The following is a 576716-nucleotide window of genomic DNA, read 5'->3' as shown; positions in this document are numbered from 1 at the left end:
TTTTTTTTTCATTTTTCTGAAGCTGGAAACAGGGAGAGACAGTCAGACAGACTCCCGCATGCGCCCGACCGGGATCCACCCGGCACGCCCACCAGGGGCGACGCTCTGCCCACCAGGGGGCGATGCTCTGCCCATCCTGGGCGTCGCCATGTTGCGACCAGAGCCACTCTAGCGCCTGAGGCAGAGGCCACAGAGCCATCCCCAGCGCCCGGGCCATCTTTGCTCCAATGGAGCCTTGGCTGCGGGAGGGGAAGAGAGAGACAGAGAGGAAAGCGCGGCGGAGGGGTGGAGAAGCAAATGGGCGCTTCTCCTGTGTGCCCTGGCCGGGAATCGAACCCGGGTCCTCCGCACGCTAGGCCGACGCTCTACCGCTGAGCCAACCGGCCAGGGCTTTATAGCAATTTTTAATTTTTTATTTTATTTTATTTATTCATTTTTAGAGAGGAGAGAGAGAGGGAGAGAGAGAGATAGAGAGGGAGAAAGAGAGGAGAGGGGAGGAGCTGGAAGCATCAACTCCCATATGTGCCTTGACCAGGCAAGCCCAGGGTTTCGAACCGGCGACCTCAGCATTTCCAGGTCAATGCTTTATCCACTGCGCCACCACAGGTCAGGCTTAAAGCAATTTTTAAACAAGGTCGTTTATAACTATGGTCTTCTGGTATGTGTGAATACATATATAAAACCATAATAAAGAATAGCATGAATTTAGGTGATAGCATGTAGGTGATATATAATTAATGAAAAGAGCAAATTACAGAACTGTATATCAATACAATCTCATTTATTTAAAAAATACACATATATAGAGTCTGTCAAAATTTGAGACTCCTTAGCTGTAAAGCCAGAAGCCACGGCCACCATCACAGCTGCCTGGCCCTTGCAGGTTCGCATTCGATTCAGACAGATGGTAATGGAACTACGGAGTCAAGAACTGGTGGGCCATTAGCTTTAATCCTAGCTTGCACCCGGCGGGCAAGAAATACACACAGTGGGAAAACACTTTCCTTTCCATTCAGGGCTCCCAAAGCCACTGACTCATCTGAGTTTCCTAGAATCAAAGGTATCTACCTCACTAGCCTTATTCACCTCTGTTCCCTATCTCCTTCTCTGCACAAACTGGCTTCTCCTTCAGCACTCCGCCATCTTGGTTGCTTCTCATCTCCTCCACATGGCCTTTCTCTGCTCTCCTTTCTCTGCTCTCTCCTCTAATGATAATTTTAGGAACCAAAAGAGAGCAAGCCCCTGGTCTGCCCCATTTTATAGTGTAGAAATCAAAATCTTTAATCCAATATACAAACAAGGAAGTCTCTGATACAAAGTCACTTAGAGTGAGAAAGGCTTAGTCTTAAAACTAAGCCTTAGGTTATAACAACCCTGCCTGCTTACAGCCTGGCCTCCACACCCAATGCAAACTATAAGCGAGCAAACATATACAGTATATTATATTTACAAACTTATATGACCAACATTAGCTCTCTGACTAGGATTCTTTATTCACTTAAAAAAAACCCACAAGATAAAAGTCAAAGGATACCAGGATAGAGACTTATGAAAGAAGTTTGTTTTGTTTTATTGCACTAGGGGTGTGTGTGTGTGTGTTGTTTCATTGTCCTATCAGGCATTGACTTAATACCAACCACAATAGTCCTGCCTGTTTGCCAGGAAGTGATCTTGCTCAATGATCTGAAAGGGGTTGGACCCAGAGTGAACTCTGCTCACGAGCAATAGCATCAACAATAGGAAGGACTTCCTCTCCCTCTGTCAAACCCTTGTCAAACCAGTGAGTAAAAGCCCCAAAGGGAAAAAGTGTTCGTTGCCTTCTATTCATTGCCTCAGAGAATAAATTGCAACCCCACGATAATGGCTGACCTTGGCCTTTTACCCAAGGCGGGTTTCTCCCCAGTCTTTTGCAGAAACGCAAAAAGTGAACATTGCTTTCTATACAAAGACACTTAAAGCAGGTTATTGTCCCTTTGAGTAGTGAGTTTTTTTGTTAATCCTTTTAGTGAGGACGTACATGAACGCACTACTCAAAGAGTTAAGGATGCTCCACAAATCCTCCTTTATTGCAGATCTGAGTTCTATCTTCCTGGATGACTTCACAGATTTTGCTTAAGAACAATAGACCGTAATTAGTCTGCTCATCTCATCTGCTCTCCATGAAAAAAAGAGAGGCATATAATAGTGTTAGGGGCATTAGGCCCCCTGCTTCCATCCCATTCCCTGCTCTCCCCTTTCTCCAGGGGGTCTCCTTAAGGTTGTACATAGTCAAGAGTTCTGGAGGGAGACACAAGAAATCATCCCTAGTGGTTATCCAGGGGTAGCAAGAATAGAGAAGATGGGGGTAGGAAGACTTTCTGTGTGGTTTGAATATTTTATGTGTTTATTACTTTTGTAACTAAAACTCTTTTTCCTGCTGAGAATTCATGCTCTATGCCCATTGTGGTGTGTGTGTGTGTTTTGAAATGGACCCTCCCACCCCGCCAAACATCTGAGGAACATTTTGGACCTGCATTTCCACTCTACCTCCAGGAGAAAGCTGGGTGGCTCTCTATTTAGGTATGCATACTGGTTAGATATTTTCCTTCCAAAAAGGGCATCAATTTTATGTTGATCACCTTTAATTATACCACAGTACTTCTACAGTTTAGATTCTCCTCAAAAAAAGTATAACCTTGAATCATCTGGAATTGAGTTATTAGCAAAAATTTAATTGTAAACACATGTTCAGGGAGAACTGCCGGATGAGAACAAACCCATTCTTTCATCATTCTCAATTTTGACAGGTTTGTGAGTAGATACTATTTTGGGAGATCTTTTTTAAGCCATATTGTCTCAACACCCCTCTCCCTCATGACATGGCCCTTTTCTGACTTACATTTTGGCATTTACACCAAGAGATGTTTCAAGAAACAGCCGCATTGCAGTCACCATAGCATAGACTGTAGGACTGTTATTGAGAACATTATCTATACAGATAGCACGGCAATATAGGAAAAGCTGTTTCTTCTTGAGGATCTGGTCCTCTTATCTAACAGACATTGAACCCTGTAGTAGCTTTGTTTTTTGGGGGTACTAGCAACTCTGAGCCAAATTTTTGTGCTTCTCAGAATCCATATATGTTAAGTTTATGGATGAGTTTTTAGTGTTTAGATATTACACTATAGTATATTATATTTTTATGCCTCGGTATTATATTTTTATACCTTTTTACTTTCCCTTTGACCCCTTTCCTCATTTATACTTTTTTTTTTTTTTTGGTGAGAGGATGGGAGACAGAGACAGACTCCCACATGCACCCTATGGGGATCCACTAAGCAAGCCCACCAGGGGGCAATGCTCTGTCCATCTGGAGCCCTTGCTGCATTGCAACCAGAGTCATTTTAGCACCTGAGGCAGAAGCCATGGAGCTACTGAGCCTTGGCTGCAGGAGGGTAGGAGGAGAAAGAAAGAAAGAAAGAAAGAAAGAAAGAAAGAAAGAAAGAAAGAAAGAAAGAAAGAAAGAAAGAAAGAAAGAAAGAAAAAAGAAAGAAAGAGAAAGAGAGAGAGGAAGGAAGGAAGGAAGGAAGGAAGGAAGGAAGGAAGGAAGGAAGGAAGGAAGGAAGGAAGGAAGGAAGGGAGAGAAATGAGAGGGGAGGGGTAGAGAAGCAGATGGGCGCTTCTCCTGTGTGCCCTGACTGGGAATCAAACTCGGGAATTGAACCCGGGACATCCAAATGACGGGCTGACACTATACACTTTTATTGTTATAGTTTGTGTGTGTGTATAAATGACTTCAAATCTTTATTTTTTAAATAAAAGTTACTAAGAGATCCATTTTATCTTTGGAGCATATAATTTGCTAAATCTTACATGATTCAAACCAGAGTTCCAAAGTGTTCTACGTGGTTTCTGAGTATACTATATTATCACCAGTGTCTTCAACATAGAACCCTGTTGTCACAACTCTAGAGTGACCATGAGAGTTACAGACCTCTGTGAAGTCAACATTGCCTAGTTTAAGCTATTATGTTTTGGGTTAGTGATAAGAAGTCGTAAGACTTGAACTCTATTTATGTTAAATGAAATAAGCCAGTCAGAGAAAGACAAATACCATATGATTTCACTTATACTATATGTGGAATCTAATGAACAAAATAAACAAATAAACAAAACAGACCCGCAGATACAGAGAACAGACTGACAGCTGTCAGAGTGGAGGGAGGTTGGAGGAATAGTGAAAAAAGTGAAGGGATTAAGAAAAAAAACCTTATAGACATAGACAACAGTATGATGATTATCAGGGGGAAAGATGGGTAGAGGGAGGTAGAAGAGGATAAGGTGGAGAAAAATGTGACAGAAGATGACATTTGGTGGTGAACACACAATAATATAACAAACAGATGATGTATTATAGAATTGTACACTTGAAACTTTTATAATTTTGTTATCAATGTCATCCCAATAAATTCAATAAAAATTTTAAAAAGGACTTGAACTCTAGACCCAGATAATTTATTCATTTATTTAAATACTTATTACTAGTTTACCATGTACAAGGCATGCAATTAGGCTCTGTGGATAGATAAAATAGTAAACAAAAAACAGAGACATTTCCTAAGCCTTCATAGACTTTTTAATATAGAAGTGAAGACAGGCATCAATCAAATAATCCCACAAATGTAATTACAAGTCATAAATAGGTTCTGAGAGTATACGATGTGGAATCAGACCTTGTCTTAGAAGTCAGGGAAGACACCTCTGAATTGAGAACTGTAGGATAAGTAGGAGTTTGGGGGAAAACTAGGGAGAAGCAAGAAGCATTTGAGGGAAGTGGTAACAGAATGTGCAATAGCCATGTGGCAGGAGGGAACACAGTGCAGTGGAGGAACTGAAAGAGGAGCCCTGGCTAAATGCAGACATTTGAGGGACCAGTTGAGGCAACAGCAACAGATGAGTGGAATGCCACTAAACCACTGAACCATTTTAAAATAATGACTAACCATGTGAGCTGTGACAAATGATACAACCTTTCCAAGCCTATTTTCTTGCATGTAAAACTCTGATCCTTAAGTGCAAGCTACCTATTTATTGAACTATCATTAAAGTTCCAAAGGGATTTAAGCTTTCTCTAGGGACTAGCACACTGAAAATTTCTATTTACACAAGAGAAAGCCATCTATAGAGAAAGGGCTCTTGGGAAATTTGGGGGATTTTTTGAAAATCAAATTATGCACCATGAAAAAAATGTGTCAGAGGCCCGGACCAGTTGGCTCAGCGGTAGAGCATCAGCCCAGCGTGTAGAAGTCCTGAGTTTGATTCCCAGCCAGGGCACACAGGAGAAGCACCCATCTGCTTTTCCACCCTTCCCCTCTCCTTTCTCTCTATCGTTCTCTTCCCCTCCCACAGCCAAGACTCCATTGGAGCAAAGTTGGCTCGGGCGCTAAGGATGGCTCCATGGCCTCCACCTCAGGCTCTAGAATGGCTCCGGTTGCAATAGAGTGACACCCCAGATAGGCACAGAACATCGCTCCCTGGTGGACATGCCGAGTGGATTCCTGTTGGTTGCATGCCAGAGTCTGTCTGACTGCCTCCTGCTTCTCACTTGGGAAAAATACAAAAAAAAAAAAGTGTCAGATGTAAATAGTCCTGTGACTGGTAACCTAGAAGGACTGATGTCTGTCCCACCCCCTTCAGGTGCCAAGGCTTTTTTTTTTTCTCTTCCCATCTGAGAGGAGGGGAGATGGAGAGTCAGATTCCTGCATGTACCCCAACCAGGATCCACCCAGCAACCCTATCTGAGGCCAATGTTCTTCCCATCTGGGGCCATGCACACAACTGAGCTATTTTTAGTGCCTGAGGCAGAGACTCCAGGGAGTCATCCTCAGTACCTGAGGCCTATGTGCCCCGACCAATCGAGGCATGGCTGCTAGTGGAAAAGAGAAAGAGAAGGTGGGGGAAAAGGAGAGGTGGTGAAGCAGATGGTTGCCTCTCCTGTGTGCCCTGACCAGGAATCAAACCTGGGACATCGACAGGCCTAGCAGATGCTCTACCACTGAGCCACCCAGCCAGGGCCCCAAGGCTTTTACTTAACAGTTTTGTTAACACCCACAGGAAACTCACAATATGCAAATCACTTTCAGATATATTTAGTCCACACAACGAGCCTGTGACTTAAGTATCATTTTTTTATTCTTCAGAGATGAGGAAACTGGGGACCAGAGAAATTAGTTAACTTACTCAAGGCCGTACAGCTAGAAAATTACAGAGCTGGGATTCAAACTCAGGTAGTCTGATTCAAATCCATGCATAAACACTCACCACAAGGGTCTCAATAAGACTGAATGTGGCCCAGAATTGCCTGTCAGACCTTGCAGTGACTGTGATGATGAGGGGGGCATGGGAAAACTGGATCCATCAGTTTTCAGTTCATGAACCCAATGTAAAAGAAATCTTACCTTCCAAGGAAATGCCCTCAACTCCTGCTATCAACCCAGTCAGGTAAGGCATGAGCAGAAAGTCATTTCACTATCAAAGTAACTACATGAGATGGTCCCCAGCTTAAAAGAAGGAAGTGAAACAAATACATCCTTCTGCCTATAAAGATAAAATATTCTGTTCCCACAGTTGGCCTTGACAGGGGTGGATTCTGAAAGAGCTGTGCTTTATAAAGAGAAGGGAAATGCCACCAGACTTTCATATCTGTAGAATTTTATTGGCATTCTATAAAGAGGGAGAATATAACATGGTACCAGTTGTCAATATTTCTGTTTTAATAAGAAAATCACCTTTGGAACAAAATCAGACCCACACTGGGATGGAATAAGATGTCCTAGAGACGGCAAGTTCTGACGTGCTGTGGGATTATTAAGAAGCAAGCTCTCCAATCCTGCGGAGTCAATGCACAGGATCTAGTTTCGGTTCTCAACTTGTCCTGAGACGCTGTAAGTCTCTTGCCAAGTTGAATCAGTGCAGCATCTGTGGGAACCGATTAAGAACTCCACATTACCTAGGAAGAGAGCAACGGAGTGCTGTGAACTCTCATCCAGATAAAAGTGTCCAAAAGTGAAGAAATTAGCAAGCAATCTAGTCGTGGATTCAATCTAGTCTGTTAACAGGAGGAAAAGGAAGGACCGGCTCTGCTTGGCCCAACTCCATATTCCCTGGGCAACTAAGGTTTCTTTTTTTCTACTTCTCCTGACAGTCCCAAGCTGGATGCCATTTGGCCTGAAAATCAGGGTTTCTCTGGAGGCTTCTTTGCCTGGGTGCTTGTCTTCTGCTGTCCAGATCTCTTGCAGGGGCTGTGCTCGTACCCCCTGACCACCTGGGTTCCTAAACACCTGCCTGGCTCTTTGCATTCCTGATCTCCTAAAGCATTCCTTTGGGATTGCTGGTCAACTTGGTTGTTGTCTGCTTGCCCGCTTTCTGGCACACTCTCAATTCTGCCTGCCATTGGCTTCTGAATCACTGATTTTTCCTGTCCTTTGGTTCTTGTGTACTTGTAGACTCCTGTTTATCCATGCTTAATGGCCCACTGCCTAGCAGACATACACTGCCAGCTTACTTACCTGTTTGATTTTTTTAAGCCTGTTTTTGCAAAGCACCACCATTGTTCACAATCCCAGAACTGACATTTTCAGAGCTTAAGGTGGTACAATCAAAAGGAAATACCTTTTAGGAAAGAGGAAATGCAGATTAAAGTGGAGGGTTGTTTAACCTTCTTTTGATGTGGATCTCAGGAAGGCAAAAACAAAGAACATACAGTTTAAAAGATCTGAATTCAAATAGAAAACTGTTTATTGTTGGTAATACAAATAATAAAATAGTAATCATCTAGAATAAATTTAAAATAAGAACCCTGATAGATCATTAATTCTTATTAAATTTCTATTTTTCACATAAGGAAAATTTTGTTCCTTTGAAATAAGTATTTTTAGTTTATTGTCAAATTTTGAACATGTGAATTTAGATTTTTTTATTTTCATTTTTATTTATTTTTAATTGAATTTATTGGGGTGACATAGGCTAACAAAATTATACAGGTTTCAGGTGCACAATTCTATAACACATCATCTGTACACTGTATTGTGTGTTCATCACACCAAGTCAAGTCTTTGTCCATCACCATATATCTCCTCTTTACCCTCCTCCACTTCCCCCAACCCTGTCCCTCACCTTGGCAATTATCACATTGTTGTCTGTGTCCATGAGTTTTTTCTCTCCTTTTTTGCTCAATCCCTCTAGCCCTCTCACCTAGCACTCCCCCCCACAGCTGTCAGTCTGCTCTCTATCTATGAGTCTTTCTCTATTTTGCTTGTTAGTTTATTTTGTTCATTAGATTCCACATATGAATGAAAATATATGGTACTTGCCTTTCTCTGACTGGCTTATTTCAGTTAGTATAATGCTTTCCAGGTCCATCCATGCTGTCACAAAAGGTAAGATTTCCTCCTTTTTATGGCTGCATATTATTCCATTGTGAACATATACTGCAGTTTTTTTATCCGCTCATCTATTGATGGGCACTTGGGCTGCTTGCAAATCTTGGTTATTGTAAATAATGTTGCAATAAACACAGAGGCACATACATTTTTTGAATCAGTGTTGTGGGTTTCTTTGAATAAATTCCCAGAAATGGAATCACTGGGTCATGAGGCAGTTCCATTTTTTATTTTTTTCCACTGGTTTTTGAGAGAGAGGTGTGTGTGTGTGTGTGTGTGTGTGTGTGTGTGTGTGTAGAGAGAGAGAGAGAGAGAGAAAGAGAAGCATCAACTCATTGTTCCACTTAGTTGTTTCAGTTTAGTTGTACACTCGTTAGTTGTTTCTCGTATGTGCCCTGAACAATGCCATGACCTCAGTGCACCGGGATGATGCTCTAGTCACTGAGCCACCCGGCAAGGGTTCATTTTTTATTTTTTGTGGTTAGTCCAGATTGCTTTCCACAGTGGCTGTACCAATCTGCATTCCCACCAACAGTGCATGAGGGTTCTCTTTTCTCCATACCCTCACCAATACTTGTTTGTTGATTTATTGATCATAGCCATTCTGAGAGGTGTGAGGAGCTATGTCATTTATTTAACTGGTTTTATTTAATTTTTTAAAAGATTTTATTTATTCATTTTAGAGAGGAGAGAGAGGGAGACAGAGAAAGAGAGAGAGAGAGAGAGAGAGAGAGAGAGAGAAAGGGAGGAAGAGTAGGAAGCATCAACTCCCATATGTGCCTTGACCAGGCAAGCCCATGGTTTCAAACCAGATATCTCAACGTTCCAGGTCGATACTTTATCTACTACTGCATCACCAAAGTCAGGCCTCATTGTAGTTTTAATTTGCATTTGATGGTTAGTGATGTTGAGCATCTTTTCATATGTCTACTGGTCATCTGTATGTTCTCTTTAGAGAAGTATCTATTGAGATCCACTGATATCTTTTCCATTCAATAGGTTGTCTTTTTGTTTTGTTGATGGTTTTCTTTACTGTGCACAAACTTTTTAGTTTGATGTAGCCTTATCTTTTTCCCCCTTGCCCAAGGAGATATATCAGAAAAAAATTGCTATGAAATGTCCAAGATTTTACTGTCTGTTTCCTTCAAAGATTTTTATGATTTTGCATCTAATATTTGTTTTTAATCCATTCGGAGTCTAGTTTCATTTTTTTTTTTTTTTGGCATGTATCTATCAAATTTCCCCAATACCACTTATTGAGTAGACTATCTTTACCCTATTATATGTTTTTCCTCCTTTGTCAAGTATTACTTGTCTACAAAGGTGTGGATTTATTTCTGGGCTGTCTGTTCTGTTGCATTGATCTATATGCCTGTTTTTATGCCAGTATCATGCTGTCTTGATTACTATGTCCTTGAAGTATAGTTTGATATTGGGTAGCATGATTCCTCTAACTTTATTATTCTCTCTCAACATTGCTGTGGCTATTCATGATGTTTTGTGGTTCCATATAAATTTTTGGATATTATTTCTAGTTCTGTGAAATAATTTAGATTTTTTAAATGGGTAAAATATTTTAACATTCACAAACACTTATAAGAGAGAATTTACTTTTAGTGTCCCAAGTTTGAAACCAGTGTTTATCTAATCTAATTGAGTTGTGTCACTTTCATAGGGATACACTGGCTTTTTTTTTTTGAAAGGTTGTAGGAATTTAAAAGAGTTAATTCTTTTCTTTTTTCTTTTTTTTTTAATAAATTTTTATTAATGGTAATGGGATGACATTAATAAATCAGGGTACATATATTCAAAGAAAACATGTCTAGGTTATTTTGTCATCAAATTATGTTGCAAACCCCTCGCCCAAAGTCAGATTGTCCTCCGTCACCCTCTATCTAGTTCTCTGTGCCCCTCCCCCTCCCCCTAACTCTCTCCCTCCCTCCCTCCCATGTCCTCCCTCCCCCCCCACCCTTGGTAACCACCACACTCTTGTCCATGTAAAAGAGTTAATTCTTAAGGTATATACATAGCCTGCTGTTCCAAGTCAATGATATATATTCCCCATAAATAAATATGTAACTCCATGTGTCTCTATTCTTAAAAATTTGTGAATTATGTAGCTCTATAATTGTATAGCTGTAATTTTCCTTGCAATCAGATAAGCAAATCTAGTCACTCCTGTACTTTTGAAATAGTACATAAATGTTCCAATATGCCTTCCTATTGTTAACCCAAATTCAAACTGCTCTGTAGCTTCAAGTCTTTGCAAATGCAACGGGTGCAAGCCATAGAGTAGATCATTGGATTCTGTTAAACAGTACTTCAACTTTTTCTTTTTAAATAATCAACCTTTCCTTAATTTCTTCTTACCCACTCCATGGCTTCTTCATTTCCTCCTCATTAAGACAAACCTAGACCTGTGGTGGCGCAGTGGATAAAGCGTCGACCTGGAAATGCTGAGGTCGCCGGTTCAAAACCCTGGGCTTGCCTGGTCAAGGCACATATGGGAGTTGATGCTTCCAGCTCCTCCCCCCTTCTCTCTCTCTCTCTCTCTCTCTCTCTCTCTCTCTCTCCCTCTCCTCTCTAAAATGAATAAATAAAAAATAAAAATTAAAAAAATATATATATATTTAAGACAAACCTAAAGGAGCTGAGGGGAATGAGGACACTCGGATTCTTTTTTTCAACACAAGATTGAATGGAGGTGAAGTACCAAATCCACCACCTAAAATGCAGCCTCAAGAACAAGTGGGTTTTGTAAATCTACACACTTCTTTGGGAACTGCAGCACTTACCGAGGTATGTTTTTTAGGTCTGAAAAAAGACAGTAATGGTTTCTCTTTGATCATCTGATCTCTCCTCTTACTCTCCTCAAGCTTAACATTCTAAGAAAAATGGCATAATATCTGGGCCTTTTCTTCTCCATTAAGACAATAGATGATTGGTATAAAGATTTATTCTCAGCTATACTGTATAACTTCTGCTTTATTTTAAAGTGAATGGAGCAAAGCAATAGAAATATGTAGGGAGTCAGACAGCCTGTGATAAAATTCTGGCTGTGTAACTTCACAGCACAACCTTGGGCAAATTCCTCAACTTCTTCTCACCTGAGAAAGAGTTTTAAACAATTGCAATGTTACATACAGTCTGTGAGCTATGGTCAAGTCATACTTGACACTGGTTTCACCTTGACAATATTTTTTTTTGAGAGGGAGAGAGACAGGGACATCAAGCTGCTCCTGCATGTGCCCTGACCAGAGAATCAAACTGGCAATCTCTGTACTTTGGGCCAGTGCTCTAACCAACAGAGCTATCTGGCCAGGGCTTATTGATTTTAGAAAGACAAAGGAGGGGACAGAGAGGGGAAAGGGAAGGAAAATGTTTTTTGTTCCACTCAGTTGTGTAGTTTTTGGTTGCTTTGCATGTGTGCCCTGACGGGGGATTAAACCTGCAACCTTGTTGATTCAGGACGTCGTTCTTAACCAACTGAGCTAACTGGCCAGGGCTGACAATATTCTAAACTTTAGTTCTCTCTATGTGTTCTTATTCTTATAATTAAACCTTGGCCTTTGTCCTTATTCCAAAATTTATCTTCCAATTGACTGTTTAGCAGTAAACACCTTTAGGTTTAGAGCCCTGCCCTTCACACATATGGAGGTTATAGACACTGACCATCTTTGGACTGACCTTCCAGTTACCACTTCCAACATGCTTGTCTGAATCTCAGAGTATTATTTCCCTGTGAGCTACTTGATTTTGTGCCAACTTGACTCAGGGTTCAACTGCTGCCTTGGGCCATGCATTAACAACTGCTTTTGTGAACTATGGCCTGATACCTTGAAATAGTTTGAAAACCTGTTGGCATGTCAGCACTCCCAAGCTCCAGTCCTATCTGATTGGCTGTGTTCAAGACTGGTTCTCTTCCCATTTCTGGTATTAGCAGGATAGTCAACCCACTCCCCAGTGCCAGATCTATGATTCTGTATTATATGATCCTATAACAGCAAGAAATTGTTAAACCATGTTTATTATATTCTATCTAACAAGATAGGAACATATCTTGGCATGTATCTATCCAATTTCTTAAAAATATCTCTAGCCTGATCAGTGGTGGCAGAGTGGATAGAGTATCAACCCGGAATGCTGAGGTCCTTGATTCAAAACCCTGATATAGCTTAAAAAAGATCTCTAGCCTGATCAGTGGTGGTATATAGCTTAAAAAGATCTCTAGCCTGATCAGTGGTGGTATATAGCTTAAAAAGATCTCTAGCCTGATCAGTGGTAGTATATAGCTTAAAAAGATCTCTAGCCTGATCAGTGGTGGTATATAGCTTAAAAAGATCTCTAGCCTGATCAGTGGTATAGCTTAAAAAGATCTCTAGTCTGATCAGTGGTGGCACAGTGGATAGAGTGTCGACCCGGAACGCTGAGGTCCCTGGTTCAAAACCCTGAGGTCACCAGCTTGAGCGCATGGTCACCAGCTTAAGCACAAGGTTGCCAGCTTGAACACAGGGTCACTGGCTTGAGCATGGGACCATGGACATGATCCCAAGGGTACTAGCTTGAGTCCAAATGTCGCTAGTTCAAGCCCAAGGTTGCTGGGTTGTGCAAGGGGTCACTGGCCAGCTTGGGTCCACTTACCCATTCCCAGTCAAGACAGATATGAGAAGCAATCAACGAACAACTAAAGTGAAGCCACTACGAAGTTGATGCTTCTTGTCTCTCTTCTCCTTTCCTGTTTTTTTCTTGCTCTCTTTAAAAAAATATTTCTATTAATGTGATATTGGTCAAGTTTTATAAGAGTTGGTACTTAAAGGACTAGTATTGTTTACTTTACTAAGAAAAAGAATTGTGTGGAAAAGATCATTCCCCTAAAACTCAAAAATAATTTTTTTACCTAAATCTTTTGGGGAAGGTTTGTTGAAGATGGCTCTCTTGAATTTGTTCAATAACAAATTTCAAAGGAATGGTTGTAAACCAATTCACTTATCCAATTATACCTTTGAATTAAAAAAAAAAATTAAAAACTCCTTTTATTGTGTTTAACTAAAAAAAAAAAGTCATCATACATGGCTTTCCAGGATGGCATTTTACACATCTATGTGTGATAGTGATTAATCTGTGTTAGGCCATATGCTAAGAACTTTATAACATACTACCCTCATTTAATCCACACACAGGTTTATCAACATGTTGGTAAGGATGGAAACTGAGGCACAAAAATTTTAAGTCACTTGTCCGAGGTCACCCAGCTAGAAAGTGGCAGAACCAGATGAACAGATTCTGTTTCCAGATAACTCCTAATCACTGCATGGAAACAAGAAACAGAGAAAAAGAAAACACAGGAAAGATAAGGAATATGCTCCACAAGAAGTTTGGAACCCCTACTACATTTTCAGAATTGATTGGTTAACTGGATTTTATCAGTGAGGAAACATCTGGGTTCCCTAAGATCTCTGCTGTCACCTAAGAGAATCTAACATTTCCTGCATTTGGATGGTTATTCTTGTGCTCAAGAGAATTGGGAAACATTTAGGGCTGGCCTCCAGAAGGAAAAAAACACCACAAATCACCCAGTGAACAGTGCTGTGTAGCAGGGCACCAGGTAATTTCTCGCTGTATGATGTCTCTAAGAAATTTTCCCCTTTTGTAGAAAACATGGTATATCCTTCTACACAAAATTAAGAGTAGTGGAACTGTATTGTGGAATGCTGTTTGAATATTATGACAAGACAGTTTGTCTATATAAAACCCTGAGACTGTTGCCAGAGGCTGAAATGATTCTCATACAGTCTCAGGACAAGTTTCATATCCTGCTGTTCATAATCTGTTCATAACCCACTGTAATAAAATAATCCCTTCAATAACTCCCATGTGGCAAGTTTTATGTGATCATTTCTGACACACTTGCTATAGTCATTGTGAAATCTCAATGTAAGTCTTTTAGTGCAACATTTTTATTAAAGGGAATTTCAATTTCCAGAATTATAGTGTTATGCCTCAAGTCAGACAAAATCCTAGCATCAAATTATTACAGACTATTCTTTTTCTTAAGGAAGAATAAAAAAAATTTCTCAGTACCAATAAATAAGGAATGGAATAAACATTGTCATTAGTGATACTGTTTCAGATTTTGAATATTGCTTTCAAGTTAAAAATATTGTTGAAATATATCCTATTTTTATTAACTTTATTCTCTGGGCAGCGTTATTTATTCCTTTCATTCTTTGAACAAATGTTTGTGTATTAAGTTCTATCTGCCAGGTGCTGTGCTAGGTATTGGGGACATAACAATGACTTAGAATTTGTTCTCAAATTTTAATCATTCCCTTTTATTCTGAAGCATTCATATTAAAACCAGATACAGAAAATACCTATCTGCCTGACCAGGCAGTGGCACAGTGGATAGAGCATTGGCCTGGGACACAGAAAACACAGGTTCAAAACCCTGAGATCGCCAGCTTAAGTGCATGCTCATCTGGCTTGAGCATGGGGTTGCCGGTTTAAGCACGGGCTCATTAGCTTGAGCACAAGGTTGCTGGCTTGAGCAAGGGGTCACTGGCTCTGCTGGAGCCCCCCCACCCCGTTAAGGTATATATGAGAAAGCAATCAATGAAAGCAATCAACCAAGGTGCTGTAACAAAGAATTGATGCTTCTCATCTCTCTCCCTTCCTGTCTGTTTGTTCCTCTCTCTGTCTCACTTACTAAAAAAAAGAAAAAGAAAATACCTGTTCTATTTCATGTTAAGTTTCTTGTGTTCTACTCTCTTAACATCATTTTACAACATTTTGAACACAATAAATTCATAATATTTGGTGGTTATGTTAGTAGAAAATTAGGGAACCACTGTAGTTTTTAAATTCAATATCTAATTTCCTTATAATAGAAGATAAAAGAAAGCCCCGTCTTTCATTTTAGTCTAAGTTCCATGACTTACAACAGACTCCACTTTTCGTGGGGTACAAATTCAGTCACCACGTTGTCTTACCAGCATACCATCTAGTCTAGTGGATGTAAGCTAAACAGTGTTGTCTATCCTGTTCTCGGGGAAATTTCACATTAAATATGGGTTCTTTTTTAACTGAGTCCTCTTTCTAACTAGTCTTTACTAGTCCATTTCTTGCTTCCCACTTTGAAACTCCAAAGTACTTTCCTATATCACTCACTATGAGGTTAACTCAGAGGTCACAAAGCCAAATGCCTACAGGGATCAGCCTGAAAAGATAAATAAGTTCTGGGGGCTGGACAGGAAGATTAGGGAATAAGGGGGACTGTGGCAAACTGCAGAGCACAGGCCTCACATAGAGAAAAATATGGTTCTCAGTGCCAGCTCATTGTTGCTGATGGAATAAAAGGTTTCGTTAGCTAATCATCCAATTTTCTAAAGAGAATTTTTCTTTTTTAGTTAGTGATAGAGAATGACAGAGAGACAGGGAGAGACAGACAGACAGAAAGAGAGATGAGACCCATCAACTTGTAGTTGCGGTACTTGAGTTGTTCATTGATTGCTTTTCGTACGTGCCTTGACCTTGGTGGCGGGAACTCCAGTCAAGCCAGTGACGCTTTGTTCAAGCCAGTAATCTTGGGCTCAAGCCAGCAACCTTTGGTGTCAAGTCAGAGACTATGGGATCATGTTTATGATCCTGCGCTCATGCCGGCAACCCCATGCTCAAGCTGGTGAGCCTGTGCTCAAGCCAGAGGAGCCCTCGCTCAAGCCAGCAACTTCAGGGTTTCGAACCTGGGTCCTCAGTGTCCCAGGTCAATAATCTATCCATTGTGCCACCACCAGTCAGGCAAGAGTTAGAAATCTTGATCTTTATGTAAAATGTCCCAATCTGTAAATGTTGGCCCAAACAAAACATGTCTGCCCAGGGCTGCCATTTACAACTTCTACTTTCACTAGTACTGAATTCAAAGAACTAAAAGCACCCATACCCATACTTCTGAAATGTCCTTGAAGAATGTAAGGTCAGTTCTGTGATTCAAACCCGCCATCAAAGGAAAGGGAAAGGAAGGGTTCTTGCCAGGTGTAATTTGATGTTGGTCTAATTAGTACATTTTCATTAGTCTACCTAGTAGATTGTCATTCTATAGTTTTAAAAATAATGTAATAAAGTAATCCATTTTTATGCAAGAAAATGGTGATGAAATATATATCTAATTTTAAAAATACATATTCAATTTTGTTTTATTTATAGACATAAAGAAACACTGGCACTGGAAAATGCATTAAAAATTAACAAAAGTAATTATCTGTACAAAGTAGGGACAAGGTAGAAAGGCATGAATGTGGGAATAAGATCTCTCAATGTATATTTTTTATTTAGTTATTTTTGAACTAGGTAAGAGTATTACATATTCAAAAGTTAAAATTAAATTAAAAAATAAAAGTAAAAGGCATTAAAATGTTAATTTATGCTTTTCCTGTGGGGTTGAAAGGAGCGTGGTCCTTTCCCCTCCCTGCCAGATCATGTGCTCACCCACTGATATCAGGTGATTTTGTCGTGGGGGCCATATGTTTGCACTGACTAACCAAAACTGCTGGTGGCACCTCCGAGTGAATAAAACACAGAAGAGATATGCTATCTGCTCTACCCTGGCTGCCTTGGCCATACCAGTGTTGGTCATGTCTAAAGGTCATCATATTGAGGAAGTTCCTGAACTTACTTAAAAAAATTTTTTTGATTGATTTTAGAAAGAGAGAAAGGGGGAGAGAGACAAAGAGAAAGAGAGAGAAACAGTGATTTGTTGGTCCACTTACTTGTGCATTCATTGGTTGATTCTTGTATGTGCTCTGACCAGGGGTCAAGCTCACAACCTTGGCATATCGGGATGGCACTCTAATAACCAATGAGCAACCTGGCAAGGGCTCTGAACTTCCTTTTCTGGTTGAAGATAAAGTTGAATTCTACAAGAAGACCAAGGAGGCTGTTTTGTTTCTCAAGAAACTTAAGACCTGGAGTGATATAAAAAAGTCTATGCCTCTCAGCAAATGAGAGCTGCCAAGGGCAAAAGTGAGAAACTGTTGTCAAATCTTGCATCATCTATAATGAGGCCAATGGTATCATCAAAGCATCCCTGTACCTGCTTAATGTAAGCAAACTGAACATTTTGAAACTTGCTTCTGGTGGGCATCTGGGCCATTTCTGCTTTCGGACTAAAGATACTTTCTGCAAGTTAGTTGGCAGTTGGTGTAAAGTTGCCTACCTCAAGAGTAACTAGCCTGACCAGTCAGTGGCACAGTGGATAGAATGTCAGACCAGGATGGATGAAGAGGACCCAGGTTCAAAATTCCGAAGTCAGCAGCCTAAGCCTGGGCTCATCCAGTTTGAGCTCAGGCTCACCAGCTTGAGCATGGGGTTGCTACTTTGAGCATGGGATCACAGACATGACCCCATGATCACTAGCTTGAGCCCAAAGGTTGTTGGCTTGAAGCCCAAGGTCGCTGGCTTGAGCAAGCGGTCACTTGCTCTGCTGTAGCCCCCCCTCTGGTCAAGAATTGATACTTCTCATCTCTCTCCTTTCCTATCTGTCTGTCCCTATCTGTCCCTCTCTCTGTTCCTGTCACACACACACACACACACACACACACACACACACACAGGAGTAACTACAACCTTCCTGTACACAAGATGCTCAATGCAGACCTTAGCAAAATCTTGAAAAGCCTAGAGATCCAAAGAACCCTTCAAATACCACACAAGAAGATTCATTGCAGGGTCTTAAAAAAAATCCACTGGAAAACCTGGGAATTGTGTTGAAGCTAAACCCATATGCAAAAACCATGAGCTGAAACACCATTCTTCACCATGCCAAGAACCACAAGCTCTGGGCGGAGAGAGCAGCAGCAGTACTAGAAGTCAAATCAGATGAGAAGGGGGTTCCAGGCAAGAAGCCTGTGGTTGGGAAGAAAGAGGGCTGTTGGCGTTATGAAGCAGAAGAAGCCTTCGGTGGTAAGAAAGGCTACAGCTACTGAGAAATCAGCAGCTGAGGAGAAGCCTACAGAAAAGAAACTCACCACAGAAGAAAATAAGCCTCCTGCATAAATGCAAATTTGTTTATTCTGTAAAGGTCAAGTCACTTGGACAGCTAATTTTGAGTAAAAACGTGATGAAGAGGCAGTGAGGGTAAAAAAAAAGTCAACTTATTTTTTATTGCAGAGTATGGTAGGTTGAAAAGTAAATAAAAATGCGTAAAAATATACAGCAGGGTAAATATAAGAGAAGTGGAATTAGAAAAGTTATAGAAGAAAATTAGTAGTTACAAAATAGTCATGGGGATATAAAGTACAGCATAGGAAATATAGTCAATAGCATTGTAGTAACTATATATGGTGTTAGATGAATGCTGGATTTATTGGGGTGATTACTTCATAGGTTACATAACTGTTTGATCACAGGGTTGTACACCTGAAACTAAAATAATGTTGTACTGAAAAATTTAAAAAAAAATTAAGTTCAAGAAGAAAAGGGAATAATGTTACATATTTGGTAACTAAAGAAATTAATTTTAATTTATTCTTTAAATGGTATTAAATAACTGGCATTTATATTCCACTCTTATTCCATACTTAAGATTTTTGTGACCATTGTATTTTGTGGGTTTTTTTTTTTGTATTTTTCTGAAGTGAGAAGCAGGGAGGCAGGCAGACAGACAGACTCCCACATGTGCCTGACCAGGATTCACTCAGCATGCCCACCAAGGGGCGATGCTCTGCCCATCTTGGGCATTGTTTCATTGCAACTGGAGCCATTCCACCACCTGAGTCAGAGGCCATGAAGCCATCCTCAGCATCTGGGCCAACTTTGCTCCAATAGAGCCTTTGGCTATGGGAGGGGAAGAGAGAGATAGAGAGAAAGGAGAAGAGGAAGGGTGGAGAAGCAGATAGGCGCTTCTCCTGTGTACCCTGGCCAGGAATCGAACTTGGGACTTTCACACACTGGGCCAACACTCTACCACTGAGCCAACTGGCCAGGGTTGTAACCATTGTATTTTTTCTTTTTTTTTTCAAAGTAAGAAGCGAGAGGAGGCAGACAAACTTCCACATGCGCCAGACTAGGATCCATCCAGCATGCCCACCAGAGGGTGATGCTCAGCCAATCTGGGGCATTACTCCACTGCAACTGGAGCCATTCTAGCACCTGAGGTGGAGGCCATGCAGCCATCCTCAGTGCCTGGGCCAACTTTGCTCCAATAGAGCCTTGGCTGCGGGAGGGGAAGAAGGAGACAGAGAGAATGGAGAGGGGGAAGGATGGAGAAGCAGATGGGCGCTTCTCCTGTGTTTCCTGGCCAAATCGAACCCGAGACCTCCACACGCCGGGCCAATGCTCTACTGCTGAGCCAACTGGCCAGGGCCATGACCATTGTATTTTTAAATGCCAATATTTCTAACAGAACACTGGATATTACTTATTTTACAATTTATTTTATGAGAAAAAATTTGGATGTTGATATAAAAATGGGGAAGGGATACGTGTATTTTTCCAAATTCTTTTGGTAGTGTGTAAACAAAAAGGTTTGAAAATCACTAACCTTGATTTTCATACATTTGAAATCAAGGAGTTACTCCTTTGTCTTTGGAAAGCCAAAGTTACATTACACATGGCAACCAAAAGGCCACAAGTTAGTACTCTGAAAACAATAACATGGACTGTTTGGATTAACTGGCTTTTACTTAGAAAAACAGAAAACTTTTTTTAGTGAAAGAGAGGCAGACAGCAAGAGAGACAGGAAGGGAGAGAGAAGAATCAAGTTGTAGTTGTGACACTTTAGTTGTTCATCGATTATGCTTCTCATACATGCCTTGATCAGAGAGCTCCAGCAGAGCCCGTGACCCCTTGTTCAAGCCAGCGATCTTGGTTTCAAACCAGAAACCATGGAATTATGTTGATGACTCCATGCTCAAGGCAATGACCCTTCCTCCCACCTCCCACGCTCAAGCAGGCAACCTTGGGGTTTCAAACCTGGGACCTCAGTGTTCCAGGTTGATGCTTTATCCACTGTGCTACCACTGTCAAGTGAAAAACAGAAACTTTTAAGCTTCATAAGAATAGGTGTTAGGTGAATTTGGGTGTTTTGTACGGTAGGTCCAGTGTACGATGTTAAGAGTTCATAGGGCCACCGTAACAAGAGTGTAAAGAAGGGCCAAATAAAAAGATGGTTTCTTTTCTGATTTTGCCACAGGCCAACCTTCTTGGATTCATCTTGGGGTGCTTACATGTGGATTTAAAATCAAAAGTGCAAGTCTAGGCCCTGGTCAGTTGCCTCAGCAGATAGAGCATTGGCCTGGCATATGGACTTCTTGGGTTTGATTACTGGTCAGGGCACACAGGAAAAGCAATCACCTGCTTCTCCACTTCTCCTCCTTCCCCTTCTCTCCCTCTTCTCCTCCCATAGCCAGTGGCTCAATTGGTTTGAGTGTCGGCCCTGGGTACTGAGGATAACTTGGTTAGTTCAAGTACATCAGCCTCAGGCACTAAAAATAACTCGGTTGATTTGGGCATTGACCCCAGACAGGGATTGCCAGGCGGATCCCGGTCAGGGCACATGCAGGAGTCTGTCTCTCTACCTCTCCTCCTCTTGCCTTGAAAAAGAAGAAAAAAAGAAAACTGTCAGCAAATATCAGAAATGTCTCCTGTCTTTCCAGATCATTCCCTCTTGTTCTCTGATCCTATTGTCCCTCAAACCCACAAGGACCTGCAATTTATTGATTCTACTACCCTTTCTCTGTCCTTAATCTCATATCTACTCATTCCTCTTCTTAAACTTCATGGTGAATACCTCTCCCTTACATCCTCAACTTCCTTGCTCCTCTCTCCTTATTTCCTTGGTAAAAACCCGATTAAATAGAATTCTAAGCCTACTCTGAGCCTCCACCCTGGCAGATGATTATTGCTGGAGTAAAAATAGCACAGTCACACTGACTTGTCCACACTGACTTGTGACACATTTAAATTCATGACCACGAACTCAAGTGGGTCCTTCATGACACTCAGCAATCATATATTTTTTCCTGGTCCATTCATCTTTCCATTCTCCTAGATGACTATTTTATACCTTCGCTTCTCTCCTCAGGCATCCATTACTCTTCCACACCTCCTCTCCACTACTGACCTTATTTCCTGCCTCTGAGAAAATTGAAACAATCAAAAGAGAACTTCCACAAATACCCACAACCACTCCTGCCCACCTGCCTGCCTTTCCACGGGTGAACAGTCTGTGCTCCTGTCTGCAGATTATCCTTTCACTTGTGTGCAGGATTCCAAATTCTCTTTCCTTTTCAAGGACACCTCTTTAACAATTCTCTCTTCTTGCTCTTATGTAAATTTTTTCTTCTCATTAGAGACGTAAGTGTTTCTCCAATTTTTTTTTTTGTTAACCTATTTTGAATTCACTTCCACCACCAGTTACTACCTCATTTTGGGGCTCCTCTTTGCAGGAGAACTTCTCAAAAGTATTGCCTAGAATGCTAGCCATTTCTAATTCCTCTCCTTCCATTTTCTTCTTTTTTTGTATTTTTCCAAAGCTGGAAACGGGGAGGCAGTCAGACAGACTCCCGCATGCCCACCAGGGGGCAATGCTCTCCTATCTGGGGCGTCGCTCTATCGCAATCAGAGCCATTCTAGCACCTGAGGCAGAGGCCACAGAGCCATCCTCAGCGCCAGGGCAAACTTTGCTCCAATGGACACTCGGCTGCAGGAGGGGAAGGGAGAGACAGAGAGGAAGGAGGGGGGGAGGGGGGGAGAAGCAGATGGGTGCTTCTCCTGTGTGCCCTGGCCGGGAATCGAATCAGGGACCCCTGCACGCCAGGCCGACGCTCTACCACTGAGCAAACCGGCCAGGGCCTCCTTCTATTTTTTTCTTTCTTTCTTTTTTTAATTTTTTTAAAAATTTATTTCAGAGACAGAGCAAGAGTCAGAGAGAGGGATAGACAGGGACGGAAAGAGATGAGAAGCATCAATCATCAGTTTTTCGTTGCAACACCTTAGTTGTTCATTGATTGCTTTCTCAGATGTACCTTGACCATAGGCCTTCAGCAGACCGAGTAACCCCTGCTGGAGTCAGCGACCTTGGGTCCAAGCTGGTGAGCTTTGCTCAAACCAGATGAGCCTGCGCTCAAGCTGGAGACCTCGGCGTCTCCAACCTGGCTCCTTCCGCATCCCAGTCCAACGCACCGACACTCTATTTACTGCGCCATCGCCTGGTCAGGCCCATTTTTTGTTAAACCCACTCCAATCAAGTCTCTGCCCCCAACCTTGCTGCACTGATATGTTACCAATGGCTTCCATGGTACCAAGTCCAATGGTCAATTCTCAGTTCTCTCTCATATATGAACCCTCACTTTTTTTTAATATACTACCTTCACTTGGCTTCTAGGCACTCATTCGGTTGTCCTACTTATTTGCCTGCTCCTCAGGCTCCATTACTGGCTTTTTTCCATTAATTCTCTTGCCTTGAAGTTGCAAGACAGCAATTCTCTTCTATTCTCTTCTATTTACACACTCCTTTGGTCACACTGTCTAGACTCCTGGCTTTAACTATCACTAAATGCTGATCTCTTTCATGTATCTCTAGCTTGGACCACTGTCTTTAACCCCAGACTCAGATATACAACTGCCTACTCTAGATCTCCACTTGCGTTTCTAATAAATACCTCAAATGTCAATGTTCAAAACCGAATTCCTGATCTTTCACTTCAAACCTAGGCTACCTGTAGTCTTCCTCATCTCTATTGATTTCTTTCTTCCTTATCCCTTATCAGCTTTATTTTGCTACTTAATTTTTGTATTTATTACAGTCATTAGTTATTGCCTGTTGCCCCAACGCCCAAAATGTAATATTTACAAGGGCCCGGGTTGTCTGTGTGTGTGTGTGTGTGTGTGTGTGTGTGTGTGTGTTTTCTTTCTGAAGCTGGAAACGGGGAGAGACAGTCAGACAGACTCCCGCATGCGCCCGACGGCGAAGCTCTGCCCACCAGGGGGCGATGCTCTGCCCCTCTGGGGCGTCGCTCTGCTGAGACCAGAGCCACTCTAGCGCCTGGGGCAGAGGCCAAGGAGCCATCCCCAGCGCGCCCGGGCCATCTTTGCTCCAATGGAGCCTTGGCTGCGGGAGGGGAAGAGAGAGACAGAGAGGAAGGAGGGGGTGGGGGGTGGAGAAGCAAATGGGCGCTTCTCCTATGTGCCCTGGCCGGGAATCGAACCCAGGTCCCCCACACGCCAGGCCGACGCTCTACCGCTGAGCCAACCGGCCAGGGCTAGTGAGTGTGTGTGTGTGTGTGTGTGTGTGTGTGTGTGTGTGTGTGTGTGTTTTCACATATATAACCTGAGCCAACCGGCCAGGGCCAGTGTGTGTGTGTGTGTGTGTGTGTGTGTGTTTTCACATATATAACCTGAGCCAACCGGCCAGGGCCAGTGTGTGTGTGTGTGTGTGTGTGTGTGTGTGTGTGTGTTTTGTTCACATATATAACCTGACTAAAATAATGTCTGGGTGCTCAATTAATACTTATTTGTTGAACGAATAAAAAAATGAATTAAACCAATAGAATCCATTCTTAGCTTACTCAGAAATTACTTAAGTCTCTTAACCCAAACAGAAAATCAATGGCAAAAAAAGGGCGGGAGTTTATCTGCTAGCAGTAAAATACCGCGCAGGTTTAAAGTCTGTGTCTGTACGGGGTGGGGATGGGGGGGCTCGGACAGAAAGGTATCTCTTCAGATATGTAAAGCACTAGAACAAGGTTTAGGTAAAAGCCAGTGAGAGCGTAGCAAGGTTTGCTTCTGGGGAAACCACTTCTCATAGCCACAGGCCCCAACGAGTTCCAAATGACCAACGTTTCAAATGTTGGAATCACGTGAAAGGTGGTATGTGGGGTGAAAAGGAGCAGAAACGCATCTTCCTTCACTGCAAGTCACTCCTATCAACAGATGTTCTCTCACTAGGGTGTTTGTTTTCCCTTATTTGGACTTCATTGTCAAAAAGAAAAGACACCACACCCGGCGTTATGTAGCCTTTACTGAGGAGCTATGCCATGTCCCAGGTCTCCTGTCTTCAGTACTGTATTTAATTCAGTAATATTTTTCTTTTGAACCAGGGTTCCTGGGTGGGGTCAGGAAAACTCTGAAGATGTTTGAAAACAGTACAAATGAAAAGGTCAAAAATTTAAAAAATAGTTTAAGGCCCTTAAAAGCAAACTGGATTGGGGGTTCACGATGAGTTCGGCACAGAGGAGCCCTGTCCGCGTCGGCTCGGCCCGGGGCGAGGAGCCGAGTCCACAGGGGATGCGCGCGTTGGCATTTCGGGCTGCGGGAGACGCCCCGGCCCTGAGCCGCACCCGCCACCGTGCGCCAGGGCACCGAGCCAGTCCCAGGGACGGAACCCCAAGCTTCCCTTAAATCGCCATGCCACTGGCCCAGACACGTCTGTGCTGCAGAAGCAGAGTCCAAAGGAAGCGTCAGGACCGCGGGGCAGGCTGGCGTGAAGCGCGGCGGGGCAGCGAGGGGAGCGGGGAGCCAGTGGCCAGTTCGACGCGGTCCGAGGGCTCGGCGCTCCGCACCCAGCGGCGCACACCCTCACCCCGCCCGCCCCTCCTCGCGCGGGGCGTGCGACACCCCAGCTTCCGCGGCGCCCCCCTTCCCCCGCACGCCTCCCCTTTAAGCGCTAGGCGCATTTAGATTTATGTCGGCCGAGGCGGAGCGCGACTCCCCTTTATGGCGGAGTCGGGAGCCGCGGCACTGACAGCCGCGACGGCCGGGCAAGGAGAGCAAGAGGCCAGGCCTCGGGCAGCGGGCCGCCGTCACCGCAGCGGAGCCGGAGGGGGGGGGGGGGAGCTCCGCGCGCGCCGCGGCGGGGGCGGAGGAGTGGGCGGGCCTGTTGGGTTGGGGGCGGGGAGGCGGGGAAGGCTGGGAGCTGGGCCGCCGGCGCTTGGTTTCTGCCTCTGACTGCAGCGCGGCAGGGCGATGTGTGATTACCATGGCGAGGAGTCTCTGTCCAGGGGCCTGGCTAAGGAAACCCTGTTACCTCCAGGTAGGCCGGCGGCGAGCGCGCCGCGCACTCTCCCTGACCGCGCGGGACTTGCCTGCCTCCCTCCTCCTTCCCTGCGTCGGTGCCCGCCCGAACCCCGCTGCCCCCTGCCGTCGGCACCTGGCTGCGCGCCCTGCCCGTTGCCGGGGCGCCGCAGCCCCCAAGGCAGTGCTGCCCGCGCCCCCCACCGCTGCCCCGGCGCCTCTCCCATCCGGGCCGGCCAGGCTCAGGGACCCAGGTCACGCGGCCGGGGAATCGCCCTTGCACCTCTCGCAGCTCAGCCCCTAGAAGTGACTCGGGCGCGACCCTACACCACTAGCAGTCGTGGCTGGGCAGTCGGGGCTCGGGACGTGCCGCGGTCTTTTCCTTAGTCAGGTGCTCTCCTCCCCCTTCCCAGGCGGGCCCCGCAGGTCGGCTTTTCTTGACTCAGTGTCCTGGCTCTTCAGTCGGTGGTAGATAAGGTGGTGTGTCATTCCTCCATAGTTTAGAAAATCGTGGCAATTTGTCACATCAGTGTTTCTCCTAACCCCCGAGAAGCGGCGTGTACCTCGTGCTGAGCTCCTTGGTTCGATCTTTCCATCACCCGTGATTTAAATAGGAGGTAGGGCTCGGAAACCCGAGCGTGTCGGATGGGTGTTTGCTTCTTGAAAGGGGACAGTGTCTGGTGGCAATCTCAAATACCCCAGGAATGTAAACGTTATTCTCAGTCTTGTCAGGTGTACTGTTCGCGTGTTAATTTTTCATGATTTCCGTTCCACCCTCTATTCCGCTGCCAGTCTGTGTCTTCGAACCCTACTACTGCCTTCATGTCCTGTTGGTCACCAGGGGGACCTAGTAGACATCGTGAGTAGCTGAGCGCAAATCCATCACCCCATTGGAAAAACAAGAACAAATCAATGCCTGGCGTGGGTCAGCCGTGTTGTCTGCATTCAGAGGACAGTATTCTTTTACCGCTTACATGAAAAGGCTTAAAGGAATTTAAGATAATTTTGGAACAGGAATTCATGCTCAGCTCTGCCTTTATAAATTATTTTAAAAGTTGAGAAGGAATCGTCATGGGGCAAGTGAAGCTTACATTTTTATTTGGAAGTTGCATGTGTAAATCATTGCCCTGCCACGAGTGATGTGCTGCAAATTGGATGCATGGGTTGACAACCCATGATTTGACGGGTATAGGAGTAAAACCGACCGCCCTGCGTCTTTGTAGCAGCTCCACTAGCAGTAACTGTGTGCCTTGAGGAACCCTGGAGGAACCCAAGTCTAGAATTCAGCCCAGGCCACGTGGTATCTTTATGTGAGCAAAATGGTACCTCCCCAGACTCTATACCTAAAATAACTTTACTGGGTTATTTAAAACATATTTTACCAAAACTATTTGGCTATTTATTTTAAATTTTTTAGGTTTCCATGGCAGACCTTGTTTTAGACTTTGATTTGCCTTGCTCTAAATGTTCTCCACAGATATGGCTCTGATATTTTTTGGCACCGTTAGCGCAATAGCTCTCAGATTGGCTGAGTTAAGATTAGTTTTACAAATATTTATGTTTCCATTAATTGCAAACATTTGGATTTTTTATGCCCTTCTGATTGCCTGCATCATTGTCTGTTATCAGATTGAGGTAAACACAGATTTTAAGTGTTGCGAAAGGATTTGGGGGCATAGAGGTATTTTAGTAGGCTATTTCTATATAATGTAATGATTAAACAGAAACTATTGATGATGGTATTTAAGATAAATTTAAAACTTGGGAACCCAGGGGTCTGGTGGGGTTTTTTTTTGTTTTTGTTTTTTTTGGTTTTGTTTTTTTACGGAGACAGAGAGAAAGAGAGAGGGATAGATAGGGACAGACAGACAGGAACAGAGAGATGAGAAGCATCAATCATCAGTTTTTCGTGGCGACACCTTAGTTGTTCATTGATTGCGCTCTCATATGTGCCTTGACCGTGGGCTTTCAGCAGACCAAGTAACCCCTTGCTCGAGCCAGTGACCTTGGGTTCAAGCTGTTGAGTTTTGCTCAAACCAGATGAGCTGGCGACCTCGGGGTCTCGATCCTCAGTCTTCCACATCCCAGTAGACTCTCTATCCACTGCGCCACCACCTGGTCAGGCGGGTCTGGTGTTTTAAATATTTCTTGGTATTGGTATTTAGTCTCAATTTTCTTGTCAGTTGTACCTGTTAAAAAGGAGGCCTTCATATTCCTCGTGTGTCATACCTTCGTTTGTTCCTTGTTGCCTAAGTGCCTCACCTTCTGCTTTTTATATTTCCTCTACCAATAGGTGCTTCAACCTTGAAATTGTTTTGGACAAAGTCAAAATAAAATATTTTCAACTGAGCCTATTATACAGCTATTCAGTTTTTCAGCCACCAAAGGTTGAATTAATGTACATATACAGTGCTACTTTCCTTTATTTTTATTTTTTTAAGAATAAAATCATGTTCCTTTGGAAACCCCATGAGGCATGAAGAAGGGCTGAGTTTTGTTCATTTGTACATCTCTTTTCATTATGACCTTGAAAAAGTTTGATAACTTTTTGATTCCAGTTTCCAGACTGTAACGTAGAAATTGTAGTTCTTAGCTGAATACATCTCATGAATGTAGTGAGGATAAACTAAATGAAGTTAAATGTTTTGTTATACCTTTACTGCATTTTAAGTAGAAAAGCACAGAGCTTAAATGGTAAACACAGATAGGTAAATATGTTGAATTACTTCAACCAAAGGTCCCTGGCTTTCTATTTCCTCTTTCCTTTATTTATTGAGCATTTATTGACATATGTGTGTGATAGAACTTATTTTTATTAACTCAGTCACTGACTTAATAAATATTTGTCACATACCAGAAACTTTTTGAGGTGGTAGGGATTCCACGGAAGCTAAACAAACACCTCTGTGGTCCTCATGGAGCTTCTAGTCTAGTCAAGGAGACAAACATTAATCAAATAATCTCAGAAATATGTAGTGACGACCGTAAGTGTTATGAAGGAAAAGAAAAGGAACAAACAACTATTTGAGAGGAAGAGAACAGTTTAATCTCTTTTAAAAGTATTTTACTATGGAAAAATTTATATGTTCATAAAGCAGAAAAGACTAATGAACTCTCATGCACCTATCAGCTGCCCTCAACCATCAGTATTTTGTTTCATTTCCTCTCCCCATATCCTCTTTCTAACTGCCCAAAGTATTATCAAATAAATATGAGATATTATATCATTTTGTTCAAATATCTCAGAATGCATTTCTAACAGATAAGGATATTTTTAGACATAGTCATAATACCATTATCATACCTAACAAAATTAACAACAGTTCCTTATTTTTTCCCACCCTCCTAGGTATGCGTTACCCTGACAGGACTGAATAAATTCAATTTGCCATGGAGTGGATTTATGGTGATTTGAAAGGGTCTCTTGGCAAAAAAAAAACACCAAAAACTCTCCCCTTACAGCTTGTTCCTGCTAATAAATTCTTCCATTTAAGGGAAACTAATTCTCATTTCATATCTTGGGACATAAATGTCTTAGAAAATAAATGTCTTGGTTAAGTAATATTTTCATGTAAATGTATTATTTTAATTTAAAGCGAGGCTGTAATTAGTCAATAGGTATAAAAGATCTTGTTTTGTTTGGGGTAGAGGAAGGGGTGAAGAGTACTGAAGGATTGTATTTCAGAGATAGGGGAGAAAGATGAAGGGCCAGCAGGAAGGCAGGGAGGCTATGGAGACCAGCTCTGTATACTTGTAGTTTTGCAGTTTGTCTTCAACTGGGTTGGATCAAAAAGTAGTTATGTCCTAAGGTGTTCAGGCCTTAGGGCTTGCAATTAATTTCCTCATCCTCCTACAAATTACAGGGAAAAAATTTTAAGCAATTGACTTAAATATTAAATATTCCCAGTATTTTCATTAATCTAGATATCACTGTGGTAATTGATAAGGCTTCTAGATAACTGTAGTATTAGATAATTAATGATATATTTTCACCTATAATATGGATTAAATAGGCATTTATGGTTTAATGTGGGGCCTAATCACTGTTTATAGCTCTGTTTGTATAGCAAACTCTTTTGCTTGTGAAGAAAACAACTGATGTGGTATATCCATTTTGTAGAATATTATTCAGCAATAAAGAAGAATGAAGAACTGATACATGCTATAACATGGATGAACCTTATAAACATTAAATATCTGAAAGAAGCCAGTCATAAGAGACCACATAATTATATGGTTCCATTTATATGAAGTGTCCAGAGCAGACAAATCTATGAAGACAGAAAGAAGATAGATAGTTGTTGCCTAGGGCTGGGAAAGTCAGGGAAAAATGGGTATAAAGTTTCTTTTTGGGGTAATGGGAACATTACAAATCAATACTGATGATGGTTGCACAACTCTGTGAATATACTAAGAACGTTGAATTGTATACTTTAAGTGTATGAATTGTATAGTATATGAAGTGTATCTCAAATAAAGTAGTAAAAAATGGAACTGAGTTTATACCATTGATGTGGTCCTTCTCTCTGCCTCTTGTTGCAGATTCTACCAATGCCAGCTTTTGGGGGCTGAGAGCACTTCTTCCAGAGGAGTGGTTCAGGCACACTGTTTGCCTATGGTGGCTTTTCTGTGAGCCGAGTGGGCTTGTGCCCTGCCTGAAATAGATAGCCAACATCAGTTACCTAAACAACAAGCTTCTCTCGTGGCAAGGCATCCTTCCCAGAGCATGCTAACTTACAGTTGCATCATTCAACAGTTTTTTTGAAAACTTACCTAGGAAATGGTACTTCCTGGTTTGGCTAAATATACATTGAACAGAGTAGAATCCTGCCTCTGAGATCAGAAACTGGATGTGTTAACAGTTTAGACCATTTTTAGGCAGTGTTTTTCTTCCACTCACCATTATGGTGATAATACTTGTGGCCTGCTGGGTATGGTATAACTGTGACACCTGTATTTGTCTGTTTTTAGCATTCTGTTTTCTACAAATTAGGACCTATGTTGTTTGGGATTTACTTAGACTGAGTGGGACTGATAACACAGCAGCCCTATAATTTGTTGGTTTTGGTTTAGAATACCTTCTTCCTTCTTACTATCATTAAGTCCTGAAGAATGAAAGTTAAGACAACTTACGGTAATTCTCTGTACTTAGGTTATACACATTTTCCAATCCAGTCATTCTGCCTGCATGCCCTGTTGCACATAAAAAGCTAGCAGAATTCTAATGAAATTTGACGTCTCAGGATAGTTGAGTACTTCTGAAGGTTTTAATAAGCCCTTTGGATTGCAAAAGTCTTAAATTTCTTGAGGTGTCGTCCTTTTAAAAATGACTACTCTAGCAGTTTCGTTGTGTGTTCAATAAGGCTGTCGTGAATGAATGAGTAGATGGCATGTTCTAATTAGGGTGTTAACACTTGTTTAACATTTTTGGTACCTGGTTCTTTGGTTGATATTAGTACTATTTTCCAAATATGATTGTTGTTTGGTTCTTTATGACTTAATGTGGATATTTTATGGGATTTAGTGCCAGACAGGATTACTGATACAGACTAACAGGTAATAGTGACGATGTTGACAAAAGCTATCTAGTAAGAGCAATATGGCTTCTTGCTCATTTTCAGCCTCTAGGATTATTTTAAAACTAAGAATAATTGGAGCAGGTGGTTGTTCCCTATTCCCCAAAGGCTTTGGAGGGAGAAGGAGTGTACATGTGGTTCTCATTGGCTTTATCAGATTGCTCTTCAGAGCTATACTTTTGCCTTTACCTGAAACTAAATCTCCAGAACTGTGATTAGCTTTCTGAGAGAACATATGCTTCCCATAATGTCTTAAATTCAAGTGTAGAATTATAATGCAACCATTTGATAATACCATTAGTTGCTTTTATACCCCTATTGGAAACTCAAATAAGTGGTGAATTCTCAGGCAGATTTCATCTTTGCTGCACTCTCGTGCCAGAGCACACAGTGAAAGTGTTTCTTCTTGTCATCTTCCCAGTGCCCCGGTTTTTCATCTTGATGGATTATAGATTTGTTTTGTATTCTCTATAGAAGTTTTCTTTTATTTTAGCAGTTAGGTACATTTTCATTTCTCTAGTTGCCTCTTAAAAACAATGCTGTAACCACCCTGTTAAATAGCAACTTTTTATATTGTCTGATTGAAAAGATAAGCCTCTCACATTTTTAACATCTCTATTTCTGGACATTTAAACATTTTGAATAATTTTCCTTTCAAACCTTTTAATCTACAAAGTATATGAGTTTAGAAAAAACAGGATAATGTAATGTGAATATATATTTTAAAATACATTATGGATAAGTTTTTCTTCTGAAATAAATAGTTCTTTTTTATTTTTTTGTTTACTAATGGAATGTCTTTTTTAGATGTGATCATGGTATTGTGGTTATGTTTTTCCTTTTGTTTTTTATTGTGACCCGAAACACATAACATAAAGTTTGCCATCTTTATCATATTTAAGTGTATAATACAGTAGTGTTAATTATACAGACATTGTTGGCAACAGCTCTCTTGAACTATTTCATGTTGCAAAACTGAAACTCTGCCTATTGAACAACTCCCCATTTTGCCCGTCGCCCCCCCCAGCCTTTGATAACCACCACATTCTACTTTCTGTTTCTATGAGTTTGACTTACCTCACATCAGTAGTAGAATCAGGCAGTATTTGTTTTGTTTGTCTTGTTTCACCTACCATAATGCCCTGCAGGTTCATCCATGTCCCAAATAACAGAATTTTCTTTTCTGTTATGAAAGGTCCAACTATTGTAAATAATGCTGTAGTGAACATGGGGATGCTGTTACCTCTTTGAGACCCTGCTTTCAGTATATATATACTTACAACTTATGTATATCTATCTTGAAGTAGGATTGCTGGATCATAAGATAATTCTATTTTTAAATTTTTTGAGAAACCTCCATACTATTTTTCATAGTGGCCGCACCATTTTACATTCCAATTGACAATGCACAAGGGTTCCAATTTCTCCACATCCTTACCAGCACTTTTTATTTTGTGTGTTTCATTTTTGATAGTGATCATCCTAACAGATATAAGTTGATATCTGACTGTGGTTTTGATTAACATTTCCCTGATAATTACTGTTTGGAGTCCTTTGCATGATTTAATCATGCACTTTTTTTATGCACTTTTTTTTTTTTTTTAATTAAGTGAGAGTCAGGGAGGCAGAGACAGACTCCCGCTTGTGTCCAGACCTACCGGCAAGCCCCCATTAGGCGATGCTCTGCCCATCTGGGCCAATGCTCCATTGCTCAGCAACGGGAGCCAATTATTTTAGCGTCTGATGCAAGGCCATGGAGCCATCCTCAGCGCCTGGGGCCAGCTTTGCTCTAACCATTGGAGCCTTGGCTACAGGATGGGAAGAGAGAGGGGAGGGAAGGATGGAGAAGCAGATGGTCGCTTCTCCTGTGTGCCCTGCCTGGGAATCAAACCCAGGACTTCCACACGCTGGGCCAACGCTCTACTTCTGAGCCAACTCTGAGCCAACTAGCCAAGGCCTTCATGCATTTCTTGGTCATTCTTTGGAGAAAGTTCCGTCTTTTCTTACAGTTTTTTAGGTTAGAAGTCTAAGCACAGTGTGGCCCAGTTGGTTCTCTGCTCTAGGTTTCATCAGGTTGAAAATCAAGGTGTCTGTTGCTAGGGCTGAGTTTCTTTCTATAGCTCTGGGCATGAATTGGCTTCCAGGCCTTTTCAGGGTGTTGTCAGAATTCAGTTTCATATAGTTGTAGTACTGAGGCCTCCATTACCTTACTGCTGTTGATGGGATGGGTGGTTGTTCTCAGCTTCTAGAGGCTGCCTACATTCCTTAGTTCATAGTTCCCTTTCTCCATCTTCAAAGCCAGCAACAGTGATTGGAGTCCTTTGCATGCTTTGAATTGCTCTGATTTTTCTTTTTGCTCATGTCTCTAATTCTTCTGTCTTCATCTTCTGTTTTAAGGGCATATATGATTACATTGGGTCCACTGGGATAATCCAGGAGAGTATCTCTATTTTAAAAGGTAGCTGATTTAGTAACCTTAGTTTTGACTGCAAAGCTCCTCCACAGTAATACCTAGATTAGTGTTTGATTAAATAACTGGGGCATTGGGAATTGAGAGAAAGATATCTTTAGAATTCTGCCTATCATAGAGAGAATATAAATGAATTCTGACAGTTAAAATAATTTCCTAAAACATTTCATTTGTTTCTTTCCCATTACTCTTAGGTTTAAAAATGTTGCCATAGAAAAGATTTTATAACAGAGTTATTATTGTATTTATCATTCTAGCAGTTATTGTGAGGAATTTTTGGTATTTATTAAAAAGAAAGAAAATGCAAATAGATGCTGAACATGTGGATTGTTTTTATAATACAGTAGACTGTTGAACAACATGGGTTTGAACTTATCAGGTCCACTTATATGGTTTTTTTTTTTCAATAAATACAATGAGTATATTTTTTCTTTTTTTGTGATTTTCTTAGTAACATTTTTTTAGCTTACTTTATTGTAAGAATACAGTATGTAGTACATATAACATACAGAATATGTGTTAGTTGACTGTGTTGTTGTTAAGGCTTCTAGTCAACAGTAGGCTATTTGTTAAGTTTTGGGGTTGGTCAATAGTTATACCTGGATTTTCTGTGCGTGGAGTGGGGTGGGGCCAGTGTCCTTAATTCCCCATCTTGTTGAAGGATAAATTGTAGATGCAGTTCTTAAACCTTTTGTACCCTTATACAAGCTAGAGTAAGAGTTTGAACTCTAAGAAAAGATTATTTAAAGTGTAACCTATTTGTATTTATTATTATAATTAATTAATTAAGGTTATTTTCCTTACCCCTTAAAGAAAACAGTACCTTGGTTTTGTCTTAATGTGTCAGTTTACAACATTTTCAGTCACACCTGATGTAGTAGAAATAAAGTTGTTCTCAATGAATACAGAGTTTGTTTACTACCCTGATCTCGTGCTTTATCTTGAGCACACATAGGCTCAGGATGTACAAAATGATGCGGTACAGTATACATATTTTTACATATATTTTAAAAATTCTGTTATCACCCTAAGATATTGAACACCAAGCACAAACTTCTCTCTTTTGCATTCTTACTCTTTACTGTTACCACCATCACAATCATCTCATCCTCGCTATTGTCATCATAATTGGGTCCTTGCCACTCCAGTGGTTCTTTTTCTACTCAGTCAGAATCCCATGATCTGTCATTTCAGCTACTCTTCTGTGCTCACTTACCATCTCCTTGCTTCTCTGACCTTTTATTCTTGCTCTCATACTCCCACAATTTCCTTTTGGTCTCATCTTCCTTTGTCCCCTGCTTTCTCCAGGACTCCAGCCTCCTACTTTTCATTTTGTACAGTCTTTTTGGGGAGTTGCATCTCTTCATGTGGCTTCCACTATAACTCAAATACTAATGGGTATCAATTCTGTGTTACCTGCCCAAACCTCTCCCAAAAACATCAGATTTGCATTCCCAGGTGCTTACTTTATATCTGCTAGTGCTTCACATTCAACATGTCCAAATCTAGTCCCCTCAACTTGCTTCTTTTCCTGTTTCAGTTAGTGATACTCTCCAGTTACTCGAGAAATATATCCAAATTCTTTTAGACACTCTTTTTTTTTTTTTTTTTTTTTTTTTTTTTTTTTATAATTTTATTTTTTTTAATGGGGTGACATCAATAAATCAGGATACATATATTCAAAGATAACAAGTCCAGGTTATCTTGTCGTTCAATTATGTTGCATACCCACCACCCAAAGTCAGATTGTCCTCTGTCACCTTCTATCTTGTTTTCTTTGTGCCCCTCCCACCCCCTATCCCTCTCCCATTCCCCCCTCCCCCCCCTGTAACCACCACACTCTTATCAATGTCTCTTAGTTTCATTATTATGTCCCACCTACGTATGGAATAATACAGTTCCTGTTTTTTTCTGATTTACTTATTTCGCTTCGTATCATGTTATCAAGATCCCACCATTTTGCTGTAAATGTTCCGATGTCATCATTTCTTATGGCTGAGTAGTATTCCATAGTGTATATGTGCCACATCTTCTTTATCCAGTCATCTATTGATGGGCTTTTTGGTTGTTTCCATGTCCTGGCCACTGTGAACAATGCTGCAATAAACATGGGGCTGCATGTAGACACTCTTTCTTAATCCTCATACTTAACCTCTCAGCAGTTTCTCTAGTGCATCTCCTACATAATATTTGATTGCCTCACCTTTTTTCTTACACAGTGTTGCCAACTATAGTCACTGTGTTGTACATGAGATCTTCAGAGCTCATTTATCTTATAGCTGAAAGGTTGCACCCTTTTACTAACCTCTTCCTGTTTCCCACACCGTTTAACCCCTGACAACTATTTTTCCACTTTCTGTATCTGAGTTTGACTTTTTAAAAGTGATAACACTCAGTATTTGTCTTTTTCTGTCAGGTTTATTTCACTTAGCATAATACCCTCAAGATCCATCCATTTTGTCACAAATGGCAGAATTTCATTTTCTCATGGCTGAATGATATTCCATTGTGTGTGTATGTGTGTGTCACCCCTTCTTTATTCATTCATCTGTTGACGGATACCTAGGTCAGTCATTTCCATATCTGGGCTATTGTGACAATGCAATGAACCGGGGAGTGCAGATATCTCTTTGATATCTTATTTTCATATCCTTTGGATATTTACCCAGACATAGGAATGCTGGATCATGTGGTAGTTCTATTTTTAATTTTTTGTAGAACCTCCATACTGTTTTCCATAGTGGCTGCACCAATTTACATTCTCACCTATAGTGTATAGGGTTTTCTTTTCTCCACATCCTTGCCAACACTTGTTACCTCTTCTCTCTCTTTTTAAAATATTTTTATTGGTTTTAGAGAGAGGCAGACAGAGAAACATCAATTTGTTGGTCCACTTATTTATGCATTCAGTGATTGATTCCTGTATGTACCCTGACCAGAGATCAAACCCTCAACCTTAGCATATTGGGACAATGATCTAACCAACTGAGCTACCTGGCCAGGGCATGTTTGTCTTTTTGATGATAGCCATTCTGACAGGTGTAAGGTGGTATTGGGTTGTGGTTTTGACTTGCATAGTGATGGTGAGCACCTTTCAGCCATATTTTTCTGTTGGGACTACAGTTCTCTCCTTTTGTCTCTTAGGCCCACTGCAGTAGTCTCCAGAATGTCCTTCCTGCCTCAGTTACCCCTTTCTTTAGCTACATCCTTCACATTGCCTTCAAGTAGTCCTCCTCAAAGTACAGATTTGATCAGATCTCCCTCCCTGCTTATGAAATCCTTCAGTGGCTTCCCTTTGTCATCAGGAAACTATGCAGAGTTTTGAGCATGGTCCTTTATTTCTGGTCCCTTCCTGTCTTGCTGTTTCATTTGTGCCACTACCACCTCATGCATCATTTGCTCTGCAATCCTGAAAAACTTCCAGTTTCCCAAACATACCATGCTCTCTCACATGTCAGTCTGTCTTCCTGACCTTTCTTCCTTTTTGCCCTAGAATGCCCTGCCTGAGTTTCCCTGCATCCCTCTTCACTTGGTTTATCTCAGTCTCCTACTTGTCCTTTAAGTTTCAACTCAAAGCAGAGGTGAGCTTTTAATAATCCCCTCCAACAATTCACGTGTGTTAGTGTATCTCTTCTGTGTCCCAGACTGTGTGTACATCCTGTACATCACATCTCTTCAGAGCACTTAAGATATTGAATTGTCATCAGTGGTGTTCATGTCTTTTTTCCACTCCAGACTGATATCATTGAAAGCTGACACGATAATTTCCTTTCTCTATCCCAGGGGTCGGGAAGCTTTTTGGCTGAGAGAGCCATGAACGCCATATATTTTAAAATGTAATTCTGTGAGAGCCATACAATGACCCATGTACATTACGCATTATCCATAAAAATTTTGTGTTGTCCCAGAGGACAGCTGTGATTGGCTCCAGCCACCCGCAACCATGAACATGAGCGGTAGGAAATGAATGGATTGTAATACATGAGAATGTTTTATATTTTTAACATTTTTTTATTATTAAAGATTTGTCAACAAGCCAGATGCAGCCATCAAAAGAGCCACATCTGGCTCGCGAGCCATAGGTTCCCAACCCTTGCTCTGTCCCCTGTGCCTAGTTCAGAGTAGATAGATGCTCAATATATGAATAAATCAGCATACACCCTTGTAGAGAGATTGAGTTTTATGGGGCTGATTATGGTAGATTGACTAATATCTTGTGTGAGAGAAAACGTGTATACAATAACGTGAAATCTCCCCTCCTACGTCCTCTTACCCCCAGTTTTACTCCTGAAAGTTGACTTCCTTGAACCACTTACCTTTTTGGATTTCCTGATGGCTACAACTCTGACTTGTAGAACTGTGTGTCTAAAGGGAACTGAAGCATCTTGAAAGGTGCATAAGATGCTGAATTTGGGTATGGGAAGAAATTATTTGGAATTTTATTTATTCTCATAAACACTTTTATATCTTAAATTTTTTGTCAGAATAGCTGATTTTCTTTTTTGTTTGTTTATTATTATAATAGGCATTCCCCCTTAAAATCTATTTACAATTATTTATATAAATAATTTATAAATATATATATATATTTTTTTTTTTTTTTGAGTGAGAGGAGGGGAGGCAGAGACAAACTCCCGCATGTGCCCCAACTGGAACCCACCCGGCATGCCACCTACCAGGTGATGATCTGCCCATCAGGGGCTGCTCCTTCGTTGCTCAGCAACAGAGTTATTTTAGCACCATAAAGCAAGGCCATGGAGCCATCTTCAGCAGCCAGGGCCAACTTCCTCCAAATGAGTCACTGCTACAGGAGGGAAAAGAGAGAAAGAATGAAAGGAGAGGGTAGAGAAGCAGATGGTCACTTTTCCTGTGTGCCCTGACTGGGAATCGAACCTGAGACTTCTACACGGTGGGCCAACGCTCTACTACTGAGCCAACTGGCCAGGGCCTCTTATGTACTTTTAACTTCATTTTTTAAAAGATTTTATTTTTATAAATTTTTTTTAGATTTTATTTATTCATTTTTAGAGAGAGAGAAGGGGGGAGGAACAGAAAGCACCAACTCCCATATGTGCCTTGACCAGGCAAGCCCAGGGTTTTGAACTGGCGACCTCAGCATTCCAGGTCTATGCTTTTACCCACTGCGCCACCACAGGTCAGGTCAACTTCAATTTTTTATATGTTAAAATATACACATAACAGGTTAATATAGTTATAAATTTATATAGAATATAATTAAATATGTTAAGGATTTGTGCTCTAAAATATTTTCCTGAGAGGATTGTACAATCAGAAAGATTTGAGGTCACTGCTCTGAATAATAGGCTTTACCTCTATTTCTTGATTTATCAACTTTAGATAATAGCAATTGACTTCCACTTTTAAAAATGAATATTTAACTTTCTTGCTCTACAATCATCTTACCCTCTTCCAGTGTTTGGTAATTGTATTATTAATGTTGTTGTTTCTTAACTGAGTAACTTTAGATAATGACAACTCTATTTTTTATTTCATTCATTTTTGACAGTCTTAATGGATTCCTGTCCCCTTTTTTTCATTGATTTTTGAGGGGGTGGGGGAGAGAGAGAAACACCAACTCCCTGTTCCACTTAGTTGTGTACCCATTGGTTGCTTCTCATACATGCCCTGACTGGGGCTTGAACCAGCAACCTTGGAATGGAGCCAGTGCCTTCAGGATCAAGCTGGCGACCCCAGCACTCTGGAGTGACACTCTACCCACTGCACCACTAGCCAGGACCAACTCCCCACCCCCTTTTAAGAAGAGGCTTTAAGTTATGTGCTCCTTTTTCTATCTGTTTTTTTTATTTTGTGTCAACTGTTACATTTTGTTCTATTACCACAACCAAGTCTCCCCTATAAGTTGAATCTAAAAGATGAGAGCTATAAATATTATAGCATTGTACTATGCTATTATGACTTGTTAATTTTTCCGTACAGGAAAATCTCCTTTATGAACTGAAACCCATTGACTGCAGCATGAAGTTATTTTGTCCATGCCAGGAAAGCAAGTAGAATTAACAGACCAGTAGAAATGCCTCCTGTTAGTAAGCAAAGTACTACAAGGATTTATCCCTTCCTAAGAAATAGGGAAGAGAATATGTGATGTTTGCACATTTCCCATACAACTTTCCTTTTGGCTTATAAGTCATGCTTGCTTTTAAATATTCCAACTAAGGAGTAATCATTTAAGCCAGGGGTCAGAAACCTATGGCTCACGAGCCAGATGTGGCTCTTTTGATGGCTGCATCTGGCTCGCAGATAAATCTTTAATAAAAATAATAATGTTAAAAATATAAACCATTTAATATATATATATATAATATTTATATATATTTAAACCATTCTCATGTATTACAATCCATTAATTTCTTGCCGCTCATGTTCATGGTTGCAGGTGGCTGGAGCCAGTCACAGCTGTCCTCCAGAACAACACCAAATTTTTATTGGATAATGCGTAACATACATGGGTCATTGTAATGGCTCTCATGGAATTACATGTTAAAAATATATGGCATTCGTTCATGGCTCTCTCAGCCAAAAAGGTTCCCAACCCCTGATTTAAGCCTAACCTATGGGATCTGTAATGATATAACAGTTATGATTTGAGATCACAATGGGCCACAATTTCTCCCACGAGCAGTTAGTACACCTTTTCTGGAATGGTTACCTGATTATGCTCAGCTTTAGGGAGCAGATATTTGTCATCTGCCTCCAAATCCAAGTGAACTGAGCTAGTTCTGGGATGCTGGACCATTTGAATAATGAAAACAACTTTTACCTTCAGGCAGAGCATTGCAGGTGGGAATTGGCTATCATTTGGTGCCCTGCTTATAGAAAAAAAAAAAAAGGAGAGTGAAACACTTTTGGCCTGTCTTTCTCTTACAGTCCTGAAATTTATGTGTTGAGACCAAACATGTCAAAGTTAGTTCTAGCCTAAGATGAAGAACATCTCTATTTTTAGTACCCCCCAAAATATGATTCTATAAATACTTAGTGCAGAGCCAGTTTGTGTGCTAGGATTACATTTTCTTCTCTCTAGGGCTAGGGTCATGACTCCTGGGTTCTCAAGATTTGAAGGTCAATAACTACTAGATTGATCCTCTTTTCTCATATTCCATTAATTCTTTATCATCAGGGTGCATGTAGGCTTGTGTCCGATTTGAAACATAGATTTTGCGTGTGTGTGTGTGTGTGCCATTTGTCTTTTTTATTTTAATTTTCAGGGAGTTTGTAATTGCCTTTCTTCTATTTTTTTTTTTTTTTGGCGGAATGGGGGAGGGGGGGAGCCTAATAGGCCTTTATCATAGCTTCACTTTTTCTATACTCTCAGTTACATTTTCTGTTCTATGGAATCCTCCTTTGTGACCTAACACTTTTCTAGGCTACTGCACAACTGTCTTCCAATTATTTCCCTCCAGTCTTGGCTTGGAATCACTGTTCTCAGGATTCTGTGTCTTCCACTATCCTCATTTATGCCATCATTTTACTGGAGTATATCCTGAAATAAGTTCTTGAGTAAAAAATGTGTGGGAAGTAAACTATCTGAGTCATGTCTAAAACTGTCTGTTCTACCTTAGTACTTGTTTGTAGTTAGGTTAAGTGTTGAATTCTGAGCTGAAAATAATTTTCTCTAGAAAATGTGAAAGCGTGGTTCCATTCCCTTGTCTTCTAACATCTTCTGTTGCTGGTAAGAAGCCAGTGTGACTACCAGTCCTTTGTGGGCGACTTGTTTTTCCTGTTCGGAGCCTCCTTCTTATATTTGTTTTGGAATTCCATGAGGAAAATATAGATGAGGGTCTTTCATCAGTTATTGAGCACTCACTGAGCCATTTCAGTCTTAAGATTTGCTTCTCTTCTTTGCCCCTGTTGAATCTATTATTTATTTAATACTTTCTCCCCCTCTTTTTTCTGTTCCCTCTTTCTGGGGCTCTTACTAGGCAAATGTTGTACCTCTGGGGTTAGCTCTTTGTCTCTTATAGTTTCTCTTTCATTGCTCTCTTTTTATTCATATGCTCTCATTCTGAGTTTCTTCATTTTGTTTTCTGGATCATCTGTTGACTTTTTTTTTTTTTTTTTTTTTTTTTGTATTTTTCTGAAGCTGGAAACGGGGAGAGACAGACAGACTCCCGCATGCGCCTGACCGGGATCCACCCGGCACGCCCACCAGGGGGCGATGATCTGCCCCTCTGGGGTGTCGCCGCTCTGTTGCGACCAGAGCCACTCTAGCGCCTGGGGCAGAGGCCGAGGAGCCATCCCCAGCGCCGGGGCCATCTTTGCTCCAATGGAGCCTCACTGCGGGAGGGGAAGAGAGAGACAGAGAGGAAGGAGAGGGGGAGGGGTGGAGAAGCAAATGGGTGCGCTTCTCCTGTGTGCCTTGGCCAGGAATCGAACCTGGGACTCCCACATGCCAGGCCGACGCTCTACCACTGAGCCAACCGGCCAGGGCCGACTTTTATTTTTTTATGACAGACAGAGAGAGGGACAGATAGGGACAGACAGGAAGGGAGAGAGATGAGAAGCATCAATTCTTCATTGCAGCACCATAGTTGTTCATTGATTGCTTTCTCATATGTGCCTTGACAGGGGCCTACAGCAGACTGAGTGACCTCTTGCTCAAGCCAGTGACCTTGGGTTTATGCTAGTGAACCTTGCTCAAACCAGATGAGCCTGCTCTCATGCCGGCGACCTTGGGGTTTTGAACCTGGGTCCTCCGTGTCCCAGTCTGACACTCTATCCACTGTGCTACCGCCTGGTCAGGCTGAATTTTCCTTTTCTAATCAGTCTTTAAATTCTAAGAATTTTTAATATAACTTAAAAGAGTTCTTTCAAGTTCTTTGTTCCTTTTATGTGGAATCCTATTCCTGTTTTCTATAGATTCAGTGCTCTCTTGAATCTTTCTTTTTTAAGATTCTACGTATCAATTTTAGAGAGAGGAGAGAGAGAGAAGTGGGGAGAGGAGCGTGAAGCATCAACTCGTAATAGTTGCTTCTCATGTGTGCCTTGGCCAGGCAAACCCAGGGTTTCAAACCGGTAACCTCAGTATTCCAGGTTGACACTCTATCCACTGTGCCACCACAGGTCAGGCTTGAATTTTTGTTTTTTAATTTTTAATGTTTATTTTATTGATTAGAGAAAGGAAGGGAAAGAGCAAAAGAGAGACAGGAACAAGAACATTGAGCTATTCCTGTATGTGCCCTGACTGGGGATCAAACCAGCAACTTCTATACTGTAGGATGATGCTCTAACCAACCAAGGTATCTGGCTAGGGCTGAATCTTTTGATTATGGTAGTTTTTAAAATGTATTTTTAGTCCCTTAATTATATTTGTTTCCCTTGAGCTTCCTTTTTCTATATGTTTTTCTTAGCTCAGCCTTTTCTTGCTGCTGATTTCCCTATGTGCCTGGTAATCCTTGGTCTATTTATATTTTAAAGAGGACAGAAGAACTGGTGTGGATTTCCTCTGCTATTTTAAAAGTTGGTCTCTTCCCCTTAAATCTATCACCTGAGTGGATGGCTGACTGGGCTCTCTATGTAGGGCAGGATGCCTTGGCTGGCTTGCTTGCTCTAGGGCCTTGGTCAGCAAACCGAAGCTGACGCTCTTTGGCCCCTTGAGTGTGGCTCTCCCACAAAATACCACGTGCGGGCACTACCTCGATAAGGAATGTACCTACCTATATAGTTTAACTTTAAAAATTTGGCTCTCAAAAGAAGTTTCAATCATTGTACTGTTGATATTTGGTTCTGTTGACTAATGAGTTTGCTGACCACTGCTCTAGGGTAAGCCTTTGCTGAGGCTTTGGGTGCCCAGTGCCAGGGGAGTGCCTTCCCCTGGGAAGACTACTCCACTAGAAGCCTTGGCTTTCCCCAGGTCATTGTTCTTTCAGCTATCTGGATTTTCGGCTGAGGATTAATGCCAGGCTGCCTGTGATCTATGTGGGGGTGGGGGAGGCAGATAGGAGTGCCAGCTAGCACACAGTTCCAGGTACAGACCTTCAATTATCCCCACTGTCTTCAGCCCACTTCTCACTCCTGCCCTCCCTTGTACCTGCTGGCCTGGAGCCCAGAGCGACCAGGTGTTCCAGGGCAGATTGGCGCTCTAGATTCTTTCTAGCATTCCAAAAAGCAGTTCAGTTTCCAGCTCCTTTCAGGTTGCCTTGTGGGGTCTTCTAGACTGTGGCTTTCTCTCTCTCATCCATCAACACAAGTTCATCTGACTTTTTAATTCTAGAGATTTGTTGGAGCTTTTATCTACTGGTGAACCCCCTACTTTCCTTACCTTTTGCGGTTAGAAGTTTATTGCTTTTGCCTCTCTTAGTTGTGTGTGGTTTAATAAGATGTAAGTAGTAAACATATATATCCTCAGTCTACCATTTAGAACTGAAAGTCCTATTGTAAATTTAAACTGTCTTCTGTATATATATCTACCAACCCTGTTTATCTTCATGGCTTCAGTGTCTGCTTAAAATTGCATAATTAATAAATTATTTTAATAAACGAGGCAAGATAATTAGTAAATAGTTTCTGAGGCATAGTGTTATAATAGCATAATTTTTTTCAGAGAATCTTGTATAATAGCACTAGTTTATTTTAGTAAAAAAAAGGAAAAACTGTTCAATTAAAGATTAGAGTCTTAAATTAGCATGCATTTTGGGCTTTACTTCTATAGGTTATAAGTCAACAAACTGTTACCTGTTATGTACCAGTTAAGTACTGAGCTTGTGTTGTAATAGATGCTTTCATAGAATTTTCATGTTGTTTGGGGGGAGAGATAGATAATAAAGGAATTTTAAAAACAAGCTAAAATGTCAGGTAGCTATGTGCACAATGCAAGTAATTAAAATACATGATGTGATAATGAGTGTCGGGACATTTATGTTGGCCATTGGGTTGCTGGGGGGGGGGGGGCGAGGCTTACCTGAGCTCTACGAAACAGGAGCCAGCCAAGCAAAAACTGAGGACTTGGGTTGGGCCCTGGCCGGTTGGCTCAATGGTAGAGTGTCGGCCTGGCGTGCAGGAGTCCCAGGTTCGATTCCCGGCCAGGGCACACAGGAGAGGCACCCATCTGCTTCTCCCCCCCTCCCCCTCTCCTTCCTCTCTGCCTCTCTCTTCCCCTCCTGCAGCCAAAGCTCCATTGGAGCAAAGTTTGCCTGGGTGCTGAGGATGGCTCTGTGGCCTCTGCCTCGGGCACCAGAATGGCTCTGATTGCAACGGAGCAACGGCCCAGATGGGCGGAGCATCGCCCCCTGGTGGGCATGCCGGGTGGATCCCGGATCCCGGATCCCGGATCCCGGTTGGGTGCGTGCGGGAGTCTGTCTGACTGCCTCCCTGTTTCCAGCTTCGGAAAAATACAAAAACAAAACAAAACAAAACTGAGGACTTGGGCCCTGGACGGGCAGCTCAGGTGGTTAGAGCGTCATCCAGATACTCCAAGGTTGCAGTTCCTCCTGGGTCAGGGCACATACAAGCAGCAACCAATGAATGTACAACCAAGTGGAACACTGAATCATGTCTGTCTATCTGTCTCACTCAAATCAATAAATAAATTTTAAAATTTATTTAAAAAACTGGAACTTGGCATTACCACCTGAGAGCATATCCTTTCCACTTTCTTTTCCCCAAAATTTATCAATTTGAGAGAGAGAGATAGAGAGAGGAAGAGAAACATCAATTTGTTTTTTCACTTATTTATGCATTCATTGGTTGATTCTTTCATCTACCCTGACTGGGGATCAAACCCGCAGCATTGCCTTTGGGGATGACATTCTAACTAACTGAGCTACCTGGCCAGGGCCTCCTTTCTATTTTATTCAGTGCTACCCATGCTTTGGTTTTGATCATACTTCTGTCCTATAAAAGATTTTTGTATTAATGTAATGAATTGCTTAATCATTTTATCGGCTTTTAAATAATACTTTGGTGAAATATAAAGACTCATGAGATAATTTATCCCCCTAGGACAGAGAAGGGATAAACAAGCCTTTTTAGTCTGTGATAGCAGAATGGTTTGGCGAATTTAAAGGCCTTAATTATTATACTTTAAGCAACACTTAATTGGCTTCAGCTTGATTCTTAGATTTCAAGTGGAGTTCTTCTTTTGATATATTGTGTTGCTATTTTGGTGCTTGTCATTTTGCTACTGCATTTATTCTCATCAAAAAGCATTTACTTACTATTTACTTCCATATAGTTCCTGTGCTGATGTTGATACCTTGGGCTGCAGATGTACATTCGCTTTTCTTTTTTAAGTGAGAGCAGGGGAGATAGTGAGACAGACTTCCACAAGCATCCTGACCAGGATCCACCTAGCAACCCCCGTCTGGGGCTGATGCTAGAATCAGTGGAGCTATTTTAGTTCCTGAGGCCGCTGGATCAACGAGCCATCCCTCAGTGCCCGGGGCCTGCACTCAAACCAATCGAGCCACTGGCTGTGGGAAGGGAAGAGGGAGAGAAGCAGGTGGTCATTACTCCTCTGTGTCCTGACTGGGAATCAAACCCGGGATGTCCACATGCCGGGCCAACACTCTATCCTCTGAGCAACTGGCCAGGGTAACACATTCAGGGTTTTTTTTTTTGGTATTTTTCTGAAGCTGGAAACGGGGAGGCAGTCAGACAGACTCTCGCATGCGCCCAACCGGGATCCACCCGGCATGCCCACCAGGGGGTGATGCTCTGCCCATCTGGGGCGTCGCTCTGTTGCATCCAGAGCCATTCTAGCACCTGAGGCAGAGGCCATGGAGCCATCCTCAGCGCCCGGGCCAACCTTGTTCCAATGGAGCCTCAGCTGCAGGAGGGGAATAGAGAGACAGAGAGGAAGGAGAGGGGGAGGGGTGGAGAAGCAGATGGGCACTTCTCCTGTGTGCCCTGGCTGGGAATCGAACCCAGGACTCCTGCACACCAGGCCGACGCTCTACCACTGAGCCAACCAGCCAGGGCACATTCACTTTTATCTTTAAGTTGGGTATACTTGTCAACAAGTAGGGAGCATGGCTAGTTAGGGGAACCAACTTGCAGGTCTTTACCCCATGTACATTTTCTGACATTGTTCTGATTGAGAATGTGCAGCAGGGTCTGCTTTCCCACCTTCTTGTCACAGTTGCCTTTCTCCCACAATCATAAAAGAAAGACATATTGCACACCCATCTCGCACCTTACAAAGGTCCCTGAATGTAAAAGCCACCAGGCGCCAAAAAAAAGGGTAATTAAAAATATTTGTGTCAGTGTTAAGATAGTGAATGAAGAAGTAACACTATCTCAGGGAATGACTGGATAACAGGTTCTTTGGCAGTTCAACTAGTTTCCAATTTTTTGCTCTCATAAAACTGAAAGAGGAGCTAATAGAGTTGTTTGCTAATTAACTGATGGATTATTAAATATATTTTTAATGGTAGATTACTGTTATTTTTGTCACATAGCTCAAGAGACTTCAAAGAATTGAAAAATAACTGCTGCAACAAGACTTCCATTCTCATCTTCTCATTTCTCTGAAGAAGGCTTCTCACCACCTAAAGTTATAAAAACAAAAAGTAGGAATACAGTGTGTCCGTAAAGTCATGGTGCACTTTTGAACGGTCACAGGAAAGCAACAAATGATAGAAATGTGAAATCTGCACCAAATAAAAGGAAAACCCTCCCAGTTTCTGCAGGATGCTGTGGCAGCATGTGCACATGTGCAGATGATGACGTAACACCGTGTGTACAGCGGAGCAGCCTATGGCCATGCCAGTGGAGATGTGGACGGTACAGAGGAAAGTTCAGTATGTTCTGTGGCTCACTAAATTCGAATCCATAACCAAAGTGCAACGTGAATATCGGCGTGTTTATAATGAAGCGCCACCACATAGGAATAACATTACTCGGTGGGATAAGCAGTTGAAGGAAACCAGCAGTTTGGTGGAGAAACCCCGTTCTGGTAGGCCATCAGTCAGTGACGAGTCTGTTGAGCAGGTGTCGGGAACCATTTTGGCTGAGAGAGCCATGAACACCACATATTTTAAAATGTAATTCCATGAGAGCCATACAATGACTCATGTACGTTATACATTATCCAATAAAAATTTGGTGTTGTCCCAGAGGACAGCTGTGATTGGCTCCAGCCACCCGCAACCATGAACATGAGCGGTAGGAAATGAATGGATTGTAATACATGAGAATGTTTTATATTTTAATGTTATTATTTTTTTATTAAAGATTTGTCTGTGAGCCAGATGCAGCCATCAAAAGAGCCACATGTGGCTCGCGAGCCATAGGTTCCCAACCCCTGCTATAGAGGCTATACAGGATAGCTACCTAAGGAGCCCTAAAAAATCTGTGTGTGAGCCCACATCGAACTGCACTGAATAGGTATAAAACTGGGAAAGTTTTCCCGTTATTTGGTGCACATTTCACATTTCTATTGTCTTTTGTTGCTTTCCAGTGACCATTCAAAAGTGCACCGTGACTTTACGGACACACTGTAGAATTGATACTGGCAATAAATAATGGTCACTATATGAAAACATGAACTAATTGAAGTAGAAAAATTTCACCCATATCTTTAAATAAGTTCTTTCTTGTATTTAAGAATTTTTTAAATCAAAATTTGCAATATCCAGGGGGTCCTCGGGTTACGACAGTCTCCACATATGACATTGTGAATTTGCTGTGCTCACTCCTATAAAAAACTTTAAAAAATTAAGACATGAATGTTTTGACTTACACTGTTAGCATCGTACTTACGGACTATGTGAGCAAACTAGTTTGCGCACAGCTGAAGAATACGCAGTAACCCAGCACATGAGTGAGGGAGTTAACGTCCTCAGTATGCATACCTGCGCCATTTTATACTGTTAAAAGTGCTAGTGTTCCATTTGTGTTAGGCTACTGTGTGTTTCGACTTACACCAAAATTTGAGTTATACACTGTCAGTCACTGTCATAAGAATGCAACTGTGTCATAACCTGAGGAACCCCTGCATTTATATTTTAATTAATTGGGTAGTAATAAGAATTGTGAAGAAAACTCAAAAGAAATTGTTTTAACACATGGAGTTCATTATTACAGAAAGTAACAAGAAATTTATTTTTAATTTGTAAATAGATTTTTGTTGAGGAAAATATAATAGAGTAGCCAATAAAAAACTTTTAAACATAAAATGTATTACATTAAAAATAATTTGTGTGTGAGGAATCACATTTCTTTTTTGTTTGTTTTTGTTTTTGTATTTTTCTTAAGCTGGAAATGGGGAGAGACAGTCAGACTGACTCCCGCATGCACCCGACCGGGATCCACCCGGCATGCCCACCAGGGGGCGACGCTCTGCCCCTCCAGGGCATCACTCTGTTGCGACCAGAGCCACTCTAGCACCTGGGGCAGAGGCCAAGGAGCCATCCCCAGCGCCCGGGCCATCTTTGCTCCAATGGAACCTCGGCTGCGAGAGGGGAAGAGAGAGACAGAGAGGAAGGAGAGGGGGAGGGGTGGAGAAGCAGATGGGCACTTCTCCTGTGTGCCCTGGCTGGGAATCGAACCCGGGACTTCTGCACGCCAGGCCGACGCTCTACCACTGAGCCAACTGGCCAGGGCCGAGGAATCACATTTCTTGATGTTAAAGCTTACTATACAGCTTCATTAAGATAGTGTGGTACTAGCAGAGGGATTCACACATAGGTTAATGGACTAGAATAGGGAACCCAGAAATAGAGCCACATAAATATCACTAATTTTTGACAAAGGCTCTAAAACATTACAAATGGAGGAGGGATTGCCTTTATTATTAAGTGGTGCTGAACAATTGTATGTCCCTTCTTAAAAAAAAGGAACTTGGTTTAAATCTTGTATAATAATTAACTCAAAATGAAATGGATAAAAGTGGAAAACTTAAAACTATAAAACTTCTTTAGAAAGAAAAAGGAGATCTTTGGGATCTAAGACTAGGTAAAAACTTTAGACTTGCCACCAAAAGTATGATCCCTAAAAGGAAAATTTGATCTTATCAAAATTAAAATCCTTTGCTCTGTGAAAGACCTTTAAGAAGATGAAAAGACAAGTTACAGACTGGGAGAAAATATTTGTAAGCCACACATACCTGACAAAGGACTAGTATAAAGAACTCTCAAAACCCAACTATGAAAAACCAAACAACCCAATTGTAAAATAGGAAAAAGACATGCACAGACATTTCACCAAAGAGGATATAATACGGCAGAAAATCACATGAAAGATGTTCAACCTCATTAGCCTTAGGAAAATTCAAATTAAACCCACAATGAGATACCATCAGAATGGCTAAAATAAAACAATAGTGACAACAAATGTTAGTAAAGTGCAGAGAAGATAGATCATTCATACATTGTTGGTAGGAATGTAAACTGATACAGCCACTATGGAAAAGAGTTTGACAGTTTCTTTAAAAAAACTAAACATGGCAGCTAACATATTGCCCAGCCATTAAACCCCTAGGCATTTATTCCAGAGAAATGAAAACATACTCTTATGGATTGAATTGTGTCCCACCCCACCCCCAAATTCATCTGTTGAAATCCTAACCCCAATGTGTAGCATTTGGGGATGAGATCTTTGGAAATAATTAGGTTTGATGAAGTCTGAAGTCATGATGGGCTTAGAGCTCTCATAAGGAGATACACCAGATACTACCTCTCCACTCGTGTGGTCTTCTTCCTTCCCTCGGTCTCTGCCATATGAGGGCACAGTGAGAAAGAAATCATTTATGAGACATGAAGAGATCTCTCACTAGAACTTCACCTTTCTGATTCCTTGATCTCAGACTTATAGCCCCCAGAACTGTGAAAAAAAAATTTCTATTTTTTAAGCCCCCCAGTCTACGGTATTTCATTATAGCAGCTCCAGATAACAAGACACTTAAGTTCATGCAAACCTGTTCATGAATGTTTATAGCCACTTTATAACAGCCCCAAGCTGGAACAACCCAGGTGCCCGTCCTTCCAGTGTATGAATGGTCAAACAAATTGTGTTATGTCCAAACCATGGAGTATGACTCAGCAATAAAATGAAATGAACTGTTGATACATGAAAATACTCAGATGAAAGTGGAGGAAATTATGATTAGTAAAAAACCAATTTCAAAGGATACATACTGCATGATTCCATTAATATAACATAATTATAGGGATGGAAAAGAGATTAAGGGAGGCCAGGGGATAGGGAAAGGACAGGGAGAGGGAGGCTGTAGCTATAAAGAGGTAATATGAAGGAGTCTTGTGGTGGTGCTTACACAAAGTTACTTACATATGAGATAAAATTGCGTAGAGCACACACATATGCACATTCACACACACAGAATGAGTGCATATACACTGGTGAAATGTGAATAGCTCTGGATTGTACACGTCAGTTTTCTGGCTTTGATACTGTGCTGTTGTTATGCAGCATGTTAATGCTGGGAAGCACAGGGTGAGGAGTGCATGGGACCTCCCTGTGCATTTCTTAGCACCTTCCTATGAATCTGTATGTATTTCCAGAAAAAGTTAAAAATAATTTGTGATGAAAGTAGAATGGAAAATAAGTTCAGGGAAAAAAATTGAGAAAATTTCTGACATTCTGAAACATCTATTCAGTTTTTTTAATGAATAATAGTGGCTATCAAATAGCTATATAATTTAAATTATACATTTGATACATTTAAGGTGATATAAGAGCTTTATTTTTAAAATATCAATTTCTAGAATATGTTTGAAATAACTCCTTTGCAACTATTTAAACTTATGAAGAAAAAATTTAGATGTCAATTTAAAAATGTGTGAGGGGCCTGACCAGGCGGTGGTGCAATGGATAGAGCGTTGGACTGGGATGTGGAAGGACCCAGGTTCGAGACCCCGGGGTTGCCAGCTTGAGCGTGGGCTCATCTGGCTTGAGCAAAAAGCTCACCAGCTTGGACCCAAGGCCACTGGCTCGAGCAAGGGGTTACTCGGTCTGCTGAAGGCCCGCGGTCATGGCACATGTGAGAAAGCAATCAATGAACAACTACAGTGTCTTAACGAAAAACTGATGATTGATGCTTCTCATCTCTCTCCATTCCTGTCTGTCTGTCCCTATCTATCCCTCTATCTGACTCTCTCTGTCCCTGTAAAAAAATAAAATAAAAAAATAAAAAAATAAATGTGTGAGGGAGTTTATAGTTTGCAAAATTCTCTTGGGACCCACAGACAGAAAGCTACATTTGATGAAGAAATGCATTCTAAAAATATACTTTAAAAAATCAAAATCTTAATTATCAGAGGTAGTTGAAATATTAAATAACTTGGGAACTATTGGTTAAGGGTAGAATTGTAGTACCAAAAAGCCATTAAATAAATAAGAATACAAAATATGGCTCAGGAAGTAAAAGGAAGTGGTTGTCCTGAGTTTAGATGACGTTTTTGACCTTAAATGCCTATTGTTTCAATCAATTCAATTGTTTTCCATACTTGTGTTCTAAACAGAAGCGAAGCGAAGGAAGGGAAGAAGGGAGGAGGAGAGGGTCGTGTTTCTAGCAGTTCATCTTAAGAGGGGCAGAATGTCAAGGGATATTTACTCCCACCACTAGCAGTCACCCTGAGAGGACTACATCAGGCTTGCCTTTAGATAATGCATGATCTCAGACTTCCTATTTCTGTTGCCCTCAGTTTCTACAGATGCTTGATGGTGTACCTGTCTTAAGTAAAGGATTAAGCCTCCCATTTTACCATTAAGTTTGCCAGTTTAATATACAAATACTTGTGGAATTAGTTTTAGTGTAAGTGAATTTCAATCATTTGACATATGTGAATTATGTCTGATCATTTTCTAGTTGATAGAAGGATAGAATGTGGAGGAAATGGGCATTTGGGAAGGTTGGGGAAGCAGAGAGTTAAGCTTTGAAAACTTCAAATGGAAGCAGAAAATGAGGTATTTTGGTCTTGCTAATGCATTGCTTAACATGATTTATGAATGTTTTGGTTAATATTTAAAAATACTGCACACTGCTTTATTAAGGAATTTATACCTCTGAGGAATAATTAACCTAAAATAGATTCCCATTAAATCAGATTATTATAGAAATGGCTCATAGCTAGATCTATCATGTAAATGTAAAAGTCATTATGTAGACTTCCCTTCCCAAAGGTGTTAGAAATTAACTATACAAAATGATAATACTGGGTTATAAATGTCTTATGTGGCAAGTATTTTTATTGAAGTGATTTAAAGTGGAAATAATTCTCATGAAATTTCAAGCATGTGGTTTGACTTCTATCAAGCACTGTTGTCTTTCTTAGCCTTATTTTGTTTATTTACTGGTAAGAAGATAATGATTGATAGGACTATTTTTTACCTCTTTAATAGCAATATTTTAATCATTGAAAGAGATGCATTATTTTCCTCATAAAATGTTATGATATCCACAAATTATAAATTTTTTAATGACTTTCAAAAAACACGTTACAGCTGTCTATGTTGGACTCTTCTTGTCTATTTTAAGAACTTTTTGAAGTCATATTAGTGAAATGACTAGTTTCTCCCTTCAAATGGGTTGTCTATCTTGGTATATGTTTATGATTACCTTGGAGAGATCAGTGTATTATTTGTTATTGAGATCTGTTAACATATCTATTACATAAAAATTTCTAAAAACTCAAGTACCACTTTAAAAATTTGTCATATTGAATATAGAAAAATGTCATTATTGTGTATTATGATAAACAGATGCTTTAACAAACTACAAAGTTACACAGAATTTTTCCTTCACTTTCAATAAGTAAATAGGGGCATATTAATGTTATCTAATGTGAAAAATATTTTTTTGATGTTTTTGTAGAACTTTGAATATGAAAACAGTTTACATTTTTATTTAATGAAAGGGCCCAGACAGAATAACACAATGAAAATATAAATGGATATTGTCTATATTTATGAAAGAGAGCCACATGTGAATTATCCTCCCTGTAACTATAAATCAAGAGGCAAGTAGTAAATATTTGTCTAGATGGATGCCCTCCATCCAAGCCGCTGGGTATAGCTTAGATTCAAACACTGGGCTGCCTCCACAGGGAAGCTGTGAGGATTATAGCACTACCAGGAGGCTGCTTAACCTATTGGTGTCGGGAGAGGTGGAAGTGGAGACTATCCCTAGTTAATATTTTTGTTATGACTTTATATGAAAAACTTTAACATAATCATTAATTATATAGTTCTGTAATATAAGCAGGTATGTTTTCTCTCTATTATAAAGAATGACATTCAAATTTTAATGACCTTCTTGTTGAAGTTCAAATATAAACTTTGAAATTCCTTATAAATGAAGGAGGAAGATAGAATCATCCTCATGTCAAGGTGTGATTTTTAACTCTCAAGAGGACCTTTGATACAAACTAACAGTTCATTTTTTAAGAGCCATTTGGCTTTATTAAGCAATTCATGAATCAGGCAGCATCCCATCTAGCAACTAGAAGAACATGCCTGACAGTTACTTTCTAAGTTTAGGATTTTTCAAGGTAGAATAAGTAAAAGTGTATTTTCTCTGAGGTACCATGCCTACAGTTTAGGAAAGTATCTGCTAAATGATACTTTTCTGAATAGAGAACTGTTTGACTAAAGATCAGAAACAGAGCCTGACCTGGTGGCGTCACCTTGGGACACTGAGGACCCAGGTTTGAAACCCTGATGTTGCTGGCCTGAGTGTGGGCTCACCAGCTTTGAGCACAGGCTCACTGACTTGAGTGTGGGATCATAGACACGACCCTGTGGTCGCTGGCTTGAGCCCAAAGGTCACTGGCTTGAAGCCCAAACTCACTTGCTTGAGCCCAAGGTCACTGGCTTGAGCAAGGGATCACTGGCTCAGCTGGAGCCCCCTCCCCTGCCTAGTCAAGGCACATATGAGAAGCAGTCCATGAACAACTAAGGTGCCACAACTATGAGTTGATGCTTTTCATCTCTCTCCTTTCCTGTGTGTCTCTGTCTCTTAATAAAAACAAACAAACAGGCCTGACTTGTGGTGGCGCAGTGGATAAAGCGTCGACCTGGAAAGCTGAGGTCGCCGGTTCGAAACCCTAGGCTTGCCTGGTCAAGGCACATATGGGAGTTGATGCTTCCAGCTCCTCCCCCCTGTCTCTCTCTTCTCTCTCTATCTCTCTCTCTCTCCTCTCTAAAATGAATAAATAAAATAAAATAAAAAATTTAAAAAAACAAACAAACAAATAAATAAATAAAACAGAAACAGAATAAAGATCAATAGTCTAGTCGAGGGGTCGGAAACCTTTTTGGCTGAGAGAGCCATGAACGCCACATATTTTAAAATGTAATTCCATGAGAGCCATACAACGACCCATGTACGTTACGCATTATCCAATAAAAATTTCGTGTTGTTCCAGAGGACAGCTGTGATTGGCTCCAGCCACCCGCAACCATGAACCTGAGGGGTAGGAAATGAATGGATTGTAATACATGAGAATGTTTTATATTTTTAATGTTATTATTTTTTTTATTAAAGGTTTGTCTGCGAGGGCCCTGGCCAGTTGGCTCAGTGGTAGAGCGTTGGCCTGGTGTGCAGGAGTCACCGGTTCAATTCCTGGCCAGGGCACACAGGAGAAGCGCCCATTTGCTTCTCCACCCCTCCCTCTCTCCTTCCTCTCTGTCTCTCTCTTCCCCTCCCGCAGCCAAGGCTCCATTGGTGCAAAGTTGGCCCGGGCGCTGAGGATGGCTCTGTGGCCTCTGCCTCAGGCGCTAGAATGGCTCTGGTCACAACAGAGCAACGCCCCAGATGGGCAGAGCATTGCCCCCTGGTGGGCGTGCCGGGTGGATCCCAGTTGGGCGCATGCAGGAGTCTGTCTGACTGCTTCCCCGTTTCCAACTTCAGAAAAATACAAAAAAATAAAAATAAATAAATAAAATAAAGATTTGTTTGCGAGCCAGATGCAGCCATCAAAAGAGCCACATCTGGCTCACGAGCCATAGGTTCCCAGCCCCTAGTCTAGTCAATCATATTTTTCTACCAACCAAATTTTATTAAAGGTTTACCAGTATCCATATAAAATAATACTTGTTAGCATAATTTTCAGAAATAATAATGTTCTTTAGAGCAAGACTTAAAGAAATGCAGATAGCTATGCACAATCAATAACTGATCTTCATTTTTAACAAAATTGCTTCTTAATCTATCGGTTTCTTCCACTATACCCTAAGAAATTCACTCTGAATTGTTGTCTTATTTGAGACCAGTCTCCTGAGACCTCTAACTAATTTCCTATTTAGCCAGTTGTTAAAAGCTGCCAAAATATTTTATTGTAGGCCTACACATGGCATGGACTTTCTATCTTTCCTTGTTAATGTCACACTTTCACTCCTTGACCGTTCAGTCCCTCTATGAGTATTTTTAAAAGGTGGGGGGAAGGAAGTGTTTTGTTCATATATAGCCTTCTAATGTGATTAGGCAAAAGCCAAAGATTATCATCACCCCATGCTGTAAACTCCTAGCATGATGGGAAGGCGGTATGAAATGGTGGGTAAAAAAAAAAGCATGAACTAAGGAGTTGGACATGCCAGGGTCAGATCTTGGCTCCATGTATGTCTGCCTTTAGACAACATGCTCAACCTGAATCTTCTTAATTGTAAAACCATGAAAATAATAACATTTTTATTTCTCATGGAGTTATGAGGATTAGATGAAATAGTGTAGGTAGTATACTTTGCTCATAATAACAACGATAAGAGGAAGGGGAAGAAAATAATTTTTTTCTAATGCCCTTTTAATTTTTTTTAAATTGGAAAAGAACAAGTTCTTACCATTAGACTGGTACTAGATTTCTCATTCTGTGAAGCTATTGAATTTGGTAAAGGTTAATTTGCCATTAGCTTAAAATCAGTTTCATTATTAGCCTTTATAGGGCACGGTGGTGTTTATTTAAGGCAGGCTGATTTTTTATGTGAAAGGCCAGACCCTTAACATTAAATAGTAGGAAAAAGTACTGCTTCTTAACTTTTTATTGAAGTATAAAATGCATAAGAGAAAAGTACATATATGATCAAAACCTATCAACCCTGAGAAGGAAAATACATGCCAAGAAGGTCTCCTTTGGTTAACAGGGCCCAAATTCAAAAACAACCAGAGGCTAGCAGCCATTGTTTACAGAGGCCTCTGATGCACACTGCCTATCACAGACTAAGCTGCAAAGCTTCCTACACTGCATTCCTACAGTCTGAGCTCCACCCTTATATAAAAAGTTCTGATATGTATTTTGACCAATGGAACTGAGACTGTCTCCATCTAATAAGAGTTGTGAAGCTATATCCTCATTTGCATCTTTATCCACTAGTCCAGTGATGGGCAATCTTTTGAGCTTGGTGTGTCAAAATTTGCCAAAAAAAACAAGCATAACTTGGGTGGTGTGTCATTTCGAGAAAAAAAAACATAATTTTGTGATATTTATAGTTTAAATAACAAAAATGTATAATTATAATATATAACTGTATTTAATAAACCAAAAACTATTTAACTTACCTGCTTAGTGACTACTTTGTTCATCTGTCAGTCAGTTTCTTTTGTTGGTCTTGATATTATTTAACTTGTGTGGGGTGCCATGAGCTAAGATAAGTGAGGGGGAAGGGGAATTCTTTAACTAACCTGCCTATTAGTGACTTTTTTGTTGCTGAATTTCATTGGCTAAATCTTCAATTGAAGGTTGGTATTTTGTACACTTCAAGCCCAAGTAAGCGCTACTAACTTCATCTGTCAATCTGCTTCTTTTGTTGGTTTTGATATTACTTAACGCTAAGAATAAGGTCTCACAAAAGTACGTAGAGGGAAAAATTGTGAGTAAAGCCATTGCTATATTTTTCAGGGTGCTGAAAGTGTCTGGTAATCGGTTCCAGGCACTCCAAATTTCCTGTTCGTAGTGGCACTCCTCTTGATTCTCCAAGCAGCACCTTTCCAGATTCTCAAGCTTTGACCTCAAGTTGACAAACACCTGAGCCCAGATGCTGTCTTGAAATTCTGCAAGTTGCATCTTATGTAAATTAAGATGGCTGCTGCTATTTCTGCAACAAACTATAGAAATGACCCCTGAAAGTATAGTCTTTGCTGCTATTTCTAATGGTGAGAAACTGCACCCACAGCACAGGCCCTCGCCTCTCCCAGCCTCCCCCTCACTTATCTCAGTAATGATGGTCAGTAAGAAATCCATGACACCCTAGAACAGTAGATTGGATGATGGTTGCTGTGGTTATGTGGTTACTGGTAATGGCAATTACAGGGCCCCCAGAGATGCATTCCCCGCAGCATACCGCTGCTCCCTGCTCCACCAGCTGGAAGTGAGGTCAAAGATCTCCTAACGGCGTAACCGGAAGTCCCAGAACTAGACGCTCTGTGCTGGGGTTCTGTTGTTTTGGCCTACAGACCGACACTACAGCAAATGTTTTATCCTCGGCTACTGCACCTGGCCGTGCAGGAGCCAAGGATGAAATGTCCTTCTCGGCATGCAGCCCCATACTTCTCTGGTATGCAGCCGCATGCAGCTGCGTGTCATCGAAAATGGCTTCGCATGTCATAGGTTCGCCATCACAGCACTAGTCAGAACAGCTCTGCAATGACCAATCAAAACATGAGATTCTGACAATCTGACCGTGCAATTAGGACCAATCAAACTGCAAACTTGGGAGTCCTCATTTGCATTAAAATGGACCAGTTCATGGCCAGAGCAGTATTTTTCTCTATAAAGCAAGCCTCTCCTTTGCCTGGGGGCTGCATTAACCTGGTTTGCAAACAGTTTCACCTGAATAAAGTTTCTCCTTTTATTGCACCCCAGATTGGGAACTCTAGTTGGTATTGGATTGGTAGCAGAGAACTTTTGTTGACATCCTTACGAGCATTCTAGAAGCCCCCTTCATGTTCTCTTCCTATCAGTATAATGGTTACCTGCAATGGTGTACTACCTATACTGACTTCTAATGGAATAGATTAGTTTTGTCTTTGTTTTTTATATAAATGGATGTATGTTTTGTGTCTGACATCTTTTGTTCAGCATTATGTTTGTGAGGTTTATACATATTGTCATGTGTAGTTATATGTATTTATCCATTTTACTGTTAATTAATGTTTGGGTTATATACTTCCAGGTTTCAGCTATTACATATATTCAAGCTGTAGACATTCTGGTGCCTTTATTTTGATGAATATATGTAAGCATTTGTGTTGGACTGGAATTGCTGGATCATAAACATATCTACATTCAGTTTTAATAAACAATTACAGTCAGTGTTCTGAAAAATTGTACCAGTTTATACCACCTGCGATGTATGAGGGTTCTGGTTGCTCCATGTTTGCACCAATACTTGATATTGTATATCTTTTTCATTTTAGATGTTCTGATGGTTGTAGAACAATATCAAATTGTAGTTTTAATTTATATTTCCCTGATGACTAAAGAAGTTAGACATCTTTTCAGGTTTATTTGCCTCTAGATAGCCTCTTTTGGGAAGTCACAAAGTTCAGGTATTTTGTTTATATTTCTATTGGGTGTTCTATATTTTCTTACTGATTATTCCTATGATCAAGTTAATCTCTGTATGTCATTTTTCAGATAGAGTATTGTTTTATCATCTTCCACTTTTGTGGGTTGTCATTTTACTCTATTAATGTTGTTTCTTGATGAGCAGAAATTCTTAGTGTAATTAGATTTATCAGGTTTTTTCTTTTATGGCCAGAGTTTTTTAATGTTCAGTTTAAGAGAATAGAAATACAGCTACTCAAAAAAAAAAAAAAAAAAAAAAGAAATACAGCTACTCTAAGGTCACTAATGAAGGTGTTTTATTTTTTTTCTCTTAAAACTTTACTGCCTTATCTTTCACATTTAGAATTGTAGCCAACCAGGAACTGATTTTCATATATGCTGTAATTAGAGCAAAGATACTTTTTACCTAATTGGATATTCAAATGACCTTTGTTGAGATTTTTTGAGAAGCAGCATTAATACTTTGGTAATAGTTGGGTCATTCACTGCTAAAATGAGTTCTAATCCTAGCCTAAAGGAGACTGAAATAGCGTGTGGAAGTCCCAGGATCGATTCCAGATTCATTATTTGGTTTCTAGCACAACAGAGCAGGTAGGAATTTCTGTTGAGATCCCCATAAACTGAAAGTCATGTCTCTAGAATTAGGTAAAAGTGTGACATGCAGTTACTGTACAGTAATACCTGTAAATTACTCATGATGGGTTAGTTACCAGTTAATGTTCTATGAGGAAGTTGTTTATGGGGAAATATATAGATCTGACACTCTAGATTTGAACTTTATATGAATGTTTCTTAAAAATTAAGTTAATAATATTGCTTTACAGTTATAGAAAAGTTTACATAGTACTTTCACTTACACTATTTCATTTTGAGCCTTATGATAACTAGCATTGCAAGGTTTTCAAGACAGATATTGTTTCAATTTAACAGAGGAAGAAAAAGATCAATTAGCTTTATAAATTTGATAAAACTGATAACCTAGTAATCTTATTTCTCTGATGCAACCATCTTTTCAATTTGCTCTACGCAAATTGAACCAGAGATACAGACAGCCCCAAAATATGATTTATTCCTTCAAAGGGATATAAAGCTTCAGTGTTTAATCAAAACAGAATATTTTAGGTCTGACAAATGAGCTGGAATTTGGAAGGGTTTCGGCTCATAGAGCTTGATAATCTCACATTTTCCTACTGTCCTTTTACAACCATCAATTTGATTAGGTCTTTATGATGCCTCAGTTGCTTTCTTTAGTACTTTACAAAAATGAACTTTGTGTTTGATGTTTGTTAGCAAACAGACATAGAACCTAAAGGCAAGTAGATAATAAAGTTGACATAAAAAGTGGTAAGGATTTATTTAATTCTAAAAGCATAACACAGTCCCTGGCTAGTTGGCTCAGCGGTAGAGCATCAGCCCGGCATGTGGAAGTCCCGGGTTCAATTCCAGGTCAGGGCACATAGGAGAAGTGCCCATCTGCATTTCCACCCCTGCCCCTCTCCTTCCTCTCTATTTCTCTCTTCCCCTCCCACAGCCAAGGCTCCATTGGAGCAAAGTTGGCTCAGGTGTTGAGGACAGCTCCATGGCCTCCGCCTCAGGTGCTCCAGTGGCTCAGATTGCAGTGGAGCAACGCCCCAGAGGGGCCGAGCATTGCCCCTCTTGGTGGACGTGCCGGGTGGATCCCTGGTTGGGCACATGCAGAAGTCTGACTGCCTCCCTGCTTCTAACTTCAGAAAAATACAAAAAAAAAAAAAGCATAACTCAGAGGTCATCAAGTTTGTATTATTCTACTCAGTTGTAGGCTCCTGGCAGTTGGTGGGTAAAGAGACTTTGTATATAATTTTTGGATTTCCCTAGAGCAGCCTAAAGTGAATTGCATATAATGAATATCTGTAGTTTACCAGTAACTAATAGTTATCTCAAGTAGAAAAGTGAAGGTTCAAGTTGTTTCTACTAATAGTAGATTTTTAAATTAAAAATTATCTAAATGACCAATTCATTAAAAGGCTTAATGTTAAATCACCCAGGCCATATATAACAGCATTCAATAAAGTAATAGATCAAGGTTCTTGATACCTGACAGATGTTCATGGTACTTGCTATGGTGGTTCTGGCAGACTGGACTAAACAGTCACTCTGAGCTGCTTTTATGTTCTTCTTCATTGTCCCCCCACACACAGAAAAACTAGACTTGCTTTTTTAAAACTACTGCCACTTAATTAAATGAATGCAGAAAGATGTGATCTAAACCACCATCACTTGAACTGTGCACTCCAATTTTCTGACAATAGTGTTCTAATTCTAGACAGAACCAAATCTACTGCTTGTTTACAGTAGAGATAACATTTCCTGTGTTTTAACTTGTTTAGTTAATCAAGTGTGGAATGTGTTTATATCTTTGCTCTATTACTTGATAAGTTATAAGATAATAAGGATAAGAAAAGATCTTTTCCTCCATTTATCTAGAATTGTACTGTAAACTATGTAATTATTAGTAGATTTTGTGATCCTGATCCAACCTACTTGTTTTATAGGTAAGGAGGAAATAGGCTCAAGTCACGCAGCTAGTCAGTAATGGGGCTAAGATTTAATTCCTGGTTTTACCATCCTGACTCTAGTGCCCTCTCCCTTGTAAATATGCTGCTCACAGTAATTAGGGGATATTTCAAAATGCACTTTCAAGATGAGGGAATGTGGAGATACTCCAGTACTTTTAGCCTTTTGTAGAATGCATTTTCTTTTTTTTTTTTTAATAATTTTATTTTTTTAATGGGGTGACATCAATAAATCAGGATACATATATTCAAAGATAACAAGTCCAGGGTATCTTGTCGTTCAATTATGTTGCATACCCATCACCCAAAGTCAGATTGTCCCTCTGTCACCTTCTATCTTGTTTTCTTTGTGCCCCTCCCCCTTTCCCTCTCCCATTCCCCCCTCCCCCCCCTAACCACCACACTCTTATCAATGTCTCTTAGTTTCACTTTTATGTCCCACCTACGTATGGAATAATGCAGTTCCTGGTTTTTTCTGATTTACTTATTTCGCTTCGTATCATGTTATCAAGATCCCACCATTTTGCTGTAAATGTTCCGATGTCATCATTTCTTATGGCTGAGTAGTATTCCATAGTGTATATGTGCCACATCTTCTTTATCCAGTCATCTATTGACGGGCTTTTTGGTTGTTTCCATGTCCTGGCCACTGTGAACAATGCTGCAATAAACATGGGGCTGCATGTGTCTTTACGTATCAATGTTTCTGAGTTTTTGGGGTATATACCCAGTAGAGGGATTGCTGGGTCATAAGGTAGTTCTATTTTCAGTTTTTTGAGGAACCACCATACTTTCTTCCATAATGGTTGTACTGCTTTACATTCCCACCAACAGTGAATGAGGGTTCCTTTTTCTCCACAGCTTCTCCAACATTTGCTATTACCTGTCTTGCTAATAATAGCTAATCGAACAGGTGTGAGGTGGTATCTCATTGCCGTTTTGATTTGCATTTCTCTAATAGCTAAAGAAGATGAGCATCTTTTCATATATCTGTTGGCCATTTGTACTTCTTCCTGGGAGAAGTGTCTGTTCATATCCTCTTCCCATTTTTTTATGGGATTGTTTGTTTGTTTGTTGTTGAGTTTTATGAGTTCTTTGTATATTTTGGATATTAGGCCCTTATCTGAGCTATTGTTTGAAAATATCAGTTCCCATTTAGTTGGCTTTCTGTTTATTTTGTTATCAGTTTCTCTTGCTGAGCAAAAACTTCTTAGTCTGATGTAGTCCCATTCATTAATTTTTGCCTTCACTTCTCTTGCCTGTGGAGTCAAATTCATAAAATGCTCTTTAAAACCCAGGTCCATGAGTTGAGTACCTATGTCTTCTTCTATGTACTTAATTGTTTCAGGTCTTATGTTTAGATCTTTGATCCATTTTGAGTTAATTTTTGTACAGGGGGAGAGACTGTAGTCCAGTTTCATTCTTTTGCATGTGGCTTTCCAGTTTTCCCAGCACCATTTATTGAAGAGGCTTTCTTTTCTCCATTGTGTGTTGTTGGCCCCTTTATCAAAAATTATTTGACAATATATATGTGGTTTTATTTCTGGACTTTCTATTCTGTACCATTGGTCTGAGTGTCTACTTTTCTGCCAATACCATGCTGTTTTGATTGTCGTGGCCCTATAATATAGTTTGAAGTCAGGTATTGTAATGCCCCCAGCTTCATTCTTTTTCTTTAGGATTGCTTTGGCTATTCGGGGTTTTTTATAGTTCCATATAAATCTAATGATTTTTTGCTCTATTTCTTTAAAAAACGTCATTGGAAGTTTGATGGGAATTGCATTAAATTTGTATATTGCTTTGGGTAATATAGCCATCTTGATTATATTTATTCTTCCTAGCCAAGAACAAGGTATATTCTTCCATCTCATTATATCTTTTTCGATTTCCCTTAAAAATGGTTTATAGTTTTCATTATATAAGTCCTTTACATGTAGAATGCATTTTCACCAATGAAATAAAAGTTGGTTTTGCATCTCATTTGCATAATTGAACAACTTTCTTTGACCTGTCACTTGCTTTTCAGATGTTCTTGTTTAATAAAAAAAATAATCAAATGCTTCTTTTTTTTTTTTCTTTTTCTTTTTTTTTTCTTTTATTTTCTGAAGCTGGAAACGGGGAGAGACAGACAGACTCCCGCTTGCGCCCGACCGGGATCCACCCGGCACGCCCACCAGGGGCAAGGCTCTGCCCCTCCGGGGCGTCGCTCTGCCGACCAGAGCCACTTCAGCGCCTGGGGCAGAGGCCAAGGAGCCAACCCCAGCGCCCGCGCCATCTTTGCTCCTATGGAGCCTTGGCTGCGGGAGGGGAAGAGAGAGACAGAGAGGAAGGGGGGTGGGTGGAGAAGCAAATGAGCGCCTCTCCTATGTGCCCTGGCCGGGAATCGAACCTGGGTCCCCCGCACGCCAGGCCGACGCTCTACCGCTGAGCCAACCAGCCAGGGCCTGCTTCTTTTTTTTTAATCACTTCATATTCATTTTGAAATATACCCTAATTTTTGTGAGCAGTGTATATTAGGCCATAAGTTTTAAAGAATCTTACCAAGTTTAAAGATACAGAATTTCTTAAATTTTTTAAATAGTTTTTAATCTAGTCCTAACCTCATTTTACTTTGTTGACTTTGGAACTTAAAATACACAGTCCTTGGAAAACTATTATGTACAGAGTTACAAAATAGTATAAATATATTGCCAATTTCTAGCAAAATATGGATTGAGAAGGAGCCTATGACTTTCCAGTTTTTGAAATAGCTTATATAATAAGAGTTTAAGAAACAGGCAACATGGTTTTTAGAATATTATTTAGGAAGGTAGTACTGCTCAATAGAGAAGTTGAAAGGTGATTGAACTCGGAATCTTGAGACCTGTATTTTGAACTGTCACCAACTAGTTGTGTGATTTCAGAGAAATGACCTGCCTTCTCTGAGCTTTTGTTTGCTTATCTGTAAAATAAGGAAACAGGGCTAGAATTGTTAACTTTCTCTTCAGAAATTACTGTCCTTATTGCAGAATGTGAGAAGTTAGGCTGAGCAAGTTTGTTGTCAGAAGTCTTTGTACATGAAAATGATCTGTGGTTATCATTCTTTGTCTTGACACTATAGTAACCACAGACCAGCCAGTCTGCGATCAATCTCCATCTGTGGAACAGCCTCTACTGTCCATGTATAGAAAGAAGTCTGGAGAAGGGCCAGGTTTTATTTTTGCCAGAAACACTGTTGGCAAATATGTATCCCTAGAGATGTCTGTTTAATTTGTGGTGCAGTGCATGGTTTACTGAAAAAGAAAAGGAATGCTGAGCTATTTCATTCTAAATGCTCTGGGAGATAGCTCATTTTCATTTATTTCCATACTCACTCTGTTTCAAGATGTTCTGAGGGTGGAGGTAAGACAAAAATGAAATGAAAAGAGGAAGGTTGAGGAACCTTCCCCAGTATATGCTGACTTTGGAAATTAATTTGAACCATGCAAATTATACGTTTATTTACATATATATATATATGCAAAACTGCTGATATATGTATTTATATATAGTATTAAATATCTTGTCAGATTTATAATTTTAGATTTTCTCATGCTATATATATCTATTTAGAAATCTTAAAAGTTCTTCATTCAATTCCCAATACTGCTAATCATTTAAAGCCCTTTATTTGTGGTCCTTCCTTCTCCATCCAGCTGAATTAATTCAATGAATATTGTTTTCAGCATCTATGGGTGAGACACTGTGCAAAGGTAAAAAAGAAAAATCTAGCTTCTTGCAGATGTATAATATCAGTGTTAATGTTAATTTGTCCAGGATTTTTCTTCCCATTTAGAAACTTCTTCAACTTCATTCCATTCCACTTAAACTGTTCTTGCTAAGGTTATCAGTGATCTCCTCATTGCCACGTTCACATCAGGCAATTTTCTATCTTAATTTTATTTCACATCACATTTTAATGGCATTGGGTACTATTGACCTGTTTTCTTGATAATTTTTTTCCTTCCTTAGTTTCTAGGTATAGAAACTATATTTTCTATTACTTCCTGGAACCTTTTTTTAAGGAACAAAATTTTCATTTTGTTGATCTTCATTTTAGATCAATGTCTATTTTGTTAGTTTCTGTCTTTATTTTTTTCTTCTACTTCCTTGGTTGTTTCCCCTTGTTTTGTTTATTTATTTTGCTATTCTTTTTATAACTTCTTGCATCTGTTTAGCTCTTTGATTTTTTTTTAAAAAACAGACTTTTTTAGGGCAGTTTTAGATTGCCAGCAAAGTTGATCAGAAAGTACAGAGAGAGGGATGGAGGTTGGAGGACAAAAGGGGTTAAACGGGAGGTGGAAAGAGACTGTGCTTGGGTCATGGGGCTCATGATGAGGTGAGGAGAGGGTATTATATTGAGTGGGACCCTTTAAAACATATCAGCACAATAAATTTTTTTAAAAAGATAAAAGTACAGAGAGTTCCCATATATCCTATACACATATAGCCTCACTTACTGGCAACATCCTGCACCATAGTGGTACATTTGTTACAACTCATGAACCTACACATCATTATTGCTCAATGTCCAGTTTCATTCCAGGGTTCATTCTTGGTGTTGCACATTCTATAGGTTTGGACAATTATATAATGATATCTATATGCACCATTATATTGTAGTATTATATAAAGTAGTTTTACTGCCCTTAAAATCTGATGTGCTCCACCTATTCATCCCTCCTTACCAACTCTTGGCACTCACTGTTCTCTTTACTCTTTCCATAGTTATGCCTCTTCCCAGAATGTCATATACGTAGTTGAAATCACATAGCATGTAACCTTTCCAGAGTGGCTTCTTTCACTTAATGATGTTTATTTAAGGTTCCTCCAAGGCTTTTTCTTCACTTGATAGCAAATTTCATTTTAAGACTAAATAATATTCTATTGTCTGGATGTACCACAGTTTACTTATCCATTCTCCTACGGAAGGTTGCCTCATTTGCGTCATTGTTTTGGCAACTATGAAGAAAGTTGCCACAAACATCCTTGTGCAGGTTTTTGTGTGGGCCTAAGCTTTCAGTTCATTTGGGTAAATACCAAGGAGCGCGATTGTTGGACTGTATGGTAAGAATATGTTTCACTTTATAAGAAACTGCCAAACTGTTTTTCCAAAATGGCTGTACCATTTTACATTCCCACCAGCAATATGAAAGTGCCTGCTGCTCCATATCCTCACTGGTATTTGGTATGGTTAGTTTTGAATTTTAGCCATTCTAATAAGTGTATAATGGTATCTCATTCTGATTTGCTATTCCCTAATGTCATATAATGTGGAGCATCTTTTCATATTCTTATTTGTTATTTTTATATCTTCTTTGGTAAGGTGTCTTCAGATCTTTGGACTCATTAATTTTCCAACTTCTTTTCTGAACTATGCCTTTAAAGCAACAGACTTCCCTGATGATACTTTAGTTCAGGGGTCGGTCGGGAATCTATGGCTCGCGAGACCAATGTGGCTCTTTTGATGGCTGCATCTGGCTCGCAGACAAATATTTAATAAAAAAAAGATAACATTAAAAATATAAAACATTCTCATGTATTACAATCCATTCATTTCCTACTGCTCATGTTCATGGTTGTGGGTGGCTGGAGCCAATCACAGCTGTCCTCTGGGACAACACCAAATTTTTATTGGATAACGCATAACGTACACAGGTCGTTGTATGGCTCTCATGGAATTACATTTTAAAATATGTGGCGTTCATGGCTTTCTCAGCCAAAAAGGTTCCTGACCCCTGCTTTAGTTGCTTATCTGTTTGTATGATTTGACCCCTTTGAATTTTGTTGAGACTCTTTTTATTTCTCAGCACTAAAAAGATAGTTTTATGTGAGCTTGAAAATAGTGTATGTAGTAGTGTTAGGTGAAGTATTCTATGTTAGGTCAAGTTTCCTAATCATGCTACCACGTTATTCAAATCTTTTTCAGTTTTACTGATGTTTTTGTCTACTTATTTTATCAGCTATTCAAAGTGCTGTTGAAATCTCTTACAATTATTGTGAATCTGTCTCTTTCTCCTTGTGGTTCTGTAATTTTTGCTTTATGTTTCTTGAGGTTATGTAATCTGGAGCATATGAATCCAACATGTTGTCTTCATGATGGTTTCACATTTTATCCTTAGGAAGTACGCCTGAAGTCTATTCTGGTTGGTACTAATATAGCTATGTTCAGATATGGTACCAGCGATAGCTTCACCAGCTTTTTTTCAGTTTGTGTTTGCTTAGTATAACTTTTTCCATTCATTTACTTTCAACCTTTCTGTATTCTTAAATTATATGTGATTCTTATGAATAGCACATCATTGGATTTTGTTTTGTTTTTATCTAGTCTAAAAAAAATCTTTCTTTTAACAGGTTGTTAATCTTTTTTTAACTGGACCATTTTGTTCATTCATATTTCATTGTGTTATTAATTAATATCTTTGGGTTTAGATTGATGATCTTGTTTTGTCTTTGTTAGTTTATATGATACCACTGTCTTGGTTCTCTTCCTACCCTTCTGAGTATTTCTTTTTTTTGTATGCGTGCCACTTTCTGTTCACTACTTAAATACTCATGGTTCCTAGGACTCATTATTTACCTTTTATTTTTATTACTCTATTTACTTATACTAGGTGACTTTATTCATATCCATAATTTCAACTACTACTTATTTTCTGAGCTTCAAACCTATATATTCAACTGTGTCCTGGACTTTACCACTTGTAAATCATATCACCATCCCAGATTCATCATAACCAAAACCATACTTACCTTCTTTTACTCTAAAACCGGTCCATATCCTCTACTTCCTGGATTGGTTAATGACTTTACCATTCCTTTTACAATATGTCCTGGTCCATGCTCCCTGCATATCCAGTCTCCTGGTCATAGAGCCATCCCTTTCTATTCCCAAAACCACTTATTTTTTGTTCTTTATCATAATTCACCTAGTCCATTACAAAAGTCTTCTAAATGATCTTGCTACATTTATTCTTACATCACTACATTTTACTCTCCATTGATTTCAGGCTGATCTTAAAGGGTTTTAAACAGAAAAATAACATTAGATATGCATTTTAGAAATATAACACTGAAAATTTCCAAATATGAGTTATTAAAAACATTTAGTGACTGTGCCCTTTCTTCTCTAGTAGATTCTAGAGCAATGACATTATGCATTTCTTAAAACTCAGAACTGTACAGCCTGACCTGTGGTGGCACAGTGGATAAGGCTTTGACTTGGAATGCTGAGGTCACTGGTTCAAAACCCCAGGCTTGCCAGGTCAAGGCACATACGAGAAGTAACTATGAGCTGATGGTTCCTGCTCCTCTCCACCTTCTCTCTCTCATCTCTATAAAAATCAATAAATAAAATCTTAAAAAATAAACTCAGAACTATACAACACAAAAATAAACCCTAATGTAAACTATGGAACTTAACTGTATTTCCCCATGTATAAGACACACCCTTTCCCCAAAAATTTGGGGTCTGAAAACTTAGTGCGTCTTATACAGTGGTTGTAGATTGTTTTTACTTGCATTTCCTGCTTTTTCATGCTTGTTTTTGTGCTCATTGTTGAAGACAGTGATTCGTCATCAGACACAGATGAGGACAAGGTAATGGATGGGAGTTTAGACAGTGATGAGGAGTTGCATGAATTTTATGATGAATAAAACTTGAGTTCAATAACTTTATGTAATACTTTTTTTTCCCCAAATTTTGGGTCCCAAAATTAAGCATGTATTATACATGGGGAAATACAGTAGTTACGGATACTGGTTCATCAGCTGTACAAATGTACCACACTAATGCAAGAAAATGAGGGAAAGGGGGAGTACAGGTATATGGGAAGTCTCTATACTTACTATTTAATTTTTCGGTAAATCTAAACTTGATCTAAAAATAAATTTATCAATTTTTTTAAAACATAAAAAAAGTATGTCTCTCAGTCTACTCATTCAACAAACATATATTCAGTACTTACTATATGCCAAACAGTGAAGTTCTGGAAGTAATGGATTATGTAAGATGTTTTTTCAAAGAGTTTATAATCGAGTGGGGAAAGTAAATCAGTACCTAGGGTGATATTTGTTATGTCTGAAATGTTATAGGATGCAGGAAGGGACTGTTAGTTTGGATTGGGGATGGAGAAGGAGTGGACAGAAGTGGCTTCTCACAGAGGTCATGCTTCATTGGAGATTTTTAGGGTGAGTAGCAGTTGACTGGAGAAAAATATTTGTGTTAGGGAATGAGCACCTTGAGGAAGTGATATTCTATACAGACAAAATAACATCCAAAAAGGCATAGAGGTAAGAAACAGCATGGCATGAACAGAGTTCTTTCCTTAGTTATAGGAAAGATTGTGTCTGGGGGAATGTGAATCATGAGACTAAAGAAGTAAACAGTATCAAGAAGGGCTCTGTATATTAAATGAATTAGAATTTGTACTTTATTCTGAAGCCTAAAGAATGTTACTTAAAGTAGATTTACTGATATGAGAAGATCCCTCTTGCTTTCTCCAAATACGTGGGAAAGCACAATAAAATATAAACTCCCTTTCCTAGTATTTTTTATTTTAAATACATAACAGAGCTTGAAAGCAAGAAAAGGAGATCTTCAGATACCAGGAATGAAAAGGAAACTTAAACTCAGACATGAAAGGGAGCTAAAGGAAATGGAAAGTGGAGAGTGGGAGTGTTTTAAGGGCTGCAGGTGAGAAGAGGCTTCAGACCAGTGATAATCAGAGAGTGGGAACGGACCTATGTGTTTAAAGTTGGGAGCCACAAAGGTTCTTAAGGAAGGGAACACATCAACTATATCCCCACCCCCCATTTAAGGAAACAGTAAAGGACTTGGAGCTGGGTTTGGGCCTTTGAGAAGTCAGAAATAGGGAATTGGACTGAAAGGAGGAGATGGCCAGTTACCCAAAGCTAAGCTCATAGAATTTTACTGGCCACTGTGCTTGGTTCAAGGGGGTTCTATGTTCTCAAAACATGTTCAGGTGGAGTAAAGTCCAGGACCATGTTTGATGGTTGGGTGGAGATAATCTTTTTCTTTTTTCTCTGGCTTTGAGATGAAAGCATGTGACTCTGATATTTGTTTGTTCCATCTGTGACAACTTAGAAAATCAGCATTAGGATGAAGATGAACCTCTGGAAGAGGGAATGAAGAATCAAAGAAACTGTCTTTTGGGTGACAGTGTTGAGATGCTGAATCAAAACAATACTGAATAGTCCGACTGGTGGTGGGCAGTGAGTGGATAGAGTGTCAACTTGGGACCCTGCGATGCCAGGTTTGAAACCCCAAGGTCGCAGGCTTAATTAAGCTCAGTCTCACCAGCTTGAGTGCAAGATCACTGGCTTGAGTAGGGGGTTATCAATATGATTTCATGGTTGCTGGCTTGAGCCCAAAAGTTTCTGGCTTGGCTGGAGCCCCCGGTCAAGGCACATAAGGGAAGCAATCAATGAACAACTGAAGTTACATAACTACGAGTTGATGCCTCTCATCCCTGTCCCTTCCTGTCTCTCTGTCTCTATCTGTCCCTTTCAAAAAAAAATCACAACAGTGAATACTTTACGCATATGACAATGGCATAACAAATTGTTCACACTAATCTTCCACAAATGATAATGATGATGATGTGTGTGTGTGTTTACACTTAAACAACTATTTGAAGGAACTGCAAAGGAATCAAAGAAGAGAGAAACTTAATTAGAAAGAAAGAAAGCAAATGCCTTTGAGGGCACTCCCCAGTTCATGCCTGGTTCCATAGGGAAAGGTAGTCATGGGTAACAAGAGTTTAGGACTGGTAGAGCAACTAGGAAATTAGGGAGAAAATCTTGTAACGGAAGGACTTTCATAAAGATTAGTTCTGAAAACTGAATTTAGAATCTGTCTCATTTTATGTGTGTATGGGTAGCCCCAGGAATTACAATGAAAAAGCAGTAACTGGGGGCTAAAAGATTTGAGCAGAGGTTTCAGCAGTTGCTAATAATGGCAGGGGAACAGAATTTGATGTTTTTTGTTTGTTTGTTTGTTTTTTACAGAGACAGAGAGTCAGAGAGAGGGATAGATAGAGATAGACAGGAACAGAGAGATAAGCATCAATCATCAGTTTTTCGTTGTGACACCTTAGTTGTTCATTGATTGCTTTCTCATATGTGCCTTGACCGTGGGCCTTCAGCAGACTGAGTAACCCCTTGCTCAAGTGACCTTGGATCCAAGCTGGTGAGCTTTGCTCAAACCAGATGAGCCCGTGCTCAAGCTGGCGACCTTGGGGACTTGAACCTGGGTCCTCCACATCCCAGTCTGACACTCTATCCACTGTGCCACTGCCTGGTCAGGCAGAATTTGAGAATTGAGACCAGCAAACTTAACTGCCTGCTAGGACAAAGATCAATATTCAAAGGAACATAAGTCTTTATAACATATACATAATGTATAGTATCTAATAAAAAAATCACTAGACCTGAAAAGAAATAGGAAAATATGATCATACTAAAGAAGAAGACATCAGTAACAAACCATCTCCTGGAAGACCCAGATGTTTAAATTAGAAACCAGGGAGCCCTGGCCAGATAGATAGCTCAGTTGGTTAGAGCATCCTCCCTGGTCAAGGCACATACAGGGAGAGATTGATGTTCCTCTCTCTCTCCTTTTCTCTCTCTCTAAAATCAATCAATAAATATTTTTTAAAAAGAAACCAAAGATCTTAAAGCAGCGGTAATGCTGGTGGCCGAGGCCAGTCAGGTTCACATTGGATTTGGGCAGCCAGTAGAGGAACTGTGGAGCCAGAAAGCGTTGGGTTATTCCCATTTATTGGAGGATCGCAGAGACCTTCAGTGAATAATCAAAGGAAAACCATTTTTTGCGGTGGTGGGCAAGAGATTAGGAAAACTGCCCCTCACAGTGGTGGCTGAGGGAATCAGGGAACTGTACCTCACAGTGGCAGGAGAGCGATCTGGGAGAATCACTAAAGGAAGGCACCTGTAGCCTGACATAGGCTATACACATGTGGCTCTGCCATGTGCTCATGCACTAATCATGCAAAGTACAAGTGAACAAGCCTAACACAGCTGTTTTCCCAATAGCAGCCATTATAGATATGCTTGAGGACTAGAATGGAAAATATGTGTGTAATGATTGAACAGATAGGAAATCTCAGCAGAGAAAGAAAAACTATTTGTTAAGTAAAAGCTAGAGAACAGAAAAATACAGTAAGTGAAATGAAGAATAAACTGTATGGGATTAATAGGAGATTTGGGTGTCAAGGAAAGTCAATTAACTTAAAGTCAGATTAAGAGAACATATTCAAATGAAGAGCAAGAAAGAAAAAAAATAGCAGTTGTGAAAATTATACAGAGCCTCAGAGACTACTTCAACAATAGCAGGTGGTCTAACATACATGTAATTGGAGTCTAAAAGAGAGGAAAGAGAAAATGAAGCCAAAAGTATTGAGAAACAATGGTAAATTTTGCAAAAATATAAACCGACAGATTCAAGAAGCACAGCAAACCCCAAGAAGAATAAATTACAAAGATAACTATATCAGGTACATTTTAGTCAAATTGCTAAAATCTTAGCTGCATCCAGAGAAAAACAACACTTACACACATGGAACCAATAATACAAAATTACAGCTTACTTTTAGCAGACCTGTACTATAAGAAACACTGAAAGAAGTTTTTCAGTTTGAAAGGAAATGATACTAGATGCTAACATATCTTCAGGAATGAATGAAGATAAATAGAAAAAGTATAAATGTGGGTAAATATAAAAGACTATATATTATTTTTTATTCTCTAAATTCTTTAAAAAATAGTAGTGGTTAAAGCAATTATTATTGCACTGTATTTTGGAATTTATACCAATAGCACAAAATATTCCTGTAAATAGAACTATGCTTTTACAAGAGGACAATGCTTAATGTTTACTAGAACAGTGTTAATTCTAGATAGTGTCAAATTAAAAGTACAGGTACATGTTTTAATCTCTAAGGCAACCTGTAAAAGTCAATGGGACCACAGTGAGATACAGGTTTATGCCCACTAAGATGGCTATAATAAAAAAGATGGACCGTCATAGGGTTAGCCAGGATGTAGAGAAATGAGAACTCTCATACATTGCTAGTGGGAATGTAAAATGGTGTAGCTGTTTTGGAAAAAACTCTGGCAGTTCTTCAACGAGTGTAACATAGAATTATATTTGACCTAAATGACCCAGCAATTCCACTCTTAAGTATATACCTAAAGGAAATTAAAATGTTTAGCCATACAAAAATCTATGTACATGAATGTTTATGACAACATTATTCATAACAGTCAAAAAATGGAAACAACCTATGTCCATTGGCTGATTAATGGAAAATAAAATGTGGTATATTCATACAATGGAATATTGTTTGGCAATAAAAAATAAAAGTACTGACACATACTACAATGTGGATAAACCTTGAATGAAAACATTACATCAAAAGAAAACCACAGCCTGACCAGGAGGTGGCGCAGTGGATAGAGTGTCGGACTGAGATGCAGAAGACCCAGGTTCGAGACCCCAAAGTTGCCAGCTTGAGCATGGGCTCATCTGGTTTGAGCAAAATCTCACCAGTTTGAGCCCAAGGTCACTCGGTCTGCTGAAGGCCCACGGTCAAGGCATATATAAGAAAGCAATCAATGAAAAACTAATGATTGATGCTTCTCATCTCTCCGTTCCTGTCTGTCTGTCCCTGTCTATTCCTCTCTCTGATTCTCTCTCTGTCTCTGTAAAAAAAACAAACAAACAACAAAAAAAAAACAAAGAAAATGGAAAATATGAATGATAATGAAAAACAAACGTCAACATTTGTGAGATGTAGTGACAGCTTTGCTTAGAGGAAATGTTATAGCTTTAATTGTTATATGAGAAAGGAAGAAGAGTTAAAATTTATTGTGTAAGTTTCCAGAAGCTAGAAAAATATAAGCAAGGCAAATCCAAGAAGGAAAAAAATAGCATATATCAGTTAATAGAAGACAGACAGCAAAGAAAATTAACAAAGCCAGAACAGTTATTCCAAAAGATCAATAAATTTTTTAAAATTCTAGGAAAACACAAGTTACAAATATTGGAAATGAAAGAATATCATTATAATTCCATAAACTATAAAAGAATAATAAAGGAATTCTAAGAACAACTTACGTCAGTAAAGTTGACAACTTAGTGAAATAGAAAAATTCCTGAAAAAATACAACTTGCCAAAACACAGAGAATGAAAAAATCTGAATAGTCTTATATATGTCAAAGAAATTGAATTTGTAATAAAAACCATTCCCATAAAGAAAACTCCAGGCCCTGAGTAAATTCTATCAAACATTTATAAAAGAAACTATAATAATTTTACAAATGTTTTCAGAAAATAAAAGAAGAAACACTTCTCAACTAATTTTGGAGGCCAGTATAATCCTGATACCAAAACATAGTAAAGACATAATAAATTAAAATGTAAAAATTCATAATGAACATAGGCATAAAACTCTTTAGAAAAATAGTAGCAAATTGAATCCAACAATATATAAAAGGATTAATACAAGATGATCAAATGGGTTTTATCCCAGGAATGTAAGATTGCTTTTGTATTTGAAAATAAATAACTACTTGTCATATTAACACAATGAGGAAAATACATGTGATTATCTCAACAGATGAAGAAAAATCATTTGACAAAATTTAGCATCTATAATTGAAGTTTGGATACAGGAATTAGAAAGATACTTCCTCAATCTAATAAGAAGCATTTACAAAATACCTGCAGCTAACATTATTCTTAATAATAAAAGACCTCTCTTCAGGCCTGGAACAAGGTAAAGGTGCTCACTCTCACCACTTCTATTCCTTGTCAATACAATAAGGTAAGGACAAATCAAAGGAATAAAGATTGTAAAGGAAGAAGTAAAAACCGTTCCAAATGCAGATTATTTATATAGAAAATTCTAGGGAATCAACAAAAATTTATTGTTGTCAGTAAGTGAATGTAGCTTAGCAAATTCTTAAGATATAAGGCCAATAAAAATAGTAATTGTGTTTTTACATGAGATTTAAAAAACCAATTATATTTCAATAGCATCAACAATAAAATATTTACAAATAAATTTAACATGCCAGTTCACTGAAAAATACAAAATACTGCTGAGAAAAATTAAGGGAGATGTAAATACATGGTGGTATGTAATGTTCATGGATTGGACGCTTCTATTTTGTTAACACACTTCATCCAGATTAATCTGTTGATGTCAGTACAATGCCAGTTATAATCACAGCCAATTTGTTTTGCAAAGAAAAACAGACTAACTCCTTCCCTGTGAACTACACTCAGCATCTCAGCATCAAGCCTCCATATCTTTGAACTGTGTCTGTGAGCATCTGTGCTTTATCTCAGTTTATTTTGTGCATCTGTTTGCAAGATGTATCCTAAGGTAATGAATTGCTTCTTCATTTATGCCATTTTGGCTTACGAAAGGTTTTGTAGGACTGCTGTACTTTTGGAGAGCTGGGGAAACCTGTAGATGTTATGAGAGACCTGGAAGACTTCCCGAAGGACCACCATTAAGCACGAGGCCCTCACAGGTTCTTAATAGGAAGCTCATCCTAGCAAAGCACGCTGATGGAACTGAGCAAACAGATGAATCTGCTTGAATGGGAATGTGTATGTGTGGCATCTGGGGATTCAACTTAAAAGCAAATAATTTTCTTATGAGTTGTTATCCTCCAGGACAGACTTGTGTAATTGGGCACAAACAATTCATTTGGGAAGTCCTGTTCCTCAGGCATTGTTTACCACAGATTTAGAAGGTCAGTTAAATTACACTCTAATGCTTAAAAAAAAAAAAGGAAAGAATAAATTCTCAGAAAAAAAAAAGACCAAAAGGAAATAGTAATTAAATTAAATGATTACTATGAGACTATATGATTTTAAAATCTTTTTTACATTTTTCATCTTTCAAAATGAGTGTGTGTGGTTTTTAATGAAAATAAAAAAAACTAAAGAAAACATGAAAATCCTATTACTGACCAAAAAAGGCAAATAATAGGGAACAAGAGCAAGCCCAAAACAAGATTTCACTAAACAGTGAAATGAGAGAATACAAATAAACTGCTTACAAAAATTAGGGGATATTTTATAGCTTTATATTCATTTTGAAATATTCCCTAATTTTGGTGAGCAGTATATTATTCAAAGTATAGTATTATACTTTGTTTTAATATTATAGTATTAAAACAATGAAAAGGGAACATTTAAAGCATTAACCTTTTTTTTTTTTTTTTTTTTTTTTTTTATTTTTCTGAAGCTGGAAACAGGGAGAGACAGTCAGACAGACTCCCGCATGGGCCCGACCGGGATCCACCCGGCACGCCCACCAGGGGGCGACGCTCTGCCCACCAGGGGGCGATGCTCTGCCCATCCTGGGCGTCGCCATGTTGCGACCCTCCTGGGTGTCGCCATATTGCGACCAGAGCCACTCTAGCGCCTGGGGCAGAGGCCACAGAGCCATCCCCAGTGCCCGGGCCATCTTTTGCTCCAATGGAGCCTTGGCTGCGGGAGGGGAAGGGAGAGACAGAGAGGAAGGCGCGGCGGAGGGGTGGAGAAGCAAATGGGCGCTTCTCCTATGTGCCCTGGCCGGGAATCGAATCCGGGTCCTCCGCACGCTAGGCCAACGCTCTACCGCTGAGCCAACCGGCCAGGGCACATTAACCTTTTTAAACTTCAAAATTCTTACTTTTTTCCAAAATTATTAATTTTTTTATTGATTTTTAGAGAGGAAGAGAGAGAGAAGGGAGGGGAAAGCATTCATTTGTTGTTCCACTTAGTTCATTGGTCACTTACATATATGCTCGGGCAGGGGATCAAACCCACAACCCTTGTGTTTCCAGACAACACTCTTAACTGACTGAGCTAACTAGCCAGAGCCTCAGAATTCTTAATTTTAAAAATCAGACCATAGACAAATGTGAGGTCTTTTTTTCTTCTTCTTCTTTTCCAAATGAGAAGAGGGGAGATAGAGAGACAGACTCCCGCATGCACCCCGACTGGGATCCACCCCACAATCCCCATATGGGGTTGATGCTCTGCCTATCTGTGGCCATGCTCGCAACCAAACTACTTTTAGCGCCTGAGGTGGAAGCTCCATGGAGCCATCCTCAGCACCCTAGGGCCTATGAGCTCAGATTAATCAAGCAGTGGCTGCAGGAGGAGGAGGGGAGGAGGAGGAGGAGGAGGAGGAGGAGGAGGAGGAGGAGGAGGAGGAGAAGAAGAGGAGGAGGAGGAGAAGAAGAGGAGGAGGAGGAGGAGGAAAAGAGGAGGAGGAGGAGGAGGAGGAGAAGGAGGAGTGGGGGAGGGCAGGGAAGGCGGGAGGGAGAGAGGAAGGAAGGGAGGGAGGGAAGGAAGGAGGGAGGAAGGGAAACTATGAGCCCTTTCAGGGAGAGAATTATGTCTTGTCTAGATCCTGAGCGTCTAGCTTAGCTCTGGCACTAAGAGTCCATAGAGTCTCAAGGTGGGTCCCGAAGGTGCTCGTGTGCACCACAATTGATTTGGCTCACATAATACATTGTTTTGATTAATGGCAGTTCTCCCTTTCAGAATTTCATGCCAAGGTGGCTTACTTCTTTTTTCTTTAAGATTTATGTCAGATAAATTTATCAAACATTTGGTGAGCACTGTGTGTCCAAAGTACTTCCCTGCCCTATGGGGATATGGAGATGAGTAAGACATGATTCCTGCACAAAAGAGGTCACAGAAACTTCTTTGGGTCTCCCTCCCCCCATTTCTCAAATCTTTGTGGTCTGGATAATTTTTACTGATCCTGGAATTGTATCTAATGGAATAAATACATGTAATGAGATTAATTACAGTATGCTATACTTAGTCCAGCAATAGATAGATACAACTCTGTATCTTGTTCCAGATACAGAGATAGCACAGAAGAAAGCATCACAGAATGCTTAGTGTGGATGTGGTGATCCTGGAGAAGGAGGCTTATGAGTGAGTTATAAAGGATAAAAAGACGCTCAGGTAGGGGAAAGGGAAGAAAAAGCATGTGCAAAGGCTTAGTGATGGGAAATAGCACCATGTGTTCCAGAAAGTATAATATTTTGATATTTCTGCTGCATAAAGTTCAGTAGGGTGTTGTGGGGTGGGAGGTAAGTGTTAAGATGTTTCAAGTTTAGACAACTTCTTAGTTAAGAGAATGGTAGTTTTTATTATAGCTGATGGTATTAATAATCCAAATGTGAAGCCATGTATTGCAATTTTCCATGCTCTGCCATTGTAGAATTAAGTAAAGTTCTGTGGTCATCTAGCTACATTCTATTCTATACTATTCTGTTCTGTTCTATTCCATTCCATTCTGTTCCATTCCATTCTGTTCCATTCCATTCTATTCTATTTTTCTCTTTACGTGAGAAGCAGGGAGGCAGAGAGACAGACTCCCACATGTACCCTGACCAGGATCCACCCAGCAAGCCCCCTGTGAGGCAATATCCATCTGGGGCTGTTGCTCCATTGCTAAGCAACTGAGCTATTTGTGCTTGAGGCGAGGCCATGGAGCCATCCTCAGCACTTAGGGCCAACTTTCTCCAACCAAGCCATGGCTGCGGGAGGAGAAGAGAGAAAGAGAAAGAAGGAGGGGGGGTTGGAGAAGCAGATGGTCACTTCTCCTGTGTGCCCTGACCAGGAATTGAACCTGGGACTTCCACACGCTGGGCTGATGCTCTACTGCTGAACCAACCACTAGGGCCCATCTAGCTACATTTTAGTGTTTATTGTATAGGTAAAGTTTATGGTCTTATTGAGGATATAGAATACCTTTCTATTCACACCAACAGTTTCTACAGACTAGTGCAAATGAAAATCATAAAGACAGTGTATAGGCACAATATTGACATTGGAGGGGTTATAAGAATGATTAGGAGCCCTGGCCAGGTAACTCAGTTGCTTGGAGTTTCATCCCAACGCACGAAAGTTGTGAGTTTAATCCCTGGTCAGGGCACACACAGGGTCAGCAAATGAATGCATGAATGAATGGAATAATAAATCGATGTCTCTACCCCCACCACCCTATCCTCTCTCTCTCAAATCAATTTTTAAAAAATGATTAGAAAAGTGTGGGGTTATAAAGAGATAACCTGATTTTTGGATTAAAAAAAAACTATTTCCATCAGAGCTATCTGAGACGGAAAATGTGAAATGGAGGAATATACTTGTAAATCAGAAACCTTTAATGATTTGTAGTCTATAGTAAAGAAATGATCTAGCTAGACTGAGAAATAATCATCTTTGAGCTTTGTATAAGCAGGAGCCAATGTATTTTTCCTTTATAATAAATTTATTTGCCCTGGCCGGTTGGCTCAGCGGTAGAGCGTCGGCCTAGCGTGCAGAGGACCCGGGTTCGATTCCCGGCCAGGGCACACAGGAGAAGCGCCCATTTGCTTCTCCACCCCTCTGCCGCGCTTTCCTCTCTGTGGGCGTGCCGGGTGGATCCCGGTCGGGCGCATGCGGGAGTCTGTCTGACTGTCTCTCCCTGTTTCCAGCTTCAGAAAAATGAAAAAAAAAAAATAAATTTATTTTCTTATTCTATGCTAAGGACATGCATCTGTGTTAGTCTTAGTTAACACTTACCTTTCACTAATTTAAGTTTTTATGGACTTAGGTATTCATTTTATCTTACTTAGAGTTTGTTGTTTATATAAAATGGGTCCTTGTGTTTCTGCCAAAGCAGTCTCAGTTCAGACTATACTGGGATTATCCTAGCCTCTCATTTCATCTCTTTATTCTCAAAAACAAACCATAGCCTCTGCTTTCTCCTTGTGGCATGTATTAACCCAGCATCTTCTGGTGCCATTCGTTTTCACATCCCACAGCCCTCCACTTGGAGAGCCTTTCCTCTCGTGGAGCTAGTGTGGCCTTTTGTCAGGCCACAGGGTTCTCTGTGGACCGTCCTAGAGCCTTTGACCATTAAATCCATTTCACATTTAGGTAAACTCAGATTTAAGAGGTGATGTGTTTTAAACCTCCAAAAGAAGGATGTAAGAATCTTTGACTTTCTATTTGTATACTTTATGAATAATTGAAGTTTGACAGTGAGCACTTGCTATTTTCATTATTAAAAAGTAAAAATGATTTAATTTGAAAAGTAAAATTCAATAACAGAAACTTTAGTACTGTTTCAGGTCAGTAAAATTAAACTCTCTACGTCTACATCTCCACACAAACACACACACACATACACACACCACAGTGCAAAATAGTGTTGACAAACTCATACCAGTTTCAAAAGCAAGAGCCACAAAAATATCCATACTGTATGACTCAGAAATTATACTTCTGAAAAATAACCTAAGGAAGTAATTCAGAAGAAGGAAGACTTAAAAATCTATATACAATTTGTCTACATACAGAAAAATTGGGGAAAGAGGACTTTAGAGTCAACATATGGGGAAAAGTTAGGAAATAATAATTCATCAACTGGATGGAATATTATTGAAACACTGAAATGATTGTTATAAAAACTATGTAAACAACATAGCATGTTTACACTATAATAAGAATAATAATATAAAATTGCATTACACTGGTTACAGGTGTGTATAATATGAATTATACGTGGATAACTAGAAGGAAAAATTGATAATAAAAATAGCTGTTGTTCTAGTATAGTGGAATGATGAGTGTATTTTCCAATTTACTGAATGTCTTTTCAATAAATAAAATTGGAGCCTGACCAGGCAGTAGCGCAGTGGATAAAGCATCCATCTGGGATGCTGAGGACCCAGGTGTGAAACCCCAAGGTCGCTGGATTAAGCGCAGGCTCACCAGCTTGAGTGTGGAATCATACACATGACCCCAAGGTCACTGGCTTGAGCAAGGGGTCACTGGCCAGCTGGACCACCCCCATCCCACCCCCCACCCGTCAAGGCACATATGAGAAAGCAATCAATGAATAACAAAATGTCACAACTATGAGTTGATGCTTCTCATCTCTCTCCCTTCCTGTCTGCCTGTCCCTGTCTGTCTTTCACTCTTTCTCTCCCCTTCTTTGCTTTGATTTTTTAAAAAAAATTGGAAAAATTTCAAGAGTTTCAGTTTGTCAGTTAATTCAGATTATTGTTGTTCTGGGACTTTTGCAGCAAAAAGAAGGAAGGACTTGGGATCTGAGACCCTTTCCTCTTTCTTTTATTGACCAAAAGAATTACCTACTAGGAAAGAAGGAAACCTATACTTTCTTAGAAAGTTATAAAAAGGATCATTCTCAGGACATGTGGTACTAGAATGGCCTCCAGGAGGGAGACTGTAGACTCCATTCCTAGAATCTTTAAGCAAAATTAGAAGGTGGTTGTGATTGATTTATTTATTCATATTACTAAAGATGGATTGTTTGATAATTTTTAATAACCACTTTATTGAGATAAAATTCACATAGTATAAAACTCACCCTTTTTTACACACAATCAATTTTAAGTATATTTATTTACAGATTTCTACAACTGTAACTATTACCTATTTTTAGAACATTAAAAAAAATACCCATTAGCAGGCACACCCTATTCCTCCCCTCCCACCAGCTCCTAGCAACCACTGATCTACTTTCTGTCTCTGTGGATTTGCTTATTCCAGACAATTCATATAAATGGAATCATATAACATGTGGACATTTGTGTCTGTCTGCTTTCACTTAGCACAGTGATTTTCAACCAAAATAGAGATTTTTTGCTGATCTGACACACACAAAAAAAAAACAGGTATAATTTTATTCATTCACCCCCAATGGCTACTGATGTGTTGACTGTTGTTTCTTTCTTTTTAAGCAAAAAGGAGAGACAAAGGGGGAGAGAGACAAAGAGAGACAGGAAGGGAGAGAAATGAGAAGCATCTACTCGTAGTTGTGGCACTTTAGTTGTTCATTGGATGCTTCTGATATGTGCCTTGACTGGCTGGGCGGGGGGTGTTAGCCAAGCCAGTGATCTTTGGGCTCAAGCCAGCAACCTTGAGCTTCAAGCCAGTGACCTTTGGGGCTCAAGCCAGCAACCATGAGGTCATGTTTATGATCCAGTGCTCAAGCTGGTGACCCTGCACTCAAGCCAGGTGAGCCTGCACTCAAGCCAAGAGACCTTGGGGTTTGGCACCTGGGACTTCAGAGACCCAGGTTGATGCTCTATCCACTGTGCCACTACTGTTCAGGCTGTTGACATTTTTTAATTTGACAGTCTAAGGAAAAAGAGGTCAATGCCTGTAACTAAATAGCCAGTAGTATATATATTTAAAATTCTTGCTGCACACCCATGTACCTTTCGGCACATGTAAAACAGTAAAAACTGCTGATTTAGCATAATGATTTCAAGGTTCATCCATCTTCTAACACATATCAGTACTTCACTCTTTTTTATGGTCAAATAATATTTCATTGTTTAGTATGCTACATTTTATTTATCCATTCATTTGTTGGGGGACTTCTGGGTTTTCCCTGCCTCGTTTCTGTAAGGTATCAATATTTTTCCCCGCTGAGGAAGAAGGAAGGGGCGTAGCCACGAAGTGTGGAACAGTAAAGGCTTTACTGAGTACAGAGCGCTTCCCGGACAATGTTCCCTGGTCCCGGGGACAGAGGCCAGGGAAGTCACATAGGGTGACCTGCGTGGGGGATATTTAAAAGGTCTCTAGGGTGGTAGAGCTAATATGATGTGGTGAAATCTCACTGGCTGGCAGACGGTCGCTCTTTTCCCAAGGACTCTTGGGAAGTTTCTTTTGGCACGCATGAGTGTGGGCGACTCCAGCCAAAGTTCCCGGGTCTGGGTTCCTCACGTGACCTTCCTCATTGCTGACCACCTTACATTCTGATCTTGAGGAACATTTGTTTGACCGTGACTGGAGAAACTTCACGGATGTGGTCTTGTAAGGATTTTTTTTAAGAGGAGTAATAGGGGGATCTGCAGGGTCCAGCCCTTTGCTGAGCCGGAGATGGGTAGGGGCCAGCAAACTTGAGGCAAAATTGTATGCCAGGAGTGGCGTACAAAGGGGAAAAACTGCATGTCAGGAGTGGCGTAAGAAGGGGAAAAGAAGGGGTCACATCCACTTCTATAACCGAGACCTGTGAGGGAACTAGAGGTCCAGAGTGTGATGGCAAAACAGAGAAGGTAGCCTCCGTGTCCACAAGAAATGAGATGGACTTATCCATTATCTGTAGCATTACCCTGGGTTCAGCATGGGTGAGGATGATGGGGGTCTCCGAGCCGTGTCAGTCATTCATGATGTCTAGGAGTTCGAGCGGTGGGCCCATCTCGCTAGCTTGGCTTCCCATCTGAGTGGCTTGTCCTCCACACAGAGACGCTGAGGATGAGCCTGATGCCCAAAGGGGGCAATTGCTCCGCCAGTGACTGGGCTGCTTGCAGTTAGAACAGGGCTTAGTGGGTGGCCTCAGGCAGGGGCACTACCAGGACCAGTGACCCTGCTTGCCACACTTAAAGCAAGCTGCTGGTGGATTCCTCTTTGCGGCTTGCTCTTGGGTTGGGCACCTCCTGTGCCTTGCCCCTGTTGCTCTGCTGGCCTCCGGGCTCCCACAAGAGTCTGGGTTTGGAGCGTTACCTTCTGCTGCATGCGGGCCTGGCGAACAGCCTCAGCCTTCTTCTCCCAACCATTAAAAACTTTAATGCCATGTTTACAGGTCTCGGATAGGGGTTTGGGGGTTAGAATAAGAGGAGGGTGGCTCCTGGGGAGCCCAGCACCAAGATCCAGCAGGAAACGCTGGAGCCAGAGGCAGGACAGGGCCAGGCCTTCCTGTAAGAAGATTAGGGTTGGGCGTCCTGCAAATTGGTGTAAGGGCCAATGGGAAGCTGAAAATGGCCTGACAGAGGAGGGGCTTAAGAACACAGTGGAGAAGTGAGGGGCCCTGGCCAGCAGGGGAGGAGAAAGAGAGACTGGTATTTGCAGGTGAATGAGAAACAGGATCCTGGGAAGGGAGGGGAGGGGGCTCTTGGAGGGAAGAGACCTGAGCGAAGAGGTCTGCAGAGGGACCAGAGAGGGGTCCCAAGAGAGGGGTGCCCCTGGGGGTCAGGCAGGAGGGGGAGAGAGTTAGGAGTCGAATGAAGGAGGAAAGATTAGGAGCGGAGGTTTTAGGTGAGGTTTTTCTGGCCAAAAAAGGGCCTGCATGGTAAAATAGGCGGCACAGAGATTAGGACGGAAGCACGAATAACTAGAAGCCCTGAATGTAAGGAATCCCCAACCAGTTCCCAGTTCTTTGGCGATAGTTAAATTGGTGAGGGTGTTAAAACCAGAAGTCCACTCAGGAGGCTAATCCAATGGGTTCTGTGGTCTGGCCACAGCAGAGAAGAAGAACAGTTTCTTCTTCTTTAGGGAGGGAGAGATTTTGGATAAGGCATTCCAGGAGTGTTTCGGGCTTAGATATAGATTCCTGTGCCTCTATGGCCATCCTCAGTTCTTGGAGTGGTCAGAGTTGAGCATTGGCGTCATACAACTCAAGCTCAGTCCACCGGACGGATAGGTAAAGTGAATGTGCTTGGGACATCTCCACAGGCACACACGCACTCGGAACAGAACAGAAAAGAGGTCCCTGACGCAGCTGCGATTTCGGACAGGGAGTCTCAGTGGAAAGAACTGAGGGGAGGCTAGAGGCAGGGGACTTACCGCACTGTGTGCCGAAGTGGGTGGGAAGTCCGAGGTCCTGGTTCTTTCTCGGAGGGGAAGGGGAGAGGAGCGGTTCTTGAGGACTTCTGACTCCTCCTGGGTTTCAGCACCAAATGTAAGGTTATTTTTCCCCACCGAGGAAGAAGGAAGGGTCGTAGCCACAAAGTGTGGAACAGTAAAGCAGGGGTAGTCAACCTTTTTACACCTACCGCCCACTTTTGTATCTCTGTTAGTAGTAAAATTTTCTAACCACCCACCAGTTCCACAGTAATGGTGATTTATAAAGTAGGAAAGTAACTTTACTTTATAAAATTTATAAAGCAGAGTTACAGCAAGTTAAAGCGTATAATAATAATTACTTACCAAGTACTTTATGTTGGATTTTTGCTAAGTTTGGCAGAATAAATCTTTATAAAACAACTTACTATAGTTAAATCTATCTTTTTATTTATACTCTGGTTGCTCTGCTACCGCCCACCATGAAAGCTGGAACGCCCACTAGTGGGCGGTAGGGACCAGGTTGACTACCACTGCAGTAAAGGCTTTATTGAGTACAGAGCGCATCCTGCCTGACAATGTTCCCTGGTCCTGGGGACGGAGGCCAGAAAAGTCGCATAGGGTGACCCACGTGGGGGATATTTAAAGGGTCTCTAGGGTGGTTGAGCTAATATGACGTGGTGAAATCTCACTGGCTGGCAGACAGTTGCTCTTTTCCCAAGGACTCCTGGGAAATTTCTTTTGGCACGCATGAGTGTGGGCAGCTCCAGCCAAAGTTCCTAGGTCTGGGTTCCTCACGTGACCTTTCTCATTGCTGACCACCTTACAATTTCTTTGGGCATTTTTAAGTAATGCTGCTACATGAACGTTGTTTAAAAATTTTTTGTGTGGACATGTTTTCAGGTTTTGGGAGGTATATACGTAGGAGTGGGATTCCTGGGCCATATGGTAAGTCTGTGTTTAACATTTTGAAGATTCACCAAACTGTTTTCCAAAGTGGCTGCACACTCCCACTAGCAATTTTGAGAGTCCCCTGGTAATCTTTTAACATCCCTTCCAGTTCTTAATACAGTGCTTGACATGTAGTAAACACTGAATAGATGCTATTATTCTTACTAACATTGTCTCCACTGTTAATAGAGAAAACTGGAAATTGCCTTGGGATCCACTTGTAAGTAAAATGAAGTTACTGTATTGTTTCCTTCACTTGGCTGTATTTTGACTTTTTGTGCTCGTGTTAGTTGGTAAATATATATACATAAAATTATATATATTACTGTATATTTTTTTCTTAATTATATTTTAGAGCAAGGGAGGGATTGTAAATGTGTTTTAATTTCTTTTTTTCCCTTCAATAATTTCCTTTGACATGGTTCTGAACTCCGTAACATTAAGTAAACACATGTATGAGTATGTTTGGGGCATGCCTTTTATCCTCCTGGGTCCCCAAACCTGCTGCCCTGAATCTAGGTGGTGGAAAGAGACACGGCAACACCTGTTATGTCACAGCAGACTTTTAGAGCAAAAGAGGATGAAGAAGAAAAACAGAGACCAGGGTCTTGAACACCAGGATCACTGAGGTTAGACATGCAGTAGGGTGTGTGGGTGTGTGCTCACTTTCTGATGCATGACCTTTCTTTTCCATCCTTACCTCTTTTGCCCTACTCCTCCTTGCTCATCCCCTTACTGCCTCCTGCATACTTCCAATTCCTATTTTAAGGGAAATCTAATATAAAAGAGCTTCATATTAACCCACAGACACAGACAAGAGTATGGTGGCTACCAGAGGGAAGGGGGTGGGGAGTGGTAGAGGATATCAAAATATGGTGATGGAAGATTTGACTTTGGGTGGTAGACACACAATGCAATATATAGATGATGTGTCATAGCATTGTACACTTGAAACCTTTATGATTTTATTAACTAATGTCACCCCAATAAATTTAATTTTAAAAAATGTTGACCATACAAAAGATCTAATTCAAGCCATTGTTCAACATCTTTCATGGTTTTTCTCTTATTGGCATATTTAAAAATATTTTCTTCCCTTTTATGCCCTTTAATCCAATTCATTTGACAGATAGTTAATGATTACCTACTATATGCCAAGCACTGTTTTAGGTATTTGCTTCTATTCTTTATTGCCTTTTGTTCCCACTTTTTATTTTATCCTTCCCTACCCAGATTGGAAGTTAGAGAGAGACAGATGCAGAGAGAACTGTAGGATGAAGTATTTCTCTATATTACAGTCTGCACATTTTAATAATTCACTGATTTTCTTTGATTTCAAAAATTAAACATTTTGCTTGAATGACTTAGATTTATATGACAAGACATCCCATTTGTTTGTGCATTGAATTTAAGAAGTAATTACCAATTATCTTACTCCCCCACACACACACCAAATTGCAATATTGATTTGTTCTTTATTTTCAGAGTCTGGCAAAATGGGAAGGAGGTCCTGGCAGGAGGAGAAAGCTATAACAAGAGGCTGCCAGAGAGGGGCTGCGAGTCCGCGTGCTGGGCTTCCGGGCCTGTCATACTTTATGTAGAGAGAGTATTGTTACATTATGTCGCCCCTCTGTGTCAGCGCAGTTGAGTAGGTCAGTTTCAGCTCATGGAGCCAGAAGAAATTGAATTGTAGAGATTATTTAATTCACTTACAAAAATTCTGTAATGGAACATTCAGAGCACCCTATTTTTACCCTAACTGATACAATGGGGAAAATAAGTTGAATATTTTTTCTATCCTTTATTTACTAGTTCAGAAGCCATCTTTATAGTAGATGAAATGTTCTCCAACCAGGGAGACAAATGAACAGACCAGTATCCCCATACACTTTTTTTTCCCCACATCATGGCATAAAAGAGAATAATTTATAAAGACTGGGGCAGAAAGAATTGCTGTCAACTGGAGGTGAGTGACTGAGGTTGAGGTGGTCAGTATGTGGGCCCACCTATAACCCTATTTCACATACCAGCTGAGGAGCTCAGGAATAAATTGTGTAAACCGCAGTATCGTGGTGAATCAGTTTTGAATTTTACCACTTACTAAGACGAGTTAGACGTAACTTACTAAGACTAAGGCTGTCTACATGGAAAATCTGCCATTTGGGAAGCCACCTTCATAAGTCACGTCAGCTAGACGTCCAGGGTAACTGCTGCAGCTTCTGCATCAGCATGTGCTGCTTCACCTTGGACTTTCCTGTGATGAAGATGGCTTCTATCCTCAAACCCCATGAACTGACCTCAGCTAGCTTCAGACATTTCTTCTGCAGCTTCCCCGCCTCTCAGTCTCCATAGAATTAAAGAGAGTTAGGGTCTTGCTCTGGTTTAGGCTTTTGCTTAAGGGGATGTATGGCTGGTTTATCTTCTATCCAGACCACGAATGTTAGCTCCCCATTGGCAATAAGGCTGTTTTGCTCTCTTATCACTCACTTGTTCAGTGGAGTAGCACTTTTTATTTCCTTCAAGAACTTTTCCTTTGCCTTCACAACTTTGCCAACTGTTTGGCCTGAGAGGCCTAGCTTTTGGTCTGTGTTGGCATTCAAAATATCTTTCTCACTAAGCTTAATCATTTCAAGCTTTTGATTTAAAGTGAGAGGTGAGACTTTTTCTCTCACTTGAACACGTGGAGGCCATTGTAGGGTTATAATTGGCCTAATTTCAAATTGTTGTGTCTCAGGGAATAAGGAGACCCAGGGGCAGCAGGAGTGGTCAGCGGAGCAAACAGAATACACTCAATGTCTTATATGGGCATGGTTCATGGTACCCCAAACAATTGCAGTGGTAATTATAATAATGATGATAAAATTTGAATTATTATGGGAAGTACCAAAATGTGACACAGAGACATGAAGTAAGCAACTTTTATTGGAAGAATGGTACCAACAGACATGTCCATGCAGGGTTGCTACAAACCTTCACAAAATACCTGCAGAGTGCAAAAAAGTGAAGTGCAATAAAACAAGGCTTGCCTGGACATGTTTACATGACACTGTGGCTGGTAGGATAATGTATCAAGTGTAGCTTCATCAAAAAAAGTAGTACAGCCTGACCTGTGGTGGCGCAGTGGATAAAGCGTCGACCTGGAAATGCTGAGGTCGCCGGTTCGAGACCCTGGGCTTGCCTGGTCAAGGCACATATGGGAGTGGATGCTTCCAGCTCCTCCCCTCTGTCTCTCTCCTCTCTCTGTCTCTCTCTCTCCCCCTCTCTCTCCTCTCTAAAATAAATAAATAAAATTAAAAAAAAAAAAAAGTAGTACAGCCTGACCTGTGGCGGCGCAGTGGATAAAGCGTCGACCTGGAACACTGAGGTTGCCGGTTCAAAACCCTGCACTTGTCTTGTCAAGGCACATATGGGAGTTGATGCTTCCTGCTCCTCCCCTCTTTCTCTCTCTCTCTCTCTCTCTCTCTCTCTGTCACTGTCTCTCCTTTCTAAAAATTGAATTAAAAAAAAATTTTTTTTTAAAAAGAAAAAAAATCACTACTCTATCTGACTCTCTCTGTCCCTGTAAAAAAAAAAAATTAAAAAAAAATTTAAAAAAGTAGTACATGTTTTAGATTATTAAACCTGGCCTCTGATGTTTAACTTTTATGCCCACTTGAGTTTTGGAGAAAATTTGAGTGAGGATATTAGACTCTTAAGTTCTAGATCTTTGGAGTCATCATCAGGCCTTGGAGAAGGGGACATTGGGGCTTGAAGGGTCAAGCAGATGAAACATTTTTATAGGTATCTAATCTATAATATTTTGAAAATCACATCCATATTTTCATTGAACACTTTGTTCTCTGCCTTTCGCCCTTTAGGTCTAGAGGAATTTTTTAGATCTATAATAAGAGGTATATTATCTTCTTTTCAAAAATCCCACAAGTGTTGGACACATCCAAATAAATATACAGTGACCCCTCATCTATCACGAGGGTCAGGTTCCAGAACCCCCGTGATAGGCGAAAATCCGCAAGTAGCAACCGTATATTTATTTTATTATTTGTATATATTTTAAGGTTTAAAAAACCTCCCCACATTCTTATAAACCTTTCCTACACTTATTGCTTATTTTATCGCAAAAACAATTAAAATAATAAATATATAAAAATACCTATATACCGCAAAATCCCATGATATAGCAAAAAATCTGCAGTTCAAAATTAGATGTATACAATTTAAAAATCCGCAATACAGTGAGACCATGAGAAAACCGCAATATGGCGAGGGAAGACTGTATACATCACATTTGTAAGTTATGAATTATAATATAAAAAGTGATATTCATGAACCTATCAAAACATGAGGGTTTTTTTGTTTCACTTTGTAAATGAAGGCATTTATTGCAACTAATTGGTTAAATCCATAAGATGAACTGAGTGCTAACACAATTTAGGTGTGGCCTCTTCCAGGCCTCAATCTGCAGAACATCAGTTTTCGGAGTCTCAATCAGTCCTGGTGGTATTTCGTCCTTTAGCCTTAGTGCTCCAGTTATACTTTCTCTTCTGCATGGTAGGATAACCACATTTGCCACAGGTTGACTTGTGAAGGTGGCAGTGTTAAGTTCAAGTTCATCCATGTTAGTAAGTGCTGGGGACGGGGCAAGAACTGAAACAGTCTCATCCTAAATCCAGTGCTCTTCCTGATAAGTATCTTTAGGTTGGTACACATCATGACTCATTTTTAAAGTGTGCATTGTTGTGACTGAAACAAATTGAAATCAATGACAACCTAAATATTGGTGAGGATGCAGAGAAATTGGATCCTCATCCATTGCTGGTGGGAATGTGAATAGCTACTCTGGAGGACATTTTGGCAGTCCCTTTAAAAACAAACTTGTAACTAGCATACAACCCAGCAGTTACAGTCTTGGGTATATATTCCAGAGAAATGACAACTTATTTTCATAGAAATACTTTTATACCTGACCTGTGGTGGCACAGTGGATAAAGCATCTACCTGGAATGCTGAGGTCGCTGGTTTGAAGCCCTGGGCTTACCTGGTCAAGGCCCATGTGAGAAGCAACTATGAGTTGATGCTTCCTGCTCCTCCAACCCCTCCCCTCTCTCCAAAATAAATAAATATTATTTTTATAAAGGAGGAACACCTTTACATGAGTGTTCGTAGTATCTTCAGTTGTAATATTCTCCAATTGGAATCAGTCCAGATGACCTTCATAGGTGAATAGTTACACAAAGTGCGCTCCCTCCTGTGTTATACTGATCAGCAATACAGAGGGAGGAACTATTGATACATACAGCAGCCTGGAAGAATCTCCAGAGAGCTATGCTGAGTGAAAAAACAATTCTAAAAGTTTACATGCTGTATGAATCCATTGGTATAACATTCCTGAAACTGTAAAGCTGGAGACCTGATTAATGGCTGCTCTGGACTGAGGGTGGGGGTGGGGTAGGGGTGTGGTTATAAAAGGGCAACATGGGGATCCTTATAGTGATGAGACTGTTGTGTAGTTGACAAGTGGTGGATACACAAACTACACATAATAAAATTGTGTAGAACTAAATACAGTGCTCACAAAAATGAGGGGATATTTTAATCACTTCATACTTATTTTGAAATATCCCCTCATTTTTGTGAGCAGTATATATTCACACACAAATGAGTACAAGAAAAACAGGAAATCTAAGTAAAATCAATGAATTATATCAAGTCCTTATCATGGGTGTGCTATTACAATTTTACGAAATATTACCATTGGAAAAACTGGGCAGAGGGATCTCTATATCATTTCTCAAACGGCATATGATTCTACAGTTAGCTCAAAATAAAGAAACAAAACAAAAACCTACTAGAAATTCAATTTTAAATAACTAAATTATTGGTTCATATTTTTAAGAGCTATAGCATATCCATTTTATTAACAATAGTTTTTGTTATTTATCAATAAATCATTTATTACTTAATGAAATCTTGGAATTGAGGGGACCTGGAAATGCATTCTAGTCCTGGCCGTATTGCCAGTAAAGGAGTTGTTCAGTATAATCTCATTCTGTATTACTAGACAGGGTTTCATGAGAAGTTGTTATTTATGCCCTGGCCGGTTGGCTCAGCGGTAGAGCGTCGGCCTAGTGTGCGGAGGACCCGGGTTCGATTCCCGGCCAGGGCACATAGGAGAAGCGCCCATTTGCTTCTCCACCCCTCCGCCGCGCCTTCCCTCTCTGTCTCTCTCTTCCCCTCCTGCAGCCAAGGCTCCATTGGAGCAAAGATGGCCCGGGCGCTGGGGATGGCTCTGTGGCCTCTGCCCCAGGCGCTGGAGACACCCAGGATGGGCAGAGTATCTCCCCCTGGTGGGCAGAGCGTCGCCCCATGGTGGGCGTGCCGGGTGGATCCCGGTCGGGCGCATGCGGGAGTCTGTCTGACTGTCTCTCCCTGTTTCCAGCTTCAGAAAAATGCAAAAAAAAAAAAAAAAAAAGAAGTTGTTATTTATATATAACCCTTTCTCCCTCAATTTAATAGGAATAATATGGAGAACTTTTAAAATACATATTCCTAGGCTTCATGCCCTAAGGATTCTGATTCAGGAAGTCTGGAGGTAGTCCTGGCAACCTGCGTTTCTTTATTTTATTTTTTTAATTTAGTGGAGGAATCATATTATTTGCTAAATCTGGCAACTCTAATTTATACAATAATGACTATATCTATTACATATAAGAATACAGCTGCTACACAAAGAATACAGCCTAAACTGTACTCAAGGGCAAAGGTATGTGTTTGTTGGTGCGTTTTCTTTCTTAAGCAGAGAAATTATTAAAATTGAACTTAATGTTTAATTTAAAAATGAGAATGACAACCTGCATTTAAAAAATTATATCACTGACCTGTGGTGGGGCAGTGGATAAAGCGTCAACCTGGAAACGCTGAGGTTGCCGGTTCAAAACCCTGGGCTTACCTGGTCAAGGCACATATGGGAGTTGATGCTTCCTCCTCCTCTCTCTCTCTCTCTCTCTCTCTCTCTCTCTCTCCTCTCTTTATAGTGAATAAATAAATAAATAAAAGAAAGTAAAAAATTATATCAGCTAATTCTGATTCAAAAGATTAATGGATTGCACTTTGAGAAAAATTAAATTACAATTTTTATGGTGAATAACTAAGAGCCCTTTAAATTCCTTTGTGGCAGGCCCTGGCCGGTTGGTTCAGTGGTAGAGCGTCGGCCTGGTGTGCAGAAGTCCCGGGTCCCGGCCAGGGCACACAGGAGAAGCGCCCATCTGCTTCTCCACCCCTCCCCCTCTCCTTCCTCTCTGTCTCTCTCTTCCCCTCCTGCAGCCGAGGCTCCACTGGAGCAAAGATGACCCGGGCCCTGGGGATGGCTCCTCGGACTCTGCCCCAGGCGCTAGAGTGGCTCTGGTCGCAACAGAGCGACCCCCCAGAGGGGCAGAGCATCGCCCCCTGGTGGGCAGAGCGCCGCGCCGCCCCCCCCCCCCCCCGTGGGCGTGCCGGGTGGATCCCGGTGGGGCGCATGCAGGAGTCTGACTGTCTCTCCCCGTTTCCGGCTTCAGAAAAATACAGAAAAAAAAAATTAAAATTAAATTCCTTTGTGGCATACAGGATTTGTGGTTAGGTGAGTATTTTAGGAGCAAAGCACTGATAAAATTTTTCAGACACCCACATGTTGAAAAAAGAATGTTTGACCAAACTGAGTATGTACTTGCTCTGAATCAACAAGAACTTTGAACAAAAAAGGAGCTTGCCTTTGCTTCTTATTCATGTTGAAGGAATCTTGCCCATCTCTTGACTATTTGGCCTTCCTGACCACTCATGATGTGTTTGGTGCAAAGTAGGCAAAGACTTGTTTTAGTTGCACAAACTATGTATCAAGGGAATGCTTTGCTGGGGTGAGGAGTGCTGGAGCGCTTTATAAGCTCTCACTCTAATGTACTCATTAAGTCCTTGTTTTTTGTAAATGAGGTTTGAACTAGTATAATTGAACCATCCTTATTTTTTTCCTCTAAGTAGTCAAGTCATTTCAACTGATTGTTGTCATTGAAAAACAGATGCAAAGAAATGATCCTATTCTTCCTTTTGGTGCTGCTTAGTTTGCAGCTTGTTGAAATTTCTTTCTGCTCTGCCACCTAGGGCAAATAATTAGAACATTTTCATTTGGGGATTTTTCACTTTCTAAACTCCTGGGGACATGTTTTGAGCTAGCCAGTTGTTCTGTGGAAGCCCCCTCTTTCTAGGTTTGAGGCAGGGAAGGATCAGTCCTACCCCTTCCTCTCAGGAGAATTCACAGCAGAACAATACATCTCACCAAAGAAACCTCTGCAAACCCTCCTTTCTCTTTACCCCAGATCTGACTGAGGGGTGGGTGTATTCAGAGAACCAGCCCCTAGCCCTTTTGGCTCTTAATGTGTGTTTTCTTGGGTAGCTCACTTTGGTATGTGGCTTTTACTGTATCTTTGTGATTCGCAGTACAAAACACATAGCACTGTAAAAATACAAAAATATACATAAGAATGATAGATACTGATTTCCAGATAATGATTTCCTCTGAGGATGAAGGAAAAGATGAGGAATATAAGGGGAGAGGTTTTAGGTTAGTTCATAACATTTTATTTCTTCTTAGAAAAGTTTTAAGTCAATATGGCAAGCTGTTGACATCTGTTTACAATTTAGTGGTGGATATGGAACTACCTTTTTTTTAAATTTATTACTTGGGCCTGACCTGTGGTGGCGCAGTGGATAAAGCCTCAACCTGGAATGCTGAGGTTGCCGGTTCAAAACCCTGGGCTTGCCTGGTCAAGGCACATATGGGAGTTGATGCTTCCTGCTCCTCCCCCTGTTCTCTCTGTCTCTTTCCAATCTCTCTCTCTCTAATAAAAATGGATAAATAAAACCTTTTAAATTTATTACTTGGGAGGTGAAGAGGCAGAGAGACAGACTTCTGCATGTGCCCCAACTGGGATCCATCCTGCAATCCCTCTATGGGACAATGCTCTGCCCATCTGGGGTTTGTTCCATTGTTCAGCAATTGAGCTATTTTAGCACCTGAGGTGAGGCCATGGAGCCATCCTCAGCACCCAGGGCCAATGTGCTCGAGAGAAGGAAAAAAGGGAGGGGTTGAGAGGCAGATGGTCGCTTCTGTGTGCCCTGACAGGGAATTGAACCTGCGACTTCTACACGCTGAGCTGTCACTCTACTGCTAAGCCAACCAGCCAGGGCTATGGAGCTATATTTTATATTACTTTATCTAATTATTACAGATATTTTTTCTGTGTGTTTGAAATAGTTTATAATTTAAAATTAGGAAAAATGAATCTAGGTTACAGTAACTTTTCAGTTTTGGGTTTCTCCCTTATTCTTAAAGACAGAGACAATAGAACTCACCTGATAGGAATTATCCCAACTCCCCACCCCCAGATATACACACCCATTCTTGCCTTCTTCCCTCTGGGTACAGTGGAGTCATTGTCTCATCTCTGCTCTGGACCCCCTTCCTTCTAACCTTCTCAGAAACCTGGTGCTATTGATCTGTCAACACCTTACTCTCCTTAGCCTCTCTCTACTGACCTCCTGTCCACATTTAAATACATGCTAGCTCCTCTTAGCTTTAAAAACAAAACAAAACAAACAAAAAAAAACACCTCTGCCTCAAGCCCAGCTAATGCCCTATGTCTTTCCTCCTCTTCATAGACAAACTTCAAGAGATGTTTCCTTGGTTGTCCTGATTTTCACACCTCTTACTCTTCAAGGTATTTCAATCTGGTTGATTTCCCACAAAGTTGCTCCTGTCAAGGTCAACAGGACTTCTTTGTCACTAAAACCAAATGGATGTTTTTCATTTTCCAGCTTTGTCACCTCTCGGTAGCATTTGACAATCATTGACACTCTCTGCTTCTTGAAATCCTCTTTCCATGATTTCCACATTACAACATTCTTCTGTTTTTTTCCAAGCTGTCTGTTCCTCCATGCTCTCCTGTATCAGTTCTTTTTTCAACCTGCTGTTAAATAGCGAAGATTTTCAGGGCCCAGTCCTAAACCCGTTTCTTCTTAATTTTTTTCTGTAAGTGATAGCAGCTACTCCCAGGTTTCCATTATATTCACTGTGTGTTCTCTGAGCCTTCCCTGTGACTACCAAACCTCTACTGAAGAGACCATCATTAAGGATAAGAGGTAATTTAGATTTCATAAAAGTATCTCAGCCCTTTATCTTCACAGCGAGACTGGTTTGGGGTCATTAGATTCTGGGTAGAGACCTCTAGTATAGTGAAAAGAGCAAGAGGTCTAGACCTGACACACTTTGGAGAAAAGAACACTACCAGGTCCCACATACTGTTTTACTGATCTTCATACCTTCTTTTTATTGTGCATCTCTACTGGGAAATTTTTTTACTGTATATGCCTGATATATGTGTCATTGCTAATATTATACATATTATTATACTTCCACAAATAAGAACATTTTTTTTATTTTTTTATTTTTATTAATTTTAATTTATTGTATTTACATGGATTCAATGTCCCACTGAAGAGAACTCCCTCACCCCCCACCTGTGTCCCTTTTATACCCCTTTGCCCCTCCCCCTAGCTCCCTCCCCCCTTCCCTTTAGGATGTGCTGTCCTGTTATCTATATCTCTGTGTTATGTATATAATTTCACTAATCGCTTCACCTTTTCTGATCCCATTCCATCATCCCCCTTCCCTCTGACAGCTGTCCCTCTGCTCCCTGTGACCCCACCTCTGCCTCTATTCTATTCCTCAGTTTACTTTGTTCATTAGATTCCACATTTAAAGGAGATCATATGATTTTTGTTTTTCTCTGCCTGGCTTATTTCACTTAGCATAAGAATAGGAACTTTTAAGTATATTTTTTATTTGACCATGTTTGGTTTTTTTTGTTTTTTTTTTTCCCCCATTTTTCTGAAGCTGGAAACAGGGAGAGACAGTCAGACAGACTCCCGCATGCGCCCGACCGGGATCCACCCGGCACGCCCACCATGGGGCGACGCTCTGCCCACCAGGGGGCGATGCTCTGCCCATCCTGGGCGTCGCCATGTTGCGACCAGAGCCACTCTAGCGCCTGGGGCAGAGGCCACAGAGCCATCCCCAGCGCCCGGGCCATCTTTGCTCCAATGGAGCCTCGGCTGCGGGAGGGGAAGAGAGAGACAGAGAGGAAAGCGCAGCGGAGGGGTGGAGAAGCAAATGGGCGCTTCTCCTGTGTGCCCTGGCCGGGAATCAAACCCGGGTCCTCCGCACGCTAGGCCGACGCTCTACCGCTGAGCCAACCGGCCAGGGCCATTTGACCATGGTTTTAATTTTCACATCTGCATTTTATAATTTTATTTATTTTATTTTTTGGTATTTTTCTGAAGTTGGAAACAGGGAGGCAGTCAGACAGACTCCCTCATGCACCCGACCGGGATCCGCCCAGCATGCCCACCAGGGGGCGATGCTCTGCCCATCTTGGGGCGTCGCTCTGTTGCCACCAGGACCATTCTAGCGCCTGAGGCAGAGGCCACGGAGCCATCCTCAGCGCCCGGGCCAACTTTGCTCCAATGGAGCCTTGGCTGCGGGAGGGGAAGAGAGAGACAGAGAGGAAGGAGAGGGGGAGGGGTGGAGAAGCAGATGGATGCTTCTCCTGTGTGCCCTGGTCGGGAATCGAACCCAGGACTCCTGCACACCAGGCCGACACTCTACTACTGAGCCAACTGGCCAGGGCACATCTGCATTTTATAGATAAAAATCCTAAAGCTCAGGCAAGTTTAGTAACTTGTCCAAGATCACAGAACTTACTAACTGGGTTATATGTGACAAATTCCAAACCATCTGAGGCCTCAGTTACAAAATGATAGGTTTCAGCTGTGATCTACAAGGCTTCTAGCTCTAAACAACCTGTGCTCCTATGCTGTTGCTAATACCTATCTAAGATAGAATCTCTGAGTTAATGTTTTTAGCAGATAATGTGTTATGATTGTCCATTTATTAATAACTAGAAATTTTAAGAGTGAGTGATGGAAGAGAAACTAAATACTTAAAATAGTGTCAAATTAGTTTGGTCTTTGGCTATAGCTATATGCCACTTAATGATGGTGATATGTTCTGAAAAGGCATCATTAGGCTATTTGGTCGTATAAACACAGAGTGTACACTCACACAAACCTAGATGGTATAACTTACTATGCATCTAGGCTATATGGTATATACAGTGTGTCCATAAAGTCATGGTGCAGTTTTGACCCGTCACAGGAAAGCAACAAAAGACAACAGAAATGTGAAATCACCAAATAAAAGGAAAACCCTCCCAGTTTCTGTAGGATGATGTGGCAGCATGTGTGCATGCGCAGATGATGACGGAACACCGTGTATACAGCGGAGCAGCCCACGGCCATGCCAGTCGAGATGTGGACGGTACAGAGGAAAGTTCAGTGTGTTCTTGGCTTGCTAAATTAGAATCCGTGACCAAAGTGCAATGTGAATATTGGCGCATTTATAACGAAGCGCCACTACATAGGAATAACATTACTCGGTGGGATAAGCAGTTGAAGGAAACTGGCAGTTTGGTGGAGAAACCCCATTCTGGAAGGCCATCCATCAGTGACGAGTCTGTAGAGGCTATACGGGATAGCTACCTAAGGAGCCTTAAAAAATCTGTGCATGAGCCCACATCGAACTGCACTGAATAGGTATGAAACTGGGAGAGTTTTCCTTTTATTTGGTGCAGATTTCACATTTCTATCGTCTTTTGTTGCTTTTCTGTGACTGGTCAAAAGTGCACCATGACTTTATGGACACCATAATCGTGACTGTGCAAAACAATAAGAGGTTAAATCAAGCACAAGAGAAAATGATACAATCAAGAGATGCAGAAAACATGAGATGTATTAGGCTGCTGCTGGTATAACATGGCACACAGTTTTACATCAAACTTAATTTTTTATATATATCAGTAGAAAGCATACTTGAAAATAACAAAGTCTGACCATTGATGGTACAGTGGTTAGAGCAGGGGTCCCCAAACTACGGCCCGCAGGCCGCATGCAGCCCCCTGAGGCCATTTATCCGGCCACCGCCACACTTCCAGAAGGGGCACCTCTTTCATTGGTGGGCAGTGGAGTACTGTATGTGGCGGCACCGCAAAGCAGGGCATTGCTCACATACAGTACTGCTTCCGGTGACGCGGGACACATGCGTCACGGCTCCGGAAGTGCGCCATATCACTTGTTACAGCTAGCAGTGACAAATATGGAACTAGACATTGACCATCTCATTAGCCAAAAGCAGGCCCATAGTTCCCATTGAAATACTGGTCAGTTTGTTGATTTAAATTTACTTGTTCTTTATTTTAAATATTGTATTTGTTCCCATTTTGTTTTTTTTTACTTTAAAATAAGATATGTGCATAGGGATTTGTTAATAGTTTTTTTTAATAGTCTGGCCCTCCAAGGGTCTGAGGGACAGTGAACTGGCCCCCTGTGTAAAAAGTTTGGGGACCCCTGGGATAGAGTGACAGTCTGGGACTAAGATCCCAGGTTCAAAACCCCGAGGTCGCTGACGTGAGTGTGGGCTCATCTTGCTTGAGCGCAGGCTCACCAGCTTGAGCCATGGAGTCACTGTCTTGAGCGAAGGATTATCAGCATGACCCTAAAGTTGTTGGCTTGAGCCCAAAGGTTGCTGGCTTGAGCCCAAGATCACTGGCTTGAGCCCTCCAGTCAGGGCACTTATGAGGAAGCAATCAATGAACAACTAAAGTGCCACAACTACAAGTTGATGCTTCTCATCTCTCTCCTTTCCTGTCTTTCTTTCTTTCTCTCTTTCAAAAGGGAAGGGAAGGGAAGGGAAGGGAAGGGAAGGGAAGGGAAGGGAAGGGAAGGGAAGGGAAGGGAAGGGAAGGGAAGGGAAGGAAACAGGAAAGGAGGGAGGAAGGGAGGGAGGGAGGGAGAGAGGGAAGGAAGGAAGGCAGGAAGGAAGGAAAGAAGGAAGGAAGGAAGGAAGGAAGGAAGGAAGGAAGGAAGGAAGGAAGGAAGGAAGGAGAAAAAAGAAAGAAAGAAGGAAAGCAAGAAAGGAAAGAAAAGAAGAAAAGAAAGAAAATAATGATAAAAAGTGTAGGTATAGTAAATACATAAACCAGTAATATATTCACTTACCATCATTATCAAATACTATGTACTGTACATAATTGCATGCACTATCTTTTTTATGATTGGCAACATCATGGGTTTGTTTACACCAGCATCACCACAGTCATGTGAATAATGCTTTGTGCTACAAAGTTAGGGCAGCTATGACGTTACTAGGCAATAGGAATTTTTCAGCTCCATTATGATTTTATGGGACCCCTGTTGTATATGTGGTCTATCATTGACCTAAGCATTGTTATGTGGGTATGACTGTAAGATTTAAAATCCACTGGCACTTTCTGCTTACAGGTACATGTAAGCATAAAGTGGTTACCCCTTATCAGCAGAGGATGGTTTTATTTCCAAGACCCCCAATGGATGCCTGAAACTTAAGGTAGTACCCAATTGTATATATATAATACTATTTTTTCCTATACAGTCATACTTGAGATAAATTTTAATTTATATATTAGGCACAGTGAGAGATTAATAACCACTGATAATAAAATAGAACAATTATAACAATATACTATTATAAAAGCTATGTGAATGCTGTCTCCAGTAATTTTATATATTTTTTTTATTATTATTGATTGATTGATTTTAGAGAGACAGAGAGGGGCAGGGAGAGAGAGAGAGAGCATTTATTAGTTGTGCATTCATTGATTGCTTCCCATATGTGCCCTGACTGGGAGCAGAACCCACAACCTTAGTGTTTTATATGACACTCTGACCAGCTAAGCAAGCTGACCATGACCCCTCTCCAGTAATTGTTACATTTTTCAATCTAACCCTATTTACAAGTCTGAGTTACTGTCCCTTACTTGTAGTAAATGTCTTGTCACTCATTTCAAGGGAAACACATTGTCATGAGTTGGACTGCATTTCCTGTTCATATCTTCCACCCACAAATGTAATGCTTTGTTCATCTTAACTAAGCACTTATCATGCACTGAGGCCTTAACTTTTGCAGTTTGAGTCATGACACCAAAACTAGCACAAATTTCATTTTCATTCACAATTTTGTAGATAGATTTATTCTGTTGCATGATTTTAGCAATCTCAGCATATGATCTTTTTTTTTTCTTATCAGTGGAAATTTTTCACCTTTTCACTTAAAGGAAGCACTTTACAGTTTCTCTTTGGCATATCCAAATTGCCAGCATCACTACTCTTGCACTTTGGGGCCATTATTAAGTAAAATGAGGGTGACTTGAACATAAGCACCATGATATCCTGACAGTTGATCTGATAATCAAGATAGCCACTAAGTGACTGACTTGCTGGGAGTATAGACAGCATGGAGATGCTGGACAAGATTCACATCCCAGGTGGATGGAGCAGGATGGTGCAAGGTTTCATCACACCACTCAGGACAGCCTGCAATTAAGAACTTACAAGTTGTTTGCTTCTGGAATTCTCCATTTAACGTTTTGTACTGTGGTCTGCCGCAGGTAACTGAACCAGTGGAAAGTGAAAACACAGAAGTGGGGGGTGAGGGGTGGGGAGACTACTGTATTTAGAAAATTGGTAGCAGCGGTCACTTCAAACAATTTACAACAGTGGTCCCCAACCTTTTTTGGGCCACGGACCGGTTTAATGTCAGAAAATATTTTCACGGACCGGCCTTTAGGGTGGGACGGATAAATGTATCGTGTGACCGAGACAAGCATGAAGAGTGAGTCTTAAACGGATGTAACAGAGGGAATCTGGTCATTTTTTAAAAATAAAACATCGTTCAGACTTAACTATAAATAAAATGGAAATAATGTAAATTATTTATTCTTTCTCTGCGGACCGGTACCAAATGGCCCACGGACCGGTACCGGTCCGCGGCCCAGAGGTTGGGGACCACTGATTTACAGGATATCCATTGTCTTACACACCATTGGTAAATTCTATTAGTATGTTTTCATGAGGATTTGTAGGTAATTACTTCTCAGCATTTTCCCCTACAGTAAAGTAAAGCCTATTATTTCTTTAAGTAGTTGGGTTGCAGTAAGTAACTGCCAGAGTGGTGGGTGCCTCTCTCTCCACAATGTCAGCAGAAACATTTTCATTCAGAGACTGTCTCAGTTTGGTGCATTTTCTTTATGTCAGTTCCTTTTTTTCTTAACAGTTGCTGTGATCAAAATAGCTGTCATTTGCCTCTGAAGCATTTTCAATAGGTTTTGTTTTGTTTTTAGCTTTCTTTGGAATTTAAAAGAGAAATGGGAAGATAATTTTAGATTAACACCTGTTTGAGAAATACCTAAATTAGAGCTGGCTATCTGTTTTGCATGGTTTGTAATATTTTCAAAATAGAATCTTAGCATTTCAAACAGATTTTTAGGCTATTGTAAAATAATAATTTAAGAGCTGCTGCAGTTATCAATGTTTTATTATTAAACTAAAAAGAGGATAGTTAGACATTGGTGATGTTTGTTCCAATGAGGAATGTTTCTATAACCTCTGGTCTCAGAGATTGCTATGGGTGGTCTAAGGCCATATTTTCCATTCATTGGACCCACATAACCTGAAGCTTAGATTCCTCCATGCTTCTAATTATTCTAGATCGGGCATAAAGTAATCAACCACAGCAGCAGTTCTTAAGATATCTGAATTTGGCCCTGGCCGGTTGGCTCAGTGGATTGATGTTGGCCCAGCGTATGGACATTACAGGTTCGATTCCCAGTCAGGGCACACAGGAGAAGTGACCATCTGCTTCTCCCCTTTCCCTCTCCCCCTTCTCTCTCTCTTCCTCTCCTGTAGCCAGTGGCTCAGTTGGTTGGAGCATCAGCCCTGGGCACTGCTGATAGCTCGGTTGGTCTAAGTGCATCACCCTCAGGCACTAAAAATAACTCAGTTCATTCCAGCATTGGCCCCAGACAGGGGTTGCCAAGTGGATCCTGGTCAGGGCGCATGTGGGAATCTCTCTCACTATCTCCCCTCCTCTCAGTTAAAAAAAAAAAAAAAAAAGATATCTGATTTTGATGGAGGTCATTCCTGTGTTTGGAGTGCTTTTTTTTTTCTTTTTTGTATTTTTCTGAAGCTGGAAACAGGGAGAGACAGTCAGACAGACTCCCGCATGCGCCCGACCGGGATCCACCCAGCATGCCCATCAGGGGCGACGTCGGAGTACTTTAAAATTTGACTAGCTCTCCTGCATCCTGTAATCACTTTGAAATAAGTTTCCTATATACATCCATGAAATTCTGCATTTTAGAAATCCTGAGGTATTATTCACCTGCTTTGTTCAGTTCTCCACTGGTCAAGGTGTACTAGGGCTTTTGCCATATCTAATGATTCAAAGAGTGTATAAAAAAACCAAGGCCTCTGTCAAAGAAATGACACTAAAACTGTAATTGCCTATAGAGTTGCATGTTGGGGAAGGTAAAAAACAAAAAGTACATTTAAAAAACCAGTGAATATTAATGTTGCAAGCTTTTTGGAAAGCAGCGTAACAATATGTATCATACACGTTTTAAAACTGTATACCTTTTGGCCTAGAAATTTCAGTTACTAAAATTTGTCCTGAAGAAATGATCAAATATTCAGGCAAGTATTTATATATGTAATGCAATAGGCAGTAGAGTAGAGTGAGTACAAGCTTTGAAGCCAGGTTGCCTCAACTCAAATCCTGGTTCTCCTACTTACTGCTAGTATAGTCTTGCCGAACTTCTGTCTGTTTTTCAGTTTCTCCATCTGTAAAATGAAGAGTAGTTCCCTAATCATAGAGTTCTTGTACAGAGATAATAGTAATCCCCTCCAGTATCCATTAGCCACTATCAATGCTATAGTGCCCAAAATTCAGTGACATAAAGTAAGCATTTATTTCTTACTCGTACATCTACCAGTTAGCTGGAATTCAGTTTTTTTGGGGTGGGATTGGCTCCAGGCCATGGGTTTAATTTAGATGGCCTACAGTGTCACTTATTATCCTGGGATCAGTGTACTACTTGGGACCTATTTTCCCTAAGCAGTGTCTGAAGTGCAAGAAGTCAAGTCTAATTGTATACTTTTCTTTGTATCACATCTACTAATGAATATTGGCCAAAGCAAGTCACATGGCCAAGCCCAGCATCAGTAAGGTAGGTGAAGTGGGGCAGGAGAGAGAATGACTGTCTGGGATCCAAAGTTCAGCATTGTTTTGGCTTTGCTGGCCATTTGGTCCCTGTTGCAGCTACTCAGCTCTGCCATTACAGTGTGAAAGCCACTTCAGACAGTATGCCAGCGGATGGAGTGGCTATGTTCCAATAAACTGTGTTTACAAAACCAGGTGGCAGTCTGACTAATTTACTCTACCATATCATAGATTTCTTTTTATAAAGTTTAAGTAAATTAATATATAGAAAGTTCTTATAGCATATGGTACCAGGTAGCACAAATAAATATTGGCTCTCATTAATAGTGCTATTGTTAGTATTGGCTATAACAAAGATGTCCAACAATAGAGATAAACTTAAGTAAATTATGGCACACCCATACTGATAAATGTGATACATCCATGTAAATATGTTTTTTTAAATATCAAGACTATCAGCTCACCTGATCAGGTGGTGGTGCAGTGGATAGAGCGTTGGACTGGGATGCCGGGGACCCAGGTTCGAGACCCCGAGGTCGCCAGCTTGAGCGCGGGCTCATCTGGTTTGAGCAAAAGCTCATCAGGTTGGACCCAAGGTCGCTGGCTCGAGCAAGGGGTTACTCGGTCTGCTGAAGGCCCGCAGTCAAGGCACATATGAGAAAGCAGTCAATGAACAACTAAGGTGTCGCAACGAAAAACTAATGAGGGATGCTTCTTATCTCTTTCCATTCCTGTCTGTTTGTCCCTGTCTATCCCTCTCTCTGACTCTTTCTCTGTCTCTGTAAAAAAAATAATAATAAAATAAAATAAAATGGCATTGCCAATACTAAAAGAAAAAGAAAAAAAAAGACTATCAGCTCAGGAACATGTATATAGTATAAGTGAAAAAAAGAAATAAATAATACTTATCATATGACCTCAATTATTTTTCTTAAAAGATAATGTATTTTAGTAAGGTCGCAGGATACAAAATTAACATACAAAAGTCCATAGCCTTTCTATATGCCAACAATGAAATATTAGAAAACGAACTCAAAAAAATAATCCCCTTCACGATTGCAACAAAAAAAATAAAATACCTAGGAATAAACATAACAAAGAACGTAAAGGACCTATATAATGAAAATTACAAAGCATTGTTAAGGGAAATCGAAAAAGATACAATGAGATGGAAAAATATTCCTTGTTCTTGGATAGGAAGAATAAATATAATCAAAATGGCCATATTACCCAAAGCAATATACAAATTTAATGCAATTCCCATCAAAATCCCTATGAGATTTTTTAAAGAAATGGAACAAAAAATCATCAGATTTATATGGAACTATAAAAAACCCCGAATAGCCAAAACAATCCTAAGGAAAAAGAATGAAGCTGGGGGCATTACAATACCTGACTTTAAACTATATTATAGGGCCACGATAATCAAAACAGCATGGTATTGGCAAAAAAATAGACACTCAGACCAATGGAACAGAATAGAAAGCCCAGAAATAAAACCACATATATATGGTCAAATAATCTTTGATAAAGGGGCCAACAACACACAATGGAGAAAAGAAAGCCTCTTCAACAAATGGTGTTGGGAAAACTGGAAAGCCACATGCAAAAGAATGAAACTCGACTACAGCCTGTCCCCGTGTACTAAAATTAATTCAAAATGGATCAAAGACCTAAATATAAGACCTGAAACAATTAAGTACATAGAAGAAGACATAGGTACTAAAATCATGGACCTGGGTTTTAAAGAACATTTTATGAACTTGACTCCAATGGCAAGAGAAGTGAAGGCAAAGATAAATGAATGGGACTACATCAGAATTAAAAGTTTTTGCTCAGCAAGAGAAACTGATATCAAAATAAACAGACAGCCAACTATATGGGAACTGATATTTTCAAACGACAGCTCAGATAAGGGCCTAATATCCAAAATTTACAAAGAACTCATAAAACTCAACAACAAACAAACAAACAATCCAATAAAAAAATGGGAAGAGGACATGAACAGACACTTCTCCCAGGAAGAGATACAAATGGCCAACAGATATATGAAAAGATGCTCAGCTTCATTAGTTATTAGAGAAATGCAAATCAAAACTACAATGAGATACCACCTCACTCCTGTTAGATTAGCTATTATCAACAAGACGGGTAATAGCAAATGTTGGAGAGGCTGTGGAGAAAAAGGAACCCTCATTCACTGTTGGTGGGACTGTAAAGTAGTACAACCATTATGGAGGAAAGTATGGTGGTTCCTCAAAAAACTGCAAATAGAACTACCTTATGACCCAGCAATCCCTCTACTGGGTATATACCCCAAAACCTCAGAAACATTGATACGTGAAGACACATGTAGCCCCATGTTCATTGCAGCACTGTTCACAGTGGCCAAGACATGGAAACAACCAAAAAGCCCTTCAATAGAAGACTGGATAAAGAAGATGTGGCACATATACACTATGGAATACTACTCAGCCATAAGAAATGATGACATCAGATCATTTACAGCAAAATGGTGGGATCTTGATAACATTATAAGGAGTGAAATAAGCAAATCAGAAAAAAACAAGAACTACATGATTCCATACATTGGTGGAACATAAAAATGAGACTAAGAGACATGGACAAGAGTGTGGTGGTTACCAAGGGTGGGGGGGGGAGGGAGGACATGGGAGGGAGGGAGGGAGAGAGTTAGGGGGAGGGGGAGGGGCACAGAGAACTAGATAGAGGGTGACGGAGGACAATCTGACTTTGGGCGAGGGGTTTGCAACATAATTTGATGACAAAATAACCTAGACATGTTTTCTTTGATTATATGTACCCTGATTTATTAATGTCATCCCATTACCATTAATAAAAATTTATTAAAAAAAAAAAAAAAGATAATGTATTTTATATATTTACATACATGGAAAATAACTAGGAAAGAAACCATACTGCATCATTTATTTTATTATATAATTCTGTTTTTAATTGAGATATAATTGATATATAACATTTTATTAGTTTTAGTTGTATGACATGATTTGATATACAGGATGGGGCAAAATTAGGTTTACAGTTGAGTATGAGAAATAGTTCATTTTTGCATTATTGTTTATAATTATTGTTTTTCCATACAAACAACTGTAGACCTACTTTTGCCCCATCTTGTATGCTTATATTGTGAAATGATCACCACAGTAAGTTTAGTTAACATCCATCACCATACAATTACAAATTTTTTTCTTGTGATGAGAACATTTGAGATCTACTCTCTTAGCAACTTTCAAATATACAAGACAGTATTGTTGCCTATGCTGTACATTATATTCCCAGGACTTATTTATCTTATAAAATTACATAATTCTCTATCGTCAGTTTTTTTCTACACTGAGTGTGTACTGGTTTTTTTGGTATTAAAATACTTTGATGAGAAAAAAAATAGAATCTGGGTTCACTGAGGACTATTTTAACCCTGATATAGTTACCATTTTACATGCCAATTACATTTTAATTGCTTAACAAATTAAGAATTTACCTTCAGAGACAGCTGATTATATGGACTCTCCCAACCTGTTGTATGCAAAAAGTTGTTCTGCTCTAGGGTTCTTAGAAATCTATGGCAAGCACCAGCCAATGGAGTAGACTCCCCACCCTGACTGTAGGTCAGGAACAGTAGCTCCTTTTGGATCACATTTCCTGAACAGCCACAGTCCTTTCAGTGACACAAAGGCAGAATGTTGTTACATAGAGGTGACCAACCTCCCCCACCCCTTCTCTAGCCAACCTGGTATTTGAACATACACATCTGCTTTTCTCATGTATCGGGAGGAGGTTAGGTTTCAGTATTTAAATGCTACTGTGTCTGAAAGTCACAAGAATGAATACAGGAAAAGGAAGCTTTAGAGCTCAACAGCCTCCTTCATTCACTTCACAAAGTATTAACTAAAATTCATTTCTATTTTAAAGTCCTTTTACAATGATCAAGTTTAATCTAAATTATAATCAGACTTTGGATACTCCCAAGATTTAAAATTGTGTTGAAAATTATGTTATATTAATATGTACAACCTTTTAAGTAACTATTCCAAATATATTTTGCTTAAAGTATACTTTAGAATCTGAAGTTTAAAGGAATCATGCTTTTTTAATCTAAGTTTAGGTAAAAACATAGCTAAACTTTGCCTGGCCCATGGTGGTGCAATGGATAAAGCATCAACCTGGAATGCTAAGGTTGTTGATTCGAAACCCTGGGCTTGCCCAGTCAAGGCACATATGAGAAGCAACTACTATGAGTTGATGCTTCTTGCTCCCCCCACCCCCTTTCTCTTCCTTTGTCTCCTCTCTCAAAAATTAATAGATAAAATAAAAAAAACATAGCTAATCTTTATTTTTAGTAAGTGAATTGCTAGTGAATTTAATTGCCAACTAGTATTCCGTGTAAGATTTGAATGTGTCTTTTGTTTGTTTTAGTAAGTTTTAGATCCAGTATGGTGCCTTTGGCTAACTAAACAGAGAAAATGGACACCTGACTTGCCAGAATTCTGGGTGCCAGAATCTTAACTAAAATAATAAGATGATGTGAATCTTAGAAACATATCCATAACCACATCTCAATTAGCTTTTTTTTTTTTTTTTTTTTTGCATTTTTCTGAAGCTGGAAACAGGGAGAGACAGTCAGACTCCCACATGCGCCCGACCGGGATCCACCCGGCACGCCCACCAGGGGCGGTGCTCTGCCCCCCAGGGGGCGATGCTCTGCCCATCCTGGGCGTCGCCATATTGCGACCAGAGCCACTCTAGCGCCTGAGGCAGAGGCCACAGAGCCATGCCCAGCGCCCGGGCCATCTTTGCTCCAATGGAGCCTTGGCAGCGGGAGGGGAAGAGAGAGACAGAGAGGAAAGCGCGGCGGAGGGGTGGAGAAGCAAATGGGCGCTTCTCCTATGTGCCCTGGCCGGGAATCGAACCCGGGTCCTCCGCACGCTAGGCCGACGCTCTACCGCTGAGCCAACCGGCCAGGGCTACCTTCGCTTTTAATCGTAGGTCATCTCTGATCTGTTTTCTAGGCCTTGCAGCTCTCTTAAACATGTGTCTGGACTGTGTTCTCTAAAGTAGCAGCAAAGCAAGGGTTATAGACTCCAGCTTTTGGTGGGACAAGTCATTTCCTCATTGGCTAATAACTAAAGTTGCACACATACCCCCAAGGAATTCTATGACATTTCCCGTGTAATATCTTGAGATTTCTTCCTGGCATAACTGACTTAGGGCCAAAACTGTTTAATCATTCTACGCCTCATATCACATCAGCATATGGTTGAACTATATGTTCTTATTGTCTCTCCCAAACTAAGTCCATGATTTCCAGGAACAATGGATGAAATATATGAGACCCAGAGTATCTCTCATGAAGTCAGGCATAGATTGTGGCTCCACATTGTGGGGTTCTTTTTTATTATAACTTGAAAAGGAAACATATACATTTTGAAATTTATATATTGATTGTGTATAAAATGAAGTAAATTGCTTAATAAAAAAATCAGACAGTGGAATATTCCATAGCCAAGAAAATGAACAAACTATGGCTATATGCAGCAATGTGGATAGATCTCACAATATAATGCTGAAAGATGCTAGTCAATAGAATAATACATGGTATATGTTTCTGTTCTGTAAAGTTCAAGAGCAATGACCATCAAACATTTCAGATGAACCTGTTCAGTGATTAAACTACTATGTTTGTCTTAGAAGTTTGGAGCACTTAACTTAAAATTAACCCTTTATTGGAGAGGGGAACATGGGGTCAGTGAAGGCACTAGAAAAATTTTATTTCTTAACCCAAAGGGTAGTTACATGGTTATTTGATTTCTAATTATAATTTAACATATATTTTAAATAACTCTATATGAATGATATATTTTACAGTAAAAAAGCTTTTAGAAAGCAACCAGGAGACTTGATATACTTTAAAATAGATATGCTGAGCACCTATATACAAACTTCATGGTTTCTGATTAAAAAGTAGAACATATTCACTATAGACAATCTGTGTGATGGATAAGAGAAATAGAAATCATCCATAATCCCACCATTCTTGACATTTTAAGATAAGCACCTCTGATATTTTAGTTTATTTCTTTGCAGTTTCTACAGTTGGTAACTTTTTTTTTAAGCAAAATTGGGAACATACCATGTATGTTGTTTTGAAAGCTGTTTTTTTCCACTTACTATATATATGTATATATCTTAAGCATTTTGCATACTTTGACACTACACATTGAAATAGTAATGACTGTTGTAACTAGCCACAAGCTTAAGGATCACCTCATACAACCAATTCCCCAGCTGTTCTTGCATTCTTGATGCTGTCAATATTTAAGCAAGAGAAATGTGAACTAGAATTCAGAGAAAATGTGAAAATTATCTGCTTCTTGTTGGAATTTTAATTCTAGAGTTTCAGTAAAATCAAAACAATATGCTCATGCAAATAAAACCTTTAAAATTTAGATCAGGACAACTAGGAAAATACACCTGTTAGAGAGATGAAAAATGCTAAAACTCTGACCAGTAGACCATTAATGCCCTTTGACAAGGAATTCCTCTCTAATGTTTCGTGATAAAAAAGCATTTTTATGTGCAAGACAAACTGGGGAGTACAGTGTACATTTTTATACTCTTTATTGTCATTATTTTTAACTTATAAAAATGAGGTTTTCCTTATTTGGAACATAATATTTTTTTCTATGTTTCTTTGATTATCATAGGTATCTTTTGATGTTTGTGAAAATTATCAAGATAGTTTAAATTTGGTACACTTAGAAATTCTTCCTAATGGTTTTCCAATAGCCTTCCAACTAGCTGTGAGGCACTCTTTAATGAAGATAGAATCCATTCCAAATAAAGTATATCTGCAAGTGTTTTGATGTACAGTAAATATTTACTCTATTAAGTGGTTTCTTCATATATCTGGGGGTTTTTTACAGCTAATTTTCAAAATTATTGCTAGCCCTGACTGCATAGCTCAGTTGGTTAGAGTGTCATCCTGATACACCAGGTTGCAGGTTCTATCCCCAGTCAGGGCACATAGAAGGATTAGAAGAATCAACCAGTGAATGCATAAATAAGTAGAATAACAAATTGATGTTTCTCTCTCTCTTTCTCTCTCTCTTTTTTTTTATTTTTTTTTTATTTTTGTATTTTTCTGAAGCGGGAAACGGGGAGAGACAGTCAGACAGACTCCCGCATACGCCCGACCGGGATCCACCCGGCATGCCCACCAGGAGCAACGGTCCGCCCACCAGGGGGCGATGCTCTGCCCCTCCGGGGCGTCGCTCTGCAGCGACCAGAGCCACTCTAGCGCCTAGGGCAGAGGCCAAGGAGCCATCCCCAGGGCCCGGGCCATCTTTGCTCCAATGGAGCCTCGGCTGCGGGAGGGGAAGAGAGAGACAGAGAGGAAGGGGGGGTGGAGAAGCAAATGGGCGCTTCTCCTATGTGCCCTGGCCGGGAATTGAACCCAGGTCCCCCGCATGCCAGGCCGATGCTCTACCGCTGAGCCAACCAGCCAGGGCCTCTTTCTCTCTCTCTTGCTCTCTTCCTCTCTTTCTAAAATCAATTTTAAAACTATTTTCTAAATATTCATTTTTACTCTAGTTTTTACAGGCAGATTACTTCTAAATATGCTGTGTAAGTCAGCTAGCTACAATGTTGTCAATATAACAATAAGAAAAAAAATTTGGAGATCATTTCAGAGTAACTGGTGATGAAAAAATTTGAATAAAATGGACGAGCCCTGGCTGGCTGGCTCAGTGGTAGAGCATCAGCCTGACATGTGGATGTCCCAGGTTCAATTACCAGTCAGGGCACACAGGAGAAGCACCCATCTGTTTCTCCACCCCTTCCCCTCTGGCTCCTCTCTCTCTCTCTCTCTCTCTCTCTCTCTCTTTCTCTCTCTCTCTCTCTCTCTCTCTCTCTCTCTCTCTCTCTCTCCTCCCTTCCTGCAGCCATGGCTCAATTGGAGCAAGTTGGCCCCGGGCACTGAGGATGGCTCCATGGCCTTCACCTCAGGTGCTAAAAAATGGCTTTGGTTGCAGTGAAGCAAGGGCCCCAGATGGATGGAGCATTGCCCCCTAGTGGGCTTGCTGGGTGGATCCTGGTTGGGGCGGTGTGCAGGAGTCTGTCTCTGCCTTCCCTCCTCTCACTAAATAAATAAATAAATAAAATTTAAAAAAAATTAAAATGGGCAAATATGTCTCTCAGCTTTCTCTATGAAATGATGAATGACAAAATGAGTATATTTGAGTTTAGCAAGCAATAATCTTATCTGTTGTGTCTCCTGAGTGTTTAAGTCGAGTCGGGAACCTATGGCTCGTGAGCCAGATGTGGCTCTTTTGATGGCTGCATCTGGCTTGCAGACAAATCTTTAGTAAAAAAAATAATAACGTTAAAAATATAAAACATTCTCATGTATTACAATCCATTCATTTCCTACCACTCATGTTCGTGGTTGCGGGCGGCTGGAGCCAATCACAGCTGTCCTCTGGGACAACACCAAATTTTTATTGGATAATGCGTAACATACACAGGTCATTGTATGGCTCTCACAGAATTACATTTTAAAATATGTGGTGTTCATGGCTCTCTCAGCCAAAAAGTTTCCTGACCCCTGGTTTAAGTCCACTAAATAGTATGTTAAGTAAACTACTTGTGGGTTTAAGTAAAGATATGATGCATATTTTAATTCCCTACTCAAAATTAATAACATCCATGTAGGGAGTATTTATGGGTAAAATAAATGGACTTTGTACTTTATATATTTATGAAAGATATTAAATATGAAATAGATAATAGTCTTAAATGGCTAAATTTTGATGTGTTGTTTCTTTATGCCTATTTTTGAGACAATGTAAAATTATTTAACAAAATTAAAGGTTTTCAGATTAGTTTGGAAATAAAAAAGTTATCACAATGTGATCAAATGATATAAAAAATGAAGTATTACTATTTCTTAGTAAAATTGGTAAGAAAGTTAGTTTTATAGTTATATCTTTTCTGTCCCCAGTGATTTTTCTTTCTTTATAAGGAGATATTGCTAGTCATGTACTCTAATTGTTAACTTCCAGACAGATATTATATTTTTATAATTAGCAATAGTTTATGCTTTAAAGGCTAATTTAAAATGAAATGGGCCCTGGCTGGTTGGCTCAGCAGTAGAGCGTCAGCCTGGCGTGCGGGGGACCTGGGTTCGATTCCCGGCCAGGGCACATAGGAGAAGGGCCCATTTGCTTCTCCACCCCCCCTCCTCCCTCTCTGTCTCTCTCTTCCCCTCCCGCAGCCAAGGCTCCATTGGAGCAAAGATGGCCCGGGCGCTGGGGATGGCTCCTTGGCCTCTGCCCCAGGCACTAGAGTGGCTCTGGTTGCGGCAGAGCAACGCCCCGTAGGGGCAGAGCATCGCCCCCTGGTGGGCGTGCCAGGTGGATCCCGGTCGGGCGCATGCGGGAGACTGTCTGACTGTCTCTCCCCGTTTCCAGCTTCAGAAAAATACAAAAAAAAAAAAAAAGAAAAGAAAAGAAATTAATTTAAAATGAAATGGTAGTGTTATATAAATTTGATTCTTTCAAACCCATAATTTTTGTTTTCATTTTACCATGTAACCATATACGAGGTTTTTTAACCTTAGCACTATTGACATTTGGGCCAGATAATTCCTTGTTGTTGTTGTTGTTGCGGGGGGGGGGGGTGCTTTTCTGTGCATTGTAGGATGTTTAGCAGAATCTCAGTACTGTACCTACAAGATTCCAGTTGCACTCCCCAGTTATGAAACAAACATTATCTCTAGATATTACCAGGAGTTCCCTAAGAGACCAAAATTGACTCCAGTTGAAAATCACTGACATAGTATATTTACTAAAATTGTTATCATGCTTTTCAGGATCATAATTTGGAATAAAGCAGTGCACCATTAGTAGCTAGGCAAAAAATCAGAAAACTAGAAATACTATTTGGCAGTATTTTGGGTAGTTCAATAGTTCAACATAAATAAAAAAGTCAGAAACAATAACTAAATTTTTAATCAAAAACCAGATTGGCTAGGTAGTTGGTATAGAACAGACCACCAGAGACATTTACGGTAAGTGAGTGCCACACAGGGCAATAAAACTAGTTAATAGCTATATATGTCATTTATAGCTGTGTTTCTTCAATCATGATTTTAAATATGAAGTAGCAGGATCTGTAGATATTAGAGGACATATGAAGGTCCTTGTACTATTTTGTGTTATACCAAAATCACAGTAATTTTCCATGGCATGCTGGAGTAGAAATGTGCTTCACTCCTTTTGTTATTATGTCTACAACAGGTGATGCCCAGTGCCCTGCTGGGAATGTCATTAATTTCCTCTGCAAAATTTTTGGCATTCTGTATCATGATGAGCACTCAGCAGGCAAGCCAGTTCACAGAATGTTTTTCAGTTTAAACATATGCCACAGATAATTTAACAATGTAGTTATTTGAGTTATATAGAAAAGCAGAATGATTTCAATTTATTAAATTTGATATGCAGGAGAGAGAGATATACAAAACTCTTAGCTTCCAACATCTATTAAGCTCACTATGTATTACAAAGCATTTTATGGTAGTTTTATTGAACATTTATACAAAAACCTAAGTAAAAATTATTGTTGGAGAATCTAAAGGGCAGTTAACATCACTAGACTTTTTGAGGTGGGTGTTCAGAAGAAGGAAATCTTGAACACTGGGCTGGAACCTACTCACTAGTAGGGTCTGTGTTGTTTTCCTTTATTCAGGGACTTATTCCTTCTGTGGAGCAAGGCAGAGAGAGGGAAAAAGAAAAGTATCAGGTCTTGCTTGATTCTTTCACTAAATGAATTGAAATTAATCTTGTTTTAAAATTCTGTCTCAACACCTGCCTGACCAGGTCGTGGCACAGTGGATAGAGTGTTGGACTGGGACACAGAGGAACTGGGGTTTCACAGAGGACCCAGGTTCGAAACTCCGAGGCTGCTGCTTGAGTGTGGGCTTATCCAGCTTGAGTGAGTGCAGGGTAGGTGGCTTGAGCGTGGGATCATAGACATGACCCCATGACTGCTGGCTTGAGCCCAAAGGTCGCTGACTTGAAGCCCAAGGTCTCTGGCTTGAGCCTATGGTCGCTAGCTTGGGCTTAAGGTTGCTGGCTTGAGCAAGGGGTCACTCCCTCTGCTGAAGCTCCCCCCCCAATCAAGGCATATATGAGAAAGCAATCAATGAACAAGGAAGGAGCCGCAACGAAGAATGGATGCTTCTCATCTCTCTCCCTTTCTGTCTGTCCCTATCTGTCCTCTCTCTGTCTCTGTCACAAAAACACCCCCAAAAAACCTCCATCTCAAAAAAATCATTTAAATATTAACTTATTAACTTAATATAACATTGGACTTCTGAAAGTAAAATTATACCATGCCATGGTCCCTCAGCTTACACTTTAAACTATTTTAAGGGTGCTTGTAAGATAGATGTATTATGCGTTTGTTACTCACTCAAATGTGCCCAAAGTGCCTAAGGCAGTAACTGGCACATAGTAGACTATAGTTGCTAAAAAAAAATGTGTGGGAGGGGGTGTCATGGTGTGGCAGTCTGTCTTATTATACAGTATAAAGATTTTTTAAATCAGCAGAGAAAAGCATACAAAAGAAGGCATGTCCCCATCACCCAGCTTGAACAATTATCAACTCATGGCCAGTCTTGTTTCAACCATACTCCACTCCAGATATATCAATTCTTTGATAAATATTTCAAAATACATCTGTAAAAGGTTAGGGCTCTTTAAACATTATCCCAGACCCTTATCATGCCTAAAATATTAAAATAATTTTTAAATATCATCAGCCATCTTGTACATCTTCAAATTTTCATTATCTCATAAATATCATTTGCTCTCACATATTTCCATTCAAATCAGGATTCAGAAACGATCCACATATTGTGACTATTTTATGTATTTATTTAATGTTTTTTAATTTTTAGTTTTTCCCAACCTGTCTTTAGTTTCCCCTTGTAATTTATTTCTTGAAGAATCTGGGTTGTATGCTGCAGCGTTTCCCACAGCCTGGAGTTTGCTGATTGTATCCTAACAGTGTCGCTTACGTTCCTCTGTCTCCTGGATTTCCTGTAAACTGGTAGTTGGAGCAAAAGGCTTGATCAGATTCAGATTCAGTTTTCTTCTTGGCAGGTTCAGAAAAGAAGGTGGTGCCTAAATTATAATAACATTATTGGCTTTTTGCTTAGTGCTTTGCATATTGATTTAGCTAACATTTTAATATTTGAATATTTTTCTATGTGCCTAGGAAAGTACTTATGTTTTATAGGTAGCATGCCATTTAATCCTATTTAAGCCTCATAATACTACTATTACACAGCTATTTCTATCTGATGGCCATACCTCTTATTAGGTAATCTTAAATGTCTTCCAAACAAACCCCTTGGTATATACCCCATTGTTATTTATGTGACGTAATTTGGAATTGTCTGAACTTTCTTTTTATTGGATGCATTTAGACTACACAAAAATACCTTACATTAAAGATATTTGTAATATTTTAATAAAATTTAAAAGCTTAATAAAATAATAAAGCTCATAGACCTATTATTTAACTGTGAATTTGTTGTACTTATGCTTTTTGGTAATGGGATTCACCATCTGCTAACCTCACAAAGACCGATATCTAAACCATAAATAGGGCCAACAGAATTCAGTACTTCCTGAGTCTCTTTTCCTTTTGTACTCATTGTCTTGTGCAGGTGCACTTTTATGTCTCTTTCATCTCTTTCTGCTTTCACTGTATGCTCACAGTACTCACAGTATCCTACTGTTGCCCAGTGTGAGAAACTGGCTTGTGATTGTAAAAGCAAAACTAGCTTGTAGCTTTGTGCAGTGGTAGTATCGTGGCCAATGGGTTTATCTGAGGCAGGACTATTGCTGATTAAAAGCAAAAATAGCTTCTCGTTTGTTTACATATCTTTAATTTCTTATGCTTAGTTCTCTCCATAGTCCTAAATTCTACTGTTTATAAAACCAGACCGTTGGAGCTCTAGACTCAAAAGATAAACATCAGACTATCTAGACTAAGTGACACTTTTGAATATTAAACTGTTTGATATGTGGTTTGTTGACTCCCAAGAAGAAATATACCTGCCAAAAAGCTCTCCTTGTGGTTAACAGCGCCTAAATTTATCATTGGAGTCTAGCAGCCATTGTTTAGAGAGAGAGGCCTCTCACGCACACTGCATATTACAGAAAGCCTCAGACTGAGCTGCAAGACTCTTGCACTGACTTTCTGCTGCCTAAGCTATATCTTATAAAGGAGTTCCGGAATCGTTTTTTTGACCAATGGGCTGAGACAGCCCCATCCAATTGGTACCCTCATTTGCATCTTTATTGACCAATCAGAGCAGCTCCATAACAACCAGTCAGGATCTGAACTCTAAGCAGTCACAACAGTGCTCTTTTGAACCAATCAAGCTGTAAATTTGCAATTCTCATTTGCATAAAAATGGACTAACCCAGGACTAGGACAAACATATTCTCTGTATAAGCCAGTACTTTCAAATTCAACTGGTTGCTATGTTTCCCGGGTTTGCAAACTATTCACTTAAATAAAGTTTCTCCTTTTCCTGCACCCCAGATGGGGACACCAGTTGGCATTAGATTGGTAGCAGCCATCGTTTGTTGATAGATTGATGGAGAAAAGATTCCTACTGGTCCAAGTTGCAATTAGATACCAGAGCACTGGGAACAAAACAATGCAAAGAGGTTCCTATTGTGCAGCTTTACAAGACCACATGCAAGGAGCAATGTATTCTTCATATATCTTAACCTTTCTTCTCTAGTCATTTCTCCTTTAATAATTGTAACATTCTCAACTTTCCAGAATATCCATTAGGTGAAGCATTTGGTTGGATGAATAGAAAGAACATAAGGCCTTAGTGACTACAGTAGGGAACTAGGAGTTTAATTTCTTATTTTGGCTGTACCTCACTGTGAGGCATTGGACAACTAGCCAATTCTTTGGTCTTATTTTTTTTAAACACAATTTTTTTTTATTCATGAGAGGAAAGGAGGCAGAGAGACAGACTCCTGCATGCACCCCAACCAGGATCCACCCAGCAAGCCCACTTAGGGGCAATGCTCTGCACATCTGGGCATTGCTCCATTGCTTAGCAACTGAACTCTTCTTAGCACCTGAGGCAGAGGCTATAGAGCCATCCTCAGTACCAGGGACCAACTCACTTCAATCAAGCCATGGCTGCAGGAGGGGAAGAGAGAGAATGGGGGAGAGAGAGAGAGAGAAGCGAGAGGGGGAGGGGAGAAGCAGATGGTTGCTTTTCTTGTGTGCTCTGACTGGGAATCGAACCTGGGACATCCACACACTGGGCTGATGCTCTACCACTAAGCCAATTGGTCCGGGCCAAAACACAATTATTTTTATCATAATTATTCATAAATAACTTGAAGATTCTTATCTGAAACAGTCTTCTGTGAGTTTGTAGTAAATAGGAATTTTGTCTCTGTTTACCTGATCTTACAGGGTGCCCAGGGTAGGATGGTACACGTGCTTGTGCTTAATAAGTAGCTTTCAATGCTGGTGGTATTTGAAAGGTTATACATTTTAAAGGGTATTTTGTTCCCTTCTTCCTTGGCAGGACCAAGGAGCTTCCTTTTCTAAGACCAGTACTGTTTGAGCTCAGTGAAAGTACACTTTGTTCTAGGAGAATTGCCATATGAAAGCCTAGAATATATATTGAGTTCTTCCGAGAAGGGGGAGAAAATGATGTTCTAGGGTAGTGAATGCTGACTTGGTGCTGAATGAATGATCGTTATGTGCTTTTTACTCACAGGCTCGCTTCTCATATGTGCGGATGAAATATCTTTTCTTTTCCTGGTTGGTGGTTTTTGTTGGAAGCTGGATTATATATGTGCAATACTCTGCCTATACAGAACTGTGCAGAGGAAAGGACTGTAAGAAAATAATAGTAAGTATTTTTTATTTCCTGGGTATATGGAAAAACCTAGATTGATATGTTATATTAATAAATTATTATATTTACTACTTATATATTTAGTAGTATTTTCAAAAAGTAAAAGGTAATTTGGCCTTAGAATTGTGCTGAACTTTTTAGCATTTTGATACGACCAAGTTAGTAGGACTATTCCCATTCATAAGTCTAAATATATAATACAGACTAGTGTGAGAGCATCCTCATTACAAAGAGAGATTTTTGTTTTTCAAATATACTTTAAGTTTACTCTATCAGATAGGTTTTTTTAATGTTTCAAGTGTAGTGTTATATACAGGCAAACTTTCAAGAACACATCTTTTGAGTAAATGGAAGCACTCTTGAATACTAGAAATATATTTAAAAAGCGTGTAAGTTAATGTATTATTTAATTTCTATCCTAATGTTTGGCTATATCACAGGAAGATCTCTCTGTTGGTCTGAGATTTCTAATAGTAATTATTGGTTTCATAGCACTTATATTTTAAATGTTTGAAGATAAGTGAATTTAACTTTTTATTTTTTGCTATAAATGATATTCTGATGTAAATAACATTAACATTTCATCTGAGAATTATATTTTTGATAATAAATACTGTTGGGATTCCAATTATTATAACTTATTAAAGAGTCTGTAATTATTAAGTGGTTCCTCTTAACCCAGGCCTTTGACGCCAGGTGTGTGCATAGAGCAGGGAACAAGTCATCCCAACCTTATCATCTTATAGGAGGGAAGAAAATAAATAATTACAGTAAGGTAAGATAAATACTACAAGAACAAGTGTTATCCCCCCAAGAGCATTTGACAAATAAAGAAATGTGACTCAGAGAAGAATTTTCCTGTGATGGTGGAGCCAGAATTTGATCCTAGTTTTGTCTCTAAATAAAGCTCATACTTTCTGCTACCTTCAGTCAGAAGAGACTGATGAAGTTCAAGTTTAATAAAGTTTTCAAAAACCCTATAAGACTTACCTTCAATGAAGAAGAAAGAAGCAGAGATTGTATTATCAACTATAATAACATATAAATAACAAAAACTATTTGAAACGTTTATTTCCCTTCTTCTGGGCCACCTTTCTCAAAGTAGGTGCCTGGGGTCACATTAAAAGGGGGAACATGGATAAGAGATTTCCAAGGTTAGCTATATTTGAAAACCAAGGGTTAAATAAAGGTAAAAACAGACTTTACTGAGGACATCTCCAGATCTTTAATATATGTACTAGTGTGTACTGCATCTCCAGAGAAAGCAAATATACTTGATTAGGAAAAATTTCATCCCCACTACAGCCCTCCCAGGAAGACCTGTTAACACCATCTGGTGGTGTTAGAACTATTGTTCTAAGAAATTAAGCCAAAATGAAATAGACATGTTTTTATCTTACATTAATAATAATAACCTTCAAAATGTAAGGCATGTATTGATACATATTCCATTATGAGTGAATATAGTTGAAGTAACTCATTATTTTCCTTTAATTGATAATAGAAGGAGAATATAATTCTTGAATAATTTAATGCTTATCTTAGTAAAAGTTGAAAATGATGAAAAGGCTTTCTAAGCCTGAAATAAATCTTTTCTGTAAGGCTGGATTTAAAAAAAAATTAGCTTATCTGCATTTGGAAATTATGTTGTTAAGACTTACCAAAACTTGTAGTACTAAGATCAGTAGTACTAAGTACTAATATTGCATTGGAATTGTTTGATTAGAACTAAAAAGCAAGCAGAAAAAAAATTTTAAGTATAAATTAAAGCTTTTAAGAAACTACATATAAGTGTCCCTGGCTTGTTAGCTCAGTTGTTTAAAGTACTATCCCCTGAAACACCAAGGTTGTTGCAGGTTCAATCCCCGGCACATACGGGAAGTGACAAATGATTACACAACTAAGTGGAAAAACAAATGAATGCCTCTCCCTCTCTCTTCCTCTACCTCTCTAAAATCAATCAATTTTTAAAAATTAAAAAAAAAAAAACTACATACAAGTGGATCCATGCAGTTTAAATTCATGTGGTTCAACGGTCAACCATAGTTTCCACCTTTTGGCTATTATAAATAATGCTGCTATGGCCTGACTGGTGGTGGCGCAATGGAGAGAGCATCGACCTGGGATATTGAGGTCCTAGGTTCGAAACCCCAAGTTTGCCGGCTTGAGCACAGCCTTGCCAGCTTGAGTGCCAGGTCTCCAATTTGAACGTGGGATCACTGACGGATCCCATGGTTGCTGGCTAGAGCCCAAGGTCATGGCTTGAGCAAGAGGTCACTGGCTTGGCTGAAGCCCCCTCCTCCTGCCTGTCAAGGTGCATATGAGAAGCAATTAATGAACAACTGAATTGCCTCAACTACGAGTTGATGCTTCTCATCTCTCTCCCTTCCTGTCTCTCTCTCACTAAAAAAATAAAGAAAGAGGCCCTGGCTAGTTGGCTCAGTGGTAGAGCGTCGGCCTGGTGTGCAGAAGTCCCGGGTTCGATTCCCGGCCAGGGCACACAGGAGAAGCGCCCATCTGCTTCTCCACCCCTCCCCCTCTCCTTCCTCTCTGTCTCTCTCTTCCCCTCCCGCAGCTGAGGCTCCATTGGAGCAAAGATGGCCCGGGCGCTGGGGATGGCTCCTTGGCCTCTGCCCCAGGCACTAGAGTGGCTCTGGTCGCAACAGAGCGACGCCCCGGAGGGGCAGAGCGTCGCCCCCTGGTGGGCGTGCCGGGTGGATCCCGGTCGGGCGCATGCGGGAGTCTGTCTGACTGTCTCTCCCTGTTTCCAGCTTCAGAAAAAAAAAAGAAAGAAAGGAAAGGAAAGGAAAGGAAAGGAAAGGAAAGGAAAGGAAAGGAGAAAGGGAAAGGAAGGAAGGAAGGAAGGAAGGAAGGAAGGAAGGAAGGAAGGAAGGAAGGAAGGAAGGAAGGAAGGAAAAATGCTGCTATGAACATTGTTGTGCAAGTATCTGTTTGAGCCCTGCTTTCCATTCTTTTGGTTATATACCTAGAAGTGGGATTGCTGAGTCATATGGTAATTCTATATTTAACTTTTTGAGGAACTGCCATATTGTCTTCCTGATTCTCTGAAATACATTTCAATTCTCTATTGATATTATCTATTGTTTTACTTATTTTTTCTACCCTTTTTCTTGTTTACTTAATTATGAACATAGTTCTCTTACAATCTTTTTTGGATGACTGCAGTATCTGGGTTACCTGTGGATCTTGTCCATTTTTCTCTCTTGTTTTCGGTCCTGTCATTTAGAGTTTCCCTTCCCTCTAGTAAACAGTGATGGTGGTGGCTGATCATCGTGACCCAGACATGGACTGGAGGCTAGGTTCATCTCTAGTAAAGCTCAAACTATTTTTGGCTCATCTCCATTCCAAGAGCATCGCCCTCCAGGGGTTTTAACTGAGAGTCTGAGAATTCCCTGGGGCTTCTCCCTCTGGCAGGTTCCTGACTCTAGTCTGTATCTTGTGAGACTCATAACTCTAGTCTGTATCTTGTGAGACTGCCAAAACGTCTGCTCTGCTTTTCAAAGGCTTTCCAATGAGATTTTTAGCCTCCCATTCTGTAAAGCCTCAGAATTTGGCAAGTATCCCAACAGGATAACTGGCTGTATGCTTGGGGTTCCCTTAGTTTCCTGTAAAAGCTCGCTGGTTTCTTAACCCTAGCAGCAGCTCTCTGCTAGTATATAATGCAGGTTCTCAGACCTCTGCTCAGGCTCACATCAGCAAAATTTACCAGGGAAAAGAGGCTATGAGTCAGCTCAGCTCTCCGAGGTTCTTCACCTTTATCTCCCAGGTTCAGCCCTTCAGAGTCTCAGGTCAAAGCATGGTGTACTAAGACCTGCCTTGATAGGTACTGAACAAGATTGTTATTTCCATAAGACTGTGTTTCAGGTCATATATGTGAGGGCAATTGCAGCCAGAAAATCTAGGGTTATTATCCTCTCCCAGATATTGACTTAGTAATATCTTGTTAGTGCTTTGAAGCTTTAATATATACTTTGAAATAGTTTTTTTCTGCTTGCTTCTTAGTTGCAGTCAAACAATTCCTATGCAATATTAGTACTGTCTTATACTAATGAACTTAGTACTACTAGTTTTGGTGGTAAGTGTTAAGAACATTTCCCAAATTCAGAGGAACTACATTTTTTTTTTAAAGCTAGCCTTAAGGAAAATATACACTTTAGGCTCAGAAAGTTTTTCATCATTTTCAAGGTTTAGTAAAATAAGCATTAACTTATGCTAGAATTATATTCTGCTTCCATTTCTTATCAATTTGTGTGTGTGTGTGTGTGTGACAGAGACAGAAAGAGAGAGGGACGGACAGGAAGGGAGAAAGATGAGAAGCATCAATTCTTTGTTGCGGCTTCTTAGTCTCCTTAGTTGTTTATTGATTGCTTTCTCATATGTGCCTTGAGTGGGGGGCTACAGCAGAGCAAGTGACTCCTTGCTCAAGACAGTGACCTTGGGTTCAAACCAGTGATCTTGGGCTTCAAGCCAGCGACCTTTGGGCTCAAGCCAGCAACCACGGGGTCATAACTATGATCCCATGCTCTAGCTGATGAGCCCATGCTCAAGCCAGTGACCTTGGGTTTTCGAACCTGGGTCCTGTGCATCCCAGTTTGACGCTCTATCCACTGTACCACCTCCTGGTCAGGCTCCATTTCTTATCAGTTAAAATGAAATTAAAGTCACCAGGGCAGTAGTGGGATTCAAATAATTTAACATCCAGTTCTCTGCCCTAATGACTGTTTTAAGTATAAAAAAATATATACCAAAAGGTAGTTTATTAGTTCATACATTTAAATACTTATATAAGAACAATAAAAGACGTACACAAAACTAAATTGTTATAATAAAGACTTTTAAAATGTTAATTTAAAAATATTAAGCCTAACAAATAATAGATGAGAACTTCCCAAGCCTGTGGAAAGAACTAAAGCCTCAAATTCAAGAAGCAAACAGAACTCCGAGTTTTCTTAACCCCAACAAACCTACTCCAAGGCACATCAAAATGAAATTGGCACAAACCAATGGCAAAGAAAAAATTCTCAAGGCAGCCAGGGAAAAGAAGAATACAACATATAAAGGAAGGCCCATTAGATAATCATCCGATTTCTCAACAGAAACTCTACAAGCTAAAAGAGAGTGGATCCCAATATTTAAAGTCCTAAAAGAGAGGAACTTTCAGCCACAAATACTATACCCATCAAAGCTATCCTTCAAATATGAAGGAGAAATAAAAACATTCACAGATACAGAAAATATGAGGGAATTTCTCATCAGAAAACCCCCACTCCAGGAATTACTAAAGGGGGTTCTCCAATCACATACAAAGAACAAAAAAAAAACAAAGCCACAAGTAAAAGCTCCAAGAAGAACACAATAAAACCAAATTTAAACTGTGACAACAACAAAAAGAAAGGGGGAGGAGAGGATAGAGATTAACAGTAGCAAAGGACAATGGAGTGCAAAAGTACTCACAAAATAGTGCACTACAATGAACAGGGTAGGAACCCTTTTCATTACTTAAAGGTAACCACCATTGAAAAAACCACCACAGAAGCACATGATTTAAAAAAGATAGCAACAGAGGAAAGATGTATGGAATACAACCAAATAAAAACAAAAGATAGAAAGATGAAAGAGAAGGATCAAACAAGACACAAAACTAACAGAAAGCAATCTATAAAATGGCAATAGGGAACTCACAAGTGTCAATAATTACACTAAATGTAAATGGATTAAACTCACCAATAAAAAGGCACAGAGTAGCAGAATGGATTAAAAAAGAAAATCCAACTGTATGCTGCCTACAAGAAACTCATCTAAGTAACAAGGATAAAAACAAATTCAAAGTGAAAGGCTGGAAAACAATACTCCAAGCAAATAACATCCAAAAAGAAGCAGGCGTAGCAATACTCATATCTGATAATGCTGACTACAAGACAGCAAAAGTACTCAGAGATAAAAATGGCCATTTCATAATGGCTAAGGGGACACTGAATCAAGAAGACATAACAATTCTTAATATATATGCACCAAACCAAGGAGCACCAAAATATATAAGACAGCTACTTATTGACCTTAAAACAAAAACTGACAAAAATACAATCATATTTGGAGACCTCAATACACCGCTGACGGCTCTAGATTGGTCATCCAAACAGAGAATCAACAAAGATATATTGGCCTTAAACAAAACACTAGAGCACCTGGATATGATAGACATCTACAGGACATTTCATCCCAAAGTGACTGAGTATACTTTTTTCTCCAGATTACATGGATCATTCTCAAGAATTGACCATATGTTGGGCCACAAAAACAACATCAGCAAATTCAGAAAAATCGAAGTTGTATCAAGCATATTTTCTGATCATAAAGCCTTGAAACTAGAATTCAACTGCAAAAAAGAGGAAAAAAATCCCACAAAAATGTGGAAACTAAACAACATACTTTTAAAAAATGAATGGGTCAAAGAAGAAATAAGTGCAGAGATCAAAAGATATATACAGACAAATGAAAATGACAATACGACATATCAGAATCTATGGGATGCAGCAAAAGCAGTGATAAGAGGGAAGTTCATATCACTTCAGGCATATATGAACAAGAGAGAGCCCAAGTGAACCACTTAACTTCACACCTTAAGGAACTAGAAAAAGAAGAACAAAGACAACCCAAAACCAGCTGAAGAAAGGAGATAATAAAAATCAGAGCAGAAATAAATGAAATAGAGAACAGAAAAACTATAGAAAAAATTAATAGAACAAGGAGCTGGTTCTTTGAAAAGATTAACAAAATTGACAAACCCTTGGCAAGACTTACCAAGGAAAAAAGAGAAAGAACTCATATAAACAAAATCCAAAATGAAAGAGGAGAAATCACCACGGACACCGTAGATATACAAAGAATTATTGTAGAATACTATGAAAAACTTTATGCCACTAAATTCAACAACCTAGAAGAAATGGATAAATTCTTAGAACAATACAACCTTCCTAGACTGAGTCAAGAAGCAGAAAGCCTAAACAAACCTATTAGTAGAGAAGAAATAGAAAAAACCATTAAAAACCTCCCCAAAAATAAAAGTCCAGGCCCAGACGGCTATACCAGTGAATTTTATCAAACATTCAAAGAAGACTTGGTTCCTATTCTACTGAAAGTCTTCGAAAAAATTGAAGAAGAAGCAATACTTCCAAACACATTTTATGAGGCCAACATAACCCTCATACCAAAACCAGGCAAGGATGGCACAAAAAAAAGAAAACTATAGACCAATATCTCTAATGAATACAGATGCTAAAATACTAAACAAAATACTAGCAAATCGAATACAACAACATATCACTTTTTGCAGATGATATGATCCTATACATCGAAAACCCCAAAGAATCCACAAAAAGACTACTAGAAACAATAAGCCAATACAGTAAGGTTGCAGGATACAAAATTAACATACAGAAGTCAATAGCCTTTCTATATGCCAACAATGAAACATTTGAGAACGAACTCAAAAGAATAATCCCCTTCACAATTGCAACAAAAAAAATAAAATACTTAGGAATAAACATAACAAAGAATGTAAAGGACTTATATAATGAAAACTATAAACCATTGTTAAGGGAAATCGAAAAAGATATAATGAGATGGAAGAATATTCCTTGTTCTTGGTTAGGAAGAATAAATATAATCAAGATGGCCATATTACCCAAAGCAATATACAAATTTAATGCAATTCCCATCAAAATTCCAATGACATTTTTTAAAGAAATAGAGCAAAAAATAATCAGATTTATATGGAACTATAAAAAACCCCGAATAGCCAAAGCAATCCTAAAGAAAAAGAATGAAGCTGGGGGCATTACAATACCTGACTTCAAACTATATTATAGGGCCACGACAATCAAAACAGCATGGTATTGGCAGAAAAATAGACACTCAGACCAATGGAACAGAATAGAAAACCCAGAAATAAAACCACATATATATTGTCAAATAATTTTTGATAAAGGGGCCAAGAACACACAATGGAGAAAAGAAAGCCTCTTCAATAAATGGTGCTGGGAAAACTGGAAAGCCACATGCAAAAGAATGAAACTGGACTACAGTTTGTCCCCCTGTACTAAAATTAACTCAAAATGGATCCAAGATCTAAACATAAGACCTGAAACAATTAAGTACATAGAAGAAGACATAGGTACTAAACTCATGGACCTGGGTTTTAAAGAGCATTTTATGAATTTGACTCCACAGGCAAGAGAAGTGAAGGCAAAAATTAATGAATGGGACTATATCAGACTAAGAAGTTTTTGCTCAGCAAGAGAAACTGATAACAAAATAAACAGACAGCCAACTAAATGGGAAATGTTATTTTCAAACAGCAGCTCAGATAAGGGCCTAATATCCAAAATATACAAAGAACTCATGAAATTCAACAACAAACAAACAATCCAATAAAAAAATGGGAAGAGGACATGAACAGACACTTCTCCCAGGAAGAAATACAAATGGCCAACAGATATATGAAAAGATGCTCATCTTCTTTAGTTATTAGAGAAATGCAAATCAAAACTGCAATGAGATACCACCTCACACCTGTTAGATTAGCTATTATTAATAAAACAGGGGGCCCTGGCCGGTTGGCTCAGCGGTAGAGCGTCGGCCTAGCGTGTGGAGGACCCGGGTTCGATTCCCGGCCAGGGCACACAGGAGAAGCGCCCATTTGCTTCTCCACCCCTCCGCCGCGCCTTCCTCTCTGTCTCTTTCTTCCCCTCCCGCAGCCAAGGCTCCATTGGAGCAAAGATGGCCCGGGCGCTGGGGATGGCTCTGTGGCCTCTGCCTCAGGCGCTAGAGTGGCTCTGGTGGCAACATGGCGACGCCCAGGATGGGCAGAGCATCGCCCCCTGGCGGGCAGAGCGTCGCTCCTGGTGGGCGTGCCGGGTGGATCCCGGTCGGGCGCATGCGGGAGTCTGTATGACTGTCTCTCCCTGTTTCCAGCTTCAGAAAAATGAAAAAAAAAAAAAAAAAAGACAGGTAATAGCAAATGTTGGAGAGGCTGTGGAGAAAAAGGAACCCTCATTCACTGTTGGTGGAAATGTAAAGTAGTACAACCATTATGGAAGAAAGTATGGTGGTTCCTCAAAAAACTGAAAATAGAACTACCTTATGACCCAGCAATCCCTAGTCTACTGGGTATAAACCCCCAAAACTCAGAAACATTGATACGCAAAGACACATGCAGCCCCATGTTCATTGCAGCATTGTTCACAGTGGCCAGGACATGGAAACAACCAAAAAGCCTGTCAATAGATGACTGGATAAAGAAGATGTGGCACATATACACTATGGAATACTACTCAGCCATAAGAAATGATGACATCGGATCATTTACAGCAAAATGGTGGGATCTTGATAACATTATACGAAGTGAAATAAGTAAATCAGAAAAAACCAGGAACTGCATTATTCCATACGTAGGTGGGACATAAAAGTGAGACTAAGAGACATTGATAAGAGTGTGGTGGTTACAGGGGGAGCGGGGAGAGGGAGAGGGAAAAGGGGAGGGGGAGGGGCACAAAGAAAACTAGATAGAAGGTGACAGAGGACAATCTGACTTTGGGTGATGGGTATGCAACATAATTGAACGACAAGATAACCTGGACATGTTATCTTTGAATATATGTATCCTGATTTATTGATGTCACCCCATTAAAAAAATAAAATTATAATAAAAAAAAATTTAGAAATACAGAAAAAAAAAATATTAAGCCTGACCAGGCAGTGGCGCAGTGGATAGAGCGTCAGACTGGGATGTGGAAGACCCAGGTTTGAAACCCCAAGGTCACCAGCTTGAGCTCGGGCTCATTTGGTTTGAGCAAGGCTCACCAGCTTGAGCCCAAGGTCGCTGGCTCGAACAAGGGGTCACTCGGTCTGCTGTAGCCCCCCCCCTCCCCGGTCAAGGCACATATGAGAAATCAATCAATGAACAACTAAGGAGCCGCAATGAAGAATTGATGTTTCTCATCTCTCTTTCTCCCTTCCTGTCTGTCTCTCTCTCTGACTCTCTCTGTCTCTGCCACACACACAAAAAAAAAAATTTAAATAGCCTGACCTGTGGTGGCGCAGTGGATAAAGCGTCCACCTGGAACGCTGAGGTTGCTGGTTCAAAACCCTGCACTTGTCTGATCAAAGCACATATGGGAGTTGATGCTTCCTGCTACCCCCCCCTAAAATGAATTAAAAAAAGCCTTTTTTAATTAAATAATACCTGACAAGAACAATAAAGCTGTTAAAGATATTTCCATATTGCTGCTTTCTTTTTGGTTTTTTCTGAAGTGAGAAGCAGGGAGGCAGTCAGACAGACTCTCGCATGCACCCGACAGGGATCCACCGGGCATGCCCACCAGGGGGGGATGCTCTGCCCATCTGGGGCGTTGCTGTGTTGCAGCTGGAGTCATTCTAGCACCTGAGGCAGAGGCCATGGACCCTTCCTCAGGGCCTGGGCCAACTTTGCTCCAGTGGAGCCTTGGCTGCGGGAGGGGAAGAGAGAAAGAGAGAGAAAGAAAAGGGGGGATGGTAGAGAAGCAAATGGGCGCTTCTCCTGTGTGCCCTGACTAGGAATCAAACCTGGGACTTCCATACGCTGGGCCGACGCTCTACCACTGAATCAACTGGCCAAGGCCCCATATTACTTCTTGATTGCCATCCTCACTTGCAATTTTTTCACCTATGGATAGAATGAACATTACTACGGGCGCTTAGAATATGTTGTTGCACTGATGAAAGTTAAAAAAGAGTAAGGAATGTAAATTTGTGATTACCACACTGGGTAGCTGCCCAGGTGCCCACCTCAGAGAACCCTGATTACAAGTGCCATTTTAACAAGTAGTTCACTGAACTCAACAAAAAATTAAGTATCGATTCTGCCAAACCAGTGCGAACCAGCTGAATCCTACCACTGTGCCAGAGGATCACTGTGATTATACCAATCAGAACTTTGCCTCCAAGATGAGATTATCATTTTAGGAGTTAGGGATGACGAGTGATCAACAGAATGTGATAAGCAGTTTACTTGTGTTTAAAAATTATGTCTCAGCTTACATACCTTTCTTTTTCTCTGTACATTTGTCTCTTTTTTCCACTCTCTCCATATGTGTGTGAGGGAGTCCTAGCTATTGTAGTGGTTAAAAGCATAAGTATTGGAATAAAAGAACGTCCGGTTTGAGTTCTACCTTTGCTGTTCCTTAGCTGTATAAGCTCGGGCAAGTTAGTTAGCTTCTGTAAAGTGAAGATTAATAATACTACATGTCTAATCAAATGGTTGTGAGGATAATATGAGTTTATGTATTAAAAGTTTAATAATACTGTACTATATATTTGAAAGTTGCCGAGAGTAGATTTAAAAGTTATAAGAAATAAATTTTTTAACTTTGTAAGGTGATGGATGTTAACCATACTTATTGTTGTGAATATTTCATAATATAGATGGTCTGCAATTTATGTTGATTCAACTTATGATTTTTCAACATTATGATTGAGAAATCAATGCACATCATAAATTACAAGATACTCCAACACTTCATTGGATTTTTGTTAGATGATTTTTTCCCATTGTAGGCTAATATAAGTGTTCTGAGCATGTTTAAAGTAGACGGGGCTGGCCTGACCTGTGGTGGTGCAGTGGATAAAGCATCGACCTGGAAATGCTGAGGTCGCTGGTTCGAAACCCTGGGCTTGCCTGGTCAAGGCACATATGGGAGTTGATGCTTCCAGCTCCTCCCCCTGTCTCTCTCTCCCTCCCTCTCTCTCTCCTCTCTAAAATGAATAAAAAATAAATAAATAAATAAATAAATAAATAAAGTAGACGGGGCTATGCTGTGATATTCTGTAGGTTAGGTGTATTAAACACATTTTCAATTTAGTGATATTTTCTTTTTTAATTAATTCTTTAAAGATTTTATTTATTGATTTTACAGAGAAAGGAGGTTGGGGTGAGTGAGAAGTATCAACTCGTAGTTGCTGCACTTTAGTTGTTCAACGCAACAACTGAAAAATTGATTGTCACATGTGCCTTGATCGGGCGAGCCCAGGGTTTTGAACCTCAGCATTCCAGGTTGGTGGTTTCTCCACTGTGCCACCACAGACCAGGCTGGTGATGTTTTCAGTACAATGGGTTTATCAGGATGTAACCCCATCATGAGTTGAGGAACACCTGTATATACAAATATCAAATTATTATGTTGTACAACTGAAACTAATATAATATGTCAATTGTATCTCAATTTTTTTTTAAAGAGAGAGAGGTTTATTACTAATAATTGGCTTACCCAATTGTAGGGGTTGGCTAGGCAAGTTCAAAATCTATAGGGTGGGCTTTCAAGAAGGAAGTCTGGAACTTTGGGTACAGGCTGAAGCAGCTATCCACAGATAGAATTTATCAGGGAAGGCTCAGCAATTCTCTTAAGGACCTTCAACTAATTGCATCAGGCCTATCCAGTCTATCTAGGATAATCTTTCTTAAAGTCAATTGTTTATGGACTTTAATTACATCTACAAAATATCTTCACAGAAACACCTAGATTATTGTTTGCTTCATTAACTGGGGACTATAGGGTAGCCAAGTTGACCCATCCAAAGATCATCACATCAGGTTAAAATTATTCAGTTTGTACTATAGTTGTACTACAAAAATTTATTGAGAAAGCTTCAATGAATATAGTGGACAGAATAGTAGAGAAAGACTTCACAGAGGAAATAGAAGTTCTGCAGGGCCTCATAGAATAGGAGGAGTTTGTACAGGCACTGAGGAGTGTCTTTCTCCTTTTAATTACAAACCTGGCTTGCCTTAGCACTATTATCTCAATAAGCAAGATGCTGATTAACATTAGATCCGAGAATCCCAAAATCATGCATGAGTAGCCACTGAATTTACAGCTTTGTTCGTTTTGGCTGCCTGTAAATTAATATATTTTCCTCTTTTATTGTAAATTTTAAAGAAACCAAAACTTAGACTCTTAAACAAATCAGGTATGTATTTCATATAAATTATGAAGTCTTGTGTATTAGTCTCTTTGTAATTAAGTCTATTGTAATTTCAACATTGGAAATCATTATAGAACATTACTGTAATTTCCCTGAGATGTTTTCTCTGATCAATGGATACCTTTTTGTTAAAAGTCGTTATAAGGTTAATGGGATTCTTTTTTTTTTTTTTTTTTCTTTCTGAAGCTGGAAACGGGGAGAGACAGACAGACTCCCGCATGCGCCCGACCGGGATCTACCCGGCTCGCCCACCAGGGGCGAAGCTCTGCCCACCAGGGGGCGATGCTCTGCCCCTCCAGGGCGTCGCTCTGCTGCGACCAGAGCCACTCTAGCGCCTGGGGCAGAGGCCAAGGAGCCATCCCCAGCACCCGGGCCATCTTTTGCTCCAATGGAGCCTCGCTGCGGGAGGGGAAGAGAGAGACAGAGAGGAGGGAGGGGGGGCGGGGGTGGAGAAGCAAATGGGCGCTTCTCCTATGTGCCTTGGCCGGGAATCGAACCCGGGTCCCCCACACGCCAGGCCGACGCTCTACCGCTGAGCCAACCGGCCAGGGCCGTTAATGGGATTCTTAATTTATCTAAGTTTATAGGAAGCTAGGAGACAAAATTGGGATTAATTTTGCACATTGTACATTGATTTACAATTTGAATTCAAGGTTTTTTTTGTTTACAGTTTTTAATAAAAGTATAAAACTTTCCACTGCCATATCCATTAGTTAGAAATTGAGTCTAGCAAAGATGGCCCGGGCGCTGGGGATGGCTCCTTGGCCTCTGCCCCAGGCGCTGGAGTGGCTCTGGTCACGGCAGAACGATGCCCCGGAGGGGCAGAGCATCGCCCCCTGGTGGGCAGAGCTTCGCCCCTGGTGGGCGTGCCCGGTGGATCCCGGTCGGGCGAGTGCGGGAGTCTGTCTGACTGTCTCTCCCCGTTTCCAGCTTCAGAAAAATACAAAAAAAAAAAAAGAAAGAAAAAAGAAAAGAAAAGAAATTGAGTCTAGTAAAATGCATAATAGGCTTTTAAAACTTCCAAGAAGGGAAATGGAGACCACCGTTCACTTGTGGGAGTCGTGAGGAATGGGACCCGGGTCCTGCCCTGTGTTTAAAGGCAGCTCTGACATGGAGAACGACCAGGAACTAACCCTAATTAGATGTGCTTGGAAGGATCCACGTTTTTCCAGTTGTGATTTTCTCTCTCTTTTTTAAATTTTAATTATTTTTATTTATTTATTCATTTTAGAGATGAGAGAGAGAGAGAGAGAGAGAGAGAGAAGGGGGGAGGAGCAGGAAGCATCAACTCCCATGTGCCTTGACTGGGCAAGCCCAGGGTTTTGAACCAGCAACCTCAGCATTCTAGGTCGATGCTTGATCCACTGTGCCACCACAGGTCAGGCTTTTTTTTTTTTAAACCAACCTAATTGTAATGTTATATAACTCACGATATCATACATTTTCTGTGATCATAGAAAATCACTAATCCACTTATTGTTTCAGCAAGTCTTATTTGGAGCATAATCATAAAGAAATTATGTACAGCTTGACTCTAGTTTGCTAGGTTCTTTAAAAAAGGGAAAAGGTGAGGGAGAGAAAATTTTCCTACTATATGATTTTCAGAACCACATTGTTTAATATTGATATTTCTGGCATGTTCCTCTACAATCCGAGTGCAGCTCCACCTGGGTACTAATGAGGATCACTCACTGTGCCATTCTGGTGAACCTTTGTGATTATTATATGAACATGTGCTTTCAAATTGAAGCATTAAAAGATGAAAGGGCCTCTAAATTTTATTACAGTCTCTTTTAAGATTTAATTTCCAGAGATGATGTTTTGTGCTTCAAACAACTAGCTTAACATATACTAAATTTAATATATTTAAAACCATGTTTTCAGTTCCATAGCAATACATAACTAATAATTGCATTTAGCTTTGCATCTGGTTACAATCAATTATTATTTGACTCCAGAGGTTCATTTTGTTCCATTATCCTATATTTTTAAAACATATTGAAACCAATCCACTTGTAACATACTGTTTCTTAAGTACAAGCTTAAGTTTTTCCTTTGAAGAAAAATACAGTCTTTCTTTGTGCCAGCTTGAGTTAGGTTGCTAATATTTTCTTTGTGAAGTTATAGAAAAATATTTACTGAACAAGGTTATGTCAAATCTTAACAAACATAAGGTTTATTCTAAGGACAATTTACTGGTTACACTACAATAATATTTGTGGTGGCCTTCATGTGTTATGCTGCACTCTTACATCATGTGATGTTCACCGTGACCCTGAGACAAGTGGTGCCATTGTAATAATCATTGCATCGTTCCCGAAGAGCAGTACAGAGACTAAGAGTGAAAGCCAATTCAGAAGAAACAAACCGGTAATAAAACACCATATCATTTTAGTTCTGTGCTTACTAGCATAGAAGGTAAGTTAGAGAGATAAGACATGCCCCAACCTGAAGATGCTTACAGAGTAGTAGAGAATGTGGGAAAAATAGACGAGAAGAATATGATTGAGACTGGGAGTAGTGTTCCAACAAACAAAGCAAAACAAAAACCAGGATCTTGGCTATTGTAAACAATGCTGCAATGAATTTGGAGGTGCAGATATCTTTTCGAGTTAGTGTTTTCATTTTCTTTGGATAAATACCCACAAGTGGAATTACTGGATTACATGGTAGTTCTATTTTTAATTTCTTGAGGAATGTCCATACTGTTTTACATAATGCATCTTACTACATTTTCAAGTGTACAGTTCAGTAGTATTCAGTATATTCACATTGTGTGCAACCAGTCTCCATAACTTTTTCATCTTGCAAAACTGAAACTCTATACCCATTAAACAGCTCCCATTCTCCCTCCCCCACAGGACCCAGCATTCACCCTTCCATTTTCTGTTCCTATGGATATGACTACTTTAAAGACCTCATAAGTGTAATCACACAATATTTGTCTTTTTGTGACTGGCTTATTTCACTTAGCATAATATCCTAAAGTTTCATCCATACTGTAGCATGTGTCAGAATTTCTTTCCTTTATAAGGCTGAACAATATTCCATTGTATGGATATGCAACATTTTGTTTATCCATTCATCCACTGATGGACCCTTGGGTTGCTTCTGCCTTTTGGCTGGGAAATTGTTTTAAACCAACCTAATCCAGTTTGGCTATGCATGCTCCTTAGATTCTATTTTGAAAGATAATGGTAAAAAAGAAAGAGAGGAGAGAGAGGAGAGAGGAGAGAGCAGGAGAGGAGGGGAGGGGAGGGGAGGGGAGGGGAGGGGAGGGGAGGGGAGGGGAGGGGAGGGGAGGGGAGGGGAGGGGAGGGGAGGGGAGGGGAGGGGAGGGGAGGGGAGGGGAGGGGAATGGAGAGGGAGAGGGAGGGGGAGACGGAGAGGGAGAGGGAGAGGGAGAGGGAGAGGGAGAGGGAGAGGGAGAGGGAGAGGGAGAGGGAGAGGGAGAGGGAGAGGGAGAGGGAGAGGGAGAGGGAGAGGGAGAGGGAGAGGGAGAGGGAGAGGGAGAGGAGAGGAGGAGAGAGAGAAAGAAAGAGATATAATGGTAACCACTGAAAATGTTTGATATAGGTGAGTAGTAATACTCCCACACAACCAAATACCTAGGTTATAATGAAAATTATTTCTGCTACCTATATATGCATTTATTCAGGACATTTATTTATAAGTAGTCACCAAACAATTCATATAATCAAGCTGTAAACTCATTAAAATTCTAACTCTGTCATTTTAGGATCTCTGTCAACTTGCATGAAAGATTTACTCAAGGCTGAAGAAACGATACTCCAGAGGCGTGCTAGTGATGCTTGTATTGAGTATCAGGGAACTAGAAATTCTGAACCAGTGGTTCTCAAAAAGTCGTCTCTTTGACCAGCAACATTGGTATCACCTGGAAACTTGCTACAAATGCAAATTTTCAGCCCCACCTAAAACCTAATGAGTCAGAAACTCTGAGACTGATGTTCAGTTGTCTGTTTTTACAAGATTTCCAAGAGCTCTTAAGCTCCTTAAAGTTTGAGAACCTCTGTTGTAAAATGATTAGCTCTGAGTACCTCCCTAAAGATAAAAGTTACAGCTTCAACTGATTCTATACCCTTTTTGTGAAAGGGTAGGGAATGTCTCACATTTTATCCAATTCACATGTCTTAAGTACATTTATTTGCACCAATAACCACTTCTAACATTCACCTTGCAGTTTAGTACTTTTTAAATTTATTGATTTTAGAGAGAGAGAGGGAAATAGAGGGAGAAACATTGATTTGTTGTTCAATTTATTTATGGGTTTATTGGTTGATTCTTGTATGTGCCCTGACTGGGGATTAAACCTACAACCTTGGATTATTGGGATGATGCTCTAACCAACTGGGCACCCAGCCAGCGCTCACCATGCTATGTAACAGGCCACAAATTTCACCAATAAAATCCTAATTTGCTAATTAACAAATTTTAAAATGGACCAGTCTTGATCAAAATATGGAGCATGGGTTTCCTTATTACCTCATTAGAACTCTAGCTAACACCTATACATCCCTGATTAGGATATTAGAGGCACTTGGACTATAAATTCACCCGCACGCATGCGCGCTCACACACACCACCACCACCACCACCACCACCACACTGTGTATGCTGAAGAATTTTAAAGTAAATTAGAGACATTTTAACAGAAAGGAAGGAAAGAGTGGAGAACGTGTATATGTGTAAAGGGAGAGGAAATGAGAGTGCAATGAGCACTGTTAATGGCCGAGAAAAAGAAGTCAGGGGAGAGGAGAAAACAAGAAGTTGAAGACACAGTGAGAGTCACAGCAGAGAATGGTGAGGATTTTAAATAGCTGATGGACGGCATGGATGAGGACGCTGACTAGAGACTTGGAGAATTTGGGGGCATTAAGAACCCAACTCTGCTGTTTTATCCTGAGTAAGATGGCCTCAAATACATTTTTAGAACATGAATCTTAGAAAATTATTTAAAACCTAGTACTGTGCATATCTGTTCATTGTCATTGCCTGTGCGGTACAAATTTCTATGGATCATGGAATTATTCCTTTAGTTGAAATGGTTTTTATAAAATTTAGCCAAAGAGCGCCATCTTCTGGTATTATGAGGTATGTGCAAGCAAAGAAAGGAGGGTGTATATTAAAGAGATAGTAATAAAAAAATCTTAGGCAAGGAAAATCTTTGACATTTTCTCCTAAGTTTCCTATTGTAAAGTTGAACATTATTTATAATCTGTGTCTTTTTAATTAGATTACTAACAGTGATTATAGTTGTATATAGCCCTGTCTGAAAAACAAAACAAGTGTGTGGCTAACCATCCTTTTTATACAAACATGAGGGAAATTTGCTTTTGGTTCATGATGGAAGCCACAAGTTGAAGAGCCTGTTCTTTGTGACTGCCTCTTTGATGCAGGGTTGGCTAGAGGCCTTTGCTCAAAACAAGTATGTGATTCTTGTAGCTGAAAGCGAGATCTTCACTGCTTAACAGCTTACTGAGAAGGTACTGGTTTGTCTTTTTGTGTTTGTTTTAAATTTTATGGAAAAGTATTAATTTAATCCTCAATGAGGTTTTAAAATCAATGAGAATAAAATTAGTACTTTGTTCTTTATGGTGGTTGTTTAATAAACATTTACTAGATACTTAAATACCAAACTCTGCGGTGTATGCTTAGAAGGGGAAATTCAAAGATGAATAGGACAGTGTCTCTATCTTCAAATCACCTTCCTTTCTACAGGGAAGATAACAGTAACATAAATGATGTTATATTTTGGAATATAAAGAAAGAAGGGAGGAAGAATATAGATTCAGGAAGGAAATACAGAGTCTTAAGATTATTCATTGGAAGATGGGTATTGTGGCGAGGATCACGTTTACGTCCTGACCTGGGCAGAGTTATGGACAGAGTGTTTCAAGATTTAGGAGCCAAAGATCAGGACAGTGGAAGAGGATGTCTATATTAGTCCTACCCCAGAAGTTCTTCATAATAAAAGGCCTCATTTCTGGATAAAAACCTGGAATACACTTCATTCATCCATTCAGCAAGTACCTTTTATATGCATTTGACAATGTCAGACCTTTGTGTAAAGTCCTAAAGAAACAAAGATGAAAGTCCTGGCTCTACTTGGCCTTGCTTGTGCAGAGGAAATGGGTGTGACCAGGTCCCCTGAGTAGGAGGTCTCAGGAGGTCCCCTGAGACCTCTGACTCAGCCATTATTAAACCTGCTCTGCCCATTCCCTCCAAGATAAGTAATTCTGGCTCTTACCTCAGTAGTAAAAGCACAGGCTCTGGAGGCAGATGGTTTGAATTAGTCAGATTTCAGCACTACCACTAACTTGCTCTGCAAGTTTCTTAACCACTTCTGAACCTCTCTTGCCTCAGTTTCTTTATCAGTAATATGGAGATAATGGTAGTACCACTTTCATAGGGAGATTGTAAAGATTAAAGAGATATACATGAAATAGATGTTGACAAATAGAAAATAATATGGCAAATACTCATGTACCTATCATATATATAACAAATCTTAAGTTTTTACCATATTTGTTTCACTTTTAAAAAGAGGAGTCATTACAGTATAGTTGAAGCATTCTTCATCTTCCCTGGTAGTCTTCTTCCTCCTCTAGAGGGTAACCACCCTCTTGAATTTGGTGTGAGTACTAGCCGTCACATTTTAATAACTTCACTATGTGCATACGGGTATATAAATAACACAGCATTGCTTTGTGTGTTCCTGAACTTTCATAAATGATACTCAACTGCACATATTCTGCAACTTTTTCCATTTTGAATTATGTTTTCAAATTTTTCCATTTCTTATGTATATGGGCCATTTTCTTTCAATTTAATTACTGTATAGCATTTTATTGTATGAATATACCACAATTTATTCAGCCATTGACTTGATGGACACTTTTTTTGTGGCAGACGGACAGACAGACAGGAAAGGAGAGAGATGAGAAGCATCAATTCTTCATTGAGGCTCCTTAGTTTGTTCATTGATTGCTTTCTCATATGTGCCTTGACCTGGGGGCACAGCAGAGCGATTGACCCCTTGCTCAAGCCAGCGACCTTTGGGCTCAAGCCAATGATCATAGGGTCCTGTCTATGATCCCACAGTCAAGCCAGCGACTGCGCACTTAAGCTGGTGAGCCTGCACTCAAGCTGGTGACCTCTGAGCTTCAAACCTGGGTCCTCTGCATCCCAGTCTGACACTCTATCCACTGCACCACTGCCTGGTCAAGCTGATGGACACTTTTGTTACCTATTTTTCACTCTTAAAAAATCCTGGCCCTGGCTGGTTGGCTCAGTGGTAGAGCATCGGCCTTGCGTACAGAAGTCCCGGGTTCGATTCCCGGCCAGGGCACACAGGAGAAGCCCCCATCTGCTTCTCCACCCCTCCCCTCTCCTTCCTCTCTGTCTCTCTCTTCCCCTCCCACAGCCGAGGCTCCATTGGAGCAAAGACGGCCCGGGCACTGGGGATGGCTCCTTGGCCTCTGCCCCAGGCGCTAGAGTGGCTCTGGTCGCAACAGAGCGGCGCCCCAGAGGGGCAGAGCATCACCCCCTGGTGGGCAGAGCGTCGCCCCCTGGTGGGCGTGCCGGGTGGATCCCAGTTGGGCGCATGCGGGAGTCTGTCTGACTGTCTCTCCCCGTTTCCAGCTTCAGAAAAATACAAAAAAAAAAATCCTGTATGGCACCCTGAGGTCCTTCTGTACCTTGACCTGATATTTTTTTGTTAGTCTTATTCAGATTTTCTATTTTTTTCCTAGAAAATGGCTTATTTCACATGTGTTGCTATAGAATTATAATATTCACTATCACTTTCTTTTCTAGTCATCTTTATTTGAGCCTCTTTTTCTCATGATCAGTCTTACTAAAGATTTTTCTCTTTTGTTAACATTTTCAAAAGCTTTTGGTATCATAGATCTTTTTAAAAATTAATTTCTATGGGTCTTTTTTCTTTTACTTCTTTTGGAGACTTACTCTGTTATTGTTATCATAGCAATGCATTTTTTAAGCCTCTTTAGTTGGGCAGTATTTATATTGTCTTTGTTTCTTCATCATTGTATTTAAAGCTGAAATATTTCCTCTAAGAACTGGGTTAGCTGCATCCTACAGGTTTCGACATGTCTACCTTTGTTGTTGGTCAGTTCTACATATTCTACATTTCCATTGTGATTTCTCCATTAGTCCACAAATTAGTGAGGAGTGTGCTTTTCGTTTCCAAACATTTCCATGTTTATTTTTACATGATTGTTATTGTTTTCTCATTACTTTGTGGTTAGAGGATATGCAATCTTAATTCCTCAGAAACCCTAAACTATTCCTGCAAGAGATTTCACTCCAGCTCCTCAGTAAGGCCTCAGAACTCCCATCACTTTTGCCTCAATAAAGAAACATGTCATGCTTGACCTCTGGTGGCACAGTGGATAGGGAATCAACCTAGAATGCCAAGGTTGCTGGTTTGAAACTCTAGGTTTGCCTGGTCAAGGCACATTTGAGAGGCAACTACTAAGAGTTGATGCTTCCCGTCCCTCCTCCCTTTTCTCTTTCTCTCTATCCTCTCCCTAAAATCAGTAAGTAAAATCTTAAAAAGGAAGGAAAGGAAAGGAAAGGAAAGGAAAGGAAAGGGAAGGGGAAGGGGAAGGGGAAGGGGAAGGAGAAGGAAAAGGAAGAGGGAGGGAGGGAGGGAGGGAAGGAAGGGAGGAGGGAAAGAAGGAGGGAGGGAAGAAGGGAAAGGAGAAGGGAGGGAAGGAAAGATGCCAATGAAACTGATGGCCATCTGCTATGAAGTGAAGATACCAGATTGGTTGTACCTATCCTAAAAATTCCCAAAAGTTGACCTGGGGAAGTAAGTATTTGAGCATCTCCCTGTGTGGTCCCTCTTCCAAACTGAGTCTACAACTTACTGCTCTGCTCCCCTTATGAAAACGAAACCTGGCATTCTTGGTCACAACCATAGCTGAAGGAGAAAACAGGTCTGGCCAAGAGCTTACTTAGGATCTTCTCTGCTAATAAGAGCTGAAGGGCAACAGTTCCTAGTTGTTGGCACTTAACTCTACACATGGGCAGGGCTCTCTGTGTCTATCAGGGCTAGTCTGTTCTCACAGCAAACTGTGGGGAGTGTAGACCCAAACTTTAATATATTCCATGTAATGGAAATGGCAGAAAAATATTTTCTTATTACAATACAATAAAACTTGCAATTAACAAAAATCTATCCAGAAAAAATTTAATTTTTTTTTTTTGTATTTTTCTGAAGCTGAAAATGGGGAGGTAGTCAGACAGACTCCCGCATGCGCCCGACCAGGATCCACCCAGCACGCCCACCAGGGGGCGATGCTCTGCCCATCCAGGGCGTCACTCTGTTGCAACCAGAGCCACTCTAGTGCCTGAGGCAGAAGCCATGGAGCCATCCTCAGCGCCCGGGTCAACCTTGCTCCAATGGAGCCTTGGCTGCGGGAGGGGAAGAGAGAGACAGAGAGGAAGGAGGGGGTAGAGGTGGAGAAGCAGATGGGCGCTTCTCCTGTGTGCTCTGGCCAGGAATCTAACCCAGGACTTCTGCACGCCAGGCCAATGATCTACCACTGAGCCAACCAGCCAGGGCTATGTGGAAAAAATTTAAATATTTTAATTCTTGAATCAAAGAAAAAGTGCAAATTGAAAATTTAAGTATCTAGGAAATAACAGTAATATATAGTTTAAAATATATCAGAAACTAAAGATAAAGATAAAATTTAAGTACTGCTTAGAGAAGACTATAAATTCTTAATTACATTAATAAATGGAAAAGGGCCCTGGCCATTTGGCTCAGTGGTACAGCATCAGCTGGCATGCAGGAGTCCCTGGTTCGATTCCCAGCCAGGGCACACAGGAGAAGCGCCTATCTGCTTCTCCACCCCTCCCCCTTTCCTTCCTCTCTGTCTCTCTCTTCCCCTCCCACAGTCAAGGCTCCACTGGACCAAAGTTTGCCCGGGCAACTGAGGATGGTTCTGTGGCCTCTGCCTCAGCTGCTAGAATGGCTCTGATTGTGGCAGAGGGATGCCTCAACTGGTGGGCATGCTGGGTATGATCCTGGTCGGGTGCATGCGGGAGTCTGTCTGACTGCCTCCCTGTTTCCAGCTTCGGAAAAATACAAAAAAAATTAAATAAATAAATAAATAAATGGAAAAGAACCAGATGAACGAAAAATTCAAATTATAAAAAATCTAAAGAAAGCAGAAGTAACAAATTAACCAATATAAAGAAGAGACTTTGTTTTTCTGTGGCTGAGAGAATTCCTCTGACCTTCATCTCTGAATCTCTGCTTTTGGCTGACATTTCAGTACCATCTTTTATTTTCAACTTTCTGGACACTTTTTTTTTAGGATATTCTTTAGGTGAACTTGTCACATTGACATTTACAGATATGACTTGGTTCTTTATCACATTTAATGTCCTACTTTCTGTTCTTTTTTTTTTTTTTTTTTTTCTTTTCATTTTTCTGAAGCTGGAAATAGGGAGAGACAGTCAGACAGACTCCCGCATGCGCCCGACCGGGATCCACCCGGCACGCCCACCAGGGGCGAAGCTCTGCCCACCAGGGGGCGATGCTCTGCCCATCCTGGGCGTCGCCATGTTGCGACCAGAGCCACTCTAGCGCCTGGGGCAGAGGCCACAGAGCCATCCCCAGCGCCCGGGCCATCTTTGCTCCTATGGAGCCTTGGCTGCGGGAGGGGAAGAGAGAGACAGAGAGGAAAGCGCGGCAGAGGGGTGGAGAAGCAAATGGGCGCTTCTCCTGTGTGCCCTGGCCGGGAATCGAACCCGGGTCCTCCGCATGCTAGGCCGACGCTCTACCGCTGAGCCAACCGGCCAGGGCCCTTTCTGTTCTTAAAGATTGGTTTCTATCTTTCTTTAGAGATTGTATACTTCTTTAAATTTTTATGCGTTTACCTTCTGATAATTTAGGAAGTTTTGTATTATGTTTAGTTCTACCAATAAGTAAAACTTGGAAGAAGAAAAGAAGGAAGGGAGGGAGGGAGGGAGGGAGGGAGGGAGGGAAGGAAGGAAGGAGGGAGGGAGGGAAGAAAAGAAGGAGAGAGGGAGGGAAGGAAAGAAGGAGAGAAAGGAGGGAGGGAAGGAGGGAAAGAAGGGAGAGAAGGAAAGATGCCAATTTCATTGGCATCTTTATAGTTAGCTTTTTTAAAGTTAGCTTTATAGGGCCTGACCTGTGGTGGCGCGGTGGATAAAGCATCAACCTGGAATGCTGAGGCCGCCAGTTCGAAACCCTGGGCTTACCTGGTCAAGGCACATATAGGAGTTGATGCTTCCAGCTCCTCCCCCCTTCTCTCTCTCTGTCTCTCTCTCCTCTCTCTCCCTCTCTCTCTGTCTCTCTCTCCTCTCTAAAAATGAATTAAAAAATAAAAATAAAAAAAATTTTAAAGTTAGCTTTATATAATTATACTATAACTTTTTGAAATGTACTTTATCCTTTATTTCTTTAGACCATATCTATTTATTCCTGATTACAAGCAGTGATATAATTATTACACTTCCTTTTATCCTTTTTTATTCCACCTAATTTTTTTTTAATAATTTTATTTTTTTAATGGGGTGACATCAATAAATCAGGATACATATATTCAAAGATAACAAGTCCAGGTTATCTTGTCGTTCAATTATGTTGCATACCCACCACCCAAAGTCAGATTGTCCTCTGTCACCTTCTATCTTGTTTTCTTTGTGCCCCTCCCCACCCCCTTTCCCTCCCCCATTCCCCCCTCCCCCATTCCACCTAATTTTAATCAGTGTGTTATTAGTTCTTCTAGTGATTATCTCTATACTTCTGAATATATTTCTATCTCTATGATTTGATTAGATGTAATGTTATCTTTTGACCTTGGATAGTAAAGGAAATCAACATTCTTTTTCACATGTCATCTTCTTACATGTTCTCTTCTTGATTTTTAATTTTATTACTTTTACTAGTATAGCCTAATGTTAACATTCCAAACAATATATAGTGCTTAAGAGAATGAGCTCTGGAACGACAGCCTAGGTCAGAATCTTGGCCCTACCATTTTGTAGCTGTGTGACCTTGAGCAAGTTACTTAACAGATTATTTCTGTCCTTATTTTTACAATAGAATAATAGGTTCTGTGGATATAACAGGGTTGTAATGATAAAAGTATAGCATGAGAACGGTGCCTGATATGTACTAAGCATCTAATAACTATCAGATATTGTGTTAAAAATTATTAAGAAACAGATTCCCAGGGTCATTTTCATCCCAATTCTGCATTTCAACTGGCTTCCATGTTCATTTCTGTTCATCTTGTGGTTGTCTGAAATTCATTCTCTAACAGTTCAAGAGATGTTACTAGACATTCAATTTTCTGACCCTTATATATTCAAAAACATTTGATGCCTTTTACTTGAAAGTTTGGCTATATAAAGTCATCATTGCTGTTAATGAGCACTTACTATCTGCTGAGATCTTATTTTAAACTGTTTCATTAAGTCCTTTGAATTCATAGCAACGTTTGTTGTGCTTCATGGCAGCATTTTTCTGGAAAATTTATCTGACACTTGCTTTTCCTATTCCTTTCCTCCTTTTCCTTGTAGATTTGCCACACAGATCTCGTGCTTATTTTCTTTTTCTTATTATTCATTACTGAGTACTTGTAGGGAATGATTGGAGCAGTAAAATGAGGCTGTAGTGAAGCTGCCATGTCCAGTTTGTGTTGTGTGTGCAAAAGGTGAGACAGAGACACACAGATTGGTTTAGCCTGTATATCTCCCTAGCAACTACAGAGATGCTCATGGTGTAGTGTTTTCCAACCTTTTTCATTAACAGACTACCTCCAACATAGATAACATTTTTAAGGATTCTGTCATTCAGCACTGCCTGCCCTGCTACTTCATGATGCCAGATAGAGGCTTTGCACATCCCCAACCTTCATTGCAAACCAGGGTGATGTCTTCTCCTCAGAAGTACTACCTATGCAGTGTTTTGCCAACTTTGTCTGAGAATTGAGGTCACAGCAGGTATTTAATCTTGGCATACTTCTGGACTCTGGTGTTATTTTCATTGAATTTGGCAGGCCATCCTCATTTACTGTGTCTCAGTACCTTATTACATCAAAGATAGAGTTTGCATTTGTTTTAATTTTATGTTTTTGGATGATTTCAAAGATAAGATGACAGAGATAACTTTATTTTTGTTATTTTAAGACATTTTGGTAATTTAAACTTTATTTTTAAATTTATTTTAAAACTAGAGCCATTTTTAAAAGAATATCCCTATTCTTGGAGTGTAGGTAACATACCACCTCAGACCATGTTAAATGGGAAAGTTTCAAAAGTCTGTGCACGCCCTACTCTCAACAAGGCCTCTCATCATCACACAGCTAGTGAGGAACAGAGCTTGGATTTAGATCCTAGTCTGTCCAAATCCAAAATTCTTTTCATTATGGAACCTTCTCTTAAAGAATATAAGTGTCTCTTTATGGTATTTTTACGTTTCTTCTTGTGAACATTTTTCTGTTAACTACTTTTTCATTTCCCGTGTTTAGTGTGACAAGTACAAGACTGGAGTTATTGATGGGCCTGCGTGTAATAGCCTTTGTGTTACAGAAACTCTTTACTTTGGAAAATGCTTATCTACCAAGCCCAACAACCAGGTATGGACATTATGAATCTACATTCCAGATTGATGGTGCATCTAATTTTACCATAAACTAAAGCATTGTGACAAGAACTCTTGAACAAGAGCTTTGGGACATTTTACACATTCCAAGTTCGTATGCTTTGATTCATTCATCCCACAAATGTTTACTAATCCCCTATTCCCAGTGTATGCCGGGCACCATTTAAATTACTAGGAATAAAATGGTAATTAAAATAGGTGAGATTACTTCCCTATGGATCTTACATTATCCCCGAGGGGTGAGGAGTATATACAGCTGATATGAATAGATAAACAAGATAATTACAGAAAATGGTGGGTTTTATAAGGATTTATACAGGGCAGATGGACGGAGAACACAGGGCACAGGGACAAGGGAAGCTGTGCCTCAGAGCAGGTGATCAGGGAGCTCATACCTGAGTGAAAGACTAAAACTATAGGCACGGGCAAAGGACAGGATGAGCTAAATCACTAAATAACTGTAATTGAGAAATATAACGAAGAGATGTTCCACCTCACTTATCATCAAAGAAAAATGGGCTAGAAGAAACTAGAAAAAAAACACAACACTGGTTATCCTTGGGCAGTGGGATATTACTTGATTTTTAACATTATCTCTTTTCTTTAAATTATTTCTAAATTTCCATACAAATTTCTATAATTCTTATAGTTATAGAAATCTAAAATATACTTTAAGTCGATGGTGCTAAATTGAATTAAGAGGGTTTGAAGCTGGGGATTGATATAATCTGCTTTGTTTGGATTAATATTATTAGTAGTTAATACAATCCTATTTGTTTTTTATGTATTAGCAAGAGTAGACTACCTGAGTTCAAATACTGGCTTTGCCATTACAATCACCTTCAGTGTGCTAGGGAACACAACAGTGTTACCTTTACATTGTTCTGCTTTAGTTTTCCATCAGTAAGTTGAGAATAATAATACTATTGACTTTATAGGGTAAGGAGTAAAATAATGAAATAAATTAGTAGCCCACAGCACACAGTAAGTACCATACAGTGTTAGTTGATAAACAGCTAGACAGTTAATAGTGACTGACTCTGGGGTATGGGATTAAGAAAATGGATACAGAAGGACATTGCTTTCCATCCTACTATGTAACTTGACTTTTTAAAAATTATATTTATACGCCCTGGCCGGTTGGCTCAGTGGTAGAGCTCGGCCTGGCATGCGGAAGTCCTGGGTTCGATTCCTGGCCAGGGCACACAGGAGAGGCGCCCATCTGTTTCTCCACCCCTCCCCCTCTCCTTCCTCTCTGTCTCTCTCTTCCCCTCCCGCAGCTGAGGTTCCATTAGAGCAAAAGATGGCCCAGGTGCTGGGAATGGCTCCTTGGCTTCTGCCCCAGGCACTAGAATGGCTCTGGTCGCGACAGAGCGACGCCCCAGATGGGCAGAGCGTCACCCCCTGGTGGGCGTGCCGGGTGGATCCCGGTCGGGCGCATGTGGGAGTCTGTCTGACTGCCTCCCTGTTTCTAGCTTTAGAAAGAAAAAAAAAAAAAGATTAAAAAACTTATATTTATAGCTATAAATGTATAAATTAAGAAACAAGGAAGGTCTCAAATAACCTAACTTTACAACTTAAGGAACTAGAAAAGAACAAACTAAACTCAAAGCTTAGCTAGCTAAAGGAAAGAAATGATACAGAATATAGCAGAGATTAAAGAAAAAGAGAAGGCCCTGGCTGGTTGACTCAGCAGTAGAGTGTCGGCCCGAGTGTGGAAGTCCTGGGTTCAATTCCCAGTCAAGGCACACAGAAGTGCCCATCTGCTTCTCCACTCTTCCCCCTCTCCTTCCTTTCTATCTTTCTCTTCCCCTCCCACAGCCAAGGCTCCACTGAAGCAAAGTTGGCCTGGGCGCTGAGGACGGCTCTATGACCTCCGCCTCAGGCACTAGAATGGTTCCGGCTGCAACACAGCAACACCCTAGATGGGCAGAGCATCTCCCCCTGGTGGGTATGCCAGGTGGATCCCAGTTGGGTGCAGGCAGGAGTCTGACTGCCTCCCCGTTTCCAACTTCAGAAAAATACAAACAAAGAAAAAAAAAAGAGAATAGAAAAACAATAAAGTCAATGAAATCAAAAGTTGGTTCTTTGAAAATATTGACAAAATTGACAACCTTTTGCTGGACGGTTTAAGAAAAAAAGAAGAGACTCAATTTAGAAATGAAGTGGGGATGTTACTACTGATTCTACAGAAATAAAAAGAATTATATGAGTGCTATGAACAATTGTACATTAACAAACTGGATAACCTAGATAAATGGGCAAATTTCTAGGAAAACAACTCACCCAAAACCAGAAAATCTCAATATACCTATTTATCTAGTAAGGAGACTGAATCAGTAATCAAAAGTCTCCTAACAAGAAAAGCCCTGGACCTGTTGGCTTCACCTACCAAACATTTAAAGAATAAGCATCAATCCATCTCAAACTTTTCAAAAATAATTAGAGCAAGGAATACTTTCTAATTCATTCTATAAGGCCAGCATTACCTTGATACCAAAGCTAGATACACACACTACAAGAAAACTACAGACCAAAATCCCTTCTAAACATTAATGCAGAAATACTCAACAGGCCCTGGCCAGGTAGCTCAGTTGGTTTGAGCGCTGTTCCAACATGCCGAGGTTGTGGGTACCATCTCAGGTGAGGGTACCGACTTTTCCACTTCTATTTAACAAAATACTGGAAGTTCTAGCCACTAGCCAGATCAGTTACACAAAAAATAAAAGGCATCTTGACAAAGGAGGTAAGAGCATACAATGGAGTAAAGAAAGACAGCCTCTTCAACAAGTGGTGTTGGGAAAATTGGACAGCTACCTGCAAAAAAATAAACTAGACCACCAACTTACACCATTCACAAAAATAAACTCAAAATGGATAAAAGACTTAAATGTAAGCCGTAAAACCATAAGCATCTTAGAGGAAAACATAAGCAGTCAGCTCTCTGACATTTCTCGCAGCAATATATTTGCCGATTTATCTCCACAGGCAAGTGAAATAAAAGGATAAACAAATGGGACTATATCAAACTAAAAGCTTTTGCACAGCTAAAGACAATGAGCACAGAATAAAAAGACAAACTACATAATGGGAGAACATATTTGACAATACGTCTGATAAGAGGTTAATAACCAAAATTTATAAAGAACTTGTAAAACTCAATACCAGGAAGACAAACAATCCAATCAAAAAATGGGTAAAAGAAATGAATAGACACTTCTCCAAAGAGGACATACAGATGGCCAATAGGCATATTAAAAAATGCTCAACATCACTAATCATTAGAGAAAGGCAAATTAAAAACACAATGAGATTATCACCTCACACCAGTCAGAATGGCGCTCATCAACAAAACACAGAATAAGTGCTGGCGAGGATGTGGAAAAAAGGGAACCCTCCTGCACTGCTGGTGGGAATGCAGACTGGTGCAGCCACTGTGGAAAACAGTATGGAGATTCCTCAAAAAATTAAAAATCAAACTGCCTTTTGACCCAGCTATACCACTTTTAGGAATATACCCCAAGAACACCATAGCACTGTTTCAAAAGAAGAAATGCACCCCCATGTTTATGGCAGCATTGTTCACAATAGCAAAGATCTGAAAACAGCCCAAGTGTCCATCAGTGGACGAGTGGATTAAAAAGCTTTGGTACATATATACTATGGAATACTACTCAGCCATAAGAAATGATGACATCAGATCATTTATAATAACATGGATGGACCTAGCATTATATTGAGCGAAATAAGTAAATCAGAAAAAAATAAAAACTATATGATTCCATACATAGGTGGGATATAAAAATGAGACTCGGAGACATGGACAAGAGTGTGGGGGTTACAAGGGGGGGGAGGGAGGGGGTTGGGGGAGGGGAGGGGCACAAAGAAAACCAGTTAGAAGGTGATGGTAGACAATTGGACTTTGGGTGATGGGAATGCAGCATAATCGAATGTCAAAATAACCTGGAGATGTTTTCTCTGAACATATGTACCCTGATTTATCAATGTCACCCCATTAAAATTAATTTAAAAAAAAAAAGAAAAGGCATCCACATTGGAAAGGAAGAAGTAAAATTATCTGTTGACAGATTATATGATCTAATGTAGAAAACCCTAAAGATCCTACAAAAAATAATTGTTAGAGCTAATAAGTGTACAGCAAAGTAGCACTAAAAGTCAACACACAAAATTCAGTTGCATTTCTTTCAATATACTAACAGTGAACAATACAAAAAGGAAATTTGAGAAAAAAATTCATTTACAATAGCATCCAAAATACAGTGTGTCCGTAAAGTCATGGTGCACTTTTGACTGGTCACAGGAAAGCAACAAAAGACGACAGAAATGTGAAATCTGCCTGACCAGGCGGTGGCGCAGTGGATAGAGCGTCGGACTGGGATGCGGAAGACCCAGGTTCAAGACCCCGAGGTCACCAGCTTGAGCGTGGGCTCATCTGGTTTGAGCGAAAGTTCACCAGCTTGGACCCAAGGTCGCTGGCTTGAGCAAGGGGTTACTTGGTCTGCTGAAGGCCCACGGTCAAGGCACATATGAGAAAGCAACCAATGAACATTATTCATGTTGCACTTTGGTCACGGATTCTAATTTAGCGAGCCACAGAACACACTGAACTTTCCTCTGTACCGTCCACATCTCTACTGGCATGGCCGTGGGCTGCTCTGCTATATACACAGTGTTACATCATCATCTGCACACACGCACATGCTGCCACATCATCCTACAGAAACTGGGAGGGTTTTCCTTTTATTTGGTGCAGATTTCACAATTCTATCGTCTTTTGTTGCTTTTCTGTGTCTGGTCAAAAGTGCACCATGACTTTATGGACACACTGTGCTTAAATCAACTTAAAAATGGTGGTGAAGGCCCTGGCCAGTTGGCTCAGCGGTAGAGCGTTGGCCCGGGTTCGATTCCCGGCCAGGGCACACAGGAGAAGCGCCCATTTGTTTCTCTACCCCCGCCCTCCTTCCTCTCTGTCTCTCTCTTCCCCTCCCACAGCCAAGGCTCCATTGGAGCAAAGATGGCCCGGGCGCTGGGGATGGCTCCTTGGCCTCTACCCCAGGCGCTAGAGTGGCTCTGGTCGCGGCAGAGCGACGCCCCGGAGGGGCAGAGCATCGCCCCCTGGTGGGCAGAGCGTCGCCCGTGGTGGGCGTGCCGGGTGGATCCCAGTCGGGCGCATGCGGGGGTCTGTCTGACTGTCTCTCCCCGTTTCCAGCTTCAGAAAAATACAAAAAAAATAAATAGAGGTGAAAAACTTATACAGTGAAAACGTCTTAAAGAAATTAAAGACATGCCCTGGCCTGGTAGGTCTTTTAAGGGCGTCATCCTAGTTCACCAAGGTTGCAGGTTCAGTCCCAGGTCAGGGCACTTACAGGAACCAACCATGAATGCATGAATAAGGGGAACAACAAATCGATGTTTCTCTCTCCTCTTCCCCTGCCCTTTCTTCTCTCTCTCTAAAGTCAACAAATAACAAAATGAAATTAAAGATGTAAACAAATGGATCACATCTCATGTTCATAGGTTGGAATACTATATATTGTTAATATTACCCAAAGTGATCTAGAAAGTCAATGCAATCCCTCTCAAAATCTCTGACAATTTTTTTCAGAAATAGAAAAACTCATCCTAAAATTCATATGGCATCACAAGGGACCTTGAATAGCCAAAACAATCCTGAAAAAGAAACACAAGCTGGAAGACTCACACCTGTTTTCAGATCTTACAATAAAAGCTACAGCAAGCAAAACAGAGTGGTACTGGAATAAAGACCGACACATAAACCGATAAAATAGAACAGAGCTCAGAAAAAGCCCTCACACATATGGCCAACTGATTTTTGACAAGGGTGCTAAGACCATTCAATAGAAAAAGGTCTGTTCAACAAGTGATGTTGAGAAAACCGGATAGCTACATGCAAAAGAATGAAGTTGGACCCTTACCTAATATCATATGCAGAAGTGAAGTCAAATGGATCCAAGATCTAGATGTAAGAACTAAAACTATAAAACTCTTAGATGAAAAAGAGGGCAAAAGCTTCACGATACTGGATTTGGCAATGATTTCTTGGGTATGACACCAAAGCAACAGGCAACAAAAGTAAAAATAGACAAATTGGACTTACTGAAATTTTAAAAATTTTGTGCATCAAAAGAGAGTATCAATAGAGTAAAAAGGCAGCCCATAGAATGGGAGAAAATATTTGCAAATCATGTCTGATGAGGGATTAATATCCAGAATATATGGAGAACACCTAAAATGCAACAAAAAAACATTCAAAAATGGACAGACTTGGATAGACATTTCTCAAAAAATGATATACAAATGGCTAAAAAATACATGAAAAGATGCACATCACTGTTCGTTAGGGAAATGCAAACTGAAACCACAATGAGATACCACTTCATACCCATTAGGATAAGTGCTATTTTAAAAATAATAAAGAACGGCCCTGGCTGGTTGCTCAGTGGTAGAGCGTCAGCCTGGCGTGCAGGAGTCCCAGGTTCGATTCCCGGCCAGGGCACACAGGAGAGGTGCCCATCTACTTCTCCACCCCTCCCCTTCTCCTTCCTCTCTGTCTCTCTCTTCCCCTCCCACAGCTGAGACTTCACTGGAGCAAGATTGGCCCGGGCGCTGGAGATGGCTCTGTGGCCTCTGCCTCAGACACTAGAATGGCTCTGGTTGCAACAGAGCATCGCCCCCTGGTGGGCATGCCAGGTGGATCCCAGTCAGGCACATGCAGGAGTCTGTCTGACTGCCTCCCCGTTTCCAACTTCAGAAACATACAAAAATAAATAAATAATAATAACAAGCGTGGTTAGGATGTAGAAAAATTGGAACACTTCCCACTATTGGTGAGAATGTAAAATGGTACAGCCACTCCAGAAAACTGTTATGGCAGCTCCTCAGAAAAATAAAAATAGAATGACCTTATGATCCAGCAATTCCACTTCTGGGTATATACCTGAAAGAATTGGAAGCAGTCTCTTGAAGAGATATTTGACACCCATGTTCATGTCAGCATTATTCATGATAGCTAAAACATAGAAACAACCCAAGTGTCCACTGGCAAATGCATGGAAATGCAAAATATATTATAATGGAATTATTATTCAACTTTAAAAAGGAAATTTTGACACATACTATAGTGAACCTTTAAGATGTATTAAATGAAATCAGCCAAAAAGACAAATTCTGTGCCACTCCATTTATGAGTACTCAAAATCATAAAAGAATGATGATGCGAGGGGCTACAGGAGAGGAACAGGGAGTTCTTGTTTAATGGGTATAGTTTGTTACAAGATGAAAGAGTTCTGAAAAGGATGGTGGTGGTGATGGTAGCACAACTTCATTAATTTAACACTATTAAACTGCACACTAAAAGTGGTTAAAATGGCAAATTTTGTTTTTTGTAATTTTACCACAAAAAAATTGGAAAAATAAAATTGATGATCATGGTAAATAAATATATATTTAGGTATACATTACTTCTATAAATATATTCAGGGGAAAAAAACTTTAAAGTATGAGCTCCAATTTGCAATTCAAAAAGAAAGTCTCAATGTTTACTGCTTGTTTATGTGTGATTTTAGAAGACACTAAAAATATAGTGGTCGAGTTTTCACTCAGCATAAAGTATAACTTGCCATTCTTTTTCACACAGATGTATTTAGGAATTTGGGATAACCTACCAGGGGTTGTGAAATGTCAAATGGAACAAGCACTTCATCTTGATTTTGGAACTGAATTGGAACCAAGAAAAGAAATGGTGTTATTTGATAAACCAACTAGGGGAACTACTGTACAGAAATTCAAAGAAATGGTCTACAGTCTCTTTAAAGTACGTATTTTCATTCACATGTTGTTAGTGTGAAGCAGTCCACTATTTTTGCTCTTCTGTGAGCTGCATCAAAGACTTTATCTTGACAGAAATAATTCAAAGAAAAGAATCAATGTGTGTAAGACGCTTAAACATTAGAATAGCTAAAATATGTCCAGATATGAAAAGGGAGTTCATTAAATAGATGGGATGCTCTACGGTTTGGTATTGTAACATAAATTTTTTAAAGGTGAAATAAAATTAATATACCTTGATTTGCAATTTTTTTTATTTTAAAAATACTCATACAGAGATTAAGTAGAAATATTAAAAGATAAAAATAATTACTTTTGGAAATTTTTCTCTTTTATTGCTCTTAATTTCCTACTTGTAATCTGGTTGTCTGGACAGTTTAAATTTTGACTATTTTATCCCAGAGATCCTTCACAGGGAAATATTTTTAACCTTCATTATTAGTGATGATATAACTTGAACAAAATAATTATTTTAATGTGATAACTAAAAAACAATTTTCAGTTAACCCTTCTTATAACTGGACATGAGCATATTACATGAGTTTTGTAAGTAATGTATGAATAAGACAATGGTTATTGTGTCTTAGTTAACTGCAAAGAATGTAAGAGGGTAAGTGACTTAGGGTGGCCATCTCTTGACACTTAGTCAAGTTTTACTACAATAACATAAAATATAGTTCTGACTTACTAAAGCATCATAAATATTTAGAGATGTTTTAAGTTTCTTATAGGAAATCAGTAGCAAGATTAATACTTAGCATGGTAATAACCTCCATAAAGGAAGTTTGTTTGGCTCACCAGTAGAGCGTCAGCCCGGTGTGTGGAAGTCCTGGGTTAGATTCCCAGACAGGGCACACAGGAGAAGCACCCATCTGCTTCTCCATCCTTCCCCCTCTCCTTTCACTTTCTCTCTCTCTTCCCCTCCTTCCGAGAATGGCTCTGATTGTAGTGGAGCAAAGCCCCAGAGGGGCCGAGCATCACCCCCTGGTGGGCGTGCCGGGTGACTACTGGTCAGGCGCATGTGGTAGTCTGTCTGCCTCCCCCACTTCTCACTTTGGAAAAATACACACACACACAAAAAAGGAAGTTAGTATATTTTTCATTCTTTATATACAATTAACTAAATTCTTATCTTTACAGGCAAAATTGGGAGACCAGGGAAACCTCTCTGAACTGGTTAATCTCATTTTGACGGTAGCTGATGGGGACAAAGATGGCCAGGTGTCCTTGGGAGAAGCAAAGTCAGCTTGGGCACTTCTTCAGTTAAATGAATTTCTTCTCATGGTCATACTTCAAGATAAAGAACATACCCCCAAATTAATGGGGTTCTGTGGTGATCTCTATGTAATGGAAAGTGTTGAATATACCTCTCTTTATGGAATAAGCCTTCCATGGGTCATTGAACTTTTTATTCCATCTGGGTTCAGAAGAAGCATGGATCAATTGTTCACACCATCATGGCCCAGAAAAGCTAAAATAGCCATAGGACTTCTAGAATTCGTGGAAGATGTTTTCCACGGCCCCTATGGAAACTTCCTCATGTGCGATACTAGTGCCAAAAATCTAGGATATAATGATAAGTATGATTTGAAAATGGTAGACATGAGAAAAATTGTGCCAGAGACAAACTTGAAAGAACTTATAAAAGATCGTCACTGTGAGTCTGATTTAGACTGTATATATGGCACAGATTGTCGAACTAGCTGTGATCAGAGTACAATGAAGTGTACTTCAGAAGTGATACAACCAAACTTGGCAAAAGCCTGTCAGTTACTCAAAGACTACCTACTGCGAGGTGCTCCAAGTGAAATTCGTGAAGAATTAGAAAAGCAACTTTATTCTTGTATTGCTCTCAAAGTCACAGCAAATCAAATGGAAATGGAACATTCTTTGATACTAAATAATCTAAAAACATTACTGTGGAAGAAAATTTCCTATACAAATGACTCTTAGTTCATTAGGACATTGTGACCATTGGGGGAAACTTACCACTTAGAAAATTTTGAACATTCTAAAAAATGGCTTCTGATTCAAATCCCTGCCAGTTACATAAAACGCTTTTCCCCTGATCCTAAGAAGCCATCATTTTAGTCAATTGCTGAAGTAATGGCAGGAGTATCAATAGGTCCAAAAAGATTTCATTCCTGCTTTTTCAGAAGCCCTGGTACATTTCCCAGTACATTCACTGTGTAACTACTTTGACTTAAAATAATGCTGTGAAGCCTCATTCCATAAAAAGTATTTTGTAGATTTATGTTAGCCAAATACCATTGCTGGAAACATTGTTTGCATTGAAGCTGCCGTTTTAAAATTCATACATAAATTTACTGTCTTAGCATGGTCAAGTTTGCACATTAATAGAAATGAAGACTGCAAAGCAAATAAATTAAAATGATTCATTTATAAATAGATGTTAATAGTATAATTTGTATTATACTTAACACACATTAACTCAGATGTCAAAGTTTATATGGCTTCTGAATGTTTTGAGTATTTTTTACTGAGCCTCTTAAACCTTTATCAGTGTTCTACTTAGCCAAGTGTTAACTGCCTCTTTTAGAAGCTGAAAAGGGATGAGCTTTCTTAGATTCATATGGTCCACTTTAGCCCATCTTTGTATCAAGCAGCCAACTGAGTCCTTCAAAAATGACCTGTCTTAAGGCCATAAACCCAATCCAGATCCATGTAGCTTGAGTTATGGGGAAATGAGACATTTAGAGGACTCTGAAATCATTAAACCTCTTTATTAATTTGACATTTTCAAACAGTATTTCCTGTTGGCCAAAGGGCTATTTTAAGAGACACAAATCCATCTAATATTTTCTCATGTAAACCCAATAAAGATTCACCCCTTTTTCAGGTTTATTCAGATCTGGCATGTATCTTTAAACATTTCCAAAAAATAAAACCTCTTATAGAGAAAAGACCCAGTATTTTCTGCTCAAAGATTGCACCTGATTGAAGTAGCTTCGCTGTGTGACCTCCATTGGACAGCTTTTTCTCAAAAATTAAAGCCATGGATTAGCACCATTACTTTAGAAGAAACCAACCAATAAAATCATATATAAGTGGACAACACATTATTTCTTTCTCTAAAATCAATAAAGTTAAAAAAAATTTTAAGTTTAAATATACATACACTTTGAAGATACCTTTCCTTTCCACTAATCACCCAGTTATAATAAATGAATGAAAAGAAATATTTCCTAGTGCAGGTTGGTTTGTTGCTTGCCAGACTTCTATGGGAGAGCTGCACATCATATAATTTGAGGGATTAACTCCTGTCAAGAACAGAAGCCCAACAAGCAGGTGTGAACTTTGAGTCAATATGCAAGACATCTTTTTCTGGAAAAAACTATTTGTTTCCTGAAGAAAAAGACTGTCAATTTCAGGATATTTCCTACACTTTCATTAATAAGAGCTTAACACAGAAATAGCTGCTTTAGCAATAAGTTTATTGTTTCTACCTGAAAAATTTTCATAGAAAATTGTGGTTTGGTTTATTAGCTCTCAGTAGCCCGTTCCTGAGCTCTGAGGAAGCTTGCCTTCTTCTGAGCTACCCGATCTTTCTTCTGGGCAAGAGACATTTTGGGACGATTCCACCTATAAAACAAAGAAGCAGCAGGGATGTTATTTTTAAAAACCATAGCTAAAGATGAGAGTATTTAACTTGTATTGAAAAAGACAAGCCCTAGCCAATTGGCTCAGCAGTAGAGCATTGGCCTGGTGTGTAGAAGTCCTGGGTTTGATTCCTGGTCAAGGCACACAGGAGAAACAACCACCTATCTACTTCTCTACTCTTCCCTTTCATCCTCTCTTCTCCTGCAGCCATGGCTCGAATGGTTAGAGCAAGTTGGCCCTGGGCACTGAGGATGGCTCCATGGACTTGCCTCAGGCCCTAAAATAGCCCTGTTGCCAAGCAATGAAGCAGTGGCCCCAGATGGGGCTTGCCTGGTGGATAACGGTAGGAATGCATGCAGAAGTCTGTCTCTCTGCCTCCCCATCTCTCTCTCTTTTTTTTTTTTTTTCCATTTTTCCGAAGCTGGAAACGGGGGCAGTCAGACAGACTCCCGCATGCGCCCGACCTGGATCCACCCGGCACGCCCACCAGGGGGCGTCACTCTCTTGTGACCAGAGCCACTCTAGCGCCTGGGGTATAGAGGCCAAGGAGCCATCCCCAGCGCCCGGGCCATCCTTGCTCCAATGGAGCCTCGCTGCGGGAGGGGAAGAGAGAGACAGAGAGGAAGGAAAGGGGGAGGGTTGGAGAAGCAGATGGGCGCTTCTCCTGTGTGCCCTGGCCGGGAATCGAACCCGGGACTTCTGCACGCCAGGCCGACGCTCTACCGCTGAGCCAACCGGCCAGGGCTCTCAAGCAAAGATGGCCCGGGCACTGGGGATGGCTCCTTGGCCTCTGCCCCAAGCGCTGGAGTGGCTCTGGTCACAACAGAGCGATGCCCCAGAGGGGCAGAGCGTCGCCCCCTGGTGGGCATGCCGGGTGGATCCCAGTCGGGCACATGCGGGAGTCTGTCTGTCTCTCCCCATTTCCAGCTTCGGAAAAATACAAAAAAAATAAAATAAAATAAAACAACACAAAACAAAACAAAATAAATAATTAAAAAAATAAAGAGAAAAAGACAAAACTGGCCCTGGCTGGTTGGCTCAACGAATAGAACATGGGGCTGCCATGCAGATGTCCCAGGTTTGATCCCTGGTCAGAGCACACATGAGAAGCGACTGTCTGCTTCTCCTCCCTCCCTTCCCCCCCTCCCCTCCTCTCACACCCAGTGTCTCAATTCGTTTGAGTATTAGCCCTAGGTGGGGTTGACCAGTAGGTCCTGACTGGAGCAGGACCTGTCTCCAGTGTGAGGATCTGTCTCCCCTCCTCTCACTTAAAAATAAAAAGGAAAGGAGAAAAACTTTGTAATAAGATGGAGGTCAAGTAATTCAAGTTCCAAGGGGTAAGTTTTGATTTTAAGCTAACTTTCCCCAAACCCCAACTTTTGTGATACCGTCCTGTTACCACACAGTGTCACAAATCAAAGAAATATATTAGTACAATGTTTAGATCATTCATTAGCAGTAACTATTAATTACACTGTCCTAGGATAGAACGGACCACCTCAGTAGCTTCTGAGGCTAATACATTGCTATCACCACAATTACTTTAGCAAACCTGGTTCCCCTCACTTCTGCAACATCATGCAGAGTTAGTGATCGAGTTTGCACTTTACTCAGTCTGAGTAAGATGAATCAAGGCAGGGAACTCCTGGCAATCTCCTCTTGAAAAGAGAACAAGAAGATGCATACCTCTTCTTTTTAACTTCTCTCTTAGGCTTCTTCTCATAGACTGGATTCTCTCGTATAGCAGAATGAGCTTTCTTATACATCTCCTCCATCTGAAACAAAGCAAAGCAAACAGTACTTGGTTTCATTTCATATGCCCTAAACAATAATACAATGTACTGTAATCTATTACCTGCATATTTTGTCTTTCTAAACCAGATTCTCAAAAGGCACTAAACTAGGTCAGTGTTCCTATCTGCTTAAATTCCTAAATGTAATTTCTGATTTTCCTAAGAAATTCCCAATTTTTACCATGGGCAACATGAGTTAACATTCACAAAACTCAGAAAAATTCGAGGATACATGCCAAAACTAGATTTTTAAGATAAGATTAAGAGTGTATGGGGCCAATTAACAACTGCCAAGTCAATTTGTACTCTCATATTCCCCAGATTTACATTTTCCATTGCTATTTGATAGGCCTTTCAAAGCTATTTCCATATTGCATACCAGAGACCTTTCATATCCACTGCTGCTGCTGCTGCTAGTATTACGAGTCACTAGTTTCTGTCAGCAACATTAGGCCTCTGGAACCAGAAAGAGGCCAGAATTTCTCTAGACTACCCTAAAAGGCTCTTCAGTTGTATAGCTTAATGAGAATTTTGTTCTAAAACTTAGTGGTCAGTGCCTCTAACCCACATTGTTCAAGTCAACTGTAAATTACTTGTTTCTGTGTTGTGCAAGTGTTTGTTATCAAAATACAGTAAAAATTACAGCCCTCTAAAGAATGAGTTAGGTAATTCAAACTAAAATTATTCAGTGTGGAGGGAATGCAATTATTACATTCATTTGTGTAAAGCTTATTTAGCAAAAAAAAAAAAGTAAACATTTTTCACTACGAGACAATTACCTAAATCCCTTCTGAAAGATAATTACCTTTTAGCACTCTATTATAGCTCTCTGTGGTACTTAACAAACCCATATGACTTCACATGTAGTCATTAAAAAAAACACAAAACTAAGCAACTAAGTTCATACTTTCCAAGAGAGAGAAGCAGGAAATACAACCGTCTAAGTAGATATTGCCACAAGCTTTAAGACCACTTCCTATGGGGAGACATACCACGTGTCTGCACAGACTTCAGTACACATGCATAAAGAAAGATGCCTCCATAGATAAAATTAATGAGCTAAGTGGAAAGGACATTAGCCAAAGAGTGGTCCCAGCTGAAGCATAGAATCTATACAGGAAAGCATTAGGAAACAAACATCTGAAATCAGACTGAGAGTCTTAGAAATCTTGTACATATGTGACATACCAGAGCAAGAATGGTTTAGAAAGAAAAATTTTACAGGTCAGTAGAATCAGTGAAAAGTAAGGCTTATCATGGTGAACAAGGACAGTATCAGTGGTAATATAAGGGAACATACTGATGTATAAATACATGCGTCTACATAGCTAATACAAAACTTTTTTCCTAGTTCGAAACTCAACTTAAGTGTTTATCCAACCCTAGTCTGTACAATACATACAAATAACAAAGTAATCTTTTCCCTTTAAAATACTGTCATAGGCCCTGGCCAGTTTGCTCAGTGGTAAAGCGTCAGCCTGGTGTGCGGAAGTCCCGGGTTCAATTCCCAGCCAGGGCACACAGGAGAAGCGCCCATCTGCTTCTCCACCCCTCCCCCTCTCCTTCCTGTCTCTCTTCCCCTCCCACAGCCGAGGCTCCATTGGAGCAGAGATGGCTCGGGCGTTGGGGATTGCTCTGTGGCCTCTGCCTCAGGCACTAGAATGGCTCTGGTTGCAGCGGAGCATCGCCCCCTGGTTGGCGTGCCAGGTGGATCCCGGTCGGGCGCATGCAGGAGTCTGTCTGACTGCCTCCCCGTTTCCAGCTTCAGAAAAATACAAAAAAAAAATAATAATAAAATAAAATACTGTCATAGCCAGAACTATGCCAGAAATAGAAACTATGTACTAACAAAAAAATTACTTGATAACCCACTCATTCATATGTAATTCTACATTTTATTTATTTTATTTTTTTACAGAGACAGAGAGAGGAATACATAGGGACAGACAGACAGGAATGGAGAGAGATGAGAAGCATCAATCATTAGTTTTTTGTTGCAACACCTTAGTTCAGGGGTCCCCAAACATTTTTCACAGGGCCAGTTCACTGTCCCTCAGATTGTTGGAGGGCCAGACTATAAAAAAAACTATGAACAAATCCCTATGCACACTGCACATATCTTATTTTAAAGTAAAAAAACAAAACAGGAACAAATACAATATTTAAAATAAAGAACAAGTAAATTTAAATCAACAAACTGACCAGTATTTCAATGGGAACTATGCTCCTCTCGCTGACCACCAATGAAAGAGGTGCCCCTTCCGAAGTGCGGCGGGGGCCGGATAAATGGCCTCAGGGGGCCGCATGCGGCCCCCGGGCCGTAGTTTGGGGACCTCTGCCTTAGTTGTTCATTGACTGCTTTCCAATATGTGCCTTGATCGTGGGCCTTCAGCAGACTTGCTGAAGTAACCCCTTGCACAAGCCAGCTTAGGCCCAAGCTGGTGAGCTTTTCTCTTCAAGCCAGATGAGCCCGCGCTCAAGCTGGTGACCTCGGGGTCTCGAACCTGAGTCCTCTGCATCCCAGTCCAACGCTCTATCCACTGTGCCACCGCCTGGTCAGGCATAATTCTACATTTTTAATAGTTTTATAATAATCAGTGCAATTTTTGTGTTCTACACTTTCACTCCAATTTCCAAACTAGTACTATCAAGTACTCCAATACATTGATAGAACGAGTCCTGGAGACTCAACTTTAAGGTTGATCAATTTTCAAACAATAAACTCACATTTGCAAACATTGTTCCCTTTACTTCTTCAGCATCATGTGGAACTAATGAGAGAATTTGTACATCTCCCTTTCTGTGTGCCTGAGACATCCAGAAAGTCCAGAACATAGCACACATTGGCTATGAAGGTTGAACCCTTCTTGCCCATGGTCTCAAAATGAGTGTTTAGTGACTACAACCTCATAGTAGACAGGGTAGATTAAAACTATGACCGCAGAAATGAAATCTATAAATACAGAACAGCTAAATGCAATAGAGCCACCAATGGCTTTAGATTTGGATGCCTAAAACCTGCACTCCTTCAGCATCTAAAAGATGCCTAAAAGCATGTTGACAAGTCTAGCTCATTATACTACCTCATCCTTTAATCTACCCTGGGTCTAAATTCTCAATTTCATGCCATTTTATTTTAAGCCAAGCACAGCCTATATAAGTCTATCTATACCTATGAACATACTCATGTTCAAATTTTAACTGTTCACCTGAAATAAAACTATACAATGTGCCCACCAAAAAAACAAGTAGTGGCCCTGGCCAGTTGGCTCAGTGGTAGAGCGTTGGCCTGGTGTGCAGGAGTCCAGGTTCGATTCCCGGCCAGGGCACACAGGAGAAGCGCCCATCTGCTTCTCCACCCCTCCCCCTCTCCTTCCTCTCTCTTTCTTCCCCTCCCGCAGCCAAGGCTCCATTGGAGCAAAAGTTGGCCCAGGCGCTGAGGATGGCTCTATGGCCTCTGCCTCAGGCGCTAGAATGGCTCTGGTCGCAACAGAGCGACACCCCAGATGGGCAGAGCATCGCCCCCTGGTGGGCATGCCAGGTGGATCCCGGTCGGGCACATGCGGGAGTCTGACTGCCTCCCCATTTCCAACTTCAGAAAAATACAAAAAAACAAAAAAACAAAAACAAAACCAAGTAGTAAACCTGGTTTCATAATGAACCATACAGGCATTTTTAGTTAAAATTTTTACCATGTCTGGAGTAACGTTGTTCTTTATGTATTGAGAGAATTGTTTCTTGTAAGCATCTTCATCTTCCTCCATTAGGTAGCGCATATAATCTGCAACGTTCTGACCCATGATGTGCTTCCGATGTACTTCTGCATTGAATTCCTTACTTTCAGAATCATAACCAGGGAATCGTTTGGTACTAAAATAAAGTTTTTCACATTTTATTATATATTGATTGAAATCAGTTCACTAACATGAATTCATTTTAGTAGCTGCCATCAGTCCCGTCTTGAAACAACTAACTGCATCATATGCAATCAAAGGACCAACTACTGACTGCTCAGTTGGTGGGATATCATCATTAGCAGCTAATCTCTGAATTCCAGGATAGAAAAATCATGCCAGAAGTACCTTTAAAAACTACTAAAAGAACCAAGGCTTTCATCACTATAAAGTTAGTTCTCCTTATTATCATAGAAAAGAATTACAAATCTGTTCCCCCCAAATCTCAGAATTTTTCAGAGGTGCCTCAGGGTATACAGGAGTGATTCATTCAAGGTCATAGGTTCCTTCCACAGAACTGCAAATCCTCAAAATCAAAACCCCCTCCCCACATTATAAAACTAAGTTCCAGTTAGGTTACATTTTACAGGCTCACAAATACATAAATATACATATACATATATACACACACATATACAAAATGTTTTGAAAAAATCACCAACTACTAATATTCATAAAAAGTGAAATCACTTTAATATGTATCTACTCAACAATAACAAAAATCATTAATCCAACCTAAAGAAACAACCAAATTATCTATTTAGGCCCTGGCCGGTTAGCTCAGTGGTAGAGCGTCGGCCTGGCGTGCGGGAGTCCCGGGTTCAATTCCCGGCCAGAGCACACAGGAGAGGCGCCCATCTGCTTCTCCAACCCTCCCCCTCTCCTTCCTCTCTGTCTCTCTCTTCCCCTCCCACAGCCAAGGCTCCACTGGAGCAAAGTTGGCCCAGGCGCTGAGGATGGCTCTGTGGCCTCTGCCTCAGGCGCTAGAATGGCTCTGGTTGCAACAGAGCAACGCCCCAGATGGGCAGAGCATCCCCCCCTGGTGGGCGTGCCAGGTGGATCCCGGTCGGTCGCATGCGGGAGTCTGTCTGACTGCCTCCCTGTTTCCAGCTTCAGAAAAATACAAAAAAAAAAAAAAAAAGAAAGAAAAAAAGAAAAATACAAAACAAAACACACAAACAAAAAAAAATATTTAGCTTCTAAGAACAGCCTACAATCTTATTTCCAGTTCAAAGTTTAGAAATGTTATAAGCCTTTTCCTCTTAACTTTTTAATGAGTCCCTTTTTCCCCCATAACACAGTAAAACTATTTTCTTTCTGAATGAGAAAAAAAATGCATTGGAGGGGAAAGGGGTGTGGTAGTGAAACCAAACTGCTCATTTCTAACTGAAACTTAAGTCAGCATAAAAGGTAGTAGTTTCAACCCCCGGCTCTTTCACTTATAGGCTCCAGAACCCGAGACAAATCATATGCCTCTCAGCCATCTCTTCACTTGTAAAATGTTACTAATTTCTTCCTGCTCTGCAAGGCTCATTTTGTACTGTGTATAACATACAGAAGACACATAATGATACCAACTATTACTTTGATTAATTTAGTAATCTCCAGTCCAACTACATAGTTAGAAACAGCAAAGTACTGGAGTTCAGGCCATGAGGCCTTGAATACTATATTACCTGTGAGGAATAGACAAGCCTCCATCCACAGCTCCTTTTAGGGCCCCAAAAACTTTATTTCCAGTGGTAGTTCTGGCAAGCCCTGCATCCAAGTAGCAGGTGAAGGCACCAGGTTGACCATCAATACTTTCCACATTGTATTCATCTCCGGTCACTTCCACTTGGCCTTCATAGATCTTGTCCATGCCAAACCTATTGAGAAGCTATTAACAAAGAAGCCAGTCTAAATAAATACCTGTCTAAATATATTCAAACAACTCTCGATAGTCACAACTTGAATGACCAGACAAAAAATTTCTTTCCAATTTAAATATCTCTTTATCCCAATCTACTTTTAAATATCAGTTTTAAATGCTACAAAAAGAAACTTCAGCCTGACCAGGCAGTAGCGCAGTGGATAGAGTGTCAGACTGGGATGCGGAGGACCCAGGTTCAAGACCCCGAGGTCGCCAGCTTGAGCACGGGCTCATCTGGTTTGAGCAAAGCTCACCAGCTTGGACCCAAGGTCATTGGCTCGAGCAAGGGGTCACTCGGTCTGCTGAAGGCCCACGGTCAAGGCACATATGAGAAAGCAATTAATGAACTAAGGTGTCGCAATGAAAAACTGATAATTGATGCTTCCCATTTCTCTCCATTCCTGCCTGTCCCTATCTGACTCACTCTGCCTGTTAAAAAAAAAAAAAAAAAAGAAACTTCATTTAATTTCACCAACAATCTTATTCAATAGTTTAATCTAAGTGTCTGTATTTGATTTATGCAACAAATCAATTAGGATATACATAAACTTAGTTCTTAGGATGTGCATAAATAAATTTGATTCTTAAATTTAATCCAGGAAAGTAATCACATTACTTCAGTCATATTTGGCTGTAATTCAACAACCAAATATTAAATATTATCACATGCTGTTTTGAATAGGATGATCCTGGGTTAAGACATCATCTTTTGTGGTCCTAACTACATTATGTTAATATGGGCCACGCCTCTGCAAGCACGCATCACCTAGCCATAGTTTCACAAGCAGTGCCTTTGCCCCATGCTGCTCTCATATAGAATAACATTTCTTACCCCCACTCAAACATGTTTATAACAAATGAAGATGTGGGTCTCCAACAACTATGCATGCTTAACAATTTCATTGCAAAACAAGGTCAGTAACTGAGAAAAATAAGGCAGTCACTTTTTTCATCTCTTTTCTGCATAATTATAGGAAATGCTGCCACTGAGAGACAGATGATTAAAACAAAAACATGCCCGCCAATGCTGCCCCACAAGTTTAAGACAGTTTCTCAAAATTTAACATGCATATAAATCACTTGGACTTCCTATTAAAAGAGATTCTGAAGGCCTTCTGTAGTCTACATTTTTTTATTTTTTGTATTTTTCTGAAGCTGGAAACAGGGAGGCAGTCAGACTCCCGCATGCGCCTGACCGGGATCCACCCGGCACGCCCACCAGGGGGCGATGCTCTGCCCATCCAGGGCATCGCTCTGTCACAACCAGAGCCACTTTAGCACCTGGGGCAGAGGCCAAGGAGCCATCCCCAGCACCCGGGCCATCTTTTGCTCCAATGGAGCCTCGGCTGCGGGAGGGGAAGAGAGAGACAGAGAGGAAGGAGAGGGGGAGGGGTGGAGAAACAGATGGGCACTTCTCCTGTGTGCCCTGGCTGGGAATTGAACCCGGGACTCCTGCACGCCAGGCCAACGCTCTACCACTGAGCCAACCGGCCAGGGCCATCTATATTTTTAATGTATGCTTAAGGTCAGAAGATCACTACTGAGTAGATCTGTTCACTAAGGAGCCACAGCAGCTGTTCAAATTTAAAAATTCAGTTCATCGGTAGTACTAGATACATTTCAAGTGCTCACAACCACATGTGGCCAAGGGATACCACATCAAATGTCAGGGATTACAGATGTTACTAAAAAACATATTGCTCTCTCAAAACTTGTATTTATAAAATCATCTTTCCTAATGATGCCCTTGTAAACCAGAGGACAAGCAGGCACTCTCTTGATCCCACAGCTGAGGGTATCTTATCCTGTGGGAACGTCTACCTTTCGGACAAACCCAAACAATGAGCTAATTCTAAAATACATCAATTAAAGTAATCCTGTACATACCCTGCGGGCCAGCAGCAAGCCAGTACAATATGCTGCAGCGTAATTTGTCAGGCCAACCTTCACACCGTACTTTGGTAGTTCATGAGCATAAGCTGCACAAACTATCATATCTCCTTCTATACGTGCATAGGCAATCTGTAAGAGAAAAGCCAGGTTAGTAATCTGCTTTCACTATTGTCCTAAGCACCTTCTTCTTCAAAGAACCTGAAGGAAGAAACCTGGACATGGATCTGTATCACATAAAACTTGTCTTTGTTAAACCCATTCACCTCCACGTAGTGTATGGCTTGGTCAACTACAGCAGGTACATTTATGAGGCTGCAAATATGTTTGGCTAATGTTACAATATGTAAGGCTAAAATTAAATAAACATTGAATATTAAAATGCCTTTAGAATAAATTATAATGTAGCTCCTTACTTCTGAATACCAGAAAGATTTATTTAGCTGGGTTAGCTAGTGAATCAGAGGCACTATGAAAAGTCAAAGGAGTTGACAATTATTTCAAACATCTTTTCGAACTAAGCATATTTTAAATCCAATAATGCTTTAGACACCTAGTGTTTAGTTATCTGTACTTAAGCATGAAGGAAGACATTGCCTTCACAACCAAATTAACTTGCCCAGAAAACAGGTGTGCCTGCCTCTTGCAAAAGCCCAGAAAAATCTCAAGTAAAAATATTTCCCCTAGCAGCAAAATTCCAAAAAATTATCTTTTAAGGAGCACGCTGCCACTTTCTAGAGATCTTTATATGGAAAACAACTTCATACATAACAGTTAAAACTCATGCAAGGCCATACAGCAAAAGCCAGGATTCAGTCCACAACAAATCCTATCATTCTACTGGGTTGAAATGGGCAAGAGCCCTCTATTTGGTCTCAAATTGGTCCTTCCACCTCACCCACCCCCAGAAAATAGTAGAAGTACCATAAGTTTCTCTAATCCTCCTTTCCCCCACAATTAAAAAATATATGTGGCTTGAGCTGGGGTGGTGAACACAATACAACATACATATGATGCACAGAATACACCTGAAACCTTTATAATTTTATTAACCAATGTCACCAATAAGGTCGATGAAAAAGTATAAACAAACAAATGGAATTGACCTGGGTCAAGAATGTCAAATACAGCTGATCTTCAGAATATTTTTTTTTAAATACCAATTTCCTAGGCTCCAATTCAAGACCCACAAAAAGGAAAAAACTCAATAACCTGATGGACCTTCTAATTCATGCATGTGTTTTGTTTTGTTTTTTAAGATTTTATTTATTCATTTTAGAGGAGGGAGAGAGGAGGGGGAGAAGCAAGAAGCATCAACTCCCATATGTGCCTTGACTGGGCAAGCCCAGGGTTTCAAACCGGCAGTCTCAGCGTTCCAGGTCAACGCTTCATCCAGTGCGCCACAAGTCAGGCTCATGCATGTGTTTTATTTCCCAAGTACAACTTCTCCAGCACAGCGAGGTAAGGGGAGGAATGCAGCTTACCTGACAAATGATATCTCTGTTGGTCACACGAACTATCATCCTGTATTTGGGTGTGTTATACTTATTTTTATCCTGAATTACCAAGCGTTTCCGGGCATAGTAATCAGTTTTACCCTCTGTGGGAAGAAAAAAATAAGAAAGTCTACTCCACTGCAAAGCAGATTCCTTTAATGTTGTGAACATGAAAACCTGAGCATACCTCGTCGTCGTCTAAATTTCACTTGGTATCTCTTGAAGTAGGCCTTATTTTTCACGACTTTAACAAATCCCTTTAAGAGAAATAAATGTCATTGAGTATTTTAGTTTACGATACTTTTGACATCAATTGGAGTTGTAACAAAGTAACACATGCATTTCAAAAGTGAATCTAGACAACTGTCACTTTTTGTAGAGTCCAGCCTTTCTCACACCTTCTAGGGTCAAGAATCACTTTTTCTACTTGGCATCTGTCAAGACTGATAAGCGACTTTTTCACACCAACGACACAAGCCTTCTAAAACCCCACTGCTCTCCGGAAAAACCACCGAGGCAGCCAGGGGTGGGGCCGGGTTCGAGGCGCCGCGGCCGCCCCACTCCGGCGTCACCCAGCCAGTCCGACACGGACTAACGCAATCAGAGGTCCCCGCGCACGAGCTGGCACTATCCCCGCAGCTTGTCTACTAAACTCACCGCCACCCCCTCAACTCACCGCCCACCCGCCTCCTCAGTCCACCGCCTCAGCACCTTCTTTCCGTCAACCCCTTTTCCCCTCAAGTTGCGCGACCGGCGGCAGCCATTAAGGCCATGCTAGGAGCGGCAGCCCGAGCAAGGCTAAGCCTGCAATCTAATGCCATCTGACCCCTACGACACGCGAGACCAGCTTTAGGCCGGCATTACCGCAAAGCGAGGGAACTCCTGTCCATCTGTAACCCCAAGATTGGGATGCCTACTCACCATTCTGCGGAACAGAGAGCCACGTCCGCGGATGACCACAGCACAGCTCCCGTGGGGGGAAAAGGCCGGAGCCCGTGCGCAGGCGCAGTATGTAGCGTCTGCGGCTACGCAAGCGACGTGTAGAAGAGAGATCAGCCTGCAAGCAGGCGTGCGGCACGCTGCCTCCTGCTGGTAGGAGGACCTCTGAGGGCCTTCGCCCTGTGGCAACAAATCCTCAATATTCCTTCCTGGCCGATGATCCGAGGGGGACGGACGGTAGTAACAGAGAGGATGATTTATAGGAGGCTTTCACTTTTCTGTGCTAGGAAGTTGTTTTATAACAAACATATATTACTTTTGTAAGCAGGAAAAGAGTTTAAAAATTAAATAGAAGGAATTTGCTCTGGAGTTCTACCTTCTGGACTGCTATTCTTCCCGGTCCAGAACCTAGAGTCCTCCCAGAGAACCTTGCCTTAGCTCTCCAAGCCTGGGTTAGGAGCCCCTCTTCTGCCTTCCTACAGTTCTGTATCTGCTTTAGCTGCCCTACACTGTAAAGTTCCTGCGGATGGGCCCTGCTGCCAAATTCACCTTTAAATGTTCAGCACCTAGCATGGTTCTAACAGTGAAATGGTAAGAGAACTACTGCTTCCTCCTTCCTGCCTCTTCTATCATCTTCCCTTATACCTGATCACCTCATTCCTTTTCCCTCCCTCTGTCCTTCTCATCTAGTCAACTTAGCTTTTTCTGTTTGTCTTTCTTTAATTCATTCTTTTAAAATTAATTGTAATAAGTCACTTACTGAGGAGAATCAACCAACCAACCAAATTGAAGGGGAAAAAAAGCACCTCAAGAGAAAGTATTCCTCACCTAACAGTATTTCAAAGGAGTCCTCTGGGCTATTGCATGGGAATTATTTGGGTACTAGTTAAAATGCAAGTCTTGAATATCTACTGCCTCTATTGAATCAAACTCGCGGGTTTGGGAACTGGGAATCTGCCTTTTAAATTTGGTTTCAATCTTAATGAAATCGAGAGGTCTCAGGAAAGTAGAAAACAAATCCTATTTTTGCCCAATAATTGAATTAACTGAGTTTACTAGGAAAAGAAGACAAATTACTTATCAGCACTGCAGTTTAAAATAATGGCATCTTCAGACTGAATTTTAATTCTACAACCCATCCTCCAGTGGTTGAAGCCTGCTCTTGTGAGATGAGTATGCCTGATTTTAATCAGGCAGGAAAGAATCAGTGTGTAAACTGCTCACTGTCAGAGCTGGGAGAAGGATCTGCCAAACAAGATGACAAGGTTAAGTGGTGATCAAAACTGCCTTTAGAAGAAATCAGAATGATGATACCAGTAAATGTACATTAAGTCTGCTCTGGCCAATGTTAACAGAGCCACCAAGGAGAAATGTTAAAATACTCCTCACAGGCAAGTATGGTTCAATATTTTTTTGAGGGGCTTTTGGAAGTGCAAAGAAAGAGGCATATAATTTGTATTTATAGGAAGTACTTAAAGACCTTTATTTTGATAGTTCATCAAATTATTAACCTATGTCTTTGTAGGGCCCTGCTTACACTGAAGGCATAAGTATCAGGATAGAAAGTCTATCTGGAAAGTAGGCCTACCCCTCACAGTTGCATGTTTTAGAGCTAGAGTACATATGAAAGTCCATATACCATTCATCTGAATATTCAGAAGATATGAAGCAAGCTAACGCATTATTAAATTAAGACCGTTTTCCAAATATTAGCTATTGTAAATAACATTGCAGTGAACATAAGGGTGCATATATTCTTTTAAATTAGTATTTCAGGTTTCTTCAGATAAATTCCTAGAAATGGAATCACTGGGTCAAAGGCAGTTCCATTTTTAATGAAAATTTTTTTTATTATTAATTTTTTTAGAGAGGAAGGGAAAAAGAGAAAGAAAAATATTGATTTGTTGTTCCACCCATTCATGCATTCATTGGTTGATTCTTTTTTTTATTGATGGATTTTAGAGAAACAGAAGGAAGAAGAGATAGAGAAAAAGAGGGAGAGAGAGAGAAGCATTCATTTCTTGTTTCATATAGTTGTGCATTCATTGGTCACTTCCTTTTTTTTTTTTTTTTTTTTTGTATTTTTCTTAAGTGAGAAGCAGGGAGGCAGAGATAGACTCTGGCGTGTGCCTGACCAGGATCCACCCAGCATGCCCACTAGGGGGCGATGCTCTGCCCATCTAAGGCCGTTGCTCCATTACCACAGGAGCCATTTTAGTGCCTGAGGTGAGAATATGGTGCCATCCTCAGCACCCGGGCCAACTTGCTCCAGTGGAGCCTTGGCTGCGGGAGGGGAAGAAAGATAGAAAGAAGAGGGGGGGGGATAGAGAAGCAGATGGTCGCTTCTCCTTTGTGGCCTGACTGGAAATCGAACCCAGGACATCCACACACCAGGCTGATGCTCTATCACTGAGCAAACCGGCCAGGGCCTTTATTGGTCACTTCCTGTATGTGCCCTGACTGGGATCAAACCTGCAACCTTGGTTTGGGACCACACTGACTGAGCTAATGGGCCAGGACTCATTGGTTGATTCTTGTATATGTCCTGACTGGAGATTGAACCTGCAACCCTGGCATATTGGACAACACTCTAACCAACAAGCTACCTTGTCAGAACCATTTTTAATTTTTGAGGTAATTCCATACTGCTTTCCATAGTGGATGCACCAATCTGTATTCCCAGTAACAGTGCCCTAAAGTTTCGTTTCTCCACATCCTCATCAATACTTGTTTGTTGATTTATTGATGATAGTCAAGTGTCCATCAGTAGATGAGTGGATAAAAAAGCTATGGTACATATCTTGACTGATGGTAGCACAGTGGATGGATCGTTGACCTGGGATGCTGAAGATCTGGGTTTGAAATTCTGAGCTCACCAGCTTGAGTGCAGGGTCACCAGCTTGAAGGTGGGATAATAGACATGATCTCATGGTTGCTGGCTTGAAACCAAGGCTTAGGCCCTAGGTCACTGGCTTGAGCAAGGGGTCACTGGCTTGGCTGGAGTCCCGCTGGTCAAAGAACATATGAGAAACAATCAATGAACAAATAAAGTGACGCAACTATAAGTTGATGCTTCTCATTTTTCTTCTTTCCTGCCTATTGTCTGTGTCTCTCACGCTAAAAATAAAAATAAGAAATAAAGCTGTAGCCCTGGCCGGTTGGCTCAACAGTAGAGCGTCGGCCTAGCGTGCGGAGGACCCGGGTTTGATTCCCGGCCAAGGCACACAGGAGAAGCGCCCATTTGCTTCTCCACTCCTCCGCCACGCCTTCCTCTCTGTCTCTCTCTTCCCCTCCTGCAGCCAAGGCTCCATTGGAGCAAAGATGGCCCGGGCGCTGGGGATGGCTCTGTGGCCTCTGCCTCAGGCGCTAGAGTGGCTCTGGTCGCAACATGGCGACGCCCAGGATGGGCAGAGCATCGCCCCCTGGTGGGCAGAGCGTCGCCCCATGGTGGGCGTGCCGGGTGGATCCCGGTCGGGCGCATGCGGGAGTCTGTCTGACTGTCTCTCCCTGTTTCCAGCTTCAGAAAGATGCAAAAAAAAAAAAAAAAAAAAAAAAAAAAAAAGAAATAAAGCTATAGTACATTTACACAATAGAATACTACTCAGCTGTAAAAAAAAAAAAGGAACTCTTACCCTTTGTGGCAGCACGGATGGACTTGGAGAGCATTATTCTAAGTGAAATAAACCAGAGAAAGACAATTCCATATGATTTCCATTTGTATGTGGATTCTAATGAACAAAATGAACTAACAAACAAAATAGAGACAGATTTATTGATAGAGAGTAGGCTGATAGCTGTTGGGGTGGGTGAAGGGGGTTGAGGGATTGAGCAAAAAAGGGGGAAACCCCACATGGGCACATACATGGGTGTGGTGATTGCCAGGGGAAAGGGGGAGGAGGAAGTGAAGGAGGATAAAGGGAGATAAATGGTGATGGACAGAAACTTGGGGTGGTGAACACACAATACAGCGTACAGATGATGTGTTGTAGAATTATGCACCTACAACCTGTATAATTTTGTTAACTAGTGTCACCCCAATAAATTCAATAAAGAAGAAAAAATGTTTTATTTTCTTTAAACTGCTTCTTACCTTATAAATATTTGTAACAATAAAAATTAAAATATGTGTATCTATTCTCCTTGGTTGCAGATGGGGATTTGTGGCAATCATGGCTAACTCATCCTGTGTCATTGTTGACACCAGGAGCCAGGGGTAGCTAGTCCAGTATCCTCAACCAACTAATATTATTCAAGTGGTAAAAGTTAAAAATAACTAGTAGTGGGACAAGTCAATTTTGTGTTTCTCCTGATAAAATATAACAAGAATACAGAAGCATTTTGAGCCAAATTTATGTGGTATTCTAATCTAATTATATAATCTGTCTAATCTGATGCACGAAACTGTAAACGGTCCCAAACTGAGGGACATTCTACAAAGTAACTTCTGTATTCTTCAAAAGTGAGAAAATCATGATAGATAAGGAAAGACTAAAGAAATATTCTAGATTGAAAGAGACCAAAGTGACATGACTACTGCATACAATGTTTGATCCTAGATTGCGTCCTGGACAAGAAAGGAAAAAGAGAAAAAGGAAGGCTTGTTCGAAGGACATTCTCAGGACTATCAGTGAAATCTGCATGGAGTTTGTTGATATTAGAGGGTAGTAAGAGATCAATGTTAATTTTATTTTGATAGGCACATTATGGTTATATATGAGAGCATTCTTTAGGAAATACACTCAGAACTCTTTCTTTTATGGCAGAGACAGAGAGAGTCAGAGAGAGGAACAGATAGAGACAGACAGGAAGGGAGTAAGGGAGAGAGATGAGAAACATCAATTCTTCATTGTGGCTCCTTAGTTGTTCATTGATTGATTTCTCATATGTGCCTTGACGGGGGGTGGAGGGGACTACAGCAGACCAAGTGACCCCTTGCTCCAGCCAGCGACCTTCGGCTCAAGCTGGTGAGCCTTGCTCAAACCACATAAGCCCGTGCTCAAACCAGATGAGCCCGCGCTCAAGCTGACGACTTCGGGGTCTCGAAACTGGGTCCTCTACATCCCTGTCCGACGCTCTATCCACTACGCCATCGCCTGATCAGGCCACTCAGAACTCTTTTCAAGTAATGGACATTATTTCTGCAATTTACTCTCTCTTCAATTTTTTAATGAAATTTATTGGGGTGACATTAGTTAATAAAATTATACAGGTTTCAAGTGCACAATTCTACAATACAACATCTGTATCAGGGGTCTCCAAACTTTTTACACAGGGGGCCAGTTCACTGTCCCTCAGACCATTGGAGGGCTGCCAAATACAGTGGTCCTCTCACTGACCACCAATGAAAGAGGTACCCCTTCCAGAAGTGCAGTGGGGGCTGGATAAATGGCCTCAGGAGGCCGCATTGCGGCCCGCGGGCCATAGTTTGGGGACGCCTGCTCGTATATTGCATTGTGTGTACACCACCCAAGTCTAGTCCCAATCCATCACCACCTATCCCCCCACGCTTTTCCGCCTCCCCCTGCTCCCCTTTCTCTCCTGCAACTTACTCTCAACAAATGACTCAGGAAAAAATTATATATGTGTGTGTGTGAAAAGAAAGAAAATGGTAAGGCAAATGTGTTAAAACTGTTAACAATAGGGAATCTGGGCTTGACCTGTGGTGGCGCAGTGGATAAAGCGTCGACCTGGAAATGCTGAGGTTGCCGGTTCGAAACCCTGGGCTTGCCTGGTCAAGGCACATATGGGAGTTGATGCTTCCAGCTCCTCCCCCCTTCTCTCTCTCTCTCTCTCTCTCTCTCTCTCTCTCTCTGTCTCTCCCTCTCCTCTCTAAAATGAATAAATAAAATAAAAAAAAAATTAAAAAAAAATAAAATAAAAATAAAAAAAATAGGGAATCTGGAAGAAGGGTATATGGAAATTCTTTGTACTATTCTTATAAATGACTTCTGGTTTTGAAATTATTTCAAAATAAAACATTGATCCCTGTTGGAATGGGAAATATTATTTTTATTATTTGAAAACTCAGTTTTATCAAGTATGTCAAACATATTATAAATAGGAAATCAGCAATTTTTAGTTCTGGTAGTGATTATTTAACAATAAAATATGAAAATATTTCTACGATGTTACCCATGTATTACGGTTTTGAGGTTACTACTTACTGCCCTAATCAACAGGTTCTGTATTGGAACCATTGACTTTCATAATTATCATCCAAAAGCCTCTTGTTATTTCAAAATCTCTTTTTCTTTGCAATTGCTTTTTGCTCTACATTACTTTATGGTTATCTATTAAAGATAGCAAATAGGGTGAAATACTTTATAGTTCCCTTTATTGATATTAACCCATTAGAAACATTTTAAAAAGTTAAAAAAAAAAAAACATTTTAAACCTGTACTTTTATCTAGGAAAAAAAATTAGCCTTCAATGAAAGAATGCTCTTAAAAAAGTTTAAAGCTATAATTTTTATGGGACCAAGAGTCAGAAAAATATCAAGGACAACCCAACATAATTATGATCGAACATGTCTGGCTGTTTTGTTGATAGGCTACTGATGTCTGAATGACTAATAAGATAAAGACTTGGCCCTGGCCAGTTAGCTCAGTCAGTTAAGAGTATCGTCCCAAAACAACAAGGTTGCGGGTTGAATTCTCAGTCAGGGTACACACAGGAAACAACCAAAAAATGCCCGACTAAGTGGAACAACAAATGCTTCCCTTCTCCCTCCCCTCTCTTTCCTTCTCCTCTCTCTCTCTTTCTCTACTCTCCCTTCCTCTCTCTGTCTCCATGAAAATCAATTAAAATTAAGCCCTGGCTAGATATCTTGTTGGTTGGAGCATTGCCCCAGAACACAGAGGTTGCCGGTATGATTTCCTAGTCAGAGCACATACAGGAGCAATTCTGTCTCTCTTTCCTTGCCTCTCTGAAAAAATAAAAATAAATAAAAAAGGAAAGAAAAAATAAAGACATACACAATTCATAAATTATATTTATTTCATGAAACTTTCTTTTTGTATCTTCATGTCAGCAAAACTTGATGTTATTTATCACCAAGATATCACATCATTTGTGTTTACAAATAGTAATGCCAAATTGGATAACCTTTTTTTGGTCATGTTCTTAAATAATTTTTATTAATTTCAGTAGAATTTTTGCTGTGCTGAAGCAAGAAAAACTGGAATTTTAAATGAAATTCATAAAGCAATACTTATAGTTGGAAATAAACTATAATTTTTCCTCATCACATTCAAACAATGTAATGGTGTCTTTTACAGTATTTATTTATTTATTTGTATATATTTTTTCTGAAGTTGGAAATGAGGAGGCAAACAGACTTCTGCATGTGCCCGACCGGGATCCACCTGGCATGCCCACCAGGAGGCGATGCTCTGCCCATCTGGGGCGTTGCTCTGTTGCAACCAGAGCCATTCTAGCGCCTGAGGCAGAGGCCACAGAACCATCCTCAGTGCCCAGGCCAACTTTGCTCCAATGGAGCCCTGGCTGCTGGAGGGGAAGAGAGAGACAGAGAGGAAGGAGAGGGGGAGGGGTGGAGAAGCAGATGGGCGCCTCTCCTGTGTGCCCTGGCCGGGAATCGAACCCGGGACTCCTGCACGCCAGGCCGACACTCTACCACTGAGCCAACCGGCCAGGGCCTTTTACAGTATTTTTTACAGAAACTATTACTAGATATTTGATATTGTCATATACATCACTGTCACTTTTACTTCTATTTTCACTCTCTCTTACAGTAGTCTCCACATCCATACAAGTTTTGTTATTCTCCCGATATTTAAATGCTGGGGTATGGTAAACAAAATAGCAGTGTGTTGTTCAATCTGTTCAGATGTCTATTTTAATCAGACTATACACTGGTCTATCAGGGTCAGAAAACAATCTCGATGGAAATTAGTTTTAGGTTTATTTATTTACTTATTTAAGTGAAATTTATTGAGGTAACATTGGTTATTAATGGTTGTTGGTTATATAAGTTTCAGGTGTACATTTTTATAAGGCATCATCTATATAATGCATTGGGTGCTCACCACTCGAAGTCTGGTCTCCTGTCACCATATATTTGACCCCCTTTACCCTCTTTATCCTCCTCCCATTCCCTCACCTTCTGGAAATCACCATACTGTTGTCTGTGTCTGTGAGTTTCTTTGTTTTGTTTGTTCTTCATTTATTGCTTTCTGTTTTATTTCCCACATATAGTGAATCATTTGGTTCTTTTCTTTTCCCTTCTAGCATATTTCACTTAGCATGATTCTCTCAAGATCCATCCATGTTGTCATAAATGGCAGTATTTCATCTTTTCCTATGGCTGCGTAGTAGTCTATTGTATATATGTACAACATCCTCTATTCAGTCACCTATTAAAGGACACTTGGGTTGTTTCCATGTCTTCACCACTGTGAATAATGCTGCAATGAATATAGAGGTACATACGTCTTTACAAATAAATGTTCCTTTTTCTTTTTTTCAGGTAGACACTCAGAAGAGGGATTGTTGGATCATATGGTAGCTCTATTCTTAAATTTTTGAGGAACCACCAACTGTTTTCTAAAAGCTCTACCAGTTTACATTCCCACCAGCAGTATACAAGGGTTCCCCTTTCTCCACATCCTCTCCAACACTTGTTATATTTTTGTTATTGGTAATAGCCATTCTAGCAGGTATGAATTGGTATCTTATTGTGCTTTTGATTTGCATTTTCTTTATAGCTAGTGAAGTTGAGCATCTTTTCCTAAATCTGTTGGCCATCTGTATGTCTCCTAGAGAAAAATGTCTGTTCAAGTCCTCTGCCCATTTCTTTTTTTCTTTTCTTATCTTTTTTTTTTTTTTTTTTTTTTCAAGATAGAGAAGGGGACAGATAGGGACAGACAGTCAGGAAGGGAAAGAGGTGAGAAGCATCAATTCTTTGTTGCGGTACCTTAGTTCATTGATTGCTTTCTCATATGTGCCTTGACCAGGGGCTCCAGCTGAGCCAGTGACCCCTTGCTCAAGCCAGCGACCTGGGGCTCAAGCTAGAGTCCTTGGGCTTCAAGCCAGAGACCTTTGGGCTCAAGCCAGCAACTATGGGGTCATGTCTATGATCCCATGCTAAAGTCAGCAGTCCCGTGCTCAAGCTATGACCTCGGGGTTTTGAACCTGGGTCCTCTGTGTCCCTGGCTGACACTCCATCCAGTGTGCCACTGCCTGATCAGGCCTCTGCCCATTTTTTAATTAAATTGTTTTGTTGTTGTTGAGTTGTATGAGTTCTTTATATGGTTTGGATATTAGAGATATTGGACATAACCTTTGAAAATATCTTCTTTCTTTTGGTGGTTACCTTTTTGTTTTGTTGATGGTTTCTTTTTCTGTGCAGAAGGTTTTTTGTGTGATTTTGTCTCATTGATTTATTTTTGCTATTACTTCCCTTTCTTTGGGTTCAAGGTCACAAAAACATCTCTGAGACCAAGGTCCATAAGTTTAGTGCTTATGTTTTCTTCTATGTAATTTATTTTTTTTAAAGTGACTACTAAACATTTTTTTTTTTACAAGAACAGAGAGATAGTCAGAAAGAGGGATAGATAGGGACAGACAGACAGGAATGGAGAGAGATGAGAAGCATCAATCATCAGTCTTTCGTTGCGACACCTTAGTTGTTCATTGATTGCTTTCTCATATGTGCCTTGACCACGGGCCTTCAGCAGACAGAGTAACCCCTTGCTCGAGCCAGCAACCTTGGGCCCAGGCTGGTGAGCTTTTTTGCTCAAGCCAGATGAGCTCGCGCTCAAGCTGGTGACCTCGGGGTCTCGAACCTGGGTCCTCCACATCCCAGTTCGACGCTCTATCCACTGCGCCACCATCTGGTCAGGCATATGTAATTTATTAATTCAAGTCTTCAAAGTATTTTGAGTGAGTATTTATGTATGGTGTCAGCATTCTAGTTTCATTCTTTTGCATGTGGCTTTCCAATTTTCTCACCATCATTTATTGAAGATCTTTTCTTTCTCCATTGTATGTTTTTGGCTACTTTGTTGAAAATTAGTGCCCATATACATGTGGGTGTGTTTCTGGGCTTTCAATTATGTTCTATTGGTCTGTGTGTGTGTTTTTCTGCCAATATATTGTTTTGACAATTGTACCTTTGTAGTACAATTTGAAGTCAGGCAGTATGATACCTTTGGCTTGGTTCTTTTTTCTCAGGATTGCTATGGCTGTTTGGGGTCTTTGTAATTCCACGCAATTTTGAGCATTTTTGTTCTATTTTTTTTAATGCCATGGGGATTTTAATAGGGATAGCATTAAATCTGTATATTACATTAGGCATTAAGGCTATTTTAAATGTTGATCCTTTCATTCTTGAATACAGAATATCTTTCCATTTCTTGGTTTCTTCTTCAGTTTCTTTCAACTACGTATTGTAGCTTTCAGTGTATAGGTCCTTCACCTTCTTTGATAAGTTCATTCCTAGTTAACTTTCTTCTTCTTCTTTTTTTTAAGTGAAAGGAGAGGAGATGGTGAGATGGACTGCTGGATGTGTCCCAACCAGGCTTCAGCTAGCAACCCTTTCTGAGAACAATGCTCCAATCAACTGAGCTATCCTCAGTGCCTGAGGCCAACACTGTGACTATCCTCAACACTCAGGGCCGATGCTCAAACCAATTGAGCCACTGGATACAAGAGGGGAAGAGAAGAAGGGAGAGAGGGAGGGGAAGAGAAGCAGATGATCGCTTCTCATGTGTGCCCTGACTGGAGATCAAACCCATGATGTTTGCATGCTGGGCCAACACTCTGTGCACTGAGCCAACCAGCCAGGACCAGGTATTTTATTCTTTTTATTGCAATTGAAAATGGGATTTTTAAAATTTCTTTTTCTGATATTTCATTGTTAGTATACAGGAAGGAATGCAATGGATTTTTTTTTTATTTAGTGAGGGGGGGAGGCAGAGACAGACTCTTGCATGCGCCCCAACCGAGATCCACCCTGCAAGCCCACTAGGGGGCAATGCTATGCCCATCTGGGGCATTGCTCCGTGTGGAGCTCTTCTGAACACCTGTGGTGGGGGCCATGGAGCCATCCAAAGTGCCCAGGATCAACTCTGCTCTAGTCGAGCCATGGCTGCAGGAGTGGAATAGAGAGAGAGAGAGAGAGAGAGAGAAAGAGAAGCAAGAGGGGGAGGGGTGGAGAAGCAGATGCTTCTCCTGTGTGCACTGACCGGGAATTAAACCCGGGACATCTACATGCCAGGCCGGTGCTTTACCACTGAGCTAACTGGCCAGGGCCGGCAATGGATTTTTAAATTTTTTATTTATTGCCTGACCAGGTGGTGGCGCAATGGATAGAGCATCGGACTGGGATGCAGAGGACCCAGGTTCGAGACTCCGAGGTCGCCAGCTTGAGCGCGGGCTCATCTGGTTTGAGCAAAAGCCCACCAGCTTGAACCCAAGGTCGCTGGCTCCAGCAAGGGGCTACTTGGTCTGCTGAAGGCCAGCGGTCAAGGCACATATGAGAAAGCAATCAATGAACAACTAAGGTGTTGCAATGCGCAATGAAAAACTAATGATTGATGCTTCTCCTCTCTCTCTGTTCCTGTCTGTCTGTCCCTGTCTATCCTTCTCTCTGACTTACTCTCTGTCTCTGTAAAAAAAAAAAAAAAAAAAAGAATTTGAAAAAAATATTTTTTTTATTTATTAATTTCAGATAGAGAGGAAGTGGAAGAGAGAAAGAGAGATCAGTTTGTTGATTGATTCATTCATTCACTCATTCTTGTATATGTCTGAATGGGGATCAAACCCACAACCTTTGTGTATCAAGACAATGCTTTAACCAGCTGAGCTACCCTGCCAAGGATGCAGTGGATTTTTGTACATTGATTTATTGTATTTGTTTATTGTTTTAATAGTCTTTTGGTGTAGTCTTAAGGATTTTCTATATCTAGAATCATGTCAATCGTGTCATCTGCAAATAGTGACAGTTTTACTTCATTTCCAATTTGAATGCATTTAAAAAACTTTTGTGTATTGATTTTTAGAAAGAGAGGAAAGAGGGAGAGGGAGAGAGAGAGAGAGAGAGAGCGTGACCTGTTGCTCCACTTAGTCATGTATTCATTGGTTGATACCTGAATGTGCCCCAACTGGGGATCCGACCTGCAACTCCAGCATGTTGGGGCAATGCTCCACTAACTGAGCTACACACTCAGAGCCTTGGATGCCATTTATCCCTTTCTCTTGCCTCATTTCTCTGGCTAGGACTTTAGTACTGTGTTGAGTAACATTGATGAGACTGCACATCCTTATTTTGTTCCTGACCTTAGAGGAAAAGCTTTCAGTTTTCACCATTGAGTATAATATTGGTTGATGGTTTGTCATATATGGCCTTTATTGTGTTGCGGTACTTTTTTTTTTAATGTTTTTTTTTTATTTATTTTCTACAGAGATAGTGAGTCAGAGAGAGGGATAGACAGGGACAGACAGACAGGAACGGAGAGAGATGAGAAGCATCAATCATTAGTTTTTCGTTGCGCGTTGCAACACCCTAGTTGTTCATTGATTGCTTTCTCATATGTGCCTTGACCGCGGGCCTTCAGCAGACCAAGTAACCCCTTGCTTGAGCCAGCGACCTTGAGCTCAAGCTGGTGACCTCGGGGTCTCGAACCTGGGTCCTCCGCATCCCAGTCCAATGCTCTATCTACTGCGCCACCGCCTGGTCAGGCACGGTACTTTTCTTTTTTTTTTTTTTTTATTTGTTTATTTTTTTACAGAGACAGAGAGTGAGTCAGAGAGAGGGATAGACAGGGACAGACAGACAGGAGTGGAGAGAGATGAGAAGCATCAATCATTAGTTTTTCGTTGCACATTGCGACACGTTAGTTGGTCATTGATTGCTTTCTCATATGTGCCTTGACCGCGGGCCTTCAGCAGACCGAGTAACCCCTTCCTGGAGCCAGCGACCTTGGGTCCAAGCTGCTGAGCTTTTTGCTCTAACCAAATGAGCCCGTGCTCAAGCTGGCGACCTCGGGGTCTCGAACCTGGGTCCTCTGCATCCCAGTCCAACGCTCTATCCACTGCGCCACCACCTGGTCAGGCACTGTACTTTTCTTTTATCCCTATTTTATTTAGTGTTTTAATCATAAATGGATATAATATATTGTCAAATGTTTTTTCTGCATCTATTGATATGATTTTTATTTTTATATTGTTAATGAAGTGTATCACATTGATTGGTTATGTTGAATCATATTTACATCCTGGAATAAACCTTACTTGATTGTGATGTATTCTTTTTAAAATGTATTATTGTATTTGATTTGCTAGTATTTTGTTTAAGATTTTGCATCTATGTTTATCAGAGATATTGGCCTGTAATTTTCTTTTTTTGTGTTATCCTTACCAGATTTTGGTATTAGGATAATGTTGGCCTCATAAAATGAGTTAGGAAGTATTCCTTTTTTTCAGTTTTTTTTGTTTTTGTTTTTGTTTTTTTGTTTTTGGTGGTGGGAGAGTTTGAGAAGGATAGTTATTAAGTCTTCTTTGAATATTTGGTGGAATTCACCAGTGAAGCCACTGTGAACTTTTATTTTTTGGAAGGTTTTCAATGAGTTTCAATTTTCTAATTGTTGATTGGTCTACTTAAGTTTTCCAATTCTTCATGATTCAGTCTAAGAAGGATATAAATATACATACACACATATGTTAAATATATATGTATATACATAAGGCTTTACACACACACACACACACACTAAGAATTTACCCAGTTTTTCTAGGGTATTGAATTTGGTTGCATATAGCCTTTCATAGTATTCTTTATAATCCTTTGTGTTTGTGTTGTCCAATGTAATTTCTCTTCTTTCTTTTCTGATTTTATTTATTTGAGTTTTTACTCTTTTTTCCTTAGTGAGTCTAGCTAGAGGTTTGTCAATTTTATTTATCTTTTCAAAGAACCAGTTCTTTGTTTTGTTAATATTTTAGTTGTCATTTTGTTTTCTATTTCATTTAATTCTGCTCTAATTTTCATTATTTCTTACCACCTACTGACTTTGGATTTTGTTGATTCTTTTTCTAGTTCTTTAAGGTGAAATGTTAGACTATTTATTTAAGATTTCTTTTTGTTTCTTGATGTAGACCTGTAATGCTGTAAACTTTCCTATTAGTACTGCTTTTGATGTAGTCCGAAATTTTTGATACATAATATTGTCATTTTCATTTGTATCTATGTATCTTTTCTACTTTTTTATTTCTTCTTTGACCCAATATTTGTTCAGTAGCATATTGTTTAATGTTTGTGGTTTTTCCAACTTTCTTCTTGTATTTAATTTCCAGTTTCATACAGTTGTGGTGAGAGAATATGCTTGGTATGATTTCAGTCTTCTTAACTTTATTGAGACCAGTTTTGTGCCTCAACATATGGTCTATTCCTGAGAATGTTCCATGTGCACTTGAGAAAAATATATAATATGTCTTTCGGAAATGTAAAGCTCCTTGAATATCAGTTATGTCCATTTGATCAAATGTATCATTTATGGCTGATATTTCCTCATTGATTTTTCTGTTTGGATGATCTATCCATTGCTGTCAATGGGTTATATACATCAGTGGTCCTCAATCCCCTGGCCGCGGACTGGTACCGGTCCGTGGGCCATTTGGTACCGGTCTGCAGAGAAAGAATAAATAACTTACATTATTTCCGTTTTATTTATATTTAAGTCTGAACAATGTTTTATTTTATTTTATTTTTTTCCATTTTTTCTGAAGCTGGAAATGGGGAGGAGGTCAGACAGACTCCCGCATGCACCCGACCGGGATCCACCCGGCATGCCCACCAGGGGCGACACTGCACCCCTCCGGGGCGTCGCTCTGTTGCGACCAGAGCCACTCCAGCGCCTGGGGCAGAGGCCAAGGAGCCATCCCCAGCGCCCGGGCCATCTTTGCTCCAATGGAGCCTCAGCTGCAGGAGGGGAAGAGAGAGACAGAGAGGAAGGAGAGGGGGAGGGGTGGAGAAGCAGATGGGCGTTTCTCCTGTGTGCCCTGGCCGGGAATGGAACTGGGACTCCTGCACGCCAGGCCGACGCTCTACCACTGAGCCAACCGGCCAGAGCTAATTTTGTGCCTTTTAATTGGTGAGTTCAGTCTATTTATATATAGGGCAATTACTGACACATTAGGACTAACTGTATCCATATTATCTTTTGTTTTCTAGTCAGTCTGTATCTCCATTATTTCTTTTCCCTTGTGTTTTTGTGTATTTTAGTTTAGTGGTATTCTATGATTTATTTTGTTTCCTCTTTTTTTAGTTTATGTGTCTCATTTCTAGATTTTTGTGTATGTGTGTAGTCACCATTAGATTTATATTAGATTTATGCAAGGAAAGGTTTTATAGGTACAACAGTCATTTTTCTTTTGAGTGTATCTTATCTTCACCCATCTGTGCAAGTTCAGTTATTTTTTCCCTTCCCCTTTTATGTTCTTGTTGTCCTAAATTGTCTCTTTTTATGCTGTGTGTGTTTCCAAGTTGCAGAAGCTATAGTCTTTTAAAAAATGTTTTTACTCCCACTTTACCTTTATGTATATTTGTGTTTAATATTCTGTTCTGAAAAAGAGTTGCAACTTCCTGCTTCTATTTGTCATCATAACAGTTTTGTATCCTTTTGTCTTTTCCGATCAGGTAGAAAAGCTCCTTTCAATATTTCTTGTAATGCAGGCCTGGTGGTGGTAAATTTTCTCAGCCTTTCTTTGTTGAGAAAAGCCTTTAGTAACTAATCCTTTGTATCTAAAGAATAACTTTGCTGGATATATTCTTTTCAGCTGGTGATTTTTCTCTTTCAATATTTTGAATATCAGGCCTGTCTGGTTGGCTTAGTGGATAGAGCATCAGCCCAGCATATAGATGTCCCAGGTTTGATTCCCGGTCAGTGCACACAGAAGAAGCGACCATTTGCTTCTCTTCCTCTCCCTCTCCCCCATCTCTCCCTTTTCTCCTCTCGCAGCCAGTGGCTTGCTTGGTTCTAGCATCAGCCCCAGATGCTGAGGATAGCTCGATTGGCCCTAGCATTGGCCTCAGGTGTAGAGGATAGCTCAGTCGATTTGAGCATCAGCCCCAGTCAGTGGTAGCTGGGTAGATTCTAGTCAGGGCACATGTGGGAATCTGTCTCACTATCTCACCTCCTCTCACTTAAAAATAATTTTTTTTAAATATCAGATTTCATTCTCTTCTAGCTTGTATGGTTTTTGCTGAAAAAATCTGATCATAACCCAATGGGGTTTCCTTTGTACATTACAGTTTATTTTCTTTTCTGGATGCCTTGAGAATTCTTTCTTTGTCAGTAGGTGTTGACAGTTTTAATACAATGTGCCTTGGAGAAGGTCTTTTTGCGTTGAGATTATTTGGTGTTCTGTTAGCTTTTTGTATTTGAGAGTCCAGTTATTTCCATAGTTTGTGGAATTCTCATCTATTATTTGTTTTAATAGGCTCTCTCATTCCATATCCCCCTTTTTTCCTTCTCATATACCCATTATTCTCACATTATTTTTTCTAATGGAGTCAGTTTTCATAGAATTCTTTTCTCTTCTTTTCTTTTGTATTCACTCTCAATTCTCTCTCTTCTTCCACCTCTGTCATTTCTAGATTTCTATCTTCATGATCACCAATTCTTTCTTTTATCTGTTTTGGTCTATTTCCTACGTTCTTTAATTCATTCTTCATCTCATTTATTGAGTTCTTCTCCAGAATTTCTGTTTGGTTATTTTTTATAGTTCCAGTTTCTTTTGTAAATTGCCTCTTTTTTTCATTGATTTTATTCCTGAGCTCATTTAACATCTTTTCTGAGTTTTCTTGTATCTTGTGGTTTCAGAACTACAACCTTGAATTCTGTCATTTAAATCACAGTATTCCATGTGCTTGAGTTATCTGGAGACTTCATTTTTTTTCTGAGCTACCTTTTTACTCTGGTATTTATGATACCTGATGTATTATTTCTCTGCTTGGGCATTTGAAAAATTGAAATTCTTCTGTTTGCTTTTAACCATGTAGCAGGTTGATAGTAGAGGTCTTTCTTTTGATTTCCAGTAGATGGTGGTATAGCGCATGGTTTTTGTTTTTGTTTTTTTTTTGTATTTTTCTGAAGCTGGAAACGGGGAGAGACAGTCAGACAGACTCCCACATGCACCCGACCGGGATCCAACCAGCACGCCCAGCAGGGAGCGATGCTCTGCCCTTCCAGGGCGTCGCTCTGCCGAGACCAGAGCCACTCTAGCGCCTGGGGCAGAGGCCAAGGAGCCATCCTCAGCGCCCGGGCCATCTTTACTCCAATGGAGCCTTGGCTGTGGGAGGGGAAGAGAGAGAGAGAGAGGAAGGAGGGGGTGGGGTGGAGAAGCAAATGGGCGCTTCTCCTATGTGCCCTGGCTGGGAATTGAACCCGGGTCCCCCGCACGCCAGGCCGACGCTCTACTGCTGAGCCAACTGGCCAGGGCCAAGCGCATGCTTTTTTATTTTATCTTACCTGCAGTAGTGAGAATTCTGGAATCTCAGTGGTACAGTGTCCTTATGGAGGAAAATACCCCATATTCCCCGAGGGGTGGGCATTCCCTCTATGACTGGGTCTGCTCAGTCTTGGCACCATCCCCATGGTGAGATGTGTCAGGTGGTGGGGCTCTAGACCTGTAAATTCTGGCCACTGCTACCCTGCAACCAGAGGCTGCCAACTGTGCTGTTCTATCTGAGGTATCCCAGTTGCCTCTACTGAGTTCTGGCTGCCAGAAGTTGGGGAGGGGAGGGTGGGGGCAAGCGTTTGCAGCTTAGTTTTTTTCCACTGGTTTTAGCTGCATTGTGTACTGGCCACTCAGGATGGAATATTGCTTCTGCCCCTCTGGCCGCCTCCTGGCTGTGGAGTGAGGGCTGTAATCCGACACCTCCACTGCTACTGCATCAGCTGGAGCTGGGTGGGCCAAAAGAGCCTGTGGGGGGTGGGTTTGCACATCTGCAGCTTAGTTTTGCTCCCTGGTAAGGGCACCAGCTAAAATTCAGCCTCCACCCTTCCTACCACTTCTTACGGGGCTCAGCAGTAATGTGTACTGGCTACTCGCAGCTCAGAATGCTGCCTTAGCCCCTCTGGCCCTTTTCAGGCTGCTGAGTGGGGACTGCAACCTGACGCTCCACTGCTGCGCCTGGAGCCGCAGTGAGCACAGGACAGAGCCTGCCATTCTCTCTCTGTCCTTCCCCGTTTCCTGCCTCCTTTGTTCGCTCTGATATGCCCACCTTCAGATGTCTCAATGCACTGATCTCTTAGACATGTTTGTTGTTGAGCAGGGAATTCTTCATTGAATTATAGTTGTTTAACTTGTTGTAACTTTAAGGGGAGAGAATGAGAGGTTTTTTCCCCTTCCACCATTGATGCTGATGTCCTAGTTTAAGGTTTATTTGTATGTGAATTTTCTTTTTCACAGTAAAGCAAACATTTTTGTTGTTGTTTATTTGTTCTAATTTTCTTATATTTAAATAAAATGTCACACTTGTTGACTATTTTTCATGTGGTTTCATTCCATTTAGAAAGATTTTTTGTCTAAAATTTTAATCCTTTAATAATTTAGATCTGTTTGGGTTTTGAACACTTGTACTAAAATTATTAAAAATGAGCAATATGCCTGACCTGTGGTGGCGCAGTGGATAAAGCATCAACCTGGAAGGCTGAAATCGCTGGTTCGAAATCCTGAGCTTGCCTGGTCAAGGCACATATGAGAGTTGATGCATCTTGCTCCTCCCCCTTCTCTCTCTTTCTTTCCTCTATAAAATGAATTTTTAAAAATCTAAAAGAAAAAAAAATTGAGCAATACTGCCTGATCTGTGGTGGTACAGTGGATAAAGTGTCAACCTGGAATGCTGAGGTCACCAGTAAGGGACATAGGAGAAGCTTGCCCAGTCAAGGGACATAGGAGAAGCAACAACTGTGAGTTGATGCTTCCTGCTCCTCACTCCCCTCTCCCTCCCTTTTTTTAATTAAGTGAGAGGCAGGGAGGCAGAGAAATAGACTCTATAATGCACCCCAACTAGGATCTACCTGACCAGCCCCCTACAGGGCGATGCTCTGCCCATCTAGGGCTGCTGCTCTATTGCTTGGTAACGAGTATTTCTGTTCCAGAGGTGGGGCCCTGGAGCCATCCTCAGCACCCAGGGCCAAATTGCTCAAACCATTGCAGTCATGGCTGTGGGAGGAGAGGGGAGAAAGAAAGAGAGAGAAGGAGGAGAGGGAAGGGTAGAGAAGTAGCTGGTTGCTTCTTCTGCGTGCCTTGACTTGGAATTGAACACAAGACTTCCACACGCCGAGCTGATGCTCTAAACTAAATGGCTAGGGCCTCTCTTTTTTTTTTTTTTAATATCAGTTTATTTGTGTGTTTCTTTTAAAAATAGTTTATTTATTTTTAAACTTTATTTATTGAATTTTAGAGAGAGGAAAGAGAGAGGGAATGAAAGACAAGGAGAGAGAAAGAAGGGAGAGAAACAGGATGCATCAACTCAAAGTAGTTGCTTCCTGTATGTGCCTTGACGAAGCAAACCCAGGGTTTTGAACCGATGACCTCAGTGTTCCAGGTCAGTGCTTTATCTGCTGCGCCACCACAGGTCAGGTTCCCCCCTTCCTCTAAAATCAATAAATAAAATCTTTTTTTAAAAGTGAACAATACTACACATCAAATAACTGGATAGCACAAAGTTCATTTTTCTGCCCAAGACTTTGATTTTCTCTTTAAGTACCTTCTGTTGTTTCACTTTACTCTTCTACAGCAGCTCATATCTTGTCTAAATCAAATCAGTTTTAACATGATGAATACCTCTGGAACCAGGAACTAGAACATAAAGATAAGCAAGAAAATCTAGGCTTAGCTCTTCTCAGACATGAGACTTCATTATTCAAGAATCTTTTGCATTCACATTATCAGAAAGAATTTGACAAGTTATTTTTTTCCTTTTATCTAAAAAAATTTCCATTACTCAAATCCTCCTGCACTCCAAAGCAGTATCCATTTCAAATAACACCAGCAGCAGAAACCCACAACCTTCCTGACAGTTAGACACAGTTACCTTTTGTTTCAAGGACACAGCACAAGAAATGTGGAGTAGCATTTCCCTGGGGCCTGGAAGGTATTGATTACCAGGGCAGATGCTTAGGGTTTCTGGTCAGAGCTGAATGCCAAATTCTAACTGACGGAGGCAGCCATAGCCATGCATTCTTTAATAAATTTACTTTTTGATGTGTTTGTGATATGCAGGGTTTTAAAAAGTGCAATGCCAGGGCAGGAATCCCCCTTGCCTGCATGAATTGGAGGTCTTTCCTGGAAACTTCATACCCACCAAAGATCACAGGATTTGAGCCTCTTTGTCAGAGGAGGATTAAGGTCGGTTGAGGCCCCAGGCGCAGAAGAAAATATTGAGCCCCTTAAAAAAAGAGAGACAGGGGGGAAAAATGAATGTTAACCATATTTTTAAATAAATAAAAAATATTATGTACTATTAATGTTAAAATTGCACATATGAAAACAAACTTGGTGTCATTAGAAACATGTGTAAAGTTGGGGTTTTGGGGGCCCTTCAGAAGTCGGGGCCCAGGGCGTGCGCCCGGTGCACCCGCCATTAAATCCACTTCTACCCTTTCCTGTTGGACTGCTCTGTTGCACTAATGTCACAGGTTGACCTTAGAAGTAGTGAATGGGGAAAAGAATGGGCTTCAGAAATTCTATATAGAAACAGCAAGTATCTACTGAGAATTGTCTATGTGTCAGAGTCTATGCTAAGTATTTATTACATTATCTCATTTAATCACAACACTACTCTAGTAGATAGTATTTTTTTTTGTCATTTATTGATTTTTAGAGAGACAATGAGAGAGAGAGAGAGAGAAAGAAGGGGAAGAATCAGGAAGCATCAACTTGTAATAATTGCTTCTTATAAGTGCCTTGACCAGGCAAGCCCAGGGTTTTGAACCAGCAACCTCAGTATTCCAAGTTGACACTTTATCCACTGTGCCACCACAGGTCAGTAGATTGTATTATTAACCCTGTTTTACAAGTGAAGAAATGGATGCCACAGCAGACCACAGTGGAACACAGGTGGCTTTCCTAGGTGCAATTTTCAGATCTGAGCCAGCCTTCAGATTGTGCTAAAAGAGAGACCTCATACTCTAAAAATTTCATAAGTGTGCATATTTGACTTTGGAACATTCCATTATGTTGTGTTTTGTGTTTTTTTTCCTGTATTTTTCTGAAGCCGGAAACAGGGAGAGACAGTCAGACAGACTCCCGCATGCGCCCAACCGGGATCCACCCGGCACGCCCACCAGGGGGCGACGCTCTGCCCCTCCAGGGCTTTGCTCTGTTGCGACCAGAGCCACTCTAGCACCTGGGCAGAGGCCGAGGAGCCATCCCCAGCGCCCGGGCCATCTTTGCTCCAGTGGAACCTTGGCTGCGGGAGGGGAAGAGAGAGACAGAGAGGAAGGAGGGGGTGGGGGGTGGAGAAGCAGATGGGCGCTTCTCCTATGTGCCCTGGCCGGGAATCGAACCCGGGTCCTCCCCAAACGCCAGGCCGACGCTCTACCGCTGAGCCAACCGGCCAGGGCCGAGGGTGATGTTTTCTAAACCAGAGTGTTTATGCTTGCCTACCTGCCTCTCATTCTTATATTGCCTAACCGTACTGTTGAAATTCTTTGGAAATGTGTGTGGTCTTGGAAACTAGGAACTGGAATTGAAGGTCACAGTGAATGTACTGGCCACAGACCTCTAGTTTCCATGATCACTAGAGGCTTGGGGACTAAGGGAGCTCAGGAGATCTTTCAGGAGTTAGATAGGCTTAGGTTTGAGTCCTGACTCAGTGGCTTACTCATTGGATTAATTAAACAAGTTGTTTAACTGCTCTAAACCTCAGTTTCTTCATCTGTAAAATAGGATTAAAGGTACTTACCTCACGGAGTTGTTTCAGGTATTAAATAATATAGTTCATGTGAAGTACCCAGCATTATATTTGGCACATAGTACATGCCCAATAAAGTATAGCTATATTTAAAATTATTTTCATGTGGGTGTATGATGGTTTGTCTTATGTGTCAGCTTGGCTGGGCTATGGTATTCAATTATATAATCAAACACTCTGTGTTGCTGCGAAGGTATCTTGGAGATGTGATTAACATGTACAATCAGTTGGCCTTAAGTAAAAAAGATTATCCTTGATAATGTGATTAGGCTTTATCTAATCCATTGAAAGCCTTAGGAGCAAAATCTGAAGTTTCCTGGAAAAGAAATTCTGCTTTAAGTACGCAGCATAAAATCCTGCTTGAGTTTTTAGTTTGCCACTCTATCCTATACATTACGAATTTAAGACAGCAGCAACAACTCCTGGCTGAGTTTCCAGCCTATCAGTCTCTCTATAGATTTCCGACTAGCCAATCTCCAAATCACAGGAGCCAATTTTGTAAAATAAAGGTATTGTGTGTGTGTGTGTGTGTGTGTCCTATTGGTTTTGTTTCTCTGGAGAACACTGACTGATATATGGGGTACACTTTGGGCATAGATCAACACAAGAGTTTTAGAAAATTCAAAAGAAAGGGTAGAAGGAGATAGGACAAGAGAGTTTATAAGAAAAATAGAATTTTCTATGTAATGCACTAGACCCAATTAGAATTTCCACAGAAAATGGAAGTCCTTCAACTAATGTGCAACCCAAAATATCTACACAAAGCTGGGCCTGGTCCCCCTGGAGAATCCTCACTTCACTATTGCTGAGGATTTTCTTCTACTGTGAACTGTTTGCTCTACCACATCTGTGGTGATCTGAGATTCATCCAGAAGAGCTGTGAGAGGTGCTTCTCTCCTCATGGCTGAGGGACTTTATAATTAGACTGAATGGTGATGTACCACAATCGCTGCAGGAAGACTGGCCCTGCCAGCCTCCTCTTATTCCTTCAAGGCTCTGGAAAAAAAGTGAAAGGCAACAAAATGCATGGGAACAAAAATCTTCATCCAAAGGATTTTAAGGACGGACTATTTCATGGTTTATGTCAGTCACGTGCTGGCTGTTATGTGTTCCCAAAAGTACTATAAATGTAACATAGTGAGCCCTGGCCGGTTGGCTCAGCGGTAGAGCGTCGGCCTAGCGTGCGGAGGACCCGGGTTCGATTCCCGGCCAGGGCACACAGGAGAAGCGCCCATTTGCTTCTCCACCCCTCCGCCGCGCTTTCCTCTCTCTCTCTCTTCCCCTCCCGCAGCCAAGGCTCCATTGGAGGAAAAATGGCCCGGGCGCTGGGGATGGCTCTGTGGCCTCTGCCTCAGGCACTAGAGTGGCTCTGGTCGCAACATGGCGACGCCCAGGATGGGCAGAACATCGCCCCCTGGTGGGCAGAGCGTCGCCCCCTGGTGGGCGTGCCGGGTGGATCCCAGTCGGGCGCATGCGGGAGTCTGTCAGACTGTCTCTCCCTGTTTCCAGCTTCAGAAAAATGCAAAAAAAAAAAAAAGAAAGAAAGAAAAAATGTAACATAGTGATAGGGATCAGAGTTAGGTGTTGCTGTTTTAGTGTCCCAAAGGCACCCAGCTATTAATTAAAACTCGGATAAACTATTTGCTGCATCTGAGCGATGAAGTGTTACTTAGGCAGAATTTGTTTAGACATTACTCAACGTAATGATTCAGAAAGTAAAAATTCAACTTGTCAAATGACTCAGAAACTAATTTCACTCTTTGCTTAAAACTACTTAAAAATAAAAGCATTACTATGCTTGGATGACATTCTAAACAAAGGGAAGCATAACAAGCATAAAACCAGTGGGGGCTGTCTCAGTGAGAAACATTTTTTTAATATTATAAACATTAAATGCCTAGTTTATTAAATATAGCCAATTAAATATAGCCAAGATGTACTTTTATCTTACTTAAGTTTCCTGCACTGGGTAACTTTCTAACCTATCACCCCTGTTTTCTTCCTCCATCTATCCTTCATATACTTACACTAAGCTTCACCTTCCTGAAATTCTAATTTTATCAGATCATGATTAATAATGAACTTCTCCTGATTTAATTTCAAGTACCTAAAACAGTACTATCTATTTCTATATTCTAATTAAAACAGTTTTTTCCATATAAAAAGTGTTTTAAAGATGAAGGAAGATCATAATGTCAGTGGACATTTATTGGAAATTATGCAATCATTTGGACAAATTACCTCTGAAAAAGTTTGATCTAAGTAAGGATCCCCATCCTATCAGGGGTTCATATGTTTCCCAGATCTTGCTCAAGAGTAGTAGGAGTGTGGATAAGATTAAGCAGGGCAGCCTGACCAGGCGGTGGCGCAGTGAATAGAGCGTCAGATTGGGATGCAGAGGACCCAGGTTCGAGACCCCGAGGTCGCCAGCTTGAGCGTGGGCTCATCTGGTTTGAGCAAAAGCTCATCAGCTTGGACCCGAGGTCGCTGGCTCGAGCAAGGGGTCACTTGGTCTGCTGAAGGCCCACAGTCAAGGCACATATGAGAAAGCAATCAATGAACAACTAAAGTATTGCAGCGCACAATGTAAAACTAATGATTGATGCTTCTCATCTTTCTCCGTTCCTGTCTGTCTGTCCCTGTCTATCCCTCTCTCTGACTCACTCTCTGTCTCTGTAAAAAAAAAAAAAAAAAAAGATTAAGCAGGGAAAAGTGTGATCCTTAGTGTACCCAACAATTTACCAAGCCAAAAAGATGGTGAGACGGAGGAATGCAGCAAGGACTGAAAACTTAATAAAAGCAATAAGGACTGACTTAAGAATCAAACTGAGGGGTCAGGAAGAATTGGGTATACAGTGAAACTGATGACCGTGAAACTGAATGAGGAGGCAAATAGTGAGCAGATATTGGTAAAATTTTGTATTGTTAGAGACATTTTATCCTATTTCCCATGAAAGAAATAATGTGAGGAAGAATGCAGCTGTAAAATCAGAGAAAAGGTGTTGTTCAACTGACGAAAATCTAAGTTTTCATCTCATTTGTATCTCTGTCTATACTGTGTCTGTATTCAGGTGGCTCAATGTGTTTGGAGTAAAATGTACAACCCTGCTAAGTTCCCTCATTTTAAATTCGTGACCATGGACCCTGGCCGGTTGGCTCAGCGGTAGAGCGTCGGCCTGGCGTGCGGGGCACCCGGGTTCGATTCCCGGCCAGGGCACATAGGAGAAGCGCCCATTTGCTTCTCCACCCCCCACCCCCTCCTTCCTCTCTGTCTCTCTCTTCCCCTCCCGCAGCCAAGGCTCCATTGGAGCAAAGATGGCCCGGGCGCTGGGGATGGCTCTTTGGCCTCTGCCCCAGGCGCTAGAGTGGCTCTGGTCTCGGCAGAGCGATGCCCCGGAGGGTCAGAGCTTTGCCCCTGGTGGGCGTGCCGGGTGGATCCCGGTCGGGCGCATGTGGGAGTCTGTCTGACTGTCTCTCCCCGTTTCCAGCTTCAGAAAAATTAAAAATTAAAAAAAAAAAATCGTGACCCTGAACTTCAACTGGCTTGTTGATGATGCCTGGCAATAATACTATGTTTCTCTAGTGAATATTTTTTTTCACTATCCTAGACAACTGTTTCATCCCTTCTCTTGACTCCTTAAACTGCCAATGTTTTCTCCACCCTCACTCTCAGATGATGACATTACTTCTTGTTTCACTGTGAAATTATAAGCACATTCTGAAAAGAATGTCCACAAATTCCCAGCATATCTACACAGCTACCTACTTTTGTGCACATATACTCTGCCTTCTCTTTTGTAAACAGATGAATTGTTCACGTTTCCATTTGAGGCTAACTCTTCAATTCCGGCACCAGACCGCTTCCAGCCTACTCTGTGCTGCTGCTCCAGTAGTTCTCCCCCTCTCAGCAGATTTCTCACCCTTTATTTTCCTTTTCTGGTAGATCTTTCCCGTTAACATCATTTTAAAAACAAAACACACTTTCTTTGCCAGTCCTGCATTTTTCACCTTTCCTTTATAACAAAATCCTTTCAAAGATTTGTCTGTTTCTCTAATTCCACTTCTTATTTTTTCTTGGAACCATTCCAGTCAGGCTTTAGCTTACACTGTTTCATAAGGATCAGCTCATGGTTACCAATGAATTTCATGTTACCAAATCCAGTGGTCAGTTCTCTTGACCCATCAGTAACATTGACTCAGTAATCTTTTCTGTAATTTATTTTTTTATTTTTAGAGAGAGAGAATTGGTTGATTCCTGCATATGCTTCTACCAGGGTTTGAACCTGCAATCCTGGTGCATCAGGACAATGCTCCAGCCAACTGAGCTACTCATCCAGGGTGTATATTCTTGAAATACAGTACTTTTTTTCTCTTGTCTTCCCAGACTCTACAATCTCCTGGTTTCCCTTCCACTTCATTGGCTGATCTTTTTCAGTCTCTTTTGTTAGTTCCTCTTCTCCCCAACCTCTAATTGTGCCCTACCTAAGACTCAGTCTTTGAGCCTCTTCTCTTTTTCACCTATATTTATTCCCTTAGTTCAATTTCATGATTTTAAATGTATCAGTATGTCTGATCCCATTTTTATAAATAAGTAAATCAACTATAGCAGGGGTCGGGAACCTTTTTGGCTGAGAGAGCCATGAACGCCACATATTTTAAAATGTAATTCCGTGAGAGCCATACAACAACCCATGTACATTACGCATTATCCAATAAAAATTTGGTGTTGTCCCGGAGGACAGCTGTGATTGACTCCAGCCACCCACAACCATGAACATGAGAGGTAGGAAATGAATGGATTGTAATACATGAGAATGTTTTATTTTTTGTATTTTTCTGAAGTTGAAAACAGGGAGGCAGTCAGACTCCCGCATGCGCCCGACCGGGATCCACCCGGCATGCCCACCAGGGGGCGATGCTCTGCCCATCTGGGGCGTTGCTCTGTTGCAACCAGAGCCATTCTAGCACCTGAGGCAGAGGCCATAGAGCCATCCTCAGTGCCCAGGCCAACTTTGCTCCAATGGAGCCTTGGCTGCGGGAGGGGAAGAGAGAGACAGAGAGGAAGGAGAGGGGGAGGGGTGGAGAAACAGATGAGCGCTTCTCCTGTGTGCCCTGGCCGGGAATCGAACCCAAGACTCCTGCACGTCAGGCTGATGCTCTACCACTGAACCAACCGGCCAGGGCCAAAAGAATGTTTTATTATTATTTTTTTATTTTTTTCTTCTGAAGCTGGAAACGGGGAGAGACAGTCAGACAGACTCCCACATGCGCCCGACCGGGATCCACCTGGCACGCCCACCAGGGGGCGACGCTCTGCCCACCAGGGGGCGACGCTCTGCCCCTCCGGGGCGTCGCTCCGCCGTGACCAGAGCCACTCTAGCGCCTGGGGCAGAGGCCAAGGAGCCATCCCCAGCGCCGGGCCCATCCCTGCTCCAATGGAGCCCTGGCTGCGGGAGGGGAAGAGAGAGACAGAGAGGAAGGAGGGGGGGGTGGAGAAGCAGATGGGCGCCTCTCCTATGTGCCCTGGCCGGGAATCGAACCTGGGTCCCCCACACGCCAGGCCGACGCTCTACTGCTGAGCCAACTGGCCAGGGCCATGTTTTATATTTTTAACGTTTTCTTATTTTTATTAAAGATTTGTCTGTGAGCCAGAGGCAGCCATCAAAGGAGCCACATCTGGCTCGCAAGCCATAGGTTCCCAACCCCTGAACTATAAGAATGTATTCATATACACAGAAATGAGACAGAAAGAAAATAAACCAAAAAATGAATAATGATTGTCATTTGGTAATGGGATTACAAGTGATTTTCATCTCTGTGCTTTTCTGTAATCATAATTTATACAATTACTGTGTAATGTTTCTGTAATCAGATAAGAAAAGATGCATGGCAGGAGGGATGCAGAGAGACTTACCCAATAAACTTTAAAACATTATTTTCCCATCCTAAGCATCAGAACACTTGGAAATAATCACTAAGATGCAGATTTGAAACAGTGCTTTAGGGATGGGGGAGAAGAACCTTGGTTAACGAAAACTATGCCAACTTGCTTGCATTATTGAAGATGGGACTTATTTATATTGCCCAGGCTCTGAATCACTGAGACTCAAGGATGGTCTTCTGGGGAAATACAGTGGAAAGTCTGAAGGTGTGAAGATCTCCCTAAATCCTTGGCTCCTGGTTTTTCTTTGAAGTAGAGTGAAAATTCACTGAATATTTTGTTTCCTAAAATGTTGGACAGTATTAAAGAGTCTTTCTTTTTTAATTTTTTAATATGTAATATTTGCTCAAAAAAGAATATTTGTGTGTAATGAAACTCAGCAATTAAAATAGCCTTCAACCCAGAACTTTACCTCATCACTAAACATTGCCACCAATGCTATTGCAATGACCTGGGTCACTCCTTTTCTGTCCTATTCCCCTGCCTCCCTCCCAGGAGGAAAAGAACCCACTAACCTGATTGTGGTTATCATTCTCATCTCTGTTTTAATCGTTTTCTTGGGCATGCATATTTTCTTTTTTAATGTACAGAGAGCTTATAGCAGCTTTATTTATTTTCTTCAATTTTAATTGAATTTTTTGGGGTGACATTGATTAATAAAATTATATAGGTTTCGAGCATATGAGTCTATAATACTTCATCTGTACATTGTATTGTGTTTGCCACCCAGGTCAATTCTCTTTCCCAGCATTTATCCCCCCCTTTACCCTCTGCTGCCTCCCCCACTCCCTTTCCTTCTTGTAATGACCATACTGTTGTTTGTGTCTATGAGGTTTTATTTTTTATTTTTTTGCTTATTTTTTACCTTTTTCACCAAGCTCCCCAATCTCCCTCCTCACAGATAGCTGTCAGTCTGTTATCTGTATCTATGGGTCTCTTTCTATTTTTTAAATTTTTGTTCAATAGATTCCACATGTAAGTGAAATCATAGGGTATTTTTCTTTTTCTGACTGGCTTATTTCACTTAGCGTAATGCTTTCCAAGTCATCCATTCTGTCACAAAGGGTGAGATTTCCTTTTTTTTTTTTTCATGGCTGAGTGGTATTCTACTGTGTAAATGAACCACAACTTTTTTATCCACTCATCTTGGGCTACTCCCAGATCTTGGCTATCATAAATAACACTGCACATTTACAATACTATGCAGCCATAATAAAGAAGGAAATCTTGCCTTTTGGCAACATGGGTAGACCTGGAGAGTATTATGCTAAGTGAAATAAGCCAGGCGGAGAAAGACAAACACCATATGATCTCACTTATATGTGGACTCTAATGAACACAATAAACTGAGGAACAAAATAGAAACAAAGGCAGAGTCACAGGGAACAGATGGACAGTCAGAGGGAAGAGAGGATGGGACTAAAGAAGGTGAAGGGATTAGCACATATATATGGACAACAGGGTAGCAATACCAAGAGGGAAAAGGGGAGTGGAGGTAGGGAAGGAGGACAAAGAAGGAAATTGGGGTGGAAAGAGACTTTGCATGAGGCATGGGGGACACGATACAGTGTATAGAGGGTGTTGTATTGACTGGGACTCTTGAAACAATGTCAACACAATAAATTTTGAAAAATGCTGCAATGAACATAAGGGTGCATATATTCTTTCAATTCAAACCAATTAAAAATTGGGCAAAGGCCTGACCTGGCGGTGGTGGCACGGTGGATAGAACATTGACCTGCGACGCTGAGGACCCAGGCTTGAAACTCTAAGGTTGCCAACTTGAGCGTAGGATCATAGACATGATCCCATGGTTGCTGGCTTGAGCCCAGAGATCACTGGCTTGAAGCCTAAGGATGCTGGTTTGAGCAAGGGGTTACTGGTTCGGCTGGAGCCCCCTATCAAGGCACATATGAGAAGCAATCAATGAACAACTAAAGTGATACAACCAGAGGCAGATTAAGGTCAGTTTAGGCCCTGGGCACAGAAGAAAATATTGGGCCCCCTAAACTTGGTGTCTTTAGAAAAAAGTGTAAAGTTGAGGTTTTGTGGGGCCCTTCAGAAGACGGGGCCCAGGGAGCACGCCTGGTATGCCCACCATTAAATCCGCCTCTGGACATAACTATTAGTTGATGCTTCTCATCTTTCTCCTTTCTTGTTTATCTCTGTCTCTCTCTCTCTCTCTCTTACTTAAAAAAAAGTGGGCAAAGGACTTGAATAGACACTTCTCCAAAGAAAACATACAGGTGGCCAATAGACATATGAAAAGATGCTCAATGTTACTAATCATCAGAGAAATGTGAACTGAAATTGCAATGAGATGTCACCTCACACCTGTCAGAATAGCTATCATCAATAAATTAACAGACAAGATCGGGCGCGTTCAGGGTGGTATGGCCGTAGACTCAATAAATTAACAAACAAGTATTGACAAGGATGTGGAGAATAAGGAACCCTCATACACTGTTGATGGGAATGCAGATTAGTGCAGCCACTCTGGAAAACAGTGAAGAGTTTCCTCAAAAAATTAAAAATGGAACTGGTTTATGACCCAGTGACTCCTGAAAGTGACTCCACTTTCAGGAATATATCTGAAGAAACCAGAAGCACTGAATTGAAAGAATATACAGGGTGGGGCAAAAGTAGGTTTACAGTTGTGTGTGAAACACAGAGTTTATTCTTGTATTGTTCTTCATTAATTATTGTATTTTTTCCACAAAACAACTGTAAACCTACCTTTACCCGACCTTGTATGCACTCCTATGTTCATTGTGGCATTATTTACAATAGCCAGGATTTTTATTTATTTATTCATTTTTATTAGAGAGAGAGAAAAGAGATAGAACAGAGGGAGGAGCAGGAAGTATCAACTCCCATATGTGCCTTGACCAGGCAAGCCCAGGGTTTCGAACCAGCAACCTCAGCATTCCAGGTCAATGCTTTACCCAGTGCACCACCACAGGTCAGGCACAATAGCCAGGATTTGGAAGCAGCCCAAGTGCCCATCAGTAAGTGAGTAGATAAAAAAGCTGTGGTACATTTACACAATGGAATGCTACTTGGCCATAAAATAAAAGGAAATCTTACTTTTTGTGACACCATAGATGGACCTCGAGAGCAGTATACTAAGTGAAGTAAGCCAGTCAGAGAAAGACAAGTACCGTATAATTTCACTTATATGTGGAATCTAATGAACATAAATAAACAAAAACAAAATAGAGACTCATAGATACAGAGAACAGACTGTCAGCTGTCAGAGGAGAAGAGGATTGGGGAGCTTGGTGAAAAAGGTGAAGGATAGCAAAACAAAAATACAAAACCTCATAGACACAAACAAAAGTATGATGACTACTAGAGGGCAAAGGGCATTGAAAGGTGGCAGAAGAGGGTACAGGGAATAAATGGTGATAGGAGACTTGATTTTCAGTGGTGAACACACAATACAATAAACAGATGTTTTGTTATAGAATTATACACTTGAAATCTATATAATTTTATTAACCAATGTCACCCCATAAATTCAAGAAAATTAAAAAAAGAATTTTCAGGCCCTGGCCGGTTGGCTCAGCGGTAGCGCGTCGGCCTGGCGTGCGGGGGACCCGGGTTCGATTCCCGGCCAGGGCATATGGGAGAGGCGCCCATTTGCTTCTCCACCCCCCCTCCTTCCTCTCTGTCTCTGTCTCTCTCTTCCCCTCCCGCAGCCGAGGCTCCATTGGAGCGGGGATGGCCCGGGCGCTGGGGATGGCTCCTTGGCCTCTGCCCCAGGCGCTGGAGTGGCTCTGGTCTCGGCAGAGCGACGCCCGGGAGGGGTAGAGCATCGCCTCCTGGTGGGCAGAGCGTCGCCCCCTTGTGGGCGGGCCGGGTGGATCCCGGTCGGGCACATGCGGGAGTCTGTCTGACTGTCTCTCCCGGTTTCTAGCTTCAGAAAATAAATAAATAAATAAATAAATAAAAATTAAAAAAAAAAAAAAAGAAATTTCAAAATATAAAGGAATGGAGGAAATATTTTTAAAAAGCTATAATTATTACAGAGACAATCTTTTAAAACTAATATATTTTATCAGATTACTTTCAAGGGAATGAAGAATAATAGAGAATAGTGTTATTTAGATATCTCACAATATATTTCACTTGCTTTGGTATTACATAGTAAACTCTCAATTGATAGCCCTGAGTAACACAAATGTAACATCCATTTCTAGAGCATTATAGCCTGCAGTATTATAAACTTGGTTAAAGAGTAAAAAGTAATCAAAAAGGTAAGTCCTACCTAGTTAATAATTTTGTCTAGCGTCAAATTCCAAGAACTGAAATTACTTTTTTTTTTCCCTGCAGTTGGAAACGGGGAGGCAGTCAGACAGACTCCCGCATGCGCTCGACCGGGATCCACCGGGGCATGCCCACCAGGGGGTGATGCTCTGCCCATCTGGGGCGTTGCTCTGTTGCAACCAGAGCCATTCTAGCACCTGAGGCAGAGGCCATAGAGCCATCCCCAGCGCCCGGGGCCAACTTTGCTCCAATGGAGCCTTGGCTGCAGGAGGGGAAGAGAGAGACAGAGAGGAAGGAGAGGGGGAGGGGTGGAGAAGCAGATGGGTGCTTCTCCTGTGTGCCCTGGCTGGGAATCGAACCCGGACTCCTGCACGCCAGGCTCACGCTCTATCACTGAGCCAACCGGCCAGGGCCTGAAATTACTTAATATTTCAAAACTTCATGCCAATGCCTCAGAGTCAGCACTCCAAATATATTAACAGTTGACAAAGAGTTGTCATACTGAGACAAATCAGGTCACTGGAGGAAGAGAAAAGAAAGGATGGAAGGAAGGGAGGGAAGAAGAAAAGAGAAAGAAAAGGTGGAAGAAAAACAAAATCAATTACCACTCATAAGACCAAACAACTTTGGTTACTGCATTCCTAGTCTTCCATGTTCCTGGCTTCTCCTAAAGCCACTACCTAATGAAAGTATAGGGAGGAAATGCAAGGGTGTTCCCAGTGGCAGAGCCGTTGTAAACATTCACTATGAGTCAGCTATAAATTCAATTCAAATCCCCAGTCTCCCTGTTTTCTTTGCTTATCATGATTACCACTAAAATGACTGCTGCCTTTAGAAACTCTAATGGGAAACAGGTAAATGTCTAAAACAACGTTTAATTTTATATTAATACACAAAAATGTAACTTCTGGAACAGGAAATATTTTGTTATTGAGTTAGGGTTTGTATACATTTGCTTAATCTTCAAAACACAGGGACAGCTTGTTAACATTTCTTCAGTTTTAAGAATATTATCTCTTGGGCCTGACCTGTGGTGGCGCAGTGGATAAAGCGTCGACCTGGAAATGCTGAGGTCGCCAGTTCGAAACCCTGGGCTTGCCTGGTCAAGGCACATATGGGAGTTGATGCTTCCAGCTCCTCCCCCCCTTCTCTCTCTCTCTGTCTCTGCTCTCTCTCTCTCTCTCCTCTCTAAAATGAATAAATAAAAAAAATGGCAACAGGGTTTAAAAGAAAAAAAAGAATATTATCTCTTTGTATTATGAAGTGTTAGGTTTAATTCCATACCTGTAAGAAAGGGATATTAGTAACTGACTCTTCATAATTCAATACTATATCCTGCTGTGCTGTAATTGGCTGCTAGCTATCTTTTGTGAATGTACATTCTCAGAGGAGACCTGATGTGTCAGTACAGGCTTCAGATTTCTCATGTGGGGATCAGATGAGGAAGATGACTGGGGTTACCACAGTGTTAGCTCACAAATTCTATTTGGTGGCAACGTTGATGGTTATGTGGCCTTTCAGTGATGACTTCAGCAGCAGTTGCTTCCCAGTCACTTTAAGGAGAGCAGTCCACAACAAAAGCTAAATTAATTGGACTATAAAGCAATACCTTCCCAACATAGTTTCCTCATCTTTTTCGGTGAAGTTGGGACAGAGTGCTAATTAACATTAGCTGAAGTTTGCATTTGACTTTACTGTTATTAAGCCATTTTCACATGAAATAACACATTTCACCAACACCTCTATTGTTAGCAACTCTTATCCTTATTTGCCCGATTAAGAAACTGAAGCTCACAGAGGCTAAAGGCCAGACAATTGGCAGGTAGTAGAGTCAGGATTTTTGTACTTCAGAGTCTTTTTTAACAATCTGTTTATTTATTCTTGCACATTGGTGCTGTGTGGCTTTAGATAATAGCAATTATAATGACTACCACTTGTTTTTGTTTTTTTTTTTTTTGCTGTTAATTTTTTTTATTTATTCATTTTAGAGAGGAGAGGGACAGACAGAGAGAGAGAGAGAGAGAGAGGAGAGACAGAGAGAGAGAAGGGGGTAGGAGCTGGAAGCATCAACTCCCATATGTGCTTTGACCAGGCAAGCCCAGGGTTTCGAACCGGCGACCTCAGCGTTTCCAGGTCGACACTTTATCCACTGCGCTACCACAGGTCAGGCGACTACCACTTGTTGAATGCTTATGTGCCTTGCATACATTATTTCACTTTATTGTCACTGCAATGCTTAGGTTGATATTATTATTATTATCTACATTTTGGATGAGAATATTGGAGCTCCAAGAGGCTAAGCATACTTTTGGCAAGCACACTTGAAATTTTAGGTCATAACTAGTCACTTGCATTAACATAGAGGTTGTTACTAGGTCCCTGATAATTGAATAAAGTGAAATTAGCATGTACTCTAGTTGCATCGAATTTTACTTTGCTTTAAAATGGATATTTTAGGAAGTCAAGAAAATGGACTTTTTCTTTTGTTGGTGGGGTAGATATTGGCAATCTTTTGATGTCCCCTTTTCGTGGCACAATTTCAAAAGCTGTTGTTTGGTTGATAATGTGAATGTCTTAATATCACATATAGAAACCATGCCCAAACTCTAGAGCCAGAGAGCTGGTTCTTTACCACAACTGTGACAGATCTAGTTTCTACCTGTGCACAAGGGCCAAGGGATGGCAATAGAATTGTGTGCCCCTCTAACAATGTTATTTCCTAAGATAACGTGCCTTGCAAACAATGGAATGTGGTGGAAGTAAACTGGTGAGGTTATAGCCATTCTTAAAGTCTCAGTATGTGGCCTGACCAGGTGGTGGCGCAGTGGATAGAGTGTTTGACTAGGATGCCGAGGATCCAGGTTCGAGACCCCAAGGTTGCCAGCTTGAGCAGGGGCTCATGTGGTTTGAGCAAGGCTCACCAGCTTGAGCCCAAGGTCGCTGGCTTGAGCAAGGGGTTACTCAGTCTGTTGAAGGCCCGTGGTCAAGGCACATATGAGGAAGCAATCAATGAACAACTAAGGTGTCACAATGCGCAATGAAAAACTAATGATTGAGGCCTGACCTGTGGTGGTGCAGTGGATAAAGCGTCGACCTGGAACTCAGAGGTCATCGGTTCAAAACCCTGCACTTGTCCGGTCAAGGCACGTATGGGAGTTGATGCTTCCTGCTCCTCCCCCCTTCCATTCATGTCTGTCTGTCCCTGTCTATTCCTCTCTCTGACTCTCTCTCTGTCTCTGTAAAAAAATGAAAAGAAAAAAAAAAACTCTCAGTATGTAGAGTGGCCACACTTTTGTGTTTGACTACCTTTTGAATTCATGTTGTGGAAAGCAATGAACCAAGTGTAATAGGTTTTCACTATTTCATTGTAAGCCTTCATTTTTCCAAAGCAAAAAATATTTGAACATTAGCTGGGAGTCTCAATGGAGTGTGTTTCTCCTTTTTCTAGAATTGTGTTGCCAAGAGAATTTTCTGATGGATGGAAAGGTTCTATATTGGTGTTGTGCAAGGCAGCCTGTGTCCACAAGTGGCTATTATTAAGCACTTGACTTGAAATGTATACTGTAAGTGCGATGGAGAAAATGAAATTTTAATTAAAGTTTAAATGTAAATAGTCATATGTGGCTCGTGGCTGCTGTATTGGACAGCACAACCCTAGAATGTCCTGGTTATCTAAGGAAGCCCCAAATGCCAGCTGCTTGCGTGGGGGGTTCTATTTATCAGTGGGTCTGACTCCACCTTTGGAAGTTGAGAGCATGGTGTTCTTCTGAGACCAGATGAGATCAGGAGCTTTCAGAGGGTATGGCCAAAGATGAAAGCATGATGTTCAGAGACTTAACTCTTACCAGGTTTAGAGAGGATAGAGCTCAGACCTTCCTTTCTGTGACAGTGACACAATCAATGCTAAGTTGCAGCATTTGAACAGAGGCAACTTTGAATTGCTAACTGAATTTACCTTAAATTAAACTTTTCTGAGGAGAGTGGCACTGCTCACTGCATCCATGCTTCCTCTGTCTTCTATTCTAGTTCAAAGTTCCAGAGTATAAACAGCAGAGTGGCAGAGAGCTGGAGCAGAGGTGGTGTTGGTGTGGAATTCACACAGTGGAATTTCACTTACTCAAGTGCTCAAGCACTCATGAGAGGTTAGAATTAGCTATTTAAGTGAAAAGTTAAAGTGTAAGCCGTTTCGTCAAATAAACTGATGAGCTCAGGATGAGTGAAGGAAAGGAATAAATGAGGGATAGTGCTAGAAGCTCAGTGCTAATACAGTCTTGTCTTCTTAGGCGAATGACCTCATTTAAACTAATACATCTCAGGAACAGCAGTACTGATTATTTAGATTATTTAGATCACACACACATATCCACAGTACCAACTAAAAAATATATCATTTATACCAATAAAATCAACAGCAAGCATATTCTTTATCATTCAAAATATACTGAACAGGTACTATGCAAAGTGCTGGGGCTACTGAGAAGCCTAACTCAAAATAGGATTTCAATCATTGCAAAAGCTCTTGATTAGTGGGTAAGTAATAACCCCTTCTGGCATTAGACTGATTGGATTCAAAGCCATGCCCCCTCCCCAGTTTTCATTGTATAAATAGAGGCAAGTTACCTAGTACTTAATAAGTCTTAGTTTTCTCCTATGCAGGGGGATTATAATATTACTTGCTTCCTGAGGATAGTATGAGGACTAAAGGAAATAATGTATGTACAGCCCTTAGCCAATACTCATACACAGTGAGTCCTCAACTGTGTGTTAGTTTTTTTTTTGTATTTTTCTGAAGTTGGAAATGGGGAGGCAGTCAGACAGACTCCCACATGCGCCCGACCGGGATCCACCTGGCATGTCCACCAGGGGGCGATGCTCTGCCCATCTGGGGCTTTGCTCTGTTGCAACCAGAGCCATTCTAGCGCCTGAGGCAGAGGCCATAGAGTCATCCTCAGCGCCCGGGCCATCTTTGCTCCAATGGAGCCTTGGCTGCGGGAGGGGAAGAGAGAGACAGAGAGAAAGGAGGGGGGAGGGGTGAAGAAGCAGATGGGCGCTTCTCCTGTGTGCCCTGGCCGGGAATCGAACACAAGACTCCTGCACGCCAGGCCGATGCTCTACCACTGAGCTAACTGGCCAGGGCTGTTAGCTTATTTTTAAAATAATAAACTTCATTTATTGTTATACAGTTTTTAGATAAAATTTACATTAAGTGAAATGTGAACTGTACATTTTTGACAAAGTGAATACATTTATATAACTCCCACTTCTACCAAGATATAGACCATTTTTATCACCCAGAAAATTCTCTCATGTTCTTCCAAATCAATTCCCTGCCAGAGGCAACCAGTTATAATTTTTTCACAACAGATTAATTTTGTCTTTTCTAGAATTTCAAAGAAGTAGAATCATACAGTATGCACTCTTTGTGTTATTCATTTTTGAATAGGTAATATATTCACATGGTTTGAAATTGAAAAGATACAAAACACAGGCAGTGAGGTGTCCTTTCCAGCCCTGTCCCCTAATCACCCAATCTTCCTCCCTTGAAGCAACCAATGTTATTACTGTAGTTTTATGTGGGCCCATTCCACTTATTACATTCAGGGGTTTATTCAAGGTGCTTTGAGAACTCAGTTTTGTAGGTTATCCAAAGACTCACTCTTGTAACAGCTCAGCTAAAACAATATAATTTTAAAATAGCTGAAATTCTTTTCTGATTCTAAATGTCAAATTGTGACATTTTACCCTTTTAGAACATGGGTAATCTTTAAGCCCATCTTGTTCAAGTTCTAGCATTCTATGAGTCTTTCATTTATTAAACAAATATGTATTGAACAACTATGGAAATACAACCACGAGCCAAAGAAAACCAAGCTCCTGGCCTTATGGCGATAGTAGTCCAGTGGGGGAAACAAAAAGTCACCAATTACAGTTTCAGTGCAGTGTGATATAGAAAGGGCCAAGGTAGGGAGGTCCGAAGGTGCTTCTTGGAATTAGAGTTTAGATCTGAGATTGGAATGAGGGTTGAAGAACTTTCTAGGCACAGAGCAAAGCACGTGAAAAGGCTCTGTAGAGGGAGGTAGCTTTGAGGGATTCGGAGAGACCTGTGTGTCTGGAACACAGACTACAGGATGGAATGTGGTCTGAGCAGTGAGAAGACATGGAGAGCTGGGCAAGGCAGGGACTATGCAGGGCTAGATTAATTAAAGGGTTTTGTCTCAGAGAATAGGAAGCTATCGAAGTGGTTTATGCTGGGAAGTGACAGGGTGACAGAGCCTTAGGTAGCCTGTGTGAAGAAGAGATTAAAGAGGGGCTAGAGCCCATGTGGTTAAACTAGGTTAGTTTCCTCCTTCCTACACCCCAAAGGTAGTTTAGACTAAGATGGTAATGGAGAAGATAGAGCAGGGCAGATTCAAGGCCAATTGGGATGTAAAATCAACAGGATTTTCTATGAGAGGAAACAGAGAAGTGAAAGATATCAAGATGTCTCTCAGTTTTCCTATACAAGATGAATTCAGTTGCAATGAAATTGTTCCAATTGTTTTAAGTTCATTGAAATGAACTTAAAAGTTATGTAAAATTTTGCCTCATAAAATTTCCACATTTCAGTTGTTAGCTGGGTGGAGGGCATGGCTCTACTTCCCGTTTTTTGGTATTTTTTAATCTTGTTAAAAAATTGAGAGTTTTTCTTCTTCTATAGTATTTATTACATTGGAAGCCTTTCTAGAGATTATAAATTTAAATGAGAAAATAACCAGGGCTAATTTCTAGGCAAATAATTTTGAATTTTCTTTTTTGTGCTGATAATTACTGCTATCATTTTGTCACTTCTAAATGTAGAATGAAAGTAATTTATATTGCCTTCACTGTTTTTCTTGCCTGTTTTTTCTGGGATTAAACCGGAATTAGTATGTCGTTTCTGTTCCAAACTAAGCACTTTCCTTCTAAGAATTTCTTCGTTGATGTTGGATGGCTGCCCGGCTCGACCTCACATATTTGTGTCCAGGTTCTGCCCCCTGCCGGAGTCTGCATAAACACAGTGTGTCGGAGGGACTGACGCTAGAGTGATTTGCAATCACAAGTGTCATTTACAAATTGATAATTGCTTTTGAGTGAGACTTAGGTCACCTCTCGGGGAGCTCAGCAGCCTTCGGAAGCCCCCGCGTCCGCGTCGCGTGCCCGCGACTGGAATACAGGCGCGTAGGCGGGGCAGCGGGGCGGCAGCACCGGGTCCGCAGCCGCAGGCGCGGGGTCGTTTAGGGCCCCGAGGGCTGTGTCCTGTACGGCTTTCACATGCTAGGGGCGGTCCTGAGAGACGGAGGAAGTCAGCAATTTGTAAGGTGGAAGGCTGGTGCTTTGGAAGAGGCGGAGAAGGGAGCGGGATTTCCCCGCCCCCGGTGCCCATGGTCCAATCGCTTCGGCTTCTCCTTTTCTCGGCCGGCCGGGCCTCTAACCTGCTCGAACCATTATGCAGTAGAGGCGGCCCGGTCTCTTTAAGGTCCTCCCGCGCCTGCGCTTTGGGCTTTCCTGACGCGGCCCGGCTGGACCCCGGAGGAGCCCGCGGGCGGGCGGGCTAGGGTCGCGTAGTGGTGGAGACAGCGGCGGTGCGCGGAGGGTCGGTGCCTGTCGGAGGCTGCTCTGAGCCCCTGAGTGAGCGCGGCGCTCGACAGAGTGCGGGGAGGACGGCCGGCGGAGCCCGGAGCGGGCCGAGGCGCTTAGACACGGCGGCGCGGCTGCCGGCTGGATGGGAAGTTAATGTTTACCGCGGAGTCTACCCAACGTTTCCAAGGTGAGAGGCGCCCCGCCAGGCCGGGCGGGCTGCGAGCCCGGGTTCCGCAGGGCGCACGGCGAGGCCGAGTCGCCCGCGTGGAGGCCGCCACCAAACTTGCAGCGCGAGCTGGCGGCGCGCCCTGCACCACCCGGGCCTAAGTTCCCTGGGTCGGCTGCGGCCCAGGACGCTCCTCTCGTGGGAACTGGGGAAGAAACTCTCCAGCGGGTCTTCCAGTGGCGTCCCAGGGAGGTGGAGGGGTGGGGCAGCTTCGGGGCGCTTCTTCGTAAATCCTGTGCACTTCACCCCAGCGCTGGAAACCAGAAGTCCATTCCCTCTGGGTGACCTGACAGGGCGAGACCGTGCGCGCCCCTGGCAAAGTTAGCGTCTTTTTTTGGCCTCCGGGGTTCTGTGCAAGGTCCTGTCTCCAGGCAGGTGATGGGCAAGCCAGGTGTGCTAGCAAGGATGCAGTTGGGGAGCGGTTGTAGCCATCACTGAATCACCTTATGACTAGCGGGGCAAGCCTCAAAATAACCGCAGAATTTCCGGTAGGTTGAATTGTGGTTTCGGTGTTCGCTTCTAGATGCTCTGATTTTTTTGTCTCTTTCTGTCTTTTGGTTTTCTTAGATCAACTCAGTTGACATTTTTGCACCGAAGAGTTAATCAAAACTTTGGGATTGGTTCCTTTGCTTCGCTCATATCCATTTCTTTTAGAGGAAGATTTCGAAAAGCAGCATTTTCTTGCACAGATATCTTTTCTTTGGGTTGCAGTGTGTAGAATAATAAACTCCTTTCTTTGCCGAAGGAAGGAAATCAAGTGCTTCATGAAGATCAAGAAAAATTGCCTGTTGGTAGTTTTTACCTTTGTTATGGGGTATGTTAATAGGTATTTTTGTTTTTTAATTTTATTAGTAAACTTTCATCAATTTACAAGAAAGTCCTTTTATATTTAAAATACTAGCCTTAGGTTTCTGAGAACTGTGTGTCAAATAAATCTTAGAAAACTTAATGAAGTATGATGTACAGAAAAAGTGCATAACTTAAGTGGGCCAGCAAAAAGTTTTTCCTGTGCCATCACAAATCAAGAAATGGACTTATCACTTGGTTGGGGGTTTATACCCAGGGTGGAATTGTTGGTTTGTAAGGAATGTGAATGATAACTTTAGTATTAGGCCCTGATGAACATTTCCCCAAAGTGGTTGTACCAGTCAGCAGGGAATGATATTCCATTTACTCCACATCCTTCCTGATGCTTTTCAGTTTTTAAAACTTTTGCTGTTCTAGCAGAGATACAGTAATATATTAGTGTGGGTTTTATTTTGTATGTTCTTGATGATTATGGTTGAATGTGTGAGAGTATGTGTGTGTGTGTATGTGTATCTTCCATTAGTTTTTTCCCCACTCTGTTTCTTTTTTTTTTAATTTTTTTTTATTTTTACAGAGACAGAGAGAGAGTCAGAGAGAGGGATAGATAGGGATAGATAGGGACAGACAGGAACGGAGAGAGATGAGAAGCATCAGTCATCAGTTTTTCGTTGCAACACTTTAGTTGTTCATTGATTGCTTTCTCATGTGTGCCTTGACGGTGTGCCTTCAGCAGACTGAGTAACCCTTTGCTCGAGCCAGCAACCCTGGGTCCAAGCCGGTGAGCTTTGCTCAAACCAGATGAGCCCGCGCTCAAGCTGGCAACCTTGGGGTCTCGAACCTGGGTTCTCCGCATCCCAGTCCGACACTCCATCCACTGCGCCATGGCATGGTCAGGCCCCACTCTGTTTCTTGACTCATTTACTGGTTATATTTTATGAGTGGAAATTCTCAAATTTAATGAAATATACTTAATCTTTTCCTTTATGATTACTACTTTTTGTACCCTATTTAAGCAAGTTAGCTCAGTGGGTAGACCATTGGACCAGCATATGGGCATCTTAGGTTCGGGTCTATGTCAGGGCACATAAGAGAAGTGACTATCTGCTTCTCTCCCTCCTTCCTCTCCCCTTTCTTTCCCTCTTCCTCTCTTGCAGCCAGTGCCCCATTTAGTCTGAGTGTTGGCCCGGGTGCTGAGGGTAGCTGAGTTGGTCCCAGGGCGTCAGCCTTAGGTGCTAAAAATAGCTTATTTGATTCAGGCATCCACCTCAGATGGGGGTTGCTGGTTGGATGCTGGTCAAGGTGCATGTGAGAGTCTGTCTCACTATCTTCCCTCCTCCCACTTAAAAGGGAAAAAAAATCTATATCTGGTCTAAAACTATAAAGATATTTTCTGTGTTATGTTATAGGAGTTTTATTTTGTTCTACTTTTCACATTTAAGGTGTATAATTTATAGTAAATTACATATGAATTGTAGGGGTCAAGTTTTACTTTTTACCATTTGGCTATCTATTTGACTCAGCACAATTTATTGAAAATACTATCCTTGCACCTGCAATTTGTGGCACTTTTTCATTATCTTCTTGTTAACTTCACAAATTTTGGGAATTGGAATTGAATCTATATATCAATTTGTAAAGAATTGATATTTTAACAATCTTGAGTTTTCCAATTTATGTTGAGTTTCCAGTTTATGAAAATTTCCATTAATTTAGGTCTTTAAAAAATATTCTCAGTAATGTTTTATAGTTTTCTTTGTAAAAGTCTTGCACATCTTTTTTAATGCCTTTTTTTAAAAAAAGATTTTACTTACTGAGTTTATAGTGATGAGATAAGGGGGGAACAGCAGGAAGCATCAACTCGTAGTAGTTGCTTCTCATATGTGCCTTGATTGGGCAAATGTAGGGTTTTGAATTGGTGACCTCAGTGTTCCAGGTCGATGCTTTATCCACTGTACCATCACAGGTCAGACAAGTCTTGTGCATCTTTTGATATTTGTCCTTAGGTATTTGATATTTTTTGTTATTATTATAAATCATATTTTAAAACATTTATGGCTAGCCCTGGCTGGTTTGCTCAGCAGTAGAGCTTCGGCCGGTGTTTGGAAGTCCAGGTTCGATTCCTGGCCAGGACACACAGGAGAAGTGCCCATCTGCTTCTCCACCCTTCCCCCTCTCCTTTCTCTCTCTCTCTCTCTCTCTCTCTCTCTCTCTCTCTCTCTCTTCCCCTCCAGCAGCCAAGGCTCCATGGGAGCAAAGATGGCCTGGATGCTGAGGATGACTCCATGCTTCTGCCTCAGGCGCTAGAATGGCTCCTGTTGCAGTGGAGCAATGCCCCAGAGGGGCCGAGCATTGCCCCCTGGTGGGCATGCTGGGTGGATCCTGGTTGGGCACATGGCGCATGCGGAAGTCTGCCTGCCTGCCCTCCCTTCTCACTTCGGAAAAATACCCCAGAGAAACCTATTTATGGCTGCTATATTAAAATAAAACTAGTAATTTTTTTGATGGAGGCCTCTGGGATTATTTATTTATTTATTTATTTTTGTATTTTTTTGTATTTTTCTGAAGCTGGAAACGAGGAGAGACAGTCAAACAGACTCCCGCATGCGCCCGACCGGGATCCACCCGGCATACCAACCAGGGGCGACGCTCTGCCCCTCCGGGGTGTCGCTCTGCTGCGACCAGAGCCACTCTAGCGCCTGGGGCAGAGGCCAAGGAGCCATCCCCAGTGCCCGGGCCATCTCCGCTCCAATGGAGCCTTGGCTGCAGGAGGGGAAGAGAGAGACAGAGATGAAGGAGAGGGGGAGGGGTGGAGAAGCAGATGGGCGCCTCTCCCATGTGCCCTGGCTGGGAATCGAACCCGGGTCCCCCGCACGCCAGGCCGACGCTCCACCGCTGAGCCAACCGGCCAGGACCCTGGGATTATTTAAAAACAATTCTCAGACATCATTTCATCAATAAATTCTAAGTTTTTAATCTTCACATAGGACCTAGTCTTCATATACCTATGTTCTAGTTTTCCAAGTTTTTTTTTTTTTTTTCATTTTTCTGAAGCTAGAAACGGGGAGAGACAGTCAGACAGACTCCCACATGCGCCCAACCGGGATCCACCCGGCACGCCCACCAGGGGCGACGCTCTGCCCACCAGGGGCGATGCTCTGCTCATCCTGGGTGTCGCCATGTTGCGACCAGAGCCACTCTAGCGCCTGGGGCAGAGGCCACAGAGCCATCCCCAGCGCCCGGGCCATCTTTGCTCCAATGGAGCCTTGGCTGCGGGAGGGGAAGAGAGAGACAGAGAGGAAAGCGCGACGGAGGGGTGGAGAAGCAAATGGGCGCTTCTCCAATGTGCCCTGGCCGGGAATCGAACCCGGGTCCTCCACACGCTAGGCCGACGCTCTACCGCTGAGCCAACCGGCCAGGGCCTAGTTTTCCAAGTTTTTGTTTGTTTGTTTGCATGGTATCTCAGTGTCTTGGACCAATTAAAGATATATATAGTGTTTAGTATATTAGGCTCTAGGGATGTAATACTGATTAAGATGTTGTCCCTGCCCTTAAGAGTCTACGATGGGTTGTAGAATTTCAAGAAGAGACCTTTGTTCTCCACTAGGAAAAATGCTGTGATGAAAATTGGGTTGGCTGCATGCAAAGGGGGCATTTAAATCAAACTGGGGAGAAGTAATATGTAATATATCTGACTTTCAGTGTTCTGGGACTTGGGCAAAGGAAGTGGCCTGTGGGTGGGGGCTACTATTCACTATATGTACAGTAGTCTCCCCCTCCTTTTCTGCAGGAGATACCTTCCAAAACTTCCCAGTGGATGCCTGAAACCCTAGATAGAACTGAATCCTATATACAGTATATGCTGTTTTTTCCAACATATGTATACCTTTTCACTTTAAAGAAGCACTTTATGGCTTCTCATTGTTACATCTGAATTGCCAGCATCACTACCTTTGCACATTGGGGCCATTACTAAATAAAATAAGGGTTACTTGAACACAAGCATTGAGGTACTCCACAATCGATCTAATTGGGATGGCTACTAAGTGACTAATGGCTGGGCCGTGTATACAGTGTGAATACTCTGGACAAAGGGATGATTCATGTCCTGGAAGGGATGGGGTGGACAGAGTGGGATGGTGCAAGATTTCATCACGCTACTCAGAACGGCATGCAATTTAAAACTTAAGAATTGTTTATTTCTAGAATTTTCCATCTAATATTTTCGGACTGCTCGTGGATTGCAGGTAACTGAAATTGGAAGGTGAATAAGGGGGACAACTGTACTTCTGCTTAATCCCTTGGCTTTCAACCTTGAGCGTCACTTCGGTTTCCTCTTCTTGGGTCTGGAGCAGTGTTTCCCAACCTTTTTTATGCCATTCCCCCACCTTAACCTTTCTAAAATTTTTATGTCCCCCCCATGTAACATACATAATTTTTAACATTAAAAAATTGATTTGTTCACTTAATAAACATAAATGATAGGTTCTAGGAAGAAATCACTATGAAATTGTTAACAAAACACAGTAAGTAAAATTTCAAAACATATAATGAAAAACAAATTTAAATTCCAAATAATTTTAATACAGATTTTTCTATATTAATTTATTATTTTAATTTAGTTTGATCCTTGCGCTTGATGCTTGCTGCACAGAGATTTTATATTAGGTTCCAATTTGGTTAGCTTTAGTCTCAAGTCTCCACGTTGTGTTATATCCAGCCGATTTCTTTTTTTTAACCAGTAAATCATTTACAGCACTAAATCCACATTCAGCTAAAAATGAAGATGGAAATGGTAGCAATAGTTTTCTTGCACATTTGGTTGAATTTGAGTATTTGATTTCTGTTTCCTCACAAAGCCATGCCATCGCTCCTTTGATATTAAATAAAGCTTTAACTGACTCATCATTTTGCAATTCTGCGAGTTCTTCTTGATACTGAATATTTGATATATCAGACAAATCCACTAACATTGGCTGCATCATCCATGTTGGAAAATCAATTTGTTTTAAATCAGAAAATCTTTCTTTTAAATCAGCTGATAGAATATTCAACTGATTGACAATAACAAGTAAAGCGGTATCAGTTACTTCACATTTTTGGAGCCAATGAAACTGTTTAAAGTTTTTGTTGTTAATATGTTTCTGACATAACTCAATATTGGTAATAAAACCAAATATCTTTGCTTTTGCATCAACAAGAGTTTTATTTGTTCCTTGAAGTTGCTTATTTAATATATTTAGTTTTTCAAATATATCGGCTAAATAACTCACAAATGCTTTTTACCAGCTATTGTTAACAGATATTTCATTTCAGGTTTGCCGCTTAAAAAATCACTAAGAGTATCAAACAGTTCCATAAATCTTTTCAAACAGTTTCCTTTAGATAGCCATCTTACTTCAGTATGAAGTAAAAGTCTCACATGGTCTTCATTTTGTTCTTCACAAAATAGCTTGAAAAGACACTCACATTTGGCACTAGCTTTAATAGCATTAACACACTTTATTACTGTATGTAATACTTCATTCAGAACAGGCGAGATGTTTTTAGCTACCAAGTTTTCCCTATGAATAACACAATGCACAAGAATCATTTCTGGATTCACATCTTTCATCAATTTTAAGCAGCCATTTTTCTTGCCCATCATATTGGGAGCATCATTTGCAGCACAAGATGTTGTATTTTTCATTGGTATATCATTGACATCTAAGTAGTTTTTTAGCTTATTATATATATCTTTGGAGGTAGTGGTGCTTTCTAATCTTTTACAGAACAACATTTCTTCAGCAAAGTGTCCTTTATCAATATATCTTACGTAAGTTATCAATACTGCCTCACTGTCTCTCAAAGTTGATTCATCCATTTGCAAGGAGAATTTTCTTGTTTTCAGCTTTTCAATAAGTTGTTTTTCAATATCCTCACTCATTTCGTCTATTCTTCTGCTAACAGTATTGTCACTGAGTGGCATAGCTTTTACATCTGTCATATTTTTCAAGAACCGTTTTAAGAAATGCTGATATTGATGGTTTTATTAAATTCTCTCCTATAGTGTGATTTTCTCCAGTTTTAGTGATGAATAAAGAAATTTGATAACTAGCCTCAAGAACACGATTATTAGTTGAAGTATGAGCAGTAAATAGAGACTTTAATGTTCTTTTTTCAAAAATTTTCTTTAAAGTTTTAAAGTAACTCAAATCTGAATTAATATGAGCACTATGTTTCGCCTTCAAATGTGCCTCAAGACAACCTCGTTTCATTGATTCGTTGGTCAAGCATTGCTGGCATAAAAGACAAAAAGGAATCCGCTCATCGTAAACAGCGGGTATGAACCCAAATTTTAAATATTCCTCCAAATATTGACGAGTTTTTTTCTTGCTTGCACCACTCATTTTACTATGGGCTATAAGAAATAAAAGTAAGATCAATTAAAAACTAATATTAAAATATGTGTTAAAATATATTCAATGTGACAGAGTAAACGTATACTAAAAATTCATATTTATTTAAATGTATATAACACATTTACTACACTACCACCGCAAATCAAAAGGTATCTATATTTTTTCCACTTGACAAAATTTTCTGGAAAGTTATGCTTCTAAAATTAAAATTGGCCTGACCTGTGGTGGCGCAGTGGATAAAGCATCGACCTGGAAATGCTGAGGTCGCTGGTTCGAAACCCTGGGCTTGCCTGGTCAAGGCACATATGGGAGTTGATGCTTCCAGCTCCTCCCCCCTTCTCTCTCTCTGTCTCTCTGTCTCTCCCTCTCTCTCTCCTCTCTAAAAATGAATAAAATAAAAAAAATAAATAAAAAAAAAATAAAATTAAAATTGTCATGCATGCACTATTATAGCCCCAATAATATTTATAAAATATTAGTGCTTTCTAGCCCCGATGCAAGAAGTACTTAATAAAGAGTTTAATATTGATAAAAATAAAATCAAATACTTACCAATTATATCTATACAATATATATATGTATATTTATTAAATCAATGAGCTTTTACAACAGTTTTGACTGACATATTTCAAATTAACACCAACTGAATGATGTGAAACACTACAGAAGTTGCGATGGGCCAATTAGGTGAGAATAACTGCATTGTTTAGCGAGTTTTTAAAACGTCCGGGGTTCCCCGCGGCAGACGGCACACTCCGCGGTGAACCCAGGACGAAGTTTACTTGACGCCAATCACCCAGTTGATATTTTGGTCTCTTCAAACGAAATTATACTTAATAATTATTTACTGCAATTATTTAAGAATTGCATTTTTTGTTAAATTTGGCACCGATATCTAGCATTGCATTTAAGTGGCCCGGGGCGAAAGAGTTAAAGTCGTGTCAAGTCCATTTTCAAATTGCCCCCCTTAATTATCGAATTGTCCCCCTGTGGGGCATGGGCCCCATGTTGGGAAACACCGGTCTGGAGTCTTTGTGTTTCTAGAAATTAAATTTATGAGAGGATGTGATTAGTATGGAAGGGAAACTGGAGGTTCTGTGTACATACTTTATACAGACTTTAAACCAGTAAGCCCTGCTTTTCAGCCCCGTACCTCTCCCCCACTGACTGTATACCTGGAGATTCCCAAGTGCTGAGCTTTACTGGAGTTCTGTTAGTGAGGCAAATCATTTACTGACCATATTTCCTTGTGCAGACCTGTCAGTTTAGTCTCTCCTCCTGTACTTAGTTACACAATCCTCCATCTTTTTTGCTGTTTCATGGATGCCATATCTTTTCTTACCTGTTTGAGAATGTTAAAGGTAGTTTCTTTAAGCTTTCTTTTCCTTGCATAGTTTGCTTCCTCCAAGTTACTTTTTTCTCCCTTCTGTTTGGTATAGTTTCAGCAGTAATGGCCCTCCACAAAGGTCTGGTAATTTTTGGTTGTTTTTTCATGATTAAGAATGGTAACTAGTCTGACCAGGCAGTGGCGCAGTGGATAAAGCATCGGACTGGGATGTGGAGGACCTAGGTTCGAGACCCCGAGGTCGCCAGCTTGAGCGCGGGCTTATCTGGTTTGAGCAAAGCTCAGCTTGGACCCAAGGTCATTGGCTTGAGCAAGGGGTTACTCAGTTTGCTGTAGCCCCACGGTCAAAGCACATATGAGAAAGCAATCAATGAACAACTAAGGTGTTGCAATGAAAAACTGATGATTGATGCTTCTCATCTCTCTCTGTTCCTGTCTGTCTGTCCCTCTCTCTGACTCTCTGTCTCTGTAAAAAAAAAAAAAAAAAAAAAAGAGTGGTAACTAAAAGTGGATTGGAAGCCCTGAGTTTATGGGTGGGGCTTACTGATTTAGAGATTTACTCTGTAATCCAAAAATCTAAAACAGTGGTTCTGAATTTTGGCTGCACATTAGAATCATGGGGAGCTTTAAAACACACACGTGTGCACCACATGCATACATGCTGCTGCTAGACCAAATACATTAGAATATCTGGGGGTAAGACCCAGATAGCAATAATTAAAAAAAAAAAAAAGGTGGGCCCTGGCCGGTTGGCTCAGTGGTAGAGCGTCGGCCTGGCGTGCAGGAGTCCCGGGTTTGATTCCTGGCCAGGGCACACAGGAGAAGTGCCCATCTGCTTCTCCACCCCTCCCTTTCTCCACCCCTCCCCTTCTCCACCCCTTCCCCTTCTCCTTCTTCTCTGTCTCTCTCTTCCCCTCCAGCAGCCAGGGCTCCATTGGAGCAAAGTTGGCCCTCACGCTGAGGATGGCTCTGTGGTCTCTGCCTCAGGCGCTAGAATGGCTCTGATTGCGGCAGAGTGAAGCCCCAAGATGGGCAGAGCATCGCCCCCTGGTGGGCATGCTGGGTGGATCCCGGTCGGGCGCATGCGGGAGTCTGTCTGACTGCCTCCCCGTTTCCAACTTCGGAAAAATACAAAAAAAAAAAAAAAAAAAAAAAAAAAAAAAAGGTGTAATTGCATACAGTAAAATACACAGCTTTTAAGTACAATGCTCACAAAAATTAGGGAATATTTTATAGTTTCATATTCATTTTGAAGTATCCCCTAATTTTTGTGAGCAGTATATATAGCTTGATAAAAAGCATTGTGCAAACCCTAGAAAATTCCTTTATATTCATGCCTGACCTGTGGTAGTGCAGTGTATAAAGCATTAACCTGGAATGCTGAGGTTGTCTGTTCGAAACTCTGGCCTTGCCCAGTCAAGGCACATATGAGAAGGAACTACTATGAGTTGATGTTACCTGCTCCTCCCCTTCTCTGTCTCCTCTCTCTAAAATTAATAAATAAAATTAAAAAAATATTTCTTTAGGCTCTGGCCAGTTCGCTCAGTGGTAGAGCATCTGTCCAGCATGTGGATGTCCCAGGTTTGATTCTTGGTAAGGGCACACAGGAGAAGTGCCCATCTGCTTCTCCACCCCTCCCCTTCTCTTTTTTTCCCCTCTCTCTTCCCATCCTGCAGCCATGGCTCGATTGGAGTGAGTTGTCCCTGGGCGCTGAGGTTGGCTCCATGGCCTCCACCTCAGGCGTTAAGAGGAGCTTGGTTGCTGAGCAATGGAGCAATGCCCAGATGGGCAGAGCAACGCCCCCTAGTGGGCTTGCCAGGTGGATTCCAGTTGGGATGCATGTGGGAGCCTGTCACTCTGCCTCCCCTCTTCTCATTGAATTAAAAAAAGTATTCTTTCATATTTCTTTCTTCTATATTCCCTACCTGTGCCCAAGGCAGCTACTATATTCTAATTTCTATCACCATAGATTAGCATCTGTGTTTTTTAAAGTTGCCAAGGTCATCCAGTGTGTGGCTAAAATTGAAACCATTAGTTGGGTGGACTGTTTGAAGCTTCCTCCAGTGTCTCTGTCTTTCCTTTCGTCTTGGTCAGATTTATCAGAGCATGTTCATTTTCTGCTTAAGGACAGTTCTTGTTGCCAGTGATCTGGGAAATTAGGGAGAGAGGGCTGACTGGGTAATGAGCCATAGAGCATTTAGTGTGTAAGGTCACATAAGTGCTTCTTTTTGTTAAAATACCTATATGTGTTCTACCATGTATGGTTTACCCCCTTAAGGGATAAATCTCTAATCAGTTGATGCATTGAGGGTGGGCCAGGTAGCAACTTGGGGGAATGTTGGTTTTAAAATGTTTAAAAAGCCTTCACCTGGTCCTTTCTTGTTTTAGTTTCCCCAACCCCCCTCTTTGTTCTGGTAGTTTCTGAGCCTTTTCAAGATTCTGCAGTGAGACGGGGTTTGTTCTTAATTGTCAGCGCTGATGAGTTATTTGGCTGTCTGAGTAGTCACTTACCACTCATCCATCTTCCTCCCAGCTTCCACAATTGTGTTGCTGTTGTCTCTTTTTCATTTTCTCTGACCTTATGGTTTGCATTCTAAAAACAGAACAAAAGAACAAGAAAAAAAAATTTTTTGTTCTTGATTTAGTAGTGTTTTGGAACGGAGCAGAATTAGATGTGTGTGTCAACCTGCTATCTTAACCTGAAGTTTATCATCTGCTTTCCATTATTAAAAAATGTGTTGCCATTTGCTCTCCACTGTTATCTCCTCCTTATGGGATTATAGCTTTTGAATTTATTTACTGTTATCGAAATAGAATGATGTCACGATGGAGAGAACCTAAATATTGGCTCAAAATGTCATTTCTCTAGAAGTCCCAAAATTATTTTGAGAAGTACTCATTGTCTCAGAATCTTAATATCTCAGGTTTAGAAATGATTTTTAAAGATAAACCAGCCTATTGAGTATTTGATACTTTCTGTAGTGGGAAACTCATGGTAAAGAAATGAGTGCCTGGAGAAACTGATTGAGCTGTGGATCTCTGCAACGGGTCTGAAAATTCATATGTGCATTAAACATTTAATATTAAATGAATAAGTAATAGATCTTGTTTACTTAGAATATAAAGTTATTTAAATATTATGTGGTTTTCTCATATCGATCAATAATACTTTACTGTCATGGGAGAAGGTGTAATACTCAGAAATTTTCATTTTGAAAAAAGATTCGCTACACCAACAAAAGTTAAAAACTATTGCTAAGGTTATAGAGGTCTTAATTTATATTAATAGTTAACATAAATTGGTATATTAATGAAAGCCACCTATTAAAGACTCTTATGTTAAGCTCTTCTAGTAGCCTTGTTATTCTTTAAACTTTTCTTTAAAAACACTAAGGCAGCAGGTTTCCAAATGATCTTGGAGACAGAGTTTTTACTATGAAGTTCAGGATGGAATGAAAATATTATTCTCCCATCCAAGTACTAACCAGGCCCGACCCTGCTTGGCTTCCGAGATCAGACGAGATCGGGCGCGTTCAGGGTGGTATGGCCGTAGACGAAAATATTATTCTCAATATAATTTCTCTTAGGCTAACTTTATAAAATTTAATTTGTTTACCTTTAAATTATGTCTGTCCTTTTCTGTGCTAAAATGTCCTTTCTTATATGAAATTTGTCATGCTAGATATTGGTGGGCATGTCCTTATTTGGTAGAATAAAAGGCTGTCAGCCTTCTGTTGCTCTTCAAATTAATTTTTGACGTTTTTGTAAAATACAAACTTACCACTGTATACTAGCCTTTTTGCTCCTCCAGAAATTAATTATTTTATCTTTATGTTTGCATATAAAATTCAAGCTATCAATCAAAGATAACATGGGCAGTTACTCTGTATCATAGTGGTATAATAGTCCCTCCTCATTGGAAACAAGTGGGTTAATTAATTTGTCTTCAGTGGGTTGAACCTGTTAACTTTGGCTCCATGTGTTTATTCAGAAGGAGTCATCCCATTTCTCATTATTGCAAGTTGCCTGGTGTGTTTAATTGTTGCCATTTCCAGCTGTTTATTTAGTTCAAAAGAGCTCTTCCTGCCTGTGCTGTCTGTTTATCCTTTAAGTGGCCAAAGACAATGTGGTTTAAGTGCTGGTTAATTTTCTTTGCACTAATCCAATGCTCACTTCTGAAAAGTGTTTCCTGAAGCTGGTTACACTGGCTATAACCAGACCAAGTGGACATAAAACTTCATTAAATTTCTAGGTCATTTACTGACTCAAAGTGGCCAAAGACAATGTGGGTTTAGTGCTTGTTAATTGTTCTTTGTACTGATCCAATGCTCACAGTAGTACTCTGAAAAGTGTTTCCTGAAGCTGCTTATGTTGGCTATTATTTGATTCTTCATTGTTGGTTTTACTGTTCATTGTCTTGAGTTCATTATTAGGGCTCTCTCGTTAAGGAACTGCTAACTACTGTATTATAGGAAGGGACCTTATGAACAATGGGAACTGACTGGCTTTTTTATGGATAATTGCTCTCTCTCTTTCTCTCTCTCTGTCTTTATTAGGAAAGTGTAAGCATTGACAGAGAACTAAAGATGGGGATATTGTCCTACTTTTGACTTGGTGCTCAAATGATTAGGTGCTGTCTTCTTTGGCCTGGCACAGTTCTTTGGCTATGCCAGAAATGAATCTGTCATTCTCAAAATTATGTTAGTAAGTTTGTCAAAAGATTGTTAGCAAATACTTTATGAAAGTGTAGCTTTAATGAACAATTGTGTAATATGTAATGAGTAATTGGATAATATGATATTTTAATGAGATACATAAGAAAAGGATAGAAGAAACATTTAGTATCTTCAGGTATACTGGAAACCAAAATAGTTTAGAAGACTGAGCCAGAATTTGATAATGAGAAGATAGACTGTGAAGTAAATTGAGAATGAATTTTAGGGAATAAACCCATAAAAAAAGTAATACCTTTGAATATTTATTTGAAATATTAATACATGTAAGAGATGAGAATAAACTTAGTTTCAACTTGGCTGCCTTTTTGAAAATGTGGAGAAACTTCATTTGTATTGCCAGATGAAAAAGGTTGGCAAGCATGACAGTACATTTACTTTTAACACACAAGACAAGGAAAATGAGTCAGTAAATGATCTAGAAATTTAATAAAGTTATAAACATTGTTCATAAATCATTAAAACCACCAAAGAGGCCCTGGCTGGTTGGCTCAGCGGTAGAGCGTCGGCCTGGCGTGCAGGGGACCCGGATTCGATTCCCAGCCAGGGCACATAGGAGAAGCGCCCATTTGCTTCTCCACCCCCCCCCCCCCCCTCCTTCCTCTCTGTCTCTCTCTTCCCCTCCCGCAGCCAAGGCTCCATTGGAGCAAAGATGGCCCGGGCGCTGGGGATGGCTCCTTGGCCTCTGCCCCAGGCGCTAGAGTGGCTCTGGTCACAGCAGAGCGACGCCCCGGAGGGGCAGAGCATCGCCCCCTGGTGGGCGTGCCGGGTGGATCCCGGTGGGGCGCATGCGGGAGTCTGTCTGACTGTCTCTCCCCATTTCCAGCTTCAGAAAAATACAAAAAAAAAAAAACAAAAAAAAAAACCCCACCAAAGAACAGATTTGGCATTTTCTTTTCTTTTTTCTTTTTTTTTTTTGTATTTTTCTGAAATTGGAAACGGGGAGGCAGTCAGACTCCCACATGCGCCCGACCGGGATCCACCCGGCATGCCCACCAGGGGGCGATGCTCTGCCCATCTGGGGCATCGCTCTGTTGCGACCAGAGCCATTCTAGCGCCTCAGGCAGAGGCCATAGAGCCATCCTTAGTGCCCAGGCCAACTTTGCTCCAATGGAGCCTTGGCTGCGGGAGGGGAAGAGAGAGACAGAGAGGAAGGAGAGGGGGAGGGGTGGAGAAGCAGATGGGCGCTTCTCCTGTGTGCCCTGGCCGGAAATCGAACCCGGGACTCCTGCACACCAGGCCGACGCTCTACCACAGAGCCAACAGGCCAGGGCCATATTTAGCATTTTCTATATGTCATGCACAATGATAGGTATTGGGAAGTCACCGTTGATAGATTCTTGTTTCTGAGAAAGAAAATTTTTTTATAAAAGCATAATTTAGTTATTAAATTGTCTTAAAACTTGAGTCTTTTCTTTTACTACTAAAGAGAAATGCTGAGTGAAGTAAAAGTTTTAAGTCTTAAACTTTTTTTAAGGTAAAATTTACATGTAGAAAAATGCACAGAACTTAAGTATACAATTGATTGAGTTTTGATACATGTATTTGCCTGTGTGAATCCCTCATGGTTCATTTAGTCCAGTGGTCGGGAACCTTTTTGGCTGAGAGAGCCATAAACGCCACATATTTTAAAATGTAATTCCGTGAGAGCCATTCAACGACCCCTGTACGTTAGGCATTATCCAATAAAAATTTGGTGTTGTCCAGAGGGTGGCTGTAATTGGCTCCAGCCATCTGCAACCATAAACATGAGCGGTAGGAAATGAATGGATTGTAATACATAAGAATGTTTTATATTTTTAACGTTATTATTTTTTTAATTAAAGATTTGTCTGCGAGCCAGATGCTGCCATCAAAAGAGCCACATCTGGCTTGCGAGCCATAGGTTCCTGACCCCTGATTTAGTCAATCCCTATTGTCCTGTTATATTTTAGATTAGCTTTTCTTGTTCTTTAACTTCATAAATAGGACAATACAGTGTGTATTCTTTTCTGTCTGGCTTCTTATGTTCAGCATATGATTTTGAAATTCATCCATGTTGTTGCTCATATCAGTAGTGTGTTCTTTTAAATTGGTGTGTAATAATGCATAGTATAACACAGTTTGTTTATCCATTCTCCCATTTGGCTATTAATAGAGCTTTTATGAATGCTTGGCCACTAGTCTTTTTATTTTTTTTATTTTTATTAAAAAAAAATTTTTTTTATTCATTTTTTTTTTTTTAGAGAGGAGAGAGAGAGACAGAGAGAGAGAAGGGGGGAGGAGCTGGAAGCATCAACTCCCATATGTGCCTTGACCAGGCAAGCCCAGGGTTTCGAACCAGCGACCCCAGCATTTCCAGGTCGACACTTTATCCACTGCGCCACCACAGGTCAGGCCTAGTCTTTTTATTAACATACATTTTTATTTCTCTTGGATAAATAACTTGGGGCAGAATTACTGAAATGTATGTTTAACTTTAGGAGACATTGCAAAACAGTTTTCCCAAGTGGTTATACTATTTTATATGTCAACCAGCAATCTATGATAGGTTTACTTGAATGGCAAATTAGAATTGAATTTCAGAAAGATTTTCTTGGTATAATGGATACAAGACTTGAATTGGGGAAAACCCAATTACAATAAAGTAATACAGTTGGAAATTGATATGTTCCTGTTCTAAGGAATTGATAGGGAGGAAGATAATTTTATGGGTTCTAGAGCTATGATATATGGGTGAGGCTAAGGGAGGGGTCAGTTGACACCCATGTATCTGCCATGGGCTGCTAGACATCGGTGTGTCAATCATTAATAGAGAGAACACAGCGGAGGTGTGGCTTTTGGAGGGAAACGGGGTAATAATTGTTTTGTCTATAAATAGTAATAGGGGTGGAAAGAAGTAGATGAGATAACTCTGGAAGTGTGTGTAGTAAGGAGAGAACCCAGGATGGAATTGGAACTTTGGGGGCCATTGACATTTAAGAAATGAACTGATGGAGAGTAGTCTGCAAAGGAAGAGAATATGTAGTAGCTGTTATAAAAGGAAAATCAGGAAAGTGAGTTAACAGAAGCTGGAAGAATAGAGCTTTGAAGGAAGGAGGAGCTTGAATGTTACTAATGTGACTAAAAAATATAGCCTTTTTGGAGGTTAATTTAAAAAATCTATTGAAATTTAAAATATAGCCCTGGTTAGAGCGTCTCAATACACCAAGGTTACAAGTTCTATCCCCAGTCAAGGCACACACAAGAATCAACTAATGAATGTATAAATAAGTGGAATGAGAAATCAATGTTTCTCTCTCTCTCTCTCATCAAAATACATACTTTTAAAATAGTGAAACAGACTCCTGCAAGCACCCTGACTGAAATCCATCTGGCAACCAAGCCCTCATCTTGGGTTGATGCTCAAATCAACTGAGCTATATATTTTTTTAATTCAATGAGAGGAGGGGAGGCAAAGACAGACTTCTTGCCTGTGCTCTGACTGGGATCCACCTGGAAAGCCCACTATGGGGCGATGCTCTGCCAATCTGGACTGTTGCTCCGTTGCTCAGCAACTGAGCTCTTTTTAGAGCTTGAGGTAGAGGCCATGGAGCCATCCTCAGCACCCGGTGACAACTTGTTCCAGCTGAGCGATGGCTGCAGGAGGACAGAGAGAGAGAGGAAGAGAGAGAGAGCGAAGCAAGAGGGGAGAGGTGGAGAAGCAGATGGGCACTTCTCCTATGTGCCCTGACTGGGAATTGAACCTGGGACATCTACAAGCCAGGCCAACGCTCTACCACTGAGCTAACTGGCCAGGGCCCCTGAGCTATTTTTAGCACCTGAGGCTGATGCACTGGGACCAGCTGAGCTATCCTTAGTGCCCAGGGCCAATACTGGAACCAGTTGAACTGGCTGTGGAAGGGAAAGAGAAAGAGAAGGGGGAGAGGGAGGGAGAGGGAGGGGGAAGAGAAGCATATGGTCACTTCTCTTGTGTGTCCTGACCAGGAATCGAACTGCGATGTCCATACACTGAGCTGACACTCTATCCACTGAGCCACGAGCCAGGGCCCAAAGTATTAAAAAAAAAAAAAAATTAAATATATTATTGGAATCAATAGTTGCAACTTATGGAATAATTTATAGAAAAACACATAAATGAGGAAAGGTACACTTAGAAGTGTTCATGGCACCTAATATATTATAGTAAAAATTTGGAAACAACCCAAGTATATCCATCAGTAAAGGATTGTCTAAATAACATATGATGCATTCAAATAATAGAATGCTATGCAGCTAATGGAGTATGGTACACACACACACATGCACGCACACATACTATATTAGTTTCCTATTGCTGCTGTAACAAATTATCACATATTTAATGGCTTAAAACAGATATTTTTACTGGGCTAATATTAAGGAATTGGCATGGTTGGTTCTTAGAATAGAATCTGTTTCCTTGCCTTTTCCAGTTAAGAGTTGCATTCCTTTTATTTCTTGCATTGCATTCCTTGGCTCCCTATCTTCAAGGCCAACTGCATAGCATCTTCAGATGGACCCAACCCAGATAATTCAGTATAATCTCCTCATTGTAAAATCCTTGAATTAAATCACACCTATCAAATTTCTTTTGTCATTGAAACATTGACAGGTTCACCTGCTGGGGTTTTATCAGAGCCTGACTGACCTGGGGGCAGGAAAATAACCAATTCCAGCCCACTCTAAATATCCCATCCCACGAAGGGAGTGAGGTGAGGTGTGGGTGAACACTGAGAAGTACATGTGATATTCAGTACAGAGATAAGGCTCACTAAAAGACTGAGATTGACTCCTCCTACCTTCCCACCACATTATTAAATGCCTATTTATAGTAGTTCTTTCTACCTAATACTTCTTCATGTCCAGCTATTAAGAAAAATTACAAGATATACTAAAAGTAAAACAAAACAAAACAGTTTGTAATGTTGAACAAGGAAGAACTGAAACTGCAAAGTAAAACAAAATTTATTTGGAATCCTAAAGGATTTAAATATGGGAGATCCAGATTCAGGGGAAGACATGAAATGTGCTCCAGGAAAGAAAGAAAACCAGAGAAGCTTTCCAACTGGCTGTCTAACATGGTGTGATGATTAGCTCAAAAAGGATTGGTTAGGTCTGGGTGATAAGACTGAAGTAAGAATCAGCACAGAAACAGAGAATCAAGTTTCAGGATGTGCTTCTGGGGCAAGCCTGAAAGTCCAGAAGTTCAAACCTCATCGGGGTGTGGATGTTTATAAGCCGGATTTCTCTAATGCCCTCTTTTTTTTTTTTTTGTATTTTTCTGAAGCTGGAAATGGGGAGAGACAGACTCCCGCATGCGCCCCACCGGGATCCACCCGGCACGCCCACCAGGGGCGATGCTCTGCCCACCAGGGGGTGGTGCTCTTCCCCTCCAGGGCATCGCTCTGCTGCGACCAGAGCCACTCTAGTGCCTGGGGCAGAGGCCAAGGAGCCATCCCCAGCGCCCAGGCCATCTCTGCTCCAATGGAGCCTTGGCTGCGGGAGGGGAAGAGAGAGACAGAGAGAAAGAAGGGGGGGGTGGAGAAGCAAATGGGCGCTTCTCCTATGTGCCCTGGCCGGGAATCGAACCCGGGTCCCCTGCACGCCAGGCCGACGCTCTACCGCTGAGCCAACCGGCCAGGGCCTCTAATGCCCTCTTGACTCCAATTTAGGGACCCTTGACATTGTTGATTTCATTTTGAGGTGATTCTGTTCACATTTCCCATTTGGATGGAGATCCAGTCTTAGCACTGATGATCAACCATTTTGGTATAGAGCTGTCAGGTATATTTGGTCATGTGCCATAAGGCTATAGCCTCTATAGAGGTGTTATTGGAGTACAAATCATAGCCATTGGGCAGTGGCCACATTTGAGCAACAAAGAGGCCCTTGGGCATGGCCTTTACTTGTAGTTGTCTTCAGCCAGGATCTCAAAGTGAATTACTCCTTTGTTTTCTCCCTTCTTTTCTAAGTGAGACAAGGGGAGATTGACAGACTCCCTCATGTACCTTAGCTGGGATCCACTGGCAACCCCCATCTGGGCCTGATGCTCTGACCGTCTGGAGCCATGCTTGCAACTGAGCTATTTTTAGCGCCTGAGATGGAGGCTCCACGGAGCCGTCCTCAGCACCTGGGGCCAATACACTTGAACCAATCAAGCTATGGCTGCAGGAGAGGGAGGAGAGAGAGAAGGAAAGAAGGGGGAGATGGAGGGGTGGAGAAGCAGATGGTCGCTTCTCCTGTGTGCTCTGACTGGGAATTGAACCTGGGACATCCACATGCTGGGCCGACATTTTACTACTGAGCCAACCAGCCAGAGCCAAAGTGAATTACTCTTCAAGGTGGGAAGCTTGATTAATCATCTCTAGTCTTTGAGCAACCACTGTCTGAGTTTTGACAATGGTGTTAGGATATTTGGTTATACAGCACATCAACAATTTGACAGTGAGGAAGAGTGAACAAATCAGAACAATGATAATTAGAACAATTTGTAAACCAGATCTTAAAATGGCCCTGAGTCTGGCTGGGAGCTGAAAAGTGTTAGAAAGTTTAATTTCCAATGAGTTAGGGATGCCAGTGGTGACTTTTGAGTGACGTTTAAGGGACTTTGTGAGTTTAAGATACTTGGTTGTTTCTAATTATATCTGGGAAGAGGTGTTTATCTAAGTTTAGCAGGGTGTTGATTATAGCACAGATGCCACCTTGTGCTGCAAGTGAATAGACAAGAGCAATGCAATTTATCAAGTACTATGTGGGCTAAGGAATCCAAAGATTTTTGTTGAGCTCTAATAGCTGGTGTGCTGGGTCAGGCAATTCTGTTAACTCTTCTAGTCAATTTGTATAGCATAACTTCATGGTCAACTGTCAATATTCCAAACCAAGTACCCCAAATCATTAGAAGTCAATTTAACTGATTACCAGAATAACCAGCTGGGAGGTTGTTACATCCTTGTGATTTTCCATAGCTTCATATTCAGAGGAGTCTTTATCTGGATAATCTTCTATTATAGAAAGGGCCCTCTGTTGTCTAAGGGTCAGAGCTGGCATTAGCTTTAGAATGGTAAAGAAAGTGGTTATTTGTCCAAGAATGCATTGTACGCACATCCTCCAAGAATACAAACATTTATCGGCCCAGAAGGTATTGTTATAGCCACAAACAAAAGTATATGCAGAAGGTGCACATAAAATGTGGACAGATTTCAGAAATTAAAGGAGTTATTAATAGGTAGCCTTAGGAAAGGCTTTAGAGGTTTAATAGGTGTCTTCATGTAGCCTAAGAACATTTTAGATTGAGAGTGTAAGGAATAAATGAACTGGTTCTAGGGAATAAATTCAGTAGGTCACATTTATGGAAAGTCTTTTGTTTTCAATGGTAATTTTAGGTACAGATGAAAAATTTGTTATGGGGGGAGTGCAATGGGATCATTGTTGTTGAAAAAGTAGTAGCAGGTGAGTGATGGATGGTAAATCTAACAGATGGGTTTCCAGAGTTGGGTAAGGACTGAGAAAATTGAACATAGATTATTTTCTATCTGTTTTCATATACCAAAGATATTAAAATAAAGATAGAAGAAATTATATGATTAAAATCAGTTGAACACAGTAATTAAAGTTTGAAGGTCCAGAAATAACAGAAATAAAGCTAAGATAGCTAGTAAATGTCTGTCCAAACATGTCATGAACATAGGCTAATAATATGGAATGATTGTAGTAGGCAATCCAAAACACAGGGAAGATGACTGGCTTGTCATAGGAGTATTTAAAGCATTTTTGTGGCCAAGAATATAACTACAAAAGTAATTATGAAATAAACATAGGGTTATACGTGGCAAGGATTAGCTTTATTGGCCTGGTCCTGAATCTTGAGAAAGCTTTCTGCTCCTGATATTGTTTGCTTCTCATCCAGGTTGTTGTTGGTGTGGGGTTGATTTGTTGTTTTGTCTTTTTTTTTTTTTTTAAAGATTTTGTTGATTGATTTTACAGAGAGAGGAGAGAGAAGGGTGGGTGGAGTGAGAAGTATGAACTCATAGTTGCTTCACTTTAGTTGTTCATTGCTTGCTTGTCCTATGTGCCTTGACTGGGCAAGCCCAAGGTTTTGAACCAGTGACCTCAGCATTTCAGGTTGATGCTTTAAAACCCACTGTGCTGGCCCTGGCCGGTTGGCTCAGCGGTAGAGCGTCGGCCTGGCGTGCAGGGGACCCGGGTTCGATTCCCGGCCAGGGCACATAGGAGAAGCGCCCATTTGCTTCTCCACCCCCCCTCCTTCCTCTCTGTCTCTCTCTTCCCCTCCCGCAGCCAAGGCTCCATTGGAGCAAAGATGGCCCCGGCACTGGGGATGGCTCCTTGGCCTCTGCCCCAGGCGCTAGAGTGGCTCTGGTCGCAGCAGAGCGACGCCCCCTGGTGGGCAGAGCCGGGTGGATCCCGGTCGGGCGCATGCGGGAGTCTGTCTGACTGTCTCTCCCTGTTTCCAGCTTCAGAAAAATACAAAAACAAACAAACAAAAAAAACCCCACTGTGCCACCACAGGCCAGGAGAGCTGAATATTTTTAATTTGACATCTCCAAGAGGCTGGGATGTTCAGTTGGATGAATGAGGTGTAGGTGAGGGTGTCTTTTTTAAAATGAAGGACATGAATCCACGAGTCAATACTTTTGAGTTTAGTGGCAAGGGAGTCAATAATACTTGATATAGCCCTTTCCAACAATGTTGGAGGGCATCCTTGTGACAGCGATGTTCCCAGTGGACAAAATCTCCAGGTTGGAAATAATGATATTGCAAATCTGCGTTTCCTGAGAGCACACTGTGAAAAGATTGCTCTCCAAGCTTTGCATTATTTTCAGGGGCTGTTACAAGTTCTTTAATTTGTTGGAAGGTCTCTTTTTAATAAGATATGTTTGGCTGGCAATGATTTCAAAAGGAGACAATGTTTGCCAAAAGGAGTAGATCTTAGGTTAAAAAAGAGTTTAGGTCAAGACAGATTAAAAGATTAAATGACTTTGCCAGTTGAGTTTTAATCACCTCATTTGTTCCACAAGGTCGGAGGACTGGAGATGACAAATGTAATGAAAATTTTGCAATATTGGCCAAATCTCACATATCTATTGTAAAATTTGTCCTGTAAAGTAAGTTTACTGGTTGCTTTGGAGTTTGGTGGGGATGGCCCAGGTTGGAAAAATTCTTTCTAGAAGTACTTTAGTGACAGCTGTGGCTATACACTCTGATACGGGAATGCTTCTACTCAATGAGAATGCACGGAAATCATCAGTAATACAGTACATGTTTATATCCTTGAGAGGGGGCAAGATGGTAAAATCCATTTGCCAAATCTCATAATTTTAGCACATTAAGAAGGCCTAATTAGCTTAATTCTCCCCTTTTGTAAAGAGATTTCCTTTGAAATGTTTTTGGGATCCTTCTTAAAAATACCAAAGTTATTTTCTGATTAAAATAAAAGATTAATTTTTGAATTTTGGGAAGTATGTCAAACATCAAAAGTCTTTTTTTTTTTTTTTAAATTAGTGAGAGAAGTGGAGGCAGAGACAGACTCCTACATGTGCCCAGACCAACCCAGATCCACCCGGCAAGCATGGCAAGCATGGCAAGCCCACTAGGGGATGATGCTGTGCCCATCTGGTACATTGCTCTGTTGCTCAGCAACTGAGCTGGCCGCAGGCAGAATCCATGGAGCTATCCTCAGCACCGGGGCCAACTTGTTCCAACCCAGCCATGGGTATAGGAGGGGAAGAGAGAGAGAGAGAGAAAGAGAGAAATGAGAGGGGGAAAGGGTGGAGAACAGATGGGTGCTTCTCCTGTGTGCCCTGACTGAGAATTGAACCTGGGACATCCACTTGCCAGGCTAACACTCTGCCACTGAGCCAGCTGACCAGGGCCAACATCAAAAGTCTTAATACACTTGGTCAAATAAGATTGTAGGTCACTATGAAACAATACTTAAAGGATCTCAGAGGATCAGAATCTGGGAGGTCTAGATTCAGTGGAAGACCTGACATGTGCTCCAGGAAAGACAAAGCTAGAGCTTATAAAGGCAAAAGCCAGAAGTTATAACAAAAGAAACTTTTCCTATCTAAAAGGATTGGTCAGGGTGATGAGACTCTGAGGTAAGAGTCAGCATAGAAACAGAGAGTCAAGTTTCAGGATGTGCTTCTATGGCAAGCATGCAAGTCCAAAAGTCCAAACCCAATCCAGGTGTAGAAGTGTTAAAGCTTGACTTCTCTAATGGCCTTTTGACTCCAATTTAAGGACCCCAACATTGTTGATTCCATTTGCAGATGATTTTTTTCACAGAAGAGATAGAGCAAGTATCAGAACCAGACTCAGATGTAATAGGGATGTTGGAATTATCAAAGAAAGAATTTAAAACAACTATGGTTAAGATGCTAAGGGCTCTCATGAATAAAGTAGACAGCAATGCAAAAACAGATGGGCAGTGTTAACAGAGATAGAAATTCTAAGAAGCAACCAAAAAGAAATGCTAGAGATCAAAAACATTGTAACAAATGAAGAATGGTTTTGTTGGGGCTTTTTGGTAGACTGGACATGAACTGGACAGAGGAAAAAAATCTCTGATCTTGAGGGTATTTCAATAGAAACTTCCAAAACTAAAAAGCAAAGAGAAAAATCACACACTGAAAAAAGAAAAAAAAAGAACAGTACAAAATATTCACGCCTGACTGTGGTGGTGCAGTGGATAGAGCGTCAGCCTGGGGTGCTGAGGTCCCAGGTTTGAAACCCAAAGGTCGCTGGCTTGAGCACAGGCTCATTTGGCTTGAGTGCAGGCTCACCAGCTTGAGTGTGGGGTTGCTGGCTTGAGCGTGGGATCACTGACATGATACCCTGGTTGCTGGCTTGCAGCCAAAGGTCGCTGGCTTGAGCAAGGGGTCACTAGCTTGGCTGGAGTCCGCTGGGTAAGGCATGTATGAGAAGCAATCAGTGAACAACTAAAGAACTGGAACTATATGCTTCTAATCTTTCTTCCTTCCTGTCTCTCTCTCTCTTGCAAAGAAAAAAAAAAAACCCAGAGAAAAAAACCAGACAAACCTGTGGGACAACTACAAAAGGTTTAATTTACACATAATGGGAATTCTATAAAGGGAAGAAGATAGAAAGGAACAGAAGAAATATTTGAAATAATAAATGATGTAGAATTGCCCAAATCAAGTCAGATACCAAATCACAGATCCAGGATGCTTAGAGAACAGCAGATCAGGATAAGTGCCAAACAGCTATACCTAGGCATATCATTTTTTTAACAGATTTTATTCATTCATTTTAGAGGGGAGAGAGAAAGAGAGAAGGAGGAAAAGAACAGGAAGCACCAACTCCCATATGTGCCTTGCCCAGGCAAGCCTGGGGTTTCGAACTAGCGACCTCAGTGTTCCAGCTCGACTCTTCATCCACTGCGCCACCACAGGTTAAGCGGCATATCATCTTCAAACTACAGAGAATCAAAAATAAAGTTTAGAAAATCCTGACAGAAGCCAGGGGAAAAACATACCTTAGCTGTGGAGAAACACTGATAAGAGTTAATTATATCGAATTTCTCAGAAACTGTGCAAGCAAGAAAAAAGTGCACTAAAATATTTAAAGTGCTAAGAGAAAAATAAACAGCCTATAATTCTTTACCTTGCAATATTTTTCTTCACAAGTGAAGGAGAAATGGAGTTTTGTGGGTGGAGCGCAGAGCGCATTCCTAGCAGCTGTGGCTGATGCAATGCTGTAAGAATACTCCAGCTCCCAGAACCCTCCTGGGCATACCCAGGAAGGGAGCTCGCCCGCTATAAGGAAGTGACTCAGCGCCAACCATGCAGCTCCCTGATCTTTTCAGCCATTGACTATGATGGACATGTTGTAACACCCTATAGGCTGAACCCATGTATATAAGCTAGCTTACTTCCTGAATAAAGTGGATCTGCATCACTGAACCTGGCCCCGGAGTTGGGTCTTTGCGTCTCCATTGTCCTCACCCCCGGCAGGACTTGTCCACAGAGTTTCTGAAACAAACAAAAATTGAAGGAATTTGTTGCCTTGCAAGATATGTTTAAAAAGTTCTTTAGGCCCTGGCTGGTTGGCTCAGCGGTAGAGCGTCGGCCTGGCGTGCAGGGGACCCAGGTTCGATTCCCGGCCAGGGAGAAGCGCCCATTTGCTTCTCCACCCCTCCGTCGCGCCTTCCTCTCTGTCTCTCTCTGTCTCTCTCTTCCCCTCCCGCAGCCAAGGCTCCATTGGAGCAAAGATGGCCCGGGCGCTGGGGATGGCTCCTTGGCCTCTGCCCCAGGCGCTAGAGTGGCTCTAGTCCCGGCAGAGCGACGCCCTGGAGGGGCAGAGCGTCGCCCCTGGTGGGTGTGCCAGGTGGATCCCGGTTGGGCGCATGCGGGAGTCTGTCTGACTGTCTCTCCCCGTTTCCAGCTTCAGAAAAATACAAAAAAAAAAAAAAAGTTCTTTAGTGAGAAGGAAAATGATACATGTCAGAAACTCAGATCTATATAAAGTAAGGAAGATCCATGAAAAAGGAATGTGAATATAAAAGAAAACCTTTTATTTTTCTTGTTTTTATTGATCTAATAAGAGTTTGCTCAAAATATCAACAGTATATTTGATTAAGTATGTTTATGTATAGATGTATACTTATGCATAAGTGAAATGAATGATATCAATTGAACAAGGGATGTTTGGGGAAAGATTTATGATTATTATATGGTACTCTCACTACCCATGCAGTGGTATAGTGCTGTTTGAAAGTAGAATTGGAGAACAACTAGTAGAAAAATAAAAAAAGAATCACAGTCATTTCCCCTTATCCTTATCCATGGGGGATATGTTCCAAGACCCCCCAGTGGATGCCTGAAACTGTGGATAGTCCCAAACCATTTATATTCTATGGTATGTATACCTATGATAAAGTTTTATTAAGTAATTTATTTTTATTTATTTATTTTTAGAGAGAGTGAAATAGAGGAAGGGAAGAGAGATGAGAAGCATCAACTTATAGTTGCATCACTATAGTTGTTCATTGATTGCTTCTCATACATGTCTTGACTGGGGGGCCCCAGCCAAGCCAGTGACCCCTTGCTCAAGCCAATGAACTTGGGATCATGTTGATGATCCCATGCTCAAGCTGGCCCTTGCTCAAGCCAGTGACTCCGAGATTTTTTTTTTAAAATACTTTATTGATTTTACAGAGACAGGAGAGAAAGGGGAGCATGGAATGGGAAGTAACAACTCATAGTTGTTTCAGGCTAGTTGTTCATTGCTTGCTTGCGGTATGTGCCTTGACCAGGTAAGCCCGGGGTTTCGAACCTGCAACCTTGGCATTCCAGGCTGAAGGTTTATCCACTGCGCCACCACAGGCCAGGCGACTCCGAGATTTTGAACCCAGGTCCTCTGTGCCCCAATTGCACCACCACCGGTCAGGCAAGTTTAATTTATAAATTAAGCATAGTAAGAGATGAACGACAATCACTAATAATGAAATAGAACAATTACAACAATATACTATAATGAAAGTATGTGAATTTCGTCTCTCTCTCAAAATATCTTACTGTGCTGTACTCACCCTTATGTAGTATGATGTAAGATGATACAGTGCCTACTTGATGTGAAGAAGTGAGGTGAATGATGTCGGCATTGTAACATACTGTTAGGCTTCTACTGTAATGGTTACTTAACCACAAGCACTGTAATACTGCAGTAGTTGATCTGATAACCCAGACTACTACTAAGTGACTAATGGGCAGATAGCATATATAAAGGGATGGTTTATGTCCCAAGTGTGATGGTGCAAAATTTCATCATGCTACTCCAAATGGCACACAATTTAAAACTTAAGACTTATGAATTTCTTGGACTTCCCATTTCATATTTTCAGACTGCAGTTGACTATGAGGAACTGAAACCATGAAAAGTGACATGGTGGATGGGGGAGTACTGTATAACCTGTATCTTAAGAAAGGAGAGAAAATGGAATAATATAAAATGTTCAACTTAAAACCAAAAATGGCAGAAAAAAGTTGGAAGACAAAAATAGGAACAAAGAACATGGGCAACAAATAGAAACAGTAATCAGTATGGTAGATATTAGTCCAACTATATCATAATCACTTTGAACGTCAGTGGTCTAAATTCACAAATTAAAAGATGCTGTTAGGATGAACCAGAAAACAAGAACCAACTATGTTATCTGTAAGAAATTTACTTTATAAAAATACATATAGATTAAAAATAATTGATGGAGAAAGACATGTTATATACTTTTGCTAACAGTAATTAAAAGAAAGCAAGAGTAGCTATATTAATATTAGAGAGGATTTCAGACCAAAGAATGTTTTGAGGGATAAAGAGGGGAATTATATAATGATAAATAGTCAATTTTCCATGAAGACATTGTAGTCCTTAATTTGTATGCATTGTTTAAGAACATCAAACTACATGGGGCAAAAACTGATAGAACTGCAAGGAAAAATAGATTAATCCACTATTATAATTGGACATAAATACTCTTCTATCAGAAATGGACAGATCTAGCAGACAGTGAAGACATAATAGAACTCAACAACATGATCAGTTAACTGGATATAATGGACATCTAGAGACTACTTCATCCAACAACAGTAGAATAAACATGCTTCTCAAGCTCACATGGAATGTTCACCAAGATGGCCACATTTTGGACTGTAAAGCCAATTTCTTGAAAGACATAATCTGCCAAAACACACAAAATTAGACAACCTGGATAGGCCTATATCTGCTAATGAAATTGCATTAAAAAATTAATAACCTTTCAGAACAGAAAGCCCTAGGGCCCAGATGGAAATATACCAAACATTTAAGGAAAACATTATACCAGTTCTCTACAATCTTTCAGAAGATAGAAGCAGAAAAAATACTTCTAACTCATTATATGAGTCTGGCATTACCCTAATACCAAAACCAGACAAAGACATTACAAAGAAAAAAATGTGTAGACCTGATCCTCCCATGAACTAATAATTTGCTAATATTGTCAACAAAATATTAGCAAATTGAGTCCAACAATGTATTAAAAAATGACATTTTTCGGCCTAGCGTGCGGAGGACCCGGGTTCGATTTCCGGCCAGGGCACACAGGAGAAGCGCCCATTTGCTTCTCCACCCCTCCGCCGCGCTTTCCTCTCTGTCTCTCTCTTCCCCTCCCGCAGCCGAGGCTCCATTGGAGCAAAGATGGCCCGGGCGCTGGGGATGGCTCTGTGGCCTCTGCCCCAGGCGCTAGAGTGGCTCTGGTCGCAACATGTCCACGCCCAGGATGGGCAGAGCGTTGCCCCCTGGTGGGCGTGCCGGGTGGATCCCGGTCGGGTGCATGCGGGAGTCTGTCTGACTGTCTCTCCCTGTTTCCAGCTTCAGAAAAAAAAAAAAGACATTTTGGCCTGTGGTGGCACAGTGGATAAAGCATTGACCTGGAATGCGTGAGGTCGCTGATTCGAAACCCTGGGCTTGCCTGGTCAAAGCACATATGGGAGTTGATGCTGTTCCTCCCACCTTCTCTCTCCTCTCTAAAATGAATAAATAAAGTCTTTAAAAAACTGACATTTCATGACCAAGTGAGATTTATCTCAGGTATCAAAGACTGGTTTAACTTTTGATTATCAATTAATGTAACCCATTTCAGCCACAGTTTAAAGAAGAAAAATCACATGATCATAGAAACAGGTGCAGAAAAGGAGTTTTCAAAAATTCAATACCCATTCATGATAAAAACTAAGCAAACTAGGATAGTGGGGAACTTTTTCAACTTTGTAAAGAATATATACAAAAATATGTAGTTAACATCATACTTCATAGTGAGAGATTTGAAGCCTTTCCACTAAGATCAGAAACAAGGCAAGGATATTCACTATCACCACTGCTTTTCAACAGTATGCTGGAAGTCCTAGTTAATACAATAAGATAAGAAAAGGAAATAAAGGTATACAGATTGGGAAAGAAGAAATAAAACTGTCCCTGTTCACATGACATACTGTGTATGTAGAAAATATGAAAGTTTCAATTAAAAAAACCCTTCTTACCTGACCAAGTGGTGGTGCAGTGGATAGAGCGTTGGACTGGGATATGGAGGACCCAGGTTTGAAACCTCGAGGTCGCCAGTTTGAGTGCGGGCTCATCTGGTTTGAGCAGGGCTCACCAGCTTGAGCTCAAGGTTGCTGCCTCAAGCAAGGGGTCACTCAGTTTGCTATAGTCCCCCGATCAAGGCACATATATATGGGAAAGCAATCAATGAACAACTAAGGTGCCACAACGAATTGATACTTCTCATTTCCCTTCCTGTCTGTCTGTCCCTATCTGTCCCTCTCTGACTCTCAGTCTCTGTCACAAAAACAAAAACAAAAACAAACCCTTCTGCAACTGATAGTAGGGTTACAGGAAAAAGGGTTATACACAAAGCAGGTTGATGACTTACATGCCAGCAACGAACAAGTGGAATTTGAAATTAAAAATTCAGAACCATTTATAGTAACTCCTAAAAAAATACTTAGCTAGCCCTGGCCGGTTGGCTCAGCGGTAGAGCGTCGGCCTAGCGTGCGGAGGACCCAGGTTCGATTCCCGGCCAGGGCACACAGGAGAAGCGCCCATTTGCTTCTCCACCCCTCTGCCGCGCTTTCCTCTCTGTCTCTCTCGTCCCCTCCCGCAGCCAAGGCTCCATTGGAGCAAAGATGGCCCGGGCGCTGGGGATGGCTCTGTGGCCTCTGCCCCAGGCGCTAGAGTGGCTCTGGTCGCAACATGGCGATGCCCAGGATGGGCAGAGCGTCGCCCCTGGTGGGCGTGCCGGGTGGATCCCGGTCGGGCGCATGCGGGAGTCTGTCTGACTGTCTCTCCCTGTTTCCAGCTTCAGAAAAATGGAAAAAAAAAAAATACTTAGCTATAAATCTAACAAAAGATGTGTAAGCATCTATATGAGGGGAAAGTACAGGACTCTGGTGAATGAAATCAAAGAATTATTGAATGAATGGAGAGATATTTTATGTTCACAAATAGTAACACTATTTTTAAATGGTCAGTTTTCCCCAACTTTACCCATACATTTAATGCAATCCCAATCAAAATTTCAGCAATTTTTGTGTGTGGATATTAACAGACTGATTCTAAAGTTTATATGGAGAGGCAAAAGACCCAGAATAGCCAACACAATATTGAAACAGAAGAACAACATTGGAAGGCTGACATTACTTGATTTCAAAGTATATTTATAAAGCTGCAAAAATCAAGATTGTACAACATTAGTGGAAGTATAGAAAAATAGATCCATGGAATAGAATAGAGAGCCCAGAAATTGACCAAAATAAGTATAGTCAATTGATTTTTGAAAAAGGAGCAAAGCAATACAATGGAGAAATTAGTCTTTTTTTTTTTTTTTTAATAAGTGAGAGAGAGAGTGAAGGGGAGGGGTGGAGAAGCAGATGGTCACTTCTCCTATGTGCCCTGACCGGTAAGTGAACCTGGGACATCTATTGATACATGTCCGCTGACACTCTACCACTGGGCCAGCCGGCTTGCTTTTACTTTTAAAAGTATAGCCACCAGGAAATTTAAAAACCAGTGTGGCTTGCACTTGTGACTCACATATTTTTATTGGACAGCCCTTTTCTAATCTATCTAGATTTTAAATTCCTCAAGGCCTTTGCATGTTGTTCCTTTTTTTTGGCCTATTTCTCTGCAGAGCTAGTTTCTTCTTGCTCATCTTCTAGATCTTAACTTGAATGTTGCCTCCTCAGAAAGGATGTTCTTAACTGTTCTATAAAATTAAGTTCTTGTTTGTTGTTCTCATGTAATACAGTCTTTCCTGCCTTTGTTTGTTCACAATTTGTCTGACTTTTTTTTTTTTTTTTTTTTCTGAAGCTGGAAACCGGGAGAGACAGACAGACTCCCGCATGCGCCCAACCGGGATCCACCCAGCACGCCCACCAGGGGCGATGCTCTTCCCACCAGGGGGCGATGCTCTGCCCCTCCGGGGCCTGCTCTGCCGCGACCAGAGCCACTCTAGCGCCTGGGGCAGAGGCCAAGGAGCTATCCCCAGCGTCTGGGCCATCTTTGCTCCAATGGAGCCTTGGCTGCAGAGGGGAAGAGAGAGACAGAGAGGAAAGCGCGGCGGAGGGGTGGAGAAGCAAATGGGCGCTTCTCCTATGTGCCCTGGCCGGGAATCGAACCCGGGTCCCCCGCACGCCAGGCCGACGCTCTACCGCTGAGCCAACCGGCCAGGGCCTTGTCTGACTTTTTAACTATCCCATGAGGGGAAAGTACATGTCTCTTTTATGACTGAATTCATGTATATTCAGCACCCGGAAAAGTACTCCTTCAGAGTAAGTTCTAAATAAATACTTGTCAAATGAGTAATACTGAAATGCCTTATTCTCATGTCTGTGGTAAGGATCAAACATGTGAAAATATTTAATAAACTCTCAAGGGCTGTACCAAGGTTATTTATATATGTAAAGAAGCTGAAGAAATTGGTCGTTTTGCCCTCTGGGAAATTAAAATACAATTGGATGAAGCATAGTCAGGGAATTTAGCTTGCATTTCAGTGTATTCTTTAAATTTTGCATCTCATAGTTTGACAGTATTACATGTATTGTGTGTGACCTGGAAGTTTTGATGGGTTTCATATTTTGTAAATAATTTTTAAAAATCATTACCTCCGTCATTTCCTCCTTCCTTCTTGCTTATTGAAGAATATTTATTTTAAATATAACCATGAAACTTGGATTTTTATATATATATACATATTTTTTTTTTCCATTTTTTTTCCAAAGCTGGAAACGGGGAGGCAGCCAGACACACTCCCGCATGCACCCAACCGGGATCCACCCGGCATGCCCACCAGGGGGCGATGCTCTGCCTCTCTGGGGCGTCGCTCTGCTGCATCCAGAGCCATTCTAGCGCCTGAGGCAGAGGCCACAGAGCCATCCTCAGTGCCCGGGCCATCTTTGCTCCAATAGAGCCTTGCTGCAGGAGGGGAAGACAGAGAGAGGAAGGAGAGGGGGAGGGTTGGAGAAGCAGATGGGCGCTTCTCCTGTGTGCCCTGGCCGGGAATCGAACCCGGAACTCCTGCACGCCAGGCCGACGCTCTACCACTGAGCCAATTGGCCAGGGCCGGATTTTTATATTAATAATACTTCACACTTGTTAAATAGTTTTCAAGTCTTTTCCAAGTCTTCTAGCTCCATTAATTTTGAAAAAAGTAACACATAGCCAGAAAGAGAATAAAGTAAATTGGTTGGATGAATGATTTGCCCAAGGTCACAAAATTATTCTATGGAAGACCCAAGATTAGATTTAGCTTTTCCAACTTTTATTCCTTTTAACATACAGAAGAGTAAACAGTAATTCCATCTGGTTTTTTTTTAAAGATTTTATTTATTCATTTTAGAGAGAGGAGACAGAGAGAGAGAGAAGGGAGGGAGGGAGGAGCAGAAAGCATCAACTCCCATATGTGCCTTGATCAGGGAAGACTGGGGTTTCGAACCAGCGACCTCAGTGTTCCAGGTCGACGCTTTTACCCACTGCGCCACCGCAGGTCAGGCTAATTCCATCTGGTTTTATGAAATCTTATTAATTTGTAATAGAATGGAAACTTAAAAAAATATTTTTCTATCCCTTCAACCCTCCTCCCATTTGGCAACTATCAACTTGTTCTATATCTATAGGTCTTTGTTTTTAAGATTCTATATATAAGTTAGGTCATATAGTATTTTTCTTTCTCTGTCTGACTTATTTAACTTAGCATAATACCCTTTAGGCCCATCCATGTTGTTGCAAATAGCAAGATTTTATTCTTTTTTATTTTGTGTGTGTGTGTGTGTATCACATCTCTTTTATCCATTCATCTATTGATGGATATCTAGGCTGCTTCCATATCTTGGCTATTACTAATAATGCTGCAGTGAACATGTTTTTTGAATTAGCATTTTTACTTTCTTTGGATAAATACCCCAAAATGAAATTGCAGGTCATATAGTAGTTCTATTTTTAAGTTATTTGAGGAATCTCAATACTGTTTTTCATAGTGACTACGCTAATTAATTTAGTTCTACAGTGTACAAGAGTTCCCTTTTCTCTATATCCTTACCAGCACTTATTATTTGTTGATTTTTTTTTTGTATTTTTCTGAAGTTGGAAACAGGGAGGCAGTCAGACAGACTCCCGCATGCGCCCGACCAGGATCCACCTGGCATGCCCACCAGGGGGCGATGCTCTGCCCATCTGGGGCGTCGCTCTGTTGCAACCAGAGCCATTCTAGTGCCTGAGGCAGAGGCCACAGAGCCATCCTCAGCGCCTGGGCCAACTTTGCTCCAATGGAGCCTTGGCTGCGGGAGGGGAAGAGAGAGACAGAGAGGAAGGAGAGGGGGAGGGGTGGAGAAGCAGATGGGCGCTTCTCCTGTGTGCCCTGGCCGGGAATCTCATTGTGGTTTTTTTTTTTTTTTTTTTTTTTTGCATTTTTCTGAAGCTGGAAACAGGGAGAAACAGTCAGACAGACTCCCGCATGCGCCCGACCGGGATCCACCCGGCACGCCCACCATGGGGCGACGCTCTGCCCACCAGGGGGCGATGCTCTGCCCATCCTGGGCGTCGCCATGTTGCGACCAGAGCCACTCTAGCACCTGGGGCAGAGGCCACAGAGCCATCCCCAGCGCCCGGGCCATTTTTGCTCCAATGGAGCCTTGGCTGCGGGAGGGGAAGAGAGAGACAGAGAGGAAGGCGCGGCGGAGGGGTGGAGAAGCAAATGGGCGCTTCTCCTGTGTGCCCTGGCCGGGAATCAAACCCGGGTCCTCCGCACGCTAGGCCGACGCTCTACCGCTGAGCCAACCGGCCAGGGCTCATTGTGGTTTTAATTTGCATCCTATTCCCTGATGATTAGCGTTGAGCATCTTTTCATTTGTCTGTTGGCCGTCTGTATGTCCTCTTTGGAGAAATGTCTATTCAGATCCTCTATTTTTTAATCGATTGTTTGGGTTTATTTTGTTGTTAACTTGTTTGAATTCCTTTTATATTTTGCATTTAACTGCATATTAGATGTATCATTGATTTATATCTTCTCTCTTTATGGGTGCTTTTTTGTTTGTTTTTGTTTAAAGATTTTATTTATTGATTTTACAGAGAGGAGGGGGGGAGAGGAGGGAAGGAGAAGCAGATGGTTGCTTCTCCTGTGTGCCCTGATCCAGAATCGAACCCCGGACTTCCACATGCCAGGCAGATGCTCTACTGCTGAGCCAACCCGCCAGAGCCTGTTGGAACATTTTTGATTACTGTTTCAATTTTGCTTCTAGTAATGTTTAGATTTTGAATTTCTTTCTGGTTCAGTCTTGGACCATTATGTATATACTTCTGGAAATATATCAGTTGCTTTGAGATCATCAAATTTGTTTGCATATAAATATTCATAGTGTTCTTTAATGATTCTTTTATTTCCATGGTGTCAGTTGTAACTTCTCTTTCATTTATGATTTTACTTTATTGAGCTATATTTCTTTTTTCTTTTTTTATTTATTCATTTTTAGAGAGGAGAGAGAGACAGAGAGGGAGAGAGAGACAGAGAGGGAGAGAGAGACAGAGAGAAGGGGGGAGGAGCTGGAAGCATCAACTCCCATTTGTGCCTTGACCAGGCAAGCCCGGGGTTTTGAACCGGTGACCTCAGCATTTCCAGGTCGATGCTTTATCCACTGAGCCACCACAGGTCAGGCTCTTTTTTTTCTTAATGAGTTTGGCTAAAGGTTTGTTAATTTTGTTTACTTTTTCAAAGAACTTTTTAAAATTGACCTTTTCTACTGTTTTTTAGATTTTTATTTTGTTTATTTTCTCTTTGATCTTACTATTTTCTTTCTGTTTAATTTTAGTTTTTGTTCTTTTTCTAGGTTTATTAGGTATAGAATTAAATTTGGGAATTTTTTGTTTATTTCTTGAGGTAGGCCTGTGTAGCTGTGAAATTCTCACTTAGAATTGCTTTTGCTGTGAAGAACAGACTGATAGTTGTCAAAGGGGGTGGGGATTGGGAGGTGGGTAAAAAAGATGAAGGGAGTAAGCAAAGGGAAAAATAAGGGCAGAGAGACAGACAACAGTATGGCAATTACAACAGGGAAAGGAGTGGGAGGAGGTAGAAAAGGGTATGGGGAGATAAATGGTGATGGAAGGAGACTTGACTTGGGGTGGTGAACACAGCACAATGTACAGATGATGTGTTATAGACTGTACAGTGAAACTCATAAATGCAATAAAAATAAATATTTTGATATAACACAGGCGCGCACTGCCGAGGCACTCGGAGGAATCTCTCGCTCACTATCTGCGCGCGCAGACCAGGATATGGGGCCAGCCGCGTTTCCCTCTGAGTGAATCTCCTACCAGCACGGAAAAGTTCCACCGTTGGAATTAGTTCTTGCTCCCTGCCGTGCGTGGCTTTTCCAGGGTGCTGGGGCTGCCCAGAGATTCCGCTTTCGGCCCACAGAAAGGCCTCTGACTCTGCCTCTCTGTGGGGTAACACGGGCACCCACTCCCGGGGCTTAGGAAGAAATCTCTCGCCTACTAACTGCGCGCGCCGACCAGGAGATCGGATTTCCAGAAAAAAAATTTTTCCACAAATTAAGAATAGATTACAGCTATCAAAACATCCATGCAAAGAACTACCCATCTACTGTCACAAAATTTGGCATCGTTTTTGAAATTAATGAAAGAATAGATGCCATAACATTCATTGTAAGCATATCTTTTGTGATCAGAGCTCCACAATATCACTATGAGCTGGGAAAATGAAGATGCAAAACAGATACAAGAACACTACAGATGAAAACTAAAAGAAAATATGACAATTTTTTCATGAATTCTAGTTTGTTGCCTGATGGTTGCCAGATCTCCCACCCACAGTGAAGCATGCTGGGTTACTGAGCACTTGGAAGTTTCTCTGGGACTTCTTTTATTACATTGGCCAAAGTGTTTAACATGTCCACAAGTACAACAATTCAGTCAACTGCTCATCTTCCACACCAGCTGAGCACCTGATTATGTATTAGCCATGGTCAGAGATTGCTGCAGGTGGCTTCACCAGGCTCCATGCCCAGAGTAATTACGTTCATTTTGCCTCTCAAGCCTCTCGGGGGACACCTTATTTAAACTCATTAACATCTATTTTAATCAACCGCCTCAACAATCAGAACACTAGATATCATGGATACTTAAATCTGAAGATCCAGGGTGCCCAATCAGTGATTAAGAGCCTTTAAGCAAACTCTTGGCCAATACAGCAAGAATCCATAAAAGAGTAGTGTCCTTATCATGTTCACCAAGTCCAAGTTGGCCCCATCACCATGCCAAATCCCTGAAAAATGCAACCCAACCACAGTTCAGTCTGTTAGGAGCTGTCACAGGGAGCAGGAGTCCAGGAAAGTTCCCCACAGGAGAAGTCCGCATGGCACTGGAATTGTTGTCACCATTCTATACTTTGCAGCTCATGTCCAAGTCCCAATGACCGCTGCTTCTAGCTGGCAATGATTCAGGTAGACTGTAAAAAGCCATCTGCAGCATGCGTGGATATGGAGCTTCCGTTCTCCTCTGCCTGGAGAGTTGAGACTAGGTTGCTTTTCCCTGGAGCTCTGTGACTGTGGCATGGTAAAGAGAACCTTGGGATACACTAAGCTGGGTGGCAAAGATCTAAGGTGGCTAATGCTTTCAAATGTGAGATGAGAGTTTGACTCATTCAAGATTAAGTATGTTTCAGTCCATTGAAGATCACTTTCTTGCTCTAAGTGACTATTAACTTATTGGTTTGAAAGTAATATGAGAGTTGTCAGATAATGGAGAATTTGTTCCCAAAATGCATCATCTGGTCTAATCTAACCTCCATCCAGCATCTCAACAGCTTGCTTTCTCAAGATTCTTTGCCCAGAAATGGAATTATTTTCTATTCTCATTTATGTCTTAAGACCCTTACTTTATATAAGACTATCATCACCTCAGTAGTCAAAGCGTGTTGGAAATCCACAGCACAGGAGGAAGCACTGGACACAAGAGTAAGACTCCAAAAGGAAAAGATAATGGAAAGAGGAGCAGCTGGTAAACATGAAAAGTACAGCGACTAAGCTCTCTATAATGAGGAAACAATAACTTAGCAGTATCGAGTCACTCTGCCTGAATATTTTAGATCTTTCTCACTAATCAATATCTTTTAAGCAATGATTATAAATGCAAAATGGAGCAGAAAACAATTTTTCACAATAATGAAAGACTGTGAAGAACTTTGGGAAAGAACAAAAAAAGTATGAAATCCAATCCAAGCCATTTTGAATACGTTGAAAAAAATATTCAAAATTTCATTTTGAAAAGTAATCCAGTGTTTTTGGTTAGGGAAACACATAATCATTAATAAAATAATTATTTTTAGAGTTAAAAAAATATTTTATTTAAAAATGGTTACTTTTTTTCTTTTTGTATTTTTCGAAAGTGAGAAGCAGGGGGGAGGCAGACAGACTCTCACATGCACCCTATCAGGATCCACCTGGCATGCCCACCAGGGGGCGATGCTCAGCCCCTTTGGGGCATTGCTCCACTGCTGCTGGAGCCATTCTAGCACCTGAGACGGAGGCCATGGAACAATACTCAGCATCCGGGCCACTTTGCTCCAATGGAGCCTTGACTGTGGGAGGGGAAGAGATAGAGAGAAAGTAGAAGGGGAAGGGTGGAGAAGCAGATGGGCGCTTCTCCTGTGTGCCCTGGTGTGGAATCGAACCAGGGAGTTTCACACGCTGGGCCAACGCTCTACCGCCGAGGCAACCTGCCGGAGCCAAAATGTTTACTTTTATAGAGCAAAAAGGAACTGCTTTTGCTGCATCCCATAAATTTTGAAGAAGTGTGTTTTTATTTTCATTTGTTTCATGATAGTTTATTTCCTGTTTGTTTTTTTTTGTTATTTTATTGTTTAGTAGCATGTTGTTTAATCTCTACATATTTGTGCTTTGTCCATTTTTCTAACTTTAATTGATTTGTAGTTTCATGTCACTGTTGTCAGAAAAGATGCTTGATATTATTTCAGTCTTACTGAATTTATTGAGGGTAATCTATCCTGGAGAATGTTCCATGTATACATGAAACAAAGTATTCTGCAGTGTTTGGATGAAATGTTCTATAAATGACTATTAATTACACTAAGTCTAGTGTGACATTTAATTTTCTGTCTTTATGATCTATCCATTGATGTGAGTGGGGTATTAAAATCTCCTATTACTGTATGTGAATTTCTCCCTTTATGTCTATTAAAAATTGCTTTTTAAGCCCTGGCCGGTTGGCTCTGTGGTAGAGCATCGGCCTGGCGTGCTGGAGTCCTGGGTTTGATTCCTGGCCAGGGCACACAGGAGAAGCGCCCATCTGCTTCTCCACCCCTCCCCCTCTCCTTCCTCTCTGTCTCTCTCTTCCCCTCCCGCAGCCAAGGCTCCATTGGAGCAAAGTTGGTCCTGGCGCTGAGGATGGCTCTGTGGCCTCTGCCTCAGGCACTAGAATGGCTCCGGTTGCAACAGAGTGATGCCCCAGATGGGCAGAGCATTGCCCCCTGGTGGGCGTGCTGGGTGGATCCCGGTCGGGCACATGCGTTAGTCTGTCTGACTGCCTCCCTGTTTCCAACTTCAGAAAAAAAAAATTGCTTTTTATATTTAAGTATTCCTATGATGGGTGCATGATATTCACAATGTTATATCCCCTTCTTGGATTGACCTTTATAATTACGTAATGTAATGTTCTTCCTTTTTTTTTTAATACATTTTTTGTTTTAAGTTCTGTTTTGTCTGGTAAAAGTATTGCTTTCTTTTTGTTTCTGTTTATGTGGAATTTTTTCTATCCCTTCACTTTCAGTCTGTATGTACCTTTCGATTTGAAGTTATAATCTCTTGTAAACGGCATATAGCTGGGTCATGTTTGTTTTTTCTTTCTTTTTTTCTCTTTCTTTTTCTTTTCTTTACCCCCCCCTCCCTTCCACCCCTCCCTCCTCCCACCCCACCCCTCTCCTCCCCTCCCCTTCCTTTCCCTTCCTTCCACAGGTTCCTGCCTCACCTTGACTGGGATCCACAAGGCAATCTCCTGTCTGGGGCCAATGCTTGAATCAGCCAAATTATTTTTAGTACCTGAGGATGACATACACAGACCAACCGAGTATCCTCTGCACCGGGGCCATGCTCGAACCAATCAAGTCACTGGCTGTGGGAGGGGAAGAGAGAGAGAATAAGGGGAGGGAGGGGCTGAGAAGCATACGGTTGCTTTCCCTTACTGGGAATCTAACCCAGAACGTCCATACACTGGGCAGATGCTCTGTCCACTGTGCCAACTGTCCAGGGTTGGGTCATGTTTTTTAAATAAATTCAGCCACCCTATGTCTTTTAATTCATGCATTTAAAGTAATTATTGATAAATATATATATTAATTTTAAAAAATTGATTTTGTTTTTATAGCTCCCCTCTGTTTCTTTAATTTTTCTCTTGTGGTTTGCTTATTTTTAGTGTTTTGTTTGGGTTCCTTTCTCTTTATTCTTTGTATATCTTTTGTAGATTTTTGGTTTGTGATTACTGTGAGGTTTATTTCATTCTATATCTGCAGGCAATCTATTTTAAGCTGATAGGCACTTTAGTTTGAATATTATATAAGGACTACATTTTTACCCCCCCGCCACTTTATGTTATTGATGTCATATTTAAGATTTGTTTGTGCTGTTTTTCCTAATTACTTATTGTAGTTTAAGTTTGCTGCTTCTTTCTTTTGAATATCACAGTAGCTTCTAAAATGTCTGATTCACTATATTACATATTTGGCTTCATCTTGTAAGATTATTTTCCTTTCTCATATATTTAAAATTTTCTGCTTAAAGAAAACCATTATAACATTTCTTTTAAGGATGGTTTAATGGTAATTAACTCCTTTAGTTTTTGCCTGTCTGGAAAACTCTTTATCTCTCTATAAATTTTGAATGATAACCTTGCTGTGTAAAGTAGTCTTATTTGTAGATTCTGTTCTCTCACCACTTTGAAGATGTCCTGCCACACGCCCTTCTGGCCTGTAAAGTTGCTGCTGAAAAATCAGTGGATAGCCTTATGGGGTTTTCTTTTTATGTAATTTGTTGTTTTCCCCTTGCTTTGTTTGAGATTGTCTCTTGAACTTTTGCCAGTTTAATTACACTATGTCTTGGCATGAGTCTTTTTGGGTTCATCTTGTTTGGAATTCTTTGTGCTTCTGGACCTGAATGTCTTTCCTTTTCCAAGTTAGAAAACTTTTCAGCCACTATTTTTTTTTTATTTTATTTATTCATTTTAGAAAGGAGAGAGAGAGGGAGAGAGAGAGAGAGAGAAGGGGGAGGAGCAGAAAGCATCAACTTCCATATGTGCCTTGACCAGGCAAGCCCAGGGTTTCGAACCGGTGACCTCAGCATTTCCAGGTCGATGCTTTATCCACTGCGCTACCGCAGGTCAGGCGCCACTATTTCTTTAAATAAAATTTCTTTTTGTTTTTCATCTACTGGGATCTCTTTGTAGTGAATATTTGAGTACTTGATATTATCTCAGAGGTTCCTTAAACTACCCTAATTTTTAAAATTCTTATTTCTTTTTTCTGTTCTGATTGGTTGTTTACCTTTGGTCTGTCTTCCAGGTTACCAATCCACTCCTCTGTATTAATTTTTTTTTTTTTTTTTGTATTTTTCTGAAGCTGGAAACGGGGAGAGACAGACTCCCGCATGCGCCCGACCGGGATCCACCCGGCACGCCCACCAGGGGCGATGCTCTTCCCACCAGGGGGCGATGCTCTGCCCCTCCGGGGCGTTGCTCTGCCGAGACCAGAGTCACTCTAGCGCCTGGGGCAGAGGCCAAGGAGCCATCCCCAGCGCCCGGGCCATCTTTGCTCCAATGGAACCTTGGCTGCAGAAGGGGAAGAGAGAGAGACAGAGAGGAAGGAGGGGGGTGGGGTGGAGAAGCAAATGGGCGCTTCTCCTATGTGCCTTGGCCGGGAATGAATCCGAGTCCCCCACACGCCAGGCCGACGCTCTACCGCTGAGCCAACCTGCCAGGGCCTTCTGTATTAATTTGATATTGATTCCTTTTAATGTGTATTTCATTTCAGTTGTTGTATTCTATAGGCCTGTTTGGTTCTTGATTATGTTTTCTATCTTTTTGTTGAAATTCTCACTAAATTTCTTTGGGCCACTCTCCAGTTTGGTTAACACCCTTATGACCATTTCTTTGAGTTCTTTAGCAGGCAGATTATCCATTTCCTTAGGGTGTTTATCTTTTTTTTTCCCCTGAAGATTTTCCTTGTTCTTTCATTTGAGAGAGATTCTTCTGTCTTTTCATGATTGATTGATTGACTGACTTTTCGAGATAGAAAGAAAAACATTGATTTCTTGTTCCACTCACGCATTCATCGGGTGACTTGTTATGTACCCTGACTGGGTACATAACAGCCTTGATATATTGGGATAATGCTCCAACCAACTGAGCTACCTGGTCAGGGCTTCACTTCGTTTGACTTTCTGTATTTGTTTGTATGAATTAGATAAAAATAGCTATCTCTCCCAGTCTTGAAAATGTGGCCTTATATAAAAGTGACTTTTACATGCCAGGTGGTTTTTACGGGCCTGTAGGAGCCAAGTGTGTGCCTAAAGCAACTGGCCTTCTAAGCCAAGTGGCTCCAGATAGGAAAGCTAGGTTAGTGTTGAAATGCTCTGTTGATCCTGCACGCTCCATTTGTTCGAGCCAAAATAGACTTGGAAGGTGTGTCTGGGAACATGCTGGAGCCACCTTGCAGGTAGGCCAGAGCACCTGCAGGTAGGATAGAGCTACCATCCATGTTGTTGAGGTGGAAGGGGATGTAAACAATGGTGCTCACCTACCCCTCAGACCCCAGAGAAGCCCCACAGTTCCTGGAGAGCTCCCATGTCTCTTCCAGCCCTCTCTATCTAGTCTCTCTCTTTTTGTACAGAAAGTGGTCTTGTGTAGAAGCTTTATGTGCCAGGTAGCTTTGGGAATCTGGGTGGAGTCAGTCAGGCTCATATAGCCCTGGCACACGGGCTTCCCTAGCGGAAGCAGCTGCCAGCAAGGAGATTTCCTGCATGTGGTGACACTGCTCTGGCTTGTTCTGCAGAGTTCCTATTGCTCTCAGAAACCTCCTGTGGTTTCCCAGCCTTCTCTATTTGGTCTCTTGTTTGTTGTTCAGAAGCTGTAATTCAGCCCTCAGTTGCTTTACAGGAGTAATTGCTTTCTGTACACATGTTTATTTGCATTGACTCATGGGGAGGGGGTGATTCAGCATCCTCCTCTATTGCCACCATCTTGAACCTCTCAGGAGTTATTTTTATAGATTTTATTTTCTTTGTAGGGGTAGTTAGGGTATTTATTTAAAATAGTATCAGGCCTGAGAGATAACAGGTCTTGCAATACTTATAAATGAACCCTTGTTACCTTCAGTTTCGGCTGTATTCTTTTGTCTTTTTTTGGGGAGGGAGTCATTCCTTAATGTGCTGAGGTTATCAGAGTACAACTTAGTATTTTAGTCAGTATTCAGGTGTATCTCTTGCTTAAGTTAAAAATGTAATTTTAAGAAATCACCTCTATAGGAAGGATGCTTGTCAAAAGGGTCAGTTTGATTTTTTTGCTTCAGTATTTTATTTTATATACATATTTGTATATAAGAAAACAAAGGTTGGTTAACAAAGTTTGTAACATATTGATGATAAGCCCATCAATAGCAGTAAAGGTCTGGAGGAGGGTGATAAGTTTTAGTTTGTAAATTTTGGTCAAAGATGGGGAGAGGAAACAATATTCCAAATACAATTTTTAAAAAAAATTTTTTAGGCTCTTGGTTTCTGGGATGATAGCATGAGAGAGCAGAGGGAGCAGAGAGCAGAAAGAGGCCATGTGGCCAGGAGAAGCAGCCAAGATGGCGGAGTGCTGAGTGAAATGCCAGTTTGTGCAGAGTTTGTATCTGGGATAAGGAAGGAGATGGGGAACTGAGGAGAATAAGGCTGGTGAGCTAGAAAGCTTTAATTCTAGGAAACTCGGAAAAGTCAGTAGCTTTGTGAGCACTGAATGTGAGTGGGTTTTGGTGCCCAATGTGTGTTTTTACTTGCCCGCCAGGTGCAAGATAGAATTAAAAATAATGGCCCACCAAAAAAAAAAAATTATTTATTCATTTTAGAGAGGAGAAGGAGAGACAGAGAGAGAGAAGGGGAGGAGGAGCTGGAAGCATCAACTCCCATATGTGCCTTGACCAGGCAAGCCCAGGGTTTCGAACCGGCGACCTCAGCATTTCCAGGTCGATTTTTTATCCACTGCACCACCACAGGTCAGGCACAATTTTGATATAATTAGTTTAAACCTCTGACAAAGCTTAGGAGACATGAGCCTCTTAAGTAGCAGTTGCAGCAGCAGCAGTGTGGCAGCCTCAGTGACAGAGGCAGTGAAGGTAGCAGTAATGTGGTGACAGTGGCAAATATTTGAGTGCTCACTATTCTAGATAGTGGCCTCAGAGTCATATAAACATATTTAATTTTCATCAAAACCATAGGAAATCAATATGCTTATTAACCCACTTTTTTTAGGTGAGGTGTTGAGATATCAAATGGTTAAGTAAATTGCCCAAAGTCACACGGCTAGTAAGTGGTAAGATGGGACTGGAACCTGGGTATAGAGTTTGTATTTGATCCAGCATAGAGTAAAAAGAGAAGTTGGTCAAAGATGGATTTGTGTTGGACAACATCTGCTAAAGCATAGAAAGGGTCCAACAAAAAAAGATTCCTGAGTAGTAGAAGGAAAACCCTAACAGCATGTCATAAAAGCTGTGGGAATAGAGTACAAGAAGGAAAAAAGGATCGTGAGTTTGAAAATAGCTACATTTATTGAATGCTAGTCATATGCCGAGTGATTTCTGTGCATTTTATTTATGATTATCCACCCATTTTTTAAAGTAAGCAGCTGAGGCTTAATGTCAGTAGTAAGTAAAGGAGTTTGGACCCAGGTCTCAAGTTTTAAAATCTTTGTGTCAGTCACTAAGTGGTTCTCCTTTGCAACAATATTACGTGAGTAATATGAAATTAGGACTTGTGGTAAATAGTGATAGATAAAATTAAGAAAGCCAGCTCAAGAAGTACAAACATGGAATAATGTGAATTTTAGAAAGAGAGCAAAGACATAAATCAGGAAAATTTCCCAGAACTGAAGGATATGAGTCTCTGAATTAAAAGGGCCCAATTAACTGCTAAACACTACGGGTTTTTTTTTTTTTTAAATTGAATTGAGGCATTTTATTGCAAACTTTTACAATTAAGGGGCCAAAGAGAAGATGGAAAAGTTCCCAGAGATGAAAGGAAAAAGGGATAATTAATAAAATTAGAGTGATTTTAAATTATTTATTTATTTATTTTTACTTATTCATTTTAGAGAAGAGAGACAGAGAGAGAGAGAAGGGAGGAGAAGCAGGAAGCATCAACTCCCATATGTGCCTTGACCGGGCAAGCCCAGGGTTTTGAACCAGCGACCTCAGCATTCCAGGTCGACACTTGATCCACTGCACCACCACAGGCCAGGTGAAAATTAGAGTGATTTTAATATCTTAAGCAAGAATACTGGAAGGTAATACTGAAGCCAATTATCTTAAAAAATATGAGGGAAAATTATTATTATTATTTTTTTTTGTATTTTTCTGAAGCCGGAAATGGGGAGGCAGTCAGACAGACTCCCGCATGAGCCCGACCGGGATCCACCCGGCATGCCCACCAGGAGGGGGCAATGCTCTGCCCATCTGGGGCGTTGCTCTGTTGCAACCAGGGCCATTCTAGTGCCTGAGGCAGAGGCCACAGAGCCATCCTCAGTGCCTGGGCCAACTTTGCTCCAATGGAGCCTTGGCTGTGGGAGGGGAAGAGAGAGAGAGAGAGAGAGAGAGAGAGAGGAAGGAGGGGGAGGGGTGGAGAAGCAGATGGGCGCTTCTCCTGTGTGCCCTGACTGGGAATCGAACCTGGGACTCCTGCACGCCAGGCCGACGCTTTACCACTGAGCTAACGGGCCAGGGCCGCCAACTACTTTATATATGAATATTTTCATGAGCTCTGAATGGGGAGAGTGTTTTCTACCTGAGGTCAGAATGATTTGGCTAATTAAAATTAATAGTCATTATATTTACCAGTCTTTTTTTACATATAGAACTTTTCTTTTATTCAACAGACATTTACTGAATATTTGCTTATAATAGACACAATTTTTGATACTAGGGATATAGAGATATTCAGGACACACAGTCTCTACTTTTGGGAAAGCCAATTAGGATATTGAACTGAGAAAAACCTTACTGAGAATTTATGAATGCCCAGCCTTTGTTGTTCACATTATATAATGAATGGTTGCCTTCTAAAGAGTTAAAATTTATAGGGTATATTGGCAAGTTAAAGGGAGATACTTTGTTCTGAGGTAAGAGACAAAGATGTTTTGTAGTGAATGGAAAAGTAAATGAATTTAATTTTAGATCATTTCTGCTTTGTTAAGGCAAGGCTCTTTGTTTGGGACTGTTGAACCATGTGGTGAAGATACATGGAGAAACCATGAAACTAGGAATATACTAGAGACTTGATTGGAGATGAGAAAGTCCACAGGCATTGCCTACATCATAATCTGTTCTGTTATTTTATAAGAATTTTGTTCTGACCTAAATTTTTAAAAAGTTTTCTTGACATATAATTTATATATTTATACAATTCACCCATTTAAAGTTTATAATTCAATGGTTTTTTTTATTTTTAATTTTATTTATTTTAATGAGAGAGAGAGAGAGAGAGGCAGGAAGGGAGAGAGATGAGAAGTATCAACTCATAGTTGATGTGGGATAGGCCATTGACCATGTTATGGGTTGAATTGTATCCTCCCAAAAGGTATGTTGAAACCCTAAACCTCAGTACCTCAGAATATGACCTTACTTGGAAATAGGATTGTTGCAGATACAATTAGAGGAGGAGGCACAGACACCTGTGCTGTGAATGCCATGTGAATATGGAGGCAGAGAGAAGCGCTTGAAATGCTGCAGCTACAAGCCAAGAAATGTTAAGAATTGCTGGCAAACCACCAGAAGCCAGGAAGAGGCAGGAAGGACTCTTCCTACAGATTTCTGAGGGAGAATGACCTTGTTGACCTTGATTTTGGACTTCCAACTTCTAGAACTAGGAGAAAATAAATTTCTGTTGTTTTATGCTATCTTAGTATGTGGTACTTTATTACAGAAGTCCTAGGAAACTAATATAGGGCATCTTTGTAAAACTTAGCCAGCTACAGATAAAAATTGTTCCATAGCTCTGCCCCCCCATTTTTTTTATTTTTTATTTTTATTTTTTTATTTTTCTGAAGCTGGAAATGGGGAGGCAGTCAGACAGACTCCTGCATGCGCCCGACTGGAATCCACCTGGCACGCCCACCAGGGGGCGATGCTCTGCCCATCCGGGGCGTTGCTCCGCTGCGACCAGAGCCACTCTAGCGCCTGAGGCAGAGGCCACGGAGCCATCCCCAGCGCCCGGGCCATCCTTGCTCCAGTGGAGCCTTGGCTACAGGAGGGGAAGAGAGAGACAGAGAGGAAGGAGAGGGAGAGGGGTGGAGAGCAGATGGGTGCCTCTCCTGTGTGCTCTGGCCAGGAATCAAAGCCGGGACTCCTGCACGCCAGGCCGACGCTCTACCACTGAGCCAACCGGCCAGGGCCTGCCCCCCCCTTTTTAACTGATAATGATACCTATTTATGATGCTCATCTATACTTTTTTACAGCCAACAGAAACTTACCAGGAGGGGCTGTTTTAATAGCCATCAACTTAGTTTATATGCTAACATGTTTTGATGAATGAGTACAAAATATTAAAGATTATTAGTGTATACAGTTGCAAAAGAAATTTGGAATAGGAGTTACAGTCACTGAAATATGCTATTTGATGATTAAAGTTAATCAAAAGTTATTAATAGTATTAATTGAGTGCCTACTACTCACATAGCTTTTGTTTCTTAAGTCATCAAAATTCATGCAAAGTAAAGAGTAATATCTTTGACCTACTATACTCTTTTTGGGTGACAATATGAATATACAATATATGAAATAAACTTGTTATTTCTTAAGGAATTAAGAGGCAATACATTTAAGTGGTTAATGATATAATAATAGAAGGATAATATGACACATATACCATGGGATTTTAGAGGTTAAGTTAGGTGATAAATCAAGCATCTGAGCATGAGTGCTCAGTTCATATTAACTACATTATTTTTATGTGTTTTTGTTTGTTTGGTTTTTTTTTTTTTGTTTTTTTTTTTGTTTTTTTTTTTCTGAAGCTGGAAACAGGGAGAGACAGTCAGACAGACTCCCGCATGCGCCCGACCGGGATCCACCCGGCACGCCCACCAGGGGCGACGCTCTGCCCACCAGGGGGCGATGCTCTGCCCATCCTGGGCGTCGCCATGTTGCGACCAGAGCCACTCTAGCGCCTGAGGCAGAGGCCACAGAGCCATCCCCAGCGCCCGGGCCATCTTTGCTCCAATGGAGCCTTGGCTGCAGGAGGGGAAGAGAGAGACAGAGAGGAAAGCGCGGCGGAGGGGTGGAGAAGCAAATGGGCGCTTCTCCTGTGTGCCCTGGCCGGGAATCGAACCCGGGTCCTCCGCACGCTAGGCCGACGCTCCACCGCTGAGCCATGGTTTTTTTTTTTTTAGAGAGAGACAGAGAAGGACAGACAGGGACAGACAGGAAGGAGAGAGATGAGACGCATCAAGTCATACTTGTGGTACCTTAGTTCTTCATTGAATGCCTTGACCTGGAGGCACCAGCTGAACCAATGACCTCTTGCTCAAGCCAGCAACCATGGGGTCATGTCTGTGATCCCACACTCAAGCTAGTGAGCCTGTGCTCAAGCCGGATGAGCCCTTGACAGTGTACAATAAAATAGTTATGTTCCTGAGAAGTCCTATAATAAAAAACTATTTCACTTAATCCACAGGACTTCAGCTTTCAGTAATATGGTTCAATACATATCTTGGAAAAACGCTTCCTATGTAGAGCATCTTCAGATGCAAATATCCTTTTAAATGCAAAGTTGTATTTCCAAAAAAAAAAAAAATGGGGGGGGGGGAATGCCTCTGGGCCAAAAACAGCCAGAAACTGGAAACCAGATGGCCTTCAAACCTTCATGTGTATTATGTGAATTTATTTACTTTTTGGACTTTTTTGAATAATTGAAAATTGGAATAGCTATGTCAGTCAAAGCCAACTTGAGAAAGAAAATAATTTAGGCATTTATGTAACAATAAAGGGATCAATTCTCCAAGAAGATATAATAGTTGGTAAGGCAAGAACTGATAGAATTTCAAGGAAAAATACATAGCTTACCGCTGTAGTTGGAGACTGAGCACCTTTCTTTCATTAATTTATAGGTACAGAAGTTAGAAAACCAGTAAGGATATAGTTGAACAGTACTATCAGTCATCTGGATTTAATTGACATTTATAGAATTTTTTTTTATCAACACTAGCAGAACACACATTTTTCTCAGACTCACATGCAACCATTACCAAAGTGGACTACATGCTGGGCCATAAAACATACCTTAACTTGTGCTGTCAGCCCACAGTAAATTAAGTTAGAAAAAAATAAGATAGTTAGAAAATCATAAACTATTTGAATATTAAATGACACAGATCTAAATAACACATAGTCAAAAAAAGTTTCAAGAGAAATTTAATATATTTTGAAGTAAAGGAAAATGAATAGCAGTAAAAGTAGTGCTTAGAGGTTAGATTGTAGCATTGAATGTATATATTGGAAAAGAAGATTCCCTGGCCAGGTAGTTCAGTTGGTTAGAGCATTATCAGGGTACACCAAGGTTGTGGGTTTGATTGCTGGTCAGGGTACATATAGGAATCAAGCAATGAGCCTGACCAGGCCGTGGCAGAAGTGGATAGAGCCTCGGCTTGGGATGTTGAGGACCCAGATTCAAAACCCCAAGGTTGCTAGCTTGAGCGTGGGCTCATCCACCTTGAGCTCGGTTCGCCAGCTTGAGCACAGGTTGCCAGCTTGAGCGTGGGATCGTAGAAATGACCCCATGGTCACTGGCTTGAGTCCAAAAGGCTCTGGCTTGAGCTGAAGGTCGCTGACTTGGTTGGAGATTCCTGGTCAAGGACATATGAGAAAGCTATCAATGCACAACTAAGGTGCTGCAACGAAGAGTTGATGCCTCTCATCTCTCTCCTTTCCTGTCTGTTTGTCCCTATCTGTCCCTTTCTCCCTTTCTTTCTCTCTTGCTGAAAAAATAAGTCAACCAATGAATGCATAAATAAGTGGAACAAATTGATGTTTCTCTTTCTCTGGGGCACCAACCTGCCGTGCATTTGGAAAAACATGTATAGCTTTTGACTCCTTAAAAACTTAACTATAGTTCTGTGGTATCTGCAGGGACACCCCGTGGACACCAAAATTGAAAATACTGTTTTTGAATTTAGGCTGGTTGAATTTGCAGATGCAAAACCCAGTGATACAGAACGCTAACTGTGTATTTATTGAAAAACTCCACAGTTAAGTGGGCCTCTGCAGTTCAAATGTGTTGTGCAACGGTCAATTGTATAAGGAATGAAAGAGGCAAATTTTTAAAGAAAAATCTAATTCTGGCAAAATATATATTAGATTTACCATTTAAAGTGTATAGTTCAATAGCATTCACATTGTTGCGCAACTATCATCACTACCTGTCTCTAGAGTACCCATTAAACTCTGCATTCACCACTCCCCTGGCAATCCCCATTCTACTTTCTGTCTCTGTGAATTTGACTACTCTGGGTACCTCATATAAATGGAATCACACAATATTTGTTATTTTGTGATTGGTTTATTTTACTCAACCTAATGTCTCAGGCTTCATTCATGTAGTATATATCAGAAGTTTCTTCCTTTTAAAGACTGAATAATAGCCTATTGTATGTCTATACACATTTTGTTTATCTGTTCATCCCTTGATGAACACTTAAGTTGCTCCCACCATTTGGCTATTGTGAATAATGCTGCTCTGAACTTTGGTGTATAAAGATCTCTTTGAGACTCTGATTTTAATCCTTTTGGGTATATACCCAGAAATAGAATCACTAGTTCCTGTGGTAATTATGTTCAATTTTTTAAAATTTATTTTAACAGGGTGACACTGATTAATAAGTGTACATACACTTCAGGCAAACATCACTCCATCATTTAATTAGCCAATTATGTTGTATATCCATCTGCTAATGCCAAATCATTTTCTGTCATTTATATTTGTTACTCTGTACACCCTTCCCCCAATCCCTCTTGCCCCCTCCCCGACTTCTCCCTCCCCTGGTAACCACTGCACTCTTATCTATGTCTATGAGTCTCAGCTTTGTATCTCACCTATGTGTAAAATCATACAGTTTTTAGCTTTTCCTGATTTACTTATTTCATTCAGTATAATGTTCTCAAGGTCCATTCATGTTGTAAATGACCCTATGTCATCATTTCTTATGGCTGAGTAGTATTCCATTGTATATATGTACCACATCTTCTTTATCCAGTCCTCTATTGAGGGGAACTTTGGTAGTTTCCATGTCTTAGCCACTGTTAATAATGTTGTGATAAACATGGGGCTGCATATGTCTTTACATACCAATGTTTTCGAGTTTTGGGGGTAGATACCCAATAGAGTGATTGCTGGGTCAAAAGGTAGTTCCATTTTTAATTTTTTGAGGAACTACCATACTTCCTTTCATAATGGTGTACTAATTTGTAATCCCACCAGCAGTGAATGAGGATTCCTTTTTCCCCACAGCCTCTCCAACACTTGTAATTACCTGTCTTGTTGATAACAGCCAATCTAACAGGTGTGAGGTGGTATATCATTCTGGTTTTGATTTGCATTTCTTACATAGCTAGTGAAGATGAGCACCTTAAACCTGTTGGCCATTTGTGTGTCCTCTTGGGAGAAGTGTCTGTTCATGTCCTCTCCCCATTTCTTAATTGGATCACTTGTTTATCACTGAGCTCTGTTAGTTCTTTGTATATTTTGTATATTAACCCCTTATCAGAGCTGTTGTTTGCAAATATCATCTCCCATTTTGTTGGCTGGCTATTTGTTATAATAACAATATACTGTTATAATAACAGTATAATAACAGCCAGATATTATAATACCTCCAGCTTTGTTCTTTTTTTCTCAGAAGTGCTTTGGCTATTTGAGGTTTTTTATGGTTCCATACAAACTTGGTGATATTTTGTTTCACTTCTTTAAAAAATGAGGCCCTGGCCGGTTGGCTCAGCGGTAGAGCGTCGGCCTAGCGTGCGGAGGACCCGGGTTCGATTCCCGGCCAGGGCACACAGGAGAAGCGCCCATTTGCTTCTCCACCCCTCCGCCGCGCTTTCCTCTCTGTCTCTCTCTTCCCCTCTGCAGCCAAGGCTCCATTGGAGCAAAGATGGCCCGGGCGCTGGGGATGGCTCTGTGGCCTCTGCCTCAGGCGCTAGAGTGGCTCTGGTCACAACATGGCGACGCCCAGGATGGGCAGAGCATGGCCCCCTGGTGGGCAGAGCGTCGCCCCTGGTGGGCGTGCCGGGTGGATCCCAGTCGGGCGCATGCAGGAGTCTGTCTGACTGTCTCTCCCTGTTTCCAGCTTCAGAAAAATGAAAAAAAAAAAGATATTGGAATTTTGATGGAAATTGCATTAAATTTGTATATTGCTTTGGGTAATATGGCCATTTTAACTATGTCGATTCTTCCAGTCCATGAACATGGAATATTTTTCCATTTCATTTTGTCTTTTTCAGTTTCCTTTAATAATGCTTTGTGGTTTTACATTCTTTGTTAGGTTTATTCCTAGGTATTTTATTTTATTTTTTGTTGCAACTGTAAAAGGGATTTTTTAAATTTCATTTTCCAAAGTTTTATTGTTTGCATATATGAAAGCAGTAGACTTCTCTGTATTGATTCTGTATCCTGCGACCTTACTGTATTGGTTTATTGTTTCTATTAGTCTTTATGTGGAGTCTTTGGGTTTTTTCTATATACAGGATCATGGCATCTGCAGAAAGTAAAACCTTTACTTCTTCTTTTCTAATCTGAATGCCTTTTCTTTCTTTCTTTTGTCTGATGTCTCTTGCTAAAACTTCCAGCACTGTGTTGAATAGGAATGGAGAGAGTGGGCAGCCTTGTCTTATTCCTGATTTTAGAGGAAAAGCTTTCAGTTTTTCACCATTTAGTATGATATTAGCTAATGGTTTGTCATATATGGCCTTTATTATGTTGAGGTATTTTTCTTCTGTACCCATTTTATTGAGTGTTTTAAACATAAAGGAATGTTGTATCTTATCGAATGCCTGCTCTGTGTCTATTGATAGGATCATATGTTTTTTGTTCTTTGTTTTGTTGATGTGGTGTATAATGTTAATTGATTTATGTATGTTGAACCATCCTTGTCCTACTGAAATGAATCCCACTTGATCATGATGTATTATTTTTTAATGTGTTGTATTCGATTTGTTAGTATTTTGTTTAGAATTTTTGCATCTGTCTCCATTAGAGATAGTGGTCTGTAGTTTTCTTTTTTTGTAATGTCCTTGCCAGGTTTTGGCGTGAGGGTTATGTTGACCTCATAAAATGTGTTAGGGAGTATTGCTTCTTTTCTATTTCTTGGAAGACTTTGAGAAGGATAAGAATCAACTCTTCTATGAATGTTTGGTAGAACTCACTAGTGTAGCCGTCTGGCTCAGGACTTTTATTTTGGGGGAGATTTTTGATAGTTGTTTCTATTTCCTTCCTGCTTATGGGTCTGTTTAGGCTTTCTACTTCTTGGTGACTCAGTCTAGGAAGATTGTGTAGTTCTAGGAAGTTATCCATTTCTTCTAGATTGTTGAATTTAGTGCCATATAATTTTTCATAGATTTCTACAGTGATCCTTTGTATGTCTATGATATCTGTGATAATTTCTCCTCTTTCATTTCAGATTTTATGAGTCCTTTCTCTTTTTTCCTTAGTGAATCTAGCCAGCGGTTTGTCAATTTTATTGATATTTTCAAAGAACCAGCTCTTTGTTGCATTAATTTTTTCTGTAGTTTTTCTGTTCTCTATTTCATTTATTTCTGCTCTAATTTATACTATGTCTTTTTTTCTGCTGATTTTGGGTTGCCTTTGTTTTTTTTTTTCTAGTTCCTTAAGATATGATGTTAAGCTGTTTATTTGGTATTTTTCTTGTTTCTTGATATAAGCCTATAATGATATAAACTTCCCTTTTATTACTGTTTTTGCTGCATCCAGAAATTTTGATATGTTGTATTATCATTTTTGTTAGTCTGAATATATCTTTTAATTTGAGTATCTTTGGAGAAATATCTGTTCAAGTCCTTTGCCCTTTTCTAATTAGTTTGAGCTGTTGTTATGTTGATTTTAGTTCTTTATATATTCTGGATATAATCCCTTATCAGATATATGATTTGCAAATACTTTCTTCCATTTTGTGGCTTGTCTTTTCACTTTGTTGTTAGTGTCCTTTCATGAACAAAAGTTTTAATTTTGAAGTCCTGTTTATCTATTTTTTTCTTTTTAAAAAAATTTTTATGTATTGATTTTAGCAAGAGAGGAAAGGAGAAAGAGAGAGAGATAGAAATATTAGGCTGTTCTTGTATGTGCCCTGACCGGGGATCGAACAGGCATGGGCTTTGGGATGATGCTCTAACCAACTGAGCTATCCAGCCAGGACTATTTTTTTCTTTTTTGTGCTTTTGGCGTCATATTTGAGTAGTCATTGCAGAATTATTGTCATAAATCCTTTTCCCTTATGTTTTTTTTCTAAGAATTTTATAGTTTTAGTTCTTATGATTAGATCTTTGATCCATTTTGAGTTAAGAAGTAAGTCTTTTAAATGATCTTAACCTTGGGTTTCTTAACCCCTAAAGAAAGACATTACCTGTCCTACAGAATTATGAGCATTAAGTGAATAATGGAAGTTAATATTAAGTGATATAAAAATCCTAAAACAATAAAAGGCTAAATTGTGGAATCAGCCTTGATATTGTAAAATAAGCTAACCTAACAATGATGAAAATAAAAATAACCATAACAACTTACCTGAAGTGTGCCAACCTTTTCTTCTTTTAATAAAATCAAATTAAATTTGTGTCTGTTTGAGGGCATTTTTAAAAAGTAAAGTTTGTTGTACAGTAAAATCCTGAGCAACTTTCTGGAAGCGCCAGCCTTCAGGAATCAGTTTGAATTCAGAAGTCTCAAAAATAGGAGGTCATGGAGGTGAACAGAATATTTTGCAGCTCCTAATTCCTCATCTCAGATCCTCCTCAATCTACTGTAATCTTGTTTCTGCTTTTCTTCATGGGAAAACAGGCTGATTGAGGTCATCAGTGACCACATTCATTACCAGGTTTTGGTCTTGTTCCCTCTTGTAGTGGTTAAGGAGAAAGACTCAAATCAGACTGTTTATGATTGACTCTTATTAGCTTTCTGGCCTTACATAAAGTTGTGTACCTTCTCTGTGTTATCATTTCTTCACTTTTGAAATGGGGAAAGCAACACCTACTGTAGTCTTTTAGATTTTGAATTGAAAATTGGAGTCCTTAAAAATAGCCGTTTTTGGAGTTCAGAGCATCCTTGTAGGTTCTAATAAAATGTAAAATAATAAAGGAACTATGATTATTTCTCATGGGTGATCTTATTTAAATATTATAGTAATATCTAAGGCTTTTACTAAACATTACTTTTAATAAATTTTTATTAATTTTAATGGGGTAACATCAATAAATCAGGGTACATATATTCAAAGAAAACATGTCCAGGTTATCATCTCATTCAATTATGTTGCATATCCATCACCCAAAGTCAGATTGTCCTCTGTCACCTTCTATCTAGTTTTCTTTATGCCCTCCCCTCCCCTCCCCCTCCCCCTCCCCCTCTCCCTCCACCCCCCCCCCCCTTACCACCACACTTTTGACCATGTCTCTTGGTCTCGTTTTTATGTCCCACCTATGTATGGAATCATGCAGTTCTTGGTTTTTTCTGATTTACTTATTTCACTTCATATAATGTTATCAAGATCCCACCATTTTGTTGTAAATGATCTGATGTCATCATTTCTTATGGCTGAATAGTATACCATAGTGTATATGTGCCACATTTTCTTTATCCAGTCTTCTATTTTTTTTTTTACAGTGATTAAGGCCTTTAAGCAAACTCTTGGCCAATACAGCAAGAATCCATAAAAGAGTAGTGTCCTTAACATGTTCACCAAGTCCAAGTTGGCACCCACACCATTCCAAATCCCTGCAAATACAACCCAACTCTAGTTCAGTCTGTTAGGAGCTGTCCCAAGGAGCAGGAGTCCAGGAAAAGTCCTCATGGCACTGGAATTGTTGTCACAATTCTATACTTTGCAGCTCACGTCCAAGTCCCAATGACTGCTGCTTCTAGCTGATAATGATTCAGGTAGACTGGAAAAGCCATCTGCAGCATGTGTGGAGATGGAGCTTCTGTTCTCCTCTGCCTGGACAGATGAGACCAGGTTGCTTTTTCCTGGAGCTCTGCGACTGTGGCATGGTAAAGAGAACCTTGGGATACACTAAGCTGGGTGGCAAAGGTAGATTCATAATAGAAGTTGGCAAAGGGGGGAAAGAGAGCTCTAAATTAGGAGTAGGTCCCAACCTGAAATATGAATGGGGCATTGAGGTAGGAGAAATAAAGGAAACACTATATATTAAACAAAGCCGCAGAAAATAGGGCTATCAACACCCACAACAGAGATCTTCGAGGGAAGAATAAAAAGCCTGACTATTCAGGCAAGACATAGTTAAGTGGCCCTTGTGTAAGTGAGATCAGTTTACCTGCTTCTTGGAAGAAATACCCTAGGCTCGTCCACAGTGTCGTAGATGGGGCCGCCCGCCCTGGGCACTTTTAGCCTTCAGTGGCAAACCCCAGCATTCTGGGTAAGGTTAGGTCATAGGTGGCTAGAGCAGGGCTGGAAGAGACTGAACCTTCCCTTAGAGGAGCGAGGGGGAAGCCTACCTTCCAGTGTCCCTGTTTCCTCACAGCAGAGGCATGTAAGCCTGGCAGGCTTTAGCTCAGTGACCTTCCTATTCACTATTGAAGCAGGACCCAGATGGAATCTTATGAGACCCCTTTGGGGTGTTGGAGCCTTTAAAGGTGTATCCTAAAAGCTGGTAGTTCACCCGATCTGTATTGGGCTTTTTCTGCCTCTTGGTACCTTAAAAGCCATGCTCAGAAGATCTCGCTGAGGGGTTTGAGGATCCCCATCCGCCTATATAAACCTTTTTCGTATATCTGGACCTATTTGGAAAAAGACAAAACAGTGTTATTAGCTGGATCAAATAAAAGAAGGTAGTAGTTTGCAGGAGAAAAAGATTTGGTGTCTCCTGTTCATCATCATTCAAAAGAAATTTAAAAATTTTTAAGTAAAAAGCATGATATGGTAGACCCGTCGGAGTTCCAGGATATGACTCCCCCCTTTTAAATTTTTTTAAATTGACCTTAAAATATTTGCTGGGTACACTTTAATAATACCTTGACTTTAACGATTGTAAGAAATACACATAATTTGAAAGGTTTGACAAAATACAGTAAATTCTTTTGCTACATATGCAGGAGCATTGTCAGTTTAACCAGTTTAGGAAATCCAATAATAGAAAAATGCATACAGACAATGAGCTATAAGATGCTTAGCAGCCTCTCCTATTCTGACAGAGGTTACTGTAAATCCAGAATAGGTATCCACTGTAACGTGGACATAGGACTGTTTGCCAAATGAAGGTATATGAGTAACATCCATTTGCCAAAGTTGTCCTGGTAGGAGTCCTTGAGGGTTAACTCCAAATGAAGGAACAGATTGTAGTATAGGACTAAACATTATTCATTCATATTTATTTTATTATTAAGATTTTACTTTTTTTATTTTTGATTTTTATTTTTTTAAATTTTTTTGTATTTTTCTGAAGCTGGAAACGGGGAGAGACAGTCAGACAGACTCCCGCATGCACCCGACCGGGATCCACCCGGCACGCCCACCAGGGGGCAACGCTCTGCCCACCAGGGGGCGATGCTCTGCCCCTCCGGGGCATCGCTCTGTCGCAACCAGAGCCACTCTAGCGCCTGGGGCAGAGGCCAAGGAGCCATCCCCAGCGCCTGGGCCATCCTTGCTCCAATGGAATCTCGCTGCGGGAGGGGAAGAGACAGAGAGGAAGGAGAGGGGTAGGGGTGGAGAAGCAAATGGGCGCCTCTCCTGTGTGCCCTGGCTGGGAATCGAACCCGGGACTCCCGCACGCCAGGCCGATGCTCTACCACTGAGCCAACCGGCCAGGGCCAAGATTTTACTTTTTTAGGGAAGTTCTATGTTCACAGCAAACTCGAGTGGAAAGGACAGAGATTTCCCTGGCCCCACCTACACTTCCCCTTTATCAACATTCTCCCCCAGTGTGGTACCTGTGTTACAACTGAGGAACCTGTGTTGACCCGTCTTCATCACCCAAGGTTCATAATTTATATTACAGTTCAGTCATGGTTTACATTCTATAGGTTTGGACAAATGCATAAAGATACATATTCATCATTAAGGTATCATATAGAGTATTTTCACTGCCCTAAAAATCCTCTGTGCTTTGCCTATTTGTTCCTTCTCTCTCTCCAACCCATGGCAACCACTGATCTTTTTACTGTCTCCGTAGTTTTGCCTTTTCCAGAATAACCTATAGTTAGAGTGGGATTTAGCCAGTTCGCTCCAGTTTGACAGACTGATACCTAATTTTTTGTTGAGTTAGGTGAACTGGTTGTTAAAATGGCACTTGTAATCAGGGTTCTCTCTAAGGTGGGTGCCTGGGCAGCTGCCCAATGTGGAAATCACAACTTTACATTCCTTACTCTTTTTTAGCGTTCATCTGTGCAACAGCATATTCTAAGTGCTGTAGTAATAATGTTCATTCCATCCACAGGTGAAAAAAATTTGATGGAACTATGCTTGTAATATTTATTCATTTCATAAAACATAATACCTTTGATGAAATACTTATTTTAATCCCCTCACATTTATTACTTCAGTAAACAAACATAACATAAAGAGAAAAAGTGGCCAAACAGCCAGGGGTGACAAGCTGTCATTGGAAATAAATAACAGTTTTATTTTTTTTGTCAGGCATTAATAGCTTTTATTAATATTTTAAAACTTATATAACAATCTAGTTTTGTGTACCTTTTTTATTGTCCTTATTTAAATATCAAATGCATGAAATAATAAACTACCTTTTGGTATATCATTTTTTTATACTTAAAACGATCATTAGGGCAGAGAACTGTTTGTTAAATTATTTGAATCCTACCACTGGTTAGAATCATACATTATATAGCCTTTTCAGATTGACTAAGCTTTTTTTTTTTTCATTTTTCTGAAGCTGGAAACGGGGAGGCAGTCAGACAGACTCCCGCATGCGCCCGACCGGGATCCACCCGGCATGCCCACCAGGGGGCGATGCTTTGCCCCTCCGGGGTGTCGCTCTGCTGCAACCAGAGCCACTCTAGCGCCTGGGGCAGAGGCCAAGGAGCCATCCCCAGCGCCCGGGCCATCTTTGCTCCAATGGAGCCTTGGCTGTGGGAGGGGAAGAGAGAGATAGAGAGGAAAGGGGGGGGTGGAGAAGCAAATGGGCACTTCTCCTATGTGCCCTGGCCGGGAATTGAACCCGGGTCCCCTGCACGCCAGGCCGATGCTCTACCGCTGAGCCAACCGGCCAGGGCCTGGACATTTCATATAAATTGAATTATACATTATGTGGCCTTTTGTGTCTGATTACTAAGCCTTTTAAATAATGTTTTTAACCATTTCAAAGTATATTAATGTTTAAAAAGAAATTTACAAGACCTCTATGAGGTAGATAGGAACTTTGTGATGTAACAGCAGTGTCAGATTTATTGTATCTTCATGACCTCAGTTTACCGTAGGATGAAGGAAAGAGGTTTAGAGGCCGCGGAGTGGAGATTTGGGAAAGTAGGGTTAAAGGGAAAATGGGACATGATGATCTATAAAAAATAATTCAGTCCTGTGGGATTTCTAAGACCATGAGTATTAAACTTTATTAAAGTGCAACTGCAATTAAATACTTCAGTTATATTTAAGAATTTAGAATTTAAAGATGGATTGTTGAACCTTCAATAGTTAAAGACTAAATCTCATTTCAGCAAGGTTGAACAGATGTCCAGATGATGCTCTTGGTTATTTTAACTCTTTAAATGGAAGCATATTGCTACAGTGTGCAGAAGGGGTATGATAAATTTATTTGTTTTAATAATTAAATAACAAATTAAAATTTGTTTTAATATAAAAAATATCTTTGTTGCAGTTATCTTTTGCAGAGGACTTCCATGTAATGGACATTTAAAGCACTAATTCTTGAAATTTGTATGTATATTTGAAATTAATGGTATTAGTAAAAATAACATTTTTCTATAAATTTTACCTAGTAGATTTTCTGTTTTAAAAATACAGTGTGCTTTTGAGATGCAAATTAGTGCCATCTTCACAATTGAATTTGAAGTTGCAACTATGTAGAGAAGATCAGGAGGATAACAAATCACAAGTAGGCTATCTTGTTGTTTGCCATGGCTCTTACCATTTCCTGACAGAAAGGTAGTTCTGGCTAAATTATTCCATGGTTCCTATCTGGTCTTTTGCCCTGATGAACTGTGCTGCTGGACTATAGGCATTGATGAGGACTTCTTTTACCTGGAAGGGTAAATGATCTGCCCCATACTTCTTTCCCTTGGGTTCTATCCTTTATCCTGCTTGTCATTCTTGGGGGTTCTTCCCTTAATAGTAAGAGCCCCCGATCCTATCTATAATACCATTCCCAAGGGAAGTAATTTCCAGCAGAACAGTATCTGCCAAGATAGTCTGCCAGGATTTTTATTTGTGTGTATATATCGGTGTTTTAATTTGTGTGTATATATGAATTGCTTTATATAACCAAGGTGGCTGAGAATATGCTGATTCAGAATATAATTTATAGTGTGTCAGCCATTTACCTATTGCATAAAATTTAAAATCTTCTCAAAGCATATAAAAGCACTTTGTACTTTTTAGCTTTTATATATTTCTAAGGACTTAAAATCAAGAGGCTCTTTTTTGATGGTTTTCTAAAAGTGTAATCCCTTAAAAATCTACTATACTTTATACCTTATTTATTAACTCATATCATTATGAATAGTTTTATATAACTTTAAAACTTGGTTATTCATATTGTTTTTCACTGCTGATATGATATGATAATGCCTTGTTTGAATATTATTTGTGTATGTTATATCTTTCAGCTGAATTTGTTGTATACATATCTGCTTAATTTATGATTTATGACAGATATTTGGACATCTGTATAATTCATTGCATCTTAGAGATGGAAGAGAACTTAAAGGCTTTTCTAGTTCTGATTGCCCACTTAAAACAGAAACACATCTTCAACAAATTTTTTTTACAGCAGTTCTTTTTTTTCTTTTTAAAGTCTTGAACTATTCAATTTTTAGAGAGGAGAGAGAGAGAGAGAGACAGAGAAGGGGGGAGGAGCAGCAAGCATCAACTCCCATATGTACCTTGACCAGGTAAGCCCAGGGTTTTGAACTAGCAACCTCAGTGTCCAGATCGACGCTTTATCCACTGCACCACCACAGGTCAGGCTCAACAAACTCTTGACATTAGGATATCATAATTTCTGCATTATTATAGTCATTAGTAGAGAATCTACTCTTTTTAGGCATCCCATTCTATTTTCTGAATAGTTCTAGCTATTTGAAAATGGTACCTTCAATCTACTTCACTATGTTAACTGTTTATTATAATTTTGTTTCTTTAGAAGTAGATGCTCTTTAGTAAAAATAGTCTTCAATGGTTTGAATATAGTTGTTATGGATCTCTTTACATCTTATTTATGTCAAGCAAACCCAGTTTTTTTTAATTGTTAGTCATGTTAGAGCATTTCCCTATCCTCATCACTTAGTGAACATGTTTGCATTTCTTGACTCCCATTTTTTTTCTTTCTTTCACTACAACCCCAATAAAGAACACATTTTATATTTCAACTCAGTACACCCATACATATCCATATATGTAAGTATATAGTTTCAATACATGTATGTAACTGAAACAAAAAGTTTCATAAGACAGTATATCTTTACACTAACATTTTCTGCTCTTTTTTTTTTTTTTTTTACAGAGTCAGAGAGAGGGGTAGACAGGGACAGACAGACAGGAACGGAGAGAGATAAGAAGCATCAATGATTAGTTTTTTTGTGTGTTTTTTTTTTGTATTTTCCTGAAGCTGGAAACGGGGATAGACAGTCAGACAGACTCCCACATGCGCCCGACCGGGATCCACCCAGCACGCCCACCAGGGGGCGACGCTCTGCCCCTCCGGGGCATCGCTATGTTGCGACCAGAGCCACTCTAGCGCCTGGGGCAGAGGCCAAGGAGCCATCCCTAGCGCCCAGGCCATCTTTGCTCCAATGGAGCCTCGCTGCGGGAGGGGAAGAGAGAGACAGAGAGGAAGGATAGGGGGAGGGGTGGAGAAGCAGATGGGCGCTTCTCCTGTGTGCCCTGGCTGGGAATCGAACCCGGGACTTCTGCACGCCAGCCCGACGCTCCACCACTGAGCCAACCGGCCAGGGCCAATCATTAATTTTTCATTGTGCGTTGCGACACCTTAGTTGTTCATTGATTGCTTTCTCATATGTGCCTTGACCGTGGGCCTTCAGCAGACTGAGTAGCCCCTTGCTCGAGCCAGTGACCTTGGGTCCAAGCTGGAAAGCTTTTGCTCAAACCAGATGAGCCCGCGCTCAAGCTGGCGACCTCGGGATCTCGAACCTGGGTCCTTCTGCATCCCAGTCTGACACTCTATCCACTGCGCTACCGCTTGGTCAGGCTTCTGCTCTTTTTAATTAAAAAAAATGCTGGTGATACCTACTGAATTGATTTTATCACTCCCTGATAGATTTCAACTTATAGTTTTGAAAACATTGTTCTAGTTTGTTGATGCTGGAGAACTGAAAGTTTCCAAAAGCTGGATGTTCGGGTGATCATTGCTAAAACAGGTTCTACCTTTATCACCTCAAAGGGAATATTCTGATGGTGATTATTAAGTAAAAGTTAACAGGATTTTCAAGTTCTTGGTAATGAATACTGTAAAACTAAAATGTACATAACTTTTATTTATTTTTTTTTCATAACTTTTATTTTTATCCTTAGGTGGCGACAGACAAGGTTGCAGAAAAGCTGAGTTCTACTCTCTCATGGGTGAAGAACACAGTATCATATACAGTCAGTCAGATGGCCAGTCAGGTGGCAAGTCCATCTACTTCATTACACACTACATCCTCATCTACCACACTGTCCACTCCAGCCCTTTCACCATCTTCCCCGTCACAGTTGAGTCCAGACGACTTAGAACTCCTGGCTAAACTGGAGGAACAAAATAGGTGAGTAAAGTTGCTTGACTTTTCTGTCTCTGATTATCACACAGACTTAACTGTTTATATCATAAGCAAAAATTTAAATAATTACTCATATTAAAAATATCTGGTTCCTAGGCCTTAGTCGACTGGCTCAGTGGTAGAGCGTCAGCGTGGCGTGTGGAAGTCCTGGGTTCGATTCCCGGCCAGGGCACACAGGAGAAACACCCATCTACTTCTCCACTGCTCCCCCTCTCCTTCCTCTCTCTCTCTCTCTTCCCCTCCTGCAGCCAAGGCTCCATTGGAGCAAAGTTGGCCAGGGCGCTGAGGATGGCTTCATGGCATCCGCCTCAGGCACTAGAATGGCTCTGGTTGCAATGGAGCAATACCCAGGATAGGCAGAGAATCACCCCCTGGTGGGCATGCCAGGTGGATCCCGGCCAGGCGCAATCAGGAGTCTATCGCTCTGCTTCCTGCTTCTCACTTCAGAAAAATACAACAACAACAAAAAATGTCTGGCCCCTAGTCTTTGGCTTATTGTTTATGAAAACCATTTAAAAGTATTCAAGTCTTTTTTGGAGAGTTTGGTCTTAAAACTAAAATTGGACTAAAATTTTCTTCTGGCTCAGATAGTGTTAGATACTTATTTTTTTAATATACTGTAGAATGTTTCCTAAATTTTTCGTAATTTTAGAAAATAATTTAAAGGCAAACAAAACCATCATGTTTGTTATAAATTCTCTAAATAGTCTCCTTTGGTTAAGTTGTAAAATAATTTTTTTTTTCTTTCTTTTTCATTTTCATTTTTCTGCAGCTGGAAACAGGGAGAGACAGTCAGACAGACTCCCGCATGCGCCCGACCGGGATCCACCCGGAACGCCCACCATGGGGTGACGCTCTGCCTACCAGGGGGCGATGCTCTGCCCATCCTGGGCGTCGCCATGTTGCAACCAGAGCCACTCTAGTGCCTGGGGCAGAGGCCAAGGAGCCATCCCCAGCGCCCGGGCCATTTTTGCTCCATTGGAGCCTTGGCTGCGGGAGGGGAAGAGAGAGAGAGAGAGGAAAGTGCGGCGGAGGGGTGGAGAAGCAAATGGGCGCTTCTCCTGTGTGCCCTGGCCAGGAATCGAACCTGGGTCCTCCGCACGCTAGGCTGACGCTCTACCGCTGAGCCAACCGGCCAGGGCCAAGTTGTAAAATAATTTAACCAGGATGGATATTATGTTTTAGAGTGGGAAATCTCTTCATACACTTAATTATGGAGGGCAAAGTACTTATTTGTATCATCTTCAGTTTCTTTCATCAGTGTCTTACAGTTTTTAAAATTCAGGTATTTTATATCCTTAGTTAAATTTATTCCAATATTTTTTTTGATGCAATTGTAAATGGGATTGTTTTCTTAGTTTCCCTTTCTGACAACTTGTTATCAGTGTATAAAAATAAAACCGAGCCTGACCAGGCTCTGGCACTGTGGATAGAGTGTTAAACTGGGACCAGAGGACCCAGGTTCGAGACCCTGAGGCCGCCAGCTTGAGCATGGGCTCCTCTGGTTTGAGCAAGGCTCACCAGCTTGAGCCCAAGGTCGCTGACTCGAGCAAGGGGTCACTCTGTATGCTGTAGCCCCCGGTCAAGGCACATATGAGAAAGCAATCTTTGAACAACTAAGATGCCACAATGAAGAATTGATGCTTCTCATCTCTCTCCCTTTCTGTCTGTGTGTCCCTATCTATTTTTCTCTCTGACTCTCTCTGTCTCTTGTCACACACTAAAAAGAAATCAATATCTGAATATTTGAATATTTATTTTGAATCCTGCTATATTACTGAATTTATTTATTAATTCGTGTAGTGGTTTTTTTTGGGGTTTTTTTGTACTTTTCTGAAGCTGGAAACGGGGAGAGACAGTCAGACAGACTCCCGCATGCGCCCGACCGGGATCCACCCAGCACGCCCACCAGGGGCGATGCTCTGCTCACCAGGGGGCTATGCTCCGCCCCCCCCCCCCCCCCCGGGTGTCGCTCTGTTGCGACCAGAGCCACTCTAGCGCCTGGGGCAGAGGCCAAGGAGCCATCCCCAGCACCCGGGCCATCTCTGCTCCAATGGAACCTCGCTGCGGGAGGGGAAAAGAGACAGAGAGGAAGGAGAGGGGGAGGGGTGGAGAAGCAGATGGGCGCTTCTCCTGTGTGCCCTGGCCGGAAATTGAATCCGAGACTTCTGCAGGCCAGGCCGACGCTCTACCACTGAGCCAACCGGCCAGGGCCTTTTTTTTATTTTTTGTTGGGATCTTTAGGGTTCTCTCTATACACGATCATGTTATCTGTAAATAGTGGTTTTATTTCTTGCTTTCCAATTTGGATGCTTTTACTTCTTCTTATCTGATTGCTGTGGATAGGACTTCCAGTAAATTGAATGGAAGTGGTGAAAACAGACATCCCTGTCTTGTTCCTGATCTTAATCGAAGTGCTTTTAGTTTCTGCCCATTGAGTATGATGTTGGCTCTGGATTTGTCATATATGGCCTTTATTATATGCAGCTGTGTTCCCTCTATTCCACTTTGCTGAGAGTTTTTTTTTTTTAATCATAAATGGGTGTTGGATTTTATCAAATGCTTTTTCTGCATCTTGTTGCTCTAATCATATGATTTTTAGCCTTCATTTTGTTTATGTGGTGTATCACATTTATTGATTTGCGAAGATGGTACCAACTTTACATCCCCAGAATATATCTCACTTGATTATTGTGTATGACTTTTTTAATGCTGAATCTGGTTTGCTGATATTTTGTTGAGGATTTTAGCATCTATGTTCATCAGGGATATTGGCCGATAATTTTCTTTCCTTTTGATGTCATCATCTGATTTTGGAGTTAGGATAATGCTGACTTCATAAAATGAGCTTGGGAGTCTTTCCTCCTTTTGAATATTTTGGAATAATTTTGGAAAGATAGGTGTTCTTCTTTGAATGTTTGGTAAAATTTACCCGTGAAGCTGCCCAGTCCATGACTTAGTTTGCTGGGTGTTTTATTATTATTATTATTGCTTCTATTTCATTAGTTGTAATTGGTCTTTTCAGATTTTTTTTATTCTTTCTGATTTAGTTTTGGAAGATTGAGTTTGTAGGAATTTATCCATTTTGTCCAAATTGTCCAATATGTTCTCATATAGTTCATATTATTTTTAAAAAATTTTATTTTTTAAGTTGAATTTATTGGGATGACATTGGTTTGCAAAACCATATGGTTTCAAATGTTAGTCATTTGTAATGTTTTCTTATAATCCTTTATATTTATTTGGTGTCAGTTGTGACTTCTCTTTCATTTCTTATTTTATTTATTGGGTCTTCTCTCCTTTTTCCTTAGTGAGTCTGGTTAAAGGTTTGTCAATCTTGTTTATTTTTTCAAAGAACTAGCTCTAGGTTTTATTGATCTTTTGTATTTTTTTTTTTAGATTTTATTTTGTTTCTGCTCTGATCTCTATTTTTTTCTTCTATTCACTATGAGCTTTGTTTGCTGCTCTTTTTCTATTTCCTCTAAGTGTAAATAAATACTTGAGATTTTTCTGGTTTCTTGAGGTAGGTCTGTAATGCTATGAATTTCCCTTTTATGGCTGTTTTTGCTGTGTCCCATAGGTTTTGGATGGTTGTATTCTTTTTTTTTTTTTTTTTTGTATTTTTCTGAAGCTGGAAACCGGGAGGCAGTCAGACAGACTCCCGCATGTGCCCGACTGGGATCCATCCGGCATGCCCACCAGGGGGCGATGCTCTGCCCCTCTGGGGCGTCGCTTTGCCGCAACCAGAGCCATTCTAGCGCCTGAGGCAGAGGTCACAGAGCCATCCTCAGCGCCCTGGCAAACTTTGCTCCAGTGGAGCCTTGGCTGCGGGAGGGGAAGAGAGACAGAGAGGAAGGAGAGGGAGAGGAGTGGAGAAGCAGATGGGCGCTTCTCCTGTGTGCCCTGGCCGGGAATCGAATCCGGGACTCCCGCACGCCAGGCCAACGCTCTACCACTGAGCCAACCGGCCAGGGCCTGTATTCTTACTTTGATTTGTTTCAAGGTATCTTATGATTTTTTTCTTGATCTCCTTGTGATTCCATTCATGTTTTGTGACATGTTATTTCACCTCCATGTCTTTGTGTGTTTTTCAGTTTTTTTCTTGTGATTGATTTCTAGTTTCATGCCATTATCGTCAGAGAAGATACTTGATATGATTTCAAGTCTCAAATTTATTGAGACTTGTTCTGTGTCCTCATGTGGTCTATTCTAGAAAATGTTTCATGGGCACTTGAAAAGAATGTATATTATGCTTCTTTTGGGTGAAATGCTCTAAAGCAGTGGTCCCCAACCCCCGGACCGTGGACCAGTACTGATCCATGGGCCATTTGGTACCGGTCCACAGAGAAAGAATAAATAACTTACATTATTTGTTTTATTTATATTTAAGTCTGAACAATGTTTTATTTTTTCAAACTGACCAGATTCCCTCTGTTACATTCGTCTAAGACTCACTCTTGACCCTTGTCTCATAAGTTCGACAATTATATTTTAAAATACCACAGTTTTTACACTGGTCGCATAATTTTATTTTGTGCATTTATCCACCCCACCCTAAAGGCTGGTCTGTGAAAATATTTTCTGACATTAAACTGGTCCATGGCCCAAAAAAGGTTGGGGACCACTGCTCTAAAGATGTCAATTAAATCCATGTAATCTAGTGTGTGATTTGAGGCTCCTGTTTCCTTGTTGATTTTTTGCCTGAAAGATCTATTGATTGATGTCATTGGGGTGTTAAATTCCCCTACTATGCCCGATTTTGACTTTCTTTATGTTCATCAAGATTTACTGTATATAGTTAGCTGCTCCTATGTTGGGTGCATAAATTTTTACAAGTGTTATTATCTTCTTGTTGGATTGCTACCTTTATTATTATGTAGTGTCCTTCTTTGTCTCTTATTATAGCCTTTGTTTTAAGTCTATTTGACAGATAAAAATTTTGCTACCCAAGCTTTTTAAAAATTTTCATTTGCATGAAATATATTTTTACATCCAATTACTTTTTTTTTCTTTCTTTCTTTTCTTTGCATTTTTCTGAGATTGGAAACCGGGAGGCAGTCAGACAGACTCCCGCATGCGCCCGACTGGGATCCACTGGGATCCACCTGGCACGCCCACCAGGGGGCGATGCTCTGCCCATCTGGGGCGTCGCTCTGTCTCAATCAGAGCCATTCTAGCGCCTGAGGCAGAGGCCGCAGAGCCATGCCCAGCACCCGGGCAAACTTTTGCTCCAATGGAGCCTTGGCTGCGGGAGGGGAAGAGAGAGACAGAGAGGAAGGAGGGGGGGAGGGGTGGAGAAGCAAATGGGCGCTTCTCCTGTGTGCCCTGGCTGGGAATCAAACCCGGGACTCCTGCACACCAGGCCGACGCTCTGCCACTGAGCTAACCGGCCAGGGCCTACATCCATTTACTCTTAATCTGTGAATATCTTTTTTCTGTGGTAAGTCTCTTGTAGACAGCATACATATGTATCTTGTTTTCTTATCCATTCAGTTACCTTTGTCTTTAGACTGGAGCACTCAAGCCATTTATATTTATTTTTTATTTTTATTTTAATCTTTTTTAAGTGAGAGGAGGGGAGATAGTGAGACAGAGTCCTGCATACACCCTGACCAGGATTCACCTGGCAACGTCTGTCTGGGGCCGATGCTCAGTCAACCTGAGGTTGATGTGCTTAGACTAGCTGAGCTATCCTCAGCATCTTAGGCTGATACTCGAACCAATTTGAGGCACTGGTGTGGGAGGGGAAAAGAGAGGGAAGGGGGAGAGGGAGGGGAAGAGAAGCAGATGGTGGCTTCTCTTGTGTGCCCTGACCAGGAATCGAACCTGAGACATCCAGACACCAGGCTGACACTCTATCCACTGAGCTACCAGCCAGGGCCGCCATTTACATTTCAAGTGATTATTGGTACATATTTATTGCCATTTTATCCTTTTAATGCTGTTCCTCTGGTTTTTTGTTTGTTTATTTTTCTTTTATTCTCCTTCTTCTTTTAAAGAAGACCCATGAACTCCTTTATCTATTTCTTGTCTAGGAAGCTCTTTATTTCTCCAGCCTTGCTGGGGACAGAATTTTCATTGTAGGTCGTTGCATTTCATTACTTTGAATATTTCATGACAATTCCATCTGGCCTGAAATGTTTCTGTTGAAAAATCAGTCTTATGGGAGCAATCAGTCTCGTATTGCTTTTAAGGTTCTTTATCTTTAACCTTTGCCATTTATATTATGATGTGTTGGTGTGGGTCTCTTTGGGATTCTCTGCACTTCTGGACTTCTGCATCTTTTTTCTTCATTGGATGAGAGAAGTTTTCAGTCATTAAAAGAGATTTTCAATTCCTTGATATCTCTCTTCTTCTTGTACCCCATATCATGCTGATGTTGTTATGCTTCATACTGTCCCAAAAGTACTTTATTTCCCTTGCTTGAGAAAACATTCAAAAAGATAATGCTAAGTGATGTCATAAAGTATTCTGCCTATGTTTATTTCTTCTAGAAGTTTCATAGTTTTAGGTCATACATTTAAGTCTTTATTTTGAGTTTATTTTTGTATATGGTATAAGAAAGTAGTCAACTTTAATTGTTTTGCATGTTATGTGTCCAGGATTCCCAACACACTTATTGAAGATGCTATCTTTACCCCACTGAGCACTCTTGCTTCCTTTATCATAGATTAGTTGATTATTCAGGTGCGGGTGGTATCTTTTTTTTTTCAGAGACAGAGAGAGAGTCAGAGAGAGAGACAGACAGACGGGAATGGAGAGAGATGAGAAGCATCAATCATCAGTTTTTCGTTGTGACACCTTAGTTGTTCATTGATTGCTTTCTCATATGTGCCTTGACCATGGGCCTTCAGCAGACTGAGTAACCCCTTGCTGGAGCCAGCGACCTTGCGTCCAAGCTGGTGAGCTTTTTGCTCAAACCAGATGATCCCGCGCTCAAGCTGGCGACCTCGGGGTCTCGAACCTGGGTCTTCCGCATCCCAGTCCGACGCTCCATCCACTGCACCACCGCCTGGTCAGGCTGGGTGGCATCTTATTTTAATTTGCATTTCCCAAAGGTAGTGAGCATCTTTTTTTTTTGTATTTTTCTGAAGCTGGAAACGGGGAGAGACTGTCAGACAGACTCCCGCATGCGCCCGACTGGGATCCACCGGCTCGCCCACCAGGGGCGACGCTCTGCCCACCAGGGGGCGATGCTCTGCCCCTCTGGGGCGTCGCTCTGCCGAGACCAGAGCCACTCTAGCGCCTGGGGCAGAGGCCAAGGAGCCATCCCCAGCACCCGGGCCATCTTTGCTCCAATGGAGCCTTGGCTGTGGGAGGGGAAGAGAGAAACAGAGAGGAAGGAGGGAGGGGGGTGGAGAAGCAAATGGGCGCTTCTCCTATGTGCCCTGGCCGGGAATCGAACCCGGGTCCCCTGCACACCAGGCCGACGCTCTACCGCTGAGCCAACCGGCCAGGGCGGTAGTGAGCATCTTTTTATGTGCTTATTTGCCATTGATTTACTTCCTTTGATAAAATGTCTGTTTGAAATTATTTCATGTTTAAAAAAAGTTACTTGCTTTTTTATTATTATGTTTTAGGTGTGCATATTTTGGATACAAGTTTTTTTATCATATATATGCTTTTCAAATATTTTTTCCTTAGTCAGTGGTTTTTTTCTTATAATAGGAGTATCTTGAAGATCAGACATTTTAAATTGGATTAAGTCTAGTTTGAAACTTTTTTCTTTTTTTTTTTTTTCATTTTTCTGAAGCTGGAAACAGGGAGAGACAGTCAGACAAACTCCCGCATGCGCCCGACCGGGATCCACCCGGCACGCCCACCATGGGGCGACGCTCTGCCCACCAGGGGGCGATGCTCTGCCCATCCTGGGCGTCGCCATGTTGCGACCAGAGCCACTTTAGCGCCTGAGGCAGAGGCCACAGAGCCATCCCCAGCGCCCGGGCCATCTTTGCTCCAATGGAGCCTTGGCTGCGGGAGGGGAAGAGAGAGACAGAGAGGAAAGCGCGGCGGAGGGGTGGAGAAGCAAATGGGCTCTTCCCCTGTGTGCCCTGGCCGGGAATCGAACCCGGGTCCTCCGCACGCTAGGCCAATGCTCTACCGCTGAGCCAACCGGCCAGGGCCTGAAACTTTTTTCTTATTGATTGTAGTTTTGATCACTCAAGGTTACACAGATTAGCTCGTATATTATATTTAGAAGTTTTATGTTTTACATTTAGATCTGTGGTTCATTTTGAGTTAATTTTGTATAGGGAACAAATATAGATAGATCAAAGTTCATTTGTTGAATATGCATACTTAATTGTTTTATATCATTTGTTGAAAAGACATTCTTTATTTAATTACTTTTGCACTTTTGTCAAAAATCAGTTGTCCAAAAATATATTGGTCTTTTTCTAGACTCTATTATGTTCCATTGATCTATTTATCTATCTTAATGCTGATATGATACTATCTTGATTATTTTAGTTTTATTAATAAAGTCTTGTAATCACATAGCCTTAATCCTCCATCTTTGTTCTTTCATTTTGACTATTTTTGATTCTTATCATTACAATATGAATTTTACATCAAGTTGTTAATTTCTACAAAAAATACTTGCTGCAATTTTAATTGGAATTACATATATTGAATCCCTGACAATATTGCCTTCCACCTATGACCACAATATATTTCTTACTCGTGCATGGTATTTTTTTTTGTAAATTTAATTTTTGATTGTTCATTCCCAACATAGAGGAATACAGTTGTTTGTCTTTATGAATTATGTATCCTGCTTCCTTGCTTAACCTCACTTGTTATTCTGGTAGGTGTTGTTGTTTCTTAAGATTCCATTAGATTTTCTATATAGGATATGAGTGTGTTTCTGTGAGCAAAAGCACTTTTACTTTTTCCTTTGCAACCTTGGATGCCTTTTATCTCTTTTTCATACCTTATTGCAACTATTTGTACCTCTAGGACAAATAGTTTCACAGACATCCCTTTTGTTAGGGATAGGGTAAGGATTATATGTGCATCAAGGTATTGATTTAACCTTTTGCCCCTTTGTTTATTACATTTGCAAGATTTTGAGCAAAATCTTTTGGTTGAGGTTTTGAGAAGAGATAATCTTCTAACATAATATGTAGATTGACAGAGTTTTTTGGATAAGATGAATTTGGATAAGGGTTGTGAAAGAGAAAAGTAAATGTTAGGTTGTGTGAAGGCAGTTATGAACAAGTAGGTCCTCAGAAAAAAGAAAATGACAGAGACTATAAAGGAGAATAAAAGGAGGTAATCATGGTAAACTTAGTGAAATATGAAGTTAGGGCAGGACTGGCAAAGTAAAGGCCTTATAGATAGTGCTAAATGGTATAAAGGACTTGTGAGTTTTGAATTGCTTCTTGTGTGGAAAATATTTTGCATAAAAGATAACTTTTGGTGCTGAGTTTGTAAGTGACCAATTTTTAATTTATTTTTATGGCTGTGATCAATAAATAACCTGCACAACTAAAATGCAAAGCCCTATATTAAAAATTATTGTGTGTGATGTATGAGTATAGATGAACTTTTTCTCCAAGTAATTCACAATTTACTTCAGAATACCAGATGTACTTGGCATATATGTTAATTAATTGCTGGAGCTATTTAAAGACGGTCAGAAGAGAGATTTTTCACAAGTAAAACTTGGAAGAAATAAAAGGAACAGGAGATTGTCACCTTTTCTTGTGTGAAATTCTAAACAATATGTAATTTTTTATTTTTTTTTTGGTATTTTTCTGAAGCTGGAAATGGGGAGAGACAGTCAGACAGACTCCCACATGCGCCCGACCGGGATCCACCTGGCACGCCCACCAGGGGGCGACACTCTGCCCACCAGGGGGCGACGCTCCGCCCCTCCGGGGCGTCACTCTGTCACGACCAGAGCCACTCCAGCGCCTGGGGCAGAGGCCAAGGAGCCATCCCCAGCGCCTGGGCCATCTTTGCTCCAATGGAGTCCTGCTGCGGGAGGGGAAGAGAGAGACAGAAAGGAAGGAGAGGGGGAGGGGTGGAGAAGCAGATGGGCCCTTCTCCTGTGTGCCCTGGCCAGGAATCAAACCCAGGACTTCTGCACACCAGGCCGACGCTCTACCACTGAGCGAACCAGCCAGGGTCCAATATGTAATTTTTTTGTTAGAATTTTGAGTCTCTCTCTCTCTCTCTTACACTCCCCTGTCCACCCTCCTCCCTCCTCCCTCCTCCCTCCTCCCTCCTTTATCCTCTATCCTCCTCTTTCTCCTTCCCTCTCCCCGCCCCCAATTATTGAAACCCAGAATCCATAGGAAAGATTTTTGTGTAAAGAATAACTGAATGTAATGACATCTTTTTTTACATTTCTCTGACTCTAGTAAAATATAAAATGACAGGGAGCATTTGAGATTTTGATCTCCATAATATGTTGTCAGTTTGACTAAAATAAGGTGACCAACGTTTTTACAATGAAAAGGAGGACAAAAATAAATGGAAGAAAACAATATCATAAATAAAAGAAACATTTTATTTATTGCAACAATAATACACTACAGTGTGTCCGTCAAGTCATGGTGCACTTTTGACCGGTCACAGGAAAGCAACAAAAGACGACAGAAATGTGAAATCTGCACCAAATAAAAGGAAAACTCTCCCAGTTTCATACCTATTCAGTGCAGTTCGATGTGGGCTCACGCACAGATTTTTTAGGGCTCCTTAGGTACCTATCCCGTAAAGCCTCTACAGACTCGTCACTGACGGATGGCCTACCAGAATGGGGTTTCTCCACCAAACTGCTGGTTTCCTTCAACCGCTTATCCCACCGAGTAATGTTATTCCTATGTGGTGGCGCTTCATTATAAACGTGCCGATATTCACGTTGCACTTTGGTCATGGATTCAAATTTAGCGAACCACAGAACACACTGAACTTTCCTCTGTACCATCCACATCTGGACTGGCATGGCCGTGGGCTGCTCCGCTGTATACATGGTGTTCCGTCATCACCTGCGCATGCACGTATGCTGCCACATCATCCTACAGACACTGGGAGGGTTTTCCTTTTATTTGGTGCAGATTTCACATTTCTGTCATCTTTTGTTGCTTTCCTGTGACCGGTCAAAAGTGCACCATGACTTTACAGACACACTATATAATATGATAAATGCATAATAAAAACATTTGTAATATATATTTTATATTGTAATTATGCTTGCATGCCTATTAATTTTTAATAATACTTATAAGAAAAAAGTACACATTTAGATACAAATAGGTCACATCACACGCAATGGATCAACTCTGCATTGATCGAATACAGACATTTACAGATTAGTCTTCCAGTATCAAAAAGGAGGACACTGCCCTGGCCGGTTGGCTCAGCGGTAGAGCGTCGGCCTAGCGTGCGGAGGACCCGGGTTCGATTCCCGGCCAGGGCACACAGGAGAAGTGCCCATTTGCTTCTCCACCCCTCCGCCGCGCCTTCCTCTCTGTCTCTCTCTTCCCCTCCCGCAGCTAAGGCTCCATTGGAGCAAAAATGGCCCAGGCGCTGGGGATGGCTCTGTGGCCTCTGCCTCAGGCGCTAGAGTGGCTCTGGTCGCAACATGGCGACGCCCAGGATGGGCAGAGCATCGCCCCCTGGTGGGCAGAGTGTCGCCCCATGGTGGGCGTGCCGGGTGGATCCCGGTCGGGCGCATGCGGGAGTCTGTCTGACTGTCTCTCCCTGTTTCCAGCTTCAGAAAAATGCAAAATAAATAAATAAATAAATAAAAAAGGAGGACACTTTTCGAGAGAAGACAGAACTTACAAAAGAAGGACTGTCCTCCCTAAAGAAGAACAATTGGTCACCTTAACTAAAAAACTCTTTTAACCCCCCCCCCCCCAGTCCCCACAGCCCTGGCCCATGGCTCCGTGGATAGAGCATCCACCAAGCATAGGGGATTTAGCCCCCAACCCTGTCATGGCACACAGGAGAAGTGACCATCTGCTTCTCCCCACTCCCTCACCCCTTCTTTTCCTCTTCCTCTCTCAGAACCAGTGGCTTAACTGGTTTGAGCATGGCCCCGGGCACTGAGGATAGCTCCTTGATCCGTTTTCTGTTGGAGTGCATCAGCCTCAGGCACTAAAAATAGCTCAGTTGATTCTGGCATTGCTGGGTGGAACCAAGTGGGGCACATGCAGGAGTCTGTCTCTCTACCTCCCCTCCTCTCACCTTAAAAAAAAAAAAGAAATTACCCCTCCCAAAATGGCAAATAGTAGTAAGATCTATCTTTTCTTTCCTTGTTCTTCCCTGCTATCCCACCAGTGTATTAAGTCCAAGGAAAAAATCATGAGAATAATTACTTAAATTTTCTCTAACCATTTTTGTGGTTTGTAATATAGATATGCAAGTTATATATGTAAAAAGATATTAGGAGACACAACTACTACTTGTAACGTGGGTTTCTTTTCTTTCTCAAATGTAGATGAACCTTTGGTTTATACTACTCAACTCTCTTTGATTCAGAAAGTATAAAAATGGCAGTGTTTTAGAAAATTAAAATAACAAATTCTATAAAATACATTTTCCTTCTCATATTACTGCAGTTATCACTTTTGAAAAATAAGTGCATCTGGCAGTCACAGATATGTGAAGAAATGGTTCAATACAATGTCAAAGATCTGTTTGACGAAGGTTAATAATTCATAGCTTTAACATTGAAACGGGACAGCTATTTTTATCTGTGCGGTAAATGTGCTTTTTTTCCCCCAAAAATACAAAGAATTTGTATTCTTGGCTTTGGCAGAGATGAATTTAAGAAGGTAAGTTTCAAAAGTAATAGCGATGCATTTTAATTAAGTAGGGGGATGTTGGTGGTTTAAATTTGAGTGGGCCATTATTTGCATGGCTTAAAAGTTGTATTGCATCTACGTTTACTTTCTTTTACATTCTATTATTTGAATCATATTTTGCTTTTTAGCAGATTTTGAGTATGAGGATGAGGAAGTGATAAGGGTTCTTATACACTAAAGTAAATGGATTTTATTTTTGATATGGTAAGCAGAAATGTTTGAATCTTTAATTTGCAAATCTTTCTACCTATTATTTTTTTAATCTAGTAAAAAGAATACTTGAAATTTTAATTTATGTATCTTTGTAATATCTGTTATGGTAGCCACTAGCCATATGTGGCAAATAAGCACCTGAAATGTGACTGATCTAAATTGCGTTGTGCTCTAAGAGTAAAATATACCCCAGATTTTGAGGAGTTGATTGTAAAAAAGGATATCTCATTAATTTAAAATTTTCATTACATGATAAAGTGATATTTTTACTATTTTTGATAAAATATTTATAATTGCATCTGTTTCTTTTTGAATGCAGCCACTATACCATTTAAAATTATGTGAGGCTGTGTTGTATTTCTGTTGGACAATGCTAATCTAGATAACCTTTAATCTTATTGTTATAATTTTACCACCACAGCATTAGTACCTGTTTTCCTAAGGATATATAGCCATGAACATTAAAGGAAGTAAAAAAAAAAAATTTTTTCTTCAAATCTCTGTTAAAAATTCGTGTATTTTTAATCATAGGAGAGGTCTTTAGATCTTCACTTGAACTCTTTATTATTTTTCTTTTTTGTGTTTTTCTGAAGCTGGAAACGGGGAGGCAGTCAGACAGACTCCTGCATGCGCCCAACCGGGATTCACCCGGCACGCCCACCAGGGGGCGATGCTCTGCCCATCCGGGGCGTGGCTCTGTCGCAACCAGAGCCATTCTAGCGCCTGGGGCAGAGGCCAAGGAGCCATCCCCAGCGCCCAGGCCATCTTTTGCTCCAGTCTTGGCTGCGGGAAGGGAAGAGAGAGACAGAGAGGAAGGAGAGGGGAAGGGTGGAGAAGCAGATGGGCACCTCTCCTGTGTGCCCTGGCCGGGAATCGAACTCGGGACTTCCGCACGCCAGGCCGACGCTCTACCACTGAGCCAACCGGCCAGGGCCATTATTTTTCTTTTTATTGAAGATTTTTTTTTTTTTTTTTTTTTTTTTGCATTTTTTTTCTGAAGCTAGAAACAGGGAGAGACAGTCAGACAGACTCCCGCATGCGCCCGACCGGGATCCACCCGGCACGCCCACCAGGGGCGACGCTCTGTCCACCAGGGGGCGATGCTCTGCCCATCCTGGGCGTCGCCATGTTGCGACCCTCCTGGGTGTCGCCATGTTGCGACCAGAGCCACTCTAGCGCCTGGGGCAGAGGCCACAGAGCCATCCCCAGCGCCCGGGCCATCTTTGCTCCAATGGAGCCCTGGCTGCGGGAGGGGAAGAGAGAGACAGAGAGGAAGGCGCGGCGGAGGGGTGGAGAAGCAAATGGGCTCTTCTCCTATGTGCCCTGGCTGGGAATCGAACCCGGGTCCTCCGCACGCTAGGCCGACGCTCTACCGCTGAGCCAACCGGCCAGGGCCTGAAGATTGTTTAGAGTACTTCTTATCTATTGCCTCATTTTCTGAGGAAGTTGATAATATAACTAATTTTAAAAGTTTATTTTACTACTTTTTCTTTTGCAACTTGCTTAGCTTCTGATCATCTCTTTTTTTTTTTTTTTTTTCATCTTTTCTGAAGCTGGAAACAGGGAGAGACAGTCAGACAGACTCCCGCATGCGCCCGACCGGGATCCACCCGGCACGCCCACCATGGGGCGATGCTCTGCCCATCCTGGGCGTCGCCATGTTGCGACCCTCCTGGGTGTCGCCATATTGCGACCAGAGCCACTCTAGCGCCTGGGGCAGAGGCCACAGAGCCATCCCCAGCGCCCGGGCCATCTTTTGCTCCAATGGAGCCTTGGCTGCGGGAGGGGAAGAGAGCGACAGAGAGGAAGGCGCGGCGGAGGGGTGGAGAAGCAAATGGGCGCTTCTCCTATGTGCCCTGGCCGGGAATCGAACCCGGGTCCTCCGCACGCTAGGCTGACGCTCTACCGCTGAGCCAACCGGCCAGGGCCTGATCATCTCTTTTTTAAATTTAAAAGTCCAAGAAGTTAAGTTTGCCTAGAATTGTTTGTCTATAAAGTAGTTTCTACACCATGAGTTTCTGATCAGACTATGTATATTTGGGAGGGGCTGTACGACTCATTTCTTAACCTTCTCTAATATCTCATCTCAAAGAAAGAAAACCAGATGAAAATCCTGATGCTTTCAGAACTGGAGAGTTCCCTGTAGTTTAGGAATTTTTTTTAAGAGCCGTCCCTGAATTGTTTCCAGTGCTAATTACTTGTGCTTTCTCTTCTCCTTTCTTTGTTTCTGTTGAGGAGAGACAAGAATTTGTGCTTGATGATGTTGATGTGAAAGAGCGTGACTCCCCTGAGTCAGGCATGTATTTTGCTGCCACTTTTTTTTTTTTTTTTTTTTTTTGTATTTTTCTGAAGCTGGAAACAGGGAGAGACAGTCAGACAGACTCCTGCATGCGCCCGATCCGGATCCACCCGGCTCGCCCACCGGGGCGACGCTCTGCCCCTCCGGGGCGTTGCTCTGCTGCGACCAGAGCCACTCTAGCCGCCTGGGGCAGAGGCCAAGGAGCCATCCCCAGCGCCCGGGCCATCTTTGCTCCAATGGAGCCTTGGCTGCGGAAGGGGAAGAGAGAGACAGAGAGGAAGGAGGGGGAGGGGGTGGAGAAGCAGATGGGCGCTTCTCCTATGTGCCCTGGCCGGGAATCAAACCCGGGTCCCCCGCACGCCAGGCCGACGCTCTACCGCTGAGCCAACCGGCCAGGGCCTTGGTGCCACATTTTTTAGGTAATAAGTTTCTGTCTTTTCCCCAGCACATTTATATCCTGTTTTCTTTGGTGTAACATTACAAGGGATGTTTGAACCCCATGTTTGAAAAGTTGCTCCCTCTGCAATAAGTGCCAGTGATATAGTTTTCCAAGTGTTTTTTCACGTAGCAGTTTTCTTCCCCAGCTTTCTTAGACCCTTCCTTCCCTTACTTAATTCTTGATAAAGTATTGTAGCAGTTTATACACTACCGAAGGGCAAGTTGACCCGTTGCTATTTATCCTTCTCTGTCAGTTCTGGTATCCATAGGAAAACATTATGCTGAGTTCAGTAGGATATTTAAAAAGTTTACTATCAACTCTTCATAAATAATTGCCACATTTCTATTTGTAGGCTTCACCTCTCATCTGAACTTCAGACTTTTCATCGTCTGTGCTTCTTATCTGCATGGATGTCTCCCAAGCATTTCAGACTCCAGATACTCAAAGGAGAACTCATTCTTCTTTGAATTTTTCAATCATAGTACTGTAGAAAGACTTTTTCTTTGATGTTTCTCAAATACGTGTTGCCACAAGCTAATCTTCTTTCCTCTTCTGTGTCCATCATAAGTGCACACTCTGCCATTTTCCTTACATAGGGCATCCCCTCGGTAAGGAGAAGGCTCAATTCCCAGTAGCAAAGATATGGTGAAGGTAATCTAAGATAAGACCAAGACTACTATGTGTGTTGACATATTCTCTTATTATCAGTTTAGTCTTTAGTCCTACCCATCAGGGAACTGGAAATGCTTTCTCTCTGCCAACTCTTTTAAGCTTCTGGAAGTAACCAATCCTAGACTTTACTCTTGATACCAATTGAAGTCCACCTGATACTGGTTTTAGCATCTTCATCTCAGATAATGTGGGGCTGTAGCCATTTTGAGTGCTACCATTAGAGATGGAGCTACTCTTAACAGAAACTTGGAGTTGCTTAGTTAGGAGACTGAGGATTATGTATTCCCCAGTTAATAAATCAACCTTTGATGTCTTAGTCTGGCAGTATTCTGTGAGGGTGAATAAATATGAGTTTATTAATTATTGTATAATAGTGGCAGATAAGAAATGGCCAGGAGGTCACACAAACCAATGGCAATGCCTTTGGTTATAGCATACAATGTTCTTGCTAAACCAGTATTTTTTCTTCTATCTGATAAATTTCTTTTTGTGTTAGTCATAGGAAATTATGATGGGGTTGGAAGGTAAATTTATTGCAGTAAATCTATGCAAGCCAATGAACCTTTATGCTCTGGGAGGAGGAAAATAAGTAAGTCTTGTTTTGTTTTGTTTTAAAATGAGAGCAGGGGAGATTGTGAAACAGACTCCCCCATTTACCCCAACCGGGATCTACCCAGCAACTCCAGTCTGAGGCTGATGCTCGAATCAAGTGAGCATCGGTGTCTGAGCCCGACGGTCAGACAAACCGAGCTATCCTCAGTATGTAGGGCCAATGCTTGAAACAATCAAGCCACTGGCTGCAAGAGAAGAGCAGAGAGACAGAAAAGGGCAAGTGAGGGGAAGAGAAGCAGATGGTCGCTTCTCCTGTGTGTCCTGAGCAGGGATGGAACCTGGGACATCCACATGCCGGGTCGACACTTTATCCACTGAGCCAACTGGCCAAGGCTGTTTTTTTAATTTTTTTTGAGGCAACCCCCATACTGCTTTCCACACTGGCTGCACCAATCTGCATTCCCACCAACATTGCACATCCTCAGTAATATTTTTGTTGATTTATTGATGATAGTAATTCTGACAGGTGTGAGGTTTCATTGTGACTTTAATTTGCATTTCTCTGATGATTAGTGATGTTGAGCATCTTTTCATATGTCTATTGGCCATCTGTGTATCCTCTTTGGAGATGTGTCTATTGAGGTCCTTTGCCACTTTTCAATTGTATTGTTTGTTTTTTGGGTGCTCAGTTATACAAGTTCTTTATCAATTTTGGATACTAACCCTGTACTAGATATATCATTGGCAGTATGTTTTCCCATTCTGTGGATTCCCTTTTTATTTTATTGATGATTGTTTTTGCTGTTCAAAAGCTTTTTAGTTTTATGTAGTCCCACTGTTTATATTTTTTCCTTTGTTTCCCTTGTCTAAGAAGATAGATATATCAGGAAAATATTGCTGTAAGAAGTGTCTGAGATTTTACTGCCTATTTTTGTTTTTGTTTTTTTGTATTTTTCTGAAGCTGGAAATGAGGAGAGACAATCAGACTCCCGCATGCGCCCGACCGGGATCCACCCGGCATGCCCACCAGGGGCAACGCTCTGCCCACCAGGGGGTGATGCTCCGCCCCTCCGGGGCATCGCTCCTTTGCAACCAGAGCCACTCCAGCGCCTGAGGCAGAGGCCAAGGAGCCATCCTGAGCGCCCGGGCCATCTTTGCTCCAGTGGAGCCTCGGCTGTGGGAAGAGAAGAGAGAGACAGAGAGGAAGGAGGGGGGAGGGGTGGAGAAGCAGGTGGGCGCCTCTCCTGTGTGCCCCGGCCGGGAATCGAACCCGGGACTTCTGCACGCCAGGCCAACGCTCCACCACTGAGCCAACTGGCCAGGACCCTGCCTATTTTTTTTTAACTGAAATTAGGTATATTTTAAAACTATGGCTAAATTGCTGTAGTGAAGCTCCAAGTGTCATCATTACTTTATCTAGTATCACTGTGAGATTGGGTCTTAAGCAGTTTTTAATTCTGTTTTAGATTGTTAGAGACGGATACTAAGTCTTTAAAATCTGTAAATGGGTCAAGAAGAAACAGTGGCTCCTCTCTTGTATCAAGTTCATCAGCCTCTAGCAACCTCAGCCACCTTGAAGAAGATTCTTGGATACTTTGGGGAAGAATTGTTAATGAATGGGAAGATGTACGTAAAAAGAAGGAAAAGCAAGTTAAGGTAATCATATTCTGTGTTGAAGTTCTTCCTTTTATCTCAAAGGGCATCACGCATGGATTGATAGAGGATTAAAAATCAGATTCAAGTACTTTCCAATACTTGAATACTGTAATAAAAAAGTGTCTTTTATAAGTTTCATTTATTTGTGCCAATAGAAGTTCTGGTTTGTAGATATCAGTTGTTATAGAGGTTTCCTAATTGTAGAAATATATAGGTGGAAATTATTTTAGGAATTAAATTCTATCATTTTATAGTTTCAGAAATGAAGTTGTGACATCACATGTCCTTGAATTTATCAGTTTTTTACTTTTTTCTGCTTGATAACTGTCTTTTATAAGATGGTTACTGTACTGCCATTCATAGTTCAGCAGATTATGAAGTCTTTAGTACTTTTAGAGGTCATACTTTGAGTGAGGTTATAAGAATTTATCTATAACATTGTAGCCTCTTTTTCCCTGACCATACAGGATATGCCCAAGGGCGAAATCTTAGCCTTGGTTAAAAGGTTCCCTAGCTTTATTATATGTATAAGTAGCTTTGTGAATTATGAATTTGATAAAGTTTTCCAATACACTCCAACCTCCAATAAGTCTTCTTTGCATTTCAAGGTAGGAGTCTTAAATAATTCATTAAAAATTTTTTATTTTTATTTTTAGGAACTTGTTCGTAAAGGGATACCACACCATTTTAGAGCATTAGTTTGGCAACTTTTATGCAGTGCACAAAGTATGCCAATTAAGGATCAGTATTCAGAACTCCTGAAAATGACTTCACCTTGTGAAAAATTGATCCGAAGGGACATTGCTAGAACCTATCCTGAACACAATTTTTTTAAGGAAAAAGATAGCCTTGGGCAGGAGGTTTTATTTAATGTAATGAAGGTAAGTTCTATTTATTTATTTTTTGAAATGAAATGAATTCTCAGAAGGTTGGAATTACACATTTTTTTACAGCGAAGCTAAACTCACTCCAGTAATCAATTGCTTTGGCAATAAGTTTGGCTTTAGTGTAATTTTTAGTTTAATTCTAATGCGACATTACTGTCTAGTTAGAGAACTTGTTAGAAGATTCATTCCATTGCTTGGTATTAGGTGGCCAAAATAAAATAACCTAAAAATCACTACATGTTCAGAGATCTTCTGTGAAAATGATACTTCTACGAGTTTCACGATCTGTGAGCAAATGTTTCTACTTGATGTGATCAGTGTTGTTAAGAGCTCCTAGCCCTTGAAAGTGTGTACCATTGTAAAGTTTTCTTCAATATTGCCTTTTCTCCTTCCATAGTTTTTTCCCTTCTATCTACTGCTGAGAAATAATGATTTATTGTTAAAACCGTTTCAATTTTGCCACTGCCTTTTTTTTTTATCTTAACCTACTCTGGTTTTATCTTTATCAAACATACATTTGAAATTATTTTTAAGCTCTGTTACTTTTCTGAGAACAAATAAATTTTTTTTTGTCTCTAGGAACAGTTAGTGTATAACTGGGAAATTGTCAAAAGAAAATGTTATATAATCCTTTGCTTTTTAAATATCTATAGGATAATATCAACAGCAAGCAAGTAAGAGTTTGTCTTAAAAATGGTCTTAATTTACTTGTTTCACTATTTTTAGGTTTTTAGGAAAGGAAGGTATACTACATGTTAAAGTATTTTGAACAATATCTTTTACTTTTTAGGCATATTCTTTAGTGGATCGTGAGGTTGGTTACTGTCAAGGAAGTGCTTTTATAGTTGGATTGCTGCTTATGCAGGTAAGTTAGTACCAGTGTTTAATGTCCAGTTAAGTTCTTTATTAAAGTTGGACTGGAGCATTTAAAAAGCATCCTTATACTTAAGTAGATATTGAGTACTTTTTCCTAAACATAATTTAATTAGGAATATTTAGTTTGCCCTTAAAAGATTACCAAAAGTGTTGAAAATAATATACAATAATATCCTGCCAGTAAATGAATTTCAACTTTTTGGCATTTACATTTGGATCACAGTATTTACTAAAGCTTATATTTACATTTAAATCATAACTTGTCAGTATTTAAGGAGGAGTGAGCTTTTTTCAACTAAGAGGACATAATTAAAATGTTGGTATGAAATCTTATGTTGTACAGACTCTTTGGAAACTATTCAGGAATTTTGTTTGTGAAGGAGCTAAGAGCTTGTTATAGGCTATAAAATGTGGCACTCAGTAATCCCAGGGGTATAATATATATTTCCATTGACAGTGACTTATTTTGGAGTGGATTTGACTGGGATGTTTTCAGAAGTCAGGGACAGAATAATCATAACTTTGTAGGGAAATGTCATAGAGTGTTATCTCTTCAGCCTTGTTAAAAAAATTTTTAAAGAAAAGTCCATCAGAAGGCCATCTATGACAAACTGACAGCCAACATCATACTCAATGGCCAAAAATTAAAAGCAATCCCCTTAAGATCAGGAACAAGGCGGGGGTGCCCCCTTTCACCTTTCTTACTCAACATAGTTCTGGAAGTCCTAGCCACAGCTATCAGATAAGAAGAAGAAATAAAAGGCATCCAAATTGGAAAAGAAGAAGTAAAACTATCATTATTTGCTGATGATATGATACTGTACATAGAAAACCCTAAAGTCTCAGTCAAAAAACTACTACTAGACCTGATGAAATGAATTTGGCAAGGTGGCAGGATATAAAATCAATATTCAGAAATCAGTGGCATTTTTTTTTTTTCTTTTTCATTTTTCTGAAGCTGGAAACAGGGACAGTCAGACAGACTCCCGCATGCGCCCAACCGGGATCCACCCGGCACGCCCACCATGGGGTGACGCTCTGCCCACCAGGGGGCGACACTCTGCCCATCCTGGGCATCGCCATGCTGCGACCAGAGCCACTCTAGCGCCCGAGGCAGAGGCCACAGAGCCATCCCCAGCGCCCGGGCCATCCCCGCTCCAATGGAGCCCTGGCTGCGGAAGGGGAAGAGACAGAGAGGAAAGCGCGGCGGAGGGGTGGAGAAGCAAATGGGCGCTTCTCCTGTGTGCCCTGGCCGGGAATCGAACCCGGGTCCTCCGCACGCTAGGCCGACGCTCTACCGCTGAGCCAACCGGCCAGGGCCTCAGTGGCATTTTTATACACAAACTGTCTGAAGGATAAATTAAGGAAACAATCCCCTTTACTATTGCAACAACAACAAAAAAATAAAGTACCTAGAAGTAAATTTAACTAAAGAGGTAAAAGACTTGTACCCTGAAAACTATAAGACATTAAAAAAAGAAATCAAGGAAGATACACACAAGTAGAAGCATATACCGTGTTCATGGTTAGAAAGAGTAAACATCATTAAAATGTTTATATTACCCGCCTGACCTGTGGTGGTGCAGTGGACAAAGCATTGACTTCAAATGCTGAGGTCACCAGTTCTAAACCCTGGGCTTGTCTGGTCAGGGCACATATGGGAGTTGATGCTTTCTGCTCCTCCCTCCTCTTTTGCTTTCTCTCTCTCTAAAAATGAATAAATAAAAAAAAATTTTTTTTAAATGTTGATATTACCCAAAGCATTCTATAGATTCAATGCAATTCCTATTAAAATACCAATGATATACTTCAAATATAAAACAAATATTCCAAAAATTTATATGAAACCAAAAAAGAACATGAATAGCGTTAGGAATCTTGAAAATGAAGAATAAAGTGGGAGGTATCCTGATATCAAGTTATACTACAAGGTCATAGTAATCAAAACAGCTTGGTACTGGCATAAGAACAGGCATATAGATCAATGGAACAGAACAGAAAACCCAGAAATAAACCCATGCCTTTATGGTCAATTGATATTTGACAAAGGACGTAAGAGCTTACAGTGAAATAAAGACAATCTCTTTAATAAAAGCTGTTGGGAAAATTGGACAGGCACATGCCAAAAAATGAAACTAGACCACCAACTTACACCATTCACAAAAATAAACTCAAAATGGATAAAGGACTTAAATGTAAGTCGTGAAACCATAAACATCTTGGAAGAAAACATAGGGAGTAAACTCTCCGATATCTCTTGTAGCAATGTTTTTGCTGATTTATCTCCACAGGCAAGTGAAATAAAGGATAAAATAAACAAATGGGAATATATTAAACTAAAAAGCTTTTGCACAGCCAAAGACACCATGAACAAAATAAAAAGACAAACCACACAATGGGAGAACATATCCGCCAATATGTCTGATAATGGGTTAAAAACCAAAATTTATAAAGAACTTCTAAAACTCAACACCAGGAAAGTAAACAATCCAATTTAAAATGGGCAAAAGAACTGAATAGACACTTCTCCAAAGAGGACATACAGATGGCCAATAGGCATATGAAAAAATGTTCGACGTCATTAATCATCAAAGAAATGCAAATTAAAACCACAATGAGATACCACCTCACACATGTCAGAATGGCGCTCATTAACAAATTAACACACAGTAAGTGCTGGTGAGTGTGTGGAGAAAAGAAAACCCTCCTGCACTGCAGCCACTGTGGAAAACAGTATGGAGTTTCCTCAAAAAATTAAAAATGGAACTGCCGTTTGGCCCAGCTATCTCACTTTTAGGAATATATCCTGAGAATACCAAATCACTGATTCAAAAGAAGATATGCACCCCCATGTTTATTACAGCATTGTTTACAATAGCCAAGATCTGGAAACAGCCGAAGTGTCCGTCAGTGGAAGAGTGGAGTACAAAGCAGTGGTACATATACACAATGGAATACTACACAGATGTGAAAAAGGGGAAATACTGCCTTTTGCGATGGCATGCATGGACTTGAAGATTATTATGCTAAGTGAAGTAAGGCAGACAGAGAAGGACAAATATATGATCTCACTTATATGTGGAATCTAGTGAACAAAGTGAACTGAGGAACGACATAGAGGCAGAGGTGGGTCACTAGAGCAGATGGACAACAATCAGAGGGAAAGGGTATGAGGGGATGGGCTCAGAGAATGTGAAGGGATTCGTGAAATTATATATACATAGCACACAGATACAGATAATAGGACAGCAAATCCTAAAGGGAAGGGGGATGGAGTTGGGGGAGAGGGGGCAAAGGGGATATAAAAAGGGACATGGGAGAGGGGAGTGAGGATGTTATATTGAGTGGGACACTTGAATTCATGTTAACACAATAAACAAATTAATTTTAAAAAAAGAGAAAAGTCCATCATACTCTATTATTTAGTCTCAGATTACAATATCTGAAAAGAAACATTGGAAATAATTTTATTTGAATTATTTGGCTGCTTTTTGCATTTTAATTCTGCACTGAATTCTATGATTATTTAACTTAGATTATTTAATCTCTCTCAGAGTCTTTATTACAGGGGTTGGGAACCTATGGCTCGTGAGCCAGATGTGGCTCTTTTGATGGCTGCATCTGGCTCACAGACAAATCTTTAATAATAAAAAAAAAATTTTTAAATGTAAAACATTCTCATGTATTACAATCCATTCCTTTCCTACCGCTCATGTTCATGGTTGCAGGTGGCTGGAGCCAATCACAGCTGTCCTCTGGGACAACACCAAATTTTTATTGGATAATGTGTAACGTACACGGGTCATTGTATGGCTCTCACGGAATTACATTTTAAAATATGTGGCGTTCATGGCTCTCTCAGCCAAAAAGGTTCCGACCCCTGCTTTATTAGGTAATATTGTCCACTTTCAGAATTATTCTGAGGGCTAAATTAGGTAGTATATGTAAAAGCCTAGCATGGTGTCTGGTACATAGTAGATAAAAAATAAAAGTTTAGTGACTTCCCAGGATCACATATCATTGTAGATAAAGCAGAGTAGAAATCAGGAACTGTGTTTCCTGATACTTTGCTTCAATTAGCCAACAGTTCTTCCTGAGTTTTAAAAATGTGTAAGTACTAGGAATGTACACATTTCTTTTCTGAGTGTCAAAAACCTGATGTTAGAGATGCTGGTTTATAATAAAAATAACTGATTTTCACTTTGTTTTTATAACAGAAGAACTGCTCTTCAAAGTTATTATTGCAAGATACTTGTCTATTTTTAGTATCAGGTTATAAATAATAATAATAAACTAAAAATATTAATGTTGGAAATATATCTGTTTTATAGAATTGTGATTTTCCTAACTTGTAATTGGTTAGTATTGGTAGGCCTTTCAGGATTGAACTCAAACAGCTCTATTATCAGTCCAGTGATTGTGTCATAGTGCTGTTCCTTTTACTTTCGTATTGCAAAATAAACTTTCAGTAGCCTTTCTGTTCCTTTTACTTTTTTATTAGCTCCAAAATAACATTTCTATTGAGCATCTGCAGAGCAGTTTTCTCTACTTGAGCTATGAACCCTACAACACCTGACCCAGCTCTCTGGGAAGCCCAAGGGGCTGTCCCACTTTTTTCTTCCGGACACTGCCGTCAGTGCTGGCAGTGATACAAACTTTTATTCAGTAATTGACTTAGTGTTCTCAGTGGCAGCTAGTACACTGCTATAACAATAGTTTAATAGACAGCCAGGGCCATAAGTTAGAAAGTGTGGGTTCAGCCAGATTAAAAAACCCCTCTTTGTTTCTAAAGCTTATTTTCTTATACCCTGTCCTATACTGCCTCCTACAACTAATTTAGAAACATTTTTTGCAACATTAGCTTGTTTAGTACATGTGTTAAAATAAAAGTGTATGTTTTGTGTATATCTTAGTACTCCTATAAAATTTGTAGATATTGTTAAAGTGTTCATATTTTTTTCTAATAGAAAGGAATGACCATACAACAACTGGGTGATTGTTCTTCATACTTATATTTTATGTGGTGTCATACTTTTTCACTTTGTGACCATCATTGTAATCTTCTTGAGAAGGACCCAGTGATATATATCACTTTTTAAAATCTCCTTTTTGTTTTTTGTACACTCACTTGAACTTTTTTTTTCATGTCACCATTTTTCAAACCTTCTCCAGTTCCTGTATCAGTGCTATTATAGAGAAGAGAGGGACGAAACTTTTTTAATATGTTCACAAGAAGAAATTCTTGTAAAACAAAAAGAGGTTAATTGATTCATTCCCACTATAACTGGCATAGGGGGTCAGGAGAGAATTGGAAAGGGGAAGGTGGTGGCAGGAGATGGGGTTGGAGAAGTAGCAAGGGGTTACATCATGTAAGACCTTGTAAGGAATTTGGCTTTTATTGAGGGAAGCCACTAGAGAGGCTTTTTGTTTTGACCAGTGAAATGAACTGATCTAAGTGATGATTTGAAAGGATCACTCTGGCAGTTCCATGGTATGTGGAGAATTTGGGAGGGAACAACAAGGGAGGCAGGCTGATTACTGAGGGAGCTCTTGCACTTGTCCAGACAATATACTACTGTCTTCATGGTGGTTCGACTAGGTGTTACGGTGAGAAGTGGTTGATTCTTGAAACATTTTGCATCTAGAACCAACAGGATTTACTTTTAAATTGGATGTAGAATAAAAGAGAAAGGAGGAATGATGACTCATAAGGTTTTTGAGCAGAAATATGGGGCTAGAAATAGCAGGGTAGGAAAATCAAACTGTGGTTTGAGATGTTTGTTGGACATCCAAGTGGAGATGTAACTGGGCAGGTGGGAATATGAGATGAGAATTGGGGGAAAAGTCAGGGCTGATAGAAGAGAGAGACTGAAGGCTATAAAAATGGTTACATTATGGGTAGAATGGTAGATGTTATGGTGTGAGAATAGGATAATTGTCTTTTAATTACATCTATTTAAAGAACATTGAAAGGACTCTGGGCAAGGTGACAGCGTAGGTAAACAGTACATGGTACTTGCCTCCTTTCACAACCACATCAAAATTACAACTAAATTACAGAACAACCATCATTCAGAACTGCCTGAAATCTGGCTGAATAGAAGTCATACAACTAGGGAATTAAAGAAGGAAACCACATCAAGACTTGTAGAAGGGGTGGAGATGCAGAATGGGCTGGCTCCTCACCCACATGAAGCAGATAAGAAATCAGGAGGGATAACTCAGCTACAGAGGTTCCTCCTGAGGAGTGAGGGGCCCCCATCCCAGGCTTCCAGTGCCAGGAAGAGAAGTTCCCATAACTTCAGGATGTAAAATCCAGTGGGGATTGTGGCTGAGTGAGACAGAGGCTGCTGGAGTCCCGGGTATTCCTCTTAAAGGGCTTATGCACGGACTTACTTGGATTCACTCTGAGCTCCAGTGCTGGGGCAGCAGCTTGAAAGGCATCAGAGACATACTGGAGGAACTGAATTGTCTAGCATAAGAGTAAGAGTTTGGGGGGAGGGCGGCTTTCTGCCAGACCAAAGAGGCACTTTGATGAGCCCTCCCCTTACAGAGCCAGTCTATGAGTGCCATATCTGAGACTTCATCAGTCTGGCTCACACTGTTTGGCCCCATCCTGGTGATTCCCAGAGGCCCTGGCTACCCAACTTTTAGGCCCATCTAAGCTGTTTACAGTGGCTTTTCCATACAACTGTCCTTTTGTCTCATACTTTAGACTTTCCTAAAATCTCTCAACAAGCAGTATCTGGCCTCAGCATGCCTCATACCTCTTGCTAAGTGGCCCTAGACCACTAGACCTTGCCTGGGTAACTCCAAGCCCAGCATAAGTAGCAGCCAGCTGAAGATTGCTTTGTAGCTCATGTAAGGTAGCCCCGGACTCTTAACATTATATCATATGGCCACTCAACAGTGTTTACAGTTGGATGGGTACTTAGTTTAAATATATTTTTGCTTATTTGTATATCACAGAACATTAACCTTAGTTGCTTTTATTTTCCTAATGTAGATGCCAGAAGAAGAAGCTTTCTGTGTATTTGTTAAATTAATGCAAGATTATAGACTTCGTGAACTTTTTAAACCAAGTATGGCAGAACTGGGCCTTTGTATGTACCAGTTTGAATGCATGATACAGGTAAAAGTGTACTGGTAAAAAATGCATATTGCCTTTATATTTTGTCATCTTGGTTTGAGTGACAGCTAAGCAAATTTAATGTTAGAAGCATCATAACAATTGGAAAAAATTGTTTTAATCTCATGAGCATTTGTTGCTTAATTAACACACACTTTAGACCTGCTTTCCATTTAGCATTATCTGCAGATATCTGGACTGTCACAATCTGGAACTTGACTGCAGTTTTCATATTCAAACCTTAGATATGTCTGCTAAATGTATTATAACCCCATTGCCTAAATGCCTGAGTTTCCTTAGTATGCCTTATTATAGTCTGTTATTGTTATGTAGATATGCTTTCTTACAGAGCCCATGACATTATAACAATGACATCAGTTTATTTTCTTTGAGATTGCCTCTTCTCTCTTTCAGTTCTCCTCTGCCTTTCCCTTTTATCTCACATTTTGCTAGCCTGTAATCTTTTCAAAAAATAATGTTTCCAGCCTTTTATGGTGCTATTTTAAGACTCAGATTCTAGTGACAGCATGAGGGTGAAGTGAAATGGAGAGGAATCAAAATTAAGTGAAAAATATCTTTGAAATATTTTATCTTCCTGGATTTAATTTTTATATTTTATATGTAAGTAAGTATACTACATTGTCCTGTAAAATAATGATGTGAATGTTCTCATTTACGTAAATGTCAATTAGATAAGCAGAATTTGAGAATATAGGTTGATGATTCAGCTGGCACGAGAGACATTTTTGCCAGTCTCTTTTTCTCTGGCAGCCTTACCCACAGGAATTTTTAAATGCTCCATCTTTTCTATGTGTGGTGGGAGGAAGGGGATATGTAAAATGTTTTTTTTTACATTTTAACACAAAATAGGTCTTGAGATGATAGTTAAATCTTTTTCTGAAATAATAAGCTTTTTCTTTTTTTTTTTAAGTGAGAGAGGGGGGTGTAAGAGACAGACAGGAAGGGAGAGAGATGAGAAACATCAGCTTGTGGTTGCGGCACTTTAGTTGTTCACTGATTACTTTCTCATATGTGCCTTGACTGGGTTGGGGGGACCTCCAGCTGAGCCAATGACCCCTTGCTCAAGCCAGCGAGCTTGGACTTCAAGCTGGTGACCTTTGGGCTCAAGTCAGTGACCATGGGGTCATGTCTGTGATCTCATGCTCAAGCCGGTGACCCAGCACTCAAGCTGAGCTTAAGCCTGATGAGCCCGTGCTCCAACCGGCAACCTTGGGGTTTTGAACCTGGATCCTCAGTGTCCCAGGTTAATGCTTTATGCACTGTGCCACCAACTGGTCAGGATAAGCTTGTTTTTTGTTTTTGTTTTTTTGGTCAACCCTTAAATGCTCTATTTTCAGTTAATATGTCATTTATGTTTTGAATTGCTAGTATTGCTGAAGCATCTGTATTTTGGGTGTGAAGGTAGGAAGGTAAGGTGATTAATGGTAGATAGCACCTGAAAGTATTTTGAAATAGTATTTCTTCCCTTTAAAATTTTTTTTAAATAGTATAGTTTTTAAGAATATCAGATAACCATGTACCCACCAATAAGGTTAGATAAATATAAAAATTTTACTTTATTTTATTAATAAATCAAATGTTATAGATAAAGCCAGAGTCCTAACTCTACATTCTTTTCCTTTTCTGTCCTTCCCAGATAGTAATGTTTATCTGGAATGTACTAATTTTTACATCTTAACTTTTCTGTGTGATGTTTGATTTTATCTTTGTATATGGTAGGGTAACCTAGTGTATATCCAATCATTTGGTTTAAAATAATCAATTTTACTGAATTCTTTTTCCCCCCTTTAGGAACATCTTCCAGAGCTCTTTGTTCATTTTCAGTCTCAGAGTTTTCATACCTCAATGTATGCATCATCCTGGTTTCTGACTATCTTTCTTACAACTTTTCCGTTACCAATTGCAACAAGGATATTTGATATCTTTATGTCTGAGGTAAGCTAATGGGCAGACTGGGCAAGGAATCATTGGGTTAATTAGAGCAGGACAGTGAGGAGAATGATAAAAGAGACCCATGTGTCCTGTACTAAACTGCTTGCATGGATGATAGCATTTAACCTTATAACAACACTATTAAGTACTGTTCATTTCCCCATTTATTAGATGAGGAAGCTGAGACTTCGAGGAATGCTAAGTAGCTAGCTTGTCTTTGGACACACAAACACATAAATAGGTATAGTAATCAAGATTCAAATCTAGGCATTCAAAATCTGGAGCCCACACTCTTAAACCTCTATATAATCTCCTGATTAATTTCGTGAGAATTATTGAGAAATAAAATTTGCCTTGCAGTTAATATGTTGCAATGCAAGAAGTAATGAATTTTAAGTTCCTTTTCTTCCATGAACACATTACAGGTAGTCCTTTTAATTATCATTGACATGTAGTAGTGATCCTCTGTCTTCCATATTTTGGATGAGACTGTAGGAAGGTAAGGATAGGTTAGTAGATGGCCCCTGAAAGTATTATTAATTGTTATGAATTACATCTTAACCAAACCCAATGTTAACTGTTATTAATTATATCTAGGGAAGATGAATTTGTGTTACCTAGCTAAATTAATTTAGTCTGGAGCCAGTAAACTATGACTTGTGTACTGGTTTGCAAACCACTTGTCTGATAAATAAAATTTTCTCAGAACACAGCCATGCACACTTATTGATGTGTTGTCTTTGTCTGCTTTGGGCTGCAATGGCAGAGTTGAATATTTGTGAAAGTATATGGCCCACAAAACCTAAAATATTTACTGTCCGACACTGAAAAATGTTTGCCAACCTCTGGTTTAGATTCCTAAATTTTTAACTTATTATTCTTTTGAGTGATTAGCTTTTGTTAATGGAAGAGTAAGATAAATTTGACTTTATATAATTTGTTTCCTCAGGGTTTAGAAATAGTGTTTCGAGTAGGATTAGCACTTCTTCAAATGAATCAGGCAGAACTGATGCAACTAGACATGGAAGGGATGTTACAGGTAAGTCAGTTTATGATTTCTTGAATGCCTTTAGATTTTACTGTTAATTAGTTGATAATAAATTGCACCAAGTCGCTCTTATATATATATATTTTTTTTATTGTTTCTTAGCACTTTCAAAAGGTCATTCCACATCAGTTTGATGGAGGTCCAGACAAATTAATCCAGGCAGCTTACCAAGTCAAGTATAACTCAAAAAAAATGAAAAAGTAAGTTTTTTATATTTTGGTTTTTAGTTATAGGGGTTTGTTGAAGCATATAGGAAATTAAATAGAAGTGGCAAACATTTTAATGATAAGTGCAGTTTTCCTCCTCAGTTTATACAACTGTAGTATTTTATTTGGTGGTAATGGTTTGTATTTTTCTGAAGTTGGAAACAGGAAGGCAATCAGACAGACTCCCGCCTGTGCCCGACTGGGATCCACCCGGCATGCCCACCAGGGGGCGATGCTCTGCCCAGCTGGGGCATTGCTCTGTTATGACCAGAGCCATTCTAGCTCCTGAGGCAGAGACCATGGAGCCATCCCCAGCGCCTGGGCCAACTTTGCTCCAATGGAGCCTCGGCTGCGGGAGGGGAAGAGAGAGACAGAGAGGAAGGAGGGGGGGAGGGGAAGAGAGAGACAGAGAGGAAGGAGGGGGGGAGGGGAAGAGAGAGACAGAGAGGAAGGAGAGGGGGAGGGGTGGAGAAGCAGATGGGCGCCTCTCCTGTGTGCCCTGGCCGGGAATCGAACCCGGGACTCCTGCACGCCAGGCCAACGCTCTACCACTGAGCCAACCGGCCAGGGCTGGAAATGGTTTTAATGTAACAAATTTAATATTGAAATTTCATACTGCTCTTAATGGTGGTACATAGACAATTGTGAATTACCTTTAAAACTCTCTCTTCCAATCCACATGGATTAGAATTAGGAACCTGGTAAGTATATATGTGTGAGTGTGCTATTATTTTGAAACCACTTTTTGGTGTGGTCCAATTCACTGACATTCTTTTCCTTTCAGTTACTGCAGAGTATCTCTTAAGTTTGAGATTAGCATAACCAACAAGAAAGTCACGACGTGAATTAAGAACTTCCATGATTATTTATAGTATATTACTTTTTGGTGAAACTTCTTGGTATATATTTCATAAAAGTTCAAGATAAGCTACCTTGGCTCATAAATATTAATTTTTTAAGTGTGCTAAAGGTGTTAATTAGAAGCTCTTACTCTTCTAGCTTTTAGTACTTAAATAAACCTTAACCTGAAGTCATAGTTAACATTCCTAATACTAGTTTCTATGGTTACAAAATGCTTTATAATGATAGCAGTACTATGTGCTAACAGTCCTCAATAGCTTTGCCGCTGTAACATGAAATTACATTAACATGTAGGACATTACTCCTACGATGTTATTACTCCAGAAAGTATATATATTAGAATGTAAGTGAGAATTATGTTATTAAAATTAGTTGTAAAACAAGTCTACGAGTGTTAATTGTTACTATTAGTAAATTACTTGTGAAATTTCTAATAACAAGCACATTACACCATCATGTTGAGACATTATAAACCAAAAAGCTGATCTGTTCTGTAACTGATAAAAACCTAAAGGAGCCCTCTCAATTTTCTCTTCTTTGTAAAACCACAGTTAAATCACACAAGCTAGAAAGAAAATTTATATTACTTTTAAAAAAGCTTATAGAAATCAATGTTCTCTTTTCTTTCTCTTTCTTCATCTCTCTCTTTAAAAGTAAATTAAAAGGCTTATAGAGAAAAAGATAGTTTTTTAGATCTTATTTATTACTAGTATAATCCCATTTTGGAAATTTCAGTTATCCTACTTACTTGTCAAACTTCTGACCCTTGAGTTCTTTTACTCCCTTACTCATATATCTCTGTTGTGCTTTATCAAGATCATCTCTAGTGTGATGTCTAACAGCCTTCCTCTCGTCTGAATGAGTATACCTGCTCTGATGTTGGTACCCTATACTCATGTAGCCAAGTGTTGGAGAAAATTGCATAGTGAGTGAGAGTCTGGCAGTAAGTTTTGTCTCCAGTGCCACCCCATGTATAATTTTATTGACCTAATTTTCTTCCCATTCCCCACAGTGGTTATTTCAAACCTTACCATTCTTCCCAAGATCCCATCTCAATTTGCCATATCTGACTCTCCAGCAGATTACCTTACTTTTTAATTCATCAGCCATCATTTTCAAACTTTCTGAACTTTTTTCCCTGGTAACTTCCAGTTTACAGATTTAGCAATATTTATTTTATCTCTTTTTCTGAATATACTTTTTCTATTCCATTATAATGCTAAATCAGAATACAGGATGTTATTCATTCCCATCTCTTCCGTGTCCTTGCCTCATTAATTGTTCCTTTTGTCTTTTATCTTCCAATGTCTCTTTTTGTTGTTCACTTTATTCAGTATATAAAGAACATTTTTGAGTTCTGACTTAAAAGCAACAAAACAAACCCTTCCTTAGTATAACATTCCGTTCTCTTTTTATGAAGCTTAACTTTGAAGGAAAGAATAGTTTATACTCATCAGCTCCAGATCATATTTCTGTACCCTTTTTTTTCAATTGCGACATTTTTCAAACATATGTATGACAAAATAAGCTAGCATAATAAATATTCATATGCTTCTCATCTAGATTCAACAATTAATATTTTGTCATATTTCTTTTTTTTTCTAAGTGAGAGGAAGGAATATAGACGGACTCCCACATGCGCCCCCACCGGGATCCACCTGGTGATCCCCCATCTGGGGACCATGCTTCAACTGAGATATTTTTAGTACCTGAGGCAGGGACTACATGGAGCCATCCTCAGTGCCTGGGGCCAACACACTCAACTCAATCCAGCCATGGCTGCAGGAGGGGAAGAAAAAGAAAGAGAAGGGGAGAGGGGAGGAGAAGCAGATGGTCACTTCTTCTGTGTGCCCAGATCGGGAATCGAACCTGGACTGACACATGCCAAGTCAATAGTCTACCACTGAGCAAACCGGCCAGGACCAGTCATACTACTTTCATGTATTTTCTTTCTTAGGTATTTCAAACTAAATTATAGAAATCATGACATTTTAATCCTTACTACTTCAGTATTCATCCTAAAAGATAAAGGCATTTGCCACCTGTACCACATTGCTATCACCACTTAATAATTGCATGATGTCTAGTACCCAGTCTATGTTCAAATTTCCCCCAGCTGTGCCAAATATGCCTTTTTAACTTTAATTGCATTTCATTCAGCTCTTTTTTTATATTTCTTTGAATTTATTTATTTATTTGAATTTAGATCAGCACTGCCCACTCCAAATCCTCTTTTAAATACACTGAGTAGTAGAAAACAGCAAGTTAGTTTTACAGAGAATATTCAATCTTAAGGATTTGTCTGATCATCCTCATGAGCTCATTTAATTTCTTTATCCATTGTATTTTATGAAAAGTAAGAGCTAAATTTAAAGGCTTAGTTACATTAAGTACAGACATTTTTGGCAAGAATACTTAATGTGATATTGTGTACTTCATATTCACCTAAAGAAATGTGTAATGCCTGTCTCCCCCACCTTTATTAGTGATGCCATGACTAATGACTGGATGAAATTAATGACAGTCAGATTTGTTTTTCTATTTTAAAATTATATTTTTCCCTTTGCAATCATTGAATAATCTTTATTTGGTACTTGAGCATCATGAGATTACCTAGTTCCCTGGTCGGCAAACTGCGTCTGGCGAGCCACATGTGGCTCTTTGGCCCCTTGAGTATGGCTCTTTCACAAAATACCACGTGCAGGTGCTACCTCGATAAGGAATGTACCTACCTATATAGTTTAAGTTTAAAAAATTTGGCTCTCAAAAGAAATTTCAGTTGTTGTACTGTTGATATTTGGATCTGTTGACTAATGAGTTTGCCGACCACTGACCTAGTTCATCATGAGTTTCCACCCAGTTGCTTTAGCATCCATTTGATAATGATACTTTTCATGTTTAAATCATTTCACTTGGGATAACAAAATTATGACTTCTCCAGAAAGTCTCCCATCCAAGTACAAACCAGGCCTGACCCTGCTTAGCTTGTGAGATCAGACAGGATCGGGCGTGTTCAGGGTAGTATGGCCGTAGACAAAATTATGATTTTTCTAATACATTTATTAGTTGGTTTTATTGCTTAACACTTTCTTAATTAACTAGAACTAATTTTACCCTACTGGAAACAGAAATAAGTGCTTCATTTTTTCTCTTTAACTACCAATATCCAGAGAAGGGAGTTAATAGAAGTGCTTTTTAAAAAATTATTATTATTATTATTATTATTATTTAGTAGGGTCATTATTAAGGACTTATGGAATTATATTCAGTAGGCTTTAACCTAATATAGTAATTATTTTTGTTGTTCATATAGACGTAATTTTGGTTGCAGGAGCCCTTTTAGGATGGCCCCTGTGTCTTTTTAGATATGGTTCTGTTACCCTAAACACTATTCTGTTATAAGAATAAAAGATGTCCTGGCCTCATTATTTGTATGGGTTCTTTTTAATGAGGAGTAGTATTTAGAGAACAAAATTAGGTGTGAGAGGGCCTCACTATTATTTAGGGTGTCATAGTTTTTAGGGTCTTCCAATGGACAGAACAAAATATGTATTGGGAAACAACATAACTTCATAGCACCCTCTTTTTTTGTTTTGTTTTTTTAAGTGAGAGGTGGGGAGGCAGAGACAGACTCCCGCATGTGCTTAGACTGGGATCCACCAGGCATACCTCCTACTGGGGGATGCTCTGCCCATCTGGGGCTGCTGCTCCATTGCTTAGTGCAACTGAGCTATTTTAGAGCCTGAGGCGAGGCCACCAAGCCATCCTCAGTGCCTGTGGCCAACTTGCTCAAACCATTTGAGCCATAGCTGTGGGAGAGGAAGAGAGAGAGAGGAGTGAGAGAGAGAGAGAAAAAAGGAGAAGGGGTGGAGAGGCAGGTGGTCATTTCTCCTATATGCCCTGACTGGGAACCTGGGAATCCACACACCGGCTGATGATCTACCATTGAGCCCGCTGGCCAGGGCCTCACAGCAATGTCTTAACTACTTCTTAACCCTTTGTAATCTGGTATTTGCTCTTACTCTTCTACTAAAACCACTCTTTTTGAATTCTTTCTATTCATTTATTCAAGAAATACTTTTTTGTGTATTCAGTACATGCTGACATTGCTCTACGTGCTGAAAATAAAATATTAAATTAGATAAAATCCCTGCTCTCATGAAACATAAGTTCTAGTGTTTGTGTGGTGAGGCAGAAATTAAAATTACATGTCAGGTGGTTATAAGTGCTATGAAGAAAGACAGTCTGTATAAGAACACTAAAGAGTAACAGGTGGGTGCTATTTTATTTTTAAGTAAGGTAGTGGGCAAAGACCTTTCTTAAAAAGTGGCATTTAAAGAGGCCTAATAAAAGCAAGAGACAAGCCAGAAAGATAATTTAAAAGGGTTTTCCAGACATGAGAGGACAAGCAGTGCAAAGGCATGGAGGCAGAAGTGTGCTTGGCATATTTAACAAAACCACATTGGCAGCTGTGTGAAGGAGATGGGGTCAGGGTAGATTCAGGAAGAGGAGTTAGTAAAACTATTAAAATAATCCAGGCTAGAGAATCATGAAAACTTAGATTAGGATTTTAGTAATTGAGATGTTAAGAAATAATTGTTTCCCAGTTGCAAATCAAATAGATGTTTTTTTATTCCTAATCATACTTGACATATTAACTTTGGAGGTATGTGATCATTTCCTCTTATTTTTAGTTCAATTTCTTGGATTAACATTGATTAATAACATTAGTTTCAGGTGTACAGGTTTTTTTTTTTTTGATTATTTTTTGAGAGAGATAGAGGGAGAAAGAGAGAGAGACAGGAAGGGAGAGAGAGGGTGAGAAACATCAACTTGTAGCTGCTTTCACGTTAGCTGCAGATTGAGCTTCTCATCTTGCCAGTGTCTCCTTGCTCAAGCCAGTGACCTTGTGCTTTTCGTGCCAATGACCTTTGGGCTCAAGCTGGCAAGCTTTGGGATTGTATGGACGATTCCCTGCTCAAGGCAGCAACCCTGTGCTCAGAGCCAGTGACCTCAGGGTTTCAAATGGGTAACCTCAGTGCTCCTGGTTGACACTTTTCCAGTGTGCCCCCACTGGTTAGGCAGGTGTGCAATTTTATAAGACATGTATATATTGCATTGTGTCCTCACCTCCCAAAGTCTAGTCTCCTCCTGTCACCATGCATTTGACCCTATTTACCCTTTTCATTCTCCTTCCATTCTCTTTCCCTGCTGGTGACCACCATACTGTTTTCTGTGTCTATGAGTTTCTCTGTTCATTTGTTGCTATCTGTTTTATGTCCCACATCTGAGTGAAATCATATGGTTCTTCTTTTCTTGAGTTATTTCACTTACCATGGTACTCTCAAGATGCATCCATATTATTACAAATGATAATACTTTACCATTTTTTATGATGAAGTAGGATTCCATTGTATATACCCCGTTTTCCTGAAAATAAGACATCCCCCCAAAATAAGACCTAGTGCAATTTTTTTCAAGCTTAGAAATATAAGGCCTCCCCTGAAAATAAGACCTAGTGCGTCTTTAGGAGCAAAAATTAATATAAGACACTGTCTTATTTTTAGGGAAACAGGGTAGATTGTTGTACATGAAAATAGAGTCACAAGAAATTCTTGATGGAATTCAGAGTTTGGCTGGTTATGCTGATGTTTGTGATGATATGACTACAGTATATTAATAAATGTTGATTTTTTTGTTCAACAATAAGTGTGAATTCTTGTTCATGGAAAAATAAGACATCCCCTGAAAAGAAGACCTAGCACGTCTTTAGGAGCAAAAATTAATATAAGATACTGTCTTATTTTCGAGGAAACACGGTAGTACTATATCTTTATCCAGTCATTTGTTGGGGACACTTAGTGTGTCTCCATGTCTTGGCTATTGTAAATCATGATACATTAAACATAGAGGTACATATATCTTTAAGAATAAATGTTTTCAAAATTTATGGGTAGGTTCCCAAAAGAAGGATTGGGTCATTTGGCAGCTCTATTCTTAATTTTTTGAGGAACCTTCATACTTATTCCATAGAGACTGCATCAATTTACATTGCCATTAGCAGTGTACGAGGGTTCTCTTTTCGCCACCATCTTCTCCAGTATTTGTTATTTCTTGTCTTACTGACAATAGCCATTCTAACAGGCGTGATGTGGTATCTCACTGTAGTTTTGATTTGCATTTCATTTAAAGCTATTGGAGTTGAGTGTCTTTTTTTATATTTCTTGGCCATCTTCATGTCTTCTTGGGAAAAGTGTTTACTTAGGTCCTTTGCCCATATTTTAATTGGATTGTTTGGTTTTTTGTTGTTGAGTTATGAGTTCTTTATATAGTATTTTGGATATTAGTCCCTTATTAGAGGTACAGTTACAAATATCTTCTCTTTGTTCCATTGGTTGCTCTTTTATTGGTGGTTTCTTTTGCTATGCAGTAGGTTTTTAGATTGATGTAGTCCCATTTATTTATTTTTGCCTTTACTTTCCTTGAGTTTGAGGTCAAGTTCACAAAAACTCTTCTGAGACGAAGTCCATAAATTTAGTATCTATGTTTTCTTCTATATATTTTATTGTTTAAGGTCTTTTATTTATTCAACTTTTTCATGTATTTTGAGTTAATTTTGTGTATAGTGTCAGATAACAGTCTAGTTTCATTTTTTACTTGTGATTTTCTAATTTTTGTAGCACTTTTTTTTTTTTTTTTTTGTATTTTTCTGAAGTTGGAAACGGGGAGGCAGTCAGACTCCCGCATGTGCCCAACCGGGATCCACCCGGCATGCCCACCAGGGGGCGATGTTCTGCCCCTCTGGGGCGTCGCTCTGCTGCAATCAGAGCCATTCTAGCGCCTGAGGCAGAGGCCACAGAGCCATCCTCAGCGCCCGGGCAAACTCTGCTCCAGTGGAGCCTTGGCTGTGGGAGGGGAAGAGAGAGACAGAGAGGAAGGAGAAGGGGAGGGGTGGAGAAGCAGATGGGCGCTTCTCCTGTGTGTCCTAGCCGGGAATCGAACCCGGGACTCCCGCACGCCAGGCTGATGCTCTACCACTGAGCCAACTGGCCAGGGCCAGCACCATTTATTGAAGAGGTTTTCTTTTCTCCATTGTGTGTTTTTGGCTCCTTTGTCAAAAATAATTTGCCCATCTCTGTGTGACTTTATTTCTGAGCTCTCAATTATGTTCCGTTGGTCTATGTTTCTGTTTTTCTGCCAAAACCATACTGTTTTGATGATTATAACTTTGTAGTACAAGTTGCAGTCAGGGATGTGATACCTCTGGCTTGGTTCTTTTCTCAGAGTTGCTTTGGCTGTTCAGGGTCTTTGTGGTTCCATACTATTTGAGGATTTTTTGTTTTATTTCTTTGAAAAATGCTGTTGGGATTTTGATGAGGATTGCATTAAATCTGTATATTGCATGGATAAGATGGCCATTTTAATATGTTAATTCTTTCAAATTATAAACACAGAATATCTTTCCATTTCATTGTGTCTGCTTCAGTTTTTTTTTTTTTATCAACAATATTTTGTAGTTTTCAGCATATAGGTTCCTCACTTCCTTTTTTTTTTTTTATTTTATTTCTGTGAAGTTGGAAATGGGGAGGCAGTCAGACAGACTACCGCATGTGCCCGACCGGGATCCACCCGATGCTCTGCCCATCTGGGGCATTGCTCTGTTGCAACCAGAGCCATTCCAGCGCCTGAGGCAGAGGCCACAGAGCCATCCTCAGTGCCCGGGCCAACTCTGCTCCAATGGAGCCTTGGCTGCGGGAGGGGAAGAGAGAGACAGAGAGGAAGGAGAGGGGGAGGGGTGGAGAAGCAGATGGGCGCTTCTCCTCTGTGCCCTGGCCGGGAATTGAACCCGGGACTCCTGCACTCCAGGCCGACGCTCTACCACTGAGCCAACCGGCCAGAGCTCCTCACTTCCTTTGTTAGGTATAGTCTTAGGTATTTTATCCTTTTTGTTGCAATTACAAATGGGATTCATTTTCTTTTCTGATATTTTATTGTTAGTATATAGGAACATAACAGACCTTTGCATATTGATTTGTATTTTGCATCTTTACTATATTTGTTTATTGTTTCTTTTTTTTTTTTTTTTTTTTTTAAAGATTTTATTTATTCATTATAGAGAGGAGAGAGAGAGAGAGAGAGAGAGAGAGAAGGGGGGAGGAGCAGGAAGCATCAACTCCCATATGTGCCTTGACCAGGCAAACCCAGGGTTTTGAACCAGCAACCTCAGCGTTTCCAGGTTGATGCTTTATCCACTGCGCCACCACAGGTCAGGCCTGTTTATTGTTTCTAATAGTCTTTTGGTGGAGTCCTTAGGGTTTTCTATATATAGAATCATATCATCTGCAAATAGTGACAGTTTTACTTCTTCATTCCCAGTTTGGATGCCTTTTATTTCTTTTTTTTGTCTGATTGCTCTAGCTAGGACTTCCAGTGCTATGATGAATAATAGTGGCAAAAACCACTATTAATTTGTTCCTGATCTTAGAGGAAAAACTTTCAGTTTTTCTCCATTGAGTGTGATATTAGTTTTTCTCCATTGAGTGTGATATTAGTTGAAGGTTTGTCATACATATATGGCCTTTATTATATTGAGGTACTTTTCTGTCTATTTCCATTTTATTAATCATAAATGGATGTTCTATTTTGTCTGCAAATGCTTTTCCTGCATCTATTGATGTGATCATATGATTTTTATCTTTTATTTTGTTAATGTGGTATACACTTGATTGATTTGCATTTGTTGAACCATCCTTGCATCTCTGGAATGAACCGCACTTGATTGTGATGATATATTATCATTTTAATGTATTCAATTTGCTAGTATTTTGTTAGGACTTTTGTATCTATGTTCATCAGATTTATTATTTTGTTTTGGTATCAGAATAATGTTGGCCTCATAAAATGAGTTAGGAACAATTCCCTTTTCTTTGTTTGGAAGAGTTTGAGAAGGATAGGTATTTAAATCTTTGAATATTTGGCAGAATTCACAAACGAAGCCTCTAGTGTTGGACTGTTGATTGGTCTACTTCGGTTTTCCAGTTTTTCATGGTTTAGTCTAGGAAGATTATATATTTCTAACAATGTATTTATTTCTTCTAGGTTATTGAATTTGGTGGCATGTAGCCTTTCATAGTATTCTGTATAATCCTTTTGTATTTGTGTTGTCCTTTGTAATTTTTCCTTTATCATTTCTGATTTTATTTATTTAGGTCTTTTCTCTGTTTTTCTTACTTAGTCTAACCAGAGGTTTGTCAATTTTATTTTAAAGAACCACTTCCTTGTTTCATTAATATTTTATTTTGTCTTTTTTGTTCTTTGTTAGGTTTAATTCTGCTGTAATTTTTCTTATTTCTTTCTTTTTACTGATTTTGGGCTTCATTTCTTTTTTTTTTTTTTTTAAGATGATGTTTCTAATACTTTTTTAAAATTTATTTATTTACTTATTTATTTTAGAGAGGAGGGGGGAGATAGAGAGAGAGAGAGAGAGATAGAAGGGGGAGGAGCAGGAAGCATCAACTCCCATATGTGCCTTGACCAGGCAAGCCAGGGTTTTGAACTGGCAACCTCAGTGTTTCCAGGTTGACACTTTATCCACTGCGCCACCACAGGTCAGGCTAGGGCTTCATTTCTTGAAGATGAAATATTAGCTTGTTAATTTGAGATTTTTCTTGTTTCTTGATATAGGCCTGTAATGCTATGCACTTCCTTCTCAGTATCACTTTTGCTGCACGCCAAAAATTCTGATATGTGATATAGTCATTTTCATTTGTTTCTCTATGTCTTTTGCTCTCTTATTTTTTCTTTTACCCACTGTTGTTCAGTAGCATGTTGTTTAACCTTCACATATTTGTGATTTTTCCAGCTTTATTCTTAAGGCTAATTTTGAGTTTTATACCATTGTGGTCAGAAAATATGCTTGGTATGATTTCAGTCTTCTTAAATTAATTCAGACTAGTTTTGTGTTCCAACCTATGGTCTATCCTTGAGAATGTAACATACACATTTGACAAGAATGTATATTTTGTCAGTTTGGGGTGTAAAACTATATAAACTGGTTTTGTCTTTTTGGTTTAATGTGTTATTTAAGGCCCCTTTAAAAAAACTGTCATTGTATAACACACTAAAGACTATATATAACATGTTTGGTAAAAACACAAAGATATGTATAATATCTTTAAGTTATAAAGTATAACAATAAAACAAATACTTCTGAATTCTTCACATAGCCTGAGTGCCCCACTGCAAGTGGTAATCACTATTCTGAATTTGGGGTTTATCAATTTTCTTGTTTTTTAAAAAATAGTCTCAGTACATACATAGGTAGTTATGCTTATTTTTGAGTGTTATGAAAGTTGCATCATGCTATATATATAGTCATCTGTGACTTGTGTTTGTTGATTACATTATGATGGTATAATCTGTTAGAATTTTTGTGTTGCTGTAGTTTATTAATTTTCACTGCTGTATAATATTCCATTGAGTAAACCTACCATAATGTATTCATTTTTCTGATAGTCATTTTAGACTTTTAGATTTGTTTGTTTGCTGTTATGCTATTGAAATATTATGAATATTTCTGTGAGAATTTTTCTATGAGGAATATTTAGGAATGGGATTGCTAGACTGCAGAGTAGGTCAGGTTTAACATAAAATTTGCCAAAGTGCTACTATATAATAGTCTCACCTAGCAATGTGTAAGAGTTTTCTTTGTTCTACTTTGTCATGAACACTTATATTCTTAATTTTTGCTGAATTATTCAGTATAAAACATGCTATCTCATTTTGGTCTTAATTTATATTTTCCTAAGTATTAAAAAGAATAATCCTCTTTTTATATGCTAATTGGCTGCATATTTTCCCTCCATTTTCTATTACAGTGTCTACTTCTTATTGTATTGACTACTTATTAGGGGTAGTAGTGTTTATATATATTTTGGTTAGTAATACTTTATCAGTATTAAAAGATGAATCTCTTGTCCTGGCCAAACAGCTCAGTTGGTTAAAGCACCATCCTGAAATGCAGACGTTATGGGTTCAATCTCTGATCAGGGCACATGTCGGAACAGATCAGTGTTTCTATCTGTCTCTCTCTCTCCCTTCCTCTTTCTCTGAAACCAGTTAAAAAATAATAAACAAATAAAAGATTAGTCTCATTGATTTATACTAAGGACCTCTCTTAGAATATGTAACAAAAGACTTGGACCTGGCTCTGAAGAAGGTTTAAGTTTCCTGTAGGTTGGAATATGGCATAGAAAAATAAATAACTTGTTACAATTATAGCTTGGTAGTTCCAGTATATCAGTTTCTATAATATAACATATAAGAGATGCCTAACTTATTTGTCTTAAACCTGCATACACAGTCTGTTGGGGGTCAGTATAATATTCAGAACATGGTAACTGGATTTTCAATTTCCATCTATATTTTCCTCACATTTATCTGCCTGATAACATTCTTATGGTAGAAATAATCTTGATTCTTCTTTGCACATGCCCTTTCACAGTTTGTCTTCTGCCACTTTATAAAAGAAAAGCTGCCCTGGCTGGTGACACAGTGGATGGAATGTCATCCCAAAGCACCAAGGTCACAGCTTGAGCCTGGGGTTGGCGATCCTGAGGTCACTGGGTTGATCCCGAGGTTGCTGGCTCAATTCTGAGCATGCTGTCTGGACCTCAAAGGTGCCAATTTGAGCCCCACTCAGGGATCCACCTCAAGGGTGCTGGCTCAACCCCAGCAGTTGCTGGTTTGAGCCCTGGTCGCACATATGTGAAGCAACAATGGCACAACTAAGTGGAACAAAAGAAAAAAAGAAAGAAAAGAAAAAAGAGAAAGGCAAACATGTCATACTCCGAATCTTATACTGATATATTGCTTTGGGATAAAAAACAATCATTGGGGTACCAAACAAAAAGGACAGTTTTAGAATGCCTTACTCTATAGGGAGTGTATCCTGAGAAAGCAAAACAAGAAAAATTGAATGAAGCTTGACTGGGCAGTGGCGCAGTGGATAGAGCATCAGACTGGGACGTGGAGGACCTGGGTTCGAAGCCCCAAGGTCTACAGCTTGAGCGTGGGCTCATCCAGCTTGAGTGAGGTCTTACCAGCTTGAGCACGGGGTTGCTGGCTTGAGTGTGGGATTATAGACATGATCCCATGGTTGCTGGCTTGAAGCCCAAGGTCGCTGGCTTGAGCAAGGGGTCACTCACTCTGCTATAGCCTTCCCAGTCAAGGCACATATGAGAAAGCAATCAATGAACAACTAAAGAGACTAAGGAGCCACAACAAAGAATTGATGCTTCTCATCTCTCTCCCTTCCTACCTGTCTGTCCCTATCTGTCCCTCTCTCTGTCTCTCACAAAAAAAGAAAAATTAAATGGAGCACCTTCTATTTCATCCAGCTGACAAATGTTTCACAAGATTGCTTTATCTTGAATGTAATTGAATACTTCAAATCATGAACAGAAACAAATGTAATGGTAATAAAACACTGTCAAACTTGTATTACATCTAATCTAAAATATATTAATATCATAGGCTACAAAAAGATTACCTTATCTTTCTTACCATTAGAACTGGAAATAGAGTGGTGGTCACAGGGGCAAGTATTAATGTATATTTTATCTGAGTTGAAAAATGAAAACAAACTTTAATGACAGAAAGAAAATATAAAAATTTGACTCATTGGTTCAATAACAATGACTGACTTTGCCATTTAGGCTATAGAACAGACATTATCCATAAATTAAATGAGAATACATCTCATTTAAAATTTAGTGGAAAAGTTTAAAGCACATACAAATTACATTATTTGCAAATATATACACTTCAGGTAAAAATAATTATAAAAGTTTTCAAAATGCATGAGAGAAAATATTCTTTTAGCAGGAACATGAAGAGGAAAACTGGAAAAGCACCAATATGACTGGGTAAGGGTATGGCAGAGGCTGAAGACTCAGGTTGTTTTCTGAAGGAGATGGTACCAGTGTACCTTTCCAAAGACCTTATGTTTCTAAGTGCTGGAGTTTAAATGATGACTACAACAGGAAGTTCCTCCTGTAGGAAACTTACCGAAGTACAAAAAACTGACACAGAATCAATATACCATATGATGTCCATCAGTGAAAATGCCAGGAAGGAAAAATGAAGCAAGATGAAGAACTTATAGCAGGGGTCGGGAACTTTTTGGCTGAGAGAGCCATGAACGCCACATATTTTAAAATGTAATTCCGTGAGAGCCATACAATGACTCGTGTATGTTACACATTATTCAATAAAAATTTGGTGTTCCGGAGGACAGCTGTGATTGACTCCAGCCACCCGCAACCATGAACATGAGCGGTAGGAAATGAATGGATTTTAATACATGAGAATGTTTTATATTTTTAATGTTATTTTTTTTTTATTAAAGATCTGTCTGCGAGCCAGATGCAGCCATCAAAAGAGCCACAGCTGGCTCATGAGCCATAGGTTCCCGACCCCTGACTTAGAGTGATGCAGTGCTATTTTAGATAGAGCATGCAAAGATAAGGCACACAGACTAATAAGGTGCCATTTGAGCAGACACCTGAGGGAAATGGAAGAGAGTCATGTGATTATCTGGGGGAAGTATATTTCATCCTGAGAGAACAGTAAATATAATGACTGAGGCAAGAATGAGATGGCATGTTTAAGGCCAAGATGACTAGTATAGGCAAATAGGAGTGTGGTAGGCATTGAAGTCTGAAACATGGGGAGATATCTTTAGCACTGTGCTGTCCTATGTGATAGCCATTATATACATGTGGGTACTGAAATACAATCATAGCCCTGGCTGGTTAGCTCAGTGGTAGAGCGTCGGCCTGGCGTGCAGAAGTCCCGGGTTCGATTCCCGGCCAGGGCACACAGGAGAGGCGCCCATCTGCTTCTCCACCTCTCCCCCCTCCTTCCTCTCTGTCTCTCTCTTCCCCTCCCGCAGCTGAGGCTCCATTGGAGCAAAAGATGGCCTGGGCACTGGGGATGGCTCCACGGCCTCTGCCCCAGGTGCTAAAGTGGCTCTGGTCGCAACAGAGCGACGCCCGGATGGGCAGAGCATCACCCCCTGGTGGGTGTGCCGGGTGGATCCCAGTCGGGCGCATGCGGGAGTCTGTCTGACTGCCTCCCCATTTCCAGCTTCAGAAAAATACAAAAAAAAAAAAATATATATATATATATATAATCAAAGATTCACTTCATCACTTATATTAGCCACATTTCCAATGCTTATTAGCCACATGCTACTATATCAAACAGCACAAAAATAGAACAGTTTCAAAAGTTCTATTATACATTGTTGGCCTCCTCAGGGACCTGACTTACAGTGTGTAAGTCTGAGGAGAGACCATCAAAGAATTTTGAGAAAAGTAACATCATCTGATTTTAAAAGTTTTATTCTTTTTGCTGTTTAGGATTATTAGAGCTTGGCCAGGTGAAGATAAGGGGAGGGCATTTTAGGCAGTCAGTCTTAGCCTTTGCTTTTTGTTTTTTATAATTTTTATTTTGGCATACTTTTTAAAACTTTTTGAAAAGTTACAAATATAGTACCAGGAATTCCTATATACCACTTACCTAAATTCACCAGTTGTTTACATTTTGTTCCATTTGCTTTATTATCTATCCTCTCTCCATCTGTAAAAAGGTCATGTGTGTGTGTGTGTGTGTGTTTGTGTAAGTAAAATTTATACCTATTTTTTGGGGGGATGCATTTGAGAATAAGTTGAAATATAGTAACTTTTATCCTTTGAAACTAGAATATGTACTTTCTAAGAACAAGGAGGTTTTTTTTAACATAACCCAGGAAATTATCTTAGATACAACACTATTATCTAATCCATGGTACATGTTCAAGTTTTATCGCTATATTAATAATATTATTTATTGCTGTCTATCCCTCCCACCCCCAGCTCCCACCCGCACCCACTCCCCACCCTTCACCCTTTGTCCAATCCAAATACTTAAGTACAGGATTATGTATTGCATTTAGTTGCTGTGTCCCTTTGATTTCCTTTCTTCTGAAACACTCTCCTAACCTTTCTTTGTGTTTCTTGACCTTGATATATTTGAAGAGTACAGAAAATTCCACGGTTTGTGTTATTTTGATGTTCCCTCATGATTTAGGCTGCACATTTTTGGCAGGTGTACCACTGATGTTATATCTTCTCAGTTTATACAATAGGTATTCAGCATCAGACGTCTTTTCAAGGGTACCTGGGATGTTTTCCTAGAAACCATATATTTAGGCCACAAATTAAGTTTCAATAGATTTTAAAAAATATAAAACAACCGGGTTCGATTCCCGGCCAGGGCACATAGGAGAAGCGCCCATTTGCTTCTCCACCCCTCCGCCGCGCCTTCCTCTCTGTCTCTCTCTTCCCCTCCCGCAGCCAAGGCTCCATTGGAGCAAAGATGGCCCGGGCGCTGGGGATGGCTCTGTAGCCTCTGCCCCAGGCGCTAGAGTGGCTCTGGTCGCAACATGGCGACGCCCAGGATGGTCGCAACATGGCGACGCCCAGGATGGGCAGAGCATCGCCCCCTGGGGGGCAGAGCACCGCCCCTGGTGGGCGTGCCGGGTGGATCCCGGTCGGGCGCATACGGGAGTCTGTCTGACTGTCTCTCCCTGTTTCCAGCTTCAGAAAAATGCAAAAAAATAAAAAATAAAAAAAATAAAAAAACAAAATGAACTTAGAAATCAATAACAGAAATAAAACTGGAAATATCACCATTTTTTGGAAATTACACAACACACTCTTTAATAACCAATGGATTAAAAAAGAAATCACAAGGGAAATTAGAAAATACCTAGTGATGAATGAAAATAAAAACACAACATACCCAAATTCATGCGATGTAATGGAAGCAGTGTTAAGGGAGGAATTTATAGCTATAATACTTACACTAAAAAACTAAAATGATCTCTTGTCAACAACCTAACCTATAATTTAAGGAACTAGAAGAAGAACAATATAAACCTGAAGCTAGCAGAAGGAAGTAAGTAAAGATTAGAGCAGAGATAAAATAGAGAATAGAAAAACAATAGAGAAAATAAAAATAAAACTCAATTCTTTGAAAGCATCAACAAAATTGACAAACCTTTAGGTAGATGGACTAAGGAAAAAAGACTCAGTAAATAAAAAATAGACAATTTGGACTTGGTACATTTTTAAAGTTTTATGCAACCTAAAACACTTTTAACAGTAAAAAAGGTAATAAAATGGAAGAAAATATTTATAAATGATATATGATAAAGGGTTAATATCCAGAATATATAAAGAATTCCTAAAAGTCAATAACAACAAAAAGCAAAGAGTAGATTTAAAAACTGGGCAAGGGGCCTGACCTGTGGTGGCGCAGTGGATAAAGCGTCGACCTGGAAATGCTGAGGTTGCCAGTTCGAAACCCTGGGCTTGCCTGGTCAAGGCACATATGGGAGTTGATGCTTCCAGCTCCTCCCTCCTGTCTCTCTCTCCTCTCTCTCTCTGTCTCTCTCTCCTCTCTAAAATGAATAAATAAAAATAAATAAAAATTATTAAAAGAAAATAAAATAAATTAAAAAAAAAAAAAACTGGGCAAGGGACTTGAATATATATGCTATCTACAAGAGACCCACCTCAGAGCAAAAGATACATACAAACTGAAAGTGAAGGTATGGAAAAAAATATCCCTTGCAAGTGTAAACAAACAAAAAGCTAGGATAGCAATACCTACATCAGATAAAATAGACTTCAAAAGCAAAGGCCAGCCTTGGCCTGGTGGCTCAGTGAATAAAGTGTAAAGCCAATAGCCAGGGCCACCATCACAGCCGCCTGGCCCATGCAGGTTCTCATTGGATTCGGACAGTCTGTAAAGAAACAACGGAGCCAAAAGCTGGTGGGCCATCATCTTTAATCCTAGCTTGCACCCGGCGGGCAAGTAAAACCACATTCTGGGCTCCAAAACCCACTCATTCAGTGCTCACAAAGCTTTCGACTTATCTGAGTTTCCTAGAATCAAAGGTTTCTAGCTCACCAGACTTATTCACCTCTGTTCCCCAACTCCTTCCTTCTCTCTGCACAAACTGCACAAACTGGCTTTTCCTTCAGTACTCTGCCATCTTGGCTGCTTCTCCTGGCCTCCTCCACGTGGCTTTCTCTGCTCTTCTCTCTAATGCTAATCTCAGGAACCGAGAGAGCAAGCTCCCAGTTTGCCCCACTTTATAGTATAGAAACAAAACCTTTAATGCAATATACAAAATAGGAAAGTCTCTAATACAAAGTCACTTATCTGAGGCATGATGGGATGGCACCACCCCACATCAAAAAGTGTGGGAAAGGCTTAGTCCTAAAACCAAGCCCCAGGCTACAAGGGTCCTGCCTGCCCACAGCCCGCCCCCAACACACATTAATATCACCTGGGTGATGGGCATCCATGTGGGCAGCACCATCTTTAACAAAGTGAGCATAATATATTTTATCTGCCCAACAAAAGCCATCCCAGTGCACTGAGGTTGTGGGTTTGATTCCAGGGTACATATGAGAAGCAATCAATGAATACACAACTATATAAATGGAACAACTAAGTGGAACAACGAATTAATGCTTCTGTATCTCCTTTCTCTCAAATCAATGGAAAAAAAAAAAAAGAAAGACCTTAGCAAGAGACAAAGAAGGTCACTACATAATACTAAAGGGATTGATCCAGCAAGAGGATATAACCCTTGTAAACATATACACACACAATGTAGGATCACCTAAATATGTTTAAAAATCTGGGTGGCCATTAAGGGAGAGATCGACAGCAATGCAGACATAGGATTGGGGATTTTAAGACTCTACTGGGTTAGATCTCCCAGACAAAAATTCAACAAGACAATAGTGATCTTAAATACCATGAAAAGTGAGATGTCCTTCTCAGTATATCCTAACAAGGTGCATGATGTCAGTATATGGTAATCTGTATATGGTGATGGTAATCTTGATCAGTTGTTGGCTCAGCTCTTTCCTGCTAGAATACTGTCCTATGAATTTACTATTTTCCCCTTTATAATTGGTAAATATTTTGGAAGAGATTCTTTGAAACTATGCTTAAATTTTTATTCACTAATTTTGGAATCCATTGATTTTTTTTGCCTGTGGCAGCTATAATATTATTGTGGAGTTCTAATGGTGATTTTTATATTTGCCTCATTCCTTCTATGTTTATTAGTTGGAATTATTTTATTAGGAGTAGTTGTCCCTTTTTCTCTATTATAAATGTTGATTTTAGTATAGTAATACATCACATTAAAATGTTTTTGGTCAGTGGCGAGCCATATATACTGTACAAAGGTGGTTCCATAAGATTACAGTGGAGCTGAAAAATTCCTGTCCCCTAGTGATATCGTAGCCATGGTAATGTCATAGTGCAGTGCATCACCCATGTGTTTGTGGTGATGCTAGTGTAAACAAACCTGCGTTGCCAGTCTTACAAAAGTATAGTACATACAATATATACAGTACATAATAACTTTGATAAACAACTATATTACTGGTTTATATATTTGCTTTATTCTTCTTCTTTTTTTTTTTTTTTTTTTGTATTTTTCTGAAGCTGGAAACGGGGAGAGACAGTCAGACGGACTCCCGCATGCGCCCGACCGGGATCCACCCGGCACGCCCACCAGGGGCGATGCTCTGCCCCTCCGGGGCGTCACTCTACCGCAACCAGAGCCACTCTAGCGCCTGGGGCAGAGGCCAAGGAGCCATCCCCAGCGCCCGGGCCATCTTTGCTCCAATGGAGCCTTGGCTGCGGGAGGGGAAGAGAGAGACAGAGAGGAAGGAGGGGGGGGGGGTGGAGAAGCAAATGGGCGCTTCTCCTATGTGCCCTGGCCGGAAATCGAACCTGGGTCCCCCGCACGCCAGGCCGACGCTCTACCGCTGAGCCAACCGGCCAGGGCCGCTTTATTATTCTTTTAATTGTTATTTAAAAATGTATGCTTTCTACTTATAAGAAAATTGCTTGCTAAAAAAACAGTGTGCTATGTTAACACCTCATTTACCTCTGCAGCAGCCTCATATATCTTTTGGTTACTGCTTCTCTTGATTGCATAATTTTCTCTTGTGCTTGCTTTAATCTAGTTTTGTTCTTCATGGCTCTTGAGCTTTTGTACAATGATGAAACCACCTAATAGTGCATTTCTCAGAATATATCCCTGTCATTAAGCTTTTTTTTTTTTAAATCTCTTTGCTTGAACTCTACAGATGTTTTTTAATTTGAGAGGGGAGGATGGGCAGTTTCTTTGTAAGTTTAGGGCTGTAAGCTTAGTGCTGTCTTTGGTGCCTTATACATTTTACTTTATAAAGCAGTGATTTTTCAACCAGTGTGCCACATGAATTTTTAAAACATTCAATACTTGACTATTCAGCTAGGAACTGCCTCTTTTCCCTTAGATTGTTAAATAAAAAAATGACAACAGCCAACACAACAATAGCTGTTCGATGTAAATGCCCTGTCTTGAACCATAAATATATGAGTCATACCATAGAGTGGCATCTTATTGGTCATGTCACATAATTAGGTTGCATTTGATTGTTTAATTTTTGGTGCCAGAAATCCTTATATAAAAATACAGACGCCTGATTTTTTAAAAAGTCACTTTGGAGCAAAAAGGATAGGTAATTACTATTATTATTTTTTGTAAATCAAAATTATACCTTTTTTTTTGTTAGATAGACAAAAAATAAATTTTTTGGTGTGCCTCAGAATTTTAGTAATTATTTATGTGTGCCATGAGATGAAAGGGGTTAAAAATAGCTATTCTTTTATTATTATTATTATTCAGTGAGAGGAGGGAAGGCAGAGGCAGACTTGCATGCGCCCAGACTCGGATCCACCCGGCAAGTCCACTAAGGGGCACTGCTCTGCCCTCTGCAGAGCAATGCTCCATTGCTCAGCAGCTGAGCTCTTCCTAGCACCTGAGGTGGAGGCCATAGAGCCATCTTCAGAATCCAAGGCCAACTTGCTCCAATTGAGCCATGACTGCAGGAAAGGGAGAGAGAGAGAGAGAGATAAGCGAGAGGGGGAGGGGTGGAGAAGAGGATGGGTGCCTCTCCTGTGTGTCCTGACCAGAATTGAACCTGGGACTTCCACATGCCGGGCTAATGCTCTACCACTGAGCCAACCAGACAGGGCCCCAAATTGCTGTTCTATATGGTGCTTATTTTTTTGTGAAGTAATTTTTTTGTAAGAATTCATGTAACTATTTGGATTTTAGTTCTCATATCAAATATCTCAAGTTATAAGTTGGGGAAACCTAATGAAATTATGTTTTGCGTTAATATATAGTTTTAAATTTTGTAATTTAAGAACTACTTTTGAATGAAAAAACACTTTTATTTATTTATTTTCTTCCCTTAGGCTTGAAAAGGAATATACTACAATTAAAACTAAAGAAATGGAAGAGCAAGTCGAAATTAAGGTAAGCATCTCAGGACTTCTAAAAGTGCTGAATATAAATTGATTGGAGTCAGTTAATTTGGCTGTAGATGTTAGGTTATGTTAATATACCATATTTGTTACCTACTTATAGCACATTTAGCAATGATGTTTGTATTTATTAATAAGTTTATTTCCCATTCAGTAATTATAGTTAAAATAGATATTTCAAAAACCAGAATAATATGACTGGAGTGGTTTTCATTCTAGTGTAAAAGAGAGCAACTTTTTCTAGTTATGTTGTTGGATCATCAGGAAAAAATACTTCCATGGTGAAGAAAGTTTTTCCATTTAAGCTTTTTTTTTTTTTTTTGTATTTTTCCGAAGCTGGAAACGGGGAGAGACAGTCAGACAGACTCCCGCATGCGCCCGACCGGGATCCACCCGGCACACCCACCAGGGGCGAAGCTCTGCCCACCAGGGGGCGATGCTCTGCCCCTCCGGGGCGTCGCTCTGCCACGACCAGAGCCACTCTAGCGCCTGGGGCAGAGGCCAAGGAGCCATCCCCAGCGCCCGGGCCATCTTTGCTCCAATGGAGCCTTGGCTGCGGGAGGGGAAGGGAGAGACAGAGAGGAAGGAGGGGGGTTGGAGAAGCAAATGGGCGCTTCTCCTATGTGCCCTGGCCGGGAATCGAACCCGGGTCCCCCGCACGCCAGGCCGACGCTCTACCGCTGAGCCAACCGGCCAGGGCCCATTTAAGCATATTTTTTAATGTTGAGAAGAAGATAATTTATAGCATGCTGAGCTAACAGCAATAAAGTCTATGGTAGACCAAACAGAGCAAATCATTGCACTAGAACTAGTCATGGCTGCTTTAGAGATACAGGAAGCTTTGGCTAATTCAGTTACTTTTATTACTAAGCAAAGGTTATACTTGTGAACTACTCTCCAGAGAAACAGGTAGATTTCCAACTTAAAGGCCATATAAATTCCTATATATACCTTAAAAGTCTTATTTGTACTTTCAGTAAGGTCAGAAATTAAGTTGACGATCTTTTGGCATTGTTTGAGCTGGGAGTTAAGGAAAGTTGTATTGGCTTTTATGCTGATATTTTAGGATGGGGTTGAGGAGTAGGAACATGAATTAATGAAGGAACTCAGTGATAAGCTGATCCAATGTCTTATCTCTTAGTCCCCCCCCCTTAAAAAAAGAAACAAAAATAAAAAGGTATTTGAGTGACTCCACTTCTTTTTTTTTATGTTTGGGTATGTCTGTCTGATTTTTTATTTGGACCTGGCAAGGCATGAGGTGACCACCTTATTCACAGTTAATTTACTGTGTATTAATTCAGCCTTGCTGTATAATATACTATATTACTCACACCCTACACTCCTTTTTACAAGGGAATGGGTTCTGTTAGTATTCCTTCTTGCCATGATCCTCCTCAAAAGCCTACTGGGATACCATCTTCCCTATTTTCTTTTGTGACCTCTCCATCAACTCTCTCTCCCTTCTCTAGATGTTTTATTTCCATTTTGTTCCCTATTCCCGTCAATTGGAAATAGATAATTCTACATATTTCAGACAGACACAGAGAGAAAGAAAGGATCCCTGTGGATATTTTTCCTTCCTTTTAAAAATTCTGTCACCCGACTTCTGCTCTACCATTTGCTTTTTTTTTTTAGGTACCATGAGTAAGGGTAATATTAAATCATACCCTCTACTTCAAGCTACTGAAAGTAAAAAAAGTACGTCATCCTGATGACTGGGGAGAGAGTATGGGTTATCGCATACCAAGAATATTCGGAACTACAAATCAAGAATCTGAGGATGGGGAAGCCATCCTGTTCATTTCACCATGCTATGTTATTGGGGAAAACAAACAAACTCAGGTCTATAAACAATTCTTGGTCTTGAAGAAGTTTTTTTTAAATTAAGTCACATGAATGTAGGAATAACAAAAGTTCCTTTTAAAAAGGTCTTTAGCAAATTTTAGCCTATATTTGCAGGGGTTTTTTTTTCAAATTTTGGTTTTGGGTGGAAGTTATAGTTCAGTTACTTCACAAATACTTTTCCTTGCCAGCTCCATGTGTCTTAGGCAAAAACAGGTGGCATAAAGTGATTTATAGAGAAGAATCTGGGAAACAAAAAATATTAAAGGAACATATCAGGTAAATAAAGTATGCTGATCTCAAAGATAGTCTCTTCCTTTTATAAAATCTTGTTTGCACATAGTTATTTCATATTCTTCTACCGTATCCATGTCTTCTTTTATTCCTCCTGGCCCTCCCTCCTGCTTCCCACCAAAAGACAAAGCCAAACAATTTTTGGGTGACTGAACTATTTTTCACCTTACGTTTGGGTGTGTCTCGTTTTTGACTTGGACCTGGCTACTCATCTCAGTCATAATCAGATGACCACCTTGTTTGTAGGATCGGTCATGATCAGATAATCACCTTATTTACATTTATTAGCTATGTATTATTTGAGGCTTTCTCTAAAATGGGATATGCTACTTTCTTATTTACAATCTTCTGTCTCTCAAGGTCCCTTTTACAAGGGAATGAGTTCTGTTAAACTAGTACTTTCTTATCTTGGTTCCCCTCAGGAGCCTTCAGGGACATAGTCTTGTACTGTTCTTGATACAAGCACATAGTATGATCTTCAGTTTATTTGATGTTTTGATATGAAAGTAAAGAAAAAACAGCCTTTGGTATTGTACAATATGTTCAAGTTTTTCATTGTTTTTACTTTAATTAAAATTCTAAGACCTTTGGTTTGATGACCTTTTATTCTAAGAATTATATCTGTTGGTTGGCTCCTTGATCAAGATATGACTTTTAAGTATTTTCCACCCTTCTCTGAAAGTGTTATAAACAGGAAGATTTTTATAATAATGCTTTCATATGGAGACTCTTCCATTTTACTGCGAGAAATGTTTTGGTAATAGAAACATTTTTATTAGTATCTTCTTCCAATCTATTAATGTTTCACCTGAGGGATAAGAGGTATGAAATATTAAGATTCTAGCTCAAGTTAGGATAACCTACAAATCTTTAAAAAAGAAAAACCTTTGTCCTTCACTTTAAGACAAATGTATGAACTGATAATCTAATGTCTATATTTAAATTTGTGCTTTGGGGCATAAAGGTCTAAAGCTCTGAAAATAGGAGGTGTTAGAAATTCTGACTTATTTTTATTCAGCAATTAAGTTTTTTAATTTCAGAAATTATGAAATATTCCAGATATGTTGAAAAACAGAATAATAATAATAAAACATTTAGGTATCTACTGCCTAGCATGAAAAAAAGAAATTATGAAAAATATCTAAGTCAGTAATCATTTTTAGCAATGTGAGGTATTAGTATTGACAATCACATTTATTCAACACTTAATATATAAATTTCTATATGTATCTTAAAATTTTTATTTGTACTCCCTGTAAGGCCAGAACATTCTTAAGTAGATAAAAAAAGAGTCGAATTGAAGAAGTGAGCCTATGGTAAGCCAACATTTAAACATTAGGAAGATGAGGGTAAAGCAGCAAAGTAGGAGAATATCAGGGAGGTGTAGATAGTGTCCTAGAAGCCAAAAGAAAAGAGTAGAGGGCAGTTATTTGAGTGTTTTGTTTGTTTTTCCTTTTTTAAGATAGAAATAAATGTTTTTAAAATATGCACATATTTTTATGGTGACAAGTAGGAAGAATTGATATATGAATAACAGGACAACTGATAGAATCAAGAGGATATGGGATTTAGTGCATGAGCAGGAGATTTAAATTGGTCTACTAACAGTTAATCCACAATAACAGTAGAGAAGAAAAATATATGGGCAAAAACACAGATAAAATGTAGGATGTGGTTGTGGGAGCTTGTGAAGTTCTCTTCTGACTTCTTTAATGTTTTCAGTGAAATACGAAGCTCATCTGATAGTGGGCTAGGGTTGCTGGTTCAAAGAAAGAGGTGGAAGTACAGAATAGTAGCCTATGCGTGGGAGAAGGCATGGACTAAGTAAATGCGTATTTATTGCTAGGACGCATTAAGAGTCCAAAAGAAGTCAGTAATTGTTAATTTAAATAAGCATTATGGTTATCTTTTTTTGGTCATATTTACCAGCATAGGTGCAGACACAGTGTTGTCAGTAGTGATTTCTGCCCTAGAGTAGTGATTTCAACAGGCAAGTATATTAACTACTAATAAAGAAATGGGGAATGTGACATAAAAGCAAGGGAAAGTCTATAAAGATTGGAAATTAAACTTTGTAAAGAGGGAAGATAGACATCAGGGAGTGAGGAACGATGAGAAGTTGATAGGCTCACTGGATTGTCCCTGTGAGAAGGAGAATTGTTAAACTTAGGTTATGTCACAAAATAAGTAAGTTGGAAGGAATAGGAAATGATGATTGAAGAGTGGGTTTGAAACCAAGATTTTCCTATTTTGGGATATTTGTTCCTCACTTTTCATTATTAAAAATGTGCTTACAGATAGCATATTTTACATAAAGTTTTTTGCACCTTGAATTTTCATAACCAGTTCTTAAAAGTAGAATTATTGAATTATAGGATATTAATAGTTTTAAGACATTTGATATGTACTAAGTGAATTTCTTAAAGAATAGTTCCAAAGTATATTTTTCTTAGCAGTGAGTTTCCATTTCACCAATACTTTGCCAACATGAGGTATTTTATTCTTGCTCTCATTCTCATTTTTTCTTCTCTATATTGGTGGGTCAAAAAGTCTCTTTTAAAAACTTTAAGTGGGCCCTGGCTGGTTGGCTCAGTGATGGAGCATCGGCCTGGCGTGCAGGAGTCCCAGGTTCGATTCCCGGCCAGGGCACACAGGAGAGGTGCCCATCTGCTTCTCCACCCCTCCCCCTCTCCTTCCTTTCTGTCTCTCTCTTCCCCTCCCGCAGCCAAGGCTCCATTGGAGCAGGGTTGGCCCAGGCGCTGAAGATGGCTCTGTGGCCTCTGCCTCAGGTGCTAGAATGGCTCTGGTTGCAACAGAGCAACGCCCCAGATGGGCAGAGCATCGCCCCTGGTGGACGTGCCGGGTGGATCCCGGTCGGGTGCATGCGGAAGTCTGTCTGACTGACTCCTGGTTTCCATCTTCAGAAAAATACAAAAAAAAAAGAAAATTTTAAGTGTACATATCTATTGGTATTTTTGTGGTTTTCACTTAAAAGTTTAGAAAACAAGCCCTGGCCGGTTGGCTCAGCGGTAGAGCGTCGGCCTAGCGTGCGGAGGACCCGGGTTCGATTCCCGGCCAGGGCACACAGGAGAAGCGCCCATTTGCTTCTCCACCCCTCCGCCGCGCTTTCCTCTCTGTCTCTCTCTTCCCCTCCCGCAGCCAAGGCTCCATTGGAGCAAAGATGGCCCGGGCGCTGGGGATGGCTCTGTGGCCTCTGCCTCAGGCGCTAAAGTGGCTCTGGTCGCAATATGGCGACGCCCAGGATGGGCAGAGCATCGCCCCCTGGTGGACAGAGCGTCGCCCCATGGTGGGTGTGCCGGGTGGATCCCGGTCGGGCGCATGCGGGAGTCTGTCTGACTGTCTCTCCCTGTTTCCAGCTTCAGAAAAATGGAAAAAAAAAAAAAAAGTTTAGAAAACACTTTTAATTAGTTACAGAAAGTGTGATTAAAAAGAAAGATGCTCAAAAATTTGTGAGAAATCAGGTGATAGATTTTAGTTAATAACTTTCCTGTGTATCAGCCATAAACATTTTAAAACTATCTTCAAAGAGATTTCATTTAAAAATCAGTGAAAAATAGCATTTCACTATGCTATCTCATTTAATTTTTCTGTTATTATTGGAGGTGTTATTACTCTAATTCTAGATGAGGATATGTAGAGTCTAATAAGTCTAATACATTGAATGACATGCACAGGTGTTAATTTAAAAATAAAACAATATCTAGGAGTAAGCTGAATGAAAAATAAGATATAACCTAAGAAATAAATACTGAAAAACTCTGCATACAGACATTTTAAAAAGATGAGTAAAAGGTACAGATAAAAATAACTCCATGCTGTGTAACACATGAATTTCCCCACAAAATGCACATTAACAAACCCAGTCAAATTTAATTTTTTGTAATTTTCCAGAGAAATTAAAAAATCTAAAGAATAATTATAAAAAAGACAAAAGTAACAAAATGATATCCATACCTGACTTTAAAAATGAGTAATACTTATCACTAACCAAGTGTTTAATATATATATATTAAGCACTATGCTATCTCATTTAATTTTTCTGTTATTATTGGAGGTGTTATTACTCTAATTCTAGATGAGGATATGTAGAGTCTAAGGCATTGAATGACATGCACAGGTGTTAATTGTAGAGTAAATATTTGAACTGAAATCTGCCTAACTTTAAAACCCAGTCTCCTTACTATTTTAGTATACCAGTAAAGATCTGGGTAGGATAAACAAAACAATATAACGGAGGGGAAAATTAATTCTACCAAATATTAAAAAGCATTACAAAGCTATGTAATTACCAAAGTACTGTGATACTAGTCCAGAAAAAGACAAACACCTGATATTTAATACATAATCCTGAAATCGTCTTTACTGACTGATAAAGCCTATTATAGTTATCAGTTCATGAAGTAGATATCACACAAATGGGAAATTGATATTTATTTAAAAAGTTGTATTAAGAAATTTGGATTGATGTTTGAGGGAAAATCAATTTAGATTTTTATTTATAATAGAATTTCACAAGATTTAAAGGGGATGGGATAGGAAATCCAGGTAAATGTTATTTTATTTTATTATTTTAACAGTATTTCTATTGTAACATTAACTTTATTCACTCAATTATTTGTTTGAACTTAACTTTCTAAATCTTTTAGTTTAGGCAAATGTTATAATTTTATTTTGATGAAATATGTTGAAAATATTTTGAGAATCACATTTCTTGCGTTGGTTTTCCAGACTTTTATCAGCATTTAATTATTGCTTATTTGTGTAGACCACCATGCCATTTTGTAGTTTGGGATCATATATTCAAATCATCTGAATATATTTTAGTGGACAAGACAAGAAAATTTAATTTACATAGTATCTTTGTCATAACTCTTAAGATTTATTTGTTCTAATTTCTAGTTTACTTAATAAGATACAGTAATTCATAGAATCTTTTATTTTTTGATTTGAGACTTTATGTGTTATACTTTAGTATTTATTGGCAAAATATTAAATTGAATTAACAGAAGAATTTTCTGAGGAAGACATTTTTATCAGGAATTTAGAGGGAAAGTAGGGTTGGAAGAAGGCTGGATTGAGTGGTGGAACAAATTGGTGCAAAAAGGTAAGAGGAGCCTGACCAGGCGGTGGCGCAGAGGGTAGAGCGTTGGACTGGGATGCTGAGGACCCAGGTTCGAGACCCCGAGGTCGCCAGCTTGAGCATGGGCTCATCTGATGTGAGCACAAGCTCACCAGGTTGTACCCAAGGTCGCTGGCTCAAGCAAGGGGTTACATGGTCTGCTGAAGGCCCATGGTCAAGGCACATATGAGAAAGCAATCAATGAACAACTAAGGTGTCGCAATGTGCAACAGAAAACTAATGATTGATACTTCTCATCTCTTTGTTTCTGTCTGTCTGTCCCTGTCTATCCCTCTCTCTGACTTTCTTTCTGTCTCTGTAAAAAAAAAAAAAAAGGTAAGAGGAGTTTTGAAATTAAAGTGATGACAAAATGGAGGGATAATATTTAGCAGAAGGAATAATTTATATAGAGGATTAATATGAAATTATATTGGTTATACAGTGTGTTCGTAAAGTCATGGTGCACTTTTGACTGGTCACAGGAAAACAACAAAAGACGATAGAAATGTGAAATCTGTACCAAATAAAAGGAAAACTGTCCCAGTTTCTGTAGGATGATGTGGCAGCATGTACGCATACGCAGATGATGATGTAACACCGTGTATACAGCGGAGCAGCCCACGGCCATGCTAGTCGAGATGTGGACGGTACAGAGGAAAGTTCAGTGTGTTCTGTGGCTCGCTAAATTCAAATCCGTGACCAAAGTGCAACGTGAATATCAGCGCATTTATAACAAAGCGCCACCACATAGGAATAACATTACTTGGTGGGATAAGCCGTTGAAGGAAACCGGCAGTTTGGTGGAGAAACCCCATTATGGTAGGCCATCAGTCAGTGACGAGTCTGTAGAGGCTTAATGGGATAGCTACCTAAGGAGCCTTAAAAAATCTGTGCGTGAGCCCACATTGAACTGCACTGAATAGGTATGAAACTGGGAGAGTTTTCCTTTTATATGGTGCAGATTTCATGTTTCTATCATCTTTTTTTTTTTCTTTCTATTTTTTTTTTTTTTACTTTCTGAAGCTGGAAACGGGGAGAGACAGTCAGACTCCCGCATGCACCCGACCAGGATCCACCTGGCACGCCCACGAGGGGCGATGCTCTGCCCACCAGGGGGCGATGCTCTGCCCCTCCGGGGCGTCACTCTGCCCCCACCAGAGCTGCTCTAGAGCTTGGGGCAGAGGCCAAGGAGCCATCCCCAGCGCCCGGGCCATCTTTGCTCCAATGGAGCCTTGGCTGCGGGAGGGGAAGAGAGAGACAGAGAGGAAGGAGGGAGTGAGGGAGGGGGTGGAGAAGCAAATGGGCGCTTCTCCTATGTGCCCTGGCCGGGAATCGAATCCGGGTCCCCTGCACGCCAGGCTGACGCTCTACCGCTGAGCCGACGGGCCAGGGCTCTATCATCTTTTGTTGCTTTCCTGTGACCGGTCAAAAGTGCACCATGACTTTACGGACACGCTGTATATGCAAAAATAATTTTTTAAAATGTAGAGTGTTTTAGATTAGTACTTGATGGCAGTATTTGACAGGGTTTTGGGAGTCAGGCATTGAACAGATTTTTTTTAAGTCTGGTTTTACTTAAAAAAATTTTTTTAAAAATATTTATTTACTGACTTTAGAGAGAGAGGAAGTGGAGAGAGAGAGAAACAGAAACATCAATCAGTTCCTGTATGTGCCCTGACTGGGAATCGAACCCACAACCTTTGCATATCAGGATAATGTTCTAACCAACTGAGCTATCTGGCCAGAGCTGGTTTTACTTTTTGAACTATGAGGAAAATGCTAGTAATTGGAGCTTTTAATTTTTCCTACATTTACAACAACTCATGAATTAATCATTCAATGAAAACAAGTCATTCTTTATATTTTCAGAATGTAAAGGAATTTTTTTTTTCCAGAATGTAAAGGATTTTGCAAGTTGGTATTTATAATGCATTATAAATGGAGACTGGTCTGACTCAAAACTGACAATTTGATATTTATCTTATGAGCATGCGTTTTTCAGATTTCATAGATAGGCTTTGTCAGAGATAAATGAGTTAGAATCTATTCTATCTAATGGAATGTTAAGACATAAGAAAATACAGTATTGGTTGTAAGTCATTATGATAGATCCAGAAGACAAAGGGATTATTTCTGTATGTATTGTAGCATATATTTAAAATTCAGTCACAGCTGACATGATAAATGTGGTCATTTTCTTTGCCATGTATTTCTTACTCTGAGCCTTTAAAAATTTGACAGATGATAATATAACCATTTCTTAGACTCTTTTCTTATTTATAAAAGGTGGTACATTTTTAAGGACTATGATTTAGGTATCTTTGTTCCCTGTCAGGAATGCTTGCAAACAAACCTTTTTGTTCGTTCGTTTGCATGGTTTTTTTTGTTTTCTTTTCCAGAGGTTACGCACGGAAAATAGACTTTTAAAACAGCGCATTGAAACATTAGAAAAAGTAAGTAAATGGCTACTTATGCAAACTTCTGTTGAATACACGGTATTTTTTCTATTTTACATAAAGGCTCTAGAAATCTAGACATACATCTCTGAAGTAGTGGTATTGACTGCTTAGCTTGCCTAACTCTATACTTCTTAACTAAATAACTTGCCATTAATAAAAATTGATCACTACTAGTTTTTGAATTTTAAAGTTTTAACGAAGGTTATTATTATAATAACATTTGATTTCTTTATATATAATCTCTAAAATGTCTGTTCTTCATAGGTAACTTGAGAATCTATTCTGTATAGTATTTTAAAGATGAATTTCAAATTTTGCCCTGTCTCTCTAGCCACATATAGTGAATGTGTCAGTGATTCCTGTAAGGCCTAGCTAGGATTGCTTTAAGTTTAATCAGAATGACTGACTGATTTCTTATATAAAAATTCACCATGATTTTCAACACAAGGGAATTGTACTTAAACTTTTGTTTCTTAAAATTATTTTGATACCACTTGTTACATCTTCCTCTTTGTTTCATATAATAACCGGGCCAATGTGGAAATATTGCATTCTTTCTGATATAGTGTCTATTGTAGTCTTGTTTCTGATGCTATAAGAATATATTGAGTAATAAAAGTATAGTGTAAGAGTTTTGGTTTATTTGAAGAAAAACATCTGAATTTACAAAGTATTTTAGTGTTTTGGGAGGTTTGTGTGTGTGTTCTTTTTTAACTAAAGATGAGAAAGAGTAGATTTAAAAGTACTCTTTATGGTATTACCAAGTATATAAAAATCTTCCTTGAAAATCTATAGATCAATATTCAAGAAAGCAGAAAATACAACATAGTTTTGCATATTTGTCTTTTGTTTGAATGTATTGATGGTTTTATATTAAATAGTGCTACACAAGACCAAGATGCTTATTACACGTCTATTTTTGTTTCAGGTTTATTATATTAAGTCAAAAATAGTTTTCTTGTATTTTCTACATCTTATTAGAGTTGCTTTGATAATAATTCTACTTTTTTGGTGACTGCAGAAAAAGTTGAGCTTAGTTTTTAAGTTGTTTTAATTATGTACTTTTTAAAAAATTTCTCTAAACTCAGTGTACAGTAAAATATATGTTTTCTTAGGTGGTCTTTTATCTTTGGAGTCAGCCATTTTTACAGAGAAAGCATTTCTTTTTCATTGAACCTCCTGAATGATAAAGGTGCTGTTAGGAAGCTTGGATTTTGCTTCTAAAAACTAAATACCGTTTTTACTGGCTTAGACGGCCCATGTGTGTCCTTTAGCACATAGAATTCTGTAAATACATATGTATCAATTAAATTCTACAACCAAAAAAGTTTACTTACTCAGTTATTGCTAGAGTATATTACATTGAGCTCATTAATTTTATTTGTAATATTTTTCTTGCTTTACGTCTTTGGAACTTGGGGTTGCACAAATTGCTGTCACACTTTGTAAGTGGAATTGCTTATTCAAATTCCTTCTACCTTTCATATAAGTGGTTTGACAATATGGCTGTCTCTAAAATATTTAAAAGTATGCTTTAAGAAGAAGATATTTGCTTGTCCCAAATAATGAAAAACCTCTTGGAATTTGTGTTGTGTTTTCTAGAAGCACATGACGTTCTGCATCTTTATTTTAATATATATTTTTTAAGGTTTAAGAATAAAAACACAATCAATAAATAAAAACATTTTTAAAATGTACATGTCTATTTTAATTATGTAAAAAGTAGGTGGAATTTGGGTATGCTTTGTTTCTTCTTATTCCTAATTTTATCATCTTTATTTTATTTCTTTCTCTTACATTTCTATCTGAATTTTTCCTTTTGTAGGAAAGTGCTTCCTTGGCAGATAGATTGATACAGGTATAGTTTTTGGTATTTTTTTTTTAGCATTTTCTCTAACTCCTAAGAAAAGACTTAAATCTAGAAATTTGTATTTTAATGTATGCAATTTTACATGCATTTTCTGAGAAATAATTTTTTTGGGTGGCATATATGGGTATAAACTTATTTTTTATAACACTATTATTATCTTGGTTTATTAAAATAAGCACCTTTTGCACGTTTTAAAGCTAACCTTATTTTAAAGTATTACGAAATGGCAATCAGTGGATTCTGTAAAATTAACTGCTATTCATTGAAATTTTAGTCCTGCATGTACAATTCAATAATATTGCATGAATTGAATTTTTATTGACTGAAAGAATTGTCCTTAAGATTGCCAGATGAATTTTCCATTTAGTTCTCCCAAATTTGCTGGAACAATAATGAGCTGCTGGCTAACAATTGCTTAGGCTGTTCTGTTCTTTGAGGTGATTTTTAAAAATATGCCAAAGTAAATAACTAAACCTCACAAAGGCAGTCTTTCTTGACCTTATCCTAAATTGCTTTACACACACAAAATTATGTCCTAAGGGACAAGTGACAAGAGCCCAGGAGGCTGAGGAAAACTACCTCATAAAACGGGAACTGGCCACCATCAAACAGCAGAGTGATGAGGCCAGTGCTAAACTGGAGCAGGCTGAGAATATCATCAGGAAGCTCCAGCACCAACAACAATGGGTAAGGAGTCTGGTAGTACTTTCACCTTTCTCATCCCCTTTCCATTAAACCTTTTTAAAAAGCACAACTTCTATGCTCTTGTTAAAAATAATTTTGTTTTCTACTTTAATAAAATTCTTAATTTTATGATCTGTAATACTTAGTGGTCTTATTGTGGCCTAAAGACTTCTCATTCTGACTTTTTTTTTCTGTATACACAGTTTTGTTAGAAATAGATAATATTTTCATTTCTTTCATTATGTTCTCAAGTCATGGAAAATAAGTAATGTATGTCAGACCTACTTTACAGGTTTTAGAAGTCTGTTTCCTAATAGATATTTTAACATGGGTAATTTTTAAAGCATAACTTCAGCTAGTTTTCGTTAATGATGTAGATGAAATATTATTCAATATAGAATATATGTAATTATATTATTTAAAGCTTTGATAATGTGGTGATTTATGTCTTATGAAATATATGAGCCTTAACTTCTTACATCAAGACATTAAATTTTGGATTAAGGTATATGCTTACATTTTTTTCAAAAGTAGAGAAGTTGTCAAAATGAAAAAGAATGAATTTATAAAAATTATGTTAACTGACTTAGGGCACTGGGCAGCTACTAATTGTACAGCTATCCTCAGGTATCTTTTGCCACTTATACATCACTTTCCTTTGGCAAAATCAGACTAGTGTTATCTTATTCAAGAACATGAGAGTTAAAAAGAAAAGTCAGCTGTTAACCTTTGAAAAGTATTTCTTGTTTCAGTTCTCTGTTTTCAAGTAGGTGTTGGATTTTAACAGGGTAGGCAGAAAAAAGTTGTGTTAATCTGGAACTCTACATGGATTGGAGAGTGAGAGAATGACTAAAAAGCGGACATAACTTTTAGTCAGTAAAATTAAGAAACAACATCTGGATTTAAAAATCAGAATACTAGAAACAAAAATAAAAAATGACAACTGAAAAAACAATTATTTTCTATTATATTTTTAAGATGATTAAGAAAAATGAGTAAGAAAGTGGTAAAGAATACTCAAAAGATAGGAACTCAGATATTTTGCCCTGCCTTTGTCTGAAATGTCAGTAATATCAAAACATAAAATAAGAGATACTAAGGCTTTAGGGTTGGCAAATACAGTTTTTCTATTTAGTAATAGTTAGAGATCTGAAAAGATGACCAGTGACCTTGATGGTTTATTAAAAATTCCTAGAACATCTGATTTGTAAACAATTAGAAAGATAACTTTTACTCACTAAGAACCAGTTTACTGGTCATAACAAAGTAACTTTGTTTCTGTACTAAGCAAAAACTTTCATAAGTAAAGTTTTACAAGTTATTTGGTATGCTTTTATCACAACTTTCTAGTCAAGTAGAGAAATATAGATGAAAGTAGTAAATTTAAGTGGTTTTATAGCTGATTAACTACATCCAGTTGATATTCATGTTGAAGAGAAGAAATATTAGAGGTCAATGCCTCCTGAACCTATCCTTCAAGTATTTTAATCTATTATCTATTTAATCTTCATATGTGAGGTGTATTTCAGAATTGTATATTTCAGAAATCTAGTTAATATGTTGAATGATGAATCAGTATTCCAAAATATTTAAATAATCTATTCATAATAAGAAACTAAAATACAGTGGTACCTTGAGATACGAATTTAATTTGTTCTGTAACGGAGCTCATAAGTCAGTCAACTTGTATATCAAACTGCCGATACTGGACCTGTACGCCAACACGCCAACTAGCGGCAGCTTCCCAACTCACGACTCGTATCTCAAAATTTCACTCAAATCTCGAACAAAAATATGGACCGAGTCGCAGCTTGTATCTTAAAAAATGTGTATGTTGGTCTGTTTGTAGCTCAAGGTACCACTGTAAAAGATTATTTCACAGAAATAAATCTGTGAAATAAGTTTAAAATTCAAAGCTATATCTTAGTGATGCTTTATATAACAAAGACCTAGAAATTTTAATTGACAGGAAATCAGGAATTAGCCAATACTGTAATATGGCTGTTTTTTCCTTTCTGCCCTCCCATCACAAATATAGTCTTCCTAGAAGTATAATGATCCAATTCAATTCTAAGTAACTTGCAGAAAATTGGTAGTGTTATATTTAGTTTGAATACCATAACTCTTGTGAATGTTTACAGACTAAATACTGGTAAGTATAGAAAAACTGGAAGCCCTAGATAGTTTTATTTATTTTTATTTATTTATTTTTGTATTTTTCTGAAGTTGGAAACGGGGAGGCAGTCAGACAGACTCCTGCATGCGCCCTACCGGGATCCACTCGGCACACCCACCAGGGGGCAATGCTCCGCCCATCTGGGGCGTCACTCTGTTGCAACCAGAGCCATTCTAGCACCTGAGGCAGAGGCCACAGAGCCATCCTCAGCGCCTGGGCCAACTTTGCTCCAATGGAGCCTCGGCTGTGGGAGGGGAAGAGAGAGACAGAGAGAAAGAAGAAGGGGAAGGATGGAGAAGCTAATGGGCGCTCCTCCTGTGTGCCTTGGCTGGGAATTGAACCTGGGGCTTCCACACGCTGGACCGATGCTCTACCACTGAGGGAACTGGCCAGGGCCCTCTAGGTATTTTTAAACTATACTAAAAAAGATTTTATAAGAATATCATAGGTATAGCCATTTTCAAGTATTTGAGAGGTAATCTTATGGAAATTATTTAGCATTTTTTTGGATAATTGCTTCAGGGGACAGAATACACTTAAGATCTAAGGATATAAAATCTTACTTTTTGGAATTTTGACAGACTGAGTAGTTGCTTTGCAAGTAGTGAACATACTACTAGTACAAAGTGAACATCTATTACTAAAGATTTTGATTACAGCCTTCCAATATAACTTCGTGAATTCTACAAAACTCTCAGAATAAGGATTTTAAATCTGTATTCCAGCAGGAAGTATTGAAATACCAAATAATCATCTACCACCACCACCCTCTACTGGCAATGTGGTGCTCCTTGACTTACAATGTGGTGGTTATGGCCCATAAAGCCATCATAAGTTGAAAATATAGTAAGTTAAAAATACGTTTAATATACCTAACCTAACAAACATCGTAGCTTAGCCTTGCCTACCTTAAACATGATCAGAACACAGTATCCAAAAAACACTGACATCACAATGAACTGTGGAGTATTGGTTGTTTACCCTTGTGATCACATGCCTGACTGGCAGCTGTAGTTCCCATCTTTTTTTTTTTTTTACGTTAAAATTCTTTCAATGCAAAGAGCATTATCAAATGGACATTAAAGTGTTATTTTTTGACCCGGATTTTTATATAGCACTTCTCTTTCTCCTTTTCTCCATATACAAGTAGCAGCCAATTACATAATCATGAAAAAGAAAACAATCTGACTATTCTGTACCTATTCTCAAGCTATCAGGTTTGTATAATCTTTGTATTTTGCTCAGCTCTATATGGCTCTGATGTGATAATTTTATAAAGGAGTTTTCATTCATTCGTTGGAAGAATAATGTACAAAGTATTGTCCTACTTGCTGAGAGTGTGATAGTAAACAAGAAAAATAAGGTCTGTTATTACATGAAGTGTATGTTCTAGTTGAGGTGAAAAATATTAAACATACATAGTTTTAGGTTATATTGATACTAAGGGCTGTGAAGAAAAATAAAGCAATAGCAAGGTGGTAGTTGCAGTGCTATTAAAATAAGGTAGTTTAGGAGAACTTCCCTAAGGAAGTAAGTTTGACCAGAAATTGAATTATATGAGGAAGGAAAACATTTGAAGATATGGGAAGAAGCATTCTAGACAAAAAAATACACCTAATATTAAGGCCTTGATGAAGGAAGGTTGGAGGTTTTCAAGATACAGATTTATAAACCCGACGGAAACTGAAAGAAATATTTTTTAAAGAAAGAGATATAAATAAATAGCAAATAATAGAGGTAGAGTGGAGTCATTTAAAAAATTACCACACATAGGCCCTGGCCGGTTGGCTCAGCGGTAGAGCGTCGGCCTGGCATGCGGGGGACCCGGGTTCGATTCCTGGCCAGGGCACATAGGAGAAGCGCCCATTTGCTTCTCCACCCCCCCTCCTTCCTCTCTGTCTCTCTCTTCCCCTCCCGCAGCCAAGGCTCCATTGGAGCAAAGATGGCCCGGGCGCTGGGGATGGCTCCTTGGCCTTTGCCCCAGGCGCTAGAGTGGCTCTGGTTGCAGCAGAGCGACGCCCCGGAGGGGCAGAGCATCGCCCCCTGGTGGGCAGAGCGTCCCCTGGTGGGCGTGCTGGGTGGATCCCGGTCGGGCGCATGCGGGAGTCTGTCTGTCTCTCCCCGTTTCCAGCTTCAGAAAAATACAAAAAAAAAAAAAAAAAATTACCACACATACAGACCAATGGGACAGAATTGAGAGCACAGAAATAAAACCACATATATATGGACAAGTCATCATAACAAAGGAGACAAAAGCACACAATGGAGAAAAGAAAGCCTCTTCAATGAATGGTGCTAGGAAAACTGGAAAGCCACATGTAAAAGAATGAACCTTGACTGTAGTCGTCCTCCTGCACAAAAATTAATTCAAAATGGATCAAAAACCTAAATATAAGACCTGGAACAATAAATTACATAGAAGAAAACATAGGTACTTAAGCTCATGGACTTTGGCCATACAGAACAATTTATGAATTTCACCCCAAAGGCAAAGGAAGTAAGCACAAAAATAAATCAATGGGACTACGTATATCAAACTAAAAAACTGCACAGCAAAAGAAACTGACAACAAAACAAGTAGCCAGCCAACAAAATGGGAGATATTTGTAAACAACAGCTCCGATAAGGGGTTAATATCCAAAATATACAAAGAACTCCCAGAGCTCAGTGATAAACAAACAAGTGATCCAATTAAGAAATGGGGAGAGGACATGAACAAACACTTCTCCCAAGAGGACACACAAATGGCCAGCAGATACAGTGGTCCTTCATCTATCAGGGGGGTTAGGTTCCAGAACGCTCTCCCCTACAATAGGCGAAAATTTGTGAAGTAGCAACCTTATATTTTATTTATATATATTTTAAGGCTTTATAAACCCTCCCCACACTCTTATAATAAACCTTTCCCACACTGTTGTTAACCTTTCCCACACTCTTATAAACACTTCCTATGCTCCTAAACACTTTCTATAATCTTAAACCTACATAATTTTAACAACATATAAAATTCTATATGGGTACTCACCAATGAATACTAATATTTTTAATTAATATTTTTTATATTTTCAATTTTTAGGCTAGAAAATGTTTATTTTACCACAAAAGATAATTAAAACAATAAATATATAAAAATACCTATATGCTGCAAAATTCTGCAATATAGTGAAAAATCTACGATACAAAATTAGATATATACAATTTAAAAATCTGCAATACAGTGAGACCACGAAAAGCAAACTGTGATATGGTGAGGGATGTATATGAGAAAATGCTCATCTTCACTAGCTATTCAAGAAATGCAAATCAAATCCACAATGAGATACCACCTCACACCTGTTTGATTGGCTTATCAACAAGACAGGTAATAACAAGTGTTGGAGAGGCTGTGGAGAAAAAGGAACCCTCATTCACTGCTGGTGGGAATGCAAATTAGTACAATCACTATGGAAGAAAGTGTGGTGGTTCCTCAAGAAATTAAGAATAGAAATACCATATGACCCAGCAATCCCTCTACTGGGTATATATCCCCAATACTCAAAAACATTGGTACATGAAGACATATGCATCCCCAGGTTCATCGCAGCATTTTTCACTGTGGCCAAGACATGGAAACAACCAAAGTGTCCCTTGATAGAGGATTGGATAAAGAAGATGTAGTTACTACTCAGCCATAAGAAATGACAACATAGTACCATTGACAACAACATGAGAGGAACTTGAGAACATTATACTGAGTGAAATAAGTAAATCAGAAAAAACTAAGAACTATATGATTTCACACATAGATGGGATATAAAACTAAGACTCATAGACATATATAAAAGTGAAGTGTCTACGGGGGAGGGGACTTGGGGGAGGGGAAGGAGAGAGGGGAAAAGGTGTAAAGAGGGATAAATAAAAAGTGACAGAAAATGATTTGACTTTGGGTGATGGATATACAACATAATCAGCAGTTCAAATACTATAGATGTTCACCTGAAACCTGTGTACTCTTACTGATCAATGTCACCATGTTAAAGTTAATTTTCTAAATAAAAAACCAAAAATGTTTAATCAGGTAAAAAAAAAAAGAATGAATAAATGAATCACACAGAGAACTGGTAAGGTTGCAGGTTTTAATTCAGCCATATCAATTATTACATTAAATGCAAGTATTTGAAACATACCAATTAAAAGATTGGTTAAAAAGACAAGACCTGTCTATAAGAAAGTCACTTTATATGCAAAGACTTTGTTAGGTTAAAAGTAAAAGGATGTAGTAGCAATGAACAATTGGAAAGGAAATTAAGAAAACAGTTCCACTGACAGTAGCATCTGAAATAATAAAGTACCTAGGAATTAATATAAGAGGATGAAAGACTTGTACGCCAAAAACTATGAATTCTTATTTATTCATTCATCTGTTGATGAAAGAAATTAAAGATATAAATAAATGGAAAGCTATCCCATGTTCATGGATTTCTTCCCCCCATGTTCACGGATTTTAAGACTTAGTATTGTTAACATGTCAGCACTTCCCATTATGATCTACAGATTCAATTCTGAACCCTATCAAAATTCAGGTCTTCTGCAGAACTGGGAGAGCTGATCCTGAAATTCACATGGAATTGCAAGGAGCCCTCAATATTGAAACTAGTATTTTTTTCCCAAAGATCCTTTACTGAGATCTATTTAAAACATTTCAGCCCTGGATTCAAATAAACTTCAACTCAGTTGACAAGCTGATGGCTGAACTAGGTAAGGGCTTCACAGTGGTAAAAATACTCCCTACTGACAATGACATCAAAACAAGTTCCTGACTAATGTGAGTGGAATGTACACAGGGTCTCTGTCCCATCTTCTTCAGGGTTCTTTTGAGCTCCTCAAATTTGTGAATCAGCCTTATGAAAAAGTCCCCATAGTGACTGGCGACTTTGATGTCTGCTATGTGGATCATGTCGTTAGTTAACCTCAACAGCCGACTGAAATTCACCATGAAGAGCAGAGATGTCACTAGTCCACACCAGGTTCTTCATTTTGTGCTTGAAGGCAAGAAGCTGGATCCAGAAATCCTGCTCTGTGAGGTCAGGAAGCCAGCAAGTTTGGCCACAGTCATAGTGGTGTAGAGCTTGGGAAGCTGCAAATGGTTGAGAGCTGAGTCTACTGCTGCACTTCATCAGAAAATACCTTCAGCTGCTGCAAGAAAGGTTCCTTGTGGTAGTTGGGGTACACATTGTCATAGTTGGTAGCTACAGGAGACAGGAATTTGCGAGAAGAATAGCTGAAAAGTTCCTTGTAGACCTATGAGCCACCTTTCTGCATGTGTAGCATCTTATTCCTGTATTGATCCTGCAGCTGCAGGTGAATGCTCCAAAATTCATGGGGTACATGGTGAGGACGATGGTCGGTAGTGCATGCATATATTCATTCTACTTGTTAATCATCTCATACTTTTATGTGGTCCTCTGGAACATGCTCTTGGTCCTCTGGATATAAAGTAGGATGTTGGCCAAGACCTGGGTGGTATCCCAGTGATGACACACCATCAGATATGCAAAACCAACATAATAGTATGTGGTGACCTAGCACTCGGGCACATGGGAGTGCATGTTCTTCCTGTTCAGTTCAATATTCTCCAGTACCTTGGTGGCCTGCTGATAATCCCCAACAGGGAGTGCAGATGCAGAAGCCCCACCAGGCTGAAGTACCCAATTATCTTATAGAGAGAGTGCTGTCCATGCTCCCCAGCCGAACTCTCAAGGTCACCCCCACTTGTGTACATATCCAACTGACAGATGATGTTGGACTTATCTAACGGAGTGGAGGATACTGCGAGCATTCCAGATTTGGGGATTAGAATGAAGGAAGTTGATTTCCTCCTCCTACTTCTTGGCAGTCTTACAAATAGTACTGACTAAATGACTAAAACTGATGGATGAACTCATCAGTGATATCCCAGAGCCACTGGTTGGGTTGTTCAAGGGAAGAAGTACCATCAGCTTTAAGAATGTAGTTGAAGAGATTGCAGTAGTTGTAATAGGATTCAAACCTCTGCTTCAAGGAAGGCCTCCCACTGACTTTGGCTCATATATGCCTATGGCATAATTATTTGTACAAAATCAGGAAGAGAGTATTGTTGCCAGTCTGTGAAGCAATGGCTTTGGCCTCAGCCCACATGTATTCTTGAATAATCTTTCTGTCAGCTTTGTCCAGCTGTTCTCATTACATGTCCTGGATCTCATATACTTTCTAGTCAATGTCATTGCTGGAGACACAACTTGCCTGTAGCTCAGCTCATACACCTACTGGTCAATCAAATCTGAGATAGTTTTGTAGAAATATTGGATGAAGTTTTTGATCACTTTAGAGATCACCTGATGGGTCTACTGTTTATACTGATGGTCTTAAGCCAGATCCTGCTTTGAATCTACTGTGTGCATAACATAGTTGCCTGGGTAAGCATAAACATTATATGCAGCCTCTGACTCGTAATTTTCAGTGGAGTAAGACATGGCTGCAAGACTCATGAACTTGCTGGAAGAGTTGAATATAGTCTTGAAAAAGAACAGAGTTGAAGGACTCACATTTTCCTCATTTGAAAACTTATTACAAAGATAGAGTAATCAAACTGTGATACTAACATGAGGATAGACATATACATATTGCTAGTGTTATATATGATCCATGTATTCAGACATATAGAATAGAATAGACATATAGAATAGGAATTGCGAGTCCAGGAATAAACCTATACATCTGTGGCTAATTGATTTTTGACAAAAGTGCCAAGACCACTTGATGAGGAAAGAATATTCTCCAACAAATTGTGCTGGGGAAACTAGATATCCCCATGCAAAAGAATGAACTTGTACCCCTACAAGACACTATATACGAAAATTAACTCAACGTGAGCAATGATCTAAATAGAGATTTTATAGCTTTAACTCAAAACAAAAAAAAACTCTTAGAAGAACATATGGGGATAAATCTTTATTACCCTGGAGTTGGCAATGGGTTCTGAGATGTGGGTTTTCTGACAACCAAAGGGTGAGCAACAAAAGAAAAAGAAAACAGTTAAATTGGACATCATCAAAATTTAAACCTTTTGACATCAAAAGATATTATCCAGTAAATGAAAAGGCAGGCTACAGGATGGTAGAAATATTTACAAATCATGTATTTGAAAAGGATTTAGCATTCAGAATATATAATGAACTCTTACAACTCAACAAAAGGACAAACAACCTAGTTTAAAAATAAGTAAAGGACTTAAATTCACCTTTCACCAAAGAAGATATATAAGCGGATAACAAGCATATGAAGACAGCATATTTAGTCTTTGGGGAAATGCATATCAAAATCACAATGAGGTGCCAATTCATGTTCACTAAGATGGCTCTAATAAAAAAAGTGAAAATAACAAGTGTTGGCTAGTTGATGGAGAAATTGGAACACTTGTATGTTGTTAGTGGAAATATAAAAGGGTCAGCTGCTATGGAAAACAGTTTTGTGGTTTCTCAAAAATTTAAACATGCCTGACCAGGCGGTGGCGCAATGGATAGAGTGTCAGACTGGGATGCAGAGGATCCAGATTCGAGACCCTGAGGTCGCCAGCTTGAGCACGGGCTCATCTGGTTTGAGCAAAGCTCACCAGCTTGCACCCAAGGTCGCTGGCTTGAGCAAGGGGTTACTCGGTCTGCTGAAGGCCCACAGTCAAGGCACATATGAGAAAGCAATCAATGAACAACTAAGGTGTCGCAGTGAACAACTGATGATTGATGCTTCTCATCTCTCTTCGTTCCTGTCTGTCCCTGTCTATCCCTCTCTGACTCTCTCTGCCTCTGTAAAAAAAAAAAAAAAAAAGTTAAACATAAAGTTATCATATGACCTACATAGAATTACCATATGACCCATAATTCATCTCCTAGATGTATACCCAAAAGAATGGAAAATTGATATTCAAACAAGTATGTAGCAACACATTTGTAGCAACATTATTTGCAAAAGCATGGACACAGTCCAAAAGTCCATCAGTGGAAGAATGGATAAAATTATTGTGGTGTGTGTGTGTGTGATGAAATATCATTCAGCCAAAAGAAGTACTGATACATACTCTAATATAAATGAACCCCAAAAATCTTAAGTGAAAGAAGCCAGACACAAAAGATCACAAATTGTGTGATTCCATTTATATGAAGTACCTAGAATAGATAATTCATTGAGACAGAAGGCGGATTGATGGTTGCCAAGAGTGTGGGTGGGGAAAAAGCAAGGAACTGCTTAATAGGTGATTTTACTTTGAACTGATGGAAATGTTTTAGAACTAGATAGAATTGGTGGTTGCCAACATTCTGAATATTCTAAATGCCCCTGAGTTGTTGTTCACTTTAAAATGGTTATGTGCCTCATAAATTTTGCCTCAATAAATTGCTTAAAGGAAAAAAAAAGACTAAAGAAATGATGGTTTAAGGCCCAAGGAAACAACAAATTTAGTTTGAGGGATGCAGTAGAAGAGAGAACATAAAAACATCCCAGTGCTAGATCCCATTTGTAAAGGTCAGGATAGGACCAGAGTAAGCTAGTTTATGTGAGGAGCCTGAGAGCATTAGGAGCTGGGATTAGACATGTCTTAATTAGAGTTGTAGTTTGCATTTAGACTAAAGGAAGAATGCAAAGAAAAGCAAAGGTCAGTGGTGGCAGCTGGAGAAGTGACAAAGCAAGTTGTCAGACCAATGGACTAGACCAGTGGTGGTCAACCTGGTCCCTACTGCCCACTAGTGGGTGTTCCAGCTTTCATGGTGGGCGGTAGCAGAGCAACCAAAGTATAAATGAAAAGATAGATTTAACTGTAGTAAGTTGTTTTATAAAGATTTATTCTGCCAAACTTAGTGAAAATCTGACATAAAGTACTTGGTAAGTAATTATTATCATATGCTTTAACTTGCTGTAACTGCTTTATAAATTTTATAAAGTAAAGTTACTTCCCTACTTTATAAATCACCATTACTGTGGAACCAGTGAGCGGTTAGAAAATTTTACTGCTAACAGAGATACAAAAGTGGGCGGTAGGTATAAAAAGGTTGACTACCTCTGGGCTATACGAACTATAGCTCAAAAGGCAAGAGAATTAAGATATAAAAGAAACAAGAATTTGAAATATCAGGAGATTAGTGGACAAATGGCAGAGCATCTTGGGCCAGGTGTTGAATATGAGGCGAGATTACCGACAGCTACAATTTAACACGATTGGGAGGATGTGATGTTTGGATAGGCTAGCTCTATTAATGTGCCAGAGTAAAGCAGGTGTGAGGTTTTTTTATGTTCCTCTACCTAGGAATAAGGTTGTTCACAGAATCTGAGTGAATCTGAAGTGGTCTCAGTTATAAAAGGAGTAACAGAGGCCAAGTAAATTGTTATATGAATATTAGGAATATAGATAGCATGATAGCTAATGAGGGTGATTCTCTGCACCCCCCACACACACCCACCCAGTGAATTTCCAAGAGTGAAGAAAGATCAAGGTGGTCTGCCTTTAACTGTTGGACACAATGTACTAATTTCACTGGGAGGAAAAATGTAGAAAGATGAAAAAGATATACCATGCAAACACTAGAAAGCTGAAGTTTCTGTATTATCAGATAAAGTAGACTTCAAAACAAGGGATAGTTCCAGGAATAAAGAGGGACATTTGGTGATAGTAATAGGGTTAGTTCACCAAGAAGTCATAACATTCTCATTTAGGATTGTCTGTATTTAGGAATATATGTCTCCAAATATATGTATACTCCTAATAGAGGAACATGAATCTGAACGAACAGAACTGAAAGGTGAAGTGGACAGATCCACAGTTATAGTTGGAGTCTTCAATACCCTCTCTCAGTAACTGATGAAACAAGTAGGTGGAAAAATAGTATGGATATAGAAGACCTAGACAGCATTATCAACCAACTTGACCTGATCGGTTTTATGTAACACTTTAACAGAATGCATATTTTGCAGAATACATAGTCTTTTTAAGCACAAATGGAACGTTTACAAAAATAGAATGTGTTCTGGGCCACAAAATAAACTTTAACAAATTTAAAATAATTGAAGAATATACAGAATATCTTCTTTGATTCTAACAGCATTCAGTTAGAAATTAATATGTATCTGGAAAATCCCCAAATATTTGAAAATTAAACAGTATGTTTCCACCTATTATCAAAGAAAATTTCAGAGGAAATTAGAATGTATATAAAAGGAAGACAAAATTTTATCAAAATTTGTGAGATCCACCTAAAGGAGTACTTGGTAGAAAATTTATAGCATTGAATGCTATATTAGGAAAGGACATTAAGTTTCAAACCAATGATCTAAACTTATACCTGAAGAAACTAGATATATAAGAGCAAATTCAACCTAAACCAAGTAGAAGGAAGCAGTGATAAAAGGAGTAGAAACAAGTAAAATTAAAACAGTACAAAACAAAAATAGAGAAAATTCCTGAAATAAGCTGTTCTTTAGAAATGACCGGTAAAGGTGATAAACCTCAGTCCAGACTGACTAGAGAGAGGAGGAATAACCAGTGTCAGGGATGATGTTGACTTTTTACAGGTGTAGTCAAGTTGTCTCCTATTCAGAATTTGTCTGATTCCTTTCTCATGATGTCATATTTATGGTAAATTAGATTCAGTTAAACATTTTTAACATTTAGATGATAGATGATGTTGTGAACTTTATTTTGCTTTAAATCAGGAAGTATATAATATAAGTTGTTCTTACTATGTAGAAATGTTGAGTTTGATAACCATGCTAACTTTGGTTACCACAGACTCTTTACCTTGTAAAGGCATGGTTTCTTCTTTGCAAGTCTTAAGTAATCTGTTGGGAAATACTTTTGTACCAAATAAATATCTTGTTCTCTATTCATTGACCTTTTACTTGATGGTTTTAGCAACCACTGATTGGGTTTCCAAAATAATGATTTTCACATTTTTTCATTCGTTCTACACTTACTAACTTATGTTCCTCTATAAATATACCTTTCTTTTTTACCCCCTTTCATCTCTCTTTTATTTACTCACCATGGAGTATCACTCCAGACTCATAGACTTTTTGTTTGATTAATGTTTTATATAACTTTAATGGTTTTGATAGTTTTTTTTACAATAATAGATCAAACTTTTCCAAACCAGTTTTTTTTTTTGTATTTTTCTGAAGTTGGAAACGGGGAGGCAGTCAGACAGACTCCCGCATGCGCCCAACCAAGATCCACCCAGCATGCCCACCAGGAGGCGATGCTCTGCCCATCTGGGGAGTCGCTCTGTTGCGACCAGAGCCATTCTAGCGCCTGAGGCAGAGGCCACAGAGCCATCCTCAGCGCCCGGGCCAACTTTGCTCCAATGGAGCCTTGGCTGTGGGAGGGGAAGAGAGAGACAGAGAGGAAGGAGAGGGGGAGGGGTGGAGAAGCAGATGGGCGCTTCTCCTGTATGCCCTGGCTGGGAATCGAACCCGGGACTTCTGCACGCCAGGCTGACTCTCTATCACTGAGCCAACCGGCCAGGGCCTCCAAACCAGTTTTTAAAAGGTAAATTTTATTTTTAATTAAGTTTAGGTGTTGATGTTTTTTAAAAAGGATTTCTGCTCTACAGTTTTTGAATTGTTTTTAACAGAGAATTGATTTTATTTTATGCTGGCTCTTGATAGTTTGAACCTGATATTGTTGGTTTTCAAAAATTACTAATTTCTTATCAAATTTAGTATGTAATAAATTTTGTATATGTTAAATATATACATATACTAAATAAGTATATATATATACACACACACATTAAATGCTAACTTAATTATTAAATTTTAAATATTAAATTAAGCATAAGATAAAACCAAGCATTAAGATTAAACTGTCCCTTTAAGTATTTGTTTTGTGTTCCATGTTGGTTTTTCCAAGGAACCTATACCAATGAATGATACAATAAATGATCCAATAATATTTTATACAATTGCCTCTTCTGACTTTGTCCTTTTTGAATATTTTATGTTGGATAGTTTTTCCTGAAATCAACAGTCTTTTAGAGTCTTGAACATGATCAATTTAAAAAGCTTTTTGCCTACACATGACTACTTATTATTAAGGTACCCTGAATAAATAGTTTTGTCTAGCAGTTGTTGGCTAAGATCGGCATGAAGAAGGATTATAACAGTTAAAGTTGTCTAATAGTGGAATGATTGCCTTTTGAAGTTCTTGGAACCTTCATACTAGGAAGTATACTTGGAAAGGTAGGCAAGATATCTTCTGACCTTCCTTTTGTTTCTTATAATTCTAGAAGAAAATGTGAAAAAATTATGAGATACTTTTAAGAACCAAGGATTTGATATGAGAAATAAATACTACTCTTACTTAGATTAAACTCATAAATAAACTTTACTAAACTAAAAACCACCTGGTTTTCAGTGGAAGTTGTGAAATCTTCAGATAATTTATTTTAGGAAATGTGTTTGTTCAGCAGCATTTAGGAATTGCCCTACGCCTGATTTACCTAGCGACTTTGTTTTTCTTTATAAATACTGAAGTTAGTGTTTAACATCTCTTCCTGTGTTATAACACTGTTTAGCTTTAGTGACATTTCAAGAAAAAGTCATTTAATTTGTAATTACTGGTAAATTGATATGTCTTTCTAAAATCTTCAAAATATAGTGATGACTTTACAACCTAAGAATTTGATAAACTCTTATGCTGTTTATATGCCTATAAATCTGGACAGAGGTTTTATTCAAAAAGTAATTTTGAGCTTAGTCTAAGATTAAATGTTTTACATTCATACATAGTCACCTTTTCTTTTTAACTTAAATAATAAATGTGGTTTCACTATAATGGTAGTAATTATTTCATCATTTTTTTCAGCATTAAAAAAAATCTTATAGTTAAGAGAATGTAAATAACCAGAGATGAACTTTCATCCTAAAGTATGTATGTAATTTTTCAGATATTGGGAAGAAATCATTTAAAGATGATGTGCCAATTTAAAAAAATTCAGTGTGACACATATTTAAATAGTACATTCATATTGTTTGGAATTTTTTTAAAAAGACTCTTTGGAGCATGTAATAGGATTACAAGCATTACTTGAGGGTCATATGCAGAGAGGGAGAGTAAGATACAACTTTTCATTTTCTTTTTCTCTTGTAATTTTGTCCTGTGGTATAGAACCTATTCTGAACTATTTGCCTTGTGTAATAGTAGTTTTTTTCAAATGCTTGAGGTTTGACAGTAGAAATGTACCATATGTTCACTCTCTTATAAATTTAATTGTTGAAACAAGTGGATTATAGGTTATTTTTGCACCATTCAATTCCCACTCTGCATTTTTAATATAAAGTGTGCAATAGAGGGGTTTTGTTGGTGGTGTTTTTTAAACCAAGAATTGACTACTTTATTTAATAAATACTCCTGGCTCACCTACAATGAAAAGCACAGTGTAGTTCTGGCAGTGCCGTGGTAAATCAGTCAGACTATCTCTGGCATTGCTTGTATAATATATATACAAATAGACTTTTAAAAAATTATTTGCACAATTATTTAATTGGTGTTGTGATAAATGACACAAAAAAGAAGATTACAGGGTTCCAGTAAATGTGTGAGTTCCTGAAGAAGACATACAATTGTCAGGTCTTAAACTTGTTGCTTAATATATAATTAAAGTTAGACACTGTTTGATACATCTGTATGGACAATTTTTTTTTCAATTTGAATGTTTTTTACTTAATAATACAAGACTTCTTTAAATACAAATATTTGCAGCTCACTGTATCACTCAAATATCCTTCAAACATTGAATATGAAAATTTATTCTTTTGTTTTACTCAAGACACAAGCAGGAAAAATTACTAAGGGCTTTCCATCTTATCTTTACCTTTGTAATTTTTTGCAACACCAGAAAAGCATATGGGGATTGAAAAGAGACACTCCACCTACTAAAATGTTTTTTCCTGTCAATTTCATTAGCACAGGATTGCTGGAATTACAGGAACATTAAGAGATTCATTGACTAAAGTGAACTTGATGTAAGTGTAGTGAAGTCACTCATTATTTGTAGACTTTTAAATGAATGACTACTTGCTGACTTATTAGTGATCAAAATTGTGGCAGTTGTCGTGGTAAAACAAATTGTATATTTGTCCAGATTACTAATTTGAAAATAAATATACTCTTCTAAGAATTTCTTATTATAAATACATTACGTGAGATGTCTAATTTTTTTTAGATGCTTAGATTTTAAATGTTATACCGTTTTTAGAACAGTACATATAAAAACAATATACCACTCTCTTTAAAACAAGGTGGGACAAAAGTAGGTTTACAGTTGTTTGTATGGAAAATAATAAATAATAATACAAGAATAAACTCTGTGTGTCACGTACTCACAACTCTGAGCCTACTTTTGCCCCACCTTATATTATTTCAATTCTTATATGGCTTAAAGGCTAAGAACATAGGTTCTGTACTTTGTAGTCCTGATTTATGGAACTGATGATTGCTATTTGACCTTGCTATCTTTTTAGTTACCTTATTAGTAAAGTCACAGGGCTGTAATGTGACTTTATTATAATAATTATAATAATAAAGCAATTATTATAATAATTTTGTATGGTTCCATATGGTTACTAGACTTATTATGGTAATCACATTGTAAGGTTTATAAATGTCAAATCACTATGTTGTACACCAAAACTAATACAATATTGTATGTTAGCTGTACTTTAATAAATAATGAAGTATAAAAAAATGAAGTAGTGAAGGTTAAGTGACAATACAAAGCACTTAGCATTTGTGTGGCACATAATAAGTGCTCGCTCAATTATTAGCTGCTGTCATCATTGTCATTATCATGATAAACTTTAAAACCTGTCTTATAAATTATACTTTTATAAGAACAAGTAGTTTATAGTCCACCGCAGCCTCTTTTAACATGACCACTTTGATGCCAATCCTGCCACTCACTGTGTGTCCTTGGATAAGTTCCTTAACCTCTCTGTGCTACAGTTCATCCTATGTTTATGAGAGGGTTGTTGAGACTCAAGTGGGTTGTTATTCTCTAGAACAATGCCTGGTATGTAATGAATGCTCAATCAGTGGTAGCTGTTATTAGGATTAGTATTAACATTATTCCATTATTAAGATTCTACAAGCTTGCTTGGCCAATGGCATAGACTGCTAGTAATAAAAAGCCAAAACTTACAAAGAACTAAAACAGATAAGGTAAAAAATTTTAATTTAGACTAAACATTGACAGAAGTATCATAAGTATCACTTTCCTGACAAAATTTAGATCTGCAAAGGTTTCAATAGGGAAAATTTTAAATGGTAGAAATAATGACCAAAAAAAGAGAATTTAATTTCTGAAGCACCAGTGGGTCAAATTTGAAATGGACCAAAAAAACAAACAACAATAAAACCTCTAATTAATACATTTAATCTTATTTGTAAAATTTATATTTATGTTGTATTAGTCAGGGTTCACCAGAGGAACATAAGCATTAGGATACAAATACGCACACATGGAGATTTATTGTGAGGAATTGGCTCATGCCATTGTGAAGGCTGAGAAGTCACACAGCCGTTTGCAGCCCAGAGACCTAGGAAAAACAGTGGTATAATTCCTGTCTTGAGTCCTGAGAACCAGGGAAGCCAGTGGTATAAATCCTACTCCAAGGGCAGGAAGGGCAGGAGGAGCCCGATGTCCCAACTCAAGCAGACAGAAAGGAAATGAATTTTACCTTCCTCCTCTTTTTGTTCTCTTTAGGCCCTTAACAAATTGGATGCTGCCCACTCACACTGGGGAGGGCAATCTGCTGAGTCATCTGGAAACACCCTCAGAGACACACCCAGAAGTAATGTTTAATCCCGGCTCCCCATGGCCTAGTCAAGTTGACATACAAATAACCATTAGAAGTTCAGCCCTTTTCAACTTGGCACCCGTGTGATCTCCTTAAACCATACTTAACCTCCCTATGAGACAATAAGTGTAACAAGGCCATGATTCTGCCTAACATGATACAGTTATCTTACACACAACCAAAAATGCTTATGCCTTCCTCAGAAGAGAAGGTAAAGGCCTCGAGTGATATTTTCTCTTCTCAATATCCTGTAACTTAAATACTATGTCGTAAAATTAACAATACTTATATATTAATAGTACTGAAGTTAATGCATCTTATACAAGGGAATAAGAGGGAAGAAGATAGCCTGACCTGTGGTGGCGCAGTGGATAAAGCGTCTACCTGGAATGCTGAGGTTGCCGGTTCAAAACCCTGGGCCTGCCCGGTCAAGGCACATATGGGAGTTGATGCTTCCTGCTCCTCCCCCCCTTTCAAAGCTCTCTCTCTTCTCTAAAATGAATAAATAAGATTTTTAAAAAATAAATAAAAATATAAATAAACACTAGATTTCCAATTAAAAAAAGAAAAGAAGATAGATAGATAGATGATAGATAGTTGATAGATAGGTAGATAGATATTAATATACAAATGTATTTACAGCAAAATTAAAAGAAACTTCATGACAATTACCATCCTTGTTTCTGTAACAGTTCACGTAGTAGTAGCTAGTATTGATGACTGACTACCTTCTTCTACTCTGTATTTCCTTTGCCTTCAACAGATACCTCAGCTGGTCATGATTCTTTTTTTTTTTTTTTTTTTATAATTTTATTTTTTTAATGGGGTGACATCAATAAATCAGGATATATATATTCAAAGATAACAAGTCCAGGTTATCTTGTCGTTCAATTATGTTGCATACCCACCACCCAAAGTCAGATTGTCCTCTGTCACCTTCTATCTTGTTTTCTTTGTGCCCCTCCCACCCCCTATCCCTCTTCCATTCCCCCCTCCCCCCTGTAACCACCACACTCTTATCAATGTCTCTTAGTTTCACTATTATGTCCCACCTACGTATGGAATAATACAGTTCCTGTTTTTTTCTGATTTACTTATTTCGCTTCGTATCATGTTATCAGGATCCCACCATTTTGCTGTAAATGTTCCGATGTCATCATTTCTTATGGCTGAGTAGTATTCCATAGTGTATATGTGCCACATCTTCTTTATCCAGTCATCTATTGATGGGCTTTTTGGTTGTTTCCATGTCCTGGCCACTGTGAACAATGCTGCAATAAACATGGGGCTGCATGTGTCTTTACGTATCAATGTTTCTGAGTTTTGGGGATATATACCCAGTAGAGGGATTGCTGGGTCATAAGGTAGTTCTATTTTCAGTTTTTTGAGGAACCACCATACTTTCTTCCATAATGGTTGTACTACTTTACATTCCCACCAACAGTGTATGAGGGTTCCTTTTTCTCCACAGCCTCTCCAACATTTGCTATTACCTGACTTGCTAATAACAGCTAATCGAACAGGTGTGAGGTGGTATCTCATTGCCGTTTTGATTTGCATTTCTCTAATAGCTAAAGAAGATGAGCATCTTTTCATATATCTGTTGGCCATTTGTATTTCTTCCTGGGAGAAGTGTCTATTCATATCCTCTTCCCATTTTTTTATTGGATTGTTTGTTTGTTTGTTGTTGAGTTTTATGAGTTCTTTGTATATTTTGGATATTAGGCCCTTATCTGAGCTGTTGTTTGAAAATATCATTTCCCATTTAGTTGGCTTTCTGTTTATTTTGTTATCAGTTTCCCTTGCTGAGCAAAAACTTCTTAGTCTGATGTAGTCCCATTCATTAATTTTTGCCTTCACTTCTCTTGCCATTGGAGTCAAATTCATAAAATGCTCTTTAAAACCCAGGTCCATGAGTTGAGTACCTATGTCTTCTTCTATGTACTTAATTGTTTCAGGTCTTATGTTTAGATCTTTGATCCATTTTGAGTTAATTTTTGTACAGGGGGAGAGACTGTAGTCCAGTTTCATTCTTTTGCATGTGGCTTTCCAGTTTTCCCAGCACCATTTATTGAAGAGGCTTTCTTTTCTCCATTGTGTGTTGTTGGCCCCTTTATCAAAAATTATTTGACAATATATATGTGGTTTTATTTCTGGACTTTCTATTCTGTTCCATTGGTCTGAGTGTCTATTTTTCTGCCAATACCATGCTGTTTTGATTGTCGTGGCCCTATAATAGAGTTTGAAGTCAGGTATTGTTATGCCCCCAGCTTCATTCTTTTTCTTTAGGATTGCTTTGGCTATTCGGGGTTTTTTATAGTTCCATATAAATCTGATGATTTTTTGCTCTATTTCTTTAAAAAATGTCATTGGAATTTTGATGGGAATTGCATTAAATTTGTATATTGCTTTGGGTAATATAGCCATCTTGATTATATTTATTCTTCCTAGCCAAGAACAAGGTATATTCTTCCATCTCATTATATCTTTTTCGATTTCCCTTAACAATGGTTTATAGTTTTCATTATATAAGTCCTTTACATTCTTTGTTATGTTTATTCCTAAGTATTTTATTTTTTTTGTTGCAATCGTGAAGGGGATTATTCTTTTGAGTTCCTTCTCAGTTGTTTCATTGTTGGCATATAGAAAGGCTATTGACTTCTGTATGTTAATTTTGTATCCTGCGACCTTACTGTATTGGCTTATTGTTTCTAGTAGTCTTTTTGTGGATTCTTTGGGGTTTTCGATGTATAGGATCATATCATCTGCAAAAAGTGATACCTTTACTTCTTCTTTTCCGATATGGATGCCTTTTATTTCTTTGTCTTGTCTGATTGCTCTGGCTAGAACCTCTAGTACCACATTAAATAAGAGTGGAGAGAGTGGACAACCCTATCTTGTTCCTGATTTAAGGGGGAAAGCCTTCAGTTTAGTGCCATTTAATATGATGTTAGCTGATGGTTTATCATATATGGCCTTTATCATGTTGAGATATTTTCCTTCTATACCCATTTTGTTGAGAGTCTTAAACATAAAATTGTGTTGTATTTTATCGAAAGCCTTTTCTGCGTCTATTGATAAGATCATGTGGTTTTTGTTCTTTGTTTTGTTGATATGGTGTGTTACATTAACCGTTTTACGTATGTTGAACCATCCTTGAGATTCTGGGATGAATCCCACTTGATCATGATGTATTATTTTTTTAATATGTTGTTGTATTCGATTTGCTAGTATTTTGTTTAGTATTTTAGCATCTGTATTCATTAGAGATATTGGTCTGTAGTTTTCTTTTTTTGTGCCATCCTTGCCTGGTTTTGGTATGAGGGTTATGTTGGCCTCATAAAATGTGTTTGGAAGTATTGCTTCTTCTTCAATTTTTTGGAAGACTTTGAGTAGAATAGGAACCAAGTCTTCTTTGAATGTTTGATAAAATTCGCTGGTATAGCCGTCAGGGCCTGGACTTTTATTTTTGGGGAGGTTTTTAATGGTTTTTTCTATTTCTTCTCTACTGATAGGTCTGTTTAGGCTTTCTGCTTCTTCTTGACTCAGTCTAGGAAGGTTGTATTGTTCTAGGAATTTATCCATTTCTTCTAGGTTGTTGAATTTAGTGGCATAAAGTTTTTCATAGTATTCTACAATAATTCTTTGTATATCTACGGTGTCCGTGGTGATTTCTCCTCTTTCATTTTGGATTTTGTTTATATGAGTTCTTTCTCTTTTTTCCTTGGTAAGTCTTGCCAAGGGTTTGTCAATTTTGTTGATCTTTTCAAAGAACCAGCTCCTTGTTCTATTAATTTTTTCTATAGTTTTTCTGTTATCTAATTCATTTATTTCTGCTCTGATTTTTATTATCTCCTTTCTTCAGCTGGTTTTGGGTTGTCTTTGTTCTTCTTTTTCTAGTTCCTTAAGGTGGGAAGTTAAGTGGTTCACTTGGGCTCTCTCTTGTTTGTTCATATATGCCTGAAGCGATATGAACTTCCCTCTTATCACTGCTTTTGCTGCATCTCATAGATTCTGATATGTCGTATTGTCATTTTCATTAGTCTGTATATATCTTTTGATCTCTGCACTTATTTCTTCTTTGACCCATTCATTTTTTAAAAGTATGTTGTTTAGTTTCCACATTTTTGTGGGATTTTTTTCCTCTTTTTTGCAGTTGAATTCTATTTTCAAGGCTTTATGATCAGAAAATATGCTTGGTACAACTTCAATTTTTCTGAATTTGCTGATATTGTTTTTGTGGCCCAACATATGGTCAATTCTTGAGAATGATCCATGTACACTGGAGAAAAATGTATACTCAGTCACTTTGGGATGAAATGTCCTGTAGATGTCTATCATATCCAGGTGCTCTAGTGTTTTGTTTAAGGCCACTATGTCTTTGTTGATTCTCTGTTTGGATGACCGATCTAGAGCCGTCAGCGGTGTATTGAGGTCTCCAAGTATGATTGTATTTTTGTCAGTTTTTGTTTTAAGATCAATAAGTAGCTGTCTTATATATTTTGGTGCTCCTTGGTTTGGTGCATATATATTAAGAATTGTTATGTCTTCTTGATTCAGTGTCCCCTTAGCCATTATGAAATGGCCATTTTTGTCTCTAAGTACTTTTCCTGTCTTGTAGTCAGCATTATCCGATATGAGTATTGCTACACCTGCTTTTTTTTGGATGTTATTTGCTTGGAGTATTGTTTTCCAGCCTTTCACTTTGAATTTGTTTTTATCCTTGTTACTTAGATGAGTTTCCTGTAGGCAGCATACAGTTGGATTTTCTTTTTTAATCCATTCTGCTACTCTGTGCCTTTTTATTGGTGAGTTTAATCCATTTACATTTAGTGTAATTATTGATACTTGTGAGTTCCCTATTGCCATTTTATATCTTGCTTTCTGTTAGTTTTGTGTCTTGTTTGATCCTTCTCTTTTGTTTTTCTATCTTTTGTTTTTATTTGGTTGTATTCCATACATCTTTCCTCTGTTGCTATCTTTTTTATCTCATGTGCTTCTGTGGTGGTTTTTTCAATGGTGGTTACCTTTGAGTAATGAAAAGGGTCCCTACCCTGTTCATTGTAGCGAACTATTTTGTGAGTACTTTTGCACTCCATCGTCCTTTGCTACTGTTAATCTCCGTCTTCTCCCCCTCTTTCTTTTTGTTGTTGTCACAGTTTAAATTTGGTTTTATTGTGTTCTTCTTGGAGCTTTTACTTGTGGCTCTGTTTTTTTTTGTTCTTTGTATCTGATTGGAGAACCCCCTTTAGTAATTCCTGGAGTGGGGGTTTTCTGATGATAAATTCCCTCATCTTTTCTGTATCTGTGAATGTTTTTATTTCTCCTTCGTATTTGAAGGATAGCTTTGATGGGTATAGTATTCGTGGCTGAAAGTTCCTCTCTTTCAGGACTTTAAATATTGGGGTCCACTCTCTTCTAGCTTGTAGAGTTTCTGCTGAGAAATCTGATGATAATCTAATGGGCCTTCCTTTATATGTTGTATTCTTCTTTTCCCTGGCTGCCTTGAGAATTTTTTCTTTGCTGTTGGTTTGTGTCAATTTCATTATGATATGCCTTGGAGTAGGTTTGTTGGGGTTAAGAAAACTTGAGTTCTGTTTGCTTCTTGAACTTGAGGCTTTAGTTCTTTCCACAGGCTTGGGAAGTTCTCATCAATTATTTGTTTAAGTATGTTCTCCATTCCATTTTCTCTCTCTTCTCCCTCTGATATACCTATTATTCTTATGTTATTCTTTTTGATGGAGTCAGATAATTCTTGTAGGGCTATCTCATTTTTTTTAATTTTTGAGTCTCTTTCTTCTTCTCTCTGTTGTGCCTCAAGTTGCTTGTCTTCTATTTCACTAATCCTCTCTTCTATCTGACCTGTTCTATTAGCTAAGCTTGTTACTTCGTTTTTCAGCTCGTGAATTGAGTTTTTCATCTCTGTTTGATTTGTTTTTATAGTTTCAATTTCCTTGGACATATATTCTTTGTGTTCATGGAGTTGTTTTCTGAGCTCCCTATATTGCCTTTCTGTGTTTTCTTGTATATCTCGGAGGATTTTTAGGATTTCTATCTTGAATTCTCTGTCATTTAGCTCCAAGGTTTCCAATATATTAAATTTTTTCTCCATAGATTTTTCCTCATCTAGCTGTGTTACCTCTCTTTCTTTTGTATCCATGATATTCGATTTTCTCTTCCTTAATGGCATCTGAGGGTGGTTTTGTTGATAGTATTAATGAGATTTAATAAAGAATAAAAAGTTAAAAAAATAAAAAAATAACAAATCGAAAAGAGTTGTTTTTTTAAAAAAAAAATTAATAATGAAATAAAGAAAAATAAAATAAAATAAAAATTTTTTAAAAAAGGAAATTATTCCCCCCCTCTTTTTTTCCTCTCCTCTCCTCTCCCCTCTTTCTTGAGAAAATCTTGTGGTGGACTGTGAGTTATAACAAACAATGCCTGTGATGGAGGGCCTGAATTGGGGAAAAGTAATAAAGGGGCAAAAAAGAGAGAAAGAAAAAAAAGAAAAAAAAAGGAAAAAAAAAAAAAAAGAAAAAAGAAAAAAAAAAGAGCGTATGGACCCTCAAAAAGCAAATAAGGAAAAAATTTGGGTCAAGAATAAAATGATTTGCTTTTAGGTGTTGGTTTTCTAAGAGTTATGATGAGAGGAATAAGAGGAAAATGGAAAAATGGGGGGACAAATTAAAAACTTACTATTGTATTTAGTGGAACAAGAACTAGATAATATGGAGAGCCAGGGATGGGAGCACTGGTAGTGAGTTAAAAAGGTGAAGTAAAAACCCCCCCAAAATGCCACAAACATAGGTTTGAGTCCCAGATAAGATAATTTGTTTGTTATTGAGGTTTGAATGAGAGGAGATGTAAAGGAGAAAGGAAGAAACTAATATAGAGGGAGAAAAGAAAGAGAGAGAGAGAAAAAAAGAGGGAACCACTAAAAGAAGAAAAAAGAAAGGAGAGAGAGAGAGAGAGAGTTAAGGGTTTTGGAGTGCAACCCTCATAGAGAGAAAGGAAGAGAAGAGAAATGATAATGGGAGATGTAACACTTATGGGTAGTGTAGTTCAAGGAGAGGAGAGAGTAAGACCAGTAGAGAGTTAATCGGCCAAATTGGAGGAGGAAAAAAAAGTCTCAAGAATGAAGATAAGAGAAACAAACGAACAAATATAATAAAATGGGATAGGTTATAAAGTCTGCAGATTATTCTTGATTTTGAGAGGTTATCTTCTTGCTTTTTCTTTTCTCTCCCTCTTCCTGGTCGGTGACTCTGTACCCCGGGTTCTGCCCCTTTGGCATGCTCAGGTAGAGGTTTGCAGTTGATAAGTCTCTATGGCAATGTCATGTATTGTGCTTTATTCTTGTTGGGAGTCGAGGCTCATTAGCATTTATAGGCTCCGACAGTGAGAGAGTCCGTGTTCCTGGAGCCTTTCTCCTAGTCTTTCCTTCCTCAATTAGTAGCCTGATAGTCCAGGTATGGGGTTGCTGCTGCCTCTGCCTGGATAGTAAGAGGCTCAAATTGCTGGCAACTCCCCACTCTATTTCCACTCAGCACAGGGCTCTGGGTAAGGCTCAGTCAGTCAGAGCTGCTAGCATAATCAGGTGGGCTTTCCGCCCACTCAAAGACCTCTGGCTCTGCCACTCTATCCGGTAACACAAGCGGGCGCCCACTTCCGGGGCGCTTGGAGGAAACTCTCACTCACTGTCTGCAACCAGGATATCCGGCCAGCAGTCTCACGCTCTGAGTGAAACCCCCTACCGCAGGGAAAAGTTGCAGCGTTGGAATTGAGTCTCGCTCCGTCCCCGTGTGCGGCTTTTGCAAGGCGCTGGGGCGGCCCGAGATTCCACTTTGGCCCACACAAAGGCCCCTGACTCTGCCCCTCTGTGCGATAACACGGGCGCGCACTGCCGAGGCACTCGGAGGAATCGCTCACTCCTTATCTGCGCGCGCAAACCAGGATATGAGGCCGGCCGCGGTTCCCTCTGAGTGAAACAGCCTCCAGCATGGAAAATCTCCACCGTTGGGATTAGTTCTCACTCCCTCCCGTGCGTGGCTTTCCCAGGGCGCTGGGGCTGCCTAGAGACTCTGCCCTCAGCCCACAGAAAGGCCTCTGACCCTGCCTCTCCGTGGGGCAACACGGGCACCCACTTCCGCGGCTTAGGAAGAAATCTCTCTTCCACTAACTGCGCACCGACCAGGAGACCGGGTAAAATGGCCGCTCCGCTTGTCTTTCTTTCTTTGGGTTTGGCGCGAGTGTTAGCTTGTATTGCCCGGGTTGCCACAGGATCAGATTTTCCTCGGCTTGGATCTCTGAGCCACAGCCTGGTTCGGCCTTTTTTGCTGCGGCGGCCTGGATCTATTCACCCCCTTTGCCCGCCTCAGTTTCTATATTCACAGTTACCAGAGAAAGCCGCCCTGTTTAGGTTAGTGAGGAAGGCGGAGCATTTCTTACTCCCTATTTCCTTCGGGGTTTGGTTATATATTTAGCCAATTTTTCACTCAATCATACCTTTGGGTGTATTGCGAAGAATCTGGAAGCTCCAAGTATAGGTTTTTCTGTTTCTGGTTGAAGATCTTGTTGAGTTTTGGGGGAGATTTATCGGTATCGCTTCCTACTCCGCCATTACTCTGACGTCATCCCCCCTGGTCATGATTCTTTACCCTGTGGGGTGACCCAAACCTTTATTTCTGTAGAATCTAGGCCAGGGGTCCCCAAACTTTTTACACAGGGGGCCAGTTCACTGTCCCTCAGACTGTTGGAGGGCCAGACTATAAAAAAAAACTAAGAACAAATCCCTATGCACACTGCACATATCTTATTTTAAAGTAAAAAAACAAAATGGGAACAAATACAATATTTAAAATAAAGAACAAGTAAATTTAAATCAACAAACTGACCAGTATTTCAATGGGAACTATGCTCCTCTCGCTGACCACCAATGAAAGAGGTGCCCCTTCCGAAGTGCGGCAGGGACCGGATAAATGACCTCAGGGGGCTGCATGCGGCCTGCAGGCCGTAGTTTGGGGACCCCTGGTCTAGGCCCTCAGTAATCCTTCCTATATTGGGTTGTTGTAATTTTTTGTTGACCTTGACCACAAGGCATGATAATACTGAGAGCCATTCTAAAGTAGTGATGGGCAATCTTTTGAGCTTAGTATGTCAAAATTCATCATAAAATCGAGCATAACTTGGGTGGTGTGTCACTTTGAGAAAAAACCCATAATTTTGTGATATTTATAGTTTAAATAACAAAAATGTATAATTGTAATATATAACTGTATTTAATAAACCAAATACTAATTATTTAACTTACCTGCTTAGTGACTTCTTTGTTTATCTGTCAGTCTGTTTCTTTTGTTGGTCTTGATATTATTTAACTTGTGTGGGGTGCCGTGAACTAAGATAAGTGAGGGGGAGGGGGAATTCTTTAACTAACCTGCCTATTAGTGACTTTTTTGTTGCTGAATTTCATTGGCTAAATCTTCAATTGAAGGTTGGTATTTTGTACACTTCAAGCCCAAGCAAGCGCTACTAACTTCATCTGTCAATCTGTTTCTTTTGTTGGTTTTGATATTACTTAACGCTGAGAATAAGGTCTCACAAAAGTACGTAGAGGGAAAAATTGTGAGTAAAGCCATTGCTATATTTTTCAGGGTGCTGAAAGTGTCTGGTAATCGGTTCCAGGCACTCCAAATTTCCTGTTTATAGTGGCAGTCCTCTTGATTCTCCAAGCGGCACCTTTCCAGATTCTTTGACCTCAAGTTGACAAACACCTGAGCCCAGATGCTGTCTTGAAATTCTGCATGTTGCATCTTATGTAAATTAAGATGGCTGCTGCTATTTCTAATGGCAGGAAATGGCACCCATAGCACAGGCCCTCGCCTCTCCCAGCCTCCCCCTCACTTATCTCAGTAATGATGGTCAATAAGAAATCCATGACATGATACCTTAGAACAGTAGATTGGATGATGGTTGCTGTGGTTATGTGGTTACTGGTAATGGCAATCACAAGGTCCCCAGAGATGCGTCCCCCCCATCCCGCTGCTCCCTGCTCCACTGGCCAGAAGTGAGGTCAAAGATCCCCTAATGGCCTAACCGGAAGTCCCAGAACTAGACTCTCTGTGCCGGAGTTCTGTTGTTTTGGCCTACAGACCTCCGGCACAGAGTGTCTACAAACAGCAAATTTTTTGTTGTTGTTGTTGTTTTTTTGTTTGTTTTTGTTTTTGTTTTTTTTTAATTTAAAAAAAAATTTTTTTAATTTATTCATTTTAGAGAGGAGAGGGGGAGAGAGAGAGAGAGAGAGAGAGAGAGAAGGGGGGAGGAGCTGGAAGCATCAACTCCCATATGTGCCTTAACCAGGCAAGCCCAGGGTTTTGAACCGGCGACCTCAGCATTTCCAGGTCGACGCTTTATCCACTGCGCCACCACAGGTCAGGCCCAAACAGCAAATGTTTTATCCTCGGCTACCGCACCTGGCTGTGCAGGCGCCGAGGATGAAACGTCCTTCTTGGCATGTAGCCCCATACTCCTCTGGTATGCGGCCGCATGCAGCCATGTGTCATCGAAAATGGCTATGCGTGTCAGTGCTGACACGCGTGTCATAGGTTCGCCATCACGGCCCTAAAGGAATTATTATACTCCAGACAAACTCTTCCTAATCTCTACTGTGGAATAGTAGGCCAGTGTCTCCTTGGCAGTCAGGATCAGTCACTCTAGCCAGCACTATAACTCCCTTCTTTGCCCCTTGCTCCAGAGGCATAAGGACCCCAAAGTGCCCAGATGAGTTTTCACTTTTGGTTTAGTGAAATTATTGTTGTGTTGCTTGGTGGAAGCATTCCTCCCTCTCAACTAAACTCTAGATCAACAGAGTATAAAGTCTCAAAGTAAATATATACTTTGCTAGTGAGTCACTAGGGGCAACGGTGAGTGGTATCACTACTAATATATATTTCCACTTCTTGATTCCTGTATCTGTGAATGCTTATTATGGAAGAAATAGCACCACATATTAGATGCTGATTCAAAGTATATTCATACTTCTGGAGAACTTTGCTCTAGCCCTGCAAAGTATTGCTACCTAGCTGGCGCTGTTACTGAGCCTTCAAAAGGCCATTCCACTGTGCTGTCAACCTATCTGCTTCAGGATGTTAGGGAAGATGGTAAGACTAGTAAATTATGTGAGCATGGGCCTGTCGTTGCACTTCTTTTGCTTTGACATGAGTTCCTCAATTAGAAGCAATGCTGTGTGCAGTACCATGCACGGATAAGGCATTTTGTAAGTCTATAGATGGTAGTTTTGACAGAAGCATTGCATATAAGAAATGCAAATCCATATCCAGAGTGTCTGTTCCAGTAAGAACAAAATGCTACCCTTTCCATGATAGAAGCTGTCTAGTGTAATCAACCTGCCACCAGGTACCTGGCTGGTCACCCCAGGGAATGGTGTATATTATCAGGGACTCAGTGTTGGTCTCTGCTAACTGAGTGATTGGGATGCTCAGCAGTGGCCATAGCCTCAGCGAATGGAAGTCCATGTTATTGAGCCCATGCATAACCTCCACCTCTGTCACCATGGCCACTTTGTTCATAAGTCTGTTATTGGGCAATGACAGAGGTGGCTGGGAAGAAGGCTGGCTGGCATCCACAGAATGGGTCATCTTATCCAGCTGATTTTAAAATCCTTCTCTACTGAGCTTACCCTTTGGTGAGCCATTCACATGGAACTCAGATTTCTTCACGTTCTCAGCCCATTCAGAGAGAACTATATACATACAAATTTCTATCACCAGTTTTTCCTTATCTATTAGACCAAGGCATGTCCAGCATTTTCAGTTCACTCACTGTGGGTCACCTTTTGGTCTTGTTTCAGCCAACAAGCCAAACAAATGCTGGAACTTTTTCTAACTCCCCAAGATACAATACTAAGTGCAGAATCGCTGTTTAGTGAGACCATATCAATATTAAGAATTAATCCCAATGAAAATACTTTTTTTCCAACAAAAATGCATATGAATATAATTGGCCAGGGTGAAATGGGCTTAGTGAAGTTAGAGTCATTCTGAATACTTTTTAAAAGTATATCAATGGCCCTGGCCAGTTGGTTCAGTGGATAGAGTGTCGGCCCAGTATGTGGAAGTCCTAGTCAGTACACACATGAGAAGCAACTATCTGCTTCTCTTCCTCTCCTGCTCTGCCTTCTCTCTGTCTTTCCCTCTTGCAACCAGTGGCCCGATTGGGTGAAGTATTAGCCCCAGGCACTGAGTATAGCTTGGTTGATTCGAGCATCAGCCCCAGATGAGGGTTGCCAGGTGGATCCCAGTTCTGGACCATGCAGGAGTCTTGTTTCTCCATCTCCCCTCCACTCACTTAAAAAAAGAAGTATATCAATGTTTGTATAGTTTTCAGTAATGCATTTGTATTAAGATACATGGAATCAAAACTTCCAGGCTCAAAACAATAAGGCCTACATGGAAGAATTGTAAAAATGCCTTCTACACTTCAGTTTAGTGTGAAAAGTAACATTAAATATTAAATAATGATACCCACTGTAAGAGCTACAACAGGAGGGGATCTATGTAGGACTGTAGGATATATGTAGGACATGAATAAAAAAGAATGAAGGTGGAGGGGAACAGACAAATTCAAGAGGTGTCTGAAAGAAAAATTACTCAGGTTTTGTGATTGAATAGTATGGGTTGAATATAAGAGGTGAAGTTGTGACTTGGTCATGTGTTAAATGATGGGATTCTTAGCAAAACAGCATATACATTAAGAGGAAAAGATAGGGAGTTTAGTTTTGACATGTTGAATGTGAGGTGAATATGAGGCCAGCCAGATGCAGAAGACCAATAGGAAGTTGTGAATATGAATCTAGCTTAACAGAAAGATCTGGGATGGAAATATAGTTTTAAGGGTCATGCCTGTCTGTCTATCCATCTATCTGTCTGTCTATCTATCTATCTATCTATCTATCATCCCTAGAGTTTCATCATTGTATGTTTTCTTCCTCTTCCTGTCCCTCTTCCTGTCCTTCTTCCAACACCTTCTCTTTTTTTGCTATTTTATAGATGCCTCCTTGGTAATTTCATTCTTTTTTGTCTAAGTAGACTGTATAAAGACAATATCTGATACATATAGACAGTCTCTGACACTCCCTACATGTATAAACCTGTATAAACAATGGATGAAATAAAATGGGATGGATCTACAAAATAAGAAAATTAATGGAAAGATTGATAGGAAGCACGGTATTGGGGACTACTAATTGATACAGACACACCAGACATAGCTACTTGTCTGAAATAGAGTTGGTAGAGGAGACAGAGAAGATAGGTAGGAGAACTACGGAAGAGTAACACCACAAAATCTAAGGGAAGAGAAAGCTTTAAGAATAATCATTTGGCTGATGAAGGTAAGAACTGAATAAAAGGGCTTTCACTGAGTTTTTATGTTGTTATTAGGTATTGGTATTGTTAATAATCAGAGCAGTTTTATCAAGGACTACAGCTCATTTACAGTGTTGAGGAACAGATGGGAAGTATGAAAGAAAAAATGACATAAACTGGAATTTAGAATTTATCACTTGAACAATAGAATACAATTAGAAGTTTTGTAAATTTTATTGAAAAAAATTCTCCCAATATCAGTACATGTTTTTTGTGCTTGATTGGATCATTTGATTTCTACCAGATCAATGAGTCCATTCTCAAATGGGCCATTAGGCTTTGATGTATTCCTGGCATCTCCTAATCTAGAGCCTTAGCCAACAAACCTGAACTGCAGTTCTCAGAGCTTTAGAGTAAGAGCAGAAACCCTAGTATTATTCGTAAAGTAACTAGGATCTCATTAAACAAAAATTATGGCACCTGCAGTGTGGTCATTCCAAAAGATTACCTTTCTCTATTTGATAAAATAAGTATTTGCTAAAATGCTATACCTGTTGCAGATGTACTTCTTCTGTTGAAATGTTTAATAATATCAGAAAATACTAGGAAAAATATTATTTAATACATTGAATTAAAAAGTCCTCATTTGCTTAAGTGAACTGTTCGCTTAAAAAATGACATCTTTTTAGGTAACTGGAGCAAGGGAGTACCAATATGTTTTAGTTAAGCACTTAGTAGTTTTTAAATAAAGTTTTAGTTTGACATCTGTTTTGTTCCAATATACTAAAGAGTAAAAGAAACCATTGTTTCCTCATGCTAATTCAGTAAGAGATTGTTCTCTGTAACTGTTTTGAAATTTTGAGTTACCACTTTTTCTTTAGTACATGAATTAAAAGTGAAGTGATAAAACCCTGGCCGGTTGGCTCAGTGGTAGAGTGTCGGCCTAGCGTGCGGAGGACCCGGGTTCGATTCCCGGCCAGGGCACATCGGAGAAGCGCCCATTTGCTTCTCCACCCCTCCGCCGCGCCTTCCTCTCTGTCTCTCTCTTCCTCTCCCGCTGCCAAGGCTCCATTGGAGCAAAGATGGCCCGGGCGCTGGGGATGGCTCTGTGGCCTCTGCCCCAGGCGCTAGAGTGGCTCTGGTCGCAATATGGCGACGCCCAGGATGGGCAGAGCATCGCCCCCTGGTGGGCAGAGCTTCGCCCCATGGTGGGCGTGCCGGGTGGATCCCGGTCGGGCGCATGCGGGAGCCTGTCTGACTGTCTCTCCCTGTTTCCAGCTTCAGAAAAGAAAATGCAAAAAAAAAAAAAAAAAGTGAAGTGATAGTTTATTTGAGGAAGTCTTTTACAGTAGTGAATTAGATATCTTTTTGCTTTTTTAGAACACTTTTTGTATAGAAACTGGTTTAAAAAGGGCTTTCTTAAGTGGCTGTATTAGTAATTCACATTAGAGAGTAGGAAAGGGAATGGACAGGTTTCAAGCTTTTCTGGTTACTTTGTTACTGCAGCATCAGCGTTTTTCTCTGCTTCCAGAGATCATTTCCATGCATATCTTCAAAAAGATCTACATTACTAAGAAAATATATTTTTGTTTTGCTGTGATTTAGGATGGTTGACATTATTGTGGATTCCTTGTATTTATTTCTATTAGATTAAAATAGAATTTTCAGTAAATGTGTACTTGTCTTCTGTAGTCTCTAACCAGTACTGTCCAATAACAATATAATGTGAGCCACATATACATTTAAAATGACAAATTAAAAGTTGTAATTAATAATTACAGATAAAAATATTTTTGTTTAGCTCAGTGTATTCAAAATATTATTTGAACAGTGGTAATCAATATAAAAGTTATTAATGAGTCATTTTGTTTTCTGTATTTCATATTTTCAAAATTCAGTTTGTATTTTACACTCACAACCTTTCTTCATTTGGCCTAGCCACATTTCAAGGGGCTCGACAGCCACATGTGACTAATGACTACACTATTGCACAGTGCAGTTCTGCAGAGTCAGAACAAATTCTTAGTACCTGAATGGATAGAAAGATTAAAAGAGATATTTTCTAGAAATTGGATTTGATTACTGTAATAACCTGTTACCAACACTCAATAATGTGATCATCTCTATGAATATCAAAGCTGGACTTTTTTATTCATTGGAAAGTTAATTGGAGGAGATATGCTGAAAATACTGGTAGATAGAACTTACACTGTTTGGTTATCCTTAATAACTGTGTTGTACAATTGCATTTACTTCTGTTGTATATATGCATTTATGCTTCATGGAATTTCAGTCTATGTCTATAATTTTTAGCATAAATGCAGTTCCAACTACAATGAAGATTTTGTGCTACAGCTAGAGAAGGAACTGGTTCAAGCCCGGCTGAGTGAAGCTGAGTCTCAGTGTGCCCTAAAGGAGATGCAGGATAAAGTCCTGGACATAGAGAAGGTGAGAGCAACACAAATGCTGTTACTCCCAAGTTAGACGGGTCTTAGGTTAGAATAGATACATGTTAAGTACTTATTGAGCCATTAATTTAGACTTGGTGTTTTTACACATTAGAAACCTTACATGTTACTGAGAGAGGAAAGGAAAAAAATACGCTTCCCAATTATTCTTTCTTGTTGCCATACTATTCAAAGCCCCATATTTAAGGGTAAAAATGGAGGTTAGAGTTCTTTTAGATAAAAACAACCAGAATAATTAAAAAAAAATTCATTGAGGCCCTGGCCGGTTGGCTCAGTGGTGGAGCATCGGCCTGGTGTGCGGAAGTCCTGGGTTCGATTCCCGGCCAGGGCACACAGGAGAGGCGCCCACCTGCTTCTCCACCCCTCCCCCTCTCCTTCCTCTCTGTGTCTCTCTTCCCCTCCCGCAGCCAAGGCTCCATTGGAGCAAAGATGGCCCAGGCGCTGGGGATGGCTCCTTGGCCTCTGCCCCAGGCGCTAGAGTGGCTCTGGTCGCGACAGAGCGACCCCCCGGAGGGGCAGAGCATCGCCCCTGGTGGGCGTGCGGGGTGGATCCTGGTCGGGCGCATGCGGGAGTCTGACTGTCTCTCCCCGTTTCCAGCTTCAGAAAAATACAAAAAAAAAAAAATTCATTGAGAGGAGAGGAGGCAGAGAGACAGACTCCCGCATGCACCCTGACCAGAATCCACCCACCACACCCACTAGGGGGCGATGCTCTGCCTATCTGGGGCATTGCTTGGTTGCTCAACAACCAAGCTTTTCTTAGCACCTGAGGCAAAGCTATGGAGCTATCGTCAGTGCCCCAACCAGGATAATTTTAATAGGAATAATTTAAATATTGGAGAAGAGAAACTTAGGGAATAGAAGTTAACTGTTGTCCTCAAATATAGTAATATCTTCATCTGTAAGAGTTGGATATAACTAATACATAAACATTTCAGGGAAATTTTCATCTGAATATAACTTAAACTTCCCAAGCTATAGTAAGCCACCTCAGGATATATAGAAAGATCTTAGTCTGAGGTATGCCACAGAAGCTAACTTACCGCTTTTCAAAGTCACTAAAGAACTTTAAGGATTAGATGAGTAGTAGAAGTAGAAACACTTTTAGGTTTCTTATAACCCTCATACACAAGAGTTTGTGTTCTAGATAACAAACTCTTTTTCTCATCTATTAAATCATTGACGGCTTGGGCTCCATGTTGAGTATTTTTCTTTCACCTCTGGGTAATATCTAGCTATTGAATCAAAGGCTCATAATAATGGACATCACAGACTCAAGTTGTTCTTAACTATTTTTTTGATAAAATAGAGGAGGATATAGCTACAGTCAGTAATTGGGATAATTTTGCTAGAAATCTACTTGTTGTTTTTATATGAATTTTGGAAAATTTATTCTCCTATATGAGAAAAGGCCAACAACAATACTATGAGAAATACCTAACAGAATATTTGGTCTTAGGGGTAGTCTGGGTCCTGTGATTTATTTATTTATTTATTTTCATTTTTCCGAAGCTGGAAACAGGGAGGCAGTCAGACTCCCGCATGCGCCCGACCGGGATCCACCTGGCTCGCCCACCAGGGGGCAATGTTCTGCCCCTCTGGGGCGTCGCTCTGTTGCAAACAGAGCCACTCTAGCGCCTGAGGTAGAGGCCACAGAGCCATCCCCAGCACCTGGGCCATCTTTGCTCCAATGGAGCCTTGCTGCGGGAGGGGAAGAGAGAGACAGAAAGGAAGGAGAGGGGGAGGGATGGATAAGCAGATGGGTGCCTCTCCTGTGTGCCCTGGCCAGGAATCGAACCCGGGACTCCTGCACACCAGGCTGACGCTCTACCACTGAGCCAACCGGCCAGGGCCTGGGTCCCATGATTTAAATGAGAGTCTGAAATCTCTCTGTTTTGAATTTTTGGTAGTAAGAAATGACCTTGAGTCCAGTTTGAAAGTGGATTTCTTAAGGAACTTTGTTGATATTCATGGTATGGCGGATAAAGGAAACTAGAAGCTCTCATGCTTCTTGTGGTTGATTTCCTCATGCATGTTCTCCTTTCGTGCGTGTGCAGTGAATGTCTGATTTTCAGTAGAGAAAGTATTTAAAGTTCATCATAAAAATGCCTATTTGGCAAGAAGAACTTTATTCCGTCATCACTGTGGGCTAAAATTTTCATGTCTACCATCAAATATTTTAAAGATAGAAAATTTTATAGATTCAAGTTAAACTCATTAGTACCCATTTTACCTAGGGAGCTTTTACTGGGGGCCTAATTTAGAATCTCTTGGTCACTCCCCAGAGCAGTTTAATACAGGTATACCCTATATTCTAAGGTGGGTCTTTCAGTATGGTAGGAGAGTAATCTAAATCCTGTACCCTTGAAACAAATATTTAGATCACCTTGGTATTAATTGTGTGACCATTGATCTAAATAGAGACAAATGTACAAAGATTTTACACTTCTTTCCAAGGTGACATGCTGAGAAAATACAACAAAACAGATTTTATACTATTCTTTTCCATATATCTATAAAATGTAAATGATGTTTATGCTTCATTTGGAGTCCTAATCACAGGTTAGTAAATTTATTGCCATGTTGAAACACATTTTTAATCCTATTGCTTTGTAGCACTGATTACTATTTTATGAAATAAAACAGAGTTAGACTTTCTGGTCTCAAAATTAAGTAGTGACCCTCACACATTCCTTCGTTACCCTCACATATTCCTGGTGGGAATGTAGAACACTGCAGCTGCTTTGGAAAAGTTTGATAGTTTCTAAAAATTAAATGTGGAATTGCCATCTGATTTAGCAGTTCTGCTCCTTGATAGATATTCGAGAATTAAAAACCTAGGTCCACAGAAAAACTTCTACACAAATAATCATAGCATCATTATTCATAATAGCCAAAAAGTGTAAATATACATTTCTGTCACCTGATGAATAGATAAATAAATGTGATCTAACTACATAATAGAATATTATTTGGCAATACAAAAGGATAAACCTTGAAAATATCCTAATTGAAAGAAGCTAATCATAAAAGGCCACATATTGTATGATTCCATTTATATGAAATGTCCTGAATAGGCAAATCCATAGAGACAAAAAGTAGATTAGGGGTTGCCAAGGGTGGGGGGGGGGATGTGGAATGACTGGTAATGGGTAAAAAGTTTATTTTAGGAGTGATTAAAATATTTTCAAATTAGAATGTGTTGAAGGTTGCACAACCCTGTGAATATGCTTAAAAACCACTGATGACTATACATTGAAAGGGTAAGTTTTATGGTTTGTGAATTATATCTCAAATTATGTCAAATTAAGTATAATTACTTATGGGACAAAATAGCTCATATTTTATATGCTTTATTTCTTAAAGTTGAAAATCCAAAATTAAATTTTCTCTTGCTTTAGAGAAACAACTCGTTTCCTGATGAGAATAACATTGCAAGGCTTCAGGAAGAACTCATTGCGGTAAAACTGAGAGAAGCAGAAGCTATTATGGGTTTGAAAGAACTTAGACAACAAGTCAGAGATTTAGAGGAGCACTGGCAGGTATATCAATGTATTTTGTGTGCTTTTTAAAAAGAGGGTAACATTGCAACACTATTTACAGTGTCCAAGACATTGAGACAAAGTGCCTTTCAATAGAGGATTGGATAAAGAAGATGTGGTACATATATACTATGGAATATTATTCAGCCATAAGAAAAGATGAAATACTGCCATTTGTGACAACATGAATGGACCTTGAGAACATTATGCTAAGTGAAATAAGTCAGTCAGAGAAAGCTAAGAACTATATGATTTCACTCATATGTGAGATATGAAAATGAGACTCATAGACATAGACAAGAGTGTGGTGGTTACCAGATGGAGAAGTTGGGGAGATGGAGAGGAGAGGTAAAGGGGGCCAAATACACGGGAAGATGGTTTGATTTTGGGTGATGAACACACATGCTGCACATATACAGATCATGTACCATGGAGATAAACACCTGAAACATATATGGTACTATTTTAATTAATACCCCATTATTATTATTATTATTATTATTATTTTTTTTTTTTTTTACAGAGACAGGAAGAGAGTCAGAGAGAGGGATAGATAGGGACAGACAGATAGGAACGGAGAGAGATGAGAGCATCAATCATCAGTTTTTTGTTGCGACACCTTAGTTGTTCATTGATTGCTTTCTCATATGTGCCTTGACCATGGGCCTTCAGCAGATCAAGTAACCCCTTACTCAAGCCAGCGATCTTGGGTTCAAGCTGGTGAGCTTTGCTCAAACCAGATGAGCCCACGCTCAAGCTGGCAACCTCAGGGTCTTGAACCTGGGTCCTCCACATCCCAGTCCTCTATCCACTGCACCACTGCCTGGTCAGGCCCACCCCATTATCTTTGATAACATAAGTAAATTCTTTAAAAAATAAATAAATAATAAAAAGAGGATAAAACTTGAGCATTCAATTCATGTGAGTTTGAAGTCGTTGATCAACACTAGGATATGAATGTCAAGTATGAAACACCCTGTATAATGTACACAACTGAGAGCACTTACAAACTGTTTCTCTCTTTTAACTCTTAAAGATAAAATAGAGATCAAATAATATTTTTGTTGTCATACCATTGTAATTTATTCATCTTTTTCTAAAAATCTGTAAGGAAATAATCTTTTATATAGTACATATTTCTTTTGTTGCCATGAAATCCATTTTTCAGTGTGAAACAGTAGAATATAGATTTGTCTATAAATTTTTAACTTCTTTTGAAAATTGGTATCTCATGAGATAGATCAGATATTTAACTAGTTATATGCCAACCAGTTTATTCACATATGAGGGAAACTGTTGACAGGGATAAGAAAAAACAGAATCTGTAAGACGAAAGGGAGAGAAGAAAACAAAAACTACGTGGTATTTTTTTTTTTTTTTTGTATTTTTCTGAAGTTGGAAACAGGGAGGCAGTCAGACAGACTCCTGCATGAGCCCGACCGGGATCCACCCGGCACGCCCACCAGGGTGCGTTGCCCTGTTGCAACCAGAGCCATTCTAGTGCCTGAGGCAGAGGCCATAGAGCCATCCTCAGCACCCGGGCCAACTTTGCTCCAATGGAGCCTCGGCTGCAGGAGGGGAAGAGAGAGACAGAGAGGAAGGAGAGTGGGAGGGGTGAAGAAGCAAATGGGTGTTTCTCCTGTGTGCCCTGGTCAGGAATCGAACCCAGGACTCTTGCACGCCAGGCTGACGCTCTACCACTGAGCCAACTGGCCAGGGCCTACACAGTATTTTGGAGTAGTGATTTTGGTTTGAATTGGGGCAAGTGATGCATCTAGCAAAGACTGAAATTAGTCTTTGGCATGGCTGTAGCTTTTCTTTCTTCTGCTGCTGCTGCTTTTTATTTATTTATTTATTTAGCAAATTATTAGGCAGCAATAAACTGGAAATTAAAAACAAGCAAACCAATACTTTTACCATGAGTATTTTGAGAACACTGTTCTTAATTTCAAATATTGCTTCCTTAATTCATGAATAGCTTCATGGGTTTTTTTTCCCCTTTTCTTGGGATTTTATTACAAATGATATGAAAATCTCATTAAAAATTAGGGTAAAAATTGTATTGTTTGCAATAATTTATGCACAGTATAAAAATATTGAGCTATATTTGAGTTTTCCTAAATCTGCAACTTACTGGCAGAGAGATCTGCTGTGTGACCTTTCTGAGGTTACCAATCACAATTTCCATTTTCATACCTTAATAAAGAGGAAAATAGTCCTAACTTTTTACACTTTCTGGGGATTAAATAAAATACTGGGAAGATTTGTTGCAATATAATTTTTTTTTGTTTTAGCGCCACTTAGCTCGTACTACTGGGAGATGGAAAGACCCACCTAAGAAAAATGCGGTGAATGAGTTACAAGATGAACTGATGACCATTCGACTTAGAGAAGCAGAAACACAGGCAGAAATAAGAGAAATAAAACAAAGGATGATGGAAATGGAAACACAGGTATGGTAGAAAGCTCAATAGCTTTAAAAAATATTGTTAGCACATCAAAAGTTTATGCACAGATTGTATCATCCCTAGACTAAAAGTAACAGGTGAACATATAAAGCTGTCTAGATGACAATTTTGTAGCCCAAGTAAAAAGGGCTAAAATTCTGTTCTTTGATATCAGAGTTTTAATGTCTTTGACCCATTCAACAAAGTTTAAACAAGTAAATAATACTCCATTTGACTTTGTTGCCTGCCTTGTTACACAACTTGAGAGGGAATATTCATGTAAACAAAATTTCTCAACACTAGTAACATTTTGGACCAGATAAGTCTTTATTGTGGGGACTGGCCTGTGCTTTTTAGGATGTTTAGCATCATCCCTGACATCTACTCACAGATGCCAGTAGCACTGAATGCCTTCCCTTCCCCCACCCCACACTGTAATGACCAAAGTATCTCCACACATTGCCAATGTCGTGGCAAATTTCCCTGTTTGAGAACCACTAATATAAAATAGAATGCAGATAATGCTTTCTAAAGTTGTGTAATGTGGTGATTCTGAGTAGTCAATTCCAAAATTATACTCCTTTTCTCTCAAGTCCTCCTGTCTCTAATAAACTCTATCTTACATATACTTAAGTTCTGAAAGGTCCTTCTGATGAAATCTATTTGTATTAAAAAGGTACATTTGGGTTTTATGTGGTGCATTTGTTCAGACTGGATTCTTTGTTCTCTGTAATGTCATTTTGTTTCCAAACACTTATTCAGTCAATAGGGGGCATAGCTAACTCATGTATCATACTTACCTGCAAAAATCAATCATTCCACCTTGAACATAACATGAATATTTAAATCCTGTAAAATAAATATACTTTGTTTTATATTGTTCAAAGTTATTTTGTATTTTTATTGTATTAAAAATAACTAAGATTATGAAAAGTAGAAATCGAGCTGTATAATGGAAGTTTTATTTTTATAATCATATTTTATCTCATAGATATTAAAGATGAAAACACAGCTTTTAAGGCACGTTCAGGATTTATTTCATAGTGGGTGTAGATGAATGAATCTAATTCAACAAATATGGTTTTGAGAACTTGTGACTACAATGTACTGTCCAGCCTACAAAGAACTTACGGTTGAGGAATCAGATATTCGCAAACTATATTTAATACAATTTATTATCTGATATTATGGATGTTAACCAAATATTGTGGTAATCACTTCATAATACAGGGCAGAGAAAAAATAGGTTTACATTTGTAAGTACATGAAACAGAATTTGTTATATTATTATATATTAATTACTGTATTATTTTCCATATGAATAGCTGTTAACCTACTTCTGCCTCACCCTGTATATGTAAGTTAGCCCTGGCCGGTTGGCTCAGCGGTAGAGCGTCGGCCTAGCATGCGGAGGACCCGGGTTCGATTCCCGGCCAGGGCACATAGGAGAAGCGCCCATTTGCTTCTCCACCCCTCCGCCACGCTTTCCTCACTGTCTCTCTCTTCCCCTCCCGCAGCCAAGGCTCCATTGGAGCAAAGATGGCCCGGGCGCTGGGCATGGCTCTGTGGCCTCTGCCTCAGGTGCTAGAGTGGCTCTGGTCGCAATATGGCGACGCCCAGGATGGGCAGAGCATCGCCCCCTGGGGGGCAGAGCACCGCCCCTGGTGGGCGTGCCGGGTGGATCCCGGTTGGGCGCATGCGGGAGTCTGTCTGACTGTCTCTCCCTGTTTCCAGCTTCAGAAAAATGAAAAAAAAAAAAAATATATATATATATATAAATATATATATATATTTATATATATATATATATATATGTGTAAGTTAGATCATTATTCTGTGTTTGGTATTTTTCTGAAGCTGGAAACGGGGAGAGACAGACAGACAGACTCCCGCATGCGCCTGATTGGGATCCACCCGGCACGCCCACCAGGGGGCGACGCTCTGCCCACCAGGGGGCGATGCTCTGCCCACCAGGGGGCGATGCTCTGCCACGACCAGAGCCACTCTAGCGCCTGGGGCAGAGGCCAAGGAGCCATCCCCAGCGCCCAGGCCATCTTTGCTCCAATGGAGCCTCAGCTGCGGGGGGTGGGGGGGGTGGGGGGGTGGAGAGAGAGACAGAGAGGAAGGAGGGGGGGGATGGAGAAGCAAATGGGTGCTTCTCCTATGTGCCCTGGCTGGGAATCCAACCCGGGTCCCCCCCACGCCAGGCTGACGCTAGGCCGACGCTCTACCACTGAGCCAACCGGCCAGGGCCTTTTTCTTATGTACCTTGATGGGGGGGCTCCAGCCAAGCCAGTGGCCCCTTGCTCAAGCCGGTGACCTTGGGCTTCAAGCCAGTGACTTTGGGCTCAAGCTGGCAACCTCAGGGTTTCAAACCTGGGTCCTCAGAGTCTTAGGCTGACGCTCTATCTGCTGTACCACTGCCTGGTCAGGCATGTTTATCATTTCTAGCACTTCATTTTCAGTTCTCCGCTGATATTTCCTAGCTGGTAATATCTTGCATGTTTTTCACCTTTCCCTTGGAGCCTTTAGCATATTAATCACTCTTTATTTTAAATTTCCTATCAAATAATTCCAACATCTGTGTCATATTTGAGGCTGGTTCTTGTCTCTTGGTAGTATTTTGTCTTTTCTAACTTTTCCTATAGTTTGTAATTTGTTTCTGTTGAAAACTCAGTATCTTGTGTAGCACATTAGACTAAGGTAAATCCTTCTTATGCCTGATCTGCGTGCCTCTTTCCTTCTAGGATTTTAATGTGGGGGGTTTGAGTTAATATGGTCAGGAGTTGGGCTGGGTTTGAGGTTTGTTGTTTCTGTGGTTACCCTCATTACACCACAGGCTTCAAATTCCTCTAACAATATCTTATTTTTAGATTGGGGGCTGGTTTGACAAAGTGTTTACTCAGTGTCTTTATTCTTTCCTTTGCACAGCACTTCAGAGAGGATTGGTCTCAGCAGTATTCCACTGTCACCTGTTCCAGGAAGCTGGCAGGGCAGAAAACACCTCTGCTCTATTGTTCTGATAAAGCCTCAGTCTTAGGCTGCCCTATTTCTAGATCTAGGGTATTTGGCCTTGTTAGTGTCCTGCCTGACTCCTAGCTATAGTCCTAGGCCTGAAATACAGTCCTACCTACCCCTTTCTCAGGTACAAAGGTTTTCCTAGTGATCCAAGGAGATTAGTATTTTAATCAGGTTAAACCTTTTATTCTCTAAAGGAGGAAAGAGTTAGTGCTCTTCCTATATTGGCTGCTTTTCCCCCACCTCAAACCTATACCCTTGGTCTCTCTCAAGATTCTCATCAGTCTTTTTTTGTATGTTCCTGTGGGAGTCCATGAAGAAGAAAGTTGTGAACTATGTCCCGTTGGGTGCCATACTCTCGAGCCAGCCCACACCTGGTCTCTACCAGTTTGATATTTATTCTAACCGAAGTATACTTAATAGCTTCTGCCCTTATCTTTCTTTAGATTTGGGGCTTGTTGTTGGCATCTGAACTCACCTCTCTGGGTTCAACAAAAGTCATGAAATGGATAAAGTTGAAAATTCCTGTCTTAGAACATCATTTCTCACCACCTTTTTTTTTTTATTTTATCTTACAACCCCTATTAGGCAGTATTTTTTATATTTTCTTATTCTCTTTTCTGTCTCTTGACTTCTGGGATACTAATTGTTTCTTTATTGTTTTTTATCAACTTAACCCTTTAATTGAATTTTTAATGTCAGTGGCTATATTAATTTTAGAAATTACATTTGCTTATTTTTAAATTTGCCAAACTTTTTTGACAGTGGCTTATGTTTTACTTATGTTTGTGCCTCCTCTTTTTATGTCTAATAATTTTAAACATAAATTCTTTTTATAAACTTTCTGTGATTTTTATTATCTAGAGTTCTTTAAAATCTATGCTTGCTCTCTTTTATCTACTATTTCTCATTCATAGGTAATTTTGTGATTTGTTTATGTGTGAGTGTTTTGTAATTTTGGATCATAGAATTGTAATTGGGGTGCAAGGAGTTTTATCTGTGGGAATTCTTTGCAGCTTATCTTGGAGGTATATCTCTCTGCAGTATAGCTATTTTTTTTTTTTAATTTTATTTATTCATTTTTTTTTAGAGAGGAGAGAGAGAAGGAGAGAGAGAAACAGAGAGAGAGAAGGGGGGAGGAGCTGGAAGCATCAACTCCCATATGTGCCTTGACCAGGCAAGCCCAGGGTTTCGAACCGGCAACCTCAGCATTTCCAGGTTGACGCTTTATCCACTGCGCCACCACAGGTCAGGCTAGCTATTTGTTTTAATGATAGCAGGCATGACAGTAGTAAAAGTTTGTGGAACATTTTGAATACAATACTATAATTTTATAGACAGACAAAGATAAGTAAAAATGAAGATGAAGAAACCCAGAGGCAGTGGAAAGTTTTGGAGCTTTAATCTATTAGATGATCCAGATTTTTCTTATTTTTTTAAATTTATTATTAATTTTAATGGGGTGACATTGATAAATCAGGGTGCATGTGTTCAGAGAAAACATCTCCAGGTCATTTTGACATTTGATTATGTTGCATACCCCTCAACCAAAGTCAAATTGTCTTCCGTCACCTTCTATCTGGTTTTCTTTGTGCCCCTCCCCCTCCCCCCACACCCTCCCTCCTTTCGTAACCACCACCCACTTGTCCATGTCTGGAATCCCACCTATGTCTGGAATCATATAGTTCTTAGTTTTCTGATTTACTTATTTCACTCAGTATAATGTTATCAAGGTCCATCCATGTTGTTGTAAATGATCTGATGTCATCATTTCTTATGGCTGAGTAGTATTCCATAGTATATATGTACAAAGCTTTTTAATCCACTCATCCACTGATGGACACTTGGGCTGTTTCCAGATCTTCGCTATTGTGAACAAAGCTGCCGTAAACTTGAGGGTGCATTTCTCCTTTTGAAACAGTGCTATGGTGTTCTTGGGGTATATTCCTAAAAGTGGGATAGCTGGGTCAAAAGGCAGTTCGATTTTTAATTTTTTGAGGAATCTCCACACTGTTTTCCATAGTGGCTGCAGATTTTTTCATTAAAACTGGAGGCAGGGTCATTTACAAAGAATGAGGTAGAAAAGGTATAATGATAGCAACAACTGAGCATTTTATTGTCTTTTAAATTTCAGGCATTGTATGAGACTGATTTCATAAACTTTTCTCATATAATTCTTACAGCACAGCCTTGAAATGCAAGTGGTAATATCTATGCTTATACCAGTGTACTGAAATTTGATGGGATTAGATAACCTGGCCAGTGTTGAAGAACTGTTAAATGAGGAGCCAGATTTTATTTCTCTTTGGTTATGAACATTTGTACTGTTTCACACCCTTGAGAGAATAATTTGGGGTTGAGAAAATTCAGGCATGGTCAAGCCTGAATGGAAGAACTTTCTCAAGTTACTTGAGTCAGGGTGTGTGTGTGTGTGTGTGTTTTAAACATGCCCTATAATTATAATACACTAAGCAGCTAGTGTTTATTGAGTTCTTACTATATATTAAGCTTGTTACATGTGTTATTTAATTCTGAAGACAATCAAACGAGAAATAGGTAGTATTTTTCAAATGAGGAGATAGAGATTCAGATATTAACTAAGTTTACTTAATCACCAAATAGTAAGCTAGAATTCAAAGTCCATGCTCCATAAAAATAGATGTGCTGTGCATTGGAGGAATGTAGACATGTACACAACGAAATTCGTAACATCAGTTTCACAGTCAGTAGATGGCGATGGTACCTTCAGTTGGCCTGCACTTTCTTTGAGAATTGGAAAGAGGAACTAAATTCATCTTCTTCCTGTATCTATCTACCCACTTTGCACCATGTTGCCTATTTCAGCAATTAATACTTTCAAGTTCTGTGTGACCATCTTTTTATAGTTTATAGGTATTTATTGCATAAATGGTAAATTGAACTATAATGAGAGTTTCTAATATGGAAGTTACATATTCTTTTTTTTTTTTTTTTTTGTATTTTTCTGAAGCTGGAAACGGGGAGAGACAGTCAGACAGACTCCTGCATGCACCCGACCGGGATCCGCCCAGCACACCCACCAGGGGGCGATGCTCTGCCCCTCTGAGGCATCATTCTGTTGCGCGCAGAGCCACTCTAGCGCCTGGGGCAGAGGCCAAGGAGCCATCCCCAGCGCCCGGGCCATCTTTGCTCCAATGGAGCCTCGGCTGCGGCTGTGGGAGGGGAAGAGAGAGACAGAGAGGAAGGAGAGGGGGAGGGGTGGAGAAGCAGATGGGCGCTTCTCCTATGTGCCCTGCCCGGGAATCGAACCTGGGACTTCTGCATGCCAGGCCGATGCTCTACCACTGAGCCAACCGGCCAGGGCCTGGAAGTTACATATTCTTTTAGATGATTTTGTTTTTAAAGCCATTTATAGACTTTTTTTTTAGTTTTTAAGTATTTATTGAATAACTTTGACTATAACTAATAATACTAACATTTTTTTATAATTTATAAGCATGAATGGACAGATAGAAATTTGTAAGATTTTTCAGGCCTATTACCTATATAATCTGAATATTTTTATTATGATTAGAACCAGATCAATAGTAACCATCTTCGAAGAGCAGAACAAGAGGTGATCAGTCTACAGGAGAAGGTGCAGCATCTCTCTGCACAGAACAAAGGACTGCTTACTCAGTTAAGTGAAGCAAAGCGCAAACAAGCAGAGATTGAATGCAAGGTAACTATATCAAGTAGCTAGTTTGTTTTTGTTAATATAAAAATGCTTTTTTTTGTTTGTTTTATCTCATCATTTATTACATTATCTTAAAACCAAATAAAGCTATCAGAACCTTTTCCTGAATTTTGTTTGGTGGTTGCTTTCAGACCAGGTTAGCGCATCTTGCTCTGATGTGGATTTTAGGCAGGAAACCTCATTTTCAATCACTTGGTTAAATGCCAGTGCACGAAATTAAGTTAACTAAGGAGTTAAAACTGGTATCTCTTTGCAGTTTTTCTTTTGACCAGTAGCTCTTTAATAAAACCAACGCTTTTAAGTTCTTAGTAAAAAAAAAAAAAAAAAAGTAATTTAGAGAGGTAAAGCTACTTTGCTATGATAGATACCTTATTAGTGGGCAGTGAATGTTGACATGTTTTCTGGATAGAGAGCAAGAGAAGAGTGTGTGTGTACCAACGGGTTGGGAAAACTGTACATTTCTCATTACTATTTTAATAAATTTTTCTATTTTTTTGTGTGAAGTGTTTAGATTCATAAAGCATGAAAAATTACTTGAATGCAAGTGCATTTTTACCTGAAATAAATTTACAGTATAACTGTTGTGAAAGAGAAAGAAGATGAAAAGTAGGGTGGGCAGAGAGGGTGTGTGTGTGTGTGTGTGTGTGTGTGTGTGAGAAATAACTAAAGAGATGACTGTGTTCTGAGTATTAGAATGGATTACTGAGGACACGTTGTGGGAGTTAAAAAATAAACTAGACATCCATCCTTCCATGGTGAGATAGTAGGAATGATGCCCTTTAGAGATTTCAGCCCTATTATTCTATGATAAGAAATAAGACTTTCAATGGCACATATAAAGCTGTAATTCCATCAACTTGTTCTGATGTCATTAAAAACCAAGAGTGAAGCTTGAGTGGTTTATCAGTGTCACTGAAATCCAGAGATGAAATTACATCCTAATTAATATGCATGGCTGTTACAATTTACACTGACAGAAATCTGTAAGCAGTACTGAAATTTGTACTAATTTAAGAGTAGTCCCTCTTGAAGGATAGGACGAGACTATAGTTAGAAATAAAATGATGTGGCATGAGGTTATATCAAATCTGACTGAGATATTATTATACTGTATTGTCTGTGCTGATTTATTTTTAATAAAGAATTAAATGTAATTTTTTTCATTATTGGTCTAAGTTTTTTTTTAAAACATGTTGATAGCACTGTTGGGATTTAATATTGTCCCTCAAATGCCTTACCACATTTTAATCAAAGTAAAGTGTTTTTTGGAAATAAATATTTGGGGAGTTTGCTGATTAAAATAATTGTTTTCTTTGAATTTATTTAAGCAATGGGCTCAGGTTCAGAATTTCAGGGAATTTTAAAAACTGTTTTGAGATTTTAAAAATATGTTAATTGTTCCTTAATACTTCTGTGAAATGTTACAGATGCTGACTCTGATCATATCTCCCCTGTGTTTACATTGTATATTGATTTATTTAATCTTTTATAATGCCTTTTGCAGATTTCAAGAAAGACTAGTGTGTTGTCAATCTAGCACCTAGTCTGTTCTGATTAAATGTGTGTGTGTGACCTTGTTATGCTGGAACAATTCAAGAACAACCCTAAGTTTCAAGGAAGTCAGTCCTTTAATTGTATAACCCTGATTAATTTTCATTTTGTTTTATACGATTATACTTTATTATTTGTTGGTAGGTAGTTTTAGTTTTCACTTATTTAAAATGTCCGGATATTGTTTTAACATTAATGTTATTTTCCCTCTGTAACTGAATTTGAATGTTCCCACTGAAAGATGAAATAGTACATGTCCATGATCCCCAATATGAAAATTCCAAACACTATAAAACCCAAAGGTTGTTTTCATAAATTTTACACAAATTCCTTTGGAAGCAAAACCAGATTTGAATTGAAATATGGCCATTTATCATTTTTGTTTATCCCAGGTGGTATGGGTGTTTCTATTTCACTGCTTCATGGTGTTGAGCACTGAGTATACTGTTTCATTATGGATGCTGCCTCAGAACCACTGGATAAGACTAATGTATGGTTTATATACCATATTAAATTTCTGAAATCTAAAATACCTAAAATTTCATAACACACCTGGTCCCAAAGGTTTCAGTTATGAGACTGTGGGATTTTCTATATAAATTGAAATTTGAAGATTATAGGAAGACTTTTAGATTCTCTACTTATATATTATATATATTATATATTTAATATATATTCATGTGAAAACATATTAATTTCTATACCAACTTGTAAAATTCTGTAATAAATAATGTTAAGTGAGGAAAGTCAATCAAAGTGTTTTGCTATGATTACAATATTAATATTATAACTCTCCTGTTTGCTTCTACCTCATTCTCTTCCTGAATCTACCACATACTTCTTTTATTTTTCCCAGGTAATGCTTTTAAATTTATTTATTTATTTTACAGAGACAGAGAGAGAGTGACAGAGAGAGAGAGTCAGAGAAAGGGATAGATAGGGACAGACAGGAACGGAGAGAGATGAGAAGCATCAATCATCAGTTTTTCATTGTGACACCTTAGTTGTTCATTGATTGCTTTCTCATATGTGCCTTGACTGTGGGCCTTCAGCAGACTGAGTAACCCCTTGTTCGAGCCAGTGACCTTGAGTCCAAGCTGGTGAGCTTTGCTCAAGCCAGATGAGCCTGTGCTCAAGCTGGCGACCTCGGGGTCTCGAACCTGGGTCCTCCGCATCCCAGTCCGACGCTCTATCCACTGCGCCACCACCTGGTCAGGCTGCTTTTAATATTTTTTTTTTTTTTTTAACACTATTTTTTTTTTTTAATGGGGTGACATCAATAAATCAGGGTACATACATTCAAAGAAAACATTTCCAGGTTATCTTGTCGTTTAGTTATGTTGCATACCCATCACCCAAAGAGAGATCGTCCTCTGCCACCCTCCTTCCAGTTCTCTCTGTACCCCTCCCCCTCCCCTCCCCCTCTCCCTCCTTCCCTCCCCCCACCCCCCTTAGCCACCACACTCCTGTTCATGCCTCTCAGTCTCGCTTTTATGTCCCACTAATGTATGGAATCCTGCAGTTCCTGTTTTTTTCTGATTCGCTTATTTCACTCCGCACAATGCTACCAAGACTCCACCATTCCGCTATAAGTGATCCATTGTCACCATTTCTCCTAGCTGAATAATATACCATGGTGTATATGTGCCCCGTCTTCTTCATCTAGTCCTCTATTTTTTTTACAGTGATTAAAAGCCTTTAAGCAAACTCTTGGCCAATACAGCAAGAATCCATAAATGAGTAGTGTCCTTAACATGTTCCCCAAGTCCAAGTTGGCCCCCTCACCATGCCAAATCCCTGAAAAATGCAACCCAACCACAGTTCAGTCTGTTAGGAGCTGTCACAGGGAGCAGGAGTCCAGGAAAGTTCCCCACAGGAAAAGTCCGTATGGCACTGGAATTGTTGTCACCATTCTGTACTTTGCAGCTCATGTCCAAGTCCCAATGACCGCTGCTTCTAGCTGGTAATGATTCAGGTAGACTGGAAAAAGCCATTTGCAGCATGCGTGGATATGGAGCTTCTGTTCTCCTCTGCCTGGAGAGTTGAGACCAGGTTGCTTTTCCCTGGAGCTCTGTGACTGTGGCCTGGTAAAGAGAACCTTGGGATACACTAAGCTGGGTGGCAAAGGTAAATTCATAATACAAGTTGGCAAAAGGAGGAAAGAGAGCTCTAAATTAAGAGTAGGTCCCAGCCTGAAATATGAGTGGGGCATTGAGGTAGGAGGAATAAAGGAATCACTATATATTAAGCAAATCAGCAGAAAATAGGACTATCAACACCTACAACAGAGATCTTTGAGGGAAGAATAAAGAACCTGACTATTCAGGCAAAACATAGTTAAGTGGCCCTTGTGCAAATGAGATCAGTTTACCTGCTTCTTGGAAGAAATACCCTAGGCTCATCCACAGTGTCGTAGATGGGGTCGACGGCCCTGGGCACCTTCAGCCTTCAGTGGCAAACCCCAGCATTCTGGGCAAGGTTAGGTCATAGGTGGCTGGAGCAGGCCTGGAAGAGACTGAACCCTCCCTTAGAGGGGCGAGGGGGAAGCCTACCTTCCAGTGTCCCTGTTTTCTCACAGCAGAGGTGTGTAAGCCTGGCAGGCTTTAGCTCAATGACCTTCCTTTCCACTATTGAAGCAGGACCCAGATGGCATCCTATGAGACCCCTTTGGGGTGCTGGAGCCTTTAAGGGTGTATCCTAAAAGCTGGTAGTTCCCCCTGATCTCTATTGGGCTTTTTCTGCCTCTAGGTATCTTAAAAGCCATTCTCAGAAGATCTCGCTGAGGGGTTTGAGGATCCCCATCCGCCTATATGAATCTTTTCCATATATCTGGAGCTATTTGGAAAAAAGACAGAACAGTGTTATTAGCTAGATCTAAAAAGAAGGTAGATTTGGTGTCTCCTGTTCATCAGCTTTCAAAAGAAATGTAAATTTTTTTTTTTTTAAGTTAAAAGCATGATATGGTAGACCCGTCGGAGTCATTGGCCTGGTGTGCAGAATTCCCGGGTTCGATTCCCGGCCAGAGCACACAGGAGAAGCGCCCATCTACCTCTCCACCCCTCCCCCTCTCCCCCCTCCTGGTCCCTCTCCTCCCGCCCACAGCCAAGGCTCCACCGGAGCAAATCCACCCTGGGCACTAAGGATGGCCCCATGGCCTCCGCCCCAGTTGCTAGAATGACTCCGGTTGTAACAGAGCAACATCCCAGATGGGCTGAGCATTCCCCCCCGGTAGGCATGCCAGGTGGATCCCAGTCAGGCGCATGCAGGAGTCTGTCTGCTTGCCTCCCCATCCCCATCCTCAGAAATATACAAAAAATAAATAAATAAAAGAAAAAATACAAAAAAAAAATAAAAAAAAATACAAAAAAATAAAAAATAAAAGAGGGGGGGAGGTCATTCCCTTGTGCTAAAGCACCAGGGAGCATGGAGTGAGCTTGAGAATGTCCTATGAAACATGGAGCTCTATGTTTACATATAAGACTTTGAAGAAGGAGGAACTGCTGAAATAGTTTGTCAGCATTTGTCCCTAAGACAGCAGTCTTTATAGGGGGAACACCATACGTAAATATTTGCTGTCTGTCTATAGATTAAGGGGGGAATATGGCAAATGCTGAAAAGCCATGATCTTTGTGCCCCTCCCCTCCCCCAACCCCCTCCCTCTCCTCCCCCCACCCTGTAACCCCAACACTGTTGTTCATGTCTCTGAGTCTCATCTTTATGTCCCACCTATGTGTGGAAACATATAGTTCTTAGTTTTTTCTGATTTACTTCTTTCACTCAGTATAATGTTATCAAGGCCCATCCATGTTGTTGTAAAAGATCCTATGTCATCATTTCTTATGGCTGAGTAGTATTCCATAGTATATATATACCAAAGCTTTTTAATCCACTCATCCTCTGATGGACACTTGGGCTGTTTCCAAATCTTTGCTATTGTGAACAATGCTGCCATAAACATGGGGGTGCATTTCTTCTTTTCAAACAGTGCTATGGTGTTCTTGGGGTATATTCCTACCAGTGGTATAGCTGGGTCAAAAGGCAGTTCGATTTTTAATTTCTTGAGGTATCTCCATACTGTTTTCCACAGTGGCTGCACCAGTCTGCATTCCCACCAGCAGTGCAGGAGGGTTCCCTTTTCTCCACATCCTCGCCAGCACTTATTCTGTGTTGTTTTATTGATGAGCGCCATTTTGACTGGTGTGAGGTGATATCTCATTGTGGTTTTAATTTGCATTTCTCTAATCATTAATGATGTTGAACATTTTTTCATATGCCTATTGGCCATCTGTGTGTCCTCTTTGGATAAATGTCTATTCATTTCTTTTGCCCATTTTTGGATTGGATTGTTTGTCTTCCTGGTATTAAGTTTTCCAAGTTCTTTATAAATTTTGGTTATTAACCCCTTATCAGATGCTATGTCAAATATATTCTCCCATTGTGTAGTTTGTCTTTTTATTCTGTTCTTATTGTCTTTAGCTGTGCAGAAGCTTTTTAGTTTGATAAAGTCCCATTTATTTATCCTGTCTTTTATTTCACTTGCCTGTGGAGACAAATCAGCAAATATATCGCTGCGAGAGATGTCAGAGAGCTTACTGCCTATGTTTTCTTCTAAAATGCTTATGGTTTCACGGCTAACATTCAAGTCTTTTATCCATTTTGAGTTTATTTTTGTGAGTGGTGTAAGTTGGTGGTCTAGTTTCATTTTTTTGCAGGTAGCTGTCCAGTTTTCCCAACACCATTTGTTGAAGAGGCTGTCTTTACTCCATTGTATTGTCTTACCTCCTTTGTCAAATATCAGTTGTCCATAGAGCTGTGGGTTTATTTCTGAGTTCTCTGTTCTGTTCCATTGATCTATGTGCCTGTTCTTATGCCAGTACCATGCTGTTTTGAGTACAATGGCCTTATAATATAACTTGATATCTGGAAGTGTGATACCTCCTGCTTTTTTCTTCCTTTTCAGGATTGCTGAGGCTATTCGTGTTCTTTTTTGGTTCCATATAAATTTTTGGAATATGTGTTCTATGTCTTTGAAGTAAGTCATTGGTATTTTAATTGGTATTGCATTGAATTTATAAATTGCTTTGGGTAATATAGACATTTTAATGATGTTTATTCTTCCTAACCATGAGCACGGTATATGCCTCCACTTATTCGTATCTTCCCTGATTTCTTTTATCAATGTTTTATAATTTTCTGAGTACAAGTCTTTAATCTCCTTGGTTAGATTTATTCCTAGGTACTTTATTTTTTTGGTTGCAATGGTAAAGGGGATTGATTCCCTGATTTCTCTTTCTGACAGTTCATTATTAGTGTATAAAAATGCCTCTGATTTCTGAGTATTGATTTTATATCCTGCCACCTTGCCAAATTCTTTTATCAGGTCTAGTAGTTTTTTGACTGAAACTTTAGGGTTTTCTATATACAATATCATGTCATCTGCAAATAATGATAGTTTTACTTCCTCTTTTCCAATTTGGATGCCTTTTATTTCTTTTTCTTGTCTGATTGCTGTGGCGAGGACTTCCAGAACTATGTTGAATAAGAGTGGTGAAAGGGGGCAACCCTGCCTTGTTCCTGATCTTAAGGGGATAGCTTTTAATTTTTGCCCATTGAGTATTATGTTGGCTGTGGGTTTGTCATAGATGGCCTTTATCATGTTGAGGTATGTTCCCTGTATTCCCACTTTGCTGAGAGTTTTGATCATGAATGGGTGCTGGACTTTATCAAATGCTTTTTCTGCATCTATTGAAATTATCATGTGGTTTTTCTCCTTTCTTTTGTTTATGTGATGAATCACATTGATTGATTTGCGAATATTGTACCAGCCTTGCCTCCCAAGAATAAATCCTACTTGATCATGGTGTATGATTTTTTCCATATATTGCTGGATCCGGTTTGCTAATATTTTATTGAGGATTTTTGCATCTAAGTTCATCAGGGATATTGGCCTATAATTTTCTTTTTTTGTGTTGTCTTTGCCTGGTTTTGGAATCAGAATTATGCTCGCCTCATAAAAGGAGTTTGGAAGTCTTCCTTCCTCTTGAATTTTTTGAAATAGCTTGAGAAGAATAGGAGTTAGTTCTTCTTTGAATATTTGGTAGAATTCACTTGTGAAGCCATCAGGCCCAGGACTTTTCTTTTTTGGGAGTTTTTTGATAGCTGTTTCAATCTCATTTGTTGTAATTGGTCTGTTTAGGTTTTCTGATTCTTCCAAATTGATTTTTGGAAGATTATATGATTCAAGGAATTTGTCCATTTCATCTAGGTTGTCTAGTTTTTTGGCGTACAGTTCTTCATAGTATTTTCTTACAATATTTTGTATTTCTGTTGTGTCAGTTGTTATTTCTCCACTCTCGTTTCTAATTTTATTTATTTGAGTCCTCTCTCTTTTTTTCTTGGTGAGTCTTGTTAAGGGTTCATCGATCTTGTTTACCTTTTCAAAGAACCAGCTCCTGGTTTCATTGATCCTCTGTATTGTTTCTTTAGCCTCTATGTCACTTATTTCTGCTCTGATCTTTATTATTTCCTTCCTTCTACTAGCTCTGGGCTTTACTTGCTGTTCTTTTTCTAGTTCTTTTAGATGCAGGGTTAAGTTGTTAATTTGAGCTTTTTCTAGCTTCTTGAGGTATGCCTGTAATGCTATAAACTTCCCTCTCAGGACTGCTTTTGCTGTGTCCCATAAATTTTGAGTTGATGTATGCTCATTATCGTTTGTTTCTAGGAATTTTTTAATTTCTTCTTTGATCTCAATGTTAACCCATTCATTGTTTAATAACGTGCTATTTAGTTTCCAAGTGTTTGAATGTTTTTCAATTTTTCTATTGTGGTTGATTTCTAGTTTAATGCCATTGTGATCAGAGAAAGTGTTCGATATGATTTCAATCTTCTTAAATTTGTTGAGCCCGCTTTTGTGCCCTAACATGTGGTCTATTCTAGAGAATGTCCCATGAGCGCTTGAAAAGAATGTATATTCTGTTCTTTTAGGGTGAAAGGTTCTGAAGATATCTATTAAATCGAGTTCATCTAATATGTCCTTTAAGTCTGCTGTTTCTTTGTTAATTTTCTTTCTTGAGGACCTATCTAATGATGTTAATGGGGTATTGAAATCTCCTACTATTATAGTATTGCTGTTGATCTCGCCCTTTAAGTCCATCAAAGTCTGCTTTATATATTTAGGTGCTCCTATATTAGGTGCATAGATATTTATAATGGTTATATCTTCCTTTTGTATTGCTCCCTTTATCATTATGTAGTGACCTTCTTTATCTCTAACTATGGTCTTTGTTCTAAAGTCCATTTTGTCTGATATAAGTATTGCTACCCCAGCTTTTTTTTCATTTCCATTTGCGTGAAATATTTTTTTCCATCCTTTCATCTTCAGTCTGTGTGCATCTTTTGATTTAAGGTGTGTCTCTTGTAGACAGCATATGTATGGGTCCTGTTTTCTTATCCACGCAGCTACCCTATGTCTCTTGATCGGATCATTTAATCCATTAACATTTAAGGTTATTACTGATATGTAATGGTTTATTGCCATTTTTTTCTTTAAAACTGTTTTTCTCTTTTGCTATATTCTTTTTTTCCTTTGATCTGTTTACCACAGGTCCCTTAGCATTTCTTGCAGCCTTGGTTTGGTTGTAGTGAAATCCTTTAGTTTTTTTTTGTCTGTAAAGCTTTTTATTTCTCCTTCAATTTTAAATGATAGCCTTGCTGGATAAAGTAGTCTTGGTTGTAGGTTCTTATTCTGCATTACTTTGAATATTTCTTGCCATTCCCTTCTGGCCTCAAGTGTTTCTGTTGAGAAGTCAGAAGTCATCCTTATGGGGGCTCCTTTGTAGGTGATTGTCTTTTTTTCTCTAGCAGCTTTTAATATTTTCTCTTTATCATTTAGCTTTGGTAATTTAATTATGATGTGTCTTGGTGTTGGTTTCTTTGGATTTCTCCTTAATGGAGTTCTCTGTGCTTCCTGAACATGTGAAATATTTTCCTGCCTTAATTGGGGGAAGTTTTCTGCTATAATATGTTTGAACAAAGTCTCTATCCCTTGTTCTTTCTCTTCTTCTTCAGGAACCCCTATGATGCGGATGTTATTTCTCTTCATGTTGTCACAGAGCTCTCTTAGAGTTTCCTCAGACTTTTTGAGTCTCTTTTCTTTTTTCTGCTCTGCTTCCATGCCTTTATTTATTGTGTCCTCTAACTCACTGATTCGATTCTCTGCTTCATCCATCCTGCTTTTAATTCCTTCCATTGTATTCTTTATTTCAGATATTGTATTTGTCATTTCTGTCTGATTCTTTTTTATTATTTCAATGTCCTTTTTTATATTTGTTATCTCTTTATTTAGGTTTTCGTAATGGCCATCTATGGTGGTTCTAATATCTTTGAGCATCCTAACAATCGTTATTTTAAACTCTGCATCTGGTAATTTGGTTATATCTGATTCACTTAGGTCCTTTTCTGGGGATTTCTCTTGGTTTATTTGTGTTGTATTTCTCTGCCTCCGCATTTTCTCTTCACGAGAGTGGCTGTGATCACGTGCTCAGGTGCACAAGGGTTGGTGGCCTTGGCCTTTGCCCCGCCCCCGTGTGTGACGTTATGCTCGGTCCTGAGGGCACTGGCGAGCACCTTTGCTCAGCTGCGGGTCTCAGCCTGTTTCCGAGCTTTCGCCCTGCGTTTGCAGGATGATCCCACTCAAGGAACAGCTGCTAGCCTTGGCTCTACCACCAGGAAAGGCTGCGTGCCCAAGCTCAGCTTCGTAGCGGAACTCCGCCTCTTCTGGGCTTTTGGCTCCACCCCCGCGGGAGGAGCCTGCTACCAAGTCAGACCGCAAGCCTGGGTTGCACAGGCGGGGCAGGGATGTGCCCCTCTGCCCTTGCTCCGGGGCTGGTTTCTACCTTTTCTGGGTTTCCCGCCCTTCTCCCGGAGGCTGGATTACAGGCTGCCGGCAGCTGAGCTTAGCCGCTTTTGCACGCCCCCTTCTCCCTAGCCGGGCAAGATTGAGCTCACACCTGAGCCCACTGGTGGCCAGCCGGCTTCCGCCCCTGCCAGCAGAACCGCGCTTTTGTCTCCCGCTGCCGCCCGCTCTCCGGTGTGCCCTCAGCCGCGTGGGTGGGGGCGTCGCAGCTCGGACCCTAAGACTCACTACCGTAGACCCGAAAGCTCCCTCCTTCTATGCGACTCTGCTCTGAGTGCCGCGGGGGAGCTTGTTTGGCTGCTCTCCTGCTTTCCTTTGCTGGTATTGCTGTTTCCGGGGGAAATATTCACTTCAGCTTTGGGGAGTGACTCGTCCCAGGGGTTAGAGTGGCTATCTCCCAAAAATGTTTCTCCCTATGCCTCCTAGGTTGCACTCTCTTCCTGTTACTGTGGTTCTCTCCCCTCTCCCTCCGTCTCCAGGAGCCCTGGGTGAGTGTTTGTGAGAGAGATGTTCTGCGTGGTCCCTTTAAGAAGGATCCTGGGTCTGAGAAATCAGACTCTCTCACAAACAGTATCCTGACTTGTTTCCAGCTAAATACTGTCCTTATGCTTCTTCTGGGCTCTGGGGCTGCAGGCTGGGGCTTTGTTCCTGGGGCTCAGGGCCCTTTCCCCTCTGCTAAACTCACTTCCCACCACGCGAGTCTCTCCCTGCTGCCGTTCGCTCCGAGAAGCTAGGCAGCCCTCTCCGCGTTTCTGCTTTTCCTACCAGTCTCTGGGTGGCTTCTTCAGCGTTCCTGGGTTGAAGAGTCCTTTTAGTTTAGTCCAAAGTTGGTTTTTCCAGTTGATAGTTCATAAAATTAGTTTGTAATCCACATTGGTTCTGGGAGGTAGATGCTGGTACGTTCGCCTACTCCAGCGCCATCTTGTCTCTCTGCTTTTAATATTTTTTGATATGTACTTTCAGAGTTTCTTTTAGGCAAATACTAATAAGTAAAAGTACATATTTTTTCCTCTTCACTCTTTTGCATGAAAGTTAGCTTACTATATATTCTGCTTTTTGTTATTTTGTGTGATATGTGTTGTAGAACTTTAAATATCAGTCCTTGAAGAGTTTCCTCATTAGTTTCTAAGGTATATTGTTATCCATTTCATGGATGTAGCCTCGTATACTTAACTAGGTCTTTATTGATGAACACATGGCCTGTTCCCAGTGTTTTGCTACCATAACAGAGTATAGTGAATAACCTTATGTCATATCTAATTTCAGATTTATAGAACTATATCTATATCTACACTTCCATATAGAATAAATTCATGTAAATTTTATTGTTTGGTCAATGGGTAAATATAATTGTACTTTTCGTAAGTTTTACCAGATTACCCTCCTTAGTGTTGTACTATTTTATACTTTGACCAGCAGCAGAGCATTATAGTACCTGTTTTGTATTAACTTACAAAGTGTATAGGCAAATCTTTTTGTTTTAAATAGATGTCATTTACATATTCTAGGACAGTGATTCTCAAATAGGGTTGGAAGGTAGTGGGATTATGAGATTTCAGAGAATGATAGTGTCTACTTATGTATTCTTCAAATATTTAGGCATCTTCTATTTGTCAGTTCCTCTTTTAGGAAATGAAGATACAGTAGTGAAGGAGGTGGATATAGCCCTGGCCGGTTGGCTCGGTGGTAGAGCGTCGGCCTGGCGTGCAAGGGGTCCCTGGTTCGATTCCCGGCCAGGGCACACAGGAGAAGCGCCCATCTGCCTCTCCACCCCTCCCCCTCTCCTTCCTCTCTGTCTCTCTCTTCCCCTCCCGCAGCGAGGCTCCATTAGAGCAAAGATGGCCCGGGTGCTGGGGATGGCTCCTTGGCCTCTGCCCCAGGCGCTAGAGTGGCTCTGGTTGCAACAGAGCGACGCCCCGGAGGGGCTGAGCATCACCCCCTGGTGGGCAGAGCGTCGCCCCCTGGTGGGCGTGCCGGGTGGATCCCAGTGGGGCGCATGCGGGAGTCTGTCTGACTGTCCCCGTTTCCAGCTTCAGAAAAATACAAAAAAACAAAACAAAAAAAAGGTGGATATAATGTTGAGTGAGATAATAAGTAAAAATAGGTAAGATCGTTACTAATGATAGACTGTGAACTGGGAGTTAAGGGGAAGTGGTAAATAAGGTCCAGTACCAGAAGGTGGTGTTCAAGCTGAAACCTAAAGAGTAGGAAAGAATCAGCCTTACGAAGAGCCAGGGGGAAGATCGCTGCGTGAATGGGTCAGAATTCAAGACCTCAAAGCAGGAAAGAACTTGGTGGTTGAGGCTCAGATGTAATGGAAAGCTTAACGAGACAAAGCCAGTGAGGTAGGCTGGGACTCTACATCTTACTGTGTAGATTTTTCCAGTCCATGGTAACTAGTTTGGGTTTTTACTCCTAAGTACTATTGGAGGCAATGAAAGATTTTAAATAGGAAAGCAATATATATATATTTTGTTTTACTACATTTGCTTCAGTTTTTTTTTTTACTTTTGATTTGGAAATAGTTTTATATTTAAAGAAAAGTAGCAAAGATAGTACAGAGAATTCACATATACCCTTTAATCAATTTCTCCTAATGTTAATGTCTTGTATAACCATGGTACATTTATTGATGCTAAGAAATGAATGTTGACACAATGTTATTACTCAACTATAGATTTTATTCAGATTTTCCCATCATGTCTTAATCTCCTCTGACCTGTGACAGTTTCTCAGTGTTTTCTTATCTTTAATTATATGATACATTTACTATTAAAGAATGCCCATCAGATATTTGGTAGAATTTTGGATTGTCTGATGTTTTCTTATGCTTAGACTGAAGTATTTTAGGAAAGAACACAGAGATGAAGTGTCCTAATCACATCATATCAGGGGCATGTTTTATTACTTCTAGATATTTTTTATCTCTAGTGCTGTTAACCTTGGTCATTTGATTAAGTTGGTATCTGCCAGCTTTCTCAACTACAAAGATATTTCTTCTCAGACTTTATTGCAAGCAAGTTAGTAAGTCCAGCCCATGGTTCAAGGTGGGGCAAGACCATTAAGATACACTTCCTGAAGGAAGGAGTATCAAAGAATTTGTGGACATATGCTAAAACCACCACAAGAGTTAAATATTTCGGAGGAAATTATTTTGAGGCTCTACAAATATTCTTAATGTTTCAGCAAGTAATTTTAGCATTTATTAGGGGATGTTGCTTGAAGCAATTACTGTAATTATTTTTTAAAAATAACCACATGCCACTGTGTGTGAAAATGGGTTTGAGGTAGGGTTGGAAAAAGATCTGATGTGAGATCATCGCTTATAATAGTACAGGACAGAGGTGCTAGCTTGAGCCCAGGAATTGGCAGTTAAACTAAAGAGAAATAGATCAAATTAAAGATATACTTTTCTGAAGAAAAAAAAAGAAGATATACTTTTCTGAAGAACAATAAGACTTGGTGATTAGATAGATTGGAGAGGGAGAGGATTAGGGGAAAGTGATGTCTAAATTTTTGTTTTTATACTTGATTGATATATTGTTTATATAAAATTAGCAGAGTATAAATTACCTGTAAAATTTAGTGGCTTGAAATGGCAGTTAGCACCAATACCACAGAGTTTCTATGGGGTCAGAAATTCAGGAGCAGCTCAACTAAGTGGTTCTGGTTCATGAAGCCACAGCCATCTGAAGGTCTAACTCACACAAGAAGGTAAGGTTTCTTAGATGGTCACTCACATCGTTGCAAGGTGGAACTGGCTGTTGGAGAGATCACTGTCCTCAAGGGGTTTTCTCTTAGGAAAAGATATAAACAAACACACAAGGACAATTCAGTAGGAATAGTGCTATGATTGAGGAGAAATATAGGACACTGTAGTGGAAATTTAGTATAAGAGTAATGGTTCAAAGAAGGCCAACTAAGGAATGATTAAGCTGAGACCTTAACAATATGTAGGAGTTAGTCAAGGAAAGGCAAAAGGAATAGCATGTGTGAAGAGCAGAAGTGAAAAAGAAAAACATGGGCCCTGGCTGGGTAGCCCAGTTGGTTAGGGTGTCGTCCCAACATGCTGAAGTTGCAGGTTCCATCCAGTCAGAACACAGAGAAGGGTCAACCAGCCAGTGACAGCATGAATAGGTGGAGGAGCAAGTCAATGTGTTTCTCTCTCTTTGTCTCTCTCCCTTCCTCTCTTTCTAAAATTAATTAAATAGAAAAATAGCGGCCTGACCTGTGGTGGCGCAGTGGATAAAGCGTCGACCTGGAAATGCTGAGGTCGCCGGTTCGAAACCCTGGGCTTGCCTGGTCAAGGCACATATGGGAGTTGATGCTTCCAGCTCCTCCCCCATATCTCTCTCTCTCTCTCTCTCTCTCTCTCTCTCTCTCTCTCTCTCTCCTCTCTAAAAATGAATAAATAAATAAAAAATTAAAAAAAAAGAAAAATAGCAACATGTTTGAACTAAAAGAAGTTTATTCTAGCTGAAGAGGAGGGTGGTGAGGAATACTGGAAAGATATGAAGCTAAAGCAATGAATGGGGAGCCCAATATTATAGAGCCTTGGACACCAATATAAAGACCTGGAACATTATTTCAATATCTGTGTAGTGCCATTACGCGTTTAAAATAAAGGAGTGACAAGACCAGATTTGAATTTTATTAAACACAGATACTGGTTTGTTAGATCTAACTAGTAAAGGCTTGCAAGAACTGATTGTTAAATTTTCAAGGATTTTGTGGCACATTTGTTAAACAGCCATGTTAAAATTGTTATTTAACAAATTAAACCAAGTTTTGATAGAACAAAGGTAATAAACATTCAAACTTCATAAGTCTTAATTATTTTGCATTTTACTATTATCTGTGCTTCTGAGGTTCTTTATACCTGCTGTAACTATGGTAGAACTACCATACAGTAATGTGCTACAGCATATTTCTTCCCAACTCTATATTTCAGCCATTTTATGCTGGCAGCTTGAAAGGAGAACTATTTACACCACATAAATTGGCAGACTACATATAAGGACTTGATTTATTGTTTTGTTGATTATCTACACCAGGATTTGGCAAACTATACATATATACCATAGCCCAAATCTGTCTGGCTGCCTAAATTGTAAATAAAGTTTTATTGGAATACAGCCTTTTTCATTTATTTCTGTATTGTCTATGACCATTTTCACACTCCAGTGGCAGATAGAATAGTTGTGATGAGACTATATCACCCTCAGGTATAAAATACAATGTGTCTGTAAAATCATAGTGCACTTTTGACCAGTCACAGGAAAGCAACAAAAGATGACAGAAATGTGAAATCTGCACCAAATAAAAGGAGAACTCTCCCAGTTTCATACCTATTCAGTGCACTTCAATGTGGGCTCACGCACAGATTTTTTAGGGCTCCTTAGGTAGCTATCCCGTATAGCCTTTACAGCAGTGGTTCTCAACCTTTCTAATGCCGTGACCCCACAATACAGTTCCTCATGTTGCGGTGACCTCAAACCAAAAAATAATTTTGGTGGCTACTTCATAACTGTAATTTTGCTACAGTTATGATTCAGAATGTAAATACCTGATATGCATTATGTATTTTCCGATGGCTTTAGGCGACCCCGCTGGCGTCGCGACCCACAGGTTGAAAACCGCTGCTTTACAGACTCGTCACTGACTGATGGCCTACCAGACAGGGTTTCTCCACCAAACTGCTGGTTTCCTTCAACTGCTTATCCCACCGAGTAATGTTATTCCTATGTGGTGGCGCTTCGTTATAAACGCACTGATATTCATGTTGCACTTTGGTCACGGATTCTAATTTAGCGAGCCACTGAACTTTCCTCTGTACCGTCCACATCTCGACTGGCATGGCCGTGGGCTGCTCTGCTGTATACATGGTGTGACATCATCATCTGCGCATGCGCACATGCTGCCACATCATCCTACAGAAACTGGGAGGGTTTTCCTTTTATTTGGTGCAGATTTCACATTTCTATCTTTTGTTGCTTTCCTGTGACTGGTCTAAAGTGCACCATGACTTTACGGACACACTGTATTTACTATATGACCCTACAAGGAAAAGTTTTGACTCCTGCTCTAGACTAATAATGCAGATTAAAGCTTAAAAGTTTGTTGTATCTTCAACCTTTACATTGTGAACAGCACAAAATATTAAAGTACTTTTTCTCATATTTACTATAATCAGAAAAAATTTACTCTTGACAAATGAGTGAAATTCTCACTTTCATCTACTCTCTCTAACAAACAAAAATACTTAGCCCGTGTTCATATTAAAATTTCACTTACTCCTTAGTTTCAACCATATGTGTATTATGGATACAAGAGTTCAGTAAAAATAAGTGAAAGCATTCTGTGAGAATATATTGACTCAATAGAATTTACAATAATGAGTATTGAATATCTTATTATCTGAGTGTTTCGTACTATGCATCCTGTATATCCATTTATATTAAGATATATAATAAACTAAAGCATAAACCTGTGTATATACACACAAATATACTGCTCACAAAAATTAGGGGATATTTCCAAAATGAATATGAAGTGATAAAATATCCTCTATTTTTGTGAGCAGCATATATGCATGTGCACATCAACACACACACACACATGCACATGAACGTCCCTACCTGGGTGCTGGTTGTTAAATCAGCACAACATTGGCCATATGCACATTTACAAATAATTTAAATTGGTACTTGAAGTAAAGTTCCAATATCATATCTGAAATACAAGAATATAAATTTTTATTTAAAAGCTTAATTATTATACTTCAAATTTACTATTTTTAAAATTTTGGTATTATAATATTGTCAATATTGTATAATCACCATGCTACATATTTTGTATACTAATTGGTAAATTTCAACTGAATGTAATGAAGAAGCAAAATATTTTTGCATACCCCTTTTATTGATCGTATTTGCTTTATATTTTGTTATTTCTGGATGAGTATTAGCATGGATATTGCAGAATATGGTTTTAGAGTTTTTCCTTTGTGAAATTTTGAGGTAGTGGGATAAATAAGCAGAACTGTAATATAATCTAATTTTTATTATTCTTTGTAATATTATGTTAATATTCATTAGCATGTATTGCTTCAGAAGAAATATAATTTTGAAAATACTAGCTAGCACACTCTGTTAGTATCCATATTCTTGATTAGTCTGTTGTCCTAGTTACTTAAGTGTTTCAAAGTTCTCAATAATTGTTCTTTCATAAAAACTTGACTTTCAGTCACCAGGAATTTGAATACTTTTAATTGTTATTTTTGAAAGATCTTTAGCAGTGTTTATTTACATGAATGTTATTTCTTAATATTTAATAATGGAGTGCTATTATATATAGTCTTCATTTCATATCAAGTTTAGGAGATAATAGCCTTTTTTCATTTAATCATGGGTTTATTTGTTATTTTCTAAAGTTGAGACAGGTTACTGTGTTTATGTTTTATTAGTAGTTTATTATTAGTTTGGTTTATCCTATGGTTTATTATTGGTTTGTTCTGTTTGCCGCCCTAGAACAAGGAAGAAGTGATGGCTGTGAGGCTCCGGGAAGCGGACAGCATCGCTGCAGTGGCTGAACTTCAGCAGCACATTGCTGAGCTTGAGATCCAGGTACCATGTGACTATAAGAAAGTGCACGTAAAAACAGTGCAATAGTTCCTCTTCCCTCTGCCTCTGAACAGTGACATATCCTCACCCTAAAAATGACTGATTTTGTTTTCAAAATTTAATCATTTCCAAGTTTATTCTTTTTATTGTGGTAAAATACACATAACACATTTTAAAAGTGTATAGTTCTGTGACACTTAGTACATTCATGTTGTTGTGCAACCAAACTCCAGAACTCTTTTCACATTGAAAAACTGAAACTCTATGCCCAATAAACAACAACTCCCCATTCTCCGGTTCCCCCGAGCCCGGGAAACCACCCATTCTACTTTCTGTCTCTGAATTTTACTACATATAAGTAAAAATCATGCAGTGTCTGTTTTTTTGTGATTGGCTGTTTCACTTGGCATAATGTCATTAAGTTTCATCCATGTTATAATATGTGTCAATTTCCTTTTTTAAGGCTGCATAATCTATTGTATATGTGTGCCACATTTTGTTGATCCATTTATCTATTAATGAATACTTGGTTTGCTTCCACCTTTTTGCTATTATGAATAATGCCACAGTGAACATGGTGTATAAATACCTGTTTCAGTGCCTGCTTTCATTTCTATATGGTACATACCCAATAGTAGAATTGCTGAACTGTATGGAAATTCTATGTTTAATCTTTTGAGAAGTTGCTATACTGTTTTTCACAGCAGCTGCAGCATTTTAAATTCCCACCAGCAATGCACAAGGGTCTCAAATTCTTCACATCCTTCCCAACACTTATTAATTTTGTTTCTTTTAAAAAAAGTAATAGCCATCCTGCCTGACCAGGCAGTGGCGCAGTGTATAGAGTGTCGACCTGGGAGGCTCAGGAACCAGGTTCAAAACTCCGAGGTCACTGGCTTGAGCACAGGCTCACCAGCATGAGCACAGCATTGCTGGCGTTGAGTGTGGGATCGTAGACATGACCCTGGATCGCTGGCTTGAGCCCAAAGGTCGCTGGCTTGAGCCCAAAGGTCACTGGCTTGAAGCCCAAGATTGCTGGCTTGAGCCCAAGGTCGTTGGCTTGAGCAAGAGGTTACTGGTTCAGCTGGAGCCCCAGTCAAGGTACATATGAGAAAGCAATCTATGAACAACTACAGTGCCACAACAAGTTGATGCTTCTAGTTTTTCTCCCTTCCTGCCTGTCTGTCCCTGTCTGTCTCTGTCTCTTTCTTTTTTTGGTTTACACTCAAAGGTAACCTTTTATTCTTTCCAATTAGGATGCTATTATTCTGCAGACTTAGCAGATCAGGCTGTGTTATATAAATAGAAGTGATTTTTGTAGGGTTCTTCTAACTGAAATATGGATGTGGTCAAATTATAATCAAGGTAATATATGTAAGTAATGAGCTGAGCCTACATTCTAAGGCATTTATCCATTTAATGGTAATAAATGAGCAAAGATGAAAACACTGATTTAGGCAAACAGCAAAATAGTAACTTGTGTGCTTGAGCACAGGAACTTATTCTTTGTAGTGAATGCTTGCTAGTGATAACAACTTCATTTGTTAATTGTATCTGTGATATTAATTAGTTAATTAGCATAACAGTCATATCCTGTTCTCCTGTGGTCAGTCTAAGAAATCACAAGTTTGTTTGTGTATTTATTTATTTATAATTTAATTTATTGTGGTGACATGGTTAGTAAAATTATATAGGTTTCAGGTATACAATCGTCTATAATAATACATTGTCTGTATGTTGTATTGTGTGTTCACCACCTCAAGTCAAGTCTCCTTCCAACACCATTTATCTACTTTTTACCTTCTTACTTCCCCCACCCCCTTTTCTTGATAATCGCCATACTGTTGTCTGTATCTATGAGGTTTTTTTCTTTCTGCTCAATTCCTTCACCTTTTTAATCCAGATACCCAATTTCCATCCCCTCTGACAATTGCCAGTCTGTTCCCTATATCTATGAGTCTGTTTCTATTTTTTTTTTTAGTTTATTTTGTTCATTAGATTCCACATATAAGTGAGATCATATGGTTTTTGTCTTTCTCTAACTGACTTATTTCACTTAGCATAATACTCTCCAGGTCCATCTGTGCTGTCACAAAAGGTAAGATTACATTCTTTTTTTTCCAGCTGAGTAGTATTCCATTGTGCAAATGTACAACAGTGTTAAATCCACTCATCTACTGATGGGCACTGGGGCTGCTTCCAATTCTTGGCAATTGTAAATAACACTGCAGTGAACATAGGGGTGTATATTTTCTCTCAATTCAGTGTTTTGAGGTTTCTTCAGATAAATTCCCAAAGGTGGAATAGCTGGGTCATAAGACAGTTCCATTTTTAAGTTTTTGAAGTAACTACATACTGTTTTCACTAGTGGCTATACCAATCTGCATTCCTACCAACTGTGCACAAGGATTCCCTTTTCTCCACATCTTCCTCAACACTTGTTTGTTCATTTATTGATGATAACTGTTCAGGTGTGAAGTGATCTCATTGTGGCTTCATTTTGCATTTCTCTGATAAGTTGAGCATCTTTTCATGGTCTATTGGCCATCTGTGTGCCCTCACTGGAGAGGGTCTATTAAGGGCCTTTGCCCATTTTTTAATTGGATTGTGTTTTTGGTGTTTGAGTTTTATAAATTCTTTATACATTTTGGGTATTAATGCCTTATCAGATATATCATTGAGAAATGTGTTCTCCCATTCAGTGGGTTGTCTTTTCATTTTGTTGATGGTTTCCTTTGCTGTGCAAAAACTTTTTAGTTTGGTGTTATACTACCATTTATTTTTTTTAATGTTTTTATTTTATTTTAATTGAATTTATTGCGGTTACATTAATAAAATTATATAGATTTCAGGTGTACAATTCTATAATACATCATTTGTGTTTATCGTCCCAAGTCAAGTCTCATTTTATCACCATTTATCCTCTCTTTACCCTCATCTACCTCCCTCTCCTTCCCTTTCCCTTTTGGAATTGCTATACTGTTGTCTGTGTCTATGCAGAGTTTTTACTTTGCTTAATTCCTTGACAATTCTCTCTAGAGAATTATCTTTAGAGAATCTTTAGAGAATTGTCTGTTCAAATCTTTGGCCATTTTTTAATGAGATGGTTCTTGAGTTTTAGAAGTCCCTTATAGAACATTGTTAGTGTCAATTCCTTATCAGATATGTGGATTACAAACATTTTCTCCCATTTTGTGGGTTGTCTTTTTGCTCTATTTTTTTTTTATGTACATTTTATTTTCTTTTTTTGAAGTCCAACTTACCTATTTTTTCCACCTGGAAATTGTATAGACACTTCAAATTCACCACGTTTAAAATCAAATGTTCCTATTCCAATTAAATTTTTTTTCTTCTTTTATATCTCAAGTCTTGTGATTGAATTTTTCAACCTAGTAGGAATTTCACTTATGCTTTTTTTTACCCTCTACCATATATACCAGGACTGTGGTATATAGAGTGTGCAAATTTTCAACATTACCTGATAATACCCAATTTTTTTTTTTTTTTCTGAAGCTGGAAACAGGGAGAGACAGTCAGACAGACTCCCGCATGCGCCCGACCGGGATCCACCCGGCACGCCCACCATGGGGCGACGCTCTGCCCACCAGGGGGCGATGCTCTGCCCATCCTGGGCGTCGCCATGTTGCAACCAGAGCCACTCTAGCGCCTGAGGCAGAGGCCACAGAGCCATCCCCAGCGCCCGGGCCATCTTTGCTCCAGTGGAGCCTTGGCTGCAGGAGGGAAAGAGAGAGACAGAGAGGAAGGCGCGGTGGAAGGGGTGAAGAAGCAAATGGGCGCTTCTCCTGTGTGCCCTGGCCGGGAATCGAACCCGGGTCCTCCGCACGCTAGGCCGACGCTCTACCGCTGAGCCAACCGGCCAGGGCCAATACCCAATTATTTTACCAAGTACTTGTGCTAGTTAACATTTCTACCAACATTTTACCTCCTCGCCTGCTCTTGTAGATTTACCTTCTAATAAACATCTTGTCCAACTCTTCAATTTCTTCAAAAGAGAAAAAGTCCAGAGTAAATCTAAAACTAAATCAAAAGTAATTTTAATCATTCCAGGAACACTTTTAAGAACTTCCTTAGCCTTTCTGTATACTCCCTGGCACTCCATTCATCTGCCCCCAACGAACATTTAATGACTTCTTCTCCAGTTTACTTTTCTCCAGCCTCAGCTCTTCCACAGAGCTACCAGAGTTATCTTTCTAAAACATAAAAACTTTTATTGACTGCCTTTTATTTACCAAATCACATCAAAGCTCCTCAACATAAAATGTTTATCTTTTTGTTATTGCCCAACCTACATCTCTAGCTTCATCTCTCACCATGACCTCCCAGCCTTCCTCCCCACTGGCTACACACATACACTCTTTTCAAAATTTTTGTATTCTTTCAAAATTCTGTACCATTCTACATACTGTTATGCCTTCATACATTGCTATATTTTCTGTACCCCTTGTCCTCTGCTTTTGAGGTATTTCTGCTTACTGAGTTTTTCTTGGCTAGCTTACTATTAATACACTTAGTTTTCACCTGGAGTTTTCAGTAAACATGTTATTGATTCAAATTCTACTCATTTATTTACTTATTACATAAAGATTAATATTTATAAACAGACCTTTTGTTAAAACCTAGAACTTATTTTTCAATTCTAAGAATAAAACATTTTAGATTAGTCTTAGTCAAGGAAATACCTTAGATTACTTTCAAGTTCCACTAGGGGGAGAACTCAACTTAGTCAAACATTTATACTTCCAGTTGCTTCACATCAACCCTTTCAATTACTGTTACTCTAGTGAATAAATGTTTTAAGCTCTTCATTTAATAAATTATATTATATAATCTGTTATTTGGTATAATCAAAGACTGCTTTTTAATGTAGTTAAGAAAATTATACTTTGTAAATGTTATATTTAGATGAGAAAATACATTAGATGAAATGCTCATTTTTATAAACACTGTAGCATTATGTAGTAGATATGAGGCTGAAGTTTAGTAAAAGATTCTTTAGTCAGTGGGACACTTTTATAATTTAAAGTTTATAATTTCCCCCATGTTATTGTTCTGAAATAACTACATCTGTAATACTTAATATTCTTTATGATAATGTTTTTCCACCCTGTCTTTGGAGGAACTATTTTATATTAGGGTCTCATAGTGATTTTAATCTTTTTTAAGTATAGCAGCTTTCAAATTTTGGCTATTTTCCTAGAACTGTTTATAAAAGTTATCACCCAAGTGTTTCCTTTCTCAAACAGAATAGCACTTTTTCATTAATTTTAGTCACCATACTTTATTGCTTATTTGGGTTGAACTTTAAAGTTCCAATGTATATCATTTTAATACTTGTGACAGTTGTTACAATTATGAATTTTAAATACAGGTCTCCATTGTTTTCTTAGGTAAAATTTCTCTGGCCAAATTTGTATGTAAAATAATATTCCTGTTCTAATCAGTATTTCTAATATACTCAGATTTATGTTTCTTCAAAACAATTATTTCTTTGCCATCAATGATACATTTTTGTTGTTCACATTCCCCACCAGAATGGAAGCACCATGAGAGAGAAATTTTTTTTAGAGAGAGAGAGAAAGAGGGAGAGAGACAGAGACAGACAGGGAGGTAGAGAGATGAGGAGCATCAACTTTTGTTGTGGCACTTTAGTTGTTCGTTGATTACTTCTCATAATTCCTTGACTAGGGGGCTCCATCAGAGCCAGTGAGCTCAGAGACCATGGAATTATGTTTGTGATCCCACGCTCAAACTGGTGAGCCTGAGCTCAAGCTCAGTGAGCCTGAGCTCAAGCCAGTAACCTTGGAGTTTCAAACCTGGGTCCTCAGTGTCCCAGGTCAACTCTCTACCCACTGTACCCAACCTGGTCAGGCAAGAGAGGAATTTTTGCCTATCTTACTCAATTTTTGTATTACTCTGTGCTTGGTATATAATGTCTGGGACATAGCCATGACTCAAATACTTGTATTTGAAGAAACTGAACAAATACAGTAAATCAGTCATCTGCTATTGTTTCTACAATAAGCAATGTTTCATGTATGTGATTTGAATATTTAGTTATTTAAAATTCAGAGATTATCATTATATTCACACATGTATGAATTTGCATACATTCTTTCCGACATATTAGGAAGGATTAAATGAATTCAGACTCAGCCTAAATGCATTTATCACTGTACAGAAGGAGTTACTGAGCCTGGGTTTCTTATTTGAAATGTCATTGGATAGAATTTAAACCTCTGAAAATTTAGGCACATTTATTGTTGGTGTTAATGGCTTTTATTACATATAAGATAATAGCAATTATTTTTTAAAGGAGAAATTAATTTTTTTCCTTGCCTTCTACACCTATACATTACAAGCTAATTTTCAGGTAGAATGCCTCAGGCTAATGGAATTTCTGTAAGTAGCCTGCAAAAATAAACATGACATACTCTGATCAAAATAAAAGGCTTCAAGAAATTTAATTTTTATTAGGAACAAGAGGATTTTAGAATCCTAAATGACTCTGTGGTCACAACATTTTGTCTTTTTGGTTTTTTTTATTTTGAAATTAAATTTAATGAAATGACATTGATTAACAAGAGTACATACGTTTCAAGTGAACATCTTTATAGCATTTGAACTGTCGATTGCGTTGTGTGCCCAAAGTTAAATCATTTTCCGCCACCTTATATTTGTCCCTTTTTTCTCCTCTCACCCCAACCCCTCCCCCAAGTAACCATTTCACTTTTATCTGTGGTCTTTTTGTTATTTTATAATTGCTAGAGATTTTGTGTTGGTTAACAATGTAGATTTTGAAGTCAAACTTTTTATAACTGCCTCTTTGACAAGTTATTTTTATTTACTCATTCAAAAGTGAGGATCCTAAAGTTACCTACCTGCCTTACACTTGGGATTAAGTGGTAAAGCATGTGTAAAGTGTTCTTTCTTCCCTAACTGTCCTCCAGAAAAACTGCTCATAAATGATCTTATATTAAAAAAATCACACACATTGTAGGGGATTCCAAAAATTACAACCAAATTGGAAAGTGCAGAAGGTACTTGATTTCCCTTTAGAATGGTTTTTATCTGTTCCAGATAGTGAACTTATCCCTTTGCAAGAATTGTATATAGCTTCAAATCAAGAATTGCTTTGACTTTTTGGCTTTTCCTAAAATGTACATTTGCATAAGCTTATTTCTGTCCACTGTGAGCCCTGTTATTTCACTTACTCTTTATTTTTTTACATATTTTCCATTTGGAGGAACACATACTTTATTATTTTAATGTTAATTCTTTCAGGATACTAATAATAAGACTATTATTATTACTTAGCATTATTGATTGCATAAAACATGACAGGTGGTATTCTTAGCCACTTAAGTATATATATTCACTTATTTAGTTTTTACAATAACTACATGGGAATAAGTATTGTTAATATCTCTATTTTATAGTTGAGAAAACAGGCAGAGAGAAGATTGTAAAATGAGATTTTGTTGGTTTTTATGAGAACCCACTCAAACTTAAATTCTTTCTGGGATTAAAATGAAATTTTTTCTTTAATATTAAAAATGTTGTCATGGTAGTTTTATAAATCTTCTTAGCAAATCAACTGCAGCCTATAACTCTGCTTATTATATAGTTACTCCTAGTCCTACTAGGTACTGCTAGTTCCCTGTTCATCATTTAAAAATCTTTCAGTAGTTTCCCATGGCTTTCAGGACAGAGTTCAAATTCTCGCTCTCTTCCACAAGACCCTTCCTGCTCTGATTCTTGCCTCCCTTTCTAGCTTCATTTCATACTTTTCTCAGCATGTGCCTGTACTAGAGCCACCATGAGTTAGTTAAGAATCCTTCAAATCTGTCATCTGATTCACTCTGTTTTTCTTCTCTCCTCCTTTCAATTTATTTCAAAGGTCAGCTTAAGCTTGACCTGGTGTGATCAGTCTTCCCTGATGAGGCCACCTCAGAAATTTTGCCATCTCTGCTCCTCGAACACTGTTATAGACCGCTCTTACACCATTTCATGCTATTATAGTCATTCTCATTTAAAAGCCTAGATGTGAAGGAGATTAAGTTATGAATTTAAATGGGGTATTCGTTTCAGGTCAACAAATGTTTATGGAGTACCTACTATGTGCTAGTCACTATTCTAAACATTTTAGAAAAATTAGTGAACAAAACGAAAGTCCCTTTTCTCCTCAAGCTTATGATAGAGGGAAAGTCAGATGAACAAAATAAATGAACTGTAGATGGTGTAATTTAGAAGATAATGAATGAAATGGGAAAAAAAACTGTAGGAAAGGAAGAAGGTTGGGTGCTGAGGGTAAGGTACTATTGCTATTTTAAATAATGTGGTCAGGAAGGGCCCATTAGAACCTAATATAAACAAAGATTTGAAAGAGGTGATTTGTTGATTTGGGGGAAGAATTCCCTAATAAGGAAATAGGGCAAAGGGCCAAGGCCAAGAGTTTGTCTGAGTATATACCCTTGGTGGAGTTATAGGGGAAGTGGAGGGAGTCTGAGAGGTAAATAGGGCAGATTACGTAGGACCTAAGAATTTAGGCATTTCTCTGAATAAGATGGAAAGTCATTGCAGGGTTTTGAGCTTATGAGTGATCAGTTAGATGACATTTAAACTATTGAAAAGATTGAGTTGATTCAGAAAATAGTGCTTGCAAGAATTCATAGTATTTAGATGTAAGGAAATCATGGTTAAAAATTGTTTCCTTGGCTTTGGCCGGTTGGCTCAGTGGTAGAGTGTCGTTCCTGCATATGCATGTTCTAGGTTCAATTCCTGGTCAGGGCACACAGGAGAAGTGCCTCTCTGCTTCTCCATTCCTCCCCCTCTCCCCTTTCTCTCTTTCTTTCTCTCTCTTTCCACCTCTTCTGCAGCCATGGCTCAATTGGAGCGAGTTGGCCCCAGGCGCTGAGAATGGCTTCATGGCCTCTGCCCTCATGCACTAAAACAGGTAGTCAACCTTTTTATACCTACTGCCCACTTTTGTATCTCTGTTAGTAGTAAAATTTTCTAACCACCCACCGGTTCCATAGTAATGGTGATTTATAAAGTAGGGAAGTAACTTTACTTTATAAAATTTATAAAGCAGTTACAGCAAGTTAAAGCATATAATAATAATTACTTACCAAGTACTTTATGTCAGATTTTTGCTAAGTTTGGCAGAATAAATCTGTATAAAACAACTTACTATAGTTAAATCTATCTTTTCATTTGTACTTTGGTTGCTCTGCTACCACCCACCATGAAAGCTGTAACGCCCACTAGTGTGCGGTAGGGACCAGGTTGACTGCCACTGCACTAAAAAATGGTTTTAGTTGCAATGGAGCAATGGCCCCAGATGGGCAGAGCATTGCCCCCTAGTGGGTTTGCCGGGTGGATCCCATTCTGGACACATGTTGGAGTCTGTCTCTGCCTCCCCTCCTCTCACTAAAAAAATAATTAAAAAATAAAAATTGTTTCTTCTTCCTCTTAGTGGAATTTTCTACCTTTATTATAGAGATCCAAATGTTATTTTATAGTTGAGGACTTTATTTTTATTTTATTGTTAAACAGAACTCCCCACTTTCTATGTGGTGGGGAAAAAAACATAGAAAAGTTCATTTTGTTCAGTTAGTTGAAGAAAATAGATGGGAATTGAACCCAAGCCTTCTGATATTTAACCTGGAATTCAGTTTATATTTTGATTGTTATAAAAAGGGCTAAGCACATCTATGAAATTAATTCTGCTTTTTTTTTAAATAATGGAAAGTTTTTTATTTAAAACAGTTTAGTTCTACGCAAATCCGACTTTTTTGTTCTTTTCCTGGTACCCAGTCACATTTACCCACTTCGGTTAGCTTGCCCAGTAGATAACCTCTAGGGTTGCCTCAGATGGGCAATACCCCAACCACTTGGGGCTTAAAAACACCCACTCAGAATTCTGTTCTGACATAAATGAAGGAGTTAGGTTTAAATCAGTGTGCCCAGATCAGTATGCAGTTTTGACTGAGATAGAAAGGAAATGATAAAATCTTTACTATTGAACTTTATTATGTATTTTAATAAGGCTTCATTACCATGACATTACTAAATGATGAAGTTTATCATAAAACTTTGTGATCAATTTGTGGTTTCCAACTTCCTGAGCTAATTTGTTAGTTTCATAACAGGCGGTAGTTTATATGCCAACTGGGCTAACAAACTTCTTTTTGGAAGATTCTCCCCCCCCCCCCCCGCCTTGAAGCACAATGGTTTCTGTTTTGTGCAACTTACTTGAACATTAAAATTTTTTTTTTAATTTTCTCAAAATTTTAAGCATTTTTAAGTTAGAAAAAAATATCTATTCTGTAATCTTATCTAGTCAACACCAATTCTTAACAAAGGAAGTTAAGTATATAGTGTATTTTACTTAGGTTGCTATCTAATCATTATATATAAAATTCAGTTGAAATTTTTTTTACTAACGTGCTCAGAGATGATTCTTTGGTATCCAATGTTAGTATGCAGTTAAATATAAAGGGATTAAATATCTAGAGGTTTTATGTGTATTACTATATCTAGAAATGAAGGATATCTTTCAGATACCCCAAACCAACTCATAGTAGCACCTGAAGAATTAGTTCCATAATATCAGTGCTCCCCTTGGTGTTATTAAAAAGCTTTGGTACATATATATTATGGAATACTACTCAGCCATAAGAAATGATGACATCAGATCATTTACAATAACATGGATGGACCTTGATAACATTATACAGAGTGAAATAAGTAAATCAGAAAAAAAACTAAGAACTATATGAATCCATACATAGAAGGGACATAAAAATGAGACTCAGAGACATGAACAAGATTGTGATGGCAACAGGGGTGGGGGGTGGGGGGAGGGGGGATGGGGTAAAGAAGGAGAGAGGGGTTGGGGGAGGGGAGGGGCACAAAGAAAACCAGATAGAAGGTGACAAAAGACAATTTAACTTTGGGGGAGAGGTATACAGCATAATCAAATGTCAAAATAATCTGGAGATGTTTTCTCTCAACATATGTACCCTGATTTATCAATGTCACTGCATTAAATTTAATTAAAAAAAATAGTTTATGTACACCTTGCACGCACTTCTTGGACTCGAATACCATTTATAATAAAAGAAACCGAGGCTTCTCAGAGAAATAGCTGAGTCCAGTACTGGGACAGGAAATATACAAGATGCGTCTGGAGCATCTTACAATGCTAGAAAGTAGTAAAGTGCTACAAAAACAAAATGAAAGTCTATATTAATAGAAATATGTTAAAGGGACAAAGAGGAGCTAACTGAACGAGCTCCCAATCATCAAAGGCAGAACAATGTTTAAAGTAGTAGTGGATCATAACTCAAAGTAGAAAATAAATATTCATGAGTTCATACTGATATAGATAATGATTGAATAAATTAGTAAGTGGGGAAGAAGAGATAAATCTCTGTGCGAAAAATTCTAGATACTCTGCCCTCAAAGAGGATAAGCATAAATCCCTACTCCTTAAGTGTGGGCTATGCACAGTAACTCCCCTCCAAAGAGGACAGTATGGAAAAGCAGGATAAAGAATAACTTTACTGTGGTGAAACCTGACAAACACTACTTTACTCAGATGATTAAGATCAATATTAACAGTAATAAATCACATTAATAGTATGTACTCGTGCTATGATGTCATAAAAATGGCTGTCACTTTACCTCTGTGGTCTTCTATTAACCCTGAACCCCAATCTTACCGTGAAAAAAAATATCAGATAAATTTTGATAGTGGAGCATCTTACAGAATGCCTGACCAGTACTCCTCAAAGCTGTCAAGGTCATCAAAAACCAGCAGTCTGAAAAACTATCCTAGCCGCGAGCTACCTAAGGAAACATGACAACTAAATGTAATGTGTCCTGCATAAAATCCTAAAACAGAAAAAAGACTTAAAAAAAAAAAACTAAGGAAATCTGAATAAAGTAGTAAAAAGTGTGTCAATATTGGTTCCTTAATTGTAATAAATTGATCATACTAAGGGAAGATGTTAACACTAGGGGAAACAGTGCAGGAGGTAAATAGGAATTATCTTCTCAATTTTTCTGTCAATCTAAAACTGTTCTTTTTTTTTCTTTTTTTTTGTATTTTTCTGAAGCTAGAAATGGGGAGAGACAGTCAGACAGACTCCTGCATGCGCCCGACCGGGATCCGCCCAGCACGCCCACCAGGGGGCGATGCTCTGCCCCTCTGGGGCATCGCTCTGTTGCACGCAGAGCCACTCTAGCGCCTGGGGCAGAGGCCAAGGAGCAATCCCCAGCGCCCGGGCCATCTTTGCTCCAATGGAGCCTCGGCTGCGGGAGGGGAAGAGAGAGAGACAGAGAGGAAGGAGAGGGGGAGGGGTGGAGAAGCAGATGGGCGCTTCTCCTGTGTGCCTTGGCCGGGAATCAAACCCGGGACTTCTGCACACCAGGCCGACGCTCTACCACTGAGCCAACCGGCCAGGGCCTAAAACTGTTCTTTAAAAGAAGACTATTATAAAAAATAGTTTATGTAAAACCATGGTTTTTGGAACCCCCTGGAATTATACAGAATTTTAAGTATTGGTCACACAATTGATCCATTTCCAATTAAACTATAATTTATAAGAAATATTTTCTAGCTTTTGTACCTTGTACAAATGCTGATTTTTATGTGTGCATTTAGCAAAAGAGATGTTTATGAAACATCTCTTTTAAAATGTGTGTACTTGTATGTATCCTGAAAAGGAATTAAATCAGTCTTAGCACTGAGAAAATTTTTTTCTTTTTTCTATACTTTTCAACTTACCTCATTTTCTTAAAAATATTTATATATACTTTATTCTTTCTAGTTACTAAAATAAAGAACATAAACCCTTTTGTCTGTGACTTTTTTTTTTTTTTTTTTTGCTTGTTAAGGTTTTATTGGGGCTATGTGAATAGTTAGATCAATTTATTTATTTTTATTAAATTTGTTGGGCTGACACTGGTCAATAGGGACATATAGGTTTCAAGTGCACATTTCTATGCTACATGATCTGTGTATAGCATTGTGTGCCCACCACCCAAAGTCAAATAATTTTTCATCACCATATATTTGGCCCCCTTATCCTATCACCCATCCCCCTTCCCTCTGGTAGTCACCATACTGTTGTCTGTGTCTGTGAGTTTCAGTTTGATACCCCACATATGAGTGAAATCATGGTTCTTAGCTTTTTCTGACTGACTCATTTTGCTTAGTATGATATTCTCAGGGTCCATCCAGGTCGCAAATGGCAGTAGTTCATCTTTACTTATGGCTGATTAGTGTTCCTTTGCATATACATATATGTACCATATCTTTATCCAGTCCTTTATCAAAGGACACTTGTATTGTTTCTGTGTCTTGGCCACCATGAATAATGCTGCAATGAACATAGGGGTGCATATATCTTTGTGAATAAATGTTTTTAAAAATTTGGGGTAGATACCCAGAAAAGGGATTGCTGTATCATATGGTAATTTTATTCTTAATTTTTGAGGAACTTCCATACCGTTTTCCGTAATGGCTGTACTAGTTTACATTCTTATCAGCAGTGAATGAAGGTTCCTTTTTTCTCCACAGCCTCTCCAACACTTGTTATTACCTGTCTTGTTGATAATAGCCATTCTAACAGGTGTGAGGTGATATCACATTGTAGTTTTTATTTGCATTTCTCTAATAGCTAGTGAACTTGAGCACCTTTTCATATATATGTTGGCCATAACTTTAAGTTACAGGAAACTGTTTTAGAAACTCACCCAATTGTACATGATATGAGTATGATTTGTTTTTAGATGTTTCAGATGAGTCACCTTGAAGTCACAGAGAGGCTACCATTTACCACATTTACTATTCTGATTAATTTGTTTTAGGGCAAAGTACAAATCAGTAATAACTTTAAAGCTAAGAGGTTGCTATTGATGATTCAGGAAGACTATGTTGATTAATCACGGTGATTACTTATCACCTGTGGAGAATTTACTCAAATTATTGGGTTTTCCTCTGTTATAATAATTTCATGTGCAATTACAGTTTTCTTAATACATTTGCTTTAATACACGAATTGAAAAATATCAAATTAGGATTTAGAAATTGGGCCCCTGCTGCAAGTTAATATGATTGCCTCTGTGACAGTTGAACATAGTTTCATAATATAGCCTTGAAAAAAAAGTATTATTTAACCTTTAAAACAGTCAAGATATTGCCTTTTTATGGTCTCAAATAGTTTAACTTTTACAGAGGAGAGAGAGGTTGAATATATCTTTATGTAGCTAATCTCTTTGTTACATTTTTAAAAATCTCTGGGTATAATTTAAAATATTTTTTTAAATGTAAGCTTTACACTTGTATTTGAGACTAAGCAACCTGCATTGTGTCATGACCCTTGTTATACCACAAACCTTCTGTAATACTACTCCCAGTGAAAAACCCACATCCTATGTATAACCTTAGATTTATTTTGAAATCTCTATGAAGAGAGCATAGAGATTACTAATTGTTTCTGTTATTTCCTTTAAGGGTGTGATGTCTATTTGTAAACTGTGTTTTAAGTTTTAAGTTGTCAGGCTTAAAATGTCAAAGTATATTAAGTACTGGATTTCCTATTCTAAACTAATTATTTACAACTTATTAACTAATTACAAGTTTCAGTTGAGAATTGGATGGTATGTTAGACATCTGTAGAGCATTCGAGAAAGGAGAAAGCAATGTACTTCTCATAGCCATTACTTCTGATACTACTGGCCAGGATGATACTATTTAACAATTGTAAATTTAATAATAAGACACGTGTTTTACTCCTATTCTTGTCTTTATTATTTCCTTCTACTTTAGATTTATTTTGTGTTTTTTTAATGTAACCTCTTAAGACAGATCATACAGCCCATGTTGCTTTTATTATTTAAGAGCATTAGCAACTACTTTTGAGTAGGGGAATGCTTAAACCTTAGTATTCATATTTGGAATAGTCTATGTCTTTAAGAATAAAGAGCATGACTGGTGGTGGCGCAGTGGATAAAGCATCAACCTGGGACACTGAGATCCCAGGTTTGGAACCCCAAGGTCACAGGTTGGAGTGCAGGCTCATTCAGCTTGAGCTCAGGGTTGCCAGCTTGACCGTAAGATCATTGAAATGATCGCATGGTCGCTGGCTTGAGCAATGGGTCACTGGCTTGGTTGGAGCCCCCTGGTCAAGGCACACATGAGAAAGCAATCTTGAACTGAAGTGCTGCAACCAAGTTGATGCTTCTCATCTCTCTCCCTTCCTATCTCTGTCTTTCTTTCTCTCTTTCTTACAAAAAAAAGCATAAAGATCTGTAAGACATATTAAATAAGAAAAACAAATAATAAAAATGATGTATGTCATAACCATTTGCATACGTTTAAAAAGTATGTATGTATTATGTGTATATACAGATATGTGTATGTATATATAAAAGTATTTGAATACATTGGAATGTCAACTGTGATACATGTCAAAACTGTTTACAGTATTTCCTATGGGGATAGTGCTTGGTAGGAAAGGGCTTGGTACAAAAGAGTAAGGGTCATCAATTTAGTGTGTTTTTTTAAATTTTTATTTATTTATTTTTTACAGAGATAGAGAGTGAGTCAGAGAGAGGGATAGACAGAGACAGACAGACAGGAACGGAGAGAGATGAGAAGCATCAATCATTAGTTTTTCATTGAGTGTTGCAACAACTTAGTTGTTCATTGATTGCTTTCTCATATGTGCTTTGACCGTGGGCCTTCAGCAGACTGAGTAATCCCTTGCTGGAGCCAGTGACCTTGGGTTCAAGCTGGTGGGCTTTTTCCTCAAACCAGATGAGCCCGCACTCAAGCTGGTGACCTCAGGGTCTCAAACCCGGGTCCTCTGCATCCCAGTCCGAGGCTCTATCCACTGCACCACCGCCTGGTCAGGTGTTTTTATACTACACAGATTTACATGATTACCATTATAATTTTTTCTAGTGTATATACATTTGAATAATTTTTGAAGTAGCTATTGCTAGAATGGACATAAAAACTAGGAGATCCAAATAATTACAGAAAATAGCAACAAAGAAAACTTGGTCAACCTAGCAAAAGTGACTCACTCCTCTAGCCTTAAAGTCCCTGAGTAGTCTGGATCCTGCCTGCTTCCCTGACTGTCTTATAAACAACACACCCCTCCTGTTATGCTGTAGCAACACCAACCATCTTTGTTTCTTGAACAAAGAACATTCATTCCTTCCTTAAGGCTTTTGCTCATGTTTTTTCTTACATTAGGAATTCTGTGCTTCCTGATCTTCCCAGTGCTGGTTCCTTCTCATCATTTGTATCTCAATGTAAACGTCACCAACAAATAGAGGTAGTCTGTGACCACCACCTCTGTAAAGCAGTCCCCTCACTCTGTGGCTCACTCTTTCATCATCGTAATTTTTTTTATTTTAATATCTCTTATCAGTGCCTGACATTATCTTCACTTTAAAAATGAACTCAAACCAGTCCTGGCCAGGTGGCTTGGTGGATAAGCATTGTCCCTGAGCACTGAGGTCGCCAGTTCAGTTCCCCAGTCAGGGCATGTAGAAGAAGCAAGCAATGAGTTCACAACTAAATGGAACAACTAAGTGAAACGAGATGAAACTTCTCCTTCTTTTTCTCTCAAATCAATAGAAAAAAAATTTTTTAATTAACTCCTGCCTACATATAATACATTAAAACCTTGTTTGTCTTATTTTCTGCTATATTATACCTTGTGTCCTGGCATATAACCAGTGCTCAAAAAATAATTGCTGAATGAATTTTAAGGGGCAGAAAACAGCCATGTATAAGAAACTTTGATATTGTATGCCATAAGAGCAGGTAGCAGGTTCTAAGTAATGTAAACATTCATTTATTTAAATAAGTGTTGCCTTAGAGATAAATTAAAACTGATCCCATAATTTCCTCCCCCAACCATTGAACAATATAGTAAAAAATAGTTGTTTTTTAAGACAAATACTTTCCCACTAGAAGCAGCCTGACAGGGGAAAAGAGCATAGCCCAATACAATAAACTTGAAAAGTGACAGTTTAGGAAAGAAATAGACTATTCTTTAGCAGAGAGGCCTACCAGGGCTTGGCTGCTAATCTCAGCAGTCTCCCATCTCCTACCCCACACACCATGCTGTATAGGTAAGTCAGCAAAATCCTCCACAAATTTGTTAATATCTCGGATGTGGAAAGAAGGAAAACTCTTCTTGACTGAAGAGTTGTAGAAGTTTATGAAAGGAACAACCCTGTAAAAGAGATTGGAAATTTTAACTCAGGTGAAGGCCCTGGGACAACACAGTGAATTCAGGAGATTATCTGAATTCTAAAACTCAGATTTTGACATATCCTCCCAATTAGGTTATACAAGATATTTAACAAAATCACAGAAGACTATGTGGATCCCGTGTTTAGCCAGGTTCTTCCTTTACCTGTGCTATCCCTCAGGCCCACACTAATTACTAAAATGTCTGTTGCACACCAAAAAATACATTTTTTGCCGATCTGCCAAAAAATAGGTATAATTTAGATTCATTCATACCAGACAACCGGTTATTATTGTATTGGCTATTATCATGGGTTGTGATTTTTTGTTGTTGTTGCTGTTTTTAGAGAGACACAGAGAGGAAGGGGAGGAGGGAGGGAGGGAGAGAAGGAGAGAAGGAGAGAAGAAAGCATTCATTTGTTGTTCCACTTAGTTGTGCCTTCATTGGTCATTTCCTGTATGTGCCCTGACCAGGGATTGAACCTGCGACCGTGGTGTTTTGGGACAACGCTCTAACCTACTGAGCTAATCAGCAAGAGCCTGTTTTTGTTGTTGTTGTTGTTGTTTTAAGTGAGAGGAGGGGGGATAGAAAGGCAGACTCCCTCATGCGCCCAGACCAGATCGACCTGGCAGCCCCATCTGGGCCGATACTGGAATCAGCCGAGCTATCCTCAGCATCCGGAGCTTACGTTCGAATCATTTGAGCCATTGGCTGTGAGAAGGGAAAAGGGAGGAGAAGAGAGAGAAGCAGATGGTCGCTTCTCATGTGTGCCCTGACCGTAGATCAAACCCAGGACATCCACATGCTGGGCCAATACTCTATCCACTGAGCCAACTGACCATGGCCCTGTTGTTGTTTATTTGACAGTCCAAGAGAAAGAGATCAGTGTCATTGACTAAAAAGTCAGGTATCTGTGTGTTTTAAAAATTCTTGTGGCACACCAGTTGAATGGCACTGTCTCAGGCTAGAGAAAAGTGAGAACAACTTGAGCTTGGAGAGCAAAGAAAATCATTAATAACCCATTTGTTAAAGCATTTGGAATGTCTGGACTATCACCTAGCCATGAGCATGATGAGAAGAAATGCACAGCAACTTAGTTTATGTTATTAGAACAGAGAAAGAGAAAAAAATGGCATTCAACAGGATCCCAACCAAAAAGAAATGTAATTTAAGGATGAGAAGAATTAAATTGCTTCACATTATAAAACAACTAAACAGGAATTCAGTAAAATTGTTATCAAAAAATAAGATTATAAAAAATTATAATGAGGTAAGAAAGAAGATTGTACCACTAAGGAAACAAATTGAAGTTTAGTGCGTCATTACCAAAACCAGAAAAGAATAGTTTATTTGATAGACAGTTCTAAAAAGTAGAATAAAGTCATAGAAGAAAAATGTAAGATCAAGTAACTGCAGAGGTTAGGATTGTAAAACAAGGCCCTCACCAGTTGGCTCAGTGGTAGAGTGTCAGCCAGGCATGTGGATGTCCCAGGTTCGATTTTTAGTCAGGGCACACAGGAGAAGTTCCCCCTCTCCCTCTCTCTTTTTCTCTCTTTTCCCCTCCCATAGCCATGGCTCGATTGATTCTACCACATTGGCCCTAGGCGCTGAGGATGGCTCCATGGAGCCTTCACCTCAGGCACTAAAAATAGCTCAGTTGCAAGCATGGCCCTACATTGGCAAAGAATTGGCCCCAGACAGGGGTTGTCAGGTAGATCCCTGTTGGGGTGCATACGAGAGTCTATCTCCCCTCTTTTCACTTGGAAAATGAAGAAAGAAAGAAAGAAAAAAATGGGTTGGCATTTTCCAATGTGAAAAGACTGCTGGGATACTGCTCTGATGATCCTGATCCTATCTTTTAAAAAAACTGCTGGATAGTGAAATCCAGCTTTTAAAAAGTCAAAATAAAGACCTAGAAAATGTGGACACTGCTTGAAAAGATGGTAATGAGTATTGTGTTAATTTAAATTAAAAAAGATACATGAATAACATAAAATAACACCATTTTTAGAAAAATAATAACACATATCCTGCTGTGATTTGTCTCACAAATATGGGACCAGGAGTGAAACCTGATTTCACCCTCAGATTTTTCCAAGCTAGCCACGTGATCCTTGTTAAGTTAGCCAGCCTCTGAGTCTGTTTAATCCTCTTGTGCTATTGGAGCCAGGCTGTGCTTAGGTCAAACCATCTCTGAGGACAATGTACAGATAAAGGGACCATGCCATAAACCAGACTTATTATTGGTTGATCAATCTAGGGAAAGTCTTGCTAGAGGGAAGAGTGATGATAAAAATACAGAGTTTGGAAACAATAGGTCTAGACCAGTGGTCCCCAAACCCCGGGCTGCGGACCGGTACCGGTCCGTGGGCCATTTGGTACCGGTCCACAGAGAAAGAATAAGTAACTTACATTATTTCCTTTTTATTTATATTTAAGTCTGAATTATATTTTATTTTTTTTTAAATGACCAGATTCCCTCTGTTACATCCATCTAAGACTCACTCTTGATGCTTGTCTCGGTCACGTGATACATTTATCTGTCCCACCCTAAAGGGTAGTCCGTGAAAATATTTTCTGACATTAAAGCGGTCCGTGGCCCAAAAAAAGGTTGGGGACCACTGGTCTAGACCATAATAATCATTAAGCTGGGAGAGGAGGATTTAGGGAAATAACAATGATGGGTAGTAAAATGCCAAAAAAATGAAATGATGTTTAAATAGCTCTAGAAAGGCTTTTTGGAACTAATTCTCCTGACCTGTGGTGATTGCATTGGATAATGTGTCAACCTGGAATGCTGAGGTCCTTGGTTTGAAACCCTGGGCTTGCCTGGTCAAGGCACATATGGGAGTTGATGCTTCCTGCTCCTCCCCCCTTTCTCTCTTTCTCTCCTCTCTCTCCTCCCTCCCCTCTCCCTTCCTCCCCTCCCCTCCCCTCCCTTCCCCTCCCCTCTGTCTACAGGAAATAAATAAATAAATAATCTAGGAACTAATTCTTCAGAAGTCTTACATCCCCAAAGCAGCACTCACTCCTCAAAGGTCTGCTCGGGTCTTAACTCAACCTAGCATGACCGTGTTTATCATTAGTAAACGGGATATATTGACATCTATCTTTTCTTCATAGTGAAAAAAGTGAGGTGAGAGCTGCTTTACACTACACAAGAGCCTATTTGGAGTTTAACTTTGTGGTATCAAAAACAAAAAACAGTGCACCCTTCAGTAGCTTTAGTTGGTAGCATAAAAAACAAAGCCAAGAAATAAAAGTGGAGATGAATCCTTCACTGAGATTATAACCCCCATGACATGGAATATGAGGATATTAAAATACGACAATTACTACTATCCAGAAGATGATTCACATTCTCTTTAGCTACTACAGTTTTCTAGCTGTGAATACTGTCTCAGTGAGCGAGATAAAGCTTAATGAGTGTCTCTCTGATGCTTTCTTTTATAAATCCAATCTTTCTTAGAGATTTCTTTATGACCAACCCTATGCTTTTCCCAGAATTTAAAGTCATCTGCCTACTTTTATTTTTATTTAAATTTTTTTTTTTTTATTTGAGAGAGAGAGAGAATCATCAGTTTCTTGTGCCACCTATTTATGCACTCATTGGTTGACTCTTGTATGTGTCCTGACCAGGAATTAAACCCACAACCTTGGCATAGGGGGACAATGCTCTAACCAACTGAGCTACCTGGCCAGGGCTCATCAGCCCTCCTTTTAGAGTATTTTTGTGAAGAGACAAATGACAGGCTAAAAGACTCTTGCACATGTTTAAAGTGATGTCAAATATGGAGAAAGTTCTTTGACCCCATAGTTAAACCTGTAGCCTAGTCTCTTAACAAGAGGCAAAAATATCTTAGTCTGGACTAACTCCCTTGGTCCAACCACCCATTAAATATACATTATATTAGTTTTACTTTACTGCCTACTTGGTTTGGAAAAGGGAATAAAAATAGTGCTTTAGTTGGAGTTTTGTTCAATGGGGAAGTTTTTCTATTTCAACTTGTATAATACACAATTTTTAGACTTGGACTTTTCAAAAATATTAACAATGTCATGAAAAATAACAAAAAAGGTAGAAAGACAATTGTATATTAAAAGAGGCTAAATAAATATAATAACCAAATGTAACCATTAACCTTGGTTCAATTCTGGACAGTAATAACTATTCTGTGCCTTTTAAGGAAATTTGAATAGTAACTACATGTTCAATGACTACACTATTAATTTAGTTGTTATAATATCATTTGGTTATGTAAGACAAGTTACTTATTCTTAGGATATGCATACTGAAATAATAGTAGTGAAATGTCTTATCTGCAACTTACATTCAAATGATTCAGAAGCTATAGGTAAATAAAATGAGAGAAAGCAAATGTGGCAAAATAGTAATTGGTGAATATAGCTGAAGGGCATATGAGTATTGTTATACTATTATTTTAAATCTTCTTTAACTTTGAAAAATTTGTAAACTAAAAAGCTGTAGAAACATTTTTTAAGATGTAAATAATATACAAGGTGCTTTTATATTTGCCTCCTGACCTAGAGTGCTTACTACTACCTCTTCTATGTATTTAGTACATTAACTAGGTGTTAGAGCCATGCTGGCTGGACCAGCACTGCAAAAGCGGGTGGTTTTTATAAAAAGGTTCGCCATCATGGTGTTAGAGAGTATTAAAAAGCCTATGACTTATAACGTTGGCTTTTAAAATCTCCTATCTTCCTGTCTAAAGAAGTGTTCTTCCTGTGGCAAGATAGGGTAAATAATAACCAGCATTAAAAAATAGATAAAGAAACAAATAAACAAGAGTGGATTTCTAGGCATGCCTATTACAGTATCTCTAAAGATGAGGCTGATTAAATTCGTGAGTTTAAACCAGTGGTAGTCAACCTGGTCCCTCCCACCCACTAGTGGGCGTTCCAGCTTTCATGGTGGGCAGTAGCGGAGCAACCAAAGTATAAATAAAAAGATAGATTTAACTATAGTAAGTTGTTTTATAAAGATTTATTCTGCCAAACTTAGCAAAAATCCAACATAAAGTACTTGGTAAGTAATTATTATTATATGCTTTAACTTGCTATAACTCTGCTTTATAAATTTTATAAAGTTACTTCCCTACCTTATGAATCACCATTACTGTGGAACCAGTGGGCGGTTAGAAAATTTTACTACTAACAGAGACACAAAAGTGGGTGGCAGGTATAAAAAGGTTGACCACCCCTGGTTTAAACAAACCTGCCCCTGCTTCTTCTCTCGCCTCCACAATATTTTTTAATATTATACACTACTAAACCCCACTATCCTCTCAAGCACTTGTTCAAAGCACCTGAACATATTCATCTTAGTTTTAGTGCAGTATAGCATGTAAAAACATGCTGCTTGGAGCTATAGAGAAGACATTTCACATTTTCTTTCCAATCTTCTAGCTTGAGGAACCACCCCATGTAATTATTCAACTTTCTAAATAGTGTGTTGTAGTACAGTAGATGTAGTTGAAGATATCTTTGATTAAAATGTCCACTTTCTACTGTGACGGTTTACACACTGCATAAAGACAGTCACTTTTATTTTCCTGCTGACTATATTCAGATTTACTGATTTTTCAGTCAGCTGTAACAGAAAATGTGGCACATCCTTGGCTCATTCTGCCTCTGCCTCACCCAGTCTCTGATTACAGCTCCATGGTTGCAGGGAGAAAACAAGTGAGTGTATATGTCTAAAGTCGTTAATAAACAGTGCAGGTAGACGAACACCTGAATCACTGCTCGTAGTAAAATGTTCCTCTCCACGGATTTATGTTATATTAAAGAATATAGTTTTTTAATTACATCAAACTGTTACCTAATGAAAAATTTAAAGAATTAGACTTCATGATTCCCTTATTCATTGCCATATTTCCTCATAGATATTGATGCTTTTAAGTTTTTAAAGAATCATTTTGCTGGTCTTCAAATACTTGTTTCTTTTTTTCATTCTTTAGAACAGTTATCTTTGTTTTCAATCATAGAGGTCATATATGTGGAATTTTTTCAGATCCCAAACATTTTTATTTAGTTCCTCATCATATATTACTAAATTTTAAAGTAATATTTTTTGTTTGAAAGCTAGGTTAACCAAGAAAGGGATTTGAGATCAAAATTGAACCACCCTCTGTAGACGGTGAACTGACTAGCTCAAACCTACATAGAAATAATGTGAAGTGAAACTGATAGCAGAATTGAAAGAAATTAATATAAGAACCCTTGACAGTTTTCCTCTATTTTTTTTTAAATATATTCTTTCTGGAAATGTAGAGACTGTTTGTAAATAAGGTTATAAGCCTTGGTCATTTACTTCATTTACCATTGTGGTGGAAGTTGAAAGAGATATTTCTCTCTTTTTTATATGTAAAACTATACTAAGTAATTTTTATAATGAGTGTAAACTCATGAAATATTTGAGATCCTTAAGAAATAGGATTAAAAATATTTTACAATTGGTACATAAATAGAATTTTGAGTTTGTGTTAAAAAGAAAAGTTAATTTTCAAAGATGGTTCAGCCCTGGCTGGATAGCTCAGTTGGTTAGAGCGTCGTCCAGAAGCACAGAGGTTGCCAGTTCAATTCCTGGTCAGGACACATACAGGGACAGACCTATGTAACCAACAGATCTATGTTCCTCTCTCTCTCTTTTCCTCTCTCACTAAATCAATAAATTTTTTTTTTTAAAAAAAGTGGTGGTTCAAACCAGGGCGTTTCAAGTTTGGTCTGCACACTGGCTGTATCATAATCACCGCATGTAGCTTCCCACGTGTACTGATTTTCAAGCCTCATTCCCAGACATTGAGAATCAGTAGGTCAGAAATGGCTTCTGTTCATCTATATGTTTACAAAATTCCCAAAGTGATTTTTCTCCATAATCATCTTTGGAAATGACTGTTTTAAGCATTTCTTAGATTATGTTGCTTATATTTTTTTATTTATTTACTTAGATATATTTTAAAAATAGGATGTTTTTGCAAATAAAAGAAAACCCAATTCTGAATTTATTTGTGGCTTAAGTAATAAAAGGGATTGATTGACTCATGTACCTGAGAAGACCAAAGGTGCAGGGTGTGCTTCAGGAAAAATGCAATTTGGGCTCCAGTTTGTTGCATTTAACCATGATTCTCAAGTCTGCCCTTATCATTTTTCTCCTCAAAAGGTTTTCTTTATTGTGTTAGAATGGCTAACAGGTAAGTTTTATACCCACGTATCATAATGTACAGAATAAGGACCTGTACCCATACTTTCCAGCAAAAGTTTTAAAAATTACACTCTTTGTACAACCCCTGACTTAATCACTGTGCAGCAAGGTGGGATTATCCTGTTTGGTTTAAACCCTAACAATCAGGGCCTGCACGTGGGGTTCGGATGGGGGTAATTCCAGTCCTAACACCACTGCATAGTGAGAGGGAGAGAGGATGGATCTTGAGGCCACAACCATAAAATCTACTGTAAAATATTATAAACTGTAATTGAACCCTCTCTAAAACTATATTCTATTTTAATGAGGTACTAATTTGTATGATTTAATCACATTGCTTTTTTAATTTCTTCAGTTTCCAGTAAAATGTGAAGAAAATAGTATCCATTCCTAGAAGCAAAAGGTAGATTTTAAATGAAAAACCACTAACCTTTGGGAGTTATATATCTTGTCACATATGTAAATGAAGTACAGTGCTTACTTTGATGACTTCTTCCTCCCTGTATTTTACTATGAAAATTTTCAAACATACAGAAGTTGAAGGAATTGTACAGTAAACACCATAAACCCACTCTTCATTCTAAAATCAATATTACGATGTGTTTTATCTGTCATTTTACCAGATATCTATCCACCATTCTAGCTACATTATTTTTTTGCATGGTTGATGCATGGCTGAGTAAACTAAACTTATTATACTTTATTCCTAGTAACTTAAATATGCATATTACTAACTAGATTTATGAATGACCTTTTGATTAAGAGGCTTATGTACAAAGCTCTGTGGTTTAAGGCCTTATTGTGAATTAGATTATCATAGATATCATAATGGTAATTGCTAAAATAACTATTCAAAAATACATCCAAGAATGAAATGTATATTTAAACTTTTTTTCATATGTTACTTTATGTCCCCTTAGTATAAAGTTTCTTTTATTGTATGCCAAAAGGGTATATAGTTAAGGTCTGTTCAGTGAAATTAGGAATACCAGAATTTTTGATGTGTTGGAGCTCTTTAAGTTTGTTACTTACTTACCTAATTAGTTTTGCTTAGGAAACTGGTTAACTGGCAATCTATTGTTATCAGCTAGACAAAGAAGAAAAAAAAAGAAGCAGGTTCCTGGTAAATTTATTAGTGTAGCTGACATTTTCCCACCTGCTTATCAGAAAGAACCATAAGGACATTGTTTGAAAATAGAAAACTTAAAAATACTAGCAGAAATACCTTAAATATTAGAATTGAATGAACTGTCTCACAAGTAAAATTAAATTGATATTCATTTCTTAGAATATAATGGTTAATTAGCTTTTGGGGATATTATAAATATATGATTATTCAGATTTTTCATAAAGAGGGTCTTTAAAAGATTTTGAATTAGCACATTTAAATAAGAGCCTAATTGTGGAACGTGTAAATCTAAGACTTTTAGATAGTCATTTATACATTTTAAATTTACTAAAAAGCATTTAAAACATCTCACTTTTCACTTCTGTTTTTGAAAGCTACACTCCCTTTAAGCAGACTGTTGAATCAGAATACCCCATGCAGAACTTTCCAACTGTTGTATCTGTCACTCTCATGTGTTACTAATGTGTGACAAGTGTGTCTGTCTTATCTTAGGGTTGCCACTAGAGCCTGGGGCTGCTTAATCACCCTTCTTCTTTCCTCAATTTAGCCAATGTGCCTTACAAGTTATTTGTGGAGTGTGTGTGTGTGTGTGTGTGTGTGTGTGTGTGTGTGTATCCAGAGAAACAATGGTTTAATGGGCATAATTGTCTGACTTTTTGTATGTAAAAGTTTTTGAGAAGAAACCAAATATTAAGCTTTACAAAGTTATATTTAAATCTTAAATGAACAATATACAATTGGAGTTAATAAAATATATAAAGCTTTTCTCTTTGAAATTCTGCCTTTTTTTCTTTAATGAATGGAAATTCAAGGAACATCTGGGTTGTTTTAGTCGTAAAACCTAAGAGGGCTTCTTTGATTTCCACAAATGTCTTTTAGGGATCTTTTTTTTTTAAGTTAAAAACACTTCACTAAAATTTTTTTCATTGGCTCTGACCGGTTGGCTCAGTGGTGGAGCATTGGCCCGGTGTGTGGAAGTCCCGGGTTCGATTCCTGGCCAGGGCAACCTGGAGAAGTGCCCATATGTTTCTCTACCCTTCCCTCTCTCATTTCTCTCTATTTCTCTCCTCCTCTCCCACAGCCAAGGCTCTATTAGAGCAAAGCTGGCCCAGGTGCTGAGGATGGCTCCATGGCTTCTTCCTCTGGCTCTAGAATGGCTCCCATTGCAACAGAGCGACACTCCAGATGGGCAGAGTATTGCCCCCTAGTGGGCATGCTGGGTGGATCCCGGTTGGGTGCATGTGGGAGTCTGTCTCTCTGCCTCCCTGCTTCTCACTAAAGAAAAATACAAAAAAGAAAAAATTATTGGTTGATATTAGAGAAGCAAAGAGAGAAAGAGAAACAGATTTGTTATTCCACTTATTTATTCATTCATTGGTTGATTCTTGTATGTACCCTGATCAGGAATCAAGCCTACAACCTGGTCTTATGGGAATGATGATCTAACCAACTAAGCTACCAGGCCAAGGCCAAAACACTCCATTTTTAATTTTAAAATTTATTAACTGCCTAATTTTTTGTTAAATACTGCCTTTCTCCAAAGAAATCAAGGTGCTGTAACAAAGTTTTTAGCTAAACCCTACTAAGTCTTACTGTTGGAGAAAACATCTCTTTGGAGTGACTTGTTCACTTTTTGTAAAAACAGATTTAATGATTCCTATCTTGACAATCTTTTTGTCATACAAGTCTCCCTGTAGAAAAAAATGTGTATTAATTATTGTTACTGGTCATTTTGCATTCTTTAAAGTATTTCTGCATTCTTGAACTTCTTACAACATTAGAGTTTACATTGGGCTTTTTATTTTATTTGCCCTGAGATTCTTATTGTATCCACATGACATTATTGTTGTGGGATGTCCAAAATCTTCAAGAACATTGCCTTCATTGAGGACCAGATTTAAAGGTACCTTTCTCCAAATCTGATTCTAAACCACAAAGTATCTAGCCTTTCCATTTCCTCCTGAAGGATTTCTTTCTATTAGTGGATAGTATTTTCTATTTAATCCGCCATTTAAAGGGAATTATTATGATGTGATACTAAAATTAAAAGCCATCAAAACAGACAGCTGAACACATATATTCAAATGAGTGATTCTCATCAAATTAGTTTCTTTTGGAAGTATATCTACTTACTCAGTTGCTGCCATTTATTATATTACATGTTACTTGGGAAATACATTTTAGGAAAATAATGGTTTCATTAGTGAGTAGTCTCTCCCCCTATATTTTTCTCTTTCTTACATTCTTCTCACTTTACTCACTCAGTACTTATTCCTTTCAACTTGACATCATCCTTTCCCTCTTTGGGATTTACATGACTGAGATAGAGTAAGTCTATAGAAAATCAAGGAAAATCTTAAGATAGTCATGAAACAGACTGAATTTAGGAGGTGAATTATATACAATGATGCTTTTAAGAGGTAGGGCTTAATTCCTTTGAGGAGCCTCAATGGAGAAGGTCTGATAAATGCTCAAAATATTCTAGCTATTATGGTTGCAAGTGACAGAAACCCATATGTAAACTTATTCAAATAATAAAGGAACTTTATTGGTTCATATAAGTGAAAAAACAGGTAAGGAAAACTTCAGAGATAATTTTGTTAGGACTTTGACTTGGTGTGTCTGCTCTTCTGTTGGTTTTGCCCTTCTCTGGCTGACATTTTAACTAAATTTTCAATTTTATTTATATATATAAATATATATATATTTCTTAAATACAGGCTTATGGCTAAAATTCATAGGTATCTTTTGTGTATATTTAAGAAGCCTGTCATATTTGGAATATAGTAATTATTAAATAAGGTATATTTTCTTAGTGATTTAGATGTGGTAGTCATGTATTTAAATATATAAGTTTTAGAGCCTGTAGAAACTATGGTTGTTCTTTTACAACTGGGCAACTAATATTTATGTTAACTGCTTTAGCAGGCTATAAGGCCAGTGGCCATGGCCATGCAGGTTGACCTTAGATTTGGGCAGTCAGTAAAGGAACTGTGGAGCCAGAAAATGGTGAGCCATTCCGTTTATTAGAGTTGCAATGGCAGATGAGCAAGCAGGCAGGTACTGCTTCCCTCTCTCAGGGCTGATGAGCAAACAGGCCAGGCAGGGGGAGTTCCTTCTCTAGCAAACAATAGCAACAACAGCCTCTCCCAATGGTGGCAGGCAATCTACAGTCTGCCACCTGGGCGGGCAGGCACCTACAGCTTTACATAGACTACACACACATGGTGCTGCCATGTGCTCATGCACCAATCAGGAAAAATAAAAGCGAGCAAGCCTAACACACTTGTTTGCCCAACAAGGCCATATTCCAGTTAAAGGTTCTTAAGACAGGTTGCCAACAATAAAAGAACTAAAACTCAATAAAGGGATGGGATACAGCAGCCATTTTCAACACATGTGCCACAAGAATTTTTTTTCTTGTATTTTTCTTAAGTGAGAAGCAGGGAGGCAGAGAGACAGATTCTCACATGCGCCAGACCAGGATCCACCTGGCAGGATCCACTAGGATCCATCTGGGGCCATTCCTCCATTGTAACCGGAGCCCTTTTAGCTCCTGAGGCAAGGCCATGATGCCATCCTCAGTGCCTGGGCCAACTTGCTCCAGTGGAGCCTTGGCTGTGGGAGGGGAAGAGAGAGATAAAGAGGAGGGAGAAGGGGGAGGGGTGGAGAAGCAGATGGTTGCTTCTCCTGTGTGCCCTGACCAGGAATTGAACCGGGACATCCACATACCAGGCCAATGCTCCACTACTGAGCCAACCAGCCAGGGCTCATAAGAATTTTTAAAACATGCAATATCTGACTAGCTAGAAGCACTGACCTCTTTTCCATTAAAAGTTAAATAAAATGACAACATTCAACATAATAGATGTCCAGTGTAAATCAATCAAAATTATACCTATTTTTTTGTCAGATAGGAAAAAATATATTTTTTTGTTGTGCTATAATTTCAGTAATTAGTTTATATGTGCCATGAGATGAAAAAGGTTGAAAATTGGCCCTGGCCGGTTGGCTCAGTGGTAGAGCGTCGGCCTGGCATGCAGGAGTCCCGGGTTCAATTCCTGGCCAGGGCACACAGGAGAGGCGCCCATTTACTTTTCCACCCCTCCCCCTCTCCTTCCTCTCTGTCTCTCTCTTCCCCTCCTGCAGCGAGGCTCCATTGGAGCAAAGATGGCCGGGGTGCTGGGGATGGCTCTGTGACCTCTGCCTCAGGCGCTAGAATGGCTCTGGATGCAACAGAGCGACGCCCCAGAGGGGCAAAGCATCGCCCCCTGGTGGGCATGCCAGGTGGATCCCGGTTGGGCACATGCGGGAGTCTGTCTGACTGCCTCCCCGTTTCCAGCTTCGGAAAAATGAAAAAAAAAAAAAGGTTGAAAATCGCAGGCTTATAGGAATAACTTGATTAAAGGATTCAAGGAACAGACAGTGTAGTTAAGAATTCAATTGAGGTGGCAAAGACAATTAGTGTGGAAGAGCAGTTGTGTTAGAATGGTGCCCTGACTCTATAGAAGGGCTACCAGTTCTGTTGCTGGAGCAGTTCTAGTTAGTTTCTCTTTCTACAAAGGACGTTAGGGGAGTGTGTGTAGAAAGAAAATGAAGGGGAGACTAGCTGAAGTCAGAGGACCAAATCAGGTGATGTCCAAAGTCCCTTCCCACTGTGAATGGAAAGATAGCAGTAGGTATCCCACACTGGAAAATGCTCTTCACTGCAATCCATTACTCTCAAGGTAATTGTACAGGACCTAAGGCACATTTAAAACCTACTTTCAAAAAAACCTCTAAATAGTTAGATAACACTAAGATAACTTTTAGAGGACTTTCAAAGCTCTCCCAAATCAAAATGTATATCTTGCTGCTCTACACATATGGATATTGAATGATCTTCAAATTGTATTCTTGAGAGACAATAGCAAATATAGAACAGTGTGGCCTAACCTGTGGTGGCGCAATGGATAAAATGTCAAATGGAATGCTGAAGTCCTTGGTTTGAAACCGTGGGCGTGCCTGGTCAAGACACATGGCAGTTGATGCTTCCTGCTCCTCTCCCACTTCTCTCTCTCTTTCTCTTTCTCTTTCTCTCTCTCTCCCCTCTCTAAAATGAATAAATGAATACTTAAATAAATAAATAAATAACTTGAAAAAATGCTTTATAGGCCCTGGCCATTTGGCTCAGTGGTAGAGCCCCCATGTGTGGAAATCCCCATGTGTGGAAGTCCAGGGTTTGATTCCCGGTCAGGGCACACAGGAGAAGTGTCTATCTGCTTCTCTACCCTTCCCCCCCTCTCCTTTCTTTCTCTCTCTTCTCCTCCTGCAGCCAAGGCTCCATTGGAGCAAAGTTGGCCTGGGCACTGAGGACAGCTCCATGGCCTGCTTCAGGTGCTAAAATGGCTCCAGTTGTAACAGAGCAATGGCCCAGATGGGCAGAGTATCACCCCCTAGTGGGTGGATCCCGGTTGGGTGCATGCGAGATTCTCTCTCTCTGCCTCCCTGCTTCTCACTTCAGGAAAAAAAAAATGCTTCATAAAAAAAACCAGTGTGTACAGAGTCTGTAGTACAAATAAAAGTATGTGTGTAAACATATATGTTTGATTATATATGTACATAATAACATGGGAAGACTACATTATAAAACTGTTAACAGTAGTTGTCTCCATGGAAGAAAATGAGTGATTGGTGACTGTTAAAAGTAACTCAGTACTTTTCCTGTTTTCAGGAATTAGTAGTTTAAATTAGATGTCTCTGGATCAAAGCTTTTTAACATTGTAAGTATCATATGTGGCTTCCTAATTACAAATAATCCAGAGGTCAAAAACAATCCTGTTTTCACTCCCTAGTAAATCCTTTATCTTAAAAGTTTACATTTATTTTCAGATGCTATAAGAAGGCAGCAGCTCCTTCCCTCCCCAATCTATATCCCTGGAAAATGGCCCCTGTACAGTTCTGGAACAACTCTTAGGCGTGGAGCACATTTAATCAGCTATAGTCAGGGCTCCCAGCACACATCTCTCAGCTCATTGAGCAGAAGAGATTCAGAGCTGTCCTCCTTTTTAAGAGGGATAGGAGAACCTTTTTTTCCTCCCATTCTCTGTTCCCCAAGCAAAAGCAGATTCCTAGTGTAGCTGTAGGAGTCTCACGACCTTCTCAACTAAGCATTGAATTTCTTACAAAGAAAAATTACTTGCCCTCAAAATGATAAGTGGCTTTGAAATTCTAGGGTAATTATTTCACAAGTAGATCCACTTAACTATTGATTTGTAAGAGTCTCTCAAAAATGTACATTTTGTAAATTGTTTTTATTGTAGCCAGTTCCATTAAACATTATTTAGAAATATTCAGTATAGTTTACTATGAATTATTGTTCAGACATAGTTTGAGAACAGACTTGTTCAGAATTTAGCCACTTAAAGGATGTGCTATTATGCTGTCCTATAATTTCAAATATTTGAGTACATGCTGTGAAATTTTTCTTTTGTTTTTGCCTTGTTGTCACAAAACAGAAAGAAGAAGGAAAGCTTCAAGGACAGCTTAGCAAGTCTGATTCTAACCAGTATATTAGGGAACTGAAAGATCAGATAGCAGAGCTGAATCATGAGGTAAGTGATAAATTTTGATCTTCACATATTTCTTCCTTCCTCTGTATTGTAACAACACTTTATTACTGGTTATGACTGCCTCTTTCATAATAAATGTTTTCTGTGAGTCCTTGATTATAATTGTTTTAGAAGATTGTCTTCTTTTTAACAAGATTTTTTTCTGTTCCAATATTGAGGATTTAGTTTCCTGAAACCTCTTTAATCATAATCTAAAATAGTCAATTAATATTTGCAAGAAACCTATTTTTTATTGTGATCTAAGGACCCTTGATAGTTTGTCTAAGTGTCAAAGTGACTTTAGTTAAACTAAATTTTTTATACCAATAAATTTGTGGTATTTACCGTTGTGGGTAGAGGGAAGTCTTTTTACTCTTCTTTTCCCCTACATGGTGGTATTTCTGAGATTGCATAAAAGGATACTTGCCTAATATCAGTTAACAGATTTCTTAGTATTTGAGCACTTTTAAACGGGCACTACCTTGAATCTGTGAGATCTGACTCATAAAATTCAGACAGTTTTACTAAGATACGATATTAAATAATTTATTTAAACTAATGTATTTTTATTTGAGAAATACTTTTTGTTAATGTGGCTCTAGGTCAATTCCTTATTCTCTATTATTTTCTAATGATAAATATCTTTCTAAACATGAATGAAAGCACATTTCTCATCTTATCTTGAGTTATTTTTACAATAATGTTTATTTGCAGCAATGAGATTTGATTAGGTAACATAAACCACTTTGTTAAGAAAAAAACTCATTTTGGCTGCTAATTTAATTTAAACCTCAAAGGGAAAAGTTTGGACATTACCCTTTCCTGGTGTTACACTCTTTAGTTAAAGTCTGAATGTTTTGAGTAATACTTGCTGGAGGTAGTTAATCTAAGTAAATTCTGAATGAAGAGACAAAATATTAACAGAAATGATAAATTTTAGATGTGGTTTAATTTATCCTAAAGTTTTGGGGGTTATTCTTGTAAATTCTGATTTTTAGCTATAATAACATGTGAGGGATTTGGGATTATGTATAATTTTTACTTATTTGTGTGCATTTTCTATAATCTATTCTCATCTAATAGCCAACTATGAAAAAACAAGTTACAAATAAGCATATTCTAGAAATCCTTATTCTTTTGAGAACCCGAGCCTTATTACTTGCACTCAAAAGGTTTTTTTCAAGGAAATTATGACTAAAATTAAAAAATCTCCCATTTTTAATTTTGACTTCTAGTATGAGAAGAAAGTTTTGATGTTGCTGAATTAAGAAAATTCTATGTGGATTGACTTGACTTCTAAGACAAGCCTAAAAATCAGTCAGCAAATATTAAATTTGCCTGTCAAGTACCATGACTAAAAATAATAATATTCTTCTCATCAGAACTGTCAGATGATAATTCAGAGGTGGCCCTGGCCGATTGGCTCAGCGGTAGAGCGTTGGCCTGGCGTGCGGGGGACTCGAGTTCGATTCCCGGCCAGGGCACACAGGAGAAGCGCCCATCTGCTTCTCCACCCCCGCCCCCCCTCCATCCTCTCTGTCTCTCTCTTCCCCACCCGCAGCTGAGGCTCCATTGGAGCAAAGATGGCCCGGGCGCTGGGGATGGCTCCTTGGCCTCTGCCCCAGGCGCTAGAGTGGCTCTGGTCCCCGCAGAGCGACGCCCCGGAGGGGCAGAGCATCGCCCCCTGGTGGGCAGAGCGCCCCTCCCTGGGGGGCGTGCCGGGTGGATCCCGGTTGGGCGCATGCGGGAGTCTGTCCGACTGTCTCTCCCCGTTTCCAGCTTCAGAAAGAAAGGAAAAAAAAAAAAAGAAATAATTCAGAGGAGGTTTAACTTTAACACTGATTTTTTATGTGTGGCCTATGAAAAACAATCTTTTATGTTATAGAAACAAGTGAAGAAAATCAAGGGTGGAATTCTACTGTTAAAATAAAGAGCTAGATTGTGCAAATTAAAAGCTAAAACAGTTAGTGATGAGGTGCTAATTGTGCGATTCAGAATAGGCCAGAGTCCTGGGCTTAAGTAAACCCCAGTCAGAACACGTGCTAGAGAGGAGAGTGAGTGAGTACATAGCTGGGGACCACAGAGCTCAGGGGTGAGAGTGGGCTCAGATCACAGAGGTTGGCAGTTTAGAGGAGGCCAGATTCAATTAAGAATTTATGTGACTAAGTTGTGGAAAATAGGGTTAAGTTGAATAGAATCAGTTTATAGTGAAATCTTCAAAGATAGAAGAGATTAAATTTACTAAATAATATAAATCATTATGAGTATTCAGTTGGAGAATCCTTTCATTATATTTTCTGAGCAAATTTTTTTTTTTTTTTTTTTTTACATAGGCAGAAATAGACAGGGACAGACAGACAGGAACGGAGAGAGAGATGAGAAGCATCAATCATTAGTTTCTTGTTGTGCGTTGTGACTTCTTAGTTGTTCATTGATTGCTTTCTCATATGTGCCTTGACCGCGGGCCTTCAGCAGACCGAGTAACCCCTTGCTGGAGCCAGAGACCTTGGGTCCAAGCTGGTGAGCTTTTTTGCTCAAGCCAGATGAGCCCGCGCTCAAGCTGGCGACCTCGGGGTCTTGAACCTCGGTCCTTCCGCATCCTAGTCCGATGCTCTATCCACTGCGCCACCACCTGGTCAGGCCTGAGCAAATTTTAATACATTTACCTGTTTTAAATTTTATAACTAAAGAAAGGATAAATGAAAAAAAGTAAAAGTTTAAGTCAAAATACTGGTTGTAGTAGGTTTATTATGAAAATTGCTATTTGTTAGACCAACTTCTTAAAAGGGTTAATTTTAAAAAGGTTACTTTCTTATTTTAGTGATTTTTCATTTTATTTGTTTATTGGTTTATTTTTAATCACAGTTGACATACAATGTTATATTTGTTTCAGGTGTACAATATAGTGATTAGATATTTGTATAACTTACAAAGTGATCACCTTATTCTTGTAATGTAGCACTTCACAGTGAAAAAAATATATAACCAAAATCAGTTCATAATTTTCAGCTTAACTTTTGCCTGTATTGCTAGTATTTACCAGAATCTTTGACTTTCAACATAAATATTAACTTTCAAATATTAATGAAATGAGTGTGTAATCATTAATAATCACTTTATTATCTAGTTTTTGTACTTCTCTAAACGTTGAAGGAAGTATTGAAACACACTTTGCAGATACAGCATTGTTCTACATGTTATAACAACTATGACCACTAAGAACAGTATGGAATAGGAAAGAGGATTAAGCAGGTTATTTTTTATAAATGGCTGAATTTATTGTTGAGCCATAACATAACAATAATAGTTTCTATTTAGTATTACTGTATATTGAGAGAGCTTGGCCCTCTATAGGCCGTGCATTTTCAGACACGTTATTATTATTAACTGTCCTTCACAATAGTCTCACATGTTGTTGATATTCCCAGTTGAGTGGATATAGAAACAAACTCACAATGATTAAGTAACTGGCCCAGAGTTATACAAGTAGTAAATGGTCAAGCCAGGATGGAATTCAGTTTGGCCTATTCTTTTCTGTTCTGCTCACAGAGACATTACATTAGAGAGTATGTCATCAATATTTAAGATTTTGAGAATGAGGCCTGACCTGTGGTGACGCAGTAGATAAAGCACCAACTTGGAATGCCGAGGTCGCCGGTTCGAAACCCTAGGCTTGACTGCTCAAGGCACATATGGAAGTTGATGCTTCCTGTTCCTCTCCCCCCATCTCCTCTCTCTCTCTCTTTCTCTCTCTCTCTCTCTCTCTCTCTTTCTCCTCTTTAAAATGAATAAATAAAATCTTTTTAAAAATTTTAAGAATGGCAATTAATGACAATATTTTAACAATAATATTCCTCTCTTGACAAATGCATTTGCATATATCCCATAAGTGAATTCTGCAGTTGACCTAGCCAGAAGAGCCCTTATCACTTCCTGTTTAATGTGGCAAATGGAGCTTTTTCACTTCCTGCAGTTTACTGTGATCCATTCCAGTGTCGTCTTTGATTCCCAACCCCTGTAATTCCTGCTCTCATTACCTAATCAACTTTGTTCCTAATTTTACCTACTGTTCTTAGAAATTTTTTAATTTGGAGCCTCTTATATCCTATTAAGATCTTCACAGAAGCCACTGTGGAAACCCTCGCCCCAGACCTGGCAAGAGCTATGGTTCAATCTTCCCTGTCCCTACATCCTGTCCTCATGGCATATCTAGAAAAGAACCTGGATCCCAATTCAAGTGCTTTCCTTATCTCATCTTCCACATCCTACCTTCCCTTCCATCTATCATCATAGCACCCACTATGTACTAGGCACTGGATTTTGAACTGAAGATAAAGATTGAAACACAATTCACAGCATCAACAGGGTCACAATCTATAGTGAAAAATACAGCATTATAGTAGCTGCCATTCATTTAACAGTCTCTGCTAGACACTGTACTAAGTGTTATAGTTTCATTATTTCTTTTAATCTTTACAACAGCCCTTTGAGTAAGTAGCATCATTATTATTCATGTTTTACATATAATAAAATTGAGGTTCTTGGGTATTAAATAATACCCCATGGTCAAACAGTAGGCAGTGATAGAGGTAGGATGCTACTTCAGACTATATAACTCAAAGCCCATCCAGTGCACTCAACCACCATATGGACTCCTTTGAAAAACACAAGGGAAAATAAGCTGGTAACAGCATCTGTGCTGGGTTTTGAAAAATGAAAATTTTCAGGCAGATTGGGCATTATTAACATTTAAATAAGCAAAATTATAGGTACCAGGAATGAATAAGACATCTACTTTTGCAATATAGTTCTATATTACAGCTACTGACTACTAAAAGCAAAGAATATTTTTTAAATGTCAGGAAAGGGAGACAGAAGGAGGTAGAAAGTTAATCTCATTTATAGGCCAAAGGAAATGTACATAGGAATCATTTAGGTATAGACAAATTGAGAAGTATAATCCTGTACTTCAGCCAAATTACCAGTTCACTAAGCTTCTCTTGGTTCTTCAAAGCTTTGCTACTAAATGTATTTACAGTATTGTTTCATAGGAAAATGTATATTAAACAACTAATTTGAAAATGTTTTTGGAATACAGATTATATGTTATCACTTGTTCTTCATGGTGTTTTGATGGATGTTGTAGGAATACGTAAATTTATTCCAGATTAAATATAGTTTGTTTATACTTAAAATTAAATATTTTTCCATTAAACAGTTTTGATCAATTTTTCCTGTGGTTATAAGACTTTTCTTCAGCTAGTCTTCAGTTGTTTACTTAGGTTGATGGTTCTGTTTTAGTTGTAATTCCAGTTTGGTCACAGGAGGAGGTGAGTATAACATCTACTAGTCCAGGGGTCAGGAACCTATGGCTTGTGAGCCAGATGTGGCTCTTTTGATGGCTGCATCTGGCTCACAGACAAATCTTTAATAAAATAATAATGTTAAAAATATAAAACATTCTCATGTATTACAATCCATTCATTTCTTACTGCTCATGTTCAAAGTTGCGGGTGGCTGGAGCCAATCACAGCTGTCCTCTGGGACAACACTTAATTTTTATTGGATAATGCATAATGTATATGGGTCGTTGTGAGGTCAGAAAGTAAACTTCCCTCATTTTAATCAAGTAGTCAGCTAGCTAATTGCAGAAGCCCTTTTGATGAAGAAGATGGCTAAAAGAAAAAAAGATGAGTATCGTACTTTTCAGCAGGAATGGACAGAGGAATTTGCCTTTGTGGAGAGAGCAGGTTCTTCAGTGTGTCTAATATGCAATGATAAAATTGCATCAATGAAATGGTCAAATATAAAGTGGCATTTTGACACACACCATACTACATTTGCATTGAAATATCCAGCAGGGGACAGCAGGAAGAAAGCATGTTAAGAGCTGTGCAAAGTACAAGCTAGTCAGCAGCAACTCCATGTTTGGACCCAACAAAGTGATTGGAATTTGGCTTAGCTTTGCTGGTGCTTTAGCAATTGTGAGAAATGGAAAGCCATTCACAGATGAGGAGTATGCCAAAACATATGGTTGATGTTGCCAATGAACTTTTTGACGACTTTTCGGATAAAAAGATAAACGCATAAAAAACATGCCTCTGTAGGCAAGAACTGTTCATGATCATACCATCATGATGGCAAATCAAATTGAGGCAACACAAGTGAAGGACATAAATGCAGCACCATTCTTTTCTCTCGCTTTGGATGAGTCAACAGATGTAAGCCATTTATCCCAGTTCAGCGTGATTGCAAGGTATGCTGTCAGTGACACACTATGTGAGGCAAGTCTTGCTGTTTTGCCTATGAAAGAGACAACAAGAGGGGAGGATTTATTCAAGTCTTTCACTGAGTTTGCTAAAGAAAAAAATCTACGGATGGATAAACATTTCTGTGTGTACTGGTGGTGCTCCGTGCATGGTGGGGAAAAACAGAGGATTCGTAGCGCTTCTTCGTGAACATGAAAAGAGACCCATCCTAAGTTTTCAGTGCATCCTACATCAGCAGGCACTTTGTGCTCAGATGTGTGGCGAGCAGCTTGGTGAGGTGATGTCGCTGGTCATTTGAGTGATCAACTTTATTGTTGCCTGAGCTTTAAATGATTGCCAGTTTAAAACACTGCTGGATGAAGTTGGGAATAATTATCCTGGTCTGCTTCTGCACAGCAATGTGCATTGGTTGTCAAGAGGGAAGGTGCTCGGCTGTTTCGCAGCTTGTCTGAGCGAAATCTGGACTTTTCTTGAAATGAAAAACGTCGAGCATCCTGAGTTAGCTAACACTGAGTGGCTCCTGAAGTTCTCCTATCTCGTGGACATAACTGAACATCTGAACCAGCTCAATGTGAAAATGCAAGGTGTTGGAAATACAGTCTTATCCCTTCAACAAGCAGTGTTTGCAGTTGAAAACAAGCTGGAACTCTTCATTGCCGACATTAAAACAGGTCATTTACTACACTTTGAATAACTGGAAGAGTTTAAAAATGCATGCACAGCAAATGACCGAGCTCAACATCTTGATCTCCAGCAGCTAGCGGGCTTCACATCTAATCTCTTGCAGTCATTCAAAGCGCGCTTTGGAGAATTTCGTGAGCGCACTCGTCTTTTTTTTTTTTTTTCTTTTTTTTCTGAAGTTGGAAATGGGGAGGCAGACAGACTCCCGCATGCGCCCGACCGGGATCCACCCAGCATGCCCACCAGGGGGTGATGCTCTGCCCATCTGGAGCGTTGCTCTGTTGCAACCAGGGCCATTCTAGCGCCTGAGGCAGAGGCCATGGAGCCATCCTCAGTGCCGGGGCCAACTTTGCTCCAATGGAGCCTTGGCTGCGGGAGGAGAAGAGAGAGACAGAGAGGAAGGAGAGGGGGAGGGCTGGAGAAGCAGATGAGCACTTCTCCTGTGTGCCCTGGCCGGGAATCGAACCTGGGACTCCTGCATGGCAGGCCAACACTCTACCACTGAGCCAACCGTCCAGGGCCTCACTCGTCTTTTTAAGTTCATCACCCATCCACACGAGTGTGCAGTGGACAGCGCTGACCTGAGTTACTTCCCCGTGTTTCCATCAGATATTTGGAGCTACAAGCTGCTGACCTGAAGGCCTCAGACATGTGGGTGAATAAGTTCAAGTCACTGAATGAAGTTTTGGAAAGACTTGCACGACAGCAAGTAGAGTTGGCAAGCAAACACAAGTGGGGAGAGATGAAAAAATTTCAACCCGCGGACCAGATGATTGTCAAAACTTGGAATGCGCTCCCATCACATACCACACACTGCAGCGTGAGTATTGCTGTACTGACAATGTTTGGCTCTACGTATGCATATGAGCAGTCTTTCTCACTTCTAAAGAACGTTAAGACCAACCTACGATCATGTTTAACGGATGGAAGTCTTAACGCCTGCATGAAGGTTAACCTCACCACGTATCAACCAGACTACAAAGCCATCAGCAAAACCATGCAGCACCAGAAGTCGCATTAATGGTAAGAAGTATTTTATTCATCATTGGTTAGCAACAGCATAACAACGTTATTAAAAAGAATTCAGAGACTTATTGTACTTTAAAAGTGTTGGTCTTACATAAAATGCACACATTCACTTGTATTTGGTGTTAAACATATTGTATAGCTCTCACAGAATTACATTTTAAAATATGTGGTGTTCATGGCTCTCTCAGCCCAAAAGGTTCCCGACCCTTGTACTAGTCCATCACTATCTTCAATCTCCCTAGCTTTTTTTTTTTTTTCACAGTTGACATATATGAGTTCCAGGTGTATGGCATAGTGATTGACATTTATATAACTTACAAAGTGACCACTCCCATAAGTCTAGTACGCCTCTGATACCATACATAGTTATTACAGTGTTATTGACTGTATTACATATGTTCTACTTTTTATATCCTTGACTGGTTATTTTTTTAAGTAAAAGGAGGGGAGATAGTGAGACAGACTCCTGCATGCACCCTGACCAGGATCCACCTGAGAACCCTAGTCTGGGGCCAGTGCTCGAATCAACCAGGCTATTTTTAGTGATTGAGGCTGATATGCTTGAACCAATCTAGCCATTGTCAGCACCCAGGCTGATGCTCAAACCAGTTGAGCCACTGGCTGTGGGAGGGGAAGGGAAAGAGAAGCAGATGGTAGCTTCTCTTGTGTGCCCTGACTAGGAATCGAATCTGGGACGTCTATACGCCAGGCTGACACTCCATCCACTGAGCCAACTGGCCAGGGCCCCATGACTGTAAATTTTCCGTTTATAATCATAATCCCTTTCCCCTTTATACCTGCCCCATCAACTCCACCCCAACCTGGCAGCCATTATAATGTTTTCTGTATTTGTAAGTTTGTGTCTGTTTTGTTTGTTTATTTTGATTTTTAGATTCCACATACAAGGGAAATCATATGGTATTTGTCTTTCTCTAGCTGACTTATTTAACTTAGTGTAATACCCTCTATGTCCATCCATGTTGACTCAAATGGTCAGATTTCATTCTTTTTTTATGGCTGAGGAATATTCCATTGTATATATGTACCACATCTTTATCCATTTGTTTGTTGATGTACCCTTAGGTTGCTTCCAAATTTTGGCTATTGAAAATAATGCTACAGTGGATATAGGGATATATATGTCTTTTTGATTTTTTTTTTTTTTTGGTTTCTTTGGATAAATACTCAGGAGTGGAATTGCTGGGTCCTTTCTTGTCTCTTGTTATAGCCTTTGTTTTTTCTATTTATTTATTTATTTATTTATTTCAGAGGGAGACAGATGAGAAGCATCAACTCATAGTTGTTTCACATTAGTTGTTCATTGATTGCTTTCTCATATGTGCCTTGACTGGGGGGCTCAAGCTGAGCCAGTGACCCTTTGTGCAAGCCAGTGATTTTGGGATCGTGTTAGTGATCCTGTGCTCAAGCTGGAGACCTTGGAATTTTTGAACCTGGGACTTGAGTGTCCCAGGTTGGTGCTCTAGCTACTGCGCCATCACCAGTCAGGCATTATAGCCTTTGTTTTAAAATCTGTTTTTCACAAGTGTCTTTCATGCCTGATGCCCCCTTTTCCCAAGCCTCCTTAAATATTGTAAAGGGAAGCCCTGGCCGGTTGGCTCAGTGGTAGAGCGTCGGCCTGGCGTGCAGAAGTCCCGGGTTCGATTCCCGGCCAGGGCACACAGGAGAAGCGCCCATCTGCTTCTCCACCCCTCCCCCTCTCCTTCCTCTCTGTCTCTCTCTTCCCCTCCCGCAGCCGAGGCTCCATTGGAGCAAAGATGGCCCGGGCGCTGGGGATGGCTCCTTGGCCACTGCCCCAGGCGCTAGAGTGGCTCTGGTAGCGGCAGAGCGACGCCCCGGAGGGGCAGAGCATCGCCCCCTGGTGGGCAGAGCGTCGCCCCCTGGTGGGCAGAGCGTCGCCCCCTGGTGGGCGTGCCGGGTGGATCCCGGTCGGGTGCATGTGGGAGTTTGTCTGACTGTCTCTCCCCGTTTCTAGCTTCGGAAAAATACCAAAAATATATATATATATTGTAAAGGGAAAAATAATATCTTGTGTCTTTTCTATAATTACTAGTAAATCTGCTTATGTTTTCATCTCTTTGATCTGGTTTTGTTTATGTGTTTTTTATATGGTATAGTGTTTTTTTTTACTTCCAGAAGGTAATTTTAATATTTAATTGGCTTATATAAATTAAGAAATGTAATAGAAACCAATCCCTTATTTTCAGCATCATGTAACCTAGGAAAATAATATTAAAGCTAGATTAAGTTTGGTTTGAATAGACATGTCTTTTAAAGTTATTAACTGTAAATACCATATTTTTGTTCTACCTGGGTTTACAAAAATAAGTTTATGTTATCTCTGTTACAAATTTGTTAAGAAAGTACCTTGGATAATGATTGACTTTAAAATATCACTGAGTTGTTAAGAGCTAATAAATAGAAATAAAAAATTTTAGATAAAACTGTTTAGTAATAATTATGTTATATAACATATATGTGTACTTAAGCATATATGTTTGCTTAAACATAGTTTTCCAAAATCATTTGCTAACTTAAAACTTTAGTTTTACTAAGTTAAGTTGTTTTAAAATTATTAAATATCAAAAATAAGTTTACCTACCTTTGACTTTTTTTGTGTGTGTGTGTGAGAGGAAGGGAGATAGTGAGACAGACTCCTGAATGTACCCTGACTGGAATCCACCTGACAACCCCATGTGAGTCGATGCTCAAGTACTGAGCTATTTTTATTTAACACCTGAGGCTGAGGCACTCAGACCAAATGAGCTATCCTTAGCACCCAGGGCCATGCTCAAACTAATAGAGCCACTGGCTGTAGGAAGGGAAGAGGGAAAAAAGGGAGAGAGAAACATATGATCTCTTCTCCTGTATGCCCTAATCAGGAATCGAACACAGGACATCCATATGCTGGGCTGACACTTTATCCACTGAGCCACTGGCCAGGGCCTCCTTTGGCTTATTATAAAGAAATTAAAAGATAAATTTGGATCTATTAATGATTAGATCTTTATTTTTTTAAGATATTTCTAAAAAATGTATATTTTGCCCTGGCTGCTTGGCTCACTGGTAGAGCATTGGTCCAGCGTGTGGATGTCCTGGGTTCAATTCCTGGTCAAGGCACACAGAAGAAGCAACCATCTGCTTCTCCACCCTTTCCCCTCCCACAGCCAAGACTCCACTGGAACAAGTTGGCTTGGGTGCTGAGGATGGCACCATGGCCTTGCCTCAGGCGCTAAAATGGCTCCAGTTTCAACAGAGCAACAGCTCCAGATGGGCAGAATATCGCCCCCTGGTGGACATGCCAAGTGGATCTCGGTCGGGCGCATGCAGGAGTCTGTCTCTGCCTCCGTGCTTCTCACTTAAGAAAAAAAAATGTATATTTTGTCTGATATGAGTATTGCTACCCTAGCTTTTTACCATCCCTTTACTTTATATCTCTTTGTGTATCTTTTGATCTGAAGGGAGTCTCTTGTAGATAGCACATGTAAGGGTCTTGTTTTCTTATCCATTCAGCCACCCTGTGTCTTCAGAGTATTTAACCTATTGCATTTAAAGTAATTGTTGATAGCTAAGTATTTATTTCCATTTTATTCATATTTTTTATCTTTTGTTTTTCTTCTTAAAGAAGACTTGTTAACATTTCTTGACATACTGGTTTGGTGGTGATAACTCCTTTAGCTCTTTCTTGTCTCAGAAGGTCTATTTATCCTTTGCTTCTAAATCATAGCCTTGCTAGTTAGAATAATCATGGTTATAGGTCCTTGCTTTTCATCATCACTCTATTTCATGACAATCCCTACTAGCCTGCAAAGTTTCAGTTGAGAAATCAGCTGACAGTCTTATGGGAGCTCCTTTAACTAACTGCTATTCTCTGGATGCTTTTAAGATTCTCTTTTTGTCTTTAACCTTTTGCATTTTAATATTGATGTATCTTGGTGAGGGCATCTTTGGATTCATCTTATTGCACTTCCGTGTGTGTGTGTGTGTGTGTGTGTGTGTGTGTGTGTGTGTTTTATTCACCAAGTTAGGGAAGCTTCCTGCCATCATTTCTTCAAACAGATTTAGCAATTTCTTGCTCTCTCTTTTTTTCTTCTGGTACCCCTATGATGTGAGTGTTGCTATGTTTGATGTTGTCCCAGAGGCCCCTTAAAACTATTATTTTATTTACTTATTTACTATGCTGATTGGATGTTTTCTGCTACCTTGTCTTCCAAATCACTTATTATATCCGCTTCTTCACTGAATCTACTGTTGATTCTCTTAATGTAGTCTTCATTTTAGTTATTGTTTTCTTCATTTCTGATTTTTTGTTTGTTTGTTTTTCTATCTCAATTTTTATGTTTCCTATCTCTTTGTTTAAAAAGTTTTCACTGAGTTTATCTATTATATCACTAAGTTCATGGAGCATCCTTACAACCAGTGTTTGAATTCTGCAACTGGTATGTAGATTGCTTATCTCTATTTTGTCTAGTTCTTTTTCTGGAGTTTTGTTCTTTAATTTGGTACACGTTTCTTTGTCTCCTCATTTTGGCTGACTCCCTATGTTTGTTTCTATGTATTAGGTAGATCTACTCTGTTTCCCAGTCTTGGTAGAGTGACCTCGTGTAGTAGGTGTCCTGTGCGGCCCAGTGGCATAATCTACCCATTTACCTGAACTGGCTTCTCTAGATGTGTCCCTTGTGTGGGTTGTGTGTGCCCTCCCGTTTTAATTGAACCTTCATTGCTGTTGGCACCTCAGTGGGAGGGACTGACCCTCAGACTGATTGGCTGTAAGCAATGGCTGTGCCTACAGCAGAGGAGCTGTTGTACTGGGGCTGTCTCCATGCAGCATGATTCACTTTAGCAGGTCTCTAGTGCCTGCTGAGTCTTCTCTTTGGGTGTGTTGTTGGTGGAGGTGGTTAGGTGCTGCACTGGTATGATCTAAAGCTCCATCAGGTATATTGGTTCTGAAATCTCCTGGGAGGGTTCTGGTGAAGGCCAAGGTCTAGTAATGCCTGTGCCCAGCCTGGGGCTACCTGGTATAAGCTACAAAGTGAGATGCAGATGGTTGTCACTTGTTCTGTGTTTGGAGGTACCTGGGAGAGGCTAAGCTGCGAACCAAAGCTGGCTGCCACCAGTGATCTGATTGGGGCCTCTGAGCCAGTGCAGGGCACACAGGGGCTAGACACTACTTTTTTTTTTTTTTTTTTAAAGTGTTGAGGTCACCAGTTTGTTTTTGTTTTTTTTTTCTTTTTTACTTCTTTTTATTTTTTTATTTTATTTATTCATTTTAGAGAGGAGAGAGAGACAGAGAGAGAGAGAAGGGGGGGAGGAGCTGGAAGCATCAACTCCCATATGTGCCTTGACCAGGCAAGCCCAGGGTTTCGAACTGGCGACCTCAGCATTTCCAGGTCGACGCTTTATCCACTGCGCCACCACAGGTCAGGCTAGACACTACTTTTTGAGGGTTTATAATCTGTGAGAGATATTAAGAAAGTCCACAGCAAAAGCTAACACAAACTATTTGTATAGAAAAGCTACTGTAAGCGACTTGGGTGGGCCCCGAAAGTTAGATGTGGCTGAGTCTCACCAGTGTGGGCCAAACCAGATTGATGGAGACTCAGAGTTGACACCTGCAGGCTCTGTCGGGGGACGGTTCAACAAAGGAACAATGGCCTCTGCCAGCACTTATGTCTGGGATAAAGCTGCCCCTCCAACTCTCTTCCTGATGCCGGACAGTTCAGTTCCTCCCCTTATGTTCCTGGAACTTCAGGCTGCTACTCCAGTGTTGAAGCTTGAAGAGAATGAATTGATCAATGAGTAAGTCTCTGTGTGAGCTCTTTAAGAGGAATGCCCTTCCATTCCACTAAAAGTAATGCCTTCCCATCTCACTCAGCTACAGTCCCTGCTGATTTCCACAGCCAGATGTAATAGGGACTTATCTTCCCATCACTGCAGACCTGGGCTGGGAGCCTGGTGTGGGGCTGGCACCCTTTTCTTCTGGGGTGGGGAAGTGGGACCTCCTCAACCTAGGTGTGGCACCTCCTTGTTCTGCATCTCTGTCCTTCCTACCAGCTTCTAGGTGACTTCTTCTGTATATTCTTAGTTATGGGACTTCTGTTCAGCTGTTCCTCAGGTATTTCTCAATGATAGTGTTTTGTAGTTTAGTTGTAATTTTGATGTGCTTTTGGGAAGAGGTCAATACAGTGCTTACCCACTCTGCCATCTTGACTGAAAGACCAGTATCTTTTTTATATAGAGAAAATTTTTTTGTTTTTTATTTTTAGTTTTCTATGCGGTAGTTGCTAAACCACGTATAGATATTTTGGATAATTATTTTAATCTTCACAGTTATCCTATGAAAATTATTTCCATTTTATAGGCTCAGAAAGGCTAAATAATTTGTCCAAAGTTACATCACTAGTAAGTGGCAGAAACTGGAATTCAGGATCAGGACTCTCAGTCAGACTACAGTGCATTAAACCAAAATAAAATAAAATCAAAACAAGCCATATATTGTTAAAAAGAACAAAGAGGGGGGGGGTCCTTAAAGCATTTTTATTCTTTAATACCCTTCCTTGTTACAAACAGGTTGAAGGAAGATACAAACAGCAAACTACAATTTTTGAGAAAAAGAAAACTGTAGGAATATAATGTAGAACCACGAATAAGACCTATTGGTTTGCAAAAATACATACCATAAAAAATATATATATTTCTTATAAGTGGGCCTCAAACTTGGCTCTAAGGTTTTTAGCAGTCAACACAAAAGGGAAACCTGATCGCTTTATACATTTCAGAATGTCTATGTGTTAAAAACAGACCAACTGGTAAGAGGAGCTACTACAACTATTCCTAATACTAAAACCAAACAACAGCTTCATTGCGTTTTCATAAAGATGACCTCATAGTGTGAGTTCACTAGCTATTATTATCCTTAACATTCTATAATAGAATGGGTTCATAATCATAATATATAGAAGCATAAAAACTTTTCTATAGTAGTATAACACAGAAAAGTGCCCAGGTGACAAGTTTACAGGTCAATAAATTATCACAAAGTCATCACACACATGTAACTACCACCTGAGACAAAGAAACAGACCCCAGAGCTCCATCCATACTCCTTTCTTTCTTTCTTTTTTTTTTTTTTTTTTTTTTTATTTTTCCGAAGCTGGAAACGGGGAGAGACCCGGGTCCCCGCACGCCAGGCCGACGCTCCACCGCTGAGCCAACCGGCCAGGGCCTCCATACTCCTTTCTAATCTCTACTCACTCCCTCTTCCTCAGATAACCATGATTTCTACTAATACAATAATTAAGTTTTTGAGTTTTACATAAATGACTTCTTATAGTATATATTTTGTGTCTTGCTGCTTTTGCTCAAAATTTTTGTAAGATTTAACCATGTTATTTTTAAATATAGCTATAGGTTATTCATTCTCATTGCTGTATAATTTTTCTTTATATATAACAATTTATTTGTTTATTCTTTTTTTTTTTTTTTTTCTGAAGCTAGAAACGGGGAGAGACAGACAGACTCCCACATGCACCCGACCGGGATCCACCCGGCACGCCCACCAGGGGCGATGCTCTGCCCACCAGGGGGTGATGCTCTGCCCCTCCGGGGTGTCGCTCTGCCGCGACCAGAGCCACTCTAGCGCCTGGGGCAGAGGCCAAAGAGCCATCCCCAGTGCCCGGGCCATCCTTGCTCCAATGGAGCCTCGGCTGCGGGAGGAGAAGAGAGAGACAGAGAGGAAGGAGGGGGGTGGGGTGGAGAAGCAAATGGGCGCTTCTCCTATGTGCCCTGGCCAGGAATCGAACCTGGGTCCCCCGCATGCTGAGCCAACCGGCCAGGGCCTATTTGTTTATTCTTTTGATGAGTATTTGAATCATTTCTGGTTTGATCTGTTAAGAACATTGCTGCAAGTGGTCACACCAATTTATACTTCCATGATCAATGAAGACAATTCTTACTCTTCTACATACTCATCAACATGTGGAATTATTGGTCCTTATCTAATTTTAGTCATTCTTTGGCTGTGAAGGGTTTTCTTATTATGGTTTTATTGTATATTTCCTTAATTACTTATAAGATTGAGTGCCTTCATCCCGGCATCTAGAACAGTGTTGGCATGTAGTAGATATTCCATGAAAATGTTTTTAATTACTAAATAATTGTCAGAGGCTTTGCTGATAAGGTAGCTTATGAGCTGTGATCCAAATGCTAAGAAGCTTCCTGATATGCAAAAATCAACAGAAGGAACTTTTTAGGCAAAAGAAAGAAGCAGCACAGAGACCCTAGAAGAAACTTGAGAAACTGTACTAATGTGGCTGTAGGCAAATAGAGGGTCGGAGAAAACGGTGCAAGATAACATTATAGAAATAGGGTCACAGGGCTCTTTGTAAGCCTAAATCGTTTGGGTTTTATTCTTGGTTTAGTGGGAAGTCTTTGGATGGTTTTAAGCAGAGTGCTGTGATCTGATTTGCCCTGCCTGCTGTATGGTGAATTAATTGTAGGAGAGCAAGAATGGAAAAAGGGAAGTTCATTAGGAAGCTGTTAAATAAATCCAGGTAAGAGCAAAGGTGGCTTAGAAGGATGGAAGGAATGGAAATGTTAGTGATGTGGATGTACTAGAGATGTGTTTTAGAGGTAGAGCACTTGCTGATGGATAGTATGAGGAACATAAAAGAAAGCAGTTGGTGACTCCTAGAGTCTTTTGGCTTGACAATTGAGTGAATGGTTGGTGCCATTTATTGAGGTTGGGGAGGGATAGAAGATTAAGAGCTCTTTTTATACTAAGGTTGAGATTTGTGTTAAACATTAAAATAAAAGTATCAGTAAGTCAATGAATATGTGAGTATTCTAAAAAGAGTTCATGGTGCCTGACCAGGTGGTGGCGCAGTGGATAGAGCGTCGGACTGGGATGTGGAAGGACCCAGGTTCGAGACCCTGAGGTCGCCAGCTTGAGCGCGGGCTCATCTGGCATGAACAAAGAGCTCACCAGCTTGGACCCAAGGTCGCTGGCTCCAGCAGGGGGTTGCTCGGTCTGCTGAAGGCCCACGGTCAAGGCACATGTGAGAAAGCAATCAATGAACAACTAAGAAGTCGCAACGAGAAACTGATGATTGATGCTTCTCATCTCTCTCCGTTCCTGTCTGTCTGTTCCTGTCTATCTCTGCCTCTGTTAAAATAAATAAATAAATAAATAAAGAGTGCTTTTAAAAAGAGTTCATGGCTAGGCCTGACCTGTGGTGGCGCAGTGGATAAAGCGTCGACCTGGAAATGCTGAGGTTGCCGGTTCGAAACCCTGGGCTTGCCTGGTCAAGGCACATATGGGAGTTGATGCTTCCTGCTCCTCCCCGCCTTCTCTCCCCCCCCTCTCCTTTCTAAAATGAATAAATAAAAAAATAAAAAGAGTTCATGGCTAAAAACAGTTTTAGTTGTCATTGACATATACTTGGCATACATAGATAAATAAAAGGTGGTCCAGGACAAGTCTGTGGCACTCCTGACCTTTAAGGTCAAGAGAGCCAGCGAAGGTAATCATAGCCTCCAGTGGGATAGGAAGGAAACTGGCGCGTGTGGAGACACAGGGGTTCCCGGGAAGGAGGCTTTCAAGAAGGGAACATTTCAACATAGTTTTTTCAATTGGACTTTCTGAAGAATGAATTTATTTTAAAAGATTTCTTCAGCATTTATCAGAGAATAATGGATGATTTATCTGAAAAGACTCTGAAAGGAGGTATGGTCTGTCACTGAACAATTACTGAGACCCCCCTTCCCAAAGAAATTAGAGAAATGTAAGCTATTTCAGGACATGGCAAAGAACTATTATAGGATGTTGTAAACAACACACCATCCAGGTAGGTGAAGCCTACTTTCTTTCTAAAGATAGCCATTGTACTGGTTTCTAGTACCCAGAGGTCTTCTGTCACCCTGTCGCCTTTATTGAAAAGGCAGTTTTTTAAGTTATCATATGTCACAAGAGTCTTTTATTCCTATCTGCCAATTATGAAATTAGGAGTTTGTGTAAATAAAAGGAACTCTGAGCAAAGTCCTTACTGAAGTTTGGCTTAGAAAATATTTATACATCTGCTCTTTAAGCTTTTAAATTCTGATTGAATTTAGTTAAATATCTACCAAAAAAGTATTTTGATGTCCTAAATATTATTAGTGTTTCATATATGTACCCTTATTCTCATTTTGTTACTAAGTTAGAATTTTTGAAATAAGGAACTTTAAGAATCAAATGAGAGGCTTATTTTTTCCCTTGCCCTTATATTTTTCAGTTTACAAATAGTATCTTTTGAACTTGAATTTTTTTCTTAAAGAAGCATTTTAAAGACTCATTCAACATTGACCTATAGGCATTAAAACCAGAATATTAAAGATAGAAAAGAACTTAGTTATTTGGCTTTAAAGTTATTGATAGATAAATTTTTCTATTTCAGACTGAATTTTTTGTTTGTTTGTGTTTGTTTTATTTGGATGCTTGTTTTATACTGACTGTTTCTGCCAGTCTCCATTTTCTTTTAAATCTTGCAGTTGTCCAAGTATATTATCTAGTTCACAGACTGGTAACCTAGGATAGAATTGACATTATTACTATCAAACTGCATTGATAGGAACAGTTTACATCTTGATATAAGAATCAAAAATAGTGTTTTCTGCCTGACCAGGCAATGATGCAGTGAATACAGCATCGACCTGGGATGCTGAGGACCTGGGTTCAAAGTCCTAAGAGTGGCTTGAGCGTGGGCTCGCCAGCTTGAGCCTGGGATCACTGGCTTGAGTACTGGATCACAGACATGACCCCATGGTCTCTAGCTTGAGCAAGGGGTCACTGGCTTGGCTGGAGCCCCCCTGGTCAAGGCACATATGAGAAAGCAATCAATGAATAACTAAAGTGCTGCAACTATTAATTGATGCTTCTCATCTCTCTCCCTTCCTGTCTGTCTCTATTAAAAAAAAATGTTTTCTAATTGTACTGATGGCTGCTGATAATTAAATTTTAGTCTTAGAATTATTTAAGAGAAATTTCAATATATGGAGTTACAAATATTCATAGAAAAAAATGCTCAGTTCCTATGTATAGTAGATTCTTAATGAAAGAAATTATTTTCTTAAATTTATTCTTTCTCTAGTTAGAGAAAGGTGAGGTACTGTGCAGGAGCTCATACGAGCCTCAGTACAAGTAAATTGCTTTTTGCTACCCAAAAGGTCCCATGTAGCTAATGAGAGATCTTATTTTATATAACTACAAAATACACTTTAGGGCCCTTGAATTAGATGTTTAACACTATTTTTAAAATTTTGAAACCTCCATTTATTTTAATAAATATTTAAGTAAAAATTATTTTAATAACTTATTTAAATGAGTGTTATTCTCTTCCTCTTAATGTTCCATTTTATCTTAGATAAGCAGTTATCTAAGATAAACATTATTGCACAATGTACAGTATCTTATGTCTTGATTAATTCCACTATGTAAAAGACTTAAAGCTGAGATTTCAGATTCATATGTATATTTTTAAGCCAGGCATGTCCTTAAAAGTTTATCTACTTTTTCTCTTGATAAATGAGGAAGCTGAGAGGCTGAGAGTTGAGGGACTTACCCAGAGTTGTGCAGCTAAGTTAGTGGCAGAGGCGGAACTGCTGCCCAGGCGTTCTGGCGTCTGAGCTGCTGTGTCCCACTGCCCTGCCACAGGCCTGCCCGCCCACCGAGCTGTCAGTGTCAGGTATAGTGGGAGTTCCATAAGTGTTTAATTAAATTAAAATTAATTCTCTCAGATAAGAATGAAATATCTAGTAACCAGAAATCTGTCACCTACTATTTACTTTTCTTTCAGCATTAGGTTCTGGACTTCTTTTCCATCTGAGGCTGGGGAGTTGGTCTGACTTGCTCCTTCTAATTTGACTTCAGTTTTCAGTGGCTGCTACTAAAATCTTAGCTTTTAAATATTAGGTGATTTTCTGAAAATAGAGGCAACTGAGATTTTCTAGCCAAATTTGACATTTTCAGGAACAGAAAACTAGATAAAAATAGTGAAACCAACTTCATATATTCTTGTTATTTAAAAAAATACGATGACATAAGTCAGCTCAACTATTTAATACATTCTGTTTCAAGAGTTTGTTATTTGACTGATGACCAAACTTCCAGCAATTGTTTCTAAATTAATTTTTTTAATCTGAAGAGCTACAGTGTGTCCGTAAAGTCATGGTACACTTTTGACCAGTCACAGGAAAGCAACAAAAGACGATAGAAATGTGAAATCTGCACCAAATAAAAGGAAAACTCTCCCAGTTTCATACCTATTCAGTGAAGTTTGATGTGGGCTCACGCACAGATTTTTTAGGGCTCCTTAGGTAGCTATCCCGTATAGCCTCTACAGACTCATCACTGACTGATGGCCTACCAGAACGGAGTTTCTCCACCAAACTGCCGGTTTTCTTCAACTGCTTATCCCACTAAGTAATGTTATTCCTATGTGGTGGCGCTTCGTTATAAACGTGCCAATATTCATGTTGCACTTTGGTCATGGATTCGAATTTAGCGAGCTACAGAACACACTGAACTTTCCTCTGTACCGTCCACATCTAGACTGGTATGGCCGTGGGCTGTTCCGCTGTATACACGGTGTTACGTTATCAACCGCACATGTGCACATGCTGCCACAGTATCCTACAGAAACTGCGAGGGTTTTCCTTTTATTTGGTGCAGATTTCACATTTCTATCGTCTTTTGTTGCTTTCCTGTGACTGGTCAAAAGTGCATCATGACTTTACGGACACACTGTATATATCTTTCAATTCATTCATTCTTTTTTTTTTTTAGTGAGAGTAGGAGAGGCAGAGAAACACACTCCCACTTGCTCCCCGACTAGGGCCACCCAGCAAACCCACTAGGGGGCGATGCTCTGCCCATCTAGAGCCATTGCTCCATTGCTCAGTAACAGAGCCATTTTATTTAGCACCTGAGACAGGGGCCACAGAGCCATCCTCAGTGCATAAGGCCAACTCACTCAAACCAATCAAGCCATGGCTGTGTGAAGAGAAGAGAGAGAGTCAGAGAAAGGAGGAGAGAGAGAGAGAGAGAGAGAGAGAAAGGGGGGAGGAGTGGGGAAGCAGATGGGTGCTTCTCTTCTGTGCCCTGACTGAATTGAACCCAGAACATCCACACACCAAGCTGACACTCTACCACTGAGCCAACTGGCCAGGGCTTCCATTTATTCTTTACCGTCAAAAAGAATCTATAATATAATATACCACATTCAGGGAAAAACTATAATAATCTCACACAAGATATATTACTTTTACTCAAGACTTTTAGACCACTTTCTAGTGTTAGGTCATATTTATAAAAAGAGGGTGTTCTACTCAATTATATGCATCTATGTATCCTATTCCTACTACAGGTAAAAAAGAGTTTTTAAATTCCTTAATGAAAATATATGTTTTTAATGATACTGATTTCATTAAAGAACTGGAGTTGACTCATTAGAATATGAGACAAAAGATAGGCCTGGTAGAAGAGGGTAAGGTATGATAATGAAATCACTTAGAAAAGAAAAAAAAAAACAGTGAAGAAAGAAATTAGAACCTAGTAAAGATAAGATACGAAGGAAAGAAGCCTCTTGGAAATATTGACTAAATATATACCTCAAGAAGTTTTGTTAAGGGATTTCTAAGATAAAATCAGGGTGAGCAGCCAATTTAGCGAATTCGGAATCAGTCTAAAACTAGGGATTTGGATCTGGAACTCAGAATTATTATTATTATTTTTTTACATAGGCAGAGATAGACAGGGACAGACAGACAGAAACGGAGAGAGAGATGAGAAGCATCAATCATTAGTTTTTCGTTGTGCGTTGCGACTTCTTAGTTGTTCATTGATTGCTTTCTCACATGTGCCTTGACCGCGAGCCTTCAGCAGACCGAGCAACCCCTTGCTGGAGCCAGTGACCTTGGGTCCAAGCTGGTGAGCTCTTTGCTCAAGCCAGATGAGCCTGTGCTCAAGCTGGCGACCTCGGGGTCTCGAACCTGGGTCCTTCTGCATCCCAGTCCGACGCTCTATCCACTGCGCCACCACCTGGTCAGGCTGGAACTCAGAATTAAAGGACCGAATAAATATCCTTGGGAGATAATATCACACTGGCCAAGGGAGGGAACCACTTGGAATTGTAAAATCAGTTTTTGATTTTTAATTTTTCCATTTGATTTGAGATGGAGGAGGAGAAAGGGAGAGGAAGAGAGTGAAGCATCAGTTCTTTGTTCCATTTGATTGTTTCATTTAGTTGTGCACTCATTGATTGCTTCTTGTAGGTTCCCTGACTGGGGATCAAACTCATGACCTCAGCATGACGGGACAACGATTTATCTCCTGAACCACCTGGCCAAGACCAAAAGTACAGTGTAGTCTTTCTGTCAAGGAATTTATAATCTAATGGGGTAAAGTTAATTTGATAAAGACTATATAGTTGGTGCTGATAGTGAGCACTTCATAGTTCAGAAACAGGAGTTAACATAGCACTTAATTTCACTTATTTTAATTAATGGTTTGTTGGTCAAATAAGTTTGTAAATATGATTTTTATGTTTGCTTGCTTATAGTTTGCATTGGGGGCTGGGCAGTGCCAGGTATATGTGGTCTGTGAAATTGCAAATTACCTTCCGGCTTGGGAAGGGCCATTGTTTTGCTAATGTTTGCTGGAGGAGAGGTTTTCATGCAGGAAAGTTTTGAAAAGGGAAATAGAGAAGGAGAAGAGGCAGAGGAAGAAGCCATGTTTGCAGAGTGAGAGCAGAAGGAATGCAGAGTGCTGAAGAAGCGGCCATGTGCAGAGAGAGAGAAGGTGTGCAGATGGGGAACCAGAGCTGAGGGGCTTTGCAGGCTCCTCTGAGACTGGCGGGGCCTTTGATTCTAGGAGAAACAGAAGATTCTCCTGGTTGTGAAACTGGATAATGTGTCAGGGCTTTGTGAGTTCTGAATGAAAAGGGAAGTGTTTTCCCTGTTTGTTTGCTCGTCGGCTGGTGCAAGACTTTAATAAAAGAATGGCCCACCGTTTTTTGACTCCACTGTTTCTTTACCATCTGTTGGAATCTAATGAGAACCTGCATGTGAATGGCCATGACAGAGGTGGCCCTTGGCCTTACATGGTTCTAATACTCTTTTTGATGCTTAGGAACAATCTGAACTGTGAATTCCTTGATGGCAAAGATTGTGTCTTATTCAGCCTTACATTCCTTAGAGTCTTTCAAAAGTCTTCAGTACTATGAACTCACAGATTAAGTCAGTTCTTTTGGTGTTCAGATGTCCTAAATTTGACCAGTGGGAACTCTTTCTTTTTTTTGGTATGTCTTTAAGCATTTTTGTGTTTTCTGAGAGTAGGTGGAAAATCTCCAATAGTACTTTACATCAAATGAGTATAGCTAGATATTCAATAGTAAGTTAGTGAAACAATGCTTGTTAGTATTGACCTATAAATTGCTTAATAAATGGTCCCAACAATTACTCTATGACAACTAGATTGGAAACATAAGTCATAAGAAAGCTCTTCAAGGGAAACTGGGTGTCAAATACCACTTGGATCATGAAAAATACAGATGATAATAAGCATTTTAAAAAGGAAATGGAGCTAACTACAAAGCCTGTAGCGACAGGTTTCATAATTACTTAGAGTAGTTCATAAGCAGATTTAATTCAGTATGGGTAGAAAAGACTTTTTTTCTTAAGCATTCCCATGAATAGACCGTCTAATAGCATACCCTTAGATCTTACCAATAGAATGTGCTTGAAGATTTCATTCAACCTGATATAGGCCACCAAAACAGGCTATACTTCTGAAATCCAGTGAACTTACTCATTACTCAGGTTTCAAGACTTGAGTATTTGTTTTTAAATTTTATTTATTTAAGTGCTAATTATCCTACCTCTGCATCTAACTCTTGACTTTTTCCTTTTATTATCATCCCTGTGTGAACTTTTAGACATCCATAGAATGGAGAGGGAAGGGGGAAATATATATTCATGTAATTTATCAGGTTCTTGATAGCAGTTCTGAATTTCAGTTTGTTGGTTTTATTTTGTTTTGTTTGTTAAGTTTAGTTTCTGGATACGGTGTCTGTTCTCCATCCTACTACAGGTGGTTGAGAAACTGTCATCTTTAGAACAGTGGAACTTAGAGTCAGGAGACCTCAGTTCTCTGCCACTGAATACTATATATTGTTTCTTAAAAAAACAACAACTAGCATTTAAAAATTGAATTACTTGATGCAAAAAAAAGTTTTTAAATGATTGCCAGCTTTTTCAAAATTCTGGCAAGGTTGAAAAAACTGGACTCATATTTAAGAATATATAGCACTAAAAACAAGTGTTAAGTATTGATTAGCTTGGTGAATAACAACAAAAGAATATCTATCTAAATTAGACTGAAATAATTCAAACTGGCTCTGAGAAGCATTGACCTCATAGTTCTGCCATTGATTAACCTTGACCTTGGGAAGCCAGTTGACTTCCTATATTCATTCAGTCAGTGAACATTTGAACATCTTTTAGGCCCCAGGCATCCTCAGTTTCCGCATTCCAAAAGTCATTCTAAATGGTCTTTAAAGTTCTCTCCATCCCAGCCCTGGGCTAGATGTATAAAATTAATAGTCCCAATCGTTAAGGAATTCAGACTGGTAGGGAGAGTAGTCAGTATAGGCAATGCTTTTGGTAGAATCACGTGACAACATGGTCTAGAAACATGTCAAAAAGTCTCTTGGTGTGTATTGAAGGAATAAGATAGCCAGGAAAAGGAGAGTAGAAGGATATTTGGAGAGAGGCCATCATATGCAAGGGTTTGAAGGCAAGTTAAAGAGCTCACAAAAGAGACTGAGGATGAGCAGCTATAAAAAGTAAGAAGGCGAAGGGCATCTCAGAAAGCAGAGTGAGAGACTGTTCATGTGTGTGGTACTGAAAATAGCATTCACAGAGACTGATCTGATGGCCAAGGGTAAAGCTTTCTTAATCAATCAAAAGGAAATTATTAAAATGCAATTGTCTTCCTTGATTATATTTTGAATTATATTCCTTTTAAAGCTTGGGTCTAAATTGTGCTTCTCAGAGCCAATTTAAATTATTTCAGTCTAATTTAGATAGATACTCTTTTGTTGTTATTCACAAAGCTACCCAATACTTAACACTTGTTTTTAGTGCTATATATTTTTAAATATGAGTTCAGTATTTTCAACTTTGTCAGAAAACTTTTTTTTTTTGCGTAAGTAATTCAATTTTTAAATGCTAGTTGTTTTTTTTTTAAGAAACAATAACATAGTATTCAAACTAGGTGGAAATAGGCTCCACAAATTTACTGTCAACGAAAGGAGATTTGATAAAAGATGAACAGCTAGTTGTCTCAGATTTACAAATACTAAAAATTTTACATTGTAGTTGGAAGTCTTTAGTGCAGTTAATCATGTGCTTTTCATGGACCATATCTCACAGATGCAGTTGGACACGAGATAATCAGATTTTTACTCCCTACAAGCTCTACAGCTGAAATGTCATAGCAATAATACGTGTCAAAGACTTAGTGCTACTTTGCTGCCTGTCTGATTTAAGTTGTTGTGGTCAGTCTGAGGAACCTGTGATATGATAAGATATCATTCATTAGGTCATATGGTTTGCAAGTGCCCAAATCTTAACTAAGCAGCCTGGGAGCACTCAGAATGGGGAAGAGAGGGATACTGACCTTGTCTGTTGGAAAGCTTATTTTGTGTTCAGTGACAAAACAGTGTGTGTAGTTATATATGTATATTATGCCTTTTTTAAAATCATTTTTCATCAGGAATTAGTTTTAGTTTCTGAAAAAAAGTGAATACTACAAATGCATTCATCTTCCTTTAATACTTCAGTCTAAAGCATTAAAACTTTTATTGGAAGTATTATCTGCCAACTTAAAATGACAGGAGCCACCATTTTTTTTTCTGAGGGAAAAACTGGATGTTGAAAATTAACATTGTTGCTGAATTTTTTAAATTAAATTAAATTTTTTATATTTTCTAAATAGAAAGTTATTTATTTTCAATCTGGCAACATCTCCATTGGAAACATGCCCATAAAATATACTGCTCACAAAAATTAGGGGATATTTCAAAATTAATATGAAGTGATAAAATATCCCCTAAATTTTACGAGTATAGATATACACACATATATATATCTTTATTGACATAATTAATATGCAGTATTGTTTACCTGAAGTATACAGTTTGGTGGTTTTTTAATAAAGCTACATTTTTATCACTCTAAAAAATAATCCCACTTTCATTAGCATTCATTCCTCATTCCACCAATCTCCCTTTATCCAGCCCTAGGCAACTAATAATCTTTCTTTCTCTATAGATTTCCCTAAATTAGACATTTCACTTAAATGGAGTTATTTGATATGTTGTCATTTGTGATTGGGTTTTTTTTTTTACTTAACATAATGTTTTCACACTTCGTTCAGATTATAGTATGTATCAGGACTTCATTCCTTTTTATTGCCTAATAGTATTTCGTCATATGGATATACCACATTTTATTTATCCATTTATCAGTTGGTGGACTTTTGAGTTGTTTTCACTTTTTGGCTATTATAAATAATCATTCATGCTTTATAAATAAGCATTCGTGTACAGGTTTCTTTGAAAGCATGTTTCCATTTGTCTTGGATATATTCTGATTAGAATTGGTGAGGTCTTATGGTAACTCTCTCTTTAACCATATAAGGATCTGTCATATTGTTTTCCAAAGCAGTTTTATCTCATTGTACCTTCCTATCAGCTGTATGTATGAAGGTTCCAATTTCTCTATAGCCTTGCCAATACTTGCTTTATCTTTCTTTTTTATTGTAGCCATCCTAGTAAATGTGAATGTCACCTCATCTAGGTTTTGACTTGTGTTCTCCTGATGGCTAATGGTATTAGGCATCTTTTCCTTTGCTTGTATTGTATTGGGTTATTTGTATTTTTATAATTAAATTGTAAGAGTTCTTTTATGTTTTAGATTGAAGTACTTTATCAGGTAAAAGATGTAAAGTTTGGTTAAGTGATTGGATGGCCTTATAAAACCTAGGACAGCTTTAGAAAGGAATAATTCCTCTCAAAAGAATTCAATCGAGATAAAAAAAAAGAAGTATTTTCATGAGGGTGTTTTGCTAAAGGTTTGAATTTTTTCAGAGCTTCAGCTAAAGGTTAAATCAAATGAAGTGTATGTGGTACTTTGATGTAGCTTTAAAAGTTCAGAGTGAAACAAGTGTGAAGTGATTTATTTCCTGTAATTGGTCATAAATTTACATAGAGCCTCATATATTCCTAACCTCATCACTATTGACATTAGACTACTGTCTAAATAATGTTAATGGTTTCAATTTTATCAAGATATGTCAGCTGCCAGGAAGAGGACAATGACAGTTTCATTTTGTTTGACCCAGTATACTGGATAAATCTAAGTGTGCACTCTAAAGAAAGACTTTATAAATGACCTTTGCTTCTTCTCCCTCTTTCCTTCTCTAGTAACAAATGCAAAGTATGTTTCTTTAATTTCAAACTTTCCTTTCTACCTTTTTCACTTATTAATGTGTAGGTATAGATTTTTCTATGCTTCTAAAACTGTCAGTTTTAACTATTGCATTTTATACATTTAACATAGAATCTATATGTTTTTTAAATTTTTAAGTGTTTTACCTGGTTTTTTACTTAGCTTACAGCCAGAAACATTTTCAACATTGTCTATTTTATATTATTTTAATAAAGTTCTTAAATTTTTAAACCCTTTTTTAAGTACTGTAGGTCTGAATTTTGGCTCTTGTCTATGTAATGCAATCATCAAAAAAGTCATGACCTCCAGTTGATCACTTTGATTGGTTTCCTGTCTGATTCACTGGAAATCTTCTGGTTTGTGTGCTAGTTGCTAGTTTTAATCTTTGTCATGTGTATAATTCCGTTTTTAAAGAAGCTGATAATTGACAATAAATTTAGCATATCATTTCCCATTTGCATTTATTTTAAAATTTAAAAACTATTTTGTAAAGAATTCAAGAAAATTACTAATAAAACTTTCAGGGGAAAATAAAGCCCTCTAGAACTTAGAAATAAAAACCTATGTTATTATTGGACTTTATGTCCAACTTTCTATATAAAATATGAAGTTTAGTTATTTGAAATCATATATCATACATCACTTACAGAAATGTTACATTTGGCTTTAAAAGCTTTATAACACTGTGTTTTACAGATTGATTATACAAACCCAAATGTACAAATAGGAGCTTTTATAATCTGATATGACTCAGTCTTGGAAACTTACTGCAACTGTTTTGCACTTCACTTGGTGGTATCACATGACTCACTTCAGTGGTTCAAACCCTGTCTAGTAGTGATCAAAGTTCATTTGGTTAGGGGTTTTTTTGGTGTGTGGATGATTTTTTTCCACTTTGTTGTGGATTGATAGTCTTTCAAAATACTCAGTGCAGTCCTTGTTACTCTTTTGAATCTGAGAAAGTGGTAGTTGCACCATTCAACCTCCAATCACACACAGGGGAAAAAATATTAACTTGAAGTAATGCACATGAAGGTACTTTTAACTGTAAAGCATCATGTAAATCTAAGGATTTATTTTTTTAATTTTATTTTTCAATTACAGTTTACATTCAATATTATTTTGTATTAGTTTCAGGTGTACAGCACAGTGGTTAGACAATCCTATATTTTACAAAGTGTTCCCCTCAATATTTCCAGTGCCCACCTGGCCCCATGCATAGTCATTACAGTATTACTGACTATATTCCCTGTGCTGTACTTTACATCCTGTGACTTTTTTCAACTACCAATCAGAACTTCTCAGTCCCTTCACCTTTTTACCCAGCCCCCCCACCATACTCCCCGCTGCCAATCATCAGGCTGTTCTCTATCTATGAGTCTGTTTCTGTTTGGTTTGTTCATTTATAGTTCTTTAAATTCCACACATAAGTAAAATCAGTTGGTATTTGTCTTTCTCTACTTATTCCACTTAGCATAATACCTAAGAGTTTATTATTAATTCTGTTACCCGGGCATGTTAAAATTGAAGAAGAATAACCTGTTGTTTCTCTTTAAAATCAACTATAAAAATCAACGCTAACTTTTTCAGATTACCAGTATTCTGTAATGTGCTGAAAGAAAGCAGCACATAAAGAACATCTGTCCTCTGCATGGACACTAGTGCAGGTGATCAAATTTTCTTAGTACAGATTTCTTTGTTATTTTTTAAGAAGTTATAGTTAAAAATCTATAAATCTCCAAAACAATGACATTTCTCTGTCTTACAAAAGAAAAGTCTATCTTAACCTTTAGTGTTTTAGTTTAGCTAATGAAGTAGACTAATAAAAAAGCTTTTGAATACTTATGTGCTTTTACTGATCATGAAGTCCTTTGGGAATATTCAGCTCTGCAGTTTCTTCCTGCTTTAAAATTTTAATGATAATTTTCCTGTGAAATGGCAGTAGTAGTTTTTAATGCTCTTTTTTAGTGTTTGAATTTTTTTATTATTATGCAGTTAGAAACTGCTGTTTCCTGTCAAAACCTACATTCATCAGACTATGAACATGACAGTTTCCTGTTTTCTCATTAACTATACTGCATTTTGTGCTTTATTCTTTAAAGTTATATGATATCTTTTTTTTTTTTTGTATTTTTCTGAAGCTGGAAACGGGGAGGCAGTCAGACAGACTCCTGCATGCGCCCGACCGGGATCCACCCGGCACGCCCACCAGGGGGGATGCTCTGCCCATCCGGGGCGTCGCTCTGTCGCTCTGTCGCGACCAGAGCCACTCTAGCGCCTGGGGCAGAGGCCAAGGAGCCATCCCCAGCGCCCGGGCCATCTTTTGCTCCAATGGAGCCTCAGCTGCGGGAGGGAAAGAGAGAGACAGAGAGGAAGGAGAGGGGGAGGGGTGGAGAAGTAGATGGGCGCCTCTCCTGTGTGCCCTGGCCGGGAATCGAACCCGGGACTTCCGCACGCCAGGCCGACGCTCTACCACTGAGCCAACCGGCCAGGGCCATGATATCTTAGTTATCACTTTCTTTTCCTAGTTGCTAAATGTTTTCTTAAGTCAGTATTGTTTAATACGTACAAAGAAATCCTAAAATCTTATCTCTTTGTCAATAGTGAGAGGTTATAATTTTGTATAACTTTTTAAGTTGAAATGAATATGCCAGAATGTATTCAGTATTATTTAAATAAATTCTACGTTTTTACTATTTTTACTCTGTCTCTTAATGCATAACATGATGAAGCAGTCCACATCAGGTAAGAAACAGTACATTATTTGGATTTTATATATATATATTAGTATTTCCATCTGTCTACTTATTAATATTTTCATTCAGCATGTAAGAGGATGGGATGAATAATCAGTACTTGGAAGATTTTCTCAAAAATCTTAAAATTAAAAATAAAATAACAATAATGAATACTGCCATCTTTTCGGTATATTTCATCATTTCTTATGTTCCAACTCTTTGTCAAGTCAGAATGCTAAGATCTGGGATACAAAAATGATTAAGAAACAGTTCCCACCAGCAGGGGCTAACAGAAGAGGTAGGATATATGTACAGCAATCAGTCATTCCATATTTTTCCAGGCAATGCTAATTTTAAATATTTAATTCCAGTGTTATATAATTCGGGGAAAAATTATCTATAAATAATACACTCAAATATATATATGTGTTGATCAGTAAAATACATTAGAGTATTTATGAAATATTTATGGCTGTTGATATTTAAAATGTTATAAAAATTATAAAAAGTTTTATTAAAATGATCACATTTTTAACAATATCAAAAACACTAGAAAACAAAAATGCTTTTAAAAGTAAAGGAAGCAGCATTAATCTTTTTTATTTTATATTATTGGGCTATTTGGGGGTTTTGTTCTGGCAAGTGTAACTACTTTATTATCAAAATGATCATGCTACAAATAAATTTGGAAGCACAGTTTAGAGGTTTTATTGATGACCTTATTTTGAAATACAACTAAACAAATAACTGAAACTAAGAAACTCAATGTGCACAGAAATGTTTATTTTGAGGTTTATGTCCTACCTTGTTTCCCACAGGTTTTTGAGGGAGTTCGCAGGAATACTTATAATAGAAAAATAACATAATATTAGGTTAATTAAATAAGTGAAATTTCTGATACCAGACTTTCACTTACAAAAATGGCAATAGCATGTAGTTCAGTATAGTGTAATATAGTAGTTAAAAGAATTAGCTGTAAGTCAGCAGCTAGTAAAATCAGAGTTAATATTATCACACAAAAATGTGTACAGCCTCAGATGGACGTGCAGAGGTGGCAGCCGCAGGCCTGTGGGCCTGTGGTTGCAGGGGCCTCTGGCCTCCGGGCTGTGGACCAAGGGCCTGCCGCGGACAGGCAGCCCACCGATATTGATGGCTGCTGACTAATCAGGACGGGGTTGCTGAAGGTTGGGTGTCTGTAGCAGTTTCTTAAAATGATACAACAGTGGAGTTTGCCTCATCAAGGGACCCTTCCTTTCACGAACCATTTCTCTGGAGCATGTGATACTACTGTCTGATTGCATTTTATCCACAGAAGAACTTCTTTCAAAATTGGAATCAATCCTCTCAAACCCTGCCACTGCTTTATCAACTAAGTTTATGTAACATTATAAATCTTTTGTCATTTTAACAATCTCTACAGCATCTTTAGGAATAGATTCCAGGTCAAGAAATCACTTTCTTTTACTCATCCATAAGAAGCAACTCTTCATCCATTAAAGTTTGATTGTGAGATTGCAGCAATTCAGTCACATCTCCAGGCTTCACTTTCAATTCTGGTTTTCTTGCCCTTTCTACCACATCTGCATTTACTTCCTCCACTGAAGTCTTGAATCCCTCGAAGTCATCTATGAGGTTTAAAATCAACTTCTTCCAAATACTGTTAATACTGATATTTTGACTTCTCATGAATTATGAATGTTCTTCATGGCATCTAGAGTGGTGAATCTTCTTCAGAAGGTTTTCAATTTACTTTGCCCAGATCCATCAGAGGAATCATTATTATGGCATCCATAGCCTTATGTAATATATTTGTTAATTAATAAGACTTGAAAGTCAAATTCCTTCTTGAGCCATGCTGCACAATAGATGTGTTAGTAGGTATGAAAACATTAATCTTGTACTTTTTCATCAGAGCTCTTGAGTGACCAGGTGTAGTGTCAATGAGCAGTAACGTTTTGAGAGGAATATTTTTTTCTGAGTACAGGCAGAATAGATTTAGCATAGTTCTTAAACACCCTAAGATTTTTGGAATGGTAAATGAGCATTGGCTTAAACTTAAAGTCAACAGCTGCATTAGCCTTTAACCTATTTTCTGAAGCTTTGAAGCCAGACATTGACTTCTCTTCTCTGGCTATGGAAGTCTCTCCTACATGGCATCTTCTTACACTATAAGGCTGTTTTGTCAACATGGAAAATCTGTCATTTAGTTTAGCCACCTTCATTATCTTAGCTAGATCTTCAGGATAACTTGCTGCAGCTTCTAAACCAGCACTTGCAGGCCCTGGCCGGTTGGCTCAGTGGTAGAGCGTTGGCCTGGCATGCAGAAGTCCTGGGTTTGATTCCTGGCCAGGGCACACAGGAGAAGCGCCCATCTGCTTCTCCACCCCTCCCCCTCTCCTTCCTCTCTGTCTCTCTCTTCCCCTCCTGCAGCCAAGGCTCCATTGGAGCAAAGTTGGCCTGGGTGCTGGGGATGGCTCTATGGCCTCTGCTCAGGCGCTAGAATGGCTCTGGTTGCAACAGAGCAACGCCCCAGATGGGCAGAACATCGCCCCCTGGTGGGCATGCTGGGTGGATCCCGGTTGGGCGCATGCGGGAGTCTGTCCGACTGCCTCCCCGTTTCCAACTTCAGAAAAATAATACAAAAAAAAAAACCCCAAAACCCAGCACTTTTAGCTTTACCTTGCACTTTTTTTTTAAGGAGATGGCTTCTTTCCTTAAATCCATGAAACCTTTGCTAGCTTCTGACATTTCTTCTGAAGCTTCCTCACCTCTCACAGCCTTCATAGAATTGAAGACAGGTAGGACCTTGCTCTGAATTAGGCTTTTGTTTAAAGGAATGTTGTGGTAGTTTGATCTGTCCAGACCACTGAAACTTTCTCCATATCAGTAATAAGGCTGTTTCACTTTTTTATGCATGTATTTGCTGGAGTAGCACTTTTAATTTCCTTCAAGAGCTTTTCCTTTGCATTCACAACTAACTCATTGGCTAACTTATTTAGTGCAAGAGACCTAGCTTTAGGCCTGTCTCAGCTTTCAACATGCCTTCCTCACTAAGCTTAATCATTTCTAGCCATGCAACTCTTCTTTCACTTGAACACTTAGAGACCATTGTAGGGTTATCAATTAGCCTAATTTCAATATTGAGTCTCAGGGAATAAGGAGACTGAGGAGAAGGAGAGAGATGGTGGGGGGAGCACAACCAGTTGGTAAAGCAGTCACAACATGCAACATTTCCCAATTGTGGACAGTATTCATGGTTTCCTGAAACAATTACAATAGTAACAACAAAGATTACTGATCACAGATCACCATAGCAAATATAATAATATAGTCATGCATCACTTAACAATGGGGATGCTTTTTAGAAATGTGTCATTAGGCAATTTTGTCATTGTGCAGACATCATAGAATACACTTACACAAACCTAGGTGGAATGGCCTTCTACATACCTAGGCTATATTGTATAGCCTATTACTACAAACCTGTACAGCATATTACTGTACTGAATACTGTAGGCAATTGTAACAAGGTAAGCACTTATGCATCTAAACATATATGGTGAGAGAGACAGACAGGAAGGGAGCAAGATGAGAAGCATCAATTCTTTGTTGTGGCACTTCAGTTGTTCATTGATTGCTTTCTCATATGTGCCTTGACCAGGGGCTCCAGCTGAGCCAGTGACCCTTTGTTCAAGCCTGTGACCTTAGGCTCAAGCTGATGAGCATATGCTTAAGCCAGATGAGCCTGTGCTCAGGCTGGTGACCTCGGGGTTTCAAACCTGGGTCCACAGTGTCTGATGCTCTGTTCACTGCACCAATGCCTTGGCAGGCTAACATTTTAAAGTAGAAAAAGTACAGTAAAAATACAATATAAAAGATAAAAAATGGTATACTAGCGTAGGACACTTACTGTGAATGGTGCTTGCTGGGCTGGAAGTTGCTCTGGGTGAGTCAATGAGTGAGTGATGAGTCAATGTGAAGGCCTAGGACATGCATTACTATCAACTTCATAAGCACTGTACACCAGCATTACCACAAACACAAGTATTTCAGTGCAGTACAGCATGACAAGGAATACAACATCACTAGGTAATGGGAATTTTTCAGCTCCTTCTCATGGGACCACCTTTTATATGTGGTACGTAGTTGGAGCACATGACTGTAATGAAAAAGTTTGAGATATTGTGAGAATTATCAAAATATGATGTAGACACACAAAGTGAGAAAGTGCTGTTAGAAAGATAGTGTCAATAGACAGTTTGGAGTTGCCACAACCCTTCAGTTTGTAAAACTGAAATATTTGTGAGTGCAGTAAAGCTAAGGTGACCAACTTTTTTACAATAAAAAGAACAAAAATAAATTGAAGAAAACAATATCATAAATAAAACATTGTATTCATTGCAACAATAATATACTATAATATGATAAATGCATAATAAAACATTTATAATATTTTATATTGTAATTATGCTTACATGCCTATTTTTAATAATTGTAAGAAAAAAAGTACTCATTTAGATACAAATACATCACATCACACACAATGGATCGACTCTGCATCAATCGAATACGGACATTTACAGATTAGTCTTCCAATATCAAAAAGGAGGACATGTAGGAGGACACTTTTTGAGGGAGGACGAGACTTACAAAAGAAGGACTGTCCTCCCTAAAGGAGGACGACTGGTCACCTTAGTATGCCTATATAATGATTTTGGTTGTATTAGTACTGTATTCGGTATCAACATTATTCGTTGACAGTCACATTGTTGAGTCTATATACATTCACAGTGGAACATCAAGCACACGAGTGCTTAAGTGCACGACTTCTCAGGCCTCTGCTCAGAAGTGGAGACCGAAGGCAGCCTGAGAAGTCTTATTTTTCACAAGTTATGATGGTTTATCAGAGAAGTTTGGAAAATAGTGTCGTTTTCTTTGGGGATGGGTACTTTGTTTTCTGACTCTTTTTTTTTTTTTTTTTCCTGAAGCTGGAAACGGGGAGAGACAAACAGACTCCCGCATGCGCCCCACCGGGATCCACCCGGCACGCCCACCAGGGGGCGACGCTCTGCCCACCAGGAAGCAATGCTCTGCTCCTCCAGTGCGTTGCTCTGCAGCGACCAGAGCCACTCCAGCGCCCGGGGCAGAGGCCAAGTAGCCATCCCCAGCACCCGGGCCATCCTTGCTCCAATGGAGCCTCCGCTGCGGGAGGGGAAGAGAGAGACAGAGGAAGGAGGGGGGGATGGAGAAGCAAATGGGCGCCTCTCCTATGTGCCCTGGCCGGGAATCAAACCCGGGTCCCCCGCACGCCAGGCCAACGCTCCACCGCTGAGCCAACCGGCCAGGGCCTCTGACTCTATTTTAAACAGCTTTATTGAGATAACATTTACATATAAAGTCCTTCCATATTAGTGTAAAATTCAATGGCTTTTTGTATATTTACAGAGTTGTGCAACCATACCACAATCTAATTTTTGGAATATTTGTCACCCCAAAAAGAAACCTCATGTTTATTTTCAGTCATTGCCTTTCTCCTTCCTTCTCCCCCGGCACTAGGCATCCACTGATCTGCTCTCTGTCTCTACAGACTTCCTCTTCTGGACGTTTCACATAAATGGAATCATGCAGTATGTCATATTTTGCCACAGGCTTCTTTGACTCAGCATAATGTTTTTGAGGTTTATCCATGTATCAGTACTTAATTCTTTTAAGTTGCCAAATAGCATCCAATTGTATGGGAACAATGTCTTAATGTTATTATTTTCCCTGATACATTTATTCAAATGATTGTCTTCATTTTTTCATTTTCTTTTACAGTGTCTTTTTTTTTTTTTAATATTTTATTTATTCATTATAGAGAGGGGAGAGAGAGAGAGAGAGAGAAAGAGAGAAGGAGGGAGGAGCAGAAAGCATCAACTCCCATATGTGCCTTGACCAGGCAAGCCCAGGGTTTTGAACTGGCAACCTCAGCGTTTCCAGGTTGACACTTTATCCACTGCGCCACCACAGGTCAGGCACATACAGTGTCATTTCTTATGTGTAACTCTCCTGCAGTACCATGTAAGTGCCCTGTATGTGTTCATCTCTTTTGTTCAAAGGATTTAGTTGCAGTATTCATTTCACCTTGATGGAGAAACCCCTCCTCTGACCTGCCCAGGCTACTCAGCGAGGACTGGGTGCCCTGGCCACTTGCACAGCTGCTGTCTCAGGAGCTTTCTTGTCATCTTTTGGATTCCTTTCACCTCACTTTTGTATTGGACTTCCTTTTTCCTGGAACAAAAACAAAAGGGTGTGTTTTTCTTTCTTGATGTACTTGAATTTGATGGAGTAAATCACCTATCTTTCTGGAAAAAATTAAAAGATTTATGGGAGATTAACCGTAAGAAAGTTTTATCTGATTTCGGTTCTTATGATTCACCCAAAAGAGGGTTTTCTTTGAGGGGGAGGGGTTCAGTCCTTGCAGCTTCTAACTCATATTTTAGTCTCACACTTGACTGATAGTTTGAATGAGTATAAAAAAACTTTAAGATAATTATAATTTTTTAATGTAGATTAGAAATTATTTTTTTCTCAGAATTTTGAAGGCACTACACTATAGTTGAGAAGTCTGATACCATTCTGATTCTTACTCTTTTATATAAAACTTGTCTTTGTTTTGGGCTGGATGCTTTATTCTTTGTACCCAGTGTCTGGAAGTTTTATTGTGATGTAACGTGGTGTCGGTCTGCTTTCATCCATTGTGCTGGATACTTCATGGGCTTTTTAATTTCAAAGCTCCTGTTTCTTATGTAAGAGAAATTTATGTGTAAGATTGTTTTTTGTTTTGTTTGTTTGTTTGTTTGTTTAAATTGCTTTTTACAGTATCCTGTTCTTTTTCCATGAATGCAGTGTCTTCAGAGAGATTAAGGGATTTTTTTTTAAGTTTTCTTCTCTTTAGATAGTCTGTTTCCTCCTACTTGCCTTTTTTTCTGGCTTCTCTTAGATACTTTCCTCAAATGTCTGGTTAATACTTGACTGGAGAACTTACAAAGCTGATAGGAAGTTCTGAATGGCTGGGTAGGGTTTGCTGACGGTGACAGTCATTGTAGGGTGATCTTACTGAGACCTTTCTTTGGGGAATCCCTTTATTTACAATTCCAGAGAGTCCTGGTGCCTCTTGTTTGTTTGGTGAATCTCAAAGGTACTTCCAGGCACATTCAGTGACTTTAAAACCTATGTTTGATTTCACCTAGAAAAACAATACTTTTTTATTTTTTTCCATGATCTGAATTTATTACTAGCACTTTGCAAGGTGGTGGTGGTTGTTAGTGTCATGAAGCTATTCCTATAGTCTTTAACTAAAAATTAGAAAAGATAATGGGCCTCAAAAGGGCATACTAAAGTATAAATGTGCACTTTCAAGACAGAGGTAGTCACACCTTTCTTCAGATTCCCAATCCCTTGCTTGACTCAAAAGAGATATCAAACAAAATCAAACTAAGAAACATTTGCCAGAGCAATGGTCCTTACCTAAGATGTGCATCAAAATTGTTCAGTTTTGGCCCTGGCCAGTTGGCTCAGTGGTAGAGCGTCGGCCTGGCATGCAGGAGTCCCGGGTTCAATTCCTGGCCAGGGCACACAGGAGAAGCGCCCATCTGCTTCTCCACCCTTCCCCTTCTCCTTCCTCTCTGTCTCTTTCTTCCCCTCCCGCAGCCAAGGCTCCACTGGAGCAAGGTTTGCCCGGGTGCTGAGGATGGCTCTGTGGCCTCCGCCTCTGGCGCTAGAATCGCTCTGATTGCGGCAGAGTGACGCCCCAAGATGGGTAGAGCATCGCCCCCTGGTGGGCATGCCAGGTGGATCCTGGTTGGGCGCGTGCGGGAGTCTGTCTGCCTCCCCGTTTCCAGCTTCGGAAAAATACAAAAAAAAAAAAAATTGTTCAGTTTTGTTGAACATACATTCCTAGACCCTACCAGGAGAAAGTTTCAGAAAAAAATGTTTAAATAGACTGTTCCTGCCCTGGCCGTTTGGCTCGGTGGTAGAGCGTTGGCCTGGCGTGCAGAAGTCCCGGGTTCTATTCCCGGCCAGGGCACACAGGAGAAGCACCGCCCATCTGCTTCTCCACCCCTCCCCCTCTCCTTCCTCTCTGTCTCTCTCTTCCCCTCCCCCAGCGAGGCTCCATTGGAGCAAAGATGGCCCGGGCGCTGGGGATGGCTCCTTGGCCTCTGCCCCAGGCACTAGAGTGGCTCTGGTCGCGACACCCCGGAGGGGCAGAGCATCGCCCCCTGGTGGGCAGAGCGTCGCCCCCTGGTGGGCGTGCTGGGTGGATCCCGGTCGGGTGCATGCGGGAGTCTGACTGTCTATCCCCGTTTCCAGCTTCAGAAAAATACAAAAAGAAAAAGAAAAATAGACTGTTCCTTACTGGATGGTGGAGTCAGTGTGTTCTTCTACTGAAAAATGGTGTCTATTTGTATATACCAGACACACACAGGACATGTTCATAGTTCAGAACCACATTTGTCTTAAATAATTAAGAGTTCCATTTCAGGTGAGTCAGCTTTCTTCTGACTCAGCCCTGTTTGGTTGGAACAGAGGATTACCTACCACAGTGATTCTCAAACTGAGGATATAAAAATCTGAGAAGCTTGCTAAAAATGTAAGTTCTAGGATTTCACTCTCTGACTTTGATTCCTTATATATGAGAAGCAGGTCTATATTTTTAATAGGTATACTCTTTTTATCTTGATACAGATGATCAGTAGACCATATTTTGAGGTATGCTAATCTCAGTTTGCTACTGATAATATCCCTGAAAGTTTTGGGGGGAGGGTTGGGTTGAGAAGGTTAATTATCTGCTTTTTAATTAAGGTGTTTAAATTAAGGTGACCAACTTTTTTACAATGAAAAGGAGGACAAAAATAAATTGAAGAAAACAATATCATAAATAAAAGAAATATTTTATTCATTGCAATAATATACTATAATATGATAAATGCATAATAAAACATTTGTAATATTTTATATTATAATTATGCTAATATGCCTATTAATTTTTAATAATAATTATAAGAAAAAAGTACTCATTTAGATACAAAAACGTCACATCACACGCAATGGATTGACTCTGCATCAATTGAATACGAACATTTACAGATTAGTCTTCTAATATCAAGAAGGAGGACATGTAGGAGGACACTTTTTGAGGGAGGACAGAACTTCCTAAAGGAGGACGATTGGTCACCTTATTTAAATATAATTAGCTCCTAAAAGTTCAATCATAAGGATAAGCAGTACAGCTCTTAGATCTGGGACCCAGGGGGCATAGCTCTGGTTTTCTTCCTGCCCAATCCCGCTTCACAGGATGAGAGTCCCGAGGACACCCCGCCGGAAGTCCCGCCCCACCCAGGTCACACTCCCGATACTTTGTACCCTGGAATTCCTTGCCTCGTTAGTGTCCACTTTCCTCCTAGGTCCAGGCAACAACTAAGTAAGAGCTTCAGTTTTACCAAATAGTCCCTTACCTTCAACTTTTTCTTTTGTCCACCAAAAAATTTCTGTATGGATTTGTTGTTCTATATTAGCAGTTCTCAAATAAAGAAGCATTAATTGATGTCTTCTTTGTCATTGAGGAAATGACTCCTCAACTTTTAATTAGTTTTATATAATATTTGAGATTGGTTATTAATATCTGATATGAGGCTGTAGTGGTTTTTTTTAATTTTTTATTTATTTTTTTTAGAGAGGAGAGAGAGAGAGAGAGAGAGAAGGGGGAGGAGCTGGAAGCATCAACTCCCATATGTGCCTTGACCAGGCAAGCTCAGGGTTTTGAACCAGCGACCTCAGTATTTCCAGGTCGACACTTTATCCACTGCACCACCACAGGTCAGGCGAGGCTGTAGTGTTTTAATTGCAATAAATTTTGTTCAAGCAAAGAAAAGCTACAACTTTCCCAACAACTGGGAAGTTGTGGTTCCTCTGCTGTACTCCTCCTTTATAACAGCCAGGAAGAAGGAAGACACGTGTTCCATATTATTTCTTCAAAAGGGTCAGGGGTGAAGAGAGAAAGGAAGAGATTAACTGACATAATTTAACACTTGGAGCTATAAATCATGTGTTGCAATATGGTGATAGGATGTTGCATCAGAAGGTGGCGGTTGTAATGCAGTGAGTATCACAGCCATGGGGAGGCTTTGTGGTGCTCTGTGCCCTTTCCCTGAAGATTCAACCCCAAGTTTGTACCCTTCTGCTCTGCCAAGGACAAAGGTGTTACTCCTGTTGCATTGTACCCCACTATAATTTTGTTCTCCTGGCCTAGGGCACAGGAATTTCTTTATGGTTGAAAGTTTGCCTGAGGCAGACATGATTGTACTTTCTGAGGCCCAGCACCAGTCCTGTTTCCTGTTATCACAGACCAGCAGGGAAGTGTTAAGGTTTCTTCACATCTTCCTGGAAGTCTGTAGGGAAAGCTGGGAAGTATTATGGCAAAGCTATAATGTCTTTACTCTTAGAACCGTTAGTTTTGAAAGTGCATGTAATATTTCCTGAGTATTTCATCCTGCCTTTATCTCAAGATTTGAAAGATAGTAAGTAACCAGGAATTTTGAGAAACAAAATTGAAGCATCATAGTAATGATAAGGGTAGGAGATATGGAGTATATTCCAGCAAAATTCTTACTAATCAACACAGATTTTGGTAGTTAATTGTTTTTTATTATTATTTTATACTTCTTAACAAATGATAGTATCAAGATTAAATTTTATATTTTAAAACAAAGTCTGAGGACAGAACTAATGTCTTAATTACATAGTAGTGCAAATAGTGGTATCCATGGTGGTGGGAATTTGAAGGAACTTAAGCAAAGAAGTGACGGATGATGAAAAGAAATAACCTTACGTTTTGATAAAACTGGTTTTGGAGAATGTGGTTTACATATGTGACAGTGGGCTTTTTAATACTGAACTCTAGAATTAGACTTGCTCACCCCATAAAATGTCTCCACAACCCTTCTGCCTTGAGGGTCACACCCTATAAAACTCCAGGGATAGAGAAATAGCCTGGTTTCCAAAGCTGAGAAGAAAGGAAAGAATAGCTGAGCTATATGCACAGCCCTCCCCATCTCAAGGGTGAGAAAGGTGCTCCCTCTCCCTGGGGAGGAGTAGAAGGCAAAAATGTGTGCACTGCTGGATTCCCCCCATAGGAGTAACCTTAGCGGGAAGAAGCATTCCTGCCATAGCAGCGATAGTGATGTGGTGGTTCTAAGGGTATTATACCAGGATATGGAAACAAATTATAATCATTTGTAAATCATTTTCGTCATTCACTGAATTGAGGATATAGGCTCTTAAGACAGTATTTGTGATAGAGTGTGGTCTTTAAGCCCATGTCTTCTAGAGAGGCACACTGAAACATTTACAGGTGAACTGATAGGCTATCTGAGATTTACCTCAGTGACCCAGGGAAAGGCGTAATGTAATAAGACTTTTCATGCTGTGTTAGTTGTTGAAATGAGGTGCTGGGTACAGGAAGTGCATCAGTTACCTCTAGTAAAACAAAGGCTCAGTGTGAGTCTAAACTTTACTATCAGCTGCCTGTCCTCAGCAAGTTGCACTACCTGAGTCTATTTCCTGTAGAAATGAAGATACATCAATCATGTAGGACTGTTGCAATGATTCAATTAAAATAACAGGTTATGTGTCCATACACACAGAAGGCACTCAAAAATTGGTAGTTACTATTATATCTGTAAATGGAAAAAGATCAAAGCCTCATCTTCCATAAACATAAAATGTTTGCTTTCTTGGTGGAAGTGTGTATTTATTTCCCCCTGTTGAGTATATCCATTTGGATTTTGTTTTCACAGCTCCAGTGCCTAAAAGGCCAGAGGGGCTTCTCAGCCCAGCCCCCTTTTGATGGAATCCACATTGTCAACCATTTAATAGGAGATGACGAGTCATTCCATTCCTCTGATGAAGATTTTATAGATAATTCCTTAAGAGAGAGTGGCATTGGTTTTCCTTTGCACAGAAAATCTGGCCCAATGTCTTTGGACCCCGCTGTGGCAGATGGCAGCGAAAGTGACACAGAAGACAGTGTGACGGAGACCAGGGAGAGCAGCCAGGGGGCTCAAAAGGAACGGCCCCCAAGAAAAAGAGGATCATACTCAACTACTGTCTGACCATCACTGTGACCTAGACTGTGGGGTTCTTTTAAGGGATCAGTTACATGATTAAGGGTTTTGGGGACATATCTGTTTCATATGTACATATATATATATATTTTTCAATCTTATCTGCCTTTTTATCTTTGCCAAACCTTCACCACTGACTTACCATTGCCATAAAGTAGACTGGAATATGGTTAATGTGAAAAATAAGGTGTTAACAGTATTACTGAATATTAATGTTTCTTCTGTAGAAAATGCAATTATATCTAGATGTGGGAACCATTTTGAAGTTCAGAATTATGAAAATTTTAATTTTCTCACAAAACTGCTCTTGTGCAATATTTTATGCTCAGTAAACAAATTCTGTATTTCTGTTTATCAGTTTGTTTCAGGGCAGCTGTCTGCAAACATTTGACCAAGACATACATCTGATTTATTTGTGCTTTTGTGTTTGAGGAATTTATTTTCAAATGAAATTACTGTTTTATTAGTGGGCCACTGGAAGTTCCCAAACACAGTGTCTTTTTTTCATATAATTTTATATATACAAATTAATAGTTATCTGCCTTGAGAGTTTAAGCTTTAATTTTTTATTTTTATGGCATATGATACATCCGTATATTACTTAATGGTCAGAGCAGTAAGTCAACTGCAAATATACTGGTTTTTGTATGTAATTTATAAATCTATGTCACCTAACACTGAGCATCATTTTATATGGAGACTGTACATGTTGCAAAATGACCGCCTTCGGCATTCTAACAGGACTTCTATAAATATCAAGTTAAAAGGAAACAAAATAAAACCAAACACTAATATTTTAATAGCTTTAGTATTTTGCTTGGCATTCAACACTAGCAGATCCATAACTATACTGATGCTTGTTCAGAAACACTACTGGTGAGATCTTTTACTTCATGTGTATAAATTGTCTGTGATTAAAGAGGTTATAGCACACATTGCTTAGTGCTAATATTCTGCTTAAATATAAATTAAGCAATGGACTGAAGTCCAAGATACACAACAATAATATCTGCAAATAATCTAGGAACATTATCTTCAGATTCTCTAATTACTAATCTATAGATAAAGCCATAAGAACTCTTTCCTACCAATTCTTTCTTCTTTTATCATCTAGACTGTTTTTCCTAAGAAACTGAATATCATGGAAAAATTGGAGGAAACACCGAATTACAGTTACATCATGGAAAGACAAGAATGTGTTGAGTGGATGCTTTCTGCTCTCGTTTTCATCAGCAGCCTATAGAAAAAGTAGCCTTTGAGGATAAGAGGGGAAGGTAGAATTCAGTATATGTGGAGAGCTAATTTTGCACAACATGTTGCATGCAGTAGAAAAATGATGTATATTACAGAATGGAGTTAGAAGAGACAAAAGTAGTTTTCTGTCTGAAACCAGGAGTGAAGCCTTGTGCCTCTCCAAAGCCTAAGCTCTTCCCAGCAGGCCCTTTATAGCTGTCTGCTTGAGAAAAGAGACTGAGGCATGCCTGCTGTGTCTGTGGCACCAGGCTGCATTCCTGTCAGGAAGCAGTTTACCTGTGGCCACTTGTAAGCAAGTAGCAGAGCCAAGGTTTTCATTCAGATCTCTGTGGCACCGGAGCATTTGAAAAGGGTCAGCTAATGAATTTCTCAATACCATGCTTTTCTGACAATGTGATTTTAAATGAATTTAAACCACATTTCACAGCTTATGAGTGTAGATACTCCTGGAATTATATGACTGGTGCTTTTGGGGTGCATCACTGTCAGCCTTGAGGCTGCTGATGCTGGAGTGAAATGAGATGATTCATGGCCACATGATTGCTTTGACACCCACATCAAGAAATCTGAATGATCTAGACCAAAGGTCAGCAACTACACCCATGAGCCAATTCCAGCTGGCTGCCTGTCTTTACATGACCTACAAGCTGAGTATTTCTACATTTTCAAATAGTTGAGGGAAAAAAATAAAAAAAAATATTTGTCATATTAAAATCATAAAATTCAAATTTCAGTATCGATAAATAAAGTTTTATTGAATGCCCCTGCTTATACTGTCTTGGCTGCTTTTGTGTTACAGTGGCAAAGTTGAGCAACCTAAAATATCTACTGTTGAGCTCTTCAGAGAAAAAGCTGACCTTTGATTTAGATACTCTAAAATGTAGGCTTACTTAAGTTTGTCTCAATAGAAGATTGAACCATTTGCTTTTGATGTTGAGCTAATGGTTTGGAAACCTAAAATTTCATGGTGGAACTATTCAAAATGGAAAGTGTGCCAGCTGTTTGAAATCATGAAGTCTTTGACGCTATAGACAAATTTGAAAGGATATCAGTACCTTCAGAAGTGGGGAAAGAATTCCAGAAACCCAGCATTATTCTATAAAGTATGTATTGACCTTCATTGAGTCAAGGTTATTAATTGACTTTAAAAGAAAACACCTTTCTATAATCATTTCTGAATTCTAAACTTTCTAAGATATTCTTAGAAAAATACCTAATTCTGGTTAGGAATTAGGTATTAAAAGAGTCAAGGTAAGTAAATCTGAAGCTGTTGATGCTCTTATAATTTAGACAGTTTAAAACAGAAACAATCTTCAAATTCAAGATCTTTGGTTTAAAATCTTTCTGACCTGTAGGATACAGTAGGCTACTAATCTCTGATTTGATTCTGTTTCATTCATATTAAGACTTTGAGGTATTGGACAATGTTTTCTTGATAGATTTTTATTGGTCTCTGTTAATTTTGTGTCATGTAAATGTTATTCAGATCAACAGAGTCCACGAATATTGAGGTGAAGAGGAAGTGAATGAAATAAATTTTAAAAACTCACAACTTAAAAAAAAAACTGCCTTGAGTTCGTCACCTCCCTAGTATAATTGCCATCCTCAGTTGAAAAGCTGAGCTAGCAGCTTACAAGTTATCTGAATAAAATGGAAATTGCATTGAGGTGATACAGCAGACCTTTTAGTGCAAGAAAATCTACTGCTCACAAAAATTAGGGGACATTTTGTAGCTTCATATTCATTTTGAAATATCTCCTAATTTTTGTGAACAGTATATTTCAACAGCCTTTGTAAAAATCAGTGGTAAATATTTCATACTGGTAAAAGAAGTCAAAGGTGTAACTTTACACAATTTCTATCTTATTAATTGATAAATATTAGGCATTCAATATTTGATGACTAATTGAGATGTCAAATCCAACTAGCTTGCTGACTATTTTGGAAGGGAAAAAAAGTTGTTTTTGTCTCATCGTGCAACTTGCTACTCTCCAGATAGTGCCTTTGATTGAAAACAAGGTCTAGACCTTTTTTTTTTTTAGACCTCTTTTAAGTATTTTTTTTTCAGACATAAGAAATTATTTGGTTCCTCTTTCTCCTTTATCTTTTACATAACACACTATAATTTTCAGATTTAAATAAGAAAAGTATATAAATTGTGTTTTGGTAAAGCCCTTTTCTGGCCAGCTTGATTATTGTAGCACCAAATGTTGACAGTTCACATCTCAGAAATCAATGATTTACTTTATGAAAACAGTGAGCTTTAAGCAAGGAAGTTGCTACTGCTCTATCATTAACAAAACAGTGAGTTTAAAATTTTAATTTAATTTAATCATTCTACTGAAATTAAAATTTCCAGTTAAATGTGGAATGGATGCTATTTATAATCCAAGTTTTTACATCATATCTGTTGATCTACCTATCCCCTCTTTTCACTCCAAAGAAGAGATGATGGAATAATATATTAGGTATACTATAGAGATGCAAAGTTATGATGTATTCCATTTACTGTTGGAATTTCTTATTGTAACATTGTATGATAACCTGAAATATTTACTTGTGCCTTTGCTTTAAACAATTAAAGTTTTCCATTTTATAAGAATTGTTGTTTCCTTAAACTATTTACTGAAAATGGGAGATGCATCAAAACACTAACAAGTCTGCCAGAGACTGCCACTCACACACACAGGCCTGGTCACAGGAGGACTCCGTCAAAGGCCGTGAATGGCCAAGGTAATGAGGCAGCATAGAAAAAAACAAAACTCCAGAAAACAAACTTAAAAACATGGAAATATGTGATTTAAATGAGAATTCAAGATTGCAGTTCTGAAAAAACTCAGCAAGATGCAAAATACTAAAAAAATGCTTGCCGTAACAGATATTCATTAGTGAGGTTTGTGTTCCATGGGTACAGGGACCATTTCCACCAGGTCACCTATGCGTAATTAGTGGCAGACAGGCTGGTCTGAGATATTTTCAAATTAATGAAAGGCCAGATACCAAGATTTGCTATTTCCTTGGGAACCTACTAATATTTTTGAAAATATTAAGGACTATATTTTCATCTCATTGTATTTTAGGTTATTAAATTATCAGCGACTGATTCAATAAATATATTTAAATATATTATCTGAATATACATATAGAAGCTATTATAAAAAATTTGTCTTCTATAACTTTATCACAATGTTAATATCATTTAGTTCAGAAGCAGTAGTTCACTATATATTCTGCTTTATTCCCAAAAGGATTTAAGGTACTGTACTTACAAAGGTGCATGAAATATGACAAGATAGTTACAACCCAGAGTTTCTCTACCTTCTCACTTTTGATGCTTGGGGCCAAATTATTGCATGACACTGTCCTGTACATTGTAGGGTGTTTAGCAGCATCCCTGGTCTCTACATACTAAATCAGTAATTTTCAACCTTTTTTATCAAGGCACATATAAACTAAAACTAAAATTCTGCAGCATACCAAAAAATTATTTTTTGCCTGTCTGACAAAAAAATAGGTATAATTTTGATTCAGTCACACCAGACAGCTATTGTTGTGTTGGCTAGTTTTTTATTTGACAAGGAAAAAAGTCAGTGCCCCTGACTAAATCATTAGGAATGCATGTTTTAAAATTCTTGTGGCACGTCAATTGAAAATCACTACACTAGATAGAAGCTAGTGGCACCCCCTCCTTGTGTTGTGACAACCACAGATGTCTCCCTCCAGTTGTTGCTAAATGTCTTTGGTAGGGAAGGACTGGGATTTAAAATTGCTCTTGTTTGAGCCTGACCTGTGGTGGCACAGTGGATGGAGCATTGACTTGGAACGTTGAGGTCGCTGGTTTGAAGCCCTGGGCTTGCCTGGTCAAGGCACTTGTGAGAAGCAAGTGTGAGTTGAAGCTTCCTGCTCCTATCCTTTTCCCTGTTCCTCTCTAAAATCAATAAAATAGGTCCTGGCCTGGCCAGCTGGCTCAGTGATAGTGTATCAGTCCAATATATGGACAATCCTGGGTTCAATTCCTGGTCAGGACACACATGAGAAGCAACCATCTACTTCTCTCCCCTCGCTCTCCCCCTTCTCTCCTTCCCCTCCTGCAGCCAGTGGTTTGATTGGCTTGAGCATGGGTCAGGCGCTAAGGATAGCTCGGTTGGAGCGCATCAGACTCGGGTGTTAAAAATAGCTCCGTTGATTCAAGCATCAACCCCAGACAAGGGTTGTCATGTGGATCCCTGTCAGGGAGCATGCAGGCGTCTGTCTCACTATCTCCCCTCCTCTCACTAAAAAAAAAAAAGAAAAGAAAAGAAAAGAAAAGAAAAGAAAATAGTAAATAAAATCTTTGGGGGAAAAAAAAAATTTGTCCCTGGTTGAGAATCTCTGATATAAACTTAGAAATGGATCAAAAAATAAAGAGCCACTAGGGCCAAAACTAAAAATACATACACCTGTTAAAGATGAATCACAAATCTGGAGTCTGAAAGAAAAGTAAAATATGAACCTCAATGAGGTGCTACTTCACACTTAAGATGGCTATTCAAAACAACATAAAAACAATATAGCAAATGTGATAAGGAAAAATTGGTAATGGAAAAATTAGAACCTTGTACATTGCTGCTAGGAATGTAAAGTGGTGCAGGCATTGTGGAAAAGTTTTGGCAGTTCCTCAGAAAAACTAAACGTAGAATTACCATATGATCCAGCAATTACACTTCTGGATATATAACTCAAAAGAAAGCAGGGGCTCGAACAGATATTTGTACATCAATGTTCACAATAGCCTTACAAGAGCCAAAAGGTAGAAACAACAAATGGTCTGCATGAATGGGTAAATAAAAGGTGGTATATATTACATATAATGAAATATTCAACTGTAAAAAGGAAAGAAATTCAGATACATGCTACAATATGGATGAATCTTGAAAACATTAAGTAAAAAAATACATACACGTAGTATGGTTTCGCTGATAGAAAGTACCTAGAATAGCAAATTCATAGAAATATAGTAAATGTTAGCAGGAAATAGGGATGTGGGTGAAAGGGAAGTTACTATTTACTAGATGCAGAGCTTGTTTAGGATGATGAAAGTTCTGGAAATGGATAATGATGATGGCTGCACAACACGGAATGTATTTAATGCCACTGAATTGTATGCTTAAAAATGGTTGAAATGGTTTTTAAAAAAGGCATGTTAAGAACTTAGCATCAGTTTGCTTCCTGCTCCTCCCCCCTTTTCTCTCTCTCTCTCTCTTTCTCTCTCTCTCCTCTAAAATGAATAAATAAATAAAAGAAAAGAAAAGAACTTAGCATCAGCTTATAAATTAAATGTGTTCAAACAAATATGAATAGAAGGGAAAAGAATTCCAAAACCTAAAAATTATGAAATTTACCCATTGTTATTTACCCATGAAATAAAAACAGCTTTTTTAGGTTTAGAATTCTGGAACTAAACTGGGATGCAAGCTTTGTTATTAATGAAACCTGGACAAGTCACAGGACTTGATGGCCTCCTTGCTGCTCCTTGTTCACCAGACTTGCCCTTGGAATGGCCTTCCGCCGCATTCCCATGAGGTTAGCTCCCCACCTCCTCCTGGTTTCTGCTTCAAGGATCTCCTGCACAGGAAGCCTCTTCTGACCCTTCCTTTTCAAAAGCTCCTTCCCAGCTTTATTTTTCTCCATTGCATTGATGACTGTCGGACAGCCTTGTGTTTTACATCATTTTTTTTTGGTTTGTTTGTCTACCCACACTAGAATGCAAGCTTTATGACTTTTTGTGCATTAACTTGCAATAAATATCTGTTGACTGTGTGAATGAATAGTTGAATAAATCACTGTTTCTTAGTTTGTTCACTATTAAAATGGGATAAACATCTGTGAAATGCAAATGTCAGTGGAAAACCCAGAATCTCCATGCACCAGGCTAGCTCCAGAGCCCTCTAATTATCGAACCCTGCATGGCACAAGGCATCAACCAGGCACTGCTGAGGTGGCAGAGATGAACCGGACCAGCTCCCATCTTCACACTTGGAATGAGAGACAGAGCACCGGTACAATGCAACGGGAATTCAGATTACATCCAGCGTGGGGAAAGGGTCTCCTTTGTACTCTTCTCCCTTCTCTGCCCGTCCAAAAGCTCCACGCTGCACCAGGGCAAGAACCATAATCCCTGTCACAACTGTTCTGTAGGCCTCACTGTCTCCAATGTCTCCTGCTTTGGGTGCGTGGCTACATGTCTCCATCCCTCCAGATTTTACCAAAGATGTCTAGCAATGAAGCATCTTAAATCAGTGTGTAGGATTTTAGGCCCAGAAAGTCTTTTTATATCCTCCTGAATTGATTCTTAGAAGACAGCTGCTACTGTGTCCTCACCCTCTTGTCACCCAGGGCTGACCACATTTTCAGAGATTGGAAAGAAAGGCTGCCCTCAGTAACAGGAGGGAGCAGGGCAGGTGGAAAGAAACGAGTTGACTTTCAAGATGTTGTTTCTTTGATTTTTTTTTTTAAAGGAAATGCACACTGTACACATGAGAGACTCCACGGCCGAGAGATGCTGTGGCAGTTGAGATGCACCTGGGAGCTCCTAACTGTTCCCTGCGTCAGCCCTGAGGGGTGGGACAGGCAGCATCGCACGCAGCCTTCCACGCAGCCCGGAGGGGAGCAGCAGTCAAGCCGCTGCACCTCCAATCTCATCTCCCCCACCGAGAGCTCGAAGTCCTCTCCAAGCAGAGGCTTTCCTGGTCTCTGGTGTCACTGCTGCTCTTCCCACTCCAGGACTGGATTAGGTGGCCCTTCTTGGTGTTTGCTGTCCTACTTTTGAGGCAAATGGTGTGTGGACCTGCTGACCCTGCCAGGCTGACCTCTGGGTGGGCAAGAAAGACACCAGTTCCCCACGCCCTATGTTGTCTCTTCTGTTTTCTGTGTCTTGTGTTCCAGCCTCTGCCCTTATGCCCTTCACAGCTCAGGAGTAGGCTAACCACTCCTTTGTTTTGAAACCTTTGGTGCATGAATGAATGCTTGTCCCTGCAGCCTCCTTACTACCAGATAAGCTTCTGGCCAGGCTTGGGCTGCTCTGCCTAAAAAGGAGTCTCGAGACACATCCCTCAGCTCTCCTCCCGAGCCAGGCCGAGCTGCTACTAGAACTGCAGAAGCAAAGTTCCAGGTGATGAGGTGGAACACCAAACAACGGGGAGTCGTGGTAGAAAGCATAAATTCATAACCGTGATGAAAAATGTCATGCATTTTGCCCCAGTAAAGTCTTAGTCCACTCAAAGACTAAGGCAAAGTCCAGCCTTTTCTGGCAAACTGCCTTCTAGTTGTGTTCTTTGGAGGGATGTTCCTGGCCAGCAGCCCCCCAGCCACTGCTGGGATTTGAGTAATCACAGGCTCAAGTGGGATATGTGGGAAGGTGTGTTGTTTGGTCTGGCTCACAGCCCTTGACACTCTGTAGCTATTTTAAAATGGATCCTGCAGCCTTTCATTTGCTTCACTAATTTCTCTAAAATAGAATTGTTTATTTTGGGGTCAAAGTTGGAGAAACTTCTTGTTCATCACCACACTGCTCTTTGGCAAGACTAAGATGGCACATGTACCAGAGCCTAAAAGGATTTGGCACACAGTGACTGTTCAATCAATGTTAGCTAAAAGAGAAATGGTGCATTGCACGCCCAAGTCCCCAGAACCAGCACAGGCACTCAGTACATAGCTATTGGCTTAACCCAGGGGTAGTCAACCTTTTTATACCTACCGCCCACTTTTGTGTCTTTGTTAGTAGTAAAATTTTCTAACTGCCCACAGGTTCCACAGTAATGGTGATTTATAAAGTAGAGAAGTAACTTTACTTTATAAAATTTATAAAGCAGAGTTACAGCAAGTTAAAGCATATAATAATAATTACTTACCAAGTACTTTATGTTGGATTTTCACTAAGTTTGGCAAAATAAATCTTTATAAAACAACTTACTATAGTTAAATCTATCTTTTTATTTATACTTTGGTTGCTCCACTACCGCTCACCATGAAAGCTGGAACGCCCACTAGTGGGCGGTAGGGACCAGGTTGACTACCACTGCAATGATTCTTCTCCTGCCTTGACCTCTGATCTGCACTCCAGTTCTATATGTTCCACTGTCTACGTGGTATTTCCACATATACATGTATTGTTTGAGGAGATGGCGTGACAGTTTCTGTGGGGAAGCTGTGTTAGGCTTGCTCGCGGGGTTACCAGCTGCAAACACTTTGCCTGATTGGTGTGTGAGTGCGTGGCTCCGCCACATGCGTGTATGGCCTATATAAGGCTACGGGTGCTTGCACTCGAGAGAGATGGGGGTTGCGGATGTGTGGACTGCCTGCCCTCCACTGTGAGGGGCCATTCTTGCTGTTTGTTTGCCTGAGAGGCTGTTTCCCCTTCCTGTGTGCTTGTCCGCCACCATTGTGAGACTTCATTAAATGGAATGGCCCAATGCTTAAGAGCTCCGTGGTTTCTTTACTGTTTGCCCAAATCCAATGTGAACCTACCTGGCCATGGCAGTGGCCACCAGCATTACAGTGTCTATTTCCTCATTCCTGTCAGTGGTGGGAATTATACTAGCCCTTGTTATTATCATCACATATCCTTGAATCTCAGTGGCTTACAACATCATTTCCTGCTCATGCTACATGTCCATCAGTAGGTGAGGGCTGCTCTACTCTACATAGTTTTTACTCTAGGACCCAGGCTGATGAGCATTGCTGATTATTCTAGCAGAAGGAAAGTGACATGGTGAACCACATGCTGGCTCCCACAGCTTCTGCCAGGAACTTACATACATACATACATCCCTTCCAGTCACTTTTTATTGGCTGAGGTATGTCACATTACTAAGACTTCCCCAAGGAGAGGCAATGAATATTTAGAAACACAGAACTTGGTGATGACAACTATTCTACGTACATTTTTAAGATAACAATTTTATTGTGATATAATTTACACAACATAAAATTTAACCTTTTAAAATATACAATTATATTATCCTTAGTTTATGAACAAAATTGTACAACCATCACCACAGTGATAATAGTTCACACCATTCACATCAATATAATAATATCACCCCCAAAAAGAAACCTGTATCTATTAGCAGTCACTCTCTACTCTCTCCTACCCATAGCCCTCACTAGGGAACTACTGATCCTCTTTTATTTCTACGGATTTGCCCATTCAGGATATTTGATATAAGTGGAATTATATAATGTTACCTTTGTGTGTGTTTCACTAGCATAATGTTTTTGAGACTCATTCATGTTGTGGCACCTATTAGTACTTAATAAATTTTTTTCTCAATAATATCCCAGTATATGAGTATTCCACATTTTGTTTATCCATTCATTAATTGATAAACATTTGAGTTGATAATAGTTTTATGCTTTTCTACCTATTTTAATGGCTGTACTTCATATGAACATTCTTTAATATGTTTAACTAATAATATTCTATTATTGGGCATGTGTTCTCTATTATTGCCATGCAACTGCTCAAAGTAAGTTGTAACACACATTTTTTATTATTTATTGATTTCACTTTAGTTGTTCACTGATTACTTGTTATATGTACCTTGACCAGGCAAGCCCAGGGTTTTGAGCAGGTGACCTCAGCGTTCCAGGTCAATGCTTTATCCCCTGCACTACCACAGGTCAGTCACATCTTTATTTTCTTATGATAAATTACTAAAAGTAGAATTCCCAGATCAAAGGGTATGTATATTTTAAGTACTTTTTTCTGATACATATTTCTAATATATCTTCCACAAATTAACATTCCCATTAGTAACATATAAGAATGTTCTTTTTCCTATAGATCATACTTTTGGAAACAATATCTAATTTAAACTATAAATGTATATTTATTATAAATGGAAACTTGTGATATTAAGTGGACTTGGGGGAATTTTTCTCTCTAATTTGAGAGAGAGCTTTGTATATTATCATATTCATATGTATTATTCACATATTTTTGCTATTATGCTTCCAACCATCCTTAGAATGATGACTCTGGCTTATATATAGTTATCTTTTCTCTGGTTTAACTAAGAGCATCCCTGTCCTTGAGCCACAACATATAGGAATTAGATTAGGGTGTTCAGGGTACTGAGGATAGCAGGGTGGCGGAGAGCTTTCAAACCCCTGGTGAGCCTGACCTGTGGTGGCGCAGTGGGTAAAGCGTCGACCTGGAAATGCTGAGGTCGCCGGTTCAAAACCCTGGGCTTGCCTGGTAAAGGCACATATGGGAGTTGATGCTTCCTGCTCCTCCCCCCTTCTTTCTCTGTCTCTTTCCTCTCTCTTCTCCCTCTCTCTCCTTTCTAAAATAAAAAAAAAATCCTGATGATTTATCATTAGCTGAATTTAAAATGAACTGCTTTAAATGTAGAAAACTCATCACCATTTTCCCCAAAAATGAAGGTGTCACCTTCTTAAGATATGATTTGTCAATGACTGCTGGGTAGCCAAGAAAACCTTGGTAGGATTAATGAAAAACCAAAATTTAGAATGACCACCTAACCCTTATAAAATTAAAAGTCTTCTATAATTTTTTTTTTTTGCTTCAAAAGTTGTTGCAAAGAAGGGTCCTATTAACCACAGGCATGCTATTGAAGCTGGGTGATGGGTACATGGGGTTCAGCTTACTATTCTACTTACGTATGTCTCATATTTTCCAGAAAAGAAAACACAAACAAAGTAAAACAAAAACAATAAAAATTTTGTTGCTGTAAACTTGTGGGAAAACTGAGTCAAACTATTAGATCTGGCCATTTGAACACAATTTCCAAGTCAAGACAACACTTCTGATGTGAGTTGTCTCATGGGAGGCTCACTTATCTCTGCAAACCATGGTCAACGGCCTTGCTTTTTGTAGTTCCCAAGCCAATTTCCAACTGGAGCTCAGTAATGGTTTCCTACTTCCAGAAACAATTTAAAAAATACAAAGTCAATCAAATACCTGGAATGCTAGAAATATTGTACCTCTTGACTTGGGTGCTTATCTATCAAAAAATTAACCAAGCTATACTCTTAAGATGTATGCACCTTTACTGAATATATATAAATTATACATCAATTAAAGTTTATAATAGAGAATAAAGCACCCAAGACTTTATCTCTAGACCTGTTTAAGAATTGTTATGATCCCTGGCCAGATAGCTTGGTTGGTTAGAGCATCATCCCAAAGCACAGAAGTTGCCAATTCAATCCCTACTCAGGGCACATACAGAAACAGCTCGATGTTCCTGTATCTCTCTCTCTCTCTCTCTCTCTCTCTGTCTCACTCTCCCTAAAATCAATTTTAAAAAATTATATATGTAATAAAAGAATTGTTGTGAATTACAAACTCTGATTCTTATAAACAAGAGCTATTACTGACTTGCTCCCTCTCCAGGCAGGACCATGCCTGGTTGAAGAGCAGCACTAATCTCATCCCAGCCTGAATACAGGACTATCTAGTGTGTTTGCTTATTCGGGGGGGGGGGGGGCATAGCCAGAGTTAAAAGTCTGAGCTTTAATGTCAAATCCACTTAGGTTAGAGTCCCATTAAGTAACTGTATGACTTTGGGCAAAGTAACTTCTCTACCACTCAGTTTTCTCATTCATAAAATAGGAACAAAAATAACAGCACTGCCTACCTCATAGGGTTGTTGTGTTTAATGAAATAATGTGGGAAAGAACTTGACACAATCTCATCAGCAGCAACCAATAAAAATTAGTTATTAGCTTGATTGACAAACTTCACACCTGAATTTCAAGCTAATATTATACCTAAAAAACTAGGCAGACTTTACTGGTCAGTTGGCTCAGTGGTAGAGCATTGGCCCAGCGTGTGGATGTCCCAGATTCAATTCCTGGTCAGGGCACACAGGAGAGGCAACTACTGTATCTGCTTCTTTACCCCTCCCCCTTTCTCTTCTCTCTCTCTCTCTCTCTCTCTCTCTCTCTCTCTCTCTTTCCCTCCCTCCTGCAACCATGGCTCAGTTGGAGCAAGTTAGCCCTGACTCTGAGGATGGCTCCATGGCCTCACCTTAGGCGCTATTTGCTTAGCATGAGAGCAATGCCCCAGATGGGCAGAGCATCCCCCAGTAGGGGGCTTGCTGGGTGGATCCTGTCCAGGAGTATGTGGGAGTCTGTCTCTCTGCCTTCCCACTTCTCACTTAAGAGGGAAACAAAGAGCCTGACCTGTGGTGGCGCAGTAGATCAAGCTTCGACCTGGAACACTGAGGTCACCGGTTCAAAACCCTGGGCTTGCCCGGTCAAGGCACATATGGGAGTTGATGCTTCCTGCTCCTCCTCCCTCCTCTCTCTCTCTCTGTGTCTCCTTTAAAAATGAATGAATGAATGAATGAATGAATGAATGAATAAATAAATAAGGAAACAAAGAAAGGCAGAATTTAGACATGGCTTGTCTATTATATGCCAGCATTATACTTTTTATTGCTTTGAAATTCCTCAACCTTTAGGTCTGTTGGCAGGAATTAAGCATGGGACAACTACACAGGTTCAACACAGAAATCCTCTATCCTGCTACCCTAATTAACACTTACATTAAACCTTTGTTTCTTCTTCTTTTCCAAGTGAAAGGAGGGGAGATAAGAGAGACAGATTCCCACATGCGCTCCAACCAGGATTCACCTGGCAACTCCTGCCTGGGACTGATGCCCTGCCTATCGGGAGCCATGCTTGCAACCAAGCTATGTTTAGCGCCTGAGGTGAGGCTCCACGGAGCCATCCTCACTGCTGGGGGGCTGATCCGCTCAAAACAATTGAGCCATTGCTGTGGGAGGGGAAGAAAGAGAGAGAGAGAAAGTGAGAAGTGGGAGGGGGAGGGGTGGAGAAGCAGATGGGTGCTTCTCCTGTGTGCCTTGACCAGGAATCAAACCCAGGACATCCACAAGCGGGGCTGACACTCTACCACTGAGACAACTGGCCAGGGGTACATTAAATCTTTAAAACCCTGTCTTGGCCAGATAGCTCATTTGGTTAGAGCATTATCCTGATGTGGGTACGATCCCTTGTCAGGACACATACAAGAAAGAACTAATAAATGCATAAATAAGTGTAACAATGAATCAATGTTCTCTCTCTTTCTCCCTTCCTCTCTCTCTAAAATCAATCAGTAAATTAAAATTTTAAATGCCACAGATAAAAAAAATATTTAAAAACCTGAGAGATTAAACAGTTTTTGTAGGTGAGTGAGACTATGCCTTCCTGTTGGAAAAAACAGAAAAGCAGGCATTATTCTACATACATATACTGTAACATGATTCTTATTACCTCAAACTCAGAGCACCGGATAAAACCCTCTTTCTGCCTAATCACTGACAAAATGGTTAAATATTTACAAAATAAATTTTCATTTGGTATTTGGTGGTTATTTCTCAACTTTTAACTGGTTTATAAACATTACAATGTTATATAAGTAACTTTGTTTAATTACCGCCATGAATATCACAAATACTTTATCCTACAGTATGGCAGGAAGTAGCACTACTCAAAGTTCTGATTTCTGGGGGTGTTAATTCAGATTTTATTTTGGTATTAATATTTTAAAACTTTTTATGTTAAGGTTATGTTGACATTGAAGCTATTGGAGTTATTTAGATGTTCCTTGTACTATTCTTTCAACTTTCTGTGCTGAAAATATAGAGTTGGAAAAAGTATTCCATGTTCTATGAATATGACCTTTTAGGGTCTCGTATGTGTGCTGCGTGCACTCAAAACCATTTTTTCGGGGAAAGCTTACACCTGACTTTGCTTTTTCCTTGTAGGCGAGAAAAGCCTCTTATGTGCCAGCTGTCCTCAGGTGCCTCAGCTTCCATATGGGTCAAATTCTACCCTTGAATTGTCTATTAAGCATATGGGTCTGAATTCAGACAACTCAGAGTAACTGCATTCCAGGATTTTGCTGGGATTATAATCTCATTCTGTCATCCAATATTTATTTTAAACAAATTCAGTAGGGAGAAGCAATTGTCAGGGAGGGTTATTTGAAGCACATATTAGCTTATGTGCCTTTTCAGACACTCTAGTCTAAACCATATCCATGGATTAAACCAGATCAATAGACAGCTGGTGCCTTGCTAGCCAGTGCTAGAGTCTGCCAAAGAATTATTTTTACAAAATTGTATTTTTATACAAATGTCAGCAATGCATATTGAGTGTTGTGAGAAACAATTTTGTTGCATATATTTTAAGGATGTTTGAAAATATTACTTGTTTCTTTTACACAATAACCACCTTTTAGGATCCCAGAGAGAAATACTATATCTAATATTGGCACCAAGAATAGTTAATAGGGCCCTGGCTGGTTGGCTCAGCGGTAGAGCGTCGGCCTGGCGTGCGGGGGACCCAGGTTCGATTCCCAGCCAGGGCACACAGGAGAAGCGCCCATTTGCTTCTCCACCCCCCCTTCCTCTCTGTCTCTCTCTTCCCCTCCTGCAGCCAAGGCTCCATTGGAGCAAAGATGGCCTGGGCGCTGGGGATGGCTCCTTGGCCTCTGCCCCAGGTGCTGGAGTGGCTCTGGTTGCGGCAGAGCGACACCCTCTGGTGGGCGTGCCGGGTGAATCCCAGTCGGGCGCATGCGGGAGTCTGTCTGGCTGTCTCTCCCCGTTTCCAGCTTCAGAAAAAAAACAAAAAAAAACCCAAACAAACAAACAAAAAGGAATAGTTAATAGTAATAGTTAATCTAATCTTTGTGATAAGAAAGAAAAGGAAAAGGGAGGCAGAGAGAAGGAAGGAGAGAGGTAGGGAGAAGAAAGAAGGAAAGAGGAAGGAGGGAAGGAAGGGAGGGAGGGAAGGAAGGGAGGGAGAGAGGGAAGGAAGGGAGGGAGGGAGGGAGGGGGGAAGGAAGGAAGGAAGGAGGGAGAAAGAGGAAGAGAGGGAGGGAAAAAGGAAAAAAAATATTTTTCTACTTACCCTCTCTGACTCCTTCCTCAGAGAATCCTAGGCAAAACAGACATTTTCACTAGAGGCATATCAAATGCCTTTCTTCAATTCAAGCTGCAAAATGATTCCTAAACCAGAAGCAAAAACATCTTGGTGCAAAAAGCAGGTAACTTTCTTCTGCTACTGGTAGAATATGCTGATGCTACAAAATCCTAACCCCAGCCTTATATTACATGAGTTTCAGATCTGTAGCAGTAACTGTTCTCACTGGTTGTGTTCTAAGGGAGTCTCCAGAAAAACAGAACCAATAGGGTAGAGAGATACATAAGAGGAAGGTTTATTATAGGAATTGGCTTACACGATTATGGAGGCCAAAAAATACTACCATCTGCAAGCTGGAGAACTAGGAAAACAGTGGTATAATTCAGTCTGTGGATAGGATGGCAGGTCTGTTAAAAAACCTGAGAACTGGGTTCCAATGTCAGCAGGCAGGAGAAGATGGACATTCCAGATCAAGATGGGTGGTGGGGGATATAAATGCACAGCTCCTCCACCTCTTGTTCTGGGGCCCTCAGCAGATGGCCCAAGGCAGCCTTGCTGCCAGCTCACGTGGGTGCGGGCGGAGCTTCTTTAGGGCTACTGATTCAAATGCGAATGTCTGCTGGAAATACCCTCACAGACACACTCAGAGATTATGTTTTACCAGCTACCAGGCGTCCCTCAGCCCAGTCAAGTTGACACATAAATTAAACATCACACTGGTCAAAAGAAAAGTCCTTATATGCCAGGACATCTCAGAGGCCTGGGACAGGAGTCTTCAAACATTGTCTCTTTTACTCGCAGTCCCTGCTATAGTCACTTCTTGATTGGTTTAAGGAGAGCAGAGAAACCGCCATACCCATTTCTGTACCCCCACATATTGCATGGTACGTGACATTCAACCAGTGCTCAGTAAATATTTGTTGAATTAAAATGGATTGTACAACTGAGTCCGCAGCCTCCCCCTCATGTGGGACTACTGTGCCAGCACTGGCCTTTGCATCCTGCTAGCCTCAGCGGCTGCTTTTGAACTCAACCTCCACACTGGGCACCAGCTTATTCTCTAAGGCTGAGTTCATTCTGGCTCTGGCTTTTGTGTTTCCCTGTTGGCACCGGGACAGTCTTTCTCTCACTAGTGAACAAAAAGACTGTGAGGTGCACAAGCAAATTCGCGATTTGCACAGGAGCCCTGTTTATTCTTTCATCAGATAGGGATTGGGTAGGGAATTGAGGGGTGAGTGCGCGCGCGCGCGTGTGTGTTTGTGTGTGTGTGTGGTCTGTGAGAGTGTTTTAAAGCTCGAATGAAAGCCCATGGTGGCCCTTACTGCTATACTGGCCTTTACAGTTAAGAATATTTTAGAAAGAGGCAGTGCTCCTTTGGCATTTCTCCACCTGCATCAGCCTCAATGATCTACTCCATTTGCTGGGTACCATGAGAGTTGGAAGTGACCTTGGAAAAAGCCCAGAACCCATGGACGTCTGTGGTAGATGAGGCCTGTGAGCAAGGAAAAGGAATTTGAATCTCTCAGGTGGTCAATCTGATTGAGAATGTCAAAAGTTTATATTAAAATGCTTCCTGGCAAGTCCTGACTGCTGCCCAGAGTGTGCAAGCTTCTGCTCCTACTGTGAAGCCTTTGAGGCCTCCCTCCCAGATCCTGCCGAGGTACTGCAGCCACGTTGGCCTTGGTTTTGAATCTGAACTCTGTCCTTCTCTGACTGTGTGAACTGGGGAAGGCAACTGGTCTATTTCCAAAGGCTGTTTATTGGGATGGTTAGTTACAGATAATGTATGAAAGGCCTTGAAGAATGTTTGTCCTACGATGATAACGGTAAACGCCTACTCTATGCTTCACATCTATTAACTTGTTGAATCTGTGCAGCTCAACAGCCTATGACGTAGGCGCTAATATTATAATCATGCTTATAGATTAAAAGAAACTGAGGTACAGAGAGGTTAAGGAACCTGTCTAAGAATAATAAATGACAGCGCTGGAATTTCCAGTCTAGGCATTTAATTACTATAGTTGGCTGCTCTTCGGTTATTATGGTATTTGCATTTTTCCTTGACATGGGTGTAATTATTACACTCACTTGGGAAAATAATTTGTCAATATGTGTTCATAAACTTTAAAGGTTCTTACCCTTTAAAAAAATAAAAATAAAAGGTTCTTACCCTCTGATATGATAATTCCACTTCTGGCAATCAATCCTAAAGAAAGAATTATATAGCCCTGGCCCCGGGGTTGGCTCAGTGGTTATATGTCCCTGCATGGGGAGGGCACCAGTTCCATCTCCGGTCTGGGCACCTACGAGAAGCAATCAATGAGTGCACAACTAATGGAACAACTAAGTGGAACAATGAATTGATGCTTCTCTCTCTCTCTTCTTCTCCTCTTCCTTCCTCTCTCTCTCTCTCTCTCTCTCTCTCTCAAATCAATAGGAAAAAAATTTTTTAGACAGAATTATACATACATAAAAACTCAGATGCAGTTCTTAGAAAATCACAGCATCATTTATAATAGGCAAAAAGAGAAACAATCCAACTGTCCAGTAAAAGGTGAGTAAAAAGTTATAACACAATATCTAATTATAGAATATGATCATAGTATGCAAAATAAGCATCTAGATTCTTTTGTTTTTTTTAGATTGGGGAATAAAAACACTCCAAAACAGTACTAAAGGTTAAATTAAGGTGGTAGGATATAGGAGTGTGTTTTCATTTTTTCCTTCATCTACTTTTCAGATGTTCTACCATGCTGCATTTGACAACTTATTTATTGAAGCTGTTTTCTGGGCTGTGGTAATGCCAGGTAACTTCACACTGCTGGGGTAATGGGTTAGAAGCTTGCAGCAGAAGGTGCTGAAATGTGTTTATGCCGTCCACCTAGTGATGTGCCTGTGAGGGAGAGCTTGGGGTTGTTCATGTGGCTGATTCTCCAAAACTCACAGCTGACCTGAAGTTTCTGGGAGCCTCAAACCCCATCTTACCTCTGGCCATAGGGTCCGATATTCCCTCTAGATGAGCTGTGTTTCGTGAGTAATTTTAAAAGTTAACAATATGCAGGCTTTACTGTTTTAAAGTGAAGTGTTTCATCTGGAGTAGGGTAAAATGATCACCAAACATCCTGGAGGAAATGATGAAAAACTTAAAAGAAAAATAATTTTACATTTTCTCTTTTGTTACATTTTCCATTCATCAAGTAAAATCTGCTTTTTTTTTTTCCATAAACGTTCATGCTGGGTATGTTTCTGTGAAGAGTCATCTCATGCAGCCCACACATAAGATGACACTTTATTCAGTCAATCTGTTCTTAGGAACAATGTAAAAATATATATGTGGTGAGGTTAACAATTTTCTTACTTGAACTCTGAACACTAAAGCTAGCAGCCCCCTCTCTCTTCAGGTGTTTGAAATCTTTCATGTAAAGTTTAATTTACAATTTTTATAGTCATAGAGTATATTTTATCATGTGTCAAGATTTACATTTATTGGTCCCAAAGTGTTTATTGAAAGAAAATAGTGTTTTCCTTCATGTTTGAAAAAGTTCCAAATATTTTTATGAGATTTAGGTCTTACTCATAGCGTAAGTCCTATATTAATCAATCTCCAAATTTCTACTTTAATCAATTTTCCCAATTTTTGCACAGTTGGTAAAAAGCATTACCCACTTTCCATAAATGATGATACCATCAAGTCTTTTTTTCTTTTTAAAAAATTTTTATTGAATTTATTTTTCAGAACCCATCAAATCCTTTTTTTTAAAATTTACTGATTTTTAGAGAGAGGAAAGAGAGGGAGAGACAGAAGGAGAGAGAGGAGAAGCAGGAAGCATCAACTCATAGTAGTTGCTTCTCATATGTGCCTTGACCAGGCAAGCCCAAGGCTTCGAACCGGTGACCTCATATATATATATGACTCATTTCTGTCTCACTATACCCATAAAGACAGCTAATTCAAAGAAAAAAATAGTTTTTGACACCATGAGGACAGAACCAAGGCAAATGATAGGGTGTGGTCACTGTCTAACAAATACTTCATGTGCATAAAAAAAAGTCTTGTTCTATCTAGTCTTTAATAAAAATATAATGGAAATCATAGTTGATTTTTATAATCTTTTAATCGTTTGTTAAATGATATTAATTCTTTTGGCTTACACATTATATAAACATGCTATCTGAAACACTTTTTCTGGTATGTATCAAAGAAAATATTCATTGCTGGATTCAGAAATTCTACCCCTAAAATTATGCCCCAAAGAAGCAATTTAAAATGTGGGCAAAGCTATATTCAGGAAACTTAACATAGCATTATTTAAAATAATAAAAAATGAAAACAAGCCAAATACTAAGACAGGGTGATTGAATAAATTATAGTAATCTAGTTGATAGAATCCTTTTTATAGCAATTAAGAATGATGAAAGATAATATTAGAGCTAGAAAGATGACTGTCATAATTTTTATTTAAATAAATGTTACTATAAAATAGTGTTTGTTCAGTTAAAGAAAATTTGAAATATAAAGAAAATAGAAATATTATAATATTCAGTGAAAAAAGCTGACTACCATTTGTACCTATATGATTACATCTTTTTTAAAAGAAGCAGAGCAAAAATACTGGAAAGCTGTTTTACTGAGGTCTCCTCTTCTCTTTATCAAATTGTGGTTAGTATAATTTATAATGGAAAAATATTTTAAAAGGTAAAATACCACCTTTATATAGACAACATCTCTTGTTTGGCTTACAGAGAAGCCTCATGCCCAGTCCCATCCTATGATTTTTGTTTTTACGGTGTTTATTAAACATTGATTTCACTTTCCATGTGTCTCCCACAACTACTCTTTAGCCAGTAGCTCATGGTGTTTGACATGTGGAAGGTATTTCCTGTTTAAAGATGGGTAAACTAAGTCTTAAAACCAGATAGCTATTCATTTAACTTCCCCAAATAAATCTATAGAACTCTAGAAATGAAAATATATCCTTGATTCATTCTTTTTCTGACCTTTAATTAAAAAAAAAATCCAAGTCCCTAAGAATTGCTGTAACAAGGTTAATTCATATAAAGTTGAAAAATTGAAGCAGGACATGGAACAAGGAGGTTAAAGCCAGGATGCCCTCACTGGCCCCATTCTTCCATCCTCGGTGCCCAGAGGAACCTGTGAGGAGTGGACATCAAAGGACTGCTCCATCACCTTGCAAGGTGGGTAGGTACTCGGACTTCACAGTGAGAAACTGAGGCGGGGAGAGTTGAGCTAACTTGCTCAAGGTCACAGAGGTAATAACTGGAAGAACAGAGGTTGATACTCACAAATGACTGTCTACAGAAAGCATGGACTCTCTCCCCTCCTGTAGCATCCTGTGAGCATCAAACAAGGCAAATGTCAAAGCAATGGATGCTGGAAATGGAGGCATCACCCCTCTCCGGGGTTCCTGGATCACCCACTCTTTCTCTGCCTTCCCCGGATAGAACAGAAATGGTGACTGTAAAGCTTTGTGAAAAATATAAACAAAATACTGGCAATATCCTGTTACAATTTTCTTTTCTCAATGTCTCAGATCTTTTATTGTAGGGAAATTCTCATGAGTTGCTGCTTGAAATAAATGGGACACTGGACAGAGTTTGGAAATGTTTGCCATATGAAGATCGGCGTTTGTCGTTTGGCATCAACAGATACACTATTATTATTGTTACTTATTAGCAATTAGTAAATTACTGGAAAAAATAGTAAATTTAACATTCTTTTTTGTGAAAATCAGTACTTACAGAAAATTATACCCCAAGCCTATAGTATGCTTATGATTAGATTTATTTCAGTTCCAGAGGAACATATGGGAGTAGGGATTCTTTCTAGCTTTTAAATTTTTGCACTGGGTGGGTGGTGCCTTATTATCTTTACTCTCAGGTCAGATTCATTCTATCATCAGTTCCAAGTCTGGACTCTTTGCTGTTCTTTTAGATAGTTTCTTAATCTCTCCGGGTGCCCCTCTTCTTCCTTTTCTCCTCTGCTCCCCCTAAGTGTGGGAATCACATTTCAACACTATACACCTGGGAAATGACCCGATCTTGCTAATAAATATTTTAATGTGTATTTATTTATTTGAAACTGTAATACAGCCACATCATTTAAAACAAAAAGGGGAATTTGATGTCATCTCCACCCACTTGCTTCTCTCTGGATGCTCTTGTCCCAGTCCCCAGTTTTATTTTGCTAACTCAGAGGTTGGAAAAGACAAACAAAATAAGCTCACTAGATCTAGTCTGAATAAAATGGATTTATTCTAAGGTGCTATGCAGGGTGATTAGTTGTTCCCTTCATCTTCTCGCCATGTTTTCTGAGATCTTTAAACAGCAACAATCAATTAAACTTCTAAATAGTCACAGTGCCTTTTCAAGAAATTTTAACTTTGAACTTGCTAATATGCAAAGGAAATGGTCCAGCCATTTCTCTAGAACTTGACTGATAAATTTTTTTTTGTCTCATTTATCATTTTCTTTTAAATGTTTACCTTTGTCTGCTTCATATAGGATAGAAGAAATAAGAGAAAGATTTGTTTTGGAATGCTTTAAGATTTTTAGACTTTGGGCCAAGACAAAGCATACAAGAAATAAAAACTTCATAAAAAATTTACTTAATTTCCCTTCAGCTAATTCATTATTTGTATCCTCCTGATTGAAGTTGGCTACCTCTGCATTTACATACTTACAAAAGATGTGTTGAGCAAATGAACAGTAGTGTGAAGAAGACAGCTAGGCAAACATTTTAAAAAGTGCGTTTAGTCCAGCACCTCACATAGTAGGTGTCAGCCATTGCTTTATAAAACATAATTTATTAAAGCATGCTTGAAGCACTGCCATGGTAATCAAATATTTTCCACAAATCTGCAGATTTACAGTGCAAATTAAAAATCACTTTTTATAAAACATTCTTTAGGAAAAGCCGTTCTAAGGGACTTTTTGGTGACAATTTTGGATTAATCTAATGCATGGTGGTTATTTTGCAAGAATTGAGGAGCATTACAACCTTCTGGTATCTGACACTGGAGACTTACTGTGCATGAAATAGTGACCAAAATCTAAGTCAATTCATTTAGGAAAACAATGTAATTATGATATCCACCCTGTCAGGACAGGGTTTAGGTTTGAATATACACAACAGATCACACTACGGATCATGACATACAGTCTAGCGTTGGAGGTTGCTACATTTGTTTATGTGTGAGATTTTAACTTTTTCCCGTTTTAGTAATAGAATTAATTAATCAGTGCTATTTATTCATTTACTCCGTCCACAGACTTTAAGAGACTACCAGGGACGTAATGCTGTAGATCTAGTTGCCCACACTCATGGAACACACAATCCTGGCGAAGATTTACTTTTCTATCATAATCAGGTTCTTGCTTTTATGGCGTTTTACTACTCCCCTTAGGACAGGGTGCCTGGGTGACATAAGGCAGTGGTGTGGAGCCCGCGCCTGGGATACCGCTCTCCCTGGCTCGCCGGGGCTGGGCGGAGTCAGCGGAACAGCCACTGTCGCTGCCCACGCGCGCTCCCTCTTGCGCGGCCTTTAATTTCGCAGCTCAGACCACCGGAAATTAGCCACAGCCTGAGCGGACCCAGCACCGCGCGGGTGAGCGTGGCGTGGGGAGGGCGCGCCCGCCAGCCCAGCCGGGCGCCGGGGGACGCGCCGCCAGCGCCCTCTCCGCCGGGGGCTCGGCGCTCGCCCACCTTTTCCAAATTTAACCATTACCTAAATCCGAAGGGAAATGAGCAAACCTCTCGGATTGGGTGTCAAGGTATTTTCAGCCTCCCTGGGCGTATTTATCCCGAAGTGTTTCCACAACAAGCTATTTCGGGGACGCGGGGCAGGTTTCGCTCTGCGGACGCCGCGGCCACTCGCCGGGCTCCAGGCCGGCGGCACCGCGGACTGGTGATTCACGGCCCCAGCCCAGGGGCGGCTCAGCCCAAACTGGCGGCTAGATTCGGGGGTGTCCCGGGTCAGATGGGCGGGTAGGCCTCCTCGGAGCTGGGCGCTTCCACTCCCGGCGCTCCTGTCAATCTGTGTCCTGAATCTGTGTCTTCTTCTTGCTGCGGAAGTCTCCCAGAGCCAAGAATAGTTCATTTTCTTTCGAGTCATTTCTAGTGTCTGGGTCCTCCGGGTCTCCCCACCCCCGCCGTCCCACAGAGATAAAACGGGAGAGGTGGGCCACCGGGAAGGGAGGCCGGAAAGGCCGGGTCTCCAGCCCACCTAGCCCCCTGCGCAAATGAGCAGCGCGCCCCGCCGCCCGACGGGGGGGATGGGGGCAGGTCTGAAAGGACTAAGCGATCTACTTCTTAACGCTCAGGAAGTGAAGCTTGTGGTTTTGGGGGCTGAGCTCGGAAGGAGATAAAAAAAAAAAAAAAAAAAAAAAAAAGAGAGAGAGAGAGACAGCACGGTCTGTCCCGAAAGCAACTCAGTTTGAAATCTCTACGAGCGCGGTGCCCGCGCCCTGACCCCGCAGGTAGGTCCGCTGCGCCTGTTTTGCACCTCCGTCCCTGGCGGGGGCGACCGCGAAAACTGGAGGGGCGCGGGCACTGCGGGGGAGAGCAGAGAGTGCTGCTAGATTCCCACAGGCTCTCAGTAACTGTGCAGCCGCGGAGAGCTCTATACACTGGGTCTGGTGAGATCCGCACGACGGGGCTGGGGACGCGCTCCAGGACGTTTGGTGGTTCAGGAACGCAGGATCCACCCGGGAAGGAAATCTGTGGCGGGGAGGAGGCGGCAGCTAGGCTCAGGAGGCTGCCCACTCGTTGCCTCCAGCTCCCGCCTTCCTAGGCCCTGACGGTGAACAGTGGCCCTGCGGACCCGAGTGCGCTGAAAGGGCCGCTCCGCCCCGCTTCCCCCCCCCCCCCCCAGGCTGCCAGCTGCTAAGCGAGGTAGCCTTCCCACGCGCTCAGCGCTCGGCCGGCCGGCCCTACTACATCCCTACCCACCCCACCCTCCCAGGAACCCGCAAAACCAGGGAGAGAGAGGCGCGGGGCTGTGGCCTGGGTGGGGAGGCGGCCTCCGCGCCCTCCAGATCCCGCGCGGTCCCAGTCAGTCCAGACGGAGCAGACGCGTACAGCTCGACCCACCCCCCACCCCCGACCACCGAGGTCTGACTCCGCGCCAACGGATACCCAAGGTGCAGCAGGGCCCTTAGGATCGTTTCACCTCGTTTTCCCTTTCCTCCGAGTTTCATGGTTTTTAAAGAAATTATTGTGGGGTTTTTTTTTCGTTCAGTGTCTAATCATATACGGCTAAAGGGGCTCCTCACATCGGGGCGCAGGGGAAACTGAAGTAGCAGAACTGCGCCTCAGGTCAGCCCAGCACCTCGAAGGCTCCCGGAGGGCCGACCCTTGGGGCAGACCCGGACGAGGGTTGGCAGCACCCTCACCCCTAGGGGGCCTTCTGGCACTCAGAACGCGGGAAACGTCGCTTGGGGTTCCGCTACAAGTCCCAGCCATCTTTTCTACTAAGCCTGTCTCCACTCCTCTCCCGAGGAAAGGAATACAGGGGGGCTTGCAATGCTCTCCACGTAATGAGTGCCCTAGAATTCTTTTTTGAGCCCGGAGCGCCAACGGGTAGACTTAGACCGTGTCCTGCATCCTGCTCTGGGATCCGCGCGGCTCCTGGTCTGGCAGTTTAGGCTTCGCAAAGCCTAAGAAAGAAGGGTCTTGCTCAGGCCAAGAATCACCTGCGCCCTTGTTTCTGAACTAGCCAAGACCACGGAGAACTGTGGTGCTCGGAAAGCCTGAAGTTCGCAAGTGAACCCAGCCCCTATCTCCTTTAGCCCCGGAGAAAGGCCGATTTATTTCCCCGGGAACTCCTAGCCATCCTAGTTCCGCCCCCGGAGAGAGACCAGAACAGAGCTGGAGGCGCTATCCCGCCTCCCCGCGGGGCTCAGGTTTCGACCCTAGGATTAGGTGAACTGATTGGGGGGTTAATGAGAGTGGCATAGCGGACAGTTAGCTCTCTCCCAGGCCCGCGCGGGGACCTCTGCTCTCTGGCCGCTGCCAGAGCAGCCTGCGCTTGCCCGCGCCCGCTGAACTGTTGTTGGCTCTCCGCGGACTCCTAGACGCCACGCGCTTCCCAGCCAGCGCGCGCGAATCGGCCTCAGCTAAACCTAGGACAAGGTTTCTGGTGAGCACAGTGAAAGTGGTTTTCCCTGGGACTTTGTTTCCAGGGTTATGTCTCCATGGTCTGGGGTGTCTTGCCCCGGACCCTGCCTGCTCCCGCCGCACCAGCGTTTCCAGGTCAACTTTTTCCTCGCCTGGGGCACAAGTGTGGGACGAATAAGGTCACCAGGATGCGAGTTTTTCTCGGGGCCGGGGTCGGTCCTCTCTGCTACTCCCCCCGCCTAACCTTCTTGTCCCTCTGCTCTCCTACTTTCTTTCTCCGGCCTCTGCTGCCCCCAGTTCCTCTGCGGTGGCGCCCCTCCCCCACCATCCGGCCCCCTCTTCTTGCCTAGTGTGCCCCACCCCTGCCCCCTTTTCACTCCAGTTTGTAGCTGACTCTTGGAAGACTTGGCAAGCCTCTTCCGGGTCCCCCACTACTGACACATCCCCTGGCCCTAAATTTATCACCGCATCCCCGCCCTCTTCCCTAGCCCGACAGCAGAGCTCAGCAGGCAGTGAATAGTCGAGATGGAATAACTGGCCGGTTGAGTACTCCGGCTCTTTGGAGAGTTTGCTTGCCGGAGACAGTGTTGCTAGAGAAGGGGAGGGGCCGAGGGGAGTGGGCAGGGTAGAAGGGAGAGGCCTGAGCCCCGGCCAGGGACGGGTTTTAGCGCTGAGCTGTGGCGGCGACTGCAGCGGGCTCGCACCACCTGTCCGAGTGCCACCTGGTGAGCGTGGCGCGGCGAGGCCAAGCTCCTCCTCCCGCGGGCCTTTCTAGTTCCTCCCCGGCCGGAGCTCTATCTCTGCCAGGCTGTCCATTCCCGGGTTCGGAGCGTGCTGACCCGTGTTTCCACCTGGCTCTCTTCTAGCAAGTCTCTGCCTAGTTAGGGCTGAGCAAGGACTCGGGTGGCAGTGGGGTGACGGAGGCTCAAGGAACCCTTGGAACGGAGTGGGGGCCGCGCCCGACCATCATGCCGCGTTCGTTCCTGGTCAAGAGCAAGAAGGCTCACAGTTACCACCAGCCGCGTTCCCCGGGACCCGACTACTCCCTCCAACTGGAGAATGTACTGGCGCCAGGCGGAGCAGGTGCGGGGCGCGCGCGGGCCGGGCGGGGCAGCTCCCTGGGATGTAGACACCGTACCCCAGGAACCTGGAGCGGAGACCCGACGCCCCCTTTGCTGCATGTTCTGCTTCCTGTCGTCCGTCCCCCCCCCCCCCACCCGCTACTCCCCAGGCTTGCTGCCTAGGTGCCACGGCCTCTCTGATCTCGCCCCCAGATCCGGGCAGGTTACTGGCCAGGTCTGGGGAGAGAGGAGGACGCCCAGTGCCACGGTCTGGGGAGCGCCACCTCAGAACTGGCGGGCCCAGTCAGGTCCAGCCTGAGCCTCTATGCTGCCTCCTCTCCGCAGACAGCACCTCGAGCGCAGTGGGGGCGAAGACGGAGCCTCGGGGCCGTTTGTCCCCCGATTCGCAGCTGATTGAGGCCCCCGACAGAGCCTCCGCATCCCCCGGCAGCTGTGAGGGCAGCGTCTGCGATCAGAGCTCGGAATTTGAGGACTTCTGGAGGCCTCCATCGCCCTCTGTGTCTCCAGGTAGGGACCCTGGGGCCCAGGCGGCAGGGACCTCACTGCGAGGAGTAAACCCGTGCTGCTTCGGGCGCAGAAATGCTAAATGGATGGCGGAGAGTCTTTCCTAGAGGAGGGAGAGTTTTCGTAGAGTATAGGGCCCCGTGGGGAGGCATCCGGCTTCTCCGAGACTGTGGCAATCTGCTTGCGGGTCTGCTGCGTGGATCCGAGGGGGCGGGAGCCAGGCTGCTCGTCCCTACCTAATTAGTTGGCGCGGGGCGGCTGAGAGAAAATAAATGAGTCGTCTCTATCGACAGCAACGCTGATACTTCGTTTTCCGCCAGAGTTGATTGTTTAGAAAGAAATGGGATCTCAGAATCCAGACCCCCGAGTCTCAAACAAACGGAGACTTGGGAAGTCTGAAAGGAAAGTGTCGTTGCCTTTAAATTCTACTCTCGCTCCCGCGCGTGGGACCTGGCGTAGCTGAGTGCCAAGCGGAAGGGAGGGACCCACCCCGGGGGGAAATCTTGGCCCCCGTTGGGGCTTCGCGGGCGCAGATTGGGGGCCCATTTTATTTTTCGTTCTGCCTGGTCGGTCCAGTTCTGGGGGTAACAGGCTGGCTTCATTTCCAGCCAGCAATCAGGTTTCGAGAAAACTGAGTGGGGACATTGGGGGGGGGGTGAATCTAAGTTCGGTCCCGGGGAAGGAGAGCGCAGCCCCATCGAATCTGCCAAGGGCCGGTTAATTCCAGTTGCATCTATTAGTTTTAAAAGACACCCCCAGCCCCAGCCCACACTCGGTGCATTGACTCTCGGCTAAAGGCTTAACTCCAGGGAGTGTGTCTGGGAGAGCGCAACCCCAGGGTTCTTCTTGGCTGTGCAGGACACAGACCCTCAACGCCAGGGCGCCACCAGCATCTCCCCAACGGAAACTCGGGCTGCAGCCTCTCTTTGAAGCGGCTAGCTTGGACTGGAGTCTGTGACATGTGAACAGATTTGTAAATCCGTGTGCGCTTACAGAAAGTTTATGTTGGGATTTTGCTTTTAGCAAAATTCACGTTGGTTGGGGGAGGCAGAAAGCTGCGAGTTGGAAAAGTTATTCCCTTTACAGTTGGTAGCTAAATCTGAATTGTAAATTTTTTCTAAGAAGTTTGGGTGTTTTTCCCCCCGTCAAACTATGATGGGAATGGGAAATATTTGGCAGGCAGGTTAAACTCCAAGCCCCCTTTCTGCTTTTCCTTTGTTACCTGAACTGGGTGGGCACTTAATAACTTTAAGTTACTGCCTTCTCAGTGTTTGTTTGTTTTTAAGGCAGATACGTCTGGGTAGGCAGGGCTGCATTTTATTGGCCTCCTCCCTCCCTCCTTATCGGTCCCAGGAAAGAAGAGGGACGGAGTGAGGACACTTAGATACCAGAGAGCACCCCTGCTAGGCCCTCTACTCAGGAGCGCTGTCCAGGGCGCGGAAGATGGCCTCTTTCTTCGCCTTTACCGCTCAGCTCAGAGCATTTATTAAGCACAGACAGCGTGGCACGCCTTTCTCTTCATTCGATGTCATTTAAATTACCTGTTAGCTGCCTTGCTGCCTCCAGTGGTCCTCGAGGCCCTAGGGACTGCGCGGGTGTTTTATCCTGGGGGCGTCCCTAGCACCTAGCGCGGCACCTGGTGCACAGAGTGCTCCACAAATGCTGGGTGCCTGGCAGCCTGTTTTAAGCCTGACCGGACGCCCTTTTGTGTCTCCGCAGCCTCGGAGAAGTCGGTGTGCCCATCGCTGGACGAAGCTCAGCCCTTCCCCTTGCCCTTCAAGCCGTACTCGTGGAGTGGCCTGGCAGGTTCTGACCTGCGGAGTTTGGTGCAGAGCTACCGGCCATGCACGGCCCTGGAGCGCGGCGCCGGCCTGGGCCTCTTCTGCGAGCGCACCCCGGAGCCGGGCCACCCCGCGGCGCTGTACGGCCCAGAGCGGACGGCGGGCGGCGCGGGGGCCGGGGCGCCCGGGGGAGGTAGCGCAGGAGGCGGCGCGGGCCTGGGGCTCTATGGCGACTTCGGGCCAGAGGCGGCAGGGCTGTACGAGCGGCCGACGGCGGCGGCGGGCGGGCTGTATTCGGAGCACGGCCACGGGCTGCACGCGGACAAGGGCGCCGGCGTCAAGGTGGAGTCGGAGCTGCTGTGCACCCGCCTGCTGCTGGGCGGCGGCTCCTACAAGTGCATCAAGTGCAGCAAGGTGAGGCTCCCGCGCGCCCGGCTTGGCCGGCCCAGCGCCCGCGCCCCCAGTTCGCACCCAGCCCGCGCTCACGCTCCTCCGCCCCTCTCAGCGGCCTTCTCCCTGGCCCCACCCACCTCAGGTGTTCTCCACGCCGCACGGGCTTGAGGTGCACGTGCGCAGGTCTCACAGCGGCACGAGACCCTTTGCGTGTGAGCTATGCGGCAAGACCTTCGGGCACGCGGTGAGCCTGGAGCAGCACAAAGCCGTGCACTCGCAGGTAAGAGGGGTGGGGGGCGGGGGGCGCGGCACGCGGCCCTGCGTAGGTTTCCGCGGTCCCGGGCGTCTCCTCTATGCAGCACCTGCCGCTCTCCTACTGGAGGCCTTCTCCTTGGACACCCCGGGACTGCTCTCAGTCTCCTCAGCCTTGTCCACTGGCCTAGATGTAGGGAAAGGTGGGTGGTGGCCGGCTGGCTCAGTCCTCGAGGCAGCCCCAGAGTTTGGTGTCACGTCGTTGTGAGCCTGAGTGTGATACTGATGCTGCTTTGGGCTCGGGGAGAGTTTGGATGCACGCTTGCTGCTGATGTTAGTGTCAGACTTACTAGCTCTGTTTCTTTCACTCAGCTTCTTTTTTACCAAATGACTGTCAACTTAAATTGCATCGATCCCTTCGACTGAAAAGGAGGGATCTCAGGGGCATTTAGAGCATCCAATAGCATATTTGTCCTACTGTGCTTTCATTCATTCGTTTAAAATACTTGTCCAATTTTCAGATGCTAGGCACATGCGCATCTAGGTCCCTGACAGGATGCCCCCGCCGAGATTACAGTTTAGCTGAGGGACAGAGGGTAGATAAGCAAATTAGTATGCAAATAACTATGACAGGACAGTGCTTACTTACAGACACTTAGTTACTAAAAAATATTCTCTTAACTCTCTCAACACCCGTACTGGCTGGAGGGAGGAGACGTCATGTGACTGAGGTCTAAGCCTCCTGTTGAGGAGGGTGGAGAAGTTATTGTAAATGGGTGTCAAAAAAGCAGGGTGGGGATACGGTTTTGCCATGGGGTGTGGAAGGTTGTGGGTGAAAAGTGTTTGGGTAGAAAAAAATGTTAAAAAATGTTTTTAATTTATTGATTTGAGAGAGAGAGAGAGTTTGCTGTTCCACTTGTTTCATTCATTGGTTGCTTCTTGTATGTGCCCTGATCCGGGGTATTCAACCCACAACTTTGGCTTATGGGGGCGATGCTCTAACCAATTGAGCTACTTGGCTAGAGGATGTTTGGATAGGAGAAACAATGTTGAAGGGGAAGAGGAAAAGGGTGTGTGTGTGGGGGGAGGATAGACGTTGAAAGTAGAGGGAAGAGAGAGGATATAATGGGGTGGGCTGTTGGGAAAGGAAGTCTGAAATAAGGGAAAGCCCTGGTTTTGAGTCAGTTTAGTGGTAAGGAGAGTGGCACCTAGATGACTGCAATAGGAATGCCATATTTCTCTTTCCACAGGAACGGAGCTTTGACTGTAAGATTTGTGGGAAGAGCTTCAAGAGATCATCGACGTTGTCCACACACCTCCTCATCCACTCAGACACCCGGCCCTATCCCTGTCAGTACTGTGGCAAGAGGTTCCATCAGAAGTCAGACATGAAAAAACACACCTTCATCCACACTGGTGAGCTGAAGGCCCTTGGCTTGTAGGAAGCACCCAGTGAGAGATGTGTGTGTGTGTGGGGGGGGTAAGGGGCATGTTCTTTCCTCTGAGGCCAGTTCACCTTTCTGTGATAGTCTGGCCCCAGAATGAGTAGTAAATGAGGTCTAGCCAATACAGTGTATAAAAGAAAGCAAGGCAAATTCTCTTGGGTTCATTTTCATACCTGGTTCTCCCGAGAGGGGCCTTGATTTGGGATTGTATCTGAACTACCACTCAGCAGATCAGCTGCAGGTTCCCTGTTCTTCCCCTAGTTCAGCAGCTGCTCCTACTGCTGCCTACTCTGGGTGAAATGCGAGGCTCCAGAGTCCTCTCAGAGCTATAGCTTTCAATCTTTACCTAGAGATTGAGGACTTTCTCTAGGGCTCCCACCCAACCTTTTAGAGGAGGGACTGATGTGTGGCCTCTTGGCTGCATTTTTAGGAGTCTGAGAGCTTATTATGAGTGAGGAGGAAAAAACAATGATAAATATTACTAAGGTCTCTGCTAAGCTCTTTGTAAATGTATTATCTCATTTTATGTTCACAACAGTCTGGGAGATAGAGACTACTCCTTATTCCCATTTTAGAAATAAGGCAAGTGAGGCCCAGAGGGGTTAGGCAACCTACCCAGGGTCACATTGCTAGTAAGCAGCAGGGCCAAGACTCCAATCTAGTTCTGACCCAAGTGTCTATGCTCTTGACTACTGTTTAATTTATTCTATTTTCAGATTCATGGATGTTGGTAGATATAAAAAGCTTCCATTCATTTACTGCCCTTTAAAAAATATCAGCAAGTTCATGACATAATAATTCTTTATCTATTATAATGCTTTATAATTTATAAGTACTTTCAGGTCTATCACTTTATTTGAGCCTTACTACCATTCCATAAAGTAAAAGGAGCTGAAATTATTATTCTGAAACTCAGAGAGACGGGATGATTTAACAAAGGGCATGGGCCCGTGGAATGCTCTTGCTTCCAATTCTGTACTTTTTTTCCTATTTTTTTCTTTTTCCTAATGTTTTGCTTGTGTGTAGGGGCCATTTTCAATGCCAGAAGAACTCTCTTTAATAGTTAACAAGGCATTACAACCAGCAATCAGACTATTTTATTTCAGAATATGAATACTAATTTGAAACAAATTGCAGTGTATTCCAGACACTTACTATTAATATTTATAAATATGCGTGGGCAGTGTAAATGCCCCCATCAGGAAACCCAGAAAAATATCCTACTTTAATTATGCCCTCTTGCCTGAAATTTCCATGTAACTCACTCCTTTTAGTAGAGGTATTCAAGACGCTTATCAAAATGCAACTGGGATCTTGACTGAATGAAACATTAAGCCCTTATCAAACATTTACATTATAGCTAGAATTCGTTCCTCAGATTTGTTTGACCCTAAAGGGATAGGATAAGTTTTGATGAGTGGTTCCTTATCAAAGAAATCTGAAGCGAGAAGTTGGAAGGGGTGCAGCAAAAGGGACAGAGGGTTCTTCAAAAACAAACTTTATTTTGCATTTTTTCCAAGGCAAAGCCCTGACTATAATGCCATACTGAGGCTATTGGGAAATCCATGCTGTATCTCCAAGTGATAAAACAGGTCATGAATTGGGGAAAAAGACAAAACTTTTTCTGTCTGTTATTTATTAATCTATGGTGAAGAGTTGCTGGTATTTAAAGACTCCTCTAATATAACCTCATAAAAAGAAAGTAAAATCAAGGTAGAAAAGGGACAGTTACCTTAAGAAATACTTTATGACCCAAATGTGGATTTTTAAAAATAAGACTTTGAGAAATGTCCATGCTTCAGATGCATTCTGTTGTCCTTCAAGAGCAAGAAAGCAGACAGGCTTACTGGTCCATGCAAACCAACACCTACTTGGAAACTCAGATTTGAAAACTCCCTCTGAATTAGAACAGTCACACGGTTTGAAGGACAGCCCCCGCCCTTACCCCACCCCTCCCCCACCCCCTCCTGTTGAACATCTGCTGTGGGAGCTCTTTGCTTGTAAAGTCAGAGGAGTTCTCCCAGGGTGGATTCAGCTGCTAGCCTGGGTAGGGCACGTGGCCTTTGCTCTGTTTCCGTTTAGCAGGAAACGGTTTGAGGCCTTTGGCTGGGAACCCCCCCTCAGAAAAATCTCCCTTTCACCTGGTGCACCCATGGCTTCCATGTACATGCCTTACAACACGTCACCCTCCAAGTTACTTGAAGTACTTAAACTATGGTGCCACCAGCTGCTGCCAAGAGCACGTGGGTCACAGTGAGTCCCGTCTAGCTTCATATGAGACTCATAATTCCTCCCCTCCCCCGTCCATTCCTGCAGGTGAAAAGCCCCACAAGTGCCAGGTGTGCGGCAAGGCATTCAGCCAGAGCTCCAACCTCATCACCCACAGCCGCAAGCACACGGGCTTCAAGCCTTTCGGCTGCGACTTGTGTGGGAAGGGCTTCCAGAGGAAGGTGGACCTCAGGCGGCATCGGGAGACACAGCATGGGCTCAAATGAGCGCCCTGGCTGGCCACAGCAGCAGTTACACAACACTAGGGAGGGCAGCCTCCCCTCTTGCCACCACCCACGCCTGACTTCTCTGGGCCCCCAGTCCAGTCTGCAGGTCCCACCCAGGGGACCCTCCATCTTACTTCCTGGAGCTGCTGGAGAGGATAAGGTACCTTTTCCAAGTTAGTCCTGGAGTGAGAACCAGATGACTCACTGTGCTTTGGACACACAGAATGGGCTCCTCTACCCCGAAGACTCAAAGTCAAGAGCAGATCAGATAAAATCTTGGGGCCCTCAGTTGGTCCCATTCTCAGCTGTGCTCCTTCCGGTTTCTTCACCTCTCCTCCGGACCTACCCAAATACTTGTATGCAAGAGGGAAAAATTACCATAGACATGCTAGACACACGCTAATGTTTTTTTTTTAAATCTAGAGTGAAGAATGAGTGTTATTTTTATTTTTTTTCTTCTGGAGAGTCTGTTGACCCCTTTCTGTTGGGTGCTGCCTGTAAATCTTGGAGGAATAATTTCTCCCATTTGAAGACTGGTTCAGAAATTGATTTGGGGAAGTAGTTTTATACTTTTGAAATGACAAGATACACTGTTCAGCCTGCCCCAAGAAAGTCTGGAAGAAAAGTGGACTTGGTGATGAGAGGAGATGAGAGGCCTGCAGGAGGCCTGAAGGCTCCATCAGAGGAGGTGAGAGCACAGAGCAGCGCCTTTGGACAAGATATCATCTATTCACTCAGCAAATGTTTATTGACCACTGGTTACCATGGCACCAGGCCCTATACTACGTACTGGGGAGCCAGAGATTAAAGTCATCGTCTCTGCTCTTGTGCTTCCAAAGCTAACAGTTATACCTCCAGGTGGCTGGGTTCATTGTTTCCCTCCAAAGGAATTTCAAGAAGACCAGAACAGAATCTCGAACCTTCCCTTCTGACCTGTTTGGATTTTATCAAGCATAAACAAAAAATAGCTGAACACATACTTCAAAGATTTGTGTGTATATTCAGTTTTTTATTGTTAAGCTGATTTTTTAAAGATGTCTAAGTTAGCAGGCATGTGGGAGTAAAGATTCTGTCTTCAACTCTTTGACTTTCCCTATGTACCATAGAGGGAAAAAAGCATTTTCCTTTGATGAGGTTTATAAATGTTGGTTTTTTTTAGCTCTTCTGGAGCACATTATGTTTGTTAATACGTATTTATTAGAGTGACGTTTTAAGTTAATAAAGTATTAAGGCTCTTACACACTGCTTTTTCATTTAGGCAGGGGATTTGTGAAAGGCCCTGTAGTCTGTAGGGCACTTGGCGCTGAAGAGACTGCAGAAGTAAAGCAGACATACCAATGTCCAGAAGAGAGTAGATTTGGTTGCTCTGGTTTTCCTATGCTTTTTTTCTGCGCCTCAGAGACCCTTATTTCTTAATAGAAACGTTAGATACGCAGTATTAAGTTCCTACCTTGTAGAGTCTGTGGTGCTCCCACATGTATACAGGCTCTTTATTCTGAGAGTTTCAGGTGGTTTTGTTTGTTTGTTTTAAGGGACAGAGGGCTCTGAGATGAATAAAGAAATCACAAGCCTTATAGTTTGGGTCTTAGTCACAGCTCTGTCACCAACACATCATGTGACTTGAGCAAATCCTTTGACCTCCCTGATATGGGTTTCCTTGACTATAAAATGTAGATATGGTTGTAGCATCCCAATATAACACTGACTACTTTGATTCTATGGGGACTGGAGAGGAAAGATAGTATCTAAGATTGGCTTAGCTGCCTCACCTGAGGTAAGTTACAAACCTAAAGATGCATGAGAGGCAGTGAAATTGGGACCTGGGTTATTTCTGGCTCTATCCCACCTGTGGGCGTTTCTTACACAAATCAATCCCTTCAACCAGAATAAGATCCTGGCCTAAATCCCAATTATCTGAACTTTTTCTGACATTACCCAGGTAGGGTATGCATGGCCCATGGTGACTACCAATACATTGTCCATTTCTATTCAAATCAATGTCACACATATTGATTGAATACCTACTACGTGCCTGGCACTTTTCTCATTACTGGGGTACAGCAGTGAACACAATGTCCTGGGCAGGTTTATTTATTTGGTTATGCCAAATCCCAGCACAGTGCCTGGCACACAGTAGGAGACCAACAAATACTTGCTGAGGTGTTAAGTGAATAAGCAGACATAATAAGCTCCTGCTTGATCCTGGCTGGCTTGGCTTTCTACAGCACAATTGCTTTAAGGCCCAGGAAATGGAACACGTAAGACTGAATTGGTGGGTTAAGAAGGCTTTTTGATTTTTTAAAATTGATTTTAATTTATTGTGTTTACATAGACTCAAGTGTCCCACCTAATATATACATTCCCCCCACCCCTGTGTTCCCCTCACATCCCCCTTGCCCCCCTTCTCCCAAGGCCCTCCCCCCTTCACTCTAGGATTTGTTTTCCTGCTCTCTATAACGCTGTGTTATGTATATATAATTTCACCAATCTCTTTCCCTTCTCTGATCCCATCCTCTCATCCCCTTTCCCTCTGTCCGCTTGTTAAAGAGGCTTTGATGCTACTTTTCTCCAGTTTCTCCAAAATCTCAGTCCTTGGCTGCACTCACTTGATTTTCAACACCATGTCTTTCCATGACAGTTTATTCTCATTCAAAATTTAAATTTGCTTGCTTTATAACACAAGTTTAAGATAAATTTCTAGAACTGATGGGTGAACAGTTGCAGTGTCCAGGAACCTCTTTCTAGTGTCCCAGAAGGCAAAGTTCCCAGCAAATAAAGATCACAAAACTTCCTTCCCACAGAACCCACCACATATACTGGTTGATTATTTCCAACCTGGTTTGAAAAGTAAAGAAGTTGCATGGAGGGGTAAGTAGAATTGATTGAAATCTAGTTGTCTGCCCTGTTCTCCTGTTATGACACTTAGAACTTTTGGTCCATTTTCATAATCCCTGTTTATGCTATACCTGAGGGGTCTTCATTTTTATGTCAACAATTATGCCTTTAAAAAAAACACCTTGATATCCCCCGTGCAGAATCAAAACAAATTACTGCGCCTGTCACTGTGTGAAATTTGAAGATTGCAAATATCTGTCTTAATGTTATTACTTGACTCCATTAAAAATAGATTGTGAATATTCCATGTCACATTATTCATGAGGCAGGCCCTATGCCTTTTGTCTGCTGGAGTAACAGTAGAAAGGGTAACAGGAGACACCAGAGCACACCTTTGTTTCTTTCACTAAATTTTTAATAACACCTCCAGCTAGCCAGTTGGTGAAGCTCAGCTCTTGCATAAAAGTGGAAAAGCACAGCTATCTCAGAGAAGACCAGCTCTTTCAGTAGCTAATTTGAGTTTGTGTTCGTGTACACCAGAGAAGATTAAATTACCTATCGAGTGTGCCGAGCTATCAGGATTCAGGCCACGTAAAAGGTGAATTTCATCTGATTGAGTTGAGACACGAATGGAACAATTGAGTTTTAAAAGCACCGCCCTAATTAAAGTCATAGCAAAGTATCTATCCTGGGCGAGTTCTTGACTGCAATTGTCCTTGACAATCGGGTGGCAATAGTGATTTGACCCAAGTCATTTTTTTGTGTGCCTGTTTGTTTAACTGGGTCATTTAACAGAAAGAAATAAATTTAGTGGAAGGCCTAAGAGGACTGTCTACTTTTTATTGTGCATTTCTAGAGCTCTATTTGTTTAAATCTCTGCTGCTATGTTATTTCTATAGTAAACACCTTTCAGGAAGTACATGATACATTTATTCTAATAATATTTCATTCATTGAGTCAAATTTTAAAACTAAAAAATAAATTTTATCCCAAATCCTTCTAGCTTAAAAGTTTATGTTCTTTTATTTTTTTAGTATTTCTTTCTGATTTTTTACCTTCATGTGTGTACATGCACATTTCATATTTTTTTACCCCGTGATCAGGGTATTTACAATTTATGTCTAGATAGCTCTCTTATTTATAATATGGACACATACTTAAAATTGAAATACGGGGTGAGCAAAAGTAGGTTTACAGTTGTTCGTATGGAAAATAATACAATAATGAATAAAAATACAAGAATAAATTGTCTTGCATACTCACAACTGTAAGCCTACTTTTTCAATCCCTATATATATATTTCACAATGAGAATTTTGGCAATTTTTATGGTTAAATTTTATTGAAATCTGAGTATTTCTTAGGAATTTTATTAAGATAAAGTATTTTCTGAAGTCTTACCTTAAACTTATTCCCTTTTTAAATAAAATACTTAAAGCATATAAGAAATTACAGAGAATAATACAGTAAACATCATTCTGCCATATTTTGATTTTATTTTTGAAATAAAATATTATAGGCATGGTTGAATATCATCTGAAAAATGTTTTTCCCTAATCCCATTCCCTTTCCTCTCTCAGCCGAGGCATCACTATACTAAAATTGGTAGATATCATTGCCATAAATATTTTAAACCTTTACCAATCCCCATATACAATATATAATACTGTTTAGCATATTTTCATTTAATACAAATGTTATCATAGTATATATACATGCTTGTGCACCTTGCATTTTTTGTTTGTTTTGCTCAATACTTCGTTTCTAAGATTTATCAATGTTGGTACATGTGGTTTTGTTCACTTATTTTAACTGCTGCATATGGAATTCTATCACATGAATACTTGGTGATTGTTTATGTTCTGTTAGAAGAGTTTTGGTTATTTCCAATTTTTCCAGTCACAAACAATTCTGAAGTGAGTAACCTTTTACATATCTACGTGTGAAAGATTCTTTAGGGTATATTCCTGGAAATGCTGGATATTACTGAAGAGTTCTTCAAAGTGATTGTATCAATTTATATTCCTACCAGTAGTATAGGAAAATTCCTGTTGCTCCATGTCTTACCAATACTTGGTATTATCAGACTTTTAAAATGTTTGCTAGTCATATGGATGTGAAATGTTATTGTAACTTGCACTTTCCAGTTGTGAGTGAGGTTGACTATCTTTTCATAAGTTTATTGACCCGACAGGTTTCCTTTTCTGTTAGATGCCTCTTCATGTATTATGTCCACTTTTTGGCTGGGTTTTTACTGTTTTGTCAGTTAAATGCATTGACACCTCTCCCAGTCTGTAGTTTGTCTTTTCATTTTGGTGAGAATCCGTTTGTTTTTCTTGTTTTGTTTTTTTGTTATTGTAGTAAAATGTATCAATCTTTTCCTTTATGCTTTTTATATCTTAAGAAAAACCTTCCTTAATTGGTAGTCATGAGCTTACCCCCTATATTTTCTTTTAAAAATGATTGCTTATAACATTAACTTTTTAATTCACTTTTGTATTTATGGTATGAAATAAGATCTAATTTTTTTTAATTTCCTACATGAATACCAATTACTCTAACATTACTTATTGTAAATTACATCCTTTCCCTTCGTTTGTAATGCTACTTCTGTCATATGTAAAGTTTCTGTTTCTGGATGATTTTTGTCTCTGGGCTTCCTGGTCTGTTCCACTGGTCATTTTGTCTACCTCTTTGTAAATGCCATAGTGTCTTAATTAAATGCAATATAAAATCTTATAGCTAGTAGGGAAGGATTCCCTCTGATGTGTTTCCACCTCTTCAGCAGAGTCTTGGCCATTTGCTCTTGCTTGTGAAAAACTCTTTTGGAGGTTTTTTTTGGTACTAAATTTATTATTTAATTAGGGAGAATTGAAATCATTTTGATATTGACTCTTCTCATCCATAAATATGGTATAATGTTTATTTATTTAGGTCTTCTTTTATGTCTTTCAATAAAATTTTATAATTTTTGGCATAATTTTCTTTTTTCTTTATTCATGGTTCTCATAGTTCTGTCTACTATTGTGTGGGAACAAAATTATCATATTTTCTTATGTTGATTTTGTATCCTGCAACTTTGCTGAACTTTCTTTTTAGTTTGTTGCTGATTATTTTAGATATTTTTGTAAGATGATATAAAAATGCAAAGAATTTTAGCTTTGTTTTTTTGTTTCCAATGTATTTTTCTTGATTTAATATACTAACCAGGACTATAGCAAATATGGAGAAAAGTAGGCATCTATACCTTATTCCTAACTCCTGGGAAAGCTTGTAATTTTTCAGTTTAGTGTGATTTTGGGGGGATAAGTTTTAGTAGATAACATTAAAAAAGTTTAAAATTTCTGTTTCTCTTTGGTAAGAATTTCTGTTTGTGTGCATGGGTATTTAATTTCATTGTGTGATTTTTGGCCATCTGTTGAGAAAATGTGTTATTTAGTTTCTAAATCTTATGGCTTTTATTTTTAATTTGTGAATATGGCAATGAAATTTATAGATTTTTAAATTATCCTTGTATTGTTGGAGGAACAAACCCCAACTTGGTCATTTGGAAAAACTACGTTGCTAATTTGGTTTGCTGAACTTTACTTAAGATTTTTGTGTTTATGCTTGTTAGTGATATTAGCTTATAATCTTTCTTGTACTGTCCACAGGTGGTTTAGATGTCAAGTATTTGATAGAACTTATCTGGGCTGCTTTTTTTTTTTTTTTTTTTTTTTTAAAAGAAGACAAAGGGGAGGGTATATTTTAAGCTTTGATGACTATAGGTCTGTTTAGGTTTTTACTTTCTTTATAAACCAGCTATAATAGATTATATATTTTAGGAAATGTTCAGTTTCTTCTAAGTTTTCAAATTAAATGCCACAGTACTTAAAAATTAGTATAAAAACAGGCCCTGGCCGGGTGGCTTAGATGGTTAGAGCATCATCCCAACATGCTGAATAACTGGAGCAACAGAGTCAATGTCTCTCTCTCTGTCTGACTCCCATTCTCTCTCTCTCTAAAAATCAATCAAAAAAATTAGTATAGAAAATCATAATCTCTGATTTTAAAAATCTCTACTAGTTTTATAATTATATTCAATATTTTTATTGTAATATTGTTTATCTGTGCCTTTTTCTTGATTAATCTTGCCAGAGGTCTTTATTTTATTAGTTTTTGCAAAATGTTCACATTGTCATTTGTTTCTATATCTTAGCTTGACAGATATATTATATATTTAAAGTGCATTTAAAATTTTAAATCATTTTTTAGTAATTTTTAATGAATTATAAATTTAATTACATTTTGATTGGAGAATATGACCTACATGATATTTAATCTCTGATAATTGTTGAGATTTATTTTGCAGCTTTATCCATGGTCAATTTTTATAGAGAATATGTGCTTGAAAAGAATGTATACAATATTTTTAAATTTTTTAACCATTTTTTATTTTTCAATTACAGTTGACATACATTATATTAGTTTCAGGTGTACAGTAATTAGATCTTACATAATTTACTAAGTGATCATTCCAATAAATCTCGCACCCATATGACACCATACATAGTTATTACAATATGGCCTGACCAATGGTGGTGCAACGGATAAGAGTGTCAACCTGGGACTGAGGTCCCTGTTTCGAAACCCTGAGGTTGTTAATGGTTACTGGTTTGAAGCCCAAGGGTGCTGCCTTGAACCCACGGTCACTGGCTTGAGCAAGGGGGTCACTGGCTCAGCTTGAGCTCTCCCTCTTTCACCTCATCAAGGCGCATATGGGAATCAATCAATGAACAACTAAAAAACAAAGTAAAGCAACTGTCAGTTGAGTTGATGCCTCTTGTCTCTCTCCTCCCTCTTGCTCTCTCTTCTTATCACTCTCTCTCTGAAAAAGAAAGAATATTATTAACTATATTCCCTATGCTGTACTTTACATCCCCATAACTATTCTGTAATAACCAATTTGTACTTCCTAATCCCTTCACCTTCTTCACCCATCTCCCCAGCCCCTCTCCCATCTGGCAACCATCAAAAAAAAAAGTTCTCTGTATCTATTAGTCTGTTTCTGTTCTGCTTGTTCATTCATTTTGATTTTTAGATTCAAATATTAAGAGATACTTATTGCCATTTTATTATTCATATTTTTAATCCTTTTCCCCCTTCTTCTCAAAGAAGACCCTTTAACATTTCATGTAATATTCTTTTGGTGGTGATGAACTCCTTTAGCTTTTCCTTGTATGAGAAGCTCTGTATCTGTCCTTTGATTCTAAATGATTGCTTTGTTGGGTAGCATAATCTTGGTTGTAGGTTCTTGCTTTTCTTTTTTTTCCTGAAGTGTGAAGCGGGGAGGCAGAGAAACAAACTCCTGCATGTGCCCAACCGGGATCCACCAGGCATGCCCACTAGGGGGTGATGCTCTACCCATCTGGGGTGTTGCTCCGTTGCAACCAGAGCCAACTGGCCAGGGCTGGTCCTTGCTTTTCATTACTTTGAATGTTTTTTGCCACTGCCTTCTGGCCTGCGAAGTTTCTGATGGGAAATAAGCTGAAAGTCTTATGGAAGCTCCCTTGTAGGTAACTAACTGTTTTTCTCTTGCTACTTTTAAGATTCTCTCTTTATCTTTAATCTTTTGCATTTTAATTATGATGTGTCTTGGTGTGGACCTCTTTGGGTTCATCTTGTTTGGAACTCTCTGTGCTTCCTGGACTTGTATGTCTATTTCCTTCACCAGGTTAGGGAAGTTTTCTGTCATTATATTTTCAAATAGGCTTTCAATTTCTTGCCTTCTCTTTTCTTCTTCCAGCAGCCTCATGATGTGAATGTTGGGAAGCTTGAAGTTTTCCTCAAGCCTCCTTACATTATCTTCATTTGGGGTTTATTTTTTTTTTTGTCTCCACACTGGCTGCTTTCCCATTTTTGTTTCTATGTATTAGGTAGAGATGCTATGTCTCCTGGACTTGGTAGAGTGGCCTTGTATAATAGGTATCCTGGAAGGCCCAGCGGCACCGACTCTCTACTTGAGCTGGGTGAGCCCCTGTATGAGGTATGTGCACTGTCTTGTTGTAGTTGAGCCTTGGTTGCTGTTGGCATCATTGGGAGGATTGATCCCTAGGCCAATTGGCTGCAAGGACCAGCTACAACTACAGTGGAGGAGCTGCTGTGCAGGTAGATGATTCAATTTTTTTTTTTTTTTTTTTCATTTTCTTTTCTGAAGCTGGAAACAGGGAGAGACAGTCAGACAGACTCCCGCATGCGCCCGACCGGGATCCACCCGGCACGCCCACCATGGGGCGACGCTCTGCCCACCAGGGGGCGATGCTCTGCCCATCCTGGGCGTCGCCATATTGCGACCAGGGCCACTCTAGCGCCTGGGGCAGAGGCCACAGAGCCATCCCCAGCGCCCGGGCCATCTTTGCTCCAATGGAGCCTCGGCTGCGGGAGGGGAAGAGAGAGACAGAGAGGAAGGCGCGGCGGAGGGGTGGAGAAGCAAATGGGCGCTTCTCCTATGTGCCCTGGCCGGGAATCGAACCCGGGTCCTCCGCACGCTAGGCCGACGCTCTACCGCTGAGCCAACCGGCCAGGGCAGGTAGATGATTCTACAGGGCAGGACTTAATTCAGTGGGGCTTTGGTGCTCACTGAGTCTGCCCCTTGACTCTTGCTAATGGAGGTGGTAGGGTTGTAATCTGGTGTGGTCTGAAGCTGTCCACTGGGTACACTGGCTGTGGGGCCTAACAGGAGGTGCAAGATTAGTCACTACCTGTGCCCTGCCTGGGGCCAACCAGCAAGAGCTACAGAGCAATCTGCAGATGGCTACTACTTGTGCTGGGATTGGAGGTGCCCAGGAGAGGCCAAGCTGTGAAGCAGGCTACCTCTATGCTGGGCCTAGGGCTGCTTAACAAGAGGTGCTAGGTACACAGAGGCTAGATGCTACTCGTTTGAGAGATTTTAGGAAAGTCTATCTGAACCATAAAACAAGAGAAACCAGTTGTATGGAAAAGCCACTGGAAATGGCTTGGATCGGCTTGCAAGATAGGTGGAGCAGGGTCTCAGGGAATCACCAGGGTGGGGCAAACAGTGTGAGCCAGGTTGATGGAGACTCAGATATGGTACTTGCCTGTTGTCTCTGTGGGGGAGGGAGGGTCTCAGAAAAGGAACAATGGCCTCTGCCAGCACTTTTGTCTGGCAGAAATCTGCCCTCCCCACCCAGCTCTTGTCTTGATGCCAGACAATCAGTTCCTCCCCATATGGCTCTAGTTCTTTCAAGCTGCTGCCTAGCCCTGGAGCTCAGAGGTGGCAAGTCTGAGAAAGTCTGTGTGTGGGCCCTTTAAGAGGAACTGTTTGGGACTCCATCAGCCTTCCATCTCTCTCTGCCATACTCCCCACTAGTGTTTACAGTCAGAAGTTATGGGGACTTCTCTTCCTGGCACTGGAACCCTGGGCTGGGAGGTCTGATGTGAGGCTGGGACCCCTTGCTCCTCGGGGAATCCTCCTCAGCCAGATCCCTGATTTTTATCTTTCACATGTGGTTGTGGGGCCAGACTGTTCCACATCTCTGCCCCTCCTACCCATCTCAAAATGGCTTCTTCATTAATTTTCTAGTGGTAGGACTTCCATTCAGCTATATTGGTAGTTCTGAATGATGGTTGTCCTGTAGTTTAGTTGTAATTTTGATGTGGTTGTGGGAGGAGGCAAGTACCACATTACCTGTGCTGCCATCTTGATTGTTAGTCCATAAGTATGCTTTCTAATTGCTGATAATACAATTATTCCAACTTTCCTTTGGTGTTTACATAGTATTTTTTCTATCCTTTCATTTAAAATCTTTCTATGTCCTTATGTTTTAGGTGAGCATCTTTATAAACAGCATTAACTGAATATTGTTAATATTGTTTATCTTTTTAAAGTCTTTCAGACATGACTAAAATATAATTTCCAATCGAAACTTTAATTTCTGATACCACTTGATTGTATTTGTGTATGTGTGTGTGTGTATGTGTGTGTGCATTAAAGCCCCTGACCTTTTGATCACACACACAGGAGAGAAAAGTATCCGATTCATCTGACCGAAAGAGTAGGATACTACTTTACTCAGCCAATTCATTTTCTGGTATTTGAGGAAAGATCTTAATTTGCAAGATCTTTAAAGCCTGAATTTGTTGTAACTGTAGAGGAGAAACAAAAGCAGAAAGTTAGATTTGTTTCTTGATGCTAATTTTACAAACTTCATTGAGAATTTTTTTTTGTTTTGGTAAATAAGGAAGCATAGTTTCAATTCTGTCTCTTAACATGAATTAAACAGTTTCCTAGGTTGCCCTTTCTGAGAAGTCGAATTGATTGGCATGGCTCTATGAGACTGCTGCTCTGTAATAGCTTCGTTATCCTTAGGGTGAGGAAAGCTAACTGGATATCTCCTCTGTTGACATTTTGGAAGAGTCAGGAACAACCCTTTTGTCCATCTATCACCTCTTGGACATACCTTCCCAAAGATTTAACACCAACTCTCTTTTTCCTTGTTCTGAAACTACTGTTGAAGGAACTCGAATAAGAAAGAGTAACAAGTTCTTGACTCAGTGGAGGGAGTTCCACCACAATATATTTTGTCATGCCATCTTCTTGAGTTATTTTTGCATTATTATTGGTTACATCATGTGTTTAAGCACTATAAAGAAAACATATAAAATAAAAAAATTTAAATATCACTAAGGATCAGATGAACTCCGATTTTTTTCCAAATCCAAGTGTTCTCTGATTTTAAGTTGTTTCTTTTTTTCCCCTAAGAATTTACAATCTAAACTGACAACTATAGTGGCATTTTGCAAGTATGTCCTTTCACTTAGAAGAGAGTTAAAATGAGGAAGCTATAGAAAAGAGATCCAGGTTGTTTCACAAGTATGGAGCTTTGTAACTAGCTATTACATCTGGAAATCTCTCTCTCCATCTGTGATTCAGAAAGGACAGGAAGAAGCAACTGTAGTCAATAGATATATATTAGTGTATGCCAGTAGACTGTGGATTTATATTTATACCACATATATATTTTACATTAAAGAAATCAGACTGTAGCAAAGGCATACAACACTAAAACTTAATTTGTACTTGGTGATTCACAATTCAAGCCTCATGTCATTGTCAGGTATGTAGAAGGGTTGATCAGGATTGAGCTGTCTGACTGACAGCTTGACACATACACTGGTATCAGCATGTGAACTAGTGTAGTAGACTGGGAGACACATTGCCATCAAGCACTTGTGCCAGAGGTGTGGCTGATCCCAGGGCACCCCCAAACTTACACTTTGTGCATCACTAAGGATCCCCTGATGTCCTCACGGAGATTCTGTTTTCACTGATCACTGTTGGTCCAAGACTAGGAAGTTGTAGGTATGTGATGTGGGTATGAAGTTTCCTAGAGAATCTTCTATTAGCTTGGAGAAATAGAAAGGTTTAGTGAAAAAGAGCATTGAGTTAGGAATCAGGAGCTCTGACACATAGTCTCTGTATTAGTCAGGGTTCTCCAGAGAAACAGAACCAATATGATATTTATTTATTTTAAGAAATTGGCCCTGGCCTGACCTGTGGTAGCGCAGTGGATAAAGCATCGGCCTGGAACGCTGAGGTCGCCAGTTCAAAACCCTGGGCTTACTGGGTCAAGGCACATATGGGAGTTGATACTTCCTGCTCCTCCCTCCTTTCTTTCTTTCTCTCTCTCTCTTCTCTAAAATGATTTAAAAAAAAAAAAAAAAAAAAAAAAAAAGAAATTGGCTCATGTGATTATGTCAGCTGAGAGATTCTAAGGTTGGCACTCAGCAAGCTGGACCCCAGGAAGAAGAGTTTGTGGTGTAGTTCCCGTCTGATTCCAAAGGTCTGAGAACTAATGGTGTAAGTCCTTGTCTAATAACAGCTCATTAGTCAAGCAGACAAAATTCCCTTATTGCCTTTAATTTTCTTTTCATTTATTGATTGATTTTAGTGAGAGAAGAAAGAGAGAGTGAAACAGGAACATTGATCCTGCATGTGCCCTGACCAGGGATTGTACCTACAACCTCAGCATGTCAGGTCGATGCTCTAATGACCAACCAAACCATCTGGCCAGGGCCCCTTATAACCTTTGTTCTATTCAGTTGATTTGGTTTTCTTTAACTGATTGGGATGAGACCCACATACATTAGGAAGGCCTACTGATGCAAATGTTAATCTCATCTGTAAACACCCACACAGCATGACCAGGCGGTGGTACAGTGGATAGAGCATAGTACTGGGATGCAGAGGACCCAGGTTCGAAACCCCGAGGTCACTGGCTTGAGCACGGGCTCATCTGGTTTGAACAAGGCTCACCAAGTTGAGCCTTGAACAAGGTCACTGGCTTGAGCAAGGGGTCACTCGGTCTGTGTAGCCCCCCAGTCAAGGCACATATGAGAAAGCAATCAATGAACAACTAAGGTGCTGCAACAAAGAATTGATGCTTCTCATCTCTCTCCCTTCCTGTCTGTCCCTATCTGTCTCTCTCTGTCTCTGTCACACACATACACACACACACCCCCTCACAGACAACCCAGAATTATGTTTAACCAAATGTCTGAGTATATACCATGACCCAGTTAAGTTGACACATAAAATTAATCATCACAGTCTCTAAACTGCCAGTTTATTTGTCAGCACTAGTTGTGCCTGACCAGGAGGTGACATAATGGCTAGAGTGTTGACCTGGGACGCTGATAACCAGGTTTACAACCCGAGGTCACTGGCTCGAGAGTGATGTTGCCACCTTGAGCATGGGATCATGGACATGATCCTATGGTCGCTGGCTTGAGCCCAATGGTCACTGGCTTGAAGCCCAAGGTTGCTGGCTTGAGCAAGGGGTCACTGGCTCTGCTGCCCCCCACAGCCCCGGGTCAAGGCACATATGAGAAAGTAATGAGTAAAAAACTAGAGGTGCCGCAAATGAGTTGATGCTTTTCATCTCTCTCCCTTCATGTCTGTCTGTCTGTCTCTCTCTCAAAAAAGCACTAGTTGCTGTAACAACTCCAAAATCTCAGTGGCCTACACAATCAGTTTGTTTGTTACACATGTCACAATTGGTTTGAATATGTTCAGGTTGCAGTTTTCACAGGTGTTTGAGAGATCTCAGCAACTTCTATCTTGTGGTTGTCTGTGGTGCTGCCATCTTCTAGAGATTTTTTGGGGTCCTCTGTTGGATTATCTACACTTAACTGGCTAATGAATGAGTTAGAGTGCATAGAGGATCATATGGGACCTTTATAAAGACAGACTGGGCAATGGACAGATCACATGTATTCACATTTCATTGGCCAGAACACCAACAGATGATCCCAAACTAACTGCGAAGAAAGCTGGGAAATATAATTTTCCTTTGTATTAAGCAAGGAAAAAATGGAACTGATGAGCTTCTAGCCAGTCTTTTCAGAACCCTAACTAGCTTTTAAACTTGGGCTTATTCCCTCTGTTAGCCTGTTTCCTTCTTTATAAAGGGAAGAGGATGGACTAAATGTTCTCTACGGGACTTTCCAGCTCTGACCGTCTAAATTCTATAATTGTCAAAACCCTGCCTGGGCCCTGAAAACACCAGCTAGGACTTGATCTCTCTCAGTCCAAGAGGGAAGAACAATGCTGAGAGTTCCCTCAAGGATTTTCTAGCCTATACATGCCTATACCTGCAGCCTCTGGGAAGTTTATTTCCTGAGTTCGCAAGAATCAAAATGTCCACCTCTCCCAGGGGGTAGCTTTACCTAGGTTATGGTGCCAGCATCCCAAGCCCCTTACTGGGTGTGTGTGCAAATACTAGTGTGGCCATAAAACTTCTTCCTTATTGGCCTGACCTGTGGTGGCGCAGTGGATCAAGTGTCGACCTGGAAATGCTGAGGTCGCCGGTTTGAAACCCTGGGCTTGCCTGGTCAAGGCATATATGGGAGTTGATGCTTCCTGCTCCTCCCCCCTTCTCTCTCTATCTCTCTCCTCTCTCTCTCTCTCCCTCTCTCTCTCCTTTCTAAAATGAATAAATAAAATTAAAATAAAAAAATTAAAAAAAAAACAACAAAAAAAACCTTCTTCCTTATCTCTCTTCCAGTTCTCATGCTGTGAAAAGCAATATCCCCTTGGGCTCCTTCCCTAAGGTTCTAGAATACCAACAGAGAGAGGCCAAAGCTAGATATACTCCAGTCGCAGAGAGCCCAGTGGAGAGCTTCACAAAGCTTGGGCTGTGTCAGAGTGACTGTGTTCTCAAGTTACCTTCTTTTCTGTATTTTCTGATGCTCTGTAGGTTATTTGTTTCTTTTCTTGTTTATTATGTGACTCCCCATTGGATATTAAACTCTACAGTCTATTATTTACTACTGTATCCTCAGGGCCTATAACAGGGCCTGGCATAAAGTAATTATTTTTTGAACGAGTATGACTTAAAATTGTTTAATTTAGTCTAAGTTCCAGGCAGCAGGATTTCTTGGGGAAAGTATGTTAGTAAATACATCCATATATTTACCTACCTGGGCTATATATGCCATCTTTGATTATAGATAGTATCTCATCACAGATATTGATTATTCTCTCGTTCTCTCTTTCTTTTTCCTTTTTTTTTAAGCGCGCGAGACAAGAAGGGAGAGAGATGAAAAGCATCAACTCATAGTTGTGGTTCTTTTAGTTGTTCATTGATGGCTTCTAATATGTAGGTAAATATACTGTCAACACTAGGAATTTCAGAATAACAAGCAAGAGGCGAAGGACAGACTATCCCTCATGGTTTAACCTAAGGTTAGGGGACCAGAAAGGTTAAAGCAGACTGAAAACACTGTCCAGGCCAGGAAGCATCTGCTGTCAGCATTCAGTTGAGCTGCACTTTCTCCACATTATTGCAGTAGGGTATTTGCAAAACTTACAAGGATGATGGTCAATTTCTGAGTATGAGCAGGCATTTCTACACTGGAGTGGGCTGTGACTTTGTAATCCCAGTACCAGGGAGTACAGGGGTTAGCGCTACTCCTTTTTGTGTATCAGATAAAATCTGGATGTCCTGTAGCTCCTCTTGCCCCTGAAAAAAGGTGTGAGTGATCACTCCTTAGTTTATGTGTTCAGTTTCACTGTGATCATTGTCTCTTTGAAAAGTCTGATTTCCTTTACTCATCACCCTACCTTACAAATTAAACATAATTTGTAAGATAAATATGCAGCAGAAAAGGGAGCAAAAATATATCATATATATCAAAAGTCTGGTGCAGAATAGACACTCAGTAAATAGCCCTACCATTGTTAATATTATTTTTATCATTATTATCTTCTTATATTAGTGACTGACACTTATTAAGACTTTACTCTGTGCCAAGTAATCTACCTACATTTTCTCATTTAATTCTAACACCATGCCAATGAAGTATTTAATTTCTCTTTACAGAGAGACAGAACCAGGCAGTCTGGCTCTCCAGGCTAATCTCAGATTATTTGCATCTTTCTTTGGAGCCAGCTCATGTCATTGGTTGATTTTACTTCTCAATTAGATCATGACAAATTTTTATTCTTAAAACCAGATAATCTTACAATTAAATCATATACATTTAATTAAGAAAAAAATTTTTTCCCAAACAATTCATGAGGATATTTAGGAAATTAGCTATTCAGTGCTAAGGGCTACAATTTACAGTCCACCTCTCCCAAACCTGAGACTATTCCATTGCTTGGTGCCCTTTGATGCCTAACCCAAGTTGTTACCATCTACCTGGTGGAGACCAGGCTTCTCTGTGTCCCTCAATAAGTACAATTGTATGATATACCTGATCTAACAAGTCACTGATGTCCAGAGGTAAAGCTATACTCTCTACTCTCTTTGTTCACTAACTTACTTATTTGAAAATCAGAAATGCAGATATATTTTCTGGCAGCATTTGGGAAGTGAGATTACATATGCCATCTTTTTAAATTTTTTTAATTAATTTGAGAGAGAGAGAGAGAGAGAGAGAATTATTCCACTTAGTTGTACATTCATTGGTTGACTCTTGTATGTGCCCTGACCAGGGATTGAACCCACAATCCTGGTGCATTGGGATGACGCACCAACCAACTGAGCTATCCAGCCTGGGCTACATATGCCATCTTTGATTATAGATAGTATCTTATCACATATTGATTATTCTCTCTCTTTTTTCTTTTTCCCTTTCTTTAGCGAGCAAGAGAGACAGGAAGGGAGAGAGATGAGAAGCATCAACTCATAGTTGTGGCTCTTTTAGTTGTTCATTGATTGCTTCTCATATGTGCCTTGACCACGGGCCTCTAGCTGAGCTAGTGAATCCCTGCTCAAGCTGGCAACCTCGGGGTTTCAAACCTGGGACCTCAGCATCCCAAGGTGACGCTGTATCCACTGTGCCACCATCTGGGTAGACAGATTATTCTTTTTATTGTTGTGGAACTGACAACAATTCACTTAAAATTTTTTACTATTTGTTATATCAAGAAGAATATATGTAATGGAATTGTAAATTGTGGGTATAATAACAAAATTGAATAACGCTGATTCTAGCTCGAGCTTAAAAGCAGAATTTTATTAATATCATTGACATTACCATATATTGTCCTAGCCTATTCCCCTCAGCACCACTGTATATTACTTCTTTTATTTTCATAGTTTTTTGATAAGACTAGAAAGACCTAAAATATTTTGTGATAAAAAAATCAGTTCTAGTTCTCTCCACAAACTTTGAAATAGTAAGCACAATCTCCATAGCAGGCACATCCCTCCCCAAACCCTTGCTTCCCGTACACTTAAACATAGGCTACAATTATTACTTCTCTATTTAGAGATTATTGTGGTTTTACTTTTCATTGTGTCCTTGTGGGTTTTCCTGTTTTGGTTGCCATTATAAATGTCTCTTTTATTCCCCCATGTGGCCACTTTCTTAAATACCTTGTTTAGCAAATCTTCAATGGACTGTGGTTTCACTGCCTATCTGCCAGCCTCAGGGATATTCAGATACTTTTGTTCCATTCCAAGGATAGAAAACATGCAATGATAATTTAGGCTCTGTGAACTGTGGGAGAAGGGAAGAGAGCATTTATCTCTTCAACTCCTATAACATGTCAAGTTTTTTGCCTGTATTTTCCCAATTGAAAATTTCTAATAGGTAATTGTCATTATGTCTGGATTATAGATAAGAAAACTGAAACTCAGAGAGATAATTGCCCAAGGTCAAACAGGTACTAAGTAGTGGAGCCAAGATTTGAAACCTGGTCTTCTGAACGTATGATGGGTGGGGAGACAGGTCAGCCTAATGAGTCAGTCAGTCTCATTCCTAGATATCTCAGCCCACTCCCTCTCCTTGTGGAAATGGGAATGCCAATCCTCTTCACTTCATAGGGACATTGTGGAGCCAAGTCAGTAATACTGTCAGGACAGATACTTTAGCCATCAAAAGCACTGCTTGTGTTATTTTCTGGTGATCAGGCAGGCAGTAAATGAGCATGTCATTCTGGATCATCATTGTATGTGGCAACCAGCGAAGCTGAACACCTCTAATTCAGACTGCATCCCAAAACTCAGGCCAACCATGTGCTCACCCATTTCCATTTACCTGCTCACACAGACTCTGACAGTGTATTTGTCCCTTTCCTACTCCTCCCAAGTCCTTTCACTGAAGTGAAACAAAGACAGAACCCTGGGGAAGAAGGCTCAGAAACAAGAGTCCTAGCACACCATCCTCAATGCCATTCCTGACTATTATTTTGGTCAGAGCATCTGAATATCTAAAAGTGGAGATTCTTCACCTTCTCTCTGTCTGTGGTATCAGTTAAGTTTTCTTCAACAACCTGCTGATTGGTCATGGCAATGAGAAAGTGTGTGCGTGTTAGCATTCTGAAGGTGGTTTGGAGATTTACTCCCACTGAGTTGATAAACTTCCTTTTTCTTAACGGTTTTCTAGACTCCAATCCTAATCATTGCCTTCTTTCCAAATTCTCTGTTGTATGTTACTCAGGAAGCATGAGTAGTTGTAAACCGCAGAGGTTTGTTTTCACCAACCGCTGGATTCAACCTGTAGAAAGCTGGACAAAGCACAGCTAACCCTTTCAGGAGCCCAGAGCAACTCCAAAGTGAAGAAAGTGAACTCAATTTGTATTGTGTAAATTGTACCCTGAACAGTCTCAGGAAGTATCACAGCTTCCTGATTGCAAACCCAGATAAAGTCAAAGGCCACAGCTGCTAAGGACAAAAGCCACCAACCCAAAAAATAAAGAAAAACGACATCTCAAGGTTGCAGTTGTTACAAAGTCCTGTTAGGTACATTGGGGTGTAAAAGAGAATTCAGATAAAGGAATTAATTGGTTTTTGTGTCTCATGAACTTTGGAAATAGTAGGGGAATTGGGAGATCTGAGAGTTCTGACTACTAATGTTATGAAGTCAATTTCTGTATGGCAGCCTTACTGTACAGCAATTTAAATCTGATGAGGAATCGTATCAAAAGTATGGGTTGAGATGCTGGGAGACATTGGGACACTAAAGTGGAAAACCTTATCCCTTAAAATCTCTTCCCTGCTTTCAGTACCTGCTGTTAAATATAAAAGCCACTGTGTACTGTCAATATTAAGAAAAAAGACTCGTTAGCTTGAAAAGGAGATCAGGATTGAGTGCAAAGAGAAGAGTTCAAATTCCTTTGCTGACCAGTTGTGTGACTTTGAACAATTTAATACTAGTTGCTTTATCTGTTAAATGAAAAGATTATATATGCAAAATGCCTCTACCAGAGCAGGTGTTCAACATATAATAGTTAATATGCTATTACTGTTAACCAGTGGCTCCAAAATTTATCAACTAATTCCCAATTTGAAACATAACAAGGCTGAAACTTCTATTTCTGAATAACCTTCTAGGTCAGTGATGATTTTCAAACGGTGTTCTGTGGCAGGTGTGCTGCAAGAATTTTTAACAAGTGCAATACCTGACTATTTAGTCAGGGGTACTGACCCCTTTTCTCTTAGATTGTCAATAAAAATGACAGTAGCCAACACACCAATAGCCATCCAGTATGAATGAATCAAAATTATACCTATTTCTTTTTGTCAGATCGGGAAAAAAATATATTTTTGGTGTGCCGCAGAATTTTAGTAATTAGTTTATGTGTGCCATGAGATGAGATAAAAAAGGTTGAAAATTGCTACTCTAGGTTGAAGCAACTAAAATTCTGGGTAAAATATTTTCAGATTCTTGTAAATACATCTAAAGTAAGAAATTTATTGATTTCAAAACCAGTAGTGAAAGTAGGAAATCTACTCAGGAAACAAATGCCAAACCAGCTATCACCCTGGAGCTTTTTTCAAACTCCAGATAGTCCTTCCTCCTCGAGGGCTTCATGAAGCAGGCTGTGGAGTTAGAGTTAAAGTCGAGGTGAAGAACTTATAGGAAACCCACCCTATTACTCCCTTGGTTCAAGGGTGAATAAAAAAATCACACTTCACAGAAGGAGATAATGAAGAAATGCCTATCTTCACCTTGATGCTGGTGGAGGGGGCAGAAATCTCCCTTTAAATTTCATAAATCAGATTGGTTCTTCACATGTTTCCTGTCAGAATTAATTTTAATTTAAATGGGGTATTTTAAGCTAAAATTTTTAACTATTGTCTCAGATTGGCAGCACCCCAAGCAACTGACAGAAACCAATGCAAACTTCTCTGGAGGAATTTAACTTTAATTCAGATTTACAAGAATTCCTCCAGGTTGAATTCCAAGGAAAATGGCAGTACATGAAAAGATGCTCAGCACCATTAGTCATTAGAGAAATGCAAAGGAAAACCACAGCGTAATATAACTACATATCTACCAGAATGGCTACAAGTAACAGGTCTGATACTACATGCAGAGAAGGATATAGAACAACTGGAACTCTCAGTCACTGTGGGTGGGAATGTAAAATGGTACAAATACTTTAGAAAACCCTTTGGCAGTATGTTAAAGAAAAGCTAAACATACACGTACCATATAATTCAGCTATTCCACTTCTAAAATTTACCCCCCCAAAATAAAAGCACACATCCATAACAAGATGTTCCTCAATACTCATAGCAACTTTATTTGTAATGCCAAGAGCCGGACGTGTCCAAAACAAGTGACAAGATAAACAACTGTGGTACATCCACACAAGGGAACAATACAATAAGTGAACTATTGATAGACCTAACAACATGGATGAACTTCAGAATAATTTTGTTGAGTGAAGGAAATCAGACCCCCCCCAAAATACACACACACACACACACACACACACAAACAAAAAATCCAAAAAAAAGTATACTGTATAATTCCTTATGTATAAAATTCTAGAAAATGCAAATTAATCTATAATGATGGAAAGCAAATCAATGGTTTCTTGATGGGAGGTAGTGGCAGGAAAGGACTGGAGAACAGCCTCACAAAGGGTATAAGGAAATGTTAGGAGGGTAAAGCATTTATTATCTTGGTTGGGGTGATGGTCTCATGAGTTTATGCATACATCAACATTTATCAAAGTGTACACTTTGAATATGTGCAATTTATTGTATGTTGATTATGCCTCAATAAAACTGTACCCCAAAACCTCAAAGCATTAAAAAGAAACTAGACATAGCTGAAGAAGGAACAGAACCATATTTGAAGATGTTATCCACATATATTAGAGTGAGGTAAAAAGAGGGACATGTTATAAAGAGACGAGAGTATGACAGCCCAACAGTTCCAGGGTAAAATGAGGAGAATATAAAAGAGCCAGTGTTTCTTAGATCCAACATATGTGAAAAGAAATTCTCCCCTAGATAAATTATAGTAAAACAGCAAAATACAAATACATGAGAGAGAATTTTAGCCAGAGAGAAAGGAAATATTAAAATATGGGCAATTACACTGACAATTCAGAAGAGCAACTAAGGAAGAGAATATAGTGTAAGAATTTCTTCAGTGTACTGAGAGAAAACAGCTATCCGATCTAGAATTAATCTAAGAAAGCTATATTTCAAGAAAAGGGATTATTTAAAGACTATTTTCAGGCAACAAAACAGAGAAAATCAATAAAAACAACCCCTCGCCCTCAATAACCTGAGAGAAGGTATCACCCAAAGACATTCACTAATGGAAACCCTAACGGATGTACTTTAGCAGAATAAAAAATGAAAAGCCTGTGATGCAAGAAGGAACGTTGAACAAACATATTAACAAACATGAGGGCATATCCAGCTAACACTGACTATGGAGCAACATACTGTAACAGTGTCTGATTATTGGAGGGAAAATAGACTAGAGTTAATACTGTGTTTGTACTGGAATTGTAATTGTCCAGAGTCCTTGCTTATTTAGGAGTCAAGTAAAGATATAAATTTTAGACTTTATGTTGTCAGTGTGCTAAGCTAGTTAGTTTTGTTGTTGTTGTTGTTGTTGTTTTGTATTTTTCTGAAGCTGGAAACGGGGAGAGACAGACAGACTCCCGCATGCGCCCAACTGGGATCCACCCGGCACGCCCACCAGGGGCGACGCTCTGCCCACCAGGGGCGATGCTCTGCCCCTCCGGGGCGTCGCTCTTTCACGACCAGAGCCACTCCAGCGCCTGGGGCAGAGGCCAAGGAGCCATCCCCAGTGCCTGGGCCATCCTTGCTCCAATGGAGCCTCGGCTGCGGGAGGGGAAGAGAGAGTCAGAGAGGAAGGAGAGGGGGAGGGGTGGAGAAGCAGATGGGCGCTTCTCCTGTGTGCCCTGGCCGGGAATCGAACCTGGGACTTCTGCACGCCAGGCCGACGCTCTACCACCGACCCAACTGGCCAGGGTAGTTAGTTTAATCCCTGAAATAATCAACATAGTGCATACTCTTTCTATTCAATTAGAGGGACATGAAATTATAAAATGAAAAAAAATCAATTCAAGAGAAGACAAAGCAGAAAAGAGAAAAAACAGATAGTAACAGGATCTAGAGTATTTAAAAACAGTGCCTGGTATGTTATTATATTATATACTTATAATGTGTTATTATTATAACTCTTATTTCTACTTTGAGAGCTCTCTCTGTAGCATTCATGACAAGGACCCTTTATCAGGCAAGTTCTACTAGTTCTGATAGTTCCTTAATGTCAACAAGTTGATAATACTAACTAAAAGACAGGCAGTAACCTGGGGGAAACAGTCTGATCTTTGTTCCTTCATCTATAAAATGAGGGTGTTTGGAGCAGAAGTTCAAATTAGATGGTTCTGTATTTTTAAACCCCTATGAACCAAAAGAAAGAGGAAATCTGCTGACTCAGTCTAAAAAAAAAAAAATACCCAGTTCAGAAATGGTTTATCTGGGCGAGTGGCCACCTCACCACAGACACTCACAAGGTCTGTTCCCACCCAGTAGGAAGCAGTGGCTCTTCTCACTCAGAGCAGAGCTTGATAAGCTTGGAGGCCACTGAGCAGGAACAAAGTGAAGCCCCCACTCAGAAGAGATTTGTCAAAGGCACTTTTCCCAGCTAGGATGGAAGGAATTTGTAGGCTCTCATAGGAGCCTCAGGCTCGGAGCTCTGCATCACAGCACTGGAGCTGGGCTGCCAGGCAGCATGAAGCTATCAAACAGACCTATTCTCCTCTCTAATTGCACAAGTCTTTTTAAATGCACCCCCTCCCGCTAAAAGTTTTAGATGGTGAATTTCTTGAATCCCTCTACTTGTCATCCACTGTGATGTGATACTGTCTTCCAGATCTAGGTGTTGCGGAGGGAATTCAGGTATGGAAGATGACTGGTTCAGATTCCAAAGATAAGCCTGGTCTGTGTGATGGCCACTGAGGGGAGGGCAGAGAGCCTCTTAGGACGTTCCCTTAAATGAGGGTGCAGTGTGATTCCGTGTGTGTGTGTTTTATGATTCTACTTATTGATTTTAGAGAGAGGGTAGAGAGAGAAGGGGGAGAGGATCTGGAAGCATCAACTCGAAGTACAATAGTTGCTTCTCATATGTGCCTTGACCGGGCAAGCCCAGAGTTTCGAACCAGCGACCTCAGCATCTAAGTGTGGTTTTATCTAATCTTCCTTGAAATTGCTCTGTTAATTGTTTTATCACTGAAAAATCTGCTAAACTCAAGCTCCCCCTCTGTAGCTTTTGAAGAGGGGGTCTGCCCTGTCAGAAAGCAGTGTCATAAGCAAAAGGCTATATATGTACGAGGATGTTCACCAGAGCACGGTTGAAAACTGTGCACTATCAGCAGAGTCATGGGCACATCCATCTGTTGTAACACTAGGAATCTGACATGTAGCAAATCAAGCCACTGAGTGGTATATAAAGTATGACCCCATATTGGTAATAATAATGTTAGTATATGTAGGGAGAAAAATCAGAAGAACACGCACCAAAATATTAAAAGTGATTTGGGGATGGGGTGGAGTGGGATGGAATTTGGGGAGACTTCATATGTGTTGAATCTGCAATGTTTCAATTTTATATGACTTTGTATTGCTTTTGGATCAGAAGGAAGGAAAGAAGGGAGGAAGGAAAGAAAGAAAGGCAGTGTTAGAAACATTTCTCCATTCCTTGGCCCCTGGTCTTGATGTAACTTCTCATTATCCAGGGGAGGACTTGGTGCTGAGAGTTGCACTCATGGTCAGATGTTTTCTCCTTAAGATAGAGACACTTCCTTTCCACAGCTGCAGACCTGCCCCACAGTGTCCAACAGCAGTGTATTGTCTGTGCCGATTTGTAATGGCTCTGTGCTTAACAGGACACGTTGTACCTGTAGGCATTTATTATTATTATAAAATACTTGAGGCAGCTCACTGTAGTATTTGGCCACTAAATTTGAAATTTATTTATATATCATTTTTAGTTAAATTGATAAAAAGTCATATTTTTCGTAGAGTTTAATTTTTAAAAGTATTCAATATGTGAGGGTATTTACTGCAACAGGAAGAATGGAGAGCTTCAGGGTGCTGAGAGTAAAATCTGATGTAGACTATACATTCAAAACTTTATGGTTCCTATGGCTCTTGACATTTTACACATGTCTATATACATACAACTGGAAAATTTGACCCCAGACATTGTCTCAGTTTCCTGGATGTTTCCAGGGAGGGAGTGGCCTTTTATTTTATATCTAGAAACCCAGACTAACAAAACTTGGCATATTTTCATAGGTTGTTTGGTTTGTAATTTATTTCATTATTCACTCATTTAACAAACATGTATTATTATGACCATTAGTATTAAAAATAATAACTCACACCTGACCAGGTGGTGGTGCAGTGGATAGAGTGTTGGACTGGGATATGGAAGACCCAGGTTTGAAACCCCGAGGTTGCTGGCTTGAGCGTGGAATTATAGACATGGTCACTGGCTTGAGCTCAAAGGTCGCTGGCTTGAAGCCCAAGGTTGCTGGCTTGAGCCTAAGGTCACTGGCTTCAGCAAGGGGTCACTTGCTCTGCTGTAGTCCCCCAAGTCAAGGCACATATAAGAATGCAATCAATGAACAACTAAGGTGCTGCAATGAAGAATTGATGCTTCTCATTTCTCTCCCTTTCTGTCTGTCCCTCTCTCTATTTCTCTCTCTCTGTCTCTGTCCAAAAAAAAAAAAAAAAAATATATATATATATATATATATATATATACTGCTCACAAAAATTAGGGGATATTTCAAAATGAATATGAAGCAATAAAGTATTCCCTAATTTTTGTGAGCAGTGTAATAATAACTCACATTTAATAGATATTTACTACTTGCTAATTGTTAATACTAGCTAACATTTAATTCCCACTTATGACCTGCTGCTCTTTAAGTGCTTTTTTTTTTAGCTGACATTGGGAATGATACAAAGATAACCTGGACCCCAAAAGAGGTATATAAATAATCCAAATATAGCTCTGTACTCAAAAGGAGGGTGAGATGTAGTTGCTGGACTGAATAAATGACTGCCCACTGAGGAAATTGAAGAAGCTTCAGGAGGGAGTTGGCAATACAGTATATTTGAATATTTAAGTAAAGGTTTTGGTCATCTGGAGAGGGAGAAGGGACATTGCTAATAAAGCCAGAAATAGGAATGCACAGGGCATATGCAGGGCCCTGGGTGCCAGGGCTGGAGCTTGTGGTACATGAAGGGAAGACAGGAGAGAAGGCTAGAGGGGCAGCTGGCAAGAATGTTCCAGTTGTAAGGGCCAGTGAATCATTTATCCCAACGCCCTCATTTTACATATGAAGGTAGTAAGCCCCACAAAGGGAAGGCCTCTCAGGTTTTCAGTGGTGGGACTGTAATTAGACCTCAAACGCTCCTGGCTCCCACACTTGAGCTCTCAGTTAGGCTGGGACAGGTCAAGGGCTGCCTAGAATGCTAGGCTAGAGCTGGGGGTCATCTCAGTGCAGAGGGAAGCCACTGAACCTTTTGAGCAGAATGTGAGCAGCAAAGGTGAGGCAGGGGCTAAGATAATTTGAAGGTTTCTAGGCTAAGCAGCTTGGAAGCTGGAAATTGTATTTTGGTAACTCTAATTTCATATCACATGACTTCTGTTAACACAAAATCAGATCTACAAAAATAATGATTAGCTCAATTAACAACAATAAGTTCTCAAATAACTACTTGATTGAACGTAACCTCTTTTTAAAAAGTCATGTCTTTAGACACAGACTCTTTTTGTTTGGTTTTGTTTTTTTTAAACTTATTTATTTATTTTAGAGAGGTGGAGGGGAGAGACAGAGAGAAGGGCAGGGGGAGGAGCAGGAAGCATTAACTCCCATCTGTGCCTTGACCAGGCAAGCCCAGGGTTTCAAACTGGCAACCTTGGCATTCCAGGTCAATACTTTATCCACTGCACCACCACAGGTCAGGCCATAGACACACACTCTAGTTTAAGAGTACATTAAGGAGGTTTGGAGAAAGTGGGCACATTCCGTAATGGGTATCCGGTGCTCAGTTTGATGACTCTGAGTCTTTGTTTCTGAACTTTGGGAGATGAAGACTGTCATCCACAACCCCATATACCTTTTATTCTCTTTACATTTTGACAAAGAGATTAAATATTGACTCCTTTTCTTTTTTGAGTTCTTTGCTAGAGGCTTATTTTAGTTACATTTATTTTTAGTTTTACTTTCCTTAAAAATAGTATCTCCCAGCACCAGCAGGGATCAACAAAAAAAGGTTACCTTTGGTCACATACACACACACAAAGCCTCCTAATCAGCAGTATGAATCTCATTCCCCTCACCTGTACAACTGCAGGCCAGAGCCTCACCTTGCAATCACCTGAGCTCTCAGGGGGAGACAAAGAGCAGAGAGAGAGACCACCTAGGTTCTAATCCCAACTCTGCCACTCATGAGCCCTAAGAGTGCAGGCAAATCATGTAACATTTCTGAAGCTGAATCTTATCTGTACAATGGAGATAGTTAATGATAACTCATTCAGGGTTTGCACTGGATGTTAAAACTGCCAGCCAGTGGGCCGAGAGTGCTGACCAGAGTGCCAGGTAAGCCTCTTGTTCAACACTAAGCTAAATGAACCGGCTCCCCACACTTCAGATCTGACAAGCCACTCAGCGAACAGCATCTCTGAGAGCTGTCAGTTCCTAAGAAACTAGCGCCCTTATTTTAGATGAGTTCTAGGACTGAAGATATAACACAGCCACTTTCACAGTGTGCTTCTCCAGGGCCAATTGTTTTTTTATTTTATTTTATTTTATTATTATTACTTTTTTACAGAGACAGAGAGTCAGAGTGAGGGATAGACAGGGACAGACAGACGAATGGAGAGATGAGAAGCATCAATCATTAGTTTTTTTTCGTTTCGCGCTGCAACACTTTAGTTGTTCATTGATTGCTTTCTCATATGTGCCTTGACCGCAGGCCTTCAGCAGACCAAGTAACCGCTTGCTTGAGCCAGCGACTTTGGGTCCAAGCTGGTGAGCTTTTTGCTCAAACCAGATGAGCCCGCGCTCAAGCTGGCGACCTCGGGGTCTCGAACCTGGGTTCTCAGCATCCCAGTCTGACGCTCTATCCACTGCACCACCATCTGGTCAGGCCAGGGCCAATTGTTTTGAGAGCATTAGTAAGAGTCTTTAAGGAAGATGTGTATTTCCACATATCTGATTTATATATAACTATCCGCCCCAAACCAAAACAGACCTCTCTGTCCCCCAGTTTGGCCTGCTTCCCAGCTGTTCACGCTCCCTCCGGGATTGTTAGAAGGTCCACTTGCTCCGCAGGAGCCCCAAGAAAGTAAACAGCTCAACCAGGCAGGCACCCCACCTACCATTTTATTTTCCTAAATCACTCCTTTAGCTAATATTTCAGGGACAGACACGCGACGCATCTGGCTCCAACCAAATATTTTCAGTCACTTAGATTCCAAGATAAATATTTGCCATTTCGTTGGCAGTAACATAGGTAGCGTGAAACAGGCAGCAATTTATTAACTTCCAATCAGGGCGGTCACGCATGCTCTGGTGCCTTGGCCCCGCCCCCTTCCCCGGGAGCCCCCACCCCCACTCATCTCCTCCCCCCCTGCACGGCACCGCCCCCACGCTTCCGGTCTCCGTTTCCAGGTGTTTGGGGTCCCAGGATTTCCGAGGCCCTGCGAAGTGAAGCCTAGGGGAGAGGCCGCGCGAGTTTGCTGAGTTGCTCCATTTCAAGAGATCATTTCTTTTTCAACAGGTGTTGCCTTTCCTTATGCTCTACGTTGTAGAGCCTGGTTGTGGCCAGACAAGGGTTAAGAAGTTTCCCAGGACTCTTGGTCAGCGTGTTTTGAGGTCAGGGGTTAGAGATGCCTCTTGTATTATACAAAGCCTGTTGTATTACACAAATTGTTGCCTTAAGAGACTCTTGACGCTGGCCTAAGGTTTTGAGCTACAGTGAATAAACAGTGCCCTGGGCTTTGGGTCTTAAGTCAAATATTTGCACTTAAGTGAGAATGAATATTATTAGTCTATTTCTTAAAGAGGCACATTTTAGTAGGAAGAATAATAAAGGGAGATGAGGACACAGGAAAATTGAGGGTAGAGTGAGTGTGTATTAGAAGCCAAAAAGGCATTATCACCTCTTTGAGGTACTGCTGAGACTCGGGAACTAAAAACCATTTATTTCCCCAGGAAAGATTTGTGAACACAGTATTCTGTCTGTAATCTGAGGAGATTCATGGATCCCCAGAACCTATCTATAGACTTCTCCACCCCTTCCCTGGGATTCCTGGACCCCAGGTTAGGAGACCTTGGAATTTAGGTACAAGATGTCCTGGCACAGCACCAGGACATTCCTTGTCTGATGCAGGGGCAGGACTGGTATGAGGAAAGTGAGGCACTCGGCTTGGGCACACACTGTAAGGGGGCATCAAAAAGTTCAGAAATCAAGGTAAGCAATGTTTTGATGCCATATATTTTTTTCTTTTTTCTTTTTTTTTGAGACGGAAAAAGAGAGGGTTGAGAGAGAGAAAGAGAGAGGCATCAACCCATTGTTCCACTTAGTTGTGCCATTGATTACTTCTCAAATGTGCCCTGACCAGGGCTCAAACCAGTGTCCTCAGGGGTCAAGCCAGTGCCCTAGGGGGATGAGCCAGCACCCTCAGAATTGAGACTGTGACCTTGGAACTCCTGAAAAGACACTCCACCCACTGCCTCACCGGCTAGGGCACTTGATGCAATATTTTAAACAATCAATTTTGCAAACTATGGCTGTGGTTTGTCACCTCTTTTTGTAAATAATGGTTTATTTTAACTAGGGCTAGGATTAAGATGACATGGGTGAGGCAAGATTGCACAAGTGTAGGGTCAGATTCTGTCTTTATTTAAAATTTAGATATTTTATCATAGATTTTTAATTTTTATTTATTTTTTGTATTTTTCTGAAGGTGGAAACGGGGAGGCAGTCAGACAGACTCCTGCATGTGCCCCACCGGGATCCATCTGGCATGCCCACCAGGGGGCGATGCTCTGCCTATCTGGGGCGTTGCTCTGTTGCAATCAGAGCCATTCTAGTGCCTGAGGCAGAGGCCATGGAGCCATCCTCAGTGCTTGGGCCAAGGAGGGGAAGAGAGAGAGACAGAGAGGAGAGGGGGAGGGGTGGAGAAGCAGATGGGCGCTTCTCCTGTGTGCCCTGGCTGGGAATCGAACCCGGGACTCCTGCACGCCAGGCCGACGCTCTACCACTGAGCCAACCGGCCAGAGCTGATTTTTAATTTTTAAAATAGTGCGTTAAGATATTATTTGTTTTGAATACTGAGCTTTTTGTGCTCCCCTCACCCTTTAATTTTGCACTGGACACTAATACCCTTGTTGCCTTACCTTTGCCTGAGCCCTCCTTATGTCCAGGATGCTGTTTAACTAAAAACTAAATGTAAGTGATTGCCTGCTGTGTGCTAGGCCCTGAGGGCCCCGCCTCCACCCCCACCCCCACCACCTGCATTTCCAGACAGCAAGGGTGGTGGGAAAAACTCTGGCCTGTCATGAGCTGGAGGTCTAGCCTTGGCTCTGCCATGTCCTGGTCATTTAACTTTTTTTAATCTCTTCTTTTGTGTGAAATGAGAGGATAAGTCTGGATAATTTCCATTTCTGGAAATCTATGGTTCTGTGACTTTGAAAAAGGCAACTAAGTGCCTGACCTGTGGTGGCGCAGTGGATAAAGTGTCGACCTGGAAATGCTGAGGTCGCCGGTTCGAAACCCTGGGCTTGCCTGGTTAAGGCACATATGGGAGTTGATGCTTCCAGCTCCTCCCCGCTTCTCTCTCTCTCTGTCTCTCTCTCCTCTCTGTCTCTCTCTCTCTTCCTCTCTCTCTCCTCTCTAAAAATGAATAAATAAAAAAAAAAAAGAAAAAGAAAAAGGCAACTAAGCCAAATTGTTCCTTAGAGAACAGAGCCCTTAGTGAGCAACCAATTCCACACCTCAGACGCCTAAAAACTTCCTTGATTTGCCCCTTGATGAAGAAACTTTGCATACTACAGCCTTTCATTTGTCTTAGAGTGAGGGCCCTGACCATCAAATACCTCCTGAACTTGAGTACTGATTGCTAGAATCAAAGATTTTGAGAGCTGATGAGTAAAATGCATAGAGGCAATTTTGTTTTAAGGATACTGAGGCTCAGACAGGTGAAGAGAGGAGGCCAAGGTAGCACGGTGTCATATTTAGAACTAAAACCCCACTCTGACCACCATCCAGTTTTCCTTCCACCTCACCGCAATGAAACGTGATGCCTGCCTTTCTACTCCTTTCAGAGAATTTCCTAGAAGTACTTTGAATTCTCTCTCATTGTCTCTCCAACTCCTGTGTTTTGCTAGTTTCTTCATTATGATGCTCCCCCAAACAACTCTGGAATTCTCCTAGTTCCGAGGGAGCCAAATTTCTTTCTTTTTTCTTTTCTTTCTCTCTTTCAAAGAGAGAGAGAGAGAGAGAGAGAGAGAGAGAGAGAGAGAACCTGTTGTTCCACTGGTTGCTTCTCATATGTGCCCTGACTGAGGCTTGAACTGGTGACCTCAGGACTGAACTGGCACTCTTGGGATCAAGACTGTGACCCTGTGATTGAGCAGGTGACCCCGGGACCTCTTTGCTCCAGGATGATGCTTTATTTATTGTGCCACCGGCCAGGGCCAAAAATTTTGATCAGTGTCATATCTTCAATTCCTTATGTCTCCCAACTTCATATTGGATTATTACATTTCTATGGCAATTTTAAAAAAACTGTGTAGACTTTGAGAAGAATATATCTGCCAAGAATAACCACTTTTGGGTTTTTTGTGGGCACAAATTCATAACTAGAATTGAACAGCCATTGCCAACAGACCTCTCACATACCACCTTTCAGGAACGTCACAGAAATGCCAGCCTCCTGCACTGTGCTCCTGCTGTCTGAGTCAACCCTTATGAATGAGCTCCTGGTATTATCTTTTGACCAGTGGGCTGACACCTGCCCCATCCAATCTGTGCAGGTATTTCCTCATTTGCATCTACACTGACAAATCAGAGTGGTTCCATAACAACCAAGCAGAACACATGAAGCCATTCAGGACAGTGATATTTTTGACTAATTAGAATGTGCAAATTTGGAGTTCTTATTTGCACAAAAATGGACCCATCTGGAACCCGGGTGGGAACTTTCTCTATAAAAAATTCGCTTCCCTTTTGAGGGGGAGTGCACTTTTGGTTTCCATTTGAGCCTAAGTTTTTCCAGTTTGCAAACTGTTCACCCGAATAAAATTTCTCCTATCTCTATACCCCTGATCTGGAGGTTTTGTTGACATTAGATTGGTGGCAGCAAACTCTTGTTGACAGCTGCTGCAAGGCATATAATCTTAGAAAGCTCATTTCCTCCTTGTTTCTTTTGAAAGACATTTTTAAGCATGGAGAGACCAAGTGATGCATAACAACTATATGAGGTAGGTACTGTTATTACTCCTATTTTACTAATGAAGAAACTAAGTAACAAAAAGGCTAAGTAACTTGCCCAAGGTCTCCCAGCTAGGTATCAGAAGCAGAATCCAAACCCAGGCATCCTGACTCCAGGATCTGTGCTTTTCACTGGCACACTGACCTCTCTCGTAGGCCATTTTGCCTTAGTGTGAACAGTCCTGCAGTGAGAAGCTGTCTCAGGAGGTCCCTGTTCTCTTGGTGGGTAACTTTATCAGTTAACATGTTTTGCTTTTATTTGTTGGGACAAGCCATGGACAGTTTTCCAAAAATGGTTTCATATTACCTAAATGAGAAGAAGGATAAAGGAGAATGAAGGACACAAAATTAAAATCCCTCAATCTGCCCTGTCTTCATCCAACATTCCTGACCTATTTCCAGTCTGTGGGTTTCCTGAAAAGATATCAAGTTCTCTCTTTCAATTGTGTCTTTTGAAAGTGAAATCCCTACCCTATGTGTTTATACCGTGTTCCAGGAAAGATTAAGGTGGCCCAAATGGATGATAAAATATGGTTAAGTAGCATAAATTTGAAGTATATGAACATGATCCAGCAATTTTACTTTTAGGTATTGTCCTTCATATATAGTTACAGGAGCTTACAAGGATAAACATTCAAGGGTTTTTATTATTTTTGTGATTGTACAAAAAATTGTACAGTTTAAATATACATCAATAAGAAAATGGCTAAATAATAAACAATGGAGTAATTTACGTTGAAATACTCTATTAAAACAAAAGGTAGTAATTTATGTATTAACTGAAATTTGAAAAGTGATTTTTTTAAGTATATATATATTGGTAAAAATAATATTTTTATACGGTGTACATTGAAAAATGTTTGGGAACATAATACTCCAAATTATTAACAATGTGCAACACTTTTTAAGTAGATTTTTAAATTGTGATAAATAGATATAACACAAAATGTGCCATTTTAACCTTTTTTTTTTTTTTTTTTGTAATTTTCCGAAGCTGGAAATGGGGAGAGACAGTCAGACAGACTCCCGCATGCACCTGACCGGGATCCACCCGCATGCCCACCAGGGGGCGATGCTCTGCCCATCTGGGGCGTTGCTCTGTTGCAACCAGAGCCACTCTAGCACCTGAGGCAGAGGCCATAGAGCAGGGGTCTCGAACTCGCGGCCCGCCGAACAATTGTGTGCGGCCCGCAGACTAATCCACGAAGTTCAAAATATTTTGGATAAAATTAAGTAAGCCTAGGGGCCTACTTGTATTTTTCATTTCTCTAGCATCCTAGCTAGATATTAGCTTAGTTAACAGCAGTTGTGATGCGAACTACAGTTTCTGGTCGTTTTGTGACACTGAGTAAACTGCATGTACGATTGTGCTTGTTGTACTGATTATTTTTTGTTTTCAACTGCAGTGAGAAAAGTGTTGCGTAACAGTTGCCTTTTGTAGACCTAGTGCGGCCCGCCTAACGGCTGTGATCTTACTCTGCGGCCCACATGCTGAGTTGAGTTTGAGACCCCTGCCATAGAGCCACCCCCAGCGCCCAGGCCAACTTTGCTCCAATGGAGCCTTGGCTGCAGGAGGGGAAGAGAAAGACAGAGAGGAAGGAGAGGGGGAGGGGTGGAGAAGCAGATGGGCGCTTCTCCTGTGTGCCCTGGCTGGGAATCAAACCCGAGACTCCTGCATGCCAGGCCGACGCTCTACCACTGAGCCAACCGGCCAGGGCCCATTTTAACCATTTTTAACTTCATTATTACTATTATTATTATTATCATTATTATTATTATTAAGAGGTGAGGAGGGAGAGATAGACTCCCACATGTACCCAGACTGGGATATACCCCTACCAGGCGATGTTCTGCCCATCTGGGGCTGTTGCTCCATTGGTTGGCAACCAAGCTATTTTAGTGCCTAAGCTATTTTAGTGCCTGAGGCCAGGAAGCCATCCTCGGCATCTGGGGCCAACTCGTTCCAATTGAGCCATGGCTGCAGGAAAGGGAGAGAGAGAGAGAGAAAGAGAAATGAAAGGGGGAGGAGGAGTGGAGAAGCAGATGGGTGCTTCTCCTGTGTGCCCTGACTGGGAATTGAACCCAGGACTTCTACATGCCAGTTTGATGCTCTACCACTGAGTCAACTGGCCAGAGCCTTAACTTTTTTTTGACGGAGAGTCAGGGACAGATAGGGACAGATAGACAGGAAGGGAGTGAGGTGAGAAGCATGAATTCTTTATTGCAGCACTTTAGTTGTTCATTGATTGCTTTCTCATATGTGCCTTGATTGGGGGGGGGGTACAGCAAAGCAAGTAACCTCTTACTCAAGCCAGCAACCTTTGGGCTCAAGCCAGTGACCATGGAGTCATGTCTATGATCCCACACTCAAACCAGCAACCCTGCACTCAAGCTGGTGAGCCTATGCTCTATCCACTGCACCACTGCCGGATCAGGCTTAGCTTCTTTTTTAAAGTGTGGTAAAATTGTGTATAACAGTATATTAGTTTCAAGTGTATAACATAACAAGTCATTCTTTATATACACTACAAAGTGATCACAATATATCTAGCTACCATCTGTTACCATACAATTGATCCCTTCACTCATTTCATCCACCCCACCCCCTTACAGTTTGAAAACCACCAAACTGTTCTCTGTATTTATGAGTTTTTCTTTGTTTGTTCTTTTGTTGTGTAGATTCTACATATAAGTATTATAAAAATTATATTTTTTACAAATCCCATTTGTCTTTCTCTGACTTCTTTCACTTAGCATAATATAATAATTTCAAGTTTCATCTGTGTTGTTTCAAATGGCATGTTTTTCTTTTTTATGGCTGAGTAGTATTCCAGTGTGTGTGTGTGTGTGTGTGTGTGTGTGTGTGTGATCTTAATTCATTGATGGACATTTAGGTTTTTTCATATCTTGGCTATTGTAAACGATGCTGCAATGAATATAGGTGTGCACATATCTTTTCGAATTGATGTTTTAGTTTTATTCAGGTGAGTACCAAAAAGTGTAATAGTTGGATTGTATGGTAGTTCTATCTTTAATTTTTTGAGGAACCTCTATACTGTTTTCCATAGAGGCTGCTCCAATTTACATTCCTACCAACAATGTATGACAGTTCCCTTTTTTCCACATCTTTTCCCATATTTGTTATTTTTGTCTTTTTGATAATAGCCATCCTGACAGGTGTGAAATAATACAGTCATTCCTTGTCATATTGTGGTTCACATTTCACGGTCTCACTGTATCATGGATTTTTAAATTGTATATTTCTAATTCTGTATTGCAGATTTTTCACTATATCACAGGATTTTTCAGTATATAGAGATTTTTATTTATTTATTATTTTAATTATTTTTGTGGTAAAATAAGCGTTTTCTAGCCTAAAAAATTGAAAAGGTTTATAAGAGTGTGGGGAGGGTTTATAAAGCATTAAAGGTTTATAAGAGTGTGGGGAGGGTTTATAAAGCATTAAAGGTTTATGAGTGTGGGGAGGGTTTCTAAAATATATATAAATAATAAAATAAATATAAGGTCATTACTATACGGATTTTTACCTATCTTGGGGAGTTCTGGAACCTAACCCCTGCAATAGACGAAGGACCACTGTAATCTCATTGTTGTTTTGACTGTGTTTCTCTGATAATTAGTAGTGTTGAACATCATCAGATGCTCCTATTGGCCATCTATATGTCTTCTTTGGGAAAATGTCCATTTTGGGTTGTTTGGGTTTGTTTATTTGCTGTTGAGTGTTTGAGTTCTTCATATATTTTGGATATTAATTTCTTATCAGCTATATGATTTGCAAATACTTTTTCACATTCATTATGTTTCCTTTTCATTTTGATGATAGTTTCCTTTGCTCTTCAGAAGCTTTTTAGTTTGATATAGTTCTACTTGTTTGTTTTTGCTTTTGTTGCCTTTGCTTGGAGTTGGTTTTAGAAAGTCAACACTAAGCTTGACTGGGCGGTGGCGCAGTGGATGGAGCATCGGACTGGGATGTGGAGGACCTGGGTTCGAGACCCCAGGGTTGCCAGCTTGAGTGCAGGCCCATCTAGTTTGAGCAGGGCTCACCAGCTTGGACCCAAGGTCACTGGCTTGAGCAGGGGGTCACTCAGTTTGCTGAGGGCCTGCAGTCGGGGCACATATGAGAGAGCGGTCAATGGGCAACTAGGGTGTTGCAATGAAAGGCTGGTGGTTGATGCTTCTCATCTCTCTCTATTCCTATCTGTCTGTCCCTGTCTATCCCTCTCTCTGACTCTGCCTCTGCAAAAGAAGAAAAAAACCAAAACAAACAATAAAAAAGTCAACACTAAGACCAATGTCAAGGAGCAACTAGCCTATGTTTTCTCCTAGGAGTTTTATGGTTTCAGGTCTTACATTCAAGTCTTAAATTCATATGGTGGTAATTTTTGTGTATACTTATGGTATAAGATAGTGGTCTAGTTTCGTTCTCTTGCATGTGACTATCCAGTTTTCCCAATACCATTTATTTATTTTAATTTTTATTAAATTTATTGTGGAGACATTGGTTAATAAAATTATATAGGTTTCAGGTGTACAATTCTGTAACACATCATCTGTATATTGTATTGTGTGTTCACGACCCCAAGTCAAGTCTCCTTCCAACACCATTTATTATTATTTTTTTGTATTATTCTTAAGTGAGAAGCAGGGAGGCACAGAGATAGACTCCCACATGTGCCTGACCGGTCCACCCACCAAGCCCACCAGGGGGCGATGATCTGCCCATGTGGGGCCATTGCTCCATTGCAACCAGAGACATTTTAGCACATGAGGCGGAGGCCATGGAGCCATCCTCAGTGCCTGGGCCAACTGGCTCCAGTGGAAGCTTGACTGCAAGAGGGGAAGAGAGAGAGAGAGAAAAGGGAGAGGGAGAAGGATGGAGAAGCAGGTGGGTGCTTCTCCTGTGTGCCCTGGCCGGGAATCAAACCTGGAACATCCACATGCCAGGCTGATGCTCTACCACTGAGCAATCAGCCAGGGCCCACCATTTATTGAAGAGACTTTTTCCTCCATTGTATATTCTTGACCCCTTTGTTTAAATTAACTGACCATATATGTGTGGATTTATTTCTGTGCATTCTATTCTTTCTCACTAAACTATGTGTCTTTTTATGCAAATATCATACTTTTTTTTTTTTTTTTTGTATTTTTCGAAGCTGGAAACGGGGAGGCAGTCAGACAGACTCCCGCATGCGCCCGACCGGGATCCACCCTGCATGCCCACCAGGGGGCGATGCTCTGCCCATCCGGGGCATCGCTCTGTTGTGACCAGAGCCACTCTAGTGCCTGAGGCAGAGGCCATGGAGCCATCCCCAGTGCCCGGGCCATCTTTGCTCCAATGGAGCCTTGGCTGTGGGAGGGGTAGAGAGAGACAGGGAGGAAGAAGAGGGAGAGCGGTGGAGAAGCAGATGGGTGCCTCTCCTGTGTGCCCTGGCTGGGAATCGAACCCAGGACTTCCGCACGCCAGGCCGACACTCTACCACTGAGCCAACCGGCCAGGGCCTGCAAATATCATACTATTTTGATTACTATAGCTTGAATATAGTTTGAAATGAGGGAGTGTAATACCTTTGTTTTTCTTTTTCAAGATTGCTTTGGCTAGTTTTCTGGACTTGGTCCTTGGGCTTCCTAGTACTGGTGGGCAGAGTTCCAGGGAGGGCAGCAGTATTTCCCAGGCTCTTGGGCAGCTTGAAGCCTTTGTGAAGATTAAGCAGAACCCCTCAGTCCATACTGAGCAATCAGCTCCTGTGCACCGGATGCTGTGCTCGTGGTTGATGATTCAATCAATTCATCAAGAAACAGCAGTTGTGAGGTGAGAAGATGGCAGTGGAGTAGTTGGATGTTCCAACTTCCACCTCCCAGAACCAAAGTGGGTTACAACTTTACATGGGAACAATCATCTTGAAAAACCAACTTTGGACTAAACTAAGAGGAATCTATAACTGAGGATTACTGAAGAAACCACACTGAGACTGGTAGGAGGGGCGGAGATGTGGAAAGGGCTGCCCCACTCCCAGGAGTGAGGGGCGGCCTGGAGGGACTCTCATGGTGGGGTGGGTTGCGTGGAGTTGTGGGTCCTCAGCCCCAGGACCAGAACCCCAGCCTAGAGTCCCAGAGACTAGAAGAGGCATATGGACAGTATTTAGCTGAGAGAAGAGCTGGGTTACTGTTTGCAAGAGGGAGAGAGAACTCTCAGACCCAGGCTCCATCTTAAAGGGACTGTGCAGAAAACCTTGTTCACAGCCACTTCCCCAGGGCTCCAGGAGCAGGGAGTGCTGAAAGGACTGGAGTTGTGAGAAGAGAGTGTAATCTTGGAAGCACAGAAAAGACACTCTGGGAGACAGCCAACCTAACCCCTGTGCTGCTGAGTCCCCAAATCTAAAGTGGCCATTTTTCCTGGGAGAAGCAACACCAGCAAAGGGAAGCAATTACTCCACCTACCAGAGTCTCTCCTATGCCAGTCAGAGCAAAGAGTCACTTAGAAGCAGGAGGTGAGTCAGGGACACAGATTTTGAGTGCTGAAGTGTGGGCTACACTGCCCCCCACACTGCTGAGTATATCCCGAAGGGCAGGTGAACCTGGTGGCAGCCACGTGCTTTTGGTGGGGGCGGTGCCCAGCTCGCAGGGTGCCCATGTGCCTGGCGGTGACCATGCATGAACGCCCGAGGAGGCAGTGGAGGGCCAGTAGGCAGACCACAACTCGGGAACACAGAGGCCACACCCACTGGCCAAGAGTAGATAAAAAGCCAGCCTAGTAGTGCAGCTGATATGTACAATGGCACCTGGGCCCAGCAGAGGCAGCCACAAATTCTGGATCGCCTGTAGCTCCAAGAAGGTTGCTAAGGGCCAGACATAGGCAGTGACCCCACTGGTCTGCACCAGGTTCCACCCAGGGAGGTCCAGGGCTGGCACATCCAGGAACAAGATACAGAGAGCATCAGCTCAGGATCTAATAACCATAGTTAGAGTGGTATCGTAAGGAAGGGCTTCTCGCATCTGACCAGCTAAGGCACAGAAAACGCCAATACAAATAGCAAAAAGAGCAGTAGCAACAGACAAATAGCCCACAGCGGATTACAAACAATAGCTGTTGCCAACCCAAGAAGATCTAGAAACAACACAACTGGAAGCTGGGGGCAGATAACACCAACCCTATACTCAGGTAGCTACACAAATAACACACCAAAAGGAGCAGTCTATACACAGACAAAATGAGAAGACAGAGAAATGCAATCCAAATGAATCAATAAGATAAATCCCCAGAAAAAGAACTGAATGAGATGGAAATAACCAAGATACTGGATGCAGAGTTTAAAATAATGACTGTTAGGATGCTCAAGGATCTTAGAGCAACAATAAAGAGACATAATGACCACCTAAATAAAGAGATAGCAAGCATCAAAAATGACACTGAAATCATAAAAAAGAGTCAGTCAGAAATGACAAGTACAATATCAGAAATGAAGACTACACTAGGAGGAATTAACAGCAGGCTGGATAAAGCAGAGGATTGAATCAGCAATTTAGAGGACAAGATAAATGAAAGCACAGAAGCAAAACAGCAAAAAGAAAAGGGGCTCAGAAAGTCTGAGGAAACTCCAAGAGAGCTCTGTGACAACATGAAGAGAAACAACATCTGCATCATAGGGGTTCCTGAAGGAGAAGTGAAAGAACAAGGGATAGAGAACCTGATAGAAGAAATCATAGTTGAAAACTTCTCTAAATTGATGAAGGAAAAAGTTACACAAGTTTAAGAAGCACAGGGAGTCCCAAAGTACAGAGGAACCCAAAGAGACCCACACTAAGTCACATCATAATTAAATAACAAAGTTAAGAGATAAAGAAAGAATACTAAAAGCTGCAAGAGAAAAACAGTTAATCACCTATAAAGAAGCCCTCATAAGGATGACATCTGACTTTTGAATAGAAACACCTGAGGACAGAAAGGAATGGCAAGAAATATTCAAAGTAATGCAAAACAAGAGACTACAACCAAGACTTCTTTATCTAGCAAGGCTATCATTTAAAATTGATGGAGAAATAAAAAGCTTCCAAGACAAAGAAACAAACAAAAAAACTCAAGGAATTCATTACAACCAAACCAATGTTGCAAGAAATGTTAAGGGATCTGTTATAACAGAACAAAGGGGGGAAAATCTAGAAAAAGAGATGTAGATTTAAAGAATAAAATGGCAATAAATAACTACATATCAATAATAACCTTAAATGTAAATGGATTTAATGCTACAAACAAAAGACATAGGGTTGCTGCATGGATAATAAAACAGGACCCGTACATATGCTGTATACAAGAAACACACCACAAAACAAAAGATACACATAGACTGAAAGTGAAGGTATGGAAAAAAATATTTCATGCAAATGGAAATGAAAAAAAAAAAGCTGGGGTAGCAATACTTATATATGACAAAATAGACATTAAAACAAAGGCTATATAAGGGATAAAGAAGGTCACTACATAATGATAAAGGGAGCAATCCAACAGGAAGATATAACTACTATAAATATCTATGTGCCTAATATAGGAGCACCTAAATGTATAAAGCAGGTTTTGATGGACATAAAGGGTGAGATCAACAGCAATACTATATATAATGGATCACTATATCAATGGATAGGTCCTCAAGAAAGAAAATCAACAAAGAAACAGCAGCCTTACAGGACACACTAGATCAACTGTATTTAGTAGATATCTTCAGAACCCTTCACCCTAAAGCAGCAAAATATACATTCTTTTCAAGTGCTCATGATACATTCTCTAGGAAAGACCACTTGTTGGACACAAAACGAGTCTCAATAAATTTAAGAAGATTGAAATCATATCAAGCATCTTCTCTGATCACAGTGGCATGAAACTAGAAATCAACTACAATAGAGAAACTGAAAAACATTCAAACACTTGGAGACTAAATAGCATGTTATTAAATAACAAATGGGTTAACAATGAGATCAAGAGAGAAATAAAAATTTCCTTGAAACAAATGAAAATTCACATAAAACAACCAAAACTTATGGGACACAGCAAAAGCAGTCCTGAGAGGGAAGTTCATAGCATTACAGGCATATATTAAGAAGCAAGAAAAAGCCCAAATAAACAACCCTAGATCTGAAAGAACTAGAAAAAGAACAACAAACAAAGCCCAGAGGAAGTAGAAGGAAGGAAATAATCACTATCACGGGGAAATAAATGACATAGAGGCAAAAAAAAAAAAAAAAATACAGAAGATCAATGAAACCAAGAGCTGATGCTTTGAAAAGGTAAACAAGATTGATGACCTTTAACCAGACTCACTAAGAAAAAGAGAGGACTCAAATAAATAAAATTAAAAATGATAGTAGAGAAGTAACAACTGACACAGCAGAAATACAAAGGATTGTAAGAAAATACTATGAAGAACTGTATGCCAAAAAATTATACAACCTAGGTGAAATGGACAAATACCTAGAAACATATAATCTTTCAAAAATCAATCTGGAAGAATCAGAAAACCTAAACAGACCAATTACATCAAATGAGATTGAAACAGTTATTAAAGAACTTCCAACAAACAAAAGTCCTGGACCAGATGGCTTCACAGGAAAATTCTACCAAATATTCAAAGCAGAACTAATTCCTATCCTTCTCAAGCTATTTCAAAAAATTCAAAAGGAAGGAAGACTTCCAAGCTCCTTTTATGAGGTGAGCATAATCCTCATTCCAAAACCAGGCAAAGACACTACAAAGAAAGAAAACTATAGGCCAATATCCCTGATGAACTTAGATGCTAAAATTCTCAACAAAATATTAGCAAACTGGATCCAGCAATATATGAAAAAATTCATACATCATGATCAAGTGGGATTTATTCTGGGGAGGCAAGGCTGGTACAATATTTGCAAATCAATCAATGTGATTTATCACATAAACAAAAGGAAGGAGAAAAATCACATGATAATATCAATAAATGCAGAAAAAGCATTTGATAAAATCCAGCACCCATTCATGATCAAAACTCTCAACAAAGTGGGAATACAGGAAACATAGCTCAACATGATAAAGACCATCTATGACAAATCCATGGCCAACATCATACTGAATGGGCAAAAATTAAAAGCTATCCCCTTAAGATCAGGAACAAGGCAGGGGTGCCCCCTTTCACCACTCTTATTCAACATAGTTCTGGGAGTCCTATCCACAGCAATCAGACAAGAAGAAGAAATAAAAGGCATCCAAATTGGAAAAGAAGAAGTAAAACTATCATTATTTGCTGATGACATGATACTATACATAGAAAACCTAAAGTCTCAGTAAAAAAACTACTGGACCTGATAAATGAATTCAGCAAGGTGGCAGGATATAAAATTAATATTCAGAAATCAGTGGCATTTTTATAAACCAACAATGAACTGTCTAAAAGAGAAATTAAGAAAACAATCCCCTTCACTATTGCAACAACAACAAAAAAGTACCTAGCAGTAAATTTAACCAAGGAGGTAAAAGACTTGTACTCAAAAAATTATAAAACATTGATAAAAGAAATCAAGGAAGATATGAACAAGTGGAAGCATATACTGTGTTCATGGATAGGAAGAATAAACATCATTAAAATGTCTATATTACCCAAAGCAATCTATAAATTCAATGCAATTCCTATTAAAATACCAATGACATACTTCAAAGATATAGAACAAATATTCCAAAAATTTATATGGAACCAAAAAAGAACACGAATAGCCTCAACAATCTTGAAAAAGAAGAATAAAGTGGGTGGTATCACACTTCCTGATATCAAGTTATATTACAAGGCCATTGTACTCAAAACAGCTTGGTACTGGCATAAGAACAGGAATACAGATCAAGGGAACAGAACACATTACCTAGAAATAAACCCACACCTACATGGACAATTGATATTTGACAAAGGAGGTAAGAGCATACAATGGAATAACGACAGTCTCTTTAACAAATGGTGTTGGGAAAATTGGACAGGTATTTGCAAGAAAATGAAACTGGACACCAACTTACACCATTCACAAAAATAAACTCAAAATGGATAAAAGACTTAAACGTAAGTCGTGAAACCATAATCATCTTGGAAGAAAACATTGGCAGTCAGCTCTCTGACATCTCTCACAGCAATATATTTGCTGATTTATCTCCACAGGCAAGTGAAATAAAGAACAGGATGAACAAATGGGACTATATCAAACTAAAAAGCTTTTGCACAGCTAGAGACAGTATGAACAAAATAAAAAAAACAACCCACACAATGAGAGAATATATTCACCAATATGTCTGATAAGGGGTTAATAGCCAAAATTTATAAAGAACTTGTAAAATTCAACACCAGGAAGGTAAACAATCCAATCAAACAATGGGCAAAAGAAATGAATAGACACTTCTCCAAAGAGGACATACAGATGGCCAATATGAAAAAATGTTCAACATCACTAATCATTAGAGAAATGCAAGTTAAAACCACAATGAGATACCACCTCACATCTGTCAGAATGGCGCTCATTAACAAAACAACACATAATAAGTGCTGGTGAGGTGTGGAGAAAAGGGAACCCTCCTGCACTGCTGGTGGGAATGCAGACTGGTGCAGCCACTGTGGAAAACAGTATGGAGATTCCTCAAAAAATTGAAAATGGAACTGCCTTTTGACCCAGCTATCCCATTTTTAGGAATATATCCTAAAAATACCAAATCACTGATTCAAAAGAAGAAAGGCACCCCCATGTTTATTGTGGCATTATTTACAATAGCCAAGATCTGGAAACAGCCCAAGTGTCGGTCAGTGGACGAGAGGATTAAAAAGCAGTGGTACATATACACAATGGAATATTACTTGGCCGTGAAAAAGAAGGAAATCTTACCTTTTGCGACAACGTTGATGGACCTGGAGACTATTATGCTAAGTGAGGCAGAGAAAGAAAAATATCATATGACCTCACTCATTTGAGGGATCTAATGAACAATGTAAATTGAGGAATGGAATAGAGGCAGAGGTGGGATCAAAGGGACCAGAGGGAAAATGGACAGAGGGAAAGGGGATTTGAGGATGGGATCAGAGAAGGGAAAGAGATTAGTGAAATTATATATACATAACACAGTGTTATAGAGAGCAGAAAAGCAAATCCTGGAGGGAAGGGGGGAAAGTGTTGGGGGGAGGGGGTAAGGGGGGTGTCGAAGGAAACATGGGAGAGAGGGGTGAGATATATTCAGTGGGACACTTGAATCTGTAAACACAATAAATTAAAATAAAAAATTTTTTAAAAAGATTGCTTTGGCTAGCCCTGGCCAAATAACTCTCTTGGTTAGAACATCCAGATATGCAAAGATTTCAGGGTACATACAGGAACAGATTGATGTTTCTGTCTGTCTCTCTCTTCCTTCCTCCCTTTAAAAATCAATCAATAAATTAAAATTATAAAAAGAGAGTGCTTTGGCTATTTTGTGGTTCTAGACACAATTTGGAATTGTTTGTTTTGTTTCTGTGAAAAATACTATTGGAATTTTGATAAGGATTACATTGAATCTATAGATTGCTTTAGGTAGTATGTATATTTCACAATGTTAATTCTTTTCTAAAAATTCTTCAGTTACAGTTGACATTACAATATTATATTAGTTTCAAGTGTACAACATTTATATAACTTATGAGGTGATAACCCAATCAGTGTCAATTATCTTTAGTTAACCCTTCAAGGTGAATTATAAGATTATACTCATCACATAGGCAAATCAGATACAATTTATTTATGAGACCCGCACACCTTGTAATCACCTACTTGCAATGTCATAGAAAAGAGACTATTATCAGACAATAAGAAGACTTCTACAGTCACTCATTTAGGAAAAGACAGTAACAGCAGCCCAGGAAACAGCTGGCTAAGAATTTTGGTCCAGTATGTTAGCGATGTTTTAACACTCCATCATTTTGGCTGATAAAATGCCATTTCACTAAATCCTTTTTTATTTTGCTATCTTTGCTCTCGTCCTTTATTTTTTTTTAAAGTAATGCTTACAGTGAAGATTTACAACTAACTGCCTGAGACCAAACTAGAAGAGGCAAGCAGGGCTTAAATTAGTTAATACTTTAGTATAGTCCTTAGTGATTGTAGTTATTCTGGGTCACATTTTCTGGATATTATTTAGATGTTCATTGGACAAATGCAGGCTACACATTGACTGCAGCTAATAAATTAACTGGCAGTGAAATCAAGTCCTTGTCCTCAGTGACAGCTGGGCCCTCCCCTGGAGCTTCTCTGCAATCCCTTCATTTACTGCTAATTGACTTCCTAATTCCCCACAGCAGCTGTTGCAAACCTTTTCCACTTTCCTCCATCCCCTTAATCTTCTCCCTGCTCTCCACGCACTAAGTGGCAGGTGATCGTGCATGCGTGACCAGTTCTCTTTCCCTCTGCCTTTGGGTCTGCTACCACCCTCCCCTCATCTCCCTGGGGCCTGCTGAGAGACAGAAACCCCTTGTCTCTCAGGGCCTGGCTTCTTCATTTCCTCCCTCTCTCCTAGCTTCAGTCTTTCCTCTTCCCTTCACCCATGAGCCAGCTCAAATCTTCCTCCACTTATAGAAGCCTGACCGTATTTCCCCTGACATTAATTCCTTTCTCCTTTCACTGCTGGCACCCTCTTAACTTTTTCTTCATAATCTTGTAGTAGAAAAGTAGGAAAGTAGAAATAATCCAACATGTTTCAAACACCTATAATCACACTTCTAGAGGTAACCACCAATGTTAACATTTTGGTTTATCTCCTTCCAGCCTTCTTTCTAATCATATATAATACTTTTATTTCGACATTGAGAGCATTCTGGATGTTCTGCTTTGTAACCTGACACTTTTTCTGTCAGTATTTTACAACATGATTTTTACTCATTGCATTAAAGTTTCCCTTGTATGAATGCATTATAATTTATTGAGCCATTTTAAGCCATGATCTTAAGGTTATTTACAATTATTTGCTATAGTTAACATTACACTACAACCTGTGCTAATAAATCTTTGCACATATTCTTGATTATTTCTTTAGTATAAGTTTTTGAACAAAAGTTCCCGAGTGCCTATTTTAAGTATTTGGGTACATGTTGTATTGCAAAATATAAACGTTTTGGAAGAGTAGCCTACTATAACTTCAAAACTAAGTCCCATTCACTAAATTAAGTGCTCCTGGCCCTTCCACCACCACCGAAGCCGCTCTGTCAGAGGTCAAGGTCAGCATCCATTACTAATCACAATTCTTCTGAAGCCTTATCCTGCCTACTCTCTTTACAGAAACAGCTACTTTCCTTTTTTCTCTCTCTCTTTTTTTAAGTGAGAGAGACAGACTGGAAGGGAGAGAGATGAGAAGCATCAATTCTTCACTGTGGCACCTTAGTTGTTCATTGATTGCTTTCTAATATGTGCCTTGACCACAGGCTACAGCAGACTAAGCAATTCCTTGCTCAAGCCAGCGACCTTGGGGCTTCCGGCCAGCGACCATGGGGTCATGTCTGTGATCCCATGCTCAAGCGAATGACCCTGTGCTCAAGCTGGTGAGTCTTTGCTCAAGCCAGTGACCTCAGGGTTTTGAACCCAGGTCCTCAGCATCCCAGGTTGATGCTTTATCCACTGCGCTACCACTGGTCACTCTTCTTTTAAATATGTTTTTTCCTTCTGTTTACCTGAGTCCTTCTACCCATCTGGTAACACATTTTCAGGATCATTCTGGTTTCTTGTCTTTTGCCTGATCTTTTCCTTCTTTTCTTTTTTTTTTTTTTTAAGATTTTATTTATTTATTATAGAGAGGGGAGAGAGAGAGAGAAGGGGGGAGGAGCAGGAAGCATCAACTCCCCATATGTGCCTTGACTAGGCAAGCCCAGGGTTTTGAACCGGCAACCTCAGTGTTTCCAGGTTGACGCTTTATCCACTGCGCCACCACAGGTCAGGCATCTTTTCCTTATTTTCTAATCTTACCTCAGACTTTCAACTATTGAGTGAATGCCAGTGTCACAGAGATCTCAGCATAAATCTGAGGTGGTTGGGGGTCTGCTGGCCACTCCAGCCTCACATCTCAGGACTCTTCCCTGACTGCTTCCCCCTGTCCCTACACGTTATGCTTCAGTCATTTTGAACTGCTTGTGTTTTCTGTGCCTTTGATTATGTAGTGCTCTGTGCTTCGAAATGGCTTCTCCTCTTTTCCTTTACTTATCCTTCAAGATTTCCTTCTTTGCCTGACCAGGTGGTGGCGCAGTGGATAGAGCGTCAGACTGGGATGCGGAAGGACCCAGGTTCGAGACCCCAAGGTCGCCAGCTTGAGCGCGGGCTCATCTGGCTTGAGCAAAGAGCTCACCAGCTTGGACCCAAGGTCGCTGGCTCCAGCAGGGGGTTACTCGGTCTGCTGAAGGCCTATAGTCAAGGCACATGTGAGAAAGCAATCAATGAACAACTAAGAAGTCGCAACTTGCAACGAGAAACTGATGATTGATGCTTCTCATCTCTCTCCGTTCCTGTCTGTCTGTCCCTGTCTATCTCTGCCTCTGTAAAAAATAAAAAAATAAAATAAAATAAAATAAAACATTTTCATGTGTTACAATCCATTTATTTCCTACCGCTCATGGTTGCGGGGGGGGGGGGGGGGGCTGGAGCCAATCACATCTGTTCTCCAGGTCAACACCAAATTTTTATTGGATAATGCATAATGTACATGGGTCATTTCGAGGTCAGGAAGTAAACTTCCTTCCTTTTAATCAAGTAGTCAGCTAGCTAATTGCAGAAACCCTTTAGACGAAGAAGATGGCTAAAAGAAAAAAGATGAGGAGTATCGTACTTTTCAGCAGGAATGGACAGAGGAATTTGCCTTTGTGGGGAGAGCAGGTTCTGCAGTGTGTCTAATATGCAATGATAAAATTGCATTGATGAAATGGTCAAATATAAAGTGGCACTTCGACACATGCCACACTACGTTTGCATCAAAATATCCAGCGGGGGACAGCAGGAAGAAAGCATGTCAAGAGCTACTGTGCAGAGTGCAAGCTAGTCAGCAGCAACTCTGTGTTTGGACTCAACAAGGTGACTGGAATTCGGCTAGCTTTGCTGGTGCTTTAGCAATTGTGAGAAACAGAAAGCCTTTCACAGATGGGGAGTATACCAAAACATTCATGCTTAATGTTGCTAATAACCTTTTTGACGATTTTTTCAGATAAAGACAAGATAATCAAATGAATAAAAGACATGCCTCTGTCAACAAGAACTGTTCACGATCATACCATCATGATGGCAAATCAAATTGAGGCAACACAAGTGAAGGACATAAATGCAGTACCATTCTTTTCTCTCGCTTTGGATGAGTCAACAGACGACGTAAGCCATTTATCCCAGTTCAGCGTGATTGCAATGTATGCTGTCAGTGACACACTACGTGAGGAAAGTCTTGCTGTTTTGCCTATGGAAGAGACAACAAGAGGAGAGGATTTATTCAAGTCTTTCACAGAGTTTGCTAAAGAAAAAATCTACGGATGGATAAACTTATTTCGGTGTGTACAGATGATGTTCCGTGCATGGTGGGGAAAAACAGGATTCGTAGCGCTTTTTCGTGAACATGAAAAGAGACTCATTCTAAGTTTTCACTGCATCCTACATCAGGAGGCGCTTTGTGCTCAGATGTGTGGTGAGCAGCTTGGTGAGGTGATGTCGCTGGTCATTCGGGTGGTCAACTTTATTGTTGCCTGACCTTTAAATGATTGCCAGTTTAAAACACTGCTGGATGAAGTTGGGAATAATCATCCCAACTTCAACGCAATGTGCGTTGGTTGTCAAGAGGGAAGGTGCTCAGCCATTTTGCGGCTTGTCTGAGCAAAATCCGGACTTTTCTTGAAATGAAAAACGTCAAGCATCCTGAGTTAGCTAACACTGAGTGGCTCCTGAAGTTCTACCATCTTGTGGACATGACTGAACATCTGAACCAGCTCAATGTGAAAATGCAAGGCATTGGAAATACAGTCTTATTTATCCCTTCAACAAGCAGTGTTTGCATTTGAAAACAAGCTGGAACTCTTCATCGTTGACATTGAAACAGGTCATTTACTACACTTTGAAAAACTGGGAGAGTTTAAAGATGCATGCACAGCAAATGACCCTGCTCAACATCTTGATCTCCAGCAGCTAGCGGGCTTCACATCTAATCTCCTGCAGTCATTCAAAGCGCGCTTTGGGGAATTTTGTGAGTGCACTTGTCTTTTTATTTTTTTTTATTTTTTTATTTATTTATTTATTTATTTATTTTTGCATTTTTCTGAAGCTGGAAACAGGGAGAGACAGTCAGACAGACTCCCGCATGCGCCCGACCGGGATCCACCCGGCACGCCCACCAGGGGCGAAGCTCTGCCCACCAGGGGGCGATGCTCTGCCCATCCTGGGCGTCGCCATGTTGTGACCAGAGCCACTCTAGTGCCTGAGGCAGAGGCCACAGAGCCATCCCCAGCGCCCGGGCCATCTTTGCTCCAATGGAGCCTTGAGTGCACTCGTCTTTTTAAGTTCATCACCCATCCACATGAGTGTGCGGGGGCAACGCCGATTTGAGTTACATCCCTGGTGTCTCCATCAGAGATTTTGAGCTACAAGCTGCTGACCTGAAGGCCTCAGACATGTGGGTGAATAAGTTCAAGTCACTGAATGAAGATTTGGAAAGACTTGCACGACAGCAAGCAGAGTTGGCGAGCAAACACAAGTGGGAGAAATGAAAAAACTTCAACCCGCGGACCAGCTGATTGTCAAAACTTGGAACGCACTTCCCGTCACATACCACACACTGCAGCATGTGAATATTGCTGTACTGACAATGTTTGGCTCTACGTATGCATGTGAGCAGTCTTTCTCACATCTAAAGAACGTTAAGGCGAACCTACGATCATGTTTAACGGATGGAAGTCTCAATGCCTGCATGAAGCTTAACCTCACTACGTATCAACCAGACTACAAAGCCATCAGCAAAACCATGCAGCACCAGAAGTCGCATTAATGGTAAGAAGTACTTTATTCATCATTGGTTAGCAACAGCATAACAACGTTATTAAAAAGAATTCAGAGACTTATTGTACTTTAAAAGTGTTGGTTTAACATAAAATGCACACATTCACTTGTATTTAGTGTTAAACATATTGTATGGCTCTCATGGAATAACATTTTAAAATATGTGGCATGCATGGCTCTCTCAGCCAAAAAGGTTCCTGACTCCTGCTCTAGCTCTTCTGCCCTCATGGGCTCTGTCTCAGTTAAGTTGCCACCACCCACATAGCTCTATTCTTTTTGTTTGTTTGTTTTAATTTTATTGAATTGATTAGGGTGATATTGGTTAATAAAATGATATAGGTTTAGGTGTACAATTCTATAATGTCTCATCTGTATATTGTAGTGTGTGTTCACCACCCCAAGTCAAGAGTCTCCTTCAGTCACCATTTATCCCCTTCCCCCTCTTCTACCTCCTTCCCCTCTGTAATCACCATACTGTTATCTTTGTCTATGAGATTTCTTTTTGCTTAATCCCTTCACCTTTTTCATCCAGCCCCCTAGTCCCTCCCTTTGACATTTGCCAGTCTTTTTTCTGTATCTATGAATCTGTTTTTATTTTCTTTATTTACTTATTTTGCTCATTAGATTCCACATATGAGATCATGTGGTACTTGACTTTCTCTGACTGGCTTATTTTATTCAGCATAATACTATCCAGGGCCATCCATGCTGTCACAAAGGGTAAGAGTTCTTTTTTTTTTTAGCCCTATAGTTCTGACACTCTTTTATTTATTTTTTCTTATAAAGTGAGAGGCAGGGAGGCAGAGACCAACTCCCACATGCTCCCTAACTGGATCCACCTGGCAAGCCCTCTTCCAGGTAATGCTTTGCCCATCTGGGGCCGCTGCTCTGTTGCTCAGCAACTGAGCTATTTTAGTGCCTGAGGCAAGGCCATGAAGCCATCCTCAGTGCCTGGGGCCAACTTTGCTTGAACCATTCGAGCCATGGCTGTGGGAGGGGAAGAGAAAGGGAAGGGGTAGAGAAGCAAATGGTCACTTTTCCTGTGTGCCCTGACCAGGAATCCAACCTGGGACTTCCACACACCAGGCCAATGCTCTACCACTGAGCTAACCTGCCAGGGACCTGATATTCTTTACTTTTCCTTCTCCCCATCCCCATGGCCACTTACCTGGTTTAGGACTTCAGCATCTGTAGTAGCCTTGTAACTGGGCTCTCTGCTTTGGACTTGCCCCCTACTAATTTGTTCTACACATGGTAGTCAAAATTAACCTTTTTTCTATTTTAAAAAAATTCTTTTTTAATTATAAAATTGTTACATACTTGTAAAAATTTCAAACAATATATACTGCTCACAAAAATTAGGGGATATTTCAAAATGAGTATGAAGTGATAAAAAAAGAAGCATTTGATTTTTTTTTTATTAAACAAGAACATTAGAAAAGCAAATGACAATTCAATGGAAGTTGTTCAATTTTGCAAATAAGATGCAAAACTAACTTTTATTTCAATGGTGGAAATGCACTATACAAAAGCCTGACAGTACTGGAGTCTCTGCACGTTCCCTGACCCCCTGATTTTTGTGAGCAGTGTACTAGAATATATAAAAATTGAAAGTCTCACCTGACCTGTGGTGGCACAGTAGATAAAGCATTGACCTGGAACACTAAGATCACCAGTTCCTAACCCTGGGCTTGCTGGATCAAAGCACATATAAGAAGCAGCTACTGTGAGTTGATTCTTTCCACTCCCCTCTCCCTTTTTTTTCTCTCTCTCTCTCTCTAAAAATCAATAAAAATTTAAAATTTTTTATTTTTAAAAATGAAAATCTCTCCTCCACCACATTTCCAACCGCAGTGTAGGCAAACAGTTTAGTGTATTTTCTATTAGACTCTTTTCTATGCTTACCAAACAAATATTGACTGGCATCTACTATAGACCACACACCACTTTATTTTCTAACAATCCACAACTGCCATTTCTTTGCACATCCCAGGATCTAGGCTCATTCCTTGATTTTGCTCATGCTTTTTCCCTTTTCTCTTCCCTCCCCATCCTTCCTCCAGCCAACACCTATACACCCTTTATGATGATCTCGTGTGTCCTCGCCTCCGAGACCCCGCGCTCAGCCTCAGCAGGCAGGGCCCCCTTTGCCACGTTCACCGCATTATCATGCAGTGTTATTGTGAGCTCTTTCGGGCTATTTCTCCACTGGGGATGGGGTTACCTCTAGAGGGAGAAACTGTCCCTCATTCTCCATGGCATTGCCCACACTCAGCCTGAGACCTGGCACAGTGTTTAATTCACATGACTGAGTGACTGTGACTCTTATTACTGCAGTGCGAGTGCTTCGGGTCAGGGACGGAGCTGTCCCAAGCAGAGAGGGCTGTGATGCTTCCCATAGTTCACAGCAAGAATAGGAGACACTGCATGCTAGGGCCTGAGGAACAAAAGAAGGAGTCCCAGAGTGGGGAAGGGAGTCTCGTGGCACCAAAGGAAGGAAAGGAACTCATATTTATAAAGGACTTTCACATTTACTACCTTGTATTATCTTATTTAATCCTCTCAACAGTACCATCCTCATTTTACAGGGGAGAAAACTGAGTATCAGGATATAGAGTACCTTTCCCAAGATCACACAGTGAGGAGCAGAGCTGAGGTTTAAACCCAATTCTGTGAGTTCAGAGTCCAAGCTCTTATGCATTGTGCACATTGGTGCTTAGGCAGGTATGGCTGGTCACCACTTGTCCTCTTCCTTACCCTTCAGGGGAACCTGGAAAGGTTTGTGTCCAGCAGTTTCTGCAGAGATACCTAAAGGTCTTCAGCCTCGGGGAGAGCAAGACAGACGCAGCGTCTGGATCTTCAGACTCTGTGAGCCGTTTCGCTTCCATGTACCCTGAAAGAGGTGCCGAGGCTCCAGTTGAGACTGAAGGCAGTTAAGTCTCTCAGGCTTCTGGTGGAGCTTGAAAGGCTTTGGGAAGTCTCCCCCAGCCCAGCCTTCCCCGTGTCTCCCGTGGGTGGCTGTGGCTCTCTTAGTCTCCTCCTGGCCCCTCCCCAGCCCAGATTAGCCCTGTTTGCTGCTGTGTCATTTCAGGACCTGCTGGCCAGAGCACACCTATGGGATAGAGTCATCTCTGGAGGGCTAGCGGCCTGGGCACCAGCCCTTCGCTGTCTGAGCTCTGGGCACTTCTTGGCAGTTTTGAGCACCTTGTGGTTGGGGAAGGCCCCATGGACAAGGTGGGGGTGTGAGGGACTGCGGGAATAGGAGTTGTGTGCTGGGTAAGACCGACTCACAGGGGTTGCTGGTCCTTTCGTCCACAGATGTTTACTGATGCTACCCCAGGGATTGTTTGGTTTTTGAGGGCAGGGATGCCAGGCCTGAGAGGGGCAATGGTAATAGTGAGAGCTACTTTTTTTTTTTTTTTAAGATTTTATGATCTTAGAGAAAGAGAGAAAGAGGGGAGGAGCAGGAAGCATCAACTCTGAGTTGTGGCTTCTCATATGTGCCCTGACTGCACAAGCCCGGGGTTTGGAACCAACAATCTCAGTGCTCCAGGTCAGGTTGATGCCCTATCCCCTGCGCCACCACAGGTCAGGCAGTAACAGCTACTTTTTATCTAGATCATCTATACGTCAAAGCCCATACATACACTCTGTCATTTAGTCCTCCAACAATTTGGAGAGAGCTATTAATAGTTGCATTTTATAGATTAGACAGTAAAAGAAAAATCCCTGAAACTCAGAGAGGTTGCCCATAACCACTGAGGGAGTTGGGATTTGAACCCAATCCCAGATTTGTTCATCTCGAGCCTGCTACTCTCCTAGGAAATATAAATTGCATCCCCACCATCAGAGAGCTCACAGCCCTTGTCTACGGTGCCCAGACATTCAGCATCCTCTGTCGTCATTGTCTGCTCCTCACTGTGCTCCAGGCCCCGACACACCGGCAGGTCCAGCATGCGTCCTGCTATCTCTTGTCTGCAGAGCTTTGCACATGCTGTCCGCTCTGCCCACAATGCCTCCCAGCCCCCTTTCCCTGCAAACTCCCTCCCATCTTCTAGTCTCAGCTGTGCATCACCCGGCCCTCAAAGGCTGGGACCTCAACTTCCCGGGGATGGGGGGCATTTGCTGGTTAGCTCTGCACTTCCATTTTCCTCTTCTCTTGCAGGAAGTTCTTGGACTCCCCAGTTTGGGAAATCTGCTCCTCCATAGTTAGCCTCCCAGTGAATGTAACTGACACCCCTCCCCCCCACCCCCAGCTCCAGCTCCAGGCCTGGGTCTGATGGTTTGAGCCAATCAGCATCTCTCATTCTGCCTGCCACTATGATCAGTTCAGGGATGGGGGTATACTCAGAAACAATGACGCTAGGAGATTGAATACAGAAGTATGTAAGTGTACAGCCTGGCCATGAGAACCTAGAGCTCAACAGAAGAGAAACTTAAGGGGTGGCAGTCTGGGAGGAATATAGGTTAGGGGACTTGGCTTCTATCATTAAAAGTAGGATATTTTGTCCCCCATATTTATTCTTTGTTTACTTTCAACTTTCAGAACCTTGGAAAAGAAGAGGAGTGCTATTCATGGAGGCCCCTTGGAAACCCAACATCATCTTTTGCAGGTGTGCACGCACATGTGTGTGCGCGCACACACACACACACGGTCTTAGATCATTTAATGTAATATACCTTGGATTATATTTACCTATTTTTTAAATAAAAATTATCTTTTAAAATTTATATCACAAATATTTTCCTAGATATCTTATTTCTCCATGGCCTTTGTTTAGGTACAAAAGTTGTAAACATTTAGACAGTCAAATGTATCTTTCTTCTTTTTTAGAGCCTCCAAGTTTCTACTCTTTGCTAGGAAGGTCTCCCCTATTCGGTTTCAAGTACAGTCTCCAAAGTTTTCTTGCAGTGTTTTTTCACTGTTTTACTCTTTACTTTGAGATATATATTTTTTGTCCATTTGAAAGTTTATCCATTTGGAATTGTGTGTTTGGTGCATTGTGTTATTATGAGTCAGTCTAACTGTGTGCAGCTGTAACAGAGACCTAGAAAACAGTGGATTAGACAGAATAACATTTCTCTTTAACAGAAAATAAGTCTGTTGCAGGCAATTCAGATGCTGTAGTCCTCAGGAACCCAGACTGATTTTAGCTTTATATTCTGCTCTCCTTCAGAACTGGCCTCATCATTATGGCCCAAGATGAACTCCAGACCTCACGTCCCTGTTCCAAGCAGGAGGATGGAAGAAGGTATGTCCCAGGTATGTCTTACAGAAGTGTCCCAGAATCTGCCACCCAGAAACTCGGCTCATCCTGGTGGCCATGACTGAGTTACATGGCCATGTCCAGCTCCAGGGGAGGATGGGAAGTATTTTTATTCAAGATCAAAATTCTAAAGATTTTTATTACAATCAAGATTCTAAGAAGGTATAATGGACGTGCGGGGATTAGCGATCAGCAGCCTCCCAATCAGGCGCTCTGTGGGCGGTGGGGTATGCATCTTTCGTCAGTCACTCCTGGCCACTAGGGCAGAAAGGAGGTGAATGGCAAGGGGCACAGAGGGTGGAGGGGCAGCAGGAATAGGGTGCCAGGCACGGAGGGTCTGAGTGAGTGAGCAGTGGAAGCTTGATGAGAAAGGAAAGGTTGTTTAGGGGACGGTAGGTCAAGAGAAAGAGGAAGGACCACAGGGTCAGTGATCTCGGAGAGATGGAAAAAGCGGATGCCCAGCTGGAGGGATGGGAGGCTGTGTGAATGAGCGGCAGATTTGGCAGTGCCAAGATGGACAGTGCGGCTGTGGCTGAGGGGGGTGACGTGAGTGGGTGAGGGCTGTGGGAGATCAGGGTCACTCAGTGGAAGGAGGCCAGCCCTGCTACGGAGGCTCCTCCCCTTGAACTGCGAGCTGCCCTGGGAGGAGGGGGACATAGGATCCAGGGAAGCTGGGGCCAGGGAGGGTGAGCCCCAGGGGAGTGACACGGGAGGAGAGGGATGGTCCTGTGGCACATGGGAATGTGAGGGCACTGGTGCTGCCTCTGGCTTCATCTGCTGACCCAGGCAGACACAGGCATGAGAGACAAAAGTCATCAGTGAGGATGGCAGTGGGAGGTGCCGCGGGCAGGGGTTGACCGTGTCTCAGGGAGGTCCAGGACGAGGAGAGAACCTTCTGTGAGGAGGCAAAGGAAGAAGGGGACTGGTTTCCCATGGAACGAGGAGTCCGGTGGGCACAGAAGAAAACTTTGAAGGGAAGAGGAACAGCTGGCATTTGGGAGAAGAGATAGAGAACAATTTTTATGGGGTTGAGAATGAGAGAGAACAAATGAGAAGGCTCACGTTTTGGACAGTGACTTAAGGCTACAAGATGTAACATCTGGACATGGAGGATCCACTGAGACCACTGGGGTCGAGCTGTGTTGGGGACCCAAACTGGGACACCAGAGTGAGTTGGCTGGTGCAGGGCTGCTTGCCTGTGGGCCAGCCCAGGTACGAGCTCCGGGTGGTCGGGGGCCACACCAAGAGTCCCTATATAAATGTAGAACAGTACAAGCGAAAGAGAGAGAGCTTTCCTTCCCCAGAAGCTTCCCTTGCTTAGTTCCTCTGGCTTCCAGGATCGAGTCTGAACCCAGTAACCACTATCCCTCACCCTGTCATCTGTAGAGACAGTCCTGGCTGCCCAACAATGCCAGGAATCATGTTCTTCTAACATCCATTTTGATTTACAATCTTCTATGTTTGAGATGGACTTTTCTCTGTTGACAATGGGCTGGGTTTGGCCTATTCATTAGGTGTGGAACTCCTGGCTTTGTGGTAAATCCTGATTGGAAAACAATATAAATACATTTCCTGGTAAACATGTAAATATATATGGATGTTGGCTGTTCCCCTCCCCACCACCAACCTACACGGCAGAAGCAATTCGAAGCAATTTAGACGTGCTCAGCATCTGGCCCTCATAAAGACCTTGGGTGAGTCATAATTTTGCACCAACAGAGAGGACTTCTTGCTTGCGGAGAGAATTATATTTACTTGCCATTCTGCCTGTGACCTTCTCTACTGGTTTATGATAATCAGTCTGATTTGTATGTAAGGAAACTAGTGAGATGAGAATTTGGGGAAGGGAGCAGGAGGAAAAGGACCCAGACAGCTTCATGGTCAAGGCAGACCACCAGTTTTGGGGGAGAATGAATGATATGTTTTTGCTTTTGAGGAGCCAGCAAAAGAACCCAAAACAAAACCCAAAAGTCAAACAAACCAAAGAAAACAGCAGACAGAGCCTCGCCTTATGAGTTAGGAGGTGTCTCCTGCGAGCTGCAGGCTGCCCTGCACAGATGAATGAGGGGGGAGCTCTGCCGTGAGAGCACCATTGTGTGCCCGCTGTGGGCTGAGCTTAAAATGCTGTCTCATTTAGTGCCCAAGACAACCTGTGATGGAAGTGGCATCAAACCATTTTAGCTGAAGGAACTGAGACATGGAGAGGCTAAGTGGCCTGTCCAAGGTCACAAAGCTTGTCAGGCCTCAAACCCACATCTGTCTGGCTCCAAATCCTATGTTCACCCCACTATTTCAAGCTGACATGAGGTCAACGGACACATTCCAGTCTCCCCTGGGAAGGGGAGAAGCATGGGGTGGCTTCCCTGCTCCGATGTGTCCCTGTGTCTGTCCCTGGTCCTCGCAGAAAGTCCAGCCCAGCTCGGTTCTGTATCCTCAGAGCCCTGCTCTCTGCTCGGGAGCAGGTGGGCTAATCTGATAAATGGCTTCCTGCTGAGGCTGAGGGCGAGTTAGAGGGCTGCGGACTGCCCTTGAGAGGGGCAGGAGGGGGACGCTAGTGCCCGCCCGAGAAGTGCTCGGGGGTGAGGGGTGAGGGCTTGCGGTCGGTCAGCCCTGGCTGGGAGTCCTGACTCGGCCTCTTGCTAGCAGGTGACCTTAACTCGTCCACCTTCAGTGTCCTGATCAGGGAATTACGGAGAAAAGTGCCCCCTTAGTTGTCAGTATCAAATGAGATAATGTGGGAAATGAGCCTGGCATCTGTGTCATACATTTGTTATACATAACCACGGAGCCGCAGCGGTTGTTTCCATGGAGCCGACCTCCAGGGGAGCTGTTTAGGCATTGAGTAGTTTTGGGGTCCCATTCCTTACATCCACATCATAGTTGATCATTTACTCATTTGTTCAGAGCACTGCATGTGTCAGCTCTGAGGAAGCACTTCCGAGGCAGGCAGCGCCCTTGCCCTTGTGGAGCTCACAGTTGAGCTGGAACCATGTGGCGGGGGGCGTCTGGTAGTCACCGAGGGATCAGGGCCGGGGAGCTAAGCCTGACCGCCCCAGGGGGGTGAGAGCGTCTGGCTTTTTAAAATCCAGGCCGCTCTTTAGGTGTTCACAGGGGTCTTACTCTGGGTTTGGGCACACCTCTTCCTTAGTGGAGACAGAAAAAGCTGGGCTGACAGACTGCTGAGCAGTCTGGGGGAGGCAGAACTCGGGGGATGCGTGGTCTCCAAGGCAGTCCTGGGGGCACCTCCCATTTGGTGCTGACAAAAACTGACCACCTCTGGCAGAGACAGACTGATGCCCCTAGCTCAAAGTTTGGGGGATAATCCACTTGTTATCTGAGCCATTTATAGAGTGGGAGGTGTTGCCCTATCTACCATGGATGGTAAACATATAAGGGACCTGTTCGCATTCCAATGCACTGACTCAACAGCTCACCTGGCTGTTGTTGGACAGATCAGTGAGTTCTCCTGAGAGGCAGTGAGATGGGTTCCTGGGTCCAGGAGTGGAGTTTGGAGAAAAGGCTCATGGTGGTCTGCTGGGTAGGAAGCTCAAGTCTAGCTGTGCTGGGGGTCGGGCAGGGGGAGGCACAGAGTTTGCCCTTCTGAATTTTTCAGCTCTCCCACGATCCAGCCTATCCTCACTCAACCCCCATTATCCTGCCTGGTTCTCAACAACCAACACTTGTACCAAGCTAGCAGGCAATTCCTCATGAGCCCCGAACACCTGGAAGCTCATTCTCACATCATGACTTTGTTTGCAGTTGGATCCCGACTGTTTCACTTGTTAGCTACACTAGCTCATCTCAAGCCCAGCTCTCACTCTGCTTCCTTCAGAAAGCTTTTCTTTACTTCAGTAGCACAGGATGACCTTTCTCCTCTTGCATCTCCCAGTTTAGTGATTATTCACTAGTGAGCTCATTCATTCATTCATTCGTTCAATGCATTGGCAAGTCCTACCCATTCTATATGAAAAATACTTTGCAAATCCATCCGTCCCTCTCCGTCTCTGCTGCTCCCACCCTGGTTGTCTCTTGCTTGGATTATTAAATATCCCTGTAACTGGTCTTGCTCCCACGCTGCTTCTCTCCAGCCCCTCTGCCATCCATGGGGCGTGTTGGGCAGAATAAATGTATTATGCTCACTTTGTTAAAGATGACATGAGGAGGCCGTCGCCCAGGCGATATTAATGTGTGTTGGGGTGGGCTAAAGGCAGGCAGAATCCTTGTAGCCTGGGGCTTGGTTTTGGGATTAAGCCTTTCCTTCCCTTTTTGATGTAGGGCGGTACAATCCAATCATGCCTCAGAGAAGTGACTTTGTATTAGAGACTTCCCTATTTTGTATATTGGATTAAGAGTTTGGATTTCTACACTATAAAATAGGGGTAGAACGGGAGCTTGCGCTCTTGGTTCCTGGGATGATTAGGGGAGAGAGCAGAGCAGAGAGCAGAAGGAGGCCACGTGGAGGAGGCCAGGAGAAGCAGCCAAGATGGCGGAGTGCTGAGTGAGATGCCAGTTTGTGTAGAGTTTGTATCTGGGATAAGGAAGGAGATGGGGAACTGAGGAGAATAAGGCTGGTGAGCTAGAAACCTTTGATTCTAGGAAACTCGGGTAAGTCAGTGGCTTTGTGAGCACTGAATGAGTGAGTTTTGGAGCCCAGTGTGTGTTTTTTACTTGCCCACCGAGTGCAAGCTAGGATTAAAGACTATGACCCACCAGTTTTTGGCTCCATGGTTTCTTCACCGACTGTCCGAATCCAATGCGAACCTGCATGGGCCGGGCTGCTCTGATGGTGGCCTTGGCCACTGGCTCTACAGGGCGTCAGTGGTTTTGTAGAAAGGTAAATTAGCTCCTGTCACTTCTCTGCTTACAATCTTCTAGTAGTTTCCCAAACTCCTTCCTACAGCCCACAAGGCTCTGCTAATCGGGTCCTTGGGAACCACTTCTCATCCAATCATTCCTTTTGCTCATTGGGCTTCAGGAGCCTCAACTTTCTTTCCATTCATACAAAAGGCCAAACCATTACCACTGTCTCAAGCCCTTTGCCCTTGTGGGGCACTCAGCCTTCTGTTCAACCGTAACCTCCGCAGAGATCTTTTCTGAACTCCTTATCTAAAGTGGCCCCTGCCCTCCTCAAGTCACATGTTATCTCATTACGCTGCTTCCTTTATATCATTAACATTTTCTGAATCTGGTTTCTTTGTACTGTCTGCTTCTTTCCATGAGCGAGAAAGTGCTTCCAGGATAGAACCTGTCTCATTCACTACTATGTCCTTAGAGTTGAGAATAGTGCTTAACATATATGAAACCAAAAAATATTGTTTAGTAATGTATTATATGGGTATTAAATATCTTCTATATAGGAAGCATCAAAAATCACTACCACTACTGATTAGAGATATAAGTGCTTATACTTGAAATAGGGTTTCTCAAAGGTGGTCCTGGAAACTCAGGTGGTCTGTCAAAGAGTTTGCAAGTAGTATAATGGTTTTAGAGGAAAAACTAATGAAACAATTTTTAACTGATTTAAAGTATAAGATAAATTAGATTTCCATAGAAATTCTATTACCTTCTTAATAATTATTTTATAAAATTTACTTCAAGGCCTGTATTGGTCAGTTCATCATAGCTAATTTTAGTTATCAATTCTAGATTATTTTGGATGTGTTTCATATTATGATAGTATTAAAATTCTTAATGGAGGCCTGACCTGTGGTGGCACAGTGGATAAAGCGTCGACCTGGAAATGCTGAGGTCGCCGGTTCGAAACCCTGGGCTTGCCTGGTCAAGGCACATATGGGAGTTGATGCTTCCTGCTCCTCCCCCCTTCTCTCTCTCTCCTCTATCTCTCTTTCTCCCCCTCTCTCCTCTCTAAAAAAAAAAAAAAATTCTTAATGGAAAAAAGCTACATTTTCTTAGATAGTGAGACAGACTTCCACATGCACCTCAACTGTGATCCACTTGGCAACCCCATCTGGGGCCAATGCTCAAATCAATCAAGCTATTTTTAGTGCCTGTGGCTTACACAGTCAGATTAACCAAGCCATCCTCAGTGCTCCGGTCAGTGCTCAAACCAATTGAGACACTGGCTCTGGGAGCAGAAGAGGGAGAGAAAGGAAAGAGGGAGAGGGGTGAGAAGCAGATGGTTGCTTCTCCTGTGTACCCTGACTGGGAATTAAACCTGGGATTTCCACATGCTGGGCCGACACTCTACCCATTGAGCCACCTGCCAGGGTAGAGCTTGATTGCATTAAATCTCTCATGACTCAAAATTAATATTTTCAATAGTGCAAAACAGAATAATTCTGTAAGTGTAGGTATTGAAATGTGGTCACCATATGAACACACACCATGAATCTGTATGAGATAGGACAAAAAAATCTGTAAAAATGTTGATTTAATACAGTAGCTAAAAAAGAGTAGCTGCAGTTCAGGTAGGAAATACAGTGCTGAATGTTTGAAAATAGACTTGATTGGGTTGTAATGGTCCCCAAGGGCCTCATTTCTTTGTCCGATAGTGGCTGTAATGCTAGTGGCTGAGGCCAGGCAGGTCCACATTGGATTCTGGCAGACAGTGGAGAAACTGTGGAGCCAGAAAGGATTGGGCCATTCCATTTAATAAAGTCTCATAATGGCGGACAAGCACACAGGCAGGGGAAACCACCTCTCAGGCAAGCAAACAGCAAGAATAGCCCCTCACAGTGGCTGGCAGGCAATCCTTGCCTCCGCAATCCCCAATCTCCCTTGAGTGCAAGCACCTGTAGCCTTACGTAGGCCATACACATGTGGTGCAGCTATGCACCCATGCACCAATCAGGCAAAGTGCTTGCAGCTGTTGTAACCCCGCAAGCCTAACTCGCGAGCAAGCCTAACACAGCTGCCCCACAGTGGCACAAAGCCATTAAATTTTGACGCAGTTTTCAAATAAAGTATGGATACCTCTCTGGTAAAATCAAGTCATAATTTCCAGAGTAAGTGTAGGAAACATTGATTTTGTCAATATCAGTAAAAAAAAAAAAAAAAAAGCCCTGGCCGTTTGGCTCAGTAGTAGAGCGTCAGCCTGGCGTGCAGAAGTCCCGGGTTTGATTCCCGGCCAGGGCACGCAGGAGAAGCGCCCATCTGCTTCTCCACTTCTCCCCTTCTCCTTCCTCTCTGTCTCTCTCTTCCCCTCCCGCAGCGAGGCTCCATTGGAGCAAAGATGGCCCGGGCGCTGGGGATTGCTCCTTGGCCTCTGCCCCAGGCGATAGAGTGGCTCTGGTTGCAACAGAGTGACCCCCCGGAGGGGCAGAGCATCGCCCCCTGGTGGGCAGAGCGTTGCCCCCTGGTGGGCGTGCCGGGTGGATCCCGGTGGGGCACAAGCGGGAGTCTGTCTGACTATCTCTCCCCGTTTCCAGCTTCGGAAAAATACAAAAAAAAAAAAGACCAAAATAGCAAAAGTGTTGTTTGAAGTTCTGCTTCTCCAAACAAAATCACATACAACTCACATGACTGTGAAGATGCTTGAATGATCAGCTTAAGCAAAGTTACTGAGGAGTGTTGGGTTTGGAGAGAAAGCAGAACAAGCTTTTTACATAATTTCTTAAAAGATCCTGCTGAAAGTCAGTAAAAAAAGCATGTAGAGATGGAATCTGACTTGGGCTTAAGTGAATCCTCACTGAGTTGACTACAGTGTGACCTGGGGCAAACTGCAGCCTCTCTTTGCCTCTGTTACATCATTTGTTCAAAACTGGTGTAATAATTTATTTACCTCAGAAGGTTGTTGTTAGGGTGAACTAATTTAATCTATGTGAAATACTTGGCATAGTGCCTGTGTTACTGTTCTAATTATACACAAACATTACTTTGAAACATACTAAAACAAAAATAAAAATTGTGCAAGTTTTTACCTAGTATCAATGATCTCTATGTCTTTATAGTCCATTAAATAACCCTGTAGGAGTGTATTTTTTTATTCTCCATTTTCACATAAAGAGGCTGCTGCTCAGAGAAGCTGACCACCTGTCCAAGATCAGGCAGCTAGTTGTTGCCAACTGCCCCAGTGTTAACATTTCAATTGGATCAGTCTGATCATAAACCCCAGTCTTTTCCCATTTTGCCTCCTGGGCTCATGGTTTACTGAATGCTTTATAAGCCCGAGCTAAAACATGAGCTCCTGTGGGATCATGGGAGTGAGCAGGTTGCCTCTCCCTCTCTCTACACACCTCAGAAAAACTGCATCAGGCACCACGGAAGGCACTGAGTGAATGGCTCTGGATGGGAAGGCCTGGCCCAGGGTAAGTGCTTCATAATATTTCTTGAATGAATGAAAGTGCGTGTGTGTGGTTCTGAAGCCCTGGGCAGATGTTAGTTTGCTCCCCAGAATGCAGGTTTTGTATGGGGAAGGAGAGACGCTAACACCTCTATGCTGCCTGTACTCCATGCTGCTTAGCCTCTGTAGGAAACTCAGGCTGCCCTGTCATACCTGCCCGCCCCAAGCCCCCCTCCAGGACCTGGAGCTGAACAAGATGAAGGCTGAGTAAAACTGCATTTTTCAGTCAGCAAATCCCATATGTGCCTAAAAAGTGACCCAGAAAACTTCACACATCCTCATAAAATGCTGACTTTTATTATTCCCATCCCCAAAATGGCTCAGAAACTTACTTCTGTAGATATATTTACTTCTCTCACCAACATGAGTAAGCTGGCTTGCTTGCTTTTAAAAATTTTGTTTATTTACAGAGAGCAGAAAGTAGACAGAAAGAAAACAATTTGTCGTTCCACTCATTCACACATACATTTGTTGCCTTCTGTATGTGCTCGAACCTGGGGTTGAACCCACAACCCTGGCACATCGGGGCGATGGTCCACCCAAGTGAATTACCCAGCCAGGGCACAAGCTGGCTTTCTTGGTGTTTCTTGGTGTGTGTGTCACTTTCTACAAGACTCAAGGCTTTAATCATGGCGAGAACAAAGTTGTGATGGATATGTTTGCGGGTTTTATTGAATAGTTAGAAAGGTCTTCAGTAATAGAGCTTCCTCTCCCTTAGTAAATATTCCTTCTCTGTCCTAGAGGCTTTCCCTGAGAAATTCCTCAAGAGACTGAGTTGTTTTCCCAAGGTTTGCTCAGTGGTGCCATAGTTTCTCAATCTCTAAGCAACCTGGAAGCTCCAAACTGAACATTTCTAGGCTTTAAAACCAAATTGAACTCTGACTGAAACCAGAAGCCCTCCACCAGTGCAGCTCCCTGTGGCAAGGACCCTTGTTCCACAACGGAAGTGGGGGTGGAGGTGGAGGTGGAATCTCTAATCCCAGGTGGGTTTTGATTGAAAGTTTCATTTTGAGCTCCTTTTCTCTCTTCAAAGGTCATTGGTCTTTTTTGTTGCCATAGAGTAGGAGTTTGAGACTTGGTTTCTAACAACTGCTCTGCTGGAAGTGGCTGACCCTGTGTCAGGTAAACCTCTCTGGGTAGTAGTTTGTGCTGTTTTAAGTGAGAGATCCAGACTAGTTCAGTAATTTTTAAAATTGATTTTAGAGAAAGGGGAGAGAAGGAAGAGAAACATCAATTTGTTGATATGCTTATTCATGCATTCATTGGTTGGTTATTGTGTGTGCCCTGCCGGGGATTGAACCTGCGATCGTGGCATATCCAGATGACGCTCTATGCTCAGTAATTCTCAAATTCTTTTCCCTAGTAGTAAGACTGTACAAAAGAACTCTACCTGGATGCCCAATATGGGAAAGACGTAGAGCTGCTCTGCTGGAGTTCAAAGGTAGACCCTTTCTCCCCATGTGTGGCCAGACTGAATGTAGCTCTAAAATTCTGTGTTTTAATTTTTCCCCTGAAGGTGGATAATATGTTAATAGGACAATGGAAAAAGAACAAGAAAAAGGATGGAGGAAGTTAATAGGTCATACACTATGCTCCTCCATATCTAAATGAAGATATGTAAGATATTAATAGTAAGTTTTCTCTGAAAAATCTTAGACATGAAATTATATTGTTGTATGTGTGCTAACCTCAAAAGAATAACATTTTAGTACCTTAAATGTACAGTGTGTCGGCTGTATGGCCCTAGCCGGTAAGGGGTCAGATGAGCTCCCAGGGGTCTGGCTTTACCTACTTATCTAATAAAAGCTCTCATTGCTGTAACTTCACTTTATTGCTCTTATTTCTGTCACAGGCCCTGTGAGCTTGGTTGTGTCAAGAGTTAGCCAGAAAATAACCAGCTTCCACTTTCTTTAATTATGCAAACTAGAGCTATGTGACTGAGATCTTGCCTTTAGTCTGCAAGACATAGGGAGTTTTGCAAGCCCCAGGGGAGTGCAGAATTTCCTGAAGATGGTGCAAGGTGCTGCTTTCTTCTGAAGTCACACAACATTCTCCTTCAGTTTGGTTATGACTGCAGAGGTGCTAGGAAGCAAACTGAAAACTAGCACCTGGGAGTGGCCTATCAGCCTGAGGTGAGGCCATTGCTTTTAGGGGAAGGGCCTGTGCCAATGCTTGTTAATTTTGACCAGTGTTACCTCTCAAGTTGTTCACTGGAAACCCATTTTCTAACACGTAGGTGTTTTTGCTGGGGGAAGGACATGGGAAGACTTGGAAATGGATAGAACAGATAGCTGCACGGACCGAAATTTTACAAAAGTTCCTATTTTGCTAGTTTAATTTGGAAAAGAATACATGAGTTCCCAAAGAAAACGAGCTTTATTGAGAAAAAAAATCAAGGCATTTCATCAGCAACCACACAGGGTGTCCCTCCAGAGTCACAGCCCCACACCTCTTGGCCTCCAGCTTGTGCTGCAGTGGGATCGGGCTGGTCAGTAGGGACTCGGCTGGTCTGAGCCTCCCGCAGACCTCTGTTAGCACATTTCAGCCTGGCAGAGGTGGGCTTCTGGACATCTTTCTTCTACCAGGGCTGATATTGTGAGGTTACTAAACATTTTCAAACTTCAGAATGGTATCACTTGCTGGGGTTGAGGTAAATCTTTAGGGAATCGATCCTGTTCTCTGAGTAGACTCACCTGGTTTTTTAAACATGACTATAAGCAGGTGCTGAATAATACTTCAGAGACTCTACTTAGTATATTAAGCCTGATTGGGTTCTTAAGTGTTTGACAATCTCATGGGAATTATTTAAAAGGCAAGGTTAAAAAAAAAAAGCCCTTCTCTGAATATAACAGTATATG

General features: G+C 40.3%; 4 protein-coding genes, 6 non-coding genes and 2 pseudogenes across 19 annotated transcripts; 7 read left to right on the top strand and 5 right to left on the bottom strand.

Moving 5' to 3' along the window:
* Window positions 1-16936: 16936 nt before the first annotated feature.
* LOC136329984 (large ribosomal subunit protein uL4 pseudogene) lies at window positions 16937-18467 on the top strand (annotated as a pseudogene).
* Window positions 18468-25317: 6850 nt separating this feature from the next.
* Window positions 25318-157244, top strand: DIPK1A (divergent protein kinase domain 1A). 2 transcript variants are annotated; one of them, XM_066268683.1, is made up of 5 exons: window positions 25318-25443; window positions 119168-119302; window positions 145903-146010; window positions 153715-153891; window positions 155046-157244. In XM_066268683.1, the coding sequence occupies exons 1-5, from the start codon at window positions 25390-25392 to the stop codon at window positions 155856-155858; spliced, it is 1287 nt and encodes a 428-aa protein (XP_066124780.1). In that variant the 5' UTR covers window positions 25318-25389; the 3' UTR covers window positions 155859-157244. The 2 variants fall into 2 exon arrangements, with proteins under 2 accessions (XP_066124780.1, XP_066124781.1); XM_066268684.1 differs by lacking the exon at window positions 145903-146010.
* TRNAT-AGU (transfer RNA threonine (anticodon AGU)) lies at window positions 92214-92289 on the top strand. The gene has a single exon. It is a non-coding gene; the product is annotated as a tRNA-Thr (tRNA).
* Window positions 117193-117326, top strand: LOC136332619 (U4 spliceosomal RNA). The gene has a single exon (XR_010730787.1). It is a non-coding gene; the product is annotated as a U4 spliceosomal RNA (small nuclear RNA).
* Window positions 139640-139715, top strand: TRNAA-UGC (transfer RNA alanine (anticodon UGC)). The gene has a single exon. It is a non-coding gene; the product is annotated as a tRNA-Ala (tRNA).
* Window positions 157245-157339: 95 nt separating the features above from the next.
* Window positions 157340-169361, bottom strand: RPL5 (ribosomal protein L5). The gene is made up of 8 exons (XM_066268685.1): window positions 169273-169361; window positions 168539-168608; window positions 168340-168455; window positions 166853-166987; window positions 164730-164932; window positions 163012-163189; window positions 159213-159301; window positions 157340-157508 (listed from the first exon to the last, which is right to left on the bottom strand). Exons 1-8 carry the CDS (start codon window positions 169273-169275, stop codon window positions 157409-157411), a joined length of 894 nt encoding a protein of 297 aa, XP_066124782.1. The 5' UTR covers window positions 169276-169361; the 3' UTR covers window positions 157340-157408.
* On the bottom strand, window positions 158999-159131 carry LOC136332802 (small nucleolar RNA SNORA66). Its single transcript, XR_010730939.1, has one exon. It is a non-coding gene; the product is annotated as a small nucleolar RNA SNORA66 (small nucleolar RNA).
* LOC136332804 (small nucleolar RNA SNORA66) lies at window positions 161975-162109 on the bottom strand. Its single transcript, XR_010730940.1, has one exon. It is a non-coding gene; the product is annotated as a small nucleolar RNA SNORA66 (small nucleolar RNA).
* On the bottom strand, window positions 163262-163356 carry LOC136332793 (small nucleolar RNA SNORD21). Its single transcript, XR_010730931.1, has one exon. It is a non-coding gene; the product is annotated as a small nucleolar RNA SNORD21 (small nucleolar RNA).
* Window positions 169362-208804: 39443 nt separating the features above from the next.
* Window positions 208805-478623, top strand: EVI5 (ecotropic viral integration site 5). 5 transcript variants are annotated; one of them, XM_066268646.1, is made up of 21 exons: window positions 208805-209226; window positions 224774-224919; window positions 271840-272069; window positions 290544-290733; window positions 291390-291614; window positions 292411-292485; window positions 299503-299628; window positions 301438-301581; window positions 302528-302617; window positions 302729-302826; window positions 324079-324139; window positions 333823-333876; window positions 335708-335740; window positions 336293-336439; window positions 370166-370300; window positions 373722-373862; window positions 376157-376315; window positions 382881-383027; window positions 401037-401132; window positions 433287-433382; window positions 475497-478623. In XM_066268646.1, exons 3-21 carry the CDS (start codon window positions 271921-271923, stop codon window positions 475809-475811), a joined length of 2481 nt encoding a protein of 826 aa, XP_066124743.1. In that variant the 5' UTR covers window positions 208805-209226; window positions 224774-224919; window positions 271840-271920; the 3' UTR covers window positions 475812-478623. The 5 variants fall into 5 exon arrangements, with proteins under 5 accessions (XP_066124743.1, XP_066124742.1, XP_066124746.1 ...); XM_066268645.1 differs by lacking the exon at window positions 224774-224919; XM_066268648.1 differs by lacking the exons at window positions 224774-224919; window positions 475497-478623 and adding an exon at window positions 440939-440977 and having other exon boundaries at window positions 208806-209226.
* On the bottom strand, window positions 343306-366124 carry LOC136328706 (eukaryotic translation initiation factor 3 subunit L-like; annotated as a pseudogene).
* Window positions 478624-500474: 21851 nt separating the features above from the next.
* Window positions 500475-511791, top strand: GFI1 (growth factor independent 1 transcriptional repressor). 5 transcript variants are annotated; one of them, XM_066268642.1, is made up of 7 exons: window positions 500475-500510; window positions 503016-503232; window positions 503556-503738; window positions 505455-505930; window positions 506052-506189; window positions 507412-507577; window positions 509923-511784. In XM_066268642.1, exons 2-7 carry the CDS (start codon window positions 503118-503120, stop codon window positions 510099-510101), a joined length of 1257 nt encoding a protein of 418 aa, XP_066124739.1. In that variant the 5' UTR covers window positions 500475-500510; window positions 503016-503117; the 3' UTR covers window positions 510102-511784. The 5 variants fall into 5 exon arrangements, with proteins under 5 accessions (XP_066124739.1, XP_066124740.1, XP_066124736.1 ...); XM_066268639.1 differs by lacking the exon at window positions 500475-500510 and adding an exon at window positions 502002-502171; XM_066268641.1 differs by lacking the exon at window positions 500475-500510 and adding an exon at window positions 502806-502874.
* Window positions 511792-576716: the final 64925 nt, after the last annotated feature.

The sequence above is a fragment of the Saccopteryx bilineata genome, chromosome 3, assembly GCF_036850765.1.
Source record: "Saccopteryx bilineata isolate mSacBil1 chromosome 3, mSacBil1_pri_phased_curated, whole genome shotgun sequence".
Lineage (NCBI taxonomy): Eukaryota > Metazoa > Chordata > Mammalia > Chiroptera > Emballonuridae > Saccopteryx > Saccopteryx bilineata.
Note: the sequence above shows the minus strand (reverse complement) of the source record. Positions and strands in the feature narration are given on the sequence as shown.

What these genes read in the sequence shown, in the direction of transcription:
- DIPK1A (XM_066268683.1), top strand. Translation starts at nt 25,390, where the DNA reads ATGGCGAGGAGTCTCTGTCCAGGGGCCTGGCTAAGGAAACCCTGTTAC. An exon ending in GGAAACCCTGTTACCTCCAG is followed by an intron (nt 25,444 to 119,167) that starts GTAGGCCGGCGG and finishes TTTTACTCACAG; the next exon opens with GCTCGCTTCTCATATGTGCG. An exon ending in TGGTCTACAGTCTCTTTAAA is followed by an intron (nt 153,892 to 155,045) that starts GTACGTATTTTC and finishes TTATCTTTACAG; the next exon opens with GCAAAATTGGGAGACCAGGG.
- RPL5 (XM_066268685.1), bottom strand. An exon ending in GAAATTTAGACGACGACGAG is followed by an intron (nt 168,456 to 168,538) that starts GTATGCTCAGGT and finishes TTCTTCCCACAG; the next exon opens with AGGGTAAAACTGATTACTAT. An exon ending in AGAGAAGTTAAAAAGAAGAG is followed by an intron (nt 157,509 to 159,212) that starts GTATGCATCTTC and finishes TTTGTTTTATAG; the next exon opens with GTGGAATCGTCCCAAAATGT.
- EVI5 (XM_066268645.1), top strand. Translation starts at nt 271,921, where the DNA reads ATGGCCAGTCAGGTGGCAAGTCCATCTACTTCATTACACACTACATCC. An exon ending in AAGCAGAGATTGAATGCAAG is followed by an intron (nt 383,028 to 401,036) that starts GTAACTATATCA and finishes TTGCCGCCCTAG; the next exon opens with AACAAGGAAGAAGTGATGGC. An exon ending in TAGCAGAGCTGAATCATGAG is followed by an intron (nt 433,383 to 475,496) that starts GTAAGTGATAAA and finishes TTGTTTTCACAG; the next exon opens with CTCCAGTGCCTAAAAGGCCA.
- GFI1 (XM_066268642.1), top strand. Translation starts at nt 503,118, where the DNA reads ATGCCGCGTTCGTTCCTGGTCAAGAGCAAGAAGGCTCACAGTTACCAC. An exon ending in ATCGCCCTCTGTGTCTCCAG is followed by an intron (nt 503,739 to 505,454) that starts GTAGGGACCCTG and finishes GTGTCTCCGCAG; the next exon opens with CCTCGGAGAAGTCGGTGTGC. An exon ending in ACACACCTTCATCCACACTG is followed by an intron (nt 507,578 to 509,922) that starts GTGAGCTGAAGG and finishes CCATTCCTGCAG; the next exon opens with GTGAAAAGCCCCACAAGTGC.